The 576716-nt window shown below is 44.5% G+C and overlaps 2 protein-coding genes and 1 pseudogene across 6 annotated transcripts; 2 read left to right on the forward strand and 1 right to left on the reverse strand.

Annotated features, from left to right (window-relative positions):
• The first annotated feature begins 1437 nt into the window (after positions 1 to 1437).
• Positions 1438 to 121170, forward strand: DTNBP1 (dystrobrevin binding protein 1). The gene is made up of 10 exons (XM_060163654.1): positions 1438 to 1577; positions 14484 to 14537; positions 15498 to 15548; positions 22608 to 22668; positions 31652 to 31784; positions 40297 to 40429; positions 53749 to 53771; positions 109338 to 109493; positions 117401 to 117544; positions 118867 to 121170. Exons 1-10 carry the CDS (start codon positions 1519 to 1521, stop codon positions 119076 to 119078), a joined length of 1026 nt encoding a protein of 341 aa, XP_060019637.1. The 5' UTR covers positions 1438 to 1518; the 3' UTR covers positions 119079 to 121170.
• JARID2 (jumonji and AT-rich interaction domain containing 2) lies at positions 119871 to 367489 on the reverse strand. 5 transcript variants are annotated; one of them, XR_009543047.1, is made up of 19 exons: positions 366665 to 367488; positions 248029 to 248164; positions 216412 to 216553; positions 182558 to 182727; positions 168305 to 168481; positions 150846 to 151078; positions 143021 to 144053; positions 139184 to 139683; positions 136856 to 136948; positions 133689 to 133807; positions 133530 to 133600; positions 132761 to 132875; positions 130450 to 130555; positions 129373 to 129555; positions 128818 to 128969; positions 128039 to 128222; positions 124919 to 125026; positions 123361 to 123485; positions 121686 to 121822 (listed from the first exon to the last, which is right to left on the reverse strand). XR_009543047.1 is itself a non-coding variant. In XM_060163650.1 (18 exons), exons 1-18 carry the CDS (start codon positions 366707 to 366709, stop codon positions 121773 to 121775), a joined length of 3744 nt encoding a protein of 1247 aa, XP_060019633.1. In that variant the 5' UTR covers positions 366710 to 367489; the 3' UTR covers positions 119871 to 121772. The 5 variants fall into 5 exon arrangements, 4 of the variants coding, with proteins under 4 accessions (XP_060019633.1, XP_060019634.1, XP_060019635.1 ...); XM_060163650.1 differs by lacking the exon at positions 123361 to 123485 and having other exon boundaries at positions 119871 to 121822; positions 124792 to 125026; positions 366665 to 367489; XM_060163651.1 differs by lacking the exon at positions 123361 to 123485 and having other exon boundaries at positions 119871 to 121822; positions 366665 to 367486.
• A 60948-nt stretch (positions 367490 to 428437) lies between these two features.
• LOC132527953 (ferritin light chain-like) lies at positions 428438 to 429974 on the forward strand (annotated as a pseudogene).
• The last annotated feature ends 146742 nt before the right edge of the window (positions 429975 to 576716 follow it).

Here is a 576716-nt window from a genome sequence, read left to right on the forward strand (position 1 = left end):
ATAGGTGAGTAGTACTTACTTTGGATAGAGTGTCAGGAAGGGTTCAAATTTTAGGACTTCGTAAGCCGAGTAAGGAGGTCAACTTTTTTTCTAAGGGCACAGAAGGATTTAATGCAGGAAAGCGACACAATATGATTGCTCTTTTAAATAATTCTCTTGGCTGCTGTATCAAGGATGAGTTACAGGCGTGTGCATGGCAAAAGAGTAGAATAAGGGGACTTGTCAGTATTCCTGGTGAAAGATGATGGTGCCTTGGACCAGGGTGATTATAGTGAAAAGAGGAGCAGGTTCTAGCAATACTTTAGAAATAGAGTTGATTGGACTTGATGAATTAATATTCAGTAGGTGGGGAAAATAGGAAATGGTAATTTCAGGTGGCTTAACTTGAGCAACTTGGTGTATGGTGGTGCCACTTACTGAGATGGAAGAGACTGGGATTAGGTTTGAAAGTGAGTTTGCAATAAAATTTTCAATTTTTGGTATTTTGGGTTTGAGATGTCTGTTGGATACAGGTGGAGTAAGCAACTGGTATGAATTGAAGGAGGGGGAGGGAGGACAGGGTTGAAGATGGAGATTTGGGCTTCACCGGTGATTCGATAGGATTTACAGCATCCTAATGGATAGAATAACCTAGGAGGGGGCCATACATGGAGAAGAGCAGGAGCCTGCAAATGTGGCCTTGGGAGCAGCTGCTGAAGTAGGAGGAGGAGTGGACAGGAAGGGAGAGTGCATGAATGGAGTGCTTGAAAGAAAGAGAAGAACGTGTCTTGAGAATGGGATAAGGACTTGCTTGAGAGCCACCGAGAGGTCGAGAAAAACATCAGGGCAGGTAAGTGACAAATGGTATCGGCAACATGGCGGTCACTGGTGACTCGACAAAGGCCACCTCCTTTGGTGTGAAGGGCACGAAAGCCTGATGGGGTAGGTTGAAAAGAGAATGGAAAGTAAAGATGTCGGAACAGTTGATTTTTGCCACTTTATCAATGAAGAAACCGAGGCTCAGAATAATTTTCTCATCCAAGGTCAAAGCCAGCGGGGTCAGATCCTGGAACCAGAGTCCACGAAAGTGTTTGCTACAGGGGAGGTGCATGCTATGTAAGAAATTGATCCATCTCTCTTCCAAACTGTGAAAACAAACGCTGCACTCACTCAAAGAAGCGCTGGTTTTAAAGCATTCTTTCACGTGGCCACTTCAATTTTAAAGAGGAAAAGGAGAGGGCCTGGCTTTGGGCTAGGAAAAAGCATCCGAGCCGCTCAGTTTCTCGGCTAGGAGAGAAGGACCGCCCTTTTTCCGCAGCCAGAGCCCGGCGGGGCCCACTGCGGCTGCGCGAGCCTGGGCGCGGCGGGGGCGGGGCGGGAGCGCGCGAGCCGGGGGCGGGAACGCGGAAGGGGCCGCGACGCGGAGGCGAGAGCGGGCCGGGGGCGGGGCCGGCTGCGAGAGTGCGGGGCGCGCCGTGACAGGTGCGGCGCGGTGTTTACGCGGGGCTGAGGGCGGCAGCGGCGGCGGCGGCAGCGGCGATGATGCTGGAGACCCTGCGTGAGCGGCTGCTGAGCGTGCAGCAGGATTTCACCTCCGGGTAGGTACACGGTGGGGGACGGAAAGGGAACCCGTGGGCCGGGCCGAGGAGCGGGGGGCACTGGGACGCGGCCTCCACGCACCCCGGTCCGGTCCCTCTCCCTCCCTCTTCCCCAACTCCCACCCGCCCCGCATCTCCCATCCCAGCCAGCTCGAGGAAAGTAACGAACTTTCCGGCGTCTGTCCGGCCGCACAAAGTAACTTAGGTCCCACCGGGCAGGCTCTGACCCGCGCCCCGGGCCCGGAAGGGGGTCGGGAAGGCTGCGGGCGCGCCGGGGATCGTGCAACCCCTTCCTGGCAGCCCTGGCCGGCCCAGGGGTGTGTCTTGTGAGGGGCGAGCGCGCCTCCCCGCTCCTCTGCCCCGGGGGGACGGTGACCCTGAGCCCCCTCCCACGCCGCCGAGACCCCTGCTCTCTCGGGCCTCGGAGCTTCTGCGGCCCCGCCTGCAGCCGGGCCGCCGCCCCCTCCCCAGGCCGGAGGTCGCGGGCGCGGCAGCCTTCACCCACGGGGGCCCGGCCGCGCGTCCTGTCCAACCTCGCGCTCGGTTCGCTCGCTGAACCTTTGCCAAGGCTTGGTGCCTCTTTCCCTTTTGCTTTCTCTCTCTACCTTTGCCTCGGGTTTAATGCCTCAGTGAAGAAACTCTAGGGCCACAGAAACAACAGAACTATGGCAGTACTATTAATGCCTAGTGGTGAAGCGCACACGGACCAAGCGGTTCCCGAACTTTGCTTAGAATCACCTGGGAACCTTTAACCATCTTGATGCCTGGGTCGCAAACAATACTAATTACATCAGACTGGCGATGGGGTTTTAAAGACCCCCAGGTGATTCCTGTGTGCGGCAAACTCTGGGAACCGCAGGCATAGACGCTAACGCCAGAAACTCGCAGAAACGTGTTTCTGCAAGTTTCTCCGCCTCAGTTTCCACGACTGGACAACGAGGGTGAAGATGGTACTCATAGGGTTATTGTGAGGATGAATGAATTAACAAGTAAAACTGGGCAGTCACACTATGTCACTATTGTAGTGCTTAATTCATTTTAGTTTTTCCATTACTTTAGAAAGGGTGTCACTTTGATAAAGGATTTGTCTGTCACCTTTAGATTACGAATCCTTTGGAGAATGCTCTGAATATGAGGGCCTCTCCATCATGTTTTAAATTTCTAATGAGAAAGACGTTAGCTAAAATTTTATGGGACAAAAATGTTTATATTGTTTCCCTCTTGGGTGCTGCGTAGTAACAAACTGTCAAATACTTGAGCACTGACATGTAAAGCATTTTTGGTAATCTTGGTTTGGTGTCCTTAAGAATATTAGTTGTAGGTGCTGTAGCAGTCATTCACTGATGCTGTGCTTGCATACTTGCATTTCCTCCCCCCCCGTTAAATTTAAAAAGTAACTTCCTTTCAGAACGTAAATTATTGTATTGAAAAATTGGGGTATAATGCTGGAACGATAGCTTGAGAATGATCACAGATAAACACATCTGGGACAGCCCTGTTGTCATCAGCTCAAGGAATTACTTGATGGCGAAACAGTCTATCTTTTGGGAGTTACAACTACGGCGACTCCCTAGGTCATGTGGTTGCCTTTGAACCCATTCATTCTCCTGACATTGGCTTGAGAAGGTTCAGCTTACCAAGGAATATAGATTCTGGACCCAAACTATCCTGAGAGATCTGGAAAACCTGAGTTTAGATAGGGAGAGGGTTGAGGGGATCTGGGTGGAACGCCTTGGAAACTGACCTTACCTCTTGAAGATGCCATAAACTGGGGCCAGTTTGGGATTAGACATCCTGAGAGGGCTTTCATTCCGTTTAGGCCCTTCATTGGCTTCCTTGTACAGGTCATTTTCAGCTGACAAAGCACTGGACTGTCAGTGTGTGCCATTAGCCTGTCACCTGGCAGAGAAATAACTCATCTTCAAGAGATGTCTGTGACTGGCACCTTTAAACTCTGATGTTCACCTTTGTCAGGTCCACCAATTCCTAGGCGATTCTTTTTTTTTTTATTCAAACAGAAAGTCACAAAAATTATAATCATCCTCATCAGTTCACTCAGTCCCATGTAATTAATTTTTTTATCTTGATTTTTTGTTAGCACTTTTATGAATTCATCAGTTTTCCATTAGAGTTCTGAAAATGCTTATTTATTCAGTTCAGCAGTATAAGTCAGTTACCAGAAACCTGTACTTGTCAGAGTCTTTTCCATGAATTCCTTGAAGATGAAACCCTTTTATAGGAACATTTTTGCAGAAGCATCAGAGTACACCCAGAACTGTCTGTAAATGACAAAAGACTTAAAAATGACCACGGTTAAAGATGATGAAAGTTCATAATAATGCAATTGACAAGGAAATTTAGTTATTTCTGAGATATACATTTTAAAGTAATACCTAGAATTATGACTTACAACATTATACCAGGACATATAAGATTTTTAGAAATTTCATGTGATGTCTGAAACATTTATATTAACATATTTTCATAGAAATAACCCAAAGAAAGTTTAGTATTAGTTTTTTGTTTGTTTATACTGCAGGTTCTTATTAGTCATCAATTTTATACACATCAGTGTATACATGTCAGTCCCAATCACTCAATTCAGCACACCACCATCCCCACCTCACCGTTGTTTTCCCCCCTTGGTGTCCATACATTTGTTCTCTACATCTGTGTCTCAACTTCTGCCCTGCAACCGGTTCATCTGTACCATTTTTCTAGGTTCCACATACATGCGTTAATATACGATATTTGTTTTTCTCTTTCTGACTTACTTCACTCTGTATGACAGTCTCTAGATGCATCCACATCTCAACAAATGACTCAATTTCGTTCCTTTTTATGGCTGAGTAATATTCCGTTGTATGTATGTACCACAACTTCTTTATCCATTCATCTGTCAATGGGCATTTAGGTTGCTTCCATGACCTGGCTATTGTAAATAGTGCTGCAATGAAAATTGGGGTGCATGTGTCTTTTTGAATTATGGTTTTCTCTGGGTATATGCCCAGTAGTGGGATTGCTGGATCATATGGTAATTCTATTTTTAGTTTTTTAAGGAACCTCCATACTGTTTTCCATAGTGGCTGTATCAATTTACATTCCTGCCAACAGTGCAAGAGGGTTCCCTTTTCTCCACACCCTCTCCAGCATTTGTTGTTTGTAGATTTTCTGATGATACCCATTCTAACTGGTGTGAGGTGATACCTCATTGTAGTTTTGATTTGCATTTCTCTAATAATGAGTGATGTTGAGTAGCTTTTCATGTGCTTCTTGGCCTTCTATATGTCTTCTTTGGAGAAATGTCTGTTTAGGTCTTCTGCTCATTTTTGGATTGGGTTGTTTGTTTCTTTAATATTGAGCTGCATGAGCTGTTTATATATTTTGGAGATTAATCCTTTGTCCATTGATTCATTTGCAAATATTTTCTCCCATTCTGAGGGTTGTCTTTTTGTCTTGTTTATGGTTTCCTTTGCTGTACAAAAGCTTTGACGTTTCATTAAGTCCCATTTGTTTATTTTTGTTTTTATTTCCATTACTCTAGGAGGTAGATCAAAAAAGATCTTGCTGAGATTTATGTCAAAGAGTGTTCTTCCTATGTTTTCCTCTAAGAGTTTTATAGTGTCCGGTCTTACAGTTAGATTTCAAATCCCTTTTGAGTTTATTTTTGTGTATGCTGTTAGGGAGTTTTCTAACTTCATTCTTTTACATGTAGCTATCCAGTTTTCCCAGCACCACTTATTGAAGAGACTGTCTTTTCTCCATTGTATATCCTTGCCTCCTTTGTCATAGATTAGTTGACCATAGGTGCATGAGTTTATCTCTGGGTTTTCTATCTTGTTCCATTGATCTATATTTCTGTTTTTGTGCCAGTACCATACTGTATTAATTACTGTAGCTTTGTAGTATAGTCTGAAGTCAGGGAGTCTGATTCCTCCAGCTCCGTTTTTTTCCCTCAAGACTGCTTTGGCTATTGGGGGTCTTTTGTGTCTCCATACAAATTTTAAGATTCTTTGTTCTAGTCCTGTAAAAAATGCCATTGGTAATTTGATAGGGATTGCATTGAATCTGTAGATTGCTTTGGGTAGTATAGTCATTTTCACAATATTGATTCTTCCAATCTAAGAACATGGTATATCTCTCCATCTGTTGATATCATCTTTAATTTCTTTCATCAGTGTCTTATAGTTTTCTGCATACAGGTCTTTTGTTTCCCTAGGTAGGTTTATTCCTAGGTGTTTTATTCTTTTTGTTGCAATGGTAAATGGGAGTGTTTCCATAATTTCTCTTTCAGATTTTTCATCATTAGTGTATAGGAATGCAAGAGATTTCTGTGCATTAATTTTGTATCCTGCAACTTTACCAGATTCATTGATTAGCTCTAGTAGTTTTCTGGTGGCATTTTTAGGATTCTCTATGTATAGTATCATGTCATCTGCAAACAGTGCCAGTTTTACTTCTTCTTTTCCAATTTGTATTCCTTTTATTTCTTTTTCTTCTCTGATTGCCGTGGCCAGGACTTCCAAAACTATGTTGAATAATAGTGGTGAGAGTGGACATCCTTGTCTTGTTCCTGATCTTAGAGGAAATGCTTTCAGTTTTTCACCATTGACAATGATGTTTGCTGTGGGTTTGTCGTATATGGCCTTTATTATGTTGAGGTAGGTTCCCTCTATGCCCACTTTCTGGAGAGTTTTTATCATAAATGGGTGTTGAATTTTGTCAAAAGCTTTTTCTGCATCTGTAGAGATGATCGTATGGTTTTTATTCTTCAATTTGTTAATATGGTGTGTCACATTGATTGATTTGCATATATTGAAGAATCCTTGTATCCCTGAGGTGAATCCCACTTGTTCGTGGTGTATGATCCTTTTAATGTGTTGTTGGATTCTGTTTGCTAGTATTTTGTTGAGGATTTTTGCATCTATATTCATCAGTGATATTGGTCTGTAATTTTCTTTTTTTGTAGTATCTTTGTCTGGTTTTGGTATCAGGGTGATGGTGGCCTCATAGAATGAGTTTGGGAGTGTTCCTTCCTCTGCAGTTTTTTGGAGGAGTTTGAGAAGGATGGGTGTTAGCTCTTCTCTGAATGTTTGATAGAATTCACCTGTGAAGCCATCTGGTCCTGGACTTTTGTTTGTTGGAAGATTTTTGATCACAGTTTCAATTTCATTACTTGTGATTGGTCTGTTCATATTTTCTGTTTCTTCCTGGTTCATTCTTGGAAGGTTATACCTTTCTAAGAATTTGTCCATTTCTTCCAGGTTGTCCATTTTATTGGCATAGAGTTGCTTGTAGTAGTCTCTTAGAATGCTTTGTATTTCTGTGGTGTCTGTTGTAACTTCTTCTTTTGCATTTCTAATTTTATTGATTTGAGTCCTCTCTCTCTTGAGGAGTCTGGTAATGGTTTATCAATTTTGTTTATCTTCTCAAAGAACCAGCTTTTAGTTTTATTGATCTTTGCTAGTATTGCATTTACATCTGCTCTGATCTTTATGATTTCTTTCCTTTTGCTAACTTTGGGTTTTGTTTGTTGTTCTTTCTCTAGTTCCTTTAGGTGTAAGGTTAGATTGTTTATTTGAGATTTTTCTTGTTTCTTGAGGTGGGCTTGTATAGCTATAAACTTCCCTCTTAGAACTGCTTTTGCTGCATCCCATAGGTTTTGGATCATTGTGTTTTCATTGTCATTTGTCTCTAGGTATTTTTTGATTTCCTCTTTGATTTCTTCAGTGATCTCTTGGTTATTTAGTTACGTATTGTTCAGCCTCCATGTGTTTGTGATTTTTACGTTTTTTTCCCTGTAATTTATTTCCAATCTCATAGCGTTGTGGTCAGAAAAGATACTTGATATAACTTCAATTTTCTTAAATTTACTGTGGCTTGATTTGTGACCCAAGATGTGATCTATCCTGGAGAATGTTCTGTGTGCACTTGAGAAGAAAATGTAATCTGCTGGTTTTGGATGGAATGTCCTATAAATATCAATTAAATCTATCTGGTCTGTTGTGTCATTTAAAGCTTCTGTTTCCTTATTTATTTTCATTTTGGATAATCTGTCCATTTGTGTAAGTGAGGTGTTAAAGTCCCGCAATATTATTTTGTTACTGTCGATTTCCTCTTTTATAGCCGTTAGCAGTTGCCTTATGTATTGAGGTGCTCTCCTAGGCGATTCTTAACAAGAAAAAATCCATGTAATTCCTTTTAGTAAACTTTCATATTCAGCCTAAGATCAACGTATTTTTGAATATTTTGCCAGGCTGAGAAAAGGTGACATTAAACACAGCTTCATGTATATATTGCATGAAGGCACTGAGGGATTCAGGGATGAAAGCAACATGGCCCTACCTCGCAAAACTACCCAATTGGACCTGGCATTCCTTTAGAACTTGCTGTTAGTGCCGGTAGAAGCCAGAGCAGATGGCTTACAAAATAATTGGAAACTTCATCTGTTTGGGTTGCCCCAGGAACTCAGTAGAGAAGAAAGGCCTGGTGCTTTCCTGAGCTCCTTCACATGGATCTTCACAGCAGCCCGTAGCAGCAGCCTCTCCTCAGGGCTTTTCTGCTCATTTTCAGTTTCTGAAATTCATATATCTGGAGCTGGAATGTAGGCAATTATTTTTTTTTTTAAGTAAAATAGGATTTTTCTTTATCAGCCTGCAAGAGAATGTCACATTAGTGATTAAAGCATATTTGATGGACATAAAAAATTTCAACTTTCCATTCAAACTTAGAAAAAATGAAGCTTGAGGGCTGTGGAAAGATTGCTGCTGGCCTTCAAGGGACTGTAAATCGTCCATGGACTCGTGATCTTTTTTGTAATTTTTAATTTTTTATTCATAATAATAGCTATGTCAAAATCGAGATAAACCTAGAAATAATGTTGCTTTCTTTCTGGCCTAACTAGGTGGCCAGCTAGTCCAAAGGCCACGGGAGGGGACTGCCTCCCAGCTTCGCTCTTGCCCCCTCAGCTACATGAATCCTCATCTGATTTAACTCCCTCGGAGCTCTAGGAGCCTTTCGGAGAGTTCACACAGAACATCCACTTTTTAGGGACTGGCTTGAGCTCTGAGGGGGACTTTTGGACCCACCGAAGCATTTACTTCAAATCCACTCTGGTCTTTGATTTTTTACCTTCTGAGCAGTTGTGACCCACGGCCTCAGGACTGAAGTCTGCAGGCGTGTAAAACCCTTCAGGAAACTGACAATCAGATCTACCAAGGGTTTGCAGCTGCCTGTCACTGCCTGGCGTTTCCTGTCTGTAAATGCTCTGGGTGCTTTTGGATATGGATACAAGTGTTGCAACTAGATAGTGGGTGCTTCCTCCTCAAAGCCACCTCTGCCCTGACGTCCAGCCCTGCCCACTGCACTCATTTCCTCTTCTTCCCTCCTGTAGTATCAAAACCTCAAAGGAGAGGAGCTAACATTCTAATTCACAGTGTGGTAAAATGGTGAGGTTTTGCCTAAAATGTTGACTCTTCCATGGTTACTTACCTTTAGCAGGAAAAAAATCTCAATATTCAACTTGACTTAATAAACATTTACTGAGTTCCTACCGAGTGGCAAACACTAGGCTAGGAACTCAGTCTTCTTTATCATAGAAGCTTTTTTCATTTCTTAAAAAAAAAAGATTTAAGAGGCCACAGGCTCAGTTTCACCTGCTCTTTGCCAGTGTCTATGTATTGGACTAGATCTTGGGGCTACAAAGTTAACTAAAACCGTTTCTGCCCTCCGGATGCCCTAGACTGGTGGTAAACATAAAGCAAAGCAGAAGGAACTGAATGTGAAAGATAGAAGTGATGTGATTTTTGAGCCCAGAGGAAAGAGTCATTAGTTCAGATGCATTATGGAAGGCTTCAAAGAGGAGGTGGCTTCTAGACTGGGCCTTGAAGAATGAGGAGGGATGAGGATAGATTTGGGTGAGGGATTTCAGAGATGAAGCTCTTGTGGGAGAGGAACCTGGAAAGGAAGTTTAGTGTCTGATAATAGAGGGTCTTCAGTGCTTTGCTAAATTAATTCATTTATGAAATATTTATTGAGTGCTTACGTGTTGACAGGCACTGGGGTTACAGCGGAGAATGCATACACCGGACAGCAAATAACGTCCCTGCGCTCATTCTACTGGCAGGAGGCAGAATATCTAGAAGGTCATAAGTACTGTCGCTAAAAATAAAGCAGGTTAAGGGGTTTTGGGGTGGGGGGTTGCTATCTTATATAGGGTGGTCTTGCTTATTTTTAGGTTGACTGAATCTTCTGAAGGTTTTTGTGGAGGGGAGCGGCCTGAGCCTACCTATATTTCTGGAAGAATAATTTGGGAGGCGATATGATGGGAGGGTTAGAGATGGGGAACTGGGAGAGTATTAAGAAGGCTATAATTAGGGGGCAGGCCAGAGAGAATAGAAATTGAAGGAGGGAATAGTCCTGACATGACAGGCACTGGTCGATTTCATAAAATGTGAGACTAGGAAGTGAAAAAGGTGGAGAAATTGAGGTTGTTAATTTTGCAGTATCTTAGATAATGATGTCATTTACCAACAGGAGAGAAGTTGAGTAGTTTTGAGAGAGAAGGAGCAGTTGACAGTAAATGTGCTGTGAGGTCCAAGAAGCAGCTGGAAATTTATGAAACACTCAGGAGAGAGGTCAGGACCAAAGTGGTGTGTCTGGGGGTGATAAGGATAGAGATAGGGTATAGTCCTCTCTCCCCTTCCTGAGTCTCTGGCTTTTGTGTGAATCTCTCAGCCTTCAGAGCTTTGGGGTCATTTGCACTTTTAGGTATGGTTAATGCTTTCGTGTTTCCTGATCTTGGCTTTAGAAAAGAAAGAAAAAATGATAAACATTAACAGAAAAATATAATAGATTGGGTTTTTATTCATAAACAATTTAAAGTTGGAATAATGGAGACAAGAAAATGAGCCTTAAAGGACAAAATATGGCAATTAACACATTTTGTGGTGTTTTAAAGCAGCCATGCTCACCTCTCATAATAGCTGATGGGGTTAGATGAGTAGGAAATTGAAGTGAGGATAAATGGAATGCCGTCAAGGTCCCTCATGCCGTCGAGTCAGGTCCAGAAAGCACATTTCCTGCTCATCAGTCATTGTCGTGCTCCACCTCTCATTCTGTGTAACTACTTTATAAACTTTTTGTCTAAGCAATTTTGCTAGTTATCTCCGTTTCGTAGTAAGATGCCTCCCTCTTAGTATTTTCCGTAAAGCTTAAAAAAAATAAACGTGCTGGGGTCAAATTAAGGTAAGTCTTTGCAACAATCTAAAAATAAAATATTGTGGTGTCATGAATTTGAAGGTAAGTGCTTTGAACTCTGAAGTGTGCATTAGCTGCTTCCGGTAGAAAATAATTGTCAGGTGGCTCACTGAGAAGTCTGTGTATTAATATACTCACACAGCAGCACTCACGTCTCCCTGGGGGTATGCGGTATTGTGAAGACGATTAGGAACGGTGGAGAAGGCTTTTATGGGAACTGGTGCATCGGGGGACCTCTACTTTATTTTACTTTGACCCTGTAATGTACATAGCTTGTTACCTTAATTTTTTTTTTTTTGGCTTCTTACCTTTCATGATAGTGATAATTTTTACTAAATTTGGAGATCTTTTTTTTTTTTTTTTTTTTTTTTTTTGCGGTACGCGGGCCTCTCACTGTTGGGGCCTCTCCCGTTGCGGAGCACAGGCTCCGGACGCACAGGCCCAGCGGCCATGGCTCACGGGCCCAGCCGCTCCACGGCATGTGGGATCCTCCCGGACCGGGGCACGAACCCGTGTCCCCTGCATCGGCAGACGGACTCTCAACCACTGCGCCACCAGGGAAGCCCTGGAGATAGTTTTTAATTATACTTTTTGTTTGAATTGGTTTTATAATTTACGATTATAGTTTGCTGCCAAAGTCATATTTCCTTTACTTATTGTGTCAAATCATTATGGTAAGTACAATACTCCTATTTTATGATTTAGGAAACTGGGGTATTTCACTCAGATCAGTATTTCCTTCTCAGTGTGTCAAGACATTGTGGGACTTTATTAGCGGGTTGTTTCCAGCACAGACTCACTGTGAGAAACTTAAATAGAGTTATCCCCAAATAAAAATGGTAAGCTACTTTCAGTTGAATTCTGAGTTTTGAGTATATATTTCAGAAAGAACTGTCTTGCTTTTTTGGGGGTCTGACCTTATTTTTTTTCGACTTAAAGTGTTACATTGACTATTATTCTTATTTTATCTTTTTCTCTCCTGAACTTTCTTCACTGTTTCCAACATTCTTCTTGCTACTTTGTTTTCTACAGCAGTTTCTATTCTGAATTTTGGCATATTGATGATTTATATGGAGAAGGTGTGATGAGAAAAGATGAATATATAAAAGACTTTTCTTGTTATTAAAACTTTTTTTTACAAAGTTTTAAACATATACAGAAATAGAATAACACAGCAAGTCCCATATATTCATTATTCAGATTCAACAGTTGTCGACTACTACCACATTTGCTTTGTCTCTCCCTTATTTATAAAGTAAACCTCAGACTAAGCTCTTACATCTCTCATACATCAACTTTCATCTCTAAAAAAAATACATAAATGCAACGCCAATATCATACCTAGCAAAGTTAACACTAATTCTTTGATATTATCAGTTCTCCAGTCCATAATCAAATTTCCTGGTTCTTAGAAATGTCTTTGTACAGTTGATTTGTTCAAATCCACATCAGATAAATTCCGCACATTACATTTGGTTAAAGACCAATTTTTAAAGTAGGTGGTTGTTAAGGAGCCACCTGGGGAAGCTCTTACTGACCTTCCAACAATTTTATTTTCAGCTCCCTATAAGCTTCCTCCTTTCTCTTTTATTCCAAACTATTTTTTTTTTCTTTCTTCCTTTTGGGGAAGTGTGGAGGAGAACTCCACATTTGATATCTTACCATTAAGAAATTTAACATTTTTTTCAGAAATAAATATTTGAAATACTAACCTAAAGATTTGCTAGGTCCTATAATGAATGGTTCAAAGAGGGTCTTAGCAGTGAGCTTTCAATATCCTTGTAACACCTAACGATATGGAATTGTCCCAAATCACTGAATATAATACTAGAATCGTTTTGAGTATAATGCACTGCTGTGTCTGCCTATCCTAGTATAATTCTACCTCGGATGTCACAACTAAGTGCCTTTCTCAGCTTTTGGAGTGGAAATGGTTGAATGGCTATTAAAATACCTTTCCGTAGCTGTTGCTTAATCTTAGTTTAAACCGGATTTACTAGTTTCCAAGCTAAGCTTGAAAATTTATATTGTTTTTCTGGGACAGGTTAGACTTTTTAAATTCAACTCATCTGGAGAGATATATACAAATAGTTTTGTATTAAAGAGATTGCTAAGTCTTTTTAACATCGTATTGGAATTGATCTCATCAATATTTTAGTTTTTGAAAAAGAACATAGAACAATATAAAAAAAATCTTAGTATGAAATTGACACTGCAACTCGTTAAAAAAAATGACTTGACACTAGAATTCCCTTTCTGGTTTTAAGCCACGCATTATTGACCAAAAAGTTGTTATTCTCTGTCAGGGCTTGCACGTACAACTGTGCACAACAAAGGGTTGGGGCATTCATAGGAGAGTCACCTTGTATGCTAGGACAGTTTCTGACTGAGTGCAGTAAAGTGTCTTGAGAAAGGAGCACCTGTGTCTAGCTTTACAAATGCTTCGTGGAGCTAGCTGGGGTACTGTGGCCTATGCTTCAGACTCTATTTAGAAATGAATATTTGTGGAAGTAATCAGATTAAGAAGAACATGTCCAGATATCTCATTTTATGTGAGATTATCTCATAATTTAGCATTTGCTTTTTGGCAGTCTGTTATATGATACAGAGTCCACAGTTAAAGGTAGATAAAAATTGGGCTGGTGAAGTGAAAAAACATTGAAGTTTATGAACTTCATATTTTATATATAGAAGAGCCTATTTATTTTATTTTACATATGTATTTCTAGCCCGTTTATGTTTCCCAGCCCAATAATTTAAAAAAGCTAATAGAAGGGGAGTAGGCTGCTATAGTTAAATAGCTAGCAGAAGCAGTAAGTGGTAGCTGATACCAGATGACCAATGGTAGAGATGGAAAATTTAAATTTTGAAGAAATAGATGTAGGATCCTGAACAAACTCAGAAAGCCACTTTAGATTGGTTTCGAGTTGGTAAATGAAGAGACATTCCTAGTTCAGAAACATCTAAGGAGAGTACTGTTTTGCCACGAAATGCAGTCACTGGTATTCATGATAATGATGCCGAGTTATCAGAAAATGTTCAATAGAATGTACCAAGACCTCTTTAATGAAGGAGGTTTGTAATGTATTTTAGAAAGCCTTTTATCAATAGCTAAAATTTCTCAGAATGTTGGCACTTAGACAGTGTCTGGCATAGTTACGTACTTAAAAATGTGCTGCTTAAGACGCAAGAGGGAAGAGATATGGGAACATATGTATATGTATAACTGATTCACTTTGTTATAAAGCAGAAACTAACACACCATTGTAAAGCAATTATACTCCAATAAAGATGTAAAAAAAAAAATACGCTGCTTAGATATCTTTGTTGCCGATCAGGTTCATCTATGGAGACCACTTTTTTTTTCTGATGTTGCCAGAGTAGTGAGGTTTTCTAGTCCAGTCATATTTAGGAAATGTTTCTAGAAAAGGGATTTGGGGCAAGAAAAATATAAAAATATTTGCTATAAATTTTCCATTTGTGATGTCTGATATATAGTAAACAAATATTTGTTGTCTGTAGAGGTACTTAATTCTTGCTAAAAAAAAATTAGCTTATCCAACCCAAAGTTTTATGAGCTGTGAAATTCGCATTTGAAAGAAATCTCTTAAGCTGTAAAAATGATATTTTATACTTGTTGAATTATAGGCTGAAGACTTTAAGTGACAGATCAAGAGAAGCTAAAGTAAAAAACAAACCCAGGTAAGCTCGTCCTGATTTAATTTACTATGACTTAAATTTCATACAACTTTTGGTTGTAGTCATGATAGTATAATTACTTTAATTGATTTTATATCTGTTGAATGCATCTGACTAAACAATTTATTGATTCTTTCTAAATTTTGTAACACTGGAATTTTTCTGATAAAATTGTAAAATGGTTGAAAAATGGTGACATGTAATTGTTTTACTCCATGACAGTCAATGGCTGTTTGATCACAATTAAACATTTTTATTTGTATATTAAGAGCACAGTAAAAGTTCTCCATTATTGAGAAGCAAATTGATAATGAAACAGTACTTGGCAAGTGAGCCTCTTTAGCTGTGTTATCTGTTTTATATGAAAACACTAGTATAATTTGTGCAGTTTTTCATTTTTAATAAAGTAAAGCACATGACCAAATTTCACTTTAAACCTAGAGATGAGGAGCTTTTAAAAAAATTTCTTGTTAGCTAACATTCTATTAAAGTGTTTATTCTTGTGTGCTAAAAATCTGTAGGGCAGGGCTTCCCTGGTGGCGCAGTGGTTGAGAGTCCGCCTGCCGATGCAGGGGACGCGGGTTCGTGCCCCGGTCCGGGAGGGTCCCGCGTGCCGTGGAGCGGATGGGCCCGTGAGCCATGGCCGCTGGGCCTGCGCGTCCGGAGCCTGTGCTCCTAGGCGGGAGAGACCACAGCAGTGAGAAGCCCGCGTGCCCCCCCCCCCAAAAAAAAAAAAAAAAAAAAAGAAGATCTATAGGGCAAATTGATGGTTGATAGTATATTGCAGTATATTAACTTTGGAATAACAATACATTTTTCTAAAAGTTTAGATCAATTGCCATTAGTGATTTAAAAATATTCCACATTATGATTGACAGCATCAAAATTATTATATGTAACTTTTTTTTTAAGTTGGCCTAAATCAGCAGCAGTTTTTAATAAAACAAGTGTTTCTTTTGGCAGGACTGTTCCATATTTGCCAAAGTGCTCTGCTGGACTAGAATTACTTAGCAGGTAAGTGTTTTCATTTAAATAAAAAGGTTATACTTCTGACTATTGTCTAAAAGTATTTTATAACCTTATAGGTAGAAACCTTAAAATAACTAAATTTTACCTTAACAAGGAGATTGGAAATTATTTACTTATTTGTGTTCCTGGAGGGGCTTTTGCATTTCACTGATTAATACAAAGGCCATTCAGACTTTGAGCATATTGATCACTGTTGTGTTTACTAATCAATAACTTTATCACGTGCATGTATTATGGTTTCTTTGTTGCAAGAAAATCAATTCTGGATTTGAGTCCCCAATAATTTTCTTTTCTTTTTTACTTTGATTCATAATTTTTTTACCATTTCTTCTCCAATCCATTTCTGTTGACGTGCAGATTAATATTAAAATACGTGATTTTCTTAGATGACATCAAAAGCATGAGTAACAAAGGAAAAAAGATAAATTGGACTTTATCAAAATTTAAAACTTTTGCTCTTTAAAGAACACTATCAAGAAAGTGAAACAACAGTCCACAGAATGGGAGAAAATATTTGCAAATTATACATCTGTTGAGGTACTTGTATCTAGAATGTATAAATAACTTTCATAACTCAACAGTAAAAACACAAATAATCCAGTGAAGAAATAGGCAAAGGATTTGAATAGACATTTCCATAAAAAAGATAGGCAAATGGCCAATAAGCACATGAAAAAATTCTCATCGTTAGTCATCAGGGAAGTGCAGACCAAAGTCACGATGAAATACCACTTCATATCCACTAGCATGGCTATAATCAAAAAGACAAACAATAACAAGTGTTGGCAGTGATGTGGAAAAATTGGAACCCTTATGCTCTGCTGGTGGGATTGTAAAATCACTGCCTTGGAAAATAGTTTGGTAGTTTCTCAAAAAGTTAAAAGTAGAATTACCATGTGACCTAGCAGTTTCACACCAAGAAAATTGAAAACTTATGTCCACATAAAAAATTGTATACAAATGTGCATAATAGCAGTATCATTCATAAAGCAATATTGTTCATAATGGCCAAAAAGTAAAACAGTGCAGATATTCATTAGTCAATGAATGAATAACAAAATTTCATATCTCCATACAATGGAATATTATTCAGCCATGAAAAGGAATGAAGTACTGAGGTGTGCTACATCTTGGATGAATTATGCACTTTAAGATTTTTTTTTTGATGTGGACCTTTTTTAAAGTCTTTATTGAATTTGTTACAATACTGCTTCTGTTTTATGTTTTGGTTTTTTGGCTGGGAGGCATGTGGGATCTTAGCTCCCCAACCAGGGATCGAACCCACACCTCCTGCATTGGAAGGTGAAGTCTTAACTGCTGGACCGCCAGGGAAGTCCTGAATTATGCACTTTAAAAGCATGAATTTTGGGACTTCCCTGGCAGTCCAGTGGTTAAAACTTCGAGCTTCCACTGCAGGGGGCGCAGGTTTGATCCCTGGTTGGGGTACTAAGATCCCCTCATGCCACATGGTGTGGCCAAGAAAAAAAAAAAACACGTGAATTTTATGGTGTATCAAACCTCAATAAAGCTGTTATAAAAATAAGTATATGGTTTGCATATGTTATATGCATTTCTGTACCTCGTAACATGGCATCTGATGGATAAGTGGGAGCCGTGTGTACAGTAGAGGGTGTGCTCCTTCGCCTTATCAGCTGTGTTAGGACACAATCACCTATACCTACATTTTGCTTTCTCTTTTCTAACTTTTTATTCGGTTTCTTTTTATGGTTGCAAAATCTGGGGATTTTTCTTCTCTGAGTGCTTAATTTGACATTAATTTCCTGTTTGGTTTTGTTGAGTGAGGAACATAAGTGAACATGAAAGGAGATATAGTAAAAATTAATCAGTGGTGTACTGTTTGCTTGATATCTTTATTTTTTTAATCTAGGGATTTAGTTGAAAGAACTTCATTGAAAGATTTACTTTAGACTTGTAGACTTATGTGTATGGTAGTTTTGGGAAATGGGGTGCATTTGGGGACTTAACATGAAAAATTTGCAGCCATAGGAATGTCTGTAATGTGTCTATTCATTGCACTGAAGCACAGTCTTTCTCTTTGGAACTAGTATTGAGTGGAGGAAAGACCATTTTAAATAGCATATACCTAAATCGTAAAATGTTTTTAATGGTTAAAAAATTGTGTAAGATACATATAGCATAAAATTTGCCATCTTAACCATTATTAGGTGTACAGTTCACTACTACCGAGTACATTTGCATGGTTGTGCATCCAGCCTCCAAAACTCTTTTGATCTTGCAAATATCTGCCGCTGGCAGCCATCATTCTACTTTCTCTGTCTATGAATTTGACTACTTTAGGTACCTCTTGTAAGTGGCATCATACAGTATTTGGCTTTTTGTGATTAGCTTATTTCACTTAACATAATTTCAAGTTTCATCCATGTAGCTTGTTAGAATTTCTTCCTTTTTGGTCTTCCAGTTTTATTGAGATATTGGCATACAGTACTGTATAAGTTTAAGGTATTGCAACATAATGACTTGACTTACATACATCATGAGATGATTGCCACAGTAAGTTTAGTGAACATCCATATCTCATATAGGTACAAAATAAAAGAATTTTTTTTCCTTGTGACGAGAACTTAGACTTTAACAACATTCATATAGAACATACAGCAGTGTTAATTATATTCATCCTGTTGTATATTACATCCCTGGTACTTACTTATGTTACAAACCGGAAGTTTGTACCTTTTCGCTGCCTTCATTCCATTCCCCTCCCCCTCCACACCCCGCCCACCCGCCTCTGGTAACCATACATCTGATCTCTTTTTCTATTCGTTTGTTTGCTCGCTTGTTTTTAAAGTATAATTGATCTACAAAACTATGTTAGTACCTGGTGCACCACATAGTTTTCCCATATGTCTGTACATTACAAAATGATCACCACGAATTCAAAGGAATTTCCTTCCTTTTTAAGGCTGAATAATATTCCATTGTATGAATGTACCGTATTTTGCTTATTCATTCATCCATTAATGGACATTTGGGTTGCTTTCATTTTTTGGCTAGTGTAAACAATGTTGCTATGAACGTGGGTGTGCAGATATCTCTTCATGACCCAGCTTTCAGTTTTTTGGCAGTATATACTGAAAAAAGGAAATGCTGAATCATATGGTAATTCTACTTTAATATTTTGAAGAACCCCTATACTGTTTTCCGTAGCAGCTGCACCATTTTACATTCCCCTAGCAGTGCACATTTCTCTGGTTGCCATTTCTCCACGTTCTCACCAAAACTTGTTTTGGGGGTCTTTTGTTTGGCTGGTTGGGTTTTTTTTGCCATTCTCATTGGTATGAAGTGGTATCTCATTGTGGTTTTGATTTTCATTTCCCTAATGACTGATGATGGTGAGTTTCTCATGTGTTTATTGGCTATTTATGTATCTTCTTTAGAGAAATATCTATTCAAGTCCTTTGCCTGTTTTTGGATAGGGTGGTTTTGTGTTGTTGAGTGTTAGGAGTTTTCTGTATATTCTGGAGATTAATCCCTTATCAGGTATGTGATTTGTAAATATTTTCTCCCATTTTATTGGTTGCCTTTTTATCTGTCGATTGTGTTTTTTCATGCACAAAAGTTTCTAATTTTGATTAAGTCCAATTTGTCTGTTTTCTTTGTGGCCTGTGCGTTTGGTGTTATATCCAAGAAATCATTGTCAAATCTCATGTCATGAAGCTTTTCCCCAAGTTTTCTTCAAAGAGTTTTATAGTTTTAGTTCTTATGTTTGGATTTTTTGATCCATTTTTAGTTAATTTTTGTGTATGGTGTTAAAGTAAGAGTCCAACGTCATTCTTTTGCATGTGGATATCCACTTTCCCAGCACCCTAGCATATTTGTTGAAAAGACTATCCTTTCCCCACTGAATGATCTTGGCACAGTTGTCGAAAATTATTTGACCATACATGCAAGTGTTTATTTCTGGGCTCTCTATTTCATTGGCCTATATGTCTCCCTTTATACCAGTGCCACACTGTTTTGATTATTATTTGATTTTGATTATTGTAGCTTTGTAGTAAGTTTTGAAATCAAGAAGTGTGAGTCTTTCAACTTTGTTCTTCTTTTCAGGATTGTTTTGGCTTTTCAGGATCCCTTGACCTTCCATATGAATTTTACGATGGATTTTTTTCTACTTCTACAAAGAATGCCATTGGGATTTTGATAGGGATTACACTGAATTTGTAGATTACTTTGGGTGCTATTGACAACATCTTAACAATATTAAGTCTTCCATTCCATGAACGTGGGATATCTTTCCATCTGTTTATGTCTTTTAAAAAATTTCTTTCAGCAATATGTTGTAGTCTTCATTATACAAGTATTCACCTCCTTGGTTAATTCCTAAAATTTTTTTGATGCTACTGTAGATGGAATTGTTTTCTTAGTTCTCTTTGTTGTCTCCTTCCTACTGCCAGCTATAGGTTCAGTTTGTTCTTTTTCTAGTTCCTTAAGTTGTGAAGTTAGATTGTTGATTTGAGTTCTTTTTTCTTAAGCCTGAACTTTTTTTTTGAGAGATAATTGACATATGACATTATATTAGTTTTAGGTGTACAGCATAATGACTCAATATTTGTATATATTGCAAAATAATCACCACAATAAATCTACTTAACATCCATTATCACACATAGTTTAAAAAATTTTTCTTGTGATGAGAACGTTTAGTTTTACTCTCTTAGGAACTTTGAAATATACAATATAGTAGTATTAACTATAGTCACCGTGCTGTATGTTATGTATAATTACAAATTTATACCTTTGACCACCTTCACCCATTTCTCTCTCACACACACACACCCACACCCAACCCCTCACCCCCTGCCTTTGGTAACCCCCAGTTTGTTCTCTGTACCTATGAATTCAGGTTTATTTTGTTTTCTATTTATTTATTTAAATTTTTTTTGTTGAGGTATAGTTGCTTTACAATATTAATTTCAGGGATACAACATAGTGATTCAAACTTTTTATAGATTTTACTCCATTTAAAGTTATTATAAATTATTGGCTATATTCCCTGTGCTATACCCTTGTAGCTTACTTATTTCATACATAGTAGTTTGTACCTCTTAATCCCCTCCCCCTTTCTTGCCCCTTCCCCTCTTCACTCTCCCCACTGGTAACCACTAATTTGTTCTGAGCATCTGTGAGTCTGTTTCTATTTTGTTATGTTCATTCATTTGTTGTATTTTTTAGATTCCATATATAAGTGATAACATACAGTATTTGTCTTTCTCCGTCTGACTTATTTCACTAAGCATAATGCCCTCCAAGTCCATCCATGTTGTTGCAGATGGCAAAGGGGTTGGTCCCATGTCCTGGCTCTTGTGAGTAGTGCTGCTGTGAACATTGGGTGCACGTGTCTTATCAAGTTATAGTTTTGTCTGGGTATGTGCCCACAGGTGGGATTGCTGGATCATATGGTAATTCTATTTTTAATTTTTTGAGGAAACTCCATACTGTTTTCCATAGTGGCTGCACCAGTTTACATTCCCACCAACAGTATACTAAAGGTTCCCTTTTCTTCACATCCTCACCAACACTTATTATTTGCTGTATTTTTGAGAGTAGCCATCTAACAAGGGTGAGGTGATATCTCATTGTGGTTTTGATTTGCACTTTCTGATGATTAGTGAAGTGAGCAACTTTTCATGTACCTGTTGGTTATTTGTATGTCTTTGGAAAAATATCTGTTCAGAGCCTCTACCTGTTTTTTAATCAGATTGTTTTTTGCTATTGAGTTGTATGATTTCTTTACATATTTTGGGTATTAGCTCTTTACCACATGTACGATTTGCAAGTATTTTCTCGCATTCAGTAGGTTGCCATTTCATTTTCTTGATGGTTTTCTTTGCTGTGCAGAAGCTTTTTGTTTGATATAGTTCTACTTGTTTGTTTTTGCTCTTTTTGCCTTTGCTTTTGGTATCAGATCCAAAAAATCATCACAAGACTGATGTCGAGGAGCTTACTGCCTATGTTTTTTCACAGGAGTTTTATGGTTTCAGGTCCTACATTCAGGTCTTTAATCCATTTTGAGTTAATTTTGGGGTGTGGTATAAGATAATTGTCCAGTTTCATTCTTTTGCATGTGGCTGTCCAGTTTTTCCTACACCATTTATTGAAGAGACTCTCCTTTCCCTATTGTATATTCTTGACTCCTTTGTTGTGAAGTAATTGAGCCATATATGCATGCGTTTATTTCTGGCTAGTTATTTTGCCAAATATCCCTCATTTTGGGTTTATCTGCTGTTTTCTCATGATTAAATTCAAGTTAGTGCTTTTATGGTGAGAATAACAGAAGAAGAATGTTGTGTCCTCCAGTGCATTGTATCAGTAGGCACATCATGTTGCTATGTCTCCTTACTGCTGATGTTAACATTGACCACTTGGTTAAGGAAGTGTCTGCCAGGTTTCTCCACTTTAATACTGTTTCCCCCTTTTAAATTAATAAGTATCCTGTGGGGAGCTACTTAGAGACTATGAAAATATCCTGTTTCTCTTTATACTCTCACCCACTAATTTTAGCATCTATTAGAATTCTTGCCTGAAATAATTAGTACTGTGTTTACCAAATGGTGATTTTCTATTTTTCTCATTTTTTTAATCATTATTAATTGGAATTCTACTGCAAGGAAGAATTTTTCCCTTCTGCCCCATTCAACTGTTTATTTAAATCACTATGAACTCATGGCTGTTGGTTTTAGTCCATGAGTTATAACCCATTTCTACCATTATTTGTTTTGTTGCTCAGGTTGTCCCAGATTTGGCAATTGGAAGCCCCTTGAAGTTGACTTCTGTGTGTTTACAATGTGTCTCCATTATTTTTTGAGCTTTCCTTTCCGACACCACAGGGTGTAACAGGTTCATTTTTAGGTAGAATTTTTTTTATTAATTTTTATTGGAGTGCAGTTGCTTTACAATGTTGTGTTAGCTTCTACTGCACAGCAAAATGAATCAGCCATACGTATACATAGGTAGAATTTTCTTAATGTGTGGTTTGTATTTTGAATTATTTTTTGCTTTTCTTAGGTATGAAGATACGTGGGCTGCACTCCACAGACGAGCCCAGGAATGCGCAAGTGCTGGCGAGGTAAAGTATCGGCTAATCTTATACTCAAATTTAATTTAGTAGTTGATTATGAAACTCCCTAAATAAAGCACTTTTTCATAATTTCTCAGTCAAGTAATTTAGTTAGCTTAGAGAGTTTGTAACTTTTATTCTAGAGTTGCAAGTAAATATTTGGTTCATCCAGGTATAATGCTTTGAATTTGAGTCTGATACCTTTGCAGTTTATGTAAATTATGTCATTTCTTTCTACTCACTATTTAAGAATTCCTTTTTTGGGGGGCAAAAGTTTAACTTTGCTCAGTCTACTTAAAATCATTAATTTGCTTATTAGTAAATAAATATAAAAATCTCAGGAGTCAACCTCAATTACTTAGAAGAACAACCTATTTTCAAGCTCTATAGAGTGTGTAATGAATAAAAGAGACTTGTAATTAAAATTATTTGGTATATGTACTTAAAGCTTTTTTAGCCAAGATGAAATATAGCCTGTGTTATTGATGGCAATCAAACATTATTTCTTTCTAAAAACTTCTGTGATTCTGACTTTTAATTAATTTAGACTGACTTCACCATTTACCTAATTAATGAAACTGTAATAGTTACATGTACAGAACATGGTAATACATATGATAACATTTAGACATTAATGTTTCTCTTAGAAATTACTGAAAAGGAAGGTTATAGGTTTCTGTTAGTAAGGCAGACTAGATACTTTGAAAAGCCCTTTAGGTGTAAAACACCTAAATGCTGGATAGATTTTTTTTTTAATTTTTAAATGCAGTAAGTGTACAAAAATGAAAGGAAATCCTAAAGGCAGAAAACAAACAAAAACACCAGGGAACTGAAATGAGAGTGGTTAAAAAAATAACATGGAAGCTGGGGTCAAATAGTAAAACAAAAGCTTTAGAGATTTGGGTGACAGGAGATTTTCGTCTATGGGGAACTGAGTCTAAGACTCCTGCATAAAGCTCTTGGATATTTGAAGTGACTACATCTCTTGGTGAAAGGGTAATCTAGGACATTTCAAAAAAGAAAAGCTACTTGTTGGCAAAAGGAGACAACAAGGAAACTCGTCTTCATAACAACTTGGAATAAATATAGTCTCCATTTTGGATTTGTTTATATGGTCTTGGGCTCACATGAGTGTTGGGCTCTAGTTTATACTTCCTGCATGATCAAGGAACCACTAACTTAAGAAATGAAAGGGCTACAGGTGACTGTGTCTTTGACACTCAACAGAAACAAATACCAGTTCTTCATGGATGAAACTTGTAAACCCAGGCTCTTCAAGATTCCCACAGATTCATCCCCTAACCACCCCCTCCCCCCTGCCAAAGATTAGCAAACACACAAAGAAATATATTACCAAAAGTTGGAGTCACTAGAAGCAAAGAGTAAGATTTAGACCTGTAAGGCACTTTAGATATTGCACTCTTGTATATAGACAATTAAATAGGAGCATACAAAGTTTTTTAGAGAGATGAAAGATGGACGAAAATGAGTAAGGAATAAGAGAGTATGAAACATGACTTTAAAACATGACTTTTAAAAGTCATTGAGATTAAAAACCCAAAGGATGTGCTTAACAGCAGGTATCTATAGCTGAAGAAAGAGTACATTGAAGTAGGAGATAAAGTCAGACATTACCCAGAAAGGATTTCTGAGATATGAAAATGGAAAATATGAAAGAGGAGTTAATAAAAAATAGTTATAAAAGGTCTATAGGTTGAACCAAGTAAGATTACCAATATGAGACCTTTTTGATCTGTAAAATTACAGTTTCATATAGCTCAGCTTAATATATCTAATAATCTGGAAGGAGAATGAGGGAAAGACAATGTAGGAGAATGTAAATGGCTGAGAATTTTCCAGAAATGAGATCTGTAAATCCTTAGATCCAAAAAGTATTACAAGCAAGCAAGGTAAGTAATTATCCACACCTAGACATATCATGTTGAAGCTACAGAACACCAAAGGCAAAGAGAAGATCTCAAAGTAACTAAAGAGAAAAGATAGATCACTTACAAATGAATGAGTTTCCATTAGACTTCTCAAACTGTTGTCAAGAATGAGGGCAAAGTGAGACATTTTCAGATAAAAATAGTTTTCTATCAACAGTTGTCCAATAAAGGAACTTCTAAAAAATGTATTTCTGGATAAAAGAAATGATTTTGGGAGGTAGGTCTCAGGTATAGGAAGGAATAATGAGCAAAGAAAATGGTAAACCATAGGTAAATATAAACAGTGACTATGTATTTCTATCAGTTATCTAGTTTGTGGAATTAAAAATTATAGAACAAAAATGCTAGATAAGAATAGCATGCAATCTGGAAGGCAGATTATCAGAGTCCAAGTATTTTAAAAGCCCTTGCATTATTAATGGGGAGGGTATAGATATTAATTAACCTTAGATGTAAAGTTAAATATGGAGGGCAGAATTTCAAGGGTAACCACTAAAGAACAGAAATAGTGTATATCTTTTAAACCTGTAGAAGAAACTAGAATAATGAGAATGAATTAAATGGAAACAAAGGATCGCTCTATAAGATTCAGTTCCCTAAGGGGAAAAAGTCTAAACCTGTGTGTCTAGTAAGTCTCCGTATGTAAAAGACAAGTTATAAGGAAAAATGGATAAGTCTATCATCAAAATGGGGGGATGTTAGTACATTCCTCTTAATTGATAGGGAAAAAACCCAAATAAACTAAGTATGGATATAGGACATGCGACTAATGTGATTTACAAACTTGACCAGATAGGCAGATACAGAATCTGCCCCAACAAATACAGAATACAGATTCTTCAAAGCACACCTGGAACACATAAAAATTGACCATGTACTGGGCCGCAAAGCGGTTCTCAACAAGTTTCATGTAAATCGACAAGTTTCATGTAAATCAAGTCATACAGAATATTCTCTGATCCTGGTGCAAATGAAGCTGGAAGTCAGTATAGGAAAACAATTTTGAAAATTCCATACATTTTCCAATTAAAAATATATATTATGCATTGGGACTTCCCTGGTGGCGCAGTGGTTGGGAATCAGCCTGCCAATGCAGGCGACATGGGTTCGAGCCCTGGTCTGGGAAGATCCCACTTGCCGCAGAGCAACTAAGCCTGTGCGCCATGACTACTGAGCCTGCGCCCTAGAGCCCGCAAGCCACAACTCTGAGCCCGCATGCCACAGCTACTGAAGTCCACGTGCCTAGAGCCTGTGCTCTGCCACAAGAGAAGCCACCGCAATGAGAAGCCCGCGCACCACAACAAAGGGTAGCCCCCTCTCCCCACAACTAGAGAAAGCCCACATGCAGCAATGACGACAACACAGCCAAAAATAAATTTATTTTAAAAAAAAACTACTAAAGGGCTTCCCTGGTGGCGCAGTGGTTGAGAGTCCGCCTGCCGATGCAGGGGACACGGGTTCATGCCCTGGTCCGGGAAGATCCCACATGCTGTGGAGCGGCTGGGCCCATGAGCCATGGCCACTGGGCCTGCGCGTCCGGAGCCTGTGCTCTGCAACGGGAGAGGCTACAACAGTGAGAGGCCCGCGTACTGCAAAAAAAAAAAAAAAAAAAAACTATTAAAAAATATAATGCATAATTTATGGTTCAACGAAGGAAATAATACTAAAAAGTTTTAAATAGAACTGAATTATAATAATTACTACACATAAATTGTATAATTTGCCAAAGACTATTTGGAGGGAAATTTTATAGGGGAAAACTTAGACTGAAAGTCAGTGAGCTAATCTAACCTAAGAATTAGAGGACAGAATAAATCATGAAGGAAGAATGAAAGAGATAATAAAGATGAAAAAAGTAAATGAAATAGAATATAAAGAATACAATAGAAGCCAGACAAAGCCACAAGTTCTTAGAAAAGACTAATAAAATTTGGTAGATAGATGTCTGCTGATATGGAGCAAGGAAAGAAGGATAAATAATTTTAAGAATTAAAGAATATAACTACAGCTACAGCGGAGTGAAAGATAAGAGCTTGTGAAAAACTATGACAAATTTGAAAGCTTAGACAAAATGGAAAAACCCTGGAAATTTTTACTAAAACCAATTTTAAAAGTAGTACAAATCCTGAATAGTCCTATAGCCACTAAAGAAACAGTATTAGTGATTAATCTTTTCACTAAGAAAGCACCAGGTCCACAAAGTTTCATAGGAGAGTTCTGTCAGACTTTCAGAGAGACTACCATTTCAATGTTAGACAAACTCCTGCAGCAAGTGAAAAAAGGGGAAACTGCCCAGCTCATTTCATGAGGCTAGAGTAACTGATACTGAACCCCAACAAGGGAAGTATGAGAAGGTGAAATTGGAGCCCAGTCCCATTCATGAATACAGTTACAAAAATTACAAGCAAAATGGAGGCGTTATCTCTCACTTAACTTCAGTAACCTATTTCTGGAAATCAGGTGTTCTGTGCCAGCGCTCTGTCCAGGAACGATTTGCCACATTCTAAATTGGAAAGTCATAATGCGTTACGCGTCCACCCAAAGCCCTCAACCAACTTTCTTAAATATATTTAAGAATATATTATAATATATATATATACAACCAGCAAAACGTCTATAGATGGTAGCAATCTGTTAGGTAGTAAAGTGCTTCAAACATAGCTTTCTGCTTACCAAACCTGTGATACACTCGTTGACAAACAGCTGCCTCGTGTGTAGTAACGTGACCTATCCACACTCACAGTATGCAGGGCTTGCCTCTCCTTTATAGATGGGCTCCTTGTACCGTCTTGTGATTCTCATGTTCTACCAATGTTATTTGAAATTTCACTTGAGAATATTCTCACACATTGTTATAAAATGTGTATCAAGCTTAAATGTAAAGTTTTCCTATATAACTGTGAGCCAGAACTTTGTGTATGTGTTTGTATATGTGCTTGTTCTGTGAATGTTGGATGATAAGCAAGAGGCATTCTACCTGGGAGACATCCTGCTGTATACATGGCTGTGATGGCAGACCAAATCCAGCCAGGCATAAACACCCCAGATTTATTCCAGGATTATAAAGTTGGTTTGACATTAGAAAATCTTTTGTATGCCGTTGATCACGTTAACAAATTAAAAGAGAAAAATACATAATCATCAGATGCAGAAAATACATTCAGTAAAATTATTCAGAGTAAAACGTTTTAGCAAGTTTCTAATAGAAGTTAACTTTTGTCCTAATATCTACCAAAACCTGCAGTATTTGACTTGTAGTATTTTGATCCCATGGTCAATCATCTTGCTAAATCCTCTTATTCTAATAATTTGCATTCTGGGATGGGAGTTGTTTTGTGTAGATGGAAGGGAAGAAGAAAAACCTGCCAGTCTTTCTTCAGGTCTTTTTACAGTGGGTAGAACCTCCAATGTAATGTTGAATAAAAGTAGTTGAGGGGCTTCCCTGGTGGCGCAGTGGTTGAGAGTCCGCCTGCTGATGCAGGGGACACGGGTTCGTGCCCCGGTTCGGGAAGATCCCATGTGCCGCGGAGCGGCTGGGCCCGTGAGCCATGGCCGCTGAGCCTGCACATCCGGAGCCTGTGCTCTGCAACGGGAGAGGCCACAACAGTGAGAGGCCCACGTACCGCAAAAAAAAAAAAAACCAAAAAGCTCTCTGACGTATTGTTGAGACATATGTAAATATTTAAAATGTATATCTTTAACATGCAAAGTGTTTTATCACGTGTTTGTTTTGTCAGGCCATGCTCATGTGTCTTTAGTGGCCTTTAACCAAAGAGTATCAACCTGCCAGGGCAAATATACCTAAGGACAATTCAGTTTTCTTTGACAAATTACTTTATACTCAATTACTTTAAAGCTAATTCTTACTATATAGTCTTAAAATTCAAAGCAATATCTTAGAAAACAGTTTGGTCAATGGTAACTTTGTTGTCTAGACATTTTCCACAAGTTTTTTTTTTCTTTTCTTTTTTAACAAGTTTTTTGATTTGTTTTTCCCTCCCTTAGCAATGTATAAATGAGTACATAATTGATAGTGACTTAGGTGTTAGATTCTGAGGGTACCTTTTTAAGTTAGACTTCCAGTGCATTATTTGCTTATAATTTTTATTACTGTGAAATATTTGCCTTCAAATTGAACTTTTAAGATTCATGTTTTAACAATTTGGTGCATAAGCTGCTTAAATTAGGCATGCTTCACTCTCTTTGTGTTCCAGGTTGGATCTCTTTTGCCTGTGGTGGGAAGTGAACTAAACTGGGTGTGGGAATGCCTACTTTCTGCAGTAATACATTTTGACCTTGGGCAGATAAACGGAGTCTCTCTATTTTTAGTTTCCTCACATATAAAATGGTATAACACCACTTACACTGCTTACCGAAGTTGTTTGAAAATCACATGAAATAACAATGCCCCCAAAACACAGAACTGTTTTATACAAAGTAAGGTCCTAATGTTACCCATTTACTTGTGTCCCTGCTTTTTCTTTGTTCTTCTAACTTCAGTGTCCACCAGAAGGAATTTTGGAATGACTTGTAATTTGGGCAACAGACCCAAACTATGGGTTTGTCTTGCTACTTAAACTTGATTTCCTGGTGTTAAATCTGGATTTATTCAGAACTGTTTACTTGGAGGAGAAAAATTGGCCTTCTGGAGATAGCTCATTTCTTATTAAGTAAAGTTGAAGTACAGTTTTTCAGAACCTTTTCTTTTGCTAGCTTTTCACTTCTTCCTTTCATGTCCCCTTATACACAATCCCTAGAATATCAATTAAGGGCATGGGCTTAAGTGTCAAATTCCCTGGGATTGAATCTAGGTCTTCTGTGGCCCTTGGGAAAGTGACTCAGCTTCATTGTGCCTTGGTTTCTTCTGTAAAATGGAAGTGGTAATATTGCTCTGTTTACAAGGTTGCTGTGTAGTTAAATGAGATAATATATGTACATTGCTTAGCACAGGGCCTGGCACATAGAAATGCTCAAAATGTTTTAGTATTATTATATTACACTTGATAATGATTTCTGAGAATCCATTCAACATCCCATTCTTTTAAATTAAAATAGTATTTTGATGTATTCTGATATATTCTTTCTGTGCACGCTTCTTTTTTTTTTTTTGAAGTTTCTGTGCACGCTTCTTATATTCTATATACAGAATATAATTTTCAATTTTGTGGAAGACATGAACTATACTGTACTTAAGTTTTAATACTTAAGTATGTTTCACTTTACTTTTCAGTAAGAAATGGTTCATATCTAAAAATTGTTTATTCTAGATTTTTCAAATTTTTAACATAATTAACCAGAGTAATTAAGATTTAACAAACTTTTTAAAAGATATGCCATGTACCAGGAAAAATATCTTTCTTATCATCAGTTCAGCCCTGTGATACAGGAATTATTTTTTCTTTTTTAGAATTTAAAAACTGCAGTTAAGAAAATTTGTGAGACCTACACCAGACTAAAGCACCAAGAGTGCAGGGGTCTTTTTTTCTGTTTTGTTCACCATGGTCTCTCCAGTGCCTGAAACAGTGCCGGGCAAAGAGCGGGCGGTCCGTAGAAACTTGTTGAATATTACAGATGAACCCTATGGGCACGGATCCTTGTTGCAAGCCCAGTTTCCTTACTATTGCATCACAGCTGTGTCTGTTAGCCATGCTCAGTATCTTTTAAACTCCTCTTCAGGATCTTTACAAAACCGGTTGGCACGGACATTTTGAAGTATACAGAATTAATGAGACATGCACTTGGAGTAGCGCTTGGTGTCACCTCCCCAGCTCAGCTGAGGCTCGTATGTGAGACGATGTGGTTACCCCTCTAATGTGGGCTGACTGACAATGGGGAGGTGTGCGTGAAGTGGGGATAATGTGAGGAAACAGGGCAGCTTTCTAACCTCTTTATTGTAGCTTAATTTTTTTATTTCAATGTTGTGAATTCCTAGAATATTAAAATGTGGAAGCTAAAATGATCTAGCGCCACATGCAAATAATTTTGTATCTTATTTTGATATTTTTATTGCTCTAAAAGTTCTTTCTTTAGTGAGATTCAGTAAAAATCAGTTGTATTCATGTTTCAGCTCTTAAAGAATCTTAATCTTGGGATGCGTAAATTGCCCCTTTTTTAATATAAGTTAACTATGAACTCTGATTTTACATATAAAATTCAAATACACTTTCTTCTTTTATATAATGAATTTTGAAGTCTTTATTGTATAAAATATGGGTATCTTTCACAGTTCTTATTATTGGTGATGTTTTCAAAAGATAACCTCTCCATGCGCCTCCTAAGTCTTATTCTAGGTCCTTTCCTCTCTCACCATGTTAAAACCAAAACAAAATTGACGGGGAGAAACCGCTGTCTGTCATTGTCTTTACAGTCTTCAGGAAAACAAGTTAGAATTATTTTAGGCTAGTCTGGCATCTCACCACCCTGCTGTTGGGAACCTTTCACCTCCAAATGTCTTCTTTGTTAGTATAAATCCTTTTCTCCTTTTGCTGGAATTGATCAATAGCCTCAGTGATTCCTCCGTATACAAGTACCATTTATCTTACTTTATGCAGTGAGTGTTCCTGTTTAAATGGAAATTGAATCATAATATATTCTAAATGCATTAGGGAACTTTTCTTTTAAAAGAATTCCTTTTGTAAAACAAATAATTATCCATTCATTATGTTTTGGGTTTGTTTTTGTTTGTTTTCTTTTTGGTTGTTCGTGGTTGTTTTTTGTTTTATTTTTTCTAGATTTGAATTTTCAAATACATGGTTTACTTAAAAATAGGGTATAGTTAGAAGTGACTTCTAAAGTCACTGCTGACCTTTCTCTTCCCTGGGTTAAGATGCACTGATAAAAGCTGTAATTCGAGGTTTTCTGCACTGGATGTTACGGTGGTTGTTTTCTCAGAAAGAAAACAGCTCCAGTCTCTTTAGAGTCTCCTGTTGTCTGTACTCAGTTGGAGGGTTTTTGGAGGTAACGTGGGCTGACTCTCATTAGCTGGCTGTAATCTCTGTGCCTGCGGTCTGGTTTTACTTTAACCCGCCTCTTCCGTGTTGCAGCTGGTCGACAGCGAGGTGGTGGTGCTCTCCGCGCACTGGGAGAAGAAGCAGGCGAGCCTGATAGAGCTACAGCAGCAGCTTCGGCAGCTTCCAGGCCTGCAGGCAGATTTAGAATCCCTGACGGCAAGTCTGAGTAAGTTCCATGTTTGCCTCTGCACATTACTTCTAGGAATGAAAATAATTTGGTGTAATTCCAAAGCTTTCTAAGACTACATTAAATTATTGCTTAACAGGATGTGGGGGGAAATAGTTCTAATTAATTTCATATTCTGATTAACTGATGATTTGACAGAAAACGATGATTTAGAGTGTAGAAGTGATTTCTAAAGTATACCACCAACTTTTTCTGCCTCATTTCTGCTCAGAAAACATAATTTTGTTGATTCTTTAAAGTGACTCAGGGTGGTCTCTGTGACTTTAGGTCTCTGTTTAAAAGTGTAAATGTAGGAAATAAAAAGGATTGGGGTGGCTTTGTTACGACTAAAGGATATACTCTGGAAGTTGTTGCTTTTAAAATTAGGTCTGCTCAGAGCTTCATGTCTTGAAATATGCTTTTTTTTCCTCTTTAAACTGATGAGAGATCAAACCCTCATTAAATTAGGTTACCTGTTTGGCTAAATTTATACCTTGTGGAAATTTATATATTTTTGTTGTTTTCATTGGGATGAATTATGCTGATATTTATTTCTTGAGTTTATATTCAGAAAATTAACTTTTTTGTGTGTGGTACGCAGGCCTCTCACTGCCGTGGCCTCTCCCGCTGCGGAGCACAGGCTCCGGGTGTGCAGGCTCAGCGGCCATGGCCCACGGGCCCAGCCGCTCCGTGGCATGTGGGATCCTCCCGGACCCGGGCACGAACCCGTGTCCCCTGCATCAGCAGGCGGACTCTCAACCACTGCGCCACCAGGGAAGCCCCAGAAAATTAACTTTTATGTTTGACAGTTGCCACATCTTAGGATAATATTGTGGCTTATTATCTTCTAACCAAGCTTAAGATCTTAGTGAAGAGGTAGGGGTTATCTACATAGGAGTTGAATTTCTTGAGCTGATAACCTGACCCAGTCTTAATAGGTAAGGAGGTAAGGATACCCCACCATCTCTTCTGTTTTTCAGTACTGCCTTTTTGAAAGCAAAATAAAGCTGATTTACAAAGCAGGTACTTAGCAAATCATAAAACGTGTGTGTGTGAATAAAATAGACACGAATGGTATTTGGAATGCTATTGCTGATAACAATAGCTAATGTTTATAGCACCCACTATATGTCAGAGATCGTTCGGCGCTTTACAAACATTTTCAATCCTCCCAAGATCCCTGTAGAAGTAGCTTTTATTATCGCACTTTACAGCTAAGGAAGGTTAGCCTTGGAGAGGTTGTGACTTGCTCAGGGTCACACAGTTAATAAGGTGTGAATCCAGGATCGCAGTCACGATGATGATGTACTCAGTGAGGGATGAGGCAGTTAGGGTGGCAGCTGTCAATAGGCCTCATGAACTGCATTCTTGAAACCCTGGCCTTAGTGTTCAGTTATTTCTGAAGGCAGGGTGTGGAAAAGAGATTCCGGGTCTTAGGAGGAAGGCCCTCCGCATTATTTCCCTCTTCCAAGTATAGGAATGATTCTTCTCAAGGCTTTGATAACTAACTGATGGGAAAAGCCTCCAAGATATTTGGAATATTCCTTTTAGCCACTTTCTTTTTAGCTTCTCTTCCTGTATCTCTCTGAGTCGCTTGTTTTTCATTGGTTATGTATTTCTTTGCAGAGATATTCACCTCTAATACCATTCCCCCTTTTCTTTCCAGCTGAGAGTAAATTCTGTTTATAAATGTTATTTGTTTGATACCACTCTTCTGATTAAATGCATTTGCCACAATTCTAATTATTTTCATAGTTAATTCTGCTTAGGACATGCAGTATATATAAGTTTTTCTTAAGGGAGAATATACTGTATTTTCATTCTCAATTTGGATTCTAATATCCTGAAAAAATAATACTTAGTGACATAATACCGTCTTCTTTAGAAACTGCATTTTGGCTTCTTAAATGAATGAAGCAGGCTTCCCAAATGCTCGCTTGAATTTTCTCTCTTTACTAATCTGAGAACATTGACCACTAAAGGCAAATTAAAGCTAGAGGATTCTCTGAAGTCCTATTCTAGATGGTCGCTTCCAAATAATTTGATTCTTTTTTTTCATTGAAGTGTAGTTGACACATAATATTAGTTTCAGGTGTACAACATAGTGATTCAACATTTAAATACATTATGAATTGATCACCATTGTGAGTGTAGTAACCATCTGCCACAATACAGTTATTACAGTATTATTGACTTATTCCTTTTGCTGTGCATTACATCCCCATGACTAACTTATTTTATAACTGGACATTTGTACCTCTTAATCCCCTTCACCTATTTCATCCAGGTACCCCACTGCCCTCCCCTCTGACAACCACCAGTTTGTCCTTTGTATCTGTGAGTCTTTTTCTGTTTTGTTTATTGGTTTTGTTTTTTAGATTCCATATGTAGGTGAAATCATATGGTATTTTTCTGTCTGACTTATTTCACGTAACATAATACCCTCCCAGGTCTATCCATGTTGTTGCAAATAGCGAGATTTCGTTATTTTTTATGGCTGAGTAATACTCCATTGCGTTTATCTATATATCATCTTTTTCCATTCATCAGTTGATGGACACTTAGGTTGCCTCCATATCTGGGCTATTTTTACTAAAGCTGCAGTGAACATGGGGGTGCATGTATCTTTCCTAACTGGTGTTTTCATTGTCTTCAGATAAACACCAAGGAGTAGAATTGCTGGATCCTATGGTAGTTCTCTTTTTAATTTTTTGAGGAATCCATACTGTTTTCCATAGTGGCTGCACCAACTTACATTCCCATCAACAGTGCACGAGGGCTCCCTTTTTTCCACATCGTCGCCAACACTCGTTAACTGTCTTTTTGGTAATAGCTATTCCGACAGGTGTGAGATGATATTGTGGTTTCGATTCTCATTTTCCTGATGATTAGCGGTGTTGAGCATCTCTTCATGTATCTGTTGGCCATCGGTATGGCTTCCTTGGAAAAATGTTTATTCAGGTCATCTGCCTATTTTTTAATCAGATTGTTTTTGGTTTTGATATTGAGTTGTGTGAGGTCTTTATATATTTTCGATATTAACCCTTTATCAGATATATCATTTGCAATATCTTCTCCCATTTAGGAGGTTGGCTTTTCGTTTTGTTGAGGGTTTCCTTTGCTGTACAAATGCTTTTTAATTTGATATAGGCCCATTTGTTTATTTTTGCTTTTGTTGCCTTTGTCTCAGGAAAATATTTTGAAGCCAAATCTGGTAGGTTGTATAAATATATATCTATATCACTCATGTATTTTGCGAGTTCATCTCAATGAGTTTATGGATCATTCTTAGGTATTCGAACCATTTGGTTTTAAATTCTTGCTCATAAACTGTGGATTCCTTTATTTTTGGGTAGCTTCCAAATACTCCTTATCATCACCTAAATACCTTGATACAATATTACAAGGTTTAGTCAAGCAATAATAAAAAATAAAAATAACTTAGAAGAAAATGGTAACTGACCTATATGTTAGGATTCTTTTAGCTTCTTTGAACTTTTTACCCTTTCACTGTCAAATCTAATACCATATCCAGTCAGTCCCTCCATTTCCCAGGCTACTTAATTCTTTTGAGTCTTGTCCTGCTCTCTAGAGGGTCTGCCCTTATTAAAGAATAAGGGATTAATATGATGTGAACAATTTGAACCTTTGATGATGCTTTTAGCTGTGTTGTCCTATGGCTTAATAAATATGACTCCTGATTTCATACTCCCTCAGGAATTAAGTAAGAACAGATAATCTACTCATGTTTTTTTTAATGGGGTGTGATCCATCCAGCTTACAAAAGCCTGTGTAATACATAATTACTGGTAAGGCTTGTCATTTAAAAAAGAAATGATAAAGGTATGCTGGGAATTGGAAAATAAGGGCTGTTGGACTGACTCTCCGATCTGGATTTGGGTCTCAATTCCACAGCTTTCTAACTGTGAGACCCCGTGCAGGTTTCATAACTTCTCTAAGCTTTAGTTTGCTCGCAGAATTGAGGGTGAGAGTACCTGCCTCGTAGGGTAGTTGGAGGGTTGAAGGAGGTGATGGGTGTAAAGCACTCAGCACAATGCCTGGTGTATTAGGCTTCTGCTGAGTGCCACGTGCCGTTTGTAGGCTCTGGGGATACAGCAGTGAACAAGACCGGGCAGCTTCCACCAGGGTGCTGACGTTCTACTGGGAATCTCTCTGGCCTTTGCAAATTTACAAATCCATTGTCTTTGACAGAAGGGTTTGGATGGATGTTACGTAATTTAGCTTGTCCTGCAAAATAAAATGTAAAACCATAGCATGAAATGTGGTGAGAACAACAATGTAGTATTCTGTACCTGGAAAGACAGTGTGTAAGGATAAAAGGGAATGTTGTCCTCCACATCCTGTACCCTTTCTTATTCTGTGCGTTTTGTCATAAAAGTGGTCATATGTTTGAAAAGTATTTATTGAATTCTCTTGAACTTCCACTAGAGGGTAGTCTAATCCTATTCCTATACTGAAGTCTAAAATGTCAAGGGCTTTTCTGAGTTATCTCTATTGCTTAGTTTATTTTGTATGACCTACTTAAAAAGACTGTTACCTTTGTCTAGAACAGATGATTCTGTTAATTCTTAGATAACAAAGTGCTGTAAGAGAATGACAGACTTATACTGAGCTTGCATCTTTCTTTTGATCTGACCTGTTTTGCTTTCTCTGTACAGAGTTTGAGAGTGCATCTAGCAGAGAGACTGTCCGTTTTTAGGGTTTCATGAAATACGTTATCTTATTGTCCAGGTTACGTTCTGAGATTAGACCCTTCAAGAGACTCATTAGCTCTCTTTCGACACCTTTTAGTATATACTACACAGATCTCATTTGTTCCATGATGGCTTTTAATGCATTTCTTAAAGTTCCTTATTATCATACCATCATTACCTTATTACACAAAGAGTAATGAAAGTATTTGTTGAAGACTCTTGTGGTCCTTTAGTACCCAGCCTCTGTGACCTGTGGGTTTACAGTCAAAGATTTCTTTGTTCCTTGAGGCTAATTATTTTTGCTAGAATATACTCATTTAAGTGTGGAATTACGAACTTTAACGTGCTGTTCCATTCTTCTGTCAGTGGTTACACTACAGATAATATGTATTCGAAACAAATGGCACAAAGGAAAATTCCAAACAGAATGGCTCTTCCTCTGGGATGGTCTCCTCCCAAAGATTTGTGACGTTCTTTCCTGCACAGCTGTCAGGCTCTCCCAAATGGCTTTTCCCAATAAAATTCCACCCATCTTTTCCGCTGATCACTAAATGAGACATATGCTGTCGTTATAGGGAGCAAAATGGTGAGGCTGGAATTTCTTATAAAAAGGTACATTTGTGTCCACGGAGGCCTGCTGGTGTTTTATGTACGTGCATTCTAAGTCTGGTTACCAGATTGACTCATGTCTGCAACTCGTTTCCTAACAGGAGATGAGCAGGGTGTGATGGGGAGATTAAATTTCTGCCCGTTTAAATTCAATATAAAATATTCAGAATACATACCATATATATGCTTATAATTATTATTTAAAGGTTTTTAAAAAGTTTTTAATATAAAAAGGGAAGAAGATTTATGTTCATCAATACAAATCTTCTGTATTTTATTACTGACTTCAAGCCTGTTAAGAGTTAAAATGGAAAAGTTCCATTGCTTCTTCTGCTTTAACTCACTGGTAATGGGGCCTGATTTGATACACTAATAACAAAGTACCATCTTGTTTAATGTTTTCAACGTTCTCCGCCCATGTTTAACTTAACTTGTTTACAAAATTTAGGGTAACCTTCTAATATTTAAATTAGATGAACATGAATCATAGATTTGCTTTCTTGGTTATTATTTTATGTTTTAGAGTAATAGAATCATTCTGTCTCCAGAAATCCTTTTTAATTGAATTCAGCAGACTAGGTATTAGGGGATACAAAGATGCAAAGATATAGTCTTTACGCTTAAGACATTCACAGATGCCTGAGAGAGGTAAGAGTACACAACTTGTGGTAGAATGTCAGAGTATAAGTCCTGGGCAGGGCTCATAGGTCTGTGGAAGCACAGAAGAGGGGAGAGAGCCCTGCAGGCTGGAAGGAGGGCGGGCTCTGACTTGAACCTGCCAGGGAGATGCAGGGCAGGGAGGCAAGCGGAGACCTCTCAGGAGAGGCAGAGGCAAGGGGGCAGGAACACACAGGACCCTCCTCGGAGTGGTGAGCAGTCCTGAAGGAGAGTGGTAGTGAGGTTGGAAAAGTAGGCTGTGGCCAGGGAGTGAGGGTCCCTGGCCACAACTTTTAAAGGGGAGAACATAAATACAAGTTTGGCAGCAACCATAAAGCGACCGCTGACTCTCCCGAGCATTTTAAATCTCGGTTTGCCATTCAGCACGGGAACATAACGCTGTTGGCCTACATATCAAAGCCTCACTGTTATCCAGACCCCTCTATGCTAAGGATAACATGTGTGATGCTAAAGGAACCAAGTAGCTTAAAGCTGAATGGATTCCATATTAAATGTAATTATTCTAGTTCTTATCACTTATCAAAGTGAAATAGCCTTTAAATAATCCTATTAGCTATTAGAATGAGCTGAACGTTGCTTCTTCAGGGCCAGTGACACCAGCTCCCAGGCTGAGGCTGCTCATCATTTTTCCATTTAATATAATAACAAAAAATAATCTAAATAGCAACTAACATAATAGCATCATTTTGCCTGTTTCCCGCCACATAAACTCCTTATGTACCATTTATGACATTATTAAAATCTTAGATATAATTTTTCATTGATTAAAACTTAGATTTTGCACACTGTTTCTGGTTAGGCTTTCCATAGTCACATATATTAGCTGTTGTATGTTACCCCTGAAGATAGATTCCAAACCGTCATGAACTGCATTATCAGTCTTTTCCAGACTTGCCATGATCTACAGTGATAGATCAGTATGATAAAAATCATTACCTAAAATGTCTTTGAAGAGGAATGCTAAACTACTTGTCATTACATTTTAACTTTTCAGTAAAATTTTATTTTCCCCCCAAATCCATGTCTTTAAGCCCTAGACTCTACCAAATAGAGGCGGGAGTTTTTAGAAGCATAGATATTTAGTAGAGTTAAAATTTAGGATATTAGAAAATGTGAACGCTTCTGGATTTAACAGATCTCCAGATCAAACAGATCAATTAAAAACGGACAAAATATGTATCTTAATAAACCTAAAACTGCAAGTTGAAATTTAGGGAATTTGCACCTAATGTAGGTGATACAGAAGCTAGTTTAGAAAGTCACGTGACAATCGCGTGGCTAAGGGAAGGGATTAGACACACCGTCCTTGTAGCTTAGCTATCCGAATGAAACCAAGGCTGGAAAGCTGCACAGCCAGCTTGCTCCTTCCTCGAGGCCCCTTCCTCCGGACGGCTGTGACTCCCAGACGTGGGAGTCATATTTCTTGCTGAGTCTCGCTCTCCCTCATCTCCGTTAGATGCCTCTCCTTTGAGTTGTCACAGCACCTCAAGCCAAGCTCTGTCAGGCAGTGTTGTCACTGAAATATGCCTGCCCTCTACTTGAAGCTCTTTGAGCGCAAGGGCTATCTTTTTCATCTTTGTACCCCGGTGTCTGGCCCATGTGGTGAGTATTCGGTAAATGGCCCTGATGCTGTTTGAGTTCTAAAATCTTTTACCTCTGAAGCTTTTCTGTTGTCTGAGAAAACAACCAGTCCTCACCCCTATAACTATGAAGTCTTGGTTTACTTACGCATCTATCAACTGGAAATCATTTTATGTAAGAGGGACTCAGTTTTGATTCCTGACTGCTCTTCACTAGCTAGGTGACCTTGGGCAGAGCTCTGAAATAATTTCTGCAGGCTTTGGCTTGAATCTTTTAAATGAAGGATTTGACATAGATTATCTCCATGTTCCAATGAAGCTGCAAAGCTCTGTGGCCTAGAGGCAGAGTTGAGCTGTTGAAAGACCAGTGGACAGTGAGAACTGCTTCCTGAGTGTTTGTACATCTGTGCAGTGCCTTGGAGGTTTCTATATATCATGTGCAAGGCAGAACAAATGCTAAAGTAACTAGGAATCTCAGATATTAAATTGTGTCCGGCATAACGTGTTAATTATACTTTGCTATATTCACATATGAAAATCGACTCTTCGTGTGTGGTATATGAGATCATTAGGATATCATACATTAGATTAATCAGGATACTCTGTTTCCTCATCCTGGTTAATAAAGTATTTTTTTAATTGAAGTATAGTTGATTTACGATGTGTTGATAAAGTATTTAAAGTATTCTGGAAAGTTCTGTCTTAAAAATGTTCGAGATAGAAAAATATACTCAAAAAAGATAATTTGAAGTATGTTTTAATGTTAGTGCATTTTATTTTGCTTCAAGAAAGTTTAATAAAAATATAAGATAAATACAGAACAATCTCAACAGTTCAGACTTTTAACTTTTGGACACTTTTTCTTTTCTCCATGATCAAGGATTCTGATTTTTGACGTTTGTTTCTTCTTTTGACCTTCTGTACTTTCAGCTCATTTAGAGGCTAGTTTTGAGGAGGTAGAAAACCACCTGCTGAATCTGGAGGATTTATGTGGACAGTGTGAATTAGAAAGATACAAACATATGCAGTCCCAACACCTGGAAAATTACAAGAAAAATAAGAGGTGAGTTTGAAAAATTGACCATGATATTCATTTTCAGTCTCAAAGTTTTCCACAGTACTTTACATGCTACTCTTTATAAGTTTGGACTGATAAAAGACAAAGGTGTCAGGTAAATCTATTTAATAAGCTTTCCAAAACTTTTTTTTTTTTTTTTTTTTTTGGTACCACTATCTGTTGCTGTTTTATTGGAGATGAGTTCTGGAAAGCTAAGGCTGGGATAGATGGTGGAGGGGAGAAGTGCAATGGGCAGAGCTTCCCAATCAAGTAGAACCCCCGACCTCATTTTCTCCAAGTGGCAGATCCTGCGCTGCTTTTTCCCCTTTTCTTCTCTTTTATTTGGAGCAGGAGGAAAAGGAACCTAAGCTCAGGCTATGGAAAGGGGCGCAGCTTTGTCACATGTTGTCTATGAGACCTTCAGCAAGTTATTGAATCTCTTAGCCTCAACATGTGTAGCTTGTAGTGAAGATAACATTGTACCGGCTTCCTAGAGTTGTTTTGAGGGTTCAGTGAGATGGTCGTTATCAGATGCAGTGTGTGCTCCATCAGTAGTAGTTATTACGGTAATAATTTTCATTAGACTAACCTGAACTGGAAATGGGTAATAAGATTTGGAACTATGAAATTTTGTCATTCTTTTCTTCACTCTCACCCAGTGACTTAGATTTATTAGATATATAATTAGTACGTTACAATTTATATGTTACAAAATGAAAATCAACTTCGTGTTTGGAAAACAGCCTCACCTTTAATTTGAGTAAAAGCCAAAGTGTACTGGACAAGTCTTAGCATGTTTCACATAATTGAAATATCATTTTAGAGGTATTTAGAGGAATTGTGTAGTAGAAAGAGCACTGTCATTAGTCGGAAGACCCAAGTCCTGGCTTCTACTAATTCTTTGCTCTTGGGCAAGCTGTTCACTTTCCTTTATACTTTATCCTGTTGTTAAGCTTTTCTTGGCAAGCATTTGAAAGACTTCTTAAAAAATTACATAATTTTAGTAAATTTAGATAGGATAAACAGATTTGTTGATAGCACCTGTTACTCTGAAATAATGTAGGAAAAAATAGTGTGCCATTTGAGGATTACCAGCTTATAATCAGTAGCTTGAAATCTATAGGTAAAATAATGGTAAATTTTTCATGTTCTGATAGGCCAAATTTTAAAAAATTACAAAATTTATTTCTCAAGGACTGCATGAGATTAATGTAAGATGTCATAATAGGTTTTAAACCTAACAGTTTCGGTGAGAAATACCAAAGGTGGGAAATTTAAATTAACTAGTACTTTGATGGACCTTCCAAGACTTTGAAAAAAATTATATGTGTAGATATTTTGTTAATGGTTACTCATAGCATCTTCATAAAATAAATATTTATTAATAAATGCCAAAGTATTTTGCATCTGATTGTCTAATGAGACATTAGACTTGTGACTTAGCTTGAAATCATATTTTTATCCTGAAATGATAAGTACTGATTTAATTCACAATTGTTAACAGTAATATGATTTGTTTTGGTTATTGTGAAAAGTCCTTGAAAACCTATGCTTGATTTCCTTCTCTGGCACTTCCTACCTGTATGACCTTTTGCAAATGACCTATCTTTGGCTTTCTTATCTGTAAAATAGAGATAATGATATACTTTCCTGCAAGGTTATGGAAGATAAGGGAGAGTTTTGTTAAAAGGGCCAAATAAAAGCTGGTCCATTTAGCTTACAGAATCATTGGTGATTCAAAGTTCTAGTTAACTTGCCTTTCTAAATACAAATAGTGGAAATACTACGCAACATTGCTTAATTCTGTTTATCAATATAAACTGTAATCTTTCCGAAACTCTTTTTCCCAGTTTTGTTGAGGTGTAAGTTATATGCAGCACTGTATAAGTTTAAGGTGTATGACATCATGACTTGACTTACATACATTGTAAATTGAGTACCACAGAAAGTTTAGTCAACATCCATCATCTCATTTAGATACAAAAAAAGGGTGGGGGGGATTTCCTTATGATGAGAACTCTTAGGATCTACTCTCTCTCTTTTTTTTTTTTGCGGTATGCGGGCCTCTCACTGTTGCGGCCTCTCCCGTTGCGGAGCACAGGCTCCGGACGCGCAGGCTCAGCAGCCATGGCTCACGGGCCCAGCCGCTCCGCGACACGTGGGATCCTCCCGGACCGGGGCACGAACCCGCGTCCCCTGCATCAGCAGGCGGACTCCCAACCACTGCACCACCAGGGAAGCCCAGGATCTACTCTCTTAACAACTTTCATTTATACCACACAGCAGTGTTAACTGTCATCGTCATGTTGTACATTACGTCCCTAGTACTTATTTATCTTCTAACTGGAAGTTTGTGCCTTTTGACCACTTTCATCCAGTTCACCTTCATCCCTTATCAGATTTATGATGGGCAGATATTTTTTCCCATTCCATAGGTTGTCTTTTCATTTTGTTGGTCACTTCTTTCTCTGTGCGGAAGCTTTTTAGTTTGATGTCGTCCCACTTGTTTATTTGTTATTTTGTTGCTTGTGCTTTAGGTGTATCATATCCAAAAAATCATTGCCAAGACCCATAATGAGGAGCTTTTTTCCCCTGTTTTCTTCTAGAAATTTTATTGTTTTGAGTCTTATATTTAAGTCTTTAATCCATTTTGAGCTCATTTTTGTGAGTGGTGTAAGATAGGGGTCTTTACACCTGAATATTCAATTTTCCCAGCACCATTTCTCAAAGAGACTGTTTTTTCTCCATTCAGTATTCTTGGCTCCCTTGTCAAATATTAGTTGACTGTATATGCATCGTCTTCCTGCAATTCTTAACTTATTTTATTCAGGGTATAAAAGGATGAACTATCTTCTTCAGAGAAACCTTTTGGAATCAATTTGTTTAGTTAATACACACAACACACACACATATATGGCTGATTAACAATCATTTGTAGTGTAAATAATTTGAGTTGACAACACTGAGAATGAAGTAGTTTTATTCAGTCAAATGTAGATCAAAAAATATCTTTCCAATAATAAATTATGTAGAATATTTACTATTCAGAGATGTCTTACTTACAGTTTAAGCTTCTTACTTTTATTCAATCTAGAGGTTATCAAAACTGGGAATATTATGAAGGCTAGTGTCAATAAATGGAAAAAGATGAAAAAAATGGCATATTATTTAGAAATAATAGAGGTAAATACCGGAAGAAATCTCTAGAAGAGTTGAATATAGCTTCTTGCGAAAAGCAGGACAGAAAGGTGGGGAGAACTCAGCCGAGGAACTAATCTGCTTCATCATAAATCCTTGTGGGCACTATTTGACTTAAGGAATGTACATGTACTATTTTGATAAACATAAAAATTGAATTTAGAAATTTTTTATTAGCTACAACATTCCCTGAAGTGTTTTACAGGAACAGTGGACTGAGAAGATAGCCACTGGCATTCCATGATCAAATAAGTTCCAGAAACACTTTACCCTGTATTTGCCTCATGGAACTTTGTAGTACATGTCAGTTTATTAAGGGTTCTGAGAATTCCTATAGTAGAGAAATTTGACTCAGCATTTCACAACTTACTTGCTTATAGAACCAATTCATCTCTAATACATATTAAAATTCTGTGACTTGATATTCTATATTACACCATTTGAAAAACTTTCAAAGACCCCAAATTAAACATTTTATTATGTGGTCCACAAGGGAAGAGTTTCTTAAAAATAAGCCTCTTTCCTCTTTAACAAGGGGCCCTACAAACTATTGATTTTTCTTTTCTTACTCTGAAGAAGATAATGTGTAATACAAAGGTGGTGTGTGTGTGTGTGTATTACAGTGTACCCACTCTGTAGCTTTCCAGAAAATCTGGATCAGACAACTAGATGGAGATGGGGAGAGTGGGAGAATGAAGGATAATTTCTCACACACCTCCAGTGCTAATCGTGTCTGCGATAGGCTCCGATGCACTTTCTCATTCTGCTCCCATCAGAGACTGGGGAGTGGGCAGGCAGCGATTGTTGGAGCTGGGGAGGAGATTGAGTTACATGAAATTATGTTACTGCTTAGGGGCCAGCATCAAGGCCAGGGTCTTCTTTTTTTTTTGACTGTTGCACTGGGATAAGTGGAATCCGTCCCAGATGTTGGTATCAGTGCATCTGTAGTTGAGAACGGATATACGATATTTTGTCATATATTTGATAGAAGTTCCCGGCACAGAATAAATTCCTGCCTCCTGTGAAAAGAGGGATGTGACCCATCCCAACAGTAATGTGGCTTACTATGGCAGATTCTCAGTGTGGGCAGAGGGAAACATAGAGCTTTAGAACACTCCTAGGGGTGTATCTACCCTTGAAAAACATTTGAATAGACGGTTTAACCTAAGTATCTCTGCATTGAAAAAGGACATCCTACTTTAGCTGGTTATCTAATGAAAGTGACATATAAGCAACTGTATAATTGTAGGGAGAAGATACCCATAAATAGCTTTTCTAATAACTCTTCTGCATATAAAGTGATATTGCTATTACTGATAGCTTTTTTTTTTTTTTTTTTGCGATACGCGGGCCTCTCACTGTTGTGGCCTCTCCCGTTGCGGAGCACAGGCTCCGGACGCGCAGGCTCAGCGGCCATGGCTTACGGGCCCAGCCACTCCGCAGCATGTGGGATCTTCCCAGACCGGAGCACGAACCCGTATCCCCTGCATCGGCAGGCGGACTCTCAACCACTGTGCCACCAGGGAAGCCCTACTGATAGCTTTTATGGACAGGAATAGACACCGCCTTGATCAATAGTAAAACATGGTATAGTGCATGAAATATGGCTGTAGGCAGAGACAAGTACTGGTACCAGTAGTTAGGTTGTCATATGGTTCAGAAGATGAGTTAGCCATACAAGTGTAACTCCTAGATGCCTTGCATAGGTTTTCATAACCAATAGGAAATACATTTTTCATCAAGTAGGAAGCGTTAATATTGAATATATGAGCCAAAATAAAGAACCTAAGACCATTTACATCGTCTAGCTAGCAGTTAGAGAAGTGGACTTGAGATTCGGGAGTCAGCTAGCATTTGTAGTCATGGGTGTGGGGAGAAATAGATGATAAGTGTGTACATGATTTTATTTATTTTTAACTTATTTGTTTGGTTGTTTGGCTGTGCTGGGTCTTAGTTGCGGCACATGGGATCTAGTTCCCTGACCAGGGAGCGAACCTGGGCCCCCCCTGCATTGGGAGTGTGGAGTCCTAGCCGCTGGACTGCCAGGGAAGTCCCTGTACATGATTTTAAAAAAGGATAATTTCAGACAATTATACTGAAGAAAATAGAACAGAATAACGTTATAGAGGTGGGGAGGGTTGCTTCGCTGGGGTGAGCAGGGAAGGCCCTTCGTGGAGGACACGTGAGAGCTGAGACCTGAGTAAGGAGGCAGCCACACGGGGATGGGGGATGACACCCTTCCAAGCAGAGGAGCAACAGATACGTTTAGAAGAATGAAGAAGTAGAGCTAAAAAGAAGGTCAGCCTTCTAAATTTGTCATCTTTTCAGTACCAGCATAATATTCCTTAGAATTATTATTGAGATTCTTCCATAATAATATAGTTAAAGTTATATGTGAATGATTTAATTAAAATATTTCTTACTTCCAGACTTTTGGATCCTTTGTTTTCCCGTTCAGTATGCAGCATACCATCAGAATTTCTCTGAAAATAGCTACATCTTGAAGAACAGTGTAATTTTAGTATTTCAACTTAATTATAAATGACTCATAATTTTAACACAGTCTTGCTTTGGACTTGAAATCTGCTTTGGGGCATACTAAACTCTAGAAGCATTTTTCACTGATTCATTTAGACTTTGAAACTTAATTGTCATCTCTTAGAAACTCTCTCCTGTGAGTGGGGGCACTGCTTCTGTTGATAAGATTCAGTGCCCAGGCATATTTTGAGAGAGTCATTATTCCTTTTGCTTTATGTATTACAGCTAATGCTAAGGAACTATGCTCTTCTTTGTGTTTTATTTTTATGTTAATGTGGACTGTAGACAGTTTAGAAAATCTTTAAAGCAAAGCATAACAGATTTATTTGAGGTGTTATCTTTAGTAGTATTTGACCAGCTTATGTTCTAGAGAATAACCCACCAAACTCCTGAGCTTCAAGAACTGACTGTCCACTAGACAGGCTGTGGGCCACGGGTCTGAGCTGTTCTTCCATGTCAGAGTGTTGAGGATGGTGTGCCTGGGAGACTTGCCACAGGCCTGGCTTTGCTGAGAATAGAACAGAAGAAACCAGTGGCATTCTCCAAGGTGAACAACAGAGAAGGAGGTCCAACAGAGATAGGCAGAAAGGCAATAACTAACTCCCGAGGTTCTGCATGGAGATCCATTTGGGTGCTGAATGGAAAGTAGATCAGGAGAGCTTTCCTTCGGGCAGTGCTTTTACAGAAAGGATCCTCCCAAGCTGGAATAACAGGGACCAGACTTACTCTCCCACCTGATGCAGCCAAAAAACAGACAAAATAAAGGAAATAACACTTTGGAAGACATTGGGCAAAGAAGAGAAGTGATCTCCTTGATCGATAGGAAACAGGTGGAACGAGCCCTGCGGTTTCCCCAGCATCCTGCCTTGAGCGTTTCCAGGCTAAGTGCAGGGAGGGGCCCAGGTAGAGCCTGGCAGACTCTCTGAACTGAAGAACAGCTGAGCGCCTGGGGACCCAAGGCAGCCAGAGTTCACAGGACACAGTACCAGGGAGAGAGGATACCGAAAATCTGCAGAAAGCTCCCCTGAATATTCAGCAGAGGACCGGTAATTCATGTGAGGAAACCACCTGAGGCAGGAGGAGATATCATCAAAAAGGGTCAGTTAGCAGTGCCCGGCACTCACATCCTCGCACTGTGCCTGAGCCCAGCGGCCAGACTGAAAAAGCTTAGAGTTCCTGGGGTACCAGGCAGAGCACTCAGGAGCATATCCTTCAGCAGGGGTACAGTTAGCCCTTGACCGAGCCCTGTTCCAGACCTGCTTAACTAAGCATAAAAGCAAACATCAGAAAGATCAAACTGTTTCCAAATAAATGAACTGTATCCCAGACAAAGCTGAGGAATATTTGTAGAAATACAAAAATAGCTAATAGCCAACGAGGTAGATCATTCTGACAGGTTGCTTGTGAATGGACAAGATGCATGGCACACTGAAGTTAAAATATTGTTCTAGAGAAAGATCGTATACAGGTTGTGTCATATTGAGACGTTCATGGAGACCAAATCCATGATGCACTTTAAATATTTAACCTGTATTTTTCTTCTTAGTCTTTAGGTAACTAAGCCCATTGACAAATCAGTCCTCATGTACCTGACCTCTTGAAACTGTCCTTTTTTAACTTCTATAACACTCATATCCTAAATTTTCTTCTCTACTGTAGGTTAGTGTCTAGTTGCCATTGTAGATGCTTTAGTTCTGTTATTCTCTTGGGTTCTGTTCTTGGTTGTTGCCACCTCCCATTCTATGTATTAAAAAGATCTTGTTCTATAACACATGCCCCTCCACAGTACCTGTGTAAGGAGCAAATGACAGCAGGGACTTCTAAGATACAGTTTTGTGAAAATTACCTCAAGCAGGTAGGCCAGCTCTCCCCCAGCGCCACCTCATCCACTTTCTACCCTCTTAACCACAAACTCACCAAGTGCATAAGGGTACACATTTTCATGACTGTAGAATGCTAAGAAACAAAAGATTGGGTAATAGTGAATAGTAGCCGGTCTTTTGTGAAAGAGGTCTTGTAAGATCTTTCCTATGAACTTTCCTATCCATCAGCCATAACAAAGGGACACTCTTCTACTGTGTTCAATACAGAAAGTATTGCTGATCATACTTTTAAAACAATTTCCCCTAAACATTTTCAAATATGAAGAAAAATGTGAGAGTTGATTTTGCACTTCACATTTTGAATGTGGTATTTTGCCATAGAGAATCATTGTGTAAGGTTTTTATCATGGATTTGTCCTGGGGAAGCAGTTCAGTGTTTAGAGAAAGTGTGCTTCCATCTGTGAGATGATTGTGTTTATGGAGACATTTATCCAGTGGTTCCAGTCTATTAAGTTTGCATCTGTGGGTCTGATTTAGTTGATTTCTATACGTATACAGATTTAATATACTTCTTGCAACACTCCATAGATTTATTTATTAATGTGATGCTTTTTTTTTTTCTGCCCTCGTAACTCAACCCCTGTAGAGAAAATGATTAAATAGCAGTTTCGCCCTTTGGAAATATTAGATTTTTGAGTCTGGTGTTATTTGGTGAATGTTTTAGTTTCAGGGTTGGTTATGCTAAATTTTGTGACGGCCTTTGCTGAATTGAGTAAAATTTAAAATATGGTAAAATCTAAAGGAAGGCATTTCAATTCTTTCTACTTATTGGATCTTCTGAAAATATTATTAAACTTTGAAAAAGAAGAGACTCAGATTTTTGAAACTGCAAGAGGCAAACACGTTGTTATCAGATGAGAGACTATGTGGTCAAACTTTTTTATAAAGAATAAAACCCTCCCTAGTCCTAGCAAAGGCTTCTTTGAAGAAGCAGCTATTCTTAGTCATCCTGCAGCCACCATACTTGATAATCATGACTTGCTGCAGAGTGTCTGTTGTGTCTGACTCTTTGCACATGTGTGATCAGGGCGGATGCGACATGATCTCTGCACTTAGGATCTCTGCAGTGTAATTGTAGAGATGATACCTGCATGGAGATCACTGCATTACAAGGCAGTGCACCAGGTGTTATAAAACTGATGGACCTGAGTGCTATAGGAGCTGAGGTAAGGGGAGATGGCCATTTGAGTGTGAAGGATATCTTCATGGAAAAGGTGAACTTGGATAAGAGTTTGGAGAGTAGCCAGAACTTAGAACTCCTGGTCACCTATGCTTTTTCATTTAGTTAGCTGCGAGTATGACATAATAATGATCAAGAGTGAAGCATCTGCCATGTTTTCAATCAGTGTTACCTGTCGTCATCAGTTATACTTTCCCTCAAAACTCAGTTCAATCCTGGCTCCTCCAGGAAGCCTTTCCCGGCAACCCACAGTGTGTGAGTTGCTCCCTCCTCTGTATTCCTAGAAAATCCTCAGCATGGCTGGCATTATCAGAGCACTAATCTATGACATCAGTTTCTAACTGTTGCTTTACTTCTGTCTCTTCTCACTAAAGTTGCTTGAGGTTATGGAACGTGTATAACCCAACCTGAGCATTATTCCTACTGCTATTCCTAACATTATTCCTAGTGTCTAAGGCTCAGTACATTTTTTGTTGAATGAATGATCAAAGATTACATTCAGTATGAGAAAATGAATATTTATCCAAGGCACGATATTTATCATCATGACAGTAGTGACGATGGGGAGAAATGGATGGATTCAGGATATGTTTTGAGATAGAATTAATAGGATATATTGATGGATTAGGTGTGGCGAAGGAGGGAGATGGATAAACCAAAGCTTGAGGAACTTGGTAATGGCATGAGTTGAGATGAGAGAGACTGAAGGAAGAACAGGCTCTTTTTTTTTTAAATTTATTTACTTTATTTTTGGCTGCCATTGGGTCTTCGTTGCTGCGCACGGGCTTTCCCTAGTTGTGGCGAGCGGGGTCTACCCTTCATTGCGGTGTGCGGGCTTCTCATTGCGGTGGCTTCTCTTGTTGCGGAGCAGGGGCTCTAGGCGCACGGGCTTCAGTAGTTGTGGCGCACTGGCTCAGTAGTTGTGGCTCGCAGACTCTAGAGCACAGGCTCAGTAGTTGTGGCGCATGGGCTTAGTTGCTCCGCGGCATGTGGGATCTTTCCAGACCAGGGCTCAAACCTGTGTCCCCTGCATTGGCAGATGGATTCTTAACCACTGTGCCACCAGAGAAGCCCGAACAGGCTCTTTTACAGGTATTGTTGGGAAGCCTGCTCCACTTTGAGCAGAGCTCTCAAATAGGCAGTTGCATTTGCGTCTGGAGCTCAAAGAAGAGATCAAGACAGGAAGTATAAATCAGGAAGTCAGTATGTGGATGGTATTTAAGGCTGCATAGCTGAATGAATTGCCTTGTGAGAGAATATAAGTTACACAGAGGGCCCAGGACCAGGCTGGCAGAGCTCCAGCATCTAGTGGTCTGGAAGGGGTAGAGAAGTAGCAGAAGGAGCTGAGGGAGAAGGAGAAAAACTAGAGAAAACTTTCTCAAGGAATCAAATTCTGCTGAGGGATTTGGATGAAAACTGAGAGTGAGCATTGCCTTCGGCAGCTTGGTGATTGCTGGTGACCCTCACTTTGCAGTGGTGGGGTGTGGAAGCCAAGCTGGAGTAGGTTCAGGACTGAACGGGCAGTGGGGGAGCTGAATCCCTGAGTGGGTTTCAGGGGATGGGAGTCATGTCTTTCAGCATCACCAGCCTTAGGTTTCCTACCTTCCAGATTATTTCATTAAGTTCCAAACTGAACTCATGCGCTGCCCTCCAAAATCTGCTCCTCTTCCTAAGTGTTCTGCTAACGAATTCCCTTTCCTTCCAGTGATCCAGACTAGAACTCTCATGGTTATGTACTTGTGCCCATGTCATCAGTTGCCATGGTCTGTTGAGTCTTCTCCATGGCGTTTTTCAAATTGGACTCCCTCTCTTCATGGCCATTGCCACTTATGTTGCCCTTTCCAGGCACTAGTTGGCTCTTCTTCAAACTCTTCTGATGGTTTCCTGAGTGCTCCCTGCTTTATGCTCCCCCTCGTTAGTGCATCTGTCCATCACGGCTAGAATGTTCTTCCCAAAGCACAGATTTGCTCAAGTTTTTCTCCTGCTAAAAATAAAACCAAATCCTTTTAGCCTGGCACTCAGAATCCTCTACCTCTTTAGCCTCATCTCCCACTACTTTCTCTTCATTCAGCCTGCTCTTCTGAATGGTTCTTTCCTAAAGATAACCCACACCGTTCAGCCTCCACGGCTTCACTTCCACCGTTACCTCTGCTTGACGTGCCTTTCCCTCCCTTCTCTTACATCTTCTGTATTTCCAGATGCTGTTACCTCGGACATTGTGGAGTTTGCCCTAAAAATTACAACACTTCAAGGCTTTCAGTGCTACTGATTTCCTTTATCAGTTCTTTAAAAGTTCCGTAGTACTGACTTTTAGCTTAAACCACCGTTATCTGTACCACCACTACCTCAGCCAGTCTTCTTTCTTAGGAATTGGGTACAGGAGTGGATTACTTCCTGAGAGGAAGTTTCTTGAACTGCTGTGGGCCATGACAGTCTGTAAGCAGAGGTGTCTAGGGAGAGCACCCGGCTCGCCTTTCCTCTTTTCTCATAGCAGCTTTCCGTTGCTTTGATGAGGCAGCCAGAAGGTTGGAAGGTGGGCATGGTAAGCTTCCCTTCCATGTGAAAGCTTCCCTCAATTAGGCAATGACTCATTAATAAAGTAGACACTGGATTCTTCGCTTTATGGTTTTTAGTATTCAGGGCGAGAGTAAGGGAAAAACAATGTCTGAAATCATTACTCCAAGTTTCACCTTTTTAAAACAGGAGGTGCTTTTTTGAAATTTTGTTTACTCCTGCATGTTCTAAAAGAAGGAAGGCAGACACTATCTAAAGACTGTAATCGGGGAGAAAAGAATTACTTCCTAAATACTGAACTGAGTGTTCCGTCATCTTGTCCACCCCTGGTGGCCTTAGGGGATTGCTCACACGAGGGCATCAGTAAGAAGTAGAGAAAAAAAAAAGTAGATTGAAGGTATCTCTTCAGGATATTCTCTTACAATACATGTTGCCTTTCCGCCAGGGCTATTTCGGCTTTCATCCCGTTATTGGAGTGTAACGTAGGTTTTAGGCATGTTTACTTTGTACCTAGTCTTTTAAGAATGCAGCTGAGCTATTGGCTCAAGGGAAACAATTGCACTCTTTTTTTTAAAAATGATAGGATTGAAAATAACATTCTTTTTTCTTAGTTAATGAACTGTGGTGCTGGGGCAATATTATCATGAGTTGGTATTTTTAGAAAAAAAGAGGGGTGAGATGACCATCTGATTTAAGAACCTTCACTTGGCTGTTACAAGAATATTGGCTTTTCAGTGGCACCTTGCCAGTTCCACCAGCCAGCTGTTCATTGTAGTCAACTGTTTTGGAGCGTGACGGGTATTGTAATTAGCAATGTGGAATACTGATTTGAGAATCTAAAATAGCTCTAGATTTTTAGTAAAACGTACATGCAAATAAAAGAAATGTCTCATATTTTGAGTGGGATAACAAACCTTTACTAAATGAATTTGCCTCCTCAAAATTATTAGTACTGATAATGAGAAAAATATAATTACAAAATTATAAAGGAAAACCTGAAAAAAACTTGCTTTTGACTTCTTTGTCAAAAATGTTTTGTATTATGGGGACTTCCCTGGTGGCACAGTGGTTTAGAATCCACCTGCCAATGCAGGGGACACAGGTTCGAGCCCTAGTCCGGGAAGATTCCCACATGCCACGGAGCAACTAAGCCCGTGCGCCACAACTACTGAGCCTGCGCTCTAGAGCCTGCAAGCCATAACTACTGAGCCTGCGTGCCACAATTACTGAAGCCCGCGTGCCTAGAGCCTGTGCTCTGTAACAAGAGAAGCCACTGCAGTGAGAAGCCTGCACACCACGACGAAGAGTCTCCCGCTCGCCCCAGGTAGAGAAAGCTCATGCGCAGCAACGAAGACCCAACACAGCCATAAATGAATGAATGAATGAATAAATAGATTTATTTAAAAAAATGTTTTGTTATATGATTTTTCATCTATCTTCCCTGGCTTTACACTTCCCCAGGAAACTTTGTGTTTCAGCATCGCTAATTGACACTGACAAAATTACAAACCAGAGGATTTCCTGGAGGCTTGGCCCTTTTGTGTCAGGATGATCTATGGACTTCAGTCCTTTGATATATGCTCTTCCCTTTCATTTAACAGGGGAAAACACTGCTCCTATTCTGGATGATTTTTAATTAAAGATTTAAAAAATCTGTTGTTTAATATTTATCAGTGGAGGGAAAATTGTTAAGTGCTTTTATAAACTGATTCTTACATATACTAGATGGTTCCTAGCTGGCATTAAAATGCTGTATGTCTTCTTATAAGTATTTCAGTGTTTTAATAGTTTAAATTTTGGTAGAACTTTTTTGAGCCATTAATAGGGTAATAGCAGAAAAACTGAAAATAGTAGCTTTAGGCTAATTGTACTGGTAATTTCACTGAAGTATAATTGACATGTGAGCATCTAGAAATACCACTCTGGGCATTTGAAGTACTTAAAACTTTATAATCTAAGAGCAGTTTCCATTGGGAATAGATTAATAAATTTATATCTTTTTTTTCCTACAGGAAGGAACTTGAAACCTTCAAAGGTAATTTTGTGTTTAATTCTTCACTTTAAAGTAGATGAGAGTTAATTGATGTCAGATGTTCTCTCTTGTTGATGATGAAAGAATGCATTCCTTTTTCTTTAAATCAGACAATTTACATCAGAAAATAAAAGTTTGCTTAATACTGTTTTCATAAATTTAATCACAGGTGGTTTTGATATTCTTTTTTAGCTGTAACACATGTACCAAGTGAGAGTTTCTGCTAATGACATTATAAGTAGTATGGTAGGAGACACAGCGCTAACTTTGAGGTTGTTGAGAATCATAGTGTTTTGGGTTTTTTTTTTTAAACATTTATTTATTTATTATTTGGCTGTGCGGGGTCAGGTCTTAGTTGTGGCACACAGGATCTTTAGTTGCAGTATGTGGACTCTTAGTTGTGGCATGTGGGATCTAGTTCCCTGACCAGGGATTGAACCCGGGCCCCCTGCATTGGGAGCACGGAGTCTTAGCCACGGTACCACCAGGGAAGTCCCAGAGAATCATAATTTTAAAAGATTCTGGTTTCTGTTGTGCTGAGCCTGGGCCACACGTAGAGGCTGTGGTGATAAAGGCATAGAGGTGGCCCTGCAGTTGACCCAGAGTCACATGAACCTCCTGCAAGGTTTTCAGTGCTGGGTCATGCTCTGCCACCATCTTGTAACTTTGGATACATCTCTTTATCTTTTTCAGCCTTAGTTTCTCAATCTGTAAAATTACAAGCTTTGATGAACTATATTCTGAGATATTAAAAGTGCCCAACATTGCTTTTTAATTTTAGGGAACTGTTGCAGGTGGGCACTGAAGAATAATTCTTGGTCACGTTGACCGTTACTGGTTATGGGGAAACCACAAACTTTCCAACAGCCGAAAGCCCTTCCAGTTTGCCACTTTTCAATTACTCATTAGCAATTGAGTAGTGAAATTTCTTTTCTCAGAGAATTTCAGTAACCAAGAAGACTTTGAATTATTGCTTATTATGTTTCATATATAAGCTAGTATTGACTTTTAGAGTTACTGGTTAAAGATTTTCCATATATTATTTACAGCTGAATTGTTCACGTGTATGATTTATTTGGATGTGTTAGAGAAAATAACCCGCAAGGTAAAAGGTATAAAGGCTTATTCCTACTATGACTATAATCAGACAGACTTGTTTTGGCTGAGTTTCTATTTGACTGACTAGTTATAGTAAATGATTAAGTTCATGGCCAGTTTGTTGAGGGCCATGTTCAATGATCATGTGATGTATTATCATGGCTACATCATTATTCTTAATCAATTTGTGAACCACAACTCATGTACATTATTTTTCCTCACTGGTTTAAAATAAGATTTGAAACCCTCATAAAATATTATTCTCCCTCTCCTTCTTTTCTTTTAGTCTGCTAACATCTTCTTATGTTAGAAGAAAAAAAGCAACTTAATATTAAAAGACAGGCAGGAACACAGATTATGCAAAATGTCAACTTTGCTTGCATCTCAGTACTGAGGCTTTTTTTTTTTTTTGTATGACAGTATTCACAGAAAAAAAGGAGACCAGCAGTTTGCAAAAGGTTAGATAGTGTTACATATTACCTGATAGAATAATTCAATTTATGCTGAAATATCTTGTTTACACACACATCCCTAATTATGCACAATATTTAACAGCACATCCAACCCACCCACAGGCCAATTAAAGCTCTCAAATTTGAACAGACCCTAAACTGATTATTGTATCATATCTAGTGTTTTAAAGAACTAATAGTCATTGAAAATTTTTTCCTCTTGAGTGTTATTTTTTGAATTTATTTTTTTATACAGCAGGTTCTTATTAGTCATCCATTTTATACACATCAGTGTATACATGTCAATCCCAATTGCCCAATTCATCACACCACCACCCCCACCCCCCTGCTGCTTTCCCCCCTTGTTGTCCATACGTTTGCTCTCTACATCTGTGTCTCAGTTTCTACCCTGCAAACCGGTTCATCTGTACCATTTTTATACGTTCCACATATATGCGTTAATATGCAATACTTGTTTTTCTCTGTCCGACGTACTTCACTCCGTATGGCAGTCTCTGGGTCCACCCACGTCTCTACAAATGACCCAGTTTTGTTCCTTTTTATGGCTGAGTAATATTCCATTGTATATATGTACCACATCTTCTTTATCCATTCGTCTGTCGATGGACATTTAGGTTGCTTCCATGACCTGGCAATTGTAAATATTCCTGCAATGAACGTTGGGGTGCATGTGTCTTTTTGAATTATGGTTTTATCTGGGTATATGCCCAGTAGTGCGATTGCTGGGTCATATGGTAGTTCTACTTTTAGTTTTTTAAGGAACCTCCATACTGTTCTCCATAGTGGCTGTATCAATTTACATTCCCACCAACAGTGCAAGAGGGTTCCCTTTTCTCCACACCCTCTCCAGCATTTGTTGTTTGTAGATTTTCTGATGATGCCCATTCTAACTGGTGTGAGGTGATACCTCACTGTGGTTTTGATTTGCATTTCTGTAATTATGAGTGATGTTGAGCAACTTTTCATGTGTCTCTTGGCCATCTGTATGTCTTCTTTGGAGAAATGTCTATTTAGGTCTTCTGCCCATTTTTGGATTGGGTTGTTTGTTTTTTTAATATTGAGCTGCATGAGTTGTTTATATATTTTGGAGATTAATCCTTTGTTGATTCGTTTGCAAATATTTTCTCCCATTCTGAGGGCTGTCTTTTTGTCTTGTTTATGGTTTCCTTTGCTGTGCAAAAGCTTTTAAGTTTCATTAGATCCCATCTGTTTATTTTTGTTTCTTTTCCATTACTCTAGGAAGTGGGTCAAAAAAGATCTTGCTGTGATTTATGTCGAAGAGTGTTCTTCCTATGTTTTCCTCTAAGAGTTTTATAGTGTCCGGTATTATATTTAGGTCTCTAATCCATTTTGAGTTTATTTTTATGTATGGTATTAGGCAGTGTTCTAATTTCATTCTTTTACATGTAGCTGTCCAGTTTTCCCAGCATCACTTATTGAGGAGACTGTCTTTTCTCCATTATATATCCTTGCCTCCTTTGTCATAGATTAGTTGACCGTAGGTGTGTGGGTTTATCTCTGGGCTTTCTGTCTTGTTCCATTAATCTATATTTCTGTTTTTGTGCCCATACTATATTGCCTTGATTACTGTAAGTTTGTAGTATAGTCTGAAGTCAGGGCGTCTGATTCCTCCAGCTCCGTTTTTTTCCCTCAAGACTGCTTTGGCTATTCGGGGTCTTTTATGTCTCTCTACAAATTTTAAGATTTTTTTGTTCTAGTTCCGTTAAAAATGCCATAGGGGTTTCCCTGCTGGCGCAGTGGTTAAGAATCCACCTGCCAGTGCAGGGGACACGGGTTCGAGCCCTGGTCCGGGAAGATGCCACGTGCCGCGGAGCAACTAAACCTGTGCGCCACAACTACTGAGCCTGTGCTCTAGAGCCCACGAGCCACAACTACTAAAGCCCGCATGCCTAGAGCCCATGCTCTGCAACAAGAGAAGCCACCGCAGTGAGAAGCCTGCGCACCGCAACCAGAGGAAGCCTGTGTACCGCAACGAAGACCCAGTGCAGCCAAAATAAATAAATTAATTAATTTTTTAAAATGCCATTGGTAGTTTGATAGGGATTGCATTGAATCTGTAGATTGCTTTGGGTAGTATAGTCATATTCCAAATATTGATTCTTCCAATCCAAGAACATGGTATATCTCTCCACCTGTTGGTATCATCTTTAATTTCTTTCATCATTGTCTTATAGTTTTCTGCATACAGGTCTTTTATTCTTTGCATATAGGTATTTTATTCTTTTTGTTGCAGTGGTAAATGGGACTGTTTCCTTAATTTCTCTTTCAGGTGTTTCATCATTAGTGTATAGAAATGCAAGAGATTTCTGTGCATTAATTTTGTATCCTGCAACTTCACCAAATTCATTGATTACCTCTAGTAGTTTTCTGGTGGCATCTTTAGGATTCTCTATGTATAGTATCATGTCATCTGCAAACAGTGTCAGTTTTACTTCTTTTCCAATTTGTATTCCTTTTATTTCTTTTTCTTCTCTGATTGCCATGGCTAGGACTTCCAAAACTATGTTGCATAATAGTAGTGAGAGTGGACATCCTTATCTTGTTCCTAATCTTAGAGGAAATGCTTTCACTTTCTCACCATTGACAATGATGTTTGCTGTGGGTTTGTCATATATGGCCTTTATTATGTTGAGGTAGGTTCCCTCTGCCCACTTTCTGGAGACTTTTTATCATAAATCAGTGTTGAATTTGGTCAAAAGCTTTTTCTGCATCTATTGAGATGATCATATTGTTTCTCTTCTTGAATTTGTTAATATTGGTGTATCACATTGATTGATTTGTGTATATTGAAGAATTCTTGCATCCCTGGGATAAATCCCACTTGATCATGGTGTATGATCCTTTTAATGTGTTGTTGGATTCTGCTTGCTAGTATTTTGTTGAGAACTTTTGCATCTATATTCATCAGTGATATTGGTCTGTAATTTTCTTTTTTTGTAGTATCTTTGTCTGGTTTTAGCATCAGTGTGATGGTGGCCTCATAGAATGAGTTTGGGAGTGTTACTTCCTCTGCAATTTTTTGGAAGCATTTGAGAAAGATGGGTGTTAGCTCTTCTCTAAATGTTTGATAGAATTCACCTGTGAAGCCATCTGGTCCTGGACTGTTGTTTGTTGGAAGATATATATATATATATATATATATTTTTTTTTTTTTTTTTTGTGGTACGCAGGCCTCTCACTGTTGTGGCCTCTCCCATTGCGGAGCACAGGCTCCAGATGCGCAGGCTCAGCAGCCATGGCTCACGGGTCCAGGTGCTCCGCAGCATGTGGGATCTTCCTGGACCGGGGCACGAACCCACGTCCCCTGCATCGGCAGGCGGACTCTCACCCACTGCGCCACCAGGGAAGCCCTGTTGGAAGATTTTTAATCACACTTTCAATTTCATTACTTGTGATTGGTCTGTTCATATTTTCTGTTTCTTCCTGGTTCATTCTTGGAAGGTTATACCTTTCTAAGAATTTGTCCATTTCTTCCAGGCTGTCCATTTTATTGGCATAGCGTTGCTTGTATTAGTCTCTTAGGATGCTTCGTGTTTCTGTGGTGTCTGTTATAACTTCTCCTTTTTCATTTCTAATTTTATTGATTTGAGGAGTTTATTGATTTTATCTTCTCAAAGAACCAGCTTTTAGTTTTATTGATCTTTGCTATTGTTCTGTTTCTATTTCATTTATTTCTGCTCTGATCTTGATGATTTCTTGCCTTCTGCTAACTGTGGGTTTTGTTTGTTCTTCTTTCTCTAGCCCCTTTAGGTGTAAGGTTAGATTGTTTATTTGAGATTTTTCTTGTTTCTTGAGGTAGGCTTGTATAGCAATAAACTTCCCTCTTAGAATGGCTTTTGCTGCCTCCTATAGGTTTTGGATCATCATGTTTTCATTGTCATTTGTCTCTAGGTATTTTTTGATTTCCTCTTTGATTTCTTCAGTGATCTCTTGGTTATTTAGTAATGTATTGTTTAGCCTTCATGTTTTTGTGTTTTTTATCTTTTTTTTCCATGTCATTGATTTCTAATCTCATAGTGTTGTGGTCAGAAAAGATGCTTGGTATGATTTCAATTTTCTTAAATTTACTAAGACTTGATTTGTGACCCAAGATGTGATCTATCCTGGAGAATGTTCCATGTGCACTTGAGAAGAAAATGTAATCTGTTTTTGGATGCAATGTCCTATAAATATCAATTAAATCTATCTGGTCTATTGTGTCATTTAAAGCTTGTGTTTCCTTATTAATTTTCTCTCTGTATGATCTGTCCATTGGTGTAAGTGAGGTGTTAAAGTCCCCCACTGTTATTGTTTTATTGTCGCTTTCCTGTTTTATAGCTGTTAGCAGTTGCCTTATGTATTGAGGTGCTCCTATGTTGGGTGCATATATATTTATAATTGTTTTATCTTCTTCTTGGATTGATCCCTTGATCATTATGTAGTGTCCTTCCTTGTCTCTTGTAACATTCTTTACTTTAAAGTCTGTGTTATCTGATATGAGTATTGCTACTCCAGCTTTCTTTTGATTTCCATTTGCATGGAATATCTTTTTCCATCCCCTCACTTTCAGTCTGTATGTGTCCCTAGGTCTGCAGTCGGACTCTTGTAGACAGCATATTATATGGCTCTTGTGTATGTATCCATTCAGCAAGCCTGTGTCTTTTGGTTGGAGCATTTAATCCATTCACGTTTAAGGTAATTATCGATATGTATGTTCCTATTACCATTTTCTTAATTGTTTTGGGTTTGTTTTTGTAGGTCCTTTTCTTCTAAGGAACTTAGAGAAGTTCCTTTAGCATTTGTTGCAGAGCTGGTTTGGTGGTGCTGAATTCTCTTAGCTTTTGCTTGTCTGTAAAGCTTTTGATTTCTCCATCAAATATGAATGAGATCCTTGCCGGGTAGAGTAATCTTGGTTGTAGATTCTTCCCTTTCCTCACTTTAAGTATATCATGCCACCCCCTTCTGGCTTGTAGTTTCTGCTGAGAAATCAGCTGTTAACCTTATGGGAGTTCCCTTGTATGTTATTTGTCGTTCTTCCCTTGCTGCTTTCAATAATTTTTCTTTGTCTTTAATTTTTGCCAATTTGATTACTATGTGTCTCGGCGTGTTTCTCCTTGTGTTTATCCTGTATGGGACTCTCTGCACTTCCTGGACTTGGGTGGCTACTTCCTTTCCCATGTTAGGGAAGTTTTCGACTATAGTCTCTTCAAATATTTTCTCTGGTCCTTTCACTCTCTCTTCTCCTTCTGGGACCCCTATAATGCGAATGTTGTTGCATTTAATGTTGTCCCAGAGGTTTCTTAGGCTGTCTTCATTTCTTTTCATTCTTTTTTCTTTATTCTGTTCCGCAGCAGTGAATTCCACCATTCTGTCTTCCAGGTCACTTATCCGTTCTTCTGCCTCAGTTATTCTGCTGTTGATTCCTTCTAGTGTATTTTTCATTTCAGTTATTGTATTGTTCATCTCTGTTTGTTCTTTAATTCTTCTAGGTCTTTGTTAAACATTTCTTGCATCTTCTCAATCTTTGCCTCCATTCTTTTTCTGAGGTCCTGAATCATCTTCACTATCATTATTCTGAATTCTTTTTCTGGAAGGTTGCCTATCTCTACTTCATTTAGTTGTTTTTCTGGGGTTTTATCTTGTTCCTTCATCTGGTACATAGTCCTCTGCCTTTTCATCTTGCCTATCTTTCTGTGAATGTGGTTTTTGTTCCACAGGCTGCAGGATTGTAGTTCTTCTTGCTTCTGCTGTCTGCCCTCTGGTGGATGAGGCTATCTAAGAGGCTTAAGCAAGTTTCCTGATCGGAGGGACTGGTGGTGGGTAGAGCTAGGTGTTGCTCTGGTGGGCAGAGCTTAGTAAATCTTTAATCTGCTTGTCTGCTGATGGGTGGGGCTGGGTTCCTTTTCTGTTGGTTGTTTGGCCTAAGGCGACCCAACACTGGAGCCTACCCGGGTTCTTTGGTGAGGCTAATGGCAGACTCAGGGAGGGCTCACGCCAAGGAGTACCTCCCAGAACTTCCGCTGCCAGTGTCCTTGTCCTCACTGTGAGACACAGCCACCCCCTGCCTCTGCAGGAGACCCTCCAACACTAGCAGGTAGGTCTGGTTCAGTCTCCTATGGGGTCACTGCTCCTTTCCCTGGGTTCCGATGCACATGCTACTTTGTGTGTGCCCTCCAAGAGTGAAGTCTCTGTTTCCCCCAGTCCTGTTGAAGTCCTGCAGTCAAATCCCGCTAGCCTTCAAAGTCTGATTCGCTAGGAATTCCTCCTCCCGTTGTCGGACCTGCGGGTTGGGAAGCCTGACACGGGGCTCAGGACCTTTACTCCAGTGGGTGTACTTCTGTGGTATAAGTGTTCTCCAGTTTGTGAGTCACCCACCAAGCAGTTATGGGATTTGATTTTCTTGTGATTGTGCCGCTCCTACCATCTCATTGTGGCTTCTCCTTTGTCTTTGGATGTGGGGTATCTTTTTTGGTGAGTTCCAATGTCTTCCTGTCGATGATTGTTCAGCAGTTAGTTGTGATTCTGGTGTTCTCGCAAGCGGGAGTGAGAGCACATCCTTCTACTCCGCCATCTTGAACCAAGCTCTGCCTTTTGAGTGTTTTGCTAATATTTCAAAAGCGTGAATAGCATCTAATAAGAAAAGGAGAAATATAACTGCTCTTCCAAGACATTAGTGGAGGAAAAAAATTCATTCAAACATATTATAACAATTGCTTATTTTTTGAACGTTGCTTTTGCCTTTCTTTTTCCTTTATATGTTGCAGGAAAACAAAAGGTTTTACTTCCTCCAATTGCTTTATTCTACTTGTAGTTATATTTAGAAGGTTCTTGCTAAGTTGGGGAGGAGCTAACTTTGGGGGACAAAAAGGGAAAATTAGTAACCCTCAAAGTTAGTAACGTAGAACAGTATGATCCACTGAGTTCTGGGTTCTTCCTTCTGTACTCCGTTGAGGTTAATGAGTTAAGTTCACCTTGCACTTGTGAAATACTTAACAACTCTCTACAGCATTATTGAAACTAATTGTTTATTATTTGTTTTTTAAAATATTGGCAACAGGAAGGTTTTCTCTGTTCCCCCAAATACTGCATTCATTTAAACTCTTTAGTGATAGTCGCTTGAATATTATTACAATATAAAAAGGTGGGTAGGATCTTAAAAGTCTTAATTTTTTATTTTCATCGGGGAAGGAAACCCATCATTGTACCTACATGTAGAGTAAGTAAGTTTTTCACAGTCCTTAAAGACATAGGAAATTGGCCACAAGTAGATGTGTCTGTTATTTAGGGATTTTCATCATTTTTCCAGTTTAATTTTTAAAATAGATTGTCATTTCATATATGAATCTTAATCACTCTTAAGTATCAGTCTAGAAATATCGTGGCACTGAACAGAGTAGAGGTGAGGACATCTAGGCTTGGTTACTGTTCTTATCTCCATATCATTCCTGACTTAACATGGCTTTAATATGCGAACTTGTTCTTTTCCTTTCACTTATGTGCCTTACCAAATTAACTGTCACTCTCCTTTTTCTCTGTAAAACACACTGACTGAGACCACAGCGTGCTGAATGCTCGTGGCTGATAGGCTACTCGCCAGTACAGCCAAATACTTCCATTGCTACCCAGAGTGAATTGTTTGTTCCCAAATTCATTTACCCTCGTTATTGTAATGTGCAGTGTTTTGGGTTTTTTTTTAATTTTAGCTTTACTGGAGTATAGTTGATTTACAATATTGTGTTAGTTTCTGGGGTATAGCAAGATAATTCAGTTTTACGCATACATATTTTCATTCATTTTTAGATTCTTTTCTCATATAAGTTATCACAGCATATTGAGTAGAGTTCCCTGTGTTATACAGCAGGTCCTTGTTGGTCATCTATCTTATGTATAGTAGTGTGTGTATGTTCATCCCAAGCTCCTGATTTATCCTCCCTCCCCACCCCTCCATGTTTCCCCTTTGGTAACCATAAGTTTGTTTTCAATATCTGTAAGTCTGTTTTGTAAATGAGTTCATTTGTATCATTTTTAAAATTAGATTCCACATATGAGTGATATCATATGATATTCATCTTTCTCTGTCTGACTTACTTTACTTAGTATGATAATCTCTAGGTCCATCCATGTTGCTGCTAATGTCATTATTTCATTTTTTATGGCTGAGTAATATTCCACTGTATATATGTACCACATCATTTTTATCCATTCCTCTGTTGATGGACATTTAGGTTGCTTCCATGTCTTGGCTATTGTAAATAGTGCTGCAGTGAACATTGGGGTGCACGTATCTTTTCAGATTATGGTTTTCTCTGGGTATATGCCCAGGAGTGGGATTGCTGGATCGTGTGGTAGTTCTATTTTTAGTTTTTTAGGCAACCTCCATACTGTTTTCCATAGTGGTTGTACCAATTTACATTCCCACCAACAGTGTAGGAGGGTTCCCTTTTCTCCACACCCTTAATATGCAGTTTAATTAAATATCAGATAAAATGATGAAACCTCATCATTAAGGAGAACTGTTTGTAAGAAAATTAAGTTGACTGCTTTGAAAGACTTAATATAGGTAAATAGCTTTTAAAAATTGCTGCAAAATGTATAATTAGGAATTAGAAAAGACTTGGAGGAAAATGATAAATATTCTGAAAGGTTCTATGCACAGATTGCTTCACAGATCTTAAATTCCTGCTCTGCTTTTAAAAATAGGCGGAAATTTTACCCAGTGCAGTATAGGTGGCTTATACAAGGATTTTCTCAACAAGTTGACCTATACTCAAAGAATTCAGGGGAAAAAGTATGGTTCTATTTTAAATTAAAGTGGTGTTTAATGGATTGCTATATTAACTGCCTTTTGAAAAATTAAATGACCAACATGGGATCCAGTTGTATCGTATAAGAGGACATCCAGTGTAATCTCCTCCTCAATACAACATTACCCAACCGTGTCAGAAATGTGACTGACAGTGTGAAAACATGCCAGGATTTAGGGGTTATCACTATCATAGTGGGTAGATCATCATGAGAGTATGTGGGGAAAGGCAGGTAAGACCAGCCTGATACAGTGTGATCACATTTAAGGCTTAGCTCTGGGAAGTGGAGCCAATGAAGGAGACAGGGCCAGAGTGGTCATCGAAACTGGAGGAAGACCAAGACAATTCAGTGACAGGAAGTCCAGAGAGGAGAAAGTTTAAACTAGAAGTGGTTATCAGTGCTATAGTAATGCAAAAAAGTTGAGCAGAATGGGGATGAATAGACAACTGGTGACCTGACAGAACTGTTTGTAAAGGGAGAATCCAGATTGTAAATCAGAAGTACACGAGAAATTAGGAAAGAGATGAAAAGGTCACTTGAGATAGAATCAGGATCAAGGTCAGGGGAGAAGGTGAAGTTGAAGATGTTAAGGAGTTGATTAAGATCTAGAGAAGATGGGAAAAAAGATCCAGATAGATTATCCTTGTAGAGGATCCAGGACATCTCGTTCTCTGAGACCTTAGAGGAGGAAAGGCTGGCAGGTAATACAGGAAAAAGAATCTGTGTACGGTGGTAGTCTGAATTTGCAAGGCTAGGCTCAGAAGTAGAAATATAAACCAAAACAAATATGCTTTGGTTAACACAAAGCTGGGAGTTAAAGAGCATATATGGTGGATCAGCAGATCATGGTAATCTTGGGTGCTAATGAGATCATGATTAAAATGATTGGCCATGGAATTCAGGCCAGAAAGGAGAGGCCTGAGGAGACCAGTAAAATAAGCCAGATACAAGGTACTGGGGATGGCTACGCCCTAAAGGTGAAAAACACTTCGGTTGTTGAGGTGGATCTTGTGGTCAAAGAAAGAATTTCAGTTTGAGATCTTTGAGGTGGAACAGTTCCCAGTGATAATCATGGCTAAATTTGTGTTAAAAAGAAGAAATAAAATTAATGAGATTGTCTGAACTGGAGAATTGTGAGACCATCAGGAGGCTCACTTGTTGGGATGACTTGGGTATGGATTACGTGTACTGTTGGCTTGGCAGCCGTAGCATGTCACAAATTTGGATGTAATAGATAGATGGCAAACTTGGGTAGAATGTGTGGATTCAACTCAAAGAGTTAGCTTAACATGTAAGACAAAACTCTTCAGCTGCCATTTGGCAATATTTAGGTAATGGAGACTCAGGCTGGGTAAGACAGCTGTCCTCTGTCCTCAAGGAGCTAAAAGCACTGTGGCAAAGCTTATAGGATAGAAAGGCAAATATATAATTTTAATACAATGTAAAAAATATTAGAATAAAAATGAGCACACTAAGGCAGGAGTAATGAATTATTTAGAGAGAGGCACTTGAGTGCTGACCTGGCAGAAAAGGATAATAAGGACATTCCAGGAAGAAGAAAGAACAATTGCAAAAATGCGGAGATGTTTATTTTATTTCAAGAATACAAGTTAAGGGGGAGACCTTCAAGATGGTGGGAGGAGTAAGATGTGGAGATCACCTGCCTCCCCACAAATACATCAAAAATATATCTACATGTGGAACAACTCATACAGAACACCTACTGAACACTGGCAGAAGACCTCAGACTTCACAAAAGACAACAGAGGGTGACCTAACATGCAGAGGCGGGGCCAAATCCAAAGCTGAACCCCGGGAGCTGTGCGAACAAAGAAGAGAAAGGGAAATCTCTCCCAACAGCCTCAGGAGCAGCAGATTAAATCTCCACAATCAGCTTGATGTACCTGCATCTGTGGAATACCTGAATAGTAAAGGAATCATCCCAAATTGAGGAGGTGGACTTTGGGAGCAACTGTAGACTTGGGTTTCCTTTCTGCATCTAGTTTGTTTCTGGTTTTACGTTTATCTCAGTTTAGTATTTAGAGCTTATTATCATTGGTAGATTTGTTTATTGATTTGGTTGCTCTCTTCCTTTATATATATATATTTCCTTTATCTCTTTTTGTGATTGTGTATATGTATGCTTCTTTGTGTGATTTTTGTCTGTGTAGGTTTGCTTTTACCATTTGTCCTAAGGTTCTGTCTGTCTGGGGTTTTTTTGGATTCTTTTTTTTGCTTTTTAGTAGAGTTTTTAGTGCTTGTTATCATTGGTGGACTTGTTTATTGGTTTGGTTCTTTCTTTTTTTTTAATTTTTAAAATTTTAATAATATATTTTTTAATAACTTTATTTTTTTTCCTTTTTCTTATTTTATTTTATTTTTCTCCCTTTTCTTCTGAGCTGTGTGGCTGACAGGGTCTTAGTGCTCTGGTCAGGTGTCAGGCCTGAGCCTCTGAGGTAGGAGAGCCGAGTTCAGGACACTGGTCCACCAGAGACCTCCTGGCCCCATGTAATATCAATTGGCGAGAGGTCTCCCAGAGTTCTCCATCTCAATGCTAAGACCCAGATCCACTCAACGACCAGCAAGCTCCAATACTGGCCACCCCATGCCAAACAACTAGCAAGACAGGAACACAGCCCCACCCATTAGCGAAGAGGCTGCCTAAAATCATAATAAGGTCACAGACACCCCAAAACACACCACCAGACGTGGACCTGCCCACCAGAAAGACAAGATCCAGCCTCATCCATCAGAGCACAGCCACCAGTCCCCTCCACCAGGAAGCCTACACAACCCACTGAACCAACCTTACCCACTGGAGGCAGACACCAAAAATCATGGGAACTACAAACCTGCAGCCTGCGAAAAGGAGACTGCAAACACAGTAAGTTAAGCAAAATGAGAAGACAGAGAAATACACAGCAGATGAAGGAGCAAGGCAAAAACCCACCAGACCTAACAAATGAAGAGGAGATAGACAGTCTGCCTGAAAAAGAATTCAGAGTAATGATAGTAAAGATGATCCAAAATCTTGGAAATAGAATGGAGAAAATACAAGAAACGTTTAACAAGGACCTAGAAGAACTAAAGAGCAAACAAACAATGCTGAACAACACAATTAATGAAATTAAAAATTCTCTAGAAGGAATCAATAGCAGAATAACTGAGGCAGAAGAATGGATAAGTGACCTGGAAGATAAAATAGTGGAAATAACTACTGCAGAGCAGAATAAAGAAAAAAGAATGAAAAGAATTGAGGACAGTCTCAGAGACCTCTGGGGCAATATTAAATGCACCAACTTTTGAATTATAGGGGTCCCAGAAGAAGAAGAGAAATAGAAAGGGAGTGAGAAAATATTTGAAAAGATTATAGTTGAAAACTTCCCTAATATGGGAAAGGAAATAGTCAATCAAGTCCAGGAAGCCCAGAGAGTCCCATACAGGATAAATCCAAGGAGAAACACACTAAGACACATATTAATCAAACTATCAAAAATTTAATACAAAGAAAAAATATTAAAAGCAGCAAGGGAAGAGCAAAAAATAACATACAAGGGAATCCCCATAAGGTTAACAGCTGATCTTTCAGCAGGAACTCTGCAAGCCAGAAGGGTGTGGCAGGACATATTTAAAGTGATGAAAGGGAAAAACCTACAACCAAGATAACCGAGCCAAGGATCTCATTCAGATTTGATGGAGAAATTAAAACCTTTACAGACAAGCAAAAGTTAAGAGAATTCAGCACCACCAAACCAGCTTTACAACAAATGCTAAAGGAACTTCTCTAGGCAGGAAACACAAGAGAAGGAAAAGACCTACAATAACAAACCCAAAACAATTAAGAAAATGGTAATAGGAACATACATATTGATAATTACCTTAAAAGTAAATGGATTAAATGCTCCAACCAAGACATAGAGTGGCTGAATGGATACAAAAACAAGACCTGTATATATGCTGTCTACAAGAGACCCACTTCAGACGTAGGGACACATACAGACTGAAAGTGAGGGGATGGTAAAAGATAGTCCATGCAAATGGAAACCAAAAGAAAGCTGGAGTAGCAATTCTCATATCAGACAAAATAGACTTTAAAATTAAGACTAGTACAAGACACAGAGAAAGACACTACATAATGATCAAGGGGTCAATCCAAGAAAAAGATATAACAGTTGTAAATATTTATGCACCCAACACAGGAGCACCTCAATACATAAGGCAAATGCTAACAGCCATAAAAGGGGAAATCGACAGTAACACAATCATAGTAGAGGACTTTAACACCCTACTTTCACCAATGGGCAGATCATCCAAAATGAAAATAAATAAGGAAACACAAGCTTTAAATGATACATTATACAAGATGGACTTAATTGATACTTATAGGACAGTCCATCCAAAAACAACAGAATACACTTTCTTCTCAAGTGCTCATGGGACATTCTCCAGGATAGATTATATCTGGGGTCACAAATCAAGCCTTGCTAAATTTAAGAAAATTGAAATCATATCAAGTATCTTTTCCAACTACAACACTATGAGACTAGATATCAATTACAGGAAAAAATCTGTAAAGAAACACAAACACATGGAGGCTAAACAATACACTACTAAATAACCAAGAGACCACTGAAGAAATCAAAGAGGAAATAAAAAAATACCTAGAAACAGGGCTTCCCTGGTGGCACAGTGGTTGAGAGTCCACCTGCCGATGCGGGGGACACGGGTTCGTGCCCTGGTCCGGGAGGATCCCACATGCCGCAGAGTGGTTGGGCCCGTAAGCCATGGCCGCTGAGCCTGTGCGTCCGGAGCCTGTGCTCCACAACGGGAGAGGCCACAACAGTGAGAGGCCCGTGTACCGCAAAAAAAAAAAAAAAAACAAAAAAAAACCCTAGAAACAAATGACGATGAAAACACAACAACCCAAAATCTATGGGATGCAGCAAAAGCGGTTCTAAGAGGGAAGTTTATAGCAATACAATCCTAACTCAAGAAACAAAAAACATCTCAAATAAACAACCTAACCTTACACCTAAAGCAATTAGAGAAAGAAGAAGAAAAAAAACCCAGAGTTAGCAGAAGGAACATAATCATAAAGGTCAGATCAGAAATGAATGAAAAAGAAATGAAGGAGATGATAGCAAAGATCAATAAAACTAAAAGCTGGTTCTTTTAGAAGATAAACAAAATAGATAAACCATTAGCCAGACTCATCAAGAAAAAAAGGGAGAAGATTCAAATCAATAGAATTAGAAATGAAAAAGGAGAAGTAACAAGTGACACTGCAGAAATACAAAGGATCATGAGAGATTACTACAAGCAACTATATGCCAGTAAAATAGACAACCTGGAAGAAATGGACAAATTCTTGGAAAAGCACAACTTTCCGAGACTGAAACAGGAAGAAATAGAAAATATAAACAGACCAATCACAAGCACTGAAATTGAAACTGATTAAAAATCTTCCAACAAACAAAAGCCCAGGACCAGATGGCTTCACAGGCGAATTCTATCAAACATTTAGAGAAGAGCTAACACCCATCTTTCTCAAGCTCTTCCAAAATCTAGCAGAGGGAGGAACACTCCCAAATTCATTCTACGAGGCCACCATCACCCTGATACCAAAACCAGACAAAGATGACACAAACATAGAAAACTGCAGGCCAATATCACTGACGAACATAGATGCAAAAATCCTCAGCAAATTGCTAGCAAACAGAATCCAACAGCACATTAAAAGGATCATACACCATAATCAAGTGGGGTTTATCCCAGGAATGCAAGGATTCTTCAATATACGCAAATCAATCAATGTGATACACCATATTAACAAATTGGAGAAAAACCATATGATCATCTCAGTAGATGCCGAAAAAGCTTTTCACAAAATTCAACACCTGTTTATGATAAAAACCCTCCAGAAAGTAGGCATAGAGGGAACTTACCTCCACATAACAAAGGTCATGTATGACAAACCCACAGCCAACATCTTTCTCAATGGTGAAAAACTGAAACCATTTCCACTAAGATCAGGAACAGGACAAGGTTGCCCACTCTCACCACTGTTATTCAACATAGTTTTGGAAGTTTTAGCCACAGCAATCAGAAAAGAAAAAGAAATAAAAGGAATACAAATTGAAAAAGAAGAAGTAAAACTGTCACTGCAAATGACATACTATATGTAGAGAATCCTAAAGATGCTACCAGAAAACTACTAGAGCTAATCAATGAACTTGTTAAAGTAACAGGATACAAAATTAATGCACAGAAGTCTCCTGCATTCCTATACACTAATGATGAAAAATCTGAAAGAGAAATTAACGAAACACTCCCATTTACCACTACAATAAAAAGAATAAAATACCTAGGAATAAACCTACCTAGGGAAACAAAAGACCTGTATGCAAAAAACTGTAAGACACTGATGAAAGAAATTAAAGATGATAGAAACAGATGGAGAGATATACCATGTTCTTGGATCGGAAGAATCAACATTGTGAAAATGACTATACTACCCAAAACAATCTATAGATTCAGTGCAATCCCTATCAAACTACCAATGGGATTTTTCACAGAACTAGAACAAAAAATTTCACAATTTTTATGGAAACAGAAAAGACCCCGAACAGCCAGAGCAATCTTGAGAAAGAAAAACAGAGGTGGAAGAATCGGGCTCCCTGACTTCAGACTATACTACAAAGCTACAGTAATTAAGACAGTATGGTACTGGCACAGAAATAGAAATATAGATCAGTGGAACAGGATAGAAAGCCCAGAGATAAACCCACGCATTGTGGTCACCTTATCTTTGACAAAGGAGGCAAGGATATACAATGGAGAAAAGACAGCCTCTTCAATAAGTGATGCTGGGAAAATTGGACAGCTACATGTAAAAGAATAAAATTAGAACACTTCCTAACACCATACACAAAAATAAACTCAAAATGGGTTAAAGGCCTAAATGTAAGGCCAGACACTGTAAAACTCTGAGAGGAAAACATAGGAAGAACACTCTATGGCGTACATCACAGCAAGATCCTTTTTGACCCACCTCCTAGAGAAATGGAAATAAAAACAAAAATAAACAAATGGGACCTAATGAAACTTCAAGCTTTTGCACAGCAAAGGAAACCATAAACAAGACAATAAGACAACCCTCAGAATGGGAGAAAATATTTGCAAACGAAGCAACTGACAAAGGATTAATCTCCAAAATATACAAACAGCTCATGTAGTTCAATATGAAAAAGCAAACAACCCAATCCAAAAATGGGCAGAAGACCTAAATCGACATTTCTCGGAAGAAGATCTACAGATTCCCAACAAACACATGAAAGGATGTTCAACATCACTAATCATTAGGGAAATGCAAATCAGAACTACAACGAGGTATCACCTCACACCGGTCAGAATGGCCATTATCAAAAAATTTACAAACAATAAATGCTGTAGAGGGTGTGGAGAAAAGGGAATGCTCTTGCATTGTTGGTGGTTATGTAAATTGATACAGTCACTATGGAGGTTCCTTATAAAACTAAAACTAGAACTACCCTATGACCCAGCAATCCCACTACTGGCCATATACCCTGAGAAAACCATAATTCAAAAAGAGTCATGTACCACAGTGTTCATTGCAGCACTATTTACAATAGCCAGGACATGGAAGCAACCTAAGTGTCCATCAACAGATGAATGGTTAAGGAAGTTGTGGCACATATATACAATGGAATTGTAGCCATAAAAAGAAGCGAAATTGAGTTATTTGTAGTGAGGTGGATGGACCTATAGTCTGTCATACAGAGTGAAGTAAGTCAGAAAGAGAAAAACAAATACCGTATGCTAACACATATATATGGAATGTTAAAAAGAAAAAAAATATTCTGAAGAACCTAGGGGCAGGACAGGAATAGAGACACAGACATAGAGAATGGACTTGAGGACATGGGGAGGGGGAAGGGTAAGCTGGGACGAAGTGAGAGAGTGGCATGGACATATGTACACTACCATGTAGTGGTAGTGGACATATGTACACTACCATGTATGTAAAATAGATAGCTAGTGGGGAGCAGCCACATAGCACAGGGAGATCAACTCGGTGCTTTGTGTCCACCTAGAGGGTTGGGAGGGAGACGCCAGAGGGAGAGGATATGGGGATATATGTATATGTATATGTGTAGCTGATTCACTTTGTTATACAGCAGAAACTAACACACCATTGTAAAGCAATTATACTCCAATGAAGATATTTTTAAAAAAAGGAATACAAGTTAAAATTTACCTTCTTGTTCAATGAGATGACTATGAACAATTAGTTAGTGCTGAAGCATATGATGTGTGGGTGAAGTAGTGAGGGATGAAGTTGAGGTGTAGGCAGGGAACACATGCCACACAGCTTACATGTCATGCAAAGGAGGTTAGGCTTTTTCCTTTGGACCAGGGGTCTGCAAAGAGGCAAGTGAGTATGCAATGTAATAGTTGTGGAGAAGAAAACTGGAACTTACATTTCTTTCTTTTTTATGTCATCCTTTTAAGTTTTGTGTACATTCTATAATACACTAATACAGGAATTGATGTATATGTTATATAAATATACACATTTGGGGTGCATGTTAAAAGTTTTTGTTCATGGCGGGACTGCATGGTCCGAAGAGCCCAGCAGTCACTGTTGTAACTGAGAGAGCCAGGTAGGGGTTTTAATTAGGGTAGCAGGATCTGACTTGCACTGTAGAGCAAGTTTTCTGGGATCATATGGAAGATAAATTGGAAGAGAGCAGGTCTAGAGCAAGAGGGGTTAGTTGAGAAACTGTTAAACATACTTGAATGAAGGCAGTTGTAGAATGGAGAGAAAGACCCAGATTCAAGAATCTAAGTGAATTTCATGATTGTTGTGAGGAGTCTAGGATGACTGGAATTCATGATTGTTGTGAGGAGTCTAGGATGACTGGAATTCTGGCTAGGACATGTGGGTAGATAGATTTTTTCACCTACCAGGATATGTAATAAAGGCAGAGGAGCAGATTTGGGAGGGAGCCATAGTGAATTCTGTTGGCTTTTTGGGGAGGAGGTAAAAGTATCAGTTTATTAATGACTGCAGGCAAGTTCCCAGTAATCCCACAAAAGTGCAAAACTTTTTGGTATCTGATAGAGAAATGCTTTTTTAAAACACTTTCATTGAGGTTTGATTTGTTTCATTTATCTTTAAGTGTACAAGTCAATGATTTTCAGTAAAATGTATAAAGTTGTGCAACCATCATCACAATCCAGTTTTAGCACATTTTCATCACCCACGACCATTCCTTTCTGCCCCCTTGCATTCAGTACCGTTTTGTATTCCCAGCCACAGGCAGTCATTAAGCAGTTTCTGTCTCTACAGATTTTCCTTTTCTGGACCTTCCACATAAATGCAGTCATACAATATATAGTGTTTTTGCTTCCGGATTCTTTCACTCATGTTAAATTTTTGAAGTTCATGCATGTTGTAGTATATATCAGTAGATTGTTTTTCTTCTATTGCTGAATTAATATCTCATTGTATATGGGCTTCCCTGGTGGCACAGTGGCTAAGAATCCGCCTGCCCATGCAGGGGACACGGGTTCGAGCCCTGGCCCTGGAAGACCCCACGTGCCACGGAGCAACTAAGCCCGTGCGCCACAACTACTGAGCCTGCGCTCTGGAGCCCACGAGCCACAACTACTGAGCCCACGTGCTGCAGCTACCAAAGCCCATGCACCTGGAGCCTGTGCTCCACAACAAGAGAAGCCACTGCAATGAGAAGCCCGCGCACTGCAACAGAGTAGCCCCTGCTCGCCGCAACTACAGAAAGCCTGCGTGCAGCAGCGAAGACTCAATGCAGCCAAAAAAAAAAAAAAAAAAAAATCCCATTGTATCAATTTATCACATTTTGTTTATCCGTTCACTGGTTGATGGATATTTGGATTGCTTCCACTTTGGGGCTATTGTGAATAATGCTGCTATAAACTTTCATATGCAAGACTTTGGACATATGTTTTCATTTTTCTTGGGTATATAGCTAAGACTGGAATTTCTGGATCATATGATAAGTTTATGCTTAACTTTTTAAGAAACTGCCAAGCTGTTCTTTGAAGCAGTGGTACTGTTTACATTCCTACCAGCTATGTATGGGGGTTGTGGTTTTTCCTCACCCTTGCCAACACTTGTTATTGTAGACTCTTAGATTTAGGTCTGTGATCCATTTTTTTTCTCCTATGATCCATTTTGAGTCAATTTTTGTGTTTTGAGTGATGTAAGAGTAAGTTTTTTTGTTTTTTACATATATCCAATTGTCTCAGAACTTTTTTTGGAAAAGCCTTTTTCCCCCATTGAATTGCTTTGGCACCTTGCCCATAAATGTAGAGAGTTTATTTCTGGACTCTCAGTTTTGTTCCTTGTTGCCAATACCACACTGCCTGGATTAGTGCAGTTTTGAAATTGGGAAGTATAAGTCCTCCAACTTTGTTCTTAAAAATAATTTTGGCTATTTTAGGTCTTTTGCATTTCTATATAAATTTTAGGATCATTTTGTCTATCTCTACAAAAAAAATCATGCTGGGATTTTGATAGGGAGTGTTTTGAATTTCTAGATCAATTTGGGGAGAATTGCTATCTTAACAATATTGAGTCTTCCCATTCATGAACATGGAATGTGTCTTCATTTATTTATAGCTTTGATTTTTCTTAGCAGTGTTTTGTTATTTTCAATATACAAGTCTCACACTTCTTTTGTTAATTGTAAATATTTTATTCTTGTTGAGTGAATTCTGTCTTGAGCATATTAAATTTGAGGTGTCTATGAGACATTACAGGTAGAAGTGTCCAATGGGTCCTTGGACGTCAGAAGAGAGATGTGAGCTGGAATTGGGGACAGCACACAGGTGGGAATGGGGAGCCTTGGGTTTGGATGCAGTTGCTCACGGAGAGCAGGCAGAAGAAAACAAAGGTGACAATGGATAGAAATCTGGGAAGCACTAGAATTCACTGGACAGGCATAAGAAGAGAACTAGTTCCTTGTAACGGAGGCTGCCAGCAGTCAGCCACAGAGGTAAGGGGGAGAGAGTGGTGTCGCTCAGTGGAGAACATTTCAAGGAAATGCCAAGCAGCAGTGTCACGTGGTGGAGAGGACAGAGTGGAAGATAGTCTGAGAAGGCTATCTAAAGGCTAATTGGTGATGTTACTTGGAATAATTTCAGCAGCATGGGTGTTCCAGTGTAGGGACGGGAGGGGAGCCCAGATGGCAGAGGATGAGGGGATGAGTGGGAGGTTCTGCCTCGTTCGCCATGTGACCCCAGGTGCCTGGCACGTTGGTACTTACTAAACATTTGAGTGAATGGGGAAGTAGAGCGGTGCTTTCAAAAGCTAAGGCTTAGAGGAGGAAAGAAAAGAGGAGAGGCTAGAGGGGAGGGTCAGGTTGAAGAGAGGAATGTTTTTTAATTTGTGAGAAATATGAGTGCCTTTGTATGGAAAAGGAAAAGAGGCTGTAGAGAGGGAGAGGCTGAGGGCAGTGAGCGTGGCTGGTTGATGAAGCTGTGATGCAGAGCGGACCAGAGGGAGTGGGGTTCAGAGCATACGATTTGAAACAGGAAAAGACTGTTGACAAGTATCTGTAACTATTGGAATTGTGATGATTTAATATACTTACTAAAAATACATAGCACATTCCAAGCTACTGGTTAGTGTTGCTGAATTTGAAGGAACCTTTAGGCTAAAGCCATGTTGAAAATGAATTGGGGGAAATTTAAAGATACCTTCTGTGTTAGGAAACAAACTATATTCTTAATCTTTATTTTATTACTTTCAGATAGCAAGGTTTCTTCTCTTGTGGTATGTTACTAATGTGTCTTTGTGCCTACATGACAGATGCAGATGGTTTAGTATATTTTCAGCCTCCCTCCCCCTGTTTCTGAGCAGCATTTGGTATGGCCCCAGATCTGTGCATACATCTTTGCACACCAGAGCCCTCAGAGCTTGCATTTGGCTTTTATAGAGGCAGTAGATTCCTGTATATGTCTGCTTAAGCCATCAGCAGAAAACTAACAGGCTTGATAGAATTTCTCTGGAAAAACCTGCTTCTGGCTTCAGCCTCACTTCCTTTGTTCAACATCCCAGAAGATGCACATCAGGGGAGCTGCCTGGTAACTGGAGGTTTCACTTGACCAGCACTGAGCTTCTGTTTACTTGTTCAGTTCTCACATCCATGTCATCTCCAGGACTCACCGAAAATAATCAGAGGAATCCCTGTAGGTGGAACTTCATGTTTTTTTCCTTCACTGCTTTTCTTTAAAATTTTTACCTCCGTGCTTGGGTACATTGCGGTATTTGCATGGTATGCAGGTGACACATCACTGAAGAGCAGAAATTAAATTTCACCTTGATTTGAACCTACACAGTATATTTTAATGAAAGCATTATTTGTTTCTTTATATTACAAAGACATGATCATTACTAAATTAATACCTAAAACAAATAAGTAAAAAATGTTGCATGGAAATGTAGGACTTCTGCTTTTATAATTTTGTGTCTTATCCATCAGGTAAAATTCACCAGTCATTTTTATGAGGCAGCACATTTATAAGATAAATGTAAAATGCCAGGAAAGCAATGCCAGCCGTTAGAGTAATGAGCCCAGTACTAATGTACAGCTCCATAAAACTAACTCAGCATCCCTTGCTGCTAGTATGTTCATTTTCCAAGAAGCAGTTGCTATAGTTAAACATGTGAGCTGTATCCAATAATAATGTAAAGTTAAAGTTCATTCCGTGCTACTATATTGGTTCCTGTAAAACGGATGATTTTCCAAATGGATTTTGAAAATGTAATAATGCTTTATACAGATTAAAACCTATATGTTATTTCCCTAATTATACAGAACTTCGGTGCTCCCTGTCACCTGTTGGTGATGGTTTTATGATGTCTACTTGTGGTATTTTTATAAATAACACATATAAGGATATTGAATTTGTGGAATTTACTGCAAAAATTATACCTTAGAAATTAATTGGTGGCTTTTTTTTTTGGTTGAGTAATTTATTCTACCCATGGAGATTACTGAGGAATAATTTTTAAATAATTATTGCATTTTTAAAAATTCTGTATTTTGCCTTTAAGGTGGCACATGTTATGACATTTATATATCATGTTGTCAGATGGAAGCCCACTTGTTTCCAAAGAAAAAAAATGAAAGAAGCACACATCGTCCCTGAGCTCGTTGTTACTCTCTTGTGATTTTTCTGTTTCTGAGATTACTAAAGTTGAACTTGAATTAAAGGGAAACTTCCTTCTTCTTCTCCCTTTCTCATGTCTGTCTTTTGTGTAGTGTAGCAAACCCTTCAAGCTCTTTAAGCTTAGACACATTAACCGAAGCAAAGTGATAACTCAGGGATTCATTATAACACTGGAGCATCATGGAATGAAATTCTAACTCGAGGTATTATCACATCCTTATTCGTTATTTGTTAAGTGTTCAGGAATAAACTGGTAAGAATGGAGGAAGTGAGAACTTTAGTGCTTAGTTTTAAACTATTTATAGGGAATGTATAATAAATGATGTTTTCTCTTCTTCCCTCAGTTACACTATCTTAACATGGTGGTTCTAAGAGCAAAGATTTGAATACAGGTATAATCTGGTATTAAATTTAATTTTTTAAAATGATTTAAGAAATTACTCCCTGAAAATCTTGATTTGTTGGTGAATACTGGCCAGATTTTAAGTATCTGCTTTTTTTCTCACATGTCTATATGTGTAAGTTTAAAAAGCTGGTTTATGTTATATAACTTGGTATTTAAGTAAAGTCAGTATCTATGTCCTATACTACAGAAATATTCATATCCTCCCTGTTAATTTTGGCTCTAAGACAGTTTATTTTTAAGATCTAGTTGATTCTTTATTCTAATACCTGTCATAAGATGTCATGCTGTGCCATGACCTAGAACTCCCAAAGATGACAGTTTATATTGAAGAGGAGTTGTAATTCTAACAGCTTGTGTAGGTATTAAACTACACAAAAGTAGGGCCTTGAGATCAGCGTTGTGATGCTTAAATGTTACCCTTCTGTAATTTCTTATAAAGATTATATACTACTATCCTGTAAACAATAATTATAGCAATAGAGTCTTTTTGGAAATGTATCAGGACAACTTTTTGTTGTATATCATGTATGTTTGGTATCATGAATAAATACAGCTGTTCTATTTCATTACCTTTTTGCTGGAACATGGTATAAACTTGACAGCAAAAATTATACCTTTCAGAAAAACTAAATCTCAGTCCCACAAAAAGGAGAGTTCTGTGAAAATTTTACCTGTCAGGCTCAAACAGAGATTTTATTTGTTGAATTCATATGGAACTGCATGACTTTTTTTCTCATTTTTCTGGAGGTTTGTGCTGGAAAATAACCTATGGGCTCTTGTAGCTCTGCTGTTGAAACTGTTTTGGGCAGGTGATGGAGTTCTCAGAAGACTGGTCCATACCTAATGAGTTTTATGGATTTCCGGGCCCAGTCAAGTGGCTGACTGAACCCTGTTGGAAAACCAAACAGTCATGTGGCTTTCCTTGTAGAGGTGTGCCCGTTCCATAAACAAAAGTAGACGGTGGTGAATCGTTTTGTTCAGGCTTCTGGCCACTTCCAAGAGGGAGTTTAGTGTACTTAATGATTGTGGGTGAGGATGTTACATATTAAGGATATCAAATTGTTGTCATATTTATTACAGGTATTTAAACTCTCAGCTTGGTTGTCTTTTAATTCTGTTTGCATTTTTATTACACATGGAAGTTTAATATTTCTACGTATTCAAGTGAATATTTTAAAACGACATCCTCCATTGTTTTTAATGCTTAAAAAGTTCCCTCCCAATGCTAAGAAATAAATGTTAACTTGTAATTTCTTCCGGTTTTTATTCCAGCTCAGTTATCATTTGCTCATTTCACGCTAACGAATCTGGAACTTATATGGATGTGCAGTATGAAGTGAGCATCAGTTTTTTGCCATAGGGGTAATTAATTTTTCTAGTACTCTGGAATAACGCTTTGCAGTTCTCAACCTCTTGTTGCCAAATTTTGTTGGCAAAATTTAATTGGTTAAGTTAAACTCTGCCTGCATGGTGTCTGATCCTGAGCAGCTGGATGTGGCTGGAAAAAACCTTCAGCCTTCCCTGAGGTCTCACTTTAAATTTTGTCCACAGCTTACTGGAGAGCCTTGGGCACAGACTGGCACTCCTGCTGCCTTTCACCTCCGCCCCTCTTTGCTCAGACTGCCAGCATCCCATCTCTGCTCCTTGTTCTCAGTTGATTTCTCCTGACTCCTCCGAGGAGACAGAAGCAATCCGAAGAGAACCTGTATGCGTTCCTTCCACTGGCTCTCCCCACCCCCGTGTCTTGCTCTCTGCCGCCTCCCTGGCCGGTGGGATGGCTCCGCTTCTCCAGCCCTCTTGCGCACCACCTCGCATCTGCTCTCTCCTCCTCAAGGGCTTCGCTCTGGCACTTGTTCCTTCTCTCTTCCTACATCGGCTGCTGAATCATTCCAGCACTTACTCTGATTTTCCCTGTAGTTCACTCTTCTTTCTCTCAGTCGCCTTTGCCTCACTGTCCTTTCTACTCCCCTCATCCCAGGTGGTGCAGTGCCTCCGGGCTCCATCCTGGGGCCTCTTCTCTCACCTTCTGTGGTCTCGTCAGTCCCCAGGCGTTAAATACCATCTGATGCTAATGACTCCCTGATTAAAGGGCTCCTGTCCCGCCTCTCCCCTAAATTCTAGGCTGGAAAAGCCAACTGCCAACTCAGGGTCTGTACAGCTGTGCTTACAGGCAACTTTGGCTCAACACGGCAAAGCCTGAAGTCTTCACACTCATCTTCCCACCTTCCTGGCCGCTCATTCATCCCAGTGACGCCACCATTCATCTTGGGGCTTTGACCAAAACAAACACACAACCAAAAAATAAAATGCTGCTTGATTGCTCTCTTGCTCTCACACCTCACGCCCAATTCTTCAATAACTCCGGTCAGCCCTGCCTTCACACTAGATCCCGGATCTGACCATTCCTTACCGTCTCACCCACTGCCGTCTGGTCCAGCTGCCTCGGCCGTTTTTGGAAGCCGCGGTGGCTTCCTCGCCCAGTCCCTGCCTTGCTGTCACCCTCCACACGGAGTATCACCTCCTTGCTCCAGACACCCTGCGGCTTCTCATCCTGTTGAGAACAGCGCCCTTCTCGCTGCTTGCTTGGCCTGAGTCACACAGCGGTTTGCCCCCCCACCCCCACCTCACCTCCTCCCACTCTTTCCTGGCCCCTCTGTCCAGCCCCAGCTGCTGCCCGCTGTTCCTTCTGAGGGCCCAGCACGCCCTGCCGTGGCCTGGGGCTTCTCCTAAGCCCTCTGCCTACACCGTTCCTTTCTTCCTGGTGCCTTTTCAAAGGTGTCCATGTTTTAAGTTGTGCATTATTCTCTCTCTCCCTTTACCTGGCTTTGTTTTACGTATGACACACATTCTTTTCTTTCTCTAACATGCAAACCTGACATAGTCAACTCCAAGGAGCTGGTTAGAACTCAGCGCTTTCACTGCCAGGGCCCCGGGTTCAATCCCTGGTTGAGGAACTAAGAGCCCAAAAGTCGTGTAGCACAGCAAAAAAAAAAAGAGAAAAAGTAAAATACTCTTCTTATTATCGGTGGAAAACCAGTATCGCTTGACACAAATGGAAACTACTATTAAAACTGCCTGTGCCACCACAAATTATCTTGCGTGCAGTATTTTGGAAAACTGAGCTTCAGGATTAAGTCCAAGCTCTTTAACAGGGCGGGTAAAATTCTTCTTGAAAGCCCATTGCCTCTCTGGCTTCATCACAATTTCTTTTGTACTGAAAACTTTAAGGATATATTATTTGCTGGGTTTATCTTGAATCAGACAGCTTTTTGAAAAGTGTTTTCCTCACTGATCAGTTAAAAGAAGTTCGAAAAGAAAGTATGTCACACTGTGAAAACAGTTTTGCTGAGAGGCAAACCTTGATGGCCGAGTCTCCCCCTCCTTCCTGCCCGGGACCCTCTTAGCAGGAGCATTTTTGCTGCTACTTTTGCCAGTTTCCTCATTTGCACTTTTGTGAGACTAAATACCAAAATGCTGATCACAGCTGGAAACGGCAGTATAAAATCAAGGAGGAGCTGTTCTGTGGTCTCTTGCCCACGTGGGTGACTTCGGAAAGCGGTGGCAGCACTGTAGGGTGAGCAGGCTGTTTGAGTTTCTTTTTCACTTCTTGGTCTCCCTCGTATTCAGTCTTTTCTCAGACTGCCCTGTGCAGCATCAGTAACTACCTTGAGAGAATTTTGTATTCTACTCTAAAGAACAAGTGTGTTTTCTCAGAACCGTGGTAAGAAGGTTTACATTACGGTGTCTCTTTTTTTCAAATTTAACACTGGAAAAGCCCAAAGAAGTCTTTAAAAAAGACTCCATGAAAGTCAGATGGAGCTATGCCCTGAAACGGCTGATTTGGTTTGTGTAGATTAAAGGGTGAAAACATTACTGCTTTCTGGAGTTAGACAGTTGCGTTAGGTTGGCAATATTTTGTGCTTTGTACTGAGAGGACATATAGCAGAAAATCATCAGTGTGTTTGCAGAATAAACCTGTTTTAAATTCTCTCTTCAGAAAACTTAGTACTTACAGCCTCATGGTGGAAAGCACTCAACCGAGATCAGAACCCTCTCCCTCTTTCGGGGCTGTATTGAATAATACTAGAAAACTTGGTGACACCGCACTTGGATTGTGAGAGAAATATTAGAGGATCTAACCACTAACTAATAAGTAGACTTGCCTTTTTTCATGTCCAGGTAACTCCAGGGGAACGCTTCCTTTGAACGGCTGCTTTCCTCCTTCTCCACAAACATCTTTTGAGCATTGGGTGGAATGGCTTGCTGAGGCAGTGCCCTCTGTGCTGGAGGGTGTTTATTTCCGTGCTCATTGGAGAGCGTGACAGTGGATTCACTTCTAATAATTTTTGGTGAAAACAGTATGCTCCGAGTAGAATAAAATTCTCATATGTGAGACACGCCACAGACACCCCACATTGTACGGGTGTTGAGTCTGAGTCTTTCCTTGGGTCTCAGGACCTGGACAGCTGCCTCATGGGATAGTGCAGCCTCCTCCTCTTTGGAGGGCCAGGCTCAGCCTCAGTTTCTTAATTTTCTCTGTCTAAGGGAGCCTTGTTTCCCCCAAACCACCCCCTCAGGTCTTGAAATGCTGTTGGTTCACTTAGTAAACACCTGTGTTTGTTGTTCTTGCCGTCTGCTCTATCCAACACCAGGGATGTAGTGCCGACTAAGGAAGAACCCGCCAGTGCTTGCATCTCTAGCAGCTGATGCACCACCTGGCACACAGTGGGCCCTCGGTCAGTGTTTGTGGGAGGGAGGGAGGAAATAAGTCATCCATTTACGCAGCATCTCTGTCTTCTCCTTGTAACTTTGTTTTTGTGATGATTCAGAGAATCTACATGGGGTTCTGGTTTTGTGTGTGTGCCCAGATTCCAGAGATGTGGGCATCTCCAGAGACAAGATATCTTTGCACCTTTCAAAGATATCTTTGAAGTACTTAACCATGTGGATTCACTGTCTTTCTGTTGAAGACTTTGTGGCAATCGCAGCAGAGACTCTCCTTTATGATTTAAAATGGTGCTGAGAACTTACATTAACCGCATAGAGCAGAAGGAAATGTTTACACCGTGACCATTTCTGTTTTTCATTTTTAAGAATTTTCCAAAGTTGACTTTTTTTTTTAATGAGGTGTTTTTCTGATATATGTTTTCATTTCTTTTGGGTAAATATCTAGGATGATGATTGGCTTGGTCATATGGTAAGTATATGTTTACTTTTTAAAAAACTGCCAAGCTGTTCTGAAAGTGGCTCTTCTGTTTTTCAACCCTACCATCAATATATGAGAGTTTCAGTTGCTCCACAGCCTTATCAACACTTACTTTTGTCCACCTTTTAAATGTTAGCCATTTTAGTGGGTGTGTAGTATGGCAGTTTAATTTGCATTTCCTTAATTACTAATAATATTCAGCATCTTCCAATGTGCCTGTTTGCTATTAGGATATCTTCTTTGACAACGGACTCTTCAAATCTTATGTGCTCTTTTCATTTTAATTTTTATTCATTTATTTACTTGTTTTTTAAATTTTTACTGAAATAAAGCTGATTTAAAAGGTGTTAGTTTCATGTATACAGCAAAGTGGTTCAGTTATGCATATATACGTAAATACATATATTCTTTTTTTTACATTCTTTTCCATTATAGGTTATTACAAGATAGTGAGTATAGTTCCCTCCAAAGTTGGCTCTTTACAGTGGCTTATAGTGAAAGCTCCTTGGAGTTGACTAGCCCAGAAATGTTATTAATTTGATAAATCAAATTCTCGAGTCTATAAAACCTTTGCTTTAGTTTTCTCTTAATCTATACCATGTATCAGACAGTTCCTATATGGTAGTAGGATGGAAAATAACAATATCTACTTTTGTAAATTAATGTTGACCAATGTAATTTTTCTAATTTTGATATTGAAAACTAGACTATGAAATATAGCTGGAAAAAACAGCATAGGTTAAAAAAAAAAAAAGCAAACATGGTAACTTTGCTCCAGAGGATATACAAGACTTCATCCTTAAACCACGCATTTCAGGTTAACCCAGGTATATGTGTACCTGTTCGGCAGTGGAGCAGGTGATTAAGAGCACCGAATCTGGAGCCACTAGGAGTGCTCACTGGTGTGTTGTGTAACCTCTCTGAGCCTCAGTTTCCTCTTTAAAAAATGAAGACGAGAATAGGACCTACATCCTTTAATTGCTATAAGGATTAACTGAGTCGGTACATGTGAAGGGTTTTCAGCAGTGTCTGGCATTTACGTAAGCGTCAGCTACTATTACTACAGAGACAAGGCAGACAGGATAAGTGACTTGTTTTCCATTACTTGCTTTCTCTGTCTTGTACTCGAAAGGCATAAAGATACAGAAAAAGAAAAATCAAGTCTAAACCTCCGTAGGTTGCAGAACTGGGTTTCTTGTACGTAATAAATACGGGTGGAGGTGTCTGCATTAGCTGTTCAACTCACAGGCTGGGTTTGAATCGGTTCATCACTTGCAGCTGTATGTCCTTGGCTAAGTGACTTAAACCTCTGAGTCTGTTTGCTTACCTATAAAATGGGAAAAATAGTAGTACCTACCTCATAGCGCTTTTGTGAGAATAAATGAAATAATAATAGTGCCAGCCATATAATAAATTTGGAATGAATGTTAAGCTCTTTGTAATTATGAGTGCGTACTAACCATAATTCTTATTGATGGGACTCCTAGCTCTCCATTTTTTGATTAGCCATGGGTGTCTCTTTAATGAAAACAGTGGCAGAGCTCTGTAAAATAAGGTAATTGTTCACATGCAAATATGAGTTGGCTATTTTTATCATAAGTATATCTTCAGGACTCAGACTTTGGTTTCAGAAAGTTTATTAACAAATGTGCATTCGTAAAATGCACATTTTTAGAAAAATGTCTTGAAATTATAATGTGAAAAATATCAAAATATTTAGAGTTCTAGAATGAGCTCCTGACTTCGAGATTTACAAATTTATTCTCTCATTCCTCATTTATTCTGCTCCTGTTGAATCTAAGCCCAGGATGTAAAGATGAATAGGACTGCGTGTCTGCTACCATCAGGCAGTTCACAGTACAGCTGGGAGTCAGTCAGTGGCTGTAGGACCACAAGTGGACTATGGGATCACCGTGGGCTGGTGCGGGGTTCCGGGGGCCTGCCAGACAGGGAAGACTGCCCAGAGGAAGGTTATCAGGCACGCTTGCAGTCACACGGCAGTAAGCCTGTGGAATTCCAGGCACCTGTGTTGTGAGTATGTACTGATCTTGAAAAAGATCCCACACGGCTGTTGAAACCCCAGGAGCAGTAGTTGCAGTGAAACTAGAAGAGAGAGACAGTGGAGGGAGCAAAGGGAGGGAGGATTCTTCACGGATCAGTGACTTACAGTCTTTAAAGAGATTAGTGAGGTTTAATGTGACAGGTAATAGGACCTTATCAATCTCTTAATTTCGATTGACAGTTCTTTGAATAAATTTGAACTGTGACTAGCTGAAATCTTTTGTTTGATCAGGTTGACAGTTAAAAGAATTATTATGCTTCCCCCACCCCCTTTTTGTTACAGAAGTTATCAAATGTGTACAAAATAGAGTATAATGAAAGTCCGTGTCCCCATCACCCAGCCTCAACACTCAACACATGGCCCATCTGTTTCACCACCATCCCTGCCTGTTCCTCCCTCACTGCATCGTTTTAAAGCAAATTCCCTATGTGGTATAATTTCATCCATTAATATCTCAATATGTACCTCTAAAAAATAAGATAACCACAAAACCATTATTATACCTAAAATAATAATTTTATTTCCTTAATGCCATTAAGATAGAAAGATGTTGTTAGGTTTTTTTAGATTAATAAGTGAAATAGATGTTAAGTCATGTTATTATATCTCTCTAATACCTGGTTTACCAATTTCTAGTTTACTAAGAGTATACTTTTTTTTTAAGAGTATACTTTTGAATTACTTTTTATTTTCATATTGTCTGGTATTCAATTCACAAACTGCCTTAGTTCACATTTCAAATGTTATTATTTTATCAGAAACGTTAACCCTGTTTAAGCGGAAATTTACAAAAATCCGTGCGCATAGTTGGCTTACGTAAAGCACTCCCAGAAAGAACAGAGTAATAACTTTAGAAAGTCAAGTGTTTACTCCGCAAACAGAATCGGCATGTCTTGGGGATCTGCTGGAAGAAGAAGGAATTTAAAAAAAAAATTTTATCTGCCAGTGAGTACCCTGGTTTAGAAGGTGGAGTTTCTGGTGCTTGCCCAGAAGGGAGGCAGCGGGCAGGTGCAAAAATAGGACATTGTTATGGTAGTGAGTTCATTGTCCTTACACAAGCTGACGAAATAACAATACATTTGCACAGAGTTCCTCTGCTTCATCCTTCTTTTGTTCTCTTGGGCAGCAAGGTTAGGCTAATGAGCAGGACTCTTTCTGCTATTTTTATAATAATTTTTCAAAAGTAGGCTATAAATGTCACACAAAAATTCCAGGAGTGCCCCATTTGCTGTTTCAAGTTGCTGTAATGTGCTACACTATGAAATATAGCTAATAAACATGTTTGTCCATGTTAACAGAAAAGTAGTAACAACTCTTTCCACCTTAAAAAAATTTTATTAACCTCTATTACTACAAATATGTAGAATCGATTTTTTAATTAAGAGAAAGGGATATCTTGGTGTATCCAAAATTAAAATGTGGTGTACTGAGTGTATTCAGTACATCAAATAAAAAGGTGAAACAGCCAAAGAAAGCATTCCATACATCACAATGTATTTTTGAATAGAGCTGGTTTTTGCAGAAAAGTGATTTAAATCCTAGTTTCATTGTCTTTATTGGAAACTATGAAGTTCATTCTTATGGGAGTGTCTCTTGGCAGGGTGTGAGGCGTGCTGTTTTTCTTTTGGCGTCTGCATCAACTTCAATTTTCAGTTTATTCTATAAGGTTATTGTTAGTAAATCAGGAATTGATTTAGTCTCTAAGCCAGAGTAGGTCAGTACTAAAATATGTTTTGATGAAAGTATGGAAAGAGTATATAGCCATATGTGTTTTATTTTTAGATTGTTTTAATTACAAAATTAATTATTTGAATGTAAATTACCTATATGTTCAAGTACATCTTATGGAAAGTGAAAGCAGGCTCTTCGGAGATGATGTAGCCGATTTGGCTTTCTGTTTCTGATTAACTATTAAAACATCAAAGTAAAACCAGATGGGCCAGTTGCATATTGGTACCTGTGAAGGTTGTCCAAATAAAAATAAGGTTTTTAAAAATTTTTTTTGCTATAATCAGTGTTTGCTGATTCAACAAAGATTTGTGCCTGTTTCTTTGTTAAGCATTGGGAATTCGAAGTTGAAAAGATTCTTACTTTCAAGGAGCTGACAGTCTAGTAGGAAGAGATAGAAAAATAGTAAGACAGTGTATACAAGTGTATTTGGAACAGAAAGGAATCCCAAAGTTGTCTCGGGGCTGTTGGGAAAGGTACTTGGAAGACTCTGGGTTAACAGTCATTTTATTCTTAGACCTTAACAAAAAGTAAATAATAGGATTCACTTGTTGATCGACCACTGAGTGCCAGGCCTTCTGCTGGTAGTAGGTATACATGTATATAATATGTACACGTTCATGTAATTGGTGTATGCACATATGTGTATGTACATACACGCACATGTACAGACATATACATGAGGAACAGGGGAGATGCCCTCATGGAGGTCGATCCAGCAGGAAGAGTTAGGCAGTTTACAAGCAATGACTCATTATCACAGGGACACAATTTAGACTGGGGAAGGGGGTGGAAAGGGCAGGGACTACCCGAGGTAGTGACTGTTTGAGACAGAAAAATGAGAGGGAGAAAACCAGTATGAAAAAGGGGCAGGGGGAGAAATTTCTAGCGGCGGTAAAGAAATTGGCAGGTGTGAAACAACTGAAAGGCAGCCTATGTGGCCAGATGGTGGCGAGGCTGGAGCCGCCGCAGAAGCCAGACCCAGAAGGCCTTACGGAGAATTAGAAAGAGTTTGGATTTCATTTGTACTGCAGGGAAGGCCGACAAAGGGTTTTGAGTAGTGGGGTGTGTGGGGGGGGTAACATCTGATCCATAATTTGGAAAGATGACTCTTACTGGGTATGTGGGAAAATGAGTGTTGTTTTCTGGCTAGGTATGTGGAAAACGGACAGTAGGAAGGGTTGAGTAGGAGCAGAGGCCAGATAGGGAACGGGACTGGGATGGGGACAAGTGAAAATGGATCCCAGGGGTATTTTGGAAGCAGAATTAACAAAATTTGGAGTAATTAGATATTGGAGAGAGTGGTCAGCTTTGTCCTCTTCTCAGAAATGTAAAGATTGAAATATGTCCATTGGAATTGGCAACATGTGAACCGTTGGCGACCATGAGAAGAGCAGCTTCGGTAGAGTGAAGGGGGCGTAAGCCATGTTGTACACGTTGTTAATTCTCACAGCAGCCGTAGTGTCCTTGTCCCTGTTGTATGAATTTGAGAGAGTTTAAAGTAACTTTCCAGAATTACCCAGCTAGAGACTTGTGAAGCAGGCATTTGAACATTGTCTTCTTGACCCTAGAGGCTGTGCTCTGTGTACTGTGTTAGGCTGCTTCGTAGACAGATGGTGCTTGTAGAGGACGCCCTGTGTTCCCTCTCCTGTGATTTTCTTTTTTTTTGCGGTACGCGGGCCTCTCACCGCTGTGGCCTCTCCCGTTGCGGAGCACAGGCTCCGGACGCGCAGGCTCAGCGGTCATGGCTCACGGGCCAAGCCGCTCCGCGCCATGTGGGATCTTCCCGGACCGGGGCACGAACCCGCGTCCCCTGCATCGGCAGGCGGACTCCCAACCACTGCGCCACCAGGGAAGCCCTCTCCTGTGATTTTGATTTGGGCGTCTCCACTGACTCATGATGTTGAGCAGCTTTTCACGTGTTTATTAGCCGTTCATGTATCTTCTTTGGTTAAATGACTACCGAAATATTTTGCCCATTTCTTAATTAGGTTGTCTTATTGAGTTGAAAGAGTTCTGTATTTTGGATACAAGCTCTTTATCAGATGTGTCATTTGCCAATTTTCTCTTCCAGTTTGTGGTTGTTCATTTTCTCATTTGTATATTTTGAAGCACAAAAGTTTTTAATTTTGGTGAAATCCATTTTATCAAAAATTTTTTTAATGAATTGTGCTTTTGTCATATCCAGGAACTCTTTGCCTAATTCAAGGCCATGGAGACTTTCTCCTTTTCTCTTCTAGAAGTTTTATCATAAGGGTGGGTTTCACTTAATTGTGGAGATCATGGAATCCTTCTGTGAGGAAGTGGAACTTAAGCTGAGATCTGGAAGCTGAGTAGGAGCTAAAAGGGGAGGGAAGAGATTATGTTCAGAGGAAACAGCACGTGCAAAGCTCAAGGCTAGTGGGATTATGTCAAGTTTGGAGAGGTAGAAGGAAGGAGACCATTCGAGCTGGGGGCAGTGAGTGCAGGTGGTGGTACATGATGAGACTGGAGAGGTGACGGGATCATTTAGGCCATGTGAAGCAGTCCTTCTAAGAGCACTGGAGTTCGGGAGGGTTTTATTAGGCAGGGCGTGACATGACCAGGTTTGCTATGCAGATGAGTCACTCTGGCTACTATGCAGACATGAATTGGAAGAGGGCCGGTGTGGATCTGGATTGACCAGCTAGGAGGCTGTTGACCAGTTAGTGAGAGATAATGGAAGCTTAGGCCCAAGGGAAATGTGAAAATTAGGACGATTAGGGACATTTGAGGGCTTACCTGCCTTGAATTCTGCATGGTCAAGCTTCCAACCTGGAGGTTATAATAAGGGTGAATAAGCCAGTGTCTGTGGCTTCCAGTCTGTTCCCTAGCAGACACCTCTTTTTGGTTCTGTTCATTGGATTTTCTTTACCAAAAGGAGATGGTCCTAATAGCCCACACACAGCAATTGAGTTTAAACATCTTCACTGCTTTCATCCTACTTCACAAGACTTAGGAAAAAAATTAAAAGCAAGTTAGTTACTTATTCATACATCCACTTCATTAAAAAAAAAAAAGTAAGTACTTATTTTATGCTACACATAGAAGAGCAAGTACCTTTGTTGTAGAAAAGTGGCTTATAATCTAGGGTCAAATAGTCTCAGATGGACCCCCCTACTGTTAATTCAGGAAGTTATCAGGGGAAATGTAACTGAGTCTGGTGAATATGAGAGAACAATGACAGTGCCACAGACTGTGAGCTGTAACCCACTAATTCAACAAAAGATGATTGTGAGACATTTTCAAGCACCACAGTATCAACTTCAACTCTGAGCTTTTATTTTAGTTCTGAAATATGAAATGTGGAAGAATCTTTTCTACGATTTTCCCAGAGTATCCTTTAATTGACTCAGTGAATTAATAGTAGCAAATTACAATTTCTCAAAGGGATTACAAAAAATCGAATTCATTTTATCTTTCAAAATACAACAGAAAGGGCTTCCCTGGTGGCGCAGTGGTTGAGAGTCCGCCTGCCGATGCAGGGGACACGGGTTCGTGCCCCGGTCCGGGAAGATCCCACATGCCGCGGAGCGGCTTGGCCCGTGAGCCATGGCTGCTGAGCCTGCGCGTCCGGAGCCTGTGCTCCGCAACTGGAGAGGCCACGATAGTGAGAGGCCTGCGTACCACAAAAACAAAACAAAACAAAACAGAAAGGATTTCTAGGATTTCTAGACTAATGGTAAGAAGTATCTTGCTCAGAAAACTAAAACATGTATTTTTCATAGTGCTTTCCATTCTGTCTGTGAAATTGATACCTGGGAACATATTTCCTCTTCTACAATTTTCTGAAGTATACAGAGAATCGAAGGTTTCTCTTGACTTCGGGTATAGAGAAAGAGAGGTAATGAAATGCTGATATAAAGGAAGAATGACAACATGCTATTGAAATCCCTCTGCAGGAACATTTTAGCTGCTTACTGTCATAAGTGGTAAACGTAGGACCTTTTTGACCATCAAAATTAAGAGATTCTAGGAAATGGGAAAATATTTCATCTCTCGTGTGCGTACCCATGATCATAAATGGAAGGAATTAGGCTTAGGATAGGTAAGGGTAAAAAAGAAAAAGACATAAGAAATTCACTGTCAGATTCTGGGGCTTTTTCTAAGGGACCCACCTATGTGTTTTTTTTTTTTTAATAGCTCTTTTTTTTTTTTTTTTTAGATGTTGGAGGTAGGAGTTTTAGTAATTTATTTATTTATTTTTGCTGTGTTGGGTCTTCGTTTCAGTGCGAGGGCTTTCTCTAGTTGTGGCAAGCGGGGGCCACTCTTCATCGCGGTGCGCGGGCCTCCCACTATCGCGGCCTCTCTTGCTGCGGAGCACAGGCTCCAGACACGCAGGCTCAGTAGTTGTGGCTCACGGGCCCAGCTGCTCCACGGCATGTGGGATCCTCCCAGACCAGGGCTCGAACCCGTGTCCCCTGCATTAGCAGGCAGATTCTCAACCACTGCGCCACCAGGGAAGCCCCCACCTATGTTTTTATAAGCAAATTTAAGAACTGGCAAAGCTGCCTGAGCCAAAAAGGCAGAGCTACTTGTTGCCAAGAGCATTGCCATTAATTGCCTTGACCATGGAGAATAAGAAGTTCCTCTGCATACAAGGGAAGGTAGATAGAGGACAGTGAAAGGCCTGAACAATTTGTGCCAAAATGCTTATCAGATCACTTCTGTCTCTGAGTACTGTGTGGTTCTGTCTTACCTGAATTTAAAACAGAACATACATCATCTTACATAATATGAAGTTTGTGTCTTTAAGGGTTTAAAAATCTTGTATCTTTATCTAGGACCTTAGTTTATATGCTCACATATTCAGAGGACATGGAAACATAGGGCTGTTTCCCTGGTATGTTACAAACCATCTCATACAGTCGACTCAACTTGTTTTACTATAGTTTTAGGCAGACTTTTTCATAAGATGGCAAGCGTTTGGGTTTTTTGTTTGTTTTCTGTTTTTCTCTCCTGCTCGTGATCTTACACGAAAACACAAAGTGATAAAATGAAAATAATTCTGTTTGGCTTAAACTCTTTTCCTGGGTGGGTGTTTCTTGAATGCTGTGCCTTCTTACTCCCACCCTGTAATTAGTCATCGATTTGCTATTTTCACAGTCATTCTTCAGTTCCTATTTTGTGCCTAGAACAGGGAAAGACCACACAAAGTTGCCTAAGAAAACAACTTATTTCTCTGTATTGGATTGGTGGGCAAGCCTTCATTCTAAGGAATATTGACATTTTGTGGAGAGTTCATGGAAAGGACGCTGTCATGTCACATCCCAGTTTCAAAACACCATGGGTCTGGTTTTAGGAGTGGTAGCTCAACTTACAGACTTTCCTTGCAACAGAGTAGGCTTCTTATCTATCTTGCTGCTGTTTTAAGTACATATCATTGAGTACATATAAGGGATTTCCCATAATCTCGTGCGTGTATTGAACCCTTCATTGAAAGGATAAATATCCTAACAGGTTGTCTGCTTCTGGATAAACTCAATACTCCTTCAGTTTCTCTGCCTACTTTCAGTTGTCAACCCCAAGGAAAAGTTCATTGCATTGTTTTGTAAATATGAATTTTGGGAAGTGATTCAGAGGCTATATTTTGTTGATCATTTGGGAGTGGCGTTATGTTTGGAATGCCATTTTTAATGCTTTACAGGTTTCTTGGCCAACTTTTCCGTAGTCCTTGGGTAATGGCATGTTTGTATTAAAGTGCATCTTGTTAAGCTCAGGTGTTTTTGAGTGTGTACTACACTGATTTTATGGACCAATTTGACATTGTCCACTGCCAGCCCCTGAAAGCCAGTTGCAGCCACGTCCTGCTCCCACTGTTAGCCTTGGCGATGGTGCATGTTTGCTCTCAGCGCATGCAGTGGCGTGCCAGTGTTCCCCTTCAGCTGCGCTGCTGCTTCCTGAGCGGCTGTGTCTGTCTGTCTTCTGCATGACTGCATCTTGAACACCTGGCCTGCTGTGACTGCCTCCTGCACCTCTGCAGTCGAGCAGCCGGTGGGAAGCCTGCTACCACCCACCTGTACATGGTGCCCCTGCTCCTGGATGTGTGGTATCGACTGTGCAGCCCCCATGCCAGGGTGGTCACCAGGTCATTCACCAGACTCTCGCTGAGCACGTGGCAGGCGCCGAGGCTGCCGGGCTGAAAGTGTAGGGGAGGAAAACTCTCTCCTCCACCTCTTAGGTTTAGTGCCTATGCCCTGAACATTAAATTGACAAAAGACAGATTTTTTATTTGAGGGCAATATTTTAATTTTTGTGTACACATGGAGGCCTTCATAGAAAAAAAGCGAAGAGCAGCCGTTAGACCCGGGGGTTTATATAGCATTTTAACAAGGGTGATAAGTTGTGAAGATATAACTAGACAAGGAGGGAGAGTTCAGGCTTCTAGGGGTGGTAGACTGTGGGAAGGTGAGTATATGGGGACCTAATGGGAGAAGGGGGTCACTGAGTGACGTTTGTTACACGGACTCAGGCTGCTGCCTTCTCTGTTGATGCATCGTCTCCTCTGCCTGGTAGGGGAGAGGGAGACAACTTTACAAACGTAAATTTATATTTCCTTTACAAAGGGAAATTTATACCCTGCTTTCAGACAGAGAGGGGAAGGCCAAAGAGCTTTTCCCATTTCTGCTGTTTCTATATTGCCTTCAGCTCAAAATAATCCTCAGACCAAAGTGGCATATTTTGGGGTGGCATATCCCGATCCCTTTAAAAGACCTCATGTCTGCCCTCGAGGAATCTAGTGTCTGGTGGAGGAACAGAGGGTGAGCATGTGGCAGCAGTGACACTTACCTGTTGCAGTGGGAGGGTGGCGGAGAGAGAGCCGAAAGCTCCCTGCATTTGTCAGAGGGGGCAGCGTTGAGCTGAGACCCGGAGGACGAGCAGAGGTTGGCCGAGTGCAGGCCTCTGGGCCAAGGGCAGCGCAGTCACAGTCAAGGGCAGGGGAGAGCTGAGACCCGGAGGATGAGCAGAGGTTGGCCGAGTGCGGGCCTCTGGGCCAAGGGCAGCGCAGTCACAGTCAAGGGCAGGGGAGAGCGCGGGGCTTATTTGGAGCCCTAGGGTGTCGGCTGTAAGTCATGTGTAACTGGGAAAGCGGTTTCTCAGCGACACCTCCTGAATAGTGGTCTAGTTTCCAGGCTGTTCTTGCAAAAGTCCTCACTGTCCATAATGTAGTTAAAGAGCCAGGAGAAAACAGGAAGAACAGAGGGTAAAATAATCTCTGAACACCATCTTGAATCAGGAATAGTGTGTCTTTGACATTTCATACTTGTCTTTTTCACTTTCTGGTCCCTTTTTCTGCTGGGCCTTAATTACCCTCATGGCCAAAAGTCCCTACTGAGGCCTCCACCACAGCTGCCCTCTCCCCCTTTCTTCAAAATCGTCTACCTTTCTACCCATTTCTCCCCATATCTAGCATCTATATCTATTTTGAATGTTGCAGTTTTCTAAAAGCTCCCAAATAGAGTATTCTCGATTTGCTTAAAAGAGAAATGTAAAATATGTAAATCTCTAATGGTGAAATTTCAGGAAGTAGTTCAAAGGTAAGTGAGGAATTCGGTCTACTCCAGAGGCTGCCCCATGTGTTGATGTGTTGCTCTCCCGCTGGTCCCTTCTTCATGTAACTTCTTCCTCTGCTTCTGGACTCAGGGATCTCCTCAGGGACCATCTCCTGCCACCCCTGCTGGCTAGTACCACCAGCCTGTCTGGGAAGCACAGAATCCATGTCTCATCCCCACCCTGTTAGCTGGCAGTGAGAGACTTATGGTAGGAGGAGGGAGGGGACCAAGGCAGCCATTCATAGTACTAATTTATTCATAAGTCACTCATTCATAAGCTTCCAGCAGCTTGTAATTGAAAGTGATAAATCCCCATTTCTAAAATATTTTCTGGAAATAATGTGGTATGATCGGCTTTCAAGCATGTTGAGATTTGACTGTCACTGAACCTTCCAGAAGCAGAATGTTTCCAACCTGTGGCATGAGGACATTTATAGCGAGAGGCTCTTGCATCCAGAAGCATGTTGAGCTATGGGTTCTGTGTGATAAATGCAGTTGAAATATATGCAGTATTCTGTTGCAAATGTGTGTAAATGTTGTGCAGAATAAAACTCAAAGTCATTTTTAAAAGTGCTACGGAACTCAATAGATTTCTGTTGTCATGTATTTTCTCAGTAAATTGTCAGTAAAAGTACACCCACTCTTAAACCTGAAAAGGTTTGAGACCATTGTTCTAGGTTGCAATTTTTGGACTACTTAATTTGAAATCAAGGCAGCATAAGTAAAAACGTTTCCGAAGGTAATTGTTTTGAGTATTATTGAGTGTTCTTCAGTGATATTTAAAGTCTAAAGAAATCTAACATCTGAACTACTCTATCGGCATAGAGAATCATTATGCTAATATGTGATCTTAAGCTGAACATAATTTTGATCTCACAGCATCCCACTGGTGGAGTGTGGGAAGCTGCCTGTGTAACCAGGGGGTTCTCTCCCCTGTGGACAGGACACTTCCTGAGAGGAACTTGGGATTGGCCCACAGGAGCTGGCTCCCGGTGGTGTGACTTGCCCAGTCATGGGGCGGAGCCCCTCCCAAAAACTTCCTCTCTTAGCTTTGTTCCTTGAGCTTTAAAGGCCTTTGGATTCTACCGTGTCCTTTTGAAATGCAGATGTCCTTTCAGGGAGATACTAAACCTAAAAACACAGCATCTTGGCTCTGAATTGCTGGAAGGATCTTGTCCTCTAAAAACTTTTCACAGACTTTAGTCAACAGCTAGCTGAGTAAAGAGGCTGGTGGGAAAGATAACACAAGCTAATGAGGGCAGGAAAACTAGCTCCAGGAGAGGAGGCCAGGTAGCCACGGAGACCCCGGGGAGCAGGGGGGGTGCCGCCCGGGGACCGCCACGTCCTCCTCTCGTGGTGCCCACGCCAGCTGCGTCTTGTGGATCTCCAGATTCAGATCCCCCTTAAAAAGAAGAATATCATTTGTTCAGATAGAAATGCTCAAATTGTAGACCTGCAGATGGCATTCCTTCAACACCTTCTTTGGGGTCACACATAAAATAGAAAGTGGTGTTATCTCTGATTGCATTTTATTTTTGATGTGACTCAAGAAAGCAACCAAAGCTTAAGTTTATTTCCCCATACTGATAGTGAGACTCATCTCAGGGGGCAGCTGTCAGAATTGGCCCACATTTGTCAAATTGTTGCTTGTATCAAATTGTTCTGTATCTTGAGGAAGATACAGAAATATAAATTTTATATAGTTAATGAAAATTTAAATTTAGTATCTATATCTGTAATGTTTTACTCATGACTTAAAAAAACCGTAGGCTTCAACACCAGGCCCAGTCACACCACCAAGTTTGGTTTTGTTTTAATTAACATTGTCTCATTTTCAGATGTACTGAGACCTTATTGTCTTCTTTCTCTTTTTGCCCCCTCCTCCAGATTTCCTTAGACAGGCATCTGAGTCTAGTTTTTGGAGATTTCTCAAAATTTTCTTATAATATAGCAGCCAGTCTACATCACTGTTATCATAGATATGAGAACTGTTACTTGAGAAAATTCCAGTGACACTACTTTTGTACTGAAATTCAAATGTTAGGAGCAAGGGAGTGATTTTGGTTTTTGTGTTCTTTAGTTTTCTGTTTGCAAAAAAGTCATTCCTTCTTTACAAGTGTTAGAAGTGGGAAGAACTTGTTTTCTTTTGTTGTGAAAGTTTAGAATTTCGGAATAGAAAATACTGATGTGAAACCTAGGTGTGATCTGTCTTACCATGAACAGATTCTGTTTAACAGCTGGGAATCCAGAGCAGGTTAAGGTTCTCACATGTTTAATTATGTGATTACTTCTGCTGCATAATGAGCATATACCAGGTTTTCAAGGTTGAGAAGTTTGTTTAAACGTTTTATTTGCCATTTAAACCATTGTTATTTGATGTTTAGTCTGTCCAAGATTACCAATTTTCAAAGCAGTAGAATGTATTATAAAATTTTTTAATACTTCAGAAAGGTCTTTAAAATCTCTTAATGTCTTAGGTTATCATTGTGATTAACTGCTTATATTAATGAAGCTCAAAAATGTTGATTAATGGAAATTTCTGGTTGTAAAAGTTCCAGGTAACACTGTATTGCTATAAAGTAGTCTATTTTAAATCATGAACAAATAAGCTATAAGGAGTTAATAGGCATGTAGTAAATATGCTTATTAAATGTATTGAATAAATTAAATTTGTGAATGATATTACATAAGAATAAGTGAATAAAGAAGTACATTCATACACTGAACTTTTTTTTTTTTTTTTTTTTTTTTTTGCGGTACGCGGGCCTCTCACTGTTGTGGCCTCTCCCATTGCGGAGCACAGGCTCCGGACCCACAGGCTCAGCGGCCATGGCTCACGGGCCCAGCCGCTCCGCGGCATGTGGGATCCTCCCGGACCGGGGCACGAACCCGTGTCCCCTGAATTGGCAGGCGGACTCTCAACCACTGCGCCACCAGGGAAGCCCATATACACTGAACATTTTAACAGAAGGAATTTTTTTTATATAACCACCCAAAACAATAAAGTATTAGTTGGATATGTCAAAATACATATTTATTATGATTATTGGGGAATGAAAATATATTTTGTGTGTTTATAGAACCTTATGCTTATTTGAATTTTTAATTCTAAAGCTATATAACATTACAAAAAATTTATACCATTGAGGGCCAACAACCCTCCACAGTCTCACTGTATTAATGAAACTGATTTTTCAGGAGTGCTTTACCAGCGCTTCTTCATGTGATAAGTTACACATATTTGTCTTTTTATTCTTCTTTTACTTAATATCTTATGTCTTCACCATGTTTGTTGTTGGCTACATGATGGCTCATCAAGTGGCCGAGTCATTTAATACAGAAATGAGCTTCTTTAGGTAGGTAGTAGCTCTTTTATTCTTTTGGATTATGTCCTTAGCGTGTATCTTCAGATGCGGTATCACTAGGTGAAAGTATGTTAGAGATTTTTAAAATCAGATTGCTTTCTAGGAGTCTTTTTTTTTTTTTCTAGGAGTCTTTTTAATTTATGCAAACATTAGTAATGAAAGTATCTCACCTCACTCTTGTTAGCATTGTTTTTATATTGGCCAATATGTAACTGGACAAAAATGGTACTTCAGTTTTAATAACATATAGGGCTGAACAATTTTTGGCTTCTGTGAACTGTTTTTTCTATTGAAAAGATTTTATTGGCATCGATTTTTTTTCTTTTTCTTTTTTCTTTTTCTTTTTTTTATTTACTGTGGTAAAAATAATGATCTTTTGCTACTTGTGGCAATTCTTTTTCCTCAATCTGTTGTTTCCCTTTTTATTATATTTCTTTTAATATCCAAGAGTGTTTACTGTTCATGTTACACAGTATCTGTTGATCCTTGATAATTTCTTCTGTAGTGTGTAAGACCCCTTATTAGTAACTTTAAAGGTTTAATTTGGTTTTCTTTTTCCATATATCATTTTTGGTTTTCAGTTATTTAATTTATCCTGTATGCCTCTAAATTGATTTTATAAATGGCCAACTAGATTTCACAGTGCCACTTATTACAAATTTCTTTACTTTCTCCTTTGTTTCTGATATATCCTTTATTATATTTGTTTAGCATATGATCACATCTCTTTTAGGGATTTTCCACTTCAATGATCCACCCATCTCTTTTTGTTTTACGTAATGTTGGTGGTTTTTAAAAATTATTTATTTATCTTGTCTGCGCTGGATCTTCGTTGCTGCGTGCGGGTTCTTCAGTTGCGGCATGCAGAATCTTTTTTTTTTTTTTTTTACCTGTGGCATGTGGAATCTTTAGTTGCGGCATGCATAATCTTTAGTTGTGGCATGCATAATCTTTAGTTGCAGCATGCAGCCTCTTAGTTGCAGCATCCGTGTGAGATCTAGTTCCCTGACCAGGGATTGAACCCAGGCCCCCTGCATTGGGAGTGCAGAGGCTTAGCTACTGGACCACCAGGGAAGTCACTCCATAATGTTTAAATTGTTGTTTTGTGAAGTGTTTTAATATCTGGTGGGGCTAGGCTTCTCCTCACCTCTCACCACCTTTTAAAAAAATACATGATCAAGTTTTGATTTCAGAATTACTACGAAAAATCCATTAGATAGCTTTTGATTCTTAACAATTTCATTTCCTGTGTTAATTTCTATAACATGTATAATTTTTAAATCAGATTATTCATTTCATTGATGCTTCCAAATGTGTTATAGCGTGTATTGGGGCATGATAGTTAGTACAGGGGAGGAAAAAATGTTTTCCTCGATCCTCTTAGGGTCCTTGGCTAGGTCTGACAATTAAAATGACAGAGATTAACAGGAGAAAAGTGTACAGATTTATTTAATGTTAACTTTTACGTTAACACGGGGGCCTTCATAAGGAAATGAAGACCCAAAGAAAGAGTTAAGCTTGAGTGTTTTAAGCCAGGTTTGAGGAAGAACGGATGTTCATGGAGAAATGTCATTAGGACAAAGGCCCTGAGGTAAGGGTAGTGAACTGGAGGAGACTTAGCCAGGCCAGCATGTTGCACTCTTCTCTGTGTCCCTCCGTCTTGGGGATAAGGATGCTCCTGTCTTCTGGGTACAGGGAGGGCACCTTCCACAGGAGGGTCTTAGGACCTGCTTCAGGGGAGAAGAGCAAGGGGCAGGTCAGAGTGAGCTTCCTGCTTCTGCCATTTCCTCAAACTCCTTCAGCTGAAAATATCAATATGCCAAGTCCAGGACCCCATCACCAGTCACTTATTTTCACATCTCTTCTGCCTCCGTCGGCATACCTTCTTTGCCATATATCTAACTCTGGGTATATGTATTTTTTTCTTCTCTTAATTTTTATTTGACAGAGTTTGTCTATTAGTTTTAAATACAAATGTAATTTTATATTGATTACATTAATGTAAACCCCTCCACGTTGTCTCTGCAAATGGTGAGGATGAGGACCTCCCCCTTGGCTGCATCTGGGTTCAGGACAAAGAACAGATGGTCACAACATTTTTGTCTCCTGCTGTATGAAGCCCCCAGGCCATGAGCCAGGGACTGGTAAGGGATTCCACAGAATGGGATCCAGCGCTTTTCTGACCCTGAAGTTACTTGTCTCTCATCAGTGAAGATGACTACACGTCCTGCTTGTTTATGATTATACGCTTTGGCGGCTGCTGGAGCGTTTCCTTGTTAGATGATCTTGTAAATATTTTAAAGAGAGTTTAGGAGAGGACGTTTCTATCATTTCCATGAATTGTGCCAACTTCCCCATCTTATATTTGTTCTTTTCCATTATATAAATATTTGTACAAAGTAAAAATTTGAATGAAGTGGATGCGCAGAAACAGTTCATTAAGAGCTGTGGTTCTCAAAGTCTGGTCCTTGGACAACAGCATCAGCATCACCCTGGAATTGGGTAGAAATGTGAATCCTCTGACCCTGCCAGTTACTGAATTGGTAGCTCTGGGCATGGGGCCCAGTGATCCAGCAACCTCTGTGTCACCAGCCCTCGAATTGATTTTGATGACACTAAGGGCCTGCTATCTCCATAACCCCTTTGAATGAACTCCGTAAGAGTTGATCTTCATACTGAGACACAAGCAGCTGGTTTGTACTTCTTTTTCTAGAGTGTTTAATGTACTAACAATAACAACAACAACAAACTTCGGAGTTTGGAAGGATTCCTGGAGCAATCTAAACCCTTCCCATTTTCCCCCCAAATTTTGTTGTTAAGTAGATCAGTACTCTAAGTAAAATTAAGGAAAATGTCAGGACTTTAAAATTCTAGGAAATTGGGCTAAATATTCATAACACAGAGCTTCTAGCCTGGAGTTTTTTAAATCTTACAAGAAAAAATTGGAAACCATCCAAAGAATGGGATAACATGGCATACGCTTGATATCTAACACAGCAATTTCACATACTGTTTCTGTAAAACGTATCCTTTGTAACATATCATGGACTAGCCCTTTCCAGTGGAGTTGAACCACCCCTTTAAACTGACATCTTACCCATCTAGGTCTTTGTCGACCCCGGCAAGAAGTACAGCCGTCGTGACGCTACCTAGACTCACTTCAGGCCACGGGCCCTCCAGTCCGACCCCCGCTATGACGTTGGAACAGGTTCATAACTCGTGAAGCCTCTGGCCACAGTTTGAGTGCACTTCTCACTTACCCATTAATCTTAAGCTTTTTGTTCTCATCATTCTTTAAGCAGTAAAATGACCAGGAAGATAAATGCAAACGTACCCTCAGCGTTTTGTTAATAGTTGAATCTGATTTTCTTGAAAAGTTACTGTCAAATTCAAAAGGTCCTAAATCCTTTACTGCTAATCTGATTTTCATTTTATCTTACCAAAAAAAAAAAAAAAAAAAAGAAAGAAAGACAGGATTCAGGAGACCTCTTCCTGCCCCAGTCAAAAGGAAGTAAAAATAGAATTATAGCATTTAAGAGCTGGATGTGACTTTCTATGGATATCATCCAACCCCACCCCCACCCCCGCTTCCTAACTGATGGGAAACTGGAGGCGTGGCAAGGTGAGTGGTGTGGCTCAGAGACCAGCAGCCTCATCAGGGGCTTCTAAGCTGCCTTGCTCCTCCTGCAGAAGATAAGGTACAGTTGAGCATTTCTGTCTTACTGCTTTGGGCAAACCTTGTACATGTCGTGTTTCTGCAGTGTCTATTTTGCTAGTACTCTAGATAGTGGTCATTTCCTTCAGGGTAATTGATAGAAATGTTTTAAGTGTTCCAAAAGTTTAGATACTAGAATAGTGTTTGTTTCCTGTGACGTGGGTTTAGGAAACAGCTGTTCCAGTAGCTACTCTAAATGAACTTTGTAGAGTCTTCTTAGGAGTTGCCATGAGTTGTTGTCTAAAGGAGTTATTTATTCTGTCTGTCTGCAAAACCTGCCATTATTCTAAACTACTACATTTTAGGTAAGAAGTATCCTTTATTAGTTGCAGGTAGAAGCAGTAAGTACCTTTTGGCTTTTGCTAAGTGTGTGTGCGTGCATGCGTCCGTGTGTGTTGGAGGGGGCTGAAGAGGAGCTCTGTAAAGAGCCATTTAACTTTCTGTTAAAACGTGTCTTGACTTTAACATGCACAGAATCTTTTTTCCAAAGACCAATTCTGAGGAATTAAGGAAAGGGCTCTATAATACTTTCGAATACTCATAGAAATAATGTATGGTATAAAATAATTGTAAACCTGTCTTGGAAACTAATTGTTGATGAAGGCTAGACAGAAAACTTTTAAAAACTGTAGAAACATAGGGCACAGAAGTTGGTATTTTAAATGAATGTTTAAAACCTACAATTCTAGGACAGTATTAATTAAAGGTCTTTTTTTTTTTTTGTCCTCCCTGAAACAATTTGCATTCATTTTTTTAAGGCGGGGCAGGAGGTTGGGGAGACTTTAAAAATGGTTGAGTGTGCCTTATTTTGAAAACTAATTTGAGATAGGAATAAAAGGTGACTGTTAAATGGTAAAAATACAGAGTAGGTGGGTTTTAAAAATGGAAGGAAATCTTGTATATTTTGTCACTAACAAGTCCTCCGTTCCTGTATAGAATTTTTCTAAAATTAAATATATTTTCCTATTTAAATCATAGCAATTATTGGAAATATTTAAGAGGAAGTTAAAACTTGTTTCTAACAGACACATACTCTGGGGAAAAGGAGGAGGGAAGGAAACAGATTCTGTATCACAGTTATTAAGTAGGTCTCACCAAATGCTGGTGAGGAAGGATGTGGAAGAATGAGGTCCCCCGTACACTGGTGACAGGGGCCACTCCGGAAAAGAGTTTGGCAGTTCCTTTCAAAACCAAAAAATGCACTTACCATATGACCCAGCAATTGCATTCTTGGGCATTTATCTCAAATAAATGATTTATTTTCATCCAGAAGCTGGTACACAAATGTTCATAGCAACTTTACTCACAGTATCCAAAAATTGGAAGTGACCCAGGTGTCCTTCAGTGGGTGACTAGTCAAACTAACTGTGGTCCCTCCACACCGTGGACACAACTCAGCAACAAAAAGAAACAAATTATCAATATGAGCAACTGCTAAGATGAACCTCAAGAATATGCCAAGTGAAAAATGCCAATCTCAGAAGGATATATATATACCACATGATTTCATTTAGGTAGCATTTGTGTAATAACATGATCACAGATTAGGACTTAGGGAGGGGTAAGAGTGGAGGAAGGGGGAGGGGATGGTTACCAGAGGGCAACCGGAGGAGCCTTGTGGTAACAGTAATGTTGAACATCCTGATTGCGGTTGTTACACAAGCCTGCGTGTGTGATGAGCCTGGAGAGAGCTCCCCCGTCCTGTACACACACACACACACACACACACACACACACACACACACACACACACACACACACACACACACACACACACACACACACACACACACACACACACACACGAGAGCATGACTGGGGAAATCTGAATAAGCTCTGTGGAGTGTACCGGTGTCTGTTTTTTTTGGTTTTGATATTGTACCGTAACTGGATAGGATGTTAGCACTGGAGAGACTCGGGATGGGTGTGTGGGACCGCTCTGTTCATTTCTTGACGACATCCTATGAACCTGTAACTATTTCAGAGTAAAAAGTTAAAAAAACAGCAACTTGGGCTTCCCTGGTGGCGCAGTGGTTGAGAGTCCGCCTGCCGATGCAGGGGACACGGGTTCGTGTCCCGGTCCGGGAAGGTCCCATATGCCGCGGAGCGGCTGGGCCCGTGAGCCATGGCCGCTGAGCCTGCGTGTCCGGAGCCTGTGCTCCGCAACGGGAGAGGCCACAGCAGTGAGAGGCCCACACACTGCAAAAAAAAAAAAAAAAACAGCAACTCTTCCAGGGGTACAAAAAGAAAAAAAAAAGACTGAATATTGCAATTTCATATGGTTCAAGGAGAAAATAATGTACACCAGATGCTGATGAGCGTACATCAGAATGTTAGTTGTGCTCCTCTGCTTATGGTGATTTCAGAGGGATTTTCACCTTACTATTTGTGCTTTTTTTTTTTAATTTATTTTTGGCTGCATAGGGTCTTCATTGCTGCGCGCGGGCTTTCCCTAGTTGCAGCGAGCGGGGGCTATTCTTAGTTGCGGTGCACGGGCTTCTCATTGTGGTGGCTTCTCTTGTTGCGGAGCACAGGCTCTAGGCGCGCAGGCTTCAGTAGTTGTGGCACACGGGCTCAGTGGTTGTGACTCGTGGGCTCTAGAGCACAGGCTCAGTAGTTGTGGTGCACAGGCTTAGTTGCTCCACGGCATGTGGGATCTTCCTGGGCCAGGGCTCCAACCCGTGTCCCCCGCATTGGCAGGTGGATTCTTAACCACTGAGCCACCAGGGAAGTCCATGTGCTTTTTTATGATTAAAATTTTTTCCACAATGTACATGCATTGTTCATGCATCAAAAAAAAAACTTTTAAATAAATAGCAAATAATTAGAAGCATAAGAAAAATAATGGGTCCTATTTTTAAAATTCTGTCACAATGACAGAATTGTGTAGTAATTTAGTGATCATGTAGTTTGACAGCCTGTTGGCAGTTAAATTTTTGTCAAAAAACAGTTTAGGAAGGTACGTGTTTACCTACTTGTATTTAGAAATTTGTTTAGGAATTCACAGAGATTTCACATTTCTTCCTTGATCATATCATATGCATTTTAGTATCTCAAAATTTGTATTCTCGATATAAAAACATCTAAATTGTAAATATTTAAATGATAGATTTAAAATCTATTCTTAGTCTTGCTTATTTATCTTGAATGAAAAATGTTCTCAATCTTTAATATTATGTAGAGATTACCAGAATTTTTCATAACTCATATTTAATTAAATTTTATTGTTTTCTCTTCTAACATTTTTGGATTAAAGATACTCTCAGTAAGTCCTTTTACGGACAGGTTTGTCCTGGTTTTCCTCACATCATCCGTTTCTTTCTTCCCAGCAGCTCCAGGCTTTTTCAGTCATTCACACCTCACTGTCTTTTATTACTTATCAGCTCTGTTAAAAGGGCTTAGTTGTGGAATAAGTTGAAACTGTTCCTGAAATGAGACTGATGGATTTTTTTTTAATATCTCATATATACCCTTATGCCCCATTAAAACATATAATTAAGAATTGATTATAACATCTTCACTGGTAATGGAATTTTTTTGTTTGTTTTGAAAAATTATCCAATTGAAATTGATAGTGGAGGCTAGAGTGGAAGTTGCAGTCAGATAAAACTTGAGCAATGACCTGGAGTTGAAATAAAGGAGACACAGACCTGGGTTGATAATGGAATTAAATGATTACTCCTGACTCCTGATAGAAAAACTACAGCATCTTTTATCTAATTTTTTGGTGTGTTTGGTTTTTCTTTTTAATCTTAAGGCTATTTGTTGAAGTTCTTTAAAATCTTTGTATTTGTCTGGCTTTCCCTGGTATAATAAATGACATCTTCGATGGGAACAGTGGGTCATTTTTCCTTATAGAAAATGTTCTATAATTTCTATTTTTCCACAGTTGTTCTCCCAAAGTCAGATGCTCTTAAACTTCTAGATTTGAAATATTCCCTCAGTGTCCTTCCATCATTTCTCCACTCCCAAATGTAGTTGTTTCTTGGCAAAAGCTGAACCGATGATTCCAGAACAAACGGCACAATCAGAACATCCTTTCTCAGGCACGTAGCTGAGGGTGAATCTTCTTAGCTGCTGAGCAGGACAGTTATTTTTAATAACTGCCATGTGCTTTTTTTATCATTGTCCTGAGTGTACAGCTGGTATAGAGTTAATGTACTTAGTTCTGTGATTCTAGCTTAGAGGTCAGCCCTGAGATGTAAGGGGGGCTCTGAAATAAAGTGGGAAATGACAAAAGGTGCTTGGAAATGTTTCAGATAACTAGTGTGTAACATGTCTTAAAACTTAAAACAGTGATTATTTTCCTTTAAGTCATTTTAAGTTCCCTAACCCAACCGTGTCCCCCCTTTTGTGAGGGCTGGAACATGATTACATTTCATTCCAGTGTAAAAAACCTAAGACAAAAACTATAGAACTTATAATTCAGAAACACGAGAATTGAACATGAAGAAGAAGTCTTGAGAAGAATGAAAGTTTTCAAGTTGCATAACTATATATCTCTGTATCTATAGAAAATCTTAGTTCAGTTGAAACAAGATATTCTTTAATGAAAACCCCTTTGATAATTTCTGCATTGATCTTTGTTTCTGAGCTTCCTATTTTGGAATTTTTTTTTAAAGGGTAATTGAACTTTGTTTGAAGTGTGTGAAGCATACTTAATCTATTCTAGGGCTGACTTATTCTAATGCACCTGGCAGTCATGAAGCATTTGATCAGATAGGTTGATGGCTGAAGTGAAATAAATGAAGACATCCTATTGAGTGTCCTTTCTCCCTCGTAAAAGTACATGCTCAATTCCTTGCACGTTAAGGGCATTGATAGGTGACCCAGTCTGAAGTGTGTGAGTGGGGCTGAAAGAGTTGGGGTGATTCTCAGTGTCGTGCTCATCCTGCTTCATGGTAATATTTCGTATCATTTCCTTTTCCTAATAATAATGCTGGTATTAATATTCGCTGTCAGCTATTGGCAATACTGTGTGCCTGGTGATTCACGTGTCACCTCATTTAATCCTGCCAACACCCGTATGAAATAAGTTCACCACTCTTGTACAGAGGAGGAAGTTGAGACCCAGAGAGGTTCAGTTAGTTGTAGCTGGTAATAGATATCCTTGCTTGGGTTTCTCGGGAAGCAGAGCCTGAGATGAGGATTTTCCTGCAGGTAGTTTGTGTGAGAGGTGATCCCGGGAAGCAGGGGTGAGGGGGCAAGGAGGAAACATCGATAAAGGGATGCATTGTTGAAGTCGCTGCTGCGGTTCCACCAGGACCTCTGACAGTTGTTCAGAATGGCTCCTAGAATTGTCCATCCAAAGGATGGGAGCCTGGGCATTGATACACTGGCTTCTGTCACCCATTGGGTGAGAGCTGCCTTAATTCCCCAGAACTTCTGGGCTAAGCTGACTTGTAGGTTCCCTGGGATTCAGAGGACACTCTGACCAGCCCCCCCCCAAAAGAATAAGAGATGCACCTTGAATTGGGACCTTGTGGGCATACAGATGAGCTCACACAGAGCTGCCTTTCAGAAATCAGAGGTAGGCTAAAGGGAGGCGGGATGACGTGCCCGAAGCGTCTAAAGGCATCACGGGGACAGGACGCAGCCCAGACTGCTTCCGAAACCTGCGCTCTTTCCAGACTCTCTCCCTGTGAACAGAGATATGAGATGGGGGCTGCAAGTCAGGTGACATGAAAGTTCAGAGAACGCACAGTGATTATCACAGTGTGAGAAGACTGCACATCACCATTGCTGTACATGCGGTTACATGTCGTCGGGACGATTTACGTTCCCGTCTGTGTTGCTTTGCTTGATATTAGCATTCCTTGCATATATGAAGATTAGGATACAAGAAGAATATCCGGAATATTCTAAATATTGAGGCTGTAACTGATTTGGGATTAAAAATGTACTCTCCATTATCAAGTTTTTAAGATCTACACGTACAGGATCATGTTGTACCTGGGAGCTGTGACACGAGGTGTTGAGTATTTGTGGAGGGAATGACTAAGGTCGATCATGTGGGACCTCCAAGACTATTGTTCATTGTAAATTCTGGGGTTTTTTTTTTTTGGTTAAAAATCACTTGGTAACACCATGAAGACTTTCTTATTAAGATTTTTAATTTAATTTTTAATAGATGACGTATAGCATTGTGTAAGTTTAAGGTGTACAACATGTTGACCACTGTGGAGTCGCTCACACCTCCATCATGTCACATAATTACCATTTCTTTTTTGTGGTGGGAACATTTAAGATCTAGTCTCATAGAAACTGTGAAGAGTATAATACGATGCTGTTGACTGTGGGCACAGTCATACTCCTCTTCTACCTGCAAGTTTGCGCCCTTGGACCAGCATCTCCCCAGCTCCTCCACCCGCTCTCCCCCTGCTAACCACCACTCTGCTGTTTCTATTATGAGTTCAACGTTTTTAGGTTCCACGTATAAGTGAGATCATACAGTATATGTCTGTGTCTGACTTATCTCACGCAGTGTAATGTCCTCAAGGCACACCTGTGTTCTCTCACAGCAGGATTTCCTTCTTTCTCATGGCTGAATAATATTCCTTTGTGTATATGTACCACGTCTTCTTTATCCATTCAGATACTGACAGACGCTTAAACTGTTTCCGTATGTTGGCTATTGTGAACGATGCTGCAGTGAGCATGGGAGTGCAGATCTCTTTTTGATATCCTGTTTTCATTTCCTTTAGATAAATATCCAGAAGTGGAATTAATGGATCATACGTTAGTTCTATTTTTAATTTTTTGAGGAATGTTCATGCTGCTCTCCGTGGTGGCTGCACCAGTTTACAGTCCCACCAACAGCGCATGAGGGCTCCCTTTCCTCCGCATCCTCACCAACGCTTGTTATCTCTTGGCTTTTTGATGATGGCTGTTCTAACCTGTGATGGGGTTCTCTGCTCAGGGTCTCACAGCCTGGAATCAGGGGTTGACCAGGCTGCAAGGAATCTGTTTTCCAAGCTCGTTCAGGTTGTTGGTGGAGTCCTGGCTCCTTGTGGTGGTAGGACTGAGGTCTCCATTTTCAGGCTGGGCAGTCAGCCTGGGGTGGCTTTCAGCTCCTGGACACACCTTCAGTCCTTGTTAGGCCTCTCCATCTTCAAAGCCATGTCAGACCCCTTCTGTGCTCACATCTCTTCTCCTGGAAAAGTCCAGGCCCACCCAGACGACCTCTCTCTCATAAAGTCAGCTGTGCCACAGAGAGTACCCTAATCACGAGTCCTGGGGTCCTGTGGGCTGTGCATCTGGGGGCAGAGTTCCTGGGGGCTGTCTTCAAATCCTGCCCACCGCACCCCGTGAAGAACAAAGGACTGGAGAGTTAGAAGTAGATTCAGGACCAACCCTTGGCCCGTGTACAGGATGAATAGTGGTTGCATCATCTGTGTTCCCCATGCAGCCTGGGGAAGGGCGAGCCGCCAGTGGGTCATATGGGAAGGTAAATTCAGGCTTCTTGTTGGTGGCGAGACTCAGGCTCATCGTATTACAGTTCTCCCTGGCGTGACTGACGCAGCCCTCACTGGAACGTAAAGTTCTTATGTTTCACGTCAGTCCTGGGGTAACATGTCTGTCCCAAATGTTCATACAGTATGTGGCTCAGCAAGGTTAACTGACTCAGCCAAGTGGCTGGTTCACGGACAGCAAAGCCACGACCAGGTGCTCTTCTCACTGACTCCGGTGGCCACGTGCTGGCTCTGCAACCAGCGTTTACTGAGTGCCTCCTGGGTGAGGTTAAGGTGGACGGTGGTCACGGTCCTCCAGGAGCCCTGGCTCTCCACCTGTTGTGCTGCAGTCAGGGGGCCAGATGTGAGCCCGTGAGTCGGTATTTATAGCCATTCCGGTCTCAGTCCTTTTCCAAACCCTGCCTGACCCCAATTATTCTGTGTCCTTAGCTGAACTCGACGCGGAGCACACCCAGAAGGTCCTGGACATGGAGCAAACCCAGCAAATGAAGCTGAGGGAGCGGCAGAAGTTCTTTGAGGAAGCCTTCCAGCAGGACATGGAGCAGTACCTGTCCACGGGCTACCTGCAGACAGCAGAGAGGCGAGGCAAGTCAGGAGCGGGCCCCGTGCTGTGTGTGGCTAGGGTGCTGCCTCCAGAGCGGGGCTGGGACAGAGGCTCAAAGGGGATGCGTCCTGCCATCTTTGTCTTGCTGTTGCCTCTTCTTGTAGTTCTAGGGGACAGAGGCTCAAAGGGGATGCGTCCTGCCATCTTTGTCTTGCTGTTGCCTCTTCTTGTAGTTCTAGGCTTTTGTTGAAGATATTTAGAAAACATGGAATACATTTTGTTAAAACATTAAAAAGACAAACATTCGCCATAATTCTGTAGCACAGAATCCCTAATCCCTGTTACTATTTTAGGGTGATTCTCTCTTGTGCCTATTTATATAGACTGTACACATATCTGCTTTGTATCTAACTTTCCTTCATGGTGTATGGGGATCTTTCCCCTACATTATTAAAAATCCTTTGGAAGGGTATGTTTTAAAAGCGGCATCTTCATGGTCAGGACATATCCTAACAGTTTCCTAGTTGGACACTTAAGATTCTTTGCCTCTGTAAGTCGTGCTGTGATGTACATCTAGATGCATCTGATGGTTCCCAAGAATACGCTGAAGGGCACAGGAGTTGGATTCCAGGCCCCTTCACCAGCCCCTCCTTCCCAGGACCTGGTGCCTGTGGAGGAGTGGTCTGGGCGGGCAGCTGACGCTTTCTCTCTGGCCAGCACAGGAGCAGTGGGCAGTGTGTACAGGCATCCTGGGCTTCCCCGCTTACCTGCCCTCCATCCTCCTGGAAGCCCCTGCTCCTCCCAAACCTCTGTGCTCATTCTTCCTCTTTTGCCTGGCCCTGGCCTTTGCTCTCCATACCCTGCCCCTCACGGAAGCTGCTCCCAATTTATCTGTTACCCTCCCTCTGTTCCTTCCTTCTCTATGTGCTCCCCAAGGAGAGGTTAAAGAAATCAAAGAATGAGGAAGGAAAAGAATGTAGAGAAAACAGACTAATAGGCGTGACTTAGAATGACTGACGGATGCGTTGACAGTGCTTCTTAAACTGAGGTGGATGGTACAGATTTGTTCAACTGCTTCATCTCCAGTCAGCTCGCCCTCTGTGTGTCCCACTGACGGAGAGTCTGTCTTCATCTGGGAAAGTCAGGCTGCATGTTCCCTCAGAGTACGTTTGCTATTCAGTTTCTTTAATGTTTGGCGCTGGTTATGGAGAGAGCCATCCCTGTTCACTCCAGGGATCTGTGTCATGTGGTGGGCAGCAGCTGAGAAGGACACCACCCTAGTCTGCTTGGGCTGCTGTAACAAAACAACACAGACTGGTAGCTTATACACAACAGGGCTGGAGGCTGGAAGTCTGTGGTCAAGGTGCTAGCGGATTTGGTTCCGAGAGGTCTGCAGCTGGTCCTCACTTGACAGGGAGAGCATCAACCCCATCCTCAGGGCCCCACCCTCATGACGTCTAGAATAATCACCTCCCAAATGCCCACCTCCAGAAACCATGACACTGGGATTAGGGCTTCACCATAGGAATTTGGGCAGGTGGGGGGGCACCCAAACATTTAGTCCATAACACACACACCCTGGCAAATCTGACCCACAGATCTGAGCACAGTGAGACGTTATGCCGAGAGGGCATGGGGAGGTGGGACAGTGAAGAGAGCAGTAGAGACTCTAATGCTTGTTCAGTTTAGTTCAGCAGACATTTCCTGAGCACCTGCTAAGTGCTCAGCAGAGGCAAAGAGAATATGAAAGTGCCTCTCAGGAGAGCCCATCCTCAGGGGATGAGGACACAGCAGAGGCTGCAGCTTCAGAAGTCCCTCTTTGTTGGCCGTGAGCGCACTGAGACAGGGATGGGCTGTTACTGTCAGGTCCTTGTGGCCAGCACAGCCCAGTGCTGGGCAAAGAGAAGGAAGGGGTCGGTCAAGACGTGTTGAACAGATAGCAATTAAGTATTAAGGAATTGAATTTTCATGGTTTCAAGCACCTAAAAAAATGTCCTTCAAGTTTCAAAAAACTGTTGAGCTTTTTTTTTGTCAAGGTAAAAAAGACTGGCCATATGTACATTGCCAATATGTGTGGTTTTGAAAGCACTGAGGAAGAAAATTGGAGGCCTTAGGCGTTTCAGCTTCCTGCCTCAGCTGGAGCAGAAAAGATGGTCACAAATAACAAACAGACCTCTCCACACAAGGCTGTCCAGGGCCATCCCTTAGACTTCCCAGCCTGGGAGTCACACACCCCTTCCTTACAGCACATTCCTCTCCAAGGATGAACACTCTTTCATTTAGAAGAATCAATCAGAATAAGAATCTCTACAGTGAACATGGTATCTTACACTCATTACACTAAATCAGAAATAGCAGTCTGAATTTTTCTCACTTTCCAAAGCATCATCTTTTTAGTTAAGACAAAGGCATGGAAAGTTTTATCCAGAACATGATCTAAGGGTGAAGGGACGTCTGTGCCCACTGGGATTGTCGTGAGACTCGGAACCACAGAGGGCGGAGTCTCATGCACTTGAAGGGGAGCGAGGGCAGTGCCCATCGTGCTGAGGAGCAGTGGGGACCTGGGGCCCACGCATGCCCAGCAGCTCCAAGTGCCATTAGGACGCGATGAGGTGTTTTGTAAGACCCTGACGCAGGTTTTCTCTTCCACCTGACAAGACTCCCATTTTCTCAGAAAAATACCTATTGCTTTCACTTTGTTGCTAAGCACCTGGGTATCCTGACAGTGTGTAGTTAGTTGTGACCACATCCCTCACCTTGAAGATGTCCTGTCTGTACCTGTGTGTTCCCACTGTTAGACCTTGGGTTCCTGGCATCTCTGCTGGGCTGGTAGTTGTCAAATCTTGTGTGGCCAGGGGCGCCCCCTGTGCCCTCAGACACTCTGACTCAGCCCCTGCGTGTCCCAGTGCCTGGGGAGGGCAGGAGGATGTTTGGGCTAGTGATAAACCCAGTAGGTCTGGGGTAGGGCCCAAGAATGTGCATTTCCCACAAGTTCCCAGGTGATGCCGAGGCTGCTGGTCTGGGGTCCACATCTTGAGAACCACTTCTTTAGGGCGCAGAACAAGGACACAGTCATAGGACAAGCATATCTAATTGTACTGGATTCTGTCACAAATACCCACACCAGTTTACAGTCTCTCAGAAGCCGTATGTGCATACTCTACTCACTCCACAGCTTTGTCAACACTTGGTAGTGTCAGATAGTTAAAATTTTTCACAGATTTAGATGTATGAAATGATACTTTTATTTTGGCTTTAATCTGCAGTTCCTTGATTGTCCGTTTTTCTACTGGTTGGTTGTCTTCCTTTAGAGTCTTACACTCGTGGTATCGGCCTTTTCTGATGTCTGGTGCAGATACCTCCTCTCAATCTGTGGCTTCTCTATTCTAGTGTGGCCTTTGCTAAATGTGTTTATTTTTAAGCTTTGCCCACTTTATTTTCTTGCTTATGGTTTGTACTTGTGTCTTGTTTAGGCAGTCCTTCCCTCCAAGTTATAAGGATACTCTGCTGTGTTTTATTCTAAAAGTTTCTATGTTTTCCATTTTATATATTTGGGCCCTAAATCCACGACCAGTTTGTTTTTGTGTGCATTGGGAGGTAAGGATCTGACTTTAATTCTTCACAGCAGTAACCGTCTATCTCAGCACCAGTGTTCTCTCCACTGCTCACATGGTCTTCTGTCAGTTTCAGTACAACTGAGTCTTTTCTAGGCTTTCTTTTCTATTCCAGTCTTCTGTTTGTCTGGCCTTGAGCCAAACCGTACTATCTTAATTTTAATTCTTCATTAAATAGTGGTTCTCAACCAGGGGCAACTTTGTCCCCTCGGGGACCCATGGCAACGTCTGGAGAGTTCTCTTTGTTGTGATTGAGGTGGGGGGGTCTGTAAGTGTCCATTTGAAAAGGCTTCTAAATTGGCTTGTTCAGATGTTTCCTGTTAATACTCAATTTTGGATTGCTTAATCATCAAAGAGGTACATTAGATCTTCATTTCCCCCATGATTATGGACTTGTTACCATTTTCCTTGTGATTCTTCTGTATTTTGCTTTATAAAAATAACCACAAGATATGTAGTCACATAGAAATTCTGAATTACCTTCCTGGTGAATTGAACCATTAAAAAAATCACTAAGCGGGGGCTTCCCTAGTGGTGCAGTGGTTAAGAATCCGTCTGCCAATGCAGGGGACACGGGTTCGAGCCCTGGTCCGGGAAGATCCCACATGCCGCGGAGCAACTAAGCCCATGTGCGACAACTACTGAGCCTGCGCTCTAGAGCCCGCAGGTCACAGCCTGAAGCCCGTGTGCCTACAGCCTGTGCTCTGCAACAAGAGAAGCCACTGCAATGAGAAGCCTGCGCACGGCAACGAAGAGTAGCCCCCACTAGCTGCAACTAGAGAAAGCCTGCGCATGGCAACGAAGACCCGATGCAGCCAAAAATAAATAAAATGGGCTTCCCTGGTGGCGCAGTGGTTGAGAGTCCGCCTGCCGATGCAGGGGACACGGGTTCGTGCCCCTGTCTGGGAAGATCCCACATGCCGCGGAGCGGCTGGGCCCGTGAGCCATGGCCGCTGAGCCTGCGCGTCCGGAGCCTGTGCTCTGCAACGGGAGAGGCCACAACAGTGAGAGGCCCGCGTACCGCAAAAAATAAATAAATAAATAAATAAACAAAAATAAATAAAATTACTTAATTTAAAAAAAAAGGAACAAACTACTGATACATGCTGTAGTGTGGATAAACCTCCAAAAAAAGAAAACACCACTAAGTGCTGTATTTTACCCCAATAATGCTTTTGTTTCCCCTTCAAGTCTATTTTTTTGATATTTATATAGCCATGTCAGCTTTCTTCAAGTTAATTAGTTGTTTGCCCACTTCCCATTTTTCCTTAAATTTTTTTAATGTTCCTGTTCTTATATTTTAGGAATGTCTCTTACAAACAGAATAACTAGATTTTATCACTTAAAGGAAATATTTTCAGGAAAATAGGAAGCACCAAATCAGATGATAGTAATGAAGCCAGGCAGCCAGTGATCACAGCAAACGTAAGTGAGCCAAACTTGACACGGAACATCATAAAACTGGCTTCGTTACCGTCTTATTTGGTGCTGTTTTCCTGCAAGTGTTCCCTATGCTTTTGGTCCAGTTATTTTTCTCCCCTCTTTAAGAGAATGGCACAGACAGAAAAAACGGGAGACTCTGCTCCTTTCAAAACTGAAGTCAAAGCCAGGCTGAAACACCACGAAGGACTCCACAGTCACAAAGAAAACCCGTGTTTTCCCCACCTTCTCCCCGATAGGAGAGCAGCCCCCAGAGGCACGACCTTGACCCCTGTGCACTCATGTCCCCCTGACGGGTCAGCCTTGCAGGAGCCCCAGGGCAACACCACCCCGGTGTCCCCTGTGAAGTGGCCGTGATTCCTGCGCAGCCCAGGGCGACGGTGATGGCACATGTCACCCGGCTCCTCTGCCTTGGATGTTGCCACCTTGAGTGCGATGTTGTCTCAACTGCAACAAGCTTTACCTGCTTTGATGCTGAGCCTTCATGATTTCTTGTGCCCAGAGACAATCAGATTCCCACCTTCCTGCCAGACACAACGGGGATCTAGCTCTCGTCAAGCCGCCTCTCCCGTCATTATCGTCCAGTCTTTCCAATTCAGCTGGAGTAAATTCCCCGAATTTGATACTATCATGATTATTTTACTCAGAGTTTTATATATACTCACAGACTTACAGGTCTCTTCCATGCACTTTGGCCTCCCTCCCGGGACCCATGCCCTCTTCCCTCCTCCTGTGGTCCGACGTTTGCTGAGAGCAGGCGTAGGGGGGACTTGTATCTCACACTTGATCTTAAGAGATATTTACTTCACCTCTTTGAATTTATTATTCCACTGTCTTCTGACTCCTGTTGTTGAGCTGTAGGTCTAATTATTTCCTTATCTTTCCTAATCTGCTCTTTCTCTTTGATGTGCATCATTTCGCTGCAGTGGATTAGGTGAGGATTTCTTTCATCTGTCTTGCTTGAATATATTTTGTTCCTAAATCCTGCGTGTCTGATCTTTCAGCAAATCTGGAAGATAATCAGCGAATACTGCTGGTCCCTACAGTCTCCATTCTCACTCTGGAACTGTCAATATGTAAACTTTTGCATTTTCCATTTCTCTTAGCTCTTTCATACTTCCCACTTATTTCGTCCACTAATTTTCTATTTGGCTCTCACCTCTTTAACTTGTGCCCGAAGTTTTAAATTTCAGTGATTTTTCCTATTTGGAGGTTATTTGGCTTTTTTTCAAATGCCTGATCTGATTTTTGACACCTTGTTCATTGTTTGATTCAACCTTTTCATTCTTTAAAATATTTAAAGCCACTTTGAATTCTCGGGAAAAGATGCTAATAGTCTTTGTTTCTGCTGGCCCGCACTCATAGTGACATGTGTACTGTAAATTCCAGATTGGATTGGATTTTGTGTTTATATTCCTTTGAGATCCTGGGTTAAGGACGTGTCCACATCCAGAAATTTCTATTTGCTTGTGACAGGCAGCGTCATGCCTGGGATGATGTTACCTGGCTTGTAGTTTCTGGACCACAGAGGCAGTTTAAATATGAACGCCAGACCCTGGAGGCACCCCTCACTGTGCCCAGGCTCAGACTTCTAGTCCTATAGTGTCTTTCTGCTGGTGGGCTGATTTTTTTTTTTAACACCTTTATTGGAGTATAATTGCTTTACAATGGTGTTAGTTTCTGCTTTGTAACAAAGTGAATCAGTTATACATATGTTCCCATATCTCTTCCCTCTTGCGTCTCCCTCCCTCCCACCCTCCCTATCCCACCCCTCTAGGTGGTCACAAAGCACCGAGCTGATCTCCCTGTGCTATGCGGCTGCTTCCCACTAGCTATCTGCCTTACGTTTGGTAGCGTATATATGTCCATGTCTCTCTCTCGCTTTGTCACAGCTCACCCTTCCCCCTCCCCATATCCTCAAGTCCATTCTCTAGTAGGTCTGTGTCTTTATTCCTGTCTTACCCCTAGGTTCTTCATGACATTTTTTTCCCTTAAATTCCATACATATGTGTTAGCATACGGTATTTGTCTTTCTCTTTCTGACTTACTTCACTCTGTATGACAGACTCTAGGTCCATCCACCTCACTACAAATAGCTCAATTTCGTTTCTTTTTATGGCTGAGTAATATTCCATTGTATATATGTGCCACATCTTCTTTATCCATTCATCCGATGATGGGCACTTAGGTTGTTTCCATCTCTGGGCTATTGTAAATAGAGCTGCAGTGAACATTGTGGTACATGACTCTTTTTGAATTATGGTTTTCTCAGGGTATATGCCCAGCAGTGGGATTGCTGGGTCGTATGGTAGCTCTAGTTGTAGTTTTTTAAGGCCCCTCCGTACTGTTCTCCACAGTGGGCTGATTCTCTCTCTAGTCTGTGCTTTCACCGCAGGGAGCTCTTGGTTGCAACTCGCCGGCTTGCAGATGCTCAAACTTTGCTGTTAAGATGAAGACTAGAGAAATGTCACAAGGGCAGAGAAGACTCCAAATGGAATTGTAGTAAAGCTGGGGGGCAACCACAGCCAGAGGTGTCTGGCAGGAATGTCAGCCTCTCTGAGTCAGCGCCCACCTCCGAAGCCAAGAATTGTCTGATGCAGAAAGGGTTCCCTTCAGCACCTGCAAGCAGAGGGCTGGGGGTGAAAAGGAAAACTGCTCTGGCAGGTGTAAGAGGTAATAGTAACCAAGGTTAAGCTAGGATGGATTTAAAGTACCAAACTGGGACATGTCAATAATACACTGCTCCAAAGTCTATTTTAAAAGTCTGGAGTAGCGGGAGATATGTTACACCTAGAAAACACAATGTGCTTTTAGCCTAACACAGTGGAAGCTCACCTTTTAAAGTGTTATTAAATGACAGATGGTCTAACCTCTTCCTGTGCCGGTCTCCCCAGAGCCCATGGGCAGCATGTCATCCATGGAAGTGAATGTGGACCTGCTGGAGCAAATGGACCTGGTGGACATCTCTGACCAGGAGGCCCTGGATGTCTTCCTGAACTCCGGTGGCGAGGGGAACACTGTGCTGTCCCCTCTCTCAGGTAGGGGTGACAAGTCTGCACACACTGAGTCACACCTAGTTCCATGACTTCCCTGCACATGGAGAACCGATACAGGGCGGTTCGGTTGCACAAGGCGTGCACAGATCTTCTTGTCCCACTAACCCATTCCCCGCCCAGTCTGGCTTCACAGAAGTGGACAAATGAAACATTGGCTGTTGTGGTTGTGAGTTTCTCAGCGACTCTCAGGGCTTTACCCAGACACCTTCAGTGAACAGGGAGCTTTCTTAAATGGTGTGTTCTTTCTCCTCTGGCTCACAAGTTACTTTGAGTGGGGTTTTTGTGGCTAAGCACTAGAATTTGGGGGAGGTGGGAGCTCTCCTGTGTGGCTCCCCCTCCCCCATTCGGCAGGTGTTTGATCTCTGCTGTGGGCAGGGCCAAGGTTTGTGTTCAGCACTCGGCTCATATTTTAAAAATTAGGCGCAACCCTGTGGGCACGTTACCTCCATTTAATGCCTTCCCGAAATTCCATGTTCATTCGGTGTGTACTTACTGAGGCTTTGGCCCTATACCTGGACTCAATTTATTTTAAATTTTGGACCATTCCTTCTGGGTGGGTGGTCTTCGCAGACGCCATTACAGAGAACGCGTTTAAGTTTCTGCCACGTACAAAAGAAGGCAAGGCCAGCCCTTCAGCAGCACCTGCCCCTTCACTGGTGGCCCCACTCCACGGGCTACCGTCCTCACAATTGAGGCCCGGGGCTTCCTGTCCACGTGTGTCTCTAAGGTCTCCACAAAGCAGCTCCGTCCGTCGTCTCCCCTTCCCGGGAACTGCGTGAGCAGTGCCGTCCCAGGGAGGGAGGCCCTTGTCCCGCCGAGAAGGCCGGCCCCTTCCCAGGGTCAGGAAGAAACTCCATCACCTGTGTATGGTTTTGATTCCTCTAAGAGGATCCACAAGGGTTTTCTCCTAACCTCCATTTCTTTGAATTATTTCAAAGGATATACAGAGGTAAATCTAGATTATCAAGGTTACCGGGAGTGCTCCTCAAAGAAATGCAGTGTTCGCGGTTTGGCCTTGAGCACAGTGCTTTATTGGATACTGGAAAGGGTTCGGGATCTTTCCACGTGTCACAGGTGGCAGAAGGGTCAGCTCGGGCCCTGGGCTGCCTTGGGCGTCACCTAGCTCAGCATTTTCTGGGGGCAGTCCCTGCACTGCCATGGGGCCTGGTTCTGCAGCCTGCACGTCACAGGAACAGAGAACTCCCACCCGCTTTATATTCTATGCAAGTTCAAATGACCATCTTCAGGGGCAGTTCTCAGATGCAGCACTTTTAGGACAGGCTCGACTCTGCTTTATTTTGCAGGGCCTGAAGCGAGCCCCGGTCAGGATGAAGTTACTCTTCAGGTTCCGGATGCCTCCCGGGCCACCCGGCCGTCCTCAGCTGCACCCTGCACCGACCCAGCTGCCCAGGACCCCAGTGAAGTGGGGGAGTCCCCCGTGGTCCAGTCTGACGAGGAGGGAGTGGAGGTGGACACCGCCCTGGCCACCTTACACACTGACGACAGTGACTCCTAAACCCGGGTGTCCGCGCTCTGGCCACCTTCAGAGGATGACACAGCTGTGCCCAGAGGCCCACGGGGAAGGCAGGTGGATTTAGGGAGGCGCTCGATTTTTACAGTTGCCAATAATGTGTGAGAAACTGACTGAAACAACAGCTACAATAAAGTTTGAGGACCGCAAACACAGCCAGTTTGTACAGAAGGGCTGCTAAACACACACGTTCTGCAGGCCTCACCGTGCGGGCTAGGCCAGGAAATTCGGTGTCCACGCCGGCTCGGCACTGAACGGCGAAGCCCTCTACAGGCAGGAAGCTGTGCTTCCTCTCGGCTCTAACCAAGTTTGGGTTTTCATCTGATCATTACAAAAATTATGAAGTCCAACAAGCACGGCCTACCTTAATAGACCACACACCTGGGCCCAGAGGAAGAGAGAGAAACCGAAGCCAAGCCCACCGGCCATCGCTCCTGGCGGGACCCCGCTCCCCCAGGGACGTGTTTTCCCCTCTCCCTGCTCGCTCACAGCCCACAGACGAGGGGCAGGCTGGCGCGAGGAGGGGCGGCTGCGGCCCTGCACCCTCGTGGCCACGCTGCCCGCTGGGGTCCAGGGGCCCCACAGAAAATGAGAGGCAAACGGAAGCCATTTGGTTTTTGTTCAGAGACCATCCAGGTAACTGCCAGCAGAGGGAAAGTGAGATTAAAGATTAAAATTCGGTGTTCACTCCACTCCCTGGCCAGTGGGACAGACCCCCGCAGCCCGTTTATCAGAAAACACCTCATTTCATTCACTCTCTTCCACAAGACAAACAAGTGTCCAAAAAACTTTGTTTTTATTATTAAACCTTGTAGTACAAACCTGAAAAGTAAACAAAAAACTGGCAATAAACAACATGAAGTCTTCCCTCCCGGGGGAGGGGTGCAGAGCAGCGCTAATAAATTAAACGTCAGACCGTAAGCCGTAGGCAGAAGTTCACTGTCCAAAAAGAGGGCAAGAACACACAGCAAGGCCATGAAAACCGGACAAGCACATTGGAAAACACGACTCTGCTCATGTCATTGTTAAATATTCCAACACAGTTCAGTCTTCTGCCAACGACAACCGACAAAGTGTCACAGGACGCTCCTGACAAGACAGCCCCACCGGCGAGCTCAGTGCAACAAGGGCAGCTGCGGGATTGGTGAATCCAATTATGAAACAAAGAACAGCTTGTGAAAACAGTTTCCCTTTTTTATTCCACACATACTGTACACACAACCGGAGAAGGGCAACAGCTACTCCATTATTATTTTTTTTGTTGTTGTTCAGTGATGTAAGCAGCACTTATAAATGTTACAAGAAAAACCCTGTAAGCATCCAATCCAACCGATGAAGAAACTGAAGTGTAAGGCTTTTCTTCATCTCGTCTTCTCACCCCCTCCCCTCCCCCACCCAGAAAAAGGCTCAAGTATTTAAAACAATTTACAGGCGTATGTACAAAAGGGACGGGATTTTTTTTTTCTTTTTGTTACAACATGAAGAGAAAAACTAGACCAGATGAGCGCAGATACATTTTCACATTCAAAAAGAACGGCAGACCTCCTAGTGGCTCTAGATGTGATCGCCAACAGAACGAGTTTAAAAAGAAAGATTAATGCTGACCTGTGAAGGTGTAAAACAACAAGCTGTGAGATGAAGACGGAATGTTAGAAAGATTGCACATCCATGACGAAGAAGCACTTAACGGCTTCAATCACTTTTTTCCTTTTTTTGTTTTAAGGATGCTATTGAAGGGTTTTTTGATAAAGTAGCCAACAGCACCAAAAAATAACAGAATGGATTTCCTAATGAAATCAGGCACAGGTTTCCCTCACGCGACCCCCTCCAAGGCAGGCAGTCTTTTTCTTCTCTTTCCTTTTTTTCCTTAAACAGATGCATAGTGATGTGCTGGTAAAGAGAACCTAGTCACTCCGACCTCCTCATTTTGCCTATGGTTAGGAAACAACGTCCACCTTCAGCTGCCATAACCGCCCAAAGAAACAAAATGGGGATTCTCCGGTTTTAACAATTACAAACTCATCCTGCACATGACAGAAGAAAAGACAGCCAAAGTAAAGCCATTTCTTTCAAGTTTTGTGTGTGTGTGTGTGTGTGTGTGTGTGTGTGTGTCTCCTATCCCTTTTCCTCTCTAGAAAAAAATCTGCTCACATTACTGATGGTTTTAAAATTTGTTCTCCAAACTTTACCCTCTTCAAAACTGGGTTAAAAAAGCCTTTTTTTCCCCCAACAATTACAAAAAAAAACAAAAAAAAAAACACAAACAAAAATCAAACAAAAAGGCTTTTGTCAGCCACAAGGGGCGATACAAATTAATAACAGCCCCTCAAGGGTTTTAAAACAGTGAATATACGGCAGTTTCAAAAATCTGACTGCAGTATCTAGGTATTCTAAGTACAAAAAAAGTTCAACAGTTTAATGCTAAAACAAAATTAGTTCTCTAAAACCAGAAGAAAATCTTCTTCAGAGCTAGTGCAAAGACAGCTTGTATCCTACAGCCAGTACTCCAAACTAGAATATAATAATTACAGAAAAATATCTATCCCCGGCCCACGGTGCTGGCGTCTTCACGAGGAGGAGGCAGCGGCGAGCCGGGAGGGCGGCACGTCCACCGTCGCTCTCTTGCGGGGCCCTCTTTTTGGTGTGGGTTTACCGAGACAGTTCTCAATGCTGCCGTTTTTACCAGATACCTTGCCACAGATCTGATTGACCAGGCTGATAATTTGTTCCTGTTTCGGGTTGAAAGGAAGACACAGGATTAGCCAACGGAAGAGCGTCGCCAGGACCCCCCAGGGAGTCACCTTCATCAAACCACGTCAGAGCGGCACCGAGGGGGTGGGGTGGGGAGGGCTGGGTGGCCTTGGAAATCCGCCCCGAGGTTCCCGGGTGCGGCGGCCTGGGAGCTGGTTAAGACAACAACTTCCCGAGACCAAGGTCCCCTGGCCAGGCACCTAAACGAAACACTCCTTCTCGGGGAGAAACCTGCCTTTTCTCATCTGGAAGCCAAGGAAACGGTACGCCAGGTCCTTTCCTGATGGGCAGCTTCCTAACCCCACTTCCCCCTCCAGGGAGCCCAGGAGCGCCCCCTGGTGGCTGTAAAGTCCAAACGTTCACGAGCTGAAAGCCCTGAAATACCTGCAGCCCCGTAACCAGAGTAAGTGTGGGGCTGTTTCCTTACAGCTGCTTTCCCATCTGGTCTGTACCTTCACCCGTGTCCACGAGGTCCCTCGCCGCCGAGACAACACAGCAGCAGGCTTCCTGCTGCCGCCACCTGGGCACCTCCTCGGGGCTGAGAGGCCGCCCGGGGCCCCAGCAGGAAGGGGAGGGCTGGGAAGTGAGGGGAGACTCAGGCCTGAGTGCCCAGGGCCCCTCGCCTGGCTCCCTGCACGGTGACAAATGCCTGGGGGCTGCTTGTGGCTCTCTCTGCTACTCTGGAGCCTACTTAACCTGCTCTTGCAGATGAATACAAACACGTGTCTATAAACGTTTCTCGTTCCCTCCTCAGCGAAGGGGAGAGAACAAACGCAACAAGAGAACCATCTATCTGTTGGCGTCAAAAATACATGTGTAACTAACACAACTCGCAACCATCCAGTTTTAAAAGAAACCACGTGGAGGAGTATTAAAATGGCCCATGTTCTGACATATACTGCAGAGCACCTGCTGGAGCCAGGGACGGACAGACCAGGAGGACACGGGGACAGGTGGCCACTCCTTCACTCAAGCCTGAGGGTCAGCCTAGTCCGGGCCCAGGCCCGCTCCCAGGCACTGCAGACATCGTTGGGCCACTTAAAGCACTTAGGATACACATGCTAATGAAGAACAAACAGATGAGCTTCAGTAAAGCCCAGTTACCTGCAGCTAAAGCCACCTGGGCAGCAGGGGGTCCGAGGAGGCAGCCGCCCGCCCGCCTGCACCTGTGGGACCGAACAGCTGGACAGAGGGGTCTGACTGCTGGGCACCAGGGCTCAGACCAGAGCTGTGCTCTCAAAAGCCATTTCTGAGATCCAACCCAGAGCTGGAAATTCCCCAATTAAAAAAAGAAAAAAAAAAATACAGTTCAACTCAACAGGGAACTGACTTGTGATTTTCATTTACTAAAACAGGCCACTGGCAAAGTAGGAGGCTGACAAAACCTTTTCCCTATGCGTGAGAACCAATGATTAAGCTTCAGACCGACAGACCCTACTACATATGTGATTCTTTTCCAGGATTTTGGTCACATCAAGACACCTAGCTCCAAGATGGGCTGGAGGTGGAAACTAACCCACGTTTTGTCGAGCTTCAGAATCATCTCGAGAAGCCCCAGCGCCGCCGGCTGTACCCTGCGAGTTGCCAGAGATGCTCTGACTCAGACACGAGGGTTTATTTTTAACCGTGTTCTGACATTTGCTGTTCAAGTGAAGAAGCAGGGAGGGGAAAGTGGTTATTGCCTTCGCTGAACATGCTCTTTAAAAACAAAGAAGATGCAAAGAGATCTATTTTCAGCTTTCCAATCTTACAATTTAGCCAAAGGCTTCTGATCAAGTCTGACCACAGCCTGAGACCCCACGGGTGCCCCCATTGCCTCCCGGGGCACCCGGCCCGGCCCTGCCCGGGGCTGCCATGTGTGATGGCCGGATGAGGCCGCCTTACGTGGGACTGTCGGCCCCAGGTTTCGGGGGCAGTGGGGATGGGAGAGCCGGCAGGTTCCACCCTCAGAGAGGGGCTCACGGCCAGGCACCACAGGGAGGAGGACGCTTCTCTGGAAGAGGGCGGGCCAAGAGGGGCAACGGGGTCCCCCCAGAGCAGTCTCCCAAGGTGACCCCCCCAGAAAAAGGGCCACGTGTCTCCGGAGCTGCGAGCTTGTACCCGGAAACGCAATCGCAGAGCAGCCTGGAAGCACGTAAAACACACGTGACGAGACGAGCAAGGCTGCTCTGGAAGCGGAGCCCTCAGTGCTCCGGGCCGGCTGAGCAGCGCCCTCCCCGTGGGGGCACCTAACGGGCAGTGGAGACCAGCCGACACAGAAAGCGCCTCATGCGGACCTGCCTCTGGGGACGGCTGCGGTTTTCAGACAGGGTGGAACTGGGATTTATTCAGAAGTTGAAGCCTTCAGGAGCAAACAGTGAAAGGCTCCGTGTCTGCCGAGGCCCCGGGGTAAGGACAAGGGCGCGGGCGCTGCCCATAGCTCAGCAAGTGGCCGCAGGCTCTGAAGTTCACCACGCACAGACCCACAGCAGAACCGCTGGCAGCTGCGGGGGAGGGACGCCGACACGGGCAGACGGGCACGGCGATCGGCACTTTGTGTCCCAGAGGCCCCGGCCCCGCGGGGCTGGGGCCAGGAAGGCTCCTCAGGCCGAGTCCCGGGCTGCTCTGAGGACACAGAGACCAGATGGACGCAGCCGCAAGGCCCCCGAAGCGGCCCTCGGCCTGGAGGGAAGGGGAGCCCTGGCTTGGCCCTGCCGATTTCGGTCTCGGTCTGTTCTGGGCCCCTCCAGACAGTGGGGCAGCCACGCCCTGAAACCGAACTCCTTATGAACCGAGGCACCGAGGCCAGGAGGGAAAGCAGAGCTGAGCGCACTGCGGACAGGCTCGCTGGGGCACGACAAAGCGCGGACAAGGACAGAAGTCCCTGCAGCCTCAGCTCCTGGTTTCTCCAGGCCAGTGGAACTCGAGCCGGACCTGCCCACTCCCCCACCTTGGCGCAAGGAGCTACCTTCCCACCACGTCAGGCACCGTCCGGCCAGAAGGCACCTGGAACCAGGCCGGCTGCACGCGGTCACGACGAGCTGTGACATGGACCACGCGGGCAGGGGACCGCTGCCACCCCGCGAGGCACTGACCTCGTCGTAGCGGTACATGAGCTTCAGGCCGCGGCAGGACTTCTGCTTCTCCACGTGGCGCAGGGCACACTCCAGGCAGAAGACCACATTCTCGTTCTCCTGCACGACCTGCGGGACGAGAGGCACCCGAGGCTGAGGGGACTCGGGGGTGGAGGACAGGGGGGTGTCCCGGGAGCAGAGTGTGGGAGGCCACCGCCCAGGCCAGGGGCGTCTGTGACCCAGAGACATGGGATACTGACGAGAACACCAACAAGTCACCGGGATCGTCAACCAGGAAACAAGTAAGTGACCATCTCTGAGCTGCACCCAAAGGCCTCGAGGGCCCTCTTGGCTCCTGTGCACTTTCCCGCCAGAGGGTCTGAGCGCGGCGGGCTGGTGGACAGGGGCTGAGGGTTCTCAGGGCTCCTGAGACTTCTGCTTCAAAAACTACGCCGGTACAAAGGTGCCAGAATGGCCACACCCTGGACACTTCGGCGGCAACGCGTGTTTCTCCTGCTCTTGGGCGGCTCAGTCGGTCCAGCCGGTTTACGCCACCTCGGGAGGCAGCACCTCTGTCCACACTCCAGCCAGCACGGTTCCTGATCCTTGCCACGCGAGCCTGAATCTCCAGCGCCCTGAGGGCGCGCTGGCACCAGGGATGGGCCGAGGCCCCGCAGATGCTCGGAGCTGTGTGTGTGTGGGCGGGGGGGCGTCCCTCACCCCAACCCTGACTCCGGTCCTGGTCTCACTCAGTGTAAACAATGCAAAAATGCTGCCTTGACACACCAGATGCAAAGGATCACAGGTCTTTCCATAAGGATTCAACGGGAAGACCTAGGTTTCTTATCTTCATTGTTGCTAAGCAAAGACAAGAAAACAAGCTGGGGACTTCCCTGGTGGCACAGTGGTTGGGAATCTGCCTGCCTGTGCAGGGGACACGGGTTCAAGCCCTGGTCTGGGAAGATGCCACATGCTGCAGAGCAACTAAGCCCGTGCGCCGCAACTACTGAGCCCGTGCGCCTAGAGCCCGTGAGCCACAACTACTGAGCCCACACACCACAACTACCGAGCCCGTGTACCACAACTACTGAAGCCCACGCACCACAACTACTGAAGCCTGCGCACCTAGAGCCCGTGCTCCGCAACAAGAGAGGCCTGCGCACCGCAACGAAGAGGACTCCCCGCTCACCGCAACTAGAGAAAGCCCAAGCGCAGCAACAGAGACCCGATGCAGCCAAAAATAAATAAATAAATAAAAGTAAATAAATTTATAAAAAAAGAAACAAAAAAAATAAGCTGTAGGAATAAGGAAATGACACTTATTGGCACAAACACATCACCCGGGGCTGAGGACAGGAACAGACATACATACGAAACAGTGAACAAAAACATATAAACCCCTTAGTACCTAAGCAATGAAAAGCATATATAAATAAAACTTCAATTTTTACCTATGTATTCAGGATATGTGCTTTTTAAAATACCATTCTGGCTAAGAAATCCTGGTGACAACTCTCAAGGTACAGCTTTCGGAGGGAGAGCCTAAAAATGAGCCCACACCCTGCCGTTTTTGGAGCCCACAGGAAGGAACCAGGGCCACATGAGGTCACAACAGAGTCACCCAGGCTCATGGGAAATACACGATGATTGTTTCCCACGAGAATAACCCCATTCTAATGCAAGAGGAACGAACACAGAACTATGCGGCTTTTATGAGCGATATTCACAAAACATTTTTAAGATCTGGGGAAATTCTTATGACTTGTTTGTTTTAAAGACAGCTTGATTCTTGACTGTATCCTCTAAAAAGCCTCTGGGAAAAGAAAGCTAGATAGAAGAAAATATGTAAAGTGGGATGTGTGGTTGTTATGGACGGAATTATTACCCCCCTCCCCAAATTCAGACATGGAAGTCCTAACCCTCAGTAACTCCAGAGGTGACTTATTTGGAGAGAGGACCTTCAAAGACATAATCAGGGAAACTGAGGTCATAAGGGTGGGTTCTAGTCCAATATGACTTACATCCTTTTAACAAGAGATTAACACACAGAAGCACACAGAAGAAAGGCCCTGTGAGTCCCTGATGACACAACCACTGTGCCTCAGGGAAAAGCGACCGTCTATGATCCAGGGAGAGGCCTCAGAGGGAGCCAACCCTGGTGACACATCGATCTTGGACTTCCAGCCTCTAGAACTATGAGAAGAGGGACTTCTGTTGCTCAAGGCAGCAGTCGGTGGTGCTCTGATACGGCAGCCCCAGCCAACTATTACAGTATTCCTCCCGTTATTTCTCAGTGCTCTGACGTCTCATGTGTGACAAAGGGCATCTGGCTCAGCGGGAGTGGCCATGTAGTCCCCTCTTCTCTGCAGGGCAGCCAGAGGTGTGCCGGGGACGCAGGGCGAGAGGGTGAGACGGCATCACAGTCACGTGGCACATGGCCAGGAGGCCAAGAGTCAGACCTGGGACGCGCTTGCCGCTCTGCACCTCGGTGGCCACGTGGGGCTGGTGGGGATACACGAGGGGGCCATTGCGCCGGGCATGTGGCGGGCACTTACTACCTAAGCTTCTCTCTGGGGAGGGGGATTCTGCCCAGGCAGGGAGAGGGCAATGGCACCGGTTGAGGCCACAGCAGCAGGGGGCGTTCCTGCGTTTACAGAGACCTGTGTCAGGGCAGCTGCCCACGGGAGGCGAGAGGCAGGTCTGCACTGTCCAGCTGGCCGTCCAGCAAGACTTCTGGACGGGGTCGCCTCTGGCCTGGGATGGGGTCGGCATAGGGGACGCTAAGCATGTAACACAGCCTCAGGCTGGGCTGGATCAGCCCCTCAAGGAGGCTGCAGGAGCGACCAGGAAGGAAGGCAGACGGGCTGGACTGTGGCAGCTCAGGGGGCCGCCTTCCAGCCAGGAGCAGGCACAGGGAGGCTGGGGATAGGAGATGCTGCTTGAACCGGACAGATTTCTGAGTCCACGGGGCAGCCAGATCAGTCACAGGGCTGCAGAGAAGGTAAAAGAGACAAGGAAAGAGACCGGGGCGGGGGGCACGTGACCGCAGGGCAGCTGCTTGAGGGAGGATGGGCAGGGGACAGAGAAAGGCAGGGCGGGGGGTCGGGGCTGGCGCAGCGGCCGTGGGGGGCGTGGGCTCACCATGGACAGGTAGCACAGGTGCTGACAGATCTGACACCTCCTCTCCGAGGTCTCCAGCTGCAGCCACTTCCGAGGCTTTTTCTTCCCGTCGGGCGCGGCACTGCTGCCCTCGTGGCTGCCGTAGCGGGCGGAGGAATGGAGGCCGGCCTCGAACAGCTGCCGCCGCTGCCGCAGCTCCGTGTCCCTGTCCAGACACACGAGGCTCAGGGCGCCGAGTGGCTGGGCCGCGGGACCTCGGGGCCCAGCTTCCCCACCTGGGGCCTGCGTACGAAGTTGAAAGGCCAGACCACCCCCAAGGGCTCTCGGAGGGCCGGGCCCTGCCTGCGGTGAACCCGGGGCAAAGCGCCCAGTGCCAGCCAGGGTGCCCCCACGCCCGGGCCAAAGACGGACGTGACAAACTATCTGCCGACGTCGGAATCAGAGGGCCAACGCGCGCGTGAAGATCGTGTGCTGTCCAGCAGCTCCGCTGAGCCTCTGCAGGTCACGTGGGAAGCCACGCAAACGGTCACTTCAATTCCTGCCCTGTCTGCTCCTTCCCAGGGCCCTTCCTCGCTGGCGAGGGGCACCAAGGACCCGTGAGGCCAGGGGTTCAGGAGCCCCCTCCTGTCCATTTCCACAAAGAGGGTGCACCTCCTGCAGCATCGGCACCCCGAAGTCTTCGCCCGCTGGCCAAGCCCCAGGCGGGCCCTGCAGCTCCGAGCTGGTGGCCGGCGGTTTCCCACAGAGGACGGGCCGCACCCCCATCCCACCCGGCCTGGGCCCCGGGGGTCCTGTGTTACCTGAGCTCGTCCAAAAGGGCTGAGATGGTACTGAGAGTGGGACCGTTTTCCTTTTTCGCTTCCGCTTGTGCGATCTGGTAGAGTAACTTCTCCATGGAGAATGGCTTAGCTATGTGGCGACGCTTCATCTCCTGCAAGGGGCAGTCACGTCCCTTTAGGGCAGAATTTTCAACGCTAGGCAGCGGTCAAGGGCTTTCTTTACCGGGGAGGGGTCGCTATCTGAATTTTCAAATGTTGAATTCCATCTGGATTCAAAGCAATTGAAAACTGTACGACAATCGTGTCTCCCTGGAGAAAGACACCAGACACCAGGTACTCGTGGCTCCGCCAGCCGAGAACTGTGTTTGCCTTAAACACCTTCAGTACTGACCTCCCAGTACCGCAGAGGGTCAGTGACAGAGCTTGACGACGTTCATGATACAGTCAACCTCTAACAGCTCTCCCTCTCTAAAAAAAACTCTCGGCCAACTCAGGTTTCCAAGACTCACTTTGAAATTAAACATTATCTACACACAGACACACGCACAGGAACGCGTGCCAGGGGCGCCTGCCTACCTTGGCTGTCTCGAAGCCCATGCTCGTCCACTGGGTGGTGGCGAAGTGCACGGTCTCAGAGACGCTGTAGCCGCAACACACTTTGGACACAAAGGATCCCGGGAAGCAGACGACAAACTGGCCGCTCTGCTGCACCGTCCTGTGCACCTTGATCCCCTCCCTGCACAGCACCTCCGGGGAGATCTGTGGAGACGAGGGCTGAGCCGCGCGCCCACAAAGGGCCACCCTCCTGGGTGCCTCCCTCCCACCGTCCGGAGCTCTTTCCGCGACAGCCTGCCGGCCCACCTGCCCTCCAGACGGGGCATCGGGACTTAAGCCTGCTCCAGACACAGATTACGTTGTGTATGAAAGATGTTTTGTTTCTCCTTTAGAAAATAAAGAGACGTAACTCCTAAACAAAGGAGGAGGAAGTTCTAAACTGATACAGGCCCAAGAGTGACGACGATTCAGGCAAAGGCATGGCCGCTGTGAGCGCCCTGTGTCCCCACGGGTACTGACCGGTTGGACCGGGATCCGTGTGCACAGCACGGGGGCTGCTGCTTACCTTCTCCGAGCCAAACCTAGAGTGAGGCGGGCCCAGAGCGAAAGGAGACCTAGGCAGGGTCAGCGGAGGCCGGAAAAGCCTTGAGCTCAGGTTGTCAGAACACAATTCTAGGCTAAAGAGGTTCCCGGCAGCTCAGCAGACTCATGACCGTCTGAAAATAGGGTCAGCAGCCGCTGTGCTTATCCCTGAGTGAGCCTGACCAGAAGCCCAGGTGGCCCAGTCATCCAGCTGCCCAGCCCAGCCCAGTCGTCATTTACCAAAAAAAAAAAAAACCACCAGGCCCGGAAATAGAGTCAAAGGTCCCCACGAGCATGAGTCCTGTGTCCTGGGCCATCAATCAGAGGAACGCACTTTAGTTTGGTTTTCATAAGAGAGGACATTTTGCTTATGCTGGATCCCTGGAGGATTGATTTTTCATTGTCCTCTTTACCTCTGAGGGGCAGGTCGACAAAGAGGGTGAGTTCATGAAACAACTGCGTTGGCCCCGCCACCTGACGCAAGCCCAGTCTCCACCACCATCTTGGCCCCCGTACCATGACGTTGCTCTCGAGCATCTGCAGGCCGGGGGTGCCGTTGGCTTGCAGCAGGGTGTGCACCACGTCCTCGAGCTTGTTCTCCTCCTCAGCAGGAATGCAATACCTGGGTGGTTTGGAATCAGGGCAGAAGGGGTTGACAAGGACCCTCTGCCCGGGAGCCCATCCTCCACGCTCCCCCAGAGATGAGCAAACAGCAGCCTGGAAACTGGCCTTGGGCGCAGGAGGGGAGGTGGGCCCGCTCGTAAGCGTCCCTAGGGTCTCTCCTCCCAGGGCAGCTCTGCAGCCCCTGCAGCAGACAAGCATGCTCATCTTTTATATGCAGATCTGACCTAAGCGTGAGCCAAAAAGTCTTCAAACCAAAAGCAGATGTTTAAAAGCCCCTGTAAATCAGATCCAGACACACCCGCACACTCAAAAGCCTCTCGGGAGCCTCCCAAGCTGCGACTTATCGCTGGGCTGGCACCTGACACTTTTCTGTAGCAGACAGAGGACGTTGCAGGACCAGGATTTGGTGTGGAATACACAAGAGACACGCAGGACAGCCAGCACCACGAGGGCCTGCGTCAGGTGAAGGGAGCGGCCGCACAGGGGCTGGGGCTCCGACAACACGGACCCCGCTCTGGAGCCAAGGAGCTCGGGAAGATGGTGGGAGGAAACGCGGCCCGAACTCAACCAGAAGAACCTGGACCCTCAGTGCGATCCCAGGGCTCAGGAGAATGGGAACTGCCACTGACGTCCCAGGAGGACCCAGCAGGGACGCACCTGCCACCTGCGACTCCTGAGATCCTGGTGCCGGTGGTCAGCATGCAAGGCAGGCACCTGCAGCCTCCTCCGGGCCCCCCCTCCTCTGGGACCTCCCAACCCCGCCGTCCACAGGCTTCAGTGGGACATCTGACACCCCCGGAGCCGTGTGACAGGTCTTCAGGCTGCCCAGGCCTGGTGGGGAGGGTTCAAGTCCTGACTTCCGCTGCCGAGTGAGAGGAGGCTCTCACCACATCCAAGGCTCTTCCAAGTGCTTGTTATTTCAATGCCAACATATTCTGTTACGGATTTGTGATTTAAATCCAGGGTTTCTAACCTCAATCACATGTTTTAAGAAAAACCACACACCATGAAGTTCTCTGATCCTATCCGGCCGCCTCTCTACCCCCCATCAGTGAGGTTCCAGGGATTAGTTTTCACACAGCCCACAGAACCTAGGGTTTCCCTGCCTCTCACTCAATGGGCCAAGCAGAACAACGACCACCGGGGCCACGAACTTTCACCCCATCACCGTGCGGGGCGCGGGCCACGTCACTCCACTTTCCGATGAGGAACCAGGGTCCGGTGGGGCCCGTCACAGGCCTGCGTGGGACCCTGTGACTCTCAACCCAGACTGGCCGGCGCTGCCCGGCAGCGTCTCCATGGGGAACGGCGCTCAGGGCTCAGTGGCTCCTGGAGGAGAGCACGCACACCCACAGCGTCCACGCGGCCAGCCGCCCTGCGCAGGACCGTCCGGCTGTCCACCCTCAGCTCTGCCCGAGACCCCAGCCCCACCGCAGAAAATCAACCACAGGGCCTGCCCGCCTCTACACCGACCGCCACTGGCCCTGACACAGCCGGAAGGCAGGGCGAGTCGTGATGGCCAGACTGCTGCCGACACTGGCTCCTTGGAGGGAGAACACTAGTTCTAAGACTTTGTTTGTCTTAATAAACGATGCTAATCACCCCATTAGGACAATAAACACAGTGTGGGATGGATGCGGTGCCGGTAGCCCGTGAGACGACTAGACATCTGATTATTTGCAGTGATTTCCCATCTGCCGTCGTAAACAAAGGAGCTGAAGAGCCAGCTCAGATCAGGGCTGGTGAGCCTTACAGTTAAGGATCACGCCTGGGAACCGGGCAGAAGGCTTCCTGGGAAACAGACAAACTCGTGAAATCTCCCACGGCAGAACTCCACTTCCAGTAAGACCTACTCTCTTCTCCGCAGTCGGTGGACTGGGCACCGCTCCCGGCCAGCTTTCTGCTGTACTCTGTTTCTGACCCTGCTATGAAACGAACTCCTAGAAATCCACCACCACCAGGGGAAAACCTCACAGGAGAACCCCCCCCCCCCGTATTAGCAGCAACTGAGAACAGATGCTGGTCTGTGCTTAAGCACCACCTGAGCAAATTAAAGTATTCTCCACCAGCTCGACTTCTAACACAGCTCCCCAGGCTGACATGACACGGAACACGGGACAAACTCGCAAAATAAGCCCTCCAAGGCTGTCAGCCATCAGTGAGTGCAAGGTGGCATCAGGAGGCCTGGGGCCGGTGTACTCACCAAATGCAGTCAGCACCAGTGTGTAAGTAGTCAATGTAGGGAAGGTGGTTTTGGTCTCGAGACCAGCATGAGGTAGAAAAGACCATGCCAATATTTAGCCAGGGAATTGTCACTCCTAGAACACAGGGGACAGGGCAGGATGAAGACCAATGTCTCAGGGGGACAGCAAGAGAAATTGCATCTTCTCCCCAAACCAGAAAAAGAAATGGGATTCAAAATCAGACAAAACCCACTGATTAGAAGGCACTTGTTCTTTCCTGCTTCTTACACAGAAACCAAGATCACGTGACACAAAACAGTCGTGGAAGAACATCTTAACTAGTGACTTTAGGCAGGAGGCAAGATGCCCAAGGAACACGACCACGACTGTTGTCGACTGGCCACCAGCCAGGAAGCGGGGTCCCTTTGTTCGGGGTAACCCCTCCCCGCCAGCGTGGGGTCACCCACGCTGGTCACCTCCTCCAGGGGCCCCTTCTTCCCACAACACCCAGGACAACTGGTTTCCCTCCCGGCTGTGAGGCAGTAGCTCCACAGAGAACGTTAGCTCTGAAATTGGCCAAGGTGGAAAGCTGGCCATTACGCATCTGCCCAGCTTCTAGATCTGCGACTTGGTTTACCTTTCTGCATTTTTACTGACTTCAGCCATGATGCTGACCCCTCTCTCTTCTCTAACAATCCCAGTTCTCTCCACGCGCCGTGCGCCGCAGTCCCCTCCCCTCCAGCTCTTAAAGGGGCGAGCTGGGCCCACAGCCACCCAAGGCAGGCTTACCAGGCACAGCACCAAGGTGACGCAGGATGGAGCCTGTGTTATTGGGGAGGACGGTGAGGTTCCATCCGTGTCTGCAGAGGAAAGCACAGGAGCGTCACTGACGGACGTGGAGGGGCACTGTCCAGTCCCCAGGACACGGGCAGGAGCGTCCGACGTTACCTTGAAAACGGTTCTGATTTTCCCACCGGGAAGCCGCTGCCGTGGGTGTTGGTGTCCACCTTGCCGCAGTGCACGGCCACATGGCAGTCCTTCTCCTCCACGAGCCTCCAGTACTCTTGCTGCGGGGAGAGGGAGGGCTGTCAGCACCATCTCGCTACCCGTGGCCGCAGGGCCCAGCTCAACTCAACGATGCGAGACGTAGGGACCATCTTCGCCTAGAGCAACAGCCACTAGGGAGCAGGGGGACGGGGCTGCAGACAGACGACCGCACGCCCACGGTCACGGCGGCCACGTCCATAGTGGACGACTGGATAAACACAAGGTACAACGTCCACGGAACACGACTCAGCCTCAGAAAGGAGGGCAACTCGGACACGCGACAACACGGATACACCTTGAGGACTTCACGCGAAGTGGCATCAGCCAGTCTCAGAAGGACAAATACCGTGATTCCACTCCTGTGAGGTACTCAGGACAGTCAAAGTCGGAGAGAAAGAAGAGCAGCGGTGTCACGGGCTGCGCACAGGGAGGACGGCGGCTCAGTGTTTAACAGGAACCGACTTTTAGTTTGGGAAGATGGAAAAGTTCTGGAAATGGATGGTGGTGACGGTCACAAAACAACGTGAATGGACTTCAGGGCCACTGAACTGCACTTAAAAATGGCTAACATGGTAAACGTTACACATATTTTACCACAATTAAAAATCATTTATACGAGGGGCTTCCCTGGTGGCGCAGTGGTTGAGAGTCCGCCTGCTGATGCAGGGGACATGGGTTCGTGCCCCGGTCTGGGAAGATACCACATGCCGCGGAGCGGCTGGGCCCGTGAGCCATGGCCACTGAGCCTGCGCGTCCAGAGCTTGTGCTCCGCAACGGGAGAGGCCACAACAGTGAGAGGCCCGCGTACCGCAAAAAAAAAAAAAAAAAATCATTTATACGAAAGGGAGGGAGAAAGCGATAACAGCAAAGGGGCTGAAGACGTCCGGCCACCGTCCGTAGGTATAATGACCACAGCCCCAGGCAGGCGTCTCAGCAGACACACACTGCACACCCCCAATGAGCGGGCTGCACGTGAGGGTCGGACCCTCAGGCTGTGACCCAAGCCACCGAAACAGATGGGGGAGGGATGGGCATGACCTAAACGACTGCAGGGCAAGAGGGGGTCAGGACGTGCTTTGCTAACAGGTGAGAGAGGTTCAGTTTCCCCCCTCACTGTGTCTCCACTCATCATTCCAGAAGTACAGCATCACCCACCCCTGCTTCCTGGAACCCCACTTAAAGGAGGAAGCCTCACCCACGAGCCCCCGGTGTCAGCCATCACCCCGCCGTGCGGCTCCTGCAACAAAACCAGCCTGGGGGCGGCCAGATGCCCCGCGTCAAGGAGGAGGCCGACAGCATTAAATGCCCGGGTTCCTCGAACAGACGTCCTAGCAGGCAGCGGATGACGGAGCAGCACTCTGTCTGAGGGGACGGGTTCAGGCCAGTCCCACCTAGACCCACACCAACCTCTGCTGGGTGAATAAAGAGGCAGGGGAGGAAGGGGGCCGTCTGCTACGGGGTGGGGGGGCCACTCAGGCTGGTGACACCGGCCGAGGAGAGGGCCCAGGCTCTCTGCAGGATCTAGAAGTCAGCCAGACTTAAAGGGTGGAGTTTAGCATGTTTTCCCTTTGTGTTTAGATATTATACAACTGTTAAAGCGAAACCTGGGCTTCCAGAGAGAATTAATTCCTGAGTAGGAAGCGATGGACAGTGACAACCCTACCCTTTGGGGACGCCCGACAGGGACCTGCGCTTGTAAAGCAAAGGCCTCTTTTTCCACCTCTGGTGTTCAGCCCCAGAGTCGCGTTCCTTCCCTCTGACGTTTCTCCCACAAATGGCACAGGCACTCGGGAAGCAACTGTGACGGCCACGTGTCGGAGAATCAGGGCACCGCTGGCGTCGCGGTAGATGGAACGTGGATTTGGCAGGGCCAAAGGTCAGGCCACTGGGTGGTGTTCACAGATACCACCCAGGGTACAGACCCGGGGCCTAAAAGCAATGACGGTGATGCCAAAATCGAACACGGAATTCACCAACCTGGGAAACCAAGGCCTGAGCACCAGGGCGGGACCTCCTGGGCTTCTGACGGCTACCATCAGAGGCGGGGTCCCACGCGGCACAGATGCAGGGGACCAGGCGTCCTGGTGACCCAGACTGTCCTGAAAGGCCCACTCCCGGGAAACCCAATCAAATCAGGGCCCGGGGGCTTCCCTGGTGGCGCAGTGGTTGAGAGTCCGCCTGCCGATGCAGGGGACACGGGTTCGTGCCCTAGTCCGGGAGGATCCCACGTGCCGCAGAGCGGCTGGGCCCGTGAGCCATGGCCGCTGAGCCTGCGCATCTGGAGCCTGTGCTCCGCAACGGGAGAGGCCACAACAGTGAGAGGTCTGCGTACCGCAAAAAAAAAAAAAAAAAAACATCAGGGCCCGGGCGCCCTGGTGGTCAGCACGGTTTTACCGAGAGGAAGAAGCACATATCTTCGAAGAAAAAGATGTGCTCTGAGACCAGCTGTTCACCAAAAGCCAGGCTGCAGTCCGCATCACCGCATGCTCCGCCAGCAACCGCCCTGAACCAGCGAGAGAAGTCGGGCCTCTCCCTGCACAGGCCCACCTACGTCAGCATCCGGGCGCCCCGGGCCACGCCTCACGCCGAACTGCCGCTCGCCGGCCTGGGCGCAGGACGCACTTGCACCTCTCCAACCTCACGCAACTCAGAAGCACAGAAATGGCAACCTGCCAACCCCGTTAAATGAAAAACAGGAGAGAGCAAAGAGCACAACTGGGGTTTCAAGGGATTCCAAACATTCTCTTGCATAACACGCACCCGGAGGACAGGGTGAGAAGGGCTGAGAGGCGGTCAGCTGGGCAGGGCCCGGCTGGGGCTCTCCCCAGGCCGCAGCCTCGGCTCCAGGGGAGTCAGGGCGAAGCTGGGGAGGCTCGCTCTCTCCACGACACCTTTGCTGACCCTGCACAAGTTGGGGTCGGTACGAGTTGAAACTTCTGGCTGCCCCCAGCACCCAGACGACGGGCTGAGCGTTCACGACCCCTCCGCCCGCCCGCCCCCAGAAGGCCCAGGGGCTCCATCCCTGGCTCCGAGCGGAGTGGGGGGCCGGGACCGCCCAGCTCACGCACCTCGATTTCAGCTGGTGCGGGCTCCTTGCTGAAGCACATGTTCATGATATTTCTTGCTGTTCGGTAAAAAGTCGTTAAAGAAACAGACCTCCCCTGAAAAGAAAACAAAAACAAGAATCAAGCGTAAGAAACAAAGAAGAGCCAGGACCCCAAAGCAGGCCACCTCGTCACAGGCCCCTGTGTGACGCATCCCTGTGACCGGGGGCTGGGCCACGTCTTGAGTTGACACGAGCAGAGGCGGCGGAAAAACTCCCTGAGAAAGACCCTCGGTGCCAACAAAGGAGTCGGAGGACCCCTGGCCATCCAGCGCCGGGCCAGACCCCACCCCCAGCCAGCAGAACGGGGTCCCACGGGAGCCCTGGGTGCGCTGCAGGGTGCCCTGCTGAAAAGCTGCTTTCACTCCCTGGAGCAACGGGTGCAACGTGGCAAGGGCAGGAGAAAGTCTGTGGCCGGGGGGGAAACCAACAGCATCAAGTCAGACACTGGCTGCACCTCGGGACCGGGGACCCCGGGAAAGAAACTTGGGCGACGCCTACACCCACCCTGAGGGTCCTCACGTGAGAACCGGCCAGATGAGCAGCCTGGCCTCGTAGATGTGCAGGGGACAGAAGGATCCGGCCCTTCTCTGCCACAGAGCCACTCCCCGTCCCCCACGCCTCCCTGGGACAGCACACAGGCCCTTCAGATTATCTAACGTCCCCTCCCCACCCCTGCACGCCACCCCTTCCTGGGAATGTTAGCAAGGGCAAGCTCACTGGGGTGACACATGGCGGATACGCTTTGTCCTAAAGGCAAGCCCTTCACTCATCCCTCACCAGGCATGCTCACCCCCTGACTGTGGAAGTACTTACTGAGCACCTACTGTGTACACGCCTGGTTCTAAGGGCTGAAGATAGAGCAGTGCTCAAAACAGACAACGTCCCTGGCCTCGTGGCGGCCTGGAGAACTCTGACTCACACAGAACAGCTGGGAGGTGGCACTAAGTGCGAGGAGCCGAAGCAGAGGGGCAGGGCCGCAAGGCAGGGAGGGTCTTGCTCAGGGAGGGTCTCCCTAATGAGGCGATGCTGGAGCATCCCCGTGAACAGAGCTGCAGGTCTAGGAAGGGGGCAGGCCCTTCTTGCCTTTGGAAGGACAGTCAAAGCACTCCGCTTGCAGACCCTGCCCTTTGCCTTTACTCTTTAGCTCTGTAAGTAGCATTCTAACTAAAAGACTGCTGCGCAAGTCCAAACCTCTCCTGACGTGCCGTTCGTTACACGATAAAATTCCAACTGCTACAAGGAACCTGATTTTGTGTCAACTAAAGCAAGGTGCCTGTAATGCAAGGCGATGACACCCAGCACACCACAGTCACTGCCCCCAGATGCTGAGGGGGCTCAGAACCTGCAGCCTCGAGCTCCCGGCCCCTCGGCGCACAGAGGTGCCATGGAGCTCTGTCACGGCCACCAGACCGCGGCCACAGCTGTGGAGACCCGACCCTGGCTGGGTCCGGTAACAGGAAAAGCTCTAGGCAAGCAGGCATCTCTCTCCAGAAAGGAGGGCAGGACTCAAGCCTAGGAGAGAATGAGAAGCGAGGCAGAGAGTGGCCAGAGGTGGGACCTCGGAGCGGGGACTCAAAGGGAAGAGGCCAAACTCAGGGCAGAACCGCAGATGCCCGACGCGTCTCCAGACCAGGCTCGTGCGGCGGGAGCGTGACCACCAAGGCCTCCACGGGGCCCACCCCACCCCGGAGCCTACGGAGCAGATCGCTGCCGGAGCGGTGCAGGGGCAGTGCCCAGTCTGTGCCCCCTCCCAGCCCGGGTCCCCACCGCCCTGCAGACACAGAGCCAGGACGCCACCGCGCTCCCCAGAGGGCGCCTCCTCGGAATGGCTGGGCGGTTACGGGATGCGGCAGAAGCAGGGAGCCTCCCCTCCCCCTCCCCGGGAGACCCGTGATGGCGGACAGAAAGGAGCCGGCAGAGCCGAGCTGGGCAGGCTGGGTGGCAGTGGGGGCGTGTCCGTCAGGAGCTACAGAGGGCCTGGCCCCAACGGGCAGCCACTCCAGGATGAGGGGGTGTGGCTCCCAGGCTGCACCCCTGGCACACGGGCACACATGTGCGCACACAAACCCATTTAATGGACAGGAAGCCCAAGGCCACGCGGGCAAGCGACTCCCCTGGCTGGGCGCCCAGTAACCTCGACCGGACACCCAGCCCCCTGCAGACTGCAGGCGCCTCTCTGTGAGAAACGGAGCCAGAGCCGACTGCCGGGTCTCGGGAGCCTGATGCAGCGGACCCCGGGCCCGCATGTGCTCCCGAGGCCCCACGCCCAGGCCCCGCCCGGGGGCCCTACCTTGTATATGCACTTGTGGAAGTCGCTGAGGATGCCTCTGTCGTCCTCCTCCTTCACCACCTCCTTTTCCTGAGCAAAGAGTCGCCGCCGCCCCGTCTTGAGCTGCGCGGGGCCCACCTCCTTCAGCTTGCTGCGGAAACCGTTCCTGTGGGCCACGCCGTTAATGAGCCCGTTCTTGGGCTCGAAGCGGGGCAGTGGGTGGAAGCGGTTGTAGTCCTGCTCCGTGTGGCCCTCCAGGGGCCCCTTGCGCCTCTCCAGGCTCTCCTTCTCCATCAGCACCTCCTTCTCCAGGCGCCGGTGCTCCTCGGGGGACAGGGAGTCATAGGAGAGCAGGTACTGGCAGTAGGCCTCCTGCAGCTTGGCCAGCCGGTCCTGGGCGGTTTTGGGGATGCGCAGCATGTCTGCTAGTTTGTTCCATTTTTTGAGGTCAGTCACTTGCTGCATGCCGCCCATCTCGTTAATCAGCCGGAAAAAGCAGGCCAGGTCGAGCTCACAGCCTCCTGGGACAGTGAGGGAGGAAAACACAGGGACAGTCAGTGAAAAGGCCCATCAACAAGACCATCCTCCATCACCCAAGAGTCCATGGGTGCCCCGTGCCACAGATGCCGCCAGGCCCTGGGGTCAGAGCAGCAAACAGAACAATCTAGTCTACAGGAGAACGGGGTTTAGACCATCTTGGGCACTAGGACGATAAACAGAGCAGGATAGGCTGAGAGGCGGCCGTCTTAGGAGGGTGGTCAGGGCAGGGAGCCCCGAGGAGAGGACACTTAGGCAGAGGGCTGAATGGAAGGAGAGACGGCAGAGCAGATCCGCGAGGAGGACGAGTCCAGCGTCCCCTGGAGCAGGGGCAGGGTGCACACGTCTCACACCCCAGGAGGCAGGGTGATGGAACAGGGCATCCTGGCTGGGGCTGGCAAGGCTTGGGTAGACAGCCCCACCCAGCCATACCCACGAGCCAGCGTCACCCGGAACAGCTGCGATGTCGGAAAGTGTACACACGCAGCACGTGTTGTCACTCCCAACCCCCCCACACCCCCAGCGCACACGCACACGCACACGCACACGCACACACACACAGTAACTTATTTTCAACCCCCTCCCCCAGGATTTCCGGGCAGCAGGCAGCACCCACCTCGGGGCAGGCGGTGGTCTGTCCCTCAGCTCCTCCCATCACCACTCACACAGAGGGCTGCTTATCCCAGGTGTATGGGCTCGTTTTCACTATGCCCCTTGATCACACTGTACAAAGCATGTCAAAACTCAGATGTGTCTGAATGCCCGCCAAGTGACTCTCTCAGTGGGACCTGGAAAATCAACCTCCCTTTGGCCAATAAACGGGGAAGAAAATCTTCCAGAATAACCATCCACTGGCTGTTAGGAGGTAAATACTCCACAAAACGGTAGGTGAGCAAAGTAAACATTAAGAACGTTTAGCTCTTTAAAGGATGGGGATACGTTTATGTAAGATAAATGAACGGAAAAGCAGCAGGACTCCTGAGAGCAGCACGTGCACGCTGGCGGCCGGGCAACTCAGGGCTGCCTCAGCCAGGGAAGGGCGAGCGGCAGCCCAAGTCCATCTACTGTGCTGGTGGGACGCTGGCGCTGGCTGTGGTCAGTGCAGTGGGGGCCACGTCGAGGAGGAAACTCGCCCCAACCCTGGCCGGGAGGGGCCTAAAGCCCAAGATTCCAAGATGCACTCCAGGCCCTGCTCTCAACTGGGGCATCTCCTGGGGCTGCCCGCACACCACCCGGACGTGCCGAGGTGAAGAGGGATGGGAGTTACCCCAAGGGGCTCAGACCACAGGCTGACCAGAAGGGAGGCAATCACTGTTATTCAACAGCAAGGAGAAAACTGACCCAGTACATGCAAATCCATTATTTCACTCCTCACCTGCTATCATCAACCCGTTCTCAGGACCACGAGGATGCTACGTGACAAAGTGCCGCCTTCCCAGAGAAGGAGCAGCTGCTCTGTGGATTCTGGGAAATTCCTTCAAAACTACCAAGTCTCGGGCTTCCCTGGTGGTGCAGTGGTTGGCAGTCCGCCTGCCGATGCAGGGGACACGGGTTCGTGCCCCGGTCCGGGAAGATCCCACATGCCGCGGAGCGGCTGGGCCCGTGAGCCACGGCTGCTGAGCCTGCGCGTCCGGAGCCTGTGCTCCGCAACGGGAGAGGCCACAGCAGTGAGAGGCCCGCGTACCACACACACACACACACACACACAAAACTCCCAAGCCTCTCACACTGCAAGGAGGCTGAGCTCAGAGCCACAGCCCGAGGCCTCTGCGGGTAACGGTCCAGCTCAGCTCCTCTCCTGGAAGCTGACGACGCTTTACAGCTGGGCTAACAGCGACGGGTGTGAACACACACACCACAGTGTCAGGTCCTCGCGGCTTCTGGTGCCACGGGAGTCAAGGTTAAGGAAACCCACTCTGAACAGAAGATCGCTCTCTGCCCTCATGACGTCACCTGAGCACACCACCTGTCCCCAGAAGACCCGCCGTCCCCCCCTCCCCCGGGCAGGCTGGGGGACCCAAGACGTCCCACTGCAGCCCCGACTTGGTGAGGCTCTTGGTCACCCTCGCAGACAGCGCCAAGCTCCCGAGAGGCTGGCACCTCCTCAGCCTGTTCCCACAGCCCTGTGTCACCTTCGACCACATCCCGACAGTGGACCACAAACCAAGAATTCTTTCAATTTAAGTGATTCTCACCTGCTGAGAGTAATAATGAAACCTCCATCTTACAAGGAGCCCTATCTTACTGCCAACTCTTGACACCTAAATGACCGATAATATCTCCTCTGCTCCCTGCCTTTAAAAAGTTGTCCTCTCCAACTGGAGGAGGGACATGCCCTGTTCCTGTCGAGGGTCTAGAGCCAGAAGGGAAGCACGTGACTCACCTGGCAGACCCAAAAGGAACCCCACTCCGCAGAACTGCTCATCCCTGACAGCGTGAGTTAATCCTGGAGGCTCAATAAGGGGAGAGGAAGAGGGAAATGCGGATTCCAAGAGCCATCCGTGGGCTCTGCCTGGGGGCCAAGGGTCTTCACAATAGCTGGGTGTATGTTCACAAAAGCAGTCACCAAGGAGAGCTCTGCTTCAGTGACAGCCAGAGCTGTGCCTGCTCTCAGAAGTGTTCCCGGACCTGTGGGCTCCACGAGGGCCCAGTAATCACCAGAAAAACTGAGATGCAAGGACAGATAAGCAGACAGAGATAAATGGGCTGAAATGTACCCCACCCACAAGAGTCATATGTTGAAGTCCTAACCTCGGGGCCGCAGAGTGTGACTGTATTTAGAGACAGGGTCTTTAAAGAGGTAATTAAAGTAAAATGAGGTCACCATGATGGGTCCTAACCCAATATGACTGGTGTTCTTGTAGCAAGAGGAAGGGACCTCAAGAACGTGCACACACACCAAAGACCACGTGAGGACACAGGAGAAGGCGGCCGTCCACGAGCCAAGGGGAGAGGCCTCAGGAGAAACCAACCCGGCCAACACCTTGCTTTCAGATTTCCAGCCTCCAGACTGTGAAATAACTTCCTGTAGGTCAAGCCTCCCAGCCTGCAGAACTCAGGTAAGGCAGCCCCCAGCAGACAAATGCACGGGGGCAGCGTTCCTGCCCCTCTCGCCGGACACTACTCTGGCCTCAGCAAGGCGGCCCGCAGCTCGGGGCAGCAGGGGTTGCCGAGTGTGAGAGCGGGGGTCACAGGACCAGCCCTCCATCTGTCCTGAGCACCCCGCGCCTGCAGAAAGGGGGGCCTCAGACTCCTCCCGGGCCAAGAAGGGCCTGGAGAAGCTTAAGCTGGGGCAGACACCATGGGACGGGGGGGCCTTACCTATGAGTGGGAGCTCATCCATGGTGATGCCCTGAGATCTGAGGTGCTTCTTGATGCAGGCCAGCCGCTGCACGTTGGGGCCCCAGCGCCGACCCAGCTTGTGGATGTGCTGGATCTGCGTGACGAAGCGCATCTCGTCGTTGAGCTTGCACTCGGGCCGCCAGTCCGGGGGCGGGATCACCCTGCACATGCCGTACTTCTCCACCTGAGGGCGCACCGACTCGATGTAGACGAGCGGGTCGTGGAACTCCTTGGCCGACGGCCGCAAGACGGGGATCTCGTCCATGGCCGCCCACCCGGCCCTGCCGGCCCCCTTCTCGGCCTTGGCCGTCGCCTCGTGCGGCCGGGGCAGGGGCTCCGATTGCGAGGTAGAACGATTTTCACAGGGGGCGCCGTCCGGCTTGCCGTGTGCTTGTCTGCCCGGCGGGCCCTTGCCGGCCGACACCCGCTTCGGCCGGTTCCTCTCCAGGCTCCGCTCGGGCACCTCCTTCTTCCCGTGGCCGCCAGGCGGCACCTTCTCCGCGGGGGCCGGGGCCGCCTTCCTGCCGGGACCCTCCGCAGCACCCGCCTCCCCCTTCATCTTCTTGGGGGGCGACTGCGGCTTGTCGCCCAGGGGCGCCTCTTCCAGCCTCCGCTTGGAGTTCCGCAGACCCTCCCTCAGCTGCCGCCCCCCGCCCTCCTTAGTGCATGACTTTGGGTTCAACCTGCCACTGACCTTGAGGCCATTGACGGTGTGCCCGGTGGACTTGGACGCCCCCCCGAGGGATAGCACCTGTTTTCGGGTTTTTGCATTGCTACTTTCAGTTTTCCCTGAGATTGTGTGGTTGACAGCTGAACTGGGCTTGTGGTGATTAGGTTTGGTTTCCTTGACCAGTTCCCTCTTGGCTTTGGTGTATGTGACAGTCCCCTTCGTCACCGTTGCAGTGTACTTCACAGTTTTGGACGGTGAAGGTCTGACTTCGCGCATCTTTTTGGCACTGGCTGCACTGGTACCCAGAGATGACATTCGAGTGACTCCGCCGACCTTAGAAACCTGGGAGGAGCAGAGGGGGAGAAGGGGAGTTAGCACCTGTCAGCGGGCACCGCCCCACGCCCGGACTCAGCGGCCGGCGCCCGCTTCTGGGAGGCAAGGCAGGCAAAACACACAGCCCCGAAGCCAGCTCTGAGATACTCGCTCTCAGGATCTCCGCAGGACGAGGGGCCCATCCTTCCGCGCAAAAACACCAGCCAACCTGGGTGCTGCCCAGGGGGTCTCCTGGGTGTGTTGTAACATGCACGTTTGCCGTTTGAAACTAGATGTTTCCCAGTGAGGACCCTCAACGTGCCTGCCAATCACCTGCCACAAGTTAATAACAACACCCGACAGCAAGGTCTTGCTGGTAAGGGGGCAGACACACAGACACACGCCTGTGCCAAGAAAAGACGTGGCTGCAATTCTTCCTGTGCTCCCTACAGCAGCACGATCTGCCCGCAGAATTTTAAAATCCATGCTCAGTAAGTAAAAAACCAAACAAAAATGCTACGGAAACAAAGGAATAAGAGCGCTCACGTGGCTCCGGTGCCGGTCCCGTGCCACGCCTAGAGGTGTAGCCGTCAGCCGTGGGCGTCTGCCAATCAGTCACCGTGAGACGGGCCCCAGGGCACCTCACTGGATACACCTCACCTCTCTGATGAAGCAAAACAGGCCCGACCCCTTCTGCACAGACGGCTCCCATTTCCCGCCCCTACAAGCGTCCACATTCGGTCCTACGGGAATTTGGTGACCAATCAGCCTCTCTTCACAGCCATCTTACAGCTTGGACACCACAGTAATCTTGTGACACACAAAGGTCACCCTCATGTATAAAAAGAAGCCAGCGAGTGACAAGGGTGGACACCAGAAAAGCACTGATTTCCAAAGGATGACAACGGGCCCAGCGCAGGAGCTGATGCGGACACCGCTCTGGTGCGGACACCACATCACAGCTCTGCCTCTCAGTGGCCTCTGACATGTCATTTACCATCCTGGGCATCGAGTTTGCACATGCAACCAGGGATACCAGGGTTACCTGAGCAACACCACCTCCCCAAAAGGCAGACTAAACATTATACACGCTCACTGGGAAACAGAGCAGAAACAGCAGCTGCCTTTTCTCACCAATGGGCCCAGAGAAGAAGGTGACCAAGAGGAGGGCCTGGGCTCCCCAGCTGGGGAAGCCATGTGGCACCTAAAGCAGTTCATGCCTCCCCTGTCCACACCTGACGCACCCACCCCTGGGACCAGGTCCTGGAGGGCAGGGCCCGAGTCTCAGCGACCTCTGCACTAGGCCCAGGCCCAGCCCAGGTCGCTGGGCCCCATCCCCAGAGTCTCCCATCCAGTAGGTCTGGGATGGAGCCCGAGAATCTGCATTTCTAATGAGGTTCAGGTGATGCTGAGCCTCACCCAAGGACCTACGTTGGGAGCCACGGCAGCAGACTACCAACAGAAGGTTACGAAAACAGAGAAAGGAGAGAAGCCCCCGGACCTGTGTTTCTCCATTCGCCAATTACACGCGGTCCAATGAAAGCCATGAATTCTTGGTGTGAGATTGTGTGCCATGAGCCAAACCCGGGGCGTTTCTGGGGAGCCAGCCTTGGTTTCTGGGGAGCCAGCCTTGACTTCTGGGCTCAGTGAGGGCCCAGACCCCACTGGGGAGGGAGAGGCCCAAGAGAAGGCCCAGGAACTACGGCCTGGATGCACCAGTGCTGGCCACTTGAAAATGAAGCAGGACTCAGAATGAGCAGGTGGTTTAGAATACGTAACAGGAAATGTTAAAACAAAACCAGAACAGAACTAGCAGCCTGGCAACAATAAATTAAAAACAAATTTATAAAACCAGGGGCAGGGGCAAAGACAAAATTTCCACGATAAGTACCACTAATTTGGAATAGGATGTACAGTGAGGAATGCAAATATCCACTGACTAAAAACAAAACAAACCATTTAGAAAAACTAAAGGAAACAGTAAAACCCTGCAGAGGCTCACAGAAAGAGTTTTCCATCAGCAAGATGCTCAGGGATCTACATCTTCAGAGAAGACACCCCTCGAAGCCCTCAATCTGTGGTTAACCTGCTCTGACTCTCACCCAACTTACACATAAGCAGACGCAGGGCACCGCTAATCCCTTCTTGAAGATAAGGATCCGCCAGCAGAAACGGCAACCACTGCACAGTGGACACCACCAACCAGCTCCTGGCGGCAGAGCCCACCACCAGCCGTCATGTCTTGCCGAGGTTTAGGTTCAGTGCCTCCCAAACCCGGGAGCCCAGAGAACCCCTGGGGAGCTTAAAAATAATGCTGATTCCAGTCTAAAGCCCTCCCCATCCAGATTCTGACCTAACCGGTGAGGATGGAGAAAGGGGCTCAGTGTGTGCAAGTCCCCGACAGCTCTGCGCTCCCCCGACACGGCTGTGCACCTGCAGGAGGCCGGGAAGCCAGGCTTCCACTCGCCCAGATTCTACCTGGAGGAACAGCGCAGGGCCCCAGGTCAATCCAGTCCGGCTTCTCGGGGCCACCTGATCTCCTGGCTCACTGTCGTACAGGAAATTCCAAATTTTCACATGGTGGAATTCTGCATAACTATTTCACCATCTTCAATGGCAAAAAGATCATCTTCTTATTTACCTCTTTCTATAAACACAGACGCCTAGTCATTGGCCTGTGCTTGCCTCAGGGGTCCAATGAGTAACTGGTACCAAAGGAGACAAAGCTATGGACCGAGGCACTGTCTCACCTTCACACTGGGCGTCTCCCCAGCCACCGCTCTATTCCACCATGGAGTAGAGCCCAACACTGTTTCACCTCAACACACGCCCAGGCCACCTGGCCAGCCCACCACATGGGCCTGCTCTCAACTCTACACATCTGGAGGAAGTGCTGACACGGGGAGAGGGGTCACTGTAATTCACTGGAGAATCAACACGCAGGAGGCAGGAGGCGGGAGGCAGAGCCCTCTGGGGGGCAATAAAGGCCCTTCAGCTGAATAACTTAACATCTCTTCAAGGTGTTCCTTCTCAGCTCAAGTGTGGGCTTCTGACGTTGCACCCCAAAGCTGTCACCCAGCTCTGCAGGAAGTGGGGTGTCTTGACCCACCACCGCCCACCCGGCACCTGTAGCTCAGGTTACCCCTGTCGCACAGACATGAAGCGGTCCTCAGTTCAACCAGAAAGTCAACTACCAAACTCCCATTTCCCACTAGAGGGAGTCATTGAGTCGAGTGGCTCTGCCCATCCTCTCAGAGCGGCAGCAAAGGCGCCCAAGAGAAACACTATTGGTTGGGGACAGTGTATTTGGACTTTAAAATTCAAATTAAATAGCAAAAGAGCCTAAATGAACAGAATCCACTGGACAGGCAGAGAGTTACGGACAGGGAAGGCAGGCCTGCTGGTGTGGCGGGCACCTGCAAGTTAGTGAGCAGAGGCACACGGCTGACGCAGCCCTGCTCTCCGAAAGGAACACCTGGTCCTGGTCGGAGCCCCGAACCTTCCCAAAGCACCTGCCCCCTCCCCTCTGCAGGCCACCTGACCCAGTCACAAGCACCACGTGACAGAGGCGCAGTTCAAACTCCCCGCAAGACCTGATGAAGAGCACGGTCAGACCTTCCACATTCTTCTAGCTGAGGCGAGTCTCTCCATTTCTCTCTGGATGCCCATTTTTCATTTTCCAGAAGGTTAAAGAATACGCCTCACTCTTCGGTCTGAACAGCTCGGCCTCCTCTCTCCATCCGACTAGGCCAAGACTTTTTCCAGCTGCCATACATTTGAGTGTGAAAACCTCTCCTCAAAGGTGCCACAGCGCAGCAGACCCTCCGCCGGGCGTGTCTGCCCCGCCACACAAGCTGGTGGTTTTCTCCCTCACGTTGCAGCTCAGCCTCAGCGCAACAGATGAGAACGGGAGGTGTACCAGCCGGGGGCAGCCCCACCACCCACGTCCTCCACCTCCTGGCTTACCAACCACACACAGCTGTCTGCAAAAGCCTCTTCACGACACGCTTGGAAAACATCTCCACACCCTCTCTAGGTGTAAGAATGGTTGTTTCTCCATCCTCAATTTGTTATTTTTACTGCACATTACGTATGTCCTGTTCTAAGGAAGCACTCGACACCTACCACACACCCAAATCATCACCCAGGGCAGCTGCAGGGCTGCTGCCCATGTGTGGGTGTCACCTGGCACACCTGGAGCCTTTGGGAGAATAAAAGCTGGAGGATTAGGGAGGCCCCTCACACTGAGTTCTCATGCTCTGAGTCTCAAAGGCCGGGGCTTTTATGAAGCTGAGCACCCCACCCAGCACCGTGAGAGGCAATGTCCCAGCAAGAAGAGTGAGCTCTCGGTGCACTGGGACCAGCAGGGCATGGTCACTTCTCAGCAGCACCCCTACATAGGGCACCCCTCCACCCTGGCAGCTGTACTTCATACAATCACTGATCTTTTCTTTCAGGCCGACAGAAAAAAATTAATCATATCTGACATTACAGATCCGAGTATTCTCTGGGCCTCCCATCTTTTATGCAGTTGAAAAGATGAAAGGTCAGATTCTAATCACTTGCATCAGGCCATTACAAAGGAATCTACAATGGGCTTCTATTGACCTTTTTTCTTAGAGTACTTAACTAATGGGATTTGATGGTATCAAAATTATCCTTTCATTTCTCACAATGTCCCTGGGAGAAGGGTTGGCATCATTGGCTCCAGATGAACAATAAAGCTCAGGAAGGTTAACTATTACAGCTTAAGTCTCGGGTGAAGGTCGTGGTCAGAGCCCAACTAGACCTGGGAGTCCTGGGTCATCCCACTCGGCTGGATTAGACGGGGGAGGGAGGGCAGGCAGGAGGGGGTGGGACGGGGACGGTTACACCCCACCTGCAAGACCTGAACCCAGAAAGCCGGCCAGGCTCCTACAGTCACTCAGATGAAGTCTGCCCTGCTACCCAGGTCTCCCCTCCATCTTCCACACTGCGTGTAAAAGGGGCCACGTGAGCCTGCTGTGGGTCGAGGGGATGGGGCCATCCCAGGGAAGGGGTACCTTCTACTCCCCTCAACTCTCACCTCCAACTGCAAGAACTCCTCTTGTTCAGTTACAAAGGGAAATCCTGAACTGAGGGGCAAGCGCTGGGGGCTGAGGATGAACTTGGACCAACCGAGATAGGGGTTTACTCAATCCAGCCTCACGTGTAAAAGAGAGAGAGAGAGAGAGAGAGAGAGATTATGGTTCTATGTGAATAAGGTCACACATTCATTCCTCACTGAGATTCCTGCTCCACAGATGGATCCCTTCCCTCTCTAGACCCCCTTCTGAATTGTTCTCTTTCATAAGCAAAGATCTGGAGGAAAGTTCTGCACAAAGGCCCGTCCGGCCAACAGCTTTGGAAATGGAATGGGGACTCAAGACACCAAAGGGATGCTGCCTCCTATACTTTATGTCCTGAAAACCGGGTACCCAGCTCAGGGGCGGCCAATTCCACAATCACGCTCAGGTGTTCTCGTGAGGAAAACCGTGAGGTTTGTGTTTCAGGAACAGTGGGCAACGTTTAAAATATGCAAAAACCACCTGTTTAATCTCAAGATGACACTTCAGAAGCACTAAGTGGCAACCTGAGGACCGTAGAAACATTAACAGGAGGATTCTTGCCTCGTCCACTCCAGCTGGAGAACCGAGTGATATGTGAAAGCTAAAGGTTAAGACTAATACTACGTGTGTATACACACAATCCTATGTATGTGCATGCATACAGCTACATATTCAGAGACAATGGTCCCCGACATCATCAAGAATGAGAAAGACCATGGAGAAAGAGCAATTCAACAGGAGGCATTCCAACCTTCACACCACAATGACCATCTATCTATTAGTTCTCTCCACAATGGTGCGCGTCAGGGAATCTCCAGGCAACCCGCGCCTCGCCCAGAATCAATCGTTCCAGATTAGAGTCCTCAGTCTATTCTAAGGAAAGTTTTAACTGTATGTGACAGAATTCCCAGTGTGGAGAGCGCATCTCTGATCCCCATGGCTCACCCACTCTCAGATGGAGTGAGAACAGGAGCAGAGCGCATAACGAAATGCCACTGGACCAGGGTGAGAGCCTCACTGAGCTCCACACCCCCTCCCAGGTGCTGAGAACTCTGTCCAAGGGCAGGGAGAGGCACCCACAAAGGATCTGCATTCTGGATGTGACCCCGAAGTCGGGGCGTTTGGCGGGGGGTGGGGGGGTTGGCGCAGAGCGTGTGCAGCCTCCGCTAACCCTGAGGGCGCAGGACGGAGTAAGTGTCCCCCACGGCTGCACCCGTCTCATCACCGCCTGGAGGCCTATCAGAAGTCCTGCCGCCAGCCACCAACGTGTCCGTCAAGAAGCACAGGGGACACTCCAGGCCATGTGCAGGCCTGTTCCAAGGTAACTTGTGGCTCCCGGCCTCACCTGGTGCCCGGGGCGCTGGGGCGGGGGAGGGGTAACGAAGGAGTGTTCCCTCCCTACCCTTCTAGGGCAGCCCAGCAAGCGAGGGTCCACTGCTGGTGGCACTGGGTGCCGGCAGCACCCTCCAGGGAGGGATGCAAACCCCCAACGGCCCCGCCTAAAGCATCCTCATGGTAGGAGAGGCGTGTGCACTGGCACCTCTGTGCCCAGGCCACCCCCTCACCTCTGAGCGTCCCTTCCTGCCTTCTGAGCTCTGGAAAGACGGATCTCTCAAGGCTACTACTCACATTCCCCCTTCAGTTAACTTGATGAAACGCGGCGGTGGCCTCTGGCAGGAAGGCCGGCACCCTCCGGGCCAGACCATGATCCCCTGGCGGCAGGGCTGGGCTTTACCTGTTTCCGTAAGTCCTGAGCCGACCGATGCAGAGGGGGGTGGTGGTGAGCGGGGAGCCCCCTGGCAGAGGAGCCCGCGGAGGGGGCCGCTGGGGGGTGGCTCGTGGAAGCCTGCTCCCTCCGGCCGTCGGCCCGGGGATCACTGTGCTTCTCCTTCGCCGGAGTGGCCTCTTTGCTTTTGTGTTTCTGAACAGGTTCCTTCTCCCGTGATGACCTGCTGGAACCATTGAAAACTGGAAAGTAAGGAGAGAGGAAGAACAAAGTCACTACACACGATGCTGCCTGCTGCCAGGTACCCTAAATCCCCCAAAGACAAAAGGAGAAAGAAAAGGAAAACATTCTGGACAAACATCACATCTCACACGCTCTCAAGACCCAACCTCAAGTCAAAACAACCACCACGAAGGACAGGAATAATCCTAAACACAGACCAAAAAATATAACTTTTTGTTATAACTTTTTTATGACTTTTTGTTATAAACACATCCTAGGAACTATCTGCTTTGGTTGAAACCACTGAAAAATCCATTTAAAAAAATCCCTACAGGGACTTCCCTGGTGGTGCAGTGGTTAAGAATCCACCTGCCAATGCAGGGGACACGGGTTCGAGCCCTGGTCCGGGAAGATCCCACATGCTGCGGAGCAACCAAGCCCGTGTGCCACAACTACTGAGCCTGCGCTCTAGAGCCCGCGAACCACAACTACTGAGCCCATGCACAGCAACTACTGAGCCCACGCGCCACAACTAATGAAGCCCATGCACCTAGAGCCCATGCTCCGCAACAAGAGAAGGCACCACAATGAGAAGCCCGCACACCGCAACAAAGAGTAGCTCCCACTCGCCGCAACTAGAGAAAGCCCGCACGCGGCAACAAAGACACAACGCAGTCACAAAAAAAAAAAGAAAAAATCCCTACAAAACAAAAATATAAACACACACACACACACACAAAATACACAGTAGCCCTGAGAATATCAACATAACACCTTAAACAAAAAGAGAAGAATTAAAATGAAGAAACCAACACAGGGGCTTCCCTGGTGGTGCAGTGGTTAAGAATCTGCCTGCCAGTGCAGAGGACACGGGTTCGAGCCCTGGTCCAGGAAGATCCCACATGCCGCGGAGTAACTAAGCCCGTGTGCCACAGCTACTGAAGCCCGCATGCCTAGAGCCTGTGCTCCGTAACAAGAGAAGCCACCGCAATGAGAAGCCCGGGCACCGCAATGAAGAGTAGCCTCCACTCGCTGCAACTAGAGAAAGCCCGCGCGCAGCAACGAAGACACAACGCAGCCAAAAATAAATTAATTAATAGGAAAAAAAAAAAAGAAACCAACAGTCACATTCCACGAACAGGACCACCTCATGTATAAAGATAGAGGGGATCCGAAAAAAGAATATATTCTTCAGTTTAAAGTAATGCATTTAAGGCTGCAGATCTGCCGACGGATATGGGTCAGGACACAGCTGCTTCACCTGACCCCTCAGTGACCAGAGAAGAGGGACAGAGAGGCACGGGCGCTCTGAGCCGGACCCGTTTCTATCCCAGGAGTCACAACACACATACAAGTATTAAGTGTTTGCCGACAGCCCAGGGGCCATGGTCAGGCGAGGAAGTCACAGCCTCTGAACCCAAAGGGACTGGACCTTGTCCTCACGCCCATTTTACAGAGGACGCCAGTGGAAGGCGAGTGCCGAGCCCAGGCCCTGCTGCCTCCCAGGCCCACCCTCCTGTCCCCAGGTTGTGCTCAGTGCTGCTCCCTGTGTGCCTGCTGCACACCCCCGAACCCGCTTCAGGGAGTTGAGAAGAGGACAGCGGTGCTCAGGGTCCTTACAGCAAACTTCATCGCGTTGCTGCCGAGGTTTCTCCTCGGTTCACAGCCGGGACTCGCACTCCAGGAAAGACCTGGTGGGCCCGGCACTCCTCCACGGCATCTACAGGCCCTTCACATCTGCTTCTCTGGTTCCCATAGGTCGCCCCCACACCCGCATCCCAAACCCCCTGGGCAGGTGGCCTATTTCTCCAGGGAAGGAGGAAGGATGCCCCATGCTTGGCTGCCCGGCCCCACGAGCTCCACGCGGAACAGCCAGGGAAGCCAGTGAGCCCTTGCGGCTGTCATTTTAAAAAGGCTCCTGGGGCTTCCCTGGTGGCGCAGTGGTTGAGAGTCCGCCTGCCGATGCGGAGGACACGGGTTCGTGCCCCGGTCCGGGAAGATCCCACGTGCCGCGGAGCGGCTGGGCCCGTGAGCCATGGCCGCTGAGCCTGCGCGTCCGGAGCCTGTGCTCCATAACGGGAGAGGCCACAGCAGTGAGAGGCCTGCGTACTGCAAAAAAAAAAAAAAGGCTCCTGGAGTATTTCCTGACAGAAGGAGCCTTAAAAGGTCACTGTGCCCACCCGCCCACTGGGTACCTCCACTCCAAGGCTACCCACCCCCCAACCAGGCCTTGCAGAATGCCAGGCAGAAGTCACCACAGGACCAGGCAGCTGTAAAGAAAAACTTCCGCCTCCTTTGAGTTGAAACCTCTTCCTGAAGCCTAAAGACTCAGAAGGCAAACCCCCTCTCACACTGGTCCATCAGACAATAACGTATGTCTTCCAAGGACGCCCTCCCCAGTGCCATCAATGCTTTCTTTGTCCCCCCATTTGTCTAAGTGGCCTTTAAATTACATTTATGCCTTGTGGATTGCAAATATTTTCCTCTTTTTTGCTTTTCCATCTGTTATGTTGCTAAATCTGCTAACCCACTTTTTAAGTTTCTTAGCTTCGAAAGTTCTCCCAGGAAGCTGGTCAGAGGTGGGGACTTGCTTACACGCAGCCAGCAGCACCCCGCAAGAAGAAGAAGAAAAAATATCCGAACATGTTTTCAGATGGTATGACATTCCTCTAAGTTTCCCCCAATTGTTTCTGATTCGATCGCTTAGATTTGCTTCTTTAGTGCACCTGTTATTACACCGTATATGGTGTAACACACAGATTCATGTTTTCCATATCTGGATGGGCTGTGAGCCCTGATCTCTAAAGCTGCTCGCAGCCCCAGTGATGACACACTCTAAATAGATGTTCAATACAGATGTAAGGACCACGCCACAGCAAAATATGGTATATGATCCCGTGTTGTGCAAGGCTCTGCTGGTTACTTTGTTACAGAAAAACGGAGCGCTTCAAATGGTTGGCATTTATTCTAAGTGTAACTAACTACACGTTGTCAGAATCCATTCATCATACCCAAGCTGGCGCTATCTGCACTCGCCTTCCAGACAAATTAGAAGCAACATCCATAAGAAGTCATACTTCAACGTGATTAAAAATCAAGCCAAGGAACATGAATCTAGGCAATTCTTGACCGTTCACCAATTTTCTCAGGCAGTGAACATAGCTCCTTTATTGAAACAAAGCACAGGAAGTTTCATCTTTTTATTTTTAATCTTAAATACTCCATACTTTCCTGACCTTTGCTACTGCCACCAAGATGAGCAGTGTGCTAATACTAGAATTACTTACTTCTCTGGTTACAAAAAAAATTTATTCTGGGGGTTGGTTCCCTTTCACAAGCTTGTATGAGTGCCTCAATTCCCAGCCCTACTGCCTGCACCTGGGCAAGCTGTGTAAATCCTCAGTTTTCTCGCTGAGGCTGAGGACCACACACTCCTACGTGGAGAGTGTGCAGTGCCCTGTCTGGGTTCAGCAGGCACTCGGCACTGGGGAGACCTTACTGCTGCTGCCTCTTTAAAAGGACCGTCTCAGGTTATTACACGCAGATTGTGGCCAGAGCTCTTCTTCTGGCCTCCCACCCTCTCCGCAGATGCAGTAGAAGAATGGGCTTCAATACAGCCCAAGGGCAGGCCTAAGCCGACTCACCATAACCTCCTACTCGACCCGGCTGCCTACCACTGCCTCCCAATATCCATTTCATGGGAAAACACAGGCGGTGCCAACGTCCTGGCCAAGCAAGGAAAAATATGATGCTGAAACCACAGCCCTCGTTGTTCTACCAGCTTAACGAGCGACCTGACCCATGGGGGACCCACAGACCCTTTCAGGGGATCCCCTAGGTCAAATGTACGTTCTTAATTATCCTGAGAGTATTTACCTTTTTTACTGCGTTAACATTTCAGTGATGGTAATGGCTAAAGGTGGATCAGCCATCAGGGTAATGCAAACCAACATGACCATGAAATACCACTTCACATCCCCTAGGACGGCTATGTTCACAAAGATGGATAAAGGCAAGTGTGGGTGAGAATGCAGAGTGGAACCTTCAAACACTGCAGGTGGAAATGTAAAATGGTGCAGCCACTCTAGAAAACCATCTGGAAGTTCCTCAAAATGTGAAACAGAGTCACCATATGACCCAGCAACTCCACTCCCAGGTATGAGCACAAGAGACATGAAAAATATGTCCACATAAAAACATGTATACAAATGTTCAGAGCAGAAATATTAACAATAGTTAATAACTGGGGAAAAAATCCAAAGGTTCATGCACTGGCATTTAGCTAAACAAAATGGGGTGTCATCTATCCATAAAAAGGAATCAGGAACAGATACGTGCTCCAGCATGGACGAATCTTGCAGACATTATGGGACGAGAAAGAAGCTAAGGACAAAAGGTCACCTATTATAGGATTCCATTCCTATGAAATGACTAGACCAATACATAAGAGACAGAAAGTATGTTAGTGGTTGCCAGGGGCTGGGGAGGGTTCAGGAAAATGGGAATGACTCCTAATGGGTACAGATTTTTCAGGGTGAAGGCGATGAAGATGTTCTAAAGTTGACTGTGATGATCATTACACAACTCTGTGAATATACTAAAAACTACGAAATTGTACGCTGTGGGTAAATTTTATGATATGTGAATTACATCTCCATAAAACTAAAAACAGAAGAAAACCAAAAGAAAACGTCAACAGGTAGCAAAATTCAACACAAATCAATGCAGTGGCACCAAACTAAATGAACAAATATTGGTAATCTTCATTACCATTTACTAGCAGTTAAAAAAAAAAAAGACAGTTTCACTTTGGAAAGTGATAAACCAATAGAAATTGTTAACAGTATTAAATCTCAACCCTGGAATACACATACTTTGTGTGACAAAAACGGAACCACAGGACTTCCCTGGTGGCACAGTGGTTAAGAATCTACCTGCTGATGCAGGGGACACGGGTTCGAGCCCTGGTCTGGGAAGATCCCACATGCCGCGGAGCACCTAAGCCCGAGAGCCACAAATACTGAGCCCATGCACCACAACTACTGAAGCCCGCGTGCCTAGAGCCTGTGCTCCACAGCAAGAGAAGCCACCACAATGAGAAGCCCCCGCTCACCGCAACTAGAGAAAGCCCGAGTGCAGCAACAAAGACCCAATGCAGCCAAAATAAATAAATAAATAAAATAAATAAATTTACTTTAAAAAAAAAAAGGAACCACACATAAGGCATTTCTCCTGAATACCAGTATGACGACTATTCCTAGGGAAAAGCACTTGTGAGATCAAGTTGTAAGCTAGCTGCTTTTTCATGGAATGCTATTTTTACTTGAAAGGACAACCGATGCAGTTATTTGTCAGCCATTTTCTCAAAAATGAATAAAGTGAGGCTGTCAAGGAAAAAGTAACAATGTTTGCTGCCAACGACAGAATTCACGATTTCAGGCAAAAATTACAATTCTGGAAAACGTGTATCTGCCACCATGAGTTCGACGGCCTCTCAACACTTAAAGACTTTCCCGATGAGTTCAGTGCAGAGGGGAGATTCTTTGAAACAGCGTAACGGAAGGTGCCGATGACTGGTAGGGGTGGATAACCCAGTGAACCATTATTTTCAAACAATCAATACAAGACATTACAAAATTGTGTGTGGGTCAGAGAGCCATTCGAGGGAGAAGGCAAACCAATGGATGTTAACGTAACAGAGCAGGAGAAGCTCACCGATGTCGGTTCAGATGATGGTAACAACTGACCCTGAAGAAACTACCACTGGTTGAGTCTGGGTGTGAAATCAAAGAATAAAATCTTCACAAAGGCTCCTCCCTCTTCCAACCACCTCTTTGTCTGAGACTGATTTTCTTCGTATATGACTGAATGCAGAAGCAGACCTAAGAATCTAGCCATCACCTCCTAGGCCAGACTTCAAGGACATCTGCAAAAATGGAAAATCATGCAACCCTCCTCTCCTGTAACTTTTGGGGTTTGGAATATTGTCCCTTTACATGACAATGTTCTTTGTGTTAACATGTAATGGGGGTTTGTGTTATTTTTAAATGAGTAAATATTTCTAAATTACCTCAGTCTTTAATTTTAATATGGTAAATATCAATAAATACAATCCACAAAATAAAAGCCTCCTGGGGTCCCTCAATAGCTTTTTAAGAGCAGAAATGGGTCTTGAGACCAACAAGCCTGAAACCAGCAGGCTGGATCACCTTTTCCGTGGTTTAATTAGCTACACCGTGGTTTACTAGAGGGTTTGAGGGCCCCTGTACTTATGTCTAGACCTACAAAGCCCCCAAAAAGCTCAGGCTCTAAAATGAAGCTACTTAAAGTTGAATCCAGATAAATCATTTGCTAACTATCTGACCTTGGACTGGTTTCCTGTCCAAGCCTTAGTTTCCCAATTAACTACTTATCTCATAGGGTCACTTGGAGGATTCAGTGAGAAGATATTAGTTTAGAAAGGATCTTTGCGGCAGCAGTGGGCAAGCGTTAGCTTGTAAGGATCACCACACCACGACCGGGTCAATGCCACATGGGCATCAGGGCACCAGTGCTCACGGTTTTGGGGGCGAGGCCAGTTGCTAGAAAGAGACTTCAAGGAGCTTAGTTAAAAGCTGGCACTGTGGTTAGCCAGCAACATCTTTCTGAGATCCGGGGGCGGGAGGACAGAGCCTTCACTGTCATTATCTGTACCTGAAACAGAACGCACAACTCTGCTTCTGTTCTAATGCCCTGTAGGAGCTCTGACACCACAAACACCAAAAATGACTCCCTAGGAAAACACTGTGGGGAAAGGGGACCCTGATCACAGACAGGAGAGGCAAGAGGGAGGCACGCGCCCTTCACGTAATAAACCAAAGCGGCTGCTCTGTGAACTGCAGCACAAGTTTCTACTAAAGACTATTTTGATCAGATGATTGGGAAAGGGGAAGGTTTTCAAAAATACAAAAATTAAAAATTGAATCAAATTAACTTTGATTTGCAAACAAAGGGAGAGTTCTCAAAGGAATCCCCGTTCTGTAACCGCCTTGCTGTTTACAGCAGCCATCCACCCAAATGGCAAACACAGCCAAAAAGCCAACTCACGTGTCACTGGGAGGTGGATGGGGGGGCGCTTGTTAGGTGAAGATGACGGTGCCTGAGACGAGGTGTGTTTTGTCCTCAACAGCTCATTAATTTTAAGTGTCGTGGGAACCTGCAGTTTTGCTCCTCCAAGTAATTATCTTTTGTCTTAATTTGTAAGATTCTCCAGAAGAGGAAAAGAAGGGGAAAGGAAAAAATATTCACTCTCACAGGAAAAGCCTAAACCCTGTGAACATAAGAGACAGAAAGTTCGAGATGTACAGAGGACACACACACACACACACATTGTCTCCAATTAAAAGAAATAATTGGACTCATTTCTTTAAGGAGAGGAAAAAAGCATTTATCACGGCGAACCATATTAGGAAATTGTTTTGTACTCAGATACAAACACCTCTGCATTAATGAACAGAGACAAATATATTGATTTGTATATACATACTCTGAAAGTTAAATGGTCTGTAGACAAGGGTTTCCACACCACAGCGAGCAAAACCTTTAAATCCAAAGGCTGCTATTCTGACTTAGGGTCACTTCAGAAGGTAAGGTTTGCTCCCAGAAAGGGATGAAAAAGAAACGGGCAAGAAGGCACTTTAGAAACATCTTCACCAGCAAAATCCCACGATCATCTGTAAGGTGGAAAGCGATGCTTTCCAAGGAGGAACTCACGTCTACAGCTCCAGAGTCTGTACTAAACGGTGTTCCCCCATCTGACTCTGTCCGCACAGATCCGGACGAGATTCCTGGGGGATCCACAAGGCAGTCGATAAAACGCTGATCATAAGGTCTTTAAAACCCTCACTCCATACACAACCTCTTGGAGGGACAGGGATAGTTTGGTTGCGATTTCTAGCCACCAGGTCCAAACACATCTATGCCTGAATTCCCACAACTACAAAACAAACCAGCTGCCTGCCCTTATCTGCCCTCCAGGAATCGCTGAAGTATTCAAAATAAAGTATGTAAAATGCTATCCGTTCTTCAGAGAAAGGAGCTGTGCAAATATAAGCAAGTTGGATCTTCTTAAAAGCGCCTGCTGTAACAGCAAAGACCCACATGTGCAAACAGTCACTCCCTCTCAACAGAGCGCACAGGTCAGCAGCGGCACTTCTACCTGCCCCCTTCCCCTGCCAGAGCCGGGCGCCCCAATCGTGCTAATTATTTGTGCTGCCAAAGGCACCTCATCTGAATGACAGCAAGCCTTTTATTAGGTGAGCAGGAAAGAGGACTCCTTTCTTGGCATCTGGCAAAAGTCCTATGATATCCTGAGATGACCCAGCACATCTAACCTTCACCTTGAAGGAGAAATACAAGAGCCATTACCGAAAGCTGGGCCGGAAGGTCTGCCAGCAGACACACGATGCACAGGAGGAAAGAAGAAGCAGGAAGCTGAACGTGGGACTAACCCCCAAATTACCTAAAATAAGACCCGTCCCACCCCCAAAACAAATCGAAGGGACAAAAAAAGAATCGCTGTAAATAGAGAAGACTGTGCTACGGAAAGGCAAAGAGAAGCACGCCACGTTTCTGATCTGCAGCCAGATATTTAAATGTAAGCTTCGTGTCATTACAAGGCGTCCTGACTCGGGGAAGACAGACTCCATCAATCGGCTGGCACGGAATCCTTGTTACTGTACAAAAGCCGCACTTGCTCCCTGGAGCCAGTTCAACTTTGAGTCACTATTGTCTGAAAACAATGGAATGTGTCTGCCAACCTGTGCCAACAGTTCAAAAGGGTTTTAATGCCGCCTGTGTTGAGTGCTGTAACCCAGTTTGCCCTGGGTAAAAACCGCTCCACTGACTTAGCTACAGCAATCACGTGTCAAGGTAGAGAAAGCCAGGACTTGTAGGTCAGCATAAGCCCCACGAGGATCTCACTCACGCTGGGAGCCCAGCAAGGGCTGAAACCTACAGAGGCCTCCAAGCACCCTGCGCCAGTATCACAAGCAAGTTCTACTGGTTTACACGGAATTTGCGAAAGCCCTCTGGGGTTTCCACTCAGTGAAATCTTATCACTTCGGTTACGTGTGTAACAGGAAACAAATCTCTTGAATAGAAGTTTTAAAGCAAATTGGATTTTCTTCTCTTTGTAAGAACCTGACTCTGTAGGTCATACAATGTTTTTCCTATCAAAAAACTTGGTTATTACCAGGGTTCCAAGATCTAGAAATGTGAATACATGATGGATACTGATGTAACGTACCTGACAGAGTTAGACAGATTTGCCAATTAAACACGTTTCTTACATAGGATCCTAATAACTGCAGACACCAAAGTGTGAAAATGGCACATGACCTTTATGAGAATACAAAGATCAGGGCATCAGAAAGACCATCAATCCAAATGAATGGCTTCTGTCATTGAAAAATGGTTTCTTGGCCCCCTTGGCCCCCAAAGGAGCCAAGGAAAGGACAAGACGGATGGCCAGATGGTGCCTGACCGCGATTCAGGTGGCTCCATGGCTCTTGCATTCTCCAACATGCCATGGCAGGGACAGAGGACTGCCTGGGCTGAGGGCCTGTTGGGAGGGTGGGCAGTGGTCCAAGAGGAATCTCATACTTTCTCACCCTCCAGAAATAAGACAGAGCAGAGAACTATGGGTTATACTCAGAGGGGGACAAGCGTCAACTCTGAAAGAGCAAATGAATGAACTGATTTTGTAGCTCAGGGTTTCATAAAGTCCTGCGATCAAGGATATGAATTCTAAAAGGCCAACCACTTCCGAAGTGAATGGCAAGACTCCAGCCCACCTTCGGATCTGAACAAGGAAGCTCTGACTATTCACAACAAACTGGGGGAGAGAGACACCTTGACTGTGTGCACAAGAGTTAAACTGGAAGGCACTCCATGTACACAGTCACTCTACAAGTTACAGAAGAATTGGTTATTTGCAGAATAAAAATATTAGTACAGAAAACCAAATACAGAAATATCTGCATTGTAATAAGGACTGTTTTCAAGGTTCTCCAAATAAATTCTGTAGATCTGCTATGGTACCACACCAACCCCCCCAGCCAGGAAAGGAATGACTTTTGGAAATCCTATACTCACACTGTATAGTCTCTGGGAACAGCACAACTTCCCAAGTGACTAAAATGTCCCCTTAAGACAAGCCAGATGAATTTAGCTGGAAATACTAAACACTGAGCAGCTGGGTAAACAGCTCAGTGATTCAATTTATAATATGTATGATATAAACGTATCCCAGGCAAGTATGGACAACAAAATTGTTTGAAGATTCTGAAAATCGTTAATTTCTTCAGAACTGCAGAGTATCACAGTTCTTTAGAAGAGTCATGGGGCCTGAGGCCAGCAACAGGACAGTAGCCAGCACCCCCTTTCTGAGAACTCAGTCAAGCACCAGGCGCTGTGCTGAGTGCCTCTGTCACTCACTCATTACTAACAGACTTGTGTTCTCTTCAGTAAGCTATTATTCACATAGCACGTGATCCACTCATTCAAGGCAGACCATCCAGTGGATTCTGGCATATTCACAGAGTTGTGCAACCATCACCACAAAAATACAAGTTTAAAATGTTTTCATCACCCCCAAATGAAACGCCATCCCTACCCACTCCTGAACCCTAATGGAAAAGCCAGGTGTCCGTCCGCACACCAAACTACCAGGGGCCAGAGCAGTCCTAGATGTGTGTGTATATCCCCAAGGTCCCGCGTGGACCGAGAGAGCAAACGCTTCAGCAAGATGAAAAGAAACAGGGACGGGCTGGTCATACTGGTGGACGGGTGTCACCGGCGACCATCTACCACACTCGGAGCAACTCCCTCAGATGCGGTCAGTAACGTCACAGTGCTAACAGCAGCCCCCTCGGGCAGCCCTCACTGCGTGCCAGGTATTTGAAACGTACTAACTTTCCAGGATTCTCTTATCAACTGCAAGGTTGTTCTAGACTTCAAGATCTTCTCACTCACACGTGGAGTTAACAGCCAATACACTGTTCTCTACCACATCGGAATAAAACCTATATTGACTCACTTGCCAGTCACAAAAACCTATGAAAGGACTTCGCTGGTGGTGCAGTGGTTAAGAATCCGCCTGCCAATGCTGGGGGCACGGCTTTGAGCCCTGGTCCGGGAAGATCCCACATGCCATGGAGCGACTAAGCCCGTTTGCCACAACTACTGAGCCTGAGATCTAGAGCCCGCGAGCCACAACTACTGAGCTCGAGATCTAGAGCCCGTGTGCTACAACAACTGAAGCCTGCGTGCCTAGAGCCCGTGCTCCGTAACGAGAAGCCACCGCAATGAAGAGTAGCCCCCGCTCGCCACAACTAGAGAACGCCCGCGCACAGCAACGAAGACCCAACGCGGCCACTAATTAATTGATTAATTAAAAATAAAATAAAAACCTATGAAAAAGCACTCCTACTACCTCTTTAAAGATAAGAAAACTAAAACTGCCCAAAGTTGCAACCACATACGGTCAGACAAGCATCAGTGTCCTGATCTCAACCACTAGGTCAAGTGGCCCCAAATGGAAGAGGGGTGGAAGGTAAAAGAAAAAAGCATTCCTCAGCTGGAGAGCATCTCCCCGTGGCACATGGGGGGACCCTGGCTCTGCCCACACAACCCACCCCTCCACCGCCCAGACAGAAGGGCTGTTGAATGCACCTCAAAGGCAATCACAGGACAGAAATGGGGTGAAGTCACCCAAGCAACCGCTTTTCGGCCCTTAACACAACTCCCCCACCACCACCATGCCAATCCAAAAGCAATGAAATTATTCCAGCTGGGAGTCCGATAACATGTTGTTTAAAAAACACTTGTGGGAAAAAAAAAAAAAAGACTTGTGAGAAATGTCCTTCTTCAGAAACAGAGGAGCACACAAAGAAACAGTGGTCTCTGCTATTCCTTCCACTTTTCATTAAGTGCAAAACAAGCATGTGGAGAATATACAACGTGGGGCTGATGGGAACAACCCACCCTCACTGAGTTCTCCTGTGCAAAGGCTAAGGAATGCCTCACCACCTAGGAAAAACCAAAGCCAGCATCATTCCAGACAAAAGCATTAATTCCTCTACCCTACCTCACTTACCCTGCTGAAAAACAATTACCAACGATGAGAACGTCTCAAAAACCGAGCCACTTCAAATATCAACTTGTAACACAAATACAAGAGCCACGTTTTGATTGTGTTGTTTGATGGCCAAATACAGAGATTAGCTAAGGGCTCTACTGTTAGGATCATTTGAGGTTCTGTATACTGAAGCACATTCTGGAAACTCTGAAGAGCCATCGAAATGGAAGCTGCTGGAGGCACTGTTACCGTAACCCTTGAGTGCTGAGGCAAGGTCAAAAGCACGTGTGATGCCGTCCTTGTCATTTCAGATTATGCATTTTAATAAACACATCCATTTCCCTTAGGATGCGCAGTGGGTTATAAATGAGAACATCTGAGTCCTCTGCAATGTTTGCACAACTAAACATGTGCCTGGGGTCACCAGGCTCTGCCAGGGGACTACTGGGGTCAGGGCTCCTATCCCTGGGAAGTTGAGCACTGCCCCAGCCAGGCCCCATTAGACACCTACGGGGAGGGCAGGGGGAGCGAGCATTCTCTCCTGGCATCAGCTCCCACTAGCTCCACTCCTGCTCTGTAGGGAACCTGCTACTTCACTGGGGTTCAAGTTTAGGGGAGAAACGAGATAAAGCAGGACACCATCGGCAGCTTGGGTTCTCGTTTCTTCAAACCAACGCAGCCTAAATAAAACTCTGGACCTGCCGCCAAATCAGGGTTTGGGGCCAAAGCTACCCCGTAATAAAGAGTTAGTTTTTCCCATTTTGTTTTCTGTGCATTTATTTCCCCACATTTCAGTGAGGGTGCTGCGCCCGGGGGAGGTGCAGATGCTGCTGCATTTCCCGACACTCCTCGACATCTCCAGCATACGAAGCAGGGGCAAGCACCGCTGGACCAGAGAAATCCTGTGTCAGGGAGAAGAGCCCAAAGGCAGCTTGCTTCTCCACTCTCTCACGTGGAAAAACTCCGCAATTCTGAGGACCTGCTTGACCACGTGGTGATTATGGCCTCATCCAGGTTTTCCCTGTTAGAAAATCTATTTTCACACTTGGTACACTGTTCACCTGAGTCCAAAATCAGAAGGAAACGGAGATGATCTGTCTGTAGATTTTACTTTTTGGAAAATGAGGGAGTTAAAACTGAGGCAAGTATCAATCAATGCGTCAATCAAAAACTAAGGCAAGGGCTGGGAAAAGGAACGCCCTCATCTCATTCACGAACTGTACCCCGCCTTTTCTTCCCATGCAGTCAGGGAACTTACTTTACTCTCCAGAATGATTCTTAGCTCATGTTTACCAAGTGCCCTCTAAAATCAGGGAGAGGGGGCCGAGGCGTGGGAGGGCCACATGAAGGAGGACAAGAGCATCCCCAGCCTCCCCGTGGCACAGGTGTCACACCACAGGGCCCTCTCATCCATCCTGGGGAGCGGCAAGCCCAAGTGGTCGGCCTCATGGCTCAGGCTCACTGGGAAGCAAGCAGTCGTCAGCGCCTTGCAAATCTGATCAAGCTTGGGGCTCTGCAGGTGCTCTCTGAACCTGAACTGCAGAAGTGCAGTTTTCTGAAGCTGAAGGAGGCCCCCTCTGAACCCCAGACAGAAGAAACGAAGTCAGTCAGGGCTGGTCCTGGGTGAGCCCAAGCAGTTTCCTCATATACACAGTCACCGACCATCTATCTGCTTTCTTTACCGATAAAGCCCTGGCCCAATGCCATGCCAACAGACCAGGTAAACACCTTCTGTACTCCCGCAGAGAACGTTCTATTACAAGTGAACCCTCTTTAGGAATATCTGTTTCATTCTGTTGACAGATGTCACGTTTAAACAATTATCCGCTTTTATAACTGATAGGTACCCGAGATGAAATCCCATTACAAGGAATTTCAAGAAATTCTGCTCTGTATTTACAAAGAAAAGGGTCTCAGTAAAAACAAAGCAGGAAAGACAAGTGCAAGCTGCCACGGGAATTCTGCCACTGTTTGATCTGTGTTTGTTAATCATGGAAACAGAGTTCTCAGGGATCCCAGCCTGACTGCTTGGAGGATTCTTGTGAAAACCACTAGAGTCCTGGGGTTCACTGCTGCCATTCTGCACCTCATACTCTGCGGGAGACAACAGGGTACCAACTTTCCTGTGGGTCATAATAGGAACAAGAAGATATAGTATAGACGGGAATGAGAAGGAGATGAAAACAGGGTGGGATATAAATGTTTTTAATCTGAAAATGGTACTAATGTCTCAGGGAGGAAAAAAATGGATTCCAGGAATAGAATTTTAGTTAGGGATCTTCACCCAGCTAATCAGGTCATCCTGGAAAAGCCCTTCCCTTTAACACGCAGCAATGCCCACCATCCACCATAACAGATCTCAATGGTAACGATTCCTGTACCCGAGACACACGCAGTAACTATCTCTTCATTCCGGGATATAAGTGAAGGAAGGAACAAATGAATGGCCATCTACACTATCCTGCTTGTTTCATAGAAGAGGAAATTAACAATCAGAGAAACTAAATGCCTACCCAGCAAGGCACAGCTAATTAAGCCTTAAAAGGGGCAGGAAACAAGGCTCCTGATGACTAGTTGATGCTGATAAAGACCTTTATGGGAACAGAAGGGGGGGGGGCGGCGTGTGTGTTATGCAATTTGGTGTTACAGTGTAATTTCAATTATCTAGAAATGGCTGGGAAAGGAACACTATTCCACAGCTAAATGTTCAGTTTTCAAAGATTATTACATTTTCGTTTTACCACTTTTGGGTGATGGCCCTCTAATCTCTGCAGCTGAGGACAGTACCTTCAGGAATCTCCTTACGCCCTCCTGCCGGGGGGCCTTACTCCCCAGTGTCACTAACTCTTGCTTTAATAACCTGCTGGTGGCAGTTTGCTTCCTTGTCATCGGCCTTCTTCACGTCACAGAGGATGCAGAACAGGGCAGGTAAGTAAGCTCGGCTAACTAGGTGTTGAGAACTCAGTGTTTTTCTGAAATACCGAATCTGAGGCAGAACCTGGCCTCCTCCAAAGCCGACTTCTCTTTTTCAACAAAGCTCTCATCGTCCTCTGGGTCACTCAAAACTGGGGAAGCTTTCCTGACGGCCTGTGCATTTCCGAGCTGGCTTCAGCCCAGTCCTTCCACTGGCCTCGCAGAGAAGCAAGCACTGCCATCCTTTGGGTTCTTAGAGCCATGAAACCTCCAAAGACATGAAAGCCATGTGAAAGCAACAGCACAACTGGAGACCCACGCAGAGCTGTGTCTCCCAGGCCAGGGCCTGTGGCACTGGCTCTTTGCTGCTGTCGACCAGGTGAGAGTGGTAGCTCCACCATCACAGCACAGGCTGGGCCCATCGCAAAGCACACCTGTTCACACGCTCGCCCTTACAATAGAGTGGTGTCTAGCGCGGGGGGCATTTCAAAAATCTTGACTGCAATCTGCCACTTTGGGTGACGGGTGCAAGACATCAGACCTTCCATTTCTTCAACTGTAAAGCAAGAAACACCTCCTGCCCTGACCACCTCCCCATGACTCTGCTGTAGAGTAAGTAGATGGAATCAAAAGAGAAAACGTAGATGAACCCATCCTGAAAAAGCTCATATTTTTACTGTCATTCATGGAAAACAGCCCTCAATCCACCCTCTCACGAAGGGGATTTCTGAAAGACCACCCACTAAAAGGAAATTAGAGAAGCCACCCCTTAACTATGAACATGTCTACACACACAGCTAACAGAGGCTACACAAACACTTCACTTAATCCCTACCTTACAGATGAAGAGGCGGAGGCTGAGAAATACTGAGTTACGCACTGAGATTATTAACCTCATCTCCCCGACAAACGTCAGGTCCTGAACTCACATTTTGTCATGTCTCTGCGCCCCCTAAACACAGCCCTAAGCAAGCAGGAAGCAGGACAGATGAATAATCACTCAGCTGACAAGGCAAAAATGCCCAACAGTGGTGCAGGCGAGACAGATTCCTGACACATCTAAGCGATGCTGGCCCTGCATCTCTACTTCCCATTGGATCCAGAAAGACAAGGAGTAGTTCAGTGCACAGCCGTGGAGGAAGAAAAATGAGAAGCTTTCCTCTGCCTCAATCACTTACTGGCAGCACTGGTTTTCTGCCATTTGTAGATGGGGACGCTCGACCTTCTAGGGTCTCTGTGAGTCCCAATGGAAGTATGATCTCGAGCAAAGAATCTGGTTAAGAACTCACAGAAAACAGCCATCACCTCTCCCAACCTTATGCTCTTTGCTCCACTCTCCTTTTCTTTCGTCTTTTCTTACTTCCTTCCCCCCACCCCATGTTAATCCAATTACTCATCAAGTTCTCTCAACCCTACTCCCTGCAGTATTTCTTTATCTACCCACACATTTTTGTACTTATATCCTCCGAGTTACATTGCCATGATCACCTTTTAGTCCCTCGTTACCTTTGGCCAGGTAATTGCCTACAATTACAGCCTGTCAATGTGTTTCCTCTTCTTTAAATCATTTCCCTTTATGAAATCCTCTTAATTGATGCCAACTTAATCTTTTCAGAATGTAACTCCAATTAAGTCACCTCCCTGTTGAAAAACCACTGAGCACTTTCCACGCCAACTTATTTATACTTTTCTCTCTCTCACATTCAATGCTTTTGTTCCTGTTTTGTGGGCTACGTGTCCTCCCCCACAATATTAACAGTCGAGGGGGGAAAAAATCAGTCTAGTTCACAATACATATGCATGTACTTGATTTCACATACTGGATAACACTTTCCTTTCTTCACTATCTCTGCCTGCTAAAATCACAACAGTAAGTTGATCACAATAGCGTCTTCACAAAATCATCTTGACCATCTCTGTTTAGATGTGACGTCTTCCTCTTCCAGTTCCTACGTCTGCCGCTCTTATGGAATTTATCATCAGCTCCGCAAACGTAAGAATGTATCCTCATCTTAACAATTTATTTGTCTAGGACACACTTGATTGGACTGTGTTACACCAATGACTGCTAAGTGCCTGGTACTTAAAGAAGCATCCAAAACTAGCTTCGCCACCAGCTCCGCAGCCTTCATCTTCTCAACATAGGATCGATTCTACGTTTCACCCAAAGCTTTGGATTTTAGCTTTTTTAACCCAAATTCAACAGCGGGCCTACCATGTCCATTGTGAACATGCTTGTGGGCTTTTCCTTTCCTGGGGGTCGACTGGCATGAAGATGAAGCATTGTTGGTGGCTGTTTTGACGTCTTCTGTCTCATCATCTTCCTCCTCGACGTCCTCCTCGTCCTGAGAGCTTCCGAAATATACCATGCTGTTGGGCAGCGCAGGAGAACCTAGTGGGTTTAAAAGAAGGTGCATAAACACAGGCCTGGATCCTCACCCCTTCCAGAGGCGCACTTCACATGGAGCCATTCGTTACGTTACAAACTGAAATCCTCATGACTGAGCAGATAAAACAAAGCTATTTATCTCTACTGCCATTTTTAATTTATTTTTCAAACATGCCCCGGGAAATATAACTCCATCTGTGTCCTTTTAACAGATTTCAAGCAAAATCCCCCAGCTGGGGGATGATGCCATTCACCAAACATGACAAAGGAAAATTTTAAAAATCTCATTTGAATAGTTCCTAAGAAGGGAAGGGAAAAACCACCAAGGACTGAACTGAGCAAGAAAAATTAATAAAAATTTTTTTTTAAATCTACCCACGGCGTCAAGGACAAGAGACTATTCTGGGTTGTGTCTTTAACTTTCTAGACTTAAAAAGTATGAATCTGAGCTAACGAATTTAAAATGAAAGAAGAGACAATCAGAAGCAAGTAGTGAAAACAAAATATGACATTTCCTTATAGAAGGAAACTATCTCCTATTCATATGGGGTGAATGACAGGGATGGGTTCCCAAAAACCACAATATATGTGGAAGCTACTGTGATATGATGATCGGGTTAACAGCATGTAAAATTATTAAAATAAATTCCTGCATAACACTAACTGAAAGGCTGGTTTAAAAAAATAAAAAACCCTCTTCATACACATCCCTTACTCCTTTCACACCTTAACCTCCTCATCCCCAAATGGTTTTGTTTCTGAACATAAGACAGAACAAAAACACCAGAAAATAAGCTCAATATTACAAAGAAGCACAATACAGTTCTTCTTTATCAAATCATGAATTTTCAGAAGGAGATCTGTTAATTAATTGGTATACTGTTTGGGACCGAAGGCTGTTAAAAATCCCTCAAATTAATTGATTACCTGATCAAAATTTTTTTAAGCCCCTGAGTTAATTTCTGGCCCCATGTCAAATCTTCTTTCCCATTAGGTATCTTGAGGAGAGCTACTATCAAGTAACGGAAGAACTAATAAATGTGAAGTTAATTTCTTCTCGACAGTTTCCTGTGAATGAGCTAACACTCCAGGAACACCGGTCAAGATTCAAGTAACCAAATTTGCTCTCCTTCCCAAATAGGGATCTCAGACTTCAACCACAATGGTTTAAACCATTCTTGTCCAACTGCGGGGCTGCATGTTCTAAAAAGGAGACGGACATGACTGAGTGGTATCACGGCACTGAAGTGGGAAACCCAAACCGCCCAGCTCCCAGAAACACAAAGGCAAAGACACTACCTTCCTCTTGTTGTCATCAATGACCTACCAATACTCAAAACCCTACAAGTTATGTGGGTCACACCACTGAACGGAAATGAAACTCCAAAGGGATGTATGTGACAAAAATTCTGTGGATAACAGAATTGGATACACTCTGACAAAAGCCATTTCCTTTGTTTTCTCCCCTTTGATCACTTCCAATTAGAAGCAGGCTCTCAACAGAAGGAAGGTCTGACACAGGCTTTGGGGGAAATCATCTAATCAAATAGAAGTCAGAGATGAAGTTTTTCAAAAAAAAGGAGGAGGAGGAGATATCTGGCCGTATTTCCACTGGAACAATATATTTACCCGTGTACTAAGTGGTTTTACAATTGGTACAAGACTGAATAGAAAAAGAGGAGACACCACCCTTATTAGCTTCTTTCTTCGAAGTTTTCAGTTGGAACTTACCATCCACACAGATATACATAAGTACCTCCACAGCCAAATATACCCCTACCGTTAGACCCTTTCCTAAATCTAACTTTTTAAGTACTTAAAAAAAGCAGGAGAAACCTTATTTCAGCACTCAAAAGAGGTTCTAAGTAAAAAAAAAGAGAGAGAGAAGAAAAAAAAGAGAGAAAAAGAAAAGGAAATTTACCATAAACTCCAGCTCATTCTAGCATGTAACATGACACAAGGTAACACACTACCTGCTGCCAAACAGACAGAGCTGGGGACTCAACACCCGGAAGTTACAGACTCAGCCATTACATTTCCCTCTTCAGTAGAATGAGAAGGTTAAATAAATAAATCTCTTCAAGTTCCTTCGAGATCAAAATATCCACATCTAACTTCCTTTAAAGAAGAACCTTCCTACACACTATCATGGATGCACTGACCAGCGGCTGAAATCAGAAAATGGGTTAGTACTGTGAAGAGCAGGTTTTCCTGTAGACCCTGCAGTAACTTCCACAGCCCATTCTGCCCTCTGTCGGAGGGAAGCAGGATTAAAGGCTATAATTCCAGGAAGTAAGCCATTACCCGCTTCACCTTCCTCTTTCCCGCCCCCCCCCCACCTCAGGAGAAAAGGCAATAAACTGCAACAGAGGCCATTTGGGAGTAACTTCAAAAGGGGGAAAGTAAATCTATGTTTCAAACAGAATCAGGTAAAATCTACATGAAACACATGAGAAATAATTAACTGCCACCTACAGAATCTGTTGAGGAGTTTTTGAAACTCAAACCCAATGTATAAAGCATCACATTCCTTACATTCAAGATTCTGAGAATGGGGTCAACATTAAATTTATGTTCCAAAGAACTAAAATGGAGGGGATGTTAGGAGCTCAGTTCAGAATCCAAGTTTCATTAACATCTTAAAGACAGCATATGGGGTAATTTCTTCAACAAAAGCAGAAAACAACCAATCTTATGAATCCATTTTTTAATATAGATTTATTTATTACTTATTTATTTTTGGCTGCGCTGGGTCTTAGCTGCGGCACACAGGATCTTCGTTGAGGCATGTGGGATCTTTTGTTGCGGCGCGCGGGCTTCTCTCTAGCTGTGGCGCATGGGTTCCAGATCGCACGGCCTCTGTAGTTTGTGGCACTGCGGGCTCTAGTTGAGGCTTGTGAGCTCAGGAGTTGTGGCCCGCGGGCTTAGCTGCCCCGCGGCATGTGGGATGTTAGTTCCCCGACCAAGGATCGAACCAGAGTCCCCTGCACTGTAAGGCTGATTCCTTACCACTGGACCACCAGGGAAGTCCCATGAATCCATTTCTTTAAACAGCTTCTCAGCAAATATAAACAAAGTGATGGAACCTGTTACATATTCTAAAAGACGGAGGCTAAGAGAAAAGTGAAACAGAAAACAGAAGACTAGTAAAAGGGGAGGTAGAGGTGTGTGTTTCCTGAGGGACTCACTCTCAAACCAAAACTTATAATAATACAAAATCTTTCTGACGGGACTGGCTCTGCAGTCAGAAGTGGGAAAGGACACAATTTCTCTAAGGATGGAGGCACAGGGGATAAAAGCAGAATGCTTTCACCCTGAAAGGTGACTTGGGTTCTCATCAGATCACTGACATGTTGGTCTGGACCTGAAGATCAAGCATCAACAAAATAAAAGGCCATGAAGATTCTCAAGCCAGATGGGGAATGGAGAGGCTCGTACAAAGAAGGGAGAGGGGAGAAGTGGAGGAAAAGGACCGATGCTCAATAATAAGGATCCTCAGGCGGAGAGGTCAGTTAATTACTAACAGAGGCAAGATGCCCTTGGTTCAAATATTAGGCTTGTGCCAGTTCTCCCCTCCGCAGGTGCCACTCATCATGGACAGCACTCTCCCCAAGCCTGGGTACGGCCTTACTATTCTCCAGGCTTTGTTCAAGAAGCCACTGCCAATCTATAACCTGCCCCGCAGCAGTGGCCTCATCAACTACAGCCTTCTCCCCCAGAAAAACCAGACCTCCAGAATTTTACTGGGGACCTGCATACCTGTACCTCTCATTAACCTTGTAGTCAAACTGAAGCAAGGAGAAAAGACTAAATCCAACAGAGTACAATGCTGCATATTCCAAAGCTCTGTCACCATGTAGCTACTGGAAATCCCTCTAAGACCCCGCTGACATGTCCATCTGCAAAGCCACGGAGAGGCCAAGCCAACATTCCAGATCAGGAGAAAGCACGGCACGAGGGGAAAGGCAGCAAAAACAGCTTCTTTCTTTCTTATTGACACAAAACCAGTAAGATCACCTCACATTTCATAATCAAGGTGACGGAGAAACACTGACTGTTGTCTGGTAATACCTAGAGAAAAGCCAAAGAAGAACCTCAAACACATAAAAGAAAACCAAAAGCATCTGAGAAGCCAAACTAGTCAAGACCTTCACATAGGGCATATTTATTTCTTCTTAGCCTGGCTACAAGCTCAATTATCTAATTCACAAATAAGTTTAGAGGAGGAGGAATCTGCTAGACACACACACAAAAAGAAAAAGATGAAGGAAAGGATATTTTGAAGCCCTAAAATCAACCAGAAGTCTGTGCTGTTCATCACTGGTGTAAATTATCCCACATTCTTCAGTATAAAATGGGTGAACAGGAATATCAGATAATCAAATTGAGGCCGTGTGAACAGAAAGTTAAATTAACATTTCGTATCTGAAAACAGAAGACTATACGTGTTTTTAGAATTTTTCGTTAAGAATAGTTGGCACCTTATAGATTCTCGCACGTAAGAGGTAAGCTTCCTCTCTAGAAAATTTATTAGGGAAACGTCTTCCCTCCAAATGTCAGATGAGGCAAACTTTTGAAAAGCTCATTGTGGGTTCAGCATTCAGAAAAACGGGCATGGATCTACGGGGACGAAAATAACCTTCCCTTTCTACAGCAGGGCTCTGCTGCAAAACACAGGCGAAGGAGGTGAAAACAAGGGGTCTGAGAAAGGAAGGGCTCTGCAGCCCCCACACCTGGTGTCCTCAGGTGGGCTCTCCCCATCAGAGGTGTAAGCCCCAATCGTGCAAGTCAGACGGGCTGCTGAGCACACAAAATCACACCATCTCGCTCCTTTACAAGCTCTGTCGTTTTAAAGGAGGAATCAATGAAAAGTAAATGCTTTTAGTGTTTTAAGAGCGTTAAGGATTGCATAGGGTATGAGGGGGCGGGTAGTTATACGTGTGTATTTAGTATATACAGTTTTCTATTAAAATCGCAGGCAGATTTTTCTCTCCTGATTATTCAAGCACATTAGCAAACGTGAAAAAAAAATCTGAACTTGGATCAGTCGGTGGAATCGGGAGTGCAGAATGCATCTGCGCTTTGCCAAAGCCGTATTTCATTACTTTTCAGAATTAGCTGGCAATGTCTCCACAATATTTACTGAAGTGAAAACCAAATGTTTTCATCTGGACAAAAATCAAACTGTGGTATGTTACAACCACAACAGAAATCATTTTACTCCAAAAGCTTGCCTTCTCTAATTTGGGCTGTGGTTTCTATAAAATTGGATTCTTCTCCATGAATCATGTACACATACAAGCCCTCGTTCTCATTATCCTCCCTCCCCCAACCAGTTCTTTATCTTAACACGCTAAACATAGCTCAGCTCTATTTTGCAAAGACCCTAAAGGGATTCCTTGCCCGCTGGCATTAGCTGGGGAGTCAAATTCTGTAGCTTGACCTAATAACCTCTGGGCTGTTCCCCTCCCCCCATTCGGCGTGTCTGTAATTGATCTTCAGGATACACAAACAGAATGAAAGCAATCAGCCCCTACTATCATATTAAATTAAAATACAGAACTTCAAAGTGACCCGGTAGGGCCTGGGTAGGGGGAGAAAGGGATAGTTATTTACTGATTTCCCAAGTGAGAGGAGAGGAGAGAGCTCCATCCTTCGAAACTGGAGAGTCAAGGGAGAAAGTGGGTACAACTGCCTTGGTCCATTCATCCCGCTGTGTATGTACCGGCGCTGATCCAGGCACCAGCAACCCTCACAGACCAGACATCCGAACTCGCCCTGAACACTCAGGCACCCCGCACGTAAACACCAAGTGCCCTGAAAGACTGCGACGACTGTTAACACACTGAATGATGACCTCTGTCTCTTCCAGGTCGGGCTTTACAATTTACCAGGGAAGAAGAATTTACATCAAGACTTCCCAAACCTCACCCACTTCCACAGGCCCTGAGATGATGTGCCATATCCACCTGCTATTTTCTTTAAAATGATTCATATTCATGATTTAAATGGATTCTATTATATCAGTAGAAAATTAATATCACATGCCCTAAAAAAATGTAGTTAATATTACAATAAAATTTTTAAACATGCAGCTAATGTCATTTCTGGCACCACCAGGGGCACATTTAGCAGGGCTTGGGAAACAGCCCGCCAGCCAAAGGCCAAACACCAAGGGAGCCCCTAATTCCTTATGGGATAAGGAGGGGCCTGGGCGATGAAGCCCGTCCTGGAACTGCTCTTCCTTATAATACACACGTTATCCAAAAACAGGACGCCAATCATTGAAAAGGACTCTACGTGGAATCCAGAAGTCCAGGATGAAGCCTCAGCTTGGCAGTCACGTGCCCATTGTCAGGAGCCTCAGTTTACTTGTCTGTACAATGAGATTAATGTCTTCAGACATAACATCTGTGATGACCCCAAAGGCCTACGAGGGAGCATATGCAAAAGCACTGTCAACACCCACACTTCAGTGCATTAGGCTGACACATGGCTTCAGTGACAAAAACAACTCAAAACTATAAAAGCAGGCTGTCACTTTCCACAGGTGAGAGCAAAGGCAATTTCTTTCCTCTCTGCTTTACTAAGTGGGAAAGTTAGCAGACTGGCAACAAGGGGAGGGGGGCAGTGCGGTGCACAGAAATAGGATGGAAACACAAAATGAACTCAACAGTTAGAATTTCTGGAACTTGGGCAGAGTAATGCCTTGTGAGAGCTGGAAACCTTCAGCCCATAAGAGCCTTTTTTCAAGAAGAACAGGGGGGAAGTGATGATATGACGGTCACTTCAGTGTCCCCCTCTTCAGTTACGTGCTCCCAGATGCGCCAGCCTGACCGCACGTTTAGGAAATGCCCCACGGCAGGGCATGTGTTCTACGAGCCCTGACATGAGGGGCTTGGCAACGAGAACCACTTTCCCTCTTGGCACGTCGGCTCACGTGCCGACCTAGCCGACCACAGCAATGGGAGAAAGTATCATTTAATTAAAAGCTGGAATAATCTGCTTACTGTCTTTCCCACGAGGCTGTCTACACCTGTGACCTGAAACGTACACAAACGCATACACATCCAGTCAAATGCAATGAGGTCTCTGGATCTCCTCCCAGCAACTGAATGTGCAGATCACACCACACAGCACCCTCAACCTAGCAGAAGTGGAAACAAGTCAGAAACTAACTTCATCAAGGCCACACAGAGACTACCCAGAGAACACCTAAGTCTGTGCCCTCTCCACCACGAAAGTGTCCACATATCCTATCAGACGTAAATACGGTAGAAGGGGCACCTTGCCTTTGGGACATGGATCCTGATGACTTTAGTGCTGTCAGCTGCCAGCAAGGTGCTCTGTAAACAAAACAGGGCTCTCCTTACTTCCATCTACCTTCTCTAAATGGATTTCAGAAAGGACAAGAAATACTAAGGGACTCTCCAGAAACTAAGGGGGAGGCCACAGGCAACTGTGAGAAGGATACTGACTCCACGCCAGCAGCCACTGGCAGGGAGAAGGGAGCTGCTCTATCTGCAGGGAAGGCAAAGCCTGGTCGGAGGCCAGCTAGTCTGGAGTGGGGCCAACCCTCTGAGCAAAATGTCTTGGAGTCTTAACGACTGATCGAGGTCACAGAGCAATTAAAGGGGATCCATCCTTCCCCTCCTTGGCGCTTAAGGACACGATGGTTTCGTATTTCTTCATAACTAGCCCGATAAACTCTCCTGGCAAGTAAATTGCTTGCTCAGCACAACTAAGCCAAGTATACAGGCTCTTGGAAAACCAAGCATATGAGGAACATAAGGCCAGTCTGATCTGGAGAAAAGTGAGGGTGGCCACTAAAATCCTCAGGGTGGCAAGAACACCACTTTGTCTGTTTCCTCTCTCAAAAATTAAGATGCGACACCTCTCAAAGGATCCATCAAAGAAAAGCTGTGCATCACCGTGAAGAAGGCCTTCCTCCCCAGAGTCCATGTAAAGTACTCCCATTTTGCTCAAGGAAGTCCATTACTAGTGCCATAGTGTTCCTGGCAATTGGAGGAGTACTTAATTGCTTTATAGCAGGTTAATCCCCTTTCATTCTGTGACCTCGAAATCACCCCAGGCTTCCTCAATACCCAACGCCAGTACTCTTATCAGAACATGTGCTCCTTACCAATAAAGCCAATGAATGCCTTTAGTGAGAGTTCCATGGGTGGTCTGTCTCTCCTGGTACCTGCATTCTCCTCAGCTGGTCTTTTATATCATTCCTCTTCAGTTGCAAACGGAAGGCTCCTCCAATACCCTCTTCGTCTGCCTAAATTCACTGGGAAACCTAAGTCCACTGGATGGTCACCACATCAGGCACCACATCAGGCACCATCTGGCCTGCTTCACACCCATGACTTTAACTCCACAGCAACTGTGTGCCGACTACACACCTATTTTACAATAGAAGACACTTGGACTTAGAGTGGTTTAAGTCATCTGCCCAAGATCCACTAGGATCATTCAGCCTCCGGCTAGAGAGCCCTTCCTCTAGCCGAGATCATCTTACTCAATAAGGGTCTGGACGTGTTATGTCTCGTCTCTCAGCTGAAGAACGTCGGTGAACATCCAGCCCAGGGCCCACAGAATCGGACACGTCTAACTGCCCTGCTTTAACGAGGGGCCCTCCAAACAACAAGCCCAACACCATCCCAGGCCTTAGGAGGGGCTCCTGCAGAACTTTCTCCTTCTACAAAGCCAGCTCCATCCCAGAGAGCCTTAGGCAGAGTCCATTCCTGTCCCACACGCGCACCCTCTACCCTGGCATTGCCTAGTTGGTCTATCGCACCTACCACAGGGATACTGCTTTCATGTTGCTAATCTGTTTTCTAGTGTCTGGCATATAAAAAACGTTCAATAAAGGCTTGCTGAATTAATTAGCAATTGAATGACGGCTGATCGCTGAAGATTCTCTAAGACCTGCGAAACAAAAGGCAAGCAGTCCCAAAACAGAAAGGACTGCTTCGCCGCGGCTGACAGCGTGGGTCTTTCCTAAGAGCTCCTCCTCCAAGATAGCTCTCTTTCCTCCGAACTGTGACACTGGACTGTGACACCCACGGTCAGAAGAAGGAACCATGTGTAGATGTGTATTTTCAGGGATGCCCCTTGGGAATCCCCTTGTTTGCAGAGCCCCATAAAGAGAAAAATATAAATAAGAGAATCATTTAACCTGCCACTGCTCTGCTGTGTTAAGCTTTTTTAACCTGCTAATAATCACAGTCAGGACAAAGAGAAGAAGACAGAACTCATTAAGAATAACGAGACCGGTGACAGAAAATGCAGCGATGGTTAGAATCGATGCACGCCGCCCAGGGCACACACCCCTCCCCCTTCTCGGCAAAAGATGCTAATTATGCCTCTGGCAGGAGCCATGTGGACCCCCTTCAAAGCAGCCATTTAAAGATAAATACACTGCAGGCAAACACTTCGGGCCGGCTGCACTATTCACTCTTCTGTTCCTTTAGAGATTTTAGGTCATGATATTAAATAGGAAAGGAGAGAGCCCTGCCAAACTTAGCTGAAAGGTCTATGCGTGCCTTACGACAGATTTTTTAAATCTCTAAAGCTTCTTATCCCTGAACAACTGGCTGCTGTGTTGACATGTACACACTAATCCCAGAATTATTAATGGTATCATTTTTCCCCACCCCAGGCTTTCGCTGAAGATACTTAATGGAGCTGTGGGGAGAAGGCTGGGTCTTGGGCTTGCTGAGTGTCACGATGGGTAACGAACACCAAGGCTTAAAGAACTCTACTTGCCGGCTTTTTCTCAGTCTCAAGATTCATTCTCTTCCATATTCCAAAATAGCGCTGAGACTATTACGGGTAATAACGGAGGACTGGAGAAAAGGATGATCTGTAATCCTTGGAAATAAACATCGTTTCCAGGTCTTTGATTCCTTCACGATTTCTGCAGCCAGGCTTTCTTTCCCACCAATACTGAAGCCTATCAAGACTGTCTCCTTTACCCAGAGACTCCTGTAAAGGGTGATGGAGTGGCCGGGCTCTTGAGGCTGAGCATGAAGTTTGGGGCTCAGACAAACTCTGTTTGGTGTGGAACCCGAACGAAAAAAGCAGCGGCAGAATTAGAATGCAGGTGTAAAAGAAAAAGTTAATCAAATTCCCAACTATCAACTTTGTCTGTTAAGATGCCAGATGAGGCCAAGACTTAAGTGAGGAAGTGTCACCAGCAGTTGATACCTAAAAGTTAGAAATACATCTACATGTAAATCAAGAATTAGATAAATGATGAGACATCCACAAGATGGAAGGGGTATTTATGTGAGAGTGTGAAATAGGAAAACCAGATTGCAAAAATAAAAATATAATGCAATTCCAGTTGGGGTGTGTGACTTGTATTGTATATGCACAGAGAAGGCTTAGTAACATTTTCACCAAGGAGACAATAAACAGTGGTTGTCTCTGGGAGATGAGAGGGAGGGGTATTTTGATTCTTTTTTTTTTTGGTCTGTTTCTCCATCTTTTCTGCTGATCTTCCCTAGGGAACATGAAATACATTTATAACTAAAAAAAGTTTCAACATTTGAAACCGAAAGAGAATTATTAAAGTACCACTACAACAGGCTTTGTCTATTTAACCCTTGTACACCTCAAAATACGAGTTGTTTTTGTTTTTGTTTTTGTTTTGCGGTACGCGGGCCTCTCACTGTTGTGGCCTCTCCCGTTGCGGAGCACAGGCTCCAGACATGCAGGCTCAGCGGCCATGGCTCACGGGCCCAGCCGCTCCACGGCATGTGGGATCTTCCCGGACCGGGGCACGAACCCGCGTCCCCTGCATCGGCAGGCGGACTCTCAACCACTGCGCCACCAAGGAAGCCCAAAATATGAGTTTTAATTAGCTCAAGCAACTGCATATTAAAGTATGCCATCTAAGGCCACCAAATCCATCACATTTCCAATATCATGAAGTACTTAGCGAATCACCTATCATTTGAGGCTTTTAGAAAAGCCAGATCAGGTAAACACACCTGACCTCACACAGCCCTGGCTTTTAAAATAAAATACCTTAAATCTAAAAAGCACAGGAGGAAGAGGAAGAGAGTGCAATACTCTGTGTCAAAACCTTATTGCACATCAGCTAAAATAAACAACGGAACCTATTTGTATTGTCTGGCTCATGAATGCAGGAAGAACTTTCCAAGCCTCAGAGCATTTTTCCAAAATTAAACATCTTATGTTTCACTTACTGAAACTTTTGTTCCATCTGACAAGTGACAGAAGTAAACTGTGTCTATGAAAAGACATGATTCTCTTGTGTCTCGAGCCTGGAAATGTCAAAGTTGGGTACTTGGGAATGTTTTCCCTACGTGCCATTTACTCGAGTACTAAGCATGCCTCTCCAAGCAGGTCCTCCCTGAATCACCCCAAACCAGAGGAAATATGATGTAAACAAATCATGCATATACAGGCACGTGGCACAAACATACAAATTCCGCTCGTAACTAAATTCCATAATCTGCAGAGCAGTTTTCTGACATCCTAATAGAACACGATCAGTGAATCTTCCTAAAGAAAAGAGTTAAGGCATGGCTCCAAGGTAAATGTGGGTCCAGTGGGATTAAAAAGACACAATGAAGAGTCTAACCAACACACAGCTTTAACTGTTTACCTGAACCATCTTGCTTCTGATGACACTTGTTGACCCTTCAAAGATCCCTTTGGCTCAAATTCCTTCTTCTGATCACCTGGTCCCACTCACCCTCCACTGCTCATGACACCACCCCACCGTCTACCAGCCGGTTGGTCACTCTCATCTTTCCTCTTCCTTTCACCCTTCACAGCCAATCCTGCACTTGATTCTTTGCTAGTGGGTTTTTACACCTTCCTTTCCATCTCCACCCTCAACACCTAGGATCACTAGACTCCTTCGGCAAAGAGCTATGTCAAACCCAAGGGAGATGCTGGCAGGAGGCCCTGCTACCCACCCCACCTCCCTTTCGTGAGGGAGAAGTGGTCTGCACTGAAATACAGTTATTCTCCTCCTTTATGTCTTGAGTCTCCCAGGACTATCGTATCAGTAGCCTGTAATCTCAAACAAAAACCTCACCCTTCATTTTCCCTTCCCTAACAATTTAGTCCTAAAGCAAACTGGTACAAGGGGTGTGTGTCTGTGTGTGTGTGTGTGTAATGACCACGGCAGCCCCTGTGGTGTGCGAGAGCCAAAGGAGGATGAAGAAGTAGGTGTTCACACACAGGTCAGGCCGTTCACAGGGTCCCAGCCAAGTGAGATCAGAAGGGCTCCGTGGGGAGGGTGGCAGAAGAGATGGGAGGTGGGGCACACTGGAAAAGATGGATCAAATAAACAATTTATGGATAACAGGAGTCAACTTTCTCACTGTTTAATATAGGAAAAAAAAACCAGAAAACCAGAAGGAACCCTTTGGTGCTAAACTAAAATTAGGAGGTACTGGTGCTCGTTCATGGATTTTAATAGACCTAGAGACATAGATGTGCATACTAAATGAGCATGTGTGTACATGTGCACATACATGCCCTTGCACATGCCCCCCCACACACACAACGCATTTCCCTCTGATAGCTATGAAGCACACCTCAAGCCCAGACCCTAGCTCCTAAAGAGCAGCTGTTCCTTAAAATGAACAGGGCTCTTAGAAGAAATGGCTGATCTCGGGGCTGAGGGAGGGAGTACACAACAAGAGTCCAGGACATTCCACTGCGTCAGGGAGCTGGGATGGGAGCATGACAGGGACGTGTCAAAGGGCAAAGCAGCCAGCCTGAAGGGGCTACACTGATGGGATCTGGGACAATCAAACATCAAAACAGATTACAACTCTCTGAACAAAACAGGAAATGAGCCCATCCAGATCCCCAAAAAAATGAGTAAATCGAGTTTGATGAGAAATGAAATATGGAGTTTCAAAGAGCCTCGTGGGCTTCCCTGGTGGTGCAGTGGTTGAGAGTCCGCCTGCCAATGCAGGGGATGCGGGTTTGTGCCCCGGTCTGGGAGGATCCCACATGCCGCGGAGCGGCTGGGCCTGTGAGCCATGGCCGCTGAGCCTGCGCGTCCGGAGCCTGTGCTCCGCAACGGGAGAGGCCACAGCAGTGAGAGGCCCGCGTACCGCAAAAAAAACAAAAACAAAGAGCCTCACAATGAAATCTGTATAATCACAAAGGCTGCCAAGGGTCCGCTTTCCGTGGAAAAGCCTGACAGACCTGCGGCGATTCAGTGACCAACGTGAGCACCATCAGTCAAAGCACAGACTGAAATGCTATGGCCCAACAGGGCAACGAGAAGCTCGAAGACGCCCTTCTGTGATGCTCCTACCTGAAATGGAGAGGCCCCTCAATCTCCCTCACCATTTTCTGTGTTCTTCCCTCACTTAGTTCCTACAGTAAAGACTTTCCCAAAATAAGGCCATGTAAATCCAAACCCGTCCTTCATTACAAAATTGTAATTTTGTAATTACAAAATCCTCTCCGTGCACTCCGTTCACTGGTCCTGTTCATATGGACAGACCAATATTTCCACTGTTATCTACACCTACAAAGCACTACTGTTATTTTTCCTAAAGTAGTATGGTGGGGGGAGGGAGTGGACCCTCCATTAGCGTGGCTTATTCTCAGACCTCAGGAAACACTAGGAAACGGGAACTAACACCCATCCACAACTACCCCACCAAAAAAAAAAAAAATTACAAAACAAAAAGCCAAGTTTGCAAAGCATGTGTGTGACGGTGATGCTGGGGTGGTAGAGGTCCTAAAAGGATGTCAGGGAGAAGTCAATTATAAAAATGTAAGACTACCAAAAAAAAAAAATGTAAGACTACAAACTGTGACACTGTGTGTTGAGATGCCAAGAAAGGTGATTCGGGAGTCAGAGGAAAAAGGAAGGAGAAACAGGAAGGCTCAAGCACCCTCTGGGTGGGATTCCTCACTTTACACTCTCACTCCCTCAAACCAGGCTGGGAATTCGAAGAGGTTGTAGAGCAGAGACCAAAGCCAACATCAAAACTCCTGGGGACAGGCCTTGCCCCTTTTTCCTTCAACCAGGCCGCTCCCTCCAAAATGGCAACACAGTCTTACCTCGAAGGCAGAGAAAAGTAAGAAAATCTTCTGTCTTAGGCTTCCTTTTAGAGAGGTCAGAAATTTGAGTAGCTGGAGGGGGTAGCAATGGCTCCACTATCTTTACTGGAGTTGTGCTGGGACTATTCGGCTGGGATTGAGCAAACTTCCTTTGTGCTTGCAGCCTGGGCCTGTAAAAGCAAAAGAAAATTAACAACAAGCAGAGATCCGAGGATACAGATCTACCTGCAGCAATAAAATCATGACACAAAAGGGAAGAGAGACCTTATTTCAAGCAAACTCTTTGTTTCTAATTAAGGTTCTCTATATCTCTCTCACTCTTGTAAACCACAAGCCTGCTTTAAAGGGCAATAAATTTGCTTTAAAGGGCTACATTCTCTACACTGATATAAAATATGCACCATGAGCATGTGTGCACGTTTGCACACAAGCGCGTGCCTGTGCACAAACCAGTGTGTGCCTGGGTATTTCCAAAGCGGCATGCGGTATTAGGTGACACGGGATTAATGACTTTTGTGCTTTTTCACAAATCATCTGCCACATTTATTTAGCATTCTGTGCTTTAACACGATACTATCACAAACACATGCACAACTGCCTTCATATTGTGTAAGGACACCCCGTCCACCTTAGCCTGTCACTGACCTGGTCTCACACCCCCAGAGGAAGTAGTCTCCCCATCTCTAAGCTCTTCTATCTCCAAGTCAGCCAAATAAATCCACCTGGAATTAAAGCTTGTAATGCAGGGGGTGGGGGGAGGGGGGGAAGATCACTTCTCTAGTCTATTCAAAACCCCTCCTTCATGCCCAAATTATGGGTTACCTTCTGCCCACACAAAAAGTCCAAAGTCCTTAGTTAGGGATTTGAAAAACTGGCCTTAACCTACCTTTCTCAGGCCTCTCCCCTATTACCATCCTACGTAGATACCAAACCCCTAATTTATCCTTTGGTGTCTACAAATCACAACTTCAATCTCCTTAACCAGACATTGTTCATTCACACAATTTTACATGTCAGACACTCTATTAATTTGAATCCTAATGACTCTTGGAAAGGTTTCTTTACTTTTTTCCTAACGCTGTAGCCAGTAACCGTATTCCTTTATCTACCCAAGTGTTTTTACCCCCTGTATAACTGGCTTGACCTTTACCATAAATTGCCTCCTATTAGCTCTTCCTTGAATTTTCAAGATATCAACAGCCTAATGGAAAATAAACACCTTTGAGGATGTGAACCTGTACGTGTCCTGCTTTAAACCACCTCTCTGGCCCTGCTCACAAAGATGCTCAAGAAACAGTATTTGAGAGCAGGGAAAAAACAAGAATCGAAAAGCAGCCCTACGGCACAGGGCTTTAAACGGATCTGCTCAGAACCCCAAACTGGAGTCAATCCCTATGTGGGTGGGGCTGATAAAGCCACCCCAGCTCAAGGCTGCTTTGAGTATTACATATATTTATAATTCTACAGCACGAACAAGTCTTCCCTTAACTATCGCTGAGATCATGGAAAACAGTAAGCATAGTATCTTTAACTGCGGGTGCTCAAAATACCCTAACATTTTAAGTTAACATTCTAGTATTTAACAAAATAACCCCCCCACACACACACTGGTTTTCCACTTTGTAAAAATTAGCTCCCTTAAGTTTTAACCTCCCGTGTCCTGCCCAGACTCAACTCTTGCCTCCCTTACGACCCACCAGAAACACTCCTGAATAGGTCATATTCCCAATATGAACTGACATTTGATCAACAGGGAGACAGCATGACTGCTGCATACTAACTGGGCAACAACCCTCAGTCCCTAAAATCTTACAAACGTCACAAATTAATCAAAAGCACTTCAGAACCCAGGAATAACCAGAGGAAAACAGCCACATAACACGGTTTAACAGAAATTCCAAACGTCATAAATGGTAAGGGAATAAAACAATGCTCCCATTCCTGTGTTGTGAGGAACAAAGACCTCTTTTTTTGCTACCAACTGACTGTCCAGAAGATGAGAGAGCAGAAGTGTGTGCTGGGAGAGCCTCCAAGCCCAGAGGACTGACCTTCAAGGAGGATCAGATGGGGGGGGGGGGGTGTGTGTGTGTGGGGTGTGTGTGTGTGTGTGTGTGTGTGGGGGGGGGGTGTGTGTGTGTGTGTGTGTGTGTGTGTGTGTGTGTGTGTGTGTGTGTCCCCGACTGAGAGATGTAAGGCGCAGTGCTTCTCAAACCTTCGCAGAAGAGGATCCGTTTTGCATTTGGTTCCCCCTCACGGTCCCCTTTAGATTTTCTGTCTTTTACAAATGGATATTTTTATAAGATAATTATTGTAGGGGGAAAATGAAAGACACAAACTACAAGCTCAAATTTATTATTAGACTCACAGACATAAAATCACCCTGTTCAACTGCTTTAACATGCTCACTGCTCACTCTCCATTTCTCTATTCAGCTCACTGGCACCAGGCAGCAAACAGCCCGTGCCTTGAGCAGGATCACTTCAGAGAAAGGACAGGATACAGAAAAGTAGACAGCGGCGCCATGCCCTGCCACCCTCAGGGTGGACTGAGCCCAAGAGAACTACCCTCCTCTTCCAACAAGCTCCTTCTCTCCTCCAACTTGCCCTTCCTGTTAAAAGAAAACCCCTGTAATGTTTTCCTACTGAAAAGGGGTTTTAATTGGCAATTTTCTGATTTGTACATCTTCATTTAAATGGACACAACTCACACTCTGGGCATTAAGGGGGCTTTATGGAATCACTGCCTGTACGTGAACAGGATGTTCCGTGTTTACTGCTTTCTCAAAAGTCGGCAATGACAAATGCCACACATAATGAGAAGACGGCACAGCCTGAATGAAAAACAAACACGCAAACACAGATGACAGAGCAGGACACGGAAAAACATTCTACAATTTCATAACCTCAAAGATAAATGCTCCGACCGTTGCTCAAATAAAAGGCGCTTTTTCCCTGATGACTTTCTCAGGGAGGCTATGAAAAATAAGGGCATAACAGATTAAAAAGCGGCAGTAAAATAAATTACCCCTCAGAGGACTAAGCCAAGCTCCCAAGTGATGAAGTATTTGTGAGACGCAGATGAAAGCAGGACCTAAAGAACAAGACAAACCAATATTTTGTTTTAAAGAGGCCAGAAGAATCCGTACTTTGTGCAAAGTGCAGGTCTGCGGTTTGGCTTTGTGTGTGCGGGTCCCGGGGGATTACAAAGGTGTGGCTTTGCTTTGCTGTCCCCACGCAACAAAAGAGCTTGAATGACACAACTCAGAGGCCAAATCCAGGGAGGAAGCACTCTTAGCCATTCGGGGTATGTTTGCAGGATAGGTGATTCATTCTAGAGTGTCCGATACGAGGAAATGAGTGTATGTTATTAAAATCAGTACAGAAAGGGGGCGGGAGGTCCAGATGTGCTGAAGACCTAGGTTATCTGCACCTGGAGGTGCTGGGGAAAGAAGGAGGCTGGTGTGCAGGAGAGGACAGGCATGATCAGACACCCACCAACGGCGGTGGAGCTCCAGGAGGGCCTGTACTCAGCTGCTGGGCGCCAGCCGTGATCAGGCCAGCAAGATGGGAGCCACCCATCCCTCCACCAGGAACACCCTCCAGTCCATTACCAGGGCGAAGATGCTTTAAATGGAAATTTAGGTTGAACTAAGGGAGTTCAGAGCCACCCAGGGGTGGGGCTGGAGAGAGTGTGGAGCTCCTGGGCATCAAGGGAAGAAACAAGCAGAATGTAGGGCCTCCAAAGGCTTTTTTGCCTGAAGTTTAGCCAGGAGGGCCTTTGCTTCGCGTTGGTAATGCACAGCAAGCCAGAATGCAGAAAATACAGAGGGCGTCTGTCCCACACAAACCACAGGAGTGTCAAGTGGCACAAGACTCACTTCTGTGTTGATCTTTTATTAACTGATCCAGGAAGGAATTTCCCTTACAGAAGACTCCTCCGTGCCAGGAAGGTCAATGAAACCAACTAAAACCAAACTCTCCAGCAAGCCGAAGAAACTTAAACCAACTGAGGAAGAAATGTGCAAATACATGTATATATGAATAAATACATTGAGGGTAACCTTTTATTTACAGTGTGTTAAAATCTAGGGTTGAGGGGCAGTGAGGCTTAGGGAACAGAAGTGGTTTCAGATCAAATCATCGCTGTTCCTCACCTTCTGTGGTGTAAATGTGTGTATGTGAATTGAAAGAGTAAAATATTCAGAGAGCAAGTTCAGAGAATGCAGAGCTTGCTATCTGAAGCCCTTGTCGTGGGTAAGGCCATCTGGGTGTCCCTTTTCTAGAAGGGACAGGAGCCCCATGGCAACCCAGTCACAACAAAGTTCAGCCCTGCTGGTGTGAATCCCATTTAAGCAAAAGTGCCTCTTTTTGGGGGCGTTGGCGGCGGGGGGGGGGGGGGGGGGAGATGTGTTGATACGAACGTTGCTTTACTGATCTGATCCCCCCAGAGTGTCACTCTATGTAGAAATAAATGCTCTTAGGATAGAGGCAAAGGTTCTCAGGGGACCCTGCTTACTCCAGACTGCTCCCTCTGGCTGGAATGCTTCTCCCCTTTATCTCACCATGGCTGGCTTCTTCCTATAATCCAGCGAGGGGAACATTCCAGCCTGCTGCTTTTTACAGAATCACGTTTTCCATGTCTCTGTTCAAAAGTCACCTCCTCAGAGAGACTGAGCCATCCTCAAATAGCACATCCCCCAGGACCTCCCGCTCAACTCCATTTCCATTCCTCTGCCCTTCGATGGCCTACAGAGTGGGCTCTCCTGCCAGGGCCTCCTTATGTCCTATGTCTGCATGTACGGGCTGCCGCATGTCGAGGGCGAGCCCTCCGTAGGTGTTGAGAGAGAAGGGCAGGAACACTGCGCTGCTGTCCCATTTATGAACAATACCACTTCCTCACTCATTCCTTAGGAATCACACGTTTTTTGAGCAGAGGGGCAGAGGGCATGGCAATCCGGAGGTGGCAGGGGGATGGCTGGACAGATCTGAAACGGACCCAAGAGCTACAGGAGAGGCCTGTGGTTCTGCCACCAGTAAAGTTATTGGCCATCCCAGGATACGGCTCCGCGAAGGTCGAGTGGAATCCAGTTTCACTAAGAATCAGTTTCGGAAGCACCTGCCTGTTCGGTCACAATTTCCTCCGCCACCACCGGCACCGCTTATTGAGAATTTACTGAGCCACTTGCCCATCAGGAGCATCATCGAACAAAATCCAGTTAAGGTCGCGTCCTGGCTGTCAACCACGCTGCGTCACAAGGTACCCCCCCACCCCAAGGCACGCCGCTGCACCCCACGTGTCCACACGCAGGACACCTGTCCCTGGGCCACAATCCGCTGGCCCAGGTGTGGAGGTCCTGCCACGCGCCCCTGCACACGAGACCACCGCACGTCAGAGACGGCACTTCCTGACGAGCCGCGTGAGCTGGAGGGGAGGGCGTCCGTCTTCTCCCTCCTCTCCTCCACGCCCCACGGTTCACAGTGAAGCCTTCTCTCATGTGGGATTCGCTGGCACCGGGGCCAACAGCCAAAGGAATGTTTTGCTTGATCACATAAAATTTTACCCCAATAAGTCTTCAAATATATTTCATATTTAGGTTAAAAAGAAAAAAAGTACAGCACCTTTATGGGAATAGAGAAGCAGACCAAAATAAACACTAGCGTTATTTTCCAAGTTAACAGATAAATTCCAAGACAAAGCTTGTAAAGAAAACCCACTGGTGGCTGACCACGTCCTGTGCCAAATACTGTTTGTTCTGTAACACTCTCCCGGTGCCCTCTCCTGCCCTCCCCAAACCCTGCCTTTGGAAGCCTCCGGGCAGCCCGCCATCACCGTGGCACTGTGTCTCCGGGTCTCCTCCGGGGTTACCTACAGGATAGAGTTAACCGGCTTATTGCTATCTGTGTGCTCAATCTCTAGGGCAGCCCTAAATATGGCACAACAGCAATTTCTAGGTTAATTAAATTCCATTTCTGCCCAGGATTTCTGATCGTTTACAAACCCATGGAGGACGAGCGGTATGCACGCAACGCAGCTGGACAAGGCGGGAGCGAGGGGGACGAGGGGGTCTAAGGCAGTGCCCAGCCGGTCCTTGTGGAGGGCCGTGTGTGCCAAACACCATCTTATTAACTTAATTTTCCAATATTAAAAACATAAGCTGGTAAATCCAGTTATTTAGATTACACACCAAGTCTAAACAGAGAGCAAGGCATGGGTGGGAGCGCAGGGTGTGTGTTCACTCAAGAAAGAAAATGCGTTATATCCCACAGATGCAGAGGGACCCGCATAGCCAGGCTCTTTGTGCTGGTGTGGGAGCTGGCCCTGAAGCTTTGCCAATTTGCTGAAAGGCCTATTCAAAAAAAAAAAAAAAAAATTCCTGTGTTTCCATCTCCAAAATAAGTACCCACTCTATTCTACCCCCAGACACACACACACTACAGACCTGGCAGCTAGTCAAAGGAACAAGGGCGGGTGTGTGTTGGAGATTGTATGGGTCGGGCAGGGGATATCCCCTGCCCAGGGCAAGCTGCCCACCAAATTCAAATGCAAGTGCAGTTGCGGGCAAACCACACAGGATGGCTGTAAACATCCTGTATAGTAAAGAGAAAATAAACACATCCTCAAGTGAACCCGGAGGCTAGCAGAGACCAACCCACAGCAAACTTGGTAACGAGAAGCCCTGGCAACAGGCTCCATCCTTCGGCGCTCACGTCCCACCCTGCTCCAGAGTTACAATGGGTGTTTGTCTCATCGGGGTGTAGGGACTTCACCCAGTGACAGGAAAGGGAGGTCTGCAGGTCTGCATGAGAAGAGAAATGCCTGCTTTCAGGTGTTTCGGGAGATCTTGCCGTACTGGTTCAGAGGCCTCATTTCTTGCTTAACATAGAAAGACATGAAATTGTTTATGCTAAAAACCGCAGGATGTTAAATATTTGCAGCACTTGTCTTAAATTAAATTACACAGGCAACTAGAGTAAAAGTTTGCTATTAACCTGATATACCGAAAGGAACTTTTTTTGCTTGAATCTCCTGGAGATGAAACCCTGTAAAGTTCTGCTTGGTCAGAGTGGTACAAGGAAAAGAACCATGGTATCACAAAACCTGGGCTGCTTTGGTTCAACTACCTTGTGACCTTGGGCAAGCTGGGACTCTATTTCCTTGTTGGCAGAAGCAGTGGGGTGGGGCGGGGTGGGGGAGGGAGGGGGGAGAACCCCTATGAAAAGGAAACAACTCAGGGTCCTTCTAGCTCCAATCTCATCTATAAAACCTGAATATAGTCGTTCCTGTAATAATTCCTCTTGCATCATGATTTCATAATTCTGGTGACAAGTACTGATCTTAGCCTGTACCAAGTGGGAAATAAAAACCTCCAAAATGCCTGTGTTGCTAAAGATTGCTAGCGCCTACTTCCCAACTACAGGTTGTCAGGCAAAACAGCAATCGTGGTAACTTCCAGATCTTGAGATACGCATACCGCCTTGCACTTTAGAAGGCAGAGGTGGAAAAACGTTTAAATATAGATGTTTCCAAAAAAAAAAAAAAGATGGCACAATGCCAAAAGTTGTTGCATAATTCCCTTAACTACTAACTACTATGCTATCTATACTCTGCTGCCTTAAGGCTTAATCCTTCCAGTTAGGAATAAATCACTCATTTAGGAAAACACATGAACTTCCTTCAGAACCCTGAGATATCCTCAGGAAGGCTAACCTAACCACTTATAAGTATATTCATCAGCTCTACCCACCAAAAGGCCAGACGAAAGAGAAGGCAAGTACTGCAAACCCAAACACCACCCCGACTTCGGAAGATACTCCAAATGCTCACAAATAACTGCACTCCCTCAGAAAGTGGGCGGGCATCAGAGAGAAAGGTGAGCCTTCATTTTCTTTACCTCAGATAAAAAGGGTCAGGGGAGAGAAAGGAGAATACCAAAAGTACTAAATATCTACAAGATACATGTGGTGTCTTCCCAAGTAAAACATCTGCTGGGCACACAAATCTCAGGCTGGTGGTGTGAGCCCACACAAATGGTATGAAAAGTAATATGCAGAACTGCTTTGGATCCCATTAATAAAATGATGCAATTATTATTTTTTTAAAGTCTGATGCAGCATCCTGAAGTGTCAAAGAACCGAGGCTGCCTGGAAATCCTGACTCTGTCATGATCAAGGAAATATTTGACATTGACTTCTTTTGTGTTCTAGAAAGCAACCATGTCAAATTCGAGAGGGATCATCATTAATCAACAATTAAAGCGGCAACAAAGCCCTTTTGTTCTGTCAGTCACAAGTGTCACATGTGTTACAGTTTACCACCAATGGAAAGCCGCAGGTTTCGCCACCCCCAGGCCGCATAACCCTCTCCTTCTCGGGGATCCACCTCCAAACCCAGGATCTAGGAGCTGCAAATGCTCCTCTCCACAAAGACTGTTGGGTTCAGGGCAGTCCTGAGCAAAAACTGTTTACAGCAAAAGTAACAAAAGGATAACACGAGTCAGAAGACCAACACGTGGAAGTTAAAAGTCTTAATCCAGCATGGATCTGCCAAAGAAATGCCTAATACACTACTGTAGTTACAAGGTGTGAACAAGTTACCTAAAGTACACTCATCTGTAAAAGCCTCAGAGAACCAGTTGAAATGCTGATCTGCCTTTCCATTCATTCTCTCTTGAGGTGGGACTGCCAATTTTGTTTTTAAAAATACTATTTCAACAAGAACCCCAGCAGTTTCTCAATTTTAGGTTACTCAATACCCGGCTGCGAACTGCCAGAAAACTCCTCGAATCCTGGCAGAGACGATGGCTGGGAAGGGAGACCAAATGACTCTGTGAGGCAGGAATCATGTTTTACTTCGTTCTTTGAAGGAGAGAAGAAAAATACACGAAGAAATTCATCCTGCAATGTTACACAGTTCATTCATTAAACAACAGAACCCAGTGGAACCCTAGCAGTATAACTGAAAAGTCAATCCTATGGAAACTTCCCACCAGAAACATTCCCCATGGAGTTGTGCACAGGGTGAGACTCGAAAGTCCAGCCGCACGTGATGGACCAAAGCACAAAGGCAGCGCTGGGAGAGCTAACCAGTCCCTGAAAGATACGGACGGAGTAGGCTTACTTCAGCTTCTCACATCCTCGGCCTCTTGGACAGTAAGTCTGCTAACAGGGATCTGCTTTATTTAAAGGACGGCAAATAGAAAAGGGATTCTGGACAACTTCCCCGCCCACTGGAAATCCCATGAAGTAGCCAACATGCACCAATAGGTGGCAGTAGACAGTCTTTAGAACCAGCTCTGGGATCACCCCTGAAAGGGGAATTATGACTTTCGCAGATTTATGATAAGCCTGGCATTAACCAATTTTTAGTACCTGCACTAAAATCTGATGCCAGCTAAGTAAGAAACCAGCCACTTTTCACAGAAAGTAAGAGATGAACAATGTTAGCAATAGCGTTTAACCCAACAACTCAATTACAACTCAAGTGCCTTGCTTGCATATGGAAAATACACAGCAACTCACAATCCAACATTTTATATCTTGAAAATATACCTAGGGCTAAAATCCACTGGATTCCCTCCCCCAAAAGTGATTTTTTACCACGCAGAAAAGTAAGAAAAGGCAAAACTAAAGTAATGCACCATGGTTCTAATATGCTTCCTTCCCTGGGAAGCCCAGAGTATTCATTTTGGGGCTCTGATAGAAATTTATTTAGTAGGCTGAAACATAATCACGTGTAATGTTCAAAGTATGGGTGTTACTTAAGCTATCACCAACCAAAATGCAGAGGGAAGTCTGTTCTGTGATAAAAGGATACGCTACAATCCACACAAATTGTCTCTTCCTGAATGTTTATAAAAGAGGTCTAGGATTTTATGACAACTGCTAAAGTTAAAAAACATGACCATAATTAAAAAGAATCTGCTAATCACTAATGAACATAAGAGCCATTATCCTCCCTTCTTTTCGCTGTTTGTGCTCTGTGATCCTGGAGGTACCACACGTTCTCCCAATGAAAAACAGGAGCTCACAGCATCCCACACTCGGAGACTCAGCCCAGGCTCAGTGTCACTGGAGGCTGCCGTGAAGGACCCAGCAGACACAACAGTGGCACAGAAATTTAAATAAAAACCCAAGAACCTGTATCAATTCAAAGGAGGCAAAAGAGAGTCATGGCATAGAACTCACCTTCCTTTCTAACAAGGCCTAGGATACCCTCAAGCAATGCTGAACTTCTACCAACGTTCAGGGCTGCAGAAGGTAACCATATGTCAGGCCAGGAAGCAGAAACATTTATCCAAATGGCATCGCTATATAAAACCAAACCAAGTGGACTTTTAAACCAGACGGGCCAGGGGAATGGAGGCCAACTCAAACCTTCCAACTCAGCCAGGATCGTCTCTCATTTACACTCTTAACACCCATTCTGGGACCCAAGAGGCCTCTCCCCAGTATAAAAGTCCCCTCACTTCTTCCTTGTCAACCACCTGGGAGTCCCAGATGGACTCTGCAGGATATGAACCCACAGGCCCTAATACCTGAGGTCAAGGGAGCACTAAGTGGAAAGGGGTCACGTCTGTGGGCGGCAGCAAATGACAAGCAGAGACTCACCAAACATCTGCAGGACACACACATCCACCGTAACTGTGTGTGGCTCAAAAGATCCCTCGCAGGGGTCCAGTGACAGTGTCTTCTGACTAGACCTCACTTACATCACAAAATGAGAATTTCTCCAAGAGGGAAAAGTTGGTCTCTGACTCACAAGGGGCCCTGTCATCAAATATGTTTTCTTACACCCATTTAACCAACAAAACCCTGCTGTTAATAAGACGAGTGACTTATCACTCCTTTCCAGAGATACTATATTTGAATTTGCTGAGATGCTATAAAAGCAGCTCAAAGGACTTTCAAAGGCTTTGAGCAAGGCCAGCTGCAGAAAACCCCAAGAAGCGAGACTGGCAGTACACAGAAATCCAAACAAGCCCTCCCCTTCGCCCAGTGCTGTCAGTGACTAGTTATCGCTTTTCCGTCTGCAACATTCAAATGCCCTGACAAGTTCTGATCCTCACCAAGTTCCAGGAAACGACCACAGGAAAGTCCAACCTCTTATACGGGACTCAAGATAAACACCCAAGCTGTATGCACCACTTCAGCAACTCCGAAGGGCTGAAAGACTTCCTGTTCAATTAAGCCCTTCATTAATCCTTCCTGCTCGAGCCCATTTTCGTGTCCATAAACAGGAAACAATGAAGCCACAGGTCAGCCTCCTTCACTGCAGCTCATATACCCTCCAAAGAAGGCCACAGGTCCACCTTCTGTCCTAGGTGCTGTCACAAAGCCTCGGCATCGCCTGGCTCCTCCCATCTTCTCTGTATGGCAGTACAAAAGAGGACAGAGAACAAAAAGTAGAGAAAAGAGGGAAAGAAATGGGAGAGAATCCCAGTGTTCTCCATGATCCTAATAAACTGTGAAAATGGCAGGCAGGGGGGGAGATAATTCAACCGATGGAAACCTCCAATAATCAACAACATTTACGAACTGAAAGTTTAAAAAGTGACTAACCTCTAAACACTTATTTTTTTAACCCCAAACTCAAAGCTAGTTTCCGTGGGTCCTCCCACACCAGGAACAGTCAGTTTTTGTGACGCTTCCCATGGGCAGACGTGTTGTTTTCCCATGGCCCCATTCTCTCCCACTCCACTGCCCAGCCCAGAGGAGAATGTAAGCCCCTTCCACTGAGTGGCGAGACACTTGGCCACGGGAACCTCCCACGTGGCTCTTCTCGCTGCGCTGCACCACCACCACCAGGCAAGCCAGCTCTGGAGGAAAAGGAAAACCCCAAGGTGCAATTTAATGACGGGTGCTGGTAGGGACCCCGTGAAGGAGGGGACGCGAGAGAGAAGACTGTCACATCTTCCCAAATGGTCCGAACCCATGACGTGCTGAGGCATCATGGAAACAAATGACATCCTCCCCTTCTCTGTAACCCACTGATTAACTCAAAGAAACAGAAGCTACTTAAATGCAAGCTTCCTCACAGTTAGCTTTAGCAAAATGCCAGGGCTGCAAGCCGGATAAATCTGAATCCTGTTCGTAAAGATGCGGGTGGCAGGCCATGGGGGCCAGGAGGCGCGGAACTACTCCCTTTAGAAGAAGTCTCTTCAATTCTACCAGCCTAAACATGCCCTAATGGTCTCCCTTTGATCAAAGAGACATCCATCTTCCACTGTGTCAATACGATGCCAAACACCACGCTCCCAGCCATCCATCAGCCCTGGGAAGGGTCGGAAGGCCCCACCTTCGGCAATTTGTAAATGAGCATATGTAGGAGAACATTTCCAGCTGGACACTTCAAAGTTTTCTGCCTCCCCCCACTCCCTCCAAAATACCCTCAGAGACCAGTGATAACAACCTCACTCCCAGAAAAGACCCCCAGAAGTTAACCCTGGGAACCCACTGGTTTGCAGAAGGGCGGTCATTCCCTTCCCCAGCTTAGTCCCTCAGCTGTGCTCTTCCTCAGGTTTCTCTGTGTTTGATTCTCCTATTTCACACAATTCCAGGTATCCCAGGTTTTACCCAGTGCTTTCTGAAATGGATTTATTTCACCAGAGATGCAGAGTACAGCAATGTAACGTCACAGGGGTTTCCCCCCGCAAATTACTGTTTTCTTTGTGTTACACAATTTTGAAAGCAGATAATGTTACATGAATGAATCCTACAGGTAGAAACAGGGTGCATCGCTGGAGCTGTTGGTGCCACCAGGTGAGTGAGACCTCCCTGTCCTAGACTTCTACAATCTTTCAACTCTGGGATTACAAAGACACCAACAAACTTGAGCAAGGAGTCACACAACGGAAACACTACTCAGTGAGCTCTGAGGATTCGCTATCAATCTAAAACTCAGAATATCCATCCTCTCATCCCGCTCCCCCTTCAACAAAGGAGAGGCAACAGGCAGGCCCAGAACTACTGACTACGCCGGGGAAGACCCCTCAAACGTGAGCACATGCAGGAGTACACCTGAAAGGGAAACTGAGGCCGAGAATCCGTGAGCTGGATGGAAAGGAACCTCAGGGAACCAGCAAACACACACCCTGCCTTCCGGGTCTGACCGTGAAGCCTGGGTTCCATGAAGTGCAGCGTAATGGAGCTGCAGCAGGAGAATTACAAAACAAGACCTGGTACTCCGCCATTAAAACGAATGAGACTGAGTTATTTGTAGCGAGGTGGATGGACCTGGAGTCTGTCATACAGAGTGAGGTAAGTCAGAAAGAGAAAAACAAATACCGTATGCTAACACATATATGTACCGAATCTTAAAAAAAAAATGGTTCCAAAGAACCTAGTGGCAGGACAGAAATAAAGACGCAGACATAGAGAATGGACTGAGGACACGGAGAGGGGGAAGGGTAAGCTGGGACAAAGTGAGAGTGGCATGGACATATATACACTACCAAATGTAAAATAGATAGCTAGTGGGAAGCAGCCGCATGGCACAGGGAGATCAGCTCAGTGCTGTGTGACCACCTAGAGGGGTGGGATAGGGAAGGTGGGAGGGCATATGGGGATGTTGCATACAGCTGACTCACTTGGTTATACAGCAGAAACTAACACAACATTGTAAACCAGTTATACTCCAATAAAGATGTATTTAAAAAACGAAAAGAAAAAAAGAACAGGACCTGGGCCACACGAGGGAGTCGGCCCTCGAAACAACTTCCCTCTGGGATAGAAACAGGCTTGGGAACCAATCATTCAAGAGAAGAGAACTTTCCAGGAAGAAAAGTAGTTTATTCCTTCCTGACCTCCCCTTCTCAAAGCAAACAGCTACAAAGACAACCTCACACCCCTGGGCTTCTAGGCTGATTAGCTCAACAATGAAACAATAAAACCAGTGGGGCCTGAGGGCTGGGCTGGGTCCGTTTAGAGCCAGACCTTTTCGGACACGAAGGCACCAGGTGAGGACTCAAACTCTATCTCAGGAGGACAGCCCACCAGACTCTCATTCTTCCACGAACTGAACTCATTTTAAGGGAACGTAAAAACATAGAATACAAACATTATACAGGGAAAAATGACATGAGAAAGACATATGCTGGGGAGTATGTGGAGAAAAAGAGATCCCTCGCACACTGTCAGTGGGAGTGTAAACTGGTGCAGCTAACTTTGGAAAACGGCATGGAGGCTCCTCAAAAAATTAAACACAGAACTACCACAGGGTCCAGCGATCCCACTTCTGGGCATTCATCCGAAGGAAATGAAGTCACTATCTCGAAGAGAGATACCTGCAACCCCATGTTCACCGCAGCATTATTTACAGCCAAGATACGGAAACAAACTAAGAATCCGTGGAGGGATGAATGGATAAAGAAAACGTGGTATGAATATACAATGTAATATTATTCAGCCATAAAAACGGAAATCCTGCCATTTATGACAACAGGGATGGCCGCCAAGGGCGTCATGTTAAGTCAGACAGAGAAATACTGTGATCCTCATTTGCTGTGGATTCTAAAAAAACCAAACTCATAGAAACAGAGAGTCATTATTAGCAGGAGTGTGTGTGTGTATGTGATCAAGGTAGAAACTTCCAGTTATAACATGAGTAAGTTCTGGGGATCTAACGTACAGCATAGTGACTTAGTTAATAACACTTTACTGTATATTTAAAAGATTAAATTAAAAAATAAAAGTACATGAGGTGACAGATGTGTTAACTAACCTTATTGTGGTAATCATTCGTAATATGTGTATACACCAAAGCATCAGGTTATACACCTTAAAGTCTACACAGTGTTATATGTCAATTATATCTCAATAAAGCTGGGGCGGGAACCACAATGACTAACATTCAAAAGTAGGGCTTCCCTGGTGGCACAGTGGTTAAGAATGCTCCTGCCAACGCAGGGGACATGAGTTCGGGCCCTGGTCCGGGAAGATCCCACATGCCACTGAGCAACTAAGCCGATGCGCCACAACTACTGAGCCTGCGCTCTAGAGCCCGAGGGCCACAACTGCTGAAGCCCGCACGCCTAGAGCCCGTGCTCTGCACCACAATGAGAAGCCCGCACACCACAATGGAGAGTAGCCCCTGCTTGCCACAACAAGAGAAAGCCCACACACAGCAATGAAGACCCAACGCAGCCAAAAATAAATATAAATAAAGTAATAAATTAACAAAAGTAACCTAACACCCCAGAAATTTGAAATAAACTAGTCAGAATTAAGAGATTTAACTTGGTGGTAACTTAAAGCATTTTTCTTGAAAACAAAGCCCAAATCTATTTATGGCGTAGAAAGAAAAAAATTCAGTTATATACGACCACAAAACTTCAGAGAATGTCCCAGCACAGAAAAGCCCCAGATACAGGAAGTTGAGGAACCCTGTTCTGTTGTTGACCATCCTTCTTCTCATCGCCCCCTGAGAGACAGAAACAGTGCCTCGAGACACGTATTTGGTGACTTGAACAGGATTAAGCCACTACTGAATACTTTTAGAGAACACACAACAACATTCTGTCAAAAATACTTGAATTAACAGTCCATGGAATGCACATAATGGAATTTTGAGGCACTTGGATAAATGAATGGGTTCATTGCCTGTTGAGGGGCAGGGAGTAGCCTCTGTTGTCACGGTGACTGTAAACCAAAGCATTCCCATCCACACTTGACAGTGGGTAAAATAAACACAGATGAGAAGTGACCCTATTTTGCCCTTGCAAAAATTTTGTGACACTCCCTCCCCCCAGCACCTCCTCAAGGGAACTGGCTCATCCCAATCGCTGTGCAACACTCTCTGGGAGACACCACCGCCCCTGAAAAGAAACCCACAAGCTAAAAATACAACAAATTTCATTTTAAAAGACAAGCTACTGAGAAAATGTTGATCAGTATATGGAATTGCCCTTCACAGCAAACATGACTAGAAGTATATGAATTCTGTGCACCAAGGGACAGCTACAGTGTTATTTAGTGTCACCTCTCCTCCTCTGATCTAAAACACAACTTGCTTTGTAAAACACTGAAATTGGGCACACAGTGAAAGGTGGAGACAGACTTATGGAGGTGTGTGTGCGTTTTATGGGCAAATTCCCCCGCCAGGTATAAATTAAATTAAATCCTCTGCAAGTTGAAACGTGTGAAATCAGAGAAAGAATGAGAGGTGCGCTGGCACCCCCATATGTACATATTCTCACTCCCACCCCACCGCTGCCGGGCGCACACATATTCACACACGTGCCCTGGAAGGGCTGTGGGGAAAGGCCTGGTAGAATCAGAAGAACGGGGATGTGACGGATATTGCATTGTCTCCCTGTCAGCCGAATACCATCCGTGAATACTAAGTAGAAAACAAAAGAAGAAATAACTTGCAGGGACACAGTACCGTTTCCAATTTCTCCTCTCCACAGCCCAGAAAGAACAGCGGGAAACATCCCCAGACCTAGTATCGTGCCATCAGTGTGGGTGCACCTACCGGGCCAAAGGGTGCACCACCCACGATGACCTACAGGGAGCTGGAAATCATCCTATAGATGGGGAATTAAAGCCAGCCCATGACAATCGCGTGCAAAGGCAATTCAAGATGAAATCACATTGTCCGCTTTGGTGAGTTGTTTGTAGCAGGAAAATACTTCCACTCAGACAGTGTGCCCTTAGGTAGGGCACACTGTACGTAAGCAACTACCTAAAGACAAATTACACCGGGGCCTGGGGGCTGGGAAGGAGGCGGCATGCAGCCAGAGACCAGTCTATAAATAATTTCAAATAAACCACAAGGGAAGGAAAGACATCATTGTTCTGTTTCTGCACAAAGCAGATGAACAAGCTGAGGAAGGAAATGTTTGGGGACATATAATGAAAAAGGTCTCAAAAGGCATCATCTCAAGCAGGCATGGGAAGAGCGGCTAAGGCCTAAACTCAACATGTATGAAGGAAAGAGGAGGGGGGCACAAACCGATGAATTCGAGCCACGCGTCACCTGTTGGGCTGAGTAAAGGTCTGTTCAAAGGAGAACCGAAACCAGAGAACAACAAAATGATCACAGCTCACCAAAGAAAAGAAAAAGTAATTCATCTAAATTCTTACCTAAAGGAGTCACCCAAACTAACAAGCGGCCACAAGGGGAGAATACTGCTCTGAGATCAAGTCTTTCTGGAGCAAAGGCTGCATCTACCTGATAAAGGCTAACGGCTCCCAGAACTCGTAACTGCGGGGTCATCGCGGTCCATTTACACAGCGACTCGATAGAAAATGGATATTTAGTATTTGTTGAGGGACAGTGATATGCCATGTGCTTTAAAATCATGAACAGCGTTTAGTCCAGTGGTTACCAGAGCCCTGGTTATCAGAGTGTGATCCTCCAACCAGCAACATCAGAACTGCCTGGGAACTTATCAGAAATGCAAATTCTCAGACTAACTGAATCAGAAACTCCGGGGGGTGGGATCCAGCAAGCTGGGCTTTAAAAGGTCCTCCAGGTGGTCTCCTACACGCTCAGGTCGGGGAACCACTGGGCTAGAGCCAGCTCCGTAAGGTGCTGTAGTGCAAATTTATCGGACAACGCAATGGAGGCTCAGCGACTTTACCTGGCTTTTAAGAACACAGATGCCAAGCAAGTATCTACATTATTCCAAAGCCTTTGCTCTCTCCACTGCACCACATTACAGAGGCATTCTGTCCCTAATACTGGACACGAAGGCCCGTTTAATTGCTGAGGCAGCCGGCATCAAAGATCTACTTTACATCTTAAATGAACAAAACCAGATTTAGTCCAGAGGGATTTTAATTCTGGATTTGTCCTCTCAATTTTGATAAAGTCTACTTTCAAAGGTAGCACCATAAAGGGTGCCACACTGGTGCCGTGTGTATTGTAGGTCCTAGTTCGCTTAGCAAAAATATATGGGGACTGCTCACGGCAGGTTTAGCCTGCTTACCTAGCCAGGCAGGTCTGGGAACAGGCTCCCTACTGGCTTTATTGGCTAAGAGAAGTGTGTCCACTCCCACTGTCGTGCAGTTAGTGGCTACCGGCTCAAGGGGATTTCAACAAAATCAGTTTCTATGTTCCTAGATTAAGGGTCAACAATGGAGACAGAACCTCTTTGGGAAATCCGTGGGTGTCACTGTCCAAACTGACATCTGTGAGCCTCTTCATTTCTCAAATTGCTTCAACGAAGGAGAAAATTATATCTACAGTCTTAAATACTTTCTTTGTATACAAATTTCATTGTTTTATGTATAAATTTTAAAATATCTGGGCAAACACAGGAGAGTGGTGAAGATGGGCAAAAATGTTTGTCCTCAAACAGGGATTAAATTAAGTCCTGCCCATCTGAGGGCTGAACCAAGAAATCTGAATAACATGGGCAAGCCCTCGTTTGTACCAAAGGTAGTGGGAGTAGAGGCGGTGACGGTGATGGAAAGGGCCCCACAAAAAGCAGTCTGAGCGAGCCTTCTGTGTGTCTGCTGGCATCACTCTTCCTGACCTTCGAAACACCCAGGTCTCCAGCACCCAGGGAAAGCTGTACTGCCGTACCTTCCTCTGGCTTCAACAACAGCCCAAGCTCATAGCAGGAGGGCATCTTTCAGAGACGTAATACAGATTTTGGCTGTATGGACAAGATCAATGTACATTTTGATTTGGTTCTAAAATCACTTCAAACATTCACAGACATTCTCACCGTGAGGATTCCCAGTGCCCAGTCCTCCCTAAGCCTTAGATTTCTCATCTGTGCACCAGGATGATCTGACATTCAGATGATCTATAAGGGCTCTATTTATCCCGGCCTCGTTCCATGAGACTGGACGGTAGGAGGCCTCAGAAATGAATATAGGGAGAGAAATCCTGGCCAGAGCGGCTCAAATCCCTACAAAGGGGAATGACGACAAGCGCCAGAAAGGCCAAGTGCCAGTCCACATTACACGATGGCATTTGCCAGACCAGCAAGCAGGTTATAGTACAGACAGTCTGCAGGCTGTCACAATGGATGCAAACATAGTTCCTGGGGGCAGAATAACAGGCTGAACAAATTTATAATTACGTTCTAGAGAAAGAAGGACTGAAAACTACATATATTTTAAAACTGCTAGAATCCCATCCTGCACAGTTCCAAGTTAACAGGGAAGAAACAAAATGTTAAGTTAATGAATACATCATAGGGTAATCACGAAGTATCCCCCAAGATTGACCTGAATCGTGCTCATGGTTACTTGAAGCATCCTCTTCAGACCATTCATTCCCCAATAGTTTGCAGGAGCCAAGGTGGGCTTCGGCCTGGAAACAAGGCCCCAGTAATCCTACCAGGCCCAGATAAGTAGGCACTGACAAAAACAGCCTTCCCACAAGATAATAATCAATAACCACTAAATGGATTTACACGGTAATACATCAGAGCCAATGCTTGCTTCGCGTTATTTTTTAATTATATTATCAGAGAACAATTTACTTGACCCAGTCAAGTAAAGCACCTGGCCTATTACACTGTTATATACTCAACAAAATAGTACTTCCTATGAAAGAAGCAACATCTCAGAAGGCCTCCATTCATTTCCAAATATGTCTGAAACCAAGTATGAACAACAGGACAAAGATTCATTTCTAAGACCCAGCTCTCGTTTTCCTTTTAAACGTTTTCAATCTTTCTGCATTTTATATACAGTAGACAGCAGGAATTAACATTAATGCCAATTCTTCAGAGTTAAAGCTTTTTATAAAGTGGTCATATATGCTGTTCAAACTTTACAGAGTAAATTTTCTTTAAGAAATAAACTCCAAAAATGCAAATAAACAAAGGCTAAGTCTTCTTTGACCTCTGGGAAAACCAAGATCTGAGAGGGTAACAGGAAAAAATGCCAGATATATCTGTTACCATCATAATGAGAATAATGCTTATTATCACGGAATTCGATGATCTGGTTAAATATCTCAAAATTCTACCAGAAAACAGTAGTCAATACTAAGCTAGCACCACAGGAAAAACCACATGGCCTTCAGACAAGAAGGCATTTTCCCCCTTCACTTGGCATCACTGATTAACAATGCCTGATGGAAATGCAGAAAACTTACACTGCAGTGGTTTGAGGACTCCACAACCTGCTGTGAAAGCAGAAGTAGGTACTTGCTTATATCCTAATCAGAGGTCACAAGAGAGGCCCTGACAAGTCATTTTACAAGTTATATTTTGGTTTCTATATAGATGGATGTGGAATTTTGGATCCAGGAAGTATTATGGAAGCAGAGGAGAGATAAGAAGGGAGGAGAAACGGCTGGGGAGGTGGGGGGGAATAAAAGAGCAGAATAATATATTACTACCAAAAAACAGCTCCAGTCTTTCCTAACCCTCTAAAATAAATAACTATGGGCAACACTTCAAAAACACACAACAGAGAGACAGACACACAAGTACACACGCACCTACCTTCCAATATGATAAGAGGGTATGTAGGATCTGGACAATTCTAAATAGGAAAATATGCTTCTCAAACAGAACAACTCCTCTAGAAAGATTTCCTTTCCTTACACTTTATTTGGCTACTCTTAGAATTTGTTTACCTTCACAAAAACATACAAACATACCAGATATTCCGCCAGCCACTGGGGATACAAAGCAAGGACAATCCCATCTGTGAGGGAGCTGAGGGCCAAACCCTTTTAAAGCTTGAACATGGAGTGAGCACAGCTAGATAGCGATGATCACCCAATTCCCTCCCTGCCCAAACACACTCCAAAAAAAAAAAAAAAAAAATCACACAGATGCTGCTGACTCCACACTCATCCTATGGGACGGGCTTTAAGCTCGCGGGAGAGATCTATCAAGGCATTTTATGAGGCCATGATAGATTCTATGTTTCTAGATCAAAGCAACTGAGCCTAAAGCAAGTGAGAAAATATTCTTGTCCCACATTTACCTTATTCCAAGGGGAAAAAACCCATCTATTATTATGGTCTCTTCTTTAAATTTCTGAATTTCTAACAGCAGAAATGAACCAAAAGCTTGCCCCTGACAAGTGATTTACCTTGCTGCCTTCCCTCCTCGACCTGTCCTTTAGAATCTCTCTAGCGCAGTGCCTCCCTCCACCCAGCCAATCCTACCATCAAAACGAAGAGGAGGGAAGAAGAGAGGGAAAGGGTAGGGCGGGGGTGATGAGAACACTCTATCCTCATCTTAGCAGCAACAATGTGCACTGCTTTTAATTGAGCTGCTAAGCAGCCAGGGGGGATGCTGACATCAGGGAACATTCTGCATAAAGAGCCATGTCTAACAACCCCTGCGAAAGCACTCACATGTGAACCACAAGTGACACTAATGGCTGTCACCCCCTTTGCAAATGAGGTGACTCCAAACCCCACAAACCCAGCATCTCGTGCCTTTCACGTGAGACGTATGGAACCAGTGTCGTCTGTCTTTGTGCTGTCTTTGTGCTCGCTCTCCATTTCATCAAGGAAGACTTACGAACTGATAAGATGTTTCCGGGAGGGTCAGATACCACTGAAGAGATCAGGGATGCGTTTACATTTGTCCTTTGGGAGCATAAAAGACAAGGAGGACAAAAGCACGTGACAAGAGACGTTCATATCGAAAACACAAGGAAGAGCAGTGCTAGAAGAGGAAGGAAGGAAACTGGTATCCAGTTTCCGTGGCAACCACAAAGCATGCATGCTACACCATCATTTGCATAGGAGGTGGAAGTGATATCCCTGCAATCAGATCTCTGAGCTAACAGAAAAAGGAAATGGCCACAGCGGTAATAAAACTGCCTCAAATGAAGTTCTACCATTTTCCTTAAACAAATAAATGCAGCAGAAGCCTGTGTGCTTACCAGGAACCTCAAGCGAATTCTGGGAGCAGCTGCCCATTCTCACAAGCATCCAAAAAGTTTGTCCTCGGTAACAACTAATGACCAATTAAATCAAAGGGATTTTGCCAATCTCTAACCCTGCAGAGGACACACGTGCTCTGGGGCGGGCCCCATGTTTCCCATTCCTTCCTTCACACTAAGACCCATGTGCACTGACCTCTTAGGAGGGTGGTACGTCTTTATGGAGAAGAACTGACTATCTACGAAGACTTCTCTAAACAGAATTCCTCTCTAGCAGGAAAAGTAATGTGTTAAGGAAAGAGGAGCCCAGCTTCACTAATGAAAAAGCTTAATACACGATTCCAGGAAGATAAGCATTAACAGTAAATCTGAAAATAAACTGCACAATGCCAGAAGGATACACCTCTCCCTGCTTTAGATTCCTACACTGTGTTACTCCATATACAAGGTGCTACCCCACCCCAGATTAGCCAGGCCACATATGTGGTGCTTTAAGAGACACTTAAAAATGGAAATTCCAATGATAACTTTAAAAGTCAAGTAAGGATGGAGCCAACATAAATTTATTCTAAAAGTCTCCTAATCAAACCCAGAAAATGACAGTGATAGCTTTCAATTACCAAAGCCCCCCACCCCCCCCCCGCCAATCCCTTTCTGATTATCCAAGAACCTCTATGTTTAAGTCAATTCATCCTTTGGTTCAAAAAAAGAAAGAGATCGCGACTGGGGTTTGTTTTTCATTTACTAAGGTGAAGACAGGGAGCCCATCTGTTCCCTCCTCTAATCAAAGGAAGCTAACTAATGCTATCGTTCAACACGCATCCAACAAACATCAATTCCCGTGCCTCTCAGCACATCTTGGCTTGGAGTGATTTGGGGACCAAGGCTACAGCACAGCAGGCGCCTACCTACTGCTGAGATACGTTACCGTGTTTAATTCGAAGAACCACCTGGGTTGTTGGTTACTGCAAGGCGGCCTACCTGGGCTGGTCCAACTCGAAGCCTGCACAGCTCCCAGACCACTGCAGGTCTCTGCAGGCCCAGGACAGGCAGGGTGGGGTGTCAGGTGCACCCTACTCTCACTACAGGTGACTGCTTAAATCAACTACAGTAATGCGTCAATCCTGACGATGGATTCTGCAAGACGGGAAGAAAACTGGAGCGGGACCTATATTTTTGTCCCAACAAACACGTGTGCCCCTTCAAAATATCAACTAACCTTCTTATCTCAAACGTGCTGTACAGAAAAGTTAGTAAATAAACCCTGCCCCCTTCCAGCCCTCTGGTCAAGTCAGTTAGAGAAAGTACTGAAGCACACCAGGCCTTCCAGAAACAGCCTGCTACAGAGCACATGGACCACGTCATGTGTCAAGGCTCAGCCTCTGCGAAGAAGCTCCCGGCATGGAGCGCTGGCCCTCCCTGCTCTGCAGCACCCAACATGCTCATCGCGTGATTAATGTGGCTCCAACACATTCAGCTACCGGGCTGACTGCGCGCCCGGCACTGGGCCTGTCTCTCCGTGTTACCGTGCCCAAGAAGCTGGCTCCCAACACCCTCCGTCAGGAAGTTACAAGAGCTTCTCCACGGAATCTAGAGCCTAGCAAGAGTGAAAGAGTCTACAAAAGGAAAAACTCAGTGTTCCTGTCAGCTCACTGTAGGGTGCCCCAACTTCCCTAGACACCCCCTAGTGTCCCACAGACGTCACATCCTCCATGGTACTCGACACACAGCATTTGAAATGATCTGCTTCTTTCCTTCTTCCCTCTGGAATGGAGATTTCCTGCAGCTCAAAATGAGGCTTAATCGACCATATCTTAGATCCACCCAGTACCTGGCAAACAACTCGAATCTTGATGAAGAAATCAGCATTCCTGGACTCTGCTTCCCTGAAGGTCCCACTCCTCTGAGGGTTAGAAAGGTATCGCTTGGCCCAGCCCTAAGAATCCTCAGACCTCTCCCAAAATTTTGAAAACAGAACTCTTCCATCCGTCTCCAACACCAGCACTCCATGGGGGCTCTGCACCACTCCACTCAAGGTGGGTAGAAACCATTTACTGAGTTCTGAAATAATCTGGGGGCTTTATCTCCCGGCAAAGTTCACCCAATCCCCTCTGTGTGTCAGTTTTCTCATCTACAAAATGGGAATGATGTTCAAAGACCTATCCCAAAGGGTCTGCTGTGAGAATCAAATGGACTAATACACATAAACAATTTAGAATCTGGCCGGCACACCAGAAGTGGCACATAAACATTTGTCGAAGCCACCCTGCAAAGGGGTAATTCTTTTGGAAGACTGTCTTTCTCATGGAGAGTTAAGAGGAAAAGTTGAGTTAAGCAGCAGAAAAAGGTTCTCCAAGGAGACGAAGTGTCAGTCCACACGATCCTGGAATCTCAGAATTTTCTTTCTCCCGATTTCTAATCAAAGGCCTAGTTATAAGACTGCGCCAGAAAAACACACGTCACTCCTTAACCATCTAACTCAGAGGATCAATCAGGGGTAAGTCTCCCACCCAGGGGTCACTTGCCATAAGATCAAGAGGCCATGAGGAATGGACACACAATAGTTTACACATGTTCGTATGCTGCCCAGGGACCCAGCATCACTCCAAGAGTTTAGAAAATCTCATAGACACCAAGGCCCTGGAAAGCTGTCTTCCTATCCCAGGAACAATGGCCTCACGGACTGTATGAGAGTCCTGGTCCCGGGGATACACCTATGAACAGTGCCGGGCCAGAGGCACTGAAGTCAGGAGGGGGGTCTCAGGAGGCTAAAGCCACGTGCCATGTCCACAGGGTCGAGAAGAAGAAGGGGAAAGGAGAGAAGCAGCAGGAAGGCTCTCCAAGGAGGGGAGTGCCTTGAGAAAACAGGTAAGGAGACTCCGTGCAAGGACAGGGAACCTGGAAAAGGACAGGAACACCACGCAGTGCAAGCAGCAGCCCGCAAGCCCTGAACACTGCCCTCCACACCCGACCTCCCCTGGCCTCGCCACCACAGCCCTAAGGAAGAGCAGGCCAGTGAGAGTCAGCGGGACTGGGGATGAGAGGTGACGCCCTTCCGCCAGCTCCTGCCTCCCACGTACCCAGGACAACACGCAGGGGCTCAGCCCAGGGTGAAGTCAAGCACACAGAGCACCCCTCAGCCCTACTTATGCTGGTTTGGGCGGTAACAGTGCACCTCTGCTAAAGCTAGAAGCACAGGGTAGAGGGGAGAAAGAAAACATTCCAAAGGGAAGGGAACCTGCAGTCCGTCCTGCCATTTAGGCCAAACAAATCTACACACATTCCACACAGGGAACCCCGAATCACCAGCCCAGGTCTGGGCAATCACGAAGCAACCTCAATCCCCACCCAGTTCCAGATTCTTCCAAGCTCCACCCTCTGCGTCCTCCGCCCCACCTCCCAAAGCACCACCTAGACCTGGGCTTTCCTTCCTCTGATCCTCTGATCCGAGACTGGGCTGCGCCTTTAGTCCTCCATAAAGGGCTTTGCTCGTGCATTTTCACATGCACGGTCAAGAAGGCCTAACGTGTGAGAGGGACCACACAGATGGACTCCACAAGATGCTTTGTTAAATGAGGAAAAGGGTCTGCTTCTTGGAAACCAAAGCAATGCAAAACATTGTCTTGAAACCCCCAAGTCATGCCACAGAGGTAACAATCTGCCACACAGTCAAAATTCCAAGACAGGAAGAGGAAACAGGGAATCCCATAAACCAACCACCCATAAAAAACGTCATGTGCAAAACCAGTCAGACGTCATGCTGATTAGAGTGGCTTCCATGGTTCCGCAGACACCATGGCCAGGCTCCATGTCACCATGAGGGACGGGACGCAGGAGGGTTCTCTTGAACAGACTGCCAGTGTCTTGGGTTACCGAGGGGACAGAACTCATGAGCAGGATCTGAGAGGTGTGAACAAAGCCCAGGGGATGCTGCTGCAGGAGAAGAATCTGTATCCAACCATGACCGTGGGTGATGACACTGAGAAGCCCTGGCACAATCAGAAAGGCTCTCCCAGCTCTCTGCTAGCCAACTGGAGTCACGTGACTTTCAGATTCACCTTGGTGGCCACTTAATCTGGGAAAACACTTAAGATCAGGGTTAAGGTGTGTAGAGCTGAGAGGTGCAAACTCCCCTCACAAACTTGAACAGCAGGGAAGGTGAAAGAGACCCACCCATGAGCAGGAACCTGAGGTGAGCCAACAAGAGTGAAAAGTGAAGTGAAAGAAAAGCGTGTTTTCCCAGAGGGATGTAGGAAGAACCCACTATAATCACTAAGTCATCACGATCTATCTGGAACGGTCACTTGAAATAAAATAGTCAGTTAGGTCCTCAGAGTTCTCACATCCAGGATGACTTGTGCAGGAAAGCATGACCTCTAACCTCTAATACTGGAAGGCTCCAGAAATGATTTCAAAAGCAAAGTGTGTTTTACTCAAAAGAAACTGAAGATTCACCTGTCTTCTATCTACTGCTTGGTTTACAATGAACAAAAAAATTTCACTTATTAAATTAAAGAAGGAATACAAGCACCAGCAGAGAAGAGACCACTTATAGGCTATATAATCTGAGGGGTCGCAAGAGTTGTCCAGTGCATGGAGGTGCTCAGCTGAGGGGGCAAGAGGCACAGTGAACCAGCCACGGTTCAGCTCGCCAAGCCGGGCACTGCTGACCCAAAGGAGCACCCTTCTGGAATTTGTCCTGAAGGTACCTGAAAAAATAAGACCTACATCCGATACTCCTGATGGAAGGTGACATGGTGGAAAAGTTCCAGGCATTGGAGATATGAAGAGCTGGGTTCAAATCGTGACTTTGCTATTTACACGAAACATGCCACTGGTGAAGTATTTTGAACATTTGTTGACTCAGCTATAAAACAGGGTAATAAAACCTTCCAGGTATTTCACAAGGATTAAAGTAAGATTTATTAGCACGATATGTTATATTCACTAAGGGACAGTTCTTCTTTTAGAGACAGAGCTTCTGGCGCTTCAAAGAGTATGAAGGATGGATTTCTACTAGCAACATGCTCTCTTGTGGAGGGAGATTTTCTATTTATAAGTCAGCTGCTTCTTTATTTTGAAATTTTCTATTTCATTGCATTGGGGCCTACTTAGGCAATTCACTTTTTTCTTTTTTGATGACTAATTAAACGTGAGGTTATGACCGTGACTAAGATAAAGTGCAAACATAGTAGCTACATTTCCCGTGTGTGTTTCTATCTCATTCTCTTTCTCTCAGTCAACATTCAAAGAACAGACAGGACTTCTGCTTCTGGCTGAGACAGAGTAACAGGGACAGGACTCCCCTGCTGCCTGAAGAAACTAAAAATCCACACAAGACAATGGACATCACACAACAAAGCACCGCGGTACCCGGGAAACAAATGACTGCCCAGGTTACTGCCTTGAGAGAAATCCAGAGGAATCCCTGAGTTGAGGAGAAGGAATTGAGAGTTTGGGGAGGAAAAGAATGTATAGAGCAGAGTACTCGAGAGGCAAGAGCCACACAGAAAAGTCTGGAATCTGCTGAGGACCCTCCTCAAGTACTCGCTGAGCACACGTGTGTGAGGGAAGTACCCAAGGAAAAGTACCACAAGAAAGAATTACAGGGAACACTCCCCAAACCCCACACAGGGCTGGGAATCATGCTTTGTCAAAATGGTACACATAACTCACAGGGCACTGAGTAAAGTGCTTATATGGGTTCTACCTGAGTAGCTGGGAAAACCTACCCCTACACCAAACACTGCTCTCTGGCCCTACCTAACAAAGCTTAAAAGGTTCAATGCTCTCTAGTAACCTAATCATACCCTAGAGCAATGCTTGAGAAGAGGCAGAGAAATACAAACATACCCAGAACCCAACAAAAGAACACTTACAATGCCTGGCATCCAATAAGAAATTACCAGGCAAGCAAAATAGGAGGAAGATATGACCTACATTGAGTGCAGGGACATCAATCAATCCAAAATGACCCATAAGTGACACACATGATAGGTTAGTAGACAAAGACACTAATAACATCTATTATAATTCCATTCCATATGTTCGAGAAGGTAGAACAAAGACTAAGCTATATTAGGGGAGACACTAAAGATTATAAAAAAATCTAGAGACGTCTAGAGACTAAAGACAACAATGTCTGAGGCGAAAACTATATGTCTGCAGATATTAGGTAGAAACTATCTACAATGAAACACAGAGAAAAAAAAAAGACTGGAATAAAATGAACAGAGTATTCATGAGCTGTGGAACAACTTGGAACACCTTGATATACGTGCACCTGAAATCCCTACAGGGCAGGGGGAGGAACGCATGCAAAATATACCTGCAGAAATAACGGTTCGAATCGTTCCCAAATTGATGAAATCTACAAAACTGAGAAGCTCTATGAAGCCCAAACACAAGAATCTAAGAAAACTATATGAAAGCATATTGTATGATAGATTTTTTAAAGCTTTAGAAGCAGATGTCTTGCCAGATACACTGCAAGCCAGGAGATGGTGGAGCAGTACCTTTAACAACCTCCACGGGGGAGTGGAGGAGGAGGAACTATTAACCTACAATTCTATACCCAGCAAAAATATCTTCCAAAACTGAATGTGAATTTCTCACAACTGCATGTGATTCTACAACCCTAATAAGAAGATTCTTTTTTAATCAGGGTGAAATAAAGACCTTATCAGATATAAAAAACCTAAAAGAGTCATCCAACACCAGCAGAAATTGGAAATGTTAAAGTCCTATAAGCAAAATCAAAAGGAAAATGATACCAGAAAGCCACATAGATCTAAAGGAAGGAATGAAGAGCACCAGAAGTGACAGCCGTGTGGGTAAATTAAAAGAGCAGATGGGGCTAGACACAGCTAGGTTTACATTTTTTACATTTATGTAACTCTACAGTTATTTTCTGTGGTTATTAAAGGTGTCACATAATATTCAGTTCATCAGTTTGGCACCTTTTTTACTTCCTGTAGGTAGAGAGTATGTTTCAGTCAAGATAGCTCTGAATTCAATAGTGCATTTAACATTAAACTATCCTACAAATGCATTTTGTTACACAGATATGTAAAAACTATTTAGGCTTTTAAAATTCTAATTCCTAAGGATGGTGACGTTGAATAACTCCAATTTCTAACACTGCGTGCTGCCCAGTAAGAATCCTATGCATTTGAAGGGCCTATCTTCTTTCCAAACTTGGAGGTAGCAAACTACTGCATGTCAACATAGTACCTCGGAACAGAAATAATAAGGAAAACAGTAATATTTGACAATTCAGCTGTAAAAGGGATGCCTATTAAAAGCCTGGGAGAATTCTCATCATCTCAACATGTATTCATATCCAAAACCTGAACCACACCAAGTCCTCACCACTAACACTCCACATTCAAAATCCAACCTCCTAGAGCAGGACTGACTGTCTGAACTCCATCAAGTCTTACACTCCCAAAGGCTTAAATAACTAAAATACAGCAGCTCTTTGTTTAATAAAAAGAAAACACTTGCATCCCTACAGAGGCACAGTCCACACTATTTTTTTTTTTTACTAGTTCAGTAGACACTCGTGGAGTTTGTTTTTAAAAGTGTGTCAGGGATCTTACTATTAAGTACTAGCGAAATAGGGGCCACCCCCCAAGGGCTTAGGTGTGACTTACATGTGAATAGCCCAGATAGCATCTTCACAAACTACAACCTCACCCCACTCACACCTGCTCCTTGCAAGCAAATACCTGGTCACAACAAGCTTTGTGGAAGAATTCACACTCCACACCATTAGGGTCCTTCCCGTGACTCAGTAAACTTCAAAAAAAAGAGGGACACAGGCCCACACTTTTCCATCTGCCCATGGATGGCGGTGAGGGCGGCACCATGGAGAAAAGATATAAATCACAATTTGCATACATCAAAATCACATTTGAGAAGTCTTCAGTGAATGTGCATGTCCCCATGTAGCAATTCATGTGTCATACACGCTGATGACGGCTAACGGTAATATCTCACACGGGGTCCTCATCATATACCCGGGAGCTCCTCATGAATCAATTTGCCTAGGACACAAAACCCCCCATGAGGTGGTTACTACTGTCACAGACATTTTACAGGTGAGAAAACCGAGGCCCAGTGATGTTACAGAACGTGCCAAGAACACATAATAGACAGCTGAGCCAGAAGAGGCCACACGGTCTGGCTCCAGCCCATACTCTTAACCACAAGGTGCCCATGACACGTCCCTGAGAACTACCACCCATCCAAAGATAAAATAAGTACATACAACACTTAATTCTGCTAGATACCTGAGTGGCCAAGTCCAGTGACCCCTGAAGGACCATGCATTTTGGATCTCCCATGCACTTACACCTGAAAGTATACCATGTCACCAACTTCTTTGTACACCTTCTTTCCACCAGCCAAACACATAATCCCTTATCCTGATCATAACCATCATTCCCAAGTTTCTCACAGTCTATCCACACATGACTGACAAAACTGGTCCATTCTGGTTTCTAAAAATCCTCAGATACTTCTTGCAGGAAACAAATTTTACAATAACCGAGTATCATGGGATGAGCAATATAAGGGGGGGAGGGTAAGGAGCTAGGCATGGCATGATTAAAGGTGGAAAACCTCTACAATGTTTCCATTCTAAACAGTAAGAACTAATTAATGTATGATTTTTTAAATTATTTATTAAACTCACCTACCACAGGGATCAAAAGAAAAAGAAAACCAACGCCTAGGAACTCCCACCAGCGCTGAGTCCTTCAGATCTTCAATGGCTGGGCTGCCCTGTCCATCAAACAGGCAAAGAGCTTCTAGAGAGGTTGGCTTTTCCTTTTACAAAGAGTGACTTTAGATGATGACCTTTTAATGACTAGGTAAAGAAATACCTTTTATTTTTGCCTCAATCAAGAAAAATAAATCCTATGGAACTCTGGATTCTACTGCTTCCTATGTACCAAAAAGATCCCCAACTTAAGTAAAACCAATGGCAGCAAGTACATAGGACCAAACACAGCTTAGGGGGTTTCCGGTAGAAAAATAACACAGTGTAAACACATGGGATGTTTTGACTAAAGACTTAAGAAATGTGTTACAAGCATCAATCAGAAAATGGAATTGCTTCAACTTGCAGGCTGGAAATTCAGGGCAAGGTCTAAACTGAGGTTGGCATAGTCTACACATCAGATTTCAATTTTTCTTAAGGAAGTCAAACACATAAATTCCCTTTCTTTCCCTCCCCCACGAAGACAAAGGCATATTAACTGGTGATCCTAAAAACATGCACCCAGAAAGAGCGATTAACTGTACAAAAATAGCTAGCAATTCGTATCATTCTAAAGAGAGAGGGGGGAGGGGAGAGGGAGAGGGAGAGGGTGAGGGAGAGGGAGAGGGAGAGGGAGTGAGAGAGAGAGTGAGAGAGAGAGAGAGAGAGAGAGAGAGAGAGAGAGAGAGAGTGAGAGAGAGAGAGAGAGAGAGAGTGAGAGAGAGGGTGAGAGAGAGAGCATTTTCCAAAACAAATACATAAATCATGACTGGAATTTTAGGACTCAGTGTTCTCACATAGAACTGGAATTTTAGGACTCAGTGTTCTCACACTTGCCAAAAGAGAATGCAAGTGGTGCATCATAAAACATGCTCTTCTCGTGCATATTTATGGGAATTTTAGACGCTAGATAAAGAGTAAGATCTAGTCAACAATCAGTTCAATGTCGCTTCAGCGACATTTCAAAATCACCACTTTAGGTAGTTACTCTGGGCTTGGCTTGGAATCAGCAGAGACAGCACACTCGTCAGCTTCTTAGAAAAGGTACGTTACATGTAACATGAAGGAAGGTTGAGCACTGAAGTCTGACAGTAACTGACAAAGCTCCAGGAATTCAGATTCCAGTTCATACCCTTACAAGGCAGGGCTCATACCATAGAATTTATACTAACCGTTTATGCTAAATACCAACAAGGAATCAAAATAAGCCAAAAATTATTAAAAGTTATTATTTTCTATTTGCTATGTACCCTGCAACACTTCAAGACATTTATGCCCTAACTACACTACCGTAGTTTACGGATGGGTAGTGTAGCCCCTTTCTGCAACGCAGGCCACCCCAGAGCAGCCCTAAATCTAGCCTAACCTGTCAAAACCTTAATCTACACTATATGTCCCTGATAGTAGACTGTGATCGTAACTCCCCAAAATGCTGTCACGAATCCGTAATTCAGTAAAACAAGGTACTTGGCACACTAATAACTAAAGCAGATTAGCAATGCGTTAAGTTTCCCCTAAGTTCCCCTAAACAAAGTTTCTCTTTCTCACTGCCCTGGAGCATTGAAGTTAATTGGCTACTTGCACACAGCTGCCACACAGGACCACAGTCCCCTGCAAAGAGGAAGCCGGCAGCACCGCCATCTGAGAAAGGCGCTAGGAGCCAGGGACAAAGGGCTCCCCACACCCACCCCAAGAGAATGGAGCCTAATGGCCTTTGTCATCATACCCCCATGCTGACCGACCTCACCAGAGGTGAGGGTGATGGACGGCCATGTAGCTGAAGGATGGGTACTGTCATTTCCAACCACAGTCACAGACTTTTGTTCCTCAAAAAAAGATGAAAGATGATGCATGACCCCCCCACCCATGTTTGGAAACATGGAGAGTATTATTACACATTCCAGTATGTTTACTAATGTGGTTTTTCTTACACACCCTTTAACTCTCCCTCTTGTGACGGTGCACTTTTCAAACTGGGGCAGAGTGAATGTTTGTCACAGAGCATCTGAAACATTAAAGGCTTACACTGAGACACTCAGCCAAATGTTTTTAAATAGAGTAACATACAAAGTCCAGTACACTGGCAGAGATACTTCTTACATACGCGTGCTAATTGTACTAATAAATCCAATGACACCTTCTAAGACACAGTGCCGAGGATTGAGGGAAAAAGAGGATGGAAGTTAATACAGACTCTATACCATGGGTATTCTAACTGAAGACACTGTGTGACAGAGGAAAATAAAGGCTTGGAGCTATGCATCTCAAATTTCAGATCTAAAGTACAGTTCTGTTAAGGATTTTAAGTATCCACACATGGCCACTCTTCTCCCTTCCTCTTAATTTGCCACCATATTCAGTTCTTCATTAGATATACACAACTAGATGGTTTCTGAAAAGTAACTGTAATTCTGTATATAGAAAGGGCAAACAACGAAGTCCAGACCAGGAGTTATTTTCCCCCCTTTCCCAAACCTCTCCAAAAAACAGATTCTAAGAAAAAGTAATTAATCTTGTCATCCAGGAAAACACTGAGTATGAGAGCAGAAAAGGAATGAAATGAAATATAAACTCTAAGGGAGGTGGCGGTCCGCGCAGACAACACAAGGCGTGAAATAAGGCTGATAACTAACAAAGGGTTTTTAAAACACCCAATTAAAAGCGTTATTATATAATGTCACTGTCTGACCATGAAGCCACAACTCTTATCAAACTACCATAGCCAACTTCCTGATCAAGCTATCTAAAGCTTATTTAGGAAAGTCATTTAAAAAAATTTAAAACCTGCTGGAAAATTAATTTTAAGAACCGATTTCACACCTACTAACTTGGTTAACACCAAGTGGATTTTGCTTTCCTGACAAGGGGAAAAATTTTTCAGAAACGCCACATTTAATTCTTCAAATTTTTAGAAACATCTCTTTAGAAATGGTGAAATACCATCTAATATACTCAAGAATACAACTGATGAAAATCAATTAAAATGAACAGCAAAGACAGGAATTACAAGTTGGCAACTCTTTGGCCAATTTTTATGGCAGGAAAGTGTTTTCTTCTGGTCCACAGCATTTTTTTGCTTTATTCATCTCTAATAATAATTAGTGGACAATATTTAGAAACCAGGATATCTGATACAAAACTCCAGAATTCTGGCTCCTCTATGAAAAAATCAGGAGATTGGGTGAGTGGGCCCAAGTTTGTCCCCACGCGGACAAACCTGGCACCTAGTGTGAAGTCCCTGGTTTAAGGCAGCAATATTTTCAGCCTTGAGTACTAACCTTTTCCTCGACGGCCCTTCTTCAAAATCTGAAGAACTAACATCGTTGCTAGTTGAGGACACTTGGGATGCATCGTCCTTCTCATTCTCTGACTGTTCTGATGCTGGTCCTAATCCCTTAGACTGGCCATTACCAAGGAGCCCTACAGGTGAAAAAAGGGGACAAACACTTCAATACATGACATCAGGAAGCAGCACTTTACCACAGTTAACCCTACACAGTGGCTGATATGGGCAGACAAGAATCTGGATAGAAGAGAATTAGAAGGTACACATCCCTTGTGAATGGAGGGGAAAAAGTCCCACCTCATCCTACTTTAGACCTTACACGAGAGTGAAATGCCTACCAAAGAAATAACTACCACAGTAAGAAAGTCAAGCAGAAATGTGTGATTGTAATAATGCACTACAGCATCCTTTCTGAAGTGCATCAACGTCTTTCAGGGCTGGGGAGTGGAAAGGAAGAAACAAACTTCACGTATTACCGATTCAAACTAGTTACCCTTCCAGGGCTAAATATTTACTCTAGAAACACTGAAATCCTTTTTGGAATTGCCTTCAGGAACCAGTACCTGCCACCCAAGAAAAAGCATCAATCATTACCTGTGGCCATATATCAGTCCTTAACTAGAGGTCTGACTGTACAACTTGCTCTTCATAGCAATCCACTGTATCAGAGTCACTGTATTGGAATCTGATTGTCTCAGAGGATAAGGATTCTCCACGACTCCATACACGGTACCATGCGGAAGAGGGAGTCTGGTGGCCCCAGGATGAGCCACTAGTAACCCAGACTGGGAAAAGGGCTACGCGAAGTGACACAGAAGCTGCTGAGCCACCAGCCAACGGGTCACAGCTGAATAAAAGCCTGGTCTTCTAGCATTCAGATGTCCTTGCATCTAGGGTTCTGGATACGATTTAGGTTCTACCAACGGGGGGCTTGTACCCACACAAGTGTCCACAGCCAGTGGCCCCCAGTTCCACTGTCTAGTCACCAGCCTCTGGGCATCAGCAGAAATGCTAGCAAGTGTCTGCATTTTCACAGCCACGGTGTTTGGCTTTTAAGTGAAGCCAAAAGGGCAGGGTGGCCCCTTGATTTTTGTTCTCCCAACCCTTCCAGCAAGTTTGTAAGCACTTACGTCCCTGTATTAAATCCCTTTTTGGTTGAAGCACTTAAAGAGTGGTTCCTATTAGTTGCAGTAAACACTATATAGAACACCATATTCTACATATTGGGTAAGATTTTCTGGAAGAACACAGTATACTGCAACAAAACCCTGGGACTTAGCCTGTTTACGCATGCATTTCCCCAGTGATCTATTTTTACATCATTTCAGGGTATGAGTAATAACATAACGCTGGAAATCTAATACAATGCAGTAAATAAAATCCCATGGCTGTCACTCAGACTTGTGGCTTTGGGAGTCATGACTACAACATGGAAGTGAAAACACTAGGCAACTTCCCAGAGAAACAGAAAATGTGGGGCGTTTGCACTGTGAGGCAAACAGGAGACATAATTGCAGGGAAATCTATGAGTCTAAGGGTTGAAGTGTGGCCAACATTTCAAAGATGAGAGCAGTGCTATCCATTACGGTAACCGCTAGTCACAGGGAGCTACTGAGCATTTGAAATATGGCTATGTGAGTAAGAAGATGAACTATTACTTTTATTTAACCTTATCTAAAACTCACTATAACTAACATTTCTTTAATAATTTGATATTAATTCTTGAAATATTCCGGATGTATTATTAGGTTACGTCAAATACACTTAAATTAGTCTTACCTGCTTCTTTAAAATTTTGTAATGCAGCTCTAGAAAACTAACACTACATATGTGGTTGAAGTAACATCTCTATTGACCAGCACTAAATTAGCACACTGCAGCAATGTCATGGGCGGTGGGGGGAGGGGGGGGGATGACCACGCAGCAGCCCACCAAATAGTAGGAAGATACAGACCATACTTATAAACGCAGATTAGGAAACTAGCCCAGGGACATAATATAAGTCACGTGTAAAAAAGGCGCTAATGGATGAATTACCACACTTGAAAAGGATGGTAAATTCAAAATAAAAATTCTGGTTATGGAACCATATATAAAACTAATTTTTAAGGGGGATTATCTCTAAAATAAAAGTGTACTCTTGGTTGAATTCAAATTTTTCAATAGTATGTAAGGACTTAAAGGAGAATAAAGCAAGAAAGGAGGAAGGAAATATAACTTCATTTTTTAACACCCACCATATGCCAGGGCACGGGGGATACAGGCAAAATCCAACAAAGCCTAAATTTTAGTAGTGAGAGAAGATACTCCTGTATGTATCAGTTAGTAGTAGGTACAAAGAAGAAATCTTGCACTTGCAGGGTAACCAATAGGGGAGGGCAGTGAATACGAATCACTGGAGCCAGCAAGCAAACCTGCAACAGCAAAACGAGGAGAGCAAAGCTGGTATGTGCAATACACCTAAAAAACAAAAACAGAAACAGTGGTGGTGCTGGTGACAGTGAAGGAGGAAGAAGAGGTGGTTGTCTGAAGCTGTGTTTGGAACAAGGAGGAAAACAGAAGGGCCAGCAGGCGCTGCTCGGTGAACCTGAGGAAGAAGCACTTGCTATCCCCTCTGGTATGCACATAACAAGATCTCAAGCATCTCCTGAGGGAGCAAGCAGCTCATGAGTGAATGAGTGAGTAAGTGAAGGAATGAATTAGCAGAGAAAAGTTCAGCTATTCAATGACAGCTCTACCCTTGTCATTCTGACAAAAAGAACCTCTGTAGACTGTAAAGAGTAGTGACCCTCAAACTTACGCCCTGGGCATAACCCCAGTGTGTCCTCTTCTAACAAATTTCCAGATGATGCTGGTTCTGCTTTGGCTGGTCTAGGGGCCACATCTAGAGACCCACTATTGCAGGGGGAAGCAAGATTCAAGCCAGTAAGAGATCTAATTGCCCTAAGACACTATAAAGCTCTGGGCAAGTGTGCACTAGATCTCAGGAATTATGTTTGTACAATCTATCATAATACAACTCATGTTAGGGCACCCAAATCCAAAGTTCACTCACAGTAAGGCGCCCAAAACCAAAGTTCTGCTGGGGCATTCTTCCACCTTGGATCATTAATTTTGTGAAAGGAAGTAAGGCTGCTTAAAACTTATCACACAGCTATCAGACCCTGCTAATGACAAATACAGTTAAAAAGTAACGCATGATGGAAAAAAAGTGTTCATATCTAAGAGGCATCAGTCTAGAACAAGGATATAATGTTTCTTTTCTCCAAAAAAGAAGAAATCAACTGCCAAGCACAAATTCAGGGAAACTGGATTATCAAGTTTTACATGAAAAGGGGGAATTTTAATTGACTGTATGTGAGCTCAATGTCAGGCAAAAGGATGAGAATGCTCTGAAACACTACGGCATGACTGAGCTCCATTAAAAGGAATCAAAGTGCTGAGTCCACAGTCCCAAGCCCCCATCAGACTAATATCTTCAAAGAACACCAAAGATGCCTCCATTCCAAGGATTAACAATGTCTGTTACCTGAACTACGAGACAGATGGGCTGTCATTCACTTTCCAGATCAGGAAAAAGGGGCCCACACAAAGGGACTGCTTGCCTGTTCTGTGAACTAGAAGACCTCAGCTGTTTCCAGCCTTTACTGGGGGGGGGGGGGGGTGACTTGTTCTGCGTATAACTGTTTCAATTTGAGTACCCCCCTCCTGACATCAGCACAGAGAAAATGTACATTTATTTTTAGTTAGACAGTCTCCATGGTTGGATAAACCTGGGCTTTTTTCTTTTCTGCACACCACCCACCCCCTTATTCACATCTCCAGTGGACTGGCTACCCTATTTCATTTTGAACGTTTTCATCCAACTCGTACCACGTGCCCAGTCCAGAAAAGCCAGGTCAGCAAGATGGAACACGACACCACGGGGCAGAAGAGCCGTTATCAGACCATCAGACAAGCCAATGAGTACTGCCTTTCCTTTCCCCTACGGAACAAAGCCCTGCCACTGATCTTTTACATTATTTTTAGTCAATGAGAAATAATCAAACGGCATCCTCTCCTCCAAACACACCAACTGGCTTTATCTTCCCACCCTCGCCCAAGCCCACCATCAACACAAACCTTTGTCGGGGGAAGGAGGTTAAACAGAGGAGACGCGATGGCCCAAAGACCGCCTCCCCACACGAGCATTCGTTCTCCTCTATTAATATTCAGTAGGTTGAACTTAAATTAAACCACATCCATTGTCTTTCACAAGAGCAATAAATATGAGCTGGAAATTCCAAATCACTGCGGTAAAGGCAGCGCTCGGCGAGTCACCGTCAGCTGACGGGGCGGTGTGCCACAGGCCACCACAAGGGCAGTGCCCATGCTCACGAGCTGAGAACCCCAAGGAAACAAAATTCAGGAGCTCTGGACCCTCATCTCCCAAATGAGCAAGCAACTAAAAGGATTTCAAGGCAACATACCCGAACTGGTTCTTCCTAAGCCTGGAGCGGCAGCAGCAAAGAGGAAGGAGCAGTCCTGTTCCGGGGGGGCTGGAGATGTGCATGAACATCTCCCCCTGGCCTTAACATAACGGGGGCTGGGAAATTTAAAACACAAATGAGGCCAAAGAGTCCTTCAGCTAAGTGATGATGAGAGCTACAGATTTCAGAACAGAAATGTGCACAGAGAAGGAAATTCTTTCCTAACATCTGAAAAGGGGGACGAGAATGGGCAGTGCTTACAATTTTCTGTTTTAGACACAAAGAAGTTTCGCCAGTCCTCCCATCAGCTACACGTACGTGGTGGAATACAAAACTGAAGGAAAATCTAATGCCCTTATTTCACAAAAGAAGGGTTAAAGAGAAAGGAAAACAAGGGGACCTTTGAAGCTGTTCCCGAGCTTCCAAAACATCTGGAGCAACCAAACGTATTAGCATATTAGGGAGAGTCCGTGTATCTGGCTTTGTTGTAGAAGAGATGCACAAAAGGTAATTCTATATTATAGAGCCAATGCCCGTCTGTCACCCTGTCACCGCGAGACAAGGTATCACATTACATATTAAACAGTCAAGCATCCAAAGAGAGCTTTCATTTGCGGCTGCAGCAGTGTGTGTGTGTGTGTGTGTGTGTGTGTGTGTGTGTGTGTGTGTGTGTGTGTGTGTGTGTGTGTGTGTGTGTGTGTGTGTGTGTGTGTGTGTGTGTGTGTGTGTGTGTGTGTGTGTGTGTGTGTTGGAGGATGGAGGTGGCTGGCTGCTGCACTTTGAGTTGAGAGAAAAATTATAAAAGCAGCCCCTTGGTTGAGGTAGGACCCTCTCTGAGGTATTCAGAATGTCAAGTTTGCTGCCACTACTAGTAGAAAATAAAGCCTATTTTCACTCAAATTTTGAAAGAAAAATTGGATTGTTTGCTTTTTGCATGTGGATGCCAGGGAAATTCTGGCTCGGGCCAGCTTCACGGGGTCAACATGAATATGTAGTTTAAACCCAACTGTACATACTCGGGTCAGCAGCTGAGCTTCTGGATCGATTGCAGGGTCCAGGAAAGGGGGTGAGCAGTGCAGAAGGGTCCGCAAAGCTAAGCCCAGGCCGGTCCACTGACACCCTTTCCCGTCTCAGAACGCTAAGGTGGCTGAGAACAAATAACAGTCGTGAGGCACGATGTCACTGCCACACTCATGGTCAACGAAACACAAATGAGCGTGGTTTAATACCTCAGCTTATGGAAAATAATTATCCCTTTCCCTCGGGGGGATGGCCCCTGGCAGACTAGGGCTCCCCTTTGTCTGCTCTCAAATCAGCTGTGCAGATTTCTCACTCCAGCCAAGAAAACGGGGTCCAAACATAGCCCCAACAAACCCTCAAAGGAGCCCTCAAGACACAGGGCAACACAGGTTTTTGTTAGTTTAACACCCAGAAAGTAGATAGTAGATAGACAGACAGACAGACAATCCCCTACAAGCCCTTCACCACCACCAGACTTTTTCCCCACAAAACCTTCTTGGGTAATCTAAACCTTCTTTTGCATGCTTGATTTTTTGAGAACAGATGTTAGAAAAAAATCTGACGCAGTGATAATAACATGGAAAAGTTGGGCCACTGGGCAGGCAAGGAAAATGTCTGACCTCATCCTTTCCTCCTATTTCAGAATCACGCAAATGACTAAATTCAAGAGACACGAGCAGGAAGAGACAAACAGAACCCTAGCCCAGGAAGCACTTCCTCACCTCGAGGCACAAAGGAACAAGCCAGCAGACAGGTCACAAGTACACACAGGGAGAGGGACCAGATCGCTGCTCTTACTAAACCCCAAATGGGTCAGCACCAACAAGAGACAAAAGACCTCTCCTCCCCACGTCCTGACCAGGAGTTACACAAGGAGAGAAAACACTCCTCATGGAGAGGCTCCAACAACGACCACCGAAGAGCCACAGCGAAACTTCACTGGATACAAAATCCCTCCATGGGAAGGATCCATAATCTCTAGGAAAGATTTCTGGATGGGCCCAGAAGCTACTGAAACTCTGATGATGACAACAGTGAGCAAAATGTGCTGTGCATTTTAGCACAACTCCTCTGCTGCTTTGGGGCAAAGGCACTTCCTCCCTATACTCTCCCGCATCCTCCCATTCTTTATCCTTGACATGATTTTTATAACGATCAGAACAGATACAGTAGCTTGAGCAGTAGTGATTACTAAAATATAAGCACCCACATTGCTCTACAATGAGAAGTTCTACCTAAATCCAATTACCCTAAACCCTCTATCCCACGTCGTACCTCCTCTAGGTCCATGCCCCATCCCAGTACCTTATGCTGGCAAACCAGTCAACCTAATTATGACCGTCCATCAAAAGCACGCATCTTGGAATCCCCTAAAACATGAAACTCAAGTCTCTATCAGGTAAGTAAAAGTATTTGCTGGACAGGCGGCCCAGTTCCGAGCCCCCCAGAGGTCGAAAACTGCTTTCCACATACAGAAGTGATTAAAGTCGATGTTGTGCTTAGGCTGGTGTGGAAATGAGCTGCAGAACAATGGACCACTTACTGCGGAGCCCGGGAACTTAAGAGGCAGACACAGTGGACAGGAACCCTGCGCATTTTTATAGAAATTCTTTTAGATAGACAAACAAGACCAGCATGTCCAAAGTCTTCTGTTCAGATAAGCTGACATGCCAAAATCTGGTTTTATAAATCATGGAATTTGTGCTTCTCAAGGGGACATTTTCCATATGCGGTGCATGTTCCCAGATAGTGACATTCTACCTGTAAATAATTGAAGTGTGTGTGTGTGTGGTTGTGAGTGTAGGTGTGTGAGTGTGTGTGTATGGAAGGAGGGAGAGGGGGAGAGAGAGAGACAGAGAGAGAGTTATCTCTAAAGCTTCATATTACATTTACCCCACCAAAAGTAAGTTACCAAAAAAAACCGGTTCTCCAGTATTAGCAAGTCTCTACAAAGTTAAACAAAGCTGGCTTTAACACAAATCAACAAATCTCATAAAGTTATTAGTTTGTGCACAAGTCGGTAACGATAAATGGGCACAACTCCAAACACTTTGTGTCCTAACATCATAATTCACAGAGAAGTAAACAGCCACATCCTTACCCCAAAAAACCTCTCTGGCTGCCTTTATTCCCTAAGCCCATAAAATGGACTGCATGCAAGTCCTCAACTGTTCTGTTCATAAGTTTCCCAGTGCACTCAGTACCCCCCCTCACATACAGACAAGTCAACTACACACCCACTTCTCAGATGAATATAGTAAAGCATTAAGTGGGCTATTCAAAGTCCAAAAGAAAAAAAAAAAACCTGCTGGCAGCAAGCAAGCTCAGAGAGGCCTACAGCCTCCCAAAGCCGCCTTCGTTCCCGTGCTGAAATCTAAAGGAAACAGTACAGAAAGCAGAACTCCAGGAACGCGGCCACACAATCTGCAAAGATTTGAGGCACCTAAAATTGATGGCTGCTAAAACTCACCTGTGTCTCTATTTAGTAATACAAACATGGATCAATGCACAAAATATGGGAGCAGAAATGAGAGCACTCAAAGTTCAAAGCTTTAAGGTCTAACCTAGAATCACTCGGTCTCTGCTGACATGCCTCAGTTTCCTCCATCTTTCAAGGAAAGAAGAGGTGGAGAAGGAAAGTATGACAGGAAATGAAAACCATGCATGCTGTTTATAAAGGAAACCAAAGCTATGGTGGGGATGAACTAGTTAACTTTAATGAAACATCTATTTTTAAATGCTGGGAAATGATCACATAAATTGGCAATAAAATAAAGGGACCAGCCATAGCTGGATGGTGTTCAATCTCCAGAGAAAGGTCTAAACTCGTACAAGCCTAAAACTGAAGATTTGGCCAAAATGGTCAACAGAGCTTAATGCTTTACGAGCGACATTAATTCTCTCTTGTAAATTTCCACAGTACCTTTGCAGGAGCCACCGTTGCCCCTAGGGAGGATACCAAAGCTGAAAGAATATTAATATTAGGCAAATCGCAACACTTTTTACATACTCTCATATATATATATGGCACCTTGCCATCCATAATGGATTTAATCAGGACCCCAATAGGGAAACCCACAAAAGGCCTATTTCTCCAACAAAAGCCACAGCAGCCTGAAACAAATCTACAGCTATTTGATTTTTATTTTATTTATAGGAACAGACCTTCTATCCCAGGTTCCTCAAGATAAGCCACCAAAAACTGCACCTGACAGACCCGTGGAGCAGCCATCCTCAGAGCCGGATCATTGCAGAGAGACAGAGAGGAAGAAGGACAGAGGAAGGGAGGAGGGAGGGAGGGAGAGCGCGGCGAGGCAGGCTCCAGAGCACTTGTCAACAATCCTCCCCTGTACGTAATGAGCAGGCGGCAGTGCAGATTCCGGCGGTGCAGATTCCACGCGGCAATAGGACAGCCAGGCGAGCGGCGCAGGGGCCTGGGGGAGGGGAGGCGTCAGGGAGAGGAGGTTATTTATGTGGCTGGGAGGGAATCTAACACCAAAGAGGAGGGGTCTGGGGCTTTTTTCCTTCCTGGTAAATTAGAATGAGAAAAAGGAAAAGATGGACTTGCTTTTCATCCTGCAATTTCCTCAACCTGCAATGCAGACAAATCCTTATCTTAGAATTTCTGACAGGGGGTGTGGGCCGGCGGCGCGCCCCTTTGGACGGGAGCAGTTCAATTGTCCACACTTCTGTGTGCCCAGTGTGCCAGACTGCCCCCCTCGTGCACACACTGCCCCCAAGCCCGGCAGCGGGGTCCATGGCACATTTTCAATGGCATCCCTTTTTAATATCATAATCTGTGTCATTCAGCACTTGCCTTTTATTTATTTTTATTTGTTTTTTTGGCTGGGAAACCTGGGCAGCTCTCCAGACAGACTCTGCAGAAATCTCTTTCCACATGCTCCTTCTCCAGCCCGCCCGCCCCCTGCCTCCCATTCCTGTTACCAGGGTGCTTCATCACTTCAGTGATGACTGCATGGGCCACCGCTGCCCTCCCCACCACGAGCGCACAGACACCCCTCCCCCAGACACATAAATTCATCTAATCTAATAAAACAGAAGCTCTTTTCCCTCATTGCTTCTTGAGGATCTTTTACAAAACGGGCTCTGTGGCCTGGCAGCTGCCGAGAGGGATGAAAAAGGCAAGATTCCAGCGGGGCTGGCCAGCTCCCTGGCCTCAGATAACTGGAGCTCGCATCTCCTTTCATATGTCATAAGCTTTTTGATCGTTAAAGTCAATTCTCCTGAAGCTTTAGAACTTCAGCTGGCAATTATCATGTCCAAAACACATGCTCTGAACACCAGCCCACATTCTCCTCTTTATGCCTCTCCAGAGGGGAAAAAAGATGGTGGCAACACCCTCAGAGAACCCACATGGTATTGAAAGCTCCACTCACAGGCTCATCCAAGGGAACTGGGGAGAGAATGCCCCCTTACTCTTACTTTTAGCTTGTTGTTGTTGTTATTTAACTACTGAATGAGCCCCTTCTGGGCTTCACACAGGTGAAGCTATTTAGAATTCAAAAAACCCTGAAAGCAGACCTGTCCTCTTCACAGGGCCAGTGACTACTCTGTCCACTAGGGCTGGTTCCTGTTTCCTAAATGACCATGGCATCTCCAGCTGCCTCACTTTCAAGCAAAAACTATCAGGAGGCAGGTGATGGTCTTCCCTAACCTCTACTTGATTTCCACCACTTTAAAACCAAAATATAGGTAGGGCCTTAAGAGATAATCTAGTACAACCCTTCACTCTACAGATGAGTAAACGAAGGCTTATTCAGGCCTGGTTCTTAACCAAGGTCACAGTATTAGTTCCTTATAAGTTCTCAACAAGCAGAAGGCCATCTATGAACCCTGAGGTCTCTGGGGACAGAGGTAAGCTAACACACCAGAACAATGTCATGGCACAAATCGCTGTAGGATACAGGGTTGGAAAAGCCTCTCCAATCATTACATGGCCAGTGTGAGCCCAGAACAGACCCTCATTCCGTTCTCTCCAGTGCAATATATTCCTATGATGGTGAACAACTGTTTGGCATGTGTCCCACTGCAGTATAAGTCATGCACAGTCAATTAAAGGACATTTAAGGGATGACTATTTGGCTTTTCCCTCTTCTTTCTACTGGGACTTGTCTTTAAGTGCCTTTACTAACCAGAAGCACCCAAAAGGGAGAACTGGAAAGAGGGTATGAGACATATATTTGGATGTATGGTAATCCTGAGAAAAGGTTAGTAAGGAACTGCAAACCATAAGACATAAACAACCAGCCAGAAATGAAGCTTGAGGGTCATGAATGGGATACTGGTCATCCTTAACATCTCCACCTCTGACCAATCCGACACAGCCATGGCAACAAGGGCTCTGTGCTCTTTCCATATCTCTATTCTCCCTGGCTTCACTGCTGCTTCCTCTTCCCATCAACTAAAAAAGTAACAAGGTGTTTAAATTCAAAAAGATAAGGCATAACAGGATGTTGGCCCCAGGCTGCTCCTAACTTCCAAAACCATCATCAGCATGTGACCATGCACTCAGTATTCCCTAAAAGACAGGCTTAGCGTCAACGCTGGCCTGTGCTCTGCTGCTGGATCAGGAAGGGGAACTGGAAAACTCTTGCCTGTGAACTTCCGTAGTTTTTGGACTGTTTACATCAAACGTCGGTTTACCAAAGAGGGAACGTATCTTCAGCACCAGACAGACTAAAAGCACCAGCACCCTCTGGGAGACACACAACAACACTGAGAACAAGGTTCAGTTTAAGAACAGCAACACAACTTTCAATATTTAAATTCTGAGAAGAGGGGAGGGCAGAAAAGGAGACTTGGCAAGGACAGTTTCTTGTTCAAAGATAATATGACTGACAGCATCACCAGCTAAGTTTCAACATCCAAAGATCAGAGCAAGTCTCAATTCTCAAATGAAGACAAGACTCCCCAAATACTAGCAACTCCATCTACCCCCATTTTATTTAATTTTTAATAATACAAAGAATATCTGCAAACCCAATCACTAAAACATTATCTATTGTGCTTCCCCCCACCTCATTTCATTATTGTTTAAGTTACAGCACAAATATGCATGCCTGAATAGTATATTATTTATTTTGATTTTCTTGTTCGTCTAAAGTTTTGTCTATTTGTTGCTATCATTAACCATGCTGCAAACATCCTTCTGCTTGTCCCCTGGAAAGCATGCACTAGAGTTTCCCTGGGATACATACCTAGGAGTGGAATTACTAGAAATCCTTGGATACACAAATACTCAAATTTATAAGTTAGTGGCAAACTGGTTTCAGGACTCAGCTTTTGCTAGTGCACCAGCAAGGTACCACTGAATCTCCAAATGTTTAAATATAAGGACCTCTTATTACTCAAGACTCCAGAGTACAAGTCACTCCAATTGCTACTTCAGAACAGAACAGAATTTCAGGAAGGATGTCCTATCCAAAGAAATGCTCTGCAGCCAGCCAGGTACATGGCCATCATCCACCTAATTATCACCTCAACACCAGGACATCTGAGGACCTATTTCTGCTGCTAAGAGCTTTAGAATCAAAGACCCACCTACGTGCACTACCATGTCATTACCTCTGAGCTGGGCCAACTCCAGCAGCCCACCAGCTGCATTCAGCATTTTGCTAGCCTTAATCAAATTTAGATATCTAATAGTACCCTGTGTTGATTAATTAAAGAACCTGCTGCCTCAGAAGAATTAAGACCTTGTTTTACTCATATATCCAATCAAGGAAGTCAGCCCATGTTGAGGGCTGGGATCCACCTCATAAAGGAAAGACAAGCCTGCCAGAGCTAGGGCAAATCCTGGAGTACTTCTTACCACCCAAGAGCAGCCTCCAAAAGCTCTCCAGTTCCCTGCTACCTATACAAGCTACTGCATACGAAGGAGGCACCTTAACATGTGAGTTAAGTGCTATGAACAGCAATTTACCAAAAATACTTAAAAAGGAGGGACAGGGTAGCGTGGGTTGCCCTGTGTGAGAGAAAGGCATAAAAGGTTGTGGAGTCTAGGAAGTCGAGGAAATAGGATTTTAATGAGTGCCCTGCATTAGCTATGTTCTCAAAGATATTTCTCTGTTATTTGGGCTGAATTACATGGTATATTGATCATATCACCTAAATTATCATTTTTAAAAATAAGCCAATATGATCCACTGTGCTAATATTTGACTTCCAAAACTACAGAACCATCATACTAATAATAAATATTGTTAAAAATGTATGTATTTAAATAAAATTTAAGACACTGGCAATATACCAAGCAGAATTAAGTACATACAGAGTCTGGCTTGAACCCTTTCCAAGAGGCCTTGGTAATTCCTGAAGCGCCAACAGCACTCAACTGTATAATGCATGTGGCTGGCCCTACAGCCTATGTGACTTCAAGGCCACAATGTTCAATTATAAAATAATACCAATAATTACAAGAACACAGAAGGGAGATCTGGGCTGGGTGACTGTGTATTAACCAGTGAAACAAACTTGGTTGCTATGGACTTAGTCACTAATACCAATGAAATGGCACTACAATTAAACCAGGAAGTTCAAATTAATAAGCTATCAGAAAAAATGTCTCATCAGATTTTTTTAATTTAGAAAAAGAAGAAAACTGGTTTATTTGGTAAGCATCTACTAAGCCACTAAGAACCTTAGTGGTTCACAGTGCACATACTGTAATTTGGACAGGGTTGCCTGCTTCTAATCCTAGTTTTACTCCCTGTGAACTGTTTGAACTTAAGGACAATCACTGAAAGCCTTCTGTGTCTCTGTCAGTTTCCTTATTTGTTAAATAGGCGTAAGGAAAACAGTGGTTTTAAGACATTAACATAATTATACATATGTTGGGACTTCGCTGGTGGCACAGTGGTTAAGAATCCGCCTGCCAATGCAGGGGACACGGGTTCGAGCCCTGGTCCAGGAAGATCCCACATGCCGCGGAGCAACAAAGCCTGTGCACCACAACTACTGACCCTGCGCTCTATAGCCCACGAGCCACAACTACTGAGTCCGCGTGCTGCAACTACTGAAGCCCATGCGCCTAGAGCCCACGCTCTGAAACAAGAGAAGCCACCACAATGAGAAGCCTGCGCACCACAACGAAGAGTAGCCCCCGCTAGCCACAGCTAGAGAAAAGCCCATGTGCAGCAACGAAGACCCAACACAGCCAAAAAAAAAAAAAAAAAGTAATTACACATACATTGAAGTACCAATGGCACATGACGAGCGCTTTATGAAGGCCTACCTATATGCCTTCATAAAACTTTGGTGCTAATGAAATACAATTTTTTGTTTAATATATACTTTTAATTATTTGATTATAAAAACAAATAGAAGATAATATATACTTTAGCTTTAAATATATGTTTTAAATGATTCAGATAATGGATTTCAAAAGGTAAACAGAGAAATGATGCCAAGTTAAAGAAGATTATCAACACTGTGATTTTGAAAATGAATTGCCATAATATTAAGTAAAATTCAACAAGAATCCCAACATGGCCATGTTACCTACTTCAGAATAAAGAATAATGGAAAACTATGTTTGAAAAGTACTGGAACCAAGAGCAGACTCAGGTCACAACTGAAGAGCAGTTGATCCCCTTTTCAAATCTAACTTTGACAAAGCCTATATGGTCCATACACTGCAAGTATGGTAAAAGATTGATAAATGGATGCCAATTTTTTGAAGTCTTTACTTCAGCAATTTCACTTCTAGAAAGTAGTACTAAGAAAGTAAATGGAGAGACAAGAATTTATGTGCAAGGATTTCGACACAGTTCGTCTTTATTATTTTGTTGCTCCTTTTACTGGTTTAAATTCTATCTTTATTTAAAGAGAGAGAGAGAGGTCTCCTACATCAGCTTTCTGAGCCATGCAATAGACTGGATATCAGTGCTTTAGTCTTCAAACCTGGCAACACCCCACAAGAGTCCATGAGGCGCTGGGGTAGCTGGCTTGAGGGCATGTGTGGCAAATGACACGTTCTCAGCATTCCTTGAGCTCTCAAGCCTTAGCACCCTTGCATATGGCGCTCCCTCTTTTGGAAGACTCTCTCCTCTGTCTGCCCAGAAAGTTCCTGGTCCTCTGCCTGGTCAGCCTTTAGTGACACACACCCCCTGCTCTGCAGGTGCTATTCAATCTCTAATACCTGACTGTCAGGGGACTGACCAAGAGGATTTAGTCTTGCTCATCTTAATAACCCTCGAAACAGCATAAGCCTAGAGAAAGTGGTTGAGGCCTAATAAATGCTGTCGAAAGCATAAGTTGTTTCTTGAGGCCATCTCAGGGCCTTCATAAGCCTGAAGCGCTCTTATTGCCTTGGGGGGGCCTCATTCTACAATTTACCAAGCTTTCAAAGGCATCCCATCCCTGCTTTCTTCCTAGAGAGAAAAATGTTTCAAATAATTATCTCTTTGTGCTTAAAAGTATTTTGCTAGGAATGCCTTGTGTAATCTATAATACACTGGTTTCCTAGCATTCACCGATCAAAATTAGGAATTATTGAGAAATAACCTTCAAGTTTTCAGGTGAAATAAAATTAGAGCTCTCATAAATTTGATACTTACTAACCTTCACATTATGTTTTATACATATTAAACCCCTAAATGATTTTTTAAAAGAAATGGAGCCAATAATTTATTTCTACATGTAAAGCTGTTCTGTGTCTTCCTCAAAGTATTTATTTACCTTTTATACCCTGCTAATTTTGATAAACTCATTTTGTTACTAACAATTTTAAATAAAAACCAAAACTATAATCCTCCTATCTTTTTTATAAGGTGAAATTACATCAATCACTATTAACAATTTTGTGTATATTCTTCATGGTATTTTCCTTAAAAGTATCATGTAGACTAATGCTAAACATGGAACGCAATTTTTTTAACATTACACGATTTTTAAAAATCACATTTTCAAACACTTAGTAACATGAGGAAAGACTTACAATGTAACTTAAACTGTAGAAAATTCCACCGCATAAAACAATTACGTTGTGCTTAAAAAATGTAACTGTACAGAAAGCAGACCAGAGAAAATAAAACTAGTAATAAAAACTGGTATTCTCCCCAGCAGAATCTTCATAATTTTCTGAAATTTCCAAATTTTCCACAATTAAAATGAATTTCTTTAAATACAAAGCCAAAAGGAAATCTTAAAAATTATTTAAATGGTATCAGAGGAAAATAGGTGTGTTGCCGTCATAGAAGCAGCACTTGAACGCAAAAGAAGTAATTAATGAAAAAAAGCAGCTATTTTAAACATTACTTATGTTGTGCTAATAAAAAGACCTGGATAAGGTACATGAGAATGGTAGACAATTTTTGGAGCCAGTGATACACTGCTATATGGAAGTCAAGGATAATATGAACATTGTGACAATAATACCATGGGAAAGAGTATTCTGAAATTGCCCAAAACACTAAAAGGCATTTGAAACAAATATTAATATTGTTTCACTTTCTCAGGACTTTTCTACATAACATACCAAGATAATGTTTCTGAAATTGACTACACTGACTATCTAAAAAGACTTCCAGCCAAAAACAACAACAGAAGATAGAGCATGAGGATAAAAAAGAAGAATTTCACCACTATGCTCATCCTGTCTCTATAACTGCATGGTCTAATTTTGTAGACTCTAGTTACATGCGGCTTTTAAAATTAACTAAAACTAGCCAGACCAGCTAGGTCTCGAGGACTCAGGAGTCACAACTGGCTAGTGGCTACCGTACAGGACGACAAAGACACGAACACTTCCATCATCGCAGAGAGCTCTCCTGGCCAGCGCTGACCTATAGAATTTTCATGCCTTTAGTCTCAAGACCCAGCAGCAGCCCCTGTGTCTGTGTGCTGTCCTCTGCTAGGAGTTAAGACCCAGTACACAGGGCAAGTCGGACAGACCGAACTTCTTTTCAGGCAGCAGCGTGAAAGGACAGGAGGGGCGAACAGAGCGGGAGCTGATAAATCCCCTCCAATGCGGCACAGATGGCTCACAGTGTAAGCGGTCTAGCTCTTACAGGAGGGGAGAAGGGAAAACGGAGGTTGGAACCATTCAAAAGCCACAAGCTTATTCAGAAAATGAAGAACTGTAGAAAAACTTTTTCTGTGCCAAGCAATTACACCAAAGGGGCATTTTTATCACAAACAATTTTAGGTGATCCTATTGTAGCTTGAGGGTGAAAGGTCAGCAAGCATCAACGAACAAAGTGCCACACGAAACTGTTCTGAGTTAGGCTGCATCTTGCTGCCCTCGAGGCTATAGGCACTGAGAGGTATAAACCCACAAACAGAGGACTCTGGGCTTGCTGCCTCTGTTCCTATACATGCAGGAGACCTCCAGAGAGAAACCATCACCCCACATTCCTGTGTGCAGGGAGAGGCGTGGGTGGGGAAGGATGCACACACCATAGACACCTTTCCTCTAGATTATCTCCTATCCACTCCCCTCCAAGCTCTGCAAAAGCCTCCAAATGCTTCCCGACCCAACAGTACACAGGGCATTGAGCGAGCTGGAAGAACACGAGCCTGCCATAAACACATCCTGCCATCACTCATCACTAAAACAGAACCAAGTGAGACGAGGGATGGCCAGAGTTTTATTTTACTTAAGGAGGAAACCAGTGAAGGGATGATTGCTCACAGCGATACCCAGTTACCGGTAGAACTAGAATGATAGGACAATGTCAGTGCATATTACAACACATCAATTTTGTGATGCATCCAATAGTGCTTTAAATGGCTGGAATCCAAGAATTTGGGGCTAATATAATTTGACAGATTGCAGTGTGAACGGTTACATCACATAGCCTCTATCACTTCTAAAAGGCTGCTGAAAATACACAGGCCCCAAGAATTCTGTTTCCTTGACCCTGACCTGAAGTTTAGTCGCCACTGACGTACTCCAAAGCCATTCTCCCTCCGCCTGCCTTAGGCCTGCGCCCTCCACCCAGCTGGCCCAGATCCATCCTCTTCCGTGTCCCAACTGCCGGCTCAGAGACTACAGAATCCAGCGCTCTGTGCCCAGGAAGGGGTGCCCCACCCATACAAACCAAACTCTCACTAGTCCTACAGGGCAGGCTTCCCAACACATCTGAGAAATGACCTGCTGGGGAAAACTAAACAGGGATCGCTTCCTTTGAGCTTGGTCAGGGTTTCTGCTCTCCAAGTCCTAGGGTGAGGTCTAATTACAGGATGTTGGCACCCAAAGCCAGGGAACAAAACAAACCGATTTTACTACAGTCCCTTAAGGATGCTGTTATATGACACAGCTACAGCTTTTATGAGAAGTGGTTAGGTAATGTATACCTAGAACCTCAACACCAACTGCCCTTTGAATGCCTCTTTTCTGCCAGGTACTAAGGACTTTAAATAAATCATCCCATTAATCACCTCTGAGAAAGAAATTATTCCTCCACTTACAGAGCTGGGAAACAACGGGCAGGAGCCAAGCAGAACGGCCAGATCAGGTCTGCTAGTTCTTTTCACCTTGGTGGGACTGGGAGCCATCCTTTCACGGATGACAGCATGGTCCTCTCTGCCAATTTCCACGAGAAAAGTTGGAGGGCTTTGGCCTCCTGGCCCAGGACTGGCAGGAGGATGAATGCCCAGCAGTTCTCTCCAGGAAGCCTCTCGATCGTGTGCATTCACGGCTCCAGGGCCCTGAGCGCAGACCAGTGCAACTGAGCCTGCCTCCAGTTCCAGAGTCCACCCGGGAAGGCGTAATTCCGGTTCACACAGGTGCCTTCTCGCTGGGGATATACAATATGCAGACGTTCTGAGCTCGCTCTGCCCACCACCCGCCAAAAAAAACCCAGTCAGTTCCTCAGACGGAAAGCACCTCTTGACCTTGATTCTGCTTCACAAAAGGGCTAAGACACTGGAGGAGAATTCGTGACAAGTCAGCCCACGGTGGTGGCCAGTATCCTTCCTTCCACTACCAAGAGTAGCCACTTGATGGCAATCTTAACCTATTCCCTTGGAATTCTTCCATAAAGGGAGACCCCAGGAGGGGGGAGCACCAAGAGTGGGATGGCTGACCCTGTGGACACTGCTAGAAGACAGCATCTTTGCAGGACCTGCGTCTGCAGCGGCAGGAGTGTCCAAGGTGGAAGAAGAAACTAAGCCACCATGCTCCCTTGGGTTACTCGCCACAATACAGACTCCTGCGAGGGCCTAGGTAGAAGTGATTATACAGGCTCTGCAGTCAGACAACTCAGGAAGATGGATATCTCTCAGGCCCCGTGGCACGTTCACATCGGGCTTTCCATCAACAGACTGAAGTGCGAGGCAGACAGATGGTAACAAACAGGCTAATAAATCAACAGCAAGCTCCCGCCTCTTATCTCAGCACCTTGTCCCCTGAAACCACAGAAAAAAAGCCAATAATGAAAAAAGGCAACTTTCCTTAAAAGGTGTAACACTTGTTGAAGAAAGCAGCCCAGCACTTTCCTTCTTATTTAAATTGTAAAAGAGAAGGAAAAAACAACAACAAAAAAAGCTATTTGCATCTTCTGCAGAAAAGGCTCTCCAGAAAAAAAAATAGAAACACACTGTAAATTGCATTCACTAGACACTTCTATTTTCAGTGGCAGGAAGATAAACATCAAAATGTGGGGAGAAGGGGGAAGGAAACGGGACTGTTATCAGGAACCAGTTGGCTCTCTCAGCTTGGATGATGACGTGCCCCCACCCCAAACACACACACACACACACACACACACACACACACACACACACACACACACACACACACACACACACACACACACACACACACACACACACACACTTTGACCTGGCCCTGTGCTTCCTAACGCTTGGCTTCTCGATTTATAAGCAGGGTTCAGGCGGAGAGTGGAGTGTGTGCCAATATATTCCTCTGAGGGACTCAAAGTGCCCGCGGAGAGGCTTCCAGCTCACCCTTTACAACTGTAACACTTTCCAACCGAGTCGACTGGAAAGGCCCTTTTCAAACAGTACTGGTTGTCTGAAGTCAGGTCAAGGACTGCGTGAGACGGGATAAAGCCACTAGGGTAGAGGTTAGGCAATTTGCAGTGCAGATCCCACTAGAAATGAGTAGGCCCCCTGCATGCCAAAATGGAATACTCTGCAATATTTCCACTGGCATGTCACCCACCCTGATGGTGTCTGAAGAGGATTCATCAACCGTCTAGAGGGTAGGATGCAACTTTCAAAACATGGATTCAATGAGTCCCTTTCACGAACACCCCAATCGTACGGGAAGGAAGGAGAATGTCAGAAATAACAGTTAAATGTTTCCGACGTGGAGACCTTGAGCTGCCTTCACGCATCAGAAGGCAGAGCCGTGAAAACCTGGAAGGAAACCGCCACTTCAGACAGCACTGCAAGCTGGCCTGCGAGTCTCGAGCCCAGATGGCGTCCCCTGTCATCAAGACCAGGTGCCAAGTGTGACCAGGATGCCCACCTACCTGCCAAAGGGAAGTGCAGACCTGGTTAAGGAATAACCCAGAAGACAAGGGCAGGGCAGCCGGGAAGAGGCCCTGTGTGCACAAAGAGCTGACTCGTTACATCCAAGGTGTGAATGAACCAAGAACACCGGCGACAGGTCAGGGAACGGTGCAAAGAGAGGGGACCTGGGTCCCAGGACGTCAGGAACAAGGAGCCCTAGAGCTTTCCCTGGCACATCACAGGGACAGCCTGGCTGACAGGCTGGGCTGACACTGGCCACTCCTCCCCTTGAGAGGCACGGCTACGGTTATGAAATAGCTCACATTTCCTTCACTGTCCCCAAACCTCCTGGAACACGAGACCTGTACTGTTTTACAATCTTTCGGGAAGAAATTATGAGGAAGCCAAATCTGGGGACTCTGCAGGAGGACCCTGAAGGCCATGGAGAAAGCTGGAAGGATAGATGAGATCTGGCAGCAGGGAGATTAACTAACGCATTCTACATGAAGGGATGTGTGGACTGCAGGGCAATTTCCCCAAAGCCTACCCAGTTAATCACTCTTCTGGCTTTAAATATACACGGTAGAAGGCTCAAGTAACAACAGGTTATTTCCAGAAACTAAGATAAAAGGTCCTCTAAATTTGGGGGAATGGGATCTAAGAAATTCAGAAGCAAAGCAAAACTGCACTAGTCCATTGTGGTAAATCTGACAGTAATTGTAAACTCCATAAATATACATATCACAGAACTCAAATCATGAAATGGGCAAGATTTAGAAAACACATGAGGCCCTTCTCCAAGTAGAAGGAGGTGGGTGGCATTATCAGTTACAAGAATGAACACAGATAAATTCCATGCGTGGGCAAGCTACTTCGGGCTGACTGCAGCCCTATCTGGTGAATGCCACAGGGCCTTCCCCTTCCATACAGGTTGAGAATTTAAAATAATTGGAAAGCACTGCCCTAAATTACATTTACAGCATAATATTCAAGCAAATAAGATGAATTAACGTATAACAAATAGGATTCCCTCAACTTCAAATAATCCCATGATTTTTCCAAACTCAAGCCTAGAACCATCCTTCCTAGGCCATCTCAATTGCCAATCCCCTCCCAAGCCCTTAGGGCCTAAGAAACACCTTGTTTGCCCTCTCTTAGGGCTCTTGGCCTTGGATAGCTGCTCCCTGTGCATATGAATCATGTTTCAATCCCCACTGAAGTCAGGGACTTGGGCTAATCCAAGTGGTCTCACAGAAGCAACAACTCAATAAATAAATGTCCAACTTTAATTCTACCCAATTGAGAGGAACAACATCTTCTCTAAGGTCAAACAGCCCTTACAGTTTCCTGACCTACCAGGAAATAGTTATAGTCTCACAAAAAGAAACATGGTACAAAATAACACAGCAATTAACTTAATCTACAATTGAAACAAATAGAACTGTCACCATCTCAAATACCTACTGGACTGTTACAGACTTAATGCCCACCAGTCAAATTCTTATGTTTAAACCGTAACACCCAGTGTGACTGTATCTGAAGGCAGAGCCTGTAAAGGTGACGAAGGTTAAATGAGGTTGTAAGGGAGGGCCCCTAATCTGATAGGGTTGGTATCCTTTTAAGAAGGGGAAGAGAAACCAATGCGCGCTCTCGCGCTCTCTCTCTCGCGCGCTCTCTCTCTCTCTCTCTCTCTGCCAGGAACCAAGGCCTCACCAAGAACTGAAGTGGCCGGCACCGTGGATCTTGGACCTCCAGACTCCAGACTACGAGAAATAAAGCTCTATAGTTTAAGCCACCCAGTCTGTGATATTTTCTTATGGCAGCACAAGCTGACTTATATATAGACTTACACCACAGCCACAAGAAAATGGAAAGAAATCAGCAATCTCACCACACTGCTGCCTCACGTTTTTGCATCCGCAAGGCCATCAAGCTGATCATGGGGTCCTCACAAGAATCAATCTAACTGAGAACACACTGTATTAGCAGAGAAGGCACATGACTTACAGATGCCAACTGCCCTTGGGGAAAAGCCAAGTCTTGAACCCCAGTTCCAGAATGTCCTGAATTATAACACCAAGGCTGAGTATTCTAAACACGCAGACTAAGAACAGTACCACAAAGGGGGCGGGGCAGGGGTGCCACAAGAGAAAAGTGACATGGAAGAGGATGAGAAGTAACTGTTTAAAAGCCCACTTGGTCTGGACTCGCACAACCGCTCAGACTGAAAACTGTGACGCTGGTTTAGCATGGAGAATCTGGCTCCACGAGTGCCACCACGAGACGGTAAATGTCATCCTTGAGCACGAGTGCTGCCTCGAGATGGTAAATGTCATCCCTGAGCACGAGTGCCACCATGAGACGGTAAATGTCATCCTTGAGCACGTCCAACTGTGGGGTCCTATTCAAGCACTGCTTGAGGCCTCCAAGAGCTGCTTACTGGACACACCTGTGCCTCTGCCTCTGAGGCACTTTCAGGTCTCAACAGACACTCTCTGGCATCTGGTACATTCTGGAGAAATATCGTAAACTCACGTAACATCATAAAAGCTCCTAAAAACAGAGACAGCCATGTTGACAAACCACCAAATGAGCACATACTTTAAAGAAGTCAAATGAGCTAGAAGGGGCGGGTGAAAACTTTTCTGGGGCGACGGAAAAGTCCTGTATCAACACTGGAGCTCTGGTCATACAGGTATATGTGCATCTGGCAACTCACGAAATTGCACACCTAAGATAAGTGATTTCACAGAGTGTAACGTCTTCCTCGATTTATTTAAAAAAAAAAAAAAAGTGGGGCAAGATCTGGCTTCAGGAGTCCTGGGTTCAGATCCTGATTTGACCACTTCTTAGCAACGTAGCTTTGAGCATGCTGCTTTCCATCTGAGGCCCACTAAACAAACCCGCAAAGTTATGATAGTAATCGTATAATTACCACACTGTTATGAGAATTAAAAGCAGTAACTTTTATTTTCTTAAAAGGACAGTTTTATTTTAAACTACCAATCAATGTATCTTGCACATAGGTAGGCTTTCAACAAATGTAGTTCAGAAAGAAAGGATAAAAGGGTGACCCAATTCCAAGAATGTTTATGATAATGAGACTTATATAAAGACATCACAGTTATGAATAAATGTGCGCTTTGGGAACAGGGAAAATAACATGGGCTGTGACCTGGGGTGAGGGGGCGAGAGGGTCAAGGTGTATGCATTTTCAAAATGAAATCTGGAGTGAGCGATGGTACAAACTCCTGAACAGAGAGGAACACATCCACAGTGTAGCAGAGGGGTGCTGGGCACAGGGGCAGGGACACAGCCGGTGTGCAGGTGACCACACACTCCACAGAGCACCCAGGAGCTGTGCATACAGCAGCAGTGAACATGGATGAAGCTTTTCTCTCCTGACACTTAAAATCTACTGTGGGGCGAGAGCTTATAATAAACAAACAGAATAATACAAGGCCAGGCAGTGAGAGAGTCTACGTCAAAAAATATTACAAGGTAAGGAGCTAAAGGGTAACAGGCAAAGGCACAATTTTTAATAAGATGCTCAAGGAAGAGGTCTCTGGTAATGGCACATTTGACCAGGACCCTGAAATGCCAAGAGTGATCAAGTCACATAGGTACCCAAAGCGAGAGAGTTCTAGACAGAAGCATCGGCAAGCACAAAAATTCTGGGGCAAGAGTATACTACCAAATGCATTTGGAACAGCAGGAAGGCTAGACTAGGTGAGGGAGAGATGGGCAGATAAGACCAGAGAGATGCTGGGGGACCATATCAGTGTCCAGGGTAAGATGCTTGCCTTTCACGCTAAGAGAGACGGGGGGACATGCGGGACACCGCATGTGCTGATTCACACTACAAAGGACTGTTCTAGCTGCTGCCTAGACAGGTAAAAAGGCAGGAGTTGAGGCAGCTTTAGGAGTCTCAGCCCAAGACAGAGGTGGTGGACTCGTGGCAGTGGCGCAAACTTAGTTTCAGAACATACTGTGAGTTTAGAATAAACAGGTTTTGCAAAATCGGGGCGGGGGTGGGGGTGGGGGGTACCAGATAACTCCCAGGTTTTGATCAAAGCCACCAGAAGTATGGAACTGGCATTTACTGACAATGGAAAGACAGGCAGGGGGGGAGCAGATGGGAGGGAGTGGAGAGACAGAGCTGGCTTGGTAGACCTCAAGTTCAGGAGACCTATCAAGAGAGCAAAGTGCGGAAGGCAGGTAGGCAACTGGAGTTCAGGAGAGAATCATCATGTCAAACACCGCCGGATGGGCAAACTAAAGCTACACTGACTGATAACTGGATTTGGCCATCAAGGTCATTATTAGCCTTGGTAAAGGGCCTGACTCTAGGGGCTCAAAAGAGAATGAGCGGGGAGAGAATATTAACATGAATATAAATACTAGAGGGAAACACTGTGTAGACATTTTTTTTCCGAGGAATTCTATAAAGTAAAAGAAATGAACAGCAGGAGGGAGATAGATTATCGGAGGGTTTATTTTATGGGAGAAACTACAACATGTTTTGTTTCCTGATGGGAATGATCTAGTAAAGAAGTAAACAAATGACGAAGAAAAGAGGGATATTTTCCAGAGTGCTGTTCTCATAGAGATGAGAAAAAGGGATTTTGGTGCCCAAAGGGAGGCACTGAGCAGACAGACTCTTAGAGGCGGAAGAGCTTTAAAAAACATCCCAGGGGGGCTTCCCTGGTGGCGCAGTGGTTAGGAATCCGTCTGCCAATGCGGGGGACACGGGTTTGTGCCCCGGTCCGGGAAGATCCCACATGCCGCAGAGCGGCTAGGCCCGTGAGCCACAACTGGTAAGCCTGCGTGTCTGGAGCCTGTGCTCCACAACGGGAGAGGCCGCGACAGTGAGAGGTACACGCACCGCGATGATAAAAAAAAAAAAAAAAAAAAATCCCAGGACACAGCAGGTTTCCATCCCCTCGGCTTCAACATCTCTCAAAGTTGAGCCATTCTAAGAACACGGGGAGGCAGGAAAACACTGTGGAACTGTCTCAAGCTCAGACATCACACGCACCCCCGCCCCAGGTGTCACTACCTGAGTGGTGTGCCCCTCTTACTACAGGGGTCCAAGCCAAGAGGATGGGGCTGTAATCAAAGAGAGAGCACAGAGCTCACAGAACTGCCAGAGGCGGCAGGCTGAGGTAGCTGGATGGGCAGCGGGCCTCAAGCACAAGTGACAGGAAAAGAGGAGCAGAATACATTCACCTCCAGAGGCACCTCCATCCTTAACGCTCCATGAAATCCTCACACGCAGCCATGCCTACTGGGAAGGCTGGTGTCTCGCCATCATTTAAATTGGATTTCTGGTTCCAATCAGCCTTCAGCATGATCCATTCCTTCCAGTTAAGCTCATCAGCAAGGTTCAAAATTCCTCATCTGTAAAATGATGAGCCTGACCTACATACCTCCAAAAGTCCCTTCCAGCTCTAGCAATCCGTAATTCTGTGGCCGAAAGGGCTGCAGGCAGGCTCGCCATTCCCTTGGTCAGAGCAGTACAAGCAGGCTGGCCACTGATACCTGCCACTTGTCCCACTGGACTGTGACGTCAACCATCCCGGCCAGTGTCTATTTGCTGGTCCACACCCCTGCCCCACACTACCCCGTCCCAGCCTCAGCCCTCGCTCCAACAGTCCCACAGCTTTCAAGGCCCACAGGAATGCAACTTCTTTACTGAAGCTCTTCCTGGTAGCTCAGCACTGGGCCTTTCACATCACCTGCCTCCCTGCTGGCCTCCTCACATCAAACCAGTCACACACACCTCTGATTTTTAAAGCATTTTGTTCTATTTTATTGTGCTTCATTGATACCCAGTCACACATATTTCTCTCTTGTTAGAAAGCACCTCACAGTTATCATGGCTTACACTTATAACTGGAAGCATATTTTCTTTTCTCCCATAAAATAATGCATCACTTAATGACATCTTAGATGAGATGAAATAAGCTGTTCTGACTCCCCCAAAATTAGCAATTTCAGTTCCGTCTTTATTACTCACAATAGCTCCTACATACTAAGAATTCCATCAAGTACTGATCAGATGGGAGCTCTATCTAGAAATTTCCCATCTGCATTACTCAGGGTCATGAAGACTGACGACAGAACACCTACAAGAGAAAGAAATCAAGCCTTCCCAACTCCACCATTATCCAAGAGAGATGCAGCTTCATTTTTAAACAAAGAATAAATGTAGGTTTTTTTCAAGAAGTGTATTTGCCCTCACGGCCTTGCTCTCCCATGGAGTGCCGTCAGGGGACGCAGGTGACAAATGTCTCAGGCGCTGGACTGTTAAGAGAAAACTTAACTCCTGGCCCAGCCTGCAGAGGCCACAAGCACGGACACAGCAGCAGTTCAACCTGGAAAAGCCAATTTCTTCGGCAGGGGGTGGGGGGAGATGGTCTTTCCTGTTGAAGTAGAGACTACCTTGAGAACTGCTGGACATCAGAGCTTCAGGCCAGGAGAAGGCCACCATACAGTCACAGCATTCATTTCAAATATGGCCAAAAATACACTTCCATTCATCAGACAAGGTGCCCAGACTTTGATTTTGACTCGGAAGTCACACTTTAATCTCATCCTATAAACAGTGAATTTGCAGAAGCTGGGCCCGTGTTTCATTCCACAGACATCAGTAATCTCAGAGAGATTTTGAAGAGTCCAACAAAATTCTACCCTCTTAAAAAAGATATGGGATGGGGGGGTGCGGTTTGCACAGGGGGTCCTATATTTGTACTTCTAGCTTTGATCCTTGGCTACAAATGGACAGTTGTTGCCAGCAAGGCCACTGCCCTCTCTCACCACCTCATGGAGGTGAGTGGCAGCCCTCTGCCAGCTGGCTGGTTCCACAACAATATTAAAAACACAAATCTATATCCCCAGGTGAAGAAACAGAAAGAAATAATGAATGTATCTGTGTGGAAGGAGGATGACCAATCAGGAGGAATGCAGTTTTTCGATTTCCTCTATCAATTCAATGACAAGTGCTAATGAAGCCCAGAACCATGGTCACATGAATAAATACTTGTACTGCCCCTCACTTCTGAGGTCTCTTTGCCAACGAAAGATTTCACAAATCTCCTTCAAAAGAAATTGCTATTTGAAAAAAAAAGTATTCCTACAATTTTGTATTTTTGAAATCCTATCTTTATAGGGGGTTCCAAAACTACTTCTATTTATTTAAGTGGTGGCTATTATAAGCAAAGGAGAAAGCTGGGGTTTAAATCCTGGCTCTGCCCCATACTAGTAGTGTAAGCAAATTGCTAATCCGCCCTACTGCAGTTTCCTATATTTCTAGAAAATGGTTGGTTCTGAAAGTTAAATGAGCAAAATACAGGTGAAATGCTAGAACAATAACTGGCAAAAAGCAAGAGCTCAGTATAGGTTCCAGCTATCACAACTACTGTAAAATTCTAAGAAAAAAGAGTCCAGCTTCCCTTAAATCTAGTCAAGATGCTTTAGCTGGCCACAGGGTTTGCTGGATCTCAGATGAAATTTATAGGAAGCAAATGAAATTCAAATACAGCTAATAGCTCCCCTCTCTTACTGTGTAATTATGTGTACTCATTATTTGTGTAGCATGTTATTATTTAAATGTCCCTAATTTCAGCCCCAGCAGGCCAAGGGCCCTCAGAGTGGCCGAGGCCTCTGCCTCTGCCAGCCTTTCTGAAGCTTTTGTCAATTTATTACTGCCGGGAAAAGTGGCACCATCTACAGCAGAGAGTAGACAGAAGGCTCACATCCAGCAGAAACCTTAGCATCGCCTCCCCTGAAGCCTGGCTACAGCCAACAAGCTGTGTAACAACGGCTTCAATTCCTACAGACAACCCACTGGGATGTCCCAGACTCAAGATTCGTTACCTCCAGTAGGACAAAAAAAAATTCTTCCCTCGTCACTTCGGAACCACAAACCAAGACTGATGGCAAACATGGATTTTATGACATAAAGTATGAGGTCTCTCTACTATCTTATGTCTGCTTGGCTTATTACGTCTCTACCAGACCTGCACAAGGGGCGTGGCTGAGCCCAGGCACTCAGACAAGCTGCTGTTGTTGGCACCCTGTTAGCAGACGCCAGCCCCCGACCCTCCTCACACAGGAGGCCAGGGCAGGGGGCTGCTTGTTCATCATCCTAGCATGCCTGTGATTTCGCAGAAGTGATGTCAATTCATTTCCCAATTAGATAAAAATTATGTCAAGCCCATTCTACTGTGAACTCAAGATATTATTTTAAAATTGAATTTTCCCAGGAAACTCTGGCAAGACCAATAACCAAGAAACCTCTTTGCTTTGAAATATAGGGGGGAAAACAAAACACCTTGTTTTCAATACTACTGTTGCAAAGATAGGATGCCATTTTCCTCCATTCTGGATTCTAAAATAAGTACTGGATTCAAAGTTACTTGAGCCGTAATTCCAATTCTGCTACTGCAGCATAAATAACCATGTGCAATTAGGAAGTTACTACCACAGAGAACACACTCACAGCCCACCAACAAGAATGTCATCTTGCCCTCACAGACAGAAACCCCACAGGTCTCAGAGGTACCTCCCTACCCACGATCCTCAAGCCATGAAGCATGAGAAAGGGAGCACAGGGGGCAGAAGCCCCACCAACACCGCCCTAGCCGGGGTGCAGGCACCTACTCTCACGTCTGTCCCGTCCAGTTTCATACCACACCTCCCAGCAAGGGCTCTGTACTGGACAGCTTCAAATTCTACTGTCAGATAACTTTCTGTCACAATTAAAACTAAAACAATGGAATTATTTCAACTTTTGAAAGGGAACCTCGAGGGGGTAGGGGACCAAAAAAATGAAAAGAGAAATGGAAAGGAAAGGCATGACTGTTAAAACCACTCTTGCCCCACCACTAACCTATCTTCACTTGCCCCACGATGAAGAACCCCAAACAGTGTGCTGTGATGTACAGCGCCAGACAAGGTCACTCTACTGCACAGCATACGAATGATGATCTGTTATAACGCATCCACTCAAACTTGAGTGATAAATGTAGACGCGCACATATGTACACACATATGTACACATATGTACACACCTTCAGAGAGAAGGCTGCTTGCAGTTCTCACTACCCATCCCCACCAAGAGCCTTGGAGGCTGCCGGCTACTTCAGCTTTCTCTGGATCACACCCCCCTAGGACAGCACCCTTGAGATTCTGGGACCTACAGAGAGGGACTTATTCCCATGGTAACGCGTCTGGTTTCCATGCTTTCCAGTAGCCCCCGAATAAGAAAGCACACATTGTTTAACATGCTAGCTGCCTTTAAGAAAATTATGCTTAAAACACACACAAGTTCTAAAACGAGGAGATGTATTTACTTAGAATTGCTATCGAAATCCAACATGCGGAATAACAAAAAGGTGGCCTTGGAATACAGCCTGCACAAACACCAACATGAACCAGAAAAGGGCATGCAGACACCAACTTCACAACCAAAAGAGGGGGGAGGAGGGAGGGAGGGAGGGAGGGAGGGAAAGGCAAGTCAGTCTGCATCAGGGTGAAAGGCAAACTACCACGACAAACAACAAAGACCACCTTTTTTATGGAGGTGGTAAAAGAATGATTTAAAGTCTTCAATGATCCCAATAGACATGTACGTGCCAACTTTTCTTAGAATTCCTTCCTCGGGATCGTCAAGCCCCGAGTATGCCAATGAAAACAGGAGCTACATTTGGCCAACTAGCCGGCAGCACTAGTTGCTTCTTGAATGCTTTATCTTAGCTTTTGTTCTTTTACCCAAATTCCACCATTATTCAATCCTGGACACCCGGCTACCTTCTTGTCCTAAAAGCGGATTTTTCCCAGTTGGGTGGGTTTTTTAGTTGTTAAAAGATTCCTAAAGCACGAAGGCATCACCGCTCCAGAACAAGAGAATGAGAGCATGCCTTGTCACAGCAGTAAAATCTAACCCCGTAGCAGCAGCCACTGCTCTACTATAACCCCAGGATCCAGTGATATTCTCCCCCCGTCACCCTCCCCTCAAAAACTTAAGAGCAGAACAGTATGTTCAATGTGAAGCAACGTCAACAAGACTGATCACGTCAAATGCTCTCTAAAAAGACACATGGCTTAGCAATTACTCCATTACAGGCAGCCAAGAAATGGCGGGGTCCCTACCTGGTAGGAGACCCATGAACAGATAGGGGTCCAGGCTGTGTAACTAACTGTGGCAACAGATTCCTCAAATTATTTTGCCTCTGCACGTGTGAAAGATGCAAAACGGGCCTTTCCCATACACATTGGCTCAGACTTCAGGCAGTGCTTGTTTCAAGTCACACAGTGCTAGAAGAGGGTGACAGAACCTGGGTGAATGGCAGGGCAGACCCCGGTGGTGTTCAGGAAGGCCACGTCAGAACACCCCGCCACGGCCTTGTGGAAAGGGAGCGCCAGAAGGTCCTGTCTGGAAGCACTGGTTCCAACAAGAGGCTCCCAGACAACTCACCTTACAGCTAAGCAGGATGGAAAAAAACTGGACGCCCTAAGTCAGCCTGTCGCTCTGCCCCCTGGCAAGATGTCAGGTTCCCCATGTGTGATGACTCTTACCGGAGGATCACAGCCAGACCTCAAAAAGAATAATAGGGGCTTCCCTGGTGGCGCAGTGGTTGGGAGTCCGCCTGCCGATGCAGGGGACGCGGGTTCGTGCCCCGGTCCGGGAAGATCCCACATGCCGCGGAGCGGCTGGGCCCGTGAGCCATGGCCGCTGAGCCTGCGCATCCGGGGCCTGTGCTCCGCAGCGGGAGAGGCCACAACAGTGAGAGGCCCGCGTACCGTAAAAAAAATTAAAAAAAGAATAATAGGATCTCCTCTTCCTTATCTCCTCACTCCAAACAAGTACAAACCAGAACACGGTCAATTCATTCACATTTATCTAAGATTCTAGGAGATTAACGAGAACAAGAGAGGCTGTGGAATACAGCCGCAGCCACAACCCCCGAAATAAAATATAAATAGTAACCAAACGCTAGTTCTGAAACGGTGTTCACTGGATGATTTCATCCGAGTCACACTAACCCTGTTAAAAACAGACACCAGAATAAACTCAGACAGGAGCATGTTTCTCTCCAGGCTTCAAGGACCCACTTGATACCCATCCAGGATGAGGGACGCTTCGGACGCACGGGAACTCTGCCTCCACTGCCCACCTGTGGCTGTGCGGCCACCTGCCAGCTTGATCAACAAGGAAGGAAGCAGGGCCTGAGGAGGCTGTTGAGCCAGAGAGAGAGCGAGAAGGGCAGCAGGCCCACCGGTTCAGGCTACTTCCTATATAAACAGGGCGTAAGCACCGAAGTTGCCCCATTTCAGCGAGATCATCAAAGGCTTCTTCTGCCCTCATACTCGGGTAGAAAGACAGATATTCACAGAAAAACCTGTAAGTCAGGCTCCACGCTCAATCCAAGAACGGGCAGAAACCAGATCGCAGCCCTGGTCTTGTCTATAGGGCGCAGACTAAGGCACCTTGCCAATTATATTATGCAACATACAAAGGAGCATCAAAACAAATCTATAAACCCAGCAGGATGTCCAGAATAACTGCCGTTAGGGGCCCAGCCTGCGAAGCACGAGCCGCCCAAAGCACATCCATTTCGGAAACAAGGCCAGGCCCAGAGACATCATCCAAAACAACAAAACAGGCCACTCACCATTCACTGCTTTCAGGCTCCCAGCAATGCCTTCACCATGCTGCCTCTTCTGGGCATTCTTGAACTCCTTCAGAGACAAATAAAGGACTTTACGTACCACCCTTTCTTCTGACCACGGAATCCCATCACTGTCATCCTGGAGAAACAAGGAAGAATGGGGAGAGGGGATTACTTAACGGAAAGCAAGCAAATGTTAATTAAGAGTCAGAATAAACTTTAAAAAAAAAAAACCAACAAATCCCAAACAAGTATTAAGTGACTGAGACCAAGTTCTGGAGCTCAGAACTACCTCCTATAGTGGAGGGAGGGCACTGGCCCCTCCTGGAGAGACCACAAGCAAAGAGCTACCCCTCAGGCTGTAAAGGGACTGGAGGAGAGACACAAGCATCGCACTTCCTTTACATGCCCCGCACCAAATCCCATCATTCACTGGTAATAGAGAAGTTTTATATTCCTGGCAAAGTTTAGGAAAAAAAGGAGTTATTGCAGTCACAACAGGAGGTGTAATGCATCACTGTACTGGAGTTCTTTAAAGCGAATAATGCCAGAATGTAGGCACCTTACAGACACGAGCTACAACCCTTTGGAAAGTTTACTTACTGTTTGTGTTGTGGTTTGGTGCTACTTTCAAGGAATTTACAGTTCCGTCAGAAGAAATGAAACTGGATCTGTACTGGCCTTTTAAGGTAATGAATCACAAAAACGAGAGAGGGAGAGGGACCACTGCAGAAAAGGGCAATGGATCTTTGTGGACTAGAGAACGGGGTGGCAGGGGAATGGGGGGATGATTTTTGAAAAAGAATACATACAATAGGTCTTGAAGATCCTCATTTAAAAGTGTGGCTCCCTTATGTCAAAATAAAGGTGAGGCGGGGGGCACACCAAAGAACCAGAGGGCACTCCAGCAATTCCAGTAGTAAACACAGAACGACAGACTGCAGACCAGCAGGGATTGAGGCAGGACGACAGCCAAGTCTGGGAAGACGGAGATGGTCGATACCGGTGCCCCAAATGAGTTCACTGTTTTAGGGAACCGGCAAGAGAGTTTTTTATTTTAAGGTTTAAAGAGTTGCTTCACACAGCTTGGGATACTCACAGGTTCTCTTCTGTGGATATCTGCCTACTGTTTGCTAATCTAACAAGTTCTTACAGTCACACATCTACTTCAAGACTTAAGCATTTTATGAGTTCAATTTAGAGATGGAAGGATTATGGGCTTCTCAGTTATTTGGGGCCTTAATAAGGAAAACATTAATACCCCAGTAAAGCAGGATTTGGGATACTCAGGTTCCTTTTGTTCAAACAGGAGGCCAAATACCCTAGAGTCAGGCTGGTGCTATTACACTCAACATTCAACAGAACTGGGTTTTTTTACTCCCTGCCACTTACCCGGCCAACTAAACCCTCCAGGGGCCGAGATAAGGGAAATAGATTATCCAAGGTCTCCAGCTCACAAATTCCTAAACGCTGCATAAACACACACAACATCTTAGAAATCCAACCACACAGACTCTAAAACCCTAAATAACTGAGGCGGTGCTCCTGTTAAGCTTCCAGAATTTCTTAGAATGACAGTGATTCTCCATTTCCATAACAAGGGGAAGAGAAGGCCTGGGAGAAAAGAGCTAGGATTTCCACCTAGCCCGGATGTCCTTCACTTCTGCAGACCTGCCAAGCCGAGGCTTCCAGCACCTCCAGAGGCAGAAGGCACATCCTGTGTCCCCAGTCGCTCTCCTAAGACAGACAAGGCATCTACAGACCAGGGTGGTGGTCGAGTCCACACATGAAGGCTGAAGGCAGACTTGGCCTCCACCCTGCGGGAGGAACACACGTTACTTCTTAACCACCACTGGGTCCGAGTCACCAGAGACCTGCCAATTGCATGGCTGAAAACCAGGAAAACGAAGCGCTCTCACCAGACCCCACCTGAGAAGCCCAAGGAACCAACCTGCGTAAGAGGCAAATGGTTCAGCTACACAACACGTGGAAAGCACAATGAATCACTCTTGGCAACAAGCAACTCCCCTCAGTGTGCGTGAAAATGCCTCTCTAGCATTTTGGTTTCAACTGAATGATAATCTTAACCTCGGGAAGAGTTCATGCTCATTGGGCTGAATTCCACCTTTCAGGATCCAGGGAAGTCTGTCGGGCAGAATTCTCTTCACCACCCCCAGGTTCCTACCCTCAGCATTCAGGTCTCCACAACAAGCCAGGCTGTGATTATAAATGATTATTTCCTACATACACAGAGTTTATAAATTGTAAAGCCCCAAAATAGCTTTCAGTGTAAAATTCCTGTGACGATTTACTGCTTCCTGTTCAGACTGGTGCCTTCATTTGGGCTCCAGGCCTCCATATGGGAGAATTATACCCCGACAACTAATATCTAATTAAAACATAAACCATGTGAGAGGAAAACTCCTGCAAAGGAAGATGCATTTAAGGTTCACTTAGTTGACACCAGCAGCCCCATGACCCCTATAAAGTACTTTAAATACAGGAGAAGCAAATCCAGGACACAGAGTATGGGGTTTCCAGTTCTAGACATTAAAAATCAAACAAAACAACACACACACACACACACACACACACACACACACACACACACACACACACACACACGAGTTCTTTTATAATCTAGAATGCTGGTCAAGACTTCCCTCAGTGTTGATGCAAAGTGCAAACCTAGCAGGTAAGAAGTCGGCTCTGCTCTGTTTCCAAAAGCTCAGCAGGTAAGAATTCAGAGATTAGAAATCCAACTGCCATTCACAGCTGCAGAGTCACGATGAATCGCTACATTCCGCTTACACCCCTCCCTACTGGGAGGCTAGCAAGGTGGGCCTGCACCAACCACGAGGCAGCACAGGGCTGTGCAACCTAAGCTGCGAGTCCTGGAAAGCCGGAAAGAAGGTATTTCAGAGGCCTAACGCTTACCCACCCTTATCATAGTTCTGAAGGACCAAGTACTGAGTGCTCTGGAAAACAACCCAGACGTAACTAACTCCCTCACCAGAAGTCAAGCAACTCAGGTGAACCCCCCTCTTCCCCGGCCACCCCCCAGCCCAAGAGCTTCTATGACCTTTAAGTCCAGCCCTCTGTTATATCGCCCCCTTTTCAGTAGCTGTCTTATTTAGAAGTAATGTCTCCATGGAGTCAGGAAATCGTTTCTCCTGCTCAGCACCTGAAACACGCCTGACAGGTGAGAGCTCAGGATTTCTGAAAACTGTACAAACTCAGCCCCACACCTCCCATGTACCATTACCCACACTTGGCCTGCCAGTGCCTAACTTCCAGCATGGGTTAAGTGAAGTGCCTGAAATCACTCTAATTCCTGACTGAAACCACAGCTCCTCCCCAAAAACACTCCCCACGGTGACTAATCCAACAGGGCCAGGCGACACCTCACATTCTCAGCAGTAAGCGTGTCACTGTCCTAACACAGGGGCCACACCACCCCTTCTGCCACCACCTAGAGCTCCCTGCAAAAAACAGCGCCCATCTCCAAGTCCACATGGCCTTACAGGGCCCAAATCCGCGGCCCCTGTTGCAGTCCCTTACCCTCAGCTAAACACCAACCAGTTCATTCACAAAATACCCCTTCTGAGTTCTCCCTGTTCTTCTTCCCGAGGAACAAAGTAGCCAAGCATTCAGTCCATTCTACTTTACTGGTCAGCTTAATAAAGGCAGACACAGGAGGAGGCATAGCCACTGATATGGAGTCTAGCAGCCTCATTCTGATGCAAATTCAGCTGCCCAGAGTGTGTGTCTATTCTTGTGAACTGCATTATTGATTTAAAAACAGCTCTTGTCATTTGGAGTTTCCATAAGACCTCTAGGTTAACAGACCATCTAAAACTTAAGAAGAACAATCAGGCTCCCGATGACACGCCACCTTTCCTCATTCCCCCAATCTCTTACTTGTTTCTCCCCAAGCCCAAAAGATGCTTTGCAAACACTGAAATAAACAAAAATAATTGGGTCTGCTGGCTGTAGGGGGGGCGGGGGGGCAAGGAATCTTCACATAGATCTAGATTCACTTGGCTATTAACTGCGAAAAATCACTTTCTTTGGCAAATGGAAGACTGAGTAACAAGACCTTTAAAAGTAAAAGTGACAGGGTTTTCTTTGCATTTGTAAAATGTCTACCATTCTTTGAAATAACTTTGAAAATGGCAACAGGTCAGGAATTAAACTAGAATGTTTATGGTCATACATAATCTTTTCATTAAAAGGAAAAATAACAGCATAACCTCATGCTGCCCAAGTTTTATAACAGACATGTAAGAAAAAGGGGCACAGAAGGTAAGCACATGAAGACACTACACACCTTGCAGTAAACAGCACCATCTAACAATTCTCCAAAGCCCACAGTCCAGGTTAGAGATATAACAGCCTTGTTGTACATCCTTCCACACCGTTGCAACTCCAAGTGTGCTCCAAAGACCACCAGTGCCTTAACCGCTTGGCATCTTGTTAGAAATGCAGGCTCATTTTAAGATCCTCTGGTGATTCCCATGCACATTAAAGTTTCAGAAGCTCTGCTGTACACACTAGTTCCCCATCCTGCCCATTTCACGTCACTTTCTAACCTCCATCACAATACAGGCAAAGGTAAAGAAAGATGAGGTGAAACCCCAAGATGAATACTTCTAACATCCATCTAACTGTTGCCATTTCTACTGTCAGAATACAGAAGTCTATATTAACATATTCTGAGAACTCTTCCCTTTGACGTCTGTTCACTGAACTAAAACAAGCGACCAAATAGCAAAAGCGAAATCAACAAAAAAGCTAAGACAAGTAGTGGATAGTTCCTTGAATCATTCTTATGTGACATGATGTCTCAAACCCTCATTCTCTGATTACCCAATTTGGAATGACTTCCCTTTAAAAAGGTGACATCCAGAATTAAACACACATTCCAACATGTGAATAACACTCTAGAACAACAGGACCAACACATGCAATAAGATCATTTCTATTTCCGTGCACAATCCAGAAGCTGGGATACATTTTAGTAGCCACATTACACAGCAGGACCTCATTAAGCTTGCAGTTAACTGTACCCTCCAAGGTGATTTTATTGGGGGGGGCGGGGGATCCTTTTTTGTCCCCCCCACTACAAAGCAACAAAACCCAAAGGAAGGCTCCAATCCAACAAAAATCACAGCTCCCAGTTGTAGAATTATTTTTCTGTGATGCTCTCCTGACCTCTAAGGTAAAAAACAAAAATAAAAACCAACACAACAGGCCACAGAGGGTCATGTGTGAATGAGACCATAAACCAAGTTGTCCTCCTTACCCAGGTTTACTGGACAGGACAGAAAAGAAGGTACGGGATTTACTGGGTGCAGGTTGCTGTGTCTTCCCCACACACACCGTCATGGAGAAGGGCTGGGTTTGTGGACATGGGCGTGGCATGCATGACTGTTTTCAATGTGCTTGAGTGCCCAGCCCAACCTCCACTGACGGCATAAAATCAAATCAACGTTAGTTTAAATAAAGCCCAAAAAGGATCTTCATATAAATAAATTTGCTGACCATTCAAACTGCCCCTCCATGGCCCACACTTCAAAACACTGGGTTATTGATTTAACATGCTCTAACTACACCAAGAGTTCTTCTAATTGACTGTGTCAAAACTGATCAGGTCAGTGATACAGTAAAGCCATGCCCTCCATTCAGCCACAGGCCTGGGCCAAGCCTTCCCGGGCTTCTGCTCTCCAGTGATGGCCAGCTTTTCACCAAGCTGGGCTTCCAATCCTCTTCTGAGCGCCCAGATGCTTTAGTGCAAGGAAACAGGGACGTCTAGGTCACTCAAGCTTACAAAACAGGTGCCAGGCAGAGGACAATACCCCTGCAGTCATAAGGGAAGTATATAAAAAGCGATAATGATTGCAGTCATCCCTTGTTATCCACGGGGGATTGGCTCCAGGACCCCGCACAGATACCAAAGTCCCAGGAGGCTCAAGTCTGTTATATAAAATGGTTATTTTATATAATAACCATTATATAGGTTATTATATAAAGGTAGGTCTGCATATAACCTACCTACATCCACATCCTTCCTACTGTACACTTTAAATCAGCTCTAGATTACTTGTAATACCTAACACAATGTAAATGTTATTTACATTTTTACTGGTGGGGCAAGTATTTACATATTTGCTGGTGGAGCAAAGTCAAGTTTTGCTTTTTGTATCTTTCTGGAAGATTTTTCCTGAATGTTTCCAATCTGCCATTGGTTGAATCCAGGAATGCAGAACCCACGGTTGTGGAGTGCCAACTGTATGACAATGGCAAACGTCTCCTGGGTGCTCGCTGTATACCAGACGTTGGGCTCAGCACTTGCTTGCACAGTTAATGCTCGTGATTCTCTGCTCGGCCTCCCCTTCAGACAAGGGCCACACCATGCTTTCTCCCTTTAGTTTAAAAGGGATGGGAAAGGACGGAATCACGAAACTCGTGGTTATCATTCAGAGATGAGTTTCAGGGTCTTGCCCAAAGGCGCCGTGGCTGGAGAGAAGCAGGAGCACCTCAGGAACCCGCTATGAGTCCGCCGGCCCACTACGGGGCAGGTGCCAGATCAGGAAGCGAAATTCTAAACTCAGAAATTTGTTATTAAAGAGAAAACATCAAAAGGGCAACTCACATTGGCTGCTAAATGAAAGCACCATTAAAATTACTAATTTCAAGGGGCGAATATAAATGTTATATGAAAAACAAACAACTCATGCATCAGCTAGAGCTGGAAACTACTAAGAGGAGAAGGCAGAGGAGAGGAAAGGAAGGAGGGAGGGAGTTCCTCTCACTGGCCTTTACAACCGGCTTCTAGAACTGAAAGAATATCAATTCTATGGGCATCTCTCAAAGCATCCTTATGCAATTTCTCTATGTCTCCATTTTTTTCATGGTTTCAAATTCAGGCCATCTTGACTCAAGAGAGGGAAAACAATGATGAAAAAGCACAGGTTCTAGGGAAGCCCATTTCTGATCAAATTTAAAAAAATATTTTCTAACAATTACAACTATTTTAAAAATGAAATGGGTCCCCCCTGCCCACGGAAGGTAGTGACTTTCCCACTACTTACAAGCAAACTGCGTAAGAGTCTCATCCATCACAGGTAGAGTGACCAGTAACTCATCATCGCAGCCAAGGGCACTGCTAATGATGATGCTGGGACAACTGATAGAAAACTGGGACGTAGGTCAACCAGGGACTAGGCCCCTTCCAGCAGATTTGAATCCATTATTTTAAAAAAAGATCTTCACTACCACACAGATCATTTTTAACAACATCACCACATAAAATAAAGCCAACATCCACGACATAGTGGGATAAAAGTGTGACACACACCTGCGTTTTTAAGTTGAAATCCAGAACCTCCCACCAATGTTTTAAATTTCAACCTGCGGGGGGTTGGGGGTGGGACTGGTAACGACACACGGGACAGACGCAGAAGCCACCACGTTCCACAGAAAACACTCCTGCTTCCACAGGGAGGGAGCACAGCACGTCACATGCTCTTCACAGCCTCCGGTAAGTAAACCAAGCAGATGGGGCTGTGCAGGTTGGGAGAGAAGAGAACATTCAGGTTCACAGGCAGGAAGACCTTCTCCTAACATGAAACCCCTTATTAAAACTTATACAGGGCTTCCCTGGTGGTGCAGTGGTTGGGAATCCGCCTGCCAATTCGACAGGACACAGGTACGAACCCTGGTCCAGGAAGATCCCACGTGCCGCGGAGCAACTAGGCCCACACATCACAACTACTGTGCCTGAGCTCTGGAGCCCACGCGCCACAGCTGCTGAGCCCGTGTGCTACAACTGCTGAAGCCCGCACGCCTAGAGCCCGTGCTCCGCAACGGGAGAGGCCCGCGCACTGCAGCGAGGGGTGGCCCCTGCTCGCCGCAACTAGAGAAAGCCTGCGTGCAGCAACGAAGACCCAATGCAGCCATAAATAAATAAATAAATAAAATTTATTTTTAAAAAAACTTATACAAGTGCTAAGACAAACAATTATGTGTTTAGATTACAGGAGCTACTGGATGAGTTACTAATACCACAATATGCATATATCTCACTTCTGTCAAGGCTCTGGAAATGGAGGGATTTGTGACTTTCCACTTCCTTTTCTTAAAAAAATAAAGTGTGATGTCCAATTCCAGTGCTCAATTCCACCCTGGGTTGGATTAACAGAAAATGCCAAATGGCAAGGCGGGGTATGGGGCGGGGAATTGATGGCTGCAAAGAGATGACCAGCAAGAAAAGCAAATTTAAAAGACTTGCTCCAGGAGGGAGGTGGGGAGAACGAATTCATAGCCCTTTCCTCCTTCCAGGGAAAACCGTCTGGAAAACTCTACATGCATGCCTTTTATTTTCTAGAGCACAAGTTTTGCATATACCTGCTATTAAATAATCCTACTTAAGGCAATTGGTTGCTGTCTGAAATATCAGCCTCTTCCATCAACAGTTTGAGAGAACAACAAAGGCATCGGAAATAATAGTAGTAATTTGTTGGGGGTGTTGATTCTTGGCACAGACTCCATACAAACGAGGATTTACAGAGCTAGAGAGAGAGGGAGAACACTGAAGGATAGAGTGAGAGAGAGGCACAACTTAGGCTAAAATTACTGTTTCTTCCCCTTTTAACAAAATATTTTCTCCATTGGAAATCAACTCAGTTTCTCAAATCGACTTGATGCTAATCCATTTTTTAAAATTCCATAAAATGGTTCACCTGTCAATACTCAAACATCAAAGAGAAATCGGGGAATATTCACACCTAGAAATTAGATAAGTGGCCAGGAAGCCACTGACTTACTGAACTTGTGAATGATGTTCCTTTGCCTTGGTTTTACATTAAAAGCACTTCAAGCAGCAAATTTCCTCCGACAGACATGCTTCCCAGGATAAAGCAAACGGTCTGAAAATGCTTATGCAAGGAGAGTTTTACTTCTTCCAAACTCCCATTAAATAATGTGTACTTATCTTTGATTACCGCCTATTTAAAAAAAAAAAAGCTACAGCTGAAATTGGATTAAGAACTTCTGCTGAAAACGGTTTATTGCATAACACAACTCTGACAGCCTGAATCTCAGGCCACCAACTGAGCCTTTATAAAAATCTGCTGGGCAGCTGCCAAGTCAGCCCTTTTGCCTCTGAGCGTGTCCAACACCGCCGTTGTCAAGGCAGCAGCAGCACGGGCTGCGCCGGCGCACGTTCACTGTTAAACAGTGCAGTCAGGGACCAGCAGTGAGGGCCATGCAACACAGCACTCAACCCCCTGCAATTCTTGGTCTGACAGTTTGTTGTTTCAACATAATCAAAAAGGACTCAAGATCTAGAGCAGCATTATCTCCAAGAATCCAGCAGCAAACAGACTGGCAATCTACCTTCAGAATGAGGGCGAAATTAAGTCAAATTACAATACTTGACCGATATCTTAGAAAAAGAAATCAGAATGAGGGACAATCCAGTATCAGCAATGCCAACATGCGACTCCAAAATGGCCTCATTTGGGAATAAATTATTAACAAGTAGGTTCCCAAAAGAATTCTGACTGATTTGGATCTTTTAATCACTACAGCCTTTTCATGTTAATAAGAATACCCCCCCAAATCCCCCAAATGGCATATTCTAAGCTGAACTATCCAATACAGTAGTCTCCAGCCACAAAAAATTAAGTTCCTTAAATTGTAGTGGACACATTTCAAGAACTCAACAGCCATGTGTGTGCCAAAATGGAAAGGTCAGCTAAAGAATGTTTCCATCATCATTGTAGTAGAGCAACGCTTATAATTAATTGGACAGGGTTCCAATAGACTGTATTCCTTGCTCGTGCGTTTCATTACGTCCCTGAGACTCTTCAAAACATGTACCTTTATGTTCTACTCAGGAACAGGCAATTTCTGGAATATGAGACTACCTTGCACAAGAAAGCCAGAGTCTAAAGTAGGTAAGAACAGATATCCACCCATACAACTCTCAGGAAAGTGGTTCCAGTTTGCTCTGCTACATGTGGCCTTTCAGATTGGCAGGGAATATACATGCAATTCAGGGGATGAAGTCTAAAATTCTCGTCTACAAGGAAGCCCTGAAGATGCACACTGCTTTAACATGCCTTCAAATCATTTTCTAAGGAATTCCCCTACAAAATTCATCCTCTGGGTTAAGAACAGACAAAAGCCAGCACCCCACCAGCCAGTCTCTCAGCACCAATAGGGTGACGCCTCCTGCCAGGGCCAGCCAAAGTTATCGGCCTATGAGCTGTGGCGAAGGCTTAGGGCAATTTTTACCCTCCTGTTCCTTCCTCCAGGCCCTGGGACACTGCTGGGTCACTTTAGGGGCTCTGTCAATACCTGACTGACTTGCTGGCTTTTTTGGCTCATCAAGGACCTCCATCCTGGAAATAAGCATATAAGTGTCCATACATTCGCTGGGGACTCGTTGGTCATGCTACATTGTAAAACCATTAAGGCCTTGGGGGGGGCCATTTTATGAAAAATTTCAAGTTATAGTAAAGTAAGTACACAAATAAACTTTGTCCTTGAATTTAACATAAATTGACAACGCATCACATTTGTCCTTTCCCACTTTTTCCTCCAGCGGTCCCCAGAGTTAAGGACCACCCTGGGATTGGTTTGCACCCTGTCATTACAGGCATGGGTCTCCAGAAATAATTTTAATGCCTGTCACCCCTCCAAACAGTGCTTCCCACTAATAGAGAATGCAGGTCACTGTGTAGCAGGCCACATACCACTTGCTTCTCATGCATTCTGTCCTCTACATTTTACAACTAGCCAGTGAAGCAGCATCACACAAACATCTCCAAATCATGCACATGAGGTTATGAGGTTAACACAGACAGCATCCTGACTAGCCTGTGTGACTCCAGAGGACCCGCCACGTGGTCTTTTTCATCTTCGTGCTCCCAACTAGATGAGTCTAGTATACAGCAGGCATTCAAAAATACTTCACTAGAATAAACACATATTAACAGGGGTAAGAGAGACCTGGATTCCAGTTCTGGAATTCTCTATTTACTGATGTACAAACAAATGACCAAGGGAGTGGCTCTCAACTTGAGAGCTTGTGAGCAACAACTCCAGAGCTTAATAAAGCACACACTGTGGCTGCCACCCACAGAGCTCTCCTGTGGTGATGTTGATGCTGCTGGTCAGGGAACACACTTTGAGAACCGCAAGTGTACACAGTCTTGCAAGGGACCTGACTCCCACCTCGCCTTTGCATGAAAACTGTTCTCACTGCCATGAAACACATTATAATTGCTAAATCCAATGCAATTTATTGGTAACCTGACTCTCCCCTGGTTTTCCTATTTCCTGTCCCCCACTACCTTCAACTCTGATTCCTCTGCCCATCCCAATCTCTGATTATGATCTAAATAATAACTGCAATGCATTACTTTCTAGAACCATCAATCCAAGGGGCTCTTTCCCCTACTCAAAAGCTCTGTATAGCTCCCCAATGGCTACTACAGGGGGAATTTCCAAATTTCTTAGCATGGCCTACAAAATTATCATTAACCCAACTTACCGTAGAGGTTTTAAGTCCTTCCCCCTCTAGAGCTTCCAACACCACTACCCCCCAACAGACAAGGGGTGAGCATCTCAAGTAGAAACAATAGCTCTCATCCTTGCATCCCCATCTCAAAACAGATTATCAGGAAACAGGAGTACTGGTGTATTAACTAAAAATTGATCATGACTTCAACAATAATTCAACAGTAAATAAAGAACAGACTCTCTAGGGACTTCCCTGGTGGTGTAGTGGTTAAGAATCTGCCTGCCAATGCAGGGGACACGGGTTCGAGCCCTGGTCCGGGAAGATCCCACATGCTGCAGAGCAACTAAGACCATGCGCCACAACTACTGAGCCTGCGTGCCACAACTGCTGAAGCCCACGAATCTAGAGCCCATGCTCCGCAACGAGAAACTACCACAATGAGAAGCCCGCACACCACAACAGAGTAGCCCCCGCTCGCTGCAACTAGAGAAAGCCCACACGCAACAACCAAGACCCAATACAGCCATACATACATACATATATACATACATACATACACAGGAAAAAAAGATTTTCTAAATACACAAAGCTAAAAGTCCAACCTCAAATCTCTTTCACATCAATACTTTAGTACCAAGAAATATATAAACAGTCTATTAGGCTCAATTTACCAAGTATGTCTGTTTCAGTATTTTCCCACAGCTTTCAGTTTTCATAATGCATAGAATGCATGATCTCTGTGACCAGGACACTTAGTACAAGATATCAATTTTATTCAAACTGAGATATTTCCTACCAGTTAAGCCAGTTCCTAGTCCAATGACAAGGTTTAACCATATTACTATTTCACAATGGTTTGCAAAGATCACAATTATTTCTGCCACCTAAACAAAACTGGAAACATTTGCTGGCTCCTGTGTCCAAGCCAGTTCTAGCATTGCTTCCTTCATGCAAAATGAGATTTCCTGCCGTTTCTTCAGCTCCATAAAACAGCCTCATAGACCAGTGAATGATTCAATGAAAAGATTTATGCTTACCTATAGATGGACAAAGCTCCTCCAAAGTCATGAGGGTGGACCCCCCAAAAGGGGACATGGCATATGTGCAGTCTCATTTTCAAGCAAAGCTGTTAGGGAAAGCAAATATGGCCTTCTAGAAGCAACGTCATGGTCCTTCCTATGCTGACATTTCACAGTGGTAAGAGAAACAAAACTCATGTTGTGAGCACAGTGGATATTAAGCAGAAGTTTCCTATTTACACTTCAGGTAACGTGTGTGAAAGAATAAAGCAGAAGTGGGGAGATGACAATTTTACTCTAAATGGGAAACCATGGGAGAGTTCTGAGCAAAGAGGTAACAGAATTTGTTTTACATTTGTAAAAACTTGCACAGGCTGCTGGGTTAAGAATAAACCAGCTTAGGGGGTGATGAAGGAAGGTTGTGACAACTGCCTACACAAGAAGTGAGAAGCCAGGAGGCAGCGAGAGGCTGTGAGGACTGGTTACATTCTGGAAACACTTAGAAGGCAAGAAAAACTGGGTGCTGATGATCTATGTGACCAGGACCCTTAGTACAAGTACCCGTGAGAAAAGAAGAGTGAAAGATCAACCCCAAAATTTTTCATCTCAGGACATTTCCTTTCCTTTCTGGAGGAAAAAAGGGCACTTCTGAAAAGAGTGCTCCGAAGCAGACAGAAGGGAGAGAGGAACCAAGAGTTTCGTTTTTAGACATGCTGAGTTGGAGCTGTCCATACAGACCCTAGAGGAGAGGTCAAAGTTCAGGCCACGTGTCAAAGCTGGCGATCTGAATATAGCTGCTGGTTCAACATCCAACCTAGACTCTAACCTTAGGTACTTTATCAAAGGTTCACCTCTTCATTGCAAGTTAAGGGTGAAGTCAGGTAAAGGCTGGCTGACCCAGACAAGTCATTTTATGGCTAAAAGGGTTTTCAGAGACTTAGGGAAAATGAGGCTTTCAAATAAAGAGTGAATGAAGGCAGAGGAGTGAACATGGAAGGAAGAAAAGGAATGTTTCACATGCTCCAGAGGCATTCTAGAAACATCTACATTGGATGCAGCCCTAAATTAAGTTCAACAATATGGCAGAGGAGACCTCAGAAACCCATTGCTCGGCTCAGGCCGTATTGTAGCCCAACGGCTGCAGCTAGTAAGAAAGTTCTGTGTAGCCACGTGAAGTCATAAATCACTCACACACAAATCCAGACACCCCTTCTTATATTTAGCTTCACGTGCAAATGAGGAAAATGACGACATCCACCCCTAGGCAGACAGAGGCAGGCCTGAGGCCCAAAACCTGCTCACAGGATACCCTGTACGGCAACAGAGACTACGCAGACAAGTTTTCAAACGGACACAAATCAGAAAGACTTGCACAGGGCTGAAAACAAACTACAACCTGTTTTCTCTCAAGAGAATCGCGGAAGGATCCAGAGCAGAGCAGCTCCTTCTGGATGCCCTAAGACTTGGTGGAAGAATACAGGAAATAATGCCCTCTAAGTGGTCGACTCTATTTTCTATCATACCCACCCATGAGTCACATCCCACTGCCATACCCATGTTGTGCTTTCTCTTCGAATTTCTATTTTCTCTGCTGAAAACACACTGAACAGGGGTTCCCAGAAACCCATTTTCCCATCTCCCTAAGCAGTCCTCCACCTCCACTGCTGGTGACTAGTGTTCCAGTCTGCGCAGCACAGGAGGTTGGCTGCCCTGGAAATCCCCTGGGGAGCTTTATCGAGGACAGACCTCACCACCATCCTCTGACTCAATGGTCCAGGGTAAGGCCTGCACCCAGAGATTTTGGTAAACTCAGAGCTCGGTCCCGGCACCACCCATCCATCGCCACTGCCACCTTTGATGGAATCACAGTCACACTGCATTAAAATCGTCCATATCCTGACAATTCCCTAACAGCAAGCCTGGTACACATTAGGAGCTTAGTAAAAAAAACTGTTGAGGAAATGAAGCTTAAAAGAAAAGAAAAAAAGGACGTAACTAAGGAAACCAGGTAACTATTTAAATAGAACACAGAGAATGTTTTAATACACTCTATTTTCTTGACATTAACCCTCTAAAATTGAGAATTCAGTATTCTTTAAACTCGAGAAAAAGTTTTAGCTGATACTAAAGCTTTCCTTTCTCTGAAACACAAAATGAGCCCCTACTACCTTCAAGGACAGAATCACACTGAATAAAGTACTCAAAGCTTCCTTACCTCCAACTGAATGAGGAAAACCAACCCTGCACGTCTGTGAGTCACAGCCCAGTTCTGAATTGCCAATAATACATACAAAAATACTATCTCAGTAATACTATCAGGAAACTAGGTTACGGTTGTTCACTGATTTAATTCTATCAGGAGGGAGAGATTGGAAAGGTAGATCATCTTTGACCCAATATCCCATCACTGGGAACTAAGAACTAAATTAAGGGGGAAAAAACCTTCAGATGTTCAATTTCTCCTTAACCCAAAACTCAAGCCACTGCAGAATAACCCCAGCCCCTAAGTCAACTGTAGGACATGAATGAAGCTTTCGTTCCTCTTCTTGTGCCATCAGAACGAGGACTGTCGGGCTCTACTCTGAGATCTACTGCCCACGTTAACATATAATTCTATTTTTGCTTCCAGGTAAGTGGGCCTCTAGAGCACACTAGAGAGACCAAGCTGCCTGCCTGCCGCCTTCTTGCTAATATTCTCCAGTTACACAGCAGCTCTCAAAAAGACCTGTCCACCCCAAGCACAAGAGAAACAGATCTCACCCTTCCAACACGACAGTAGTAACGGACTGATTTTATCCTTAAAGTTAGGAAAAAGGAAGGGGCGGAGGAGAGGTTATCCTATACAAAACAATTCTCTTTTTTTATGGCCAGTTGGGGTTTGACAAAGTTTTCAGACCATTTAACAAAAGCCCTGACCTCAAAGAAAACACTTTCCAATTTTAACATACATGCCCACACAAAGAAACCCAGCAAGCACTCCCCAAGGGCCAAAATAAAATGCTCTCTAGTAATTACCATAAATAGAAAAGGAGAGATGGGCTTCCTGAGTGAGAGTACAGAGTACGAGAAAAACCACCAGAAACAAAAACATCATAAACAAAATTACATGGCCAACAATAAACTGGGAGGAGAGGAGACTTGCTTCTCAGTGAGATGCAAAGAAACACATCCGGGAGATGCTCAAACAAGGGAAGTGGACACGTCTACAAGTCAGCAAAGGATACAAGGGTGTAACCTGCCAGCACAGCCCTTAAGTACAAAGAGAATCCGGTGACAATTCATTTTCTGTATGCAGTACAAACTGAAAAGTTTCCAGAAAATCCAACAAAATATAACTCAAGAAAATATTTGAGAATGGATGTATTTCCCATTACTCTCACTTATTCGTTCCCGTACATTTGGCATAAAATTTCCCAATCTATTCCAATGTCTTGGAATTTCTTAAAAATCACTAAACAGAATTACTTAGAGAGATTCTCCCTTAAAAACAGCTCGAGAGCCCGAGTGCCTCTCAAACGTAGAAGGCATTTGTCCATCAGTCCAACCACACTAGCTCCCACTGTGATGAGGATGTGATCATTTGCAATGATGACTGAAGTTCACTGACATGTACTGTTTAAATCATCTCCATAACGAACCTGTGATTAAAGACAGGAAGCACAGAAAACACTAATAATGAATGACGAGCACAAAAATAAGTCCGTGCACCTGCCTCATAATCCTCACCATTCTGTATATTGTACGCATCTGATCAAGAATTGTTCTATTGTGAAACATGGTATCTTCAGTACCGCAAAACCCCATGCTATCTATACTTATGGTTGCACTCTTTGAGCTTAACCATATTCTAGGCAACCTTCTAAGAGATGCTGGTGAAACAATGCACTGATGGGGAAACAAATGGCTTGCCTGGGGTAGGAAAGGAAGACGAGGCAGAGGGAGGGCCTGTCAGTGGCCCCAGCACCATTGTCCTAGGACACTGAGCAAAAAGGCTTCGAGCAACCAGCAGTCTGAAGCCGTCCCTCTCATCTTTACCTGTTCAAAGAAATCTCTGAAACATATTCACTTTAAAATGGTTAAGATGATGAATTTTGTATTATGTGAATTTCACCTCAACAACCAAAACTTATACTATGATGTTAAATTTGCTAATCTCAAAACAAATTCTACTTAAAATTAACTTTGAGATATTGACAATAATGAAATTATTCCCATGTGAAAGTTCTAGAAATAATGTTACTGGCAAACTGGGTTTGAGTTTTAAAAGGCTTATAAAATCATCCACTGATAAGTGAAACAAATCCATAACCACTTTTTACCAAGTAAAAAGTTTAACAATTTCCAAATACAAAATATATCATTCTATGGCACCCTAAGCAAACCAAAATATCAACTAAGTTGATATTTATCATGTTCATTAGAAACTTCTAACAATGCATCATCACTGAAATTTTAAAAATCAATAGAATGTACAAGGAGACAATTCCTTCATATTATACACTTTCTGAGACCCATAAACTTCTTATCATAAGGGAAGGATGGGTGGGTGTGGGGTTCGCTCCCTCTATACCCAGAGCCTTGGTCTGACAAACATTAGTGACCAAATATACAGAAAGGGACAGAACCAAGTATTGATATAATAATCTCAACATTCTTCCTGATTTTCAGTATTTTTTCCTTTGCATCCTTGCTGTGCTCTGCAATGGTTTGAACCCATATCCCGAATAACACTTTTGCACTTTTTTTTCCCCCTGCAATTCTATTCCTCTGGATCTTCCCTTATCACAATATTCATTTCTCAGTCAAATGTCACCTTCTCAAAGAAGGCTCCTCTAACCACCCTACCACACAATCTAAATAACTGATTTAACTTTCTTCAGAGCATTTATCACCCATAAAATTCTTATTTGATGGGAGCACATATTACATGGTTCCCTAACGAAATTACTGGCTGAATTCTACCAGTAATGTGGCAAAAACTCAAAGACTGTATATGTAGCCTTCAGTACACTCAACACTTGATTTTCTAGGGTGGTACAGTTCATTATTTTCTCATCTTGAAAAATTAATGAGGGTCAAAGCGATAAGTTAACTCACATAAGCTAACAAAGTCAAGGCCACCCCTCTGTTAATGAGGACAAAGAAAAAGGATAACACAGCCTCCTTTCCTATTGCTGCTGCTAACCATTATCACAAATTAGTGTCTTAAAACACAAATATATTCTCTTACAGCTGTGGAGGTCAGAAGGTCAAAGTCAGTTTTGCCGGGTTAAAGTGGAGGTATTTGGCTGGTTTCTTCTGGAAGCTCTGAAGGGAAAATCCAATTCCTTGCCTTTCCAGGTTCCCTGGCTTGTGGTCCCTTCAGCCGACTTCAAAGAGCCTCACTCCAACCTCTACGTTCTGTTTTCACATCTCCTTTCTCTCTCTCTGCCTCTGATGTTCCTACCTCTGTTTTGTAAGGACCCCTGTGATTACACTGGGCCCACCTGGACCATCTCCCCGTTGAAGACCCTTTCACCACATAAAGTGACAGGCTAGGACTTGAATATATTTGGGGGTCATTATGCAGCCTCCCCTCTCTTAAGTTGTACATGAGGAGGCTGAAAGAAAATGAGTCTCCGGATTTTTTCCCATTTGTTTTTCTTTTAGTAAATTTCTTTCTTTTAGTAAATATACAATCAGTCCCTCAAGTCTTGCACTAATGAACGGGGAACACCCAAGTGGGTCAACAATAATGGGTGGAACAACCATCTCCCGAAGTTCCCTAGAAACAGCAAAGTAATTGAGTGTTTTGATTGAAAAGACTTTTTTTTCTGTATTGAAATCACAGGGGTAGGGGAGTGGCAAACTGGTTGAAGGGTTTTACTGTTGTTCTGATTCCTCAATAAAGAGGAACATGGGACACACGTTAGGCACAGGATCATTTAACATGATAGGGTCTTACCTTCTAAGCCCGCAACTGACTGCTAGGATTTCAACTGTTAATTGACCTTATCAGATGGCATGGGATTTGGGGCTGCAACTTTACTTTTTTATTTTATTATTCAAAAAAGCCCTTCTTAATTATTTTATTGTTTCCTAAAGACAAAGGTGTGCTTTTCCTGCAATCTCCAGACTGCTCTTTTCAAAACTAGCACTAAACTAGAAATTTAAATTAAAGGACATGTGAATATGCCGAAACTTTCTGAGAGGTAACGGGATGATATGAATTAACCTCAAGATTTCTATTCTAAGCTCTACCAATGGATAATAAACACATGAAAATATGCTTGCCGGCATTAGTCATTAGGGAATTGCAAATCAAAACCACAATGAGACACCACTTCACACCCACTAGGATGGCTATAATCATAAAGACAGACAAAAGTAAGAGCCGACAGGAATGTGGAGAAATTGGCTCCGTTACACATTGTGGTGGAAATGAAGAGTGGGACAGTGGTTCTGAAAAACAGTCTGGCTACTCCTCAGAAAGTTAAACCGGTGACCACAGGACCCAGCAAGGCCACTCTGGGGTATTTGTACCCAAGACAAACATGTGAAACTGTATGGCCACACAAAAGCTTGCACATACATGTGTTCCAAGCAGCATCGTGTATGATGGCCAAAACGTGGAAACAATTCATGAGTTGTATCCATCAAATCATGAGTGGATAAAAGTGTGTTATATCCATAAATGGAATTGTTCAGCAATGAAAAGAAAGTATTGCTATATCTCAATAAAGTTGCCCTGTGCAAATAAATAACCTCTGCGGTGTTACACTGCATTTATTTGCAAAACCGGCTCTACTTTGCATATCTGCTGAGTGTTTACAGAGAATTTAGACTTCGAGTCACGTCTGCAGTGGAAAAAGCTAGAGTTGCATGCTACCCTTCTACCGCTCCACCAGCTGGAGGCGCTCCATCCAATGTCTGTTCCCTGCAAGACAGGACCACCATCCCCCTTAACAGATATTCAGACAACTTCATGTGTACAGCAGGTTAGGGGAGCAAAGTGAGAGGACTAAGAAGGGGGAGGGAAGGAAACCCCAAGATGCAGCAGCTTCCTGTCTCCCAGACAAAGACCTCCCACACCACTCAGTGATCTATGACCACACAGAGGCAGGTGTGGGCCTCCTTGGGGCTGCTTCTTCAGGAGTCTGAGTCTGAGCCAGGACACTGACAGTGTGCGTGTGTTACTAGGAAACAACTCGCAGACAGAGGGCAAGGTGACATTAATGTTGGGGAAGCGGGGGAGGGGCATCTGAAGACAGTTCCTTGTTAACCATCAGAGAGCTGTAGTTGTTCAAACCTGGAGCCTCACAGAGTCTGGCTAAGCACGATCGCTCAGATTTACAGCAGCCTTTAATGCTTTCTCTTACAAAGAGCTACACGTCAATAAATTAATTTGAGTGCAAGAAACAAACAGGATTTCAGGGAGGAGGAGAGCTGGCAAGATAAGCGGGCAGTAAAGACTGGGTTTATGGAAGGAAGACTCCTGCCTGTCTGTCCCGTGAGGGGCCAGTGGGCAGAGCTGAGTTCCTCTGCCACATCTGAGAGCACTGAGGGAGACTATTCATGGGAGGGGAAAAAAGATAAAAAGAACAATCAACATAGACGTTGAATACCTCCTGGCCCCAAGATTCAGCACAGTGATTCTCCTTTTAAAAAAGCTTATCTACAGGAGTATCTGCTCCTTTTTACCAACTCTCCAGCCGAGGCCAGAGGAGTCTGTAGAGAGTCTCCTGGGATGCCATGGGCATAGGGGAGCCAGGAGCCGGGAGAGCCTGGAAGCAGCAGCCGGAGAGCGACTCAGGCTGCCTCTCTCCCCTGCCAAATGAAGCCGCCGCCAAAACATCCCATTTAGAACGCCGCACAAAAGTGTGTGTACAGAGGGACCACACAGCAACTTTTCAGAAGGCCAGAATAACTTACAAGTTTAACCCATAAAGTGGTCACTCGCTTAAAAAAAAAAATCAGCAAATATGAAAGTAATGATCAATAGCAGGGGCCCCCAAAATAGCTGCTTCTCAGAGGGCACAGTCTAAGCAGGCTTCCGTGATACAAATGCACTACCTTCCTACCGACAGAACGCTACAAACCTGCACCAAAATGTACATGTGAGGACCCGAGAGAGACCTAGAAGGCCTAAGTAACAGTCAGAAAGGCTTGTTAGGATTCCACCAAGAAAGGCAGGGATGAGAACCCAGACCTCCTGCTTCGTGAGGCCAACATCTTCTTCCCAGGACACCAGGCCAGCCTGCGCCGGCAAAAGGGCTCTCATCTGTGTGACCGGCGAACAGGACAGTCAATCCCCACCACCCACGGCAGCCATCCGTGCCGGCAGAACAGCTCCACCAGCTTTCCCCCAACTCCCCACGGTCACCTGTCAAGTATCGGCTGAGATGTCTCTCTTCACCTCAGAAAAGCTTTCTTCGAACTCAGAGTGTCAGCATGTGGTTCTCCTATTAGAACCACATGCCTGCTCAGAGATTCTACCCACCGCTTGACTCCCCCGACTACACGGGAACCCCACGAGGTGAGCTCAAGGCTCCTCACCCTGAGCAGTGTTCCTGTTTAGCAGCACCCTCTTCCTTCACCGAAAAGTAAAAAATTCCCCGTTATGTTCTGCACCACTAGGACGGAACACACTGTGGCACAATCCGTTAATCACGCCGCAAGATATCAGATTTTTTGCCCTGAATTTTAAGTCCAGTTGTCCCTCCTGCCTTCAGATGCCCTGGAACAGGCAATCCTTGTGGACCTAACAGAACTTCATCCACTGCGGGGGAGCCAGCTTTCTTTTTTTTTAGGTCTCATAAATTTTGGCCACGACAAATATTTCTTTCACTAATATCAAATTTACAGCCTGCTGCTTCATTTCTGTGCCTTTGTTTATTCAAAATAACTTAACGATATGATCCGGCATTGAAACAAAGTCTTTCCGAATCTTGTTTAGATAGGAGTTAATTCTAACATGTAAAGACCCAACAGTGCCTGTAACTTCACTGAAGTTCTGGTTATAAGATAAACCACCATGACCAAATCTGCTGATGCTCTGGCTCTGGAAACTATGTCACAGATGCCATCTGGTTACTTCTTGTTTTAAACATTTTAAAATATGAAAACCAAATACATTTTAGAATCAAAGAAAAATAATAATTACCGAGTAACACCAAAATCACTCCCAATAGCTACATGGTCTCCATGTTTACAGTGAAGGAATATCTGCCAGGCAGACGCTTAATTCAATACATATTTTGATAAAAGTCTCCAGATAGAGAGGGAGCTGGAAGCAGGAAGACATGCAGCCTGCCTTCTTCATGGATACAGCAAACCAGTGAGGTCACACCAGGTGCCTGGGTACTTCCCAGCACAAAAGAAAAGAAAAGCGACCCTACAGAGTGGCCTCCCACCCAGCAGACCTTGCTGGTGGCGATTCTGTGATCCCTCGGGTGTCTGCCTCTGTTCACGCCCAGAGCTGACCCAGCTCCCCAAATTCGGGTCCTGAGTTGTCAGAACAGATGCTGTGCATCCACAGAGCTGCAGGAATAATCCAGAAGACTTAAGCAACGGTTTAGCTCTCAGATACAGAGGGGCCCAGTTACCACCTCTGAACCCATCTCTACAACTTTCACCATCTACTGGGTGATAAAACTACGAATGGCCAGATGTGACATCTGTGACCAAAGAATCCAGGGTCAAGCTGTAAGAAGAAACGCCTACATGGCTCGTGCCTTGTCTCCAAAACACAACAGTCCAGGATTTCAGCTAGAAACGATGCGGAACGCGTTAAGCTGAAGGCCAGAATAAGAAACCGCTGGTTTCGATCCACCAGATCTTCAACTCTCCCTCAGTCTTACTGATAACAAACAAAACCGCAGCCTGAGGAGGGTGAGTGGGGGACTTTATGGTATCCCTTCCTTTTTTTCTTCAGTGTTTCCTCGGGAGCTCCTGGCGAGCCAAAACCCATCGATGACCTTTTGCCAAAACTGCAACTATCAAGGTGCCCATGCCAAAGCCCAACCCCACTGCTAAAACTGTGCTCTTCAATTTGTCCTCTCCCTCCAGACTGAAAAACCCTGTAAATAGAAATGGGAATTTTCCAACCTGGAAATACTTCAGACTGAAAACTCTCTGCTCATTCTCTCTGGATAACCCAGTGAGGCCCACTGCACTCACAGGTGCCTAATTAGGGCACATGATGCGGTTGTGGCTGTGGAGAGAGACACTAAAACTCACCCACAAAACTCCACTCTCGGAGCATTTTTACTTTTTGCTCAGTATCTTCCATCACCCAAAGGAAATCACCATATCTTGGATTAGAGAATAAAAGCTAAAATAACAACTAGATCCTTCAGAACTAACCAGTACTAATCTACCAAGTCACCCACAGGTGACCTCCTGGATGGGATTTTGTTTTTTTTTTTTTAAAGAAAATGATAAGCAGAGCAACCTAAACTGCAAGGTCAAAGGGGGAGTTCACAGTACAAGATGGTCTAAGATATCTCACGGAAATGCTTTCCATCCCTAATGCAAAGACTACCAACGTGAAAAAACCTTTTCAACTGTGTCCCTGGAGCTCTTTTCATCTCCTCAATTAAGTCTTCGACTTCTATCCTGTAAGCTTCAGATGGTAGACTATGACCTGCCTCTTCCATTGAAATAAATTAAATATTTTTGTCTGATTAATTGGCTTAACTCTCCTCACCCACCCACCCAAAGAGGCAGTAAATAGTAAATGCTAAGCATTGGCAGCTATGTGGGCTCTTGCGGGCTCCGCCTGGTACAGCTGCTTCTCATCTAGCTGTACGATGTCACTGTCTGCAAAGGCTTGGTTGTGGGCGTTTTACCCCTAATGGTTTCGATGAAGAATAAAGGATAACTTGGAGTTTGACATTTTTATACTTGAGAAGAAAGCAAGAGCAATTCTCTCTAACCTTTCAAGTATAACTAAAAAGGAGAAGAAAATCCACTAGTTAACATCTGGAACAAAATCTTAAATCAAATTAAAACTTTAAACCATTTCTGTGAGCTTATGGAAAGTTTGAACCAGTCAGTGGAAGTTTCCAAAATACATTTTAGAAAATACTGACTAGTCTCCCCCATGCACACACAGTAATCTGCTACAGTGAAAACTCCGAGAGAAAACAGCCTGCTGAAGAGGCATAATTAAATTCCCTTGTCCTGTAAAATGGATTAAGCCGCTGCCACCAACATATACAAAGTGTAAGTTTTAAAACCCCAACAGAATTGTACCTTTTAAAAAGAGATTGGTGTAACTGGAGGATGTCTCATTCTCTGTCCCATTTTCATTCACATCCTCACAGTGTATCTACATAATGAGAACTGAAACACTTCTCAAAAATGCAGCCACGTAAATAATCAGGGAAGGTAAAATGAATTCTGAAGGCTTAAAAGGTTAAACGACTTAGAAGAACGCTTCCTTGCTTAAATAACCATTTCTCTCAGGAGAAGCATGCAGCTCTCTTCTCCCTTTCTCACCACCTCCCCCAACACACATTTTCCTGAAATCTTACATTAAATCAACACACTCAAATCCTGAGTGCCAAATCCTTAAATAGAGTAGCTACTGAATGTTTAGTTGCATAACACGTGTCCAAGTGTACTCAGATTACTTAATCACCTAATCACTCGGGTTACAAATACAGCTTTAGGAAATCCTTCTACCTGGCTTTTTTCAGATATAAAATAGTTCAGTTACATAAACTTGACAACTATATTTAAAATCTATTTGGAATTACAAACATCTGAATGCTTATGTCCACTGGACCATATTCAGGACAAATGACATCAAGCGCCGCTTGTGGAGGTAGCCAAGAAGGCTTCTCTAGGCCATGACTCGACATCCCCCTCCCAGATAAAGGAAGGGAAATTCTTTTCTTAGAGTTATGTACACAGGTGCATCAACCAAATGCAGAAGAGCAGAAAGGAAGATGGAAAAAAGCCACACCAAAGCCAACTATCCTGCCCTACAAACCAGAAAACCATCGGCACTTTAATTGAAACCAGAATCTGGGAAAGCCGAGAAAACTTAAAAGGGGTGCAAACAGTTATAATAAGAGGAGGAGACTCATGGATTTAATTACTTCCACTACACATGAGAATTAAGAATAAATGGTGGAAAACCACAAGACAGCAGACAGTGAAGAAAAAAAGTTCAATGTTGATTGCCATTGGTGTTAACGGGAGTTTCTAACACCTGCTATAAACTACTGTGCAATAAAAAATGAATTGCTCTCTAAGAGAATAAATGAATACATTAATGTGAGCCAGGATCTCTGGGAAGTGCATTTAAACTCCTTTAAAACACCAAAGTAACATTCACCAAATAGATGCTTCATGCACATTTAATAGGATGGAAAGACTGTGACCCTCTTCAAAGATTCCAGTCTACATATGACAAAAAACACAGAATGTAGTATTTCCAAACAGGAATTTCACTTCATAAGAATTCATTATTTCAAATACAAATAGCTGAATAACAACCAAAAAAACAATAAACACTTACTGAATACATGTACGACCACAACCATTTCTCAGAACCATCCCATGAAGGAAAGGCTAACGTGACCCAGACCACACAGCGAGTTAAGAGGCAGGGGAGATCTTCCCACAGATCTTCCCAAAGCAACCAAGCAAAGTGCGTATCCCCGAGGCACGATGGGACCCAAACAGAACACAGCAACTCAAGAGCTGTATTAAACCAGACCCTTACCCCGTGCTACTCTAGGAAAACATAAAAAAATGGAAATCCTCTTCAGAAAATTTCTTCTAAAGAAAATGAAGTAGTTATAACAGAGAGTAAATTTATAAAAGCTATAAATGCACAGATGGTCTTACTTCATCCCCAAAACAATATGAATAAAATGTCAGCTGTATTTAATTAGAAATTGAATTTCAATTGAATCCTATCCCCCACCCAGAGGTGAACTACTTTTCCAAATACTGCCTGATTCCTATCAAAAGCTCTTTCTCGGGCTTCCCTGGTGGTGCAGTGGTTGGGAGTCCGCCTGCCGATGCGGGGGACACGGGTTCGTGCCCCGGTCCGGGAGGATCCCACATGCCGCGGAGCGGCTGGGCCTGTGAGCCATGGCCGCTGAGCCTGCGCGTCCGGAGCCTGTGCTCCACAACGGGAGAGGCCCCCAACAGTGAGAGGCCCTCCTACTGCAAAAAAAAAAAAAAAAAAAAAAAAGCTCTTTCTCAATTACACAGACAAAAAACAGGACTACAACAGCTAGACAAAGATAAATTGATAACCCTGACCTTCAGACTCTCGGTACAAAGACAAACCAATTTAAAATGGTTCTCAAATTGGGATGCAGCTCCAATCATGATATCGGGGCTCCACTCCAAACCAGAGTAGCTGGGGGTAGAAGTGCTGAATTTTTGTAGTTCCACAAGGGGTTTCAGATGGACATCCCTGGTTAAGAACATCAGACTATACCGCATTCCTGAATCTCTTCTAGCCCCTCTTGACAAGGCCTTGAAAGAAACCTGTCTACACAGATAGATAAGCAGTGTGTAAGTCTCTACTCCAAAGCACAGAACTGCAAGAACACATACTAGAAACTTCTGACAAGTGTAGCAAGAAAGCAGTAGGAACACCCGCCAACTATCATCCCTGAGCCTGGAAGACAGCTGCAGCTTTGGGTGGGGGGGAGGGGAGGGGGCAACCGTGCCATACGAAGAGAAATCACATTTGACGCGCATTTTCTGATTTCTACAACAGCAACAAACTCACCTTTCTAATTAAATTAGGCTCTGGCCAAAAAAAAAAAAAACAAAATTTAACGGATCCTCAACTGATATTAAAGACGGAAGCTGACAACCCAAAATAGTACATAATCCAAGTCTTCAAAACCGTACTGTAATATTAGCAGCACTTTACGGATTAAGTTATTAATAAAACTACAGAAAAACGCCCAAAGCATTATAATAGCAGGCAGTTAAAACTATTACAGCTAATTAAGAGTTGACTGTTACAGAAAACTTCAGACCAAGACGAGACAGACAACGCAGGACTAGAAACTTTCTGCCAAGAATATAAAAAGATACACACAAGTAGGAGAGAATCCATCAAAAACCTCCAGTCAACACTGAATGACCTATATTCATGGAGAGAAACAATCACAGATAATTTACTTCTAAAATCAGAGATTCTGAGGGCTGGGAATGCTCTGGAATTATATTACAGTGATGAATGCACAACCTTGAGAACTTACTAACAATCACTGAATTGCACACTTTAAATGGGTGAACTGTATGGTATGTAACATATCTCAATAAACCTGTTTAAGAAAACAGCAGAGAGCTCATCAGACTTCCATATGAACCTCATTCAAAAACATCTTTCCAAAAATTCTATTTTTCAATTACAACCCGTGAGTCAGCCAGAGCTACACACACTCCACACTACTAAACCCCAATGTAACCAGGGAAATCTCCGTATGTCAAAGTATGTTTCATCTTTGTTACATGGAACATGACAGAATGGAAGAGAGGAAATTATATACTCAAGCACCACCCACTGAATTAAAACAAAACAAACAAACAAAAAACCCCACAGGGGCTTCCCCAGTGGCGCAGTGGTTGAGAGTCCGCCTGGCAATGCAGGGGACGCGGGTTCGTGCCCCGGTCCGGGAAGATCCCACATGCCGTAGAGTGGCTGGGCCTGCGAGCCATGGCCGCTGAGCCAGCACGTCTGGAGCCTGTGCTCCGCAACGGGAGAGGCCACAACAGTGAGAGGCCCGCGTACCGCAAAAAAAAAAAAAAAAAAAAAACCCACAGAATTAGTGAGTGCCTCCCTCCTTCTTCTACTTTCCGAAATTGCTTTAGGTCTACTACTTTATGTAGTCAAACCATGAAAGTGAGTTTCACAGCTACCGCTGGAAACTATAATATCACCACTTACTCCTCAAGTGTGAAAGAATTTCATGTACTTCCCCTAAAACTCAAGCAAACTTTGCATTCAATTCTATGATACATATGCATTAAGTTAAAATTAGGTAAACGCTAAGTTAAACTGAAGCTCCAGGACAAATGCCAAACACTGAGGTATTACATAGCTGCAAAAACAACCCAATGGCTAGTTGTCTCCGTGATCTCCCTGGAGGGCTGAAAAGAAGGGCTGGCAGGAACTCTGATGCCCAGATCAGCAAGGTCAGCAGCACGGAGCTTAATACTCTGAAGCTATTTAAAAGGTCCTCTCGGGTAAATCTAAAAGCAGCATACGTCAGAATGAATGACTATGAGTCAAAGACACCAAAGCTATTCCCCAATAATTAACTACTTTGTCTTTTCATCTAAATTCACCACCGCCTTTTCCTGGTCTAGCTAGCTCATAGTCTCTCCTGACTACTATGCCAAGATCAACGTGCATTAGTCTAAACAATCTGATCTTAACCAGACCCTGCTTCTGTCAGAGATAACGGAAGGGCCACATTAACTCACAGAACATCTGCTAACTGCTGAGGGCACAGCGACAGGGTATCGTGCTGCCCTTCCCTCTCGCTGACAGCACCACACACACACACACACACACACACACACACACACACACACAACACACGCGCGCGCGACAGGTCTCTTTGATGTACAACAGCCCAATTTTACATGGAGAGATGATCATACTCTCCAACACACATCCAACTCTTCGATGTAATCTCAACCCAGCTTCGGGGGAGCGTTTTAAATATGATATTCACCATCTTTGCATTCCACCAGCAATGATTATGCCCACCAAAACCGTAAGACTGATCTGGCTGCATCTAAGGAGAACTTAATGAAACCCGTCCTTTGAAGTTCAGTGGGAAAATCCAAAAAAAAAAATCAGAAAACCAAATTTGAAAAGCATGGACAACAGCATTTCTTCAGTCCTAACTAGGAAGGCATCACTGAAGCAGTTATTCACAACAATCCTCATTATTTTACTTGCCTAGACTCAGTTAACATATCTTAGAACACAGGCATAAATAAACCTAAAATCAAAGCATCTAAATAATGAGTAATTTAGTACTAGTACTAAATGCCTAAGTAATGGGTAAATAAGGATACAAAGTAAATACTGGGACGAAAAAAGGCCACATTACATAATATGTTCATTTTGAAGTAGAAGAGTTTATTTGAATAATCCTATGAAAAACACTTTGTCGGTAAAAACCATCTATAATTTTAAACAACTATGAAACTTCACAGGGCATCTCCATGAATTTAAGAGTTATGTAGAGAATGAGACTCATCAAAAGACTTCTTAAAAGTGTCTTTTTGGGGGCTTCCCTGGTGGCGCAGTGGTTGAGAGTCCGCCTGCCGATGCAGGGGACGCGGGTTCGTGCCCCGGTCCACATGCCGCGGAGCGGCTGGGACCGTGAGCCATGGCCGCTGAGCCTGTGCGTCCGGAGCCTGTGCTCTGCAACGGGAGAGGCCACAACAGTGAGGGGAGAGGCCACAACAGTGAGAGGCCCGCGTACCACAAAAAAAAAAAAAAAAAAAAAGTATCTTTTTGGACCAAGTAATTCATTCCTTTTTATCCTAAGGAGATAATTATGAAGATGCGCTAAACTCTGAGGATGTTCATTACTTTATCCCAAAGCCAGGTATTAATAAATTCTAACTGGCAACACAGAAAAGTGGCTGAGCTGGGCTGGCTGAAGATCTGGCTGTCAGACCACCCGGAGCTTGTGTGCACTCTGCCCCAGGTTCCCACATCCACACCCACCCTCTGGGTCAAGGAGGCACAGTTAAGGAAAGGGGAGGTAGGGGAGAGCCCAGCGCACAAAGCCTGGGAGAGGGGTGATTCCACTCCCCTGCACTGTAGAACACTATATAGCCGGTTACAAAGAAATATGCAGAAAATTATTTCAAATAGAAGACTTGTAAGTCTTCTGTGCAATATGCTTTGGGGACTGTTTCTGTTTTGTTTCTTTGTGTTTCAGCACACTAAATGAAAAAGAAAAACTGATAAACACAAAATGTTAATAATTATCAGAGCGGTACAAATGTTGCTACTTTTTTTTTTTAGCATCCAGAGTTTCTAAATGTTCTAAAATGAAAATAAAATACTGTGTGATATAAAAAGCTAATTTAAATAAATCTCACACAAAATAGGGTATCCAACTGTTAGCAAATTACACTCTTTCTTTTTCTGGAATTCCTAACTTTAGACATTCTCAGTACTGCACACCCTCCTGATAATATTTAATTACATAATTGCATTTGTTGAAAACATTTATTGACTATCTATCAGCAAAGGTACAATGAGGAGACTGTGATTCTGCCCATGCCTGGGCGCTGTTCCAAACCCAGCCTTTCATCAATGTGATTTCTCATCTCCATTTACTAAAGAATAATGACTAATCCAGCAAGCTAGTGGCAAAATTAACTGGCACCCCTTCAATAATTCCTAGAATACAGTATTACCCAAAGAAGATACTTTATATATAAACTCTTCTAAACACAGAAATAGAAAGTCCAGTCAATGAGGTGTGGTAAGTCTTATGAGCACTGTTTATATAATAAATGTGATGGGCCCAGGAAGAATAGGCGTTTCTGGCAAATGTCTATGTGAGGTTTGAGGCTGGGGCCTGCCCCAGACTGTGACCACTTCCCTATGTGTTGTAGAGAAACTAAAAGCCCATCTGCTTAAGGAAGACTTTGTAAATTTTATATCCACTGTTTCAAAGAAAAACCTTAACTATATTTTTTAAAGAGTTTTTTAATTTTCCCCACTCAAAATGTGGATGAGTTGGAAAGAACATATGGAAGGAAGAATTCTTCATGTAAATAATAGGTACATAGAGCAAGAGAAAGAAATGGGCTAGGGAGAGGGTACTAATTCTGCTTGAATATTTCACACTTTTCCATTGAATAGGAAACATCTCAAAATTACACAGAAGAAACCATCAAGAACTTTTACAGAACAATGAAAATAACACTTCTACCATCACACAGGCAGGAAGAATAGCGGGGTATAGAAGACTTCCTTTTGCAAACAGTCTCCTCTGTTTCACTTTTTTTTTCTTTTAAAGAGATAGAGGTCATTGGGTGTATGTGAAGCAAACACTTGCACTGCAAGCCTGCTCAAGGTGACCAGGACTTTGACAGTTTAAATTATCACAGAGAGACAGACACGTCCCAACAACGGCACGGAAGCAGACTTCAGTTAACATCCCACAGGTGACTTCAGGATTACACAGTCACAAGATCACCTGAGATCTGGGAGTGTTACCTAAAACTATCTGACACTGACACTCACAGGAAACATATTTCTGACTTGGAAGGAACTAAGAAGGACTGGAATAAAGATCATGGCATCAACACCATAAATCTACCTTCCCCATCACGGCTGGAATTGTAATAGACGTACAGGACACCACCAAGCCTTATGAATGGAAGTCTAGATAAATCAGATGTTTCCTACATACACATGAATTCAACAGCTCTCCAATACTCATCCACTAAAATGACCATTCAAAGCATGCTGGGGGGAGGAGACCTTACAGCCTAGGGGTTAGCACACCCTACACAAGGAAATAAAACTCTAGCACCAGACTGAGTGGTCCTAACTACTCCCATTTAGTAGGTAAATTACACGCCCAACTAGTGAAAAGCAAAGTATCAAAAGTTCCATTCATGTCACACAAGTCACATAGTCAGAATCAGGCTCAGGAACCGGCCCATGATTTTATCTGCTGTGACCTCACTGGTCATCAGCTTCCTTCCTCTGTAAAGTAAGAACTACAGGAGAAGGCACAGGCAAAGAGGAAAGGACATGCCGGGCACTTTACAGGCGTGCAAAATTTGTTAGTCCTGACTGTTAACAACTTCATAGCCATGGCTTCAGAACACAGCATCTGCATTAAGAGAGAAAACCCTGTAATCTGGAATGCATATAAGAGGGGTGATTAGAAGTAACAAATTGATTTTTACACGTGGCCAACTGAACCATACTCAATAAAAATCAGTTAACCCTTGCCTGGCAAAAGAAATTTGGTTAAGTCCACTGCTGGTTCCCAATCCTGACTGCATGTCACAACCTAGAGAGCATGATAGGATACAGGATCCTAGTTATGTGTTAAAAATGCATAAACCATGCACCTAAAATTTTAACTTCACTTTTTTTAAACTGTAACCCTGTATTTTACTAGTGAACCAATGCTGAAACTAAACACAGAAGAGGGTGTGTTTTTAATAAGCTCCAGAGAGCAGTTTTCAACATTTGGGAAATAGTACAACATTCTTTCCCCAGGCAAAAACGGTTCCCTTACAAAAGCCTTAGTATCTATCATTGTCTACAGGAATTTACAAATGTTGCTTTAAATGTATGCGTAAAAAGTATACACTACAGCTCTAACTAAATGTTGGCAATTATTAAATTCTGAGGCTTACAGAAATAGTTCATTCCAAAACAGGAAAAAGCCAAAATGTTTCAGATTCCTATTTTTTTTAGCAAGATACTGAAATTTTAGAAATAGCATCATAAAACACACAAGTAGAGATGTTAGACTTGACATACTCTCCCCTCCCCACCCCCCACCCAGAGGTAGTCTACTCCCTTTTTTAGAGTTTCAGGGATAGAAGCCCAGCCACGTTGATGGTGTCCTCCAGGACAATGAAGGGGCCATGCTTGGGACAAGCGCATCCACGGACAGGAGGAGCCCGTTTCTCACTGCTGCTCACCAGGAAACAGAGGGCAGTCAAAGAGGAACGGCTGCGGCATGGAGAAGAGACTGTGGATAGAGAACTGGGGGCCCTCCAAGGACAGGGGACACCATGAGACAAGAGATGCTCAGGGACACCTCAACATCAAGGGGCGAGTAGAGAAAGAGGAACTGCAGCTAGAGATGGTCAGAGACAGGAAGAGAACAAAGGAAGAAGAAAATGGTGTCCCAGATGCAAAGACAGGGGAGAGAACTTGCAGGAAGAACAAACGTGTCCAGTGCTGTAATAGGTGACACTATAGATCAGAGAGAGGCCTGTCCTAAGACATCTGGATTCAAAGCAGACCTCTGCCTTGTAAAGCAAGGTGACCCTGACATCTCTGATGCTGCCGTGTGGAAAACGAGGGATGCAGACAGAGTACTCCCTGGGGCCCCCTCTGGTTGTCCAGAGCTAAGATGTACTGACTTTCAATTACCATTTACAAACTCAAGAGAGAATAAAAGGTTGGTGACTGGTTACTAGTCTGCATCAGGGAGAAATTAAATATACTACACTGGTTTAATACCATTAACTTTTGAAAACTAAACCAATGAAAATAAATTAATAGCAGCCCTTGTGAGCCTAGGTGGTGTGTATGCTATTATTCAGCCCTTGTGAGCCTAGGTGGTGTGTATGCTATTTTTCAGCCCTTGTGAGCCTAGGTGGTGTGTATGCTATTTTTCAGCCCTTGTGAGCCTAGGTGGTGTGTGTGCTATTATTCAGCCCTTGTGAGCCTAGGTGGTGTGTGTGCTATTTTTCAGCCCTTGTGAGCCTAGGTGGTGTGTGTGCTATTTTTCAGCCCTTGTGAGCCTAGGTGGTGTGTGTGCTATTTTTCAGCCCTTGTGAGCCTAGGTGGTGTGTGTGCTATTTTTCAGCCCTTGTGAGCCTAGGTGGTGTGTGTGCTATTTTTCAGCCCTTGTGAGCCTAGGTGGTGTGTGTGCTATTTTTCAGCCCTTGTGAGCCTAGGTGGTGTGTGTGCTATTTTTCAGCCCTTGTGAGCCTAGGTGGTGTGTGTGCTATTATTCAGCCCTTGTGAGCCTAGGTGGTGTGTGTGCTATTTTTCAGCCCTTGTGAGCCTAGGTGGTGTGTATGCTATTTTTCAGCCCTTGTGAGCCTGCTCCAAGGTGTCGTACGCTATTATGTGACAGTTCTTGAACTGGCAGTAGGAGTCCATTTTTCACAGGAACTAGAATTTTCCCAGTCCCACATTAGCCCTTATTTCACTGTTACTTCATGCAGAGTTTCAAAAAGGTCTTCTACTTCTACAGTTCTACACTATCCCAAGTATTTCAGAATTAAGAATCTAAGAAAGAGACATACAGAACACGATATAATGTCTACCTGATGCTCAACTGGTAAAAATAGCCAATACCTGCTTGATCCATCTGGTAGTCAATGGGCTCCAAATGCTGGTTGAAGGAGGGACAAAGAAACAAGCACTCTGTCGCATGAGCCTGCAGAAACTGCTGTGGACTTAAGTCAAGCCAAGCCCAGACCACACCGGCCAAATTAAGAGGGGGTCAGAAAATCAGTGGCTGTGAAAATAGAACAGGAAAACTCTATTCCCTTCAATGTATATAAAACAGTCCCTACATTTCAAGTATGTATCCATATAAAAAGCATCTTCATATAAACAGAATTATCAGGACGCACTCTCTTCAGATCTGAGTTACTCCAAGGTAACTCAAGTGTGGCTCACATTCCCCTGGGTAACAAGAGCCATCACCTCCGAGGAACCCCTGCGACTTACAAGGTCAAATTTTCTTCCATTATGCAGCACACTGACAATGCCTCTTAAGAGACGTGATCTGTTAATATATGATTTGTTGTAATTAAGCAACACAGTTTAATGTCATCAAGAGGCTTTAATTAGAGGAGGCTGCCATGTCTTCACACTGTCAGATCAATTCCTGTTTGCACATCCGTACAGACTTACACACATTCCGAGAAACACCTCTGCTTGCACCAAGCAAGGCTTCCTTTGGGGCTATGGACTTCCCACTGTAAAACGTTGTAGTACTTTAAAGGTCTGCCCATTTAATGGGTTTTGTGTGTTCTTCCATACCGAAAACCATACTTTCAAAAACCAAAAACAAACAAAAAAGTTCCTCTCTTCTCCAGAATGTCCTGCATGATAACAGATTCCTCTGGTACTTGATCAAACTCTGTGTTACCACCTCAGTGGTATATGCTTCCCTTGACCCAAGATTCCCCAGTCATTTGTACACTATGGCACCAACTCTGAATCTCATTTCTGTTGACATGTAACTCAACTTCGTTTCCTTTCTTTTTCACCTGCACATTCCTGAACAAATCTGGATGCTAAGCTAGCTATAACACTTTCTCTTAATACCAAAACACATTCAGAGGGATGTGAGAAAAAAGGGGCATCCAATATATCCCTATTTTCATGACAGTAGGGGATGGAATTATTGGTAAATCATCTACCATATAAGGGACCTGTATCCAGAATATATAAAGAATTCTTACAACTCAACAACAAAAATACAAAACAACCCAATCCAAAAATGGGCACAGGAATACACATTTCTCCAATAAAGATGTAAAAAAGGGGCTTCCCTGGTGGCGCAGTGGTTGAGAGTCCGCCTGCCGATGCAGGGGACACGAGTTCGTGCCCCGGTCCGGGAGGATCCCACATGCCGCGGAGCGGCTGGGCCCGTGAGCCATGGCCGCTGAGCCTGCGCGTCTGGAGCCTGTGCTCCGCAACAAGAGAGGCCGCAACAGTGAGAGGCCCGCGTACCGCAAAAACAAAAAAAAAAGATGTACAAAAGACATAAGTAGTTACCATGACCAATCAATTCCACTGCCAACTAAAAAAACTGAAAACCTCTGTCCAGACAAAATCCTGTATACAAAAGTTCATAGCAGCACTATTTATAATGGCCAATAAATGAAAACAACCAAATGTCATTTATGGATAAATAAAATATGGTTTATTCATACAATGAAATATTATTTGCAATAATGTTGGGAGCCAAGAAGTTTTCGCCATTAGAAGATGGCCGACACCCTGCTTCTCTTCCTGATTTATGATAGAAGTTCGCGCCTAAAATGAAAGCCCGCGCACGCAGCACCAATGATGATTAGCCAAGTACTTCCCTCATTCTGAATCCCGCCCCCCTTTCTCTGCAGTGTATAAATACAGCTACCGCAGCAATAAAAGTTTGAGGCTTGATCAGGATTCTGTCTTGCCTCCATTCTTTCGCGTCTCCTGCCCTTCCCCCTTTTTTCAACCCCCACAGGTTCCTCCTCGGACTCACAAGGATTTGTCCTGCTGGTCGGGACTCCCGGGGACGCCCGGGGCCGTACACAATTGGCGCCCAACGTGGGGCTCGAGGAACGGATCCTGACGGAGGTAGCACGCTTACGAACGCCTGGCCAGGCACCCACTGAGCCGCCGCGAGACTTACTCGAAAGTGCAGCTTGATTAGGTCCCCGGAGGACTGGCCGCCCTTCGGCAGTCGTGACCTGAGGATAAGGTAAGCGGAGCTATAAATATGGGACAGGAATTGAGTTCCCATGAACTCTTTCTTCAGGGGATCGAGGATTCCCTCAAGATGCGGAAGATTAAGGCTAGAAAAAAAGATTTGCGTGAATTTTTTATGTTCTTGTCTGATGTTTGCCCATGGTTCCCACAGGAAGGGACAATAGATAAAAAATGCTGGAATCGTGTAGGAAATTGTTTAAATGATTATTATCAAACCTTTGGGCCTTCTAAAGTGCCTGTGACTGCATTTTCGTATTGGAATTTAATTAGGGAGATTCTCATGGGTCATTTTTTTGACCCCGATGTCCAAAAGGTTGTAGAGACCGGGGAAACAATTCTTAAAGCAGCCTCTCGTCTCCATTCAGCTTGTCCATCCGTTACCACTGATATGGGTTCAAATGAAGAGTTCCCAAAAATTCCAGAAACCGGTCATCATTATCCCACAGATGATAAAGTTATCCCAAAGATTTATCCTTCCCTTACTGCTATTAAGGGTGATCCCAATGATGACCAGCTTTCCCCCCAAGATCAGGAAACTCTCGATGAGCAGGCTGCTCGTTATCATCGCAATGATGATCCCTGGGGATTCCCCCTTTTGAAGCCTCCACCATCTTATAATACTCCTCATCAGATGCCTGCCTTTAGCGCCCCTGCTCCCATTGCCCCCCTGATTGATCCCCTTCGACAGGCTAAGATGGCCTTAACCCAGGAAATTTCCTCTTTGAGAGATGTTTTACAACAAAAACGGGAACGCTTGGATCTCCTAAAGGAGCTTAAGGCCCTTGAGGTGGAGCTTACTTCTTTTAATGTCTCGAACGGTCCCAATAAACCCCCGCTTCGACAAAAACCAGGATCCATTAAGTTAGCCTTCCCTGTTACTCGCAGTCAAAATTTACCCACTCAAGGTGAAATTCAAGCTGAAGATAGTGAGGAAGGGGAAGAGGAAGAGGGAGAAGAATCTCCTGAACCTGATGAGGGACCAGATATTCATAATTCTTCTGGGGGCGGCCCTTTTGAACATAAATATCGCCGCCTCAATTTAAAACATATAAAAGATTTAAAATCTGCTGTCAATAATTATGGGCCCACAGCCCCTTATACATTGGCAATCTTGGAGGGATTAAGCGATCGCTGGCTGACCCCAAATGATTGGCTTACCCTGGCTCGGGCCACCCTTTCTGGGGGAGATTTTGTTTTATGGCGCACTGAATTTGCAGAAAATTGTAGAGAAACTGCCCAAAGAAATGCTGAAAACAGAACTTCCCGATCATGGACCCGAGATAAATTACTTGGCCGTCCCCCCTATGAATCCAATGAGTCTCAGGCTGCTTTTCCCCCTGGTTTGTTGGCTCAAATACAACATGCTGGCCTTAAGGCCTGGCGCCGTCTTCCGCCTAAGGGTTCGCCCACAACTTCCTTGGCAAAAATTCGCCAGGGACCAGAAGAGCCTTATTGTGAGTTTATTAGCCGCCTCACGGACGCCGCCGAGCGTGTAGTGGGTGATAGTGAAACTGATAATGCCTTTGTTAAACATTTAGCTTATGAAAATGCCAATCCGGCCTGCCAAGCTGCCCTTCGGGCTCATCGTGGTGGTAGCCTGGCTGATTACATTAAGTTGTGCTCCGGAATTGGTCCCTCCCATTCTGTTGGTCTTGCGATTGGAGCTGCTCTAAAAGATTTTATTAAAGATACATCCGTCCTAGATAAACAACAAAAAACTTGCTATAATTGCAAACAACCTGGACATTTTGCCCGGAATTGTTCATTACATAGACAAGGACAGTCATTAAAGGCTAACCCACAACAACCCCAATATCAATCCCGGGCTCCTCCCACCACCGTTTGCCCTCGTTGTAAAAGAGGCAAACATTGGTCTTCAGAATGTTTTTCAAAAACGGATATAAATGGCCAATTGCTCCCCAAAAAACAGGGAAACTTTTCACGGGGCCAGCCCCTGGCCCCTTCCTTGGAACCAAACCAAGGGGCAATTCGGTTTGTTCCTCAAAAATCTGGACAAGTTCCCTGCACCCAGATGTTGGCTCCCTCTGTCGAGCCACACCCGGAAGCGCAGGATTGGACCTCTGTGCCTCCACCGACTCAATATTAGTCCCAGAACAAGGAGTACAACCAATTCCCACAGAAGTTTATGGCCCCCTGCCCCCAAATACTTTTGGTTTAATTTTAGGAAGAGGTAGTTCCGCTTTGGCTGGCCTCCAAATTATACCTGGTGTTATTGATAATGATTATTCAGGTCAAATTACCCTTTTGGCATCTGCTTTACAAGGCCCTATATCAATCCCTAAAGGTCAAAGGATAGCACAGTTAGTATTGTTGCCCCTAAATTCTTTAAATAAGAGCCATACTAATTGTCCTAGAGCAGATGCTGCTTTTGGCTCCTCAGATGTTTATTGGGTCCAACAAATTGTAATAAATTTTATCCAGGGCCCTTTTCCCTGAGATTGTATTTCTTTTTCTTTTTCAGAAAAAGATGGAGACCCTCCTAATATTGAAAGAGCGGCAGAGACGACATGAGCTATCCGTTGTGACCCTGATCCTGTCATCTTTGCTGGTTGTTGGACAGGCTGAAAGCACTCCCCACTTACCTCAAAATTTAACCTCATACATTACCATCGCCTCGCCATTACAGAAGCAGAACCAAAGGATGATTCTGGCTGCCCCTCCACTGGAGCGGCATGAAACAGAGACATGCCTACCCCCCTCTTTGATGGAGGGTATGGGTACCGAGTTGAGTGTGGCAGCAAAGCATGCACAAGGGAGAACGTGTATATATGTATATACAAGGTAATCTCTGTTATTCCCTGTGAGTATACCTGAATTATGATAGAGGTTGGTATCTAAACATTGTTTTTGGCTTTTAGTAGCTAAGATTATCTTTGGCTCTGCCTCTCCTCCCCAAAAGATACCAAGAGCCGATGAGTGTGGACACACATACCTTGTCCACGGGAGGATTCAGGTCACTACTCCCTCACTCGGTTAATGCCCACCTCCTTAAAAGAAATAAAAAGGGAGGAAATGTTGGGAGCCAAGAAGTTTTCGCCATTAGAAGATGGCCGACACCCTGCTTCTCTTCCTGATTTATGAGATAGAAGTTCGCGCCTAAAATGAAAGCCCGCGCACGCAGCACCAATGATGATTAGCCAAGTACTTCCCTCATTCTGAATCCCGCCCCCCTTTCTCTGCAGTGTATAAATACAGCTACCGCAGCAATAAAAGTTTGAGGCTTGATCAGGATTCTGTCTTGCCTCCATTCTTTCGCGTCTCCTGCCCTTCCCCCTTTTTTCAACCCCCACAGGTTCCTCCTCGGACTCACAAGGATTTGTCCTGCTGGTCGGGACTCCCGGGGACGCCCGGGGCCGTACACACAATAAGAACGAATTCTGGAAAATCAATAGTGGTGATGGCTGCCCAACAAGGTGAATGTTGTCAATGTCACTGAATTATATTCCTAAAAATGGCTAAAATGGGAAATTCTGTTATGTATATTTTATCACAATTTTTAAAAATTAAAAGGGGGGAGGCATAGGGAATACAGCCAATATTTATAATAACTGTAAATGGGGTATAACTTTTTAAAAATTATGAATTGTACACTTGTACAGGTGTACAACTTGTACACCTGTAATACTGTACACCTATAACTTGCAGGTTTCAACAACTACATTTCAATAAAAATAATAATAATAAAGGGGGGGTGAAGTACTGATTCGTGGTACAGCATGGATGAACCTCAAAAACATGATGATGGGTGAATAAAAGGCCAGGCACGAAAGGCCACATATTGTACAATTCCATTTTTATGAAATGTCCAGAACAGTCATATCCATCGCACCAGAGAGGACATGAATGACTGGTGGGGCCTGGGGGAGAGAGGGAATGGGCAGTGACTGCTAGTGGGTGTGAGGTCTACCTTTCAGGGGTGACAAAAATGTTCTGAAATTAGATAGTGTTGATAGTTGCATAACTCTGTGAATATACTAAAATCCACAGAATTTTATGCTTTAAAAGGGTACATTTTATGGTACATGGATTATATCTCAATAAAGCTGTTACTTAAAAAAAATGAAGGGCTTCCCTGGTGGCGCAGTGGTTGAGACTCCGCCTGCCGATGCAGGGGACACGGGTTCGTGCCCCGGTCCGGGAAGATCCCACATGCCGCGGAGCGGCTGGGCCCGTGAGCCATGGCCGCTGAGCCTGCGCATCCGGGGGAGAGGCCACAGCAGTGAGAGGCCCGCATACCGCAAAAAAAAAAAAAAAAAGATAGTGGGAAGAAGCTTAGGAAACATGTGCATGTGTGTACGTGTGTATGTGTGTTAAAATACAAGAACATATGTCTATTTCCCCAGTTTGGATTTGTTTGTCTTTCAGGGCAAATCCACATGAAGAATTGTTCTGTTTCCCAACTCTGCAGGGGCTAAAGAGTGAAAATCTCCGGTCTTACCACAACTCAGAAGGCCTACCAGGCAGGCAAGAGACCAAGTCATCCAACAAATCTATAACATCTTGGTCTTTTCTCCTGGAGCTGAAGTTCAGGTGTGGTCACTACAACAACATATTCCTTTAGAAGTACTGGGAGGTTATGTGTACTTCAGAAGAGGGGGTTTCAATGTTGCTCCTTCCAGATAATAAAACTGTTTCTCCACGGTGCTACTGCAAAAAACCGCCCATTTAATTAAATGAAAATAAAGATTTGGATTTAACTTTAAGGTCTCTTACATTAACACTATTACACAATGTATTTTGATTCATTAATAAAAGAACTGTGTGACAAGTTTGAGTTCCAATTACTACTCAGGTGTATCTTAAAAATTAAACTCATGAGGCAAATCGTCAATTTGTTTTTCTCAAATAACCACTTAACCCCATCCTGTAAAATATCGATAAATTATCAGCAAAGTAATTTCGCATGAATATTGTCATCCTTCTTGGCAGGCCTTTTTTTCCTAGGCCGTTTTAATCCTCCCACTTTCTTCCTCCTTCTACACACTGATGAATGGCTAAGTTAGAGCTACTGGTTTTTCGTTTGGCAGTAGTTCTTTTTACCAGCCTTTCCAAATTTCTTAGGCCATGACCCAACGCTGGCTCTTATGCCAGAACATACATTTGTAGCGGGTTACCTTAGCAAGTATGCTCCCAAGTCGCAGGGTGGTTCATAAACTCTTGCTCAAATGGACAACTTTAAATACTTTTGCAGAAGCTTTTTCTGCTTTCCTCTCCCTATATTAGACTACACATTTGTCGTGCTTTTTAAATGGGGAGTGGGGAGGACAGAAACACTACTGACTTCTCAAGACAATGAATATGTAAGTTTCATTACCTATTATAATGAATATGTAAGTTGCATATGTAAGCACTTATCAGACTATCTTAAGAAAAAATTACTTAATTACAACAACAAACAGTATTTCACAGAACTCTGAATTAAGTCACCTTCTAAAAACACTGAAGCTTTGAAGTATTCAGCCCTCCCAAGCAGGAAAGGGCAGAATTTTTTAAAGCTTTTAAGAGATCTTTTGATGTCACTTTCCTAGTATTAAACACTACCTCTTTGCAATACTTGCATCTTTTGGCTGATTCATCAAAAACAGTGACTGAATGGAGACGCTTCTGACTACACTATTTCCATTATTCATGCTGTGGAGTGTTCAAAATGTGTTTTGAATATTTTCTTATTATACCAATTTTTGAAATGTACACCATATCCCTTTAATAACACCATGCACTAATCTAAGACTGCCAACCTAAGCCATTTATAATCATATTTCTGTTGGAAGAAAAATGTACTTAATTAACATTATTGGAGATTAAAACAAAAAAGAGAGAGAGAGAGAAAGAAAAAAAGAAAACCCACATACTGACACCACATTTCCTCTGGTAATTTTAAGTCGTGACCACTGTGTTGTATCAAGCGCTGGCCACACAAGTGGATCAACTTAACCATTCTGGTGCTGGCGCAGGATGTGGATGCGGCGGTATTAATGAGAGCGTGAGCTTATAGTGTAACCTCGCCAAGACCAAATAACCTCCTGGCCACACAAGTAGAAAATAATTAAAACAAGCACGATTCCAATTTAGCTTTGTAACCAGATGGTGAATGAAAAAGCAGACAAAGACTCATTTTGTGAATAACCTGGGGAACAGCTCCTACAGTTTCTTTTAAAGTTACAGTCTGACTCATGAAATTTAAAAAAAAAAAAAAAAGGCGGCCTGAGGGACAAAGGTTCTTACCAGAATTCACTCCCAGAGTAGATACATGTCATTTTCTCTAGGTCATGGCTAAAGAAATCACAACGTATTCCTTAAATGAATGCCAAGTTTAATTACAGCAAAACCCAAAAAAACACTCGGGAAAAGTTAAGTAGAAGACAAGATGCTGCTAAACATCTATTTCACCGAGATGTACATCAACAACTATACAAAGTAAATGTTTCGAATCATCAGGACTACAAAATGACACAAGCCTACACCAATATTCTACAAAAGAATTTTTCCCAAAAAAATAAACAACATTTACAGCCTAGCACTAGACTCATGTTCTTTATTTTCCTCCCCCAAGAAGAATAAAGGTATTTCATGGGTAAGAGAAAGAAGGAAACATCTTAAAATAAGACCCAGTAACTTTGCTAACACTGCACAACAACTCTAGAAACAGGAAGACAAATCTAAATGAGCTGCCTGACCTTCACAAGGTACACAGAGCGTAAGTGGTTTAGCCTATATATTAAAGATGGAAACTCTCAACCATGAAAGGGAGATGCTAGTTAATCTGGGCACACCCCCAAATGAGGATGGAACAGTAAAAGAGGCCATAATACAGTCCAGTATGTTCCGCCAACACACACACACACACACACACACCCCCTTCCCCTGGGGGACTGTGAGCCTGCCATGAGTGAAGAGGCAGAACCCTAAGGAGTTCACTTCAACACATCACCTCCCTCGTGCTCAAACCTTTGTTAGATCAAGGCAGGTTGTCAACTCAACCTTTACACCCTGCAGACCTGGAAGCAACTGACTTCTCCAGGCCCATCCATCCCCAATTCCACCCACACCCATGCCCTTCAATCCCCTCCCCCAGGATCACTCGGAACCACAGAGCAGAAGAACCCCAGGCCAGAGTCCCAAGGGATGGTAAGAGGAAGATAAAGAAGGGAACTGCAGGGCTAAGGGGGGATCCCAAAATAATGCAAAGGACACTTCTTTCCGCCTCATTGAATTCAAGCACCAATACACGGATTTGCTTCTCTGGGTTCCTAAATTGTTTCTGACCTAGTTTGCTTCCTTGAGTCAATGGATTTACAGTGGGTGTACAGATACTTCTTTGGTCCCAAGGGAAAGATGAGAACCTAGCAAAAATCCCATTTTGAGGACATCACATTTGGAGGCCTGCAATCACTTCTCCGGCTTTCCCTGCTGGCTTCTTGTACACTGGCCGCGTGTGTGTGCCCAGCCCATCGTCACTGGGCTACGGCCTCCAAGCTACAGATCTAATGGATGAGTCTCCACACTCTACACACCTGACAAGTAACCATCCTACAACAGCAGCAACCCCATCCCATAAAACCCACGCTGCTATCGCTCTGAAATGGGGGACGGGGTGTCTTGACAATATGAATCTCCTGCTTCGAGGTCACAGGGCACACAGTCTCATTATGGCTGTACGTTGTGTTCTCACAGTCCTGGCTCTGGGGTAATGTTAATATTACGCTGGGCAACTTGGATGAACAGTCTCATGTTTCGAATCCCTCTTCTGTAAAAACGGGAGTAAGCCTTCAATGGATTTTACCCATTTTCTAAGCACTGTACATATATAATCATTTAATCCTTTCATCAGCACCAAATAATGAGTTCAGAACACTGCAAAGTTCGTGTACCTTTTTGTGAGGACCTACAAGGACCCACATCATATGGAAAGGCCCTCCATGGGGAGTTGCAGGAGGGCTGACCCTTACACCTCACACCTCCTGGAATTTTCCCGGCATGAACTCTCTCACTCAGGGTGAGTCTTTTATTCTGCCAAGATTTACTGAACAGCCAGGCCTGTGGTAAATAAATATTCACCAGCAATCTGCTAACAGGATGGATCAACAGGGGCCAGGGCAGCACCGAGGGGGAAAGGCACCTCTGAAAACAAACAATTAAGAGCCTGTGTGACTTGCGTTGTGACAGAAATGAGAACGAGTTAACACCAGTATGGAAGATACATCTAATTGGCGGAAGGGAGAAGGCTTCACAAAGGAAATGACACCGAATCTTGGAAGGGTAAGAATGTAAAAATAAAGAGGTTAGAAGGCCTCTTTTAGGCCCTGTTCATCTCTAAGTGTATATATATTAAAAAAAAAAAAAAAACCGCCCTAGAACCAAATTTCTACCATCCAGCCGGGGCTGCTTCTCCAAGATCCTCCCAGAGGCCTCATGGGTGCTGGGCCCTCTCTCCCTCCCAGTCCTCTTTTCTCCTCCCCAGCCCAGCCTCCCAAGCACCGCAGGTCAACCTGCATCAGAATGGAAGGGACCGTGCTGAACTCAGCCTTGCTCACACTTGCACCCACCTAAGACTCCAGGTGCCGATCCCACCCTCAAGGTGGGCAACCAGGATTTCACAGTCCGCTCTCTCAATCACACTACACACCCATGTGTGTCGGCACTCACAGACCCCGGGAGGTAAGGATCTTGCATTAGTTTCCAGATGCCGATAGAACGCTACACATACCGTAGATCTGCACCCCCGAAAAAGTGCAGCTGAGGGACTGAAATGTGAAAAGGCACAGAGGAGGGAGTGGAGACTGGTCAGAAGGGAAAATGAGATGTGAAAAAGCCCAAGGCCAGGTCTCTCCTCAAAGCAAAACCCCATCCACGGCGTTTCAGATCTCTCCCAAAAGCTGCTGGCAAGTGAGGCCACACACAACTGTGACCCTGAGGACAAAGGACCCTGTCCCGCAACAAATTACAAACTACAGGGGCGAGGGCTGGGGTATTAGATTAGTAATAAGCTTATTTTTTAATCAACCAATCTCAGTGCACAGACCTTATTTTAAACCAACCTTTTTTTTAAAAAAAAAAGGAGACAGTGTAGAGGAAATCTGAATACTGACAAGTTATTTTATATTAAAAACTATTATTTATGTTATCAGTATCCTGGGCATGTCTTCTGTAAACAGAATCCTCATCTTTTAAGTTTAATAATAGAATGTTTACACATTAAATGATATGTTTGAAATTTGCTTTTACTACAATCCAAGGGGTAGAAGTAGACATTATAAATGAAACAGAACTGACTACACATTGGATACTGCTGGAGCCAGGAAATGGGTATGTGGTAGTGTATTATACGGTTTTCAGTACTTCTGCATAGGTTGGCAATTTCCTATAATAAAATGTTTCTTAAAGGGGGACGGTGGGACTTCCCTGGTGGTGCAGTGGTTAAGAATCCGCCTGCCAGTGCAGGGATCACGGGTTCGATCCCTGGTCCGGGAAGATCCCACATGCCACAGAGCAAAACTAACCCCATGCGCCACAACTACCGAGCCTGCCCTCTAGAGCCCACAAGCCACAACTGCTGAGCCTGTGTGCCGCAACTTCTGAAGCCCGCATGCCTAGAGCCCGTGCTCCGCAACGAGGAGCCACCACAATGAGAAGCCCGCGCAACGCAACGAAGAGTAGCCCCCGCTCGCTGCAACTAGAGAAAGCCCGCACGCAGCAACAAAGACCCAACGCAACCAAAAATAAATAAATATAAATTTGTTTAAAAGGGTGGGGGGAGGGGAAGGTGTTTGCTCCTCTAGAAAAAAAAGGTTTTAAACCACACAGCCTTTAAGTAGAGCAGCAAAAGTCTCACCCTGTTGTGTCTCAGGATCTCTTGGAACTCTGAAAAGTTACTGAGGACCTAGAGAGCTGTTGACTACATGGGATGTAGATATTTAGATACTGATAGACAGATACTCAAATTAAGACTGAGAAAAAATTTTAATATACATTAATTCACTTAGAAAATAAAACCACTACACATTAACATAAATAACATCCTGATGAAAGTTATATTTTCCAAAATAAAAAAATTTACTGGAAAATGTGGCACTGTCTTCCACTTTGGCAAACCTCATTAATGTCTGGTGTAACAGAAGTCACCTGGATGCTCATAACAGAATTCAATCCTATGCGTTCGTTCTCTCACACCGTGTAGTGTCTAGAAAGCCCCGCTGCACATTTGAGAGAGACGAGAGTGAAGCAGGAAAGCAATGCCATGGTATTACTCTAATAATACTTTTTACCTTGCGAATTCCCCAAAAAGGAACTCTGAGAACCCCAGGGATCCCTGTGTGACACTGAGAACCACTGAGATGGAGGGGAAAGTCTGTGGGAAAAAGCAGAACTTCCCCTTACGACCAAGCCCAGCAAAGACCCTCTACTCCTCTTTACTGTGAAGTGAAACGAGGCACAGAGTTGACAGAAAAGAACACTGTGTCCCCCTAAACCCCTCCCACACACAGCACTGTTACGAGGAAGGGCCTCCGTGTAGCAGGGACTGGGAGAAAGTGGCTTAAACACATACATAAATCAAGGCAAGCGGTGAATAGCCAAGATACACTGTGCTCTAGACTGTTGATCCCTAATAGGAAATCAACACACCGGCTCTCCTGACAAGCGTTCTTTCAAATTAAATCAGGAAAAACCGGACAGACCTAAGTACATCACCAATAGTAATGAACATAAGGCTAAGTTTCATGAAACGTGTTTCAACTGTATGCGTGTATGCACAGACACTGGGTCTCATTCAAACTTTCTTAGCACAGATAAAAGTCAAAGTTTACAAGAACACTGTGCTCAGGTACAAGGTATAGGTTCTAAAGTCTTCATAAAAAAAGGATAGGAAGGAAAACAGCCTTTCAAGAGGAAGCAAGAGAAGGTAGGGGGGCCTGTGGAGAAAACAGGAACAAAGCCGACTTCTCAGGGGACGAAACAGGGCGAAGGGACCAGAGGGACAGAACCCAGAGAAGACCAGCTGTGGAGGAAACCCCACAACTCCCCCTGGAAACATCTAGCCTATGGAGCTATGCACTCAAAAACTACAGATAGATTTACACAAATAGACCTGTGAGATATCTGTTCAAGAACTGAAAACGGGAAGCCTGACAGTCAATAGTGAGGAAAAAAAAAAGAAAGATTAAGTCAGCTGTTGGAAAAAGAAGATGAAAGCTGGGCCATGCCCGGTACAAGCGATCTCCGCGACACACAAGCTCCTCTCCTTACAGACTTCCCACTTAGGATTTCAGTGTAAAACACAGATACCCAACCAGCACCAGCCAGCAGCAGCCGTCTCAACCTTTGGGAATGGAACCCAACACACTCAGGGGCCTTTTGGGATTAAGTGAAAAAAGCAAGTTTCAAAATTGTGCTAGGAGGAAGATGAAATTATACACACATACAAATACAGAGAAAAACTTGGAAAGGATTTCCTCTAGAGAGAGAGAGAGACTGGACATGGTGGAGAATTTATAACTTTATTCCCTTCTGTGCTGTTGAAATGCTTTGTCAAAGGGCATGGGTTACTCTGCCAAAGAGCACAGAGTTTTAAAACAAAAACAAAAGGAGACTCATTTTAAAAAGAAAATCACCTTTGACCCATACTTTGCACCAAAAAAAACTTAACTCCAAAAGTGGTCAGAGCCCAAATGTATTGATTAAAAAAAATATTATTGAAGTCCTAGAGGAAACACAGGAGATAATCCTTGCCATGAGATTTCTCAGGATACAAAAAGGAGGAACTGATAATTTGAGCTTCATTCAAATAATCACAGTTCTGTTCCACTGGTGAAAATGAATGTTAAGAAATGTCATGGCCTGAGTTGTGACCCCCCCCGCCCGCCGGACCCAAAGTACCTCAGAATATGACTGACATTTGGAGACAGTGTTTAAAGAGGTGACTGAGTTAAAATGAGGTCATGAGAGTGCGGCCTTCTCCACTATGACTGGTGTCCTTATAAGAAGATGAAGTCTGGACGTGTACGGAGGAAAGAGGATGTGAACATACGGGGAGAAGGTGACCAGAAACCGAGGAGGAAGGCCTCAGAAGACAAACCAGGTCTTCAATTTCTGACCTCCATAAATGTGAGAAAATTTTTAGTATTTAAGCTACCCAGTCTGTGGTACTTTGTAACAGCAGCCCTAAGCAAACTAATACAGAAAAAGAACATATGTACAAAACACATATCTAATAACAGATTCGTATCCACAGCATATTTTAAAAAAAACTCTCAATACTTGATAATAAGAAAACCCAATTTTAAATGGGCAAATACACACATGAAAAGATGCTCAACATCTATCAGTCACCAGGGAAATGCAAATTAAAACCCACGGTGAGATTCTGCTACACACCTATTAAAATGGCTAGAATTGAAAAGCTGACAACACCAAATACAAATGAACCCTCCAGGGCAAAACTGAACCCTCATACACTGCTTGTGGAATGCAAAAAGAGTACAGTCACTCTGGAAAAGATAGGCATTTTCTTAAAAAGTTAAAACATACACTAGCAATAAATACCTAGCAATAAATACTATAACCTCACAAAAACACACGTGTGTGTATCAGCTCCATTCAAAATTGCCAAAAAATGCAAACAGCCAAATGTCCGTGAACGTCCATGATGAAGACACAAACTGGTATAGCCAACAAGAGAACACTCAGCAATAAACAGAAATCAATTTCTGATACAAACAACATGGATGAATCTCCAATACATGAAGAAACTATACCATACTCAAAGGCTAAATGCTATGTGATTCCACTTAAGACATTCCAGAAAAGTCACAGAAAATCCAGAAAAGAACTCACTGGTTAGAAAGGGGCACCTGACAAGGGCACTTGACTGTGATAGTTACATGACTCAAGGCATTTACAAACTTCACAGAAGTGAATACCTAAAATGGGTAAATTTTACTGCATACTAATTATACCTCAATATGTCCCTTTGCTCAGAGCATAATGACACAGGTGTGCCCCAAGATTCTTGCACACAATAGACCAGTGCTGTCCAAGAGAAATACAACACGAGCCACACGATAATTTTAAGTTATCAAATAGTCACATTAAAACTGCTAAACGGGTGAGGTTTCAAAAATATTTTGCTTAGGGGCTTCCCTGGTGGCGCAGTGGTTGAGAGTCCGCCTGCCGATTCAGGGGACGCGGGTTTGTGCCCCGGTCCCGGAAAATCCCACATGCCGCGGAGGGGCTGGGCCCGTGAGCCATGGACGCTGAGCCTGCGTGTCCGGAGCCTGTGCTCCGCAACGGGAGAGGCCACAACAGTGAGAGGCCCGCGTACCGCAAAAAAAAAAAATTTACTTAAATATGTCCAAAATATTATCATTTAAACATGGAGTCAATATAAAAATCAAGTGATTTAAGATCTAGAGAAGAAACTAACTAGTGGCTGCCTGCAGAGAGAGGGAAGGGGTGCCATGGGGGGTCGGGGGGAAGGGGTTATTATGGGACTATATGAATCGTGTGTGAAACTTTTGAAAATGTAAAGACTCATTCAGTTAAAAAAAAAAATCAAGTGACTTAGCTTTATTTTCATATTACTAAGTCTTAGAAATCCAGCGTGTATTTCACACCAATGGCGCATATCAATACAGACCAGGCTTCAATTGCTCACAGGTGGCTAGAGTGGCTCCCTTTACATTTGAAGTAACTTTGAGCTCTACAATGCCAGACAAAGCATGATCCCAAGGAAAGGCCACAAACGGAAGAAAGGCAAAAGGTGTCGGAAAACCTTTCCCCGGTTTGACTCTTTAGGGGTAGCAGAGAGTCGCCCGGAGATCTGTGAAAGCTGCTGAGTCGGGCGGGTGGGGGCAGGATTTCTCTGGTGCAGCAGCACGCCGAAGCCAGGCTACGGTGAGTCACTCACGCGCGCGCACACATGCATGCAAGCACGCACACACACCACCCCAGCTCATTCGTCAGAGTGTAAGAAAGGAAGAGCGAAGAACACGAAATAGCTACTCCTACACAATTCAGATACGCTTAATGGATGCACAAAGCAAGGCCAGAAATGCATGTGGAAAACCAGGCTGTGCCGGCCTGCCTAGCAGGCAAAAGCCCACCACCCACTCAGATCTAAGAGGTTCCTTACCACAGCCCAGGGGAGCAGAAAAGACAAAAAGCCAGAATGAATCTGTTGGAAATCTACCACCACCATGCTGTGGGGAAAAGCAAACTACAGCCCTGGTGCTTGATACCTTAGCATGTAACTGAGTTAACCACACTGAAGTTCTAGAATGAGCCTGCCACGACCAAATCACATAGTCCAATCTCAAATGAACCAGATAATTCAGAACAGCTTGGAATTTTTCTCTTTGGTTTAAGAGTATGCCGTTATGTTTATATTATGGTTATGTCTGATATTCTGGAATTTGCGGGGGGGGGGGTTATTTTAAGACATAACCTGGACATAGCCAAGAAATCATCTATCCGTCTCTATCCTGAAGTCTCCCCCGGGGGCACAGTGGTACCACCAACCCCCAATGTTGCAGGTACCTTGTACAAAGCTATCTTTTTAGCTAAATGACAGAGAGAGAAAGTCTGGTTCGGCCTGTGGCTTGACGCAGGTACTCCCTGACTGCTGGCTGAAGATACTGCCCAGGATTTCGGTTTAGAAATAGTCCTTGAACACTTTCAACATATGCCAGGTACTATTCTAAGCATCTGTCGTGTGATTCAAACTCACTCAGTACTTAAAAGGTAGGTGCTGTTTTTTAATATCTCCAATCCTGCAAAAAAGGAAAGGACTCAAGTGAAGGATGTTACTCAAAGCACATACCTCGGCATCTACCTGGAGCCTCTTAGGCACTGGGAAATACGCTGAAGGCTAATATATTTGGTAGGCCATTGCAAAGCAATACTAAATTAGTCCACAGAATAATGAATATAGCTCTTACTCTCTGAGCATCCTGTTCTTCAACCGGGTGTAAGATCACAACCACAGGTCCCACACACACCTTCCCCTTGTTCTTACTGTCTCTTGAAAACTCAGGTCCCACAAGCAATCATATTATTCTATCTGCTTCTTGGTATGTCTGAAATTACACTTCCGTATTTTTCATTCTACCAGTCTGGCCCAATGAAGATTTCCCACCTTCCCATCAACCCCTGGACACCAATTGTAATAGTTAAGAACGCTTCCAATCATAAAATTAGAGTTCTAACTCATACTCCATTATTACTAACTTCTCCTATCTTCCAAGAAAATATTTTGGCTGTTGTTACTTTGCTTAGCCATTGATCCAAAAAAGAACGCAGTCATTACTTTGTAAAGACAAGAACTATTCATGAGATGCCGAAGAAACGTGTCTTCTGCGGACAAGTTATGAAACAGTTAAGTCTCCTGGTGCCCAGTCTTTGGTTCAGAACAGACAGCCTGGTTTCATTGCCTCCAATACTTGAATGTAGAGAGACAGCATAAGTAATAAAAAGCTACAGCCAAGTGTCTTGTGACCCAACCAAAAGGATTTTAGAACTTGTTAAATATCTCCTTGTCAAACATCATTTGAAGTGACTTAATCCTTGGGTAAGCGTGCATTTTCACAGTAACAAAATGTGTTCTGAAACTAATACCCGCAACACTCATGTGGTCACAGTTAACACACAGAGTAGACAACTCACAAATAACTATTAAGAATCATTTTTACGATCTCCTTTTTCTTGAGGTGAAAGATGGCACTGCCCTTTATCCCTACAACAAGAATGTGGGCGTGGGACTTCCCTGGTGGCGCAGTGGTTGAGAATCTGCTTGTCAATGCAGGGGACACGGGTTCGAGCCCTGGTCCGGGAAGATCCCACATGCCGCGGAGCAGCTAAGCCCATGTGCCACAACTACTGAGCCTGCACTCTAGAGCCCGTGGGCCACAACTCCTGAGCCGGTGCGCCTAGAGCCCATGCTCCACAACAAGAGAAGCCACCGCTCCACAACGAAGAGGAGCCCCCGCTCGCCGCAACCAGAGAAAGCCCGCACACAGCAACAAAGACCCAACGCAGCCAAAAATAAATAAATAAACTTGTTTTTTAATAAAAGAATGGGGATGATTATATCAATGACAGCAAAACTCAATGTATTCGGTTGGCCAAAAAGTTCATTCACTTTTTAAGTACAAATAAAAGACACATTTTTCATTTTCAGCAAGAACTTTATTGAACAGTGTATTCACTAACCAAACGAACTTTTTGGCCAACCCAATAGTTTGAATCGGCCCAGGCTCAGGTCCTCTGTAATTGGTAACATTCAGAAATCAAAGGCAAATGAAATCTAGTTATTTTCTTCTCAAAATTATCTTGTAAGTTTCCGGCAATTTCAATGTGCTCACAACAGGCAAAGGAGTGCCCATCATACTGCCTTGTACAACATGTACTCTCTTGAGTGAATGTTATTCATTATGATACACTGCCTCCCCTCCCCCACGTTCACATACTACAACTTCATAAAACTCCACCAACAAGATTGGCAAAGGCACCAAAACCATAAAGTAATTCCAAACTGCATATCATAGTTCACATGCAGATTTAAAAAACAAAACAAAAAAAACAGTATCGTATTCTTGTTTGCCGTTGGCAAAAGATACCAGAGACTGCTCTTCGCTGGTTTTATGTCCATAAGCAGTATATGTTAAGAGGCTATACGGTTAATTCCACAAATGAAATACAGTGAGTAATTATTTCCTATATTATCCATTCTGAACAACATCTAATCTAGCTGCTCAAGAAAGATTCCTGATTAGATAAGGAGGAAACATTTTATGTCATTAGCTATACAGTTTCATCTTGTTGAGGAGATGCATTGTAATGAATACCAGATGAGTTTAAAGTACCCTAGGGTTCAAAACAACCTCCAGATCACATTTATGTAGCCTGTTGATACTGAACAGTCAATATTTCACCTTCTACAGACCTCAACCCACTTACACAGTAACACCCCTCACTTCCCAGATCCCAATCCACTCTGAATTAGTATTTAGCATACAATCACTGAGGCTCTTAAACTGTATTTTTCCTATTTTCACCCAGAGGTCCTATGAGCTGCCTAATTAAATGCAAGGTTTTCCTTTTTCCTTATAAGTCAGTCCTGGTGGAAACAAAACAGGGTTGGCCTAACTTGGACTCCTGCTACATAACCAAGACTTGACCTGTGTCCTGATTAAATATTAAGTCACTGGGATTGCGGGGGGATCAACACAGCAATGCATTTTCCATTCTCTTCACAAGCCTCCCCAAGCACAGTTCCTTCCTGTCATCTTTCTCCTTATACATCCACGCACGGGATCGTAAGTGAACCATGCTAAAAAGGGGGCAACTACGAAGTTTTAATTATTTGAAACATACTGGAAAACATATTGTGAGAATGGAAGAATCTGGGGAGCTCAAATTAACGAAGCTCTAACAATATAGCTGCGTCTGCTTGAAATTACCAACTTGTAGATCCATAGATACACTCCCTAACTAGGGTGTGACTGAAATATCTCAGCGCTCAGCTCCAGTTCACAGAAGGCAAGAGTCACAGGGCTGAAATTCTCTGAAATTGAAATGAGGCTGATGCAAGAAGCTTGATTATTGCATTAAATTAACATAATTTGCAGCTGTTGATTAGGTTTTTCCTCATAGAAAGTTGCGGGGCCATCTGCAGGTTATATTTTCCCTGCTACTCTCCAGTACAGACCCCATTTCCAAATTTTGTTGCATAAACCAAAGACAGGTAAACCCATCGCACTCACGCACATAAAAGCCAGCTTGAAACCAAGTAAAGGAAAAGGTTACACACAAGACAATGACTGTCAGAAGCACCCTTTGAAAATAATGTTTAAGGCAGCAGCCCCTCACTGGTCCCAGGTTTCCAAAAAGAAGGAAAAGGCTGAGTTTTAGTCTCATGAATCCCTTTGATGATTTCTAACACTCCATATATATCTCTCCACACACCCAAGAAAGTAAATAAGCCATAAAGCCAGTCATCCTCTCTCTGACATCACCAAAGGCCTGATTTCGTTCTCCCCGCTCTTAGCTCAGAAAACTGATTAGAACTGAATGTCTAGGCTGCTTCCTTATGCCCTTCTAATAAAGCCAACCACAGCAAAGAAAACAGAAATTAGTGGCAAGCAGAGAGCCTTTTGCCACTGGGATTCACAGCAGCCGCTGGACAGGACATTATGGTTGTCTGGCTCCAGCTCTCTTCCCAGTAACCAGCCCCCGCCTCTTGCCTGCCCCACACCACCCTCCAAGATCAAAGGCAGCACTTACTGTTTATAACATCCTGAGCAATCCGGGAATCCCAAGAGGTTTTTGTTACCTTTCCCATCCCTCACTGTCTCTGCTCCCAAAAATCTTCTCTAATGAGGCTGGCCAGCCCTGGCACGGTCATACCCGGGAATCAGGCCTGCCCCAAAGGAAGCTCCTCTGAGATGCCTCATATTAAAGAGGGGGTGGGGGGTGGCTCTGGGGAACATCAGGACAGGCTCTGAGAGCATGTGATTCCCAGCCTCCACGTCCCAGCAACTATGCAGCAGCTAGAAGCGCTGAAAGCAAGCTGCTTCTTTCTACTCCTGTCGCCGGAAAACAAACAGTTCTTGCTGGGTATGAAAAAGGTCCCAGGTACCCTACAACAGACATCAACGTGCCTCTTCCAGAAGGAGGCATGGCTGGAGAGCACACCCCACCAGGGCAGCCAGGGCACAGCTCCCTATACCTTCCTTGTTCCTTTCTCCTTTTCCCTCTCAAAATGCTGGCTGGCTACAGCCGTTCGTCCCCCGGCCCAGTCCTGGACTTCAGCTTTTCCTTTGCAGTTTAAACACAAAGGCAGAGCAAGCTGTCTAAGTAATCACTCCCATTCTCACAGCCGGGGGGGGGGGGGGGGCGGTGGGGAGTGGGGGGCGGTGAGCTCAACGCCCGGGACCATCAGCGAGCCTCCACACAGCCTGGGAGACCCCGGCTGCCTCTGCCTCCCTCTGCAGCTTCTCGTCTCGTCTGCTGCTGAGACACAGTGGAGAGAGCAGAGCTGGGAAAGAAAGGCCTAAGCACACAAGTTTGGGGGAGCAGGACGGGAACTGAAAAGACACCCGACGGGGATCGACACCCCCCTAGCCCTGCCCTCGGCCAGCTCTGCACACCCCAGCTTTATGTGGTGCCCTGAAGGTAATTAATCCCCGCCAGGGGCACACCTACCCTGGGGGTGAAGGGGGTGAATGAAGGGGGCATAGGTAGGAGGGCCTAGAACAAATACCCAGGCAGTCACGGCCATTTCAACAGCAGAAGTTAATTCAAACAAAAACTACATTCCAACCCAACACCTCAGGGATTCAGAGGACACGATCTGGTTGGATTCTGAGCCCCCTGGTTACCTTTGGGAAAACTCATCTTTACTGACCTTGTAAGCAGGACAAAACTTAAGTTCAAAAGGCAAACCTCCAAGTTTACTAAAGTAAAGGTAAAAATTTCCTGGGGGGTTTTGGGGGAAATTACTTTCAGGGCAATGTTTGCTGAGTATCTCAGATTTCAAATTAAAGTGTATCTTTACTACAAATCCATTCATCACCTTCAAATGACTCCCAAAGCCACAGCAAACCATAACCACCTAAGAAGCCCAACTATCATCCTAAGACTTGCATTTTCAAGTAAAAGGGGAAAAAAAACTGACACATGCTATTGTCTCTACATTTCCCAGATAAGATTTATTTCTGAACTGGTTTCTAAGAGTTGTTTCTTCCCCCTTTCTGAAGGGGCTTTCATAGGGGGACAGGAAGAAATTATTTCTGACTTTAAAAATTCTATTGCTAATTAATAGAATCAAGTTAAATGCTGAGCAACGTACCATTTCTAATTATAAATAACTGGTGGGGAAAGGATGTATAAAAATCACAACTGCTAATACTTAAGAGTGTCTACAGGGGTGCATTCTAAACCACATACACTCATCTAAATCCCACAGTTACGCTAAAGCAAAGGTCCTACTATTATCCTCTTTTTACAAGTGAGGAAACTGAGGTGCAGGCAGGCTAAATGACTTGCCCAAGGTCATTCCACTAGAGGCAGAGCTGAGATTTAAACACAGGCATCTGGCTTCAAGCAATCCTTTTAACCAAACCACACTGCTTCAAAGGTTTCTTAAAAACTGAACAAGAGGGGCTTCCCTGGTGGCGCAGTGGTTACGAATCCGCATGCCAATGCAGGGGACACGGGTTTGAGCCCTGGTCCAGGAAGATTCCACATGCCACGGAGCAACTAAGTCCATGCGCCACAACTACTGAGCCTGGGCTCTAGAGCCTGCGAGCCACAACTACTGAGCCTGCACTCTACAGACCGCGAGCCACAACTACTGAGCCTGCGCTCTAGAGCCTGCGAGCCACAACTACTGAAGCTCACACACCTAGAGCCCGAGCTCCACAACAAGAGAAGCCATCATCGCAACGAGAAGCCCGCACACCACAACAAAGAGTAGCCCCCACTAGCCACAACTAGAGAAAGCCCCGCGTGCAGCAATGAAGACCCAACACAGCCAAAAATAAATAAATAGGTAGATATCTAGATAGATAAAATCTACTAAAAAAAACAAAACAAAAAAACTAAACAAGAGCTGGGCTCTTTAAAGAGACTGATGGGGCTTCCCTGGTGGTGCAGTGGTTAAGAATCCGCCTGCCAATGCAGGAGACAGGGGTTCGAGCCCTGGTCCAGGAAGATCCCACATGCTGCAGAACAACTAAGCCCACGAGCCACAACTACTGAAGCCCGAGCGCCTAGAGCCTGTGCTCTGCTGGCCACGGCAATGAGAAGCCCGCGCACCACAACGAAGAACAGCCCCCGCTCACCTCAACTAAAGAAAGCCTGTACACAGCAATGAAGACCCAACACAGAGGAAGGAAGGAAGGAAGGGAGGGAGGGAGGGAGGGAAGGAGGGAAGGTTAAAAAAAATAAAGACACTAATAATGACCTTCCAAAAGATAGATAAACAGAGAGAAAGACAGACAGATAATCTTTGCAACGAGGGAAATTCTTCATTTTCCACAGTCTCCAACAACGAGTCTCACTGATTTCAAGTGCTTCATGCAATAGCAGTGACCCTATTGTGGCCTAGGGGTTCACCCCAAATTCACATGAGGTGCTGGTCTAGAGAAAGGTTCCAGGCACAGCCCATTCAGCACCTCTCCCGCTCTCTGTCGCCTGGCCCACAGGCACAACAAACACTAAAACATGTGCTGCTTCTCTGGGAATGCTAGTCAGCATCTTCCAGTACTTGAAAAGGGGAAATAAAGGTGGCTCTCCACTTTTTCTGTCATACCACTACTATTACTGCCAAGAACAGCCCAAAATGTCTTCGCTTTTAAGCACTGCAAAGCATAAGGAAATCTACCGTCCTCAGCAACAAACCTGAAAATTATTACAGAAACAATCTTTCTTATAAAAGATTCCTAACTGGGACCCTTGGCTAAATAACAACAGAATCTGTATTTCATAGAGCTTCTCAAGCAAGCAGCTCTCTTTTTAGAATCAAAGTGTGTAGAGGTCACCGTTTTAGTTGTACTTGTGGTATTAGCTGAGAAAACACTTAACAAAATATTTATGGAATGGAACTGAACAAAAGCAGGACCCATATGAATGATCTCCGGCTCCAGCTTACTAAGTCCTCCATCACTAGGAAATCAATCTAAAGATAAAAAGAAGATTAATTTTTAAAGCATCACTTTCTTCTTTCGTAGATTTTGGAGCCATAAAGAAATCAGATTCCAAGTCAGAACCAGCAGGTGCTGGTGTATGGACAGCACACTGGGCCCAGCTGGCATACACCCCAAGGGACTTGCTTCATTAAAGCCCTTTCCCACTTTTGGTTACAGTATTATACTCAAAACTCAAACTGAATTAGACATAAAAGAACTGGGCACAAATTCCACTTGTTTCTTCAAGGAACTCAGGACCAGCACAACAAATGGGGGGGCTGAAGCAGCAGAAGACACTTCATCTATTTTGGCCAAACCCCATCCTAATTATGAAGGTATTCCACCTGCACTCTGGACACACTGCCGCTCCAAAATACACAAATGGTGTAGGTCAAAATTCCAGAGTCCACTCCGCACTCTAGGGTTTACTGACTCTGCTATGCCTCCCCAGCTAAAGACCAAAGTTACGTTTGAAAATATAATGCTTCGAGATGCGGCTACACACAGTCGTTTCTCATTACCTTGGGAGGCCAGCTGACATCGATGGGGGGAAAGTAAGGCATCCGCTTTGCTAAGCCGCCCATAATAGAGTCAATCAAACAAAATTCTAAGGGACCAAACGCACTGTTTCTGACCCTCTGTAGTCCTCCAGATTGTCCACTAGCTGGCGTCTTAAAGAAGTGATGACTGTAATAAAAACATGTCTAAGCTCTTCTTTCCAACAGAATCAATCTACAAAAATACAGTGATGATTTTTAGACAAGCATGCCACTCTTGTGTTTCTTGTGAAAGGCTTTTACGGTGGCAGCCAGGATCAAACAAACTAGGCCAGGTACGCAGATGTTTTGCTTTACCAACACACGCTAGAAACCAGGAATAATAGTTCACAAATAATTTCTGCCAATTTATTTCACAGTCCGCAAACTTTTCCTCCAAGATCTATTTCTGACATCTCTGGGTTCCCTTTGGCATTTTGCAAATTTAAGCTTCCTCTTTCCTCACACTCCAAGAGGCCTCAACTGTATTTCCAGGGGCCTCTCAGCCTCAACACACAAGTACCAAACAAACCATATGAGTTACATCTAATGCATGGCTCTTACTTACTTCTCAATATCATTTACTGGATTAAACCCCTGCCTATGAGAAATCTTACACCACAAGTCACAAAGTGAACTACAGCAAATCTCAAAGTACTATGTACTCATTCACTTAGGAAGTACAGTGCCGGCCCTGTTCTAGGTGCTTGAGGTAGACCTGAGCAAGAACAAAAAGCTTCCTGGGGCTTCCCTGGTGACACAGTGGTTGAGAGTCCGCCTGCCGATGCAGGGGACGCGGGTTCATGCCCTGGTCCGGGAAGATCCCACATGCCGCGGAGCGGCTGGGCCCGTGAGCCATGGCCGCTGAGCCTGCGCGTCCGGAGCCCATGCTCCGCAACGGGAGAGGTCACAGCAGTGAGAGGCCCGCGTACCGGGGGAAAAAAAAAAAAAAGCTTCCTGCTTCTATATTCTAAAACAACAAGTAAATAACAAGTAAGGTATCTGAGATAGTGGTACGTGCTAGAAATAAAAGGGCGATGTGGTAGAATACCTAGCAGGAGAGCAACACAAGTGGGGAGAGCATGGCATGGGCCAGCCAGGGAGCCACAGGCAGAACCCAAACTGCAGTCCGGCCAAGCCACTCACTGCCTCAGTGACCTTCAGCACGGTGCTGACCTCAGGAAGCCTCACAGGGGTCCTCGCCTGTGAACCCTACCGTCTGCATAGCTGTTACCCAGAATTAGAGTCACTTATATTGGCTATACCATGAACCCAAACACAGCATTTTTTCCCCAAACAAGATAATGAGGAGAAACAAAGAGGGGTTCCTCCATGAGGGCTTCGGGAGCAGCAGGTCTGAGGCTGTTTGGGGAGCTAATGACTAAGGTAATTAGCAAGCCTCACACCTGCCATTCGGGGAAAGGCTTAGATGACAAATGCACTGCGGGTACTGCTTTGAAAAAGCCCAAGTGAGATGAAATTAACCTTCTAATAATAAGTTCTTAAAATGCAGTGAAGTTCCTATATATCACCAAGGAACATTCCCACCAAGTCCACTTACTTTCAAGCTACTTAACTTTCTTCCCCAGATTTGCAAGTCAAAAAACTAGTGCCACAGAGAAAAGACACACCACTTCTGCGAGTTCGTGCATCACCTCACGAACTAGACAGACGTGGTTCTCAACGCCGCACCTGGACGTACAACATTCTGCTGAAGCACCGATAACCGCATGCTCTGACTTGAGCAGCATTCTGTCATTTCAGTTTTGACAGATTTCTCAGAAAAGCTGACTCTCCTGAAAATGTGAGGCCACAATGAGGAGGTACAAATGCCAGCTCTGTGAGACCTGCGCCCCAGTTCCCAGTATTTACGCAGAGGCTCCGGGAGTAGGTGGAGCTAGCACCCTTCCGGATTCCCAACCCAGCCACCGCCCAGGCCACAACCCCGCCCACGCCCCACACAGGACACCTGCTCTCAACATAGCACCTTCTTCGTATAAGAAAGAAAATGAGAAGTTACAGTGCACACCAACCAGGCACACAGATCCACCAGAATGGCACTTTCTCACTGATGAAAACTACTGCAGCAGAGGTCAGGGGACAGTCTGCTGCACCTAAGGCTCCGTGGTTCCTCTCTGTTTGGAGTCCCTTTGGCTCACTTCTCCCCTCTGATCAAAAGAAGGGACGTAAAGAGGTACAGACGTAGGAGACCGTTGCCCGGCACTGAGCTCTGTGACATTCAGCACTGAATTCTCTTCCCCAAAAACTAAGTTTCAAAACAAGTTAACACAAGCAAAAATAACATATTTTGTAGAATTGGACGCTGCAGCCTGATTTAAGGGAAAGATGCTGAAAGGAGAGTCAGAACTCCAGGGCTTACTCCCAGCTCTGATGCTAAGGAACAAAGGCTGGGTCTGTTGATACATTTGCTTGTTTTTTCCCCTCATCTGGAGGGGTGAGCATGGAATCTGGCTGGATCATCACTCCAGGTACTTGGCTTTTCCAGTCTGTGTGAAAACTAAAGCTTGTTTTAATGCCCAGTTAAGAAATGGACTCTCTGTGAAATAATGGAAGGACCAGACCATATGAGAAGGTAAGATAAGAGAAGACAAGAAAAAGAAAAACAGAAAGAACTAGACAGAAAAAGAAAGGCATAGAAAAAAGAAAAACAGACTATTTAGCCATAAAAGGGAAGAACAAACTACTGGTACACACAACATGTACGAACCTCAAAGGCATTCCAGTAAGGGACCTAGATACAATATTGCTTCCATTTACATGAACTTTTACAACAGTGCTTTTTTTTTTTTTTAAATCTGAACTGATTTACAATTGTTTTTAAAAAGAAGAGGGGAGGGGCAGTTGTGACAACTCACTGGGTTAAACTGGAAAGTAGCCACCCAAATTAAATACATGTCAATGCCAAAAGCCACACCTCTGGTGACACAATTCAGGGACCCGGTCCAAATGTGGGGAAATTTCCCCAAGTTTCATGCTGTTAAAAGTGACTTATTAAAGAAATATTTACAATACAAACTCCCTTTCAGACCCTGGGATATTTAAAGAAAAAGCACATTTTATCTTATAAAAAAAAACCAGAGAAAAAAGTTACTTTTTTGAAAAAAGTTACTTTTTTGCAAGCTGAATCAGAGTACCATTTGTGGTTTGCCTTAAGGGATTTGCTTCTGTGTTGGACAGAAAAGCAAATCCCAATATTGACCTGTGCAGAGAAAAGGCTTGCTCATAAGTTTTCATGCTTTTTCAAACCCAGTGAGGTTTCAAACCGAGGGAGGCTCCCCACAGCCAGGACTCACACTAGGTGGGTAAGAAGCAGGCAACCAGCACTTCTTCCCTGGGGGAGGAGACTGGATTTGGGGTGAGGTGGTATGAATCCCCTGCCCCAGTCTACCCTCCACAGGGAAAAGTCTCAGAGCCCAACAACTTCTGTTACAGAAACACTATAGGAGTTATCGCACTGCAGTTCCAAAAGTGCCATGGCAAACCTCAGCATCCCAAAGGAGCCCAGGACCGGCGCTCACAATGGGTTACTCCACGAGGGTTCGCAAAAGGGGTCTTTGGGCAGGCGGCCCCTCAGAGACACAGAAAATCAGAACACGTTCCCAGACCTGGAATCAGCAGCCCACAAACCAAAGTCAGCTCAGTTCCTGGCACAAAATGATTTACAAGTCATCCTGGCAGGGGTCACATCCAAGAGCTATTTTAAGACAATAATCTTGGTCTAAATCTGGTCAAAGGGTACTGAGTATTTGAGGTTAAATCCCATCTCCTAGGAAGATCAGTCAGAAGACTTAGGCCCATTTCCTTTCAGCACCTCCAGAAGCCAGGGCATCCCCAGCTCTCCAGAACAACCTGGCAAAAAATGCAGAGACAGCACAGGACAGAAACAGCATGGTTTATGCCATCTTGAGAATCCCTTCACCAAAATTCAGGGCCATCTTTGTTCCACTCGCCTTCTGTTTTCTATATAAACCACCATTTCAGTTTTGGTTGCAGTAACATGGGAGGAGGGCGACTTATTAATGCTATCTATAAATGGTAACTTCAGCAGACAGCGTTTTCCACAGTGACTAGTCATTTGTAAAGAATACTGATTTTCTCTACAAACAATAAATGCTGGAAAGGGTGTGGAGAAAAGGGAACCCCCTTGCACTGTTGGTGGGAATGTAAACTGATACAGCCACTATGGAGAACAGTATGGAGGTTCCTGAAAAAACTAAAAATAGAACTACCATATGACCCAGCAATCCCACTACTGGGCATATACCCTGAGAAAACCGTAATTCAAAGAGTCATGTACCACAATGTTCATTGCAGCTCTATTTACAACAGCCAGGACATGAAAGCAACCTAAGTGTCCATCAACAGATGAATGGATAAAGAAGATATGGCACACATATACAATGGATTATTACTCAGCCATAAAAAGAAATGAAATTGAGTTATTTGTAGTGAGGTGGATGGACCTAGAATCTGTCAAACAGAGTGAAGTCAGTCAGAAAGAGAAAAATAAATACCGTATGCTAACACATGTATACGGAATCTTAAAAAAAAAAAAGGTCATGAAGAACCTAGGGGCAGGGTGGGATTAGAGACACAGACCTACTAGAGAATGGACTTGAGGACACAGGGAGGGGGAAGGGTAAACTGTGACAAAGTGAGACAGTGGCATGGACATATATACACTACCAAATGTAAAACAGATAGCTAGTGGAAAGCAGCCAGGGATGGGATAGGGAGGGTGGGAGACGCAATAGGGAAGAGATATGGGGACATATGTATATGTATAGCTGATTTACCTTGTTATAAAGCAGAAAGTAACACACCATTGTAAAGCAATTATACTCCAATAAAGATGTTTAAAAACAAAAAACAAAAATATAAAAATAACAACCAGATTTTCAACACTTAGTACAAAAATAAAGAGTAAAATATTTTCAAAAAAAAAATACTGATTTTTTTACTTTTATTCTGCAAAATGGCTACAGCAGAAAGCATCCCTTTTACACTGCTCTTCAGGGTTATGACAAAAACTAAAATATTCATGTATTTTTACATAAATCACATGCTTGTTTTGCTCTAATCAGTAGTAGGGGGCAAAGGCATTTAAGCAGCACTTCTAGATATTAAATTAGCTATCTGGTATTCATCTATTTCACCAGAGACACCCAGCCCAGCCCAGCACAACCAGTCAGTCCGGGAAAACCTCCCTTGTCTCAATCCACAGCTGGATGAGCGGCTTCTCTTAAGACATGGCGACTCTGTTTTCTCACTGCTTCCCGGACTCTCTCTTCTTTGGACAAGGAAGATCCTAGATGCCAATTTTTTAAGTTACACTGCAATGCATATTTCTTGAAAAAAATACAAATAAGCCTTATCTCTTAAGCATCCCTCCCTCTTCCCAAACTCCTGCACATGATTTATCACGAAACCTTACATTTTACTCTCAAACACACTGCTCTCCACCCCCATCTTCACCAGCTAATTCCTACCCTCCAAGTGTCTACACTGTGACATCCAGAAAGTCTCAGTTGTCCCTCCAAAGTGTACCCACAGCACCCTGGACACTTCACCTATCAAAGCACTTGTCTTGTCCCCTCCGTCTATAACATCACAGCCACTGTTCACTATTGAGTGCCTGGCATATGGTAGGAGATCAATAAATCAATAACTATTTCTCAGATAAACCAAAATTAAACTAAACTTATTTTGATCACTCAAATAAAACACCGTTGATTTTGGGTGTGTGTGTGTGTACCTATACATATGTATACACACACACACACATATATATATCCTTTTATAGTACTCTTCCTGAACAAATATACTATTTGAATTATTATAATAACAAAAGATTAAACTGTACATACTATTTTCTCACTTGCTTTTTTCACTTACTACATTATGTCATTAAATATTCTTGCTACCACATCATTTTAATGATTGCATGGAACAGATGTTCACTAATGTAACCAATCACCCATTGGTTACAATTCTTCACTGTGATACACAGTGAAATACACTTGATACACATCCCTGTGGCCAAGTCTAAATAAATTCCTAGAAGCAGAGTGGCTGAGTCCAATGGTATGCAAAATCATTATACTAGTTATAGTACACATGGAAAACTTAAAATAGGGGTTATTTTTTTAAGGATACTGACAGGATCTCCACAACCAGAATAATGAACGCAACTGGCTGAGGGAACACAGGGGCTGTTTAGCCCAAAGAAGAAGAACAATGAGTCTGTTAGATGGGAGTCATGTTTATTTAGCTCCTTCTGAGAATAAAACGGGAACCTTTGAAAGAGAGGGAAAGAGTGTGGGATTTTCCCAAAGAGCTACCCAACAAGGACCGTGGGGTGGCTTTAAGAGTTGAGGCTGAGGCAGGCAGGGATCCTGGCAGGGGAAAGACCGAGCCAGCGTCACAGGAAAGGCAGTCAACCAGAAAGGTCACACTTGTTCAACTACTACTATGTCAACCCTCCAGAGGGCTCCTCACCGCTTTCTTCAAATGAACCTGGAGAAGAGCCATGATGAAACTTTCCTCTGTTACCCTAACAGCGATCAGAGCACATGGCATATTGACTGCACACAAAATGCTCCTGAGAGAACCAATTTCCCTAATAAGCAAAAAAATCGTGGTCGACCAAATGGTGGATTCAGTCACTGACGACAGCATAGTGACATGTTTTATGTCTTTTCAAAATAGGGAGGGTCTAGCTTAGCCTCACAGCTTAAGGCCCTCACTGTAATATATGTAATAAGAGTAAGTGACTCTAATGATAACATCTGTTGTAATTGCCTAATCTCCCTGTTTTTTAAAGAAGGAAGGTATTCAACAGATCAACTGTCACTATTTAACCACAGGGGGGATAGGATTATCTCTTCCTCAATTTTTACCAACGTTCATATGTAAATGAAGTTTCTAAAAGACACTTTTTTTTAAAAAAAGGAAAGTCAAAGATGGAGAAAAACAACGCTGTGCTTCTATTTAAACGTCTGAGTTTCTTTAGAAAGGCAGGGAGATGGATGAAATGACTGTCAGCATCAAGTTCTGGGTGACAATAAAAAAGGTTCCGGAGCCAGACCACCTGTGAGCTTGGTCCTTCTGGCTTCTGTCTCCACATCCCTGTCATGGAGCTAACAGTACCATGCTGACACAGATGGTATAAGGATCAAATGAGTTGATACATGTAAAATGCTTAGACTAGTGCCCAGCGCACAGAAAGTGCCATTTAACTGTCAGACACTTCTTTTCACCATCAGTGTCATTTCCAAGTGTACTTGCAGAGAGACCAAACCCATGAGAATAATGCAGGACCCTCAAGTAAGCAAGAAGGGCTGGTGAAGAGATGACTTTAAAAATACAATCAGAGGGCTTCCCTGGTGGCGCAGGGGTTGGGAGTCCGCCTACCGACGCAGCAGACACAGGTTCGTGCCCCGGTCCAGGAAGAACCCACATGCCGCGGAGCAGCTGGGCCCGTGAGCCACGGCCGCTGGGCCTGCCCATCCGGAGCCTGTGCTCCGCAGCGGGAGAGGCCAACAACAGTGAGAGGCCCGCATACCGCAAAAAAAAAAAAAAAAAAACAAACAACAACAAAAAAAAATACAAGCAGAATCGACTTTCAAACAGTCTACCTTCTGAAAGTTCATTTACTCACTGACCATTTAAAACTCAGGATGCACTTCATCATTAAAAGGCATGTTTCAAATGGTGGTTGGGTTCCCAAAACAACACAAAGGAGTTCAACAAGACTCACTCAGATAATAACGAAAAAGAGGGAAAACATTCAGGAAAATGACTGGAAACTGCTAGGGGACATTATGGGGGAGAAAAAATAACAGAATTCTCTGTGCCGCTCCAAAAGACTGGAAAAACTCAAGGAGGAAGCACTGTCAACCACGCTATGGCAGGAACACTAGATGGAAACTCTTGATCTGAATGAGAAAAACCAAGTCAGGGTCTACAGTGTAGCAAGTGCTGGCTTTAGCTGTCACTTTACTGGATCCAGAGAAAAATAATAAAGTTTTAAACTACACTGGCTGGGAGTCTGGATTTCTTGGACCTGATGAATTATGCACTATAATGAACTATGCAAATTAACTGAAACCAGGCTCTGCTCTCCTAGGAAATCTGGGCAATGAATGCATTTCTCATTGGCTACTAGTCTTAAGTCTGAAAGTAAACTAATCACATAATCAAAAGGAAAGACTAACTTACAGAAAGATACAAATTTCGCCCAATAAACAAAAATGTTCTTGATTCATAGCAGGGCATCAGCAAAAAAGGGGGAAAAACCCACAGCAACCTCCAGCCTCAAACACTAGAAAATGAAATTACAGAATAGACCAGTCCAATTTCCTGGTGGGTGAGATACAGGTCTTTTGTAAAAACCACAACCCCTTCCTCCAAGCAGAGCTCCAAGGAATTTTAAAGTTTGAATATAAAAGTTAACTGCAATCGACTAAAAACAGAACAAAGAAAACAGTCACTTAAAATTCAAAGCAGAAGGATGAGGTCAGGAAAAAGGATGGCGTGTGGATCTTCCCCACCTTCTATTTGTTCTCCATCCCACTTGTCCCACTTGCCCCTCGTGCTTTTGTTCCTACATTCCTTGTACACTCTTTTGTTGTCCTGTTGTGAAAGGTCTTCCCAGGCCTCTTTAAAAGTCCAAACAGGGCTTCCTGGTGGCGCAGTAGTTAAGAATCCGCCTGCCAACGCAGGGGACACGGGTTTGATCCCTGGCCCGGGAAGATCCCACAAGCCGCGGAGCAACTAAGCCCGTGCGCCAAAACTACTGAGCCTGCGCTCTAGAGCCCGTGCTCCACAGCAAGAGAGGCCATGACAATGAGAAGCCCGCGCATCACAACGAAGAGTAGCCCCCGCTCACCACAACTAGGGAAAGCCCACGCACAGCAACGAAGACCCAATACAGCCAAAAATAAAAACAAATAAATTAATTAATTTTAAAAAAAAGTCCAAACAATTCAAAACTAAACTATGGCATTGAAGACAACTTTACTAGGGAGGGGCTGATAAGATTCTGTTTCTTGGGGATTCCCTGGTGGCACAGTGCTTGAGAACCTGCCTGCTAATGCAGGGGACATGGGTTTGAGCCCTGTTCTGGGAGGATCCCACATGCCGCGGAGCAACTAGGCCCATGAGCCGCAACTACTGAGCCTGCGCGTTTGGAGCCTGTGCTCCGCAACGAGAGAGGCCTCCATAGTGAGAGGCCCGTGCACCGCGATGAAGAGGGGCCCCCGCTTGCCACAACTAGAGAAAGCCCTCGCACAGAAACGAAGACGCAACACAACAAAAATTAATTAACTCCTACCCGCAACATCTTCTTTAAAAAAAAAAAATAGATTCTGTTTCTTGATCTAGCTACTTCACTTGAAAGTTCAAAGTTTCTTTAAAGTATCTGAAAAATCCGTTTAAAGAAGACAGTATTCTTTTCAATTCACCAGAATTTGGACTAAATGGCATGATCCCTAAGGTAAAATGTTGCCAAGCCAACAACTCCTGCCTCTCATTGTTAATGAGAAAGGAGGCCAGTGGGTAGGTGGGCAGGTGGGTGGGTAGGGGATCGTGACCGAGATTTTGCGGTCGCTGCTGCTAGGGTTGATGTACTCCAACTCCAAAAGACACTCAGGACACACCACATGACTGCTGACGGCAAAGCACGCAAAGCATCTGCCATTGGTGAATCTCAAAGTATGAAGAAAACTGAAGTTACCTGCCAGCAGAAACTCAGAACACTGTAAGCCTTGAGAAACTGCTGCTACAGCTTTGAAAAACCTGATATTTAGAAAAGAGATCGATTTGGTGCCACAAGTGAGCCTCTAGAAATATAAACTGAGCTCTTCTTTGCATTTAAAGAAAATGCAGCCAACAGAATAGTGAATACTAGTAAATTCTTAACTTGAAAATGTTCAGAATGATGTGTGTATATGCATAATGTGTACCGTACAATACCCTACAGGGATGGTGAGACCCCCTCGTAAACATTCATACCCTGCCCAAGTAATTCCTGAGACTTCATCTGAACTGTAAGCACATCTCTTACAGACAGAATGTTAGGTATTGAAGGAATAATCCAAAGAGATCAGGGAAAAAACCAAGGCCAAGACCCCTTGAACTCTGTTTATTCTCAGTCAACAAGGACATCTGCTTCTGACCTATTACCCAACGTCGACGACGAGGTCATGGTCCATGGGGAAATGAGCTGCTTTACTCACACATCACAACCCGCCCCTCCCCATTCTAGCCTGAACCTAAACTCCCCCGAAGATGGAAACACCACCAGAGAATGAAATCAGTACTAACTCTAAGCTGAACTACGCTGCAGGGAAAGACAGATGTGAAGGAGAATGGGATGCAGCGTGGTGAAACAGAAAAAGCCACCAAAGGCACCTAGCTCTTCGGGAGCAACACCACACAGTGGGGCCTTTCTGTCTCCAAAGTGGAGCAATGTCACCAGCCTGTACCCCTTCCCCAGCACAGATGTCAACTGCTCTCAAAGAGGAAGCCCCCTCGCGTGACATGACATAAGGGGGCATGTTCAAGAGGATAAGCAAACATAAGCAGACAGTCTTTAAATCATTCCTCAAGACTGCAACAACAATGCTAGCAGTACAGCTACCGTTCCAAAGACAGAAGACCTTACAGAAGCCAGCAGCCACATCCTCTGACAGGCTCATTTTCCAGGTGCAAATTACGGGCCAGAAACCCTGTACAACTAAACCCCAGGTCTGTGCTCACTCTCAGAGGGCACCCCTCCACCCCTCCCACCAAGTGCCAAGAAGGGGCAACTCGGCTGCAGTGACCCCAGGACAGATTTCAGACGTTCCAGCCCAAGTGGTCCTAGGAAGCCTTTAGCTAAGAAAAAAGAGCCAATCAAAGGGATGAAACAGTGTAAGAGTTGCTCAACGGCTCTCCCTACCGCACCAGGCACACCTGGAACCAGGCTGACCCCACCAGCACGTGCTCTGCACACACACATGGTGATGCAAGGAAAGTGCTGAGCTTGCTCAGCTTCCGGCCATCATCTAGGAAACCAGACACCAAAGAAACTGTCCAGGGCTACTGTGTAGGATAATGATCCTGTCCAGGGTAAGAGCTGGATTCGGGGCAGAAATCCACGGAACAGCCTAGGGACCTACGAGGAACCATTCAATAAATATTTGTTGATTGATTTTTTAAGAGATGATTAAAGGGCTAGAGGGGAAAAGGCCAGGCAACAAAGGTCAAAAGTAAAGCATCCGTCATCTAGAAATGGGAGTCTGTGAAGGGCCATCAGATGATGGTCTGGCTGCTGCACAGAGGGCTGTACCCCACACCAGCTGGCTTCTTCCAGTGTCTGTAAACTTGCTGTCCTGGGAAAGGCTGCCAGCAGACTGGGAATCCTCCAGCTTTAAATCATTCCTCTAAAGAATGAATGAATGATCAACCCTCTGGGAGGCTACCAAAAAGTACAGGTTCATCTCCCCCAAATCACAGTGAGGATCACTAAACAATGTCCATCCTCTACCACCAACTTCAGGAGGCAGGGAAAAGGAAGCACAGTAGAAAAGGGCCAGGACAACTGAAGTGAAATCAAGGCTGGCTGGCTACCTAGTGGAGCAACCACTGCCTCCTGCTTACCTAGGAATGTTTACAAGCACCTGACATTAATTACCTCCAAGGCAACCCCATGGGGAAGATACTATGATCATCCCAGTTGAAGAAACTGAGGCACACAGAACATAAGCAACTTGCTGGAAGTCACGCAGCTTGAACAAGGGGCAGAGTTGGGGTTCGGACCCAGTGCTCCGAATCATAAATTATGCACTGGGGGTTCAGTGCTGGGTTCAAGATTACCTATCACTAAACCTACAGTCAGATTCACCCCGGGGGAAAAAGAAAGCACTCAACACTAACAATACACAGTAACGTCTGCACCTGAAATAGCACTGTCCAAACTTGGAAATATCTATTCCCTCAGCTACTACTGCCTTGTCCAATGAGCTTATACCTTGTTTAATGGTGATTGGGTTGGGGACTTTCTTGGGGCAGGATGTTGAGGCCAGTATTAAAAATAATACTAAAGATTTTAATCACAATTATTTAATCACAAAACCGGGGCAACTTTCTCCCAATAGATCTTATTTGATTGGGCAAAGAGGGCAAGAAGCATTTTAAACAGTGCTTCCAATAAATTAATAAAAGCAAACAAAAGTGCCGAACTTAAGAAACATCAAGTCCTAAGGATAAAACGCATCCTAAAGAGCAAAGGCCAGCAGCTGCTGGGCCTGCAAGTGGGGGCAACTGACAGAGCCCCCTCCCCAGGCCCCCTGCTCAGGACAGCCTGGGAGCCTGCCTGGTGCGCATTCTCAGGCCCTGAACCAGAACAGGCATCGCAGCAAGGCCCCGGGGTGATTCCCACGCAGGTCTGAGAAGTGCTGCCCTGTATAAGGATGTATGTGTGCCTTGAGTCGCGATCACACTTTCCACCAGAAAGCAAGTGGAGGTAGAGAGATGAAGGAACCAATCAACTGCTACAAGGCTATCAAAATCAGCCCCAGATTCCTATAACTTTCATTTATAAATTAAAAATTAGAATTACCATTTTATTCTAATTCTGCCATCAAGTGTGAACAAGAGGAAATTTACTGAAAATTCTTTGTGGTTCCTAACTGTCACCTATTTTGAAAATTAACCACCAGAAATCCTGTGATCGCAGTATGTGTATTATTAATGTTCTCTTATTCTTCGCATTAAAATCGTCCATCCTGGGCAAAGCACAGGAAGCCCCGTTTCAGTTTTGTAAGTAATTCTACTTGAATTTTATAAGAAAAGCTACTAAAATAAGTGAATCACTATAAAATGAATGAAGCAAAAAGATAACAAAATATGGAAAAGTGAGTAAAGAAACGGGGACCACTCTAAATCACCCTAAATAAAGCATAGACATAAACCATCCTGAATATTATCAAGGCAAAAACAGAGAACTTATTAGAGCACTAGGTTTTCAGCTACTAAAGCTGCAATATACACCTTTCTTCATCACTCTTGAAGTAACACATTTGTAATTATTGTAAAATGAAGGATTTGGATGTCATGAATTGTTACCCTCCTATGTACAGGGAGTCGTAACCCATTTCCCCCCTTTCAGAGATATACTTTTCCCTAAATATCAGTGACTCAAAAAAACACATCAACATACAACTCACCAACACTGACAATCTACGTTAATCAAATTTTTACTACTCCAGAAAAATAAAGAGCTCTCCTTATTACAACCTAAGTCACCAAACCAGACATTTCCTTCACAGGCTAATAATAAAATGTGTCCATCAACACACCAAGAGGGCAGCCTCATTTGCTGATCTGAATTTCATATTCGAGGATCCATGTAATTTCCCCTACCTTGCAAATATACAGGACAACTATAGCTCTGCATTCATTCTTCCTATCAAACCATGGTGGGAAAGAAAACAGAATCATCCCACACAAACCACTCTTTAGAGCTTACAGGCTGCAGTTAAATCTATACAAGAAATAAAATCTGGCCAACATTCTCCATTTAATGTGATCCTCTCACAATGGGAGATGGACTGCAATTATCCATTAATGTAACCTACCCTCCACAGTCAATGAATAAATGGCACTTCCCGTCACTCAGATGAATCCTGAGTGAAAAGGCTAGAAAGAAATAAAGATATAAATGAGATTCTGTAGATATCTAAGGAACACACTGGTGACTGATTTCAAGCCAAAATGTCCAGAACCCATGACAGAAAGTGAAATGCCTGTGATTAATATGTTCTCACTTTTAAATGCATTAAAGTTATGCTAACATTCTCACCAGTCTCTGAAAACAAAAAAGAAATTTAGAGTGAAAAAAGGGCTCAAGTTCCAATTTGCTAATTCAAGTCACACCCTATCATTTTGTAGCCCTCCTCCTTACACGGCACCTGCTGTTCCTTTGGAATTTTTAAAGACCTGGGATTTGAGTAATTATAGCCATTTCAGAAATAGTTTCTGAAAACCTAGTTACCTATACACTGCTTTAAATGTTTGCCTTTAAGTCTTCAGTTTGTAGGGAGACTACATAGGGAACGTAGTCTTATTCTTTTATACCCAGAATCTTCTCAACCCAATATATTCTGCTTCCTGGCTACCAAAACACACTCACTGAAGAGTTATCTACTGACTGGTATCCCTGAGAGGGTCTGGGTAACCCTAACCCTTCGTTAAAAACTATTTCAAATTAAGAACGCAAGATTTGGGGGCTTCCCTGGTGGCGCAGTGGTTGAGAGTCCGCCTGCCGATGCAGGGGACACGGGTTCGTGCCCCGGGCCGGGAAGATCCCATATGCCGCGGAGCGGCTGGAACCGAGAGCCATGGCTGCTGAGCCTGTGCTCCGCAATGGGAGAGACCACAACAGTGAGAGGCCCGCGTACCGCAAAGGGAAAAAAAAAAAAAAGAACACAAGATTTGGGAAAGCACCAGGGGACTGCCTGCTCCCTTTCTCTACCTCTCCCCTCCCCTCCGCCCATACACACACCAGCAGCAGCAGTGACAACATGAGGGTGCCTGGTCTTTGCAAACAGGCTCCACCATCCAGTAATTGGCTCACAAACTTCATTCGTAACTTGAAACAGAAAGGGCCCAAAATGAACGATCTGTAATTTTAAATGATGTCATTATTCTCCTGGCTGCAAGCAGTTAAAGAAGGCCTTGCAAGCTCATGAATTACAGGTGCAGTTTATTACTCTCCATGAGCTCAGAACAAGAACAGCATCTCAGGAAGCTGGGGCCAAGAGGGGAAGGAGGTCAGCTGCAAGCCCAGATGCTTCCATGGACTGACGCTTCAATGTCACTGATCCCATCACAGTGGAACAAGCCTTCCTGCTCCCAGGCCCTCCCTCCTCCCTCACTGCCCACAGCACACCTTTAAGATGGAGACATTTTTACATGTATATTATGCATCTTTTCTTAAAATATATTTCAGATCAGAACTTGCTAACTAGTCTTTAAGCAGAGGTTTTTACATGCTTATGAGATGAAAGGCACAGCAGTCAGATAATTAGGAAAAACACATCCAACCTTCACTGCTAAGAAGTTTTCCAACAGATTTCAGTCTGCGTAGAGCAGTTCCACACCATCCAAACTCCAAATGGAGGTATAAACACACACTCTGGACTCAGTGGTTTATTCTCAACATATACTGGACTAATTAGAAATCACATGTCAGGACGATCTGGACTTCCATGTATAGAGACAAAAGAAGCCGCAGGTTAGGGGCGGGGTGATGGTGGGGTGGGCAGCCATGCTAGCCAGTTACTCGGAAGCCCACGGCCTCAGGACCTGAGATCCTGGCAGCACTGAACTCTGGTTCTCTTAAGGGGCAGCAGGCAAAGTGATGACCAAGAGAAGACTCAGATCAGCCTCAAGGCAAGCAAGCCAGACCAACAGAAAATATGATTCAATACAAATGTCTTATTCCCCCATGCCCACGCCCACCCCCTTTGAAGTGAGGAAACTGGCAGAGGTTGCCTCAATAACTTCCGGCCAAATGAGGATTGCTCTGGAAACTGCAGCGAGGCCATCTGTGTGGCCCCCAAGCTACAGTGCCATGGAAAAAAAGAGAACCGAGACCAAGACCACAGGGTCGGGCAGAGCTAGGTGGACTTGTTCTTTATTTCCCCTCCCAGGCCTAACTGAGCAGGAAACCAGCGCTTCTGAATGCCAGCTCCACCCGTTCTCCAGGCTGCAAGCTCCTTACTATAGCAAAGGGCATAACACCATCTTCTGAGCACTGATGGCAGGCTTAGTGAGTTAATGCAAAAAGCTGGGACTCAACAAATGTTCTGGTTCCCTCTAACTCCACCCCCCAACCCCTTCCCACAGAAAGAATTTCATCCCTCTGCAGACCCTCTTCCTCATGACCCCAAACAGAGAGAGGCCAATGCCATTTCTTCCCGGTGTCAAACACACCTGGACCTCTGTTGTAGAGAAAGCTGAAATTTGATTTATCCTACCGACACCTTCATGTTTACAAATTAGCTGCTGGCAGCAGAGGCGTGATTAGAACAGTCAGTGCTCTTTACACTACTTTGGTCTTTCCCAAAGAGGGTTCCAGAGAACCCTAGGTCCACAGATATTATTCATAATTGGGGTTCACTGACCAACTAAGTTTGAGAATTATCAGCTTTAAACAGGTTTCTTTCCTTTAGCTTTGTTCACGTGCACTGTGATTCTCTTTCTCTAAAAAAATCTGACCACAGAAGCTTCCTTCCCCAGCCCCCTCAAAAGCATAACATATTTCTCAGAACAGAGTTGGGATACACCACACTACTCTGTCTCACTCAATTTTGTTGGTGGTTTGATTCAGGTCTGTATTTGGGGAGGAGGGTGTTTTTCTAAGTAATATGTGAGCTTATAAGGTAAAAATATGCTTGCTCAGAGAAACTGAAAACAGGCAACTGTCCTTATCCTTGGAGGTTTGAAGTGTACAGATTAAGTTATTAACGTAACAATAACTAGAGAAACTCATGGAGTTTCAACTTGTCATTGTAGTAGTGAACTCTTCAGACCCTTAACAGAAATATGACTCCATTACAAATTGTCTAACAGAACCCAGCAGTCACTTTTTTTTTTTTTTTTTTTTGGCGGTATGCAGGCCTCTCCCATTGCGGAGCACAGGCTCCGGACGCACAGGCTCAGCGGCCATGGCTCATGGGCCCAGCCGCTCTGCGGCACATAGGATCTTCCCGGACCAGGGCACGAACCCGTGTCCCATGCATCGGCAGGCGGACTCTCAACCACTGTGCCACAGGGAAGCCACCAGCAGTCACTTTTTAAGAAAATATTCTTACTGTTGGTAAAGATACAAGGAAAACAGATGGGAGCCCTGAGAAGCTATCTAATAAAGCACATTAACAAACTAAAAAAAAATTACTTGAACTACAATTCAAATGTAGTTTTGTTTTGTTTGTTTTTTTATTTTACTTACTTATTTTTGGCTGCATTGGGTCTTTGTTGCTGTGCACGGGCTTTCTCTAGTTGTGGTGAGCAGGGACTACTCTTCGTTGTGGTACATGGGCTTCTCACTGTGGTGGCTTCTCTTGTTGTGGAGCATGGGCTCTAGGTGCCCGGGCTTCAGGAGTTGTGGCTCACGGGCTCTAGAGCGCAGGCTCAGTAGTTGTGGCGCACGGGCTTAGCTGATCCGTGGCATGTGGGATCTTCCCGGGCCAGGGATCGAACCCGTGTCCCCTGCATTGGCAGGCAGATTCTTAATCACTGCGCCACCAGGGAAGCCCTCAAACGTAGTTTTGATTATATTTGATTACACTCTGATTACATCACTTTCTGTTGCCATATGTGAGGGAAAAGTTGGATTAAAGCCCCCCAAAATGTCTTGGTTACTAAGTTTCCACAAAGAGTTCATGAGGAGAGTCCTGTAAGGTAAAAGTCTGACACTGTAAATGTGATTTAACTGTCATAGATCTATTTGTGCACAGATCTAGATTACTGTAAGAGAGCACTAATATTGTAGGTCTTACTCTTTTCTTACTTATTCCTTTTCTACTTTCTGAATTTCCTGTACTACATATATGCTTTCAAAAGGAAAAACATTAACATGTTACATTTATAGAGAAAATATAGGGTTCACTAAATAACCTAATACTGGATTTTTTTTTCCAACTCTCCTGCCAATTCTTGCAGATCAGCAGGGCTACCACTACTGCTATGTGGAAAGGATTCCGAAAAGGAATCAAAGAAGTCCAGGACTTGCTACAGCCGTGATCCAGAGGAAGGAAAAGCGAAATGACCAGCCCCGGTGAGTAAGGGCCAACCGTCCATAACAAGACTTCTGTGCTGTGTGGGAAAGGAAAGCCCAAGAAAGGCATGACTTATAAAAGCATAAGCAGATAAACAGTACATGATGACGGCTGCAAAGAATCATCAGACTGAAACAACTCTGAAGATGCCTTAGTTTAGGAATTCTGAGACTTGCTACAGTTACCCAAACTGGGAGTGGACACTTCAAGGATGGAGATGGCCAGAGGACATAAGCAGGGAGCCACGATATGGACAAAACCCACACATGAGGTGTTATGAATACTACAGTGTAAACCAAAATGGAAAATTCAAAAACAAAAAACGTTAACAGCATGAAAACCATAAAATGGTCAAGATACATAAGGGGCTGGGAACGTGCAAGATGAGCCTGGCACACCTTCCTGTATCAGAAAGAAAGTGCTTAAGGAATAATGGGGACGTGTTATAGAGACACAGGAGACAGCTTAAAGGGTTCCCAATATTCATTTCCCCACTGATAACTGTACTAAGGTTTTGTAAGAGAACATTCTTATTGTTAGGAAATATATACTTAAGTATCTGAGGATAAAGGGTTATTATGTCTGCACCTTACTCCCAAATGGTTCAGAGTAAGTATGCGGTGAGGGAAAGACACAGAGGAGAGAAAATATAACCAGACGTGACAAAATGTTAAATGACAGAAGTTCTTTGTACTCTTTTTGCAACTTTTCAGTTAGAAATAACTTTTAAAACCTACCACGGGGCTTCCCTGGTGGCGCAGTGGTTGAGAGTCCGCCTGCCAATGCAGGGGACACGGGTTCGTGCCCCGGTCCGGGAAGATCCCACATGCTGCGGAGTGGCTAGGCCCGTGAGCCATGGCCGCTGAGCCTGCGCATCCGGAGCCTGTGCTCCGCAAAGGGAGAGGCTACAACAGTGAGAGGCCCGCGTACCGCAAAAAAAAAAAACAAAAAAAAAAACCTACCACGGGGCTTTCCTGGTGGCGTAGTGGTTAAGAATCTACCTGCCAATGCAGAGGATATGAGTTCGATCCCTAGCTCGGGAAGATCCCACATGCCACGGATCAGCTAAGCCCGTGCGCCACAACTACTGACCCTGCGCTCTAGAGCCTGTGAGCCACAACTACTGAGCCCTCGTGTCACAACTACTGAAGCCTGTGCGCCTAGAGTCCATGCTCCGCAACAAGAGAAGCCACAGCAATGAGAAGCCCATGCACCACAACGAAGGGTAGCCCCGCTCACAGCAACTAGACAAAACCCGTGCGCAGCAACGAAGACCCAATGCAGCCAAAAATAAATAAATAAAATTTTTTAAAAACCTACCACAAAGTAAACAAAGTGCAAAAGAGTCAGCAGGAGTTCTGCGGTGCGAGGAGATCTGAGTATCCCTGCTTTAGAAAGATCTGCTGCTCCTGTCTTCTTTGTCAAAATCTGTAAGCTCCAAGACTCCAAAAATGACAGCATTAGAACATATACTACAAATGCCCAACTGCACTAACTTATACCAAGAATAATAAAAAAAAAAAATAGCATTCACTTCAACCTAATGAAAATGTTACTGACAAAGGCCTTTCTTTTTATAAGTTATTTAAAAGACAAAAAGCAACTTCTCTTTGTGGACTGAAAAGAAGCAAGATCAAAAAATGAAGGAGATTGGTGGCAGGGGTTGGGCGGGGAGAGGGGGTTGGTGAATGGACACCTTTCGACATTAAGTTACAGCCTCACAAAAGGGGAGAAAGCCACAGGCCTGGCAGAAGTGGTCTCTCTTTTGTATGTTTATGTGAGACATAAAAATTTTTTCCAATATAAAACCCTAAGCAGCCAAAGAGCTATTCAACAATGAAATGTGCATCTCTTTAACTGTTCACCGTCTAGCAATCTCCTCACAGCCAAGACTTCCAGCAATCCCAGTATCATCTTCATTACACCCAGAAGCAGGGACATCTAGAACTAGAGCTCAACTACGGAAGCTGAGAAGATGGTCAACTCTATCAAATGTCTGCGGCTTCCTCAAGTCTGTCAGTTTAGTTAGTTACATCACACAATCTTCATTTAAGAGCCACAGTAAAAATAGCGATTCAATGGAAAAAAATTTTCTCCAATTAAAATGGCCTGAAGTGCTAACTGCTTCACACTTCTTGAAATCTACTTGTATAAAATTAACTTCATTAATGTTAGCAAAGCCACCTCTGGTCACAGCAGTAGTCTGCAGAATACGAGACGGTTCCACACCAGGGAGAAGCTAAAGAAGACCGCGGTAGCCAAGCTCCAGTTACCTGTGATGGTGCTTTCGAGTTATCTAAATCCTTGGAGCAATTTATAGGTTTCCTCTTTCAAGAAGTTATATTGCTTATACAAGAAAATGAAATGGTTCTCATTACATTCTCTCCTAAAACACTCCTGGCCCCAGGATCCTCCCTCTGTCCCAAGCTGCCAGATGTCTCTCCCTCAGACGACAAAGTCCTTCCCCTGTGTCTCTTCTCCATTAGGAGAAGTCAGGTTGAGGCCCTAACTCTGAGTCTACCCCCAGCAGAGTTCAGAATGTAGTTCACCATCAGCCCAGCTTAAAAGTCTTCAAGTTTGTGGCTCACTGATTCTTGGTTACTGGCAGGAACAAGCTCTGCCTCTCCGGCCTCATTTCCCTCCATGGCCGGCACTGACCTTTCCACTCCAGACACACCAACATACACAGGTGTGCACACATGCCCACGCTGCTCTAGGCCCTGGTGCTTTGCAGTGTTCTTTCTGACCCTGCTTATCTAACCATTCAAGTCCCAGCCTTTTACCTGACTAACTTGTATTCATCCTTTATAAGAAACTGCCTTCCTCCAGGAAGCCCTCCCTGACCCAATACCTCACTCCCACAACAGTTAGGCACCTCCTTCCTGGAAGCTTCTGAAATGGCCTGTGGGTGTCCCTCAGTCCCCTGACATACTATAATCAGCAGTTTGTGTACCTGTCTCCCCTGCTAGACAATGAGATCCTTAAGATAAGGGACAATCTTACTGGAAAACACTATCAATGTTTACTAAATAAATCAAAGACTATTCCACAAAACCTTATCACAAACACTTAGTCTCCATTCAAAAGTAAAGCCCTCTAATTCCTTTGTTTACAAATTATTTGTCTATCAACTACACTTCAATAAAATTTTTTTAAATTGCCCTTTCAAAGAACCAGAGTTCTTTAAAAATGATTTCTAAAACAATTTATTAGTGGAAAAGATTAACAGGTATCAAAACTTAGGTAAAAAAAGGGAAAGGGGGTTATCCCTGAAATGTGGCCAACTACTCTTAACACCATGAATTCATAATTCATGATGCCTAACGAGGTTTGCCATTACTACAGATCACTGCAACATCTGTAGGGGGAAAAAATGCAAGTGACCTAAATCCAAACACAAATCATCAATCACAAAGGTTAGTGACACTTAGGGACACTCCAGTCCAGGGACCCCCTAGTGAACTAACGAGGGGCAGACTCAAGAGCATCAAATAGGCATCAGAGGACTTCCCTGGTGGTGCAGTGGTTAAGAATCCACCAGCCAATGCAGGGGACACGGGTTCGAGCCCCAGTCCAGGAAGATCCCACATGCCGTGGAGCAACTAAGCCCTGTGCACCACAACTACTGAGCCTGCGTGCCACAACTACTGAAGCCCACACGCCTAGAGCCCGTGCTCCACAAGAGGAGAAGCCACCGCAGTGAGAAGCCCGCGCACCACAACGAAGAGTAGCCCCAGCTCGCCACAGCTAGAGAAAGCCCGCACGCAGCAACAAAGACCCAACACAGCCAAATTAAATTTAAAAATAAATCATTAAAAAAAAAATAGGCATCAGGCGCAGGAAGGGGAAAGGCATCCCTCTGTGAGGATCTTCAACTATTTCAAAATCCTATGCTTTTGGAGGTAGAAATAAGAAATCAATAAGCCTAGAACTAGCTAGGTAACCTTCTTTCACCCGATCAGTTTCTCAGATTGCTTTAGGGATACACAGCTTTCAAAAGGCAAACTGTTTTCGAGGCTTGATCGCAAATCACAGTCCTGAATGGATTTCCCAGAATATTGTTGATACTTGCCACTGCACATGAAAATATTTCTAAAACCATGTCCTACCTTGAATTAATACTACAACTTAACTTCCAGGTGACTCTGGATTTCACAATGTTAATATTTAAATATCCCAGTGGGCTCTGAGGTGCTGTATTGGAACAACACTTGCTGGGAAGCAGCAGTATCATACTTCTGGGGAATCATTTGGCAAAATACAAGAGATATATTTTTAAGATGTCCATTTCCATTGACCCAGTAATTGTGTATTTGGTCATATATCCTAAAAGAAACAATAAAAAGTAATAAAAATAATAATAAAATTTGGAAAACTGCACTTATACATACATTGAATAGATGCACCCCCATTAAAATTGTTATTATGGAAGAAAGAAAGAACAAATACAAAAAGAAGCTTCATCCCACAGGACAGGCAAACCAGGGGAAGACCTCAGACTCACTCATTATGAAAACCTCAAGTGAAGGGGTTGATTCAGAAAAGTTGGCAGTGAGGTGGGGCAAAAAATTGTTATTATGGAAAACATGTAATCACATAAGGAAATGCTTATGATAATATCTAGTGGAAAAAACAGAGAAACAAAACTGTATATACCACAGGATTACCAAAACATTTTCACAGAGGCAAAGAACAGCCGGCAAAATACAGCAAAATGTTTACAACAGTTGTGTGGGGCAGTTAAGCTAGGAATAACTTCTTTTCTGCCTTTCTGTGGGTTGTTTCTTTGTTACTACTTCAGGAAAAAAAACATTATTTTAAAATACGCATGTGTGTGTGTGTGTGTGTGTGCGCGCGCGCGCGCACGCGCGCACAGTGTACGCAGGAAGGTGGCATCGCAGCCCTGAGATTGGAGGTCTGCCTGCCCATTCAATACACTGCTCCAGGTCACTATGATTTGGGGTGTCACGGGCTCTCAGCTACATCCCTTCATCTGAGGTCAGTGCTCCCTTCTCCTTTAGTCCAAGAAATTCCCCGTCTTGACTTAACTGCTACTTCCTGTCTGATACAGGCCTAGAAAGCAGACCGTTTAAGTCACTGAGGGCTGTAGGCACAACAGCTCCTCAGTCTTCCCCATATAAAGGCAAACTGCATGTGAAAAAGGGGGTTTGGTATAGAGTCAAAACTTCAAGAAGATGAATAAAGGAGTCTTTCCAACCTAAGAGAAGATGAACACTCTAAGGTGCTACTTAGTAACTAACTGTACAAGCTGAATCTAATGTAAATTTTTAAAGCATTTTTAAACTCATTTGAAAACCAACCTTACATCACGGGAGCTTGATTCTGGCCAGATCCTAACACTACGAACCATTAAAAGAAAGCAGGGGGCTTCCCTGGTGGCGCAGTGGTTGAGAGTCCGCCTGCCGATGCAGGGGACACGGGTTCGTGCCCCAGTCCGGGAAGATACCACATGCCGCGGAGCAGCTGGGCCCGTGAGCCATGGCCGCTGAGCCTGCGCATCCGGAGCCTGTGTTCCGCAATGGGAGAGGCCACAACAGTGAGAGGCCCGCGTAGCGCAAAAAAAAAAAAAGAAAGAAAGAAAGAAAGCAGGAAGACTGACAATACTGACGCTGACATGGACATAGAGCCATTGGACCACTCAGGATGGCAAGGTGGTGCAAGCACTTTGGAGAACTGTGTGGCAGTTTCTTATTAAATTTAAACATACACTTAATTTATGACCCAATTACATACCTAAGGAATGACTGACTCCTAAGAAATGAAAACCTACTGACTACATCCAAGCCTTGAACTGACATGTTCACAGCAACCCTCAGCCAAAAATTGGAAATGACCCAAAGTCCCACAATGCGTAAGTAGATGCATGTGCTGTATTTCCATACAATGGACTATTACTCAGCAATAAAAAAGGAATGAACTACTGATAAATGCAGCAGCATGAATCAATCTGAAAAAATCATGCTGTATAAAACAGCAACGCTTATTATCTTTAGTGATAAAAATTAAAACAGTAGCTGGGTGGAGACAGCAGTAACTACACAAAGGGCAGGAGGGACCACTTAGGGTGATGAAAATATATTTTAATTGGGTGGTTACGTGGGAATATGTATATGACTGTCAAAACTCAAGGAACTATACACTTGAAATGGGTGTGTCTATGTAAATTATGTATTAATAGACATACGCTAATTTGGCTACGATCCAAGCTAATTTTCATTAAAATTAAGATTATATATTTTTCTACCACATTACAGTGGTTGCAGACAGCATGAAAGGAATACCATTTGCTACCACTGCTGTGAAACTGCAATAATTAAACCCACTGTTAGGGCTAGTTATTTAATAGAGGATTCAGAAGTAAACATGTTTTATACCATCTCACAAATTTGCTTTTTCACATTCTGATGGCTACATTTCAATGTAATAGGCTCCCTTTTTAATCCTGGATATTTTACTGTCTCAGCATTTGGAAGCATTTTACGAAAAAGGGTCAAGAGACCCTTTCACCAGATTGCAAAAGGTTACAAGTTACAAGTGCCTTTGGGATAAGGAAAAGGGCATGTGTTTGGGGAATGGGAACCGGAACAGCTCAAAAAGTTTTTCTGGATTGGGGGAGGGGAAGTGCAGAGTCAATAGAAACTGGCTCTGAGCCCAGCCTTCTGGCTGAGCTTGGGAAGGCCAGAGGGCTTTAAAGTGATAATCTGATTACTTTCACTGCTATCTGGAAAATGGGTAAATGACACAGGGGCAGGCAGCAAAGATAAGGTAGGTACAGGGAAATGCGCTGGGAGGCGAACACTTCTCAGGATGAGGTTCTAGTGGGCTGTACTAGGAAGGCAGCTTTCACAGAAAATAATTTCAGTAGGAACACTGTACTAGAAGGAGGAACTCCAAACTTAGTCTAACCGATGTATAAAGAATAACCTGGGACTCCTCCTTGGTGGCGCAGTGGTTGGGAATCCACCTGCCGGTGCAGGGGACACGAGTTCGATCCCTGGTCCGGGAAGATCCCACATGCCGCAGAGCAACTAAGCCCCTGTGTCACAGCTACTGAGCCTGCGAGCCACAACTACTGAGCCTGCGCGCCTAGAGCCTCGCTCTGTAACAAGAGAAGCCACTGAGAAGCCACAGCAATGAGAAGCCTGCGCACCGCAATGAAGATGGGAGGGAGGGAGGGAGGGAAGGAAGGAAGGGGGGAGGGGTAAGGAAGGGAGGAAGGGAGGGAGGGAGGGAGGGAGGGAGGGAGGGAGGAAGAATAACCCTACTTAGACTTTGGAAGTTGCAGGTTGGTGAGTCAGCCAGCCTAAATCTGCTGTTCTTCCATCACGCAGGTTTTAATATGTAAGTCTGATACATAATGCATGCTTTATGCCAGCAAAAATTCCTTTATTAAGAGATTCCAAAGACTCTCCAAATTGTTTTACTGAAATATGAATTTTATGGAGGCAAAAGGTTAGAAACACAAAGACAGTGCCTTCTTTTCTAGCCTCATTTACTAGGGACTATGTTAGAGAAGCAGACAATAAACAAAGGGTCTCTGAGGAACCAAAAGCAATTTCAAAGTTCACAGACAAAAGCAATGACACTTTACTTCTCACAGAGGCCCAGTTCCTTAATCAGGGACTTCTTAGCTTTACCTTATACAGCAATAACCTAGTTAACTGGTTTCCCCTATTATTACATGATGAAAACAGACTTAAAGACACATCCATGGTACCAACAGTAAGCAGCAAGTGTCAAAAGAAATCAGGAAAAACTCGAATTAAGGGAGAAAATCCAAGGCTAAAGCAGTTGTTCTAAAAAGCTTTTAAAGCAGTTCTATCCTTCAAAAGAAACCTGTGGATGGCAAATATGTACAACCGAAAGAGGCAAGCAGCTCAGAGCCAGTTCTCAAAGTGACTCTTACCAATGCAAATCTGACCGCAAAAGAAAGCTACTTTGTTTAGGGGCAGTCTCCTAGCTCAGAGCCAGTTCTCAAAGTGACTCTTACCAATGCAAATCTGACCGCAAAAGAAAGCTACTTTGTTTAGGGGCAGTCTCCTAGTTTTCTACCTTTCATGTGTATAACACAATGGTACAAAATAGATGTTACTCCTTTATCTCACCCTCTGTTTTGTCCTTTCTTTTTAAAGACTAGAAAACTCAGAACTGATGTAGATTTTCATGTATATTTAAATGGATTTAGAATCCAGAAACTGATGCATAGGCCAAGGCTGTCTTCTTATACATCCATGGGAACATTAATATATTATTTAATACAGGATAATGATAGTCATGACAATAATTAAGTACCAACACTTTTAAAAGTACATTTTAAGCCTTTGGGTATATAAGTAGGGGATAAAGCCCAAAATATCCATAAAATGTGGCTGTCAGAAGAAGTCATTACTGGAAGATTCCAGAGACCTGAGTTTTCATACCATTTTAGTGGCTGATGTGAGAGTACAGAGAAGATTAAGAAACTGGAGGGCAGTATTTAACCAGATGGGAAATAATAAAGGAAGGAGAATTGCTCACAGAATATTTTCATATTCTTGAGGTCAGAAAAGCATTCCTAAGCAAGACACAAACCTGTAAAGGAAAACCAAACTCGACTACAGAAAAATTTTAAACTCCTATGAGGAAAAAGACACCATTAAAGGATAAAGGGCACAATTAAATACAATTAAAGCATAAAGGACAGACTGGGAGAAAATATTTGTCATATGTTTAATAAATAAAGAACATAAAGAGCTCTGGCAAAAAGTAAGGAAAAAAAAACAATATAAAAATGGGCAGAGGGACTTCCGTGGTGGCGCAGTGGTTACAAATCCGCCTGCCAATGCAGCGGACACGGGTTCGAGCCCTGCTCCAAGAAGATCCCACATGCCGCAGAGCGACTAAGCCCCGTGCGCCACAACTACTGAAGCCCGCACGCCTAGAGCCCGAGCTCCACAACCAGAGAAGCCACCACAATGAGAAGCCCGCACACCGCAACAAAGAGTAGCCCCCACTCGTTGCAACTAGAGAAAGCCCGCGCGCAGCAACGAAGACCCTACACAGCCAAATAAATAAATATATAAATAAAGTTTGTCGTGGATTCTTTAAAGAAAAAAAAGGGCAGAGGTCATGAACAAAAGAAATATGGACGGCCAATGAAAAACTCTCAGTACAGAGAAATGCAAATCCAACAACGAGTCATATCTGATTCATTAGCAAAAACTAAAGAAGTTTTATAATACTTGTTGGCAAGAAGGAAGGGAAATAAAGACTCTATACACTGTTGGTGAAAATACAAATAAACTGGTTAAACCTTTTCGGAAGGAAAAAAAAATATCTTCCTACTGTAAAAACCGAGCACATACTTTTGGACTCAGTACTTCCAATGCAATCTGATGCCAACATGCCCACGCGTGTGAAAGATGTACGGAAAGAAATTTTATTTTAAGTAAACAAAACAGAGGAAACAACTTAAATGTCTACTGAGCGTTCCCTAAATGCCAGGCACTCTTCTTGGAAAGAAATCATAGGGTCCTGTCAGATACTGCACAGCACTTAAAAGAATGACATGGAAAGATCTACAAGACATAGTTAAGTGAGAAAAGGCTAGATCACACAACATGACCCATGATTCCATTTATATAAAACAAGCCAAAAAGAAGAAAAAGGGGGAAAAAAAGCCTATATATATATACACACATCTACATAAATATGCGTGTAAATGTACAGAAAGTGTACTGAGTACGAATGCATAAGGGACACGGGGGGGGGTTCACGTTTTGCTCTGAACACTTCTGAATTTGACCTTGAATTCAAAATTAAATTTAAATTCAAAATCAATTTGAATTTTGCATACCATGATGTATTCATATTATTTTTCTTTTGGCACCACGTGAATCACAATGCAGTGAAGAGTGAAAGACAGACAATCTGGGGCAAACCCAAAATGCCTTGGGCATGTCACCTGATCAAATCAGTCCCTTACTACAAGGGGTTTGTAGCCCGTTTGCCCTCCAAGTCCTCTGTGCGGACTAACTGGAAGTGACCTCCCAAGTACAGATGACATTCAGCACTCCTGCACTTCCAAAAACTGAACACTGACACACTTAAAACTTTCTAACCTACTCACAGGCATTCAAATACCAGCTAATGCACGAGAACACTGAGTTATCACTTACATGGTGGCATGACTTGACGGCACTTGGATTTCCAGGCTAATGGTAACACCTACGTCGCAGAAAAGCAAAGATCTCATGTTAAAACCAAGGGGTTGGGAATTCCCTGATGGTCCATTGGTTAGGACTCCGAGCTCTCACTGCCAAAGGCCTGGGTTCGAACTAGGATCCCACAGTCCACAAGGTGCGGCCACAAAACAAAACAAAACAAAAACAAACAGACAAAAAAACCAAACAGTTATGGCCCTTTACTTCCCATGTTACTTACGGCTTAGAAGAAACTGCACTAAATGAACTACCTTCAATACAGGTTCAAGGACCCTATTTGAAGATTACCACCAACAATCTCCTGTAAATTCGGATATTCATTCCTCCCACTGACATCGTAGCCAATTCTTCATGATCTTTTTTTTAATGTAGGAGGACGGAAGAACCAAGAAGAAGATTATAGGAACGAGAGGATCTGAAATCTAATTTTTTTTCCTATATTGGAAGGAGAAAACCGAGAAACTAATTTCTCAACTTGGCCCTACTATAGTTTAACGCGAACATGTTGAGAGAAGCCACAATACTACAGCTGAGCGAGAGCCAACATTTACCAACATTTACAGCCACTGAATTTTTTTTAATACTTCTAAAGTGCTACACTACTAAAGTCCTTTTTTAATGGATAAGCAAGAGCACCATTCAAATTTTCCAAAGTCAAAGACTTGAGAAGAAGAAAGAAGACGCTGGGTAATGCACATACACGCCCCACGATGTTCATCTTGGAGTCTAGGTGAAGAGTGTCCTAGTGTTCATCATACCTGTTCCTTCAACTTTTCTATGTGAAATTTCTCATAATATAAAAAATTGGGGAAAGAGATTTTAATCAAATTTATCTGGAGGAGCCTTGGGTTAAGGTGGAAATGAGGATAACAAAAAACATTTACTGCCTGCCTACCAGTAGACCTGAAGATGTACCATACAGGCCAGTAGACCCCAAAGGTGAACTACAAGAGGTATCTGCCTATCAACAATACTGCCTTTGCTCACGAGCTTCTCTCAAGAACAAGGCCAAGTGCCCGGCACATAGTAGATGCTTATTAGCAGTATCAACACACAGAGGGAGCCCAGGGGCCTTTCAGGGAAGGTAGAAGGTCACCAGTGGCAAAATGGAAGAAAGAAAGATGCAATACAACCAGAGCCTTAAAGGACCATGACCTTGACAGGAAAGAGACAGAAAATGAACAGGAATGCATGCTGCAGAAGATGAAACTGGGATAAGATCGATCTAACAAAGGGTTTTAGGTAACACTTAAGAGCTTAGATTTTATCCCATAAGCAATGGAGAGCTATGGAAGTTTTGAGCAGGAAAGTAACTTTGTTTTCATGAAAGATGACTGACAACAGTAGGGAAGTTAGGAGATAGTACCTCACCCACACTAACCAATCAACACAAGTGCAGATAAACATGGTATAAATTTAAGTACAACAAAGTTGTGCTTGGAGAGCTAAGGGAAGTGACAGCAGAATTTTAATCCAAGTGGTGTCAGTAAAGGCTTTTATAAATTAGCAAGGGAGATAAAGAGTAATACACTTGGACACAAACATTCTAGACCCCAGAGTATCACTGAAAACGGGAAGCATGGTGTGCCATGAACTTCAACACACGAATCCATACACATTACAAGTCAGACTCATGACACTTTAAAAAACAAAACACCTGACAATATCAACTTTAGCAAGGACATATCTTGCTGGGAGGAGTGTAGCACTTCAATTATTTCAGAGAACATTTTAGTATTTATTAACATTAAAAATCCATACACCCTCTGACCAGACAACTGAAATCCTAGGTCTATGTGATAGAGAACTTCCTATAGAATGTGAGTTGAGAGATACTAAAATGAGGGTCACAGCTACAGTTAGTAGCAAAAAACAAAAAGCAGCTTATCATCCATCAGCAACAGGTATATAATAATTCGTTTTTCTCAGGGGGAAACAAATTCAATCTCAAAGCATTTCCTCCCTGAGTCCCATTCCAAATGTAAACTATTCTTCGCTTTCTAAGGTAGACAGCCAGCAGCCCTACAGCTTCTCTCGTCTTTGTCTGGGCACCTGTCACTTCCCCTCTTCGGCGTCCTCCTTCACCATCACACCCCGAACACACATACATGCACGCGCGTGCACACACCCACAACGTGGCCTCCTGTACACTTTGCTGTGAGAAGACAAAAACCCTTTTCTGAAGTCAAAAAATAAAAGCACCCGACAAGGCTAAGTTCTAATCTCAGCTGCGTTCTTCTCTCCTAGTGCTAGGTGGGACCAGCATCTCGGGGCATCAATAGGGTAGGCCTAGGTGATTCTTCCCCACACTCAAGTTTTGAAAACCAAAAGTCTCTCTTTCTCCCAGCTCTCAATTCTTTTTAATCCTCTAATTAGAATTCTTTCTTTATACTCTGAGAATCTCGCTTTCCTGCTCCTTGAGTTGAGAAACATTGAAATTCAACACCCCCCCACTCTTCCTCCCCACCTTCCTTTAAACCTTCCTCCCTCCCCTCCCCCACCCCTCCACAAATGTGGGTTCAGTCCCATCAGGGGAAAACCTCAGACGAAATGAGAGACTCAGCAGCGCAGGCGAGACTAGGCTTGGGGTGCTGGCGCCATCCCCCAGTAGCCACCAGCATCCACCAATCTGGGACCCTGCAGTGAGTTTACACAACAGCTGGGTAACCTCTGCCCCATCCCCTCCTCGCACATCAGTTCCCTCCTGTGGGTGTGGACCCTTCCTCTCCTGCACCTTCAGTAATTATGTCAGCCACACTGGTCTTCCCGAGGGCATACTTCTCACTGGGGTTAATTTTTTCCTTGCACCTTCTACAGCATGCACCGCCGGTGTGCTCGCTCCCCCAAAAAAGTTGTTTCTGCTTTGTCTCCATTTATCCATATTGTTCTTGCCAACTTTCTCCTGAAATTTCCCCAAGCATCTCTAACTAGATGGAATCCTTGTTTACATATTAGTAAGCTATATAGTATACATTCTTCCTGTTTTTCTTCTTGAAATAGATGTAAGTGTAATGCTTCAGTAATAGCTACTCAATTTATAAAAATCATAACTTCACCTTATTAAGTTGTTATGTTCAAGAGTTACCTTAAAATGCAAAATGAGGCCTGCTGGACCTTGATTAGAGATTTCAGTTTAACTACTGGTTCCTCTTTTCATTTGAGTACCCTGAAAAAGGGGCTGGCCGACAACCCCGAAGACCTTTACCCAGGAGAGAGAAGGGTCAAAATCTGTAAGCCTAGACACCTTGGGGCACAAAAATATCATCACTGAAATCTATACAATGGAGAAAAGTGGACTCAACTCCAGCTCCGCCTACACCCCACACTGCTTCAGCCTCTCCTCTCTCAAAAGCTGAGACTCTTAATCGGTAAAATAAAAGAATAAACTCTGCTTTGCAGAGGTATGTGAGAATATATACATTTAGTTTACACACTTTAACATTTAAATCTGTTTTTTTAGCAGGCCAGGCACTCAAAAGTGTGGTGCTTACTACCGTGGAGAGAATTCCACAAAGACCTCTCACTAAGCACCCACATTCATGAAGAAGGTAAATTTGAAGGGACTGTAGCTTTCTATTGAAATACATGGTACTAAGATGTTTGCTTTGTCAGACGTGTTCCCTCTTCCTTAAAGCATACCTAGGGCTTGCCTGCTGATGGCCTTGTAGCAAAAATCCAAAAACAATCAAAGTGTGCCAGGCCTATTACCAAGAAACTAGCATAGCAACTTTATGTTGAATAGTCACTGGAGATGTCAGGTGGCATGGATGAAACACACAAGGACTACTCCTTACAGTGACACCCCAGCCCATCTGTCCCAGTCCCTGACCGTGTACACAGGCCAACAAAATCCCTTGCTTCATTCCACAGGGCCCCAGATCTCTGCCCCAAGGCAGGACAGGAACAGGAGAAAATGCTAGACAGATCTGGAGTCTCTAGTCAAGGTGCTGACAACTAGGTAGACATCCTTAGGCAACCTCTGCAAAGACAGGGAAATGGAAGGACTAGGCTGGGTGGACTCTTTCATTGCTCCAGGGGTGACCTTCTACCTCCAAACAGCCGATCGCCCCTAGAAGTGCTCAGTAGATGATGAGCCAAATCCTATGGGATGCACTGACAGTGATTCACAAAGTTCCCTAAAGGCACTGACAAATACACGCTTTCTCTCTCCAGGGGCACTTTAAACTCCTTTTGGACAGTAATCTTATCTCTTGTGCCCTTTTAAAGGTTCCTGAGACTGCACAGAATGCTTAAGCATTGTAACAGGTATGCAAAATCGAGTGGGTCTGCATTGCCCTGGTTTTTCTGCGAGTCAGCTAAACTCGGACATTCAAGGGGAGGAGAGGGACCAAAACAAAATTAAATTAACTAGGACATTTATCAGGTCAAACGTTAGTCACCTTAAACAGGGAAAGGAAAGCAACATCCGATTACCTCCTTCCCTCCAGCACTGTCTCTTTTCCTCACTAGCATCAATGGAGAGAGAAATGCAAAGCAATTTTTCCAGTACCTTTTTTTCTCAAAATTAAGGCAGTCGGTTTTTTTATCCCTACAAGCTGCTTGTTGAACATTCTGTATCTATACAGAAGCACTAAACAGCCTCACCATTGCACTCATTAACTTTTCTTCTTATAAGAAAATATCCCCAACTGCCCCAAAGCCCCACTATTCGTGGCTTAATTTGCAAACCCCATTAGATAAAAAGTACCAGAAAATTGCCTATCCCATTTCATGCAGCACCTTTCCCATAGCACTGACACAAGCAATTAAGCTAATACGTCTGTATCCCAAGAGGAGGAAAGGGGACAAAAATCTCAACTTTTCTACACGGAATGGAATTTCCCCACTACAGAAGCAAGGTTCAGAGAGTGAGAGAAGGGAATTGCAATGCAGTTAAGTTCGCTATTTAATAATACAAGACCATAATCAACTGCAAGTCCTTGAACTTACATTATGCCTTTCTACTGGGATGATCTTGTAATTTCAAATATGTTACCATAAAATCCTGGCCATTGGAGAGAGGAGACTGGGGGGAGGAGGGGAGAGATAAAATGGACTTTAATTAAAATATGAATAATCCAAGTCCAGCTAATTCAAAGCATCTGACTCCAACACCTAGTCAGCTGGGAAACAGCAGCTGCTTCCAATTACAAGTGATTTTGAATTAACCGGTATCAGTACCTAATGAAGAAGCTGTGGATGTGGGAAATTTTCCGATTCAGCTGTGCACTCGGCCTTTTGAAAGAAAAGAAAAGAAAGGAAACGACAAAGATCCAAAGGCCTGTCTATATGACCTCTTTCTAGGTCAGGACAAAGTTTTCCAGCTTGTTCTTGTCTTTGCCTCTGACCCCCAAGGGCTAGCGTTTGTGCTGCCCCTTGCACTGTGCTTCTCCATTCTTGGATCCTCAGCCCAGACACGTCTTCACAAGGGAGACCCGACAGCTCTTTCTGCTGCCTGCACACCTCCTGCTGCTCTGTGACCCAGAGGCTGTGACCTCAAGTCACAGAGCCCCAGGTAACCCAGCAAAACCCACTTTTAATCCTATCACACAAACTGGGAAGCCAGAAAGGCTCTTGCAGTCTGGTGGCCTCTCCAGAGACCATAAGTCAAAGGTCTAACCAAAACCTACTATGGCCCAGAGACTAGTACCAGCAGCCTCCTGTGGAAAGAACATTCCAGAAGGACAACCGGTGTCCAACTGCAGGTGGAGCTTTAGACCATCAGATTGTCAATAGCTTTTTAAGGGTTCCACTGATGCGATCAGGGAATGGGAAAAAATAGGAAAGGAAGGGCTTCCCTAGTGGCGCAGTGGTTGAGAGTCCTCCTGCCGATGCAGGGGACACGGGTTCGTGCCGCGGTCCGGGAGAATCCCACATGCCGCGGAGCGGCTGGGCTCGTGCACCATGGCCGCTGAGCCTGCACGTCCGGAGGCTGTGCTCCACAATGGGAGAGGCCACAACAGTGAGAGGTCTGTGTACTGCAAAAAAAAAAAAAAAAAAAAAAGGAAAGGAAGAGTGGAAACCTCTAAAATCTCCTTCTTAGATCCTACGAAGACTAAAGATGCCAAGGATCACCATGAAGAGAAAAAAATCCAGAATCAACAGTGAAGCAACAGAATTGCTGGCTCTGGTCTACTAAAGTACCCGCTTTCACACATAAAGACGCAAGTTCTAAAATCTCCCTTTCCCGTCCTGGGCTGCTGTGTAATAAACCACTCTGGAAAGATCAGTACCAGACTGTGTTAAGTTACCTGAATGAAGGCAAATTAATTTGGATCTCAGATCCCAACTGGCTGCTGAACTGCCCTTTTCCCACACATTTCCTGTTTTACAAATAGCACACGTTTCTTCAGAACAAAATACTAGATAACACATAGAAACCTTTAGCTTTCCTGTGAACATACACAGAATCACAAAATTCTCTAGTTGACCAAAAAAAACAAACAATGCACCAGTTTCTTCATTCACCTTTAAAGAAACATGCAAAACAGTAAGGACATACCTGAAATTCTCATAAAATGCAAATAAATAAATATTTCAGGGCTTCCCTGGTTGCGCAGTGGTTAAGAATCCGCCTGCCAATGCAGGGGACACGGGTTCGAGCCCTGGTCTGGGAAGATCCCACAAGCCGCAGAGCAACTGAGCCCGTATGCCACAACTACTGAGCCTGCACTCTACAGCCCGCGGCCCACAACTACTGAAGCCCACGCACCTAGGGCCCATGCTCCGCAACAAGAGAAGCCACTGCAATGAGAAGCCCGTGCACCGCAACAAAGAGGAGCCCCCAATCACCGCAACTAGAGAAAGCCCGCGCGCAGCAAAAACCCAACACTGCCAAAAATAATTAAAAATTTCACGCCAAAAAATATTTTTAGGGGGCTTCCCTGGTGGCGCAGTGGTTGAGAATCTGCCTGCTAATGCAGGGGACATGGGTTCGAGCTCTGGTCTGGGAGGATCCCACATGCCAGAGAGCAACTAGACCCGTGAGCCACAACTACTGAGCCTGTGCGTCTGGAGCCTGTGCTCCGCAAAAAGAGAGGCTGCGATAGTGAGAGGTACGCGCACTGCGATGAAGAGTGGCCCCCGGGCTTCCCTGGTGGCGCAGTGGTTGAGAGTCTGCCTGCCGACGCAGGGGACACAGATTCATGCTCCGGTCCACAAGGATCCCACATGCCACGGAGCGGCTGGGCCCGTGAGCCATGGCCACTGAGCCCGTGCGTCCGGAGCCTGTGCTCCGCAATGGAAAAGGCCACAACAGTGAGAGGCCCGTGTACTGCAAAAAAAAAAAAAAAAAAAGAGTGGCCCCCGCTTGCCACAACTAGAGAAAGCCCTCGCACAGAAACGAAGACCCAACACAGCCAAAATAAATTAATTAATTAATAAACTCCTACCCCCAACATCTTAAATATATATTTTTTTAAAGATAGAGAAGGAAAAGATATAAATATTTTGAAAGAGATACAAAAGGGGGGAAAAATGAAACAGTAAGTTCTTCAGTGAGTAGTCCCACAAGAATGAAATTGATCTTTCGGAATTCAAAACCAGGGTCCTACTAATTTACATTACTGCTGGAAAAAAAATGCTTCAAAAAAAATCCTTAAAAACAATTTTTTAAAGAACACAACCATTATGTGAAGATCACTTCCTTACTTTTATAATTAAGAGCTGGTCCCAGTGGAGACACCGGTGGGGATAAATAATTGTAGAAGAAAAGATTATAAACACATCCTATTTAAAGCCTTTAATCCTTTCGTTATTCAATTCAGCATATGTTTACAGAGAACTCACTATGTGTATTCAATACTGTTAGCAAATTAAAAATATTTCTTAAAAGATGACAAGTGAACGTGAGTGTGGTGACCAGGAAATGCAGTTACTCTTACTATGAGGAAGCTGCAATGTTTCCAGGCAGAAGGAACTCCCCCCCCCTCCTACACACACACACACACACACACACACAGGGAAATGGAGCAAGTAACGAAGACCCACAAAATCTAGTAAACACCAACTGTGAATCGTCCAACTTCCTTCTCTGTAAATAGCGACTTACTAGGTTTTGTTTCACATACTGATAAAATAAATCTTAATGTAGTATCATACCTTTTAACCTGAGCGAAAAATCATTAAAATTCTTCTTTTGGGGCTTCCCTGGTGGCGCAATGGTTGAGAGTCTGCCTGCCGATGCAGGGGACACCGGTTCGTGCCCCGGTCCGGGAAGATCCCACATGCCGCGGAGCGGCTGGGCCCGTGAGCCATGGCTGCTGAGCCTGTGTGTCCGGAGCCTGTGCTCCGCAACAGGAGAGGCCACAACAGTGAGAGGCCCGCGTACCGCAAAAAAAAAAAAAAAAAAAAAAAAAAAAAAATCTTAACACTTGAGAGAATGATTTTTAAGAACTACTGTGGGGGTTTGGGGGGCGGTAGGATCTGGGCTTATGAATTCAGTGACGGTGTGGCAGCAATAATAACGTAGTAAACAAAAAAAAAAGTAAAATGGCCAGACACTCAAAATTAAATGACATACACATACTATACTACTTATGACCCCCATTTTAAAGATTAAAAAAAACTGAGACACAGAGAGATTAAGTAAATACCAAGAGTCAGAATTGAAACCCACGGCTCGGCTGCATAACAACCAGGCAGCACTGCCCGCCCAGAAGACGACAAGCACAGCCTTCAAAGCGAAACAAGAGTAGGATTCAAACCTCCCCCGGGGATGGGGGCCGGGGATGCCGACCCTGGACCCCTTCCCCTGCCTTGTTTCCTCAACTGCAATTTGGGGGAAAATAGCCACTTCACAGGGCTATGGTAAGGTGTGAATAGATAAAACACTGTTTCATAAAACATTTAAGTAGGTACAAACTCATAGTAGCTACCATCCAATAGAGAGCTTCTTTTTTAAAAGACATATAAGCTTTCAAGATGAGTTCTGGATAGAAACCAGCAAAACAGCAAGGGCCCTACACAGAAATCCCTGAGACTGCTCTGTGTTTACCAAATGAGACATGACAGAGTTTGGGGAAACACATAACATTATACAGACAGTGCATTATAATAACTAGTCTTTAAGGAAACACCAGGCTTCCTTCCAGAATAAAAATTAAAGAACGGTCCTCAGAAAGGAGAGCGTATAGGACATTGGGCCAAAAGAGGCTGCTGGAAGCAATGCTTATGAGGCTTTACAATCCCATAACTGTTTTTAAACATCTTTCAATTGGGGGAGAATGACGAATGTGGTCTTCAGTCCCTGCTGCTTCAGCAAGCTGGATCCCCTAAAGTGAGGCTGTTAAACTTTTTTTGGTAGAAGAGATCTGATGACAACTCCCCAGTGCCCAAGAGCTGCTCTGGTTGTGACACAGACGTGAAAAAAATGAGAACCACTGCACAAACTACCCACAAAAATCAAAGCTGTCCTAAACCCTTGCGAGGACACAGGACCATCCGCTGAGAGCCTTCGAGAAATGTAGCATCTCAAACCCCACTGCAGACCTGCCGAACGAGAAGCTCCCTCGTAATAAGATCCTTGTGTGATCAGCGTGCAGCGGCCGAAAACCTCCTGGAACGTCATTTGGTCTCAATCCTGGACTCCTTCCCACATCCTTCCCCACCACGAGAGCACAAAATACGTAACTGGACAAATAACACAAAGAAGATAATAAATACTTGTAGAATTAAAGCTGAATAAAGCGAAAGCGACGTCGGGCTACAAATGTCTAAGAAGACAGAAATCAGAATGTTCCCATCATACATTACGACTTCTCAGCTAAGGAAAACTCAACTGTACGACGTTCCACTGCTTTTCCAAGTCAGAGCATAAACCCAAACCAGAGCTGAGCACCTCTACAACATATTTACTGTCAAGTCCAAAAGTACGGTTTCAAGTTCCAGGCCCCAGGACACGTCAGCCTGACAGCACTTGAAACCGTTAAGCTTCTTAAAACACCAATTCTATACCAATGAAATGAGAGAAGATTGTCAGACTACCTAATAAATGGTTAGGATCAAATACACGAAAACACCCAAAAAAGATCCTGAGTAGATCGTTTCCTCAGTCAGAAGAAAAGAAGCGCTAGAATCTACGAAAGTACGAAACAGTGTTTTCCTTTTGTACAGAATTCCTTGTCTTTAAGCGTCTCAATGCTCTACCGACTGAGCTCGCTGGGTGTACCAATACCTTGTGTCTTTTAAAAAAAAAATTTTTTTTTATAAAAGCACACACAATTACACAATTTCTGTGACTACTCAGGAGTATCAGGAATCAAGCTAAGCAGTCTCCTGGCAAAACTCAATTTAAGGCCCTGTCACCAAACATTAAATGTACCTCTCTTCAACCTGTGAGGTAAATTCTCAGTTTCCTTCCTGTTGACAATCCAGACCTGACTGGACCCTGCCTGGGCTCTGGACCCTGCCTGGGCTCCGGTCCCTGCAGTCAGCACTGCAGACACACATACAGACCGCCTGCATAACAGGGAGGGTTTCCTCCCAAAGGCGCTCGCAAATGTACACGTTTGTGAATATGTGCAAAATCTCCAAGACCAAGCAAATGACCCATCACCCAAAAAAATGCTCAGGAGTACCTCCAAAGTACACTAAACGGTTAAAAAGCCAACGTGAGAAGGCAGTCATCAAGTCAGAAACTTCACTTTTTATAAGAAGTTTTACAGTCCAGGGGCTTGGTCTAGGGTTGGGGGTGGAAGCAGGGGTGTGACGAGACAGAGGCCACTTAAGGGTTTTCCTCCTCTAACAAGAAAGAGGCAAGCACCTAATAAAGGGGCAACAAGAGGTGACGGCTCAGCACATCTTCTGATAAACTCTAGGATGTTCCCCAAACACAGGCCAGACACGGAGGCCTCAAACTTCCCAACTGGGGGCAGCCACCCGGCACTTTCCACCTTGCCGGCCACGGGCACACGCCTGACTTGAAAAGACTTAACAAAAGAGTTATATAGCCCCAACTTCCTTGACTTTAATTAAACTTGGCTTCCACTTCTGAAAACCCCTCAAGTTTTTATTTTGTTTTGTAGCCCCACTAATGCTTTTCATTGAGAGATGCTGTGAAAAGGAGAAGCAAATTCTTTGCAGCTGCATGTGAGCATCCTGCCAACTGAAGCACAGGACGGAGCACTCCCATGTTAAAAATGTCCAACTGAGAGATTTACAAACCAGCAGGGGGGAATGGACGGAGGAAAGGAAGACGTGTGCGTGTGAAAGATCTGCAGAAAGCTCCCTTTTTTGTTTTTAAGTCCCAGGGGCCTCTGAAGGCTTGTCATGCTTCAGCGACTGTCACCCCCTCCCACTTTACCCCCTTTCTAAAGCCACCGGCCTTTCCAGACACATTCTGCACAACCACTTTTTAGCTGTTCTTTCTTTCACCCCCTTCTCCCCAGGCCTCCCCCAGCAGTCCAGCCACAACTGGATAAATGGAAAGGAGAAGAGGGAGGAAGCGACCATTTTCCTCCGACCAGAGGAAGCCCAGAGTTAAGCTGCACTCCTGGCAAGGAGAGACGGACAGTCCCCTTGGCAAATGAGCTTTTTTCGTTTCTATCAGCAGCAGCAAGATAACCACGGTCAACAACAATCAGAGCTCCAAGCTGACGAGCTTTTTGGTTGTGCTGCTAAAGCGCTTATGTAGGAAACCCTAGCTGTGCCCTTTCAAAAGGCTAATTCTGGTCAAATGTGTCACCCTAGAGGGTATGGAGGTTTCGGTTGAAATTTCTGCGTCAAGGGGTAGGTCCAGAGAAGGGAAAGAGTGGCGGCACCGCCCCTCAGCACAGGGTCCAGTGAGCAGATAGTTTCATAAGCAAAGCTTTCACTTCCATCCACCAGCCATCCACCCTCTGAGTGGGGAGGAGTCCATGTCCCCCCCATTTATACCGTGGCCAGAGTATAAATGACTCACCCACCCCCGTCGCTCTGGGGCTAAGACACAGGAGTTCTGACCCAGCAGCATTCTGGGGGGCCATGCGAATGTGCATTCCACGGAACCACTTTCCTCATCTGAACCCTCGGGTGAATGGAGCTTATTTCCAGGGCCCCAAGTAACACGGCCACGTCCTCGGAATGTAGGTAAAACACACAGCCCTCTGGGGATCAGCATGCACACAGCCCAGCAACCTCTGATCCCATCCAGACGGATGTACGGTAACAAAGAACTGTCAGACTAACAGCCAGGAGGCCCAGTAAGGTCCTCAGTAATGAAACCAAGGTGAAATCTCCTTCCTACAGCACAGCGGACTTCTAAAGGCAGGAGAGCCAATGAAATATCCTCCCATAAAGACTTTCAACAGCAGGGGTTGAAACAACCAACCAGAAAACTCACCAGAATCGGCACACTCCATTCTGAGTATTCGAGTCCGTCCACATTTTTACTATCGTTTGAAACCTGATTCTAACAACAACGTTCAACCTGGACTGTTTCACCACTGTCGCCCTGCCAGGGAGCAGGCGTTCCCTCCTCGGCACCTGAAGCCATTTACATCAGCTGGTTAGGATTCAGCCGCTCCCTTCCCAGTCGCTGGCATCCCCAGGCCTTTTGCTTCCCCTCAAACAGATCTCTGAACCTCCACACGGGAAAAGCAAAGCCAATAAATGCTACATCTGATGCTGGTGAGCTGCTCGCCTAAGATTTTTTTTTGGATGGGTGGAGGGTGTTGAGGTCAGGAGAATGACACTCCAGGAAGCTCAGGCTCTGTGCTGAGCTCACCACCTCTCCCCACAGCCAAAGGAGAACGATTTAACTAATCATCTGCCATCCAGCAAGCTGCAATACGTCAGGATTAGTCCAAACCCTCCACCAAGCGGCTGTAAGAGAGCGACACTGATGTGCAGCATAAGGGAACACAGTTACACCAAACAGAACACCTCGCCTTCCCTCATGGAGGCATCTGCATCCCATTTTACAGTGCAGAACACTGAGGCTGGCTCTCAGATGAGGCCCAGTGATCTCTCAGGGCACTCAGCTAGTACATGGCAGGGTGGCATTTAGAGCAGTTTCCTAGGAGGCAGGCAACTGAGGTCTCCAGGAGTGGTGAGATGATGTTCACAAAGACACACACGCTCCATCAGGTTATGTACTCACAAAATTGTTTTAAAGCAGACGATGCAGTACTTCCATATAAGCTAACACAAAAACACGTTTCTGCCTCATGATGTCAATAAAAGCTTGTCATTGATAAGAGACTCCTAAACCCAAAATATACAACACACACCGCAGCCAGGAGAAACAGGTGAGGCAATGCGGTTCCTGAAGGGCAGCCAAGCACTCTGGGTGGAGAGCGAGGCCCAGGAAACTGCCGTTTCCTTCTGAGGCCCTAAGAGGTAGTTTTTTCCCCCAGGGGCAGAGGATGTGGAACTCACTGTTTGCTATTTTCCTTTTCATTACTACTGTTCCAGGGTGAGTGTCACGGTTGCTGGGAGGGGCTGCAGGAAGAAAGTAAAATATCTAGACTGATGTTTGACTTTATATGCAAGTTCACTGTAAGAGTTAAAATATGCTTGTCCAAGACCATCCTCTCCCTTCAAGAGAGCTCTTTTCAAGGGAGGACACACCAGGATCCCCAAACTCTGCTTAATCAGTTCAAATACCACATGGGATTCATCGGACCCATTTGTCCTCTTGGGCTCCAGACACTCTGTAGGGTAAAACGTAGAGACATAAAGGAATTAGGAAGAGTAGATGTGACAGTTATTTGAGATAAAGATGATCAGTACTGACCTTTAATTTGGAGACCCTGAGCCTCGTGCCATCTTTTTTATGAACATGGGAGAACACTTTGGGACCTTTCCAGCTGGGAGGAAGGAAGCACCGTTATTCATCCCCATTGGCTAAGAGACCTGACAAGCTCCGCTTATAAAACCTGTACAGACTGGCTACCACCAGTGCCCTCCGATTCCATGAGGCATGACTTTCAGACAGACCCCTGAGCTGAGAAGGGGGCTGAAAATCAATCAGGTTAAAATGAAAGGGACGATTCTACACTATCCCGTGACACACCATGGATGCAGGTCCCTAAAGGAACTAGACGTGCTGCCATGGCTACACCAGGTCCCTAGGGAAGGGGGTCAGCATCCACTGAGGAACCCTGCAGGGATACCCCCTAACTGGCTGGAAAGTGACCTGTCCACTGTCTCCTTCTGCAGCCAAGAAGTAGGCTTCACTTCTGTATCCACAGGGAGACTTGAGGACAATTCCCAAAGCGATATCACTTCACAAAATAAACCCCATAGAGCTGGATCTGGAACATTATTGCACAGATATCTGAAGTCCCAGATGACAGTCCTATATCTCTTTGGAGCTAGGAGGATTATTAAGGCTTTAAAATTCAATTACAATTATGGGACTCTAAAATAACAAGAAAAACTCTAACCAAAAAAAAAAAAGAAGAAGAAGAAGAAGACCGCAAACCTAAGTCTGAGATGCAGAACGAAAGGGACATGAATTCAGCACCCCTGCCTTGTCCAAAAGAGGGTCAGTCCCACAGCACAGACGGGGGCAAGCAACTGTCAAAGACAAGGGCTGGGTTGGATCCGGCCAACATTACAAGTACAACCAACTGGTCCTGTCCCTTAGTCTTGTGCTTTTAAAGGGCGGTCGATGTGCCAACTATTTTAAAGCTCCAACACACTAATTCTGTAAACAATAATGGCTACAGCCTGCACACTGCGCACTGGAATGGATTCCTCAACTTGGCCTCATCACTTATGCAGCTGATGAAACAAACACTGACAGCTTTTTTGCATTTGTAAAGGCCCCACAGCAGCTGTGGTGATCCCACCATAGAGCAATGAATTAAGCCTGAAACCCAGCTGGGTCTGAACAGAAGCCTTTTTTGCACAATACAGCAAGACTATCATTGTTAACCTAGGCATTATTGAGAAATATTCTGCATTACATTATAGGGCAGTTCTAACTCAATTCGTAAAATTAGCTCTAATAAGCAATTTTAGTAGGAGGGATGTGGCATTTGCTTTTGAAATGGCACAAGTATGTGTGTAGGTTATAGGTAACACCACACAAAGGCAGCCTGGCAGAACAGAACACAGATTTCCAGTTAAACAATGCAAAGTTTAAAATAGCAACTCCTTCTTAGATATTCACACACATATACACTCACTCACTCACTCACACCTACCACCTTCTAAATTGAGGTGGGTATCTTACCTTGCAAATTCTTGGTTAGTTAGCCACTACAGAGAAAATAGTGAATACAGCCATCTGCCCTTTAGGTAAGGCAAATCAGTGACACAAGAGTCAATCTGGAACCGAGAGCTGTACCAGAAAAACCGGGGAGTGGTGGAAAAACGTGATTAATCTCGTTATTAATGAATTTTTTTGACACTGAACTTGAGCAGTAGGTGATAAGATCCCCAAACGCTAACACACTAGCCTTTGGCTTCCTATCACCAGGAACCTCGAGGAAAGGCAGGGACACCCACACCAAGTCGTCACTCCCAGAGAACCAGAATCCACAATGTCCAAGTCTCCAAAGGCCTCCAGCACCCTTGGTCATGGGGCTTTTTTCCATCCCCACCATTCCAACTCTCTTCTATCGCCTCATACTTTCTACGAACACTTAAAAATGAGCCAGAAGTGCTCTACTCAAGTAGGAGACTGATCTCATCTCAACAATCTCACACCAACTTGGGAAAAATAAATCTGGGGAAAAAATCAGAAATATCCAAAGAAAACATGGCACCATCCCTCTTCCTTAAAAGAACTCCCATTTCTTAAAGGAGTTTGTTATGAGGCCCTGTTTTGATTTTTAAGCATTTTTTGTTTAGGTAAAAGGCGGTTTGGAAGGAGCAAGAAAATCAGGCGAATTTCTAGGTAGATGGTGGTTCTCTTCCCCACAGTCTTTTGCCAAAGCACGTCAACAGCGGTAACCACGACAAAGTGAAAAACCAAAGGTAAGACAGGAAAACAGCCCCTCAATCCTACTCTGCCGCCCAGAGCGGAGCCAGGGTTTTTAAACCCCTGGCTCCTCCCAAAACTACGTGGTAAATGCTATGCAGAGATGCACCTGAAGGCCCAGAACGACAACCCAAAACACCTGAGCACCCACAAAGAGCCAATCATCCCGTGATGAAATTCCAAGCCCCACCACTTTCTCACGCTTGACCAAGTGTTCAGAGCTTGCAAAGAAAAGGGGGAGGGGAAATAAGACCACTGCTGGCCACCCACAAACAGTGAAGAGTAGCAGCCAGACAGGGAGGAAAGTGAGAACCCCACCACCCCAAGGCAAGGCAGCTGCCCCCAGCAGAAGGGGGTCCCATGCAGCCCTCTGCCGCACAGAACACAGGAGGCTCTGGGACCCAGGCTAAGAGGAACAGCTTCACAGGTGAAAGAGCAGTAAATAAATGTATCAGTAGTAATCACCTAGATGGGCAAGACGGTCTAGCTTGAGGTATTCCAAGAGAAGTGCAAGCAGCATCCCCACAAAAACTTGCACACAAGTGTTCGCAGAAGCATTATGTACAAGAGCCAAAAGGTGGAAACAACCCCAATAGCCATCAGCTGATGAATGGATGAGCAAAATGTGGTGTATGCCCACCCAATCGAGTATTATTGAGCCATTAAAAGGAACCGAGTCCCGATACACACTACAACATGAAGGAACCTTCAAAACACTATGCCAAGTGAAAGAAGCCAGTCACAAAAGGCCACATATTGTATGATTCCATTTACATCAAATGTACAGAATAGGCAAATTCATAGAGACAGAAAGTAGATTAGTGGTTGCCAAAGACTAGAAAAACTGGGGTGAGATGTGGAGTGACTGCCAATGGGTATAGTTTCTTTTTGGGGTGATGAAAAGGTTCTAAAATTGATCGCGGTGTTATTGCACAACTCCAAATATACTAAAAACCACCGAACTGTTAAGCGAGAAAAAAAAGAAAAAATCACATTCACATCCAAGATCACTCAGGGAAGACTGAGATGCCTAGGATGCCTTTCTGTCTTGAACCACCAGTAGAACGCCAAAAGAAACATAGTTGAAGAACTGCCAAAGGAACTGGAATAAGTTGGGGATATGAGAGTTTTAAAAAAGAAAGGGCTAAAAGGGGCTGACACTTTGCTAAAGATACAGCAGCCAAGGACCGCAATGTATGCCAAGAATATATATATATACACACACACACTGTAGTTAGACTGAAAAGTGTGATGAGGGGTAACTATAATCTCCCAAAAAATAAAAACTGCAACTGGAGGCTTCCTATTTCCCTGCAGCTATGTTGTGGGCTTTAATTAAGAGCATGACAGCCTACCATATTTATCCAATGTCAGTGCCTACTTAGACAAGTCCCTTAAATTCGTTTTAAAACCGTCTTTGGTTGGATTTGTAAATTGGGAAGGAAGCAGTCAGAGGAGGGACTCCAAAAGTACATTCGGTCACTTATCAGCCTTAAAAATCTTTTCACACTCATCAGGGAGGGTTCTGTGCCATTGATGGTAGGAAAAAAGCAACCATGAAGCACCACCCCAGGTCTTCCCTGGACCATATGTAATGCCTGTCCGGAGAAACGAGCAGTTAGAACTGAGCAATGTGTTCTGTTCTTTATTGAGATGACCTCCTCCGTGTACAAGTGGAGTAAAAGGACTCCTCTTACAATAGGTACCATTAAGGTCTTCATTTGTATTAAACTGTAAGCAAACAATGTTCAGCTGTAAAAGCTTTTGCAAATCAAAGATTATGGCCTGGGATTTCCCTGGTGGCGCAATGGTTAAGGACCCGCCTGCCAATGCAGGGGACACGGGTTCGAGCCCTGGTCCGGGGAGATCCCAACATGCCGCGGAGCAACTAAGCTGATGCGCTACAACTACTGAAGCCTGCGCTCGAGAGCCCGTGCTCCCCAACAAGAGAAGTCACCACAGTGAGAAGCCGGCGCACCACAACGAACAGTAGCCCCCGCTCACGGCAACTAGAGAAAGCACACGTGCAGCAATGAAGAGGCAACGCAGCCAAAGATAAATAAATAAATAAATTTATTTTTTTAAAAAGAAAAGGATAATGAATGGTCTTCCTTGGTAAACTAACTGTTCTTTTTTTTGCGGTACGCGGGCCTCTCACTGTTGTGGCCTCTCCTGTTGCGGAGCACAGGTTGCGGAGCACAGGCTCCGGACGTGCAGGCTCAGCGGCCATGGCTCACGGGCCCAGCCGCTCCGCGGCATGTGGGATCTTCCCGGACTGGGGCACGAACCGGTGTCCCCTGCATCGGCAGGCGGACTCTCAACCACTGCGCCACCAGGGAAGCCCGTAACTGTTCTTTATAATCATCATTATTTATATTCCCAAGAGGCTTTGCCTACTGCTCCAAAAAATTCTGGAAGGAAATAACATGACAACTTCGGCAAGTCTCACGTTAGATGCAAAGGAAAAAGGCTAGTAGTTCCAGAGTAAAACTGTGTTTCATTGGGGCCGTGTCAGCATTGGGGTAGCAGCTCCATGTAATTGGAGCAGGGAGCAGAATTAGAAGAAAAGAAAAAAAGCCACTTTTCAGCTTCAGATATTTCCAAGTCAGACCCGTCATCTTCCTGACCTCCCAGTGCTTCCTAGCTTACCAGAGCCAGAAGAAAACCCATTTTTATAGCATCATTAGAGTTCTGATTTATCACGAGTACAAAAGAGTGTGCTTCTCAGGGCTCTGCAAGTCTATATTTGTATCAGGAGTTTCTGCAGGACTAAATGATGGTGTTTATATTGAGCTGGGGTGGGGGGCAGTCCAGGAGAAAGAAACCAGTACTCCCCAACCTTTTCCACCAGGAGACTAGGCCTGTGGCTCAGATATGCCCAGAGCCCAGAGCCTGGGACAATCAGGCAAGTCAAATGGGTTCTTCACTTAAGGAGATTTCCTTTCACTCTGTCAGCCACCTTTCAGATTCCAGCAAAGTTTAAACCACAATGGTTTGGAATCCTAACAGCAGTTTTGAGGATTATGGTACAGAATGAGTATTTGCAAACATTTTTAAAAACACAGAATGCTGGACCATGCAGTCACATGTACCAATCGCTTCCCCCAAAGAAGTTCATTTATTAAATCCAGACCCTCCCTGACCCCCTGCATGGTGGAAAAAGGTAGTATTAAACTGCATTGGCATTTAAATAGAAATCTGATCTCTGCCATTCAAGGATGTGATCACCACTGGGGATTACTTTCATGCATCTTTAGAATTCTTCCACATTAAAAGTTCTCTCAGGGTGTCAATACCAATATTACTTAACAAACCTTGCCTTTAACTAAAGTTTTAGGTCAAGATTTTAGAGCTAAAACAAAAGGCTACTCAGCCCAAACACTGGTGGGTTGAGGACAAGTGTTCGCTGCCAGTATTTTAATGTGGTTGTCACTTTGGGGATTTAGAAAGTGAACTTCAAGTCAGATCAAAGCAAAAACTGTTTGCTCCCAGGATGACTGCTCATTATGGCCTTAAATCCTTTTTGGAATAAGGTGTGATGTATATAAGTAAATATATCAAATAAACCCCCCTCAAAAAATTGTAACCAACTACAAGTCCCAGTGAAAAGGCTGCAGAGCGAATGGAATCGAATGTCAGACAAAAACCACACCACAAGAATCAGGCTTACTAGTGAGACTGTTTCCCCGTCCCCTGCTAAACCCTCCTAAATGCACGGGAATGAGCTCTTTACAGAGCAATGCCAAGTGTTTTCGTCATTTTCAAACGATTAAGAAACCAGGTTGACTGCCCGTTTGGCACCTATCAAAGGTGGTAGCCTCGGCCACTCGGGATCATCAGTTTGGAAAGGAGTCACGTGGCATGTGTCAAGTACCCGGTCCTGGTGGCAGGGAGCTACTGCAGGTGGAAGCCATGTGCTACCAATTTAACTGGGACTCCAGCCCACGGATCCTCGCCATCACATCGACTCTTTCATCCCCCAACATCAAGACGTTATCACAAGCTGAAAACAGAACGCACAGCGTTTTCATGCTCTGGGCAACAGAAGAATGGAAAAGGGGGCAATTTAGGTAAAACCAATAAACATTTAAGTCCTACCTCATTTCTAAATGGACATCTTGGGCTTCCCTGGTGGCGCAGTGGTTAAGAATCCGCCTGCTAATGCAGGGGACACGGGTTCGAGCCCTGGTCCAGGAAGATCCCACATGCCGCGGAGCAACTGAGTCCGTGTGCCACAACTATTGAGCCTGCGCTCTAGAGCTGGTGAGCCACAACTACTGACCCCACGTGCCACAACTACTGAGTCTGCACTCTAGAGCCCGTACTCTGCAACGAGAAGCCACTGCAATGAGAAGCCCGCGCACCACAACGAAGACCCAATGCAGCCAAAAATAAAAATAAATTAAAATTAAAAAAAAAATAAAGACATCTTTACTGAAGAATGAAAACGAAGGTGAAGAAGTTTATCCAAAAGTACTCTTAAATGCCAAAAAGTAATGCTGCTTCTTAGCAGTTCTGGGATATCACCTCATTCTCACATGGGGGGAGGGAGGATGATAAAAAGCCATCATCAGAACAATCAAAAAGTGTGTCTGATATAAAGATCACACTGCATTTCACCTTAAGTTTGGAAGAAAAAGCATCTATATTATTTTCAGTTCTATCCTCTTCCTCAGACAACCCAGATAGGCTGTAATCAGCAAGGATGACCCAGAAACATCGTGTTCCCTCTTCAACCTTGAGGCTGGAGAATTACAGCCACAAAGACCTGCAGGACCTAAAATAAGAATAATCTGGTCTAGATAATTACAGTTTATAAAGCACTTCACATGTTAAAGTACGATTCTGCCTCCCCCAAAATGACCTTCAGGGGCCAATACATGAAAGTCTAAGTCTCCCCATTTTATGCATGAAGAAACTGAGACTGAGGGGAAGTGATTTACCCAAGGTCACCGGCTCTCTTCCCACAGGGTTTGGCATCTCTGCTGTCAATTGAACTGTAAATTCTCTGAAGACGAAGACAATGTCATATTTTCTAACCCCTAACAGAGTCAGAGAATACGTCAGCTGTATGTGACTGAACAGTCTTCCAAGCCAGAGCCCAATGGGACCTTTGTCACCATACAACACCCACCTCACAACCAAGGCTGAAATCACTTGCGAAAAGAATGGGATTCTGGGGTCATTTTAAAGTTACGTCACGTCCTCACAAAAAAAGCATTTCATAAACATGAAATATGTAATTGTACAATTCCACAGACGCTTCTTCCTTTACTGCTACAGTCATCCTGACTAAATAACACATTGTGTTCTCAGAGCAATTTTGTTTTACAAAGTGCTTTCCCGTATCTTATCTCATTTAGTTCTAATGCCCTGAGAGAGGACAAGGAAAGAAAATAGAAACTTAAATAAAACCCACCTGACATCTTTACTACTTATTACAAGTGCCTGTATTGGTTTTTAAAAGCCAACAGACAAACCCACTGGCACTACCTGGGGGACTGTAAATTAGTACAGTCTCTCTCCCAGAAAACAACGTAAAAGGGATCTGAATTGTAAACACACGTAACACACAGTGGTAGTTCCACACTGAGGAGTTTGGAATTAAGTGCAAAAAGATACAGGAAAAGCATACTGCACACATCACTGTGGACGACAGCCCCCATACTGTGAAAAGACCATCAAGAACAGGCAGGTCGGGCTTCCCTGGTGGCACAGTGGTTGAGAGTCCGCCTGCCGATGCAGGGGACGCGGGTTCGTGCCCCGGTCCGGGAAGATCCCACATGCCGCGGAGCGGCTGGGCCCGTGAGCCATGGCCGCTAAGCCTGCGCGTCCAGAGCCTGTGCTCCGCAACGGGAGAGGCCACAACAATGAGAGGCCCGCGTACCGCAAAAACTTTTAAAAAAAAAAGAACAGACGGGTCAAGAAAACTGTGGTACAGATTGACCGAGTGCCCAGCAGCTATTAAAAATAATGATGCAGAATATTTTGATAATTGAAATGAGATATAAATGCAAAGAGCACGGAATAGAACATCTCTTAGAGGAGTATGAGCCCACATAGGTAAAACGACATTATCTACAAGTGCAGGAGCACCCCGTAGGTAACTGCAGTAGACTTTACCTTTGTGTTGCTGTTGGAGTTGAATGATTTCTTATAAGGCAAAAAGAATCGTTTTCAAAGGGGGACAAACCCTATTGGCCCAATTAGATATGGGGATTACATGTAGATTTTATTTTCCCATGAAAATGAATCAATAACTGCAGTTACCATGGATAACTGAGGATCCATCTGGCAGGAGGAAGCATCTCTGAAAGCCGGTCCAAAGGCATTACCCCAGCTGGCCTTCCACTGTGTATCAGGGGCTGGGTTTCATGCCCCGGCTGTCACTGGTAAAACGTGCAACCTTTGTTATTAGACACCTCAGGTTTTCTCAGCTGTGAAATTCTGATTAATGAAGCTCACCTTTTTCCACTAGACCCTTACCAATTCCCTCCCACTAGTGGGTATTATTTGAAATACTCCAAAAGCTTCAAGTCGACAAATATTTCCTAAACTGTGTGATGACAGAAAATTCAGCCTCTAATCGTGTGGGGTTAATAGGGTGAGACACATGTAAACACTAATTCCAGCACCTAGAGGTACGTGTGAGGAGTCGGGCCCACAGAAAAGGGGTGTGGCTCTGCCTGACTGGGGAAGAGGGTGGCAGGCTGCCCAGTCAGGCCTCAGCATGGTCAAGGTGGGTTCCACAGGCAATCCGTCCCCTGAGCAACTTGAGCAACCAAGATGTGCAAAGGCCAAGAGGCTGGCTCAGCTGCAGTGGAACGGGTGGCCAGAAGCTCAAGGTAGAGCAAGGGCTTTTTATGCTGTGCTGAGGACAAACGTAGCTTAGAATGGATCCACTGAAGGTTCATGGTCAGAGTTTCAAGTTCAAGGATTACTGCTCCGAGAGCCAGGTTAAACATCTTTGGTGAAACGTCTCTGTGCAAAGATTCAGTGCCGCTCTAATCTTAATTCTCAATCTGTCAGTCTTTCTAACTCACCACCCAGACATATTCAGAAGTCAAGTGTTGGATAATAGAGAAGAGATTCAACCACCAGAGAGTGGGGCTGGGAAGAGATTACATCACCTTCTAATCTTTTTTTTTTAAATTATAGTTGATTTACAACATTGTGTTAATTTCAGGTGTACAGCAAAGTGATTCAATTATACATTTTTTATTTTTTATTCAGATTCCTTTTCATTATAGGTTATTATGAGATATTGAATATAATCACCTTCTAATCTTTAAAGCTTTGTTCTATATCCCAAAATGGGCTTCAGAATATCTGTTGCTATTCACTTGGCTTATTAAGAGGCAAAGTATAGAATTCATCTGATTCATTTACTCCTGAGTCAGCCTGGAAGGCTGCCGACAGACCTGATGTCTCCAGGTTGGTGATTTCCAACTGTGTAATCATACCTTCTTGATCATTTGTGCATAGTATGCAGTTTACAAAGTGCTTTCACATCAAAAATCTTACTGACCCTCCCAACAAGCCTGTGAGGTGCATGGAACAAGTTTTCCAGGTGAGGAAGCAGCCCAGCGAGGTTATGTGGCTTGCTCAGGGTCACACAGCTCATATTCCCAATCTTGTCCACTATAACCACAGAGGTGCCCTACATATTCAAAACAAGCCTGTCCCAATCTGAGGCATTAAATTCCCCAAGCCCACATACTAGCAATAAGGCATGGACTCAAAGCACAAAACACTCCAAGTCCTGATTAGGTCAACATCCAACTGCTGCTTAACAGAATAAGCATTCATGCAGCACCCCTTCTGTAAACCTAGGGAGGGAATAAATGCAAGAAACACATGCTCAGCCCTAATCCCTTCTCATTTCCTCCTGGCACCTGTTTCTGCCCCCAGAGGCACCAAACACTTTTAACAGCTGGCAGAAATAAGAACCAAGAGATAACACACACAACCATTGTAGCCCTAACCCAAATTGTGGCTGGGAAATAATGGAGAAAGAACCACCCAGATTTAAAAAGAGAGCAATAAAACAGGGCGCCCAAATGGCTCCCACATTCCCCTGGGTGATTCAGTCACTAGATACCTGGGCTGCTGTCACATAAACCAGAGAGTCTCCTGATGGAAAAGACACACACAACCCACCCCCTCATGCCTCCCCACCCCCAGCCAAAACTATCACTGGAAAAGAACTCCTGGTTGTACTGGAGAAAATACGTGAGAAGAGCTGTACTGGGAGTACGGAGGGGCAAAATTTGTGGCTATGAATTTTATGACCTTCTAGGACTCAAGGTAACTAAACACTGCTGCCAGTATTTCAATGCTCACTGCCTTCCTCTTCATGGGTGGTGGAGCTTGACAGACTTAACAAAATTAGAACTTAAGATCCAATTTAGGCCTTCTAGGCCACACCAGCTCTCCAAAACAGCTCTCAAGAACTTCTGCCAGTAGTGTTCCCCTTTCTAAGGCCCTCATACACCCTATGAATATGCGAGTAATTATGTATAATGTTCCCATTACTCACGCTGCCTCATTAACATATCTAGGCAGCCTTTGTTTACTGCCCGGCCCAGACCCTGGTGAGGATTTGAGGGCAAATGATTTCCCCCAGCGCCCCACGGTACCCTACGCAGCAAAAGTCAGGGGCAACAATAAAGGTGCGAAAAAGCATCGAGGCTGATCTGTCGCAGTCCCTGCGAAATCAAATGAATTCGGAAGCCTGGAGAGCAAACACAGCCCAGGCCGGCTCTCAGATACACCGAAGAGCGTGGGGTGGGGGCACTTTTAAAATACAGAGCACAAACCAGCCGGGTCCCAGGACAACTGGGATCTCAGCTCTTCCTCCACTGAGGAAGGTGGAGGAAGCTACCTCCACTAAGGGGGTAGCTCCACCAACTGGTGTTTAAAAAAACAACAAACACGCACTTGAGACAGATCCACTCCTGCTCCTGGAGGCTGACAAACTGCCTTAACTTCCCCCCAACTTTCTCAAGCCAAAAAACCTCTCCAAAGGCTGCCAAGAGCCCCCATTATGGCATTTTCCCCTTTTCGGGGCTACTCCGATCACTCCTTTTACCTCAAGTTCATCTGGACTAAAAAGTGGGGAAGAGATACAGCCTTTCACTGTCTGGCAAGGGCCTACCGGCCTCAGTTTTCCGTTCTGTAAAATGGACTCAGCAGCCTCTTCCTCTCCTGTGAACTCACTAGGGAAACAATAACTGTGGGCACTCACTTCAGAACTGACATCTTCTCCTCATGGTGCTACAGCATTTCCTACAATCCAAGCTCCTCTGGCACATTTCTTCAGATGGCAAAGAGAAGTCCCACGAGGCATGGGAGGCCTCCTCACAAGAGCAGTAAAATCTGTGGCAAGACAGACTGGTGGAAGTAGAAAGAAAGCCAAACAGAGATGCAAGGCCCAGGGCTGTGGTCCAGCTGCCCACTCAGATGTGCCTGAGACTTGGCCCTCAGGATAGGATCTACCTCTACAAAACGTGGGCTCTCTCCCACCCCGCACATCCTGACAAAGAGAACAAAAGAGACAAAAGCCACCTGCAAGAGGTGACAGGACAGGAAGGCCCGGAAGCAGGCAGGATCATTCAACCAGGAGCAAAAGGATATCCGGCAAGTGCTGCCACTTCCTGCTAGGTTCAGCTCTACTTTTAACAATTTTATTCTGAGTCAGAAATGAATGAAAACCCTTGATTGAAAAGTGTGAGGCTGCCAGAAGGCTATAGGGTTGTCTGAAGTCAAGAAAGATTAAACCCTAAAAGGATAACAAAAATCTCACTCAAATTGTCTACAAAAAGGTAGACCAAAGTCATCAGAGTTCCCACCTCCTGGAATGAAAGGGGCCTGCGACGAGGAGGCCAGTGTAGAAAAGGCTTTATGGACAGACAAAAGGGACCAGAAACACGAAGTCTGGGGCCGGGAAAAGGAAGCGAGGCTTGTGGAGGGGAGGGCAGTCAGAGAAATGAGGAGAAGAGGTACCTTGGGAGATGGAAAGAAACAAGAGAACTGAGTAGAAACTGATTCAAATGTGTCTTGTTTCCATTAACAGGTAGGCTTGAGGATTTGAAATGGAACAGATCTTTAGCAGTATCTCCTAAGTAAGACAAAATAATTAAAGTTGCTGGATTACAAGATACAAGCTTCTGAACTCCATATAAATGAGGAGTAATATCACTCATCTTTCTGCCTCCGCCATCCTGAGAATGACACAAACTCTAAAAGTAATACAAATTACCTCAGCAGGGCCACTCTGACCCACATTTTATCTATGCTACCTGGCATGAACTAGATAAGCTAGTCTAGTTTAATATTTGAGGATTAAGGCTAAACACAATGGAAGCACTCTTATCAGAGCTGATAGGGACCATAAGTTGGTTAGCTAATATAAAGTTTATTAAGCAGGAAATCTTTAAAAAATATATATATATCTACTTATACAGATACGTAGATTATATACATATACGCACATACATGTAACGTAAGGAACACATAAATGTGCTGTTACAGATGTTTTTGAGAACTCTTGGTGCTCCATGTTATGCTTTTTTGTTTGTTGGGAAGGAAGTCTGGCCGTAAGTGAAGCTTGGTTCTTAAAAGGGAACCACTTGTAAAGCAACGTGTGCAGAATCCTTACAGATTTTCCCCAAGCCTTTTAAATGGGGAAAATGGCGGGCCCACATCTAATTTAACCGTCTCATTTTTTTTTAGTACTTCACTTTTATCAAGGGTTCTCAAACATTCAGCTTCAAGCTTTCATAGAAACCAACTCTCTTTTCACATTCATTCAAAGGTTTACATAATATTTAACCGAAATTGCAATAATAAGTCTAACTGGAATAACCAGATTTGGGAATAAACAACTGACACTTGGCAAGTCTTCTATATGGGAAGGAGCCAAAGGGGACAGAAGTACACACTTCCCAGGCCTGCCCACTGGCCAGGAGCTTCGTGCTGAGATATCACAGCCAGGATGTTCTGCAGCCAGGAGCACCAGGGAGGCTGCGTAGGTGGAAGGCGATTAATACGAGTGCTGTTACTATAATCCTAGGGGAGACTGAGACCTGGACCAGTAACACGAGCACCAAAACAATGCAAGCAGAATTCCAATAACTAAACTTCTTAGGCTGCAAAACTTTTAACCATCTGGATGAAAATGTCAGGAGTCAGGTCCTCAGACCATCATGATCAAGGGCAAACCTTAAAAACAGACCAGCTTTTCAGCATCCAGTCACGATTTTTAAAAAAACTCAGAACTACAAAAGTGTGCATCTACCCAAAAAAATCCCATAAAACAAACAAAGAAAACAATGCCTATGGCTAACAGCTTACTTCCATCCATACTACCCTGGCAATATCAGCTCTACTCTATATAAAAGACTGTGAGTATAACCACTCTTCACTCGAGTCTGAGCTGCCTGCCTGATCATTTCATGTCATTTTTCCAGATCCACATTACTGACTCATTACCGTTCACTTCACCGAAGTTATATGTTTTGAGTGACATGTTTCATCCTTATTTTTCCACTAGCCCTGTAATTTTTAGTGTGCGATTTTGTAGAACTTGAGGTTTTTCACCAATGCAGACACCATGCTACATTACATACACCTCTGGTTACATAGATCTGCACTGTTCAGTAGGATAGCTACTAGTCATACGTAGCTCTTGAACTTTTGAAATGACTAGTCCAAACTGAGTTGCCCTGTAAGGGTTAAAAAAAATACACCAGATTTCAAAGACACAAGATAAAAACAGAAGGCAAAAGATCTTAGCAACTTTTGTACTGATTACGTGTTAAGATAATATTTTTATTATGCTAAGGTTAAATAAAACTATCATTAAATTAAAAAAAAAAGTCAAGCTTAGCCTTTACCGGGTGTTTTAATGTACTGGGCTTAATATGACTTTCCCATGTCGTCTTTGAAAGGAAGAAAGGGTTCTATTTTGAATCTAAGAAACATTGGTTACATACTCCAAAAGATTTTCTCTTTCTGAAGGAGGAAAGTTTAAATAACCTTTGGAACAGGATATGTATTAGCACTGGAGTTATTTCCAAGACGTTTGTAAGTCAATAGCCCTCAGCCCAGCAACAGGAACTGGTCTAACCTCCTATGACAGAGGAAACAGCCATTAAACCATCTAAGTACCAAATAATTTTAACTGGCTATTTGGGCCAATGGCTATGGGTGACACTCAAGTCAGGTCTACAGTAAAGTAATAATAACCGAAGTAATAATAACTCAAATTGGATTATTTTTAAACATAATTTTTTTTTAATTTCAGTGACACACTTTGGACTCTTAAATTGACAATATTCCTTCTATAATCTCTCCAGACAGTGACAGTTGCTAAATTGTCTCTGCCCGAGACTATGTAACAAAGAGAAAAGTTTTCTCCACTACTAGAGACAGACAGCAAGCAAGCCACATGAACAGCTCAAAAAAGGAAAAGCTGGGCTTCTCTGGCGGCGCAGTGGTTAGGAGTCGGCCTGCCAATGCAGGGGACACGGGTTCGAGCCCTGGTCCGGGAAAATGCCACATGCCACGGAGCAACTTAAGCCCATACGCCACAACTACTGAGCCTGCGTGCCTAGAGCCCGTGCTCCACAACAAGAGAAGCCACTGCAACGAGAAGCCCGCGCACCGCAACGAAGAGAGTAGCCCCAGCTCACTGCAACAAGAGAAAAGCCCGCTCACAGCAACAAAGACCCAATGCAGCCAAACCAAAATAAAATCTTTTTTTAAAAAACCACCATTCACTTTATAGCAGTACACCACATATACTCGATAAATATTTGTTAATCGATAAATATTTTTTAAAAAAGGAAAAGTGTAGCAATTAAATAATGTGTACACATTTTTTCCCCCAGAACTGTAAAATAATTCAATTGGTTGTAAAATGGGGGGGAAGGGGGGCACCGCGGGCGACAGAAGCTCATAAATCCTACCACTACATTTTGGTGTCGTTCTATTTTTTTCTTTACAATTTTATGTAATTATAGTAAATCCCACTTTTGAATCTGGTAACACAAACTTTTCCCAGTTTTTTCAATCATACTGCACCTTTAACTCAGAAAATTAGGTACTTAAAATTTACAGCCTAGTGTTACAAATTCTGCTTGAGCTGTCCTAGGAATCAAACTGGTAATCTGTTTTCACGCTAACTGTATGAATCATATCTTCATGTGGCAGAGATTTTTATTTCAAACTCATACCTGCTATAAAGCATCAAAGATCAAATGCTTTCGCAACCTGGGTATCATCTGTTATTCTGCCTAGGAATAACCAACCAGTGGAGTGATGGAAATGGCATAAAATACCCACAGAGCAAAACATGCAACTGTTTTTATTGTCCAAGTGAATTAGGGCTTTGAAAGGCAAATGTTTTCAGTTATTTAAGGTATTGTAGCGGGAATCGTACCCAGCAATTAAGACAGGATTACAGTGCAATTTATGAGTTTCTCAAGGACGTCATTTAATATGAAATATAACAATCATTTCTCCCAAAGCCTGCCATCTACAATCCCACCCCCAAACTCTGCTTTGCTAAAGCAATAAACTAAACGGGAACGCGGCAGGCATCTAAGGCTTTTGAGACTACTTGCAGGAAATGTGCTGCCTTCCACGAGCTCAAGTAATAATTCCACCTTACAATGAAAGAACATACATACTGTTTTACATCTTCCACGGACATTATCTCACGCATGTGACCTCAGATAAAGTGAAGTGGCAAAGGCACGTATTACTTTTTCCATTTTACAGAAGAGTAAACAGACCCAGATTTCCAGCCTCTTGTTCTCCGGTTCTCAAGAACTAAACCCAGAACACCTTAGACTCGCAGTCCAGTGCTCTTTCAAGCACGCGCATCAATGACAGTCTTCCCCCGTCTGCCCCACCCCCTAAAATACTCAATAGGCCTAGAGCTGGCACAGCGAAGAAGTGCCACTCTGGTGTTTCAAGGCATCCATAAAGAGCAACAGTTGATGCTGTGCAACATCACCCAGAAAGGCATCCCGCCACATCCTGCCGAGACACCCCCAACACGACTTAAAAGTGACAAGGTGGCCAAATCCACAACATGGTTCTCCTACAAAGCCAAGCTTCCCTGCATGAAGTTTCCCTGCTTTTCAAAAGCGTTGACGAGAGAACACGACCACCACCACAGTAATGCCAGGGCATCAGCAGACCTGGAAACAGAGGAAACGAAAACGTTTCTGCAGACAGAAAACGTCTCCGCCCTGCTCCCCACCCCCTAAGTGGAATCAGCTGGGTCGGGGTCGCTCGCAGGGGGCCCACAGGCTCTCCGCGCTCACCTGGAGGGAAGCGCGGCGTTTCGCTGCGGAAGGCCGAGGCCGGTCGCATCCTCCTCCTCCTCCACTTCCTCCTCCCACGCGGCAGCCCCCGCCTCCGCGCCGCTCCCTCCTCCCCCGCAGCCCCGCCGCGCTGGAACCTCCCGCCCGACTTTTGACGTCACGGAGGAGGAGAAGGTTCCACCCGGGCCCGTCCCTTTGTGACGTCACAATGACAAAAGAACGCGGCCTGAGCGTCCGGGAACCCGGAGCCGCGGGGGGCGGAGGGAGGGAGGGGAGGCCAGTGCGAGGCGGGGGAGGAATCAGGGGGCGGGAAGGGGGCGCGCTGACGTCTCGCCGGCTTAACCTGTTGCTCTCGGGCCCGCACTGGAGCCAGCGGGCAGGGCCGCGGGGAGCCGGCCGCGCCGCCGCCGCCATGCTCCGCCGTGCGCGCGCTGGGGGGCGCCCGCCGCAGCCGCGCGCCGCCCGCCCCCTCCCCGCCACGCCCCCGCCCCGCGCGCCGCACCGCCCCCTCCCCAGGCCGACCGGCCGCACCTCCCCCGCGCCCCACCCACCCATCCGCCAGCCCGCCGGCCAGCGCCGCCCGCCCGGAGCCCGCAGCCCGGAGCCCGGAGTCCGGAGTCCGGAGCCTGCAGCCCGCCCCCTACAGGCCGCGCGCGTATTCCGGGCCCCGGCCCAGCCCGCCGCGACCCCCGAGCGCCCTCCCTTTCGCAGCCGGCTAGAGCACATCGGGAACACGGGCTCCGCTCCCCGAGCGTTAACTCGTGCTCTGCCTCCCGCGGCCGCCGCCAGCCACGGGCAGGCGGCCGGACGCCAGGACTCGACACAATCCGCTGACCACCGGCAACACAACATCCCACCCCACGCCGCTCCCCAACTTCGCGATGACTGGGGCGGGGGTGGGGGTGGCTCTGGTCCAAGTTCTACCCCTTTTGCTTTGTGGCTGCACCCGGATCGGATGTGCCCCGGGAAGGCGTCCACGCTCGCAGACAAGGTTGTCTCCCTGCAGTTTCTACTGCCCGAGTTTAAACTAGTCCTTTGCATTCTCCCCAGCCCTCTGCAATGCGGATGTATTTTAATTCTTAAATTCTTTAGGGAACAGCTTTTTAAGTAAGGCTTAATTATTTAACCTTGCATTTCTTTCATAGTTGAAGTTTACGTGTCTAGATTAGGATCAGCCCTCAAGAAGAGATATTCAGCTTTTCCATTAAATCTATTTTTTACAAAACCAGTGCCCCGAAGGTCATCTCCCATTACACACATCACACTGCTCAAAAAGGGAAAATATTAAGACCAATTTGTCGACCCGAGTTAAATAAAACTTTCTTATAACACTGCATTATTCCTAATGTTTGTTCATTTGGCCTTTTTTTTTTAATGGGTTCTTTGATTTAAAGCATGCAGCTAATCACCGATCACTCGAGTGCATATTTGGTTAATCCTCGGACCCCTCTCCCCTCCCTCCCCCCAAACTTAAAAAAAAAAAAGCCACCACACACAAAACAAAAACACTCCCCATGCCAATCAAAACGTAGCTGTACTATGCACAAAACAAATTTAACTATTCCACACCAGTTAAATCTCTGAATAATCACCCAATTTCAGAAGGCCAGTTAACTGGGAGTTATTATTTGTAGTCACTTACATATGCATTCACATGCCTTCTTAAAAACATTAGCTATATTGTATGTCTTTTTCCCCCTAAAACTGGAAACCATGAATTTTTAAACAAAACCAGTCCCATTATTAAAGTCAATCCCAACAAATGCATTCGCTGTAACGCGATTCCCAATTGGTTTATGTTGCGAACCAAATAATCCAAAACGACCACATACATTAAATTTGATGTGCCAGTGCAAGGAACAAGATCGCCATAATCGGACCCTCGATTGCAACTTAAAGGGCTTCCAACACACATGCGTTACACGATTTCCCAAATAACATTAATAATAATAACACAGGCTCATTTGCATGCAAAGTGCAATAGGGGCCAAATCCGCCCGAGAATGCAGTTTAGTCACATTACCGCAGCCCCTACACCCCCACCCAGGCTCCACCAAAATCCCCTGCCTTTCATCTAAAACTAGATTATGGTTGTGTCATTCGAGGTCAATTTATTCACTGGAGGTATCGCTACACCAATCTCTTTTTTCGTCCAAACTAGGCAGACACGACTTTGCCTGAAAAAGCCTTCTTTCAGAAAAGAAAGAAACAGCCTTATCGGACGCTGTGTTTAAAACCCTTCAGCTGCAGAATTATCTATAAACTTGACATTCACAGCCATTGCTTAAAACTACAAGTCAAAGGATGTGTTGTTAGGAGCACTTACGTATTTCTTCTGAATGATATTCCTCTTGGGTCTTTCCTTGCTCATTCTGAGATCCAAATGCTGATTGCAAAAGGGGACAATTGCTTCATGAATTTAAAGCCGTCAGAAATTTGCAAAAAAATATCCTGGTGGTTTTTATTGTTGTTGGTGGTGGTGGTTGATCTTGGAATCCGACTTTTCTTCCTCTTCCCCCAAAGCCCGATTCGCCTTGAAATAAATCCGAAATTGGGAAGGAAAAAAAAAAAGCCAAAGACGAAGCAAACAAAAAAAAAATTTCACTTTAGTAAAACACTCATAATGGAAAATTTCCCCCGAAACACACACACACACAAAAAAAAAACCGACGCCCTTCACTCCCCCCCCTTTTTCCTCCAAAAACTACATCAGCGAAACGTGAAGGTCCTTAGTGTCTGATCCGTAGTTACATCTTGGAAAAGAAAAAGGAAAGATAAATAGAAAATGTTGGAAGTCACGTTTGTGCTGCAGCAGCAGTGCGAGCAGAAGAGTCAACTCCAGCGGCGGCGGCGGCGGCGGCGGCAGCACCACAGCGAGAGCTCGCCGAGTCTCTTTTTTCCAAGCCCCCTAACCAATGAGAGAGAGGCTATCCAGCCCAACTTTAAATGGACTCTGCTTTTATACAAGTTAGGGCTCCTCGGATAATTCCCCGCTGGACGCTAGCCGAAAACTCCCACAGCTGGGCCACCAAGCGCCCGCCTCCTCCGGTGCCGACCGCCCCTGGCCGAGCCCAGAGGACCCCCGCAGCCCCGTCGACGAGACACCCGAGAGGCCTCGACGAACCCTTCCCGGGCTACCCCTCAGACATCGCTCCCACGCCGAGCCTAAGAGTGGAATTGAGAGAGACTCCCTAGCTCAATGCATGGCACGCTCGGTCGCTCCACCTCACCCCCTTTCCCCAGCTTGCCGCTCACCCCACAACCGCCACACGCTAGCCCCCGCCACGCCTCGTGTCTACCTGCAGCCGGGCTGCTGGGTGCCAGTGCCCCAGGACGGCCGGCCCCGGGGAGAGCCGCCTATTCCCGGGGCACCTTAGAATGGTCCCCTTGATCTTCTGGAAGTTGTAGTCCCCCGACTACAAAATGGCTATGGCCACGGGAGCTGGGAACTACAATTCCCAGCCTGCCCCGCAAGCCTGTCACTCAACTCCCCTCCCTCCTCCCCGCCCCCTCCCCCTCGCCGGCCCTGCCAACAAACGCCTGGACGTGTCCCGCGTGTGACACTGAGAGAGGCTGGCTCGGGATTGGCCCGCAGAGCGTGTGGTCCGCGAGCAAGGAACTCCCCACGCCGGCCCGCCCCCTGGCCCCCGGCCGCGGCCCCCCTCCCCCCCCCGCGGCGGCCGGCCCCCTCCCCGCGCGCCCCGCCCCCACCCGCGGCGCAAACCGCCTGTGGAATCGAGGAATCGCGCGCGCGCCGGCCCGCGCCGAGCGGCCGTGGGGGGGACGCCCGGCGTCCCAGGGGAAGGCCTCGGAGCGTGGCGGCGCGGGGGGCGGTGTCGGCGAGGGGTTGGAGCCAGTCCTAAGGAAAACTGGGCCACGCACCAAGAGGAATCCTCGGTGCGAACTAGTTGATCGGCGGCGCCTGCTGCTTCGGCGGCGCAGCCGGTGTCACCTCAGGACACCGCCTCGCGTCGCCGCACGAAGCGTGCCGCGGTCGGACTCGGGGGAGCCCGAGGTCACCTCTGCCCGCGGCCGCACGCGCCTCCCGCGCGGAAAGGCCACCTCCCGGCGCGGCACGCGGCCCGGCGAGCGAGGACGGCGTCCGGGGTAGGGGGACCCCAAAAGGGAAGCCCCGGCCGCCGCCTCCTACAAAAGATCACCGTCTTTAAGGAGATCACGCTCGATCTTGGCTGCTCCCGGCGTCTTTTGCGTCTGGGGCGCCTGTGAGCGAGACTAAAACGTTGAGGGGGAAACGAGTGGAATATGGAGCCCGAGCCACACAGACACGCACACCGTAAGGAAGCATCTGGAACGCCGAGTGCCAGGAATGTCAACGGCGGTAGCCACGCGAGAGCCTGCTTTCTACCTGCGTCTGCCCCCTGTTGTGCTTATTTAATCGTCAGTATAAATGAAGTAGGGAGGGCCTGGTGTATCTCCGGCCCTCGCGTTATTAACAACTTTGTCAAGTCTCTCGTAGCTTTTCTGCATTGTTAATTTCCTCGTTTTCACCGTGGTTTTACAGAAGTGATGTTCTAAAGCATCTCCTCTCGGGCAACCCTTTTAAGAAATGAAAAAGTGGAATAAATACCCCCTCGTACTCATTCCCATACCTTCAATTCTCCTTCCCGTTCCTCAGATTCTCCTTACCTCGAAAGTATCACAGTTGTTAGGTTTTACCTGCAGCAGTCTTTGAAGAGAGAACCTGGTGTCTAGAAAGGTCTCAGGCACGAGGTAAGAGACCTGGATTCAAACCACCCCTGGGCCCCTTCCTAAAAGGTACCCGACGGCCTCTCTGAGCTGGTCAGCTTCCTCATCAGCAAATTAGTGACCATCAAACCTTGTGGGGTGGATTATATAATAATGTGAACCCAGCCAAGAACCAGGCACGTTATTAGAAGCTTTCGATAAATGAAATAAAGTGCTGCTTTAAAATGCTTTAAGTATTACTTTTCCTTTTTTAGAAAAAGAAAATCTGCCTTCTAAATTGAAATAACGCGTCCTATGTCCCTTTCACAATCAGAAAAATAAACGACCCGCTGAGCCTTCACATGGCGCCTATGCTGAAGGACCCCATAGAACAGACTCCACGTTTCCATATTGGCCACCCACGTGACTTGATGGTTAGGTTACAACGAGGTGGTTTCAGAAGACTTTCTGATCATTATGACCTGTGTTCCGGTGGTCTCCAGGTCTCCACACTCAGGGTTTTCACCAGCTTTCAGGAAGTTTAATGTCAGATCTGCCCTTCCCCAGGCAAAATACTAAAGAACAGAGCTGGGTTTCTTCTCGGTTCCCTCAGCTAGCCCCTGAGGCTGGGTGTCTCTGTCCCCAGGCCCTCCGCTGCGGGCTACCTGCTACTGTCTCCAGGTCACCACATTTGAAAAACCATTCTCATTGAGGCTTGAGGGCTGTTTGCTCGTTTCCAAAAGATGTGTATAACATTAGCTGTCGCTTTCCCTGAAAAGGAAAATAGGTCGGCCTTTTTAGCCCTTGGAAGGCTTTCCTGTTGTGGAAGTCACTGTCTCCAGATGAGCTTCCTTTCGCTGCCATCTTGGCAAAGCCATAGATTACCTTTTCCTCCTCTTTTTCATTTTCTGTAAGTGAATTATCACTCTCCTGACGATTTTTACCTCTCACAGCAGGTCTCTTGACCTCTTCCAAGTCGTGAAGTAGGGGATGAGAGGGTGGGGGAAGACCTCACTAGGTACCGTGCTCCTACAGGACCTGTGTGTCAGCACTGGTCTCGTTCCTGAAGACGCAGAGAGAGACCGAAAGTTCTTTGTCAAGAAACACACAGCTCAGTAGAAAAGGCAGACTCTACGACCAATTATGATACCTCTAAAAAGTACTGTATTTGCATTATAGAAAAGGTGCTAAAGGGAATGCTTAGCTGAGGTGACCAGGAATGAAGGAGTTTGGAAGGATGAGTAGGAGATCAGCAGTTTGAAGTCTGCTGAGCAACTTTCCCGCATTAAAAAACAAACAAACCATGAGACCTAAAAAAACAACCACACTTATGGATGGGACTCAGTTTTGTGTGGGAGCGACCAAAAATGAAACTGAGAGGTGAGCAGAGGCCAGGACCGGAAAGGTTCTGTGCGCCACTTTGGACTTTGCCTGTAAGCGAAACAAGAAGCTCAGAAGGATTTTCACTGGCCGTATAAGGCAGATTTGTGTTTCTGAAAAGTAATTCTGATTGTGAGAGATGAAATTGAGGACTGAAGAAAAGAGAGGCAGGGAGAGCTGGAAACCAGTTGCAATGGTATTGCATAAATGAGGTGAGAAATGGTTATGATCTGAATCCAGCAGCAGAGGAAATAGCAGAGCTAGCAGAGAACACGTTGAGAAATACTTAGAATGTCAAAAGTCAATAGGACTTGGGAACTGGTTAGCTGGAGGGAATGGTGACTAATAGGGCAGAGTCTAAAGATCATGCCTTAATCTTACATTTTATGCCCTTAATTAGATCAATTATCCACTGTAGGAAGCCTGGGAACATGATGGAAGTGAAAGAGGAAGAGGTAGCAAATCATCAGACACAAATAAGAGCAGGCACTTAGTATTCTGGGTCCAAATCTGTGTGGGCAATCGTATTTAACCAAGCATTCTAGTCCACCGTTTGAGTTCCTGTAAGAAATGACAAGGGGGCTTCCCTGGTGGCACAGTGGTGAAGAATCCGCCTGCTAATGCAGAGGACAAGGATTTGAGCCCTGGTCCCGGGAGATCCCACATGCCTCGGAGCAACTTAGCCCGTGCACTGCAACTACTGAGCCTGTGCTCTAGAGCCCACGAGCCATAAGTACTGAGCCTGAGCGCCTAGAGCCCATGCTCCGCAAGAAGAGAAGCCACTGCATTGAGAAGCCCTCGCACCACAACCAAGAGTAGTAGCCCCCACTCGCCGCAACTAGAGAAAGCCTGCGCGCAGCAACGAAGACCCAACGCAGCCAAAAATAAATAAATAAAATAAACTTATTTAAAAAAAGAAATGAGGGCTTCCCTGGTGGCGCAGTGGTTGAGAGTCTGCCTGCCAATGCCGGGGACACGGGTTCAAGCCCTGGTCTAGGAAGATCCCACATGCCGCGGAGCAGCTAGGCCCGTGGGCCACAACTACTGAGCCTGCGCGTCTGGAGCCTGTGCTCCGCAACAAGAAAGGCCGCGACACTGAGAGGCCCGTGCACCGCAATGAAGAGTGGCCCCCCCCTTGCCACAACTAGAGAAAGCCCTCGCACAGAAACAAAGACCCAACACAGCAAAATTAAATTAATTAATAAACTCCTACCCCCAACATAAAAAAAAAAAAAGAAATGACAAGGAAGGAATTAAAAAGTAAAGACTGGGCTTCCCTGGTGGCGCAGTGGTTGAGAGTCCGCCTGCCGATGCAGGGAACACGGGTTCGTGCCCCGGTCCAGGAAGATCCCACATGCCGCGGAGCGGCTGGGCCCGTGATCCATGGCCGCTGAGCCTGCGCGTCCAGAGCCTGTGCTCCGCAACGGGAGAGGCCACAACAGTGAGAGGCCCGCGTAACGCAAAAAAAAAGTAATAAATTAAAAAAAAAAAAAAAAAAGTAAAGACCAAGGACAGAAGAATAATCCTCAGTCCTATATTATATGCATATTGAAATTTCCCTCTTAATGCAGGGATGACACACGTTATCCCACGTGCTTCCACACATGAATCACAGCCATGGTTCTCCTAAGAAGTAACTCAAGGTTCATCTTCTCCAGAAATCCTGCCTTAATAGCCCATCTTCCCTGCCCCACCGTATTATATCCGTATATGCTTACATTCTCCAATTTTGTCTTATGTTCCCATCTCCTCTCCAAATAAAAAATAAGCTTTCTAAAGTCAGAGACCATGTTGTCTACTTCTCATCCCCTCCCCAAAGCTCCAGAAACTTCTTAGAATTTGGCAGGGTCCAGTAAATGCTTACTGATGAATATTTCACCCAAACTATAATGCCTGACTATTTAGACTTTTGCCAGCCATTTAGTCTCTTGACTATCATCTCCAATTGCGTTTTGGAGCACTACTGTTTCTCCTCTTCCAGTATCCAAATCCACCATAGTGCTGTATACTCTTTAAGGGCCCAGCTCCAGTCTTATCTCCAGTTCTGCCTGGCTGCTGGGCTTCCTCCTCTTGAATTCTCATTGCCCCTGTTCCTTCAGCCACATCTTTTAAGAATAAAAATCACACGTATTTAAGGTGTACAGCGTGATGTTTGGATATGCATATTCGTTTTTTAAAGAGGTGTGGAAACTTAACCACTCAAGTGTATATATATATATGTATTTTTTAATTTATTTATTTTACTTATTTTCGGCTGTGTTGGGCCTTCGTTGCTGCGCATGGACTTTCTCTAGTTGCAGCGAGCGGGGGCTACTCTTCTTTGAGGTGCGCAGGCTTCATATTGTGGTGGCTTCTCTTTTGTGGAGCACAGGCTCTAGGCGCACGGGATTCAGTAGTTGTGGTATGTGGGTTCAGTAGTTGTGGCTCATGGGCTCTAGAGCTCAGGCCCAGTAGTTGTGGTGCACGGGCTCAGTTGCTCCACGGCGTGTGGGATCTTCCCGGACCAGGGCTAGAACCCATGTGCCCTGCACTGGCAGGCGAATTCTTAACTATTGTGCCACCAGGGAAGCCCGTATATTCATTATGAAATGGCTATTACAGTCAAACTAATTAACATATCTCTCACCTCACATGGTTACCATTAGCCCCATTTTTTGAGCTTTAAAATTTTATTCCATGTTGTCTTTGTTTTCTGATTATGTCATTTATATATCTTGTCTCTCCTATTTAGATTGAAAATCTCACCGGAGCCATGATTTGTCTCATATTGAGGCCGCCCCTGGGCAGTGAGGCCCATCACTGGGTGGGAATCAGATGTTTCTAATGTTAACTCTCTGAGTGACCTTAAGCCATTCATTTGACCCCTGTGGGCCTCTGCTTCATCATCGATAAAATGAGAGGGTTAAATTCAATTATCGCCAAAGAAATTTGTGGATCCAACATGCTCTAATCCTACTTTGACCTTTGTACTCTGCTTCCTTGTTCCCTTCTCAGTGCTGGCCCCCCTAAGTAGACTTAAATACATAATTGTTGGGTAAGGATTACTAGGGCAGATTTCTTTATACTTGTATGTTATTAATTGCCTAATACAACCTTATGTTTCTCTGTGATATCTAATGATACCTTTCATTTATATAACTTGTTATAGTGTTTAAAGCACAGTCATAATAATATAATTTAACCCATAAAACAACCCAGATTAAGATAGGTCTTACCATCTTCACTCTTCCAGTGTGAAAATGAAATAGCAAGAGGTTATGATTTGCTCAAGTTCATATAACTAGTAGGGTGGCAGAGCCAGGAGTCAAAGCCAGGCCTCCTGTCTCTGCATCCCTTGTGCAGGCCACCTCCCTGGTTTTCTAAAATGTGATCCAAGACACACTATTCCATGTTACCAGATACTGAAAGAAAAGGATGTTTGAGGAGATAGATTTAGAATTTCTAACTTACCCAAAGACACTTTAGAGTTGAAAATCCCTAAGAGGCATATAGTTTTCCAAACTACTTTGGCCACAGAAGCCTATTTTTAAGGAGCTGGTATCCATGGAACAGTCTCAGAGACATGCTTCACCCAATATGATGAATTTATGCTTCAAAAATGATTGCTGACTGACAATAATTCTTACCTAAGTGACTGAATACTTCATGTGAAGTTTCTAATTTTATATAGGTCTATCTTGGTATGTAGGGGGAAGGGAGTTAGGAGGAGGGATATAAAAAATAATCTTTGACTCACATCAGGTTTATAAATAACTGTGAGCCAGTGTACTTAGAAGGTAGGGGCTTCTATTGAGAGAAGGTAGAACAGCTATTTCAAGCTGAGATTTGCCAGAGTATTTTAAAACACTAGAAGGTAAACCGAGAAGTAAACAGCCTTCTTAAGAGTGAGTGATGTCAAGGAGACATTAGTTCTTTTTGTTATTCACTGCTCCCGTCCCTGACTTTATAGTCTTATTTGTCAAGCTTCACTTAAATGCCACAGCACAAGCCAGATACAGTAAAATAATATTTTATACCGGTTGACTGTGGACCTCGTTTATACAAGTCACTGTAAGTCCCTGGTTCTTTGGATTTTCTAAAATTTTTGGACTATCATTACTATTCTGCTTAGATTATGTCTTGTGTTATTGAAAGTGAGGTGACCCCGATTCAGAAACTCTGGTAAGGCAGCCAAGATGGGAAACCTGCAGTTCCTAAAAATAGAAGTTACTGTTTATAATAATACAGGTAATCTGTGTTTGGGGGGAAAAATATCAGTAATTAACGAGACCACAGGGGATGATTATGAGGAAACTGAGGCATAGAGATTCCAAGTAGGCAGGGAAAGAGGAAAGGAACTGTATTAACCAGGACATCTTCTGTCACAGATGAGCGAAGCCCACATGAAAAGAGCTAATGGAAAAAAAAGGGGTGGAGAGCAAAGCTTAAGGAGCTGGGGAATCTGGAGTCCTAGTTTTAGGGCTACAAATGATGTCATCATCTCCCCCATCTCCTTGCTTCTCATTCTCTCTCCATTCATCTCAGCATTTCTTTCTTCTGTCAGCAGGCAGTGAAGGTAGCGCCAAAGAAAACTTGTTTCCCACCATGGACATGGTGGTGGAGCACAATTTGTTACCAGAAGGAGTGGGAGAAAAACATTCTGGGCAGCAAATAAGCAACGGCAATCACAGCCCACCACAGGAATCATTAGCTCTTCACTCTGTCAGGGCCACAAAAGGGAGTAGCGTAGGAGAAAAGTAGCTTTCACCAATCAGGAGCCCAGAGGTGCATTTGATTCCAGACCGGCCCAGCTCAGTCCAGGGCTACACTTTCTCGTTCACCCCAACTTCCACATTTCGAGGTTTTCACAGACACATAATCCAAGATGCTGGTTAATCTCCATCCGACCCTCTGCCCATGGCGCCTATGAATCCATGTGCTGCTAAACAAAAACAGAGGCCATCTCCTGCAAAACTGTAACATCTGCAGAGTTTATGTTCTTTCCTGAAATCTTAATGTTTCCAAAACCCCAGATTCATCCATACCTTTACAGAAACCCGGGACCACGTTTCTTTCTGATCACACACACACACACACACACACACAGTAAAACAGAAGAGATTTGGACACCAGCAGTTATACTGTGACTAGAAATTAGTGGATTATTAATTTCTAGATGTCTGTCTTTCAGTTGTCAAGCATTCACTGAAAAAAAAAAAAAACATTTGTTGAACATTTACTAAGGATATGAAATTGAATAAAACAAATCCTATCCTCAAAACATGCATACAAAGCACTGAGTTTTCCCTCATGAAAGGAACGTCAGCGAAGACATCTGAAGGAAGTAGGGGGCCTCTAGGCTCTACTCAGCTGAGGGCTGGCCATGAGCTGCTCTGGTGTTGAGCCTCCTGGGAGACTGCAGAAGAGGCCCCATTCCTTAACTCCACCCCCGTCCACTCATCCTCAGCCCCAAGAATCTGGAAGCTCAGCCTCCTCTCTTTTTTTCTTTTCTCTCCTTTTAGCTTTCATTTGTTCATTGATTCATTCATTCATTCATCCATCCAAAGAGTACCCAGGGCCTGCTTAGAATGCTCCCCTTTCTCTGCACTTTCACCTTTCTGGATCCTTGCAGCCCTCCTAAGTGAGCAAAGTGGAGCCCAACAGTCCTCAGACAGGAAGGGCACCTGGGCTGAGAAAAAGGGAGGAGGCACTGAACCCAGGTGAAGTCCAGAAATGCAGGACAAGGCAAGGGGACCCACAGTGTCACAATCAGGCCTTTATTACTACAAAATGGCAATGTCTTTTTGTGTCCACGTGTGCATGTGCATAAGATAAAGGAGGTGAGGGCTTTCAAACAGTGTACGGGGGCTTCCCTGGTGGCACAGTGGTTGAGGATCTGCCTGCTAATTCAGGGGACACGGGTTCGAGCCCTGGTCTGGGAAGATCCCACATGCCGCAGAGCAACTAGGCCCGTGAGCCACAACTACTGAGCCTGCGCGTCTGGAGCCTGTGCTCTGCAACAACAGAGGCCACGACAGTGAGAGGCCCGCACACCATGATGAAGAGTGGCCCCCGCTTGCCACACCTAGAGAAAGCCCCCGTACAGAAACGAAGACCCAGCACAGCCAAAAATAAAAATAAATAAATTAAAAGAAGGCTCAACATTAAAAAAAAAAACAGTGTATGGTATCTTAGAGGGTTTTGGGCATTTATGATTGTAGACAAATACAGATACAAAGAGAAAAACTATAACATCAGGGTGGTTATTCAATATAGTATAGCTTACAGGCGAGATTATACTGGAAATCTGAAGGCTTGGGGTTTAGTCTCAGTTTTTTGTGACGTTGGACAAGTCACTTTGCTAGGCGTCACTTTCTTCACTTGTAAAGAAGGAGACTGTGGCCTGAACACCCTCCCAAATCTACTATTCTATGATTCTGTACAAATCAATACTAATCTGGGTAGTTTGTGATCATACCAATTTTATACAACATGGTTGTGTAGATAGAAAAATACATAGATAGATAGATATATAGATTGTCACAGCCCATGATTAAGGCACTCTGTTTGGGTCAGTATGTTTGAAGAGGAGACTAGGGTCCCGACTGGTAGGAGAATCCTTATCTCCCAAGCAACTTAGGATCCCAAATGGGTTGAGATTCTCTCAACCTAGAGGATAGGAGAAACCGGGAGGAAGGAGGCTAGATTTTCTGAAATTACCATAGAGCAGATCCTTGGACATTTCTCAGCCATGTCAATATGGCTGCAGCTCTCCCAAACTTTTCCAGGTCTCAGACATAGACAGTCAGAATCACATTCCTTATACTCTCCATTTACCCGCTTACAAAGTACCTAGCACTTACCTAGCAAAGCATCTCCACATGGTAGATAGATGCTTCTGAAATAAATGAATGGAATTTGGCACTGTGCCAATGATTGTTTTGTTCCCAAATAATTCCCTGCATCTGGAGTGCTCTTTCAAAGAGGTCAGCTCCCACCAAGGAGCTGCAATTATTGGGGAAGTGAAACTGATTGACAAGTGGTACTTAAGAGATCTCCATTTTGCTTCCCAGCCAGCACTTCTCTTGTGCAATGTCCAAAGAAGAGAGGACGAAATGAAACATTTCATGTTCCTTCAGTAACATAATACACCCAGACATTTTCATAAAGTGAGTTTAAAACTCAAGATCCGTGTGGATGTATTCATCTGACAAATGATATTTGTCTGCTGCCGTTATGGACTGAATTGTGTCCTCAACAAAAATTGCAATGTTGAAGTACTAACTGACAGTACCTCAGAACGTTGTCTGTGTTCGGAGATAGGATCTTTAGAGACGTAATTAAGTTAAAATGAGGTCATTACAGTGGGCCCTAATCCAGTATAACTGGTGTCCTCATAAGAGGAAATTTGGACACAGACACACACAGAGGGAAGACCATGTGAAGACACGGGGAGAAGTCAGCCATCTACAAGCCAAGAAGAGAGGCTTCAGAAGAAAATAAGTGGGCGGACACCTTGGTTTTGGACTTCTAGCCTCCAGAGATGCAAGGACATAAATTTCTGTTTTTTAAGCCAGCCTGTACTTTGTTATGGCAGCCCCAGCAAACTAATACAGTTGCCTTGTAAATTTAACTTTTCAAATGAAAATGACCAGTGCCCAAAAGGTCCTGCGGTTGAGGTGTTTGTCTGGTAATGGGGATAGGCTGTGTGGCTCTCTGGCATCTACTTCCCCTGTGACATGAATTTACAAGATGAAGTAAATGAGATTAGCATACTCTATAGATGGCACTCCCAGCACCTGATCTCCTAGCCACGGCCTACTTGATCCAAAGATTTACAAGTTTCTGGGGTACATAAGTATGGGGATTGGGAAAAGGTAGGGATGGGGGGGAAGGGATGAAGCTTCTCAATTTTCAGTATTGTGGCCCAAGGATGGGTCCAATATCCACATCTGGGACAAAGGCGTCCCTTTTGAGCAAACTACCTTGTCCCCTCCAGCCTTCATCCTAGGTTCCTGCTTTTTCCCAAGATCCAGCACCATCAATCAGCTGAGAGTTCTTTCTCCTAAAGAATGGGGAAAGATGAGTTTCAAAAAGGTTGAATGTCTTTTTCTGCCTCAAAATTTTTCTTCTCCTCCCCAAACTTTTAAATAAAGAAGCAGCCAAAGTATTTGACTTTGCTGGCTTAGCAGATGGGCTTATACTGTAACAGAGTATTATTTAAGCCCAACTTCAATTTTTATAATAGTCATCAATAATTTTAAGGGAATTCCCTGGCGGTCCAGTGGTTAGGACTCCGTGCTCCCACTGCAGGGGGCTCGGGTTTGATCCCTGATCAGGGAACTAAGATCCCGCATGCCAGTGGCACGGCCAAAAAAATTAAATTAAAATTATGGTTTAGAAAAAAAAAAATTGTGAAAGTCCAACATAATGACCTTTACATCCACAAAAGTAACGGACTTCTGTTACTTATCCACAGCCCAAATCATTATCTAGGTGAAGAGAGGCACTTAAATATCTCCTTTCTCAAATCTAAGGTCAAGGTTGACCATAGATCATTTGCTGCCCTTTTAAGTAGTGAATTGGCCCACATAGTTAGAGTTCTACCATTAGAATATCATTCTTGAAAAGAAAAGAAAATTTCTCCCTTTGGGATAAGGCACTCTAAGATCTAGGGATCTATTTTTAAATGAAAGTTCTACAAGAGAATTATTACACTGTTATCAGTCATTAATACGTTATCAGGAATTAAGCATTAGAGATTAGCAAACCAGACTTCTAGCAAGGTCTCAGGAAACAAAATAAGGAAGTGTTGATATGTATGATACTTCTAATAAAGTATCTTTTATATCTCAGCTTTCTTATCAACACAGTGGAGCAAATTGTCATGTACTCTAGTATGGATTTTGATGAGGAGAAAAAAATTAGAAATAAAAAAGCCAACTGAAAGGAAAAACCATACAGAAACACAGGTATCATTGTAGATATCCTTTAGTATGTGACACAGATATACTTCTGAAATTTTTATTATGAAGCAGAGTCATTTATTATGAATTCTTGAGCCTAAGTTCATGAATGACAGCCCTGACCAGGGAATGGTGGGTCCAGGTAAGAGTCTACCTTTCGGTTTGTCTGAGACTTTCCTGGTATTAGCACTGAAAGTGCTGAGCAAGCCATCAAGGATGGCCACCCCAGCTTAGAAAGATATTCAAGACTGCAAACTCCAAGAGGGTAGAAGCTCCAAATGAAGGGTGGAACCGGTCCTCAATCAATATTTTTGGAGTGACGCAATCAATGAATGTCCCTGAAGAAAGTCCATTCTCACTGTACCCATTCCTCTGAACACTTGGGGGGAAGGCATGACATAAGTCCCAGATACCAGTGACCATCATACATTTGGCCTCTCTGGTCCACAAAGGAGTCTTTCTTCAACTGAGTTACCTTTCCGGGACCCCCAGGAAATTCTTCCAATTCTTGTCAGTCTTAGCCCAACACATAATTCTCAGAACTGACCTGGAGGTGAATCTTTCACAGCTATGACGTTAAAACCAGCTGCAGAGGAGAATCATGGGAGTGGCACACCTTCCAAAATCCAAGGTTAATAGGCTGTGAATTGCCACTTTCTTCACTTCAGCAATTCCTTTAACCTGCTTGGGGAGGAGAAGAAAGTGGGGCAGCACGAGCTATGAGGGGGCAACAGACAACAACGCTCTCTGCTCCCCTCGTCCCACCCCTCCCAACCCTCTTGCTGCCCCTCCCAGAAGCACCGGGCATTCAGTTATGCGGTACTAGATATTTATACAGCCTACTCAGTGCGAATTCAAATTTATTTCCAAGTCATTAGGGCCAATTACTCACCTTTGGGCCCCGTAATATCATTTGTTTCCTGCCAAACAGATTGTTTTTTCCTATTGCAAATGTGATAAATCCTTTAGAGCGCTGCTCAGTCATGTTTAAACTGATTCAGATTGGTGCCGGGTTGGGGGTGAATGAATGAGTGGATGAGTCATGATATACAGATCTCATTGATGATCCTTTTAATTCGAGAAGGATTCAGTGCTATTGAGGAGAATGGGCTGACTTGGAAGGCACTAGTATGAATACTGGTACTACTTATTTCCTTTAATTGGACCAAGACTTGAAAGAATGAAAATATTTTCTTTTGCCTTTATTTTGGCCACGAAGGATCCAATTTCCTTTCTTCTCCAGCTTTCACAGATGTATTAAATTACACGCTGTGTCTAACTGTGCTAGGATTTGAGGAGGTTAGAAAAACAATGATAAAATAGTCCCTGTCCTGTGGGAGATTGCAGTCTATCTGAAAGAAAAGATAGGCACACAAGTAAAAAAAAGTATCAACCGAAAACTTAATAATCTCCGTGATTAGGTTCCAAAATGGTCTGGTCTAGTGATTCTCCACGTGTGTGTGCTGCCCCAGACTAGCCCTATGAGAATCACTTGGGACTTGGAAGAACTGCAAATTCTTGGGCTCTCTACCCCAGCCCCAGTGAATGAGAATTTTAGGGGCAGGGCACAGCGATGTGTGTTTTAACAAGCCCTTTGAGGGTGTGATACTCATGTAGTTTTGAGAAATTCTTTTTTTAAAAAATTAATTAATTTTTGGCTGCGTTGGGTCTTCGTTGCTGTGCGCGGGCTTTCTCTAGTTGCGGCGAGCGGGGGCTCCTCTTCGTTGCGGCGCGCGGGCTGCTCACTGCGGTGGCTTCTCTTGTTGCGGAGCACAGGCTCTAGGCACACGGGCTTCAGTAGTTGTGGCACGTGGGCTCAGTAGTTGTGGTGCACGGGCTTAGTTGCTCCGCGGCACGTGGGATCTTCCCGGACCAGGGCTCGAACCCGTGTCCCCTGCACTGGCAGGCGGATTCATAACTACTGTGCTACTAGGGAAGTTCAGTTTGAGAACTTCTTGTGTAGATGTTTTAGTGCCCAGAGGTTTGGGAGAGTGATGTGGAAACTGGAAAAGGATATGAACTGAGTTTGGCCAGACAGCTCCTCTCTTGATTTCAGTTTCCGAAATTACCTAGTAAATCTCTATATAAATAACTCTCTTTACAACTGTAGTTTTTTTTTTCAATCACTTGTGTTAATAGGCATTAATCTGTGATTGTCTTAGCTCCCTTCATTAAGATGTAAACTCAAAAAAAAAAAAAAAAAAAAAAAGATGTAAACTCCCTGAAGGCAGGTCCCTCTTTTCCCCTTCCTGCCCAACTCTTGACTCCATGCTAAAGATAAAAGTTTAATATTGTTCTTGCTGGATTGTATATTTCCATGATTTTATATCTTCCTATGATTTGTTAAATATACATTAAGGGCCTGTAATGTGCCTGATAATTGTATTGACAGGAGTAAAAAGTCCTGTAAGAAATGACCCTTGCCCTGGAATCTAGTTGGAACAAAAATATACCCTCAAGAAAGAACAGCATGAGGTTGCATACGGGTAAGTACAAATAAAGATTTAGATTAGATTAATAAAGACCACAGGATTCAGAAAAGAGGGATAGAGAGCCATCCAGTGGGTGGAGAGGGGGTGGAGCTTGAGCAGGATATCAAAACCCTTGGAGAGGGTTAGCCTGGCCCGGAACAATGGGGAAAGGGAGAAGAGGGCTGGAACCAGGGGACTGGGTGGCCTGGAGCAAGATATGGACAGAGTCAAGGAGCCTTAGGGTGATAGCCCTGCTATGCGGGTGCCTGTGAAGTGGGGACAGGGTTAGAGTGGAAAGGGTTGGAGTAGGTAGTTCCCGGAGAGCCATGAATGGCAGCTTTGCTAAGAATTTTTCCCTTAAGTGTATGCTTTGTTTTGTTTTATTTTGTTCTGCGGGCAGGGCGGATAGGGGTAGATTGTGAGTCTTGTGCAGAAGGAATTGGACGTGGGGAAGGAGAGAAGGAAAAAACAGTCAGAAGGGGCTCAGTCGTTCAGCCCCACCTATGGGCTCTTCCTCTGGGTCCCGAGATGGAAGAGAGCAGCTCTTCCCTGAAGGAGCTCACAGTCTAGTGACAGAGGCAGAATATCCTAACACAGTGCCATCAACACCACGGTAGAAAAGTTGGGGATTTCCAGCCTGGGCTATCAGGGAAGGCTTCCCGGAGCAAGGGACACTAGGACTGAGTGGCTTTAGCAAGGTGCAGAAGTGGACAGAGGAACAGCAGGCGCAGAGGCACCAAAGCAAGAGGGAGCAGGGGGCAGTGAAGGGATTACAAGCAGATTGGTTGGATTTGGCAAAGGTGGACATGAGCAAATGACCAGAGGTGAGTCTTGGAGAGACGGGCAGACGTGAGATCATGACGGGATGACGGGTGGGACGTGGCCAGGGTAGCAGTTTGAAGAGGATACTCTAATGGGAGTCTGAAAGGAGGGGACATGCCAGCAAGGCATTTAGAAGGGTGAAGGGTGAAAGGCCAGACCCTGGGGGAGAGGAGGATTGTGGGAACGTCACAGAGCCTTTGAGTCGAAGGACCAGCAAGGCTTGATGCCAGTGGTTATGTGGGTCGAGGGACAGAAAAGGGTCAACATTTAAAATATATAGTTTTTTGAGCTTGGGCAGCTCAGAGAATGCTGTTACTGTTGAGAGAAATAAGGAAGTTCGGAGGGGAAACTGGGGGTAGGGGAAAGACGATGATTTCAGTTTTGGACGCGTTGTTTGTTCTCTTGAGCTGCTTTGTTTGGTTTCTATAGCTGTTTCTTCTTCCCTTAAAATTTAGTTTCACTGCTTAGAGGAAAAAAAAAAAAAGAGCCCAGTTTTGTATCTTGCACAAGATCGAGGTGCATCTATTTATACAACCTAAAATGACCCAAGAGCCTAAGGGATCAATAAACAACCGACTTGTTCCAGATTTTCAGTGCCAGGTGCCAAGGTGAGGAAGTGCGCTGAGGGAGGCTGTTCTGCCCGATGTTTCTGTCTTGTCATCCGTGTCACAGGGGAAGGGGAAGCTTGGGAACCTCACCTGGCTGGCTGGACTTCTTCTGTTTTTCTCCGCAGTCCTTGCTCCACAAATCAGGGCTTCCCAACGGACCTGTCGGAGGAGAGCATAGGTCTGACATCCCAGGCCTCCCTGGCTCAGTTTCCTAGAGCAAAAGCTTTCTAAACAGACTCTTGCTCTCTGGGGACAGGAACTAAAGTTTCTGCAGCCTCACTGACACTCACCGACCTCAGATATTTTCATGTCCTGCTCGGGCTGGTGGCTAGGACTACCGGCGAGAGAGAACATAGGTCAGCCTGACTCTCCCGCTCGCTCAAGTGCGGAAAGCCTCACAGTGTGGGATCAAGGAGAGAAAGAAAAGCCTGACCCTGGCTCCTCTCCACCGGAGACAGAGAAGCAGTGGGCTGAGGTGAGGCCAGCTGACCGCTCTGCCTCCCATAGACTCTTTCTTTTTCTTTCTAAAAATTTATTTATTTAATTTATTCATTTTTAGCTGTGTTGCGTCTTCGTTGCTGCGCGCGGGCTGTCTCAAGTTGTGGTGAGCGGGGACTACTCTTTGTTGCGGTGCACGGGCGCACTCATTCTGGTGGTTTCCCTTGTTGCGGAGCCCGGGCTCTAGGTGTGTGGGCTTCAGTAGTTGTGGCACACGGGCTCAGTAGTTGTGGCATGTGGGTTCAGTAGTTGTGGCACACAGGCTCAGTAGTTGTGACACATGGGCTCTAGAGTGCAGGCTCAGCAGTTGTGGCACATGGGCTCAGTAGTTGTGGTGCACAGGCTTAGTTGCTCCGTGGCATGTAGGATCTTCCTGGACCAGGGCTCGAACCCATGTGCCCTGCATTGGCAGGCAGGTTCCTAACCACTGTGCCACGAGGGAAGCCCCCCATAGACTCTTTCAAGCCACCAGCCACGCTGCCTCTCTGATGCTTGCACGTATGCCGAGTGTCCCTGCCTGACCTCTTTAAGCACAGTTCATCTACCTTGATTTCATGGAGTCAAGCTAACCCTACCTGTGTGACCTCCTTAGCCGGGCTGAAGCACTATTGAAAGATAAAGTTCATTTAGGAATAAGAATAACTTTCTTAAGTTGGGGTTTCGTGGAACAAGGGGCAGCTGCTCTGAAATCAAGGAGGAGCCCTGGCGTCACCTGACTCTTCCTCTTGGAAAAGCATCCTGCAAACCCATTCACTGCTCTCCGTCCTTACCATTAGCCTAGACCTTCAACTCTTGCCTGTTCCACCGTAATTCCCTCCAAACTGGCCTTCCTGCCCACACGCTGCCCAGCTACAATCCATTCCCTGCAGTGAAGAGAGACTGGTCTTCCCGCAACCCAAATCTGATTCTGTCCTGTGGCGGATCACCTGCGAATGCGGCCGCCAACACTTCCTCCCATCCCCATATGCACGCTCTTCCCATGAAAAGTGGAATCTATTTCTCCTCCTCTTGAGTCTGGGCCTTCTGACTTGCTTCTACCAACAGAATGTTGTTAGTGATGAAAATGACATTCTGGGACTTCTAAACCCAGGGGTTAAGAGCTTAGCTTCTGTTTTTCCTTGCTTGGGAGTCAGCTGCCATGGAAAGAAACTTGGGCCAGATAACCAGATGATAACAGACCAGCTGGAGAAACAGAGGACCAGCCGGCCCCCGAAGGTTGCAGCCAGAGGAATGAGTGGGGCCATATGAACATTCTAACCCCAGCCATCTTGGTTCTCCCATTCCAGTCAGATCACCCCAGCCAGCTCCCCGGGGAGCAAAGAAGAGCCCAAATCGCAGGATCATGAGTAGATAAAGGGTTGCTGTTTTTTAAGCCACGAAGTTTTGGCGTGGCTTGTTATATAGCAATAGATGTTACATAGCAATGATGGCTATAACATACCCTACTCTTTTTTTTTTGCGGAACGCGGGCCTCTCACTGTTGCGGCCTCTCCCGTTGCGGAGCACAGGCTCCAGACGCGCAGGCTCAGCGGCCATGGCTCACGGGCCCAACCGCTCCGCGGCATGTGGGATCCTCCCGAACCGGGGCACGAGTCCCCTGCATCGGCAGGCGGACTCCCAACCACTGCGCCACCGGGGAAGCCCATACCCTACTCTTAAAGTACACTTTCCTTAAAATGGTGCTGACCCAGCCCCTGCATCTTCAACCTCATCTCTCACCACTCCACCTAGTCTTCTACTCTAGGCCTTTGCACACTTATACCACAACTCTCTCACCCTCCTTAATCCTACCTAGTCATCATCAGCTTCCTTTTTCTAGGAAACACCACTTCTTCCAGGAAATCTTTGATTCCATGAGACTAGGTTAGGGGCCTTATGTACAATATCATATAAGTTTCAGGTGTACAACATAGTGATTCACAATTTTTTTTTTCTTTTTGGCCATGCCTCACAGCTTGCAGGATCACAGTTTCCTGACCAGGGATTGAACCCAGGCCATGGCAGTGAAAGCCCGGAATCCTAACCACTAGGCCACCAGGCAACTCCCGTGATTCACAATTTTTAAAGGTTATATTCCATTTATAGTTATTATAAAATATTGGCTAGAGTCCCTGTGTTGTACAATCTACCATTATACTTTTAATGACGTATATACCATGAAGGTGGGGACTTTCTGCCTTTCTTGTGAGTGTATCCCATATTCCTCACACACCATCTGCACAGTAGGTGCTATTCAACGTTTGCTGAATGAATGAATGAAAGGCCAGCTGAATAAGGGACTAAAACTATGGAGTATTCTTTTTAGACTTGATCATGTCATCCTTTCCTCATACCACCCCGATCATCCCCAGCAGATATTACATTCTGAAAGCTTTCTTTCATCTTCTCTGAATCTTAAATTTCTTCTCTCTATCTCAACTGTCTCTGAAGGGACAGTAACTGGTATTCAGGGTGATGAGCCTGGGATATGAGGAATCCTTGATGTGATGAATTGTCAGCGATTAAAGGTTACTTTTAACTTTTGAAAATTGAGTGAGTCAATTTATAACAATCTACGTCTCTAACTCTTCATCAACCCCAACGTTAAAAATTCCCAAACAACTCCAATGTTTGTCCCTGCTGGGTAATAAAAACAAATGCCTTGCTTTTGTAAATGTTTTTACTTTTTCAGAGGGGATTTCACGTCTGGGTTTCATATCCATTTGATTCTCACCACAGTTCTACGAGATGAATAGGAAGGTGGTGGTATGTTTCTATGTTACAGGTTTGGAAGCAGAGGTTGTATAGGCTTCCAGGGCTATATAGCTCATTGGAGAAACAAGGGAGACAGGATCCATTCTGCTGATGACATACCAGCCTGCTGCTTTTGCCCCATGTGGTCTCTGGGACAACAGTCCAGTTTACGGAAAAACTGAAAGTTGTACTTGACATTTGTATTTTTCTTTACAGTATTTAGTTATTAAGATTTCCTTTCTATTACTTAAAAAATTTTTTAATGGTTTTACTTTTTGCGGTACGCGGGCCTCTCACTGCGGCGGCCCCTCCCGTTGCGGAGCACAGGCTCCGGACATGCAGGCCCAGAGGCCATGGCTCACAGGCCCATGTGGGATCTTCCCGGACCGGGGCACGAACCCGCGTCCCCTGCATCGGCAGGCGGACTCTCAACCACTGCGCCACCAGGGAAGCCCTCCCCTTATTTTCTTTTTTTTCTGGAGAATTTAAAAATAAATCCCAGACATTGTTCCATTTTACCCATAAATACCTCATTATATCTATCTAATAGATAAGGCGCCTTTATCACTTTATCTAAAACATAACCATCATACCATTTCACACCTACCAAAATCAGCAATAATGCTTTAACGTCAGCTAATATGCTGTCTATATTCAACTTTTATAGGATTTTCTTCTTCAGTTGGTTTATTCAAATCAAAACCTAAACAAGTTCCACACGCTGTTTTTTTAAAAAAATTGTATTTACTTATTTATTTATTTTTGGCTGTGTTGGGTCTTCTTTGCTGCTCACGGGCTTTCTCTAGGTGCGGCAAGCGGGGGCTACTCTTCATTGTGGTGCAAGGGCTTCTCGTTGTGGTGGCTTCTCCTGCTGTGGAGCACGGGCTCTAGGTGCGCAGGCTTCAGTAGTTGTGGCCCGCAGGCTCAGTAGTTGTGGCACGTGGCCTCAGCAGTTGTGGCTCACGGGCTCTAGAGCACAGGCTCAGTAGTTGTGGTGCACGGGATTAGTTGCTCCGCGTCATGTGGGATCTTCCAGGACCAGGGATCGAATCCGTGTCCCCTGCATTAGTGGCTGGATTCTTAACCACTGTGCCACCAGGTAAGTTCCTTTGAGTCATCTTCAATTCTTTTCTCTCAGACCCCCGACAGCCAATCTCATCAGGCCCTATTGTCTCTACCACCAAAATATACCCCGAAGCAGAATCTGTCCACTTCTTTCCATGATGCCTATCGCTATTGTCCTCGTTAATCTACCTTTTACCTGGATTACTGGTATGCAAGTTGTTTAATCCATTCTTCTGTTTAATCTGTTTAATCTGCTTGTTTAATCTATTAATCTATTTCTTCTGGTTAATCTATTCTTCAACAGATGGACAGATGGTCAAAGTGGTCTTTTTTTTTTTTTTTTTTTGGCCTGACCAGGAAATGAACCCAGGCCACAGCAGTGAAAGCACTGATTCCTAACCACTAGACCACCAGGGAACTCCCACAGTGGTCTTTTAAAAATATGAAAGTCAGATGATGTAATTCCTCTCAGTCAAAATGAGTTCACATACCATTTGTTAAAGTAACCAGACTGGGCCCAAGATGGAGTCGCTCATGGCCAGCCCAACAACAGCAAACCAAAACGTCACTAAGTTTCTATGCTTGGCTCTCCCAGAAAAGGAAGGCCTGGGTCAACCAGTGAGTGCTTGTCTGCTCAGCACAAGTCACCTCACTGGCTACAACACTTCCCTTTCCTCCATACGGCGAGAGTTCCTCGCTTTAACCAATCAGCAAATGCATTGTTCCTGCTCATTTGGGTCTATAAACCCCTCTCGGATTGTACAACTCTTTAGAGTTCCTTTCTATCTGCTAGACGGCATGCTGCCTGATTCATAAATTGCTGAGTCAAGCCAATAAGAGCTTGAAGATTTACCCAGCTGAACTTTTGTTCTTTAGCACACGTTAACTATAACTTTATCTCCTACAACCTTCTCCCTTGCTAATCAGCTCCAGTCACTGGAATCTCCTTTCTCCCTGTGGTGAGCCGAGCTCCTGCATTTTCACTTGCTTTTCCTGGGGAGGACTGTTCTGACTTCCCCCATCTGAGACCTTCCCACAGGTCTTAGCAGAAATGCCACTTTCCTGGCAAGACCGTCTCTGACCTCTATCCCAATTCTCGTTCATTACTCTGTGTGGATGTTCTTTGTTGTAGCCATATCTCATTTATTTGATTACTGTTGGTCTCCTTCAGCCGAATGTAAGTTCTACAAGTGTAGATGCCTTGTCTGTCATGGGGACTGCTGTAAATCAAAGGCCTAGAATAAACGCCTGGCAGACTGTAGGCACCTAGGCCAATTAAAAAATTTATTTATTTGTTTGTTTGTTTATTTTTGGCACAGCATTCGGGATCTTAGTTCCCCAACCAGGGATCAAACCTGTGCCCGCTGCAGTGGAAGCGAGAGGTCTCAACCACTGGACCGCCAGGGAAGTACCCCCTCAAATTTTTTTTTTAAACTTAACCAATAAATGATGAAAAGAAACCATCCAAGACTCCATTCCAGGCTCCAGCGCTGAGCTCTTTTGGTTAACTGGATAACCTTGGACTCAAACCACCTCTGGAGGCGAGTTGGACAGAGAGAGGGAAAGCAGAGTCCCTCCACTGCGCTCTGATCCTCGTCTAGGGGCACCCAAAGGAGTTCTGCTTTGCTTAGGCCTTCTCAAGTTTGATGCCCGCCTCATCCCCCATGCCGCCCCTTGCCTCTTCCACCTGAAGGGTGGAGGAAAAGCAAGAAGTACAGATGTGATACCCAGCCACAGGAGACATGTTACGGCGGGCACTCCATTCAGCCTTGGAAACAGTTCTAGGGAGAATTAAAAATACAGCAGCACTGAAAGAAAGTGCTTGAGGGTGGGGCAGGGAGAGAGGTGCATTGTTTGTCTTTGGCAGCATTTAGGATGAAAGGAATAGTTTAGAAATTAGAGAATAGCCATTGTTTTCTGAAAGAAGCCCCAGAGGCCCTACCTGTGGGCCAAAAGGAGAAAGTCTAACAAAAGAGGCAAAGGGGGAAGAAGATTCGGGGTAGTCTCCTGTTTTTATAATGTGCTGCTTTTGCTGATCATGGAATAAGGTATTTCGGAGGGTTTTTTTGGTTGTCATTTATTTTGTTTTGTTTATCATCACCTTTGCTAATCTTGGAGACTTCCCCTTCCTTTGGGTTTATATTGTCAGAATATTTAGGGAAAGATTTGAAGAATTTCCCCTTCCCAACCCCAATTCTTTGAATTTTTCCTTCGAATGCAAATAAAATCATTTACCATTTGGATACACTGTAATTAAAGAGAGGAAGGGGCAGTTTCGTGAATCTAAAACAGACTTCCTTTTTTCTGTGTGTGGGTTCTGAGTCATTTAAAGGCAACGGGAGGACCCGCTGAGGGGGGCTGGGCAAAGGGGGTTGGCGGTGAAGGTGGGGTGGAGGTGCTGAAATCAACAACAGAACAGAATTGAAGCTGGATCAAATGATAAGACATCAAATCCCACACAATTTGACATTAGACAACTCTTCATGGTAAAATGTTAAGTACTTAATATTTTACTTTCGTTGCAGGTCATCTTGCATTGTACCCCAAAGCTATTTGTTCCTAGAACAAATGTGCATATGCTTATTAGATTTAACAATCCACTCCTTCCAGTTAGTAAAGAGGTCAGCCTAAACCTGGCTCTCTATGAAAGAATGAGGCTCATTTGCACTGGTGGTGACCAATACAGTAGTTCTCAAACCAGAAGGATGAGATGTGGCTGGAGAGCCACATATATGTGGCTGGAGATGTGGCTGGAGAGCCAATATATCAGTAATGCTGATTCCATCCTTTTTTCTTCCTTATATTTTATTTTCATGCATCCCTGTGCCTGTGGGTGACTTACCACCCTCCTCCCCCTGTTTAAGGTTGAGACTGGTTTATCACCTAAGAAGTAATCAAGACAGTCAAGCCAAGGTGAAAAGAAGCAGCCACTCAGCCTCCCTCCTTCACCTGCCTCTCTCTCTCTATAACTGGCTTTTATTGATTATTCGATTGGGTAAACGCCCAGAAGGGGAAATAACTTAGTTGAAAAGTAGTGTTATTTTATCCATTCTGATTTTCATCGGTTCTGAGAAAATTTGATTCATTTTCCTAGATCAGTACTAACTTTTGGGTTTTCTCTCTTTCAAAAAAAAAAAAAAAAAAGAAGAAGAAGAATAAAAAGAAAGAAAGAGGGACTTCCCTGGTGGCACAGTGGTTAAGAATCTGCCTGCCAATGCAGGGGACATGGGTTTGAGCCCCAGTTCAGGAAGATCCCACATGCTGTGGAGCATCTAAGCCCATGCGCCACAACTACTGGGCCTGCGCTCTAGAGCACATGAGCCACAACTACTGAGCCCGTGTGCCACAACTACTGAAGCCCGCGTGCCACAACTACTGAAGCCCGTGCGCCTAGAGCCCGTGCTCCGCAACAAGACAAGCCACCGCCATGAGAAGCCCGTGCACTGCAATGAAGAGTAGCCCCTGCTCACCGCAACTAGAGAAAGCCCACGCACAGCAATGAAGACCCAACACAGCCAAAACTAAAATAAATTAAAAGAAAAAACAAAGAAAGGAAGAAAGAAAAGGAACGAAAAAGAAAGGGAGGGAGGGAGGGAGTGGGAGAGAGAGAGAGAGAGGAAGGAAGGAAGGAAGAAAGAAAGAAAAATGGTTTTGGGGGGGTCAAGAGCTGAATCATGAGTTAAGTAGGAGGTGGATGGACGGACACAGTTGACTAACTGGGCTGTACTTCCTCTGCTCTCCCAAACACCTTGTAATAGCCCTTCTCTGGGGATGTGAGAGCGAAATTCTGCGGCTGAGTCTCACTTCCAGTTGATGAAATGCTTCGTCATCGGCTGGGGTGAAGACGCATCTTCAGTAATAAGGCATGACTGTCATTCCTCACCCCCTGGCTATTATTAATCATGACTCATTTCATGAAAGAGGGAATAAAAGACTCTGTAGGCCCAAAGCACATCTAAGCTGGAAGGATTTCAGGCTTGGGCGTGTGAGGCTTTTCCCTTTATAAAGGGGGAAATGAGTGTGTTCTCCTAAGGGAGAGGGGTCTGGCTCTCGCAAAGGAGACTGTCAGATCGGCCCCTTGCACGGGGAAAGGTCTTACGCATAATCAGGAGAAAACAAACTCACCCTGATCTGACTCTCCATTAACAGCCTGCATTGATGCAATGGTCTGCAGCAATATTTGCCCTGTTTTCTCCTTAGAAAACAAGACATGTCCAAGTGCCTTGGGCCATATACTTAGTCCTGACTTAGCCTGGAATTATTTGGGGGTTATTCACCCTTGATAATGAATAACTACATAGCTGGAAGGAATCTTAGAGATCATTGCATGTGTCTCCTCAATTCAAAGATAAGGGAGAAACAACAAGGTTGATAAGATTTACTGGGACCTGCACAGAACACTATTCCTTGACTCAGAAATGAACGGGCACCCTGGGCTTTGGGCTTTTAGGCCTATGCTCTATCTATTGCAACAGAACCTCAACTGAGTGTGGACTTCAGCTGAGTGAACTCTGGAAGGTTCATGTGTCACACTGGACCTCAGTAAGAGGTGTACCTGTTACCAACTTATTACTAACCTGCCACATGGGTAAGATCTTCTGAGATTAAGAGCGCAGGCTTTTGGGAATCAGAGGACCTGGGTTCAAATGGAGACTATGCCTGTGCTTGACTACATAGTCTTGGGCAAACTAGTTAACCTTGTCACACTAAAATAACTAGAAAGTCTCAGTTTCCTCATCTCTTAAATGGGTCTCATAGCATTATCGTCAAGCAATGGTTGTAAAGATTAAGATCATGCACATGAAGTGCTCAGCACAGGACATAGTTAGCTCTTGGTAAACGTTGTTAGGAGTGAAATGGTTTCCTTAAGGAGGGCTCAAATAAGATTAGAGGGTAAACGATGTGTGGCTTTCTCCCAACCATGTTTCTTTCCTTCCTTCTTAGTAGGACGGCTTTCTTTGCCAAGGAGTCCCCGACTCTCCCGTCCCCAGCCTAGCAATGGTGAGGATGTACATGGTGGCAGTTCGTCCGCTCTTGGAAGAGAGAGTGATGCGAGTTCTTAGGGTTCATTGCTCCCCCTTAGCCCAGCTCAGGTCCAAGCCGGGGAAATCACAGAAGGCTGGTTACTGCAGCTTCTCACCCTGCCCCTCCTAGTTTACTCTTCTTCTCACCTTTCTCTGCCTCCTGCACCTTCCTTTCCTCTCCTTCCTCCCTTCTATCCTCTCCATCCTCCCTTCTATCTTCTCCATCAGTTGCTACCACTGATCCAGCACTGGGAACACTAGGAAATCCTCCAACGTCCTTTTCCTAGTGTTTTTTACACTTGATCTTAGCCAAAAGGCTGAGAAGCGATTTCCTAAGTTTTTTTAAGAAGCATTTTCTAGCGTGTGTTAAAAATAATTTCGTTTTCAGAGGCATGACAAACCAGAGATGTGCCTTTAAGGAAGGTCAGGCTGCAGGGCTGAAAGCCCCTAGCTGTCTCCACTGGGACCCATCTCAGCTAGAGGCTGGCTTCTCCCGGCAGCCCAGGGTCACAGACAGAGCCCGGCGGTGTTCCAAGGGCTGGGCTCTTTCTGCCCCAGGAGGGACTCCTCTAGTGGGTGTTCTCTGCTCCAGGGCTCCCTTGGCTTGGAGAGGGTTGGTCACATCTTCATTCTGATCTGAAGACTCCCCCTGCCCCGTCCTGCTCCTGCCCTTTTCTTTCATAGGTTTTCCCTGTGAAACCCCGTACCAGCATCTGCTTCCCGGAGAACACAAGAAGCCTCGCTACTCGTCATCCCATCCCTAGGGCCGTATGCGTGGGACACATATGTGTCCGGAAGGGGAGCAGATGACATACGCTGGGGAAAAAGGGCTCAGAGGGCAAGAAATGCCTGAGCACCAGCTCCGTGCTGGGCACTGCGCCAGGCCCTCTGTGTCTGAGATTTCCTTAATCTTCATAATGAAACTGATGTTGGTTTCACCACCTCCATTTACTGTTAAAGACACTGACGGCTCAGAAAGGTTAAGAAACTTGCCTGAGGGCTTCGAACCCATCCAGGGATGCCAAACAACAAAAACAAAACCACAGACAAACAAAAAAGAAACTTGCCTGAGGGCACCTGACTGCTAAGGGGTGGAACCAGGATTTGAACCTAGAGTGTTTGACTCCAGTGTTTGGGCTCTTTGGGCTGCTGGGCCGAGGGTGAGGCAGCACCATGGGCCCTGTTCCCTTCTGGAAACCCCGCAAGCCAAGCATCTTCATCAATACTCAGTAATTCTGTCAGAGCCCAGAGTCATTCGGAGTGGTGTGCAGGAGAGAGACATTAGAATCCTTCATTTCACTCTAGAAACGCCTTCTGAATCTCCTGCTGGGATCCACCCCTTTCCCCACATTCAGCTTCAGACAAAGAGCTAAGCCTAATAAAGGTACACATCATCGTAATTATAATAAAGTAATAATAATACAAAGTTAGCTCACGTGATGAGAGCTCTCGTGACACGTACTTTTTCATCCACACACATCCATGTGTTTTCTTGCTTAATATTTGTTCTTCCATCTGCCTTGCGAAGAACTTTCTTCCTTTGTGAATGTTCTTGCCTGTCTGTCCTCCTGCTGACCCTGAATTTCAAGGAGGGGGCAGATGCTCAGCTGCTGCTCAGCCCTCTGGCTACACTTTGAGCCTCAGAGAGACAAGCAGGTACATGATTTTCTGCCATGTTACAAATAGGGAAACATGAAGGAGTAAGTTGGGTTGTGCGCATTAAGGGAGTATGGCTATATGGGGCCTGACTGTCTTCCTGTGCTTTGGCTCAAAGGAAATTATAAAACGTTATTAAGCGTCTGTTATCTCTGTCTCGTGGGAATTTCATTTAGCCCCTTGATATATCAATGCTAGATCTGGCCTGCAAGAAGACTGTTTAGTACCACTTATTGATGATTTACTCTGTACCAGGCACTGTGATGGGTACTTCGCAGGCAACTATACTTTCATGGCTTTTGAGCCATGATGGTCCCATTTTACTTAGGAGCAAACAGATTCAGAGAGGTTAAGCAGCTGGCTTAAGATCACACAGCTAGGCAGAATTAGGTTTCAAACCTAACTCTTTCTGACTCCAAAGCTTATTCTGTGCACCATGCTATATAGCTTTGGGAAGAAATGGGCTTAGGAGGCCCTGAAACTGAATGTTTTAAAATAGATATTAAAACTATTTGATATTTGTTGTATCCTCAAGACAATTTAGTGAGATAGATGGCAATATTTTCCATCTTAACACATCCTTCCCTTTTTACGCCTCTTTTTCCTCCCAACCACCCCTTTCAAGGCCAAAGCTCTAAAATAAAATTAGCCCACACTTCCTCACATCCCATCCTTTCCTCCATGTACTTCCCCGGGGCTCCATGCCCACCTCGTCACAGAACCTGCTGTTGTCATCATCCCCAGTGACCTCCGTGTTGCCAGATCCACTGGACTCTCTCCCCTCCCAATCTTTTTCAGATTCTTTAGGAATATTTGACCCAGTTGATCCCTCCTTCTTGAAAGAATGTCCTCCTTTGGTTTGGGGAACATCACACACTCTCAGTGTTTTCCTTTCCCCTCTCTCGCCACCACGCAGGCCCCTTCCCGGGTTCTTTCTATCTATTACCAGCTGTGTATGCAATACTCCGTCCTTCCTTCTTCCTGACAAATACAAGCCCAGCGTTGTTCAGGTCAGCAAGCTGCCCAGCTAAGAAGACTTCCTTTTCTGGACTCACTTGGAGTTGGGAGGATGTGTGCTCTGGACAATGAAGAAGCTGGCTGCGTAAAGGCTTCCAGGACAGCTTTCATTTCTTGATTAAAAGGAGAGGGCTTGCCCTGTGTCCCTCCTGCTTCCTACTGGGATTGTGGTCTTGCACCCAAAGGTACAGCTGCCATCTTGTGACCATGAAGCCACAAGCTCGAGGATAGAGACCTACGTGCCAAAAACCGCAGAAGAGGAAGATAGAAGAACTTGGGTCCCCGAGATGTTATGGATCGGCTGCTGCACCATCCTTGGGCTGCCAAGGTCCAGAGTTCACGTTATGTGACAAGAATGCACCCTCACCTAAACACTCAACAAGAATTTTCTGTTATTTGCCATCAAATAAAAACATTCTGAACTGATACTTCACTCCCGTGCCTCTGAGTCTTAGAAACACCCGGGATTTAGTCCTTGGACCCTGTTCTTTTATCTGTCTGATGATACACAAGCTCTGGGAGAAGGTAGCTCTCACTAGGGGACTTTCTACACTTCCTTAGTTTTAAATAATCATTTTTTTTTTTAATCACTGTAATTGTTTTATTTTTCAGGTTCACTTTGAAAGGCAGTATTCGTTAGGGTGTGTATTTTGGCAGTTTTTAAGAGGGACTTTTTTTTTTTTAATGTATATTTATTTTTGGCTGTGTTGGGTCTTCTTTTCTGTGCGAGGGTTTTCTCTAGTGGCAAACGGGGGCCACTCTTCATCGCGGTGCGCGGGCCTCTCACTATGGAGGCCTCTCTTGTTGCGGAGCACAGGCTCCAGACGCGCAGGCTCAGTAGTTGTGGCTCACGGGCCCAGTTGCTCCATGGCATGTGGGATCTTCCCAGACCAGGGCTCGAACCCATGTCCCCTGCATTGGCAGGTGGATTCTTAACCACTGCGCCACCAGGGAAGCCCTGAAGTAATAATTACCTACTACTGATATCCAAATTTATGCCTCTAGCCCAAGCTTACTTGGCACCTACATTGCAGTGTCTTAGTGAGATTTCTAGGTGGTGGTGTTTCTTCTCCATATCTCACAATCTGGCCCAACAGGAAGCTCTGTATTTTCTGGCTCTTAAATATGTTGAGAATTCATTGACTTCTCTCCATCCTCAGGGCTCCCTCTTTAGAACAAGACACAGAGAAGGGAAGCTGTCCACCCTCACAGAGAGCCAGGACTCAGAGAACTGAAAGACCCTTCCTCTCCCAGAACTGTCCACATTAATATGAATTTACTATTCCTTTGTCTTCATTAGCATGACTTTACTTTTCCAGGAGATACTTCCCCAGGCAAAGAATTTGGTTGTTTCTTTACAGGAACCTCCTGGAAGATCCATCGATGCTATAAAGCATCAACAGACATTTCACGCCCCCATATTCTTTGAACCCCTTGCCTTAAAATTTTCTCACGTTGCTAGTTACTAAACTGTTATATCATGATCCTAATCGAGCCTCCATGCTGAAAGATCTACCTTAAATCATGAGCCAAATTCTCCATAAAATTCAACCTTGCTTTTTCCCTTCCAAGACACTGCCAAAATCCTGTTCTGCTTCACCGCAGAAAGCAATAAACTCAGCTCTGTCTCATCAACACACTGTGTTGGGAAGTTAGCATTTGACCACACCATCACCGGCTCCATTTCCCCTCCCCACCGGCTGTCCTCCAATCTATTCTCCAAGTAGCAGGCAGAGTGGTCTTTTTAAAAAACACAAATTGGGCGTTGTGATCTTTCTTCATAAAACCCTCTGTATGGGTTGCCTCCTCCCACTTCTGATCTCAGTCACTTCTGATTTCAGCTGTGGGGTGGGTGGCCCCAGTGGGCGGTCCCAAGTGGGCTTCAGGTCAAGTCATAGGACAGTGGCTACCTGCTGTGCACACCTGGGTGGGGGGAACCTTTGCTTCCTGCCTGGGGATTCCTCCACATTTGCAGCCGCTAGGAAGCTTGAGGCAAAGGATAAACAGTCCCACCTCTAATCCATCAGGAGGGCCATCCGGAGGCTTGCTTTATGCTTCTCATGCTTCTCGGGAGATCCAGGGATGAAGCCCTACTGCTACAGTTGAAGCGGCAACCTGACGCTTGTTTTTTCCTCCTCCTTTGTCTTAATCTCTCGCTCTTGCCTCTTTCCCAGAATCATTTCAACTTGCACAGAAGTTTTCGTTTCAGGCTCTGTTTCTCAGGAAACACAAGCTAAGGGGCCCTACACTAAGTTTCCCGTTTACCTGGAATATCCTCACCGTGCCAACAAATCGCTGCTCGCCTCTCCTGTCTCATCTCATTCTGTTCTCCCCTCTTGTTCCACACTGGAGGCACATTGGCCCCCTTTTAGTTCCCTGAATACATAAAAAAGTAATAATGGCACTGAAAGGGGAGCAGAATATGCCACCCCAAAATATCCTTCCTTGGCATGAGGATTACTTTGAGCTGATCATTTTTGAGGAAAAACAGACACAGGAGAAGCTCTAAAAACAGTAGAAATTTATATTTATATTTATAAGGGAAATCTCCATTTGCAGTGTATCTCCCTCTCTGTACCCGGAAGAGAAAGAGGACCCTCAATCACCAAAACGCTCTCATCACTGGAGTCGGTGCCAGATGTAAATCTGCATAACAGCCTCCTGTACTTTTCCTGGTAACCTCCCAGAACTGGCCTCCCCACCCATCTTTCTTTTGTCTTTAGCTGGAGATGATAGTTAAGGTGGTGGCTTGGGCCATTTCATGCAGTTGTTTGGTTTTCCTGGGTATCTCCCACGTATACAGGAGGGATATGTGTTATTTTATTTTTGGGGGTTGCTTTGGGTCTTCGTTGCTGTGCATGGGCTTTTCTCTTGTTGCGGAGAGCGGGGGCTGCTCTTCGTTGCGGTGTGTGGGCTTCTCATTGCGGTGGCTTCTCTTGCTGCGGAGCACGGGCTCTAGGCACGTGGGCTCAGTAGTTGTGGCTCGTCAGCTCTAGAGCGCAGGCTCAGTAGTTGTGGCGCACGGGCTTAGTTGCTCTGTGGCATCTTCCCGGACCAGGGCTTGAGCCCGTGTTCCCTGCACTGGCAGGTGGATTCTTTTTTTTTTTTTTTTAACATCTTTATTGGAGTATAATCACTTTACGATGTTGTGTTAGTTTCTGCTGTATAACAAAGTGAATCAGCTATATGTATACATATATCCCCATATCCCCTCCCTCTTGCGTCTCCCTCCCACCCTCCCTATCCCACCCCTCTAGGTGGTCACAAAACACAGAGCTGATCTCCCTGTGCTATGCAGCTGCTTCCTACTAGCTACCTGTTTTACATTTGGTAGTGTATATATGTCAATGCTACTCTCTCACTTCGTCCCAGCTTACCCTTCCTCCTGCCAGTGTCCTCAAGTCCATTCTTTACATCTGTGTCTTTATTCCTGTCCTGCCCCTAGGTTCATCAGAACCTTTTTTTTTTTTTAGATTCATATATATGTGTTAGCATACGGTATTTGTTTTTCTCTTTCTGACTTACTTCACTCTGTATGACAGACTCTAGGTCCATTCACCTCATGACAAATAAGTCAATTTCGTTTCTTTTTATGGTTCCATTGTATATATGTGGGCAGGTGGATTCTTAACCACTGCACCACCAGGGAAGCCTGGGATACATGTTGCTGAAGTTATGTTTGTCTCTTGTTAATTTGTCTTTTATTACAGGGGGATCTCAACTCCTGAACCTAGGAGGGTAGAAGGAAAACCATTTTTCTTCCCCTACACCAGTCTGTAGATTTCAGAAGGAATTTATCCTAGCTGGAAAGCCAGGTTTGCCCATCTCCCGAATCAGCAGGTGCAGCGAGGGGCAAGGCTGGGTTCTGGAGAGTGCTGGGAGGCAGGGAATGAGAGCAGAGGGGAGAAGGAGCGCACGGGCCTCCGGAGGGCACAGCCCCTACCTCCTTCTTCCCTCTGGGGACCTTTCTGTGCAGATCTCATAATATCCAGCCCCTTGGAACTGAGACTCTCCCTGGAACAGCAGGCGGACTTGAGCAACAAGGGCGTTCCTGGCATTTCTTCCTCTGCGAAACTTGTTTTTCTTTTCCTTTTTGGCTGCGCCGTGCAGCATGCAGGGTCCCAGTCCCCTGACCAGGGATCGAAGCCACACCCTCTGCAGTGGAAGCAAAGAGTCTTAACCACTGGACCGCCACAAAAGTCCCTTTCCAGTGGGAACTTCACAAGACCACCTTCCCCCTTTCCCCGGGCTTCCCCCTCTCCCCACTTCCATTGTATCAGGACAACTCTGTCTCAGATGTATTACAATTAATCACACTGTAGATTGGAAGTGACCCATATACTTTCCTATGTTTCACGTGGTTTGAGATGTATTCTAGACCCCCTGATGAAAACTACATTTCCTGGTTTCATCGGCATTGGGGTGAAAAAGTCTTCCTTCTATCCTTCTAGGTTATTTGGCTGGTCTAAGAATTAAATTGACATAAGACATTAACAGGGGAGAAAATTTAATACTGTATGTATGGGAGTCCCATAAAAATATGGGATACAGAGTTAGTCAGCCAATTGAGGCTTCTATGCCATCCTGAGCTCAGGAATGGGAGACGGACTTGAGGCTTCAAAGGGGAGGAGGGGGGACTTCACTGGTGGCGTAGTGGCTAAGAATCTGCTTGCCAATTCAGGGGACACAGGTTCGAGCCCTGGTCCGGGAAGATCCCACATGCCACGGAGCAAATAAGCCCATGTGCCACAACTACTGAGTCTACGCTCTAGAGCCTGTGAGCCACAACTACTGAGCCCACGTGCTACAACTACTGAAGCCTGTGCACCTAGAGCCCGTGCTCCACAACAAGAGAAGCCACCGCAATGAGAAGCCCACACACCGCAACGAAGAGTAGCCCCCACTCGCCTGCACGCAGTAATGAAGACCCAATGAAGCTAAAAATAAATAAATAAAATAAATAAATTTATTAAAAAATAAAGGTGGGGGAGAAGGGTAATTCACAGGAAGATAAGACGGTAATCAGATGTTTGCCCTGTTGTACAAGTAAGTCTTTCAGATAAAGAATTATCTCCAGTAATAGCTCTCTTTCTGGGCCAGGCCCCCTATCTAAATTCTTTTAGGCAGTAAGGGAAAGGTAAAAGTTTTTATTGAGTCTGCTGGGTCTTGATTGCCTTCAGCTCAAAATAATCTACATGCCAAAGGGGCACATTTGGGGGGAGGGGGTTATATATCTACTTCTCTTCCTCAGCAACATATTTTCTTTCTCTAGTTAGTTTCTGTAATTTTAATCCCTCATTGTCAGATTAATACAGTTCCTTGTGGAATGTTTGGAAAAATACCAAAAGGTGTAAAGAAGCAAACAAACATACCACAATTCCAGTGGAAATAAAGTAGTTTGGTATATGTCCATAGACTTTTTTTTCTATATACAATTTCCCTGTACATAAAACCAACTACATGCTCTCCTTCCACAGATGACTGCTTTCATCCTATCCCCACCACCTACTCAGGAGACATTCAGGCCAGCAGGCTGCCAATCACTCTGGCAATGGGGGTGGAACATGACCCAAGCGGGTCCTATCGGAGTCCTTCCCTGGGAATGATATATGGACTCTGGGAGAAGGGAGCTTCCTTCTTCAACTTGAACTGCTGGGCTGGGCTGTGAAATCCTGGCAGTGGTGGTGGACATTTTCTCAGGATGGAAGAAGCCTACTGTAGAAAGAGAATGAAACCACTACACAGAAAAAGACTAGCCAAGAAATGAAAAGAGAGCAGACAAAGGGTAAGAAATGTTGTTCACATGTAAGCACCTGTATCTTCTCAAGCCAGTCATATCCATGGAGTTCTCAGGGAGCTAATCAATCCCATTTAAAACAATTAGCTTTGGGGGACTTCCCTGGCCATCCAGTGGTTAAGATTCTGCACTTCCACTGCAGGGGGCATGGAATCGATCCCTGGTCGGGGAAGTAAGATGCCGCAGGCCACGTGGCGGGCATGGCCAAAAAATAAAAAAATTAGGGGCTTCCTTGGTGGCGCAGTGGTTAAGAATCCACCTGCCAATGCAGGGGACATGGATTCGAGCCCTGGTCCAGGAAGATCCCACATGCTGCAGAGCAGCTAAGCCCATGTGCCACAACTACTGAGCCTGTGCTCTAGAGCCTGCGAGCCACAACTACTGAGCCTGAGTGCCACAACCACTGAGCCTGAGTGCCACAACTACTGAGCCTGCACGCCTAGAGCCCGTGATCCGAAACAAGAGAAGCCACCGCAATGGGGAGCCCACGCACCACAACGAAGAGTAGCCCCTGCTCGTCACAACTAGAGAAAGCCCGCACATAGCAATGAAGACCCAATGCAGCCAAAAATAAAAATAAATAAAATAAATAAATTTATTTACAAAAAAAAAATCAGCTTTGGGAGTTTCCTGGTGGTCTTGTGATTAGGATTGGGCACTTTCATTGCCATGGCCCAGGTTCACTCCCTGGTCTGGCAACTGAGATCCCGCAAGCTGCGCTGTGCAGCCCAAGTTTTTAAAAAAGAAATGAGTTTTACCTGGGTTTCTAATATCTGAACCAAGTGAGTCATGATCAGGTCAGGGCTTGTAGACATCATCTCACGTCATCCTTCAACGGTTCTGTGAACTGGGTTTTAACCATGTGTTACAGATAAGCAGGGTGAAATTTAGAGAGGTTAAATGTGCTTAGAATCACTTGGGGTGGTTAGAATATGGGGTTTATATACCCTCTTAACAAAGGGTGATGAATCTATGGAGAAGTGATAAGACAAAGGAAAAAGATTTGGGTGCTGAGGGCTGATAAATTGTGGGAAGGTAGATATGTGGGGGAGACTAAGATAAGGTAAGCGTTATTTTAATAAGGTTTGTTTACACAGACCCAATTCAGTGCTGATTTTCTGTCTCTAGTGACAATGGTTGTTTTCCTCCTCCACCTACAGGAAAGCGGAGAGTGAACACCTTCACAAAAGGAAATTTATGACCTGCTTTTAGGCAGATGGGGGAGGGGAAAGAGCTCTTTCTGTGTTTGCCACTGATTAATTGCTTTCAGCTCAAAACAACCCTTATGCCAAAGTGGCATATTTGGGGTGGCATATTCTGATCCCCTTCAAAATAAATCAATTGATAAATCATGTCAATTATGTTTCTCGTTGTAGAATTACAGAGGTCTAAGTACGAAAGGACTTGAAAAACAATTCCTACATACTTATTCTAGAGGAGGGAGACCTGGGGCCCAGGGACATCCAGAAACTTGCTCCTTCTTTGCCCCTTGCCTCATGCCCTTTATGGCTCCTCCTCAGTACACAGAAAATAAGTTCTAAACATGGCGTACAGGTTCTTCAGGTTCTGTCTACTTTCCAGACTGATTTCCAACCTATTCACTTCTCTCTTTTGTTGCTCTCGTAATAGCAAAGTTCTTATAAATCCCTCTGTGAATGTCATATTTTATGTCTTGGTGGCTTTGCCCATGCAGGTTTCCCCTAACTCTTTTTTTTTTAAAATAATTAAAAAATATATATTTATTTATTTATTTTTGGCTGCATCAGGTCTTCATTGCTGCGCATGGGCCTTCTCTAGTTGCAGCGAGCAGGGGCTACTCTTCGTAGCACTGCACGGGCTTCTCATTGTGGTGGCTTCTCTTGTTGCGGAGCATGGGCTCTAGGCACGTGGGCTTCAGTAGTTGCGGCACACGGGCTCAGTAGTTGTGGCTCGCAGGCTCTAGAGCGCAGGCTCAGTTGTTGTGGTGCACGGACTTAGTTGCTCCGTGGCATGTGGGATCTTCCCGGACCAGGGCTCAAACCCGTGTCCCCTACATTGGCAGGCGGATTCTTAACCACTGCACCACCAGGGAAGCCCCACTGCCCTCCCTGACTAACTCTTACCCAGGCACCAGCTCCTCCCAACAGCCCTCTCCAAACCCCACCACTCCACCTGCAGAGAATGTTGTGCATCTAACTGTAGAACAATTGCTCTGAATATTGAAACCAATGGAATCTCCCAAACCGTAAGTACCATTAGGTCAGGGTCACGCCATGCCACATTCATTTTTGTGACCCTCAACCTAGCACAGTGCCTATTACATAATAGACACTCTACTAACGTTTTTAAATTAAGCTGAATTGTTCTTACAGGCTAATGGAATAATCAGGATAGTAACTGTGCTTTATCTACTCTGTCATATTCAGTTTTAAAAATGTTTCTTCTTCCAGTTTTATTAAGGTGTAATTGACATACAGCACTGTATAAATTTAAGGTGGATGGCATAATAATTTGGCTTACATACATCATGAAATGATTACCACAAGAAATTTAGTGAACACCTATCATCGCATACAAAATAAAAGAAAAAAATCTCTTTTCCTTGTGATGAGAACTCTTAGGATTTACTCTTTTAACAAGTTTCATATATTTTTCCCCCAAATCAGTTAAGATTGCTAAAATTTGTGGATGGACATTTTCCTTGTTTTTCATTTACTAAGTTGTCTTTTATTTAAGAAAATGCAATTTCCTTCTTAAGCCTACAGACCACATTGTTAAGTTTATTTCATGCATGTATGTGTCTGTGAAGTGAGTGTCTGTGAAGTGAGTCGTCCTCATGTTTCCGGGCATTTCTAATTTATTTACAACACGATTTAGTTCTGTGGAGCACACACGCAGATGGGGAACATCAGAAACTAGTAAGATGTTTCCACCATATTTTATCATTATTTTGAGGAAACTGTTTCTTCTAATATTTCTTAGAAAGGTGTGGTTTAGAGTAAAGAAATCTTATTACATCTTACCTTTTTTTTCTCTTTCTATTCTATCAATAACTAACAGAAGCTAGAAAGCACCTAAAATTCCTTCTTCTCCAAACCTCATCACGCTATCAATTTCTAGAAAATGCTTACAATTCTGAGACTTCAATAGCTTTGGCAGCAAGAACACATAAAATGAGCACACAGTCTGAATGCCAAAATATTACTGAAAGCCTTAGTTTAAGTCATTACATTTTTATTCATATTTTAAGATAACTCATTGCTATTCAAATGCAATCAAAACTGAAAATAAAGGTAAGATGTTTCTAATTCCCACTAAAAATGGAGAAAACACAATAAATTGGAATCTAGAAATTACAGTGTTTGCTTTTGCTATATATCTGGGGAAGCAAGAGCCCCCCCCATTTAAAACACTCAGAAATTAATTAAAACTGAATGATTTATCACTATCTCACTTTTTATCATCAGCATCAATTCAAATGGGTGAAAAAGAAAACCTTAAAAATGAAATATGAAGTACTATAAAATATGGATGATTGAAAAATAATTTGGGGATGGAGAAATATTTTCTAAATATGCCACAAAATGTTTAAGCAAATTTGGAAAACTTCTGGCAAAATATGTGACAAACATAAGGTTAATATCAGTAATACACAATGAACTCTTTACCTATTAACAAGAAAAAGCAGTCCAGTGGTTAAGACTCTGTGCTTCCACTGCAGGGGGCACAGGTTTGATCCCTGGTTGGGGAACTGAGATCCTACATGTAGCACTGTGCAGCACAACCCCCCCCCCGCCGCCGAAAAAGGCAGAAAAGAAAACATTGGCAAGGGGTATAAGCAGGCAATTTCACAAAAGACATAACCAATGATAATCACATTTATATACTTATTACTGAGAGAAATAACTTTAATAATCTAAGAATGCAGATGAAACGTCATTATTTCTATCATATTGTTAGAAATGAAAAATTGACAAAAGACTGAAAAGAAGTAGAGAAATGGGACCTCCCTGGTGGTCCAATGGTTAAGAATCCTCCTGCCAATGCAGGGGACACGGGTTTGATCCCTTGTCCAGGAAGATCCCACATGCCGCGGAGCAACTAAGCCCATGTGCCACAACTGCTGAAGCTCGCCCACTCTGGGACCTGCGTGCTGCAACTACTGAGCCCACATGCTGCAACTACTGAAGCCTGCATGCCTAGAGCCCGTGCTTCTCAACAAGAGAAGCCACTGCAATGAGAAGCCCACTCACTGCAATGAAGAGTAGCCCCTGCTTGCCATAACTGGAGAAAGCATGCGTGCAGCAACGAAGACCCAGTGCAGCCAACAAAAAAGTAGAGAAATGAATGTTATCATGTGTTTATTGATTGTAGTTGAAATTTATCTAACCTTTCTGGGTCCCAGTTGTGTAATATGCACCAAAATTTAAACTATGTGTTTTCATCGACCCCCCAATCTCAGTTTTTGTAAATTATTTCTCACAAGTGCAAAGATATACACATGAATGTTTATTGTTATTATTTTAATTTTTCTTCTGCTGTTATTTTTATTAAAATTATCCATGCACATAATTTTAAGAGCGAAATAGTTCTACAAGGCTTGTTACTAAAAACAGCAACCCCTGATCAACCCTACCTATCTCCTGCTCCCCAGATACTTCCAACACTTTTAGTCAATTATTTCAGTATTAATCTTCATAATTTTTAATAAGTTGTATGTTTAGTTTTTGAGTTTTCAGTTTTAGGAATTATCAGTTGATTTCCCAGTAGTGGATGAGGCCATAACTCTCTCTCACAGCCCAGTTAAGGATTCACACACACTTCTTGCCCCCATTCTCCCAATACAGTTTAGTGTGGATCAATACTAAGTATGCACAGTATTATTACCATATAAATGTTAATCATAACTTAGCCATATGGTATAATGTGATAAATTTTCATTCCCTGCACAAAATTTGCTTTTTCTGTTAATAATTGTCCCTTCACCTCTTCATTTTCTGTGTACTTACACCACTTCATCTCAAACTTGTTTTTCAATTTTGTATTTCAGCAGCTCAAGGGAAACTCATCACATGAACACTTCGGGGGAATAGTGGGGTGTCCTAAACATTCTGCTACAGATATTGGTCACATAGTAAGTTCTCTCAGAGGAGAGAACAGTGGTCCAGATTAGGGGATTCAGTCTTTCGATTTCCAGCTAGTAAATTATTTCGCCTCTCTGAGCCCCAGTGTCTTCATCTGAGAGGTGGTGATAACAGCAGAACCTACACTGTAGTTTTATTCTAAAGAATAATGATTAAATGAGTAGCAGTGTTCAGCACGAAGTAAATACTTATTAAGAGCTGTTTTAAATTATTCTATGAGAGTAAAAGTAGTAGGAATTTAGGAGGTTAATTTCCATCCAGAAATTTATTACTTAGTTTTCCCTTAATTATTTTTTACTGATTTAGCAATACATATTCATCAATAGAAAATTTGAAAAGTACACTATAGTGTAAAGAAGCACAAAAGAAAACCTCTCATAATGCCACTATACGAGGCAACTGCAGTTAACGTTTTGGCATATTTTGTACCAGTTTTTTTTTTTTAATAGAAAATTTTAAAATAATTTACTTGCTTATGATTTTACTGCTTTAGAGCATTTTGAATTCTGCTTTTTTTCATTAAATTATTAAATTATTAAATTTTTTCATTAAAAATATTACATTAAAAACATTTCTAACATCATTTAAAAATCCTTACTAGCATTTTTTTAAAATGAAAATTGCATAGTATTTTACTATATTGCTATAGGGTGACAAACCACCTCCATTTGCCTTGGTCTGGAGAGGGTTCTCGGGGCACAGAACTTTAATTCGGAGTCCAGGGCAAACCAGGATTGAGTTGGTCATCCTACTTTTACACAACCTTTTTATTGGATAATTAGGCTTTTTCCATTTTTTAACCTTATAAACAGCAATGATGTAATATTTTTAGCATTTAATGGTCTTTCAAGTTGTTTTTATAACAACTGCTCTTTTCTAAATCCTTGAGGGCAAAAAATCATCTTTGGCCTAGATTTTTTTTTTAACCCAGTTATGTAGCTGCTCAATAAATATGGTACTAGGACTTCCCTGGTGGTGCAGTGGTTAAGAATCTGCCTACCAGTGCAGGGGACACAGGTTCGAGCCCTGGTCCAGGAAGATCCCACATGCCGCAGAGCAACTAAGCCCGTGTGCCACAACTACTGAGCTTACTCTCTAGAGCCTGCGAACCACAACTACTGAGCCCGCGTGCTACAACTACTGAAGCCCACGCGCCTAGAGCCCGTGCTCCAAACCAAGAGAAGCCACCCCAGTGAGAAGCCCGCACACTGCAACAAAGAGTGAAGAGTAGTCCCTGCTCGCCACAACTAGAGAAAGCCTGTGTGCAGCAACAAAGACCCAACGCAGGGCTTCCCTGGTGGCGCAGTGGTTGAGAGTCCGCCTGCCGATGCAGGGGACACGGGTTTGTGCCCCGGTCCGGGAAGATCCCATATGCTGCAGAGCAGCTGGGCCCGTGAGCCATGGCCGCTGGGCCTGTGCGTCCGGAGCCTGTGCTCCTCAACAGGAGAGGCCACAGCAACACAGTCAAATAAATATTGTACTAACCAATGGAACGAATGACTCTTTAGTGTTGTTGTAGGTTGCGTTGTGTCTCCCCACCCCCCCAAAAAAGACATGTTGAAGTCCTATTCCCTGGTGCCTGTGAATATGACCTTATTTGGAAATAGGGTCTTTGTAGATGTAATTAAGATGTAAATTAAGATGTGGTTAGAGTGGATTAGGGTGGGCCCTAATTCCAGTATGTCTGGTGTCTATATAAGTAGAGGAGAGACACAGAGACAGACCCACAGGGAGGAGAAAACTATGTGAAGACACAGACACACAGAAGGAAGATGGTCATGTGACTGGAGGCAGAGATTGGAGTGATGCAGCTGCAAACCTGGTGTCTTAGTTCATTTGTGCTGCCATAACAAAATACCATAGACTGGGTAGCTATATACAACAGAAATTTATTTCTCACATTTCTGGAGGCTGGAAGTCTAAGATCAGGGGGCCAGCATGGTTGAGTGAAGACTTTTTCTGGGTCTCAGACTTGTTATATCCTCACGTGGTGGAAGGGGCTTGGATCTCTCTGGAGTCTCTCTTTTTCTTTTTTTTTGCGGTATGCGGGCCTCTCACTGTTGAGGCCTCTCCCGTTGCGGAGCACAGGCTCAGGACGCGCAGGCTCAGCGGCCATGGCTCACGGGCCTAGCCACTCCACGGCATGTGGGACCTTCCCGGACTGGGGCACGAACCTGTGTCCCCTGCATCGGCAGGCGGACTCTCAACCACTGCGCCACCAGGGAAGCCCTAGAGGCCTCTTTTATAAGGGCACTAATCCCATTCATGAGGGTTCCACCCTCTTAATAACATCATAGTGGGGAAAATAGGTTTCAACATATGAATTTGAGGAGGGACAAACATTCAATCTATAGCACTTGGTAGTTTCCATTTCCTCCTTTGCTCCTGGCTGTTGCTCCAAATGTGCCTCACGTCTGCCCTCATTTGTGAAGTGGCCCTTCCTGAAGTGAGGACAAAAACTAATCAACTTCCCGTATTACACTTTTTAATATTCTAAATGATGTATGACTTTTTCCTCTGGATGTTCCCTTATATTAATTATGAAGACTCCTTAAATATTGCTAAACTTATGGTTTTGTATTTCATGAGTGGCCATAAATTGATGGGTCTGATGGGTATTGGTCATATTCTGGAAGCTTTTCTCAAGCAGCAGTGGCCATTTCTATTTAGATAAATTCTATGAGCATCCTCTTGCTTTCCCTGGGAACATCTGAGGTACCTCATGCTCACATCTTGATTAAGGACTCTTAATAAAGGTTAATATGTTAGAGCCATCTTTAAGACTTTGATGAAAACACATTAGATAAGTAGACAATGGGAGCTATTTTGCCTCATGCTTATTCCCCAATTAATCAACAGTAAAATCCTGCCCTTCCCCCACCTCACTCTCAGGGTTGGAGACCACCTAGGGTCACCCACTTCGATATTTGAATCTGGCTAATTCTCTGATAGTTATATACATAGAAATGCCACGAACACAGTTTGGCCTCACTTTTGTGGTCTGTTTTAATTTTTTAACAGAATATTAATGGAAGAAGGTATTTCAAGAATTGTGGTTAAGACCTTTGCCTTAGAACATCTGAGAACATAAATCATCCAATAGTGTGGTGGTCCATTCTATTTTTAGTGCTCTCTAGGGATGGAGATTACAGAACTTTCCTTAGTTGCCTATTCTAGTGTTAAATGACTATTATAGTTAGTAGATCTTCTTTGAGTCTTCTTACCATCTTTGTAGAATCTAAAGGTTTTTTTTTCCTTGATTAATGCTTTAATTTCAAAATTATAGTTTTGTAACTTTGGAATAATAGAGTTCGTGATTGAAGTTTGAGGAGAAGGCAGGAGGAACTAAAACACTTGGGAGGCACATTAGTTACCTTATATTCTTAGAATATTGTGATTTGGATTTCTGTTTCTAGAGGACAATCGTAGATTAGAGCTTCAGTTGTTTAGGAATTCCTGCCAGTCTTCAAAACAGCATGCGTTAAACATAAATGATTCTCCAAGACAACAAAAACACTGTATAACTGGATGCCAAGAGTACATGGCCTTCTCTGGTGAAGTCCATTATGTTTTAAAACCAATAGACTATTTTGTAACATATGTTCTTGTAATGTACTCCCTGATAGAGCCAACCTAGGACGTGCAAAGAGAATTTTTAAAAAGCAGCTGTGGGACTTCCCTGGTGGCGCAGTGGTTAAGAATCCGCCTACCAGTGCAGGGGTCACGGGTTCGATCCCTGGTCCCGAAAGATCCCACATGCTGCGGAGCAACTAAGCCCATGAGCCACAACTACTGAGCCCACGTGATGCAACTACTGAAGCCCGCGCGCCTAGAGCCTGTGCTCCGCAAAAAGAGAAGCTACCGCAATGAGAAGCCTGCGCATGGCAACGAAGAGTAGCCCCTGCTCGCAGCAACTAGAGAAAACCCACGCACAGCACCGAAGACCCAACATAACCAAAATAAATAAATAAAAAAAAATAAAAAGCAGCTGTATTATCATTTGTCAGTTAACGGATTATGCAAAGTCTTATCCAATCAGGATTGTGGGGGGAAATGCCTTAGTCTCAGCTGATCAAAATAATAACATCAATCAATAGTAACTTATGTGATAGTCAAGATGCCCACTCTTCCCCAGGAGGAGTAGATAAGCAGCTCCCGTGTACATAGACCAACACTATCTTCCAAGCTGAACTCAAAGGTAGGATCTTCCCTGTGTACTGTACACATCATAACACTTCTCTCTCAACCCCATTCAATACTGTAGTCTGCGTCTCCTAAGAAAAGAGATATTCTTCTATTTAACCACAATACTATTATCACATCCAAGGACACTAACATTTACTTAATAGCTGTCATCTAGTATATAATCTATATTTACATTTCTCCAATTGTTCTCCAACTACTTTTTATATGGTGTTTTCTTCCCCTGATCATCTAGAATCCCATGAAGGTTCACATGTTACGTATGATTATTCTGACTTTTTTTTTTTTTTTTTTTTTTGCGGTACGCGGGCCTCTTACTGCTGTGGTCTCTCCCGTTGCAGAGCACAGGCTCCAGATGCGCAGGCTCAGCAGCCATAGCTCACGGGCCCAGCTGCTCCGCAGCATGTGGGATCTTCCCGGACCGGGGCATGAACCCGTGTCCCCTGCATCGGCAGGCGAACTCTCAACCACTGGGCCACCAGGGAAGCCCTGATTTATTCTTAAAATCAAAATGAGTTTAAGCAAATTGTTTTGCCCATGATTGGGAATCTCTTGATGAGTCCCCTGACTTTTTCTAGATAGGAGCTCCTTGGGTTTGGAAATAAAAGCATTATTATATTTTGGTGGCAAGAGAAGTAGGCTGAGCCTTAAGCATCCTGGATTCCAGGTCTTGTCCTACAACTAATTATCTGCACAAGTTCAGGTTAGTGACTTTGTCCTTCCGGCCCTCATTTTGTTAACTGGAAAAGCTGTGTGGTATGATAAGAAAAACAAACGAGTTTAAAGACCCAGTTTCAGTCTTGGTTCTGCACTAATTGTGTGACTTTGAGCACACCCCCCTGCCTTCCCATTCATTTATGAATTGATTTGAGAAATTTGCTTTGAGTGCTTACCTAGGGGCATGTGACCATTACAGGTTCAGCCCCTGTCCTCACAGAGCTCAGAATGCCATTCAGGAGGCAGACATGACATACATAGTCGTATCAGTGCGTCATTAATTTCAACTCTGGCGTGTTAAAACACTGAGAGGAGTGCTGTTGACGGAGAGTAACAGGGAGACCTCCTCTAGATGGGGGCCACAGAGGGTGAAGGAAAGGAAGGGGAAAACCCCAGGTAGGCTTCTCACAGGAAGTGACTTTTAAGTTGACACAAGACGGATGAGTGGGTGTTGACCAGGTAAGTTTGGGGGAGTTTTCCCTCTTTGTGAATCAGTTTTTCTTTTTCAGTTTAGAAAAAAGAAAACAGATGTGGCAGAGATTGCTGGGGGTCCCCCAGCAGATGCTCTATCCTTCTTCCTTATCATGGAACCCCAGTGTTACTCATGGTAATGACATTGCCAGCAACCTTTGCACCTTCTCGTGGCCTGTGATGAATCCTGGCAATTGGAATTCTGGCCATTTCTGGGATGCATTCTTAAAGGGAGGTGATATACCCCTTCATCTCACCTTCCTCTGCTCTGTGGCTTGTAACAAGGACTTGGTAGTGAGCGTTCTTTGGCTATGTGGGCAGGGCAACATCTAGGGGTAGCGTACTGGTGACTCGTGCCACCCCACCATTCCTAACTGTCTATACTTGTGCTTATATCTAAGGGAGAAATATTCATCTTTTATATTTGGCCACATCGTGCAGCTTGCGGGACCTTAGTTCTCCAACCAGGGATGGAAACTTGGCCCTCGGCAGTGAAAGCATGGAGTCCTCACCACTGGACCACCAGGGAATTCCCAAAGGGAGAAATAAACTACCATCTTGTTTAAGCCATTTTGGACTAGCTGAAATGGAGCTCTATTATATGAAGTTGAACTTAAATTGTAAGCAATACAGTGTGCCTATCAGAACATTCACATTAAATAAAAGAATACAATGTAAAGTAATGCTTATTGCCTACATGCCTCAGAGTTGCTTTTAAGCATCACAATAATCAGAGTTGAACATCAGACTTCAAGGGTGAAGTGACTAGTCTCTAAAAGATCAGGACCTGGGACTTCCCTGGGGGTCCAGTGGAAGGCTCCGCACTTCTACTGCAGGGGACACGGGTTCGATCCCTGGTTGGTGAACTAAGATCCCGTATGCTGTGTGGTGCGGCCGAAAGAAGAAAAAAGAGAAAAGGATTAGGACCAGACTCTCCTTTGCTATGATTGCACCTTCATCAATGTATTTGGGGGCATCCATCCCTCACCTGGTGACAGGCCAGTTCATATTGCTGACTTTTTGTATTGCTCTATGACATCTAAGGTCACTTCAAAGCCCCTCCATTGACTGAGCCATGTTGCAGGATTTCTGGCACAGAGCTCTCGTTCGATAACACCGTGGGGTCTGTGAACCATGTTACGAGGCAACAACTGAAGTGACCTCGGCTGCACATCCTGCCCGGCCCCTTACAGGACACTACCACCCCCCCCACCCCCGCCGACCAAATCTTCATTAGATGAATGACTTTTGTTGAGAAATCATTCTGGTGATTCTTCATTTTTACTATTATTTCACACTATACACCAAAGCATCAACATGCATACCAGAAACGTTAAACACCCTGAAGAACACACAGACATGACTCACGGATTCTCTTGTGAGCAGCTTGTCCATTCATGGTGTCAGTGTTTATCAGCATTGTGAAAAATACCCAAATGTCACCCGAGTGTTAAACTGATCCACACACACACGCACACACACACACACACACACACACACACACACAGCATGCCATCTATTTCTCTGGAGTGTAACTGGGTTCACAGGGGATTAAGGCTCTTCATAGAAATGAATAGATTATGTGTTGCATTGTCATAAAATCATTCAGAGCTGGGTGGGGCCCCAAGCTTACCTGGCACCATTTTCATTACAGCTCAAGGGATTCATCCTGTGTTAGGGAAAAGCAAGATGGAGAGTTGAATGCAGAATCTCATAAATGGATCTGTGCTCTGGTTTAGTTGATTCTGAAAAGAATCAGTCAAATAAAAGCAGTGCGTTAGATAATATTATTTTAAGCAAAAGATTTTATGAAATAACATCAATCCATTGACCATAAATAGTTGGTCTGTTGAGCGCTCCATTACTATTTATTGAACACTGGTAGAGTGAGGGGGCCTGTTGTCAGGGAAACAGAAGAGTGGGGTCACCACAATGCCTAAACATCTTCTAGTGGTCATTTCCAGTAGGGCCCAAAGTCTTTCCTGTAAAAACATTGTTTTTGAATATTTGCTTAAAATTATGTTAAAGTAGACACTTTAAGAATAGCAACGAAAAGAGGGATTTGATCTCAGTTCTGCTTGTAACCCCCATTGCCCGTTCCCCACGGTATGCAAGGCCCTTACAGTCTAGTGCCTGCCTCTCGCTGTGGCCCTGTATCTCACCACCCCCCTCCTCTCTCTACTCTTCAGCTGAACTTAACAACAGCTCTCTGTGCCTTTCCACCAGTCACTGGCTCTTCTTGGAATGCTTCTGTTTGTTTGGTTTTTTTTTGCCTTAATACCTTCTCATTCTTCAAAACTGAACATAGTATATACCCCAAAGAATTGAAAGCAGGGTCTTGAAGAAGTATTTATCCACCCATGTTCATGGTAGCCTTATGCACAATAGCCAAAGGTGGAAGCAACCCAAGTGCCCATTGACGGATGAATGGATAAAACAAAATATGGTCTATACATTTGTCCCTCAGCGTCCACTGGGGATTGGTTCCAGGAGCACCCCTGACCCCCACCAATACAATACCAAAATCCTCTGATACTCTAGTTTCTTAAATAAAGTGGCATAGTATTTGCATATGACCTATGTACAGCCTCCCGTATACTTTAAATCATCTCTGGATTACTTATAATACCTAATACAATGTACATGCTATATAAATAGTTGCTGTTGCACAGCAAATTCAAGTTCTGCTTTTTGGAACTTTCTGGAAATTAAAAGAATTTTCTTTCACTCCACAGTTGGTTGGACCCTCAGATGCAGAATTCATGGATACAGAGGGCCAACTGTACGTATAATGAAATGATATTCAGCCTTAAAAAAGAAGGAAATTTTGACATATACTACAACACAGATGAATCTTGAGGACATTATGCTAAGTGAAATTAGCCAATCACAAAAGGGCAAATATTAATACTATATGATGCCATTCACCTGAAGAGGTTAGAGTAGTCACATTATACTGACAGAAAGGAGAATGGAGGTTGTCTCAGGCTAGGGAGAGGGCGGACAGGCTGTTAGTGTTTAATGGGTACTGAGTTTCAGCTTGGGAAGATGGAAAAAGTTTGGGAGATGGATGGTGGTGACGGTGGCACAACGATGTGAGTGTATGTCATGCCGCTGAACTAAACACTGAAAATGGTAAATTTTACGTTGTGTTTGTTTTACCACAAGTAAAATAAATTAATTCAAAAAGACTTAATACAGACATATCTGACCCCCTCAGTCTGGGATGGGTGTTCCTCCTACTCGACCCCAGAGCACATGATACTATTTATTCATTTATTTTTGGCTGCATCGGGTCTTAGCTGCAGCACGCAGGATCTTTATTTGCAGTGTGTGGACTCTTAGTTGTGACGTGTGGGCTTAGTTACCCCGTGGCATGCGGGATCTTAGTTCCCAGGGATCGAACCCGAGTTCCCTGCACTGGAAGGCGGATTCTTAACCACTGGACCACCAGGGAAGTCCCTCATGATACTATTTTTATTATTAAACCATGTCATGCTTTTTTTATATTGTAGGGATGTAAGATATCAATAATGTAAAACCTTTACCATCTTACCCATGTAGTTATTGTTCAGTAAACGGCAGTTATTATAACATTTACCAATTGGATTATAACCTTTCTTACTAGTCTGTCTTTTTAGATCATAAAACCCTTGAAGACAGGAGCTGTCTCTTTAATCTGTGTCTCCGAAGACTATAGCAAGATATCTGGCATATCGGTTCATCAAAAAACTAAATGAAGGTGAAATGGATAATTCATGGAACCCTAGAACCAGAAAGAAACTTTGGAGACTAAGGACAACATTGCATCCACCCTCCCCAAAACTGAGATCATCTACATCAAGTGCACTGCCCAATTCCTGCACATAGTAAGCATTTAATAAATGTTAGTTCTTGTTCCCTTTCCTCTCATTTTACAGAGAAAGGGATTGAGGTCCACAGAGGTGAGGTAATTGGCTCAGTTAAACAGCTTAGTCACGGAAGAGACAAGCGCCACATCTTCTGGTCCACCGGATCTTTTTCTATAACATGGGAAATGTGGGATGTGGGAATGACCCTTGACCTCAACAGTAATAGGTTCACAAATAACTTTTTATTATGGGAAGATTCAAACGTACAGAAAAGTAGGGAGGATAGCATTATGAGCCCTATGTACCCATGACTCAGCTCCAACAACTGTCAACGCTTTGTCACTCTTTTTGCATATATAGCCCTCTACGTCTCACCTCTCCCCTCCCCTCCAGAGTATTTAAGGCTAATCCTAAACATCTTATCTAATTCTAACTGTATTTTTCATGGAACTCTTTTTCATGTGTTTCATCTCTAGAAAGGGTCAATGCAATTGGAAAAGATTTCCATGAGGGAAAAAACCTCAATTCTTCTACTAAAAGATACTGGAAATCAGCTTCTCAGAACACCCATGACACTTGCAGATCTTTAGAATCTTGACAAAGTATGCACCCCAAAACAGAAGTAACCTCCGATTTGCCTTAGTCTCTAGAGATCTTCCAATTCATATAATCTGCTGAGTGTTCCTGTCTTTGTGCTATCATTCCCAACCTGTATGAATCATCCTCTGTACCCATCCCCAGTAGCAACCTCTGTGCTTTCCTGTTTTTTTTTAATAGTTTGTATTACTATTTTTAAATTTTATTTATTTTATTTATTTATTTTTGGCTGCATCGGGTCTCCATTGCTGCGCACGGGCTTTCTCTAGCTGCGGCGAGCGGGGCTACTCTTCATCGCGGTGCGCGGGCTTCTCGTTGCAGCAGCTTCTCTTGTGGCGGAGCACGGGCTCTAGGTATGCGGGATTCAGTAGTTGTGGCTCGCGGGCTCTAGAGCGCAGGCTCAGTAGTTGTGGCGCATGGGCTTAGTTGCTCCGCGGCATGTGGGATCTTCCCGGACCAAGGCTCAAACCCGTGTCGCCTGCATTAGCAGGCGGATTCTTAACCACTGCGCCACTAGGGAAGTCCCTGTGCTTTTCTTTGTATAGTTTTACTTCCCCAAATGCCTTCTTTTTTCCAAAATCTATCAGTCCTTCAAGACCCATTTCAGGAACTTTGACCTAAACCCTTTCTTAGATGGTCTCGCCCTTGGAATGAGATGGCTTTTACAGTCACAGCACAGTCTTAACTATTATTTAATTGTTTCACTTCTAGCAGTTTTGCCTCCTTAACAAGACTGCAGGTTCCTTGATGGCAAGGATTCTGTTAAAACATCTTTTTGGTATTTCCTCTCATTCCTTCTGTCCCCATCCCAAGGCCATCGGCAGTGGAGAGCTCATACTAAATTGGTTATGACAGTGTGTTGATTAATCTTTGCGCACTCATATTTTGATAATATAGTCGAATCTATGCAGTGATCTTGCCCGAAACATCAAATTTGCATCTGATCTGCTCTTTTTTTTTAACATCTTTATTGGAGTATAATTGCTTTACAATGGTGTGTTAGTTTCCGCTTTATAACAAAGTGAATCAGTTATACATATACATATATCCCCGTATCTCTTCCCTCTTGCATCTCCCTCCCTCCCACCCTCCCTATCCCACCCCTCTAGGTGGTCACAAAGCACCGAGCTGATCTCCCTGTGCTATGCGGCTGCTTCCCACTAGCTATCTATTTTACATTTGGTAGTGCATACATGTCCATGCCACTCTCTGATCTGCTCTCTTGATCCAACTTCCAGTTTCCAAGAAAACAGAACAGAGGACATCACAGGGATGCAAACGGAAACATCTGCATTGTGGGAAACTTTCTAGGAAAAGTTTCTTCAATACATAAATTGTAGTGGGAAAAAAAGAAAAAAAACAGTTGGAGGGACAACGGATAAGAACTGAAAACCAAGCACAGTCTGTGAACCTTGTGTGGATTCTGATCCAAGCAAACAAACTGAACAAACATATGACATTTATGAGATAATTAAACGCTTAATGGATAGTTTATGATGTGAAGGGCTTTATTTTTAATTTACTATTTGAAAAAAACTTGTGGTAAAATACATAAACAATATAAAATTTACTATTTGAATCATTTTTCAGTTCATTATCCCGTTCAGTGGTGTTGAGTACATTCACATTGTTGTGCCACCTTCGCCTCCATCCATCCACAGAGCTCTTTTCCTCTTGCAGAATTGCAACTGCGCCCCATTCCCACCTCCCCTCAACCCCTGGCCACCACCATTCCACTTTTGTCTATGAATTTACTACTCTAAGAACCTCATGTAAGTGGAATTACACAGAATTTGTCCTCTTGTGACTGGCTTGTTTCGCTCGGCACAGTGTCCTCAAGGTTCATCTATGTTGTAGCAGGTGTCAATAGGGGTTTTCTTTTTTTTAGAGGCAGGAATTGTTTTGTGTTTTGTTAAAAAAAAAAAAAGAGTCCTTATCTTTTAGAGATACACACTGAAATATTTATGGATGAAGTGATAGGAAGTCTGGGATTTGTTCCAACATAACCTGGTGGGGGACTTGCTGGGGGTACAGCGGAAATAAAATCAGCTGTAAGTTATTAATTGTTGCAGCTGGGTGATAGGTACATGGGGACCATTATGTCTATTTTGATCTATGTTTGACATTTTTTATAATAAATTCGTTTTTAAAAAGTAGTATCTAGAAGGGAACGTGTGGATCATTTAACACTTCTGGCCCTCTGTGCCTCTTTCTCAGTGAGGACATTTGTGGTCCAGGCGGGTGATGGCCTCTGTTCTCCGTCGGGCCAGGACTGGAGCCTGTGCACAACCGCTTACAGGGCACTCTGTGCCCAGTGACACACTGCAGAGGGTGCATGTAAATCAGGCATCTCTTAGCGACTCCTGCTGATAGATTGATCTGGCTACACTGTTAGAATCTGGGTAGGTGTTTAGAATCCAGACACAGAGTCAAGGGATTTGTCCTCGTGCTTGTTCCTTGCGTGCACGGATTTATTCAGCATTACCCGGCCGGCCCTTAGGCCTAGAGGGGCCTGTACTGTGGAATGAGAGGAGACCCTCCTGGTGAGCCCCATCTTGGGCTTGTCAACTGTCAGGGGGCCTTCAGCCCGGAGTAGAGGGGAGGGATGAGGAAAAACAGTCTCATTGTGCTAAGCTGGGTGAGAGGCTGGCTCATCCTGGGGAATAGAAAGTACATTGCTTCCCTCTAGGAGTTGAATTAACTCTTTCAGGCCAATAGAATTAGCTCAGTAATGACTGTCCTGTTGCCTTCGGGTTTTCGCAAATGGAGTTTTTAATGAGCTGCGTCCACCCCTACCCATGCCACAATTCAACAGAATTGACTGGTAAACTCAGCCAACCACAGGTTTGACTAATGTCTTTTTCTCGGAATAGCCCAAGTGTTCTTGTGAAGGGATCAGTTGCTGCCTTCAGAACCGAGAAGGCGCAACCTCATTAGAGGCTGCGGGTAGACGAGCCCTCTAATCTTCATTCATTTCCAGAGCAGGGATTGTAGTTTCTTGTACCACAGCCCATTCACGGGCCTTTTGTGTTCCTATCAAGTCTTAGTTCCTTGTTTCCAATTTGCTATATAATTTCTCTTCAGGCTTGTAGCTTCAGAGAAAAGGAGTAACAGTAAGCAAGTTTTAACTGACAGGTTTTGAAACCTGAAAGTTAAACATCTAGACAGGTTAGCAGCTGCATTGAAAACGCTTTAAAGAAGATTGCAGTTGAATTGATTTCCAGCTTTGCAGGTGGCGGTGTTTATAATTGAACGGCTCTGAAATGCGAAGGAAAGGTCTACTATTATTTGCAAAATATCTCATCTCCACATCCGCAACCCCCAGGAGCGCAGAAGGTTGGAGAAATAGGAAAAATAAGGATTAGTATTTTTTAATTAAAAGCCATCTTGGGAGGTTTTAAGGACTTCTCCCCACTTTCTTTCAAGCAGAAAAGTAGTGATGTTGCCTGCAACTGGCCTTTTAAAGAAAAGACAAGAGAATTGATACCTAAGTAGGTTGGACAGTGGCTCCATTTGAAAGATAAATTTGCTCTGTGAGACAGAGTGTCTTCAGTACCTTGGAAGAGGTAATTAAACCAAACATTAGCCTGGAGTCTTGAAAGGGTTAACTCATCTCTCAAGGCCACTCAGTTTACTTCTAGAGAACACATGTTCCCCTCAGCCACTTCTCCCCCACCCCAGGATGGAGCCCTTTGTCCCCTGGTCCCCCGCTGAGCTGGGGCTGTGCAGCCGGACTCCCCAAAGAGTTAAGCACCTTCAGTGTCCAGCTCTCCTTGCACAGTTACCCCAAGGAGTCTACAGTCTGTTGGATGTTAGCACACAGATTTGTCCTTTGTAGCTGCTGTGTTAGTTAGCCCAACAAAACGATCCATCCTTACAGCCGGGAGCGCATCTGCTGTTCCTCAGGGCATCAACTTTGGAGTTAGGCACTCTTGGGTTTGGATCCTGACCCTAACCTTTACTAGCTGGGTGACATAATTTAGAACTCTAAACTTGAGTTCTCTCTCTATAAAATGGGTTTGATAGGGAGCATCTATGGAGGAAGACTCAGTGAGTACTGTCACTCAGGGCCCGGTTCAGGGTGAGTTCTCAATCCTTGTTAGCTTTTGTTACTACTGTTATTATTACGAAGTCCTTACCCGCTGGGCCCTGCCTCCTTCTCCCTCTGATGCAATTCTCCGTAACTTCTCTGTGAGGTCTCTACGGGTTCTCCGCCTATGGTGTTTCCAGCACAGTTTGTGGGTGCGTTTGTTGTAACCCTTTACCATATTGTATTGAAACTGCTTGTTTACCCCACCTTGCTAGTGGTTGTAGGCATTACCGTAATGTACGTATGTGTCTGGCACAGGGTAGGCAATCAGTGAAGTGTAACTTCGTTTTACTTATTGTCTGGCTCACTAGGCACAGTTTTATTCAACAAATGCTCACTGAATGTCTACTGTAAGCAGCGATCTCATGGAACCCTTACAACAATCCTAGGAAGTTGAGGAACTTCCCTGGTGGTCCAGTGGTAAAGAATCTGCCTTACAATGAAGGGGACGCTGGTTCGATCCTGGGCAGGGAACTAAGACCCCACATGTCCATGCACCACAACTACTGAGCTCAAGTGCCTCAACTAGAGAGGCTTCGAGCTGCAAACTACAGAGCCCATGTGCCCTGGAGCCCATGTGCCACAACTACAGAGAGAAAACCTGCATGCCACAACTAGAGAGAGGCCCACGTACCACAATTAAGATCCAATGCAGCCAAAAAAAAAAAAAAAAGCCTAGGAAGTTGATACTATTATCTTCCCTGTTTCACAGCAGAGGAGGGGGTGGCTTGGAGTGGTCAAGAAGTCAGCTGCCCAAAGCCAACTAGAAGGGAATAGGGCTGGGATTCGAACAGAAGATGGTGAGAGCTGGGACCATATGTTCTCTATCTTTGCATTCTTAGAAGCTAGCACAGGACTTCCCTGGTGGTGCAGTGATTAAGAATCTGCCTGCCAGTGGAGGGGACAGGGGTTCGAGCCCTGGTCGGGGAAGATCCCACATGCCGCGGAGCAACTAAGCCTGTGTGCCACAACTACTGAGCCCGCGCGCCTAGAGCCCATGCTCTGCAACAAAGAGAAGCCACCGCAATGGGAAACCTGCGCGCTGCAAGGAAGACGCCCCGCAATTAGAGAAAGCCCGCCCGCAGCAATGAAAACCCAACACGGCCAAAAATAAATAAATAAATAAATAAATAAATAAGCAAACAAACATATAAAAAAAGAAGTTAGCACAACTCCTAACACCTGGTCAATGCACTGTAAATATTGAGTGGATGAACTGGAGTCAACTGTCACTCTTTGGCCTACCGAGCTAGAGAGGACGCCAGTGAGTCTTACCTAGTTCAGCTCTCTGGGCTGGTCATTTGGCTGTTTGTTCTCAGATCCAGGCCTCATAATTCCCCTGATCTGCTCTGGACCTTGCACAAAGGGCTGATCTGCAGAGGCATTTCCCAGACTCCCTTGCCAACTGGCTTCCAACTCAGTTCAGCCAATGCGAGGCTGCCCTGCGGGGAGCCACAGGGGGGGCAGCTTCGGCCAAAGATGCTGCCTAAAACAGAAATGAAGGGGGAAAGTTCTCTGACTTCTCCTTTCCTCCTGCTCCCCAGTCTCCATCCAGTGCCCCCACTGACTGAAAGGGGCTGGATGCCAGGGGCAAGGGGGCCTGAGAGGTGGAGTTTGGGCGGGTCAGTTCCCCTGTGAGGCCGAACAGAGAGGTAGTGAATAAAGCTGACAAGCACCAGGGAAACTGTCCCTCCTTCTTTCTAGGTGAGAATTTCTTCCAATCAGGAACTTGGCTCAGACACATATAGAAGGTCCTAAATTGGGAGAGGTTTTTTGGAAAGGGAAAGGGGGGGGTGGGGAGCACAGACGTTTCTTTGGGTGTTCTATTATTGGCATACATTTTTTATTTGCTGGCTGATTGGGGCTTGTGGAACAATTCAAAATGTAAAAAAGTCAAAGTGGTATGTGTTTTTAACTTTCACGATTAAAAAAAAATGCCTTTACCTTGTGACAAATGGCCACTTATCCTGAAGATGCTGTATTCAGTTAAGACTCCCGCTAGGGTGGTCATGGGAACATCGTTCATGAATTTGTGGCAGAATGAGACTCATCAATAGGTTGCTTAGTAAATATAGGTTAAAAGGATATCCAGTATCTGCCTTAAACCCACAAAGGAATATAAATTTGCAGCAAGAGATCAAAACTCTAATGAAGGCAGCAGAAGATGGCTTTAAAGACAATTCCCTGTTGCAACTTGATGATGAAAATCAGTCTTAACTGTGCATTTAATTTCTTCTGTGGGTTCAAAGCACATCCTTAAAGTTTCATCCGAAGAAGGTTAATCATGATAGTCTTTGGAGCCTACAAAGCTTCTAAAATTGGGTAGAGTTAGTAAAAGATACTTGTGTGAATAAAAACGTTTTGCTTATTTTAAGTGAGGTGTTTCTTTTTTTTTAAATTTTAATTAATTAATTAATTTGTTTATTTTTGGCTGTGTTGGGTCCTCGTTGCTGCACATGGGCTTTCTCTAGTTGTGTCGAGCAGGGGCTACTCTTTTTTTTTTTTTTTTTTTGCGGTACGTGGGCCTCTCACTGTTGTGGCCTCTCCCGCCGCGGAGCACAGGCTCCGGACGCGCAGGCTCAGTGGCCATGGCTCACGGGCCCAGCCGCTCCACGTCATGTGGGATCTTCCCGGACCGGGGCACGAACCCATGTCTCCTGCATCGGCAGGCGGACTCCCAACCACTGCGCCACCAGGGAAGCCCGGGGGCTACTCTTTGTTGCAGTGCGCAGGCTTCTCATTGCGGTGGCTGCTCTTGTTGAGGAGCACGGGCTCTAGGCGCCCAGGCTTCAGTAGTTGTGGCGCACAGGCTCAGTAGTTGTGGCACACGGGCTTAGTTGCTCCATGGCATGTGGGATCTTCCCGGACCAGGGCTCCAACCCGTGTCCCCTGCATTGGCAGGTGGATTCTTAACCACTGTGCCACCAGGGAAGCCCGAGGTGTTTCTTAAAAAAAAAAAAAAAAGAAGAACCTGATAAAATACCATCTTTGTAGAAATCCCTGAAGAAACTAATATGGGAAAAAATATGGGATTAGTGAATACAAAGCATTCATTTGTAAAAAATACCTTTCTTACTCTCCACAAAACCCATGTTTCCATAGGAAAATTCTGTGTGAGTAAGGAAAGGAATCATTTTATATAAAAAGGAAATAAAGGGGCTTCCCTGGTGGCGCAGTGGTTGAGAGTCCGTCTGCCGATGCAGGGGACACGGTTCGTGCCCCGGTCCGGGAAGATCCCACATGCCGCGGAGCGGCTGGGCCCGTGGGCCATGGCCGCTGAGCCTGCGCGTCCGGAGCCTGTGCTCTGCAACGGGAGAGGCCACAACAGTGAGAGGCCCGCGTACCGCGCAAAAAAAAAAGGAAATAAAAAAGGAAGAGCCACAACAAAACTCCTTCCTTGATGAGGTGGCCAAGACCTATTTAATGCAGGACAACATCTCAGAGGCCCATGGCAGGTCCATAAAACTCGTGCCCTCTTTCCTTCCTTTTTTCTCAGCGATTTTACTTTTTGGCCTTCTCTGTGTCTTCCAAGATTGGCTTCAATTGTCAAATAGGCCATACTTTATGATGTTTACCTTTGATTCTACATACAACCCTGGTCCCACATCTTCTGTTCTTGCTTCCTCCTTATTTTTCTCCAGCTCTAAGCCTGAGGTTCTTTTTTTTTTTAACTATTTATTTATTTTATTATTTATTTATTTATCTAGGCTGCACTGGGTCTTAGTTGTGGCATGCAGACTTCTTAGTTGTGACATGCAGGCTTCTCAGTTGCAGCATGTGGACTCTTAATTGCAGAATGCACACTCTTAGTTGTGTCATGCGAACTCTTAGTTGCAGCATGCGGGATCTAGTTCCTGGACCAGGGATCGAACCTGGGTCCCCGGCATTGGGAGTGAGGAGTCTTACCCACTGGACCACCAGGGAAGTCCCAAAGCCTGAGGTTCTTACATGTTACTGTGCGTAAGGATCAAATGAGAATTTGGCTTAAAAATTCAGATTCATGGGCCCTGGTGCCCAGGATTCTCATTCAGTGATTCTGTGTTGAAGTCCAGGAATCTGGAGTTTCACCAAACACCTTAAGTATTTATGGTGTAGGTGTTGAGATAAGCTGTCATGTTATTAGATAAGACGTGACCTTTTATCAGGGTATTTTCATTGTATTGAGGGAGGAAGGGATCTTTAATTGTGGACGTAAAGGCATCAGCAATCCGTGTGTCTAGAGAGGTTCTAGGTGGAACACAGCTTCCTGGCAAATCCTGTTGTCAGGCCTGTAGTTTTCTTGCTTTTCTTGCTCTTCCCCATTTCCCCTGTAGCAGTGGGGGTGAGGAGGGCCCCCAGAGGTCAAAGGGAATCATCTGTCTCTGGTTTGAAATTCAAGGACTTGGAGAGTCCATGACCCTTATTCTTTGGTAGACCACTTTCTAGCTTTGATAGGTTTTAAAATTTTAAGACAAGCTAAAAAATAATCAAAACCTGTACTCAGAACTTGCCTTACACATAAGAAGTTACTTCTGTAACATGAATGGAGGGGAATGGACTCTGGTTTCAAAGACGGTCCCCCACTATCCGTCAATGCACCTGAAAGCCTAAGCATTACAAATGATGGCCTTTGGACCCTGGAAAATTGTTAGACCTCAAAAGTCTCGCTATTACAATGCACACACTTCTGGGTCAATATTACCTTAAACCGGAGTCAGTGAGCATTTTGGTGATGGTCTAAGATGATTGGAATTGGGACCAAAAAGAATGCGGAGAGGATAGAAGAAAGAGTTTTGCTGGATGCTGGTTTTGCTTTCAGGTGAGAAAAATGTCAGCTCTTCCCCTTCCTTTTACTCTAATCACTCATACTGTTAGCAAATAAGAAAATTTAAGTTGCAGGAAAAAAAAAAAACCCAACCCCCCTGCAAAACAAAACAAAAAAACCAAACAAACCAAGTAGGAGTGGCTCTTTGGATGAATTCCAGACAACGGAAATAATTCCTACAACACTGCAAATCAATTCTCCAAACTCTGAGTACACTGAGTAGTGGAAATGTCTTTTTACTGTATATGATTTTTGATAGCAATATTTAAGAAGGTAACAGTATACTTACGTCTGTATGACATAATACACATTGAAATCATTTAAAAATGTTACTTTAAAATGCTGAAGGCGAGGGCTTCCCTCGTGGAGTAGTTAGTGGTTAAGAATCAGCCTGCCGATGCAGGGGACACGGGTTGGAGCCCTGGTCTGGGAAGATCCCACATGTCGCGGAGCAACTAAGCCAGTGAGCCACAAGTACTGAGCCCACGTGCCACAACTATTGAGCCCACGTGCTTAGAGCTCGTGCTCCACAACAAAGAGAAGCCACTGCAACGAGAAGCCCGTGCACCGCAACGAAGAGTTGCCCCTGCTCGCCGCAACTAGAAAGCCTGTATGCAGTAATGAAGACCCAACGCAGCTAAAAATAAATTAATTAATTAATTTTTAAAAATGCTGAAGGCGACTGTTGTAAGTTTGAAACATTAGGTGAAAGTATTCAATATAATTTTAAATTCTGCAATTAGAGAGGGGAAACTGGGGTCAGAGATAAATTAGGAGTATAGGATTAACAGACAGAAACTACTATACATAAAATAGATAAGCAACGAGGATTTACTGTATAGAGCAGGGAACTATATTCAATATCTTGTAATAACCTATAAAGAAAAATAATCTGAGAAAATATGTATAACTGAATCACTTTGCTGTATACCTGAAACTAACACAATATTATAAATCAACTATACTTCAATTAAAAACAAAAGGGGAAACTTTTAGAAGTATGTATTTGAGTAATGCAAGTTGTATTAAATTATGTCAAACTTTATAAGACTGAAACATGGTCTCTCTCTTTCTTTAAATTGAAGTATAATTGATTTGTCTCCTTTTGAATAATTGTAGAAGTAACTTTTGAGGAGTCGCAGACCAGCCTTCATTTTCCCCTTTATTCCTTTTCCCTCTTGCTTCACCACTTCCTTCAGTCAGTACACTGTCTACAAAAGTTACTCCTAGCAACACGCATGCAAAGTTGATTTCTGAGCAGCGTTTGCACTATTAAGGGTTCTCCTTTCTGGTGGTGGCTCTGAGGAATCTTACGACCCTGGCAAGTTATCTTTGGATGCCTTGATTGCCCCACGATAAAGTGGAGGTAACCATGCCTATTGTTCAAAAAGGATTCATAAGATACCATCTATGAACTTTCCTGAAGTCTGGGATAAGAGCATGTTATATGTGCCCTTGTTTCTGTTCTCATTAGCATGATTGTAGTTATACCTGGGGACTTTAACTTGCCTTAACACCCTCTTGTATGGAGCTATTTTATAAGAAGTGCTTGTTTTTGTCATTTGCTCTAAGACAAGGGGAAGGAAAGTCCCCCCACTCCTCAAAAATAATCAAACTAGGGGCTTCCCTGGTGGTGCAATGGTTGAGAGTCCGCCTGCTGATGCAGGGGACACAGGTTCGTGCCCCGGTCCAGGAAGATCCCACATGCCGCAGAGCGGCTGGGCCCGTGAGCCATGGCCGCTGGGCCTGCGCGTCCGCAGCCTGTGCTCCGCAGCGGGAGAGGCCAAAACGGTGAGAGGCCTGCGTACCTCAAAAAAATAAAATAAAAAAGTCAAACTAAGAACCATCTTATAACAGGTTGAAACTTTCTGTTAATGTATTGTAGTTTTCTTCAGCTTTAGTCAAAGTCATTTTCTGAATAGAATCTCCTGTTTTGATAGTCTAAAACTCTGTGCATCATTTTAAACTCTACTTCCTAGCACTTATTTTAGCTTGAAGCAAAAGTTGCTAAACTGCGAAGGATTCTAGTAAGATACGGCGTAGCCATCGTAAGCAAGCAATTCTGATTCAGACATTAAGACTGCAACAGTTTGACCCACACATGTTCTGCCTAATCAGGTAGGTCCCACCGCCACCACCAAGAGGTTGAGGGAGTTTTCTTTCTCATTGTCTAGGCTCTAAGCAATGGCAATAAGAAGTGCAAACAAGTATTCAGCAATGGATCTGTTTTTGATACCCTATCCAAGTCACCAAGTGTGTGCATTTGCTTGGAGAATGGCACACTCTGCGGCGGGCCCTTGCACATTTATACTCGTGCAGGGCCTTAATGGGAAACATTTGAGTCTGGTTGCAAAGATTCGCTCAGTGTGAAATCTGTTCCTAACACAATGGTCAGATTGAAAGGAGTTTCATTACATGGCTGGGCATTTCTTCTTTCTTTGGGGAATATAAAAGGTGAATGCAATACTTTCCAGTTTAAAGTTACCACAAAACTTCATAATCTTAACCTCAAAATCAACTCCTAAATTTATACAGAGAACCAGAGGCCTTGGGCTGGCTGCAACTGCCTGTTTGATCTTGGTTAAGTTCCAAAAAGCCAGGGAGAGTTCAAAGCAAGGCCAGGGGCAAGTCCACACTGTAATCCACGTCCCCTTTTCCTTCCGTCTGTAATCTCCCTCTCCATCCTCCGGTATGAACTACAGTAGATATCCATTTCAATAACCCTAGACACCGTAGATTCTAGAACAATGAGGAACACTTCTTTCCTTATTGATACTGACAGACCCTTTGGTCAGAAAATGTCCCTCAACAGATGTTAGAGAATGTGGTTATAAACCAAAAAGGTATCTGTTACAACTTTTAAGGCTGTTTTATTTCTAGCTCTGTAAATTCCACTGGATAAGGTTTAATTTTTTTCACCCCTTTTTCTTCAGAAAGCCCTCTTGAGGGTTTAGGACACAGGAAAGCAGTTATGGCGTAAATAAGATGCTGCCTCTGCTTTTGCATTAGCCACCCCTCCTCCATCTTCCCACAAAGAAAAAGAGAACTGAAAGGACAGTTACGAAGCTGTACCAATAATAAAGCAAGAACGAGTTCTTCAAATTCATCATTCGAGTTACTGTATTTGGAAATTGAATAATGCCACTTTTTCCAGTCTAAGCACGCTGGATGTTATTTCATTCGAATCATACTGTTGGAAGATGGTTTTAGATTATTTTAACTCTGGTTAAAGAATACATCCATTGATATCAAAAAGAATTGAATTGTACCCTGACTTTGAGGTGAATGACTGCCTGAGTACTGACCTAGTCTGAAATTCACTTCCTATCAAATGGGCCACCGGGCATAAGTGACTTCAGCTTAAAATTCCTAATGAGGCCACAAGCATTGGCATAAATACATGAAAGTGGAGATTTAACAATGTACGACAATGTCTTCTTTCCCAAGATTTATTCCCTATAACATAAACACCTATGACAAATAAACAATGAAAGAGAGGAGTGAAAGGGACAGAAATAGTATGCTGACACAGGTGATAGTGATGACGGTTGTGTGTGGCTTTGCTCCCAAGTCACCCAGAGCCCAAGTGAGTCCTCTACCTTCTGAGATAAACATTCCTAATGTCCCACTTTTGCACCCCTGTCCCCCAGTCCTGAGTTTGGGCAGGAGTGGGAAGGAGAGCCGTTCTGTTCATATTTTCCTTGCAGAGCTCCTAAGTACTGCACGAAAATGTGCAGGGCAGAGTGCCAGATGTCTGATAATGTAAAATCAGGGGAAGGCTTGAGTGTCATGGCATGTGTATATATATCCCTCGGAAAATGCCATCTGCCATATCTTTCTCACCCCACACGTTTTGTTTTTGTTTTTTGCAATGTGCTGTTGACATTCCTCCATTGAGAAGGTATGTTCCCTAACTTTGAACTTGAGAAAATCTTTGTAACTGCCTCGACAAATACAATGCAGTGGAAGTGACAGTGTTTGACCTCTGAGGCAAGGTCACAAAAGGCCACGTGGCTTCTGTGTGGCTCCCTGTCTCTCAGGATGCTCACCTTGGCAACCCAGCCACCACACTGTGAGGAAGCCCTGGCCACTTGGAGAAGCCACTTGCAGGTGTCCCAGTCGCAGCCTTAGCTCAGAGGTGGTCCTAGGCAGGCGGGGGGGGGGAAGGAGGGCTTAGGCTGGCGGGGGTGGGGGTGGTGGAGACGGAGGGGGCCAGAAGTGACTATACTGCTGCTCACTAACTGACCTGAGGAATATTGAGTTTCCGACAGGTCGCGCGGCAGGCCTGCGGATCTGTCTCTTGCTTCAACAGTGTTTAGAATGAACGTACCAAGGGATACCCCTTGTTCCAGCCTCCGACCGCCCTCCAGCTTTTTTTTCAGTTGCAACCTTTGGAATCAGCCACTCAGCTACCCTCGGCCCCTGGAACCAACCAACACCAGTTTTTGAGGTTAACTCCTTATTACCAATCAACCCTGAGCTCCCAGATTCGTCAGAATTATTCTACCAAGGTAGAGGTTGCCTGGTCAACCTGCATCTGCAGGCCTTCTATACCTACCTCTCTCTGGGCTTCTATTTCGACCACGACGATGGGGCTCTTCAGAGTGTGGGCCACTTTTTCCGTGAATTGGCCAAGGAGAAGCGCCAAGGCACTGAACGTCTCTCAAAAATACAAAACCAGTGCAGCGACCGTGCCCTCTTCCAGGACGTGCGGAAGCCATCTCAAGATGAGTGGGGTGAAACCCAGGACGCTATGGAAGCCGCCATTCTCATGGAGAAGGACCCGAACCAGGCCCTTTTCGATCTGCATGCCCTGGGCTCTGCCCGCACAGACCCTCACCTCTGAAACTTCCTGGAGAGCGGCTTCCTGTATGAGCAGGTGAAACTCATCAAGAAGATGGGTGACCACCTGACCAACCTCCGCAGGCTGGCTGGTCCTCAGGCTGGGCGGGGCCAGTAGCCCTTTGAAAGGCTCACCCTCAGGCATGACTAGGAACCTCTGAAACCCAGCGGCCTTTGAGGAGCCCCTGTGGTCAGAAGGCCTGAAGCCTTCTCTGCAGCCACTAGGCAGCTTTTAACTACCCTGGAGCCCTCCCCCAAGCCTTGGACCAAATGGAAATGAAGCTTTTGGCAGCCAAAAAAAAAAAAGGAATATTGAGTTTCCCATTTGTGCCGGGCAGTGTTGTAGAAGCTGGGCTACAGCTATGAGAAAAACAGACAAAAATAGCCCCCTTCTCAGCTCCTTCTGTAGACTCTGTGAATCTAACTTCCTGAGCCTTCCACAACTGGGAGAACCAAGCTCAGATTTTATATAATCCTGACCAAGTTTTGTAATTACAGTGAACACATGTCATAGGAATTTTTTTTTCTTTGAAATAGAGTTCCCCTTTGTTACAGATGAATAAAAAAGGCCTAGGGAGGTTGACGGTGATTCGCCTTCATCTGACTCTTGGGGATGACAGCTAAGTCATCTTCGCTCCTTATGTTTTCCTATTTCCATAGAACAACCAGGGTCTGCTTCCCCATAGATAGCCGATTATGATTAGTTACTTACACAGCAGACACTCCTGTCCAGGAGGCACTTGGGTGGGAAATGGAGAAGATTCCTGTCCCCTTTCCCCACCTCGGCTGGGTGAGGGGCCCCTCCCTGTCGCACAGCACCCTGCATCCCACCCCCACCCCCCCGCGCTGTTCTTTCCTCTCTTAGAGTGCTTACTGTGGATGGATGTCCTTTGAGGGTAGGGAGAGTGTGAGCCTCCTTTCTAGAGCCACAGTGCCTAGTAGAGGTCTAGGTGCAGAATAAGTGAGCAGTGAAAGTTTGGGGAATATAGAATGAATGAACACAGGGTGGTACCACCCCTGACTCCATTCGCCGTTAGTATCCTGTGCTACGTTTTCTTGGCCGCCCCTGCTCTGGGAAATAGGGAAATGCAGGAACTGGCTCCTTCTTCAGGGAAAGATTTGCTGCTCAGCTGCAGGGAGTGTGGTCAGAAGGAAGCCCTCAGCTGTCAGCTCTTCCAGAGTCTGCTTTATCTGCAGAGAGCCACCTTGCGCAAGGTCATGCCATATTCTGGCTCCCATGACTTAATAGAAGAGGATATAAAGTAGCTATTTTGGCCCAATGGGGGACAACTCGGATGGGTACTATTTTACTCTAAAACTCCCTGCCTTGTAAACTGAAACTTTATTTGGCCCCCTCTGCCCATTCCTTCTTCCCATCTTCCTTTCATAGGTGCTGGTCCTAAAATAAACATTTTATACCCCAGACTCCATCTCAGCATCTGCCTCTGGGGAACCCAACCTGCAATGACTTTCTCTTGCCTTTGGTTGTAAGACTCTTACCTTTGGTCAACTTGGCTATTCACCGAGTTAACAATGTTTGTTTTGTGAAGGTCTTAAAGTATTCAATTCTGATTATGGCTCAGGAGACAACTGACAGCTCCAGACGAAGGCTGGGTTTAATATCCAAGGAGTGCTCACTTGGAAGGGTTGGTAATGCCTTTCTCATTGCTGCTTAGAAACATATATTCAGCTGAAATTAGACATTTTTATGAAATCGCTGCATCAACTGATAATACCCAGGCTGTAGATTTTCTTTTTTTCTTGTTTAGCTTCAGCTGACAGATACCAGTTTCACACCAAAGATTCCCTGCCCTCTGGAATTTTGCTCCCTCAGGTCCTACGTGCCTTTGTACCTCTCTGATGCCCTCAAACAGACTCTTCTTCCCCATCTCCATTTTCTTCAATTGTTCTTAGGGGGAGTGTTAGTCTGTTACAAATTAATCTGCCACAGCTAGAGGCAGAATTGTCCAGGATCACCTTCCTTTCAACTCCTTAATCTTAACTAACAGAAGTGATTTGAAAGAGTAGATGTTATCTTTTGTAGAGAAGAGGAACTAAGATCAAAAGGTTTTTAGAGGAAAAAAATGTAAGATTGAGCTGGTTCTGGAGAAGCCTGTGTTGCTTTTTCAATCAGAATTGTATTCCTTAGATTCATCCTTTTATAAAAAAAAATTATTTGTTTATTTATTTGGCTGTGCCCCATCTTAGATGTGGCACACAGGATCTTCGTTGTGATGTGCGGGATCTCTCTCTCTCTTTTTTTTTTTAGTTGCGGCATGCGGGATCTTAGTTGTGGCATGCGGGATCTAGTTCTCTGACCAGGGATTGAACCCAGGCCCCCTGCATTGGGAGCTCGGAGTCCTCCCCTCCGGACCACCAGGGAAGTCCCCCTTAGATTCATCCTTAATTAGGAAAATGTGACTTTCATTTACCCATAAACACATTCAAGTTTCAATTCTTCCTGGTATTAGTTTTTGTTTCCTTATGTTAGTTTTCTCAATTCTACCACTTTAATTGTCCTTAACAGAGAGTTATCATAAGTTAAATTTTTGAGTTAAACTCACTCCTTTGTTCTGAAAAAACTTTAAATCTCAAGTTAACTCTCAATTATTTACAGTAAAATGTAAGGGGAATTTGTATTCATAATTCAAATCAATGAATAATTGAAAATTTTATCTTTGGCTTCAGATGCTGGTCATATTCTGCTTGTTAAAGATTCATCTTCCGGGTAATATTTTACTTAAACAAATATATTGACTTTTAAATCTATCTTTCTTGGCTAAGCAACCTTTCCTTTTTATCCGTGTGTGTCAGAGTTAGCATGTACTTTTAAGATTTTGTACATCCTTCATCAGTTGAATGGCATTCCATTGTCTTCTGTAAGGTACTCCACAACAATTATTACGGTAATTGGAGTCCTTTGTAAATATTGATGTTTTCGGCTGTGCATACAGTTAAATTTTCTTTTCCTCCTTTCTGTCTATAATAGATAATAACAATACTTTGAGTCTCCATTGTGTTTGTTTCATATTCAAGGAATAGAAGAGATTCCACAGTCACAGTGCCAAACCCCTGATGGCTAGTTGGTGAAGATCTCTACTATCTAGGTAGAGATGAGGCAATGCTCAGAGGGGAGGAAAAACCAAACAAAGGAAGAGAAAGCCTCTCTGAGCAGATTAGAGCAAAATTCAGGTCTATTGACAAATGCTGCTGGAAGAATGACCTTCCCCCCAAGCACCTGCTGGGATTCTGTGCCTTTGAGAAGGATTTGGAACAAAAGCGATTCAGTTAGGTGTTCAAGAGAACACTTTAGCTGGTCAACCAAGGCAGCCTTGCTCCACTGGATCTGACTCTTGCCAAGACCTTTATTTTCTTAATCTGAAGACACTATGATTTTCTGATTTGTACTCAATTTATGTCTAGTTGGTTGGTGGTTCGTCCATTAATTAATTCATTCAGGGATTTCAGACCTACTCTGCGTGGGCACCACCCATTTGCCAGTGCTCTGTCATATACATCATATAGGGTCTTCCCTTTTTATTTTTTATATTTTTGCGATACGCGGGCCTCTCACTCTTGTGGCCTCTCCCGTTGCGGATCACAAGCTCCGGACGCACAGGCTCAACGGCCATGGCTCACGGGCCCAGCCGCTCCGCGGCACGCGGGATCCTCCGGGACCGGGGCACGAACCCGTGTCCCCTGCATCGGCAGGCGAACTCTCAACCACTGCGCCACCAGGGAAGCCCAGGGTCTTCCCTTTTTAAAACCCACCACTCCCCTGCCTTCCTCCTCCCTTCCTTGACCAGTCCCACATTTTCTCACTGGCACCCATCAGATCCTAGGGGAAAAGACTAATGATGACTCAAGAAAGGAAAGGGAAGCTCACTCCCGAAGCTACTTCAACTGCTCTTGGTTCTCCAGCCTCTGTTTTGATTTGTGTTTTAGTTCACAAGCTCCCCTACCTTTTCTGTTGAAGGACCCAAGATATATTACCTAATTTTTCTTTGCAAAGTAGATGAGTTTCACTTTGGACCTTCAATGCTTACCTTTAATACCTAAACTGTATTTGGCCTTGTCATTCCATACAGAGACAAAGTGAATGAAGAGAAAGGAATTGGAGGAGAAATGTTTTTGTTTTTCATTTCTTATTGCTCTAAGCAGTGAAGAGCGTTAGAAAACTTCCAAGGGACTCTATACTTCAGAGACAGGAGGTTAGGGAGAAGTTATTGGACCATATCGTATTCCGTAGCTGACTAGGGAGACGAGAGACTTTGGTCATAGGAACAGATGGTGGTGATGGGATAGGAGGTCTAGGGCTAATCCTGGGACCATCAGAAGAAAATAAAAGGCTTATGGAGTACCATCTGTACCAGCTCACACATGCATGATCTAATTTAGTGTTTCCAAATGTCTTCCTTGGAACACTAGTCCCAGGAGATGTTCTACAAGAAAAGGGGCCTGGATTTAAATACGTTTGGGAAAAGCTTTAAATCACATTCCTGTCTGAAGATGTCCTGCAATAAGAAATCAGTTGAATCTCTCCCCCTCATCTCATTAGCAGGATTGCTGTACCAAAAGGTATGTGCATTTACAATGTTGGTAGATACTGCCAATTTGCCTACATATGAGACCTTATTGTGATCCAGCATTCTCCTATTTTGATAACACTTATTAATATCCTATAGAGCTTACGTTCCAGAAAACACAGGTTTGGTATACTGGTCAATTTTTTTTTTTTAATTTATTATTTTTGGCTGCGTTAGGTCTTCGTTGCTGTGCACGGGCTTTCTCTAGTTGTGGTGAACGGGGGCTACTCTTCGTTGCGGTGTGCGGGCTTCTCGTTGTGGTGGCTTCTCTTGTTGCAGAGCATGGGCTCTAGGCACGCGGGCTTCAGTAGTTATGGCACGCGGGCTCAGTAGCTGTGGCGCACGGGCTTAGTTGCTCCGCGGCTTGTGGAATCTTCCCGGACCAGGGCTCGAACCCGTGTACCCTGCATTGGCAGGCGGATTCTTAACCACTGCGCCACCAGGGAAGTCCCACTGGTCAATTTTTAATCTTCCAACTTGTATACAGTGTATATTACTGTCCTTTTTCTACAGATGAGGGTCTGAGGCTTAGACATTTGACCACTACTTATGAGGTTGACTCTCTCTCTACTCCCAACGTACTGGATACCCATCCTCTCCACCCTACCCTGGTGCAGATTCCAACAGAGGCTGTATTTGCGGAAGCACTGACTCCTACTGCTGGGGATTGAACTCTGGACATTCTCCTCTGGAAGAATTGTGCAGTGCACAGTGGTTAGATTTCTACGGTCTTTTTAGGACAGTGCTTTATATTTCTGGTAGGTTATTAGCTATTGCGGTTTTCCCCTGTGATTCGAACTTGCTATATATAGCAGAGTTTTAATGATAGTGATCATAATAACCACCATCATTTATTGAGCATCTACTGTATGCAAGGCACTTAAGACATATCATTATTTGTCACAACAATCCTGCACTAGAGAGATACTTCTAAGAGGGTATGCTCATCTTCATTTGAGGCTCTGAAGGGTTGTGACTTGACCAAGGTTACATGGAACCCAGATTTGCTCGGTTTTGTCTGACTTCTCTGAATCATACTGCCTTTTTGTTGAAAATGTATTTTGAGCCCCTACCAATAACAAATGTTTAGAACACACCTGGTTGCATAATTTGACGTTACCCTGATCCCAAATCTCATTGACAATGATTGGCTGCCTTTGTCTCCAGATATGACTTTTTTATCCCTGTTTGCCCACCCATTGATGAAGGTCTGCTTTGGTTTAAACACAGTTAAGCTATGAGATTATATGTTCTTATCCTTCACTCCCTGTTATCCCCTGACGCTTTCCCTCTCTTTTTTCTTGTCCCTCTGTTCTTCTCTTTCTTCTTTCATTTTTACAAGACTGGTGAGGTTTGGTCTTCTCCCAGAATGCAACACCTTTGCCTTCTGCCCTGTTGGGCACCAAACAAAAGACCTTGCGAAGTAAATCAAAATGGCAGGAGAAGGTCGGTGATTCTCAATGTTTTCATCCGGCAACGTTCTTCCCCCACCTTTCACCTCCTTATCCCATAACCCAATTTTTCCTGCATCTTCCTTCACCTCTTACTTTCCCTTCCCCCTGGTAGGGAGGTTTTCCTTCCAAGGGGCAAGGGATAGGGGAGGATGGTAAAGGTAAAGCATAGTCCAGGTATGGGAGGGGTGTGAGGTGGGGGACAGTGGGGCCAGGAAGGGAGTGAGCAGAAAGGTCCTTACATTACAGAGAGGGCTGAGGATATGCAACAGAAATCTCAGGGATGGGCAGTGAGGAAGCAGAGGAAAGAGCAACGGAAAGAGGAGACAGAGATTAGAGGGCTGGAGGGAGCCTGCACTAGAGTAAGACCAGGGAGCTGACAGGATCAGGTGGGGGCAGGTGACAACACAGACATTTTGGAGAACAGAAGGGCATTCAGGGAGGAGAGCCAAGGCCACACAGGGTCGACTGCTTTTTTTTTTTTTTTTAAGGATTAAGGATGAATCACTGTTTTCATCAGCATCAGTGCACACGCCATATGTTAGGTGTTGCTGGAGTGGAAAACACGTTGCACTGACAGAACAGGCTCCACGATAGCCTCCCACTCCTCCCTGTTGGAGGCCGGGGAGGGCATCCTGGGGGTTTAGACTCCCCCAGAGGTGACGTAATGCTTCCCAGGCGTCTCTCGGTGCGTGACCTTCACCCCTTCCCTCCTATAAAGTGCAACCCAAACCAATATAAAGTCTGTAAACCTTCCTTGACGGCTCAAAGGTTAGAAGAGAATTGGGGGTTCACTGCACCCCTAACGACAGATCCCATGGTAAAGGCTCAACAAACACTCGGTAATTAGTTACAGAGAAAAGAGGAACAGGATACTAATTTAGGTCAGAGACTCCTCTGAAAATCTGATGAAAGCTACGGACCCTCTCCCCAGAAAAAAGCACGTGCGCCTATACATAACCCGATTTTATTTATAACGTCAGGATGTTCACTAAAGTCCTGAAGCCCAGGCCAAGGGGGACTATGGACCCCTGGGTAAGAAGCCCTGACTTGGAGTACATGAAATACCTTTGTGTCCACGAATCACGGATCCGACCAAAACCCCGGAGGTAGGGCAGATGCTGCCAGCGTTGGACAGAGGAGGAGACTAGGTACAGAGGTGGGCGACTTCCTTCCATTTCTGCTATGAGGCAGCGTGGGGCTAAAACTTAGAGCTCTAATGCCAGGCTTGTTCCATTGCCCGCTGAACGTTTGCAGCCTGCTGTTAGAAAGACAGACTTTTTATTTTTTTTTATTTTTAAGTTTCTGGTCGTTATTATGGCTTTTAGAAAAGGGAGAAGTTAGATTATACTTCTCTTTATCCTCTGACTGAGCCAATAGCACATTTTCCAGCTCAACTACACATATGGTTGCTGCATCTTTCCCTTCGTCAGAAAAAACCTACCTGTCATGGGGTCCACGTATGATTGGATGACACATACTGCAGGTCACAGTTAACAGGAACAGCAATGCAACCCGATGTGCTGAAGTCTGGTGCAGCCTCCTGAACCAACACCTGGACCAGGTAACATTCCAGTCACTTGCTAGTCTGAAAACTCTTCTTGTCAAGCAGGGCATCCTTCTCCTGCAGCGTTTAATGATAGAACAATGTATGCTGGGAAACGGTAAGCCATGGAAAATGAGTATGATACTGCACGGAAGTTTCCTTTCATCAGATGATAAGCTAGTGTGAGTTTATATATTGTTTTTTGGGATTTTAACAGGGTTTTTTGGTTTTATTTTTGGCTTTGGAATATCCCTATTATAATATTCTGCATACTCAAATCTCAAGAATTTATCACTAGCGTAGTAGCTCTCAATATATGATGTGCATGAAATTCCCCCTTGGGGAGCTTGTTAGAAAATCTTGGACCCCAAGCACTAGGCTAAGTGCTTGATTTTATAGGTCAGGCATGGGGCTGGGGGTCTGCGGTGTAAGAAGTTCCAGGAGTGGGTTTGTTGCAGAAAGGTGGAGGATGTGCTCTGAGAAATTCTGACTTAGGGGATCAGAGAGGCACCTAGTCTGTACCTCTGGTGTACAGAGTCTCATCTTGGAATTCCCGATTTATTTTTCTACCCCTGACTTATCAGGGATGATGAGCTCCTTCCTGGCAGAGAGAAATCTCATGCTCACGTTTCTATTCCTGAATCCTGATGCAATTACTGGTTGTTGACTGCATGAGAGAATAGCAATGGTAGTTAAAATGTCAGAGGATGAATATTAATATGTTGAGATATTTCAATTTAACACTACTATTATGAAACAGAAATCTTTACTTAACCAGTAGAAATCCCACATGCCATAAAATCCTAAAAGGAAGGAGTTTAAGCGCTCAGGGTAATTCACAATTTCCTTTCTCCCTACTTTCTGGATGTACATCTGCTTGAAGTTAAGACATTTTCTGCTGTTTTGGAAAACATAATTTGGAAAACAGCAACTGTATGTAAGCACGCACTTTGTAGGTAGGTGTTGTGGTGGATAAAAAGCTACAAGATTTGGTTCCCTTTCCAAGTAATTACAGTCTGGTAAGGGAAATGGGATGTCCAAGCACGTGGGTATCTACACACCAAGGCAGATGCAGTGAGAGCCGGGAAGTGGACGGGAGCTGGGATCCGGGCTGCCAGTTAGAATTGTCTGGGGGTTGAAGAGGTTATTCCAGGTTTGAGCAAAAGCAGGAATGTGAGTTTGTAAACATCTGACTGTTTCTTTTCAGTCTAGCATTCTTTTTCCTTCTTCTGGGACCAGCACCTCCTTTTACTTTGGAGGACTCCCCCATCTCCGCTGCATGTGGTCTCAGTGGTTCTGGCCTTTCTCCAGACAAGGAGTGGTATCCAGTTAGACTAAGCAGACTCTGCTTCCCTGGAATTTGGAACTTGAACCCACAGTTCCGAAGTTGGGAAACCACCGGACCTGATTTCTCATGATAGTCGAATCCTAAAACCGCTGTTCTTGTGCTCCCGCACAGGAAAAGATGGAACATAAACAAGTGGAGACCAGACTGAAGGGACATAAGTGTTTGGGAGGCAAGGAGTTCCCTGTTACTGGAGGTATTCTGGTCGTGGCTGGATGGCCACTTGGTAGGGATGTTACCTAAGAGATTCAAGCATCAGATGAAATGACCTTGAAGTTCATCTTCAACCTAAAATTCTAGAACTCTTGTTAGTCATATACTGTCAGTGACTGATCCCCAGAACATATATCCCTGGAGTCCAGGACAGTTATAGCACACAGTGACGAGGAAGGCATGTATATGAGTTGTCCCAGGCTTATCTGTGGTACCTTCAACAGCACCTCTGCCGTTACAGGATCTCAACACTAAACGTGTAAACGTTCCCCTTAGGGTTTGGGCAAGTGCACGTCTACTTGGATAAAAGGCATTTTGCTTTCCCTACATGAGGCAATAATTTGTAAGCCATATGTGTTACGACTGGCTTTTAAAGCAGCAGTCGCCGTAATAAAAAATTCAGCTTATGGGAAATTTCAACCATCTCTCTGCTCAGTTCTTTCATTTCCAGTGGGGTTTGGCTGGGGCCTTGAGAAAGGAGGAAATTACCATAGTAGTAGAATTTTCAAACCAAGCCGTTATAGTCATGAATGAGGTTGAAGTAAGAAACAGGAAATAATGAGACAAATTTACGATTTACTTCAATGCCTTCCATTTTCAAAGTGTGTTTTTAAATATTTTTTTCCAGAATAGTGACTTACCTACCCACAAAGCTGCTTGTCGTGGGCTCCTGGACTGGCAAAGAAAAACATTGTAAGGGCCTGTTTTGAACCATTAAGGCTCCTAGCGATAGGTTACAGATCAGCTTTCACATTTACTCTCTGCAAGTTACAATCCCCGAAGATGATCAACAGCAGACAGTTATTCTGTTTCAGCACATCCGTGAGGACGTGAGGACATAACATATAATAGGATACATGATCTCTTAAGTTTCTGTCTCAAGATGGGCCACCATTCGGCAAGCACATGGGCATTTGCAGGATGCTAAATGTGGCACAAGTTAAAATTTGGTGGGATGTCACATAAGCCACATGGCTTCTTCTGGAATCTACTGAAGATGTGAAAATGACAAAGAGCATGGAGCTAGTGTTAATGTTGATTCAATGAACATTTATTGAGCACATAGCATATTCTGGGGGATAAATAAACATGGTCCCCAATCTTGCTGGAGAGACCAATACATATAAACAACTAATTACAATTCCAGGTGGTTAAGAATGCTTATGTAGAGTGTGATACGCAAGCTCTCTCTTTGCTGAGTGCTAAGACGGGTGCTCTAATGATTTCTACAGAGGAACTGAAGTTGCATAGAATTCATGGAGAGAAGGTGGGAAAGAGTATTGTAAGCAGAAGGAATTATAAGAGCAAAGGCTTGGAGGTATGACCATGTGGGACTTGTTTAGAGGATGACGGGTAATCTAGAGCCATGCTACTCAAAGCATGTATCATCCCCAGACTAGCAGCATTTTCATCATCTGAGGATTTTGTTAAAAGGCTGATCCTTATTTAGTACATCTGGGAAGGGCCCAAGGTCATGCATTTCTTACAAGTTCCTGCTGATGGTCCAAACACACAGTCTGAGCAGCAAGAACTAGAGTGTCTGAGTGTAAGGTGTGTGTTGTGGAATAACAGGACACAGGCTGTGGAGGTCGTCCATGCAGTTCCGAGGAGTGGGCAGCTGATCCTTTAGGCAATGTCGTTGGGGTAAGGACACCTGAGTTCTATTTTTACCTTTGCAATTCTCTCCCCTTGTGCATAGACATCATTTCATAGGACTGTTAATTATTGTCACTCATCTTGAACTACTTTGAATTCCCTGGCTAAGAGGTGTTATTGAACAACTCTAAGTACACTGGTGCTTGGGGGGCTTGGAGGGACCTAAAAGAAATGACTAAGAGAAACACCATGTGGTGTTAAGATACAAAGCAGATGGCCTGTGTCCTAGCACACTTGACACGGTGCCCAAACCTGCTGGAACAATTGTTCATTTATTCACTCAATCATTCAACCCCATGCCTAGCTCTGTATGCTCAGTCCTGGGGGCCTCGAGAGGGGCTTGGTGGTGGGATGGTGAGGAGGGGAAAAGGTACCATTTTGACCTGGATTTGAACCCAGACTTGGAAAGCAGTTTTCTTTATCTGGGTAACTCTGAGACAGAGCGAAAGAAAAAGCATGGTCTGGGTTACATGTAGAATTTGAATAACTGTAGGATAGGAGTTCGATGGAGAGGACTGATGAGGTGTCACTGAGAGGTGGATGGATGATGTACGCAGCTGTGGGCAAACCACAGCCTGAATGTCTATCTTCTGAGCCGTTTTGGAAGCACAACAAGAGGTCATCTAGATAAGCATTAATGTAATCAAGACATGGCTCCACATATCAGCCCAGAAGAATGACACAATTTTAGCTTGACCCATACTTGGCCCAATTTATAACCTTAGAAGAATTAATGATACCTAGATGGATTTCTAGCTGTTCTTTTTTTGATTATTATTATTTGGCTTTCAGCCTGACTAAGATGGAAAGGACCTGACTGTTTGCCAGAAAATGGATTGCTAGCTGATGGGAAGAGAAATAGAAAAGTGATTGGGATTTCCCCCTACCCATCACTCTTCTCAGACGAAATAAAGCAGAGAGTGAAAGGAATAAACTCTGAAATCCTCTACCTCGTGAGAGGACTCCCATTCGTTTTATTGAATAGCAACTTCGGCCAGGTACTTTTTATAGGATATCCCACTTAATCCTCAAACAGCCTTATGATCAACTACATTATTAGTATTTACAGTTAAGTAAGTTGAGACTCAGAAAAGTAAAGTAGTTTGCCCAAGGTGTCACAGCTTTTAAGTTGCCGAGTCAACTTTGAATCCAGCTCTCCCTGGCTACCCAATTCTACCTGCCCTCTGGTGCAATGCCAATCTGTGCCATGCACACTTCCACTTAACTTGAAAGACATAGGATCTAAAATTAATGATTTAATTAATTCACGGTCCCTGCACTAGTGGACCTAATGATGTCACCTGTGTCAGGGATGAGGGAAATTCTCAGTGAATTCCTGGAAAATTTCTGAATGAGAAGGGGGGAGTGTCATCTTGAACCTCTTTAGAGATTTTTATCCCTCCAGGAAAGGGTAAGACTTTTTAATGTCCATAGTGTCTTAAACCCTAAGGAAGCTGTATTCAGCCCTTTAGGAATAGAGAATTCTTTGTTAGAAAAGTTTTTCCAAAAGGATTGGAGATGGCTCATGAAACTCTCATTAGACATCTGGAAAATTAAGATGAATCAAAGATCAGGCATATTCTTGAGGCTTTAGACCCTACAGTCTTCTCCTTTCTGAGAAGGCTCCAAATGGAAGTTAAGAGAAGGATTAAGGATTAAGGCCCTGGCACAGGGTATTTTCCTATTTTATTTGGGAAAGTCATGATGGTCCATTGGGAAGTAGAACCTGAAGCAGGTGGGTGATCGTAAGGCTATTTGTGGGCCTGGGAGAAAGCTCAGAGCTAGTGTGGTCTGGTAGAGACAAACAAACAAACAAACAAAACAGCTCTGGAGTAAGTGGACCTGTTTTAAATTTTTAGTTCAACCACTTAGTACCAAGTGAGCTTGACAAGTTGTTTAAAGTCTCTGAGGATGAATTTCCCCAGCTATAAAATGAGACTTCTAATACCCATCTCTCAGGGATGGGAGATAAATGAGATGATGTATATGTAAAGAGTCTAGCATGATGGCTAATGTCTAGTAGGTGCTCAGAGCATGTTGCTACAGTAAAACAGTATTTATCTAGGAGATTAAACTTTGCAGTAGGGAAACAATGAAATCATAAAATAGTTCGCAAAACATTTACAAAAATGATCCTCCATCAAAAATAACTAACTAATAAATAAATAAATAAAAACATTGTGATAACTGAAGAACCATTCATCATGATCTTTGGGTTGAGCTGATGGTGAGGTGGTGGGGACCCCATCTGTGAAATGCAGACAGTGGATGACGCATGGGTGCCATGGGGGCTTTGCGGGTGCTCATACAATGTGTTTGTCCTCACTGACTGGTCTATTTTGATGGGTAACAGGAGGATTCTTAACTACTGCACCACCAGGGAAGTCCCTGGCAACAGAAAATTTGAAATTAAGGCTGATTCAGGAAATTCAAAATCTGAGTCTTCTTTTGGGTAGGTAATTGATGTTTTGGGAAAAATAATTTGGTTAGAACCTCTAATCCACTTTTATTGTCATTGAAAAGAACAAAACAGGGGCTTCCCTGGTGGCACAGTGGTTGAGAATCTGCCTGCCAATGCAGGGGACACGGGTTCAAGCCCTGGTCCAGGAAGATCCCACATGCCGCAGAGCAACTAGGCCCGTGAGCCACAACTACTGAGCCTGCGCGTCTGGAGCCCGTGCTCCGCAACAAGAGAGGCCAGGACAGTGAGAGGCCCGTGCACCGTGATGAAGAGTAGCCCCCCGCTCGCCGCAACTAGAGAAAGCCCTCACACAGAAATGAAGACCCAACACCCCCCAAAATAAATAAATAAATTTATATATATATATATAAAAAGAACAAAACATGCTGTCACTGCAGGGTTTAACTGACTAAGCTTTTGAGAATTCTTTATTGTTACAAGGTAGCACATCTTAAAGGAACAGAAAAAAATGTTGCTACAAAAACTTGGCATGAAATAAGTTCCAGAATATATATTCATTCGGTTCCAGGTTTTAAAAATTTTATTTATTTATTTTTTGCAAGTAAAGGTGAGATCTTAAAAATCAGCTTGAGCCAAAGCTCAGGTGAATTGTGCCCCATTGCCCTGGTCTAATCTCTACTGACCTTTTGTTCCTGTAGTTAGAATCCCTGCCTACATCACTATTAGTTTAGGAGACTTAATATTTAGATAGGGCTGTTTTAAAATTGCTATTAATTAGGTGCAGTCAGGTTCTCCTGTGAGCTCAGGAAGTCTTCAGAGCCAGGGAGAAGGCTGTTTCTCGTTTAAACATTGTCAGGCTAAGAAGACTGATTTGATTGCTCCTGAATTTTGCATATGTCAGCATAGTAGAAGCTTAGTCATGCAAATCCCTATTACTTAGCATGTCCCTAGCCCAGAAATACAGAACTGCGTTTCCATATTTTATCTGTGTTTGTAGTTGAATGCATGCCTTCTATTGTGCTTTCAAAGAACAGATGTCAGGACAATGTTTAAAGCACATAACCCGAGTTTTGAAAAATGTTTTTTCTACTTTAAAAGAAAAAAAGAATCCACAGTAATGAATTCGGTCTGCCAGTTTGTATTTTCAGGGAATATTTTAACTGTTGAGGCACTTCCCAGCTCCTATCCTTTAAATACTGCCCTCAGATCGCCAAAGAAGGCCAAAGCCATTTTGGACTAACAGTTTCTTTTACTGACTCACCAGGACAGCAATATATATGTCAGTTTTTCAAGGGTTGAGTCTCCCTTAGAACTTCAGGGATCTGTGTTACATTCTCATTTTTTGAGCAAAATAATGCATGGGGGAAGCAGTAATGGACACACTTACTTTGAAGACCTAGATGAGGATGAACCAGAGACAAGTGAGAGCTTGGGAGAAATCAGTTGTAAGGCCAGTGAGGGTTGGAAGAGAGCCGAAGGCCGAGGATGCACCATCTCTCCAGGGGAAAACGGTGGGTGAATTGGCAGGAACTGAAGGAGTAGTGGGTGGAACAGATGGTCCAGGGTCGGGAATCAAGTTCCATTCTGTGTAGGGTGGTGATAAAGGGTATTCAAACAGGGAAATGAAGCAGGAGGCAGAGCACGCCCAATAGGAGGGTGTATAAAGGTCACAAGCCTGTTTGCCCACACCTGGCAACAATCTGCAGCATTTGTCTGAATGCAAAGCATAGTAAGATTGGAACAGTTCCCAGCAGGGACAGGTGAGGTTCCTTACCTTATCTTCTCACAAGATACAGTTTATGGCAGGGAAGAAGGTTAAAAGCAGGGAAACTGCAGTCAAAAGCATGGAGCTGGAATAGACTTTTGACATTGACTAGAATAGTTCTCTCTTTTTGGAGGTGAGGGACTAAAGCCTCATTTAAAATGTAGGTTAGGGCTTCCCTGGTGGCACAGTGGTTAAGAATCCACCTGCCAATGCAGGGGACACGGGTTTGATCCCTGGTCCGGGAAAATCCCACATGCCGCGGAGCAACTAAGCCGGTGAGCCACAACTACTGAGCCTGTGCTCTAGAGCCCGTGGGCCACAACTACTGAGCCCATGTGCCACAACTGTTGAAGCCCATGTGCCTAGAGCCCGTGCTCCACAACGAGAAGGCACCCTAATGAGAAGCCCCCAACTGCAACGAAGACCCAACGCAGCCAACAATAAATAAATAAAATAAATAAATTTGTTTAAAAAAATTAAAAAATAAAAAAATTAGAAAAAGGTAGGGTTTTAAATTATTTATTTATTTATTTTGGCTGCATTGGGTCTTCGTTGCTGCACGCAGGCTTTCTCTAGTTGCAGCAAGCGGGGGGCTACTTTTCCTTGCGGTGCGTGGGCGTCTCATTGCAGTGGCTTCTCTTGTTGTGGAGCACGGGCTCTAGGCACATGGGCTTCAGTAGTTGTGGCACGTGGCTCAGTAGTTGTGGCTCATGGGCTTAGTTGCTCCGCAGCACGTGGGATCTTCCCGGACCAGGGCTCGAACCCGTGTACCCTGTGTTGGCAGGCGGATTCTTAACCACTGCGCCACCAGGGAAGCCCAAAAGGTAGGTTGTTTAATGTCCCTGGGCCTCAGCTTGTCTGTAAATCAAAAGACTCCATTAGAAGGCTGCCATAGTGTTGTCACAGTGGCAGGACCCAGAGTCAAACCCAGACCTGTCCACTGCACTGTACCCACGTCTAACCTCTCTTAGGACTGCTCTGCAAATTAGCACTCGTCCATATCGGGGACGGGGAAGATAGACAGGATGTGGTCTAAAAGGCATGATGCTATGAAGGAGCAACAAGCAAATAATTTTAGAAAAAGACACTCCAATTTATCTGTATAGTGAGTGGCTGTCAGGTTTGGGAGAAAAGTTACAAGGAGGAGCAGCACAAGTCTGGAGCTTGAACCAAATGCTTCTGCCCTTCATTATTCTTTGAGAAACGGTACCTGTGGGATACACATGAGAATATGGTCATGGGATTCTTCTATCCAGAAAAACAAAGTAGCAAGGTCTTCAAGAACCCTTTTCTGTATCCATTGAAGGAGGAGTAAAGCAAGTGATTTCAGGGGCATCTAAATGAATCCCTAACCGGGTAGAGACTTGTTTCAGGACCAAGCTTCACAGGAGTAGGAAGTGTGCAGGGCAGGGAATGAATGGGCAGCGGGCACTGTGCCTGGTCGACAGCACAATCGAACTTGATTCCTGACCCTGGACCATCTGTTCCACCCACTACTCCTTCAGTTCCTGTCAATTCACCCACCGTTTCCCCCAGAGAGTTGGTGCGTCCTTGGCCTGCGGCTCTCTTCCGACCCTCACTGGCCTTACAACTGATTTCTCCCAAGCACTCACTTTTCTTGTGCGATTTTTTCCTCTTGACCATTCACTTATTCAGCAAGAATACATAAAACATCTGCTGCATCTCCAGAGCTGCAGGGGACGGAGGCATTCAAGGTAGGTCCCTGCCCTTAAGAAACTTATGCTCTATAGAGAATCCAAAACATATACTTGAAGTACTTGGGAAATAATTACCAGGTAGCTCACAATTTCTCCTCCTTTGAGGTAGAAGATCAAAGGGGCTGAGTTACAACAGGTCATCGTGTTGGTGCCTGTCTGAATCGCCCAAGTGCTCCAGAGGAGCCAGGACTCCGTTCTAGTGGCTCTTGGCTTTCCCTCCCCCCCCCGCCCCCCGACTCTGTGTCCTCACGGAGCCTGGGAATTACAGCCCTGGCTCTGACTCACCAGGATGTCATAAAGATGGGCGAGACAAGTCTGTCCTGCACCTTCCACCCTTTGACAGAAAGGCACCTCTAGAGATGAATACAGGGTGTTAATGCTGATTACAGCAGTTTCGGTTTACATTTCCATATGCTAGACAACCTAATCTACCCTGTCTAAACATGGAAATCCCGTAACTCTGCCCAACTCATCACTCCATTAATCCACTTAACCCCTGGCCAATACATAATCTAAATATTTAATTTTGTCTATTTGTTATCTGTGTTTATTCCATGTTAATTCATGGTCTGAATCTCCTCTGTTTATTCATTTCAGTGGAATCTAATGTCAACTAGGAGTACCCCAAGGAGGGGAGGGAGTGTGTCATATCCATTTCTTTCTTTTTCGGTACCCAGTACTGAACTTGGCACACAGTAGGAGCTTACCAATTGCTTGATGTTGAAGGGCAAGAAGCTCTCAGAGTAATTGTTCTCTTTTCGGCACCTACAGAGAGATCTTTTATTGTTGCCATGGAAGAATCTTGTTGTTTCAAACGCCGGCCCCAGTGCCTGGCGCACAGTGAGGATTTAATGAGAAGTTGGATGAATGATCTTTGATCAAACTATGACAGCAGTAGAGTATAAAAAAAGAGGATTAGGGGCTTCCCTGGTGGCACAGTGGTTGAGAGTCCACCTGCCGAGGCAGGGGACGCGGGTTCGTGTCCCGGTCCGGGAAGATCCCACATGCCGCGCAGCGGCTGGGCCCGTGAGTCATGGCCGCTAAGCCTGCGCGTCCGGAGTCTGTGCTCCACAACGGGAGAGGCCAAAACAGTGAGAGGCCCGCGTACCGCAAAAAAAAAAAAAAAAAAAAAAAAAGAGGATTGCTCTAGAAGGCAGGAGACCTGGAAGCTGTTTTTGGTTTTGTAAGAAGCTGGTATATGAGGTTGGTCAAGTCCTTTAAAGCCCCCAGGCCTCCGTGTTCTCATGTCACATGGACAGATCGGATTAGGTGACCTCCAAGCTGCTTTGACTCACGCTCTGTCTGGGTCTGGGTATCGTGGTCTCGGGAGAGGCACAAGGTGGGGTCACAACCTGCTGGAATGAGCACTCTTCCCATCATTGGCACTCAGGGATCAGGGGAATGGGCAGTGAAACAGGGTGCCTACCCACCTCTGAGCCCCCCTCCTCACTCTCACTGTCTGTCCCTTACAGCCTGGGCTTGGGACGCCAGACATCTGCTCATTCCATCTGCATCAGCAAATGTTTATACCGTGCCCCTGGAGGCCTGGGCCTGGAGTCACCTGGGGGAGGACCTGTGCAGAGAGGGTGGGGCGGGGGTGTGTGTGTCTTGATTATGCTGAAGCCTCCATATGGACTGTGTTGTTTCCCTGCAAAACCCAAGCATGTGGGAGGTAGAAGGAGAGTGAAGGAGATCCCAATTTATTGCTCAGTCATGTTTATTCTCACTCTTGGCTGGTTTAGGGCATTTTTCTTAATGTATTAGGGTCACAATTTTATCGACTTCAAGGATGCTTGAAAGCTCTGTGTGTGTGTGTGTGTGTGTGTGTGTGCGTGCGTGTGCGCGCGTGCGCGCGTGAGAGAGAGAGAGAGAAGAGAGTCTGTGTTGAGTTTCTCTATTTTTTTCTCATGAATTTTTTTTCCAGTAAAATTTTGATTTTTAACCTAAATAATTAGCCATCCTAGCTAAATGTGATTTCCTTCTCACAGATCATTACACCTGTCACCATTCTATTATGATTAGTTTAATTTGCCTAGATCAAAAATTAGGATCTGATTTAGCTACTTTTAAGAGGCTTCCTCTAAACTATAATGGAAAAGAATCAGAAAAAAAAAAGAATATAGACATACACATATATATATAAGTATAACTGAATCACTTTGCTGTACACTTGAAACTAACACAATATTGTAAATCAACTATACTTCAATTAAAAAAAAAAGGCTCCCTCACCTTCTACTTCCTCCATGAATCCACATTGCTGGATTCCTCTGTCTTTAATAATAAAAGTACCAAATCCTATTTATTAAGCACTGTGCCAGGCCCCATGTTGAGTAGTTTATATAACTTGATGTAGGAAACTGTTCCATTTTACAGATGAGGAAATTAAGGTTCATGGAGGTTAATTGGGATTTAAACACAGATTTGCTGGATTTGTTCATCTCCTGCAAATTGAGTCCTAAGAAAATAGGATTTAAAGCATGTTTTGGAGAGCCACCAGCAGGGTGAAAATGTACATGAGTTGAGAGTAACAAAGCGGGCAGGCAAATTTAAGCCTTTTAGGCATGAAGGCAGCAAAAAGGAAGAGAAGATTACATTCGAAGAAGATTTTTTTTTTGCGGTACGCGGGCCTCTCACCGCTGTGGCTTCTCCCGTTGCGGAGCACAGGCTCCGGACGCGCAAGCTCAGCGGCCATGGCTCACGGGCCCAGCCCCTCCGCGGCATGTGGGATCCTCCCGGACCGGGGCACGAACCCGTGTTCCCTGCAACGGCAGGCGGACTCCTAACCACTGTGCCACCAGGGAAGCGCCAAAGAAGATGTTTTAATGCTCTGTTGTTTTTCCTGGTCTCTAGTGGTCGATCGAGTCAACTTCAGGTCTTAGGAAATAATGGTTTTCACTGTTGCTGCCGTGATACATGTTTCAGCATTGGAAAACTTACCGTCCGGAGGGTGCAACTTCTGATAGTGTTTTAGTTCATCCATCCACAGTGTTAGGCCCTGTGCTAAGTGGTTTCAGGAGGAGTAACACCTACTCTCTCCCCCCAGGCGCTCACAATTGAGCCCATCAAGGTTCCTCAGCACCTCGCTGGGTTGAGACCATGGTGCCTAGTCATGGGTGTGTGGCCCCTGTGGGCCTATGTGAATCTCAAGCTACAGAAGAGCCATAACCCAGTTCTCTTTCTAAGCTCAGGGTCCTGCAATGACCCAGATACAGCTAAGTGAGTGATTTCAAGTTTACCCAAATTCACGCACTGCTGGTGCCGACTGCAGAGCAATGATTACTTCTTTGAATGTGTCCCATTCAACAGCCATTCAGTAGTAACTTGTTCTACAGCCCCTGACAATGTTTTCTGTGTTAAATTATGCTTTTTGAGGAAAGAATGGTGTCAAGGGATGTCCAGGGTGGTACTTATTTTTAAAAATCATTTTTTGATGGTTGTGGAAAAGATGTCAAAATTTCCTAAGTCTTGAACTGTTTCCATGATTCTTTTTTTTTTTCTACTGACTTTTCCCCTCTGACCTGTTGGAAATAGCAGGAAGGGAAAGGAATGTTAGGAGAGCAGTTTGAGGGTGATAGAGGTGTGGTTACATGTACAGCCAGGGGACAAATTGGGCTTTTAAATTAGAAATGATTCTGAAATATTGGCCAAAAAATTTCTTATTTATAATAGTCTATTTTTTTTCAGTTGTATTTCATCAAGAAAGGTGAGAATGACTGAACTTTTGGTTCAAGAGAATTTATATAAGGAAAATTGTTTCATTATTCCTATATATAAGCATGTGGAGAATGGTTCCCTATGGTGGTATTAAGAACTGGTTCTAAGACATTGGGTGGGAAACTTATTTGGGCAACATTTAGATGTTTGTTTTGGTTTTGTGTCTATGTGGATGGTTCTGGGGTCAGCTTGGCCAAAGGAAACTTACAGTATTTCTTCCTATACAGAGGATGCTAAGAGACCATGCAGAAACTCCTCTAAAGCAGGAATGGGGCACAAGGCCTAAAGAGAGGGGACTCAGGGTTCGCTTAAGAAACATTGATTTGGGGACTTCCCTGGCAGTCCAGTGGTTAAGACTCTGAGCTTCTAGTGCAGGGGGTGTGGGTTTGATCCCTGGTCGGGGAACTAAGATCCTACATGCTGCATGACGTGGCCAAAAAAAAAAAAAAAGAAAGAAAAGAAAAAGAAACATTGGTTTTGGAGCTGCTATGTGCCAGACATGATAGGTTCTTGACAAATTGTTAAATAATTGTTTGGTCAAATGACACATTTTCCACTTCAGTGCTCCCAATCTGTCCATCAATGAGAGGTGAAGCAAGACTAAGTCACTGATTAGTTTCTGTGAATAACAGTCACACTGTAATTTTGATATCTCTGAGCCTATTTATTTTGAATTTTTGAATTTTATTTTATTTATTTTTTATACAGCAGGTTCTTATTAGTTATCTATTTTGTACACATCAGTGTATACATGTCAATCCCAATCTCCCAGTTCATCACACCCCACCACCACCACCACTTTCTCCCCTTGGTGTCCATACATTTGTTCTCTACATCTGTGTCTCTACTTCTGCCCTGCAAACTGGTTCATCTGTACCATTTTTCTAGGTTCCACATATGTGCGTTAATATACAATATTTGCTTTTCTTTTTCCGACTTACTTCACTCTGTATGACAGTCTCTAGATCCATCCACGTCTCTACAAATGACCCAGTTTAGTTCCTTTTTATGGCTGAGTAATATTCCATTGTATATATGTACCATGGAATATTACTGAGCCTATTTAAAGACCATGGAATCTTGCTTTCGGAAACAAAAATGCACAGATACAGGCCAAAGCCTTAAACTTTGGCATGCTGATCGACTCAGTAATTTTGCCTGTAAAATTTATCCTAAAAATAATAGTCATAGGTGTACCCAAAGCTTTAGCTGCAAGGATGTCTAGCTCAGCATTGTTTATAATACTGAAATTTGGAAACTACTTAAATGCCCAGCAATAGGGGGTTGGTTCAATAACGTGTGATAAATCTACATCGTGGGATACTATACTATCATTTAAAGTAGTGCTGAAGAAACTTGTGTGACAGGGAACAATGTTGACCCTTAAGAAGAAAACGATTGAGGGCTTCCCTGGTGGCGCAATGGTTAAGAATCTGCCTGCCAATGTAGGGGACACGGATTCGAGCCCTGGTCCAGGAATATCTCACATGTTGTGGAGCAATGAAGCCCGGCTGCCACAACTACTGAGCCTGTGCTCTAGAGGCCGTGAGTCACAGCTACTGAGCCTGCGTGCCACAACTACTGAATCCCGCATGCCTAGAGCCCGTGCTCCGCAACAAGAGAAGCCACTGCAATGAGAAGCCCGCACACCGCAGCAGAGAGTAACCCCCGCTGACCGCAACTAGAGAAAGCCCACGCAGCAACAAAGACCAAACGCAGACAAAAATAAATAAATAAATAAATATTTTAAAAAAGGAAAACGATTGAAAAACAATATGCATATTGTATTGTCATTAAGGAATTTATAGCCACACATAGAATAAAGACCATAAATTATGTGGCAAAATGTTAATGGTTGTCTTTGGTTGGTGAGATTATGAGTGAAGTTCTCTTACTTTTGAGTATTTATAATGATCACATTTCTTTTGTAGCCAAAAAAAAAAAAAAAACTTGAAAAAACTGCATAGAAAAGCATTCAATGAGAATCTCTTTGTATCAATAGATGAAAAGCTCAAATAGATGAGTGGCCCTATATTACCCTCCAGCAGCTCAATTTGATTGTAACTCAAATGGTGAAAACATATGTTTAAGATGTTATGAAGGGAAGATGTTTGACCTTGGAGTCTCTATATTTTCTAAAATCTTAATGTTGATTTAAAAAAAAAAGTTACCTAGAAACAATTTTTCTTCCCTTACAACTCTGAAGAGCACCCAGGAGTTAACTCGGCTTCAGTCAGGCAGGTAAATGGTCATGCATGCAGCTCTCATGATTATACCTAGTGCAGAGATGGTGCCGGTAATATGACAGACGCTAACAGGGAAGCAGAGAAGAATAATTTTGTTGTATCAAATGTGTTATTTAAAAAATCTTTATTTTAATTTTTTAAATTGAAGTATAATTGATTTACAATATTATATTAGTTTCAGGTATACAACATAGTGATTCAATATTTTTATACATTATGAAAAGCTTACCACATGCACGTGCTATTTTATTTCCTTTATTTTCAGGACATGAAATGGCAATTCTCACAAGAACTTCTAAACAGAGAGGTATTTTTGAACGTACCATATGATTCTGATGTTGGGTTTTCATGAAAAAATGTTTTAGCAGGTGTCAACTGCAAAGCCAGTATTAATGGACTTACTATAATGAGAACCCTCTTTTGGTAGGGGGACTACCCTTTGTTTCTTTCAGTGGGGTTTTTTGGATGGTAAGAGAGGTGCAGAGGCTGACAGATGTTTTTAGTAGGGCTGGGGGGTAATTGTACTCCACTTCCCACACCTTACTCTAGTTGAGACTAGTTGTGGTTCACTATTTACAACAGCCAAGACATGGAAGCAACCTAAACGTCCATTGACAGATGAATGGGTAAAGAAGATGTGGTATGTATATACAATGGAATATTACTTAACCATAATAAAGAACGAAATAATGCCATTTACATCAACAGGGATGCACCTAGAGATTATCATAAGTGAAATAAGTCAGACAGAGAAAGACAAATGTCATATGATATCACTTATATGTGGAATCTAAAAGGGATGATACAAATGAACTTATTTATGAAGGAGAAATAGACTCACAGACACAGAAAACAAACTTATGGTTACCAAAGGGGATATCGAGGGGGTGGGAGAGGGATAAATTAGGAGTTTGGCATTAACATATATATACTACTATATATAAAATAAACTACAAGGACCTACTGTATAGCACAGAGAACTATATTCCATATCTTGTAATAATGTATAATTGAAAAGAATCTGGAAAAGTATATATATATATATATATATATCTGAATCACTTTGCTGTACACTTGAAACGAATACAACATTGTAAATTACACTTCAACAAAAGAAGAAGTTGTGGTTCTTGACTAACTAGCTGGATGGAAGAATAATGGGTTGTATACTAACATAACAGCTAGTATTTCCATAGCATTTTGCTTCCACGTACATTATTACATTCAATCCTTTTCACAACCTGTGAATATTATTATTTAGAAATGAGGAAAGTGACTTGACTCATATGGAAATCTGCAAGTGATGTAGCTGAGATTTAAACCCAAGTCTCTGATACCAAATCCTATTTTGGTATTTTCTGTTGGTTGGAGTCTCATTAGGAACAAAGTACTATATTTGGCCAGCAATTCCCTGGGTTAAGTTGACGTGGTTAGCTTTCATGGGTTGAAAAGTAATGTAATGGATATTTCTTTTACATGGTATGGTATGTTTTAAATAAATATTTTTAGATCTTTTTCATATACTTATTTTCCATTATCTTTAAAGGTAAATATTAATGTGATATTACTTTATAATTTGAACAAAGTTTTAAACTTATAGCATCCCTAAAAACAATTGCAAACATTCTTAATGGAGTGAATTTTTAATCCATTTTGCAACTTGAGAATCTGTGATTAGATAAATAGATAACACTCTGATGGCAGACAGTGGAAATAGAAAACATGCATCTTGAGTACCTAATTCCATGTGAGAAAGTATCCATTTGGCAGAGTTACAGTAGATTTTCTGTGATTGAGAATCAGTTTGGATAACAGATTTAGCGAGTAGTGAGTTAGGGGTTATAGTTGGACTTCTTGAGAAAACTCTACATCTTTACAGTAACATCCTTTTTGGAAATGGATGTCTCTAGGGAATTGACACACATAATCTCACTACTCCCCCAATTACTTTCGAGGGCTAGACATTCCCTTTGTGTCACTTATTACTATCATTATGACAATAACAGTGTTAAGGAGAAATTGAGGCCCTGAACTGAGGTGAGGTGTTTGGGGCCACGTAGGTGGAGAAGGTTCCTGGCGCACACTCTGGCTGAGGACGTTTAGGACCTGGATGGTAGATGACTTAAGCACTAGCGTCTTAGGAGTGGAAGACAGCCTGGAGGAATGACCCTCAAACTTTACAAGGGTGAGGACCCCTTGTTAATATCAAAGAATTTAATGAGCCTCATGTGATAGTCATTATACTTTTAATTACCTTATTGTTGGAAACTACTTGGCATTGCAAACCACTTGCAACGTCCTTGAAATTACCTCCCTGGCCTATGGAGTAGGAGCCGTTGGAGAAGATCAGGGGACCCTGGCTTTTTGGTGCCCCGGTAAGTACTAACACTCCAAATATTCTTGTTTTTCATTGCCTTTCTTTGCTTTTCCTACTCTCTTTGCTCTGAGAGTCTGGAATGAAGACCATGAAAGTGAGTTCTCTAAGCAAACCTTCTATTATGTACGTGTGGCTCTTCCTCCAAGAAAACTGCAGTGGGTCCTTCACACCAGATATCATGCTCTTCATGAAAGCTCCTGGTGAGAGACTTTTGAATGATGAATTTGTTCTCTGCATTAGTGAACTTCGAGGTAATCGTTGGGAAGCTGTATCTTGCCAACTTATCTTTTGAAATAAATCATGCAGAAATATATGTTAGTTTCTAGACCAGGGAACAAATTCTCTCCCTCCCTCTTATCTGTGTTTTCTAAATTTCCCATAATCATGTGTATTATCTGAATCATAAGCATGAATTCAAAAGTATACCAACTTTGATTTCTCTACTTGGGACTCCATTTTTCTTTTTTTCTTTCTTTCTGCCATTCTTATTCTTCTTTGCTGATGCTAAGAGAAGCAAGTATGCTACTAATTATGATGTTTGTGTGAGACCACAGTGGCCTGGACAAGCCTTGTGTGCCCGTAGGGTATGGTATGCTTGCATCTAACGGGACGAAACTGTAGAACATGTTTGTGGGTTGGTGGATGTTTTGGAAACTGTCTACCAAACGGATGTGTATCGTGTATAAAAATAATAATTTTCCAGGCAGGGCTTTTTGTTGTTGTTATTGTTATTGTCTGTCAAGCTCAGTAGTGGCCCAGCGTGGGCTCCTCAGCGATAAGAAGAGTTGACAACTGGGACAGAAGAGGGAAAGGCTCACCTCTGATGCGCCGTCTCTGTGGGAGGTTGGGGGTTTGTGCAGCACTAACGTGATCATCACAAGTGAAATTTCACCCACGTGATAGAGATTCTCCACCGAGCTAGGCTGCTTTCTCTCTCTTTGAAGGAGAAATTAAGCTGTTTATTCTTGTGTTGTTTATTAGCCCTGCCTGACCTGCTTTCCATCACCCAGAATATGGAAAATTCATGTCTTAAGTTCTCCAGCTCAGGAGTCACTGTGTCCCGAAAACAACATTATTTCACACGAGTCTTATTTTCTTTGATTTACAGAGCTTTGCTTTCTTTGATTTACAGAGCGCGGAAGGAGATAGAAGAAAAGGCCGCTGAACTTCCGGCAGAGGCCAAGTTCCATCTACTGTGGGCTTTTGCAGGCAGGCCGTGGATTTCACTGCTCAGCTGTCCAGTTTCTTTAGGAGAAAGCCTTCTAATCTCAAAAGAGCCTAGAGCCAGAGATTGCTTCCAAGTGTCTGACATTCGTATCTAACCTAAGCCAGAATTGTGATCCATTCACGTTATCTGACCTGAATATCCGTAGGTTTCACTGCTTGAGGGTAGAGGGTAAATTCCGCTGCTTGGCTGCCCTTGCTTACCTCCCAGCCGGTACTCTCCGGCCGGTCTCCATCCTCCTGTATCTCTGCTGGTGCCTGCTTTCTGAGCATCACTGCCTCTGGGTTGCTGCCTTGCCGTGGCTGCTAGAGCCATGCTCAGGCCACCTTGGGCTGGTCCTCTTGGACCTCAGCATTCCCTTGCTGCGGCTGTGCTCCTGGGCCACCGTGTCATACCAGCGCCCAGATTCGTGTGAGTTTAAATTTTATATACAACATATATTGTATTTCTACCCAGCAGTGCTGTGCTAGGGTGTTTATAAATTGCCAAGGTGTGGCATTGAGTGGCTTCCGATAAAGGCTCGGAAACGGTGCCCTCGTCTGCCCCTCAGGCCCACTGCTGGTCCAGTTTGTGGGACCCCTGCCTCCTCCCTGCTGTCCCAGGGCTCCTGCTGTTCTGTCCGCACTGCTGCTGCTTGCAGACCCCCAACTTTGGTTAATGTGAAAAGTCTTCTTAAGGAATGCTGGGAATCTACAAACGTTAATTGCAAGGCGCCGGATTGGGGTGGCGGCAGGTGAGAAGGATTTTATCTTCTCGAGTCAGAGACCCCGGCCTTGACTCTGACCTGGCTGGGGGTGGGGCTGTATTTGGGCTGTGAGGTAGGGCTAAGGAGTCACACCTGGAGGATGGAGGACTTTCCCCTGGGTGTGCAACTGGGACACAAAGCTGGGTCTTCGACTCCAGAATTGGAGGAAAATCTTTTTAGCGGGCAATTCACCCCAAGGAGTCTTCCATTTTATTTTTTTACATAAAGCAGCGTTACCTTGGGCTAAGGTTCTCTGGTTTCTGAAAATGCTTCATAGCCCACTTTGGTCACAATGAAATGTGGTCAAGAACTACGTGGGGAGCCTGACATCATTTCTGCTTGTTGTGTGGAAGAGGACTGACACAGACACTCAGCGGAAAATAGAATCAAATGGGACTTCCTTGGCAGTCCAGTGGTTAGGACTCCAAGCTTCCAGTGCAGGGGGCACAGGTTCAATCCCTAGCTGGGGAACTAAGCTCCTGCATGCTGTGCGGCCAAAGAAAAAAAGAAAAAGAAAAGAAAATAGAATAAAGTAAATCTGTTTCCTTCCTGGACCACATTGGATCACCTCGCACACATTCTGAGCTGTGGATACTTTGCTCTGGAATCATAACACACTTTTAAAAGTGTAAGGATGCCAAATCCCAGGAGTGTAAGTAATTTGTTCTGCTCTTATTAGTGGTAGGGCAGAATTATTACTACAGCTGAAACTATCCATTTACTTAAACCAAAACCTACAACAAAGTATTAGAAATACTGTAAAAGTTGTATAACAGTTATCTACAGCTGTTTTTTTCCCCAGATGAGTATTACACTGGCAAAAGGACAAGATGTTGACAACATACTTTTTTTTTTATAAATTTATTTATTTTTTATTTTTATTTTTGGCAGTCTTGGGTCTTTGCTGCTGGGTGGGGGGTTTCTCTAGTTGCGGCGAGCGGGGACTACTCTTCCTTGTAGTGCGCGGGCTTCTCATTGCGGTGGCTTCTCTTGTTGCGGAGCACGGGCTCTAGGTGCGTGGGCTTCAGTAGTTGTGGTACGCGGGGTCAGTAGTTGTGGCTCGTGGGCTCTAGAGCGCAGGCTCAGTAGTTGTGGTGCACGGGCTTAGTTGCTCCGTAGCATGTGGGATCTTCCCAGACCAGGGCTCGAACCCGTGTCCCCTGCATTGTCAGGCGGATTCTTAACCACTGTGCCACCAGGGAAGTCCCAACATACATTGTTTTCATTGTATTTCTTAAGGTAGACAGTCATTTACTATCATTCATCATCATCCCTATATGAAAACTTCCCGGCTGGCAATGTTACCTACAGTAAGACATAGACGATTTTCTTTCAGACTCTGGTGGCAAACACAGAAATCATGGGCCAAAATGGTGGGATCAAGGCCGGTGGGTTACTCACAAGACAGTGGCTACGTCATCCCCACACAGAAAAAAAAATTCAGACCTCAGTACATGTGTCTATCTGACACATTATTTGTGCTTTAAAAAAATGATACGACCACTTAAGAACTTTTTCAGATTTTGGAAGTTTCTAGGTGCAGCCCTCAGCAGGGAGTCCTCCCCAGCCATGGACAGGAATCTGCTTAGATGGCGAGCTCCACAAGTGGAAGTGGCCTTTCTCTGCTGCGGCCCCCCTCTCCCCAAGTGTTGGGAGGATTAGTGAAATTAGAGCCTGTGCTTGTACAGCACTTTGACATTCTTAGATGGAAAGTGCTAGATGAGCGTAAAATTTTATAACTGTAATGGAACCCAAGCAAATAGCATTGTAATAAATAGGTCTTGCTGCTGACACTGCATTTAAGAATCCCTTCTTTATTATCTCGTTTACTGTATGTGATGAACTGAGGTGATTAATAACAATGATAATAATTACTCCTACAGCATTTTATGCTTTCAAAGGGCTTTGCAACTGGTTCATTATGTAATCTTTAATCTCCGCAGTGGCTCCTGTGCTATGTAAATATCGTTTGTTTGTTTGTTTAAACGTTTTCATAGAAAGGGAGACATCGGAGGAACGGGGTGGGGTGAGGGAGCTGGAGTTTTCAAGTTCTTATATCACGGCCACGTGGGGTTGCTGGATTTCAATGTGGAAAGTGAAGATGGATAATGAGCTGGAAAGGAGGATGGCGTGGGAGGGAGGAGAAGAAAGACCCGGGTAACAGTGGTTACTGCTCGGGGCTGGGGAGCAGATCGCTGTGCTCGGGGCGTGAGGAACCAAAGCAGGGGTGTTTGGGAAGCTAACCCAAAGGACAGCTTGATCCGGAGTTCGGGGGTTGAGGTTTCCACCCCAAGGGCTCCTCTGTCAGGACCTGAGTGCGCCGGTGGAATTTCCGTGGTAGCCTGTGTTCACTCAGCTGGTCCTAACACCTGGTCAAGGTTGATATGGGGGAGGAGGGCTTTATGTGGCAGCTAATTGGGTGCAATAAGGAACGGACCCCCAAACTGAAGTGTCAGCAACTGTGCATTGCTTAATCAGCTGCTTGGAATGGCCACTTGGGGATCGGCCTGCGGTAAGCGAGCACTGTAGGTATTTGCGAGACGAGCAGTGTGTCAATTACTCCGCGGATGGCCAGATTTATGTGCTTTTTGGCAGTGCCGCTGAGCTATTAATCATGTCTCATGAACGGGCCCCGTGTAAACCATAAGCAAATGGCACATCTCGTGGACCATCCTGGCAATACAATGTCACTTTTCCCCCTGTATCTTCTGCTGACGTCTAAGGGACTGACAATGAGGATGGATACGCAGAGGCATGGAGCAATAATGAAGTACCGTCTACCTTTGTTTTCCCCTTTCCTTTTTTTCAAAACTAAAGGCCAAGCTATGTTTTCTGAGCCGAGGAGACTGGATTCTTAGCCTCTGGAAATGGCATATTTCACGTAAAAATGCACCCATTACACCATTTTCTTTTAATGGCAACGTGAGGGTTTCACGGCTTTTCTTTATTTTTACTACATTGCAGTTTAGATCGGCCATACATGTAGATTTCTTATTACTTGCTAAGCTACATATCTCAATACATCTAATGTCATAATTAAATGTCATCAGGCTAATGTGTATGAGTGTTTTGAGCTTTATCGCTAATTGCTGTGTTAGCATGAATTAGACAGTGAAGTAATTAGAAGCCCCAATGTATCTGTGTCTTATGGTGCGGTTTCTGGGATGGGCTGTGTGTGTGTGCACATGTGACTGGGAGGGTGCTCGAGTGAACCGTTCTCCCCTCTTCCCCCCCATTTCTGATCCCCTCAAAGCGCTCGCTGGTCGCTCGCATCAGTGCAGAAGTCCCTGAAACCAGAATGGAAGCCATTGTCTGCAGGAGGGATTCCACGTTTCTTGAAATAAGCAATTTTCTGTAATCAGTCACCAGGGAAAGCTTCACTCTGAGAAGCAGAATTAATGGAAGACAGGTTTTAGGGTTTAAAGAAAGCATGTTTATCTTCAGGACAGATGAGTTGGGACTGGGGTGTGTGTGTGTGTGTGTTGTGAGAGGAATTGGGTTTGTATAAAGGAGAAAATAGGAAGACATTTGTTTGCAGCTTGAGATCTTTTCGAATCTTCCTACATTCATCAAATCCTTAAGGACCCATCCTGCTGACATGTGGCAGTTGAACTTTCCTTCTGCCTCTTCCCCTCTGCCCCCCATTCCTCCTTGGTTTTGGACTAAACAGGAGTCAGAGGAGAGGCCTATGAAAATCACGTTCTGGCTTCTGGCTACCCTGGCTCTACCTGGGGAAGCTAAGGACGCAAGGCCAGGCCTTCGTCACTAAGGCCCAGGGTCCAGGAGAGTCCCTTCACCCACCTGGCCTCCTCTAGGCCAGGGCTCCTCTGCAGCACCTCTCTGTCCCTGGACCTCTTTTCTCCCACTGTGGAGCTGAGCAGGACAGAGTCACAGCCTCAGGGGAAAGTCTATCCTCAGTTAACCTTTATCTGCCAGAGAGGCCGTTACCACCTGCTTGATTCTCAGGCAATTTTAGTTCACTTATGCTGGGTGATAGAGAATCTGAGAGAGAGAGGGTCCTTCACTCTACTGAGTTCCCCATAGGCTGTTCCCACAGCCCTAAGATACACTGTGCTCTTGGCCTGTACCTGTTTTGTTCATCCAGATATTTTTTTATATGACGGATTTTTGCGTCTGCCCCACTAATGTCTGAGCAGCTTTTCGCTGTGGTTTCAGCTCTTGTCCTCGAAGGACTGGCGTAGCCCACGGAGCTGTTCCCCTCCCAGGGCAGGAACAGGAGAAGGAGAAAGCCTGGCAGCTCTGACAAGCCTTGTCAAATCCACATTCCCAGAGGGGCCTCCTGCCCATTAGGAGGCTGATTGCTCACAGGGGAGCCTCCTGGATTCCAACAGAGACAAGATCAAGGCCTAGTGCACCGCCAGAACACCGGGCCTCCCTTCCCTTGACCAACACATTTTGACAGAATGGCTTGTCAACAAATAGGCCTGGGGTAGGAAGATAAAGAATTGTCATTTAGAAGTAAACGCCGTGGGGCTTCCCTGATGTCGCAGTGGTTGCGAGTCCGCCTGCCGATGCAGGGGACACGGGTTCGTGCCCTGGTCCGGGAAGATCCCACATGCCGCGGAGCGGCTGGGCCCATGAGCCATGGCCATTGAGCCTGCGCGTCTGGAGCCTGTGTTCCGCAACGGGAGAGGCCACAACAGTGAGAGGCCCATGTACCACAAAAAAAGAAAGAAAGAAAGAAAGAAAGAAACACCGTGATTTCTCTTCACAATTTGTAACCTCTTTTCCAACTCTTTTCCTCCGCCTCTCCCTCTTCCCCACGCTTTTGCACACAAGCAGAAAATGTGCATACGGGTCTCATGCTGGGTGCTTGTGCCCTGGAGTTTACTCCTGCTGGGGGCTTCTTGCTCCTTACCTTCCTAAACAGCTCTTTCCCTGCTTAAAAAAAAAAAATCTCAACGCAGTGTGAAAGCATGTCAGAGGCAAATTGAAACACCCATCGCATGTATCTCCGAAATGGGCAAGAGATATCTTCAATTCCTCCCTCTTTGCTTGGCAGGCCGTGGTCACCATTCCTTGAGTGTTTGGCAGTTTTTAATTTAAATCCTTTATGTTTAATACATTTCCATGAACTCTTGTTCACTTGGCTGCTCATCTCTCAGGTCTCGTGCCCTGCCCCCAGTACACTCTTGTATTATTCTGTATCTTCCCCCAACTCTCACCCCCAAGCCCATCAGAGTGCTCACCACCTCAAGCTGCTCTTGGCTGTTTGCTTGTTTCTATGCCCCATAAAACTTCACACTTCACGGGGGCAGAGACTGTGTCTATCTTGTTCATTGTTGGATGCCATTCACTAGCATTGGGCTTGGCACGCAAGGGTTGCTCCATAAATATTTGCTGAACGGATGCATGAATGAATGTGTGCTTTGCTATGCATAAGACACAGTGCCAAGTTCCTGCAGAACTGACCCTGATTTCAAAAAATTATTATGTGGTAGGACAAACGAGACCCAAGTGCACAAATCCTGGTAATAAATTGTGGAGTAAGAGAACTGCCACAAGAGAGAGTAAAACAATCTTCTGTAGTGGTGGAAAGGCAAGCGGAGACAAGGAAAATTTGTTTGGAGGACGCGGAGATTAGGTTGGGCTTTGAAGGATGGTTGCAGTCTTGACAGACCTAAATGGGGCAGAATGGAGGCTTGGGGGAGAAGTCGGATGTGATGGGAATTTGTCATTTGGGCCCACCCAGATCCATTCACCCTATTTTTTTTTTTTTGGCTGTACCACACGGCATGCAGGATCTTAGTTCCTCGACCAGGGATTGAACCTGTGCCCCCTGCAGTGGAAGCACGGAGTCTTAACAACTGGACCGCCAGGGAAGTCCCCACCCTACATTTTTTTTTTTTAAATTTATTTATTTATTTTTGCTGTGTTGGGTCTTCGTTTCTGTGCAAGGGCTTTCTCTAGTTGTGGCAAGCAGCGGCCACTCTTCATCACGGTGCGCGGGCCTCTCACTATCGCGGCCTCTCTTGTTGTGGAGCACAGGCTCCAGATGCGCAGGCTCAGTAGCTGTGGCTCACGGGCCTAGTTGCTCCGCGGCATGTGGGATCTTCCCAGACCAGGGCTCGAACCCGTGTCCCCTGCATTGGCAGGCGGATTCTCAACCACTGCGCCACCAGGGAAGCCCACCCTACATTTTGATAATAGCTCTTGGCTTTCTTTTGGATGTCCACCCCTGATGCCTTTCACTGGTCCAGCTGGGCTGATGCCTTGGAGGTGGCAGGGGAGCAGGCCTGGCCAGTGGGGCTCAAGACTAAAGATGAAAGAAGAGTGAACAGACACTTCAGAAAAGAAGAGACAGCAATGGCAAATAAGGAGATGAAAATATGCTTGACATTGTTAGTCATCAGGGAAATGGAAATTAAAGCCAGTGAGGTACCACCATGCATCTACCATAATGTAAACAATTAAAAGTCAGTAATACCAAATGCTGGAGAGTATGTGGGACAACCAGAACTTTCATACTTTCATACCTTGCTGATGGGAGAACAAAATGGTACAATCAGTTTGGAAAACTATTTTCATATATAGAATCCAGCAATTCTTCTCTTCCTCTTTTAGAGATTTACTCAAAAGAAATAAAAGCATAAATCTACAAGAATGTTCATTGCAGCTTTATTCCGAATAGCAAAAAATCGGAAACAAGCCAAATGTCAACCAACAGGGAAATGGGTAAACAAAATGTGTTATATCCATTCATTGGAATACTACTCAGCGAGTGAAAAGGAATCCAACAACTTGGGTGGATGTGAAAAACATTATTTTGAGTGAAAGAAGCCACATACAAGAGATTACACACTTGATCTCATTTATATGAAGTTCAAGAACAGACAAAACTAATTTAAGGAGATAGAAATCAGAACTGCGGTTGCTATTGGGCAGAGAGGTAGATTAATAAGAAAGGGGCACAGAGGACTCTTTTTGGATATTGGTATATATATTTGTCAAAACTCATTGATTGTACATTTAAAATCTGTGCACTTTATTGTAGGTAAATAACACTGCAATTTTTAAAAAGCCAGAACATTTAGCAAAAGTTAAAAGAAGAAAAATATTTTAATAGTTCTACCACCCAAAGAAAATCACTATTGATGTTTGGCATAGTTCTTCCTAATATATTTTAATCTTTTTTTTTTTTTTCGGCCGCGCTGCACGCCTTGTGGGATTTTTCTTGCCCAATCAGGGATTGAACCTGGGCCCTCGGCAGTGAGAGCCCAGAGTCCTAACCACTGGACCACCAGGAAATTCCCCCCTTCTAATATATATATATATATATATTTTTTTTTTTTAATTTATTTATTTTAAAAATTTTATTTATTTATTTATTTATTGTTTTTGGCTGCGTTGGGTCTTCATTGCTGTGTGTGGGCTTTCTCTAGTTACGGCGAGTGGGAGCTACTCTTCATTGTGGTGCATGGGCTTCTCATTGCAGTGGCTTCTCTTGTTGCAGAGCACAGGCTCTAGGCACGCGGGCTTCATTAGTTGTGGTACGTGGGCTCAGTGGTTATGGCGCATGGGCTTAGTTGCTCCACGGCGTGTGGGATCTTCCTGGACCCGGGCTCGAACCCATGGCCCCTGAGTTGGCAGGCAGATTCTTAACCACTGAGCCACCAGGGAAGTCCTAAATAGATTTTATTTATTTATTTATTTATCTATCGGCTGCGTTGGGTCTTCATTGTTGTGCGCGGGCTTTCTCTAGTTGTGGCGAGCGGGAGCTACTCTTTGTAGCGGTGCGCGGGCTTCTCATTGCCGTGGCTTCTCTTGTTGCAGAGCACAGACTCTAGGCGCACAGGCTTCAGTAGTTATGGCGTGCAGGCTTCAGTACTTGTGGCATGCGGTCTCAGTAGTTGTGGCTCGCGGGCTCTAGAGTGCAGGCTGAGTAGTTGTGGTGGTTAGTTGCTCTGTGGCATGTGGGATCTTCCTGGACCAGGGCTCGAACCCATGTCCCCTGCATTGACAGGCGGATTCTTAACCACTGCACTACCAGGGAAGCCCCCCCTTCTAATATTTTTAATTTACGTGTGCTTATTTTAAAAAGAGTTGTAACCAGATTTATATTTAACATTTGGTCCCCTTTTCAGTTAATGTTATATTGTAGGCATTTCTCACGTTATAATATGGATTTCAAAAAACACCATGAACGGCTGGACTGAGGTTCACTGTGTCCCCATTTCTTGCCTGCAGCAGTGTTCTCACCAAGTGATGTTCAGGTTTCTGGCTTGAGCCATTGAATTTGCCTCATGACAAATTCTCAGAGAGAGACTAGATCAAAGAGAATGAGCGTCTTTGTGTTTCTTTTTTTTTTTTTTTTTTTTTTGCCGTACCCGGGCCTCTCACTGATGTGGCCTCTCCCGTGGCGGAGCACAGGTTCTGGACGCACAGGCTCAGCGGCCATGGCTCACGGGCGCAGCCGCTCCACGGCATGTGGGATCTTCCCGGACCGGGGCACGAACCCGTGTCCCCTGCATCGGCAGGCGGACTCTCAACCACTGCGCCACCAGGGAAGCCCCGTCTTTGTGTTTTTTGACACATATGTCGTTTAAACATTAGTTTTAGTGTCTTAGGAAGATTCAAGCACATATGTACAGAGCTGAAACAGCGCACGTCAGTCCGTTTTGCAGTGTTTCAGTGGGTATTCTGTATTAGCCATAACCCAAATTCACTTGTGATCTCTGCTTTGCTTTGTTGTCTATACTGGAGTCGTAGGGACACATGTCCAACCTGAAGTGAATTATTCCCTGGCATGTGTGGGGAGAGTTCAAATACTGTCGATCTCATTTGAATTTGTGGAATTAAAAAATATATATGTCAAGGCTGTTAGACTAGCATTCCTGAGTCCCCATTGCCTAAGAGCTGGAGGCTTAGTAGCTCGGTGTGTAGCTTGACTCCTCTCTCACTGAAATGTCTTACCTCTGCTTCTGGTCCCATTCCTGGAAATGCTTGTGACCTTGGCTGGACCCTTTCTTGTCCAGGATCCTTTGGCTGCATGACTTGCGGCATCATGGGACTCCTCACGCCATAGCATCTGTGGAGAAGACTCTGGCCAAGGCCAGAAAGGGGAGGAGCCCACCGACCTGTTATTCAGTGTCACACATGACCCAGAGGTTTCCTCATTTAATTGACACAACTACCCTCTGAGATGGGTGTTGTTCCTGTTTTACCCAAGAGGAAACTGAGGTCCAGAGAGTGAGGTAAGCTGCTTGCTGTAGAAATGGTTGTTCACGGAAGTGGTGTTTACGGTTTGAAGATAAAATAGCAAGTCATATCTTGCTCTCATTCCCCACTGTAGCAGCCCTTCCCTGGAAAGGCCCGAGGCTCTGTGTGGAAGGAGATAAGATGCCGCAGCTTCCAGGAGACCTGCATTAGCCAGAGCGATGTCAGATACACTGTGTCCGGTGGGTATTTGAGAACAAAATATGTGTGGGGCAGGCTGAGACGTAGGTCGAATCAACACCAATCACTCATGGTGGCACCTTTCAGTCAAACTGTGTTTCCATTAAGATGGCCGGTTTCCCACTAAGTTACTTAAAGACGAAGAGAAAACAGCTGACTCTGTGTTTTCCCCTTGAGCTGCCCCTTCACCATGAATGGATGTTTTCAGCAGGAAATTAGGATGACGGAGGATGTTGGAAAGTGTCAGGTCCAACTCGGAGAGGGAATGGACACACAGTGAGTTTGGTGACATTCCAGGTCTAGATTTTGGACTCTTTCTCTACCCCGTATTTTTCCCAGAAGAGGATTGAGTATCAGTGACCTCTGTGGACACCTTAGGTTTCGGGGGAGTGTTTCAGATTCCTCTGTCAAATGATTTTTCTGCCTGATGTGTGGCTCCTCACATAAGACATGCAGAGCTTCCTAACCTTTCTCATTTGGAGGGACTCAGTCAGGAAGGGAACCATCGGTAAAGGCTGCTCTTGGCTGGAGGTGACACATCCCGGGACTCTGGCACTGCGGCTCCGCCTGGCTGCCCTGAGGTCTGAGGGTATCACCATCCCCACTGTGACCCAGGCTTTCAACACACTGATTGGGAAACTGGCTAAAGTACCAGCAGAAGCGTGGCACGTATGACCTTAGCCTTAGGGTAAATGGTTTTTGGTATAAATTCCAAGGGTAAACAGAAGTTAAAGGATATGTCTTTATAATCTCTCTGTCACTCTCATTCTCTCACACACTCTCTCTCTTTCTCATACATTAAATTGAAAAAACAAGTTTGAACTAATATCTTAGATTTATAATCTTATCTTTATATTGATGGGAATACTGTCAAGTGGCGGGGGGGAAGGGAGAGGGACAGAGACACAACCAGAAAGAGGAAGACAGATGGAGGAAGAAATTGCATTTCACCAGTAATATTCAGAATCACTCATCCATGGGTCATAAACCGTTGAAAAACTTCCTTGGAATTGTCTAGCCTTAAATAATGCTCTGGGTACTATTAACACAAATCTCGTAACTAAGCTGATTACGAAAATAGATAACAACATGAAACAACGTATAAAGAAGGAATTTCGGTGTCAGTGAGATCTGGGTATGAATCTCGTCTATGCCACTTATTAGTTCTGTGACCGTGGGACGCTGTTGAAACTTTCTGTAAAATGGGCATAATAATACCAACCTTATGAGGCTATTCTGTTAATGGAGTGAGCTAAGACCTGTGAAAGCATTCAGGGCATACATTTAACTGGATGCTTAACTCACATTGATTCTCTGCCTGGTAGCTTTATCCTAATATGGCCTCACGCTGCGGCACCAGCCTCACAGGGACACTTACAGTTTCTCTTGGCACTTCGGTAATTGCTACTAGTCTTTACAATGGTGTCCGGAGTAGATTCATCTCACCGTGAATTTTATGGTTCAATGAAGTCTAACTTGACAATGTGAGAGGGTAGCAGGTGAAGGTGTCCTCTTTGTAAACGTAGGCAAAATACGTTGCTCTCGTGAATGCATCCGTTCCTTTAGTATATTCATTCCCTGAATGAAAAGCGCTCTCCATGAAATATTGGATCTCATGACCATCCTATGAAGTAGGTAACGTTTGTCCCACGTTACAGACAGAGAATCTGAGGCTGGGAGATTAAGTGAAGTGTCTTGGGTGACTCTGCTAGTTAAGTGGCAGAGCTCGGATTCCAAGTAGGTTCCTCCTGACTCCAAAACCTCCCCATTGTCCGGGTTTATGGACACAGCGTATGAACACAACAAAATAACATCCATGATCCCAGTGACATTGCTTGGGAGTCGGATGTTGTCTTCCCTTCCACATGCTCTTTGGGTACAAGGTTTGCCTGAAAGCTGAGTACTCAATCCACCTCTCTGATCTAAGTTAAAATGGAGCCTTGGAGCAAAAAGGAAGAAGGATGAGGTTCATAACATCACCCAACTATCACCACTGTTAGCATTTTGGCTCATACACATTTTATTTTATTTATTTATTTATTTTGCGGTACGCGGGCTTCTCACTGTTTTGGCCTCTCCCGTTGTGGAGCACAGGCTCCGGATGCGCAGGCTCAGCGGCCATGGCTCACGGGCCCAGCCGCTCTGTGGCATGTGGGATCTTCTCGGACCGGGGCACGAACCCGTGTCCCCTGCATCGGCAGGCGGACTCTCAACCACTGCGCCACCAGGGAAGCCCCACATTTTAATTTTTTAAAAAAATTTTTGTTTTGTTTTGGAGGTTATTTTACCATTTATTAGCAGGAAGGAACGGGACAGTACGGATGCCAGAATCTTCTTACAAGGTTCTTACTTCTTGATCCATAGCTGGTTTTCTGACTCCATTTCAGAAAATCTTCCTGGTTGTCTCTTTTACTCCTCGGGGGCGAGGCTGTACCCAGGTCACACCCCTCTTCCCCACCTGATCAGGAATCATCCTCTTGGCTCACAAGAGATAGCCCTTCCTTGGCATCTCTGAGGACCTAAAGGCTGGAATTCCTACCTGCCCAGGAATCATTCCTCTGGACATTTCCTAGGAATGATCTCTTTTGTAAGCCATGGGAGTGTACAATAATATTTGAGAAAAATTCTATTTCAAACAGATTAAACATTTAAAAAGATTTGGCTTTAAAGGGATAGGTCTTGGATATCCGAAAAGTTTACTTATGTCAACCACCTAAAGCACCTCGTTCCCAAGTAAGGGGAGTTCATTCATGAGAATGGGAAACAACCCAAGCTTTGTCTTCCAGGGAGGTCTCTGGAACCCTAGAGACCAGAGTGTGAAACCCCATTATAGGCCAAGATATATGAGGCGTGTTCCTTAACGGCTCCGTTGCTCCATCTTCAAAATGGGATGAAAATATGGACCTCGCAGAGGTTCTGCAAGGATTAAGTGAGGTGGCGTATGCTGCGATCTTATGGCATCCGGCCCCGGCAGCTGCTCAAAAGACAGTCTCCTCTAATCAGAGCAAGTAACGCAGAGGGCGAGACTGGCCATTCTCTCTTCCAGGAAACACTTGGGTCTAAGTGTCTGAAATGGTAATCGTTCGTTATTCGGCTGTGTGAGTTTTAAATTTGCTCTGTAGAAAGGACATGAGAAGTTTAACAGGAATACCGTTTTTAGCTGTTTTGGAGTTTGCCCTCTGTTTAACATCAAAGTGGTCTGCAGTCCACTTGGCCAGTTTATACATATTCTTGTACTCAGAGAAAGCCTGGAGGACCTGAGCTGGTCGCCTGATTAGCTGTGACTCCCTTGCAGGCTGGCTTAGGAGACCAAATGGACTCTACCCCTTCAAGGTTTTAATGATAAGGGAGTGGAGGTGGGGTGAGGAGAAGCTCCTTCCCTTTTGGAAGGAGACTTTGTGGAGGACCCGCTAGTAAATCATTTGTTCCCTCCGAATGCGCTCTCGTTCACATAGGCACAGACTCAGATGGTTCCCACTTGAAATTTCTCATCAAGTGCAAATAGCTCCCAGCCGGGAAGGCTGAGCTGCTTTCCAGTCCCTCTTTGTGAAGAGGCTCAGCTTGTGAGCAGCCCTGGGGACTCACGTGTGGGTGGACAGAGCCCGGGCCGCACAGGAAACAAAGTCAAAGGCTCACTTTGTCCCCTCCCCACCCCACTGCAACCCCCCCCACCCCCCCCCCCCCGACCATCCCATTCCCTCCTGCTCTCTTTCCCGCTCCGCTCTGAATTTCAGGACAGGAGCAAACCAGCAACAGCAAGGGTTTAGCAGTTGGACCTGCTCGCCCAATCCTTGAGAATCACCCTGAAGCCTGTTATGCAGGAAAAAAGCCACAGCAGGAAGGAACTTGGCCGGAGAGCTGGGCGTTGCCCTCACCTGCCCGAATCTAATTCTCGTGCTTCTCCTCCTGCCTGGCTGGGGAGAGCCGGGGGTGCCACATGGCTGCCTCCAGTTGGGCTCCCCTGGGCCCGCCTCCCTGCCCCTCCGTCCAGCCCGGTCCAGCCCAGTCCAGCGTGCTCCATGGGCTGAAGTCATTTGGAGCGCGCCGTACGGGTGTGCAGCCGGGATAACGGTGATTAATACACGTGTCTGGTGGGGCCTTCAGGGTAATTCGAGTTGCTTGATATCTAGAGTGATCGCCCCTCCTTCCTGCCTGCTCCCTTTCTTTGCCTGAGTTTGTGGCAGCGTTTACCTTCGTTGGTGTTTTAAGGTGATGAATGACACTTGTTTCTGGTGTTTGTTTCCGCCCAAGTTTTAATTAAATTTTGCACGAGGCTTCTGTAATTATGGATCTGGGTCTCTCTCCCTCATCTTTCCTCTCCAAAGTTACTCAGCATTCAGAACTTTTCCCCAGGTTTCCTTTCTCTCCCCCTCACCATCTAACCCCCGTGCTGATGGGCCCCCTCCCTGCAGCCAGTACCTTTGGGTTCTGTGGTCTGGGATGCCAAAAGCCACATCCTGCTCTGATGGCTTCCATTAGGTTGGAGGAGGGAACAGGCTCCCAGAAAGGGGAGCTCGCTTGCTGGAGGAGATCCAGGCTTTGCCTTAGGTAATGAGACATCTGCAAACTCACCCCCTAAGCAGATGATACCGGGCCCGCCAGGAGGGTTCTGTCTCTATCACGAGTGAGGTGAAGCTGTGTTTCCTTGTTCTTTTCCTTTTTTCTTTCTAAGAGCTGTGTGGAGGGAGAAGCACCCTCTGTATGTTCCACCTGAGAGAATGCCCACACAGCTGAGACAGCAAGAGCGATGGAGTAATGGTCTAGGAAATAGACAAAGTGAACCAACCCAGGGCTGCTCTCTGCCTGCAAAGTGGAGATAAAATGAGAGCAAGTATGTCTGGTTCGACTTATGGTGGGTCCACAGTTCAGGCTAAGACGTAAACTGAATGTGCTTCTGAGGTTGCAAAAGTTGGCTATGTTTCTTCAGTTATTATCCACCTGCTTTTGTTTTGGTTTGCCTAACTCACTCTTAGAAAACTCATAAGGAAGATATTCCAAACTGGAAGAGCAGAAAAAGATCTTATTCTTAAGAAACCGTTAAAAGAAATTTTAGGCCAGAGCGGTTAAGGGGTGACCTAGTAACACCTTTATGGTTTCAACATGGACTTATAATTAAGACCGTGCTCGGGACTTCTCTGGCGGTCCAGTGGTTAAGACTCCACATTTCCACTGCAGGGGGCACGGGTTCAATCCCTGGTCGGGGAACTAAGATCCTGCATTCCTCGTAGTGCTGGGTGTTGTGAGGACACAAATGACAAGGAGTGTGGTCCTTGCCTGCCCTGACGTAGCTTCGAAACCCTGTTGGGGACAACAGTGAGGTTAACGCATTTAAAATAGTTCCAAGAGGCCACGTGGTGCTATGAAGGAGAGGATGGAGTAGATATCAGGACAGGGATTCTCTTCCCTCCTCTGCCACTAAGGCGTGCCGAGGCCCCAGGCAAGTCATTGCTCAGGCTTTGTGTCCTCGCTATGTATTAAAGGAGTCAAACGAAATAATCTCCTAAAGTTCCTTAGAGCCTGAATCTTCAGAATCTAATTACCACCACCAGTGCCTCTGTTGTATAACCGAGCAATAAAGGGACGGATGCCGTGAGCCCCGAGTTCAGGAAGGGCTTGTGTCTCCGTGGAAGGGAACGGCTGAGGAGGGACCCCTGAGGAGCTGGGGCTCAGGATGGACATTGAAACGTGGGCAGGAGATGCAGTGGCATAATTGTAAGGTGTGTTTGGAGAATGGGGCATAGGCCAGACGGTCGGAGCAGTTTGTGGAGGTTGGTAGTGAGGGGGAAGTTGGAAGGTTGGGCTGGAGCCAGATGGGAGGGTACCGAACTCTGGCCTAAGGAGTTAGAACTTGAGCTTGTGGGTAAAAGGTGGTTATGGAAGTGTTGATGTAACAGAGGGGAGGCTGCGCAAGGTGTGTTTCTGGGATAGTGTGGAAACAGACCAGCCTTCGTTTTTGGCATAAGAACTGGCCTCTCCGTGGTCAGAAGTTTCACCTCGCTGGACTCTCCTTGATCCTGGACACGGTTCTTCCCAGCTTGGTGGTGCTCAATCAGCCAATGACAGAGCACAGGGGAAAAGACAAGTGATAGCCTGGGAGAGCGGTAATTGCTTAAAATTTTTTTTTTTTTTTTTGCGGTACGCGGGCCTCTCCCAGCTGTGGCCTCTCCCGTTGCGGAGCACAGGCTCCGGACGCGCAGGCTCAGCGGCCATGGCTCACGGGCCCAGCCGCTCTGCGGCATGTGGGATCTTTCCGGACCGGGGCACGAACCCGTGTCCCCTGCATAGGCAGGCGGACTCTCAACCACTGCGCCACCAGGGAAGCCCTAAATTTTTTTTTTTGGTAAAATATACACAGCATAAAATTTAAATTTTAGCCACATTCAGGTATACAATTTGGGGGTATTAAGTATATCCACATGGTTGTACAACCAGCACCACTATCCATTTCCAGAACTTTTACATCATCCCAAACAGAGAGTCTGTACCCATTAAACGATGACTCCCCATTCCTCCCTCCCCCCAAACCCTGGCAACCACATTGTACTCTCTAGAGTGGAATGTTTCTATACATTAGCCTGCTTCAGGCACCTCATATAAGTAAAATCATATAATTTTGGTTCTTTTGTGTCTGGCTTATTTTACTTACTATAATTTCCTAGAAGTTCATCCATAACGTGACATGGATCAGAACTTCATTCCTTTTCAAGGCTGAATCATATTCCATTGTATGTTTATACCACATTTTGTTTATCCGTTCATCGGTTAATGGACACTTGGGTGGTTTTCACTTTTGGGGTATTGTGAATGATATCGCATTTAAAAATTGAAATTTGGGGGCTTCCCTGGTGGCGCAGTGGTTGAGAATCTGCCTGCTAATGCAGGCAACACGGGTTTGAGCCCTGGTCTGGGAGGATCCCACATGCCGCGGAGCAACTAGGCCCGTGAGCCACAACTACTGAGCCTGCACGTCTGGAGCCTGTGCTCTGCAACAAGAGAGGCCGCGATAGTGAGAGGCCCACGCACCGCGATGAAGAGTGGCCCCCGCTTGCCGCAACTGGAGAAAGCCCTCGCACAGAAATGAAGACGCAACACAGCAAAAATAAATAAATTAATTAATAAACTCCTACCCCCAACCTCTTCTTTAAAAAAAAAAAATTGAAATTTGGCTGAGAAAAGTCGTACCCTCTATGCATGAGAAAAACATTTTTCTGCAGAGAACTTTGAGCAAGGGAAGGACTCAGACGCCTCAGGTGAGTTGGCTGACCTGGAGAATGGGATCTGAGGGCTGTAGTGGGTGTGAGCTGGAATGGCTTTTCTGACAGCTACTGAAAGCTCTGAATAAGATGGTTAGCCAAGGTCTTGGCAGAAGGAAGGAAGCCTCCTCGGGAAGGAAGCAGAGAGTCACTCTTCTGCCCTCCTTACCTGCCCCTGGGTTTCCTCTCTGCTTCCCCTCCGGCCCCTCAATCAAATCTGCTCGCAAAGCAGGGCTATTTGTCGGATTAAGCACTGACTGACCTTAAGCCAATTTGTTGTTTCTCTCAGGAGTATTTGCATTTTAAATCTCATCTCTGTTAGGGAATAAAACGAGATTTTTTTTTTTTTTTTTTTTTTGCGGCGGCCCTCTCACCGTTGTGGCCTCTCCCGTTGCGGAGCACAGGCTTCAGACGCGCAGGCTCAGCGGCCATGGTTCACGGGCCCAGCCGCTCCACGACATGTGGGATCTTTCTGGACCGGGGCACGAACCCGTGTCCCCTGCATCGGCAGGCGGACTCGCAACCACTGCGCCACCAGGGAAGCCCAGAGATTTTGTTGATTGTCAAATGGATTCCAGCATTTGACACTCAGGCGGAGGAGGTGCGGGGCGTCTTTCCTGACCTCCCCGCCTTGCTATAAACCACTCTAAGGTGCTCTCTTCCCCACATGCACCGTTTGGGCCTGAGGAGGAATGTATTGGCGCTTTTGCGAAGCCTTTGCCCTCACAGGAGGAGTGGGAGAATGGACCAAAAACCCAAAGGATGGAGGAGCATCCCCTCGCCTTTCTCCTGCTTGTTGCCCCCTCTGCCAGAGCGAATCCAGGTGCTGTCCTGGGGGTCTATGCAGAGTCTTGCGGTTTTGTCCACTTTTCTGGGATGGGGACAGTTGGGGGGCATGACTCCCTTGCTGTGGGGACTACCTGGAGATTTTAGCACTGGAGAAATTTCCCTAAGTTAGTTTCACAAAGCGTGACTGAGCTGCCGGGATGAGGGGTACTCCAGCTGTGTGCATGCACAATTGCAGGTGATTCAGAGACCAGCTTCTCCCCGTGTTCTGACTGCCAGTGCAGGCTTCTGGTGATGAGACTCACCTCAGGGGTTCCCACCCTGCCTTCACATGTCCAACCCCTGGGACTCAGAGGAGGCTTGTTCTATCCCGGGAAACCTCACGAAGCAGAGGTGACAGGAGCTGTGATTTTGGGGTGCGTGTGCTTCAGCATGGCGGAGCAGACAGAGAACAGCCTGAGCAAGCAACCACTGTGGCAGAGGGTGTGTCAAGGAATTTGCAGAATCCTTTCTCTTTGGACACTAAATAAGGAGGACAAAGGTGGTATGTGGCTATCAAAAATTCAGTCAGCTAGTCAGTCAACAAACATTTAACGGGTACTTCCTATGTACTGGGCGCAGGGGATAAGGAGATAAAAGAAAGGTCTGTTTTCTGTGTGAACAAAGTCAAGGTGAGGAGAAAGGCAAGTACATAATCAACTATAATACAGAGTGTGGAAGATTGTATTTCCCCCAAATGGCCACAGTATTTGTTCTAAAATATGGTATATTAATAGAAAATCTGAGGCATAGCTAAGAGATCAGGGGATAGTTACCACTGAAAAGAGAGTTTGTTATACTCACAAATTCCAAGAGGAGGGTGCGAGCCCTGCCACGAGGGGCCACATGGGAAAGCACCAGTGTCATCAAGATGGCAGAGGGAGAGAGAAAATGTGGGTCCGAGCCTTTCTAGTGGTTTCTGTGGGAAGGAACCGTGAGGCAGGAAAGACAGGCTTATGAGTGGCTAGTTTGAATGATTTCATCAGGCGCTGGGGCATAGGAGCTGCCCCTCATGGTCTGGTACCAGGCCCTGGGGTGATTAGGGCAGGTACACAGTGGCCCAGAGTGTGAGAGCTGATAAGGGGGATGGTTGGGTATGGGCTCTGGATTGGCTGGTGTGTGTTTGAAAAGTGCACTTGCGGGTAAGTTGTTGATTATCTCTAGGAATTGGTTAACCCTGGGAGGGCAGTCTCTCCAAGGTCAGCAAGGCCCCAGATATCAAAGCATCAGAATACAGAAAATAAAAGACATGGCTAATACAGTATTATTTCTGGTCCTACATGCTTTTTCAGATCCTGCCACTGCCTCCTCAAAAGGGGAGTCTCTTTCCTCTGATCTTGAGCTTGGAGGACCTTTGTGATGGCCTCAATGAATAGACTGGAGGAAGTAACACTGTGTGGCTTCCAAGGTTAGGTCATTCCCTTGGTCATTCCCACCAAGGTGATATGGTTCCCACCTGGCTCTTTTCCTGTTGGAACACTTGTCCCTGGAATTCAGCCCCCATAAGGAAGCCCAAGGCGCCTGTAGAGGCCACAGGCCTGTGTTCTGATCGAGAGCCCCAGTGACGGTCCCAGTTGTTGCCTGTGTCTAGCACAGGGCATGTGAGTGAATATGGCTTAAGATCCCAGTCCCCAGCCTCCGAGCCACCCCAGCTGATGCCAACAAGAGCAGAGAAAAGCCGTCCTCACCGAGCCTGTCCAAACGCAGATTCATGAGCAAAAAAAAATGGTGTCATTACTTTCAGCCACTGGTCTTGGGGCGGTTTGTTGCACAGCAGTAGGTAAATGGGACACGGGATAAGATGATGCTGGGTTCGGGGGTAGCACAGGATGTTTGGAGTTTTCATGAGGGGGGTAGGGATGGGAATAAGGATGGAGACAGGTCAGAAAAGGCAACAGACAGTTAATAATAGTAACCAAAGGACTTCCCCGGCGGTCCACTGGTTAAGACTGCGTGCTTCCACTGCAGGGGGCCCGGGTTCAATCCCTGGTTGGGGAACTGAGATCCTGCATGCTGCCCAGATCAGCCAAAAGAAAAAAAAAATTATAGTAACCGAGTTGAGACCTTACTACATGTGTAAGCACTATTTTAAGCACTTTAAGTTCATCTGTTTCCACTCCCAACACTTCTGACACCAAAGGTATGGGATTTTTTTTCTCACACCAACCAACCCTCCAACTCTCTAGATACCAGCTGGGTATCCTACAGTTTGATTCAGTTCTAACAGTAACCACCTGGGGTTAGTGAAGACACCGCAGGTTAAGGGTTCAGCCCCCCAAGACTGCCTGCCTCACTCCCTCCACCTGCAAGGCCCAGGTTACGACCTATACTTCTGAACAACCGGCTATAAATCACAGTTCCTACCGCCTCCCCCCCCCCCGCCCCTTCTCAGGTTCCATACTTCGCTAGAATGGCTCACAGAACTCAGTAAAAGTTAAGTACTGTTACCAGTTTAGTATAAAACCCACAACTCAGGAGCAGCCAATGGAAGAGATGCGTAAGGCAGGGGATGGGGACACGGCATCCTCCCAGCACTTTCATGTGATCACCAACCTGGAGACTCTCAGAACCCATCATTTAGGGGTTTTTGTTATGCAGGCTTGATTGCCCAAATCACTGTCCGTTGGTGATTGAAGTCAACCTCTAGCCTTCCTTACTTCCCCGGAGGTTGGGGGTAGGGCTGAGAGTTCCAATCCTCTGGCCATCAGCCTCCATCCCCGGAGCTATCTAGGGGCCCACCAAATGCCACCTCATTAGCATAAACTCAGGTATGGTTGAAAGGGGTTTATTAGGAATAACCAGAAAAGCTCCTATCACTCAGGAAATTCCAAAGGCTTTAGAAGCTCTGTGTCAGGAGCCTGGGAGAAGATGAAATGTCTATTTCCTACTGTATCACAGTGCATTCATTTCATCCTTCCAACAAGCCTATGGTGTCAGTACTATTCCTACTGGGGCTGGGGAAACTAAACTCAGAAAGTCACCCAGCTAGAGGAGCCCATAGAACTGGAATTTCTATCAGGTAGCCTGACTTCAAGTGCATGCTGTTAACTGCTAAATTTTGTTGGTTTATTGATTCCACGGCCTCTTTCTTTATCACAGAAATAACAGGGACCATTCGTTCACTCAGTTAACAAACATTTATCGAGTGTGTGCTTTGAGCTGATTCTGAAGAATGAACAAGCGTTAGAAGGCTTACAGGAGAAGGAGGATACGATGCTCTAACAACAGAGAGAAAAACCTGGTGCCTTTTACTTTAACCTTTTTATTTTGAAATAAAGATCAATTTATAGGAAGTTGTCAAAAGAATGTCAGGGAGTTCCCGTGCACCCAACAGCCCTTCTCTCCTGAAGCTGGCGGTGAAACGGGAGTCCCCCTAAAACCAAGTTCCTCTGCTGAGTTTGTGATTAATCTCTCTACCCAAAACTTCATTCCCTTTCTTGTCCCACCCCCTGTTCCCTTCAACATGGAGGAGTATCACAGAAAAAGGGGGCCTTCCCGGGTACAAAAGCCCCTCCACGCATGTCCCTCCCCCCAACGCACACTCTAGTTTGTAGAAACAGTACTTAGTCTCTCAGGACTTCCCAGAGGTCCAAAGAGCCGATTCAAGCCCTTACTAATTAGGGATGTGAGGGAATGTAGAAACAAAGGAAAAACAGTCAAGGAACAACCGTTCGGCGAGAAAACAGAGTCCTAGCTCCTCCTCAGGGATGTACATAATAATCTGACATGTGTCTTTGTGTTGCTCTGAAGGCACGAAGGCCCTCACCCAGGTGGAGGATGGTGACTCCATGCTGAGACCCCAGACTTCTGTTAGAACCTTCCTAAGCGTGGACTTGCAGAGCTGAAAGGGAAGAGAGAGGATGTGGACAGCGGGTGAGAATACGTGGCTGTGGAAGGGGTGCAGGCGATGGCCACCCTGACCTGCGACCTATGACCTAGGCCAGTCTTCCTCCGCCCCTTCCTGGGCACTGCCTCTCGAGCTGCTGCCCCTCGATCACGGGCTTCCCAGCTTTGCTGCTCTCCTCCCTCCCCCCGCCCTCTGGCCCATCTGACTGTGGAAACAATTGCGAAGGATTATTGTATCGGGGTTTTATATAATATGGAGTGAAGTGTGGAGCACACCCTTACAGTTTGTCTCATTTTCTTCCTGTCACTGAAGCAAAGTGTTGAGAAGAGGAAGTCATTTTACAGTTGTCGCAGCTGCTACTGAATTTAGATTGGAAAAATGATTTGCGCGAGCAAAGTGGCGGTCAGGTAAGTCCCATGAATTTGTTCCTTAAAAAAATGTGTTTGTTAGAGAGAGGACGGGACCAGGGAAGGAGCTTTGTCAGCTTCTGTGCGCCAACCTCAGAGACGCACTGGGCTGATAGGAAAGGTGAAGGCCTTTCAGCCTTTCTGTGTCTGATAAAACCCTTTCCCTTTTCTCCATCTCATTTAATCCTCGCAGTGAGAAGGGTACGGTCGCCTAGGGGTTACAGTATGTCCAGCTTATAAATACAGAGAATGAAAGATACACAGCTAACAGGGAGAGGGTCCATCTCCAACCCCTGAATGCACCTAAGAGCCTCTGCTCTTCGGATGACCCTTTGAGTGTATGTGGTCCCACTAATCTTCAGATGAGATTCACACTTTGAAGAGAAGCAGGGAATTTGCCATTTATTTGCCATTTATTTCCCATTTATTTCATGCTCATTTTGTGCCAGGAACAGGGAAGGGGTGGCTTACGTTAGTTAGCTCATTTAATCCAAGACCTGAGAACACCAGGACCCAAGAACAAAAGCCTTCTGCAGGGCTGGATTTTAATAAGACAGGAAATGATCACAGTTGCTTTCGGAGGCCTGGGCTTTGCTAGGACGGAGTCTTTCTCCTCCTTCTGAGCTGCCTGCTCCCAGGAGATAGAAGCTCCACTCCTGTTGCTGTTTATTAAATCAGGGCTGGGTCTTGCACGCTGGGGCCCATGTCTCCATGAGCTTCTGCAGCCCCTGGTAGATGTGAGGCCCCTGTGACTTGCTGCAGCTACTCCCCCATCATGGGCCCTTGTCCTGCAGGCTCACCAGGACCTCCAGGCCCTGCGGAATCTTTACCAGGTGTTTCCAAGAGCGCTCAGGAGTGTCCCGCAGGCGCTACTGACAAGGCTGGCCCTACTCTGGGCCTGCTCTGCCTTGTCTCCTGGGGGCTGGGCCCCTGGGTGTCTGTGCTCAGCACTTCTCTGTGAAGGGACTGCCTATTCTGAGCAGCAAGTGCCCCATGTTTCTCAAAGTTTCAGCAACACGGCTTCTCGGCTTCTTCCGGAACGCCTGGTCACCTTCTGTCACCTTAGGACACAGTTTCGACTGCCAGATCCTCGTGAGAAGGAACTCGGACACCCGGGGTGCTTGACTCACGCCCCTGAATGACCCCAAGTTCCAGGCGGGGACTCAGGGTCAACCCACCTCTCTGCAGATGGCCGTGGCTGCTTACTGGGTCAAGCTCAAGGGCCTGGCTCCTTCCGGGCTCTGGGCGAGGTCTCTCTATACTATTAATAACTGATAGGGGACTGTCAGTTATTTATACCCCCCTCGATACTAAAATGTGAGTCACTGATAAAAAGCAGTCAGCCATTGTTGATTATCCACACTGTGCCAGGCCCGATGCTGGGAGCTGTACGCACGTTACCTGCTTTTAAGCCCCAGAATGACCTGAGATGCACCATTTACCACCCGTGGGGTCGGAGGTCAGTGGGAGCCGGTGGCGCAGGATGTCCAGGGAAGTGTGACTGCACCTTCTGTGCCTCAGCCCTTCATCTATAAAATGAGCCGTTAGACCAGATGTTCTTTAAAAAACTTTCTGACTCTAAAACTCACTTCTGTTGCCTTTCTAAGGAATATCTACAACCTCACAAAAGTCAAAACTTAAGCCCCCAAAAGATGCAGGGCTGATTGTAGAAACACCTCTAATATCTACATATCATTATATCCGTGGGTTATTATTCTGAGGAGGGAGTTGTTTGAAACTGTCTGCTATGGTTATTTTTAAATTTCAAGTCAAAAAGCTCACCTTGGACTGGCTTAGCAAATAGGGGACTTCCTGGCTCATCTCTGAAAGGTCCAGCGCCGGCTGGGCTTCTGCTCTTTCTGTCTACAATCTGCAGGTTTTGCGTTTGCCCTTGGTTCACCTTTGTCCTCACGCAGGGCTCCTTCATTGGCAGGCCGGTCATCCAAAGCATTAGGGGCTTGCTGTCGTCGAGGGAGAGATAGCACTGCTTCCATAGTCGTTGAACAGGTTTTACTTTCACACGGGTTGGTTCGTCCCTGAACTGCTCTAAATAAATACTAAGAGTTGATTGGCATGGGCCTAGGTTATCATCCATACTTAAACCAAGCACTGTGGCACAAGGGATAATATTTTAGGGATTGCTAGATGCCAATCGGAGTCTATTCCTTAGATCTGGGGGTAGATTCAGTCCTACCCAAGACTCCCGGATGCTGGGCAGATTCTCCAAAGGAAATTCTGGGTAGCGTGTCAGGACAGAACGTGTTATGCTGCAGTAGTAAACAAACCCCCCATCTTAGTGATTTGAAACAATAGAGACATTTCTTGCTCAAATTTGATGCAGATCCAACAGGAAGGCCCTGCTCAGGGGGGTCATTCCCAGGCCCAGGCTGATGGAGGCTCAGTCTCGGCACGAGCTTTCGCTGTGAGTGTGGTGCGGGGGAGAGCTGGAGAGACCGGCGCCAGCAGATACATGTGTCCACCTGGAAACGCCAGGCACCACTCCTGCCCACTTTTCACTGGGGAAAGCAAGCCAACTAGATGTCTGTCTTCAAGGGGGCAGGAAAGTGCAGTCCACCTGCAGGCCTGGACAGAGAGGAGAGCTGTGTCGATGAACAGCAATGACGTCTGACACAGCAGGAACCGATGCAGATAGGTCATCAACAAATACTCAAGGCGATACTTCTGCAATTGTAACAGAAGGATTTAAGGGGTGGCTGTGATACACTTGGAAAGAGCACCAACTTAGAGGCCGAGCACCTGGGCTGGAGTGTGATTGAAATTTGCCAGCTCTGCGTCTCTAGGCAAGGAATCTTTGAGCATCGGTTTTCTCAACTATAAAAATAGGGATGACAGTATTCATCATGCAGAGTCTTTATGTGGTCCAATGAAATAATGCATGTGAAAGTACATTGCACATTTGTAACTGCTGTGTGCTGTGTAAGAATTCTTGTAACTTTTCTTTGACTTCTACTTAAGTAAAACCTTAACATCAACACTTGTCAGTTCTGGAATGAGCTTTGGGAAGGCAATTGCTGACTCTGCCTTTGGACTTCTGTTCACCAACCTGACCCTACGCTACTCTCCGCAAATGTAGGATGATAGAAATGGTTCTGATTTTCCAAATAGTCTCCTGGGGGAAAATGTTCCTCTCTCTCATTTGTGCTTTTATTTCACACTGTGTCAGCAGTCTATTTCCTCACAGATGATATATAGTTTTAATTCTGTAAAGGTTTTGGTAAAGTGAGGACTCTGAACTCTCCAAGAGGGGCAGGTGGGCTGGAACATGGTATGATGGCGAAGGTTGCTTCCTGAAGCATGAAGATCTGGGTTCCATTCAGGGTTTTGCTACCTGGGAGCTGTCGGACCCCAGGCAAATCCCCCAGTCAATTCAGCCTCATTTTGGTAATATGTAAAGTGCAGATAAAAATTCCAGCCCCATCTTCCACTGAGGATTTTTGAGAGGATAAAGGAATTAGTGTTCCCATTATATATCCCCAAATATTCATTGAATACTTTCAAGGTGGGAACCAGGCACTGAGCCAGGTGCCGAGGGTAAATCAGTTAACTGGACGTGCAGGATGCCAGCATGTGTGCGAGGCCCGTTTGGTTCTCTGGGGGGAGGCTGGGGGGCCTAACCTCATGGGTCTCGAGCACTCTGGTTGTTGTGTGTACTTTAGACATGGCAGTATGTGAGGTGGGAAGGTGGGGAGAATTCAGGGGAAGATGGGTGCCCCCAATGGGTCACACTGACTGCTCCCTTCCAGTTCCCCCTCCCACTTTCGGTAGGTGGTAATAGGGGTGGGTGGGGACCCAGTGATGGGAGAGCAGAGAGTGAGTGTGTGACAAGGGTATTCATCCTGAGGGCCCTGACGGGCATATGGCAGCGTCCTCGGCGTGGTGGCTTACCTGTACAGGTAGTAAAGGAATGCCCTTCTGGGGTTTTGTAAAACGTTCTTTCGACCCAGTTTCCCAGTTTGGGGGGAGCAAGGGGCGAGTTTTACAATAGTCTCTTCCCTGGAAGTCGTGTCACCCCACCTCCTGAGTAAGTACTGTGCCTTTTGCTCTCGCGGAGCACTCCAGGGAGGTCTCCATCCCTTCGCGGCTCTGAATCAGCCGCTGCTCCCCTGATGGTTTTGCTGGAGCAGGGCTTAGGGTGAGGGCTCGTTAGATAGTGCCTGCGAATCATTTGGAGTTCCTTGGAGACGGGCGCCTCTCGATGTATTATTAATAGGGGCGAGCACAGTGTTTCCAAACAAAGACGCGCCTACTTAAATACCTGGGGTCTGGGGGAGGGAGGGCAGAAGGGAGGGCTGGAAAGCAGACCCAGCCAAGAGAGCCCATCCTTCGGGAAGGCCTTCAGCCCCGTCACGTGATCTCCGGGGTGGCGGCCGTGGGCAGGGACTGTCAGTATGACGTGGATAGTTGTGGAGCATCCCCTCAACAGGCAGTGCTCGTGTGGACAGTGCGGACAGGGCACTGGTCTGTGACGGGGCCTCTGAGGAGGGAAATCAGTTAGTCTGGCCAGGCTGTGCCCCCGAGGGTGGTTTCCAATCGAGGAGACTGTACCAGCTTCCGGGAGCACTGCCTGCGCCGGCATTCCCCTGAGACAGATCCCTCTGCTTTAGCTGGTGCTGTTTCCTAAGAGAAGCAGGGAGATGACCTTCCTGGATTAAGTCCTGCTCCTCCCAAAGGCTGGGGTGCACCCCATGCAGATTTCAGTATCGAATGGCTGGATCATTAAAGGACTGATCTGAGGAGGCCAACTCCTATTGTTACGGAGTCCAAGCTCGTTCTGCTCACCGCACGGCAGGCCGGTAAATCAGAGACGAGGTGTTGAGGAAAGGAATATGACTTTAGTCGGAAAGCCGGCAGACTGAGAAGATGACAGACTAATGTCTCAAAATAACCATCTTATCAGGGTCTGGATGCCAGTTTCTTTTATAGAATCAGAGAGAGAAATAAAGTAAAAAGGCAGAATAGAGAGGGAGAGGTGGGGAGGAAGTAAAGTAAAAAGGGCCATCAGTCTTGCAAAACATCTCCTGGGGAGGGGATGTGTTAATTTCTTCCTTCTTGCAGCTATCCACAGGTAGACAGGGTCAGGATGTTTCCCTGAACAAAGGCACTTTGGTTTAACATTCAGGCAGAGGGGCAGGGTTCCCTGAGTCAGGTCATGTATCATTATAATCACAAAAGCAACAAAAAGCAAAGGTTAAAGTCAAAGAAAGAGATCCAGCATGGAGTCCGATTTAGCTCTTCCCTGTTACACTATGTTAGGGGTTGTGACTCCCCTCCCACTGGAGGATTTAGCTCAGAGACCTCGAACCACTGTCCCTGCTGATCCCTGTAGCTGCTCAGGTGGGTGGGTACCCAGGGCATCCCCAAAAGATATGTTGACGTCTGTTATGGGCTGGAGGTTTGTGTCCCCTGAAAACTCATATGTTGAAGCCCTAACCACGCCCCCCCCCCCAGTGTGATGGTGTTTGGGGATGAGGTGTTTGGGAGGGGATCAGGATTAGATGAAATATGAGGGCGGGGCTTTTGTTACCAAACACAAGTGTGTGTGCTTGACGCAGGGGTAGGCCGAATAAACAGAAACGTCGGAGTTTGGAGCAGAGAACGGTTTATTTCAGGGCCCAGCAAGGAGAAGAGGTGGCTTGTGCTCAAAAACCCCAAACTCTCCAATGGTTTTTGGGGAAAAGTTTTGACAGGCAAAATTTGGAGTGAGGGCTGCAGGGTGTGTGACTTTGTTCTGATTGGTTGGTGGTGAGGTAGCAGGACAGTGCTCCAGGAACCTTACCCTCAGCCTGAAGTCATCATCCTTCACCTGGGTGGGGCCTTAGTTCCTGCAGAAGAGCTCAAAGATACTGTTATGTATGTTTCTTGAGGAGGAACCAGGACCCTGCCCCAAGGCTGCGCTATTGTTTCTTTTTTGTTCTTTTAAATTAATTAATTAATTTATTTTTGGCTGTGGTGGGTCTTCATTGCTGCGCACGGGATTTCTTTAGTTGCGGTGGGTGGGCTTCTCATTGCGGTGGCTTCTCTTGTTGCGGAGCACGGGCTCTAGGTGCGCGGACTTCAGTAGCTGTGGCGCACGGGCTCAGTAGTTGTGGCTCACAGGCTGTAGAACGCAGGCTCAGTAGTTGTGGTGCATGGGCTTAGTTGCTCCGCGGCATGTGGGATCTTTCCGGACTAGGGCTCGAACCCACGTGTCCTGCACTGGCAGGCGGATTCTTAACCACTGCGCCACCAGGGAAGTCCCTGCACTATTGTTTCTTGACTGCTCCTCCCTTGTTTCTGCATCCCCTCCCTTCCCTGATTAGCAGTTGTTTGAATGTGCCCTTTGGAACTCAGGGAAGGTCAAGGCGGCTGAATGAAGCCTATTTCCTTACAAACAAGAAACAGAGAACACAGAAAGGATTTGTACCCAGGAGGGCCCCACAAGGTCCTGCTCCCTTTCGACCTTACTTGGAAATTGGCTTATTGCAGATGTAGTTAGTTAAGATGAAGTCATGCTAAAGTAGGGTGGGCTCCTAATCCAATGTGACTGGTATCCATATAAGAAAAGAAGAGACACAGACACATGTAGAGGGAAGAGGATTTGAAGGCCCTCAGGGAGAAGACCGTGTAAAGACAGAGGCAGAGATTGGAATGATGCATCTACCAGCTAAGGGATGCCGAGGATTGCTGACCACACCAGAAGCTACAGAGAGGCCTGGAACCCATTCTCCCTTCCAGCATTCAGAGTGGGCACGGCCCTGCCCACCCCCTGACTTTGGACTTCTCATCTGCAGAACTTTGAGAGGATAAATTTCTGCTGGTTTAAAGCAGCCAGCATGGGGACTTTGTTACAGCAGCCCCAGGAAATTAATACTGTAGGGTCTAGGGGTGTTCAGATGCTCTTTCAAACTGACCACAAACACCTCTGTTGCCTTAAAAAGCCGGCCAAGCCCAGGAGGCCTCTGCTCTCTTTGTGTCTCTATTTTGGGAAGTCTGTACACATGGGCTCCCAGGTTCACTCACTGAGGCCAGGCCTTCTGCTGCCAAGTTCTCACACAAAATGTTCCAGGATACAAAAGGGCTTAGAAACCCATGGGCCTGGGCCAGTAGAAAAGCAAAGCTGTCTTCCTGTTTGACGAAAGGACAAGCATCTCTGAATATCAAAAACCACACATCATTATTTATCCTCATGAATCATCAGGTGACATTTTATTAGAGGACACCCGATCTCATCATAGGTCAGGCCCATAAGTTACCAGGGGGAACGGGCAGGTTTCGTACGGGTTGGTAAAATCCCTATGCATTCGACGATCTGGAAGTTCTGGTACTGAAACGTCTCTGCTGTGCCTGTCAGGCAACCTCTGGCCGCCAGCGGTGGACCTCAGAGCACTACCAGGGTCCCCTTTCTCCCTCTTGCCTCCGCCCCCATAGGTGCAGATCACAGGGCTTCTCCACAACTGCCTAACCACCAGCATCGTGTTCCTGGGCCTGGGTGGGGAGGGCACTGTGGCCGAAGCTTGGCCGCAGACACCTGGCACTATCTCATGTTAGATCATCTCTCAGAAGAAGCGTAAACCTCCAGCAACCTCAAGACCAGAATCCCCCGCTAGAAGGTTCCTTCAAAATAGCACCCTGTGGTTTTGCCTTCGGGGAAATTCCCTCCCCCACTGGCATCCTTGCATCCCTGGGAGGGGCTGATACCATTAACCCAGGAAATAAAGCCTTCTTCATTTGTATTAGTTAAGCTGCCCAGTTGACTCAAACCAAAGCTTTTCTGCCTCCAAACGTTAAGAGCCAGTATAACTTAGGTGGAGAAGAGATCCAGAAACTTGAGGATCTACCTAGGGAAGATGGCGGAAGAGTAAGACGCGGAGATCACCTTCCTCTCCACAGATACACCAGAAGTACATCTACGCGTGGAACAACTCCTACGGAGCACCTACTGAACGCTGGCAGAAGACCTCAGACCTCCCAAAAGGCAAGGAACCCCCCACGTACCTGGTTAGGGCAAAAGAAAAAACTAAACAGAGACAAAAGGATAGGGACGGGTCCTGCACCAGCGGGAGAGAGCTGTGAAGGAGGAAAAGTGTCCACACACTAGGAAGCCCCTTCGCGGGTGGAGACTTCGGGAGGCGGAGTGGGGGAGCTTGGGAGCCGCGGAGGAGAACACAGCAACAGGGGTGCGGAGGGCAAAGCGGACAGATTCCAGCGCAGAGGATCGGGCCGACCGGCACTCACCAGCCGAGAGGCTTGTCTGCTCGCCCGCCGGGGCGGGCGGGACTGGGAGCTGAGGCTCCGGCTTTTGTCGGAGCGCCGGGAGAGGACTGAGGTTGGCGGCGTGAACACAGCCTGCAGGGCGTTGGTGCGCCGCGGCTGGCCGGGAGAGAGTCCGGGGAGGGGTCTGGACCTGCCGAAGAGGCAAGAGACTTTTACGTCCCTCTTTGTTTCCTGGTGCACGAGGAGAGGGGATTAAGAGCGCTGCTTGAGAGGGCTCCAGGGACGGGCGCGAGCCGCGGCTAAGATTGCGGAGCCCAGAGACGGACATGGGACGCTCAGGCCGCTGCTGCTGCCGCCAGGAGGCCTGTGTGCGAGCACAGGTCACTAGCCACACGCCCTTCCGGGGAGCCTGTGCAGCCCGCCACTGCCAGGGTCCCGGGATCCAGGGACGGCTCCCCCGGGAGAGCGCACGGCGCCCTCAGGCTGCAGCGTCACGCCGGCCTCTGCCGCTGCAGGCCCGCCCCGCACTCCGTGACCCTCCCTACCCCCCGGCCTGGGTGAGCCAGAGCCTCCGAATCAGCGGCTCCTTTAATCCCGTCCTGTCTGAGCAAAGAACAGACGCCCTCCGGCGACCTACACGCACAGGCGGGGCCAAATCCAAAGCTGAGCCCCTGGGAACTGTCAGAACAAAGAAGAGAAAGGGAAATCTCTCCCAGCAGCCTCAGAAGCAGCGGATTAAAGCTCCACAATCAACTTGATATACCCTGCATCTGTGGAATACCTGAATAGACAACGAATCATCCCAAATTAAGGAGCCCTGTGGATGAAAGGCTCTTGGTGCTGCAGCCAGGAGTCAGTGCTGTGCCTCTGAGGTGGGAGAGCCAACTTCAGGACACTGGTCCACAAGAGGCCTCCCAGCTGCACGTAATATCAAACAGCAAAAATCTCCGAGAGATCTCCATCTCAACACCAGCACCCAGCTTCACTCAACGACCAGCAAGCTACAGTGCTGGACATCCTATGCCAAACAACTAGCAAGACAGGAACACAACCCCACCCATTAGCAGAGAGGCTGCCCAAAATCATAGTAAGTCTACAGACACCCCAAAACACACCACCAGACGTGGACCTGCCCACCAGAAAGACAAGATCCAGCCTCATACACCAGAACACAGGCACTAGTACCCTCCACCAGGAAGCCTACACAACCCACTGAACCAACCTTAGCCACTGGGGACAGACACAAAAAACAACAGGAACTACGAACCTTCAGCCTGCAAAAAAGGAGACCCCAAACACAGTAAGATAAGCAAAATGAGAAGACAGAAAAACACACAGCAGATGAAGGAGCAAGATAAAAACCCACCAGACCTAACAAATGAAGAGGAAATAGGCAGTCTACCTGAAAAAGAATTCAGAATAATGATAGTAAGGTTGATCCGAAATCTTGGAGATAGAATGGACAATAGAATGGACAAATTGCAAGAATCAGTTAACAAGGACCTAGAAGAACTAAAGATGAAACAAGCAATGATGAACAACACAATAAATGAAATTAAAAGTACTCTAGATGGGATCAATAGCAGAATAACTGAGGCAGAAGAACGGATAAGTGACCTGGAAGATAAAATAGTGGAAATAACTACTGCAGAGCAGAAAAAAGAAAAAAGAATGAAAAGAACTGAGGACAGTCTCAGAGACCTCTGGGACAACATTAAACGCACCAACATTCGAATTATAGGGGTTCCAGAAGAAGAAGAGAAAAAGAAAGGGACTGAGAAAATATTTGAAGAGATTATAGTTGAAAACTTCCCTAATATGGGAAAAGAAATAGTTAATCAAGTCCAGGAAGCACAGAGAGTCCCATACAGGATAAATCCAAGGAGAAATACGCCAAGACACATATTAATCAAACTGTCAAAAATTAAATACAAAGAAAACATATTAAAAGCAGCAAGGGAAAAACAACAAATAACACACAAGGGAATCCCCATAAGGTTAACAGCTGATCTTTCAGCAGAAACTCTGCAAGCCAGAAGGGAGTGGCAGGACATATTGAAAGTGTTGAAGGAGAAAAACCTGCAACCAAGATTACTTTACCCAGCAAGGATCTCATTCAGATTTGATGGAGAAATTAAAACCTTTACAGACAAGCAAAAGCTGAGAGAGTTCAGCACCACCAAACCAGCTCTACAACAACTGCTAAAGGAACTTCTCTAGGCAAGAAACACAAAAGAAGGAAAGGACCTACAATAATGAACCCAAAACAATTAAGAAAATGGGAATAGGAACACACATATCGATAATTACCTTAAATGTAAATGGACTAAATACTCCCACCAAAAGACACAGATTGGCTGAATGGATACAAAAACAAGACCCATATATTTGCTGTCTACAAGAGACCCACTTCAGACCTAGAGACACATACAGACTGAAAGTAAGGGGATGGAAAAAGGTATTTCATGCAAATGGAAACCAAAAGAAAGCTGGAGTAGCAATTCTCATATCAGACAAAATAGACTTTAAAACAAAGACTATTAGAAGAGACAAAGAAGGACACTACATAATGATCAAGGGATCGATCCAAGAGGAAGATATAACAATTGTAAATATTTATGCACCCAACTTAGGTGCACCTCAATACATAAGGCAAATACTGACAACCATAAAAGGGGAAATCGACAGTAACACATTCATAGTAGGGGACTTTAACACCCCACTTTCACCAATGGACAGATCATCCAAAATGAAAATAAATAAGGAAACACAAGCTTTAAATGATACATTAAACGAGATGGAGTTAATTGATATTTATAGGACATTCCATCCAAAAACAACAGAATACACATTTTTCTCAAGTGCTCATGGAACATTCTCCAGGATAGATCATATCTTGGGTCACAAATCAAGCCTTGGTAAATTTAAGAAAATTGAAATTGTATCAAGTATCTTTTCTGACCACAACGCCATGAGACTAGATATCAATTACAGGAAAAGATCTGTAAAAAATACAAACACATGGAGGCTAAACAATACACTACTTAATAATGAAGTGACCACTGAAGAAATCAAAGAGGAAATCAAAAAATACCTAGAAACAAACGACAATGGAGACACAACGACCCAAAACCTGTGGGATGCAGCAAAAGCAGTTCTAAGGGGGAAGTTTATAGCAATACAAGCCCACCTTAAGAAGCAGGAAACATCTCGAATAAACAACCTAACCTTGCACCTCAAGCAATTAGAGAAAGAAGAACAAAAAAACCCCAAAGCTAGCAGAAGGAAAGAAATCATAAAAATCAGATCAGAAATAAATGAAAAAGAAATGAAGGAAACAATAGCAAAGATCAATAAAACTAAAAGCTGGTTCTTTGAGAAGATAAACAAAATAGATAAACCACTAGCCAGACTCATCAAGAAAAAAAGGGAGAAGACTCAAATCAATAGAATTAGAAATGAAAAAGGAGAGGTAACAACTGACACTGCAGAAATAAAAGAGATCATGAGAGATTACTACAAGCAACTCTATGCCAATAAAATGGACAATCTGGAAGAAATGGACAAATTCTTGGAAATGCACAACCTGCCAAGACTGAATCAGGAAGAAATAGAAAATATGAGCAGACCAATCACAAGCACTGAAATTGAAACTGTGATTAAAAATCTTCCAACAAAGAAAAGCCCAGGACCAGATGGCTTCACAGGCGAATTCTATCAAACATTTAGAGAAGAGCTAACACCTATCCTTCTCAAACTCTTCCAAAATATAGCAGAGGGAGGAACACTCCCAAACTCCTTCTACGAGGCCACCATCACCTTGATACCAAAACCAGACAAGGATGTCACAAAGAAAGAAAACTACAGGCCAATATCACTGATGAACATAGATGCAAAAATCCTCAACAAAATACTAGCAAACAGAATCCAACAGCACATTAAAAGGATCATACACCATGATCAAGTGGGGTTTATTCCAGGAATGCAAGGATTCTTCAATATATGCAAATCTATCAATGTGATAAACCATATTAACAAACTGAAGGAGAAAAACCATATGATCATCTCAATAGATGCAGAGAAAGCTTTTGACAAAATTCAACACCCATTTATGATAAAAACCCTGCAGAAAGTAGGCATAGAGGGAACTTTCCTCAACATAATAAAGGCCATATATGACAAGCCCACAGCAAACATCATCCTCAATGGTGAAAAACTGAAAGCATTTCCACTAAGATCAGGAACAAGACAAGGTTGCCCACTCTCACCACTCTTATTCAACATAGTTTTGGAAGTTTTAGCCACAGCAATCAGAGAAGAAAAGGAAATAAAAGGAATCCAAATCGGAAAAGAAGAAGTAAAGCTGTCACTGTTTGCAGATGACATGATCCTATACATAGAGAACCCTAAAGATGCTACCAGAAAACTACTAGAGCTAATCAATGAATTTGGTAAAGTGGCAGGATACAAAATTAATGCACAGAAATCTCTGGCATTCCTATATACTAATGATGAAAAATCTGAAAGTGAAATCAAGAAAACACTCCCATTTACCATTGCAACAAAAAGAATAAAATATCTAGGAATAAACCTACCTAAGGAGACAAAAGATCTGTATGCAGAAAATTATAAAACACTGATGAAAGAAATTAAAGATGATACAAATAGATGGAGAGATATACCATGTTCTTGGATTGGAAGAATCAACATTGTGAAAATGACTCTACTACCCAAAGCAATCTATAGATTCAATGCAATCCCTATCAAACTACCACTGGCATTTTTCACAGAACTAGAACAAAAAATTTTGCAATTTGTATGGAAACACAAAAGACCCCGAATAGCCAAAGCAATCTTGAGAACGAAAGAAGGAACTGGAGGAATCAGGCTCCCAGACTTCAGACTATACTACAAAGCTACAGTTATCAAGACGGTATGGTACTGGCACAAAAACAGAAAGATAGATCAATGGAACAGGATAGAAAGCCCAGAGATAAACCCACGCACATATGGTCACCTTATCTTTGACAAAGGAGGCAGAAATGTACAGTGGAGAAAGGACAGCCTATTCAATAAGTGGTGCTGGGAAAACTGGACAGCTACATGTAAGGGTATGAAATTAGATCACTCCCTAACACCATACACAAAAATAAGCTCAAAATGGATTAAAGACCTAAATGTAAGGCCAGAAACTATCAAACTCTTAGAGGAAAACATAGGCAGAACACTCTATGACATAAATCACAGCAAGGTCCTTTTTGACCCACCTCCTAGAGAAATGGAAATAAAAACAAGAGTAAACAAATGGGACCTAATGAAACTTAAAAGCTTTTGCGCAGCAAAGGAAACCATAAAGAAGACCAATAGACAACCCTCAGAATGGGAGAAAATATTTGCAAATGAAGCAACTGACAAAGGATTGATCTCCAAAATTTATAAGCAGCTCATGCAGCTTAATGACAAAAGAACAAACAACCCAATCCAAAAATGGGCAGAAGACCTAAATAGACATTTCTCCAAAGAAGATATACAGAGTGCCAACAAACACATGAAAGAATGCTCAACATCACTAATCATGAGAGAAATGCAAATCAAAACTACAATGAGATATCATCTCACACCAGTCAGAATGGCCATCATCAAAAAATCTAGAAACAATAAATGCTGGAGAGGGTGTGGAGAAAAGGGAACCCTCTTACACTGTTGGTGGGAATGTAAATTGATACAGCCACTGTGGAGAACAGTATGGAGGTTCCTTAAAAAGCTACAAATAGAACTACCATATGACCCAGCAATCCCACTACTGGGCATATACCCTGAGAAAACCATAATTCAAAAAGAGTCATGTACCAAAATGTTCATTGCAGCTCTATTTACAATAGCCCGGAGATGGAAACAACCTAAGTGTCCATCATCGGATGAATGGATAAAGAAGATGTGGCACATATATACAATGGAATATTACTCAGCCATAAAAAGAGACGAAATTGAGCTATTTGTAACGAGGTGGATAGACCTAGAGTCTGTCATACAGAGTGAAGTAAGTCAGAAAGAGAGAGACAAATACCGTATGCTAACACATATATATGGAATTTAAAAAAAAAATGTCATGAAAAACCTAGGGGTGAAACAGGAATAAAGACACAGACTTACTAGAGAATGGACTTGAGGTTATGGGGAGGGGGAAGGCTAAACGGTGACAAAGCGATAAAGAGGCATGGACATATATACACTACCAAACGTAAGGTAGATAGCTAGTGGGAAGCAGCCGCATAGCACAGGGAGATCAGCTCGGTGCTTTGTGACCGCCTGGAGGGGTGGGATAGGGAGGGTGGGAGGGAGGGAGACGCAAGCGGGAAGAGATATGGGAATATATGTATGTATATAACTGATTCATTTTGTTGTGAAGCTGCAGCTAACATACCATTGTAAAGCAATTATACTCCAATAAAGATGTTAAAAAAATAAAAAAAATTAAAAAAAAAAAAGAGATTCAGAAACTTTTGTGGGAATAATTCTTTTTTAAATTTGGCCTGCTGAAGGCAGAATTGTCCCAGCTTATGACTCCTGGCTATTAAAAAATGTTCTCAGGGCCTGTGGATGCTAATATAAACCAGTCCCTATGTTAAAAACAAAACATAATTATTAATGAACGTAGGTAGATAAAGATTTTATTTAGAACAGGCAGCCTGCATAGGTTTTGGCTGGTGTGAGCATTTAAAATGTTAAGTGGAGGCACAAGTAGGGCTGGGAAACTTAGGGGTAGGTTAATTAATTGGGCAAAATAATTCACTTGGCTACAATGGGTGAGGCCTTGTGTCGGGCATTGAGGGAGATGAATGAGAAATCGTTCTTAGTAAGGACAAGGGACCAATAACGACTTTTGTGGTGTGTCCCTTAGGCACAGACAATAGTCGACCTGTATTATCTTACTGAATCCTTGCTATTCCCACCCAGAGCCATGGAGCAACTTGCTGAATTCACCCAGCCAGAAAGGCCCAGGTTGTTTTTTGAATCAGCTTAATTCCCAAGGCCTGGACACATATTAACCCTGATACAAGGTATACAGTGATCACTGGCATAAAACTATCCCAAGAAAGCCCAGGGGAGGGAGAAAGGGATGCCCCTTGGGAAAGTCAGGTAAGATTCTGTGATGGAGATAGCATTTGAGCAGGTCCTTCAAAGACTGTGCGATCGTAATAGGCAAAGATGATTGAGGGGTGTTGTCAGCGGAGAGGAAAGAGCCCAGCAAAAGTTCCCAAGGAGGCAAGTGGGAATAATCTGGTGTGACAGGTCTGAAAAATGTACAGGGGAGACATGTGACAAAGGTCATACTGTCAAGGACCTTGAATGCCATTCTAAGGGACTTGGATTTTATTTTGTTAAGCAAAGGGTAGTGATTAGAGAATATCTAAAGAGAAGGGTATCATTAGAGCTGTTCTCTGGGAAGATCATTTTGATGGTCGGTGGTTGATGGGTTGGCAGGGGCAAGGCTGAGGCCAGAAAAACCAGGTAAGAGGCTAATGCAGCAGGAAGGTGTGAGCTGCTGGAACCAGGGCAGAGGGAGTAAAAGGAAGGGACGGAATCCAGCGAAGCTCGAATCAACAGGACTGGGCCGACTGGGAGGCTAGAGCAGGGCCAGCCTCATGGGCATGACTGGGAGGGGCCCCCCACTGGGTTCGATGCTCTGCTCTTGTGTCCTGAAATTCTTGGTCATTTTTGAACAAGGGCCCCCCGCCTTTTCATTTTGTACCTGATTCTACAAATTGTGTAACTGATCCCGGACTTGGGTTTTAGAACTAGACACACTGGGTTTGAAAATCCCCGCTGTGTCTCTTATAGGCTACAAGGATTTTCAGCAAGTCACGTCACTTCCTGGCCTCCTCAATTTCCTCGTCCTTAAAATGAGAATAACGATCATTACTCTATAGGGTTCTTGTGAGGACTGGAGAAAATAATGCTAATAACTACCATTTTTAAGCACTCGTGTGCCAGGTCCCGGGCTAAGCACCTTTATATCAATGACAAATTTAATCGTTATGACACCTTATGAGGTAGGTGCTATTTTTATTCTGATTTTACAGGAAACAGACTCACAGGAAGTCATGCCACTTCTAAGTGATGAAGCTGGGGTTTAAATGGTTTCTGGTCTGCCCAGCTCCAAAGCCTGTGGTGGCACAGTGCTTGACATTATGTTCAGTTGTGTCGCTGTCGCTACTATTGTCATCAATAGTGGGTTCGGGGTGAGGAAGAAGGGAGAGCAAGGAAGCAGAAGTGAGTGGAGTGACTGGGTGGATGCGACTGCCATCCTCTGCAGAGCGAGGGTAACCCAGGAAAACTCCCCAGTTCGAGCAGGGGATAGAATGATACATTTGGCTTTGAGCCACCAGACTTGGGACATTCTTTTTTCTCTTTCCATGAATTATTTCAATTAATCTTTATAATAACTCTATCACTTAGATTCTCTTTCTTATGGTTTGTAAAGTATGAGCTGAGTCAGCTTAGTGGGTGACCCTTCTAGGAGACTTCCTGTCACCAGGGTGACTGGGAAGATCAAAACAACACCCAGAGTTGGGAATGAGTCTTATTGGTGGAAATTAAGACACCTTAATATGCCAGGAGGCTTGCATGATTCCCATCATAATCCTGTACTGTGGCTGGTGACTGGGTCTAGCTGCAGTTTCCTCCAGAGACATATAAGAAACAACGGAGGGAATTCCCTGGTGGTCCAATGGTTAGGACTCCTCGCTTTCACTGCCCAGGGTGTGGGTTCAGTCCCTGGTCGGGGAACAAAGATCCTGCCATCTGTGAGTCGCAGCCGAAAAAAAATAAAAAATAGAAAAAGGAAACAATGGATGAGGCTGTTGAGGTGTCCTGAATGGGATTGAACTTGTCAGATCCTTCCCTAGAGCAGGTGTGAGAAGAGAGAGGCTGGGAGATGGGGAAGTGCCCAATGATAGGGTGTGCCGGGGTGAGCGGGAGATAGGAACAATGTCCCACCAGTCAAGGAGCAGGGCCCGGGACAGGGAGGAAAGCTGCTTTCCGCCATCGCCCTAGTGACCAGGGCTGGCCTGTGTGGCTGTAACGTCAGTGAGCCGAAGGCACCTGACCGAAGGGGAGTGTGCCCAGAGAACAGCACGTGTGCACCCGAGCCTTCCACAGGTGCGGCGGGATCAGCCTTCCTGCCACACGTGTCCTTGGGTAGCTCAGAACACTGTCTATGCGGGCTGCCACTTTGCCCGCTTTTCCTGGAGTGGCCTAGCTGCTCAGGAGGGCAATGCAGAGTGTTCTGAGGTGGGAGCATTGGGAAGGCCACACAAAGGGGCCAGGCCTAGGAATGCTGCCTGGGCTTTGGAGTGGTCCAGAAAACTGTGTGTGAAGAAGGAGTAGCTCTTCACCAATCAATCACTCATCCTAATTCAAAGGGGCAGGAGCAGGGACTGATGAATGCTTATTAAACAAATGGACCAGTTTCCTTGATGCACAAAAAGAAAATTTGCCATGTTTGTAGATACTTCAGTCATTATAGGAATATGCAATGTAGATGTAACACCCCAGTTTATCTCCCCTCCGCCCCAGGATAACCACTAACTCACTTTGAAGTTGGAAGTGGGCACTTTGCCTCTTGCACTCCATAACTATAAGTAACTTAGGACGATTCTTCTGAATGTAACAAAAATAAATGCCCATGGGCTGGAATTGAATTTAATGTAGTGGAAAGGGCACAAGAATAAGATCTTCGTGCTTAACTAGATTCTGCTGCTAACATGCTGTCTTGCAGGGTCTTCCATTTAAGCCCCCAGCTGGACCTATTAGGACAGGGTGGAATTGTCATTTGGGAGCCTGGTACCCTGGAGATCCACTCTGTCCCTACCTCACTCCATTTGCAAGGTATTTGATTCCAGTCTTGTCTAACCAGCCTTTTTTTTTTAAATAAATTTATTTATTTATTTATTCATTTTTGGCTGTGTTGGGTCTTCGTTGCTGTGTGTGGGCTTTCTCTAATTGTGGCGAGCAGTGGCTACTCTTTCATTGTGGTATGCAGGCTTCTCATTGTGGTGGCTTCTCTTGTTGCGGAGCGCAGGCTCTAGGCGCGCGGGTTTCAGTAATTGTGGCACATGGGCTCAGTAGTTGTGGCTCACGGGCTTAGTTGCTCTGCGGCATGTGGGATCTTCCTGGACCAGGGCTTGAACCCGTGTCCCCTGCATTGGCAGGAGGATTCTTAACCACTGCGCCATCAGGGAAGCCCGAGACTTCATTTTTTTTTTTTTTCTTTTGCTGTACGCGGGACTCTCACTGTTGTGGCCTGTCCCGCTGCGGAGCGCAGGCTCCGGACGCGCAGGCTGAGCAGCCATGGCTCACGGGCCCAGCCGCTTTGCGGCACGTGGGATCTTCCCGGACCGGGACACGAACCCGTGTCCCCTGCATTGGCAGGTGGACTCTCAACCACTGCACCAACAGGGAAGCCCTTCTTTTTGGTTTTTGACATTTTTCTGCCTCTAGGATCTTGGCACTTGGGTTATCAGCCTTCTTATAAATTTCTTCATTTATTTATTTTTGGCTGCAGTGGGTCTTTGTTATTGCGCATAGGCTTCTTCTAGTTGCAGCGAGCGGGGGTACTCTTTGTTGTGGTGCGCGGGCTTCTCATTGAAGTGGCTTCTCTTGTTATGGAACATGGGCTTCAGTAGTTGTGGCACGCGGTCTCTAGAGCACAGGCTTAGTAGTTGTGGCACACAAGCTTTGTTGCTCCGAGGCATGTGGGATCTTCCAGGACCAGGGTTCAAACCCGTGTCCCCTGCATTGGCAGGCAGATTCTTAACCACTGCGCCACCAGGGAAGTTCCATCAACCTTCTTGACTTAACCATCTGACTGTTGAGTTGGCCCTCTTCCTGGTTTGATGCATTTGGACTAATCTCACAAAATTTATAGGAAATCTATAGTAACTTGGGCAAGTAATCTGTAAAAAGAGAGGTTAGATAATAGTAGTGACCATTTATCGAGCACTTATATGAGCCAGGCATTCTGCTAAGCACTTCACATGAACTGTCAAATTTACTCCACCCAACATTTCTATGCAGTAGGGTTTAATGAGCTTAACAGTGAGGGTGCTTTGGGCTGCAAGTAATGGAAAATCCAACTCAAGGTGGTTTAAACAATAAGGACATTTCTTGGCTCACACAGCTCACAGGAAGTCCAAAGGCAGAATGGACTTTAGAGTTGGGTGATCATTCGTCCAGAAGACTGACTTCAAGGATCCATGTTCTTTCCATCTCTCCACCTTGCCATCAGCAGTGTGGACTTTATCCCTAAGGCTGTGTCTCCTCGTGGTTAAGGGTTGGCCGTCAGCAGCAGTCAGGGCACCTGGCTTTCTTCTTCTCTACGTTATACCTCAGGGAGGGAATTGCTTCTGGAAATTCTTTTAGAGGAACTGTCCTAGAAACTCTGGGGGCAAATCCCCTTGTATTTTGTTGGCCTGATCTGTGTCATGTATCATGAGCTGAAGAGGAGGGTAAAAACATTGTGATTGGTTTAGATACATCAAGACCCACTTCCAGAGCTAGAGAAGTCGTTAGCTTCCCCCGAGTCACACTGGCTGCATGGCAGAGAAAAAATCAGGGCTCTGCCAGGAAAGCGGAAGGGGGGACATGGATGCTGGGTGGGCCACCAACAATATCCACTAAAACGAGGTTAACTAACGTGCCTGAGATTGAACTTGGTCAAATTAGCCTTGTTCTTAACCACGGCACCCTGTTCCCCCCATCTCAAACATTCCACACGTCTAAATCAATTAGAAACACTTCAGCCAGCATAAGAAGAGACTGTGAATAAATGCTGTTCTAATCCCCAGACACATTTAACTTCTCTAGATAGCCGTATTTCAAAGGATATTTTATAAGTACCAGTTAATGTTGAAGAATCTTTTGGCATAAGATATTTGATTGTCAGTTTATGAGTGGGATATTTCAGTTTCAAAGTTCCAGATCTCTTTCTGAGTCCAAAATATGCAAGTGTACAGGATTTCATCCCAAACAAGTCATAAAATCAAATGGTTTATCCATAATAAAAGCTGGGGAAATGAAAAATTTATCTTCCCCTGAGTTCACTTTTTAAGACAAACTCCCCCAGTTGACCTTAAATTGGGAAAAAGAATCAGAACCTATGTGTGAGTTGGGCAGTTATCAGCTTCGCCAACAGCTCAAACTGACTCAAATAATAAATGGAATATGTTGACGTGCATCTACTGAAAAACCCAGAGCTAAGCAATTTTCCTTTAGCTCAGTAATGTCACCAAAGGTCCTGTTTATTTCATTCTCTCCTATCTGTCTTCTGTGGTTATGCTTCATCTCAAGGCTAGCTTACCTCGGGGTCACAAGATGGCTGCCTATAAATCCTGGACTGCACGCTTCCCTCTTCCCATCTGTGGACAACGGTGTCACTGAAAGAACTAAGAAACTTCATTCTCACAAATCCCCAGCAATGTTTTCTTGAAGCTCATTGGCTTGAACCAATCTGTGTGGCCAGGGGGAAGGAATAATGCTGATTCCCTTACCCTACATCATATATCTCACCTCTAGAGTCGATCCCAATGGCCAACCCAGACCCAGGGCCTATAGGAAAGGGAAGGAGAAATGATGCTGGGAATGTAATCCACAAAGGTCGACTGCTGCACTAGCTTACAGCGATAAGTGTTTGCCTCCGTTGCTCAGCTATTCCTCACAGACTTCTCAGAAACAATGCACACAATGGCATAAGGAGAAGGCAGTGAGAGAGTGGGGAGAAAGAGAACAATCGTCAAGTTGTAGGCACAGTTTGTCAGAGTTTAGCAAGCGTTCTCTGGCCAACCCAGAGTGTCTGTGGGTGGAAAGTTAAAAATCATGTCCTGACAAAGGTCGCTGAGTCATCCCCACCCGCAAAGCCTCCTCTCTTCTCCCCACTGGTTGGGCATTCTCTTCCAAGCCTCTCTGAGAGCCTCAGACTCAGTATATTTTTTCTATGTTTATCTGCAGCTCTAGCCACTGGCTATACCTCCCCACACAGTGAGGGGTGGCATCTCCCTGAAACACTTTCTTTGGAAGACTCCCCATTGAGGAGACTCGGTCCTCAACAGTGAGGGGACTGGCCTGCAAACAGAGAGACCAATCCCAGGGAGCCCAGGGCTGTTTTGTTCTTGAGTTATTCATTCAACTTCATTCGTCCACTCATCTTACAAGTACTTACTGAGGGCCTACCATGTACTAAGAATTACTCTATGACTGGATTTACAGAATTAAATAAAACTCTCAAAGTCTCCATCACATGGAGCTTTGCATGTGGAGAAGATAGGAAAAAAAAAAAACACATTTATATACAAAGTCAGGAAATGGCAAATGTGATGCAGAAAAATAAAGCAGGAGGAGGGCAAAGAATGTGTGTGTGGGGTTGTACCTTTGATAAGGTGGTGAGGGAAGTCCTCTCTGAGGAAGGACCAGCACACAATACCTAGCGGTGTTCAGGACACGGGGGACTCCCTGAATAATTAATTAATTAGGTAACTGGTTCACTAAACTCAGAGTTGGGGCTCTCTTAACTCTTTCTGCAGAATCAGGACTGTTTAGTTCAATTTAGATTGAGTACAAACTCTTTGGTCTTCAGTAGAGGGATTACACAAGCCATTCTACCTTAAAACGGAAAGAGCAAAAATGCAGAGGAGTAGGCATATAAATACTAATTTGCCTTTGAAGTCTTTGCACATTTACAGATTGCTTTATGAGTGGAGAGGTGGTCCTTGGCGTTCATCTGCCCGTTTGCAAATGAGCATTTCCCCGAAATGGGCCCATACGGACTCTCTTCCCCTCACTGTGGGCTAGTTAGTGAAGCCCATGTGGACCCAGGGAATGAAAGCACAGATTTGACCCAAGCATTCTTTGACCTATATGTTTATGTGGGGATTAAGCGTAGAATGAGTTGTCACTGAAAATATGTGCTTTGTGTATTTAGAAGATAAGTATTTTTTTATTGCTAATTAGTGTTAGACACACACATTTGTTATGTTTGTACGTCAAGATTCATTTGTCCTTTCAAACCCACTGCCTTAATTAATCTTTGTCTAGCCACTCCATGTTGCACTCCGGCTGTAACTCAGACTGCTAGGCTCTGCGGTAACGGGGTTTCTACTTAGAAAATGTTGAATTTCAAAGCAGCATCCAGAGTGTGAATCTTGCTGAAGAAAACGTCCTTTGGTAAGTCCACTAACTAGCCTCACCGTAGGGAGCCCACGCGATGGGGCCGTGGGAGAGTGTGATACTGCTCAACATTTCCTAAGTCTTGGCCCTGGGTGTCATTTTTTTTCCTGTGAAGCATTTCCTGAATCCACCCTCTATCCCCAAGAATCGAACAACACTCCCTCCTTTGTGCCCAGGTAAGACCTTTACACACAGGTATCAGAGTGTCTCTGATTTTATTTCTATTTTAATACAACTGCTTGTTCGCCTCTCTACACTCACACCACCTCTCTCCTACCACTCAGCTTCTAGAATACAGGAATTGTACCCTTGTATTCATATGTGCGTCCTCGGCACTCAGCATCTTGCCTGGCAAGGTGTTCTTTGTAAAATGGCACCGGAGAGTAATTCTTTAAGCACAAGTTATTCTTTAAACACATGAGTCTCATCTGATTCATAGGACTTTTAAGACAAGTAGAATTGGACCCTAATGTTTAAGAAAAACCTAATTGATGGTAAATTTAGTATTGAGAAAATTCTGTCATTGATTGAGTGGGTTTTTTTTTTCCCCTGGAGGGTGAGAAAGACCGTCATTGTTCAATTTTAATAGCAGAACATCTTTTGGAACATCAGTGCCCCCTGATAATACATTTGAGAAGTATTGCCTTAACGAATAAGTATTCCAGTATAATTAATATTCTAACCTTAAAAATAATAATGAACACAGTGATGACATTTTGTATATCGTTTTACTGCTTACAGGGACTATCACGTCTAGTTTATTATTTGACACTGAAAAGAAGAGTCAGAGGCAATTATTATAATTATAACCATTTAAATGATGCAGCAGGTGAGAATGAGTTAAATTGTTCCCATTCACAAATCTGCCAGGTAGAAGAATTGGGACATAAGCCCACGTGCCTATGTTAAAAAATCCTACTGTGTGTTTGTGTGTGTGTGTGTGTGCGCGTGTGTGTGTGTGTGTTGGCCCTCATGCATAGGGAAGCCAACTGCTTATGTCTTAAGTGGCTGACCTTCAGAGAGCTGCGGTCATTCTAGTGAAGCTGTGAGGGTATGTGTGGACCCAAGACATCTGGGGGTGTGATGTGAGGCAGGGCCAGGAGGTGGAGGTTCCAAGTCCTTCAACATCTTGTGTTATTTACATCTTGTGTAATTCAATCTGCACTGGTCAAGACCACTTGCTGATATATGGCCTCGTGGTGATAAGACTGAGACCCAGAGAAGGGGTGGAGTTAGGCTTGTTGCTGCCGGCTCTCTTCTCCAGCTGGCTTTGCTTGTTTCGCTCGCCCGAGGCTGTCTATCTTACCTGCCCCTGACAAAGATTTGTCAGTGACCCTAACCAGGCTATCCCTCAAGTGAGCTCCAGCTAAGAATAAACACAGCCCCAGGGAACACGATCATTAAAACCACCTGCGGCAGGATGTAGCAAGCACAGGCCCACAGTCTCACATCCCAAATCCCTGGAGCCAAGTGAGTTTCAGGACACAGAATATTACCTAACACCCCTGGTAGAGGTCCGGCAGCATTGTGTAATCAAGCATCTTATTAACTCTGAAGCCAAAGGCACAGACTGCACGGTGAAAGAGACAGACTATTAATAGGCTCACATCCATTCAGGTCAGCCCTGGACACCCAGTGAGTTAGGACTTAACTAGTGGTTTGGGGAGCACCTTGAATTTCAGAATTGTGGGTAAAAGATAACAGACCCTTATCCTCTTTGTACCATCACCACCCGCATTTTCTCCTTGTTCATCTCAAAGACAAAACATATTTTTTGGCTTGCTGGGGTTGACAATGGCCAACTTTTGTTTCCTTAGAAAGATGCTGTGTCATCACCCTCTGGACACAGCTCCATATGTGAAGGCCAATTTTTTTGAGCTTGAAGAATTGCCTTTAGATGTTACTAATGAAAGCTGGTTTATATGGAATTTGGGCCAATGGGAAGGATCTCCAAGAGTGGTTGTTTTGTAGACGGATGGGACTTGGGAGCGTCCCTCATGTGGCAGTTCCAGCAGGATCCTAGGAGCCACTGGGCAGGAGCCGTCACTCCTTATAAGGGACAGACTGGGGACAGGAGGACTGCAGCACGGGCTTCATGTTGGGAAGAAGTGATTTGAGCTGCGTTATCGGGGGCCGGATTCGGGTTGTATGTCTTAGATGATGTAAGGTCACTGAGGGGTTTGGTGCCAAGGCTGACGGGATGAAAATGGGGCCTGGTGACGAACTGCACATTGTGTGCTGAACTTGTCAATCTCTTCCAGCACCTGCAGCTCGCCTTCTGCTCAGTCCTTTGCCTGAAATGCCCTTCCTGGGCTCCTTCCCACCCAGGCACACTCCCACTCGTTTCTCAGGGCGCAGCTCAAATGTCACCTGCTCTGTGGAAGCCTCACCCTGACCCGGGGGACGCTAACTCCTCCTTTCTCTGTGATCCCACAAGCCTCTCCATGCACCTGACGCCACTTCTCTAATTGCACTGCAATTGCCCTTGAGTCCTTGTCCCCCAAGTTGAACCTCAGGCTTCCCCGGGGAGGGCGCCATGTCTTTCTTTCTTTGGACTGGCATCTGGCACTGTGCCTGACCCAGAGTTCTAAACAATTGTTAATTGAATAAATGCTTTTATGTCTTCTATCATTTCTACATATTCTCTGTTCTTGTTTTCTTTCTCTTTTTTAAATTTGTCACATCTATGTGATCAGAGTGATAAATCTTGTATGGTTTACGTTTTGGGACATAGGAGTTACCACCATCCTTCAAAAAAGAACCACAGGGGCTTCCCTGGTGGCGCAGTGGTTGAGAGTCCGCCTGCCGATGCAGGGGACGCGGGTTCGTGCCCCGGTCCGGGAGGATCCCACACGCCGCGGAGCGGCTGGGCCCGTGAGCCATGGCCGCTGAGCCTGCGCGTCTGGAGCCTGTGCTCCGCAACGGGAGAGGCCACAGCAGCGAGAGGCCCGCGTACCGCAAAAAAAAAAAAAAAAAAAGAACCACAGGATTGTATGCAAATAAGACTCATGAAAAGACTGAGGCGAAGATTGTTGGATGCTATAGTGGCTGTCCCCCAAAAGATATGTCCAAGTGCCAAACTCCTGCACCTGTGAATGTGACCTTGTTTAGCAAAGGGTCTTTGTAGATTGAGGAATTCCTTTGTAATTGAGGAAAGGATCCCATGGTGAGATCATCCTGGATTGGGAGGGTCCTAAATCCAACAACAGGTGTCCTTCTAAGAGGCAGAAAAGGAGATCCAGAGTCACAGAGGGGAGAAGGAGCTGTGAAGAGGGAGGCAGAGACTGGAGGGATGCAGCCACAGGCCAAGGAACTCTAGGATTGCTGGCAGCCACCGGAAGTGAGGGGAGAGGCATGGAACGGGAGTCTCCATCAGAGCCTCCAGAAGGAATCGACTTTGCAGATCCCTTGATTTTGAACTTCTGGCCTCCTGAACTGTGAGAGAATAAATTTCATGTCTGTGGTGATTTGTCAGAGCAACCCTGGGAAGGTAATACAGATGCTACTGAGGATTTCAAACAGGGTAATCTAACAGCCAACAGGGATGTCAAGAAGCAGTGTAGCATAAAGGTTAGGAGTCAGGGACTTCCATGGCGGTCCAGTTGTTAAGACTCTGCTCTCCCAATGCAGGGGGCACGGGTTCGATCCCTGGTCGGGGAACAATAACAGAAAAAGGTTAGGGGTCAGGCAGTCTGGGTGTCATCCCAGCTCTACCCTTAGTGCCTCAATTCCCTCATCTGGAAAATGGGGGTGATGAAATATTAGTGCCTACCATGTAAGGCTCTGGCATTGAAGGGGGAAGGGTAATTGAGACAATAGAAGAAAAGTACTTAGTATGCACGTAGGAGGCACTCAGTAAATGTTATTAGTCAATTATTAGATGGAGGAATAGTTTACTGGCCTGCAAATGTTATCAGCACGACAAAAGTAATGTATTTGAAAGTGGTATTCAACGTTCAAACTGCTGAGAACTGAAAGTGCCCTTCTCTTCTTTTCTTTTTTTAATTGAAGTATGGTTGATTTACAATATTGTGTCAGTTTCAGATGCACAGCAAAATGATTCAGGTATACGTATATATTTGGATATATCTATATTCTTTTTTAAAGATTGTTTTCCATTATACAAAGTTCATTACAGGGTACTGAATATAGTTCCCTGTGCTATACAGTAAATCCTTGTTGCTTATCTATTTTATATATAGTAGTGTGCATCTGTTAATCCCATACTCCGAATTTATCCCCCCACCCCCTTTCCCCTTTGGTAACCGTAAGTTTGTTTTCTACGTCTGTGAGTCTGTTTCTGTTTTGCAAATAAGTAAATTTGTAGCAAATTTTTAGATTCCACGTATAAGGGGAATCTAAACTTTCCCGTAGGTGTCCAGCCTGCTTCCTTCAGGTTGTACTAATTTGCAGGCATCTATTAAGTTATCAGAATAATTGAATTTTAGAGTTTATTAGTCATCAAGTGAAATGGTTTCCACCCGGGATATCCAGAGGGCTGGAGTGCCTGAGTGTAGTGATGGGAGTCCTCAAGCTCTTTTCAATACTTCAGGATGTCTAACAGAAACGGCATCATTTATCTGGGGGGAAGAGGGCACAGCGTAACTGAAATGCTAAGGGTTTTTTTTTTTGCTTTTACTAGAATGGTAATGGTAATACTGGCTATCTTACGGGAAAAGGGATTAGCATATGCAGTTTGTTTCAGATTTAAAATTACAAATTTTTACATGTTTTACGAAAATATGGGGAACACAAGGGAAATAATAAAAATGTCTTTCTAACGTGTGCCAAACACTTAATGTTAGGTTTTAGGTTATGTTATGTTGTGTTATGTTATGGCCTTTCTAGGACCAAACAGAGGCCCAGAGAGGTTCAGTAAGTTATCTATGGTCACAGTTATATAGTGGTAGAGACAAAATGATTACACAGGGTTTTGACTCCCAATCCAAGACTCCAACAAGCCTCCTGTTTTCCATGTCTTCTGAGGATTTTCAGATGTTTGCTCTTTTTTGTACATCACTTTGTTCAGCGCGTAAGTGTGAACGAGGCAGACACTGCCCTTGTGTTCACAGGACTCAGTGCAAGTGGGGACTTGGCCATAGGACCCCTGGGGCGGCACGTAGCAGAAACCCAGCATTAGCGAGAGTGGGAGTTGATGGGGTACCTCTTGGCCCCCAGTGGCAGGATGGGGATCAACCGCCAGGAGCGGCACAAGCAGGAACCCACTCTCAGAGCTCTCCTTTGTCCTTGGCCTCTCACCTTCGTGTGTCTGCTCCCTTCTCACCTCCCCGCACCCCCGCCCGAAAATCGGCTGGCTTCTAGGTCCATATGGTGAAATATAAAGCTGATTTCAGCTCCAAGGCGGCCTAAAAGAAAGGTGAGAATTTTTCTGACGGGGGCGATACAGCACGCTATTTCAAACACCAGTAAAGGGCCTGTAACTTGGATGTGCTGAGATCTGAGGTATGGGTCAGAGGTTTATACCATGTATCTTGTAATTATGTTCCCTTGGAAGAAAACATTGGACCACATCCAGTTGCCATTCAGACCCTACTGAGCGTCAAGGGCGAGACCTACAGGCCCACGGTAGGCAGGGACTCAAGGCGCTGGGGTGTGCTTTCTCCTGAAATATTTTTGGTCCTGATGAATCCACAGAAAAACTTGCTCTCCATAGAGTGAGGGAAAGCCCCTCTTTCTGCAGTGTACCTGCCACTCTTTCAGGATAACAGCTGTCATCAGATCCAGGCATCCTGCCACACCAGGGGAGGGCTAATTCTAGTCTTTCCAATCTGCCAGTTTGGTTTTCCACGTCTGGACAAAAGTTGTGTTCCTGTTGGACTCAGATAGTCCTTTCCCCTTTTCTGATCGATTATGCCATTTGATCAAGTCAGCCTATGGGATACCATCCTTTTGCGTGACCCCAGCTGATTTGTAATACTGACAGTCCTGTGGCATTGCTGTCCTTCTGAGGGAGGCAAATTGGGAAGTGTATTCCAATTTTCCAATTAGTATGAGAAATATTTTTCAGAGCCATCCATTCATTAAACCCTTTAGTGCATAGTGAGTAAGAGCTACGGGTTGATGTGATTTTAAACAAGCATTTTTACAGCCCTTCTTTTAAAGAATATTTCCCACACTGACCACTGGTCAACATTCCCATGTTAGTCTTTCTTCTTTTCAGGCATTGAAAGCCACCATTAAAATGTAATTTATGCCTTAGAAGAAGAATCCATACCTTCTCCTGCCATTATCATCCAGGTTGAATGCGGGTATCTGCTTGGTCTCTCTTCCCTTGAGTAGGCTGGCTACCCACATGTGTCCTCCCCGGGCTGTAGGCATTCCTTCAGTTCTGGTTGGTACAAGAGTCAAAGGCTTCCCTTTTTTCTAGGCCCTTCCGTGTGCTCTCTGCGGCGAGAAGGCCAAGGCTTCACTTCACCTGAGGGGAAGAAAGGGACTTGCTCTCTAGTTTAGCAGACTCCAATGGACAGGTCAAGCCCAGTGAGAAATGCTTCCTGCAACCTCTTCTTCAGAACTGTGCCGGGCCCTCTGCAGACCAGCCCCCAACACAGTGCAGGCTCAGAGGGACAGGAACCTGGAGGGGTTGGCTTGGGAAGGGGGAGGGGGAGGAAGAACGTCTCTCCATCTCAGAAGGTCTAGCCTGAAGTCACCGATCATCTCTGGGTCAGAGAGAAGCCCCTATTTAAACCAACAGGGCAGGGAGAGGGATGCGGGGGTGGGTGGAGAGGCGTGGGCAAATCCCTCGTTATCTGCAATCTTGTCCAGCACCGGCCCTGCGTGCACTTCCGTGTGGATTCATTCTGTGTGTTCCTTCCCCACGCTGGCATCTGACGCAGGGGCTGTCTTATATTTGGAACCATACGCAGTTGTACATCACATGGATGAGAAGCGACCTTGAAGACTGATGCTTTCTGTCATCCAGAGCAGATATCATCCTACGAGCAATTTATGAGGTTTCAAAGTCCCCCTCCACTCACATTTCTTTGCACCATGTTTTACATGATAATCCCTGGAGTGTTCAACACTATTTGTTTTAAAACCTGAAGAAAAACGCATTTTCTTCTCCTCCTCACTGTTGGTTATCAAAGCACAGAAGCGTTTGATTCAAAAACAAAACATAAAGCAAACACATGAGGCCAAATTATGCCCTCCGTGGAAAGGAACTGTGAATGTGGATTAAAGAATCGAGTTGAATCACAGGAAGAAAATGACATGGATTTTTTAGAACAGACAGAAGAGAAAAGTAGGTCAAATTTTTCAACCTCTCAACTCTGTCATTGTCCCTTTAAAGCCTTTACCGTCAGTGTTTGGTGAAGTTGGAGCAAAGCCATGGATACGGAAGTCACACTCCAGTAAAATAAGAAGCTTAGCATTTGAGGAATTATGGGGGAACCCTGGGTCTCCATGTTGTAAGGATGAGTCAATTATTATTATTTTTTTTTTGAGTCAATTATTTTTATTTCCACATTTCACATCAAGGCTAGGAGATCACCAAGTAACACTTGCCATTTTGGTTACCTTTAAAATACATGGTGGGAGGAAGAATTCACATTTGATCATAAGAAACTAGGGTTTAGAAAAGTATTTTAATGAGATTGTCTTTCTTTCTGAATCAAAGTTATTAGAACCAGGGACATAGCCCTTCAAACAATTCTTTTTTGTCCTCCCACAAATATTGACAAAATGCCTACTATGTGTGTCTTAGTTTCCTATGTGTGCTGTAACAAATCACCAAAAACTGGGTGCCTTAAAATAACAAACATGTATTCTCTCGCAGTTCTGGAGGGCAGAAGTCCAAAATCAAAGTGTCAGCGGGGCCGTGCTCTGCTCTAAGGGAGGCTCTAAAGGATAATGCTTCCTCACCTTTTCTGGAGCTTCTGGTGGCCCCAGGGGTCCCTTAGCTGTGGCTGCCTGAGTCCAGTGTCTGTCTCCATCTATATGTGGCCTCTTCCTCTGTGTCTGTGTTGTCTCCTCGCCTATCTCTTATGGGGACATTTCTTATTGGATTTACGGCCCACCCGGATAATCCAGGATGATCTCATATCGATGTGCTTAACTTAATTACACGTGCAAAGACCCTTTTCCCAAATAAGGTCACGGTCACAGGTTCTGGGACATGGACATATAACCCACTACAAGGTGTAAGACCCCAAGTCTGGTACTGTAGAGGGAAAGGCAGCTATGCTTTCCAGGGTCTTTCCCATCACGTAGGGAGAGCAAGGAGACACGAATGTGAGTGTGTGCTTGCTGTGAAGACAGATATAAACACATCCACGCGCAGGAGCAGGGGGCTGACATTTCTGATGGGCTTCTCTCTACATAATTTATAGGAGGGATGTCACCAGTTCTGGGCCTTCGGTAGGATTTTTGTTTTGTTTTTATTTCGTTAGAAATGTATTTTCAATGAAGAAATTTAGATGTTACACGTAAGCAAAGGAGCAAAATTGCCACATTCTCGCCATGTAAATATAAGTTCTATAAAATCCTTCCACATTTTTTTTCTGTTTATGTAAACATATTTAAAATATTTTCCAATCAATGAAATCACAACACCCCATTTTGTGACCCAATAATAATGCAAGAACATGTTTCTATGTTAATAAATTTATAATCCCTATTCCAATTTTCAGTCACCAGTGTCCCACCAAATGGCTGTATGTAACACTTAACCAAAGCTCTTGTTACGCATGTAAGTAGTTTCCAAACTTTTGCTGTTTTGAAGCATGCTGCAGTGAATATTCCGTCATATCATTTTTGTGTGCTTGTCCGATTATTTTCTATGGGATAAGTTACTAGAAGTGGAATTGCTGGTTGCAAAGGTATATACTTACACGGCCTTTTTTTTTTTTTTTTAATTTATTTTATTTTTGACTGTTGCTGCGCGAGGGCTTTCTCTAGTTGTGGCGAGTGGGGGGTTCTCTTCGTTGTGGTGCGCGGGCTTCTCATCGCGGTGGCTTCTCTTGTTGTAGAGCACGGGCTCTAGGCGCGTGGGATTCAGTAGTTGTGGCACGTGGGCTCAGTAGTTGTGGCTCGCGGGCTTAGTTGCTCCGTGGCATGTGGGATCTTCCAGGACCGGGGCTTGAACCCGTGTCCCCTGCATTGGCAGGTGGATTCCCAACCACGGTGCCACTAGGGAAGCCATATTCATATGGCTTTTGATAGTTATTTTCTTTCATTTTTTGGCCGCACCATGTGGCTTGTGGGATCTCAGTTCCCAAACCAGGGTTTGAACCCAGGCCCTTGCCAGTGAGAGTGCTGAGTCCTAACCACTGGACTGCCAGGGAATTCCAAGATAGTTATTTTCAGAAAAGTGATCTGAACAGTCATAACCATGGGAAGACAATTAATATTTTGTTTGTTGAGAGGAGTGACATCTATAAGGTCTGTTCCAGCCTTTAAAATTCTGGGATTCTGGGATTCCTAGATTTAGGAAGTATTAATGCTGTGCTGGAGGAAAAAAGAGACTTAAAGAGAAAGTCATTGGATTTGGAAAACTCTAAGACCCAAAGACCTTGAATATCCACATGGACCTTGACATTGCCCTAGATAATGTTGGGAGCAGGACCAGAGAAGAGTGCTATGACCAAGGTGTTAAATTTCTTAATTAAAGATTCAGTAGGTACCAGAGACGAGGTGGTAAATACTCTGCTTACTCACGGCTTCTCCTGCCTCAGAAGTTCTGCTTACTGCCTTGTCTCTGTGTTGTTTTGTATCTGTTTCCTTTGTGCCCACTGGCCCTCTCTCCATCCTGCATTCAGTTCTCTAGATTGAAGAATATGTTTGGACCAGTCAACCACAGGCTAGTATAGAGACCCCTGTTGTGCAGATATAACTTCACTGGCTGTTGACTAGCCTGTCAACAGTTCCCTTTGTGTCAGATGCCCACCTGGTCCAGTCAGCGGTGGTCACCACGGTACCAAGCATATTAACTTGTGTGAAGAAGCTCTAGGAAGGGCTGGGATGTGGAAGACACTTGGAAACGAAGCGGGGGAGTTCCTGGTGGGTTCTATGAGTTCCCTGCCCAGGACAGGAGACTAGTTAGGAAGAACTAACCTAAACCAGCCCAGTGGTACCATGGACCTGAAATAGGGTGAGATAGTGGGAATAGAGAAGAGAGAGATGATAATAATGATACTGAACATTTATTCAGTGCTTTTGATATGCCAGGGCCTGTTCTCAGCACTGGACATATATAGTAAAACCAACTGATAAATCAGTATCCCACAAAACACAATTGGCTATTGGTAATTATCTCCTGTTCTCTGCCTGACCCTTGTTCTCCTATGGAAGTTGATTAAAATTTTATTCTTTTGGGGAGGAGAGCCCTTTATAGGCCACAGTCCTGATGTTAACCTTGACCTTAATCCCGCCCTTTTTCTGGCTCCTCCCCTTCCCCCTTTCTGCTGACTTTGAAATTCAAATTTCCTGCCCTCCTGCCCACTTTTTAAAAATCTACTTTATTTGTTTATTTGGCTGCGCCGGGTCTTAGTTGACAGTGTGCAGGATCTTTAGTTGCAACGTGCAGAATCTTTTTCTTTTTTCTTTTTTAGTCGCAGCATGTAGTATCTAGTTCCCTGACCAGGGATTGAACCTGGGCCCCTTGCATTGGGAGCACAGAGTCTTAGCCACTGGACCACCAGGGAAGTCCCCCCCTCCTGTCCACTTCTGATTGCCCACCACTGCGTCACTTCCTCCCCTCTCCCTGCCCCAGTACTTGAGGCACCATTTCTGGTTACTTGTATACATTACTTGAGGCACCATTTCTGGTTACTTGTATACATTACATATTTTATTAGCTTTACTTTTGTAGTTTTCATGACCACACAGACCCACTGAAAAATACTGTTTTTCGTTAACTTTGCCATAACAGAAACCCGCATTTTACACCACTGAATTTTGGGGGTAATGCTTGTCACTTGTGTGTTAGGGAGGGTTTACAGTGTATTAATTCATTTGATCCTTACAAGAGCATACAAGCTAAGAACTACTATTTCCCTCCCATTTTGTATATGAGTTAACTGAGGCAAAGAGATTTTGAGTAATTATATCAAGGTTCAACAGCAAATAGTGGCATAACTGGGATTCAAACCAGGTAGGCTGACTCTAGAGCTTGTAGGGTCATCTACTATGTCATAGAGCGTACAAGTCACCACTTGTCACAACTCCCAGGAGTAACCCCTAATTACACTGGTGTTCATTATGCCTTCACTTTACTTTTTCTTTTCTTTTTCTAAATTTATTTATTTATTTATTTTTGGCTGCGTTGGGTCTCCGCCGCTGCACGCGGGCTCCCTCCAGTTGTGGTGAGTGGGGGCTATTCTCTGTTGTGGTGCGTGGGCTTCCCCTTGCGGTGGCCCCTCCCGTTGCAGAGCACGGGCTCTAGGCGCATGGGCTGCAGCAGTTGTGTTCGTGAGCTCAGAAGTTGTGGCACGTGGGCTCAGTAGCCGTGGCTCGCGGGCCTCAGAGCGCAGGCTCAGCAGCTGTGGTGCATGGGCGCAGCCGCTCCACGGCATGTGGGATCTTCCTGGACCAGGGCTCGAACCCGTGTCCCCCGCATTGGCAGGTGGATTCTTAACCACTGTGCCACCAGGGAAGCCCCTACATTTTCTTTTCTTCTAGCACACTTACTCTCTGACCAGGAGTAACTTCTATTTCTTTGGCCCACTTACTTTTTTCCCAACCTATTAGCATCTTTCTTGTTCTATTTCCTTTTCCTACAAAGCCTAAATCTCATGTTCCATCATTTTTACCATTCCCCAGGAATTAGTTTTCAACCTAAAGTTTTAAAACCCACCATCATCATGTTTCCCCATATCCACATAACACCCATATTATTATTTACTATTGTTACCATCACCCCACTTTCCCCATCATGACACTTTTCTCCATAACCACATACCTATATTATATTTTAGGTATACCTATATTATTATATTATATATACCTATATTATTGTTTACTATTAGTTGTCTGTTTCTTCTTTAAATCATTTCACATTTTAGAAGTGAATTTATTTAAGAAAAAAACACGCTCCTAATTGAACATGGGCTGGACAACTTGAGGGAATTATTAATGTTGTTTTGCGTGATAAGGGCTATAATTTTGTAGAAGAATATTCTTGTTTTCTGGAATTGCATGCTGAAGTATTGATATTTTAGGGGTCAAGTGCCTCAAAGTCTGTAATTTACTTTTACATTGTTGAACAAGAAAGACATTATAGATGAAGGAGATCTGGAAAATGTCAGCGGTGGTAGAGAATTCCCTGGCAGTCCAGTGGTTAGGACACAGCGCTTCCACTGCAGCGGGTGGGGCTTCCGGGACTAAGAACCCACAGGACGAGCGGCAAGGCCAAAAATTAAAAACAAAAACAGAAAGCAGTGGTACAATCCCTGTGGTGGGCATATGGATGTTCACTGTGCTATTCTGTCCTTTTTTATTTTTTTTAATTTTTTGCGGTATGCGGGCCTCTCACTGTTGCGGCCTCTCCCGTTGTGGAGCACAGGCTCCGGACACGCAGGCTCAGCGGCCATGGCTCACGGGCCCAGCCGCTCCGTGGCATGTGGGATCTCCCCGGACTGGGGCATGAACCCGTGTCCTCTGCATCGGCAGGCAGACTCTCAACCACTGCACCACCAGGGAAGCCCTCTGTCTTTTGTTAAAGATTTCAAAATAAAAGGTAGAAATTAGAAAGACACTTTTCTCACTAACATAAATGGGAAACTTCTATTGCTTACCATACTCGGAGGACAACTCTGTAAATAAGTATATTGAAAATAAAACAGAGTCTTTCTATTCTAGCTAAGGATTGTTGCCTGATCAAAGGCTCTGTGCCTATTCTCTTTGCAAGTAAAGGGGATTAGTAGGTATTAGAGAGGTGTTAAAGAAATCAAGTCCCAACCTAAGAATTCTCCCTAAATGATTAAAAGAGAATTGAAAAGGGAATAACTCTCTTATTACATGTTTCAATGTTATTTAATGCCATGTGCTTGTACCTCTTAAATCCCCAAAGCTATTTATGGCATAGTTTGGGAAATGCTGTTCAAATCATGCTTTCTCCCCTTTCCTTCCTTTAAACTTGCCCTGCAAAATACTAATCCAAGATCAGTCCAACTATTCAGCCTCGTAATCTTTGACTGCTTTGGCCCTAGAGGAAACACACATATTAATCAGGATTTGATGCAGGAGATGGGCTGCCTGCATTGGTATCCTTGACACTTCCTAGCTGCCACTTACTCACTTCTTCTCTAGCAGAAGTGGATTTAATGTTGGGTTCTTATAAAACTGTGAAGATGTGAAGGAGTAGAGGTCGGGGCACCACTGGGCTTTTGGACTCACAGTCATACTTGGGATTCAATTGGAAGGAATTGCTACCTTTGTTGTCACATGCATTGCCACCTCACACCCAGCAAGCTGGTGACTGGATGGTAGAGAGTGCTGGAAACACCCACATCTGCCGAGCTGGCTCATCCTCTGCCTTCCCCCCACCTTCCCAGCACCACACAGGGGCATCTCATTGGCAGAGCCTCAGTCACATCCAGAGTTCTACTTACAAGGAAGTCTGAGAAATGCGGCTGTTAGTCTTCAGCCCTGTCCTGTGGGAGAGAAGGAAGGAGGTGAGAATGGATGCTGCGTGCAAACAACGCAGAACGCAGGGGCCTGGTCGCCTCAAGTGCATGGTCTCCCACGTTCAGCTGGGTCCTCAGTGCTGCCAGGCCATCTCCAATCATGACTATACTCTACTCACTGTTCTCTCAAATTTCCTGCACTAGATTTTGTATGTCTGGAGGGTGTTTTTGCTTTGTTTTAAATCCAGTCTTATTATTATTTTTTAAAGCTATGATTTGTAATTTTTAGCATTTAATCCCTTCATCCAAATTCAGCCACAAAAGCTTGAGGACGTTAAATAATAGACGCAATCTAGCCATCATAACTTTATTTTCAGTAGCTAACTCCTAGGATGTATATGTAAAGATAGATTGCTAAAGGAAACTTTGCAAATCCATTCAGGAAAATAGGCATCGAAGACTGCTAGTTTTCCCAAGGCGTGGGAGGTAACACATCCTCTTTTGTTGTTGTTGTTATTGAAGTATAGTTGATTTATAATGTTGTGTTAATATCTGGTGTACAGCAAAGTGATTCAGTTATGCATATATATATTCTTTTTCATAATCTTTCCCATTATGGTTTATTGGTTTATTACAGGATATTGAATATAGTTTCCTGTGCTATACAGTAGGAACTTTCTGTTTATTTTATATATGGTAATTTGTATCTGCTAATCCCAAACTCCTAATTTGTCCCTCCCCACCCCCTTCCCCGCTTGGTAACCATAAATTTGTTTTCTATGTCTGTGAGTCTGTTTCTATTTTGTAAATAAGTTCATTTGTATCATATTTAAGATTCCATATATAAGTGACATCATATGATATTTGTCTTTCTCTGTCTGAATTGCTTCACTTAGTATGATAATCTCTAAATCCATCCCTGTTGCTGCAAATGGCATTATTTCATGCTTTTTTATGGCTAATATTCCATTGTATATGTGTACCACATCTTCTTTATCCATTCATCTGTCGATGGACACTTACGTTGCTTCCATATCTTGGCTATTGTAAATAGTGCGGCTATGAACATTGGGGTGCATGTATCTTTTCAAATTAGAGCTTTTTCTGGATATATGCCCAGGAGTGGGATTGCAGAATCATATAGCAACTCTATTTTTAGTTTTTTAAGGAACCTCCATACTGTTCTCCATAGTGGCTGCACCGGATTACAGTCCCACCAGTAGTGTAGGAGGGTTCCCTTTCTCTACACCCTTTCCATCATTTAACACATCTTCTTTATGTATGAAGAACGGAATGGTGACTTCTATGCAGTCAACTGCAAAAGGGCTTAAATTGGGGGCCAATAGAGGCACAGCAGAAACGAAGGCCATAGGACTGGAAAGATGATTCTACAGAAGGTCCTCCCCCAGGGAAAATAGCTGTTTGCCCTACGAAGAGACTCAACACAATTATGCTTTTACACTCATGGTTTTAAATCATCTCAACTTGCCCATTCTTTCACTTTGTTCTTTTTCCTTTATGGTTTGCCATGTACTACAAGGAGGTGTTTCCTGAGAAACCGAGGAGTTCCTGAGGAGTTAAGTCCCATCTCCTTCCCTTTCTTCCACTCCTGAATCTTACCATCTGGCAGTGGAGGGAAGTCAAATAGACAGTGTTTTAAGTGCCTTATCCACCCATCATGTGCTCTATTTGAAGTTTTTTTGTCTGACTCATCAGGGGTAGGATATAAAATGTGGGTAAGTTATTACATTTGGTAAGAACACCTTCTTTTCCCTTTATATTTATTAACCCTTGATGATTATCTGGTAATGTTGCGTAGAGTTCTATCTTTGGTATCTCTCTATAGGCTAACTAATCCCTGTAATTAAAATGAAGAACAATAAGGAGAAAAATTCCTTAGCAGCTTCATGACCGTCTCTCAGAAAAGGATTCTTTGCAAAAAGATGACAATTTTACACAATCAGATTCTGCCTGTAGTTCCTCTCATGCCAAACACCAAAAAAAGAAAACAAAATAAGCGAGGTAAAGAACATCATCATTACTTATTATGGTTAATGGATAGAAAGCAATAGAACCGGCACATAGTACACCCCGGGATCCAGGCCAAGGGAAGAAAATGTTAGTTTCTGGAAATGAGGCTTAGAGAATGGATAGAAGTGGCTGTAACTCATCCTCCTCTGTGATCTGGAGATAGCGTACTTATGAAATTAAAGTGCCAGGAAGCAACAACCCTAAGATGTAACTCACGTCAGGTAAGATGTAATCTAGGAAATTGTAATATGCCCATCATGAGGTAATGTTGTAATGGCAGTAGCTTTTGGTGGCTGATAAGGAATATTGAAAAAGGTGCCACAGTGAGGGAATGACAATTTCTAGCTTCTCCAGTGGTGACCTAGGGCGCAGATGCCCTGACCACCGACTTCGGTGTTCTTTTCTCGTGGGTAGGTGTATGGCTGCGTTGTGGAGAAAGCTGGACCAGGATATTACGGCTGGAAGTGGTTCCTAAAGGCCTCCACTCCTCTTAAACTGCACCTGGACTCCTTCTGCAGTTGAATCCTCTTAATTGGATTTCCCAAGTGAACTTTTCCCCTGGGAAGAGGGACTGCTGGGCATCTTGGAAGGCAGAAGCAGGGATGAGAAGAGTGTGGTCAGAATCGGGGGGCAGGGGGCTTCAGTCAACTCTCCCAGCTCATTTCCTCACCTGTAAAATGAAAATGATAACATTTTCCATAATTTTCTGCCTCTTTGAAATGACACCAGGTAATGTATTCGGAAGCTCCTGCCTGCCCCAACTCTGCACACCTGAGCTTCCGGGTGCTTGGGCATTGTTACTTCTCCATGGAAATGAACACGCTTGCTCTCTGCTATTGTTCATTCATCCTTTTCCTCCCTCAGGCATTTATGTAACAGATGTTTATTAGGTGAACCCGATGTGAGTTTGGGTGGTGTGAATTGAACCCTTAGGGATAACGTCTGGCCGGGCAAACTCGACCCTGTTAAAACAACATGAAGGCCTTTTGTTGCAATGCTGGGTGTCAGAGGGCACAAGTCTTCTTGGGTTGACTTCCTTCTGGAAGCCTTTTCTTGAGCATCTTGGCTCATCCTGTGTGGATTCTGGGGCTGGGCTGCCTGCATTTGTATCCTTGACACTTCCTAGCTGCCACTTACTCAGCCCCCTTCTCGCGGGGCTGCTATGAGGATGAAGTGAGTTTGTGTGTAAAGAGCTTGGAGGTGCTATGTAAGAGTTAGGTATTATGACATTAGGTTGAACCACAAGAAATTCGTTTTTCAAAATGTTTTAAATTGAAAGAATTTTTATTTTTAAAATTTATTTTTTATACAGTTGTTAAATGTTATACTTTATTTAAAGTTATTACAAAATATCGGCTATATTCCCTGTGCTGTACAATACGTACTTGTAGCCTATCTTACGCCCAATAGTTTGTGCCTCCCTTTGAAATGTCTGTCTTTGTAGGGCAAAACCAATCCAGCACTGATAACCGCATTGAGTTCAACCTGATACTTGCCCCACTCTGCTGCAACTCTTTGCTTAAGGCTTATCTCCCACATTGGGGTTGCTGGTAAAATCTGTTGGCTCCGTGGGAGGGTCTGTGTGCTTCTGCTGTTCCCATGTGACGTCCATGGTAAGATCAAGGACAGAGTCACTTTTACTTGGGCCAGTTTAGTGACAGGGTAAGCAAGGAAGTCGTCACAACGTCCTGCCCAGTATAATCTCACATACAGGGTAGTGATGATGCTGTGCCTGGGGGGAGGTGGGAGAAGGGGGATGTCCTGGACAGTTTAAACACCAGAGAGGGTGGCCCTGGCGGGAGGCCAGGTCACCAAGCTGAGCTGCCACTCGAGTACCTAATCCTTTGTCTGTGCTCCCTGTCGGCTGCCTGATGGCCTCTCACTGGGGGCAGATCTTCATACTAACCTTGTCGTTTGTCACCTTAAGCCTTATGAGCAGGAGTGTTAAAATACCACTGTGAGCTGGATATCTCGTTCAGTCCTTCCTCTGGCTAATTGCAGGAACAGTCCAGACCTGTACCTCTTAGTTCAGGCAAATCAATGGGCAGCCGTAAAAAATAAGTCAAATTTAAATGAAAAACTTTTTCTTTGGCTCAGGGGAACACACATAGGATAGGTCTTTACTTCCAGACACTGGGGACCACCAGCTATTGCATGATGCTTTGTCAGGTAAGAAGGTAAGAAGGTAGGAAGAAGCCTGGCACAGCAGCCTAGCAGTTTCAGCATTGTCATGTCTCTTGATACCTCCATACTTATTCCTAGAGGACCAGAGTGTCTTATTCACCTTCTGTGTCTGCAGTGCCAAGAACAGCGTCTGGCGCAAAATATGTCATCAATAAGTATTTATGGATCTACTGAAGAGCAGGTACTTGGTAATGTTTGCTGGTTGTTTCTTATGACCTCTGACCTGGGTCCTGGCACCTTTTGGGTGTGTGGCAGGGGGAACCAAAGGGTAGTTGGGTTGTACTAACTACCCAACTGATGCGTCAACATCCTCCGAGCATGCATCCCAACTGATGCGTCAACATCCTCCGAGCATACAGTGCTCAGAGAATTGACTTAGGGTATCATGTCTTCTCTCCCTAGGACATGGTGGCTGCTCATTTTAGAGGGTTCTCTTCCTCAGCTTCCAGAGAGGTGGGGAGATCAAGAGAAGGGTCCCTCTCAGCCTGCCTCCACCCACTCGGCAGACAGTCTGCTGCTTCCCCAGCACGTGCTGGTGATCCCAAATAAGATCAGCTGTGGATGACAGGGATAGTGATAATTATCACCTTCTCATGAACTTCCCCCTCCCAACCCCACGTCTACAAGCCAAGGAGCCGTGCGTTCTTGCAGCAAGCGTTTATGGAGCTCCTGGTATGTGCCAGACTCTGCAGGGAGCTGAAAAGAAATGCCTTCTGTTCTCAGCGGGCTCCCAGCCTAGCATGAATGAACTTCGGATGTTGAGAAGTTAAGAGAGTCAGTGTAAAGTAATGGGGGAAGAAAAAACCAAAGCAAAACAATCCTCACCACCACCAACCTACAGTCAGAGTAGCAACACGTATTAAGTTCATTCTGTGCTTGTCACTCTCAACTTTGGTACTCCTAAAATGTATCTATAGACGTTAGCTTCAGAAGGTATTTAAGTAAGCAATATTTTTATTTTTATTTATTTATTTTTTTTTAAGTAAGCAATATTTTTAGTTGAAAGCACTTAGGAGTACGTTAGGGATTGAATTGTGTGTCCCGCCCTCCCCCCTGCATCTCCTCTCCACCCCCCCACACCACCCCCACCCCACAAAATTTGTATGTTGAAGCTCTAATGCCCAGTGTGACTGTATTTGGAGACAGGACCTTTAAGGAAGTAATTAGGGTTAAATGAGGTCATAAGGATGGGGCGCTAATCCAATAGGACTGGGGTCCTTATAAGAAGAGAAAGAGAGACCAGCAATTTCTCTATGATCACACAGAGCAAATACCATGTGAGGACATGGTGTGAAGGTGGCCATCTGCAAACCGGAAGGAGAGTTCGCACCAGAAACTAACTCAGCTGACACCTTGATTTTGGACTTCCAGGCTCCCGAACTGTGAGAAAATAAATTTGTTATTTAAGCCACAGCCAGTCTGTGGCATTTTGTTCTGGCAGCATGAGCATGCTAATATCGAGCACTTTTTAATTTTTCCGTCAGTGCAGATTTAGAAATAAATAAATTCACAGCATGTCTTTTTCTCTGCAAAAGTCATTGAGTTTAGAAAGGTATTTGCTAATATCTGAAAAGTCACTCACTCAACCTAAGTATTCACATACCGCGCACCTCAAAACCTTTTCTTCCTTCGTCAAAAATGCTAACCTTGCCCTCTGGTTCCCCAGTCTCCTTAAGAGACTTTCATAACACATGTGTTTGGAAATAAAGATGCAATTCCTACATCGTATAAGTATTTTCCGTGGTGTGTAATGCATGTTGATTTAATGCATGAGCACAGATTGTATTTATCCCCTGCACTGTGGGATCAGGACCGGGCACAGGCGAGTGCTAGGTGGATAATGTGATGGCAGGCACTCCAGTAACATCTGTTCCCCAAAGTCAGATGTCACAGTCCTGAGGCAGGAATTGAGGGGGCCTGCCATCAGGGCCCCCCCCACTGCCTGATCCTGACCAGCTTCTCTTCATTTAGTTCTCATATGTGTTGATACATATTTATATAATACTATGTATATTCAACCAGTATTTGTTGAACTGAATTACGTAAATGTGCGTTCGCCCCTAGTGTTAAGAAGATACTGTCAGGGTAGATTTCATTTGTTTTGACGCATTGTGGGAGGTGTTCTCAGAAAGGTGTTTTGAGAAAGCGCCCTGTCATCCACAGCTGATCTTATTTGGGATCACCAGCACGTGCTGGGGAAGCAGCAGACTGTCTGCCAGGCCCCCTCTCCGCCGGGCTGGTGGCTCTGTCCTCTCCTGTCTCACTTTCCCTCACCTGCTTTCTTTTATCTCTTTGTCTTCTCTTCTTCATTCTCTTCGCCTCCTTTACCTTCTTAAAATCGTTTTATTTTCCTTTTGTAAAACGAAGCAATTGTTGAGTTGTTGGTCAAGTTCAAGGGTGAATATATAGCCATGTCGGTGGGAGACAAGATGTGCTTAATGATAACTGTTGGGAAAACTGTTGAACCTAATATGTGGGAGAGACAACAACAACAAAAATTAAAGCAGGAACATACACAGCTCTGCAGGCGTATGTTTCCTCTGAACTTTGTGGAAAGATTCTGTTTCTTTCTTTCTTTCTTTTTTAAAGATATGGAATTATTTTATATATATAGTTATTTTTAAATTTTTATTTTACTTTTTAAAATTTCATTTATTTATTTTTGGTTGCACCAGGTCTTAGTTGCAGCAGGCGGGCTCCTTAGTTGCGGCATGCGTGTGGGATCTTAGTTCCCTGACCAGGGATTGAACCCACATCCCCTGCACTGGAAGGCAGATTCTTAACCACTACACCACCAGGGAAGTCCCAAGATGCTGTTTCTTTCTGCCAGCTTGGCTGCCGGCATCCAGGCCGATGAATAGAGGAAGACTTGACAGATTTATTCTAGAAAGAGCTACATAAGGGGGAGAAAAAGAATAGCTGAAGGGGCAAATCCTGGGGCAGTGGCCCAGGAAAGGAGGGCAAAGAGGATTTAAATAGGTTTTGCTGTATTTTCTGTTAGTGTTTACTTTTTTAAAAAAGAAGCCTAACAGCAGATTTGAATTGCTTTTCGATTATTTTGGGAGGTCCGATTGGTATTTGTCCTGCTTAGGACTCTGTTCAGACACTTGGCAGAGTGACACGGCTGTGACACGTGGAAAGGTTGTCTCTCCATTCTTGCCCCCAATGCAGCCGTTGTGCTTTATGCTGGGCAAAATGATGTAAGATAGGTGTGGTAGGACATCTCCATCAACAAAGCAGCTCAAGGTTCCTTGAAACCTCGGTGGCTGGAGGAGGATCACGATGGGCATGGATGCTGCAACAGGCTATTTCTGCTACAGGGGGGCCGGGGGTCCCTGGAGGGCTGACTCCCCTTACATTGGGCCTCGTGGTCCTAAACAGGTAAAGCAAAGCCTGTTTGGGCGTGGGGAGCTGGAGACGTGCGGCTCAACAGCTCTGCAGAAGAATGAACAGGACTGTCTTCTTGGTGGGCAGGGCTGCATCTCTGAGATCAAGTTTCTGTTTAAAATGAAACAAAACAGGACAAAACCCCTCCGGCCCCCCCTTTTCTATGGGCCTGGAGATGGTGCGGTTTTTTAGAGTGGAAGAGAGGCAGCCTCTGAAACTTAGTGATAAGCCCAGACTCAGAGTTGGGTGTAGGTCCCTTTGGTTACCCCCAGCCTTCTGAAGGTCGAGTCATGAATGTCAAGGCCCCAGCCAGCACTGTGAGGAATGAGGGCAGGCCGTGGACCATTTTCAGGAGGAGGGGAGGCAGCATTGCGAGGGTAGGAGGAGCCGGTGTGAAGGCACCTAAAAGACAGAGCAATGGTATGAGTCAGTTGCTGGCTGGTGGCAAGTGACAGCCAAGGTAGATTTATAGAACTCTCTGCATTCCCTGATGTTCCCAGATGCCTGGAAATAATTGGACCTTGGGTGGCCAGGCAAGTTAGGTGGGCAGTAGAGGGAGGTGTAATCTCACAGAAGTGAAAATTATTACTCTGGGAATGATTGCAGAGTCATAATAATTCCCACTTAATGAATGCTTACTATGCCTCTGGTACTATGATTTGTTCAGATTAACTCATTTAATCCTCACAACAACTTGTGAAATCTACCTGATTTATAGACGAGGAAACTGAGGGTCAGAGTGGTTACATAACTTGCTCAGGCTCACACAGACGGTAAATGTTGGAGCCAGAATTCGAATTCCATTGGTTTGATTCTGAAGCCCACATTCTTAGCCATAATGGCACAACTAACAGCTCAGCTGGTAAAGGACCACCAGGAAATTAGCCATCGCTGGGGTGCAAATCCTATCTCGGCTGCATTTTGCTTTTGTTCCTTGCACAGTTCCAAGCACACAGCAGGTGCTTAATAAATGATTGTTGACTCAGTCCCTTTGCTCAAGGGGGTTATATTCGTGTTGGAGGGAAAATACTATCATGCCTGAGAGAGAAAACAATTTGGAACGAAATACTCAATGCCAAAAAACCATGGGAGGGTCATAAGGGAAGAAAACACATCATCATTTAACAGATTGGATCCCATTAGCTCCTTCTCTTCTAGTGAGGAAACCATCAAAAATCAAATTAAGATCAGAAGGTTGCTTGATGACTATAGAACCCAAGCAAAGGAAATTGGATTTCCTAGAGGGTGTATTTTCATCCCATGGTGACTGCCCCGATTGAAAAATCTGCTTTCAGCCAGGAATATGTTTGCCCAGTGGACTGGATGTTTGTGTTGGCCAGCTGCATTCTGTCCTGGTCAGTGCTGGAAAAACACCTCGTGTCTCACCCTCCAGCTCTTTCTAGACTCCATGGTGACTCTGTTTGCACTTGTCATTATGACATCCCCTCCTCCATTTCCACTCTCTTCTCATGTTACAATTTCTACGTCTACAGCTTATCTTACATGGATTACAGGTGCCTGCTCTTCAGGACAGTGGGCGACTTGTCTCCTGGTCACATTTTAGGGGTGCTCCTCCAGTCAATGAGTACTTTTTAGCCTTAATCAAGGAGCTAGTCTGTTCTGGGCTTGTATTGTTCGTAACTTTTCCTAAAGACCATATTAAAGCTTATCTTTCAAATTACGGCTCTCTGAAAAGCTTAAGGTGAATTCCATAAAGATATCCAGTTATTTAAAAAGGTTATATATAATATGGTTATATAGTTATGATATAGTTTATTATATTATAATTAAAATATAGTTTATTTAAATGAACTTTCTATTTTGAGATCATTATAGTTTCACATGCAGTTGAGTTGTAAGAAATAATACAGAGGAATCCCCTATACCTTTTACCTAGTTTCCCCTGCATGGTAACACAGGGTATAACCAAGATGCTGACATTGAAAGTTGAGATAGATAGAGTACATTTCCATCACAAGAATCCCTCAGGTTGCCCTTTTATAGCCATACCCATTTCCCTTCCGCCCCTAACCCTTCTTTAACCACTGGTAACCCCTAATCTGTTCTTCATTTCTATAATTTTTTTCATTTCAAGAATGTTATATAAATGGAATCATATAATTTGTAACCTTTGGGATTGGCTTTTGGCATTCAGCATAATTCTCTGGAGATTCATCCAGGTTGTTGCCTGTATCAATAGTCTGTTATTTTTAGTGCTGAATCATATCTATGGCATAGATGTACCACAATTTGCTTAACCATTCACCCATTGAAGGACACCTGGGTTGTTTCCAGGTTTTGGCTATTGCAAATAAGGCTGCTATACACATTTGTGTACAGGCTTTTGTGTGAACATAAATCTTTATTTCTCTGGGATAAATGAGCAGGAGTGCAATTCTGGGTTATATGATAAGTCTGTGTTTAGTTTTTTGTTTGTTTGTTTGTTTGTTTTTTGCGGTACGCGGGCCTCTCCCTGTTGTGGTCTCTCCCGCTGCGGAGCACAGGCTCCGGACGCGCAGGCTCACGGGCCCAGCTGCTCCGCGGCATGTGGGATCTTCCCCGCCGGCGTGTCCCCTGCATTGGCAGGCGGACTCTCAACCACTGCGCCACCAGGGAAGCCCCTGTGTTTAGTTTCTAAAGAAACCATTAAACTATCTTCTAGAGTGGCTGTGCTATTTTACATTCCCACCAGCATTGTATTATATGAATGATCTAGTTTTTCCACATCCTCAGAAGAATTCAGTGTTGTCGCTATTTTTTATTTTAGCCATTTTGATGGGTTGAGATAGTGATATCTCACTGTGGTTTTAATTTGTATTTCCCTAATGGATAATGATGTTGAACATTTTTTTCATATACTCATTTGCTATCTGCATAGCTTCTTTGGTCAAATGTCTCTTTGTGGTCTTTTTCCCACATTCTAATTGGACTGTTTGTTTTTTTACTCTTGAGTTTTGAGTGTTCTTTATATTTTCTAGATACTAGTCCTTTGGCAGACACGTGGTTTGCAGATAGTTTCTTCCACTCTATAGCTAGTTTTTAAATTTTCTTTTTCTTTTCTTTTTTAAAAAAATTTATTTGGGGCTTCCCTGGTGGCGCAGTGGTTGAGAATCTGCCTGCCAGTGCAGGGGACATGGGTTCGAGCCCTAGTCTGGGAGGATCCCACATGCCGCGGAGCAACTAGGCCCGTGAGCCACAACTACTGAGCCTGCGCGTCTGGAGCCTGTGCTCTGCAACAGGAGAGGCTGCGATAGTGAGAGGCCCGCGCATCGCGATGAAGAGTGGTCCCCGCTTGCCACAACTAGAGAGAGCCCTCACACAGAAATGAAGACCCAACACAGCCAAAAATAAATCATAAATAAATAATAAATAAATTTAAATGAAATGCTGGGAGTTATCACCATCATTAAAAAAATAAAATCCTCATCTTTCATTAAAAAAAAAAAAAATTTATTTGACCACACCTTGCAGCATGCGGGATCTTATTTCCCTGACCAGGGATCAAACCCGTGCCCTCTGCAATGGAAGTGTGGAGTCCTAACCATTGGACAACCAGGGAAGTCCCCGTTTTCATTTTCTTAAGAGGGTCTTTCACAGAGCAGAAGTTTTCAATTTTGATGAAGTACAGTTTATTAATTTTTCCTTTTATGAATCATGCTTTGGGTATCAAATCTAAGAACTCTTTCCATAACCCTAGGCCCTAAAGACTATTTTCCTATGTTATTTTCTAAAAGTTTTATAGCTTTACATTTTTACATTAAAGCATGGTCCATTTTGATTTAATTTTTGTATAAGAAAGGTGTGGGACTTAAGTGAAGGCTCTTGTTTGTTTGTTCTGTTTTTTGCTTTGGGTGTCCAGTTGCCTTGGAGCAACCATTTGGGAAAAGTCTATCTTTCCTTTATTGAATTGCTTTTGCATCTTTGTCAGAAATCAGTTTGGTGTATTTGTATGGGTCTATTTCTGAGTCTCTATTCTGTTCCACTGCTCTTTATGTCTATCCCTCCTCCAATTCCACACAGTTTTGATTACTATAGCTATATAATAAGCCTCAAATTCAAGTAGACAGATTTCTCTCTCTCTTTTTTCCCCCAAAATCTAGTTCCTTTGCCTTTCTATATAAATTTTAGAATAATCTTGCTTATATCCACAAAATTATCTGAGATTTTAATAAAAATTACATTAAACCTGTATATCAATTTTGAGAGAATTAGCATCTTCACTATATTGAGTCTTTTAATTCATGAATATAATTCTCTCCATTGATTTAGATCTTCTTTGATTTTTAAAAATATCGGTGTTAATTTTCAGATACAGCTGCGTGTAAAATAGATTTACACCCTTTTTTTGAGTGACTGTAAATGCATTATATTTAAAAATGTTGTGTTCACATGTTCATTAGTAATATATAGAAATACAATTGATTTTTGTTTATTTATTTTATATATCATACAACCTTGCTGAATTTATTTATTTTTTCTTTCCTTTATAAATAGATTCCTTGGGATTTTCTATACAGACAATTATTATATGTCATCTGCATACAGGGAGAGTTTTATTTCTTACTTTCTGAAATGTATGCTTTTACTTCCTTTTCTTGGCTTTCTGCACAGGCTGGAACTTCCAGCACTATGTTGAATGAGAGTGATGAGAGCAGACATACTTGCCTTGTTCCTTACTATAGGGAGAGAGCGTTCAGCCTTTCACCATTAAGTAAGACATTAGCTGTAGGGGGTTTCTTGTGGTTACTTTTTTTGTCAAGTTGAGGAATTTCCCTCTGTTCTTATTTTTCTGTTATTTCTTATCACGAATGGATGTTGAATTTTGTCAAAAGCTTTTTTTTCATTGAAGGATCTGATCATGTGAAGATTATATTGATTGACTTTCAAATATGAATGAGCCTTGTATCCCTGAAATAAAGCCCACTTGGTCATGGTAAATAATTCTTATATATTGCTGAATTCTATTTGCTAATATCTTGCTAAGGATTTTTTGCATGTATATTCATGAGGGATATTGGTCTGTGGTTTTCATTTTCTGTACTATCTTCGTCTAGTTTGGGTATTAGGGTAATACTAGCTTCATAAAATGAATTGGGAAGTGTTCCCTCTTCTATTTTTCTGGAAGAGATTGTGTAGAACTGATGTTAATTCTTCTTTAAACATTTGGTAGAATTCTCCAGTGAAGCCATCTGGGCCTTCCTCCCTTTCTCGCACCATATTTAAAAATGCACATCTAAAAGTATTTAAAAAATAGATACATACATATGTATATACAATGTACTGATAATATGATTAATTAATTAATTAATAAAAAATAATTTTGGCCACGCCGCATGGCTTCTGGATTCTTAGATCCCTGACCAGGGATAGAACCCCTGGCCCATGGCACTGGACCACCAGGGAACTCCCTGATTGATTAATTTTAAAGGCCAAAAATCAAGCCTCTTGAATGAAACACACTTTGGAAGTTCCATTTACAAAACACAAAATTGCCATTCACAATTTTGGGATGAAGTTTAGCGCCCAAAGCTTCATGTTTCCTTTAACACCTTCTCTGTTTGCTCAGCAGTGGGGTAGAAATGCAGGAAATATCTCTGTGTGGCAAGTTTAGGACCAAAGTGTGAATGTTAGCACATTTCCTCCGTGCCTGCACTACTCTGTCTCGGGTTCTCCTGGGTCTATCACACTGTCTGTGTGACCTTGGCCAGTTATTTACCCCCTCCTGGCCACAGTTTGGTTCCCTTATGCTTAGAAAGGGGATGATAACTGAACAGCTACTTGCTTTATAGGGTTGTTAGGGGCAGAGGAAATTCTCCAATCCAAGTACTAACCAGGCCCCGCCCTGCTTAGCTTCCTGGGATGTGGCGTGCTCGGGGTGGTCTGGCTGTAGACAGAGCAAACGCTCAGTAATTCCTAGCTGTTGTTATTTCTGTCAACAAAGGGAATGGTTTCCTTTAATTGATCCCACTTTAAACAGAGAAGAGAGAGTCACTCTGTTCCTCTCTTTAGATGCTTGTTAACCTACAGCAGGGTTTCTCATCCTTGGCACTATTGACATTTTGAGCCAGAAAGTTCTTTGCTGGGGGGTTGTCAGTACCCACTGCAGGCAGCACCCTCAACCCCACTGTTAGGACAATCAAAAAGGTCTCCGGACGTTGTCATATGTCCCCCTAGGGGCGCAAAATCATCCCGGATTGAGAACCACGGGTCCATATGTGAACTCTCACTTTAAAAAAATATATATATATTTTTGGTTCTAATCCTTTTATTTTGCGTGTGTGCTATCATCCGTTGTGGATTATTTCCTCCCGTGTTTCATAACAAAAATGTCAAACATTTTTTGAAATTAATGTGTCGGGAAAGTTTGGAAAATACTTGTAGTAAAGGTAAAAATGCGACTTTAAACCAAAGCCCACGGGCAGCTGCTTCTGCCTGTCGGAGAGCGTCAGAACTCCTCTCTGGAGTAGGTGGCCTTTCGTTTGGTAAGAGCCCTGGACCAGACACCCCGAGGGTGAAGGGCAAGGGGGTCGGTCCCCCACGCCGGTAGCTCGGCCGGAGAACGAGGAGGGATCGGTGGGCGGAGCTGCGGTGTGACAGGCGGTGGCGGAGGACTGTGTTGATGTGGGCGGGGGAGAAATTCACCGGGGCGGGGGGGCGGGGTGGGGGTGCTGGAGGACTTTGAAGCGGTACGAGGAGACGGGCGCCCTCCTCTGTGCCCTCGTCCCCACCCCCATTCCCCACACCTCTAGTGAAGGCTGTTACCCCCAAAGCCATGGGCCAGGCGGGGAGAAGAGCTGAGGGTGGTGAGACTTGGTGGGACTGAAAGTGAAGGGGGACGGGCCATCCGAGCCGCACGTCTTAGAGGCCGAGCGTTCCGGAATTCAGGAGACCTGGGGAAGCATCCCAGACTTCCTTCTGGACCTGGGAGTGGGGGCTTGAGTGGGATTTATGTAAATCTCAGAGGATGCAATTATTTAGGCTGCTGTCTACATAGGAAAGAAAACCATTTGCTCTGTTTCCTTCCAGTATTTTTTTCTGTGCGTTTTAAAAATGCAGTTAATCTTGCTGTATATAGTATAGGGGTGGAAAAGAGTTTTCCCTCTACCCTTCTAGGTTCTTGGCTAGATCCCCCCTGTAATAAAAGACAGATTAACAGGAGAAAAATAAACAAGTGTAATCTCATGTGTCCCTCCTGTAGACCTGGGAGAGACCCAGGAAAACTGAGTAACTCCCGGAAATGGCCCAAGTCACCACCTCCAGCTAAAGACAAAAGAAGATACGGGTGGGGAGGGGAGACTTGTTATGGGAGGGTCCCAGGAAAAGCAGAGTAAACAAGGGGAAGGCTGTCACGCACATTTAAGTCGTTGCCTGCGCCATTGATAAGGATTTCTAGAGATTTAGTAATCCTCTTCCGCGTGCAGAGAGGGAGACGCCTGCCTTCACAAATGGAGATTTTTCTTACATATGTAAAAAATGTCTCTTACAAAGGGCTACCCTTCTGTTTGGTTTTCAGAGCTTCCCCTGTGTCTGCTGTTTTTTTAAAAAAATAACCAGCTCAAAATAATCCCAATACCAAAGAGGGACTGGGGTGGCATATTCTGCTCCCCTCTGATGGCCGCATCAGACCTCGGAGGAGGTGGAAACCATTTTCTGTTGCTGCCAGCGCCACCATCTAGTGCCAGTGCCAGGCAGAGACCAAGTTGTGGAACTGCAGCTGCCTGGTGCCTCTAGAGCTGTTGGGTTCCTGGAGGGTGGGGCTGTCCTGAACTGTTTCAACTGTGGGGGGGGGGATAATTTTCCTTCTACTCTTCTGGGTTCCGTAGCTGAGACCTCTTGTAAAAAAGACAGATTAACAAGAGAAAAACAAACAGAAATTTAAAAACATGTGTACATAAGAGAGACCCAGGAAAACTGAATAAAACTCCCCCACCTGCCACCACCTTAAAAACTGTCTTCAGCCAAAGACAAAAGAAAGATGTTGTGGGTAGAGACCAGCTAAGGCGTTAAGCCCAGTAAACAAGGGTAAGGTTGTTATGCAGAATGAAAGTGGTTATGCAGAATTAGGTCGGGGCCTTCCCCATTGATGAAAGTTTCTTGTGATTTGGAGTCATCCTTCTCTTCCTGGTAGAATGAGGGAGACCCTGAAAAGAGGAGAATTCCTTTGTAAATGTAAATATCCCTTACAAAAGGGTAAATACTACTGTTTTCAGAGATTCTCCTGTGTCTGCAGCCTCTCAAGAATAATCAGCTCCAAATAGTCCATATGCCAAAGAGGCATGTTTTGGGGTGGCATGTTCTGCTCCCATTCAAAGCCGGGACAACTCCTCTTCACCCTCCTCCACCACCCCCAACTCATACAGGTCAACACACATGTCATACCCATTAGCCAGTGGGAAAAGACGGTCCTTTTAAGATCAAAACGGAAAGCCTGGAGGTAGTAGAGACCCCAGGTACAGCCGAGGGAGGAAGGCAGGCACGTGCCATCTTGGTCAGAGTTCATCACCCCGCATCACCCTCCCCTTCTCTCCTCAAGGACACAGCTCTTCCCCTGGCTTGCTGTGTTCATGCCTCAAAAGTATGCATAAGGGTAGCTGAGGAAGCTTGAAGACTGCTGTGGACTGAATTTTGTCCCCCATCACCTACAACCCAGATTCATAAGTTGAAGCCTGTAAGGGAGAAAATAATTTTTTCTCTACCCTCTTATGTTCTGAAAAATGGAGGCCTGCACATTAAATGAACAAAGATAAACACGACAAAAAGATTATTCTTCTGCATAGGGGAGTTAACAAAACAGGTAGCTGGCTGGTTAAACGGTTAAAGCTAGAGGCTTAGATACCTAACTTAGTAGGTGAAAGGGATGGGGGAGAAAAGGCTTATATGGAAAGAACTAATAGGTTTCTTTAGGAGAGACAAATGGGTTTTTAGGAGAACAAAGGACAGGTAAGAAAGTTTGTGATGTTTGTCTATACAGGTCTGAGTGATATTTCTGTCTCTTTCAGGGCCATTAAACTCCTGTAGAGAAGGGATTTGGGGTAGGTTTTATTTCCCTTCCGGGAGTAGATTCACCCCTTATTTCCCAGAACTTGCTGCTTTTAGTCCGATAAGGGAAGGCTTCTTTCTGCATCTGTTGATTCCCAGTCACCTTCAGCTCAAAATAATCCTTATGACAAAGTGGTATATTTTGGAGTGGCATACTCTGATCCCTTTTAAGCTCTAACCCCAATGTGACTGTATTTGGAGACAGGGCCCCGTAAGGAGATAATTAAGGTTAAATGAGGTCATAAGGGTGGGGCCCTAATTCAGTAGGATTATTGTCCTTATAAAAGAAGGAAGAGATACCAGAGACCCCCGGAACCCCCACCAATGCACTCAGCGAAGAGGTCCTATGAGCTACAGCAAGGTGGTGGCCACCTACAATCCAAAGAGAGAGTCCTCATCAGACACCAATCCTGCCAGCACCTTGATCTTTGACTTCCAGCCTCCAAAACTGTGAGAAAAATAGATTCTGCGGTTTAAGCCACCTGGTCTGTGGTATTTTGTTATGGTAGCCCAAACCAGCTAGGACAAAGACTAAAATAGTCTTCAAGAGCCTAAGCGATAAAGTTAAAAAAATGGTAGAATTGTAGACTGGGGTCAGAACTGAAACCGAGCAGGACCCTGTGGGGCCCTCCCAGGTACAAATCATTTCTGTGTCATCCCTCCCCCCCACCACTTTGTAGGAAATAGGCTTCTGCCTCTTAGACCTTCCTTGAGCTCCAAAGGCAGAGTCAAACAGTTGCTAATCAGAGGGGTAAGGGAATGCAGAAACAAAGGAGGAACGATCAAGAAACTATAGTGAAGCGATTAAAGCAGGGTCCTGGTTCCTCCTCAAGGGATATACATAACAACATCTTTGAGTTCTTCTGCAGGAACTAAGGCCCCACGCAGGTGGAGGATGGTAACTTCAGGCTGAGCACAAGATCCCTGGAGCACCACCCTGTTACCTCACCACCAACCAATCAGAACAAAGTCACACACCCTGCAGCCCTCACTCCAAATTTTGCCTGTCAAAAAATTTCCCCAAAAACCATTGGAGAGTTTGGGGTTTTTGAGCACAAGCCACCTATTCTCCTTGCTGGGCCCTGCAATAAACCTTTCTCTGCTCCGAACTCCGACGTTTCGGTTGGTTTGGCCTCATTGTGCATCAGGGACGTGAACTCGCCTTTGGTAACAGAACCTGGATTGACACGTCACAAAATAAGATGATGGGAGAAAGCAGGTACTTTATGAACTTCTAGGGCCAACCCTGGTGAGGTACCTCGATTTTTGTTGGGAATTGAAATAACCCCAACAAATCATATATGTGTTTCTAAAAGACAGGAATTGCATTCCTTGAAGTCCTACACTCTGTTGGACTTTCCGCCAGAAACCACGTCAACCTGGTTCAAGGTAGAGTGGGACCCGCTGACGAGTCCAAATCTTGGACTCCAGCCTCCGAGCCCCCTGTTCATTTTTTTTCACTGAGCCCTGACGGAGGAGAGAGCTGCCAGAGGACCCTAATCAGATGCATGCACTCATCTTGAAGTGATTAAAGTCCTAAGGACAGATAGAAGCCATGTTGATAGCATTAATTGGTTCCTTATTTCTGAGTTGGGCCTGCTTCATTGTTTAAGATTCCATTCTAATTTGTTGGGATTTTCTCTTAGGCATTGTAAAAAGCAAACTTATTTTGCTGGATGAGAACAGACCCTTTTAAAGCGGGCTTTGAAGTTTGCAGCTTTGTAACGTGTCAGCCTTCTGAAAGCTTCTGCTCTCCTGCCAGCTAGAACCGACCCACAGCCACGATTAGCATATCAAAGAGTGGGGGGTTGTCCTGATGGGGGCTGTAGGAGGGGCGCTTGGGCCCACGTGTGGGGCGCTAACACGCGCCCTGCTGCCAGGGTGGTTACTCATTTCACCTCTAATTCCATTTCTTCTCCTCTTCCGGCTGTGCACGTTGACAATTACACACACACACACACACACACACACACACACACACACACACACACACTCCTTCCTGAAAGACAGAAAGGAATCAGAAGTGAAAAAAAAGGGAGCCATTTTAAGGGAGATAAACCCTATTTTCTTCTCATGGCTTTATAAAATCCAACAACTCCCACAGATAAATATTCTAAGTATTCAATCGTTATTTTAGTGCCTACATTTTGACTAATTGCTGGGTTAAAAAAAAAAAAAACCTTCAGAAAGGATGGGGAAGCAATTCAGACTAAATATTACCATTGCCCTGAGGTGCTAATCCAAAGTCCTTGCAACCCTTGATAGTCAAGCTGTCAAGCTGACCCATCGATGGCCTGGTTACTCTTACCTAAGGAGAGACTCTGGCATTGCCTAGGAAATCATCCTTTGGAGAGGATTGCCTCTGCAGTTTGACCAGAGAGGACCCCAGATAGACATGTAGACCCAGGTGATCTTGCCTACAGATGACAAGAAAGGAGAGAAAATTGATGGAAACTAAAGACTCCCAAGATACATCATGGAAATAAACAAAAGGCTACAAAAATGACATGAGGGATCAAAGAAAGATCCCTGTAACGAACTGATTTTGAAAGAAAATGATTTGGATGCTTTTCACGTCAAAAATAAACACGAAGGGAGGGCTTCCCTGGTGGCGCAGTGGTTGGGAGTCCGCCTGCCGATGCAGGGCACACGGGTTCGTGCCCCGGTCCGGGAAGATCCCACATGCCGCGGAGCGGCTGGGCCCGTGAGCCATGGCCGCTGAGCCTGTGTGTCCGCAGCCTGTGCTCCGCAACGGGAGATGCCACAACACTGAGAGGCCCGCGTACTGCAAAAAAAATAAATAAAAATACACGAAGGGCTTCCCCGGTGGTGCAGTGGTTAAGAATCCACCTGCCAGTGAAGGGGACACAGGTTCGATCCCTGGTCCGGGAAGATCCCACATGCCACAGAACAACTAAGCCCGTGTGCCACAACTACTGAGCCTGCACTCTAGAGCTCACGTGCCACAACTACTGAGCCTGTGAGCCACAACTACTGAAGCCCACGCGCCTAGAGCCTGCGCTCCGCAACAAGAGAAGCCACTGCAAGGAGAAGCCCGCGCACGGCAACAGAGTAGCCCCCTCTTGCTGCAATTAGAGAAAGCCTGTGTGCAGCAACAAAGAACCAATGCAGCCAAAAATAAATAAATAAATGAATGAATAAACAAATAAATTTATATTAGAAAAAACATGAAATGGGTGAAGGTGGTCAAAAGGTACAAACTTCCAGTTATAAGATAAATTAAGTCCTAATGTACAGCGTGATGACTATAGTGAACAAATTTGTAGTGTATATTTGCAGTTTGCTAAGAGAGGAGATCTTAAAAATTCCCATCACAAGAAAAAGAATTTTTGTAACTATATGTGGTGATGGATGTTAATTTATTGTGGGGATCATTTCGCCATATATACATATATATTATGTTGTGTATCTGAAACATACAATGCTATATGTCCATTATATCAATAAGAAAAGAAAAAAGAGGCAGAGAAAAAAAGTATATACAAGGTAGATCTGTCTTCTTGGAAGCTAAATTACATGACTTTTAAAAAGTTCCTAAAATATGTAAGGAAGAGTATAGCAATATATTAATTGCTTCCCAAAGTTTCAACTTTGTTTCTTGAGTTAAAAAAATAAATAAATCAGGAAGGAAATTTATCAAAATATTAATAGTAGATACGTTTGGAGATTATAGATTTTTTTTTTTACTGTTTTGTATTTTTCAAACTTTTTCTACAATGGACATGTATTAATTTGACATTAAAAAGTAGCATGTTATTAATAAATGTCATGGACTACATTTGGAATTTGGGAAATGGCTGTATTTCTATTAGTATACAAGTTATGGACACAACAGAATTTAAACTAGAAAAAACTTCGGGTGACATTTATTTCTCCCTCTCAATTTGAAGTGAGGTTACTTAGGAACAGGGAGGTTAAAACAAAGGTCATGTAGCCAGTCTGAAGGAATCAGAGTCTAGAGAAGAGCTTTCCAGTCCTGTAGCCACCAGACACACGCTGGTGTTGAGCACTTGATGTGTGGCTAAACTGAGATGTGTTGTACGTGTAAAACAGACATTGGATTTTGGACAATCTTTTTCTCCAGATATGAAAATATGTAAAAGATCTCAATAATTATATTGATGACATGTGGAAATGATGAATTTTGGATATATTGGGCTAAAATTAATTTAGCCTGCTTCATTTTAGTGTGGCTATTAGAAAATTAAAAATGACATATATGTCTCCCTTTATGTTCCTACTGGACAACACTGGTGTATGTTGTGGTCCGAATGCGGGTTGGAAAAAAATCTAGGAGATTGGGATTGACATATATACACTAATATGTATAAAATAGATAACTAATAAGGAAAAACAAAAAAAGAATCTCCAGACACAAGGCAGAATGTAAAGAAGATAGAATTTATTAGGGGGAAGGGCCGCTGCCTGAACAGCGGGCTAACTTCCTAGTAGTCTGAGAGAGTCGAGCCTGAACATGTGCTATTAGTCAGTTTTTACAGCCAGAAAACAAAGGAATGGTCTGAGGTGAAAATTTCGATTGGTCGAGGCACATATGCCTTCTTCCTATAGCGTGGGAGTGGTACAAGGCAGAGGCCTTTCCTTATTTGGGACAGGTCCCGTCACCCAGTTGGGCTCAGGAATTTCGTAACCATGGCAACATGCTGGGGAGTCCGGTAGGAGGTGTAACGCTGACACTTTTTCAGGCAGGGTCGTCCTTTGTCCTTGAAGCACCATTGTCCTTGGAACACCACAGTCTAGAATACAAGTCTTTGGGTTGTTGTTGTTGTTTTAAAATATTTATTTATTTATTTTTATTTGGTTGTGCTGGGTCTTAGTTGCAGCTCGTGGGCTCCTTAGTTGTGGCCTGTGAACTCTCAGTTGCGGCATGCACATGGGATCTAGTTCCCTGACCAGGGATCGAACCTGGGCCCCCTGCACTGGGAGCGTGGAGTCTTATGCACTGTGCTACCAGGGAAGTCCCTAGAATACAAGTCTTGATTCTCAATCCAGTGTTCTCTCTGCACACTAGTACTTTGAAATGGAGAATGTCTAAAGGTAAATTTACTTCTCCTTTTCTAGAATTAGGTAGTAACACATTACTAAAGCGACAGTATTATTATTGATTTGATAATCTTGTTTCATTGAAGACATATAGTCTGTGTCTTCCATAGCTAACAGAGGATTGTTTGCTGCATAATTGTGCACAGATATTTATGCCTGAGGTGCTTCCTTGGAGTTATTTTTTTGCTGTTATGCATCATTACCACTATGGGTCAAGTTGTCCTTCTTGTCTCCTCCTAAGAAAGACCCAGAACAACAAAAATAACAACAAGAAAATATGGGTACTAAAATCAAACTTCAAGAACTGAGGGAGGTTAGTTTTAAGTAATGCTTTTCAACTCTCCATGAAGTTATGCAAACATTTCCTAAATCTTTTGACAAGCCTGTTGTCTTGCCTAATCTTTTCTCTTGTCACTGCCAGTCCCCATCCTCCCTTGCCATTTACACGTGGAGGGAATTAAAGCATGCCACCCCACAATATGCCACAGGATTGTTTTGAGTTGAAGGCAATAAACTCTCTGTGCTCCCTCTTTCTGTCCAAAAGCAGGACATAAATTTCCCTTTGTAAAAGGTAACATAAATTTCATCTATAAACCTGTCTTCTTTTCCCATACATGGAAGAGGAGGGGGACCCTGAATCACCAGAGATGACTCTCATCAATGGAAAGGCACTAAGCTGAGTCTGTATAACAAAACTTCCTCAACAACACTTATCTTTAATTATTTCCCTTTATATATTTAGCTTCCTACAATTTACAACCCCTAGAAACCCCAATCACCCCCCTTTCTTTGTCTAGTTAATTTTCCACAATTTACTGCCCTATGTTAAAGTGGTATATAAGCCCCCAGGTCTAACTACTTCTTTGGGGTTTTCATTTCTTTTCTGTAAGACATCCCGTATACCTACAAAATAAACATTTTCTCCTATTAATCTGTCTTTTGTCAGTTTAATTTTCAGGCCCTAATTGTAGAACCTAAGAGGGTAGAGGAAAGTTTTCTTCCCCTGTGAATATATATTGGACTTTTTGGAAAAATCAATATAGATGTTCTTTTAAACATATGTATTTAACCCTATCCCATAAATTATACTTCTGATAGAAGTTATTTTAGCATATTGAGTTAGATGTAATTTAAGGAAGGCAGGGATTTATAGACACGGCTGCAGGAAACAGATTTCTGTGCCCACCTGGCACCAAGAAGAACTGTTCCACATCACACCCAGAGATCCGAGAAGCTAAGAAGTGTGACCCTCTCTTGGCAAATACTCTGTGCTATGTCCTATGGGGGAGGGGTGCGAGGGGACATATGAATATGGCCTTGACCATCGGGGGGGCCATAATCTAGTTAGGAAACAAGATCAAATCCCAAGCCATGTTGAGAGAGCAGTACGACCCAGTACTGAATGATGCGGGGTAGGATCTAGGTGCAAGAGCTGTTAGGGAAAGGAGAATGCAGGAGCAAGATCAGGAACTTGAAGGAGGACTTGAGCTGGACTCTAAAAAGATGGGTTATTATTTGAATGGAAAGGAGAAGCAGGCAGAGAATTCCAGGCAGTATCGGCAGGGGCACAGGGGTGGGAACTGACAAATTGTATGCGCCCCCAAAAGAAGCCAGTAGAAGATAAGCACTACTGTGAAAGCAAGTACCTTGTCTTTCTTGTTTCCTGCCATACCCCAGGGCCTAGAACAGTGCCTGGCACATTGGAGGCATCTACTGTTAGCTTTGTGAATGAATGAATATACTGCTACTTTTTAAAAACTTCAGCAGAACACAGAAGGACTTGTCTCAGGACCTTTCTCTCTGGAACAAAGAGAGGCAGGGCATGCTTCTGGGGTCCCAGAGATCAGCTTGGAGGTAGTAGGTGACAGGTGACAGGCACCTCCTTAGTGGGTGACAAATTGTGCCTCGAGCTGGTACGTTGAGGTTTTGAGTTGGATGGTGACCTGGCCCAGCTTCAAAGAATCGAAGAAGGAAAAGGGAGGTAAGGAAAGTAAGATGGGGCCTGATCCCCCTTTCCTACTCGTGTCCATGTGTTTTGGATGCTAGGAGTCTCTTTAGTGTTTGAAATAATTTATAAGCCAGTCAAATGAGGCGAAGAAAGATGGAACATTGAGCATCTACTGTGTGCCAGGCCTTGTCACTTACATCATTTAATTCTCTCAAAGATTAAATGAAGTAAGCATTTTTAAAATCGTGGTAAAAAACATAACATAAAATTTACCATCTTGGCCATTTCTCAGCGTGCAGTTCAGTAGTGTCAAGTATATTCACATTACTGTGAAAAAGATCTGCAGAACTTTTTCTTCTTACAAAACTCTTTCTTCCTCAGCCCCTGGAAAGCACCATTCTACTTTCTGTCTCTATGAATTTGACTATTCTAAGTACCTCCTCTAAGTACAGTATTTGTCTTCTTATGATTAGCTTATTTCACTTTGCATAACGTCCTCAAGTTTTATCCATGTTGTAGCAGGCGGCAGGATTATCTTCCTAAAAGGCTGAATAATATCCCATTATATGGACATACCATATGTTGTCTCTCCCTTCAACCACTGATGGATACTTGGGGTGCTTCCACCTCTTGGCTATTGTGAATAATGCTGCTATGAACAGGAGTGTACAAATACCTCTTTGAAACCCTGCTTTCATTTCTTTTGGTTAGATGTCCAGAAGTGGAATTGCTGGATTAGGTAGGCATTTTTATCCCTGATTTATGAATGAGGAAACTGAGACCCAGGGAACTCCTGTAACTTGCCCAAATTCCCATTGGCAGAAGGCGGCAGAGCCTATGTCCATTTCCACCCCATCCTGAGGATCAACCTTAACTGCGGTCATTGAAGTACACACCCAGTTTGTATGGAAAATTGGGGATTAATTTATGCACACACTGGGCAGCAGCTGATTTTGTAGTTTACAAAATTGGAAATGGAGAAGGCTTGGAGCTCGGTTTCATCAGAGGCTCAAGTTACACAAGTGCCTGACAACCATAAGTTGGCTGAATTCTTTTCTGGACACCAGATTGCAACATTGCTCTGCATTTGTTGTAGTTTTGTGTTAATTAAATGCTAACAGAAGTCCAGGGTGGATTGTTTTAGAATTAGCTGACCAGGGACCTATTTATAGTTCCTTAACCTTGGGCATGTCAATATTCACAAACAGTTTTAGCCTGGGTTGTTTAACTATGAAGTTGTAATTTATGCCAACTATCACATTGCCAAATAGTTTTAAGTCAATATTAATATTTTAAATGGAATTTTCCTGAGTCTGTTTTCATAGTGGTTCTCACTTTGTGATGTGTGAGGAGAAAAGAAATGGTTTCCTTGTTTACTTTCTAACCTTATCGTCGTCTATTCTTCATCAGTTGACACTGGGATTTGTGTGGTATGGGTTGAGGCGGGCGGGTACTATATATGTGGAAAGGAAAAGAGGTCGTAAGAGGAAGAGGAGGAAAGAAGGGCAGGGAAGGAAGGAGATTTGTAGAATGATCTTATAGCTAAAAGGGATCTTAGGGACCATCTAAGCCCTTCATTTCATCAAGAAGGTCAAGAGGCAGAGAAGCTGGTGCTATAGTCCTGCCATGCAGTGTGTGAGTGCTGGGGTGCTGCTGAAATTCCAAGGTCCCCGCACTCCCATTCCAGGCCTCTCCGGACTTCCACATACCTATTTGCACTGGCTCAAAAGTTATTTTGGTACCTGGACAGGGAAAGAAAAGTACACTCCAACTGGGTTGTGCGAAGAGAGTTTGTAATCGCAGGGCGGGGTGGAGAGATGTAGGAAACCTTAAGGGAGAGTGCAGGACGCCGGGGTAGATACCTGTGGGGAGCCATTGTGACCCATAGGGTGGAAGGAGTGAGATAAGGAAGAAGTTACGGAAACCTGGAGAGAGACAGCTCTAGGAAGAGGCCCGCCTGATAGGAGCTGTGAACTTCGGCTGAGGGGCTCAGCCGTCTCTGTCTCAGTGTCCCGCTAGGATGACTGACGTGGACTGAATTGTGCTTCCTCCAAATTCATATGTTGAAGCCCAAACCCCCAATGTGACTGTATTTAGAATAGGGTCTATAAAGAGCTATTTAAAGTTAAATGAGGTCACAAGGGAGGGCCCTGATCTGATGTGATTAATGTCCTTCTAAGAGACACCAGAGAGCTGGGTCTTTCTCTTTCTGCCAAGTGGGGACAGCAAGGAAGGTGTCCTTCTTCAAGCCAGGAAGAGACCTCTCACCAGGGACTGAACTGGCTGGCACCTGGATTTGGACTTCTAGCCTCTAGAACTGTGAGAAATGCATTTCTTTCGGTTAAGCCACCCAGTCCGTGGTATTTTGCTACGGCAGCCTGAGCTGACTGCGACACTGGCTTCCTCCTGCCATCATCTGCTGGGCTCCCCACTGGCCAGACCCACCCAGAAGCCAGAGTTTGATGTGGTCCTTACAGATCAGCCTCTAGGATAGAAAAGAGTGGATCTAGAGGGGTAAAACATATACTCGGCACAAAAGTTGAGAAGTGCAATTCAAACTGCTCAGGGAAAAAGAGAAAAATCTAGATGTGTAGTCTTCCGTAGCTCCCAAGCCCAGATTCAGTTTCTGAGGTCTTCGGTCCATGGTTGTTTTGTTTTCATATGAGCAGGCCCCTGAATTTTGGTCTTTCTGCACAAAGCTCTGAACTGGTCATGGTCTCTTTCAGCGATTTCAGGATCAGGCTGACTCTCCTGATTAGGTGGTAGCCTATGTCAATTACCACAATTTCTGGGAAGACAGGATGGCTCATGTTGCCATCTGGCCACATTTCCTGTATCATTAAAGGCCTTAATTTTAATGAAACTATTTGGGGTTCATTGTAATCAGTACAGTGAAATGTGGTGGATACTGTAGAATTTCACTTTGGTTTTGGGCGTTGAAACCATACATGAGACTTTGGCTGCTCTTGGCTCTCATCTGAGGTCATGGGAGAGTGTGGTTTCAAATGGAAAAACTGTGCTTCCCTGGTATTTTCCTGTGGGCGAAACATAGCTCTTACATGCATGACCATTATTTAATTGCAGGTACAGAATATCTTCTATGTATCACTGCTAACTTATGCCTTTCTTTTCTCATGAGTCACACAGTCCAGGAAACGAGACTGAGTCTGTTGTAAAGAAGGCCTGTGTTGGCAAGACGGCTTCATACCTGCAGATATGCATGTCCTTGGAGGGGGATACAGGGCCTAGTTGTATGGCATCACTGGCGTCCTGAGAGGTCTTTTATGAAGTCTGGTGTGCGAGGGAAGTTGACTTTCACTATTAAGTATTGGTCTTTACATCGGTTTCATTAACTTATGTAGCAGATAAATTATATGCTTACTCAGCCATCCAATAGTCTTAGTATATTGGATTATTAGACCATCTACCTTACTTTACCTTCTGTCACTTCCATGATTTTACAGTATTGTGTTGGGTGAGATAAAAGTGAATGGACAAATGCTGTGTCTTTCTTTCTTAGTCAGTAAGCTAAAGAAAATGTGGACTCTGAGAGGTATGAGTTTCTGGAATCAGATTGCCTGGGCTTGAATCCTGGCTCTCCATTTGCCTAGCTCTTAGATCTCAGGCAAGCCTCTAAGCCTCAATTCTCTTATATATAAGAATGAGGAAAGGTATATTGGTTAGGGTTAGGTTCAAAAGTGTAAACCAAAAATCCCAAATAATAGTGGCTCAGCCACATATGAGTTTATTTTTCTCTTGTATAGAATAAATCTGGTGGTAGACAGGCATGGCTGGGATGGCAGCTCCATGATTTTACCACAGACCCAGGTTTCTTTTAACTTTTTCCTTTGTCATTTCTGGTTTGTGGTTTCCCTCTGTAACTTACAAGAAGGCAGTTGATGCTCCAGCCATCTCTTCTAAATTCCAGGCAGCAGGGGAAATAGGAAAGGACAAAGGGGCACATGCCTTTAGTTTGTCTCCCTGCCTTTCTGCAAGCTTGACTCAACATCTTCTGTTTTTCATCCCATTGGTCACTGTTAGTTGCAAAGTTAGCTGGTAAATTAGTGCTTTAGTTGGGTACATTGAAGCTTCACGTAAAATGGGGGCTCACTTCTAGGGAAGAAAGGGAGAATAGCTCTTGGGCAGGCAACTTTCAGATTCTGCCAGAGGAGACGGAGACAGACACACCTTCCTGAAGCTGGTGATAAATCCACATAAAAGCGTTTCGCAAAATGGCTGGCACTTGGGAAACATTCATGGCACACAATACGTGATTATTATCTAATGATAAACAGTGAGACTTTTATAAAAATAATCTCATAAAATAACATTTATATGCTTTTGCCTTCAAGATCTTGGAAGGCAACATATCATTTCCATTAATTTTCTTTCTTTTTTTTTTTTTTGCGGTACGCGGGCCTCTCGCTGTTGTGGCCTCTCCCGTTGTGGAGCACAGGCTCCAGACGCGCAGGCTCAGCGGCCATGGCTCACGGGCCCAGCCGCTCCGCGGCATGTGGGATCTTCCCGGACCGGGGCACGAGCTCGTGTCCCCTGCATCGGCAGGCAGACTCTCAACCACTGCGCCACCAGGGAAGCCCTCCATTAATTTTCTATCACTATTGTCAGAAATAGTTTCAGAGCCATTTACTATTTATACAAGAACAACAACTTTATTGGTTACATCTCACTACCATCACCTTTTTCATCTATGGTATTCAATAAAATTAGCTTCAAAGGACACTCAAAGGATGATGGTTGTTGACTGGTAAGAATATGTTTAAAGTGTTCAGCAGACTCTATAGGGAATTCTAGTTCAGTTATCTCCTATTTCCAGAAGCCAAACTTCCAAACTGTCACACTAATGGGAGATATTTATATGAACATAACTGAGGAAAGTACACGTAAAACATATCTGCACTAACTGTGAAGATTAGTGCAAGCTAAAGTGCTTTGAATTAACTTTGGTAAGGTATTCATGGTAATGTACGCTTATAGATAAAATGGAGGGTTTTTTTGGTTTTGTTGTTCGTGTGTGTGTGTGTGTGTATGTGTGTGTGTGTTACCTATGAGTAGGACTGGTAACTCTTTTGGTCAGATAAAAAACTTTACGGGGCTTCCCTGGTGGCGCAGTGGTTGGGAGTCTGCCTGCCAATGCAGAGGACGCGGGTTCGTACCCCGGTCCGGGAAGATCCCACATGCCGCGGAGCGGCTGGGCCTGTGAGCCATGGCCGCTGAGCCTGCGCGTCCGGAGCCTGTGCTCTGCAGCCGGGGAGGCCACAGCAGTGAGAGGCCCGCGTACCGCAAAAAAAAAAAAAAACAAAAAACAAAAAACTTTACGAACACATAAAACTCATTTACATACTAAATCATGCCATGATTTTCATAAAGTGGACTCATTTTCTATATTCCATTTAAGACTAAAAACTTGTCATGATGTAAGTTCTGGTCATTTATTAGTCAACTTGAGGGGATATGTTACATTAGAAAATGTACCCTGTTAAGTTTCTACTCTGACATCATTAAGTGTAGGATCTAGAGGTAACCTCAGATATTACCTCGTCCAATTTCTTATTTTATAGATGAGGAAACTGAGACCCAGAATTCAAATGACTTGCCCAAGATCTCATAGCTTACCTATGACAGAGCAGGTAGCAGAACTCAGCTCTTCTGGGTCCTAATATCAGGCCTCTGTCACTACACCAGATTTCTTCTTAATCACCTCATGGTTGACCTTGCTCTGTTCCCCCCTGCTGGGGCAGGGAAGATGGAACACTGGGTCTGAGGATTGTATCTTTGCCTCTTAGGTGTAGTGAGACCATGACCACTGCTTCTCTATCAGTATCTGTTCTTCTCTTCTTTTGATAACTCTAAAGTTTGTGCTGGGCATTTAGCTACCCAGCCAGACTACATTTCCCAGCCCCCCTTGCAGCGTGGTATGGCCAAGTGACTGCTCTGGCCAATGGGGTGTGAGCGGGTATAGCTTCTGTGTCATGCCCTGGTCCCCATCCTCTTCCCGCTGGTTGGGAATGGTGAGACTGGAGCAGACACCTCGGACTCAAATGATGGAAACCATGTACTGAGCATGGCAGAGTTGCCCTTCTGGCTTTGCATGGTCCACCTCTGGACTATTATAAGTGGCAAAAATAAAATTATGTCTTTGTTTACAGCACTGTGTTTTAGGGTCCCCTCGTTACAGCAACTGTGACTGTACCCTCACCTGATATACTTGATGTTGCCCAAACGGTCCTGTACTGTAGTGGGGAGTAGATCATCTCCTTTTAAATTCCAAGCGACAATTCACCAAGCTCAGTTTTGCTCTGGATCAGATTCTAAACTTATATGCTAGTTTTACATCAACTTAAGACCATTCTTGCTACCAGGCAAACTTATTCACTAGAAAGATCATTGACCTGGCGAGTTTGGCCCATGTTTCCAACATTAGCTTGCTACTCACTTCCAGAATGCCTCCATGGCTCTTTGCTTCCTTAGTTATAGAATGGAGATTATAGTGTTCATTTATCTCCCGGGGTATTATGAGTAATACTTCATAAAAATAGTTGTAAAGCATCTGGTAAATGCAAGCCTTCTGCCTATAATACTGAGCGGATAGACTAGCTTTCCAGGCACCCTGAATCTCTAATGATTTATAGATGTGCCTTTCCACTGAAGGGGGCTTGACTTTGGCGTGATCTGCCTGTGCCGATGAGCTCTCTCTGTCTTGATCTTGAGAACTCAGTGCAAGTGTTATCCTTTCCCTTACATCCTTGCTTCACAGCCCCATGATGAAGAAGGCATCTGACCTATGGAGCAGGGGACTGGAGGCCACTGGTTGACAGTTCTATTCTTTTTCCAGAAGTGATGCTTGTATCTATGCTCTGGTGATTGCTGGAGCCTAGAAATGTTAACAAGGAGACTTGCTTCTGAAACCCTTCTCATATGACCAACATCACGTTTGCACAAAACACCACCAAGCTAGAATCACGCAGTGGCATTAAAAAAAAAACAAACAGCCTCGTGACAATTCCTGTGTTAAGTCCATGTCACTTAGCAGATGACTCTTGACCCTTTGTTTCAGTACTTTCAGAAGTTTGCCAGAAAGTGCTCACTTGTGCCAGGCAGTCCTTAACATTTCCCTCTGGTCAGCCTCAGCTCTTCCGTTAAGTTACTTCTGACCATTAATCCTTCTTTTATCCTAAGCATCTTGATAAGGGAGAGATCTGGAACACTTTCAAGACCAGACCTCCTTTCCTAAGGAGCACAAATCTGTTAGAGTGTGGTAATAGTATGAGAACACAGTCCAAGCACGTTTTTTTTTTTTTTTGTGGTACGCGGGCCTCTCACTGTTGTGGCCTCTCCTGTTGCGGAGCACAAGCTCTGGACGCGCAGGCTCAGCGGCCATGGCTCACGGGCCCAGCCGCTCCGCGGCACGTGGGATCCTCCCGGACCGGGGCACGAACCCGTGTCCCCTGCATCGGCAGGCGGACTCTCAACCACTGCGCCACCAGGGAAGCCCCTGGCACATTTTTAAAGTAAAGTACAAAAATGGGTGTCAGGAAAATGAGAGAATAGCACTGTCTCCACAATAGTCTTGCATGGAGAAAATCGGCATCAAAACCCACTTACCATGTTGGCATTCAAATGGAATGTTTGGATAAAATTACAAGGCAGTTATCCTTTAATGTGATATACTGTGGTCATTACTGCTTCACCAGTTTTAGATGTTCTTTGAGATGGTGGTGGAAAGAAGATAAAGAAGGAAAGGAGAAAGGAAGGGGTGTAATGATGTGGGGTAGATGGGAGAGAGACGAAGGGTCTCTAATTTACACCTGCTCTATGCTATGAACGTTGTATCATTTAATTCTCAAGAATATGATGTCACTGAATTCTCACAACAGCCCTGTGTGGTAGGTATCATCCCAAATGTACAGAGGAGGAAGTGGGTATGGGGAGAGGCTAAGTAACAAGCATATTTAGTTTAAAAGTGCTTGGTGAGAAAATCTGAATCTATACTGACTTGACTCCGAAGTCTTTCCTCTTGCCACGAGCCCATACTATCTTTCTGGTGAGTGGAAAATGTGCCAGGGGACGGAAAAGCATACAGACAGTGGAGCCCGTTATCTCAGCCAGCTTAAACATATGCCGACAGAAGGACGTCACTTGGAATACAGTCAATTTAGACAGAAAAAGGAGAGAGAATGTGGAGTACCTTGCAACGTCCCTGGAGAAAACCAGATGTAAGAATACAATAGCACAGCAAGAATCCTTGAGTTAGAGAAAAGAGTCAAGCAGGTAGAGTACTGTGATGTCAGCTTGGAAAATGCAGGAGATCCTTAGCGGAATACCTAGATTCACAAAGCAACAGGATTTATGCTTATTAAAAAAAAAGAAAAAAACATTTTTTTTTAATGTTTGTTTATTTGGCTGTACTTGATCTTAGTTGCAGCACACAGGATCTTTAGTTGCGGCATGCAGGATCTTTAGTTGTAGCATGCATGTGGGATCTGGTTCCCCGACCAGGGATCGAACCCGGGTCCCCTGCATTGGGAGTGTGGAGTCTTAGCCACTGGACCACCAGGCAAGTCCCAAAGAAAATGTTTTAATGGGATGAGGCTATTGGGAACCTTGGGAGAGGGTGAACGTATTTTGCATTTGGGAAGGATGTGAATCTTCGGGGGCCAAAGGACAGGATCCTAAGATGGCCCTTCAGGATTCTGGTCCTTGGTATATATACACCATCTCCCACTTATTCAATCAAAGACAAATCTAGGTGCTCCAGAAAAGGGATTATGCAAGTATAATTAAGGTGCCAAATCAGTTGACCTTAAGATAGGTAGGTTTTCAGGGAGGCTTGACTTAATCGTACGAGCCCTTTCAAAAAGCAGGGTTTTTTAAAAAAAAAAAAAAAGCAGGGTTTTCTCTGGTTGGTTGTAAATGAGGAAGTCAGAGAGATTTGCTCTGGCTGACTTGGAAGAAACAAACAAGCGTGATGTGAAATGCCTATGAGGGCTGATGCTGGCTGATGGGGGCCAGATGCAAGCAACTATGGACAGCCTCCAGCACCTGACAGTGGTCCCTGGCTGACAGCTAGGAGGAAAACAGGGACCTCAGTCCTGCACCCACGAGGAAATGAATTCTGCCAACAACCTGTGAGCTTGGAAGAAGATTGAACCCTAGATGGGAATGTAGCCCTGGTTGACAGCTTGATTTTAACCCAGTGAGACCCTGAGCAGAGAATCTAGTTACTCTGTGCCCAGACTTCTGAATTACAGAAACTATAACAAGTGGGTGTTGTTTTAAACCCCTAAGTTGTGGTGACTTGTTACACAGCAACAGAAAATAATACAAATAATATATATATATTCCATTTTGCTGGTTCTCTCTATAAACTGTCTTCAGGTGTGGCAAGTATTTTTATTTCCTTTTGATATTGAGGAAATTGAGGCATGAATAGATTAAACAACTTGCTGCAGTTTATTTAGCTCATTAATCAGAGCTGGGAGTAGCTTGGTTCTTTTGACCCTTATAGTGATGTACCTTTGGTTCTGTCACAGCCTGCACATCCTGATTTGCTCACGCACACTCTCCTGACCAGGGCAATGCGTTCTACCATGTTTGGTTCAATGGGGGAGGTGAGACTAAGGGGGAGAATGTTGCAGGGGAAGAAGTCAGGAGAGGGGGAGGTGACGGAGGACATCACCCACCTCTTCATGTGATTCCTCCACTCTGTGTGTCCCTGTAGAGAGAACCTGCCCCAACCTCTGGGCCACAGTCTTGGGTCTAATCTACAGTATCTTCTGATATAAAGTTCTACAGTTTTTATCTTCCTTCTTTAAATGAAAAACTTATTGTTAGCTGTGTAATACATTTGTGTGTGTGTGTGTGTGTGTGTGTGTGCACATGGTTGTGTACAAAATTTTCCAGTGGTTTCCTGGGAAGTCTTTTAAAATCTGTGGCTGGGCGCCCCTGGCGGCGCAGTTGTTGGGAGTCCGCCTGCTGATGCAGGGGACGTGGGTTCGTGCCCCGGTCCGGGAGGATCCCACGTGCCACGGAGCGGCTGGGCCCGTGAGCCATGGCCGCTGAGCCTGCGTGTCTGGAGCCTGTGCTCCTCAACGGGAGAGGCCACAGCAGTGAGTGGCCCGCGTACTGCAAAGAAAGAAAAAAATAATAATAATGAAATAAAATCCGTGGCTGCCTCAGGATGGGAAGAAGAGGGCTCATTTGGGGTGGCAGAGATGTCTAGTTTCTGCCTCGTATCCATTTCTCTTTCTTCTATGCAATATGCATCTATAGCTGTGTTCATGGTTGCCCTGAATAAAGACTATACGTCCAGCTTCCTTGTAGCCAGGTGTGGTCATGTGACCGAGTTCTGGCCAATAGCATGTGGAGAGAAGTGAAGTTCTGGGCAGTGCTCTTAAAGCAGAATGTTGTGTCCTCCCCTTTTTCCTCTCCCCTCCTCTCCAGCTGGAATTGAGATGCGAATGGACCGAATGGTCTGAATACAACATCCTAAAGATGGTGGAGCCATGAACCAGAAGGACTGTTGTTATCGAGCTCGTAGCTGCCAGACAGCTTTGATGGCTCTCAAGCCTGGACTGTTCCGTGAGAACGAACAAACTTCTACCTGCTTAAGTCACTCTTATTTCAGATTTGTTACATCAGCCATACCTAAATCCTGGCTAATGCATCTACTTACTGAAGCATCTGGGAACAGTCTGCGTGTTGCTCAGCTGTGACAGTGTGTGTAAAAGCCGTGCACATGGACCTTGACCTGTTATTGTTCGTGATTTGGATGAAACTTGCTGCTCTGCTTTTTCCCAGTTTCTCTGACTTACTCTCCTCTTCCTTGTTAAGAACTCAGCTCCAGCGTTACTCACTTTGGTCCCTCTGGTTCACTCAGTGCCCTGTTGTGTGTGATCTTAGGACCCCTTGTGAATGTCTTTGCACCGGAACAGCACCCTGTGTGGAGAGTTTCTTCCCTAAAATGGCCCTTACCACGCGGGACTGGAGTGGCCCCATTCCTCCTCCCCGCAGGGCTATGAACTCCCTCAGGGCAGAGCTGTCTCCTGCTGAGTCTGTTCCATATTAAGTCCACAGGCACATATGTTAAGTGATCATACATGTGAATGAAGGAAGAAGTGGAGGAATACATAAAAACCAGTGTAAAGCGGGGTGTTTATAATGATGGTCTCCCGTTATGGCTGAAAACTCGCTTCTCTCTGTGTTCGATGTTGGCCCACGTGGGACTTTGCAATATGGATGTCTGATACAAAAGGAGGTTTTATTTGGGAGGGACACACTGCACGTTTAAAGTTAAATGCCCTTCATTCTTCATACAATCGGAGCTCTCAAATCAAGTCCTAATCATACAACTTTCCATCCTATTTTTCTGTTGTTCCCCTTGTCCATTTCCTTCTACCCTCAGGAAATCCCCTCTATCTATTCCTTCATTTTCAAGAAGCAATCATGTAGTAAATCCCATCCCACTGAGTCAAATTTAGGTCATCTTTTATTTGGTCAAAATATAGGCTTACTGGCAAGTGGTATCACTATTATTCAGGAACACACATATTGTTTTACTTACAGCTGTGTAGTATTTTATGTTCTCATATAAATGTTATGCCTGGATTATAGCTGAGGCAAACTGGACTCCATTTATTTGAAAAAATATTGGGAAATCAGATTCATTCTATCCACCTTCCTGACAGTTTCCTATTTCTCAAAGGGACCCTTCCTTGGGCTGAATGGTGCTGCTTTGCAGACAGTCTCTCCACTGATTCTCTGGGACGGCTTTGCTGTTGGTCTGCAGGAAGCCCTCAGCCAGGGGAGGGGGAGAGGTCAAAAAATCTGCCGCAGGACAGAGACAGAGGGAAGGCTGCTTAGCTGAGCTACTTGGAGGAACGGTGGTGGACAAAACTGTCAGGTTCTCTTGGGCTGGGATCTTGGAAGGTAGTTAGAAAAATGGTGACCCTTCCTTTGGGCCAAGTGTTCAGAAAAGATGGAAGAATGCATTCCTGGTTGTGGATGCATGTGTCCTCGTCACCATTATCCTGTAGTCAGAGAGGGGCCGCTCTGTTTCGGGCTCTGTGTGTCTGTGTCAGCGTGTTAGGACTTTGCCTATGCGCCCCCTCACTGGCACATGGTGAAGCCAGAGTAGAAGCCTGGCTAAACATGTGCTTGCCTATTCCACTTCTATATTCATGCTGTGTTACCTTGTACTTATACATGTCTATACATATGTATGTATACATACCGCTATTTTTGTGGCGATGCATGGAGGAACAGAGCTCTGGAACTTCTTTCACAGAATTACGCAGACAGGAATGGCATCCTGGAGCCTTGGTTTTAGCAGAACTCAGTTGCCTGTATAATGAAACGCATGCTACATACAGATGAAATTGAACGTTCAAATCAAATCTGTAAATATGTTCATTTATGCACTTTCCTTCTCCTTCTGAAGTGGCAGGAGCTACATTTTTGTTCGAAGCCTTTCTTGAGGGAGCGTGCCTTCTCCGGGGTCTGAAGTAAGGCCAGTATGTCCCACAGGCAAGCCCACTGGGGAGCTACTTACCAGGAAAGGAGGGGCCAGGGGAGCAGCAGATTTAGGGTTTATTGGATTGTGACACCACATAGTGAAATGGTAACTTGACCACATCATTCTTCTCAACTCCCCTCGCCTGGGGATGGTGGATGGATAACTCTAAACCCAGGCTCACACTGCCGTGTCTACAGTGACATACAGAGAAAGCCAGGGACAGAGCTTATGATAGAGGCTGAACAGCCTGGGGGACAAGATTAGATGCTGGTTTTAGTCGGCCTGGGTTCAAAGCCTGGGTCCAGTACTTGTGTAACCTTGGGAAAATCACTATAACACTCAGTCCCTTAGTTTCATACCCATGTCACAGGATGGATGTGAGAATTAATTGATATAAAAAGATGAATAGTACCTGGAACAGAGTAAGCTTCCAGGGAATACTAGCTAATACTATTATGAAAACATGGTCAGGGTGTATAGTTTCTCATAGGTTTTGTTTTTTTTTTTAAATCAGATACTGTAAGAATCAACTATGTTAATATGCTTGTTTACGTATTTTAAAGGCATATGACTAGACATTAAATGTTATTGTTTATTAAAATTCTGATTTATTAAGTTAAAAAATTAAGCATCAAATCTCCAGTAATGGGCTTCCCTGGTGGCGCAGTGGTTGAGAGTCTGCCTGCCGATGCAAGGGACACGGGTTCGTGCCCCGGTCCGGGAAGATCCCACATGCCGCGGAGCGGCTGGGCCCGTGAGCCATGGCCGCTGAGCCTGCGCGTCCGGAGACTGTGCTCTGCAACGGGAGAGGCCACAGCAGTGAGAGGCCTGCGTACCGCAAAAAAAAAAAAAAAAAAAAAATCTCCAGTAATTTTCATTTAAATGGCTATATTTAATACTATTGTTAAGGAATCATGGTGGATTCACAGAACATAGATATATGCATTTATATATGTACATACGTTTGCATTATGGTAAAAAGCACGTAAATGATAAAGATGATAAAGTTTACCATCTTAACCATTTTTAAATGTGCAGTTCAGTAGTGCTGACTGTATTCATGTTGTTGTGTAATAGATCTCTAGAACTTTTTCATCAACTTTTTCATCGGGCAACCCCTCCCCATATCTCCCTCCCCCAGACCCTGGCAACCACCATTCTGCTTCCTGTTTCTATGAGTATGACCACTTTGGATACCTCATATAAATGAAATCATGTAGTATTTGTCCTTTTGTGACTCGCACATTTCACTTAGCATCATGCCTTCAAGATTCATCTATATTGTAGCATATGACAGGATTTCCTTTTTTAAAGGCTGACTAATATTCCATTATATGTATATAACATATTTTCTTTATCCACTCATCTGTCAACAGACATCAGGGCTGCTTCCACCTTCTGGCTATTGTGAATAATGTTGCAATGAACACTGGGGTGCAAATATCTTTTCGAGAAACTTCTTTCAGTTTTTCTGGATCTATCCAGAAGTGGGATTGCTGGATCATATGATAATCCTGTTTTTGGATTTTCAAAGAACCTTCATACTGTTTTCCGTAGTGGCTGCATTTAATGCATTTTACATTCCCATCAACAGTGCCCAAGAGTTCCAATTTCTCTACATCCTTGCTAACACTTATTATAATTTCTGTTTTTTTGAAAGTGCCCTAACCAAAGGGTATGAGGTAATATCTCATTTTGATTTTGGTGTATATTTCTCTAATGATTAGTAATGTTGACCATCTTTTATATGCTTGTTCGTCGTTAGTATATCTTCTCTGGAGAAATGTCTGTTCAAGTCCTTTGCCCATTTTTGGATTGAGTTACTTGTTGTTGTTTTTTTAATTATAAATTCTGGCTATTAACCCCATATCAGATAAATGATCTGCAATTATTTTCTCCCATTCTGGCCTTTTCACTGTGGACTGTTTCCTGTGCTGTGCAGAAGCTTTTAAGTTTGGTGTAGTCCTGTCTATGTTTGCTTTTGTTGCTTGCGCTTCTTGTGTCACATCCAAGAAGTCATTGCCAAGTCCAATGTCATAAAGCTTTCCCCCTTTGTTCTCTTATAGGAGTTTTATAGCTTAAGTTCTAATGTATAAGTCTTTAATCCATTTTGAGTTAATTAAGTCCAGCTTCAGTCTTTTGCATGTGAATATCAAGTTTTCCCAACACCATTTGTTGAAGAAACTCTGCCTCTGTTATCACAGGGCTGTCTTCCCTCTGTGTGTTCCTCTCCACTTCTTGTAAGGACACCAGTCATATTAGATTAAGGGCTCACCCTGCTCCAGTATGACTTCATCTTAACCTAACTAATTATATCTGCAATGACCTGATTTCCAAATAAGGTTACATTCAGAGATTCTGGGGACTAGGGCTTCAATATATGTGTTTAGGGAGTACACAGTTCAACCCATAATAGTTTGTGTCAGGCACTGAGCTAGAATTTCAGCATCTAATTACTCTTTACTCTACTTAATCTCTTATGAGATTAATAGTTATTATCTTCAAGGGACTTCCCTGGCAGTTCAGTGGTTAAGACTCAGTGCTCCCAATGCAGGGGGCACTGGTTTGATCGCTGGTCAGAGAACTAAGATCCTGCATGCTGCACAGCGTGGCCAAAAAAAAAAAAAAAAAAAGAACGCTGAGCTTCAGAGGAATTCAGCAACTTGCTTGGGTTTTCCAACTGAGGAGACGTGCTCCAACCTCTTGCCTTTGCAAGTAACCAGGTACTTTGACGATTAGAGGGGGGACTTTACTTCCTGGTCCCTCTTGCATGTTAGCTTTTTAGCGATGGTTTTTATTACACTTCTGTTTGATTCAGAGATTTCTCAGAGGATCAGGTTACCTGGGTCAGAAAGAACGTTTCCCATAGGCTGGAGCAGGCCTGTCTGGTCAGATTTTTTTCCCAGTCCTTCCGGATATGAGTACAATGTTGACCATTCAAGGGGTTTTGGGTTTGGACCCAGCAGAACAGAAAGGTCTAGAATCTAAGATTTAGAGAGAAAAGCCGGAGAAGATTCAAGGGGCACATGGGTAGTGATTTTCTGGTTGTACAGATGATACATAGTGACATATACACAGAAATATGTAAGACCCAAGATGAACACATGGGCTATTTTCCTTCCTGGAGGAGGGAGAAAGTGGCCAGGGAATCTGTCTGCTTCCATCCCTGGCCTTTCCCAATCCTCTCTGTCTCTAGCCTTCTAAAGACTGATCACATTGGGAAAATGGAGGCAATTCAGTGTTACTCTCCACTTTTGCCTTAAAATTGCTTTCAGAAAAAAACCAAATAAGCCAATGAAATCTGAGACTGCCTGACTCTGTTCAGAAGCATTTACATCTTAGCAGAAGGCACAGACAGCAGAACTGAACTAGATCAGTTCTTCTCACCCCCTTTCTTTTTTTTTTTTTAAATTTTTAAAATTTATTATTTATTTTATTTATTTATTTTTGGCTGCATTGTGTCCCCGTTGCTGCGCGCGGGCTTTCTCCAGCTGCGGCTTGTGGGCTATAGGCACGCGGGCTTCAGTAGTTGTGGCGCACGGGCTTCGTTGCTCCGCGGCATGTGGGATCCTCCCAGACAGGGCTCGAACCCGTGTCCCCTGCATTGGCAGGCGGATTCCCAACCACTGCGCCACCAGGGAAGCCCTCACCCCCTTTCTTAAAGCAACACATTAAAAAAAATTTAAGTTAAAATTTATTTGGAGGGCTTCCCTGGTGGCGCAGTGGTTAAGAATCCACCTGCCAGTGCAGGGGACACGGGTTCGAGCCCTGGTCCGGGAAGATCCCACATGCCATGGAGCAACTAAGCCCATGTGCCATAACTACTGAGCTCTAGAGTCTACAAGGCACAACTGCTGAGCCCGTGTGCCACAACTACTGAAGCCCACGTGCCTAGAGCCCGAGCTCCGAAACAAGAGAAGTCACCGCAATGAGAAGCCTGCTCACTGCTACAAAGAGTAGCCCCTGCTCGCTGCAGCTAGAGAAACCCCGCGCGTAGCAACAAAGAACCAAAGCAGCCAAAAATAAATAAATTAAAAAAAATTTTTTTTAATTTAAAATTTATTTGGAAATCAACAAAGACAAGAAGATTGAATGGGAGGCCCCTTGGCCAGAGCAGGGTCAGGAGCCTGGAGCTGTTCTGTTTGCTCCTCTTTGGGGCAGCCCGTGAGGACCCCCTACAGGACCCCTAGGGCCCTGGGGAGCCCTGTTACAAGGCATTGGCTCAGGTCACCTTTGAAATTCCTTGCATGAAGAAAGATTTCTAAGACACATTAAGAGCAAAAAGTAAGGGACAGAATAGTGCACGTGGTATGTATGGTCCCCTATACTTGTCATGTTTCTATTGCTTCATGTGTATGTAAACGTCCAGAGAAAGAACTAGAGGAACTGCAGTACCTGTGAGAACAGACACTTGTAGGAAAGGCAGAGGAATTAGAGAGAAGAAAACAGGAAGGCTTTCATCTTGAGCTGCTTGAATTTTTTTCCCCAGTATTCATGAACTTAGATATTACTGAATAAATTGAAGTACATAAATAAACAAAATAAGTCAAAAATAAAATAAAATAAATGGAAAAGAAGGAATTAAAAAAGACCCTCTGAAAGCCTGTATGTCTATAATGAGAGAATTTCAGTTATCAGCTCAGAGCATGTTGGGGGAGTATATTTGGTGGATCAAACAAGAAGTTACTCCTTACGTATATATATGCACATGGTATATCTTTAGTAGCTTTGAGATATTTGATCCATATAGTTCTGATTTATTTATATGTGTCGACCTAGTGTGATTCTTTCAAGGATAAGCTGATACCAGATTGAAGGTGCCTTTAACAAAAACTCCCTTGCTCTTCTTTCCTCTTCCCTTAATCAATAAGAAGCCACATTTGACAACAGGCAGACCCTGAGCCAAGGATGTTTGAGACTTTATAGTGAAAGGCATTCATCTCACGTTGAGAGAAGGCATTTTACTTCCTCACTCATCTAGCGGGACAGGTCCAAGAATGAGGGTTTCCCTCAAGCCCAGAAGGAAAGTGAGTGGACTATTTTTCTTAAAGAAGGGTTTATAGCCAGCCCTAGCTTTCACCACCTGCTGCCTAACACAAAGTTTCTAGTATTTCAAAGAAGCATGGAGGTGTGCAGGTCAAATAATCTCACTTCCTGTGGATTCCCAGTCTCCCTGTGTATCTTATTTGCAGTTAAAACCCGCCATGATTCAGATTTGTTGTGATTCCAATAATATCTTGCCTCTGCCGAGGAAGGACCAAGGTCTGGTCTTCTTTCTCTGTATCATCTTATTAAACTGTCTTCTCTATATGACTGAAGCCAAACTGGAAAAGGGCACAGAGTTCATATCTGCAAACTGGCAGAGATGTGGAGGGGGGCAGAACCTGCTCTGAATGGCCAGAAAAAGCATTCACTTGCTCATTCACATCATCGTTTATTGAGCTTCTACTATGTACCAGCTGCGATATAATTACTAAGGATGAAAAGATGATTGTGACATGATCCGTAAGCTTAACCTAAAGGAGCCCACAGTCTAAACATGGTGGTATTTCTGAGGAATCAGACTACGAATCTAAAAAGAAAGTTCATTTCTTTAACTAATTTAAAAGTAATTCAGAAAGAAATCTAAGGATACTGCTATCCACTTCTTAGAAAGCTTGTCTTGTACCAGTTAGTAAAACTGAACATGGTTAGCTAGAGAGTAGATACGTATAGATCTAGATCAGTTGAAAATGGATGAATCAGTATATATATCTTGAGAAATTATAAATTATCCTTTTTTAAAATTCTTGTTACCTTTTTGTCATTTCTAGTGGCACTTGAATTTATTTTTCTCTCATCAAATGAATTAGTTGGCAGGCGAACATTTTTATTTACTTGAGTGTAGAAAACTGCAAAAAGCCAACAGACAAAAAACCCCTGCAGGAATGTCCTCTCATTTCAAGAGCACTGGTCCAGCTAGAAAGGCCATTCTTGAAATAACTGGAGAAATTTAAGTGTGGGCTGGATATTACATAGTAGTGTTGTATTTGTGTTAACTTTCCTGATATGATCATTGCACTACGGTTTTGTAGCAGGAGGCCCTTGTTCTTGGAAGTGCTGAAGTTTTTATGAATAAAGAGTCATGACGCCTGCAAGAAACTCTTAAATGACTCAGCTGAAAATAAGAAACAATTTAAAGTAAATAGAAATAATTGAAACGATGTGTGTGTATGTATAGAGAGAGAGACAGAGAGAGACAGAAAGAGAGAGAGGAGAGAGAGGAAGGAAGCAAATATGCAAACTTGTAACAATTGGTGAATCTGAATGAGGAACATGTGGGTGTTTGTTATACTATTTTTGGAACTGTAAGTTCAAAAGTTTTTAAAGTTAACACTTAGGAGTGAGTAGAATAAAAAGCTCAGGTCTCTGGCATGGTGATATATCCCATCAATGGAACTTTCTCCAAGTTTCCAGCACCACTTGGACCTTTCACTACTGGGCATACTGTGTGTCACCACTCGAAAAAACTCAGAGGATTTCATAGACTCTGGATCCAGTAACCTTTCTTCATTCTGATGTGCCCTGCTGATTCTGTTCCTTAAAACAATTGATGCCTAGGTCACAATGGGAACTCTGGCGGTACCAGTTGGCTGTGGTTTATTGCAGGTTAATACTTGTCATAACAAAGCACCATCGATTCTCAGATCACTTTTTTTTTTTTAATATACGACTACAAAAGAAAATAGTCTGTCAATTATAAGATGCCATCAACTCTAGGATGCATGGTGATATCAGAGATGCAAAAAATTTGAAAATATTGCACCTTTTTAATTTGATGAGGCTTCGTGTATCGCCAGAATTATAGGAGGAGCAGGGCAAAGTGTGGGTGAAGAGAGGCAAATCAGTGAGTTTCACTGGAGTAGCCCTCAGAGAGCCGGTGCTCCTGGGGACAGGGCCTGGGAATACCCACTCTTAAAACCTAAACACACAGAATGTGCTCCTAAGAAGAGGTACCGCTTGTGAGCCTTAATTTGGCCACTCCTGTTCCTGCTAGTGTAGTAAAAGCCACTTTGCATACACGATCTCATTGTATCTTCACAACAAACCCGTGGGGAATTTATCATTTCCCCCTCTTTGCAGACAGAGAAACCCCAGGGCTAGAGAGATCGAACAACTTGCCCAGTGTCACACAGGAACTAGGAGGTGGAGCTGTAACTCACAAGCAAGCAGACAACCGATGTCAAAATGCACAGTCTAACCACCGTTCTGCACACACTTTGCTCCAAATGCTAAAAGAGAAGAAAAGAAAAGAAGAAACGCACCGAAGAAAAGGGCTGTAGTTATATAAGATTGAAAAACTAAGAACATGCATAGTATGAAGCCTGGAAATCTGGGTCATCTCATCTCGAGGCCTTCCCAGATCGTCCTACATTAAAAAGCCACCCCCTTCCTGCTCCCACATCCCCCTCCGCTTGTTTTCTCTATAGCACTTACCACCATCTACCTTACTGTATATTGATTTGTTTAGTGTCTGTTCCTCCGCCTAGAATATGAGCCCCAGACGGGCTCTGTCTTTATTTTGCTCATTGCTGTGGCTCTAGCCCCTGCAGCGGTTTCTAACACAGAGTAGAGACTCCATTATTATTTGCTGTGTGAATGGGGGAGTGGGTTCTAGTCCTGCCTTTGTCATTTAGTAAATGGTCAGTCTGAGTCCGAAGCTCTTGGCCTTACCCTTCCTCTAAAGTGCCTGAGACCCGCTCATCTGTTCCAGCCCTTCTCAGCTTGGTTCCTGCAGCCCTTTACAATGGGAGACTGTGTGTCTTTGCTCGCTATTAGTCCTTCCCTCCGCTCTTATCTTGTCAAAATTAAAGCTAGGGTTCCATTTTTGTCTGCACTAGCAATTCCCTTCCCTCCTCTCCCTTTTGGAAGTATTGTCTGGATGGATAACTCTCCACGGGTTCCTTGGATGAAAGGCGGGTGAAACGAAGGAGGAGAGGGGAGGGCCAGGCTGTCCAGGTGGACGTCCCATGCCGACCGCTGAGGAGGGTGTCCCCAGGCCGTCTCTTCAACGGGCCCTCAGTGCCAAGCAGAACTCCTCCTGTGTCCTCTACAAGGTCCCCACTCCCTTCAAAGATTTTCTCCCAAGTTACCTCCAAGCTACTAGCCAAGTTTCAAAAATTACATATATATACATGCCTATGTATGCGTATATATATACACACAAAGTATACGTGTGTGTGTGTATATACATATATGATTTTCCGCTAATGCACAAATATGATCACCTCATCACACAGCACCTGAACATTTCACTTCGTAAAGGGGCTGCTGTCTCAGCTAATGATAAATGGAGGCCCTTACATTTCTCTCTTAGGTCGTGTTTCTTACCTTTAATTTCTGAGATGGGGCTTTGAGGTTTATTGCTCCTGGGGAGGGAAGTGCTGGTCCTTTGCCTGTTTAGCAAGACAGTTGGTTTGGCTGAGAAGACCAACCTCACTGGTTCCCAATCCACTCAGCACCCTGCTGACACAGGGAGCTCTCAAAAGAACCAGTATGATCACCTCGCTTAAAACTTTCCAATGGGCTTCCCTGGTGGCGCAGTGGCTGGGAGTCCGCCTGCCAATGCAGGGGACGCGGGTTCGTGCCCTGGTCCGGGAAGATCCCACATGCCGCGGAGCGGCTGTGCCCGTGAGCCATGGCCGCTGGGCCTGCGCGTCCGGAGCCTGTGCTCCACGGCGAGAGAGGCCACAACAGTGAGAGGCCCGCGTACTGCAAAAAAAAAAAAAAGCAGAACACCCGCTGATTCTCAGTGGATGAGTCACATTAGGGAAATATCAACCCTTGTTCTAAGCCACTGAGATTTGGGGGCCATTTGTCACTGCAATAGAACCTCCTCTATCCTGACTGATATACCTTTGCAACCTTATCTCTTGCCATTGCCTCTTTTCATCTTGTACTCTAATCCAGTGGCTTTCAAGCGTGTTTTTAATCCACCCACAATAAGAAATATATTTTACATCATAACTTGTTCCTCACCTCATAGATATACAGAGATACACGCATAAATTAAACAAAAGCTCTACAAAAAGATCCTTTTTGCGTGCTATTCACTCTGATACATGCTGTTCTATTCCATTTAGGTAAAAATGCTGGACAGGACCCCCTAAGTTGATTTTGTGACTCGTTAATGAGTCATGACTATGTTTGGACGACATTGGTCCACCCGCTTGAAAACCTCACTTCCCTTTACAGGCTCCTAGTATGTTTTTCAGGGCTCTGCTAGGAAGGGACCTCTTCTAGGAAAACTCTTACTACTGTAGGTGGCCGACGAGACCCCACAGCATCCAGTTTTGTACTTGGATGTACTATTTTGTACTTTGCTCTTTTTTTCTTTTTCAAGAAAATTTTTAATAAAAAACACATCACATAAAATTTACAATCTTAACCTTTCTTGAGTGTGCAGTTCCGTAGTCAGTATATTCACATTGTTGTGAAATAGATCTCCTGAACTCTTTCTTCTTGCAAATCTGAAATTCTAGACCCACTGAATGCTAACTCCCCCTTCCTCCCTTCCCCCAGCCCCTGGCAACCACCATTCTACTTTCTGTTTCGATGAATTTGACCACCTTTGATCACTCAGATAAGTGGAATCATACAGTATTTGTCTTTTTGTGACTGGCTTGTTTCACTTAGCATAGTGTCCTCAAGGTTCATCCATGCTGTAGCATGTAACAGGATTCCCTTCCTTTTAAAGGCTGATAATGTTTCATTGTATTACCACAGTTTGATTTTTTGTTCATCAGTGAACATTTGGGCTGCTTCCACCTCTTGGGTATCTTGAGTAGTGCTGCTATGAATACGAATAGGTGTGCAAGTACCTCTTCGAGACCCTGCTTTCAATTCTTTTGGTTACATATCCAGAAGTGAGATTGCTGAATCCTGGGATTATTCTTTGTTTACTTTTTGGAGGAACCTCCATACTGTTTTCCATAGCAGTTACACCATTGTACGTTCCCGCCAACAGTGCACAAGTGTTCCGATTTTTCCACATCCTCGCCAGCACTTTTATTTCCAGATCTTTTTGTGAGTAGCATCCTAATCAGTGTGAGGGGTTTCACTCTTGTTTCACGTGTATTCCTCAAACGGCCTATAAAGCCCTTGAGGACAGAAATCATTCTTATCGTTTGTGGTAACTCCAGCATTAATATGATGCTATACAGTGTGTGCACAGTAAATATGTGTAGCGTGAAGGAAGGTGTTTCCCCTGAAATTAAAATATGTCTGCAAATTCTTTGTCACTGTTCCCTTCAAATGATGGTGCCAGATTTCCCTCCTCTTCAACGTGGGTCAGGCTTGCCACTCTCTTCTAACACATAGAATGTGGCGGAAGTTATGCCACGTGACTTCTGAGGCTGGGTCATCAAACAGTTTTAGTGTCTGCGTGGCTTTCTCGTTTGGATCACCACTGAACAGGCCTATGAAGCGGCCACGTGTAGAGGAACTGAGGCCTCCCCTTAACAGCCAGGGGCGAGTCCTCTTAGATGTGGATCCTCAATCCTCCAGCCCTGGGCAAGCCTTCAGATGACTGCAGCCCCAGTCAGCATCTGTCTCCTGTCCTAGAAACCATCCTGAGCCAGAACTGCCCAGCTCTCAAATTTCTGACCCAGAGCAACCCTGAGAGATAATAAATATCTAGTGTTGTTTTAAGCTGCTCAGTTTTGGGGTGATTTGTGACACAGCAATGGATAAATAATACACTCCCCCTTTCAGATAGTCAAGTTGATGCTTGTAGAAATGAGGTAAGCTGCTCTGGATCACACGGCTAGTAAGTGGAAGTACTGAGTCTCAAATACACAGCTGTAAACTCCTAGTCTACGTGACCTTAGACAGAGGAATACCGGGCTCTGGGGGAGTGTGTTCTGGCCCCTCACTGTAAGGGTCCCTCTGGAATGGTACCACGCAGCAGTCTCACAGCGTTGCTACTCTGGGTTTTGCATCTTGGGCTGGGTCTTGGGTCCCCTCCTCATTATTGACCTCCAAAGAGTCCTTTGGAAAAAAGAGTCATTGGAAACTTTATCCAATTAAAAAAAAAAACCAGCTTCCTTTTTTTGGTCCTGATCTCCTTGGCCCTTATCTTGCTTTCTTGCTTTTCTGGAGTCTTCTCCACCCCAGTCAATCGTTTGATAACAAAGCTCTCTTGCTCCTGGCTGGAACATGCCAACGTTTCTGTAGAACAATTAAACTTCATTTCAGGGTGAGCTAATTTCATGACAGCTTTCTGTAGCTGAGAAGGATCATCTGTGTGGGATCAGAGTGCTCAGGCTGCTCCGCTGAGGCTTGGAAGCATCCCTGACAAGCACTCCCTTTGTCTTCGTGCCCTATGTCTAGAGCGCCCCGCCCGCTCTGTTTTCACTGAGGTTGGGTCGCGGTGTTGACATCCCTTCTCTTTCCTTCATGTTTCTCTCCTTCTTGTTCCTGTGCTTCATTGACTGGCTCCTGTTTTAGGCTACATTGTGTTCTTGGGAAGTCAGCCCCTTCTCCTCAAAGATCAGTTTACTTACCTGTGTAATGGATATAAGGATACGTATCTAGCAAGGCTGTTCTGAAGGCTAAAAGATAGGACACAGGGTCAGTATTCATAAATGAGAGCCTTTATCAGGACAGTGTTTCTTCCCCTTCCACTAGGAACTCTGTTGACAGTAGGATAATCCTCTCTTAGCCCATTTACAGAGATCCTACTCTATTTGTCGTTTGGTCTGAAATTGCTTCTTCCTTCTTCTTTTTTTATTTTTTCCCCTTTGTACTGTAGCAGCTGCTGCATTTTAGATCTGCCGTCTGAGATTCAGCTTCCTTTTCTGCTCATCTCCCCAGCCACTCAGCATCAAACTACCCCCTCCTACCTTTCGGTTTTGTCTGTCCTCTTGTCTAGGTTTTCATTGCCCTCCCCAAGGGCCATGAACCCTTCTGCCATCTGCCCTCACCTGGCCCAGCTGTTTTTAGGTCACCTAATCCTTTTACATCATTCCCTTCCCAGGTAACCAACAAATGGCCGTATTTTGCAAGGAACTCCTGCAGACGCCTCTTCCACCTCTTAAAAATACTTGACATTGATGATTTAAAACAACTCTGACTCCTGCGGATGACTCCTCCAAACTCTTCCCCCCACCCCACTTTGGGAGGAAAGGGATACCTCTGACTAGCTCATCAGTGTGCACGCCCTTCTGAAGACACGCCAACCGCAGTCCTGTGCAATGACAGAAATTTCAAAGTTCTAATCTATCCGGGCTTTGCATTATGGCGGCAAGAAGCCCTCTGAAGTCCTCAGGGGCAGCCTGAAGGACACATCTGACCCCTTCTGAATTTTCTCACTCGTTTGCTAATTACTTGGGAACCTGGTCCTTTCTATCCAATTGATTGGAGGAGCTCATCCCTGACCTGCTAACATTTCAGACTGGCTTCAGGAATATATACCTTTTCCTTTTTCAATACATTCTCCACAGGATTAGAAGTTCAGGATGACATCACAGAGCACGAAATATGTATCTACTCCCCCATCCCCCCTTCCCTAAATTCTAGTCCAGAGACTTTCAAGCAAACCAGAAAGTTCCAGAAGGAGCTGTGGAAATGAAAGAAGTTGATGTTCTCTTTTGCTTTTTTGGCAGGAGTTTGCTCTAAGTGCTCCAGTAACCCAACGACCATATGCTGCATTGGTGTTTTGACGTGACCAGAGTGGATTAGTGGGGGTTGGACTGGGGGCAGGGACACAAGGTTGTCATTGTCACAGAAAGACAGTCAACAGGACCAGACCTCCTTCATTTCCTGCCCCCGCCCTTAACTAACTGTTTGATATTGGGCAAGTTATTTAACTGGACTAAGCGTTAGAGTCTGCCTCTGAAAGGGTAATAATGATACCTCCTTCACTGGGCTGTTTAGTTGGAACGATGTCACACACAAGAGTACCTGGGACCGCGTGGGTGCCCAGGGGATGGCGGGACCGTCGTGGGACTGAGGGTAGGTAAGGGCTGAAGGGCAGGCAGAGTTCTCTTCTTGAGTTGCCTGGGCTTTTCTGGTCGTGGATGAACTGTGGGTTGTCTGATCGCTCTTGAGCTGAGATAAACAGTGAATTTCAGGCAAGGTTATATGATTCTGCAGGGCAAAGCTGAACAAAGCCCACTTTACTGCCTGTTTTACAGCCTGTGACTTTTAATGGCTCCTGTAGTTGACAGTTCTTGCCAAAGTGAAGTTGTTATCCTGCAGTTTCTTTTGCATTTAAATAGCACTTCGGTTTCCAAGGTGCTTAGCAATCATTTATTCATTCCTCCTCCCCTGCTAGGTCCTACTCTTTTCTCCTCTTTATTTATTTACTTATTTTTGCAGAGTGGGGAGCTGGCTGAAACCCAGAGATTTGCCCAAGGTCACACAGACCTGGTCAGGGAACCGCGATCCTGTCCTTTTTCATGTCCCTTTTCACATCACGGTTCTGCGCTAAGTTTGCAGTAGCCTGTTACTTCTCACTGCTCAGGGGGCATCAGTGGAGATCAAGGGATGTTTGGGAAAGGATTCCCGAAGTAAGTGTCTGCTAGAACTGCTCTTCCTCACTTGGTGAAATTAGGGGAGAAATGTTCATATTACTGGCCCTAAAACCTTAGGATTTTGAACCTCCATATTGATTCTAAGGAAAGTTATCCCAAGTAGTTGAGGTCCACTGTCTGAGGTCACTTTGAGTGAACTTGGCCATGGCTCAGATGTTGACCCAGCCGTTTGGGCAAAATAACTAGATTAGATTTCCCCCTTCTTTCATAGAATTAACCCATTTTATAAGAAAATCACTTTGTCCCTCTGAAGTCAGAAGGACCCACGCATTGCTCCCCAGATGCCCGTCCATTCTAGCACCCTCCCTCCAGATCTTCAGCCCCGCCAGCCCCCGTTTCTCAGAACCTTGCACAAGTCTGCACGTGGACTTATGCACCCTTTCTCTCTGCTCCCTCCCACCTATGCAGTGTCAAGGTATTGGTCTCTACTTTAACAAAATTTAATGTTCGTATCACAATCAAATTATTTGCCAGGAACGTTCAGTTCAGAGACTATCTTTTAGCTTCATCCACATGCCACTAATATACAAAAAAATTTTAAGTCTCTTTCTGTAGTTTCTGCTATTCAGTTTTTTTTTAAAACATTTTCTAGAATCAATGATTTTTTTAAAAAAATTAATTAATTAATTAATTTATTTTTGGCTGTGTTGGGTCTTCGTTTCTGTGCGAGGGCTTTCTCTAGTTGTGGCAAGCGGGGGCCACTCTTCATCGTGGTGCGCGGGCCTCTCACTGTCGCGGCCTCTCTTGCTGCGGAGCACAGGCTCCAGACGCGCAGGCTCAGTAGTTGTGGCTCACGGGCCCAGTTGCTCCGCGGCATGTGGGATCTTCCCGGACCGGGGCACGAACCTGTGTCCCCTGCATTGGCAGGCAGAATCTCAACCACGGCGCCACCAGGGAAGCCCCGTTCAGTTTTTTTGAGTAGTGAAGTTTTTCCTTTAGCAATATTTGCTCTTCTTATTCATCTTTGATTTTTCTCTCTCACTACCAAAAGCTTAGTTTAGAGACTTACTACTTCCATTTGACTAGTGGGTTTTTAGTGAGTAACATGTCTTAGCTCCTGTGACGGTCTGTTGCTGATGAGAGGGACAGAAGGAATATAAGCCGGTCCTTGTCCTCCAGGCAAACCTATCAGCCTGTGTACCTGAAATGCCTGATGAAGGGCTCTGGCCCCTCCTTGCCTTAACCTTTCCCCCGTCGCTGCCATATCCCCTTGGTGCCTTGCAGTGTCTATTTTTCCATTGATGTTTCCATTTTCTGAAGATTATCCAGCTTTGGTTAGGAGAGTTGATCAATATCTTTCACCAAGAATGTCAGGGTCTTTGAATTGTTTGGTCTTATTTATTTTTCTCTCTGAAGAGTGGTTTCCTTTAAGCTACTCAAGAGCAAACTCCAAGGACAAAGGTGAACATTCAGAGAATGACAGGTGAATGGTTGGTAGCAAGATGGGTTGGAGAAATAAATGCAATTCTTGCTTTTTGCAAAAGCACAGGGACACCGTCCTGTCGCGCCTGAACAGGGGATTAAATGTGAGGTTACTCCCTCTAGAATACCCAGTATTGCTATGAGGTTTTAAAAGATTTGAGAACGTAAAGAATTTGGGCTTACAAATTTGCAAGTTCCCTGAGCTATGTTTAAAAATAACTTCCAAACAGACAAAATGAACATCAAGAAAGGGGTTGGGGGGAGGCAGTCAAATGAACGACTCATAATGATAAACATTTATCAGGCAGTTACTATGAGTCCGGCACTGGGAGCATGGAGATGAATAAAACAGAATTCCTGCCCTCAAGTTCTCAGGTGAGTGGATTATAGAACATGATGAAAATTGCGATAGAAATACGAATAAAGCACAGATAACTTTATCCAGAAATGGAGGACTATGCAATTAAAGTTCCTAGGGGGATGATAATTCTGAATTAGGTCTCAAAGCATAAATAGGAGGTCACCGGTTGGACAAAGCAGGACATTATAGGCACTGAATTTCATGTGGTAATTAGGGGGCTCTAAGACTGGACTGCCCTATGGGAGATGACAATAGAGCCACACTAAGGATTTTGGACTTGATTCCTTTAGGTGAAGGAGAATTAAGGAAGGATTTTAAGTGATTTGATCAAAATTGCCTTGCTTTAGTTTAGAAAGCGTCTCTTCTATACCAATGCTAGAAATAGAACTGAGTCATAGTTTTTGTCTAGTAACTCCTCATTCTGCTTTGTATGATGATAGTTTCATTGTTATTAGTATATTTGAGTTTTTCTGTGTATATACATACCGATAATGCCTTTATTATTCATGGACTGATTAAGGGCTTTGGGAATAGCCTCAAGGTTGCTGAGGCAGTTGGCTACTTCTTAGAATCATATAAAGGTGAAAAAATTATAGACCTTAATAGGAGTTGAAGCTGTACATTAGGTAATAAAGGAGGGAGAGAAGGGAAATTATATTTATAATATTACTGGTTTGATGATAACTCTGAGTATGTTATACAACCAAGAGGGTGGCTCATTCATTATTTTGGATCTCTGAAATTAAAAATTTCAGCACTGCCCTCTCTTCAAGTTCTTCCCAATAGCATGCACAAGAAGGAGGAGGATGCTGAGAAAATGCTTTTTACTTTTTTAGAAAAATTCATTTAGGTTTATTACAAACCTCATAATCTGGAGGATTAAACATTACTTTGAGCACGTTACAAAGGCACAGAATCAGAGGACTAACGTCACGTGGCCCTCAACTGAGGACTACGTAAAGGCTAAAGATATGAAGCAAATTCTTCACCTGGGCTTCCTTCACGCTGGACAGTACAGAAAAATTGATAACTTCGATAAGTTTCCTAGATTTTTCTTTGATCAGATGCCAGGCAGTGGTATCTTTAAATAAAAATGGAAATAAAACCTGGGAAATGCTAGTCACCACATTTGGAAAGGGTTCAAGGCCACCCCCCCTCCGCCTTTTCCACGTTGAATAATAATAATCATAAAGCTAATTGCTCCTAACCAAGAGGAACAGACAAAAATAACATAAAATTATATGGATATGTGCTAAATGCAATAACAGCAAAGGTATCCAGTTATTAGAAAAGGACATAGTAGAGTTCCTAACCCACCCCAGAGTGGGGCCAATGAAGGTATTAGTGAGAAAGTGTCATTTGATTAAAGGGTGGCTGCAGTTTTCATACAAAATAGGAGGAGGATAGTAGGATGGCGTGGTAGATAAAGCAGCTGTTTCGAATATATGATCTTGAGCAGATTACCTCACCAGTCAGCTTTAATTACCCGTCTGTAAAATGGGGATGAGAGTACCTAGCTCATTGGAGGGTTGTGAAGACTAAATATATTTCTGAGATATTATTGTTAGGGTTCATGAGGGTGGACTCTGGAAACAGATGATGTACTGGGTTAAATAGCATCCCTCCAAACTTCATGTCTACTCAAACCTCAGAATGTGACCTTATCTGGATATAGGATCTTTGCAGATATAATTTGTTGAGTTAAAATGAGGTTGTACTCTATATTAATAATACTAATAAAACTGGACATAATAAATGACCAGGATGTGGAGAAATTAAAACCTTTATGGATTGCTGGTAGGAATGTAAAATGGTACAGCTGCTGCAAAAAATGGTATAGTGGTTCCTCAAAAAGTTAAACGTATAATTACCATTTGTCCCAGCAATTCCACTCTTAGGTATATATCCCAAAAGAACTGAAAAAATAAACTGATACTTGTACCCCATTGTTCCTAACAGAATTATTCGCAATAGGCAAAAGGTGGAAACAACCCAAGTGTCCATCAACAGATGAATGGATAAACAACATGTCTTTCTCCAGACAATGGAACACTATTCTGCAATAAAAAGGAATGTAGTTTTGATACATGCGGCAACACGGATGAACCTTGAAAGCATTATGCTAGGTGACATAAGCTAGACACAAAGGGAGCAAGAATTGCATGATTCTATTATATGAGGGACCTAGAATAGGCAAAGTCATAGAGACAGAAAGTAGAATAGAGCTTACCACGGGCTAGGAGGAGAGGGAAACAAGTTGTTGCTTAATGGGTACAGAGTTTTTATTTGCGGTGATGAAAGAGCTTTGGAAATAGACAGTGGTGATGGTCAATGTAATTAATGCTGTTGAACTGTACACTTAAAAATGACTAAAATGGGGCTTCCCTGGTGGCGCAGTGGTTGAGAGTCCGCCTACCGATGCAGGGGACACGGGTTCTTGCCCCGGTCCGGGAAGATCCTACATGCCGCGGAGCGGCTGGGCCCGTGAGCCATGGCCGCTGAGCCTGCGCGTCCGGAACCTGTGCTCCACAACGGGAGAGGCCACAGCAGTGAGAGGCCCGCGTACCGCAAAAAAAAAAAAAAAAAAAAAAAAAGACTAAAATGGCAAATTTCGTTATATACATATTTTACCACAATTAAAAAAAAAATGAGGTTATGCTGGATGAGGGTGGGCCTTAAGTCCAATCAGTGGTGTCATTACAGGAAGAGGCAGAGAGACACATGGAGAGAACACCCATGTGAGGGCAGAGACTGAGACTGGAGTGACGCATCTACCAGCCAGGGAACAACAACGTTGCCACCAGGAGCCAGGAGAGAGGCATGGGGCCCATTCTCCTCAGGCTTCCACGAGGGAACAACTGTGCGAACGTCTTGTTTTTGGATTTCTTGCTTCCAGCACTGTGAGAGAATAAACTTCTGTTGTTTAAAGCCACCTAGTTTGTGATAATTTGTTATAACAGCCACAGGAAACTAGTACAGATGACCTAGGTTTAAATCCTAGCTCTGCTGCGTCTTATTTGTGAGAACTTGGGTAACTGACAGCTTATCTGAGCCCCTGTTTCCTAATTGTAAAACGGAGGTAATGGTACATACCTTATCAGGTCATTGGGAAGATCAAACATAAATTCTTTTTTTTTTTAAAATAAATTTATTTTATTTATTTATTTTTGGCTGCGTTGGGTCTTCGTTGCTGCTCACGGGCTTTCTCTAGTTGTGGTGAGCAGGGGCTACTCTTCATTGCGGTGCACGGGCTTCTCATTAGGGTGGCTTCTCTTGTTGCAGAGCACGGGCTCTAGGCACTCAGGCTTCAGTAGCTGTGGCACGCGGGCTCGGTAGTTGTGGTTCGCGGGCTCTAGAGCACAGGCTGAGTAGTTGTGGTGCATGGGCTTAGTTGCTCCTCGGCATGTGGGATCTTCCCGAACCAGGGCTCGAACGAATGTCCCCTGCATCGGCAGGCGGATTCTTAACCACTGCGCCACCAGGGAAGCCCCAAACATAAATTCTTAACATACTGCCTGGTGTGTAATAATCACTCAATAAATGCAAGTTATTAATGCCAATTATGATAATAATTAGCAACACAGAGAAATGAGAATTGACTCCCAGGGGAGGCTGTCTTGGCGAGCCCTAATGCCAACAGGATTTGTTTGAAAATCGAAAGGATTTACTTCAGAAGCTTTACTTGGCCGTTCTCATCACAGAAAAACGTGAGGGAAATGGGTGTTATTTGAGCTGGCATCATTGAAATGGATCTGGAAGTTGAATGATTTGTTTCTCAGGTTCCAAGAAGCTGAGAGAAATTGACAGGCACATCTTCTTTCCTCCTTACAGCCGCTCTCTTGCCGGTACACCTCCCCTTATACCCGTGCACGTTGTCTCATTTAGAAGAGAGCTGTGTTCTTACGTTACAAGTGTGCTCTCTGCCCCGATGGCACAGGTGTGAGCTAGCCGTCCAGGTGCTCCACACAAATTACAGACCCTGCCGCCATGACCGGCAAAGCCAGGATCGCTTGCTGTCAGACTAAAGGGGGAGGGGTATTTGATTTCATTTGGTGGTAAATGAGAAAAAAATCCATTTTTCAAAGAGCAATCTAAATCCATAGGCGAGTGGGAGGCTTTGGGAATAGATGGGTGGGCCAGGTAGCCATAGCTGTAGTCTATGGCCTCCGGGTAGATTAGCCGTGATCTCCACTAACACGTTCATTGTTGTCAACAGCATTAACACGCCCACCTCTTACAGGTGCCATGTTGGGCTGGTTCAGTGCATGTGCTCCCCGACACTTGCAACCATCAATAGAGTTGAATCCACAGGTCTGGCCGGGCCCAGTTTATATTCTTAGTCTCTTTCATTATTGGGCTCTATGATTTGTAAGAGGTTTTAACCCAGGTCATCCGACATGGTCCTCAAAACAGCTCCGGAGCTGTTAGGACTGGCCTTATCATGCCCACGCTGCCTGCAGGGACTCTGAGTCTCAGCGAGGTTAAAAGACTTGCCAAGTTCAGAGCATTAGTCAGTGGTTGTCCAATGTGTCCAGGAACAAGGTGGGCTCCCCTACCTCCTAGAGGTCAGCACCCCGGTAACAAGAACGTCTTCTGAAGGAGAGTAGAGAGACAGATGGAACCATCAGATACATGCCCTCGGGGGTGAATGGTGGAGGCTGAGCTCTGGGCCCAGGGCAGGGAAAGGTCAGAGGAGGGGTGGGTGTAGGGAGAGGGCAGGACTGGAAGGGGGCTTGAAAGGGAGCATTAATTCCTGAACCCTGTTTCCCGCTCTAGAGATGGGGGCTTTTTCCTTCCCGCAGCTGGGATCTGCAAGGAAGGTTGAGTCCACCACCGAGGGCTGACAGTGCTAAAGTCTGGGCCCCCGAGCCATGGTCCTATGGTGACCCATCAAGTTCTGTGTCCCCAACATCCTGCTATGTCCCCCACATTGGTCCACTGGCCTCTCCAGGATTTCTCTGGACCTAGGTTCCCTACCCCCACATTCAAAATTATTAAAAGCAAAAGGCAAAAATACGGATTATAATAAAAGTGTCTATGGGAATTCCCTGGTGGTCCAGGGGTTAGGACTCCGTGCTTTCACTGCCGAGGGCTGGGGTTCAGTCCCTGGTGTGGCCAAAAAGAAAAAAAGGGGGGGTGTCTAAAAGTTTACAAATCAAAATTATTAAAACAAAGACAACTAGTTTCTGGTGACTCCCAGCAATCCTCGATGTTCTTGTTCTACAGCTGCATCACTCCAATCTCTGCCTTTGTTTTCATGTGATCTTTTCCCTGTGTATCCCTGTGCCCTCTCCTCTTCTTAAAAGGATACCAGTTATGGGATTTAGGGGTCATAGGATGATTTTATATCAAGATCTTTAACAAATTACGTCTGCAAAGACCCTATTTCTTAGGTTGTATTCAGAAGCCCCTGATGAGCATGAATTTTAGGTGGAAACAATCCAACCCACTACAAAGTGTAAAAACCATTCCTAGCTCTCGGCTATACTAAAGTAGCTGGCTGGGCTTCCCTGGTGGCGCAGTGGTTGGGAGTCTGCCTGCCGATGCAGGGGACACGGGTTCGTGTCCGGTCCGGGAGGATCCCACATGCCGCGGAGCGGCTGGGCCCGTGAGCCATGGCCGCTGAGCCTGCGCGTCCGGAGCCTGTGCTCCGCAGCGGGAGAGGCCACAACAGCGAGAGGCCCGCGTACCGCAAAAAAAAAAAAAAAAAAAAAAAAAAAGTAACTGGCTGATTTTGCTGACTCCTGGTCTAGGTCACTGTCTTGAACATAGTAAGCGCTCTAAATCCTTTCAAACAGCACCAGAAACATAGCAGGGCGTTAAGAAAGACATCTAAAACCTTAAACAGATTCCATCATACCAAATTAACTAAGCCTTATACATAACTACATAACACTTTGCAATACTAGCTGATCCATTCCTGATATCTACTCTATGAGGTAGATATTCTTATTCCCATTTGTAAGTTGAACTAGATGTAGCAAGTTTAAATGACTTCCATAAGGTCCGTGGATGAGGGAGGACTTGAACTTATTCCAAAGCAGCAAGGGCTGTAGCGCGTTTGGGGAGGATGAAGCTGTTATAAGGCAAGTTCGCCGAGTCATGATGGTGGGGAGGGAAAAGAGGGGGTCAGGAGTGGAGACGTCACCTTATAACTCATCAAGTTAAGAAAAACGTGGTGTGGTTATTGGATATGCAACAAATCACAAGACAGGGAAGGCACTGGCTGAGCTGGGGAAGGCTGTTGAAGGCCCAGGTGCACTGTGGGAGAAAGCCGGGGCTTGGAGCAGGGTGGCTGGACAAATTGATTCTGTCTGGGAGTGAAGGAGGGAGGCTGAGTCACCCTCATAACCCGGGTAATGGCTTGAGGGTTTTGAACTTGAGTTATACGGTACAGAGAAGATTTTAATGACTGAAGGGGATTAGAATATGCCACCCCCAAATATGTCACTTGGGGAGAAGGATTATTTTGAGCAGAAGGCAATTGAGAAACAACAGACACAGGAAAAGCTCTTTGCCCTCCCCCATCTGCCTGAAAGCAAGACATAAATTTCCTGTGAGAACGGTGCCCTCCTTGTACCAGAAAGGGGAGAGCAACTCAGCCCTGGAGGAGGAGTGTCAAGGCTGAGGTGAATCCGCATAAACAGACCTTACTAAAATAACCCTTATCTTCCATTAGTTTCCCCCATATATTTCCTAGTCACCTTCCCACAATTTATCACAACTAGAAGCCGAAACACCCTTTCCTTTTTCTATTCCATTCTCCACAATTATCATTCTTTGTGAAAATGGGGTTTTCACTTCTTTTCTCTGAGGCCCGTGTGTGCATAAAAATATCATCAATAAAAATTGCATGCCTTTTCTTCTGTGAATCTGTTAGTTGTCAATGTAATTCACAGCCCCCATATACTGAACCTAAGAAGGTAGAGGAAAAGCTTTTGTCCCTCCCTGACATGACTTTTTCTTAATTTAAAATCTTAACGTAAATGGCCCAAATTAATTGCCTTAAATTCTTTTACTGTCATCATTCTATGGGGAATTCCATGTGTGAAATTTTTCTTAAAGAAGGACTGGATATTTGATGAACTCTCATGACTAAAATGGAGCCTGCAGACCCCAAAGTGTTAGCTGGCAGGTAGCAATTGTAATTTTCAAAGGCTTTATCAATGGGAGTCAAATGGACAGTAACCTAGGCTGGCTCTTGTGCATTTATTATATTCTTCATTGTTTTCGAACATTCCAGTACTGACTAAGATCTTGCCCTACCATGGCTTGGGGCTGGTATCAGCAACCAATGGCACCATTCCAGAAGCTTGAGACCGTGGCAGGGGGCGGTTTCCTCAATCCCATCTGGAGGCCAACTTGCTGGGCCTCCAATGCTGCAGGAGCAGGGCTGCCTCTTGTCCATGTGACCATCCCCAGGGCCTTGCCCAGTGCTTGGCAGACAGCAGGCTTCCTATTATTAAGATTTGTACTGTTGCAACTGGGGCAAATTTGAATTTGACTCTCTTCTACCCAGCAGCCCACTCACACCTGTTGTTCTTTCTCCTGTGGGAGCAGAAAACCCTCTGCTGCCCTATTTCTCTCCGAGGTCCTCAGGGCAGATCCTATTCAGGCCCCCTTACCGTTATTTCCTCCCCTCTAGTTAAAATTTCCAGTGTCTGTGTGGGCCTGTGTTCAGGCCAAGGAGATAGCAGTCTGATTAAAATAAGTCACACTGAAAAGCTTCTGGGGGAATATTTGCATTTTAAAAGGGAGTTTGGGGACTTCCCTGGTGGCACAGTGGTTAAGAACCCGCCTGCCAATGTAGGGGACACGGGTTCGAGCCCTGGTCCAGGAAAATCCCACATGCCGCGGAGCACCTAAGCCCGTGCGCCACAGCTACTGAGCCCGCGCTCTAGCGCCCGCAAGTCACAACTACTGAGCCCACGTGCCACAACTACTGAGCCCACGCCTAGAACCCGTGCTCCACAACAAGAGAAGCCACCGTAATGAGAAGCCCGTGCACTGCAATGAAGAGTAGCCCCTGCTCGCCACAACTAGAGAAGACCCGGGCGCAGCAACGAAGCCCCAACGTAGCCAAAAATAAATAAATAAATAAAATTTAAAAGATAAATAAATAAAAAGGCAGTTTGGTGGTCTAAAATTCTCTGCTTGGTAGGCTGTTGGTAAGAGGGGTTTTGAGTTTGAGGGACCTCTTGATGCTCTTGATCTAATTCAGGCTCCTGGGATTATAAATGAATCTTCCAGAGGTACTCAAAGCAGTGGTGGTGGTAGCAGCTCCTGGTCCATTTATTAGCAATATGGACCCTCCAGCTCACCTCGGGCTACAGGAGCAGAATCAACCTAATCAGAATCTGCATTTCCACTCCACTTTGAGAAGCAATCTGTATCTTCCGCAGGGGCATCGGAGGCGGGACTCCCACAGGTGAAAACAATCAATGTCTTGATTCCTCCTTGTGAGAACTCCATGACCCTTGCCCTAGCATGATATACTTTTTATATCAGTAGTTTTCAAATTTTATTGTGCAGTAGACTCCTCTGAGGGCACCAGTGAAAATTGCAGAGGCCCAGAGAGTCAGATTCAGTGGGTGTGGGGTGTGGTCCAGGAATTTGCATTTTTCACAAGCTGCTCGGGTGGTTCCAAAACAAGTGGTCCTAGTTTCACATTTTGAGAACCCTAGTCCTTAAGTGCGTTCTAGCCCGGTGCTGCGTTTTATGGGAGGGGCTGCAGAGCATTCAGGATAAGAGCCTGCTTATTTCACAACAAAGAGGAAATGCTGGGATAAAGGTAGAATTTCACATAAAAATCCCAAATTTAAGAGCCTAAAGTCCTTGTTATTTACAGGCTGGATCTTCTTCCTGTTTGTCTGTTGAGGAAATACAGTAACTTTAAATTTCAGGGCTGGTTTAAGGCAAATCATTGGAAGTTATGTTTACCACCTGGGCATCTGTTTCGCTCTGCAAGAGAAATGTGATTTTTTTTTCCCTTACCACCCTTGCTCCCTCCCTCCATCACTTTCCTTCCTGCCCTTGGGACCCACCCATGGGCTGCTCACGCTTTCTGGAGTCTGGGGAATGGCTGCTGAGTGCAGCAGCTGAAAGCTTTGTAGGTGGTTGATAGAGAAGGCGGTAGGATTGCATCACTTCCTTGGTCTCTTCAGAGTTATTACAGAAAGTGAACTCGCTGGCCGTAGGGAATTAATTGAATATGATAAGCCCAGAGTAGTTAAGAAAATACCTGTGCTGAGATTTTCTGGAAAAGAACACTCTACATTGCCATTCTTTCGCTCGGGTTTTGGTCTGTGGGACTGCTGAGACAGCCGGTGGAAATGTGGTCATGCGCTAGGCTACACCCGCATCCGTATGCATGGAGGGTACCGAGAGGCAGAAACATTCCTACAACCTGTCAGCTGCTCCTCAGCGAGCTTCACTGAAGAATCAACATGTCAGGATGGTTCCCGCTGCAAGTCTGAAGGCTCAGCTTGTTTCCTAGGCTTTGGGTGTCTCTAGGAAAAGGACTATTGAATATTCCAGAACGTGTGTTTTATTAGGAATGTGATGATTGCAACCATGTGGCAGTTCTTTTACCTGATGAGAGGACCTTGGAGGACAAAGACCTCAGGAAGTACACGTGCATTTGCTGCTCAAACTAATTAAGCAAATTCCCAACCTTCTGTCAGGGCCCCTCATTGGGCCGAAGTGCAGTCAACCTGTGCCTCTTGACGTCTGCCCTGGATGTCTTTTTCCCAGTGAGACAGGCAGTTACTCTTTTGTGAAAATGCCTGAAACGTTCACATTTTCAGGTATTCTCATACACCAGTGAAAATCTCTCCCAATCTCATTTGTTTGGACCCCTCTGCCTGGTTTTTTCCCTGTGAGCCCCAAATGGTCGCTTTGGCCTTTCTCTTGATGGATTCATTGTTTTGATTTAAGCCATTGTGGCAGAAAATCTGATGTCATTTGCAGCTGCTACACTGAGATTCAAAGAAGCAGTCATTAACCCTTGCAGAGATCCACACGAAGGCACTGTGGCCTTCCCCATACTCTGTGTCAATAACCACGACGTGAGTCAGGTTTCCGTATCGTGCTTAATATTTGTTGGGCGTTGGCGAAGGAGTTTTTAGGTCTTTCATACATTCAATAAATACCCATTAGACCCTTACAATGTACCAGGTGAAGGGGATCAGGACATGCCACCCCAAATATGCCACTTTGACGTAAGGATTATTTTGAGCGGAAAGCAATTGAGAATCAGCAGATGCAGGAAGATTTCTCTTCCCTCCCCTTTTCTGCCTAAAAGCAGCATGAATTTTCCTTTGTGAAGGTGTCCCCCTCTCTCATACCAGGAAGAGGAGAGCAACTTATCAGGGGAGACAGAGTTGGCTCTGAGAAGAGTCTGTACAAACATACCTTACTAAAATAATCCTTATCTCCCATTAGTTCCCCCTTATATTTCCCAGTCACCTTCCCACAGTTTATCATCCCTTGAAGCCCAAACCCCCTTTCCTTTGTTAAAATGGTATGGAAGCCCCTGGGTCGCCTCACTTCTTTGAGTTTCACTTCTGTTTTGTGAACTCCCGTGCACATAAAATATTAATAAAATCTGTATTCCTTCCCTCCTGGGAATCTGTCTT

Source organism: Lagenorhynchus albirostris, chromosome 10, assembly GCF_949774975.1.
Source record: "Lagenorhynchus albirostris chromosome 10, mLagAlb1.1, whole genome shotgun sequence".
In the NCBI taxonomy this organism is placed as follows: Eukaryota; Metazoa; Chordata; class Mammalia; order Artiodactyla; family Delphinidae; genus Lagenorhynchus; species Lagenorhynchus albirostris.

Bases quoted from the DNA above. Each gene is read 5' to 3' on its own strand.
- JARID2 (XM_060163650.1), bottom strand. From the start codon at position 366,709: ATGAGCAAGGAAAGACCCAAGAGGAATATCATTCAGAAGAAATAC. The intron at 182,728-216,411 runs GTTAGTACTCAA...TTGCTTTTACAG, and splicing joins GAAGGGCCGTCGAGGAAAAG to GCCCAGGCTGCAAGCACAAA. The intron at 129,556-130,449 runs GTACGGGGGCCA...TCGTCTCCACAG, and splicing joins TGCTCGAGAGCAACGTCATG to ATCTCCCCGGAGGTGCTGTG.
- DTNBP1 (XM_060163654.1), top strand. From the start codon at position 1,519: ATGATGCTGGAGACCCTGCGTGAGCGGCTGCTGAGCGTGCAGCAGGAT. The intron at 1,578-14,483 runs GTAGGTACACGG...GTTGAATTATAG, and splicing joins CAGCAGGATTTCACCTCCGG to GCTGAAGACTTTAAGTGACA. The intron at 15,549-22,607 runs GTAAGTGTTTTC...TGCTTTTCTTAG, and splicing joins GGACTAGAATTACTTAGCAG to GTATGAAGATACGTGGGCTG.